Here is a 576,716-nt window from a genome sequence, read left to right on the forward strand (position 1 = left end):
TGATGAGGACACGTCTGAAGAGAGGCCTCGGTAGAACTTACTGTATGTTGAATGAAATGAACTCTTCAGAGCAAATTCTCAGAGAAGCTTACAAACTCTAAAACCAAGAAGAAAACAGAAACTGGTACAAAAACATCACGAAAATGCTGAATAGGACAGATATTCTGGCTATGCTTCCTCTCAGTGAGCTCTACATGAGACAGGTAAAGTCCTTGGATGCCATAATAAAAATTAAATCTTGCGAGCCCCTCAGGATCTGAGGTTTGAGTTTTAATTTAAGAAGCTAAATTTTACTTAATTTGGTTGCAGGCCACAGAGACATTTACAGACTTGGCACAGATACCTGAGCCCAATTCAAAGTTCATTTCCTTAATTACTTTACACCAGATAAGCTTCCATGTAAAAGGCAATGCAACTAGTCATGCCTGAGTCTGTCTCAAGTCATGATGTTAACATGGCAAGTTAAGTCTTATCCATCTTTTGTGGAGAGACTGATGGACTCCATATTTGATGTGACCACAGATTAATCTGACTACAGATCAGCACTGAACCAACACTTCACTAAGTCCCGCCCTCCGACGCAGACTGGCCAGTCATAACGAAGCATTGGGCCGGCTCAGACCAGGGTCCGACAACAACACAGCTGTGCTCCATTGACTCTAATGCAGTTGTTTCAGATTTCCTTCATTTTCAGGCTGGTTTTGTGGATTTGGAGCTAAATGTTGTGCCTGGGGCACGTCGTGTATTAATGATACTCGTTACCTGGAGAGGTTGGAAAAAGATATATGTTTCTTCCCTGTTCCAAAACCAAAATCACACCCTGAAAAGTGTAGGGTTAGCTAGCTAGCTACTGAAGATATAGCCTACTGAATGTATACACATGCTGCTTTTGCTTTTTAATGATTATAACAGTGAAACAAAGACCGACCCTGCTGTACAGGAACCAGTGAAGGGAAGCAGGGAAACTCTGCTGATATTCAACCAGCTCTGTCTTGTCACAGTGTGTGCAGAAGATTGGTGTTTGTCTTTCCCTGGTGCTCCCTGATAGTCCAGTGACAGAGGTCCAGGTGCTGGCAGCGGCACGGGGGCGAAGCCAAACACTGTTCATCTGCACACACTGCGATGCCACACAGCTGGATCAATATCAGCAAAGTTTCCCTTTATATTCATTGTCTTGTGTTCTGATCAGCAGTGATGTGGTGGTTCTCTTTTACACTGTGATCTGTAGCCTATAGTTCAGCTTTAGCTTCTAACTATCTTTGTCTTTTTAACCTGTTGTTGCTGCTGAGTCAGTTTGACATCCTGGATATATCCTTCAAACACAGACTGGAGACCTCTCTGTCTGCTTCTCTCTGGAGTCACTGTTTCATTTCTCCAAAAATATGATAATATTTCTTCAGGGAGTGCAGTTAGTTACAGTGTGGGCTCCATGCTTACTGCGACAGCTTGTTGGACCATCACAAAGGGGCTTAGTGAAGGGTCAGTTCCTTGAGAATGCCCTCAAATCTGTTTGGTATTTTTCTACCTGGACCCTAGTGACTGATTGAGATAACAATTTTTTTTTTTAAAACTGGTCCAGTGAATTCACTGGTGCCAGTAGTGGTGCACTGACAATTTGCAATTTTTTCATTCATTCATTCATCTTCTAACCGCTTCATCCTCTTGAGGGTCGCGGGGGGGCTGGAGCCTATCCCAGCTGACATCGGGCGAGAGGCAGGGTACACCCTGGACAGGTCACCAGACTATCGCAGGGCTGACACATAGAGACAGACAACCATTCACACTCACATTCACACCTACGGACAATTTAGAGTCACCAATTAACCTAGTCCCATGTCTTTGGACTGTGGGAGGAAGCCGGAGTGCCCGGAGAGAACCCACGCTGACATGGGGAGAACATGCAAACTCCGCACAGAAGGGCTCCCACGCCCGGGATCGAACTGGCAACCCTCTTGCTGTGAGGTGAGAGTGCTAACCACCACACCACCGTGCCGCCCCATTTTTTTTTTTTTTTTAATTTTATTTTTTTATTTTTTGCTACTGACTGGAGATTGATGCAGATTGTTATTGTAAATGTCTGACAACATTATGGAAAGGATCCCAAGAGAGGTAGAACTTTTTTTCAAAGGGTAAGATCCTTTTTGTTTAACCAGAAACACTACCGAAATCACCAGAGTCAAACCCAGCAGACTCCATTTCAATAAAGAGTAATATTAGCGTGTAGAGAGCCAGCATATTTTCACATCTAAGAGGGTGAATGGAAGGCTTATTTCAACCAGAACAGAGCTGGGAATTGCTGGAGCATTAGAAAGATGAAAAGAGACAGTTTTTGTGAATTTCATTTTGCTTCTGTTAACTTTGAATGAAGTGTGTTTTACAATGATAAAATTATTTGGGTCTGGTGGGTTTGACAGTAGCGATTTTGGGGCCATTTCTGGTTTAACAAAAAGGTTGTCCTCTGTAGAGATCTCTTACACAAGTTGTCAGACACTTACAATAATAATCTGAACATGTCAGCAGCAAAAATAAGCACTTTTAGTGGCTTTACATTAACAGTGTGAACATGCACTGAATGACTACATTGCAGCCTGCCTTGTTACTTCCCTATCCAGTGGTCTTGTACAATGCCCCAATATTTTCAGACTGGATTATGGTATATTTTAAAACTTTGGCACATTTGTCTTTCGTGATATTAACTATACATTGATGCAGATTGAAGTCTCTGAACTGTTTCTGTTATCGAAATATCATATTTAGAAGACTACAGCCTCGCTGGAAGAAGTATATGTGGTTTGCTGTTTGTCTGTTTTCTCTTTCTCTACGTGCCTCTCTCAGACAGTCTACCTCACACATCGCCCCCTTTTCCTCGATGACCTGCTGTGAATTTATCCTTACCCTGCTCTCTCTGGGATTATATTGAAGGCCATCCACTCCATTCGGCCATCCGAAAACCGGGCAGAGGAACAGCTTTAATTGGCCCAGAAATAGCCAAGGAGACTAGGCTGGATCTAGAAGGGCAAGGAAAGGAGGAGGAGGGCTAGGAGGAGCATGAAAGAGGGTTTAAGGTTTTTCTGGGATTTTAATGTTATACACTGATGTTCCCATGTGTGTGGGAGAAGGTGGGCTCTGTCTGTCTCATTTGCCCCTCAGGTATCATGAATTATGTGTATTATTAAGGACGTAGATGCGCATTACTAATAAACCATATATTATTATCAAGGTCACCAATTACATTAGTGTTGCTAATACAGCTTGGAAACAGTAAAAACTGATCTTTAATGTATTTTAAAGCACACTCATAAATTGAATTTTAATCATACTTTAGCATGCAGGGAGAGTCCAGTCTGTGAACTGGCCTTGTTTTGCAAATTTATTCCTGCAGTATTAATTCTGTAAATAATAAACAGCAGTTAAAAACCAAGGTATGAGGTCATTTTTATTTCTTGGGTTCAATATACATATATTTTGTATTAATTTGGACTTATTAATATTCCAGGTGCCTGCTTGGTACTGTTATGCATGCAAAATGAAATTGAATATGCGGTTGGGCGTGGTCGCCACTCTGTTTCAATTAAAAACACAAAACAGCACAGGCTGCTTATGCTGACTTGAACTGATGGCTCAGTGCAGCAAGTAAACAAAATACTATGTGAACAAACTGCACTGTAAAGTATGCAGACTGATAAATATGTTTCATATTGCAGGTGAGTCAAAATAGAAAAGGTACTGTATTGTTTTTGCCAAAGGTGTCAAAAGATTAGATTAAATTTACCACTTCATCTACTACTGATATCTGCTGCCTCATACTGTAATCAGCCGGCACTCCATTTTAGCAGGTTTATCCATGTGTAACACGCGGCCAAATGGCACACTGTGAATAATACAGGTTCCAGAGTTCAAAACTGTATGTGTAGTGACTAATGGCTACTCTGTTAGAAATGGTAGAAGAGCACTTTGTGTGAAACTGTGAGGCTCAGAGGATTCATTGCATCACAGTGTTTTAGGGTGCTTTCAGACCTAGAGTCAGGGACTTATTTTGTTACAAAGTTCCATAATTACCTAGAGTTGGTTCATGTTCACACGGCAGCATTTACAAGTGGACCAGATCAAATGCCTTGCATGAGAAAGGTGCTCTTGATTGGTCAGAATTTCCATGCAGGAAAAATCCAGGAAGTAAAGCAAACGTTGAAGAAGAGTACACTTGCAAGATAAATGTGACACTTTCTAATGTCACAATGGAGGGACAACTACGCAGGTTGATTTTAGCGCTGCTCATCCTGGGCTATATTGCTGTCATTGTTCATTTTAGTCAAACCATGCAGTCTGAAAAAGTTTGTTTTGGTGTACACCTGAGTATGATTGCTGTGTTCACACCTGCCCAAATGAACTGCACTTAGGGGGCGAACAAACTTGAGCTTGATTGAACCGAATAAAGATGGTCAACAATGACATGATAACTGCTCATGTGGAACCCATGATTTTACGCTGTGCAATCGGGTATTACTAGCCCATTAAATGTCCGTTATCTGTGGTTATAAGCCTCATAGATATGGATCAGTAGGGGCTTGCTGCACCCACTGGTAGGTTCAAGATGCCGTTATCAGCCCATTCAATGGTGATACAGTCGTTAGGTTTCACTTTCCTTGGGTTTAGGCACCAAAATAACATGGTTAGGTTTACAAAAAATCATGGTTGGGCTAAAATATTGCTTTCACATGGGACTTGATCCTTGGTCTTCTGGGTGAAGCCTTCATGGGAAAGTTCTTTCTGGCAGAAAGGCCCTAACCGGTATCTATGGTGCTTCTCAGCATTTAATGGCCTGATAACAACCAAGTCAGCTGGACTGCACGTTTTGTTTTATGAGACATGTGCACCAGCTTTGGTCTTCCACTTCATGTCCAGTACATGCATGCATCCTGTGAGTTTCCTGTAAGTTGTTCATGAGTGTGAAATGTTCTAATTACAAAATATAAACACATAATGCCACAAATAGTATAGTACTAGATTTGGACATGTTGAAAATCTTAAGGTTCATAACTATAATTTTACTGCTTTTATCATAATGTATCATTACTCAGTACAGATGTCCACCATTAAAAAGTGCTTACTCCTCAGGCAACCATGTAATTACAGCATCCTGAGTTACGCCTCCATTCAACATACATCTAAACCCCTGATGCCAGTGTGTTTCAGTGAACCTCTGTGGGGGAACAGACGAAATGAAGAGTGACTGGTTGGTTGACTAATCAACTGGCTGTCTCCTTGATGAGCTAACCGGATCTCGGACTGAATGACTGGATAACAGACTGGCCGATTAACTAGCTGGCTGATAAAATAATCACATATTATCCTGCTGTCAATTTATCCAATCTCGTCTCACCAGCTCATTAATCAGCTAATTTGTTATCTGCTCCAAACAAGCTCTGAAACTACGCACATCTAATTAGAGGCACAAATGCTACCAGAAGTCTCTTAACAAAGACTGATGAACACCTCGTCTCTGAATGCACGCTTGCATGCATACAGCCAGACGCATGCATACAGCCTCTCCGTATGTCTGTCTGGATTTCTCTGTTGTTTAGATGAGGGGAAAATCAAGATCCTAAGGTCTGGGAGAATTTCCTGTGGTGATTGGGTGTTTCTTAATATAATTAAGTGTATCTGGATCAGGAAGAAACAGCAGAGGGATTGAAAAGATGATTTACAGGTCATATCTGATTGGTAAAATAGTCAATAAAATATGGATGTTGCTTTTGTTCCCAAATCATAACATACAATTTGATTCATAAAAACACTAGATTCAATACGGAGTCACTGAGCTGTTTATCTGTGACTCGTTGTGTTCTTTGAGATCCATCCAGTTCATATTCAAGGTTCAAAACACTTAGTTGTTCCCAATATTGTTCCTAATGTGAAAACTGGCTTGTGGCACAGCACACTTCGTAATTACAATAAAAAGACAAACAACAGCTTAAATAAAACATGGAAGGAGCTAAGAGCTGAGGTTATGTGTTTGTGTGTGTGTGTGTGTGTGTGTGTGTGTGTGTGTGTGTGTGTGTGTGTGTGTTCTGTTAAACCTAACCTTTTGTGTTCTGCTGTGCTGATTTCCTTCTTCACTCAGAAACACAAGTACCCTCTGTGTCCCTGAGGTACTTCACTGGGAAGAGGGGCACACACACACACAGACACACACACACCGACACACAGCAGAGAAAATGTCCCATCCCAGGAGCATGTTTCCTGTTGAGTGGGATTACACGAGGCGGTAACCATCCCTCCATATGAATCTCTCTGTCTCTCTCTCTCTCACACACACGCGCACACACATGCACACACAATATCATTCACTGATTATTCATAGCAAGCTGTTGCACTCCTGGTCTGGGTCCAAGTGTGTGTGTGAGTTTAACACAAATTAATAAATAAACAGGTAAGCCCTTATTCCTCTAATCTCACCCTTCTACCCTTTCATTTGTCTTTTGTTTTCTCTCTTTATGTGTCTCTGCCCAAATACACAGTCATGCATACATGTACATAAATGCTCGGACACACACACACACACACACACACACACACACACACACACACACACACACACACACTCACACACACAATCAGGACACAGAGTGAGTTCCCTCATGGGTGTTTTTATCATGTAAAACACAACAAAAAACCACAAACCATGAACTCTGTTCTGCTCTGTTTTTCTTTCTTTTTCTCTGTCTCACACACACGCACACACACAAACACACACACATAAATAGATACCATGAGGCTGATCCTGTGTGTATGCACCGACAGGAGACAGATGCAAACACACGCTGAGACGCAGAATAAACGGGATGGCAGAAAAAAGTACTGTGCGTCTGTTTGTCTTTATATATGATGTATATCTGTGTGTGTGTGTGTGTGTGTGTGTGTGTGTGTGTGTGTGTGTTTTCCATGTGTGCGGCATGAGACAGTCCAGTTGGCTTCAGGTGGCAGCTTGCCTGCCGCAGCTGTGGTGGTTTAACGGCTCTTACTGGAGGATTACAGGCTCAGTCTCAGCCAGGCTAGCGGCCTTGTCAGCGGCGACAGCGGTGACAGAACGGTCTGTCTTACTCCAGTAAACATTCACTAAAAAGCAAAAACAAATAATATAGACAGATAAGTTCCTCTGTGCATTGGTGGAAAAGTTTTACCATGACCAACTTCTTTGACTTGTTGTTAAAAAGCAAAAAAAAAATAAGAAAACAGAAATGGAGCTCTTATAAAACTTGTTGCTTTACTGATATTTCATGACACTCTTAAAGGAATATCCGGTGGTTCAGTGGTAGTTGATGAGGTGGGTGCACTTCTGGGTAGATGGGTAGGTTACTGATGTGGATATAGTGTCCTGTATTTTCCAGGTGCTTTAGCTGGGTATACTGTTTACAAAAGCTGCCCCCTGACTAAGAATTTTCCTAGTCGACCAATAGTCATCATTTAGGGCCGCTAGTGGACTAGCTCCCCCCATGTTTACGATATTAATCTAGTTATTAAATTACATATTTTGGTTTGAGTTGAAGGTGTGAGAAAGAATAGTATCAGTAACATTGTTAACACTGTGCTACATTACAGAGAAATACAAAACCGTACTAATGAAGCTTCATTAATATAGGCCTATATTTTATCTACAAGTGCACGTCACACACTGAGCGAGCCGCCTGTTAATGACGCTGTGGGCTAATGGGCATGTAGCTACTGACATGTTTCAGATGATACGTCATGTTTGTAGTCGACCAATGAAGATGAGTTTACATATCACCTTGGGTTTGTCCTTCACCTTCTCAAAATGATCCCACACTTTGGATTTCTTGCCCGACATGTTATTAACTAGCCTGTGGAATAACCGCAGGTACCAGCCCTGGAAGTTAAGGGCGGTTCAAATGCTACGTCTTTAACCGCCAGGAAAACGTGAGGCCGGGCACTGGGCACTACTTTCAAGAGAAGGTCCATCTCTGACACAGCTTGGCGTGACGCAGTGTGTCTTAACTGCTAATGAAAATTCAACTCAGCAAAGCATGGCTTGACTCAGCACAGTCAAAAGTGACGATGGAAAAGGCCCATTAGCGGCACCATTGCAACATTGCAGTCACTTTAGTGAATACAATGCAGTGATAACCAATAGAATGGCAACAATGAGATTTTAGCTGTAATAAAGCATAATTAATTGTAGAGACAGTTATTCTCTTTGCTAGGAGCAGCATTAGTAGGCCACAATACAACGTATCCATACCGTACAGTGTGATTCGTTTTGAAAAGGAGCCTAAATTTTAATGTCTTTACCTGGAAATGTTCCAGTTACAGTAGTATTCACCCAACAGCAACCCACCCAAAAACCTTTAATCAAATGTAGGATTCACTAATAGTGTTTTTGTTTTCCTATAGATGCCTGAACCATACGTGATGACCAATTGCTTTTGGTCTAGATGCTAAATAGAGATTTTCTAGGTGACAGAAGAAAAAGACAGCAAGACAGGAATATGTGACATGACCCTGTTATGTCACCTAGGACAGGATGGCAGATGGTAGCGAAAGCCAGAGCCTAGACATGACTACACACTCACACACACACACACACACACACACACACACACACACACACACACACACACAAACCAAACAATGTTATTTAAAACCAGGTGAAAAAAAAACACCCATTTTCCAGGCAGTCACAAATCACATTTCTATGCATGCTACCTTGAAAACAAAAGCTTTGTCACTTAACGTGTTCATGAAAAGCTATGAAAGAAATCAACATATAATTCTCACAAAACAGAATTAATGTGATAACATTCTGCACTCATGCTTTCCCTGCCTTTCTCGCTTCGATCTGTTGGTCCTGTTTGACTTTGACTTAGACTCAAGTCAGCAAACTCAGAGACGACTTAGAACTTGACTTTGACTGAAACACCAGTGAACTGGAATGAGTTGATATCCTCCCCTGTCCAAAGACGTTTAGTTTACATGAAAGTACAACAAACACATTTTTAAAAAAGCACATAAAGTTTTTCTTAAGACTTAAAAATCTTATAAAGTTAAATAAGTTTACGACTTAGGACTTGGACTTGGACTTGACGTGGCACTTTACTTGACCATTCAAAACCAAGATTTGAGAGTATTCATTCAAAACAATGAATTTGTATCCTCACAGTCCAAGAGCATTTAATAGTTAAATCTGGTTTGAATCCTTGATGCCTATAATTTTGAAGCCCAGACAAATAACATATTCATGTGCTTATCATGTAATAATGACTGTCAAGTCCAAATTAAAATGATTATTTAATCTTGTATGCAAACTTTCTCTCCAATTAAAACCAAACCAGTCACACAGAATCAGTGTGATGGAACTGTTTTGATTCTGCAGATTACAATACATTGAAATAAGATAAATCTGAAACAACTGTTAGAAGATTTACATTTTAATGAACTTTTTCAATTACCAAAGTATAAAAAAAAACCTTAATCTAAATTCCAAGTGAAAAAAAGTAAACAAAAGATAAAAACAAAAAAGCTAACAGAACATCTGGTGTCTGGCACCTTGTGTTCGATGGCTGCCTGACGACGTGTGACCAGACGCCACGGTAACGACAGACACCAACACCTCGTTAGGCCCTCGTTAAGCTCGTTAAGGCCCCGCTCGTTATGTTTCCTGCTAATGAGCCTGCTTGGAGGTGACTGAGCCGTGGAGGGACGTGGGAATGTGTTGTGTGGCTTCCAAATGCAACAAGCGTATACATGGCCTTGGAAGGGATAGGGAGGAGGAATAGGAGAGGAGGAGCTGGGGAGGGGAAGAGGAAATGAGATCAAGACAGAGGAAGAGGGAAGAGTGGGAAGAAAGATAAGTGGATGAAAAAGAAAAAAGTCTTTAATTTTAAAAGTCTTTACCAAACAGAAGAAAAATCATATCCCTCATTAACCTGTAACTACTTCCATTGAGTATAAGCAGTTGGAGCCCTCCTCTTCAAACCCTCAGCAAACTGTAGCTCCGCCCACTTCAACCTGAGCAGAGGATTAATCAGCCATGACTGAACACACCTGTGTGATTGAACCAAGGATGGACAGATTATTGACAGCTTTTTCAGTTTTCCAGTGAGAGGAGACAGTTCCCAGGTTAAAAATCAATTTTTCTCCTGACAGTAAGAGCTGTCAATCATTTTCACAGCCTCTTCAGACCGCTAGGATTCTTCATTTTCATCCTATGGCTCACATGTTGTGATGGAATATCCATTTTGTTTGACATAAGCTGCAAAGGGGTGTGTGAGATCTTGTCTTTTACTTTGCCCTTACTGGTAAGAATCGTGGTTGTGCATCGTCACGTTATGTACCTAATGTAAAGTTATGCAGGTCAGGTTTACAAAAGAATCATGGTTGGACTTTGTCACGTTATGTACATTATGCAAAGTTATGCAGGCTAGGTTTAGGAAAGTAAAGTTATGTAGACTAGTTGTAGGAAAATAAACACAGTTGGGCATTTCAGTTAAGTACGTAAAGTTACGTACTTCACATATGGTGAAGACATGATGACGTACCTTGCAATAACTCAAAGTAAACATTGGTCTCTGGGGGGAAGTCCTATGTATGATTGACCCATTCACCACCCCAACTTATCTCCTGATGTGGACTTTCAGTCTTTATACTATTTCTTTCTTTAGCCCCATCAGCGCATTGGTCACTTGAGTGCAGTCTCATGGTTAATATATGATGGTTAATATATGTTAATATATGAATTCTGGTGCAATTCTTTTCTCCGCACTGCTCGGACTTCCACCACCTTAACTTTCATTGTTGTTCCTCCTGACGCCGCTGACGACTGGCCACATATCGTGCCAACGTAAAAGAACAGCTTTTTTGTTGTCGCTGACCGGAAGTCACTGACCAAGCACTGGATTTTGACGACTTTGGAGTGAGACTGGGTTGACTGAGCGATTACACCATTATCTGTATCTAACTCAGTTATCCGTATTGGTGTTCGGATTGGTCGTAGTTTAGGACAAAGGTGGGTGGGGCTTAAACTGCAAATGGGTGGGGCCGAACCAGAAGCTGTTACTGTAAGCCCAAAATTGGAGTCGATCAGAACTTGCTACATTTGAAAACTGTTTACAGAACAATCTCAGGTTTGAGCTTCAGATCATTTTTTAACACAACGGTAAGAGATTTAACACAGCTAAATAAAGGAGCACTTTCCTTCATCACGGGTACAAATATTGACACATTTTACTCGGATGATACTCATCCTCAAAAATAGTACATTTTATGTACAGGATACCTCTTACATATGAGTATTTGGCTCAACTGTGGTACGAACAGTGCATGAGAACAACCTGAATAGTCAGTTGTTATGGATATTTACCTTACCCTGACCTTTGACCTCTTTCTTAACCTTAACCTGTCTAGAAATCAGAATTAAACCTGGCCCTAGACCTCTTTCCTAATCCTTAGTTAACTCTTTTCTCATTCCTTGGTTAGTTGTCATTTTTTTCAGTTCATTAGTTCTTATAATATTATTTTCGTGTGCTGCAGTTAATGCTGGACATGTTCTCCTAACAGAAAGAGCAACTATATTTAGACTAAGACGCAGTGTGTGCCAGTGCTATTTCATCACTCTCAGATCATTATTTTAGACCCATAACCTAACCCATGTCACAATACAATCCCTTTCAGTTTCCCATTATGCGCTATATATATCTAGGGAACATACGACCCTGGAAACTGAGGTTGTGCTTGGTGCATCCCCCTTACAGGCAGAGTTGGTCGAGTGTTCTTGGTTCTGTGGGTGTTTGTTTGTTTCTAAGGTTGTTTATCATTGCAGTGCAATAATGGGTTTGTGCTGTGTACCTGGAATACATATTAGTGTTTGAATTATCCATTTTTATGTAATTGGCCAAAGGGGAATATACCTGTAACACAATCAGTGCTGGGCTTTGGAACGGACTGCTTTTTGTGTGTATGTGTGTTATTTGTGGTTATTTTCAGTGTCTTTCCTGAACTGAACTTATCTGCCGGAACATTTTTATGGAGAGGAGCCATTTGTCACATCCTGCCTCTCTGTCTCTCCGTCCAGCCACTTTCCAGTTCTTCAGACCCATTCATTGCCATTCTCTTCCTGTCCCCTAGATGTCCTCTGACTTTTTCCTCTTGTCCAGCCACTCCCTCCTTCCCTGCAGTAACCTCTCACCCTCCAGTCCCAGTCATCTTACTGTCCCCGCCCACCTGCTCACCTGTTCCCATTTTCCTCCTCAGCCCTGCAGGCCCATTTTCATTAGTTTCCTGTCATATCATCAAAGTTGCTATGTGCTTCTTGCCTTTGCTTACTAGCTTCTGTAATATGTTATCTTTCACCTGAAAACTGGAATCTGTTTTTAATCTCTGCCTGATGTTTTGGAGTTTGGACTTCCTGCCTGCCCTTTTGGATTTGTACGCCTGCTTGGACTGCCTTCCTGGCTTGACCCTTGCCTGTGTCATGACTCCTTCACCTGCCTGCCTGTAAGCCATATACACCTTTACTTCAGCAACAATATCTCTGAATTTATCAGATTGCTGTTTGCATTCAGACCAGCTCAGCAGCCCTTTGAGTGAATGAAAGCTGATGCGTGTTTATGCATTCAGATGTCAACGAGCATTGCCATTTTTGAATATTGTATTTGAGTATTGTATTCTTGAACAATTTCTGCACAATCTACTGACTGTTAAGATTCAACAGGATGAACAGGGGTGTATAAGGCCATGCTGAATTAGACTGACTCAAGCACTGAATACTTTTGTTATTAACACGGGGAGATAGCATAAAACTGGTGACACTTGTGAGGAGATTTTATCTTTCAACAGCAGTCACCAGAATAAAATGTTGCTATTGTACTTTAAGCAAACCACAGATATATTACATTAGTACATTTCATATTTATCATATCAACATTTCTAAAGTGACATATCAGATTACGTATATGAGCTGAGATTCTCATCATGAAGAGAGGAGGACGGTGGATGGCATGATACGGCTGCCAAGCTGCAGACAGCAGCTCAACAAATGAAAAAAGCTCCTGTTTTTAACTACATTACATTATATTATATTTTTCCATAACTGCTTATCCTATTGGGGGTCGTGGGGGGCTGGAGCCTATCCCAGCTGACACTGGGTGAGAGAAGGTACAGGTTGGCAGACTATCACAGGGCTGACACATAGAGACAGACAACCATTAACACTCACTTTTTTTTCTTATACTGGGACATTTCAAGCTGTGATTGTGTATTTTAAGCCAAGACATGATGTTTTCCTAACCCTTAAGCAAATGTTGCTGTGCCTGAACCCAACCACGCATTAGCCATGGCTCTGTTTTTTAAATTTTTTCCTTTATATATTACTTTATTTGATAGGGACGCTGCAATTTAACATAGTTCCAATACCGAGTATGGAAACATACCACTATATGCATACCACAGTACATATACTAAAGCACACATACCACAATACATCAAAACACTAATACCCCTTAAAAGTTTGAGCGCAATTAGCCAAGAGTTGGTACAGCTCTGGTTTGCTTTTAGCCAGCACTTGACCTTTGATGGGAAGGATTTTAAATCTGGCATCAGTTTGATTTCAATTTCATGTTGTCACAATGTGAAACTGAAACAAAGTTTCAACATCTACGCTATATAAAGCAAGCAAATGTAACTTACAGTATCCATGGTTTGCATCAACATACAGTGTCAATGTTTATTCTGCTGGTGGGTTGCTTTCAAAGAGGTGACATTGCTTAATTAATGTGAACAACTGTGCACAAAACTAACCTAGTGTGCTGTCGGTGTGGTGCTGTGTCATTTTCGTGACACCCTTTTACATGCAAATGTGCTCCAAAAACATTGCTTTACTCAGATTGCATGTGTATGAGTTTTAAATCTTTTTTTTATGATGCTTAGTCTGGTGATAAATTTGTGAAGTGCAACTAACACTTATCTCCATTATTGGTTTATCTAAAGCAAATGCTTACTTTTAAGAGGGAATAGGTGTCATTTCGCTCAACAAATGCTCAACAATTAATAGATGATCAAGTTGTCATATTACTATATAATGATGAAAACTCTGTCTGTGTCTGTGGGTGTGTTCCACGTTTTTCTCCTCACTGACTTGGTCAATCCATGTGAAATTTGGCACAGTGGTAGAGGGTCATGGGAGGATGCGAATGAAGCAATATTACATCAATTGGCCAAAGGGGGGCGCTATAGCAACCGATTGAAATTGCAGACTTTGAATGGGCATATCTCATGCCCCGTATGTCGTAGAGACATGAAACTTTGCACAGAGATGCCTCTCCTCATGAGGAACAAATTTGCCTCAAGAACCCATAACTTCCAGTTATATAGATTTTCTGCCATTTTGAATTTTTTGAAAAACACTTATAATCGATCTCTTCGGAAGTTTGAGCGATCTGCATGAAACTGGGTGAACATAATCTAGGGACCAATATCTAAAGTTCCCTCTTGGCAAAAGTTGGAAAACTTACTAAAACTGAGCTTCTATAAGGCAATGAATATTGCAGAGGGCGTGGCTCATCACATAAAGGTGTATAACATCTCAAGGGTTTCACCGATCACCACGCAACTTTGTAGGCATATGACCACACATAATCTGAGGGGACCCCTCCATTACTGACCCCATCAAACAAAATGGGGGCGCTAGAGAGCTAATTTCTTATCTAGGCCTAACCGCCATATCGATTTTTACTAAACTCGGTAGATATGTAGAACAGGACGCCTCAAGGTGACTGGAGAAATTTAACTCTAATTGGCAACTGGGTGGCGCTATAATGTCAGTGTGTCATTCTGTCGGTCAGTCAGTCAGTCAGTCATTCTGTCTGTCCCACGTTTTTCTACTCACTGATGTGGTCAATCTATGTGAGGATTGGCATAGGTAGAAGGTGACAAAGCTAGCAGTGGGTATGGACTAGTTGTTACTAATTTGCTGCTGATGGTCGTGGTGTTTAAGGAAATCTCAAAGTGTGTGTTAGTTTAGCTGCTTGACATTGTAGTTGTGTGCTGTTATGACCATTCTGTGTTAGAGGTGCAGCACTCTTCAGAGAGTGGCAATTTCTGTCCCTCTCGCTGGATAATTCACAAAATTCAGATGTCTCATAGTGTGCCCCTGCTTTTACGCAGCCCTGTGCTGGAGTATACTGGTTAAATAAAAAGCTGATGCTTTCAGTTAGTCTGTTATTTTTAGTGAGTTGTTTTTTCCCAGCAAACAGATGAAATGAATATTAGACCCTGCATCAACAGATCTTAAGAGGAGGTAATTATGAAAAGAGTAAACAGGCATGATTTAATGCAATTTATTAATGATGCTTCTTTTTAAAAGGATGGAAATTGAGTTTTGCAGGAGAAATTACAGGAGAGCGTCCGTGTGATTTGGTTGTCCTCCAGCATTTGTGCCAAGCATGGCTATTCATTTGCTTTGTGCATTTTTGATAAGAGCGTGCACACATGGAGAGTTGCCTCTGTGCAGGACTCTGCTTGTGCCCTGTTGTGTGTATAAATGTGCGTTTCTGTGTCTGTTTGCTTGTGCCTCTTTGTGGCATTGGCAAACAGTTTTCGTCGGTGTTTGGTATGTGTGTTTGTGTGTGTATGAGTGTCTCTTCTTTGTGTGCGTGCCTATGTGTGGGTGAAGCTGAACAAATAAAGCTAGTTTCCTCTTTGATTGTGTTCACAGTGTCAAGCACTCAGTCTGTAATTAGCACACAGACAGCCATCTGTCCAAACAACCAGCTCAAAACAACTCCTGTCCTGCTCACTTTCACTGCTATCACAGCATCCATCCATCGCTAACGCTCTTATTTGCTCGCTCTTCTCTCCATCTGCCTGTCTGCCTCTGTCTCTATCTATATACCCTACATCTCACTCTGTCTCCTTGTCCCTCTACCTTTTTATTGTTTGCTTACTTTCTAACTCCATCTGTCTTCTTCTCTTGTCTTATTTTCCATCTTTCTCTGTTTGGATCCAGAAAGTCCAAAACAACTTTATCTTAAGCACTGAAACAAAACTTAATAGCTCAGCTCTCTCCTGTCTAGTGATGGCTCAGTGTGCTTCTCTAACTGCCCAAACGAGAGGACCAAATATAACACAGTGGTATTTCTAACACAGCACTAAACTGGAAAACAGATTCGTACATTAATCTGAAGCACCATTTCTCTTGCCAGCCCTCTACATCAAACAACACAGGCTTGTTTGAACATTTTGCACCACTTTTCAACAGTTTCACAGTATCAGTTGTGATCTGTTGGATTCTAAATAGATAGGAAATCAACACAGGCATTTTGGTTGGTTGTTTAAAGGTATTTGGGGAAATGTCGCCAGCTCAGTGTGACTTCTGCTCTTACTGTTGAAGGTAATCACCACAAACCCATCTTCCCACTGTGCTTCCGTCGCATCAAAACCACTATGTTAACTCTAAAACCAACATGACCTCGAAATAAATGTTTTTTGTCCATGGCAGAAACACAGAAATGTTTTCTGATCTAATGACCCAGTTGGTAGGACAGCATCATTTGTCAGTGTCGTTCCAAATCATTAGAAATTACTGTTGAAAATTTAATCAGTTTATGATGTGACAGTGCTGTGGTTGAGGTCTGTTTAGGTTCAGCTACCAAAATGGCTTGGTTAGATGTAAGAAAGCATTATGGCATATGATACAATACGATTCGATTTGATACGATGCGATGCGATACGATACAATATACTTTATTGTCCCCGTAGAGAACTTTGTCTTGGATTTTGAAGTTGCACAAGTAGTGCTGCCTTACAATAATAGTCCAGAAGAAATGAAGCATACACCATAAAAAGAGCACCATAAGCAAACCACCACCAACCAATAAAACCAGACTAAGACGAATACAAAGTGAAGAAGGTAGAAACAGCAGCAACAGAGTGTGGGTCGATACCTGAGCGGCACCACCGGAAGTGCTACAGCAAATTATTGACTTTGAAATGAACAGCAGTCTCTTGTGTTTTAGTCCCATGGTTTGGTGACCCATTCATCCACCTCAAATGCCTCCCTGTGCTGACTTTGCTGTTCTATAATAACATCATCTGACTTTCTCCTTTTCTCTTGTCATAATTACCACAAATGATTTGTCACTTGAACTAGAGCATTTATTTTTTGAGGGTAATGAGAGCAACAACTGACAAGTTCTTTATGCTGGACTTCCTGGGTCATATTTTATCTTCTCTTCCTTGCAATTTTGTAATTCATTGCTATTTTTGGTCTGTGCTCTGCTTCACCAAGAACTAGCTCAGTATTTTTCATTCTGGACAATCCTGCAGAGTCCAGTGCCAATGTTTAGAAAGCTGTGTACCTTTTTATGTAGCAAGGAAGTGTGTCGATGTTGAGGTAGTGGATGTGCATGTAGACTTTTTTTGAAGACATAACTGTAGCCACAATTTCCCCCTAACCTTAAAGGTCACACTGTTACTATGCAGTGTTGTTGGTTGCTGTTTTAAAACATGTTCGCCAGTGCAAGCAAACAGAAAAGCCAACCCCAGATTCAGACTTGCGTTTTTCTTTTTGCGCTGTTCCCTGAATGCTTCCTGCTTACAGTCTGGCACCTGGTTGCTACCTTTTCCTGAAGCTCCAACCTCACCTGAGCACTGTGGGGTACACACCCATAAACATCCCATAAACAGAAAGTGTGATGATTGAGAGGGATTACATCTGTATGAGTCTACACATTGTTTTTTGAGAAATCCTGCATAGTATATCTTTAACCAAGTGTTTTCTTTGTCATTTGCACAGTTATTACAGGAGCAATGACTTGTTGTTACGTATTGGTTAATTAACTTAACTCTGAAGCTATCGAAAACTGTTGCTTGGTCACTGACTTCTGGCGTCAGACGTAGACAAAAATGCTGTCCATCCACTTTGGCATGATACACAGATTTTGTTTAACAGCAGGGCCGGCCCTAGCTATTCTGGTGCCCTAGGTGAGATTGAGATTTGGTGCCCCCCCGAACCACATTACCCCACCGGTACTGGGGACACAAACATCAGGGACCACAATGGTTTCAAGACAAAAAGTGCTGCTGGGGTAGGTGTAACTCATAAAATGACACAGAACTCACTAATAGTCGTAAAACAGCATTTTTTATTTAGCCTAATTGCTAATAGGCTATTAGCCAATTTGCAACCCAGTAATCCAGTGTAGACCTAATTCATTGATATATTTCATTATCAATCGAGCTTACTACAGTGTGCTACGATGCCAAGTGGTGCTCACATCTCTGGTGCAAGCCAGTGCAGAAATCTGTTTTTGTGGATAAGTTCATGTTAGCCATTATCACTGGTATTTGTCAGCAAAATTTCAGCACAAGAAGGGGCAGTTATCCAGATAGCTAGCTATTGGCTTGCCATTCAGTCTCATATCCTTCATATCCTGTAACATTATCTGAGTCCAACAGCTATTGTAGCATTATTATGTAGCATTAGCTTTATTGCTACATAGCTAGCTAGCTGCAACAAATGAAACATCTAATGACATTACACACAGAACGGCATTTTAAAGATAACATAAGACAGACGAGATACCTCTATATCGGACTTTCTTTTCCTCCTCCTCCCGCACCTGAAGGCTTGGACCTTTTCATTATTATGAAATGCAGGTAAAATGTAAATATCTGCCTATCTTGACCAGATTTTGACACAGACCCCACTCTCAGTATGCACAGTACAGGTGCAGGGGCAGGGCAGATGAAAAATTTTGAGGAACAGGGGTGCAAAGTGTATTTCTTTCTTTCTTGCTTGCTTTCTCTCTTTTTTCTGTATTTGTTCATTTGTTACCTCTGGAAAAAAATAGGATGGGTGCCCACTGGCGAATTTTTATTATTATTTTTTTAATTTTATTTTCATTTTTTTCCCCAGCACCCATCAGACAATTTGGCGCCCTAGGCGACCGCCTATATTGCCTGTGGCTTAAGCCAGCCCTGTTTAACAGCATCCAGTGGTGTCACGGTCTGTACTTTTCCTGTGATATGCATTGAGCGCACATTCCATGTTCCGATCTCTGCCTGGGGCAGCCTGCGATAGAAGCGGAAATAAAGAAACGAAAATGGGGATGGATTGGGCACACATTGCGTAAACCGAAGAACTCCATCACACGCCAAGCCCTGCAGTGGAACCCACAGGGTAAACGTGGTAGAGGGAGACCAAGAAACACCTGGAGGAGGAGTGTCACAGCTGAGATGGAAAGAGCTGGATACAGATGGCAAGATCTGGAGAAGCTGGCACAGAACAGGACGAGGTGGAGAAATATTGTCAGTGGCCTATGCTTCTTCTTGGAGTAACAGGCCTAAGAAGATAAGAAGAGTGGTGTCACGGGCGGGGCAACAATGAAAGTGAAGGCAACGGAGTTCTGAGTAGAGTGGGCGAGAAGGTCGGTGGATGGGTCCAACAACCACCGACTTTCACCCAAGAGGCTGGTATTCCCTTCCTGTAAGATTGCTAAGCCAAACCCTGATCTGTTTTCCTAAATCTAAACCCAACCACGTGCAAGTGTTGGCCAAGCGTAATCATGTGCGTTCATTGTTGAAGAAAAAAGAAACATCAGTTTTCAGTGTTATAGCAACATAGTGTGTTAATTTTGAAAGAGACGTTCGCAGAAGTTCACACGGTGTCCCAGAACATCAACAACACACGCACCCAGGGTACAGTACCTCACATGTCATATGTGGCCATGGAAAGTCCACGACCAAGCATCGATATGTGATGGAGTCAGAGTGAGAATGTGTTGTGAGGGCACATAATGGCTGCCCGTGTATCGAGCATCCCTTTGGAGTATTGGTTGTGCACGTTCACAGACATAAACGCAATGTGTTTACAAAATGCAATACACACATGAATGATAGGGGCAGTGTTGGCAGGACGAGTGAAACATTCCATCTACCATTGTGCTGATGGGATCTCAGAATTAACAATACAGTAACCTCGAATGTGGCCATAATAATTATTTACATCATGCAAATCTAGAAGTTCTGTACAGCCTGAGTTCTCTGGTGTGCCCTCTGAATCCTCCAGTAACACACGTAGTACATATACAAGTATAGAAACAGCTCCGTTATATCTGGTCTAACACTAAGCCTTGCAGCTATACCAGCATCTAACAGGCCACAACATATACCAATGTTTGCTGACGAACAAAAAAAAGGACGCAGGTTCTACCTGAACCCCAAAGACCTTGACTCCTCTCCCTCTGCAGTGCTCCAACTTGAGCCCAGTAGTGGGGGCTGGTATCTTCTTGTCTGTTGCCAAACCATGCAGTGACGCCTCACAGCTCTCCTTTGGTTTCCGTTCATTTCAGTTAACATATAAACAGAAATAATAATGGTCTCTTGCCACTGTGCAGCACACAGACTTTTTGCCTTTTTTCCTCCCTTCCTTTTTTTCCTTTTTTTCTACCACTTGGCATCCAGCCTTTTATATTAGATAAGACCGGCTTTCTGCACGTTCAGCAGCCATCAACACGACAGATGACTGGATGTGATGTTTGTCCATAGACTTTACCTTACCCTAATGGTGAGGGCAGGGCCATGTATGGCTTATATTTTGCCTAATTTCTTTTCCATAAATATGATTTCTCCATAACTCTATAGCTACTTTGGAAACTTTGGCACTGGACTTGCATTTTGCAGAATACAATATCAGTGCTTCATCTGGCTAAAGGGTTCCAAGAACTTTATCCCCCATATGAGACTGTCATTTCTTGTTGCTTCACTGTCCCATTATCTCAACAAGAGGGGGTTTGTGCTTTCAGTTTTCCTCTAAGTTTTTTGGTCAATTCTTGCTTATTTGAGTGAAGTGTGTTTGCTCCCTTTCTTTATCTGAGCCTGTGATTCCCTGTAAGCCTGTTGTTGTGATTAAAGGCTATACCAAATTGTGACTCAAATTAAAATGTAAGAAATGAGGTGGAAGTAGATTAGCACAAATTGCAACACTTCATCTCAAAGTAACTCGGAGAATACTCCTCAAAGAGTATTTTGTTTTTGAAATGATCGTTTAAAGGGAACTTAAAGGGAATTGAGCTCAAACTAGTAATTAAAGATTTAAATAATTGGAGCTGCAACTTCATACAAGTACAAAGCTATTTCCCTGCAATTTTCCCCGCCATCATACTCTAATGACTTCAAATTAAACCTAAGTTTGCTCAACAAGTCTTTTTCATTTTTTTTATCCCTGGCTTCTCAATTATACGGTGCATTATCATTCTGTGATTGCTGCAGCAATTTAATATCTAATCTATTGTCAGTGTAGCGGCGAGTCAATGCACGTCATTGTGGAGGAAAATATAACTTTGATGTGCGAAATGTGACTTGAATCACAGCAAAACGAAGGCGAGAATATCTGTCAGACAAACACTGTGTTGCTGCAGCTAATTGCGAATTTTGGTTCTTGTCGCACACACACTCAAACACACAAGCTCACACACTCACTCACTCACCGGGGAAATGATCCAATATGACAATATCCTTAATTCAGAGTGTTAGGGCCAAATTGTCTTAGCCGTGTGTGTGTGTGTGTGTGTGTCTGTGTGTCTGTGTGTGTTTTTGTGCTCCTGTGGGGGACAATCACAGCGAAATGAGTGTAATTAAGTTGCCAGTCGCGGCGGGCTTCTGTTGAGAATTAATATTTATCACCAATTGGTGTGTGTGTGTGTGTGTGTGTGTGTGTGTGTAAAAATTGATATTAGCATCTTCCTGATGAGTCACCTCCCACCCCCTTTCAGGTGGCAAACAGCGAGGCCCCCTGGGTAATCTGCCCAGCAAATTGGATGTTTGTTTGAATTGCTTTCCAGCCCAGGACACTGTGTGTGTGTATATGTGTGTGTGTGTGTGTGTGTGTGAGAAAGCTATCCAGCTGAATGTGTACATCTGTGATACGTTGCAACGTGTGATATGTCTCTCAGAGACTCATTCTCTCAGTTTGTCCCTCAGTCCCTTTTGAAATGCGTCATTTGATTTGTTTATAGGTTTTTTTTAAACTGTGTGTTTATGAACAAAGTATTGGTTATTAACACTCAGAGGAAGCTATTATTATTCCAATTATTTAACTGGGAGAAACTCTACCTTTCTGTCATTATATTTCACTATACAGAGCTGATTTATCAGTGTAGTGATCACAGTATGAACTTTGAGAAATATTTGATAACAAATCAAAAGGTCCATGATGGTGCGGTTCGGGTTCGGCCCACTTGACATGCTGCTGTGTTGTGCTATGGCCTAATCAAGAGCTGGAATTTGTAACTTACGTGACAACACCTGAATGCAACACAGGCTCTGCTCCATTGAGTGTGTGTACAGTGCCCGGTTGCGGGTTCAGGCCGGGCTCGGTTATAATTGTCTCGGGCTTGGGTCGGGTTCGGTCAGGAAAATGCAGCCTGAGCTGCGCTCTAGTGTGCTCACCTGTGTCTGTGTTTGTGTGTGCGCATGTGTCTGTGTGTGTGTGTGTGTGTGTGTGTGCGCGCATCAAGCGGGGCGCCCCCCTAATATAATGGTAGGGGAAACACTGACGTGATGATACATTTTTCATTTTCTTAGGTTCCATGCCTGTCTCCCATTCACCTCCAGCCAGACAGCATCTCTCATGTGGGCTGTCAGTTTGTATTTTTCATGGCCAATATCATACAATATTACCTGGTTAAACACAACAACAATCAGTGTCTCCTCCATCTTGGGTCAGTCACACAAGCTTCTTTGCTCTTCTTCATGCTCCTTTATTGGTTGAGGCTGCGACTACATTGGTATGAGTTCACCAAGGTTTAACTCCACGTGATGCAAATATGCAAATTTGCTTTGCCATCAGAAGTGAATGTTTTAGTCGCCCCCCCACTCTTTCGCTGTCATTGAATGGAAGTGAACAGGGGGCAAATATTTGTTATATTAATTTTGCACGTGTGGCTGTGCCCTTACACTGCATGAGTTGTATGAGAATTTGTAAGCGGATGTTTTTTAATATAGTTTTGTTGTTGTTAAATGTGTGGGCGGCACGGTGGTGCAGTGGTTAGCATTGTCGCCTCCCAGCAGCAGGGTTCCATTGGAGCAAGAGGCTTCAAGGCTTCTGTGCAGGGTTTTCTCTGGGTACTCCAGCTTCCTCCCACAGTCCAAAGACATGCAGGTTAATTGGTGACTCTAAATTGTCCGTAGGTGTGAATGTGTGAATGGTTGTCTGTCTCTATGTGTCAGCCCTGTGATAGTCTGGTGACCTGTCCCTTGTGTATGCAATCCCGAACAGGATAAGCAGTTATGGACACGAATGAATGAATGTTGTTAAACTTCTTTCTTTCATTAGAGGCATGCGAGAAAAACAAAGTTGTCTTCACAAATTCAATGTAACACAGGGTGAGTAATTGATATACACATGGTCATTTTGGAATTGAAGTCTTCATTTAAGTTGTCATTATCCTCACACAGCCAGACTTAAAGCCCAGTTTTCATTATAAAATTCCAGTCTGGCACTTGAGAATCAGTTTGACATTTAGATACATAGTGATCAACCAGCAAACAGTCAGACAATCACATGACTCACTACCTCCAATCTCCCAAAGCTCATTAACAAGGATTAAAATCTGATGCTGTAGATATAAAATGAGGCACGATCCTGCAACCGATGGCCTACTTTTTTCCCAGTTGGAAAATCATCAGCAAACACCTATGACAATTTAGCAAGAGCATGACGTCTTCGTCCAGTCACGTGTAGGAAGAGTTCATGTTGATGCCTCGGTGAAGGAGAGAACTGTCAGTCATCTATTGTATAACCGATTTGGAATGACACACATGACGTGTCCAAAGATAATACATCTACATCCAATACATCTTGACAGATGCCAACTTGTGAAGCAAATATGACTCTATCTGTCCTGGATACTGTTGTGCTTTGGCTGCACCAAAGGTTATTTCAAACACTGAGAATATACACACAGAGATGCAGACCAGTGTGAGCTTTAAAACAAGTCCTGAGGTCAGAAAGGCAAATTCAACCCTTTTTATCCATTGAAAACTGAAGACTAAATATTGTAAATCGCAGAAAGATGGCCGTGATGTCTGTTTTGTGTTTACTGTAGTTTATATTTCTCTAATTAAAACCAAAATACTGAAGGTTTGGGAACTGCAACTCCTTGCTACTGCCCTGAGTTGTGTTTAGTTGAAGACAGACAGCAGGAGCAACAGGCAAAGTAGAAACAAATATTGAATATTTATTGAAGTAAGTCCGACTTGTTGAATCAGACAATTGCAGAATTTAATAGCGGACGCTGGTGATTTGGAAAAAAGTCTTTTGTCAAGTTTGACAAGTTCTGTCTATTTGCCGATGAGGATGGCAACGTTGAAATGCCTTACTCTCTATTGGAAAATGGTGTTAGGGGTTTCTGTTATTCCAACAATAAACAAGATTCAAGAAGGACACACATGGGGAATATCTCCTCATATCCCTCCCTCTGTCAGTGTCAGCATGTCTGTGTGGTCTGTGAGCAAATATAAGGAATGGAGAGGGAGAAGATGTGTGTGTGTGTGTGTTTGTATGTGTGTTCTAGCGTGGGAAGGGGTGGGATGGAGAATGCTTGAGTAATCATCAGGAACCTTATCGACGATCTGTGCTGAATTTCTCAACAATGGCACAACGGTAGCATAACGACAGACAGACACAGATTGGAATCAAACACCCACAAGGTTCATGGTGAACATCAACGTTTGCTGACAGCAGGGCCCATGAGCATTTTCTAAGACTTTAAGCGCAGAAATGTCTGTAAAATGCTATCATGAATCTGGAGGGATTGTTCATTGAAGTGGTGAAAAGCTTCTCATGGTGGTGCACTGCTGTGCCATCAGAATCTGGTGTCAAAATCTGACAACAGAAAATGCAGAGAGAAAGCACGGTGCATGTGAACTGCGCTGGCATTCAAGCCAGAGGGGCGGCCTGGTGGTTTGAGACCTCCACGTAAAAGGGCAAGGCTTTGGGGTCCAGTCAAGTGGTGAGGTGGATCGCTCCAGCACAAAACCTCATCAGACATTTAAAATGCTGTACACACTCATGCTGAACAAATGCAAGTTTTGTTTTTTTACCCATTACATTTTCTCACAGCACTGCGTGGGAACCTACAGACTGAGATTGATTGTGATCTGCCTCACTCTTGTGTTATGTTTTTACCACTTCACACACAAAGGTGGGCTTAGGCCAGGTTTTGCCAGATGAAACTTATTTTGTGTCGAGGGTCATATTCCATCTGGAATAGAATACGTTTCATCTTATTCTTTATTGACATGAATAGGGAACAAAATCTTCTCTCTGTCTCTGTGGCAGCCCTGAGATAGTCGAGGGACCTGTCCAGGATGTACCCCGCCTCTCGCCCAACGTCAGCTGGGATAGGCTCCAGCCTCAAACCCCAACCCTCCAAAACAACACAGGTTTATAGTCAAGAGTGAAAGCCCTCTTGTAGCTGCAGCTTGTACCGATGCTAATGATACTCATTACCCAGAGAGGTTGAAACTACTGTTTTATACTGTATCAAACTCTGCTGTAATGGCACTGTTTTATATCTTCTCTACTCATTCAGTTGGTTGCTTGTAAAGTTGGAGATCTTAGAAATGTACTTACCCCACTGCACTCATGTTTATTGCTCTTGAAAAAGGCATCTGCTAAATGTTCAGTCTTTTTGTCGTCTTAAAGAACTTGTGCATCATCATGGCCATTTCAGTTGGCTGCTCGCTCAGTCAATGGTCACTTAAACTGACAGAAAGCACCCAGTATGCACCTCTGAATTCACAGCCTCCCAGCTTGACTGGACACTTAAATTCTATGAAGTGGGAAATTAGCAGTTAGCGATTAGCATTAGTTCCAGCTATAGCCATGGCTGGAGGCATTGTGTTTTCAGGTCCATCTGTACGTACCATTATTGTGAACACAATATCTCAAGAATGCCTCAAGCAAATTTCTTTACATTTGGCCCAAACGTCCACTTGGACTCATGCATGAACTGATGCTGAGGTTTTAGTGGTCAGTGGTCAAAGGTCAAGATCAACGTGACCTCATCTGTCTCATTCTTGTGAATGTGATATCTATGAAAACAACTTGCGGGAATTTCTTAAAATTTAGCACAAACACCCACTTAGAGTCAAGAATCAGAATTTGGTGGTTGAGGGTCAAAGATCAAGCTCAACGTGACCTCATTTGTCTTTTTCTTGTGAATGCAATTTCTCAAAATTACCTTGAGGGAATTCCGTCAAATATGGCACAAACGTTCTCTTGGACCCAGTCATAAATCAGTTGCATTTTGGTGGTCAAAGGTCAGGGTCAGTGCGACCTTGCATCCATCTCATTCTTGTGAATGCAATCGCTCAAGAAGGGAATTTCTTCAAATTTGACACAGATGTCCACTTTGACTGAAGAATAAACTGACTGCACAGAGGCATACAAACATGGGGGGTAATTCTCGTTGTATTTTAAAATGACAAATCTAATAGCAGTATTTTGTACATTTGATGAACCAGTATTTATTTGTAACAAGATACTCACGCACTACTACCGCGCACTGCATTTGTGCCCATCTGATTGAAACAGTGAACAAAGACTGACCCTGATTTAGAGGAAGAGCGCTCCCTCCTTAATTTCATTGTCATCTGTCTCCATTGTCAGGTGATGTGGTGCTTCACTTTTACACTGGCGACTGCTGCTGAGTCACTTTGACATTCTGGATGTATCCTTCAAACGCATATTATAGGCCCCTCTGTCTGTTCCTCTCTGAAATTGCTTTTTCGTTTTTCCAAAAATTACATATTTCTTCAGGGAGCACAGTTATGGGCAGTGTTGGCTCCATGCTCATTCCGACAATTTGACGGACGTTCGGTGGCTAACAACAAAGGGGCGGGGCTCAGCGAAGGGTCAGATGTGACTTTGATTCTTGTCAGCAAAGAGTTTGAATGTAACACAGGATATTGTTTGTTTCTTGCAGTCACAGATGACACATTTTGTTGTTTCATTTGGAGGACACTTTGAATTCCCAGCACATGGCTATGGCTATCTGTAACCTGAGCAGAGGTCTAATCAGCATGAGTAAGTGGCCTTTAAAAGACCTTTAAAATAAAGTTTAATCTGTTCTGACATGGTTCTGATACTGAATCAATTTCATATCAAACACATGTCTGTGGTTGTACTGAACTGTGTACATCTCTATGTGTGCTGACACACTTGCAAACTCACATTGTTAACTTTGCCACGGATTATTAATAACCCTTTATGAGTCTGTTAATTGGCATATGTGAGAAATAAAGTCTATCATCTGCACATTGTAAGGCTAAACCATGCAAAAATCAGTTCAAAATAACTCTACACCCCAGCATGACCACTGCACTCCTCTCTCCTCTGGATGACTGGTTGCCCCATCACTCTGAGAAGCCAGAGGTCATCGCTTTCAAAGGTCCAACAGCAGCCGTGGCCCAACAGCGGTGGAATTAACTCCCCACTGAAGTCAGGACAGCAGAGTCAGTGTCCATCTTCTGCCAGAGACTGAAACCCCCACCTTTGTACTGTAGCACTCGGCAGGGGAAGGAAGGCACCTTTTTCATTGTATGTTTTGCTCCTACAGAGTTTGCAAATGCACTTATTGTAACTTACCTTGGACAAAAGTTTCTGTCTAATACTGCATGTAAAGCAAAAAAAAAAAAAAAAAAATACATATGACTGTTAACAAAGACCTTAAGGTAAATGCATCATTTTGACCATCAGCAAACATGGATTGCTCACAAGTTGTTGTCTAAGGCTTGTATTAACAGACCTGACAATCAACTTTGACAGAAATATTCAGTCTCTTGTTTATACTTCTGTTTTTTAGTGGGAAGTGCCACTTGTTTAAATTTTAATAATGGATTGCGCCTTTAAAAAAATAAAGACAGTGATAATAGGTTGACTGAAGCTTTAACAAATACTCATCTGCATACAAATGCTGAGCAACCTGTTAAAGAACAAATAATTTTCTAAAGCACATTATTTGAGCCTTGCCGTCTGTCTCACTCAGATTTGGCAACATCCCCAGCTCCGAGTGCACAGCTACTGTATGTACGTGTGTGTGTGTGTGTGTGTGTGTGTGTGAGAGTGTGGATGACTGTTTTGGCAATTTTGATGTGTTGCAGAATAGTTTGCAGACCTTGGTGCACAGACCTTGGTCAGGATGGAGATAACTTGGACTCAGTTTTGGCCACTTATGTACAGAAAATAAATCCATCTCTCGCTCTGGCCCTGCCTCCTTTCGTCCCTCCACCTCCTCTCTGTCCCACATCTCGATCTCTCTCCTCCTTTTCCGTCCTCCTCTCTCATTTTTTGATCCTTTACACCCTCACTCCATTTCCTCCCCATCCTCCTCCTCCCTCCCTCCCCACTCTCTCACAGTAATTGATAGCACCCAGTGCTGTTATTTCATCCAAAGGGCCCTGTAAACAAAATCGTCTCTGACAGAACCAATATGGAAATCTCAGGCAGTGGGGCTGCGAGTTATGGCTTGCAACATGGTGTGTATGTCTGTGTGTGTGTCTGTGTGTGTGTGCATGAGACTGAAAGCTTTTGCGCATGTATGCTCACGAGTGTGAGCGTGTGTGTGTATCTGCGTGTGTGCCATTGAGACTGAGCGGTGGTTCTCAGTTCTGCGTAATAAACTCCAGTGCAGCTAGTCATTAAGTGGAATGGGAGTGTGCGTGAGCTTGTGTGTGTGATGGGGAGGGGTCAAGGCCAAATTGACATCAAATGGTCTAAATTAGCCCCACTTGTCTCCATTGATTTACGGCGGGCGAGTAAATTGCATCTGTAGTGGGAGAAGAGAAGTGGGGAGGGGCTCGAGGTTTCTCTGTAATTGATCTCAGGCCGCTGCTGGTGTGTGTTCACAGTGACAGAAGCTGTACAGGAGAGGCTAGAGGGCCACGCTGTCATAATGGCTGCAACACTTAAGTATAACCTTCTACTCAAATGGCTATGGGGTACATGTGCTTGGGCAGAGGAGGGTCAGGTGACCTCTGGAGCCATTCAAGTTATTTATCTTTCAAATTTGAATTCAATCAGAGAAAAGTTAGACAAGATAAGTCGAGGTTTTTAAACCTTGAATGTGGATCTGTTCGTATAATTTGAGTTTTCAGTGCACAGTGAGCAAGACGCTCAGATGTACACTGCAGCTCTGTTGAACCATTTTTACAGTATTTCCTTTTACTTATAGATAAAAGACTAGAGCTGGCAGCAGCACTGCACACATGAAGAGGAAAGAAGTAAACCTAGAAGCAGCAGTTTTTTGGCCAAGCTGAATAAGAAATTGCCTTTCCCCTCTTAACAATAACTGCTGAGCTCCACTAATTTTTTCAATGCACTGTAATTGCTCAGTAGCCATCTAGACGGCTATTCTACCGGACATTCGTGTGAATATGTTTAAGTCTATAAAGGGAAAGCAGAGAACTCTTGACAAACACACACACTTTCTCACTTTATTAAAATGCAAAAAGGAGATTCAGCCTCCATCCAGACTTGTGGCAAAGCCCTCCATTCTACAGACACAACACAATTACAGCAAACAATTTACAAAGACAACTTACAAATATAAATTTGCATTTGTGAATATAATGTCCTGCAGTCAGCTTTGAGTACTTTGTCTACATAATGAGACCTGTGTTGAATCCGCTAAAACTCTTACATTTTCATGAGAAATTGATTGTTTTGAAGATGAACGTACTACAAAGGGAGAGTGTGCAGTTTTAAAGCCCACTGTGTTAAATTCCTTCCTATATCCAGACCTCCCCATAAAGCCCAGTAAAGAGGCAAGTTAGGAGACTATTACTGGCCAAGAGAAAGATGAGAGGATGGAGAGGAGAAGGGAGGTGAAGGGGAGACTGGATAAAAGGAAGAGAGTTTAAAAGGAGAGAGAAGAATAGATGAAAAAGGAAAAAGTGGAACAAAAACAGAGGGACAAAGTGAAGCAACATAGCTGGGTGTGTGTATGTATGTGGGCATATTTGTGCCACACACTATAATAAAGATGCATGACATTACAGCCCCCTCAAAGGGAAGCCAAAACATGTCTAGCCCCCTGGTTGCTGGCTGCAGTATAGGTCATAAACCCCGCCCCCTCTGTTAGCAGACAGGACATGGGTCAAACTAAAATAATCAAAGTATAAGTGAAATAAATTTTTCTCAAAGATGTTTTCTGTCATTTTAGGTAGTTCTTAGCACAGTGCTGTATGTTCAGGTGTTCATTTTCTTTTAAGTTTGGTTTAAATTAGTTATTTGATGCTATTGATTTGGGTTTTGAGGGCATGATTGACAGCTGTGTGTGCTTGCGATCAATGGTGCTGCTGCAGTTGGTTGGATGGCGGAAACCGATGACTGCATACAAAGATGGACAACACCCCTGTGCATTGTCTATGTTATGTTTATGTTTATATGGTTTTCTGTGGTATGTGTGGGAGAGGGTTATTTGTTATTTGTTATCTGGGGAATATGTGGGAAGAGGGTCTGTTATCTGTTATATGTTGTGTATGCTGCCCTGAAACCAACCTGACTGATGATGTGTGAAAACAGTTATCCCCATGGGGACATTAAAGAACCTAACCTAACCTAACCTAACCTAACCTAACCTAACACCTCTCCACTTCCTCCCACTGTAAAAAAAATGAAGCCAAAATATTTTGAATACAGCTGCTGCCATCTTGCATCAGTGACGTCATTTGAAGCCAGAGTCTGGGCAGCAGTGATCTTTGTGGTATTGAGTTCCTGTCATTAGAACAATTGTGAGCTGTGCCATTGATTGCGAGTGCTGGCACACACAACTGTCAATCATGACGTCAGACCCTCTTTTTCTCTCATCAAATAACCAATTAAAACCAAACTTAAAGGAACAATGAACACTTGAACATACAGCAGCGTGCTAGAACTAGCAAAGATGACAGAAACCATCTTCAGGAAAAGTTTCTTTGACACATACTATAAGTTTTTAATTTGGTCTATGTCCACCTGCTTACATGGAAGGGGTGGGCTTATGACCTATACCGCAGCCAGCCACCAGGGGGCAACTGAGATGTACTGGCTTCACATTTGGGGAACTGTCATGTCGTCCATTTTTATTAACCAGTCTATGGCGGGAACTCGATACAACAGAGATCGCAACTGCACAGACTCTGGCTCGGCGCAAGATGGCAGCTGAGTAGTCCAGGAAGTGGAGACACGTCTTTCAGTACAGTCATTGGTTGGTGCTTTTTGCAGTCTGAAGTGACAGTGAGGCTACACATGGTCTGTATGTGTGTGTGCAGTATGTGCATGTGTTTATGGAGAGTGCATGAATATTTGTGCTCATATGTAGCAAAGTGTGTGTGTTTCGTGAAGTGTTAGTTCTCCAGCTGTGTGTATCCATCTGTGATATCTTCAGTAGTGGTCCATTTCTTTCTCCCTGTGTTTCATGTGTCCGTGTGTGTGTGTGTGTGTGTGTGTGCGCGTAGCTGTGTCTTTCCCCAGTTTTAAATTGAACAAGGGCAAGACGTAATGCAACACAGAGTTATTGATTCCCTTACACACACACACACACACATTACTCGTCTGATTTACCGTGCCTGACAGTGGTCTTGTTGTGTGTTAATATGGCAGCAGAAACCAGTTGGAGTGAAACAGAGAGGCGTCCTACGTCACTGACTCAATTCACTATGACAACTCATGTAATAGCAACACTCTTGGACACACAAACACAAACACACACACACACACACACACACACATACATACATAAAGATGCACATGTGCGATATGGTCTACATAGAAGCACAAGCTGTCTCCCCCCAAAAAAACCCACACAGACACCCTACTCATACATTGGCTGGGTATAAGAATATCATATATAATCAGGACACATGGACACACATGAGATTATAAACACACACGGCTTCACACACACCCTGAGCAGCTCTCGTCACCAGCTTTAATTGGATTCTAATGTATTCAGTTTGCTCCACTGAGCAAAGAGATGGCTACGGTTTCCCAACTGGAGAGAAATAGAGAGAGCGTGAGGGAATTAGGCGTAAATAGGGAAGTTTGTCAGTGGCGGTCATCTTCCTCCAGCCTCTGAGTGGAGTGTAACGTCTGAACAAGCTGTCGACAGAATTTCTACAAGAGCCATTTGACCTGAGCGAGAGAGCGGGGCGCTATCTGTACAGCTCTCCTCGCTCTCGTTGTCTTTCTCTCTCAGCACTTAAACATAAGGATGAAAGCCGTCTCTACCGCAGCAAACAAACCTCTTTGTCTCATGCGCTCATACACAAACACCGTTTTGACCCAGGATCAGTATCTAAAGATCACAGTATGAGTGTCTTCTCTCAGTCGCACCACTTCACCTTGCCCCTCTGAGTACTTCAAAGTGAATGTACCATACGTGCACTCAGGTGGAGTGGTGCATAAATAGCTGAGTACTGCAAACCACGACCTCCAGTCAGAGATAATGTTAAAGCTCCACATTTGCTTCTCTGAGGGAAGTGGAGTTTGAATTTTTGCTACACATAAACTTCATAATGTTTAGTTGGTCGTAGTCTGCCATATAAAGATTTACGTAAGTGCTGAAAGGCAATCTTACCTGTCATGCACATATCGTCTCGTCACATGATCAGAGACTAGCAATCATCATTGCATGTCTGTATATCACAAAACATATCAAAGAAAATAAGAAATTATTAATTAAAGTTGACGATTAGTTGATTTATAGTTACAGAATAAGCATATAATTTTGTCATAGATGCTACTTTCTATTTTACAAAAAAGAAAAATTAAACATGACAGAGATGGGTTTGCCTTTTCCAAGGGCATATAAAGCAAATGGCACTGGTTTTAATTTAATAAGAGTTCTTCTTTTGAACAAGGTGGCTGTCACTCATAAGGGCCCGTTCTCCACTCAAAACATGGTTGGAGGGCCCACACTCTCTACACTCCCACGGGCCCCAGTGCCACAGCACTATATTTACGCCCCCCGATACACTTACAGTACACCGCTGTCAAGGTATAGGCTCAGCAGACAGAGTTGTTTAAGTCCCTCCACGCATGTTATAAAGTATGTTCTTATAGTATACTAATATTTTGTTTAACAAGGTTTTCCCCCTCCTAACTGCTGCTTGTGGTAGGCTTTGCTTTTTGCTTTGTCCTGCGCTGCTTGCCCTAGTGTTGACCGGTGAAAGACCAGTGTGAAACATTGGAGAGATTCAGTCATACATGTTTGAGCTTCAGTCAGACCCAGACTCAGATGAGGAGTCTATTGTGCTAGCAGGTGTATCAAAATAGTAAGTGCAGGTAGCATCTTTATGGTGTTTATTAGCTTGTAGGCTAACTGGCAGTAGTTGACAATGTGGCCATGGCTGTAAAACATAGGCTACCATAATACATGCTCTGATGGGGATTTTGTCAGACAGCAGTAGGATAAAGAAAACTGCACACTTGACCAGGTTTGCTGTCAAAATTTTTACTATGCTAATGCTAACTCAGATCTCTGTGACAAGTCTGCTCTGCACTGAAGGTTTCAGGTTTCATTGTCAGTGTTGTGTTATAGTCTGTCGTTGATCTGTCGTGTTTCGTGTTTTGATATGTGTATTGGGCAGTGATTGACTTTCAACTGTGTGATGTACCTGATCTATCTTAATCAGGCGTACTTCCAAATCTTAGATTTTTTGGCAAGTGCACAGACACACAGACACACAGTAGAGGAATGTGAAAACACCTCTATAGTGACAAACTTTGCCCAGGTACACGTCTGTCTTAAGGAACATAAACATTAAACAAACAAACAAAAACATTTCTGAGTGAAAGGGAATCTTAAATGGTGGATGCTTTTATCCAAAGTTACCCAACATCCATGTATATATAACTGTGGACATCAGTTTACAGCAGCAAGTGAAGGGTTAATGTCTAAACGCACAATGTGTCATCTCTTTACTCATTCCTCTGTTCATGCATTGTTGATTCACCATCTAATATGAAGATGACACAGCTGTTAATGTTAAAGGTTAAAAATAAACAAGACGGTGAGGTCTGTATGAAACGCCCACAAACCAAAAAGAACTTAACATACTACATTTTTCTGCATTAGAAATCAACACTCATTCTTTTTTTCACATAACAGAAATAACATTTTTTAGGATCCTTTGTATTTGTGAATTGTGATCAAAATATGAACTAAGCAGGACATGTAATAAGAAACTTATGTTTGGCATTTCTGTACAGTTTTACGTTACTTGTTGGCCAACATACACTCACCAGCCTCTTTATTAGGTACACCTTGCTAATACCGGGCTGGACCCCCTTTTGTATTCTTGGTGGCACAGATTCAACAAGGTGCTGGAAACATTCCTCAGAGATTTTGGTCCACATTGACATGATGACATCACACAGTTGCTGCAGATTTGTCAGCTGCACATCCATGATGAGAATCTCCCGTTCCACCACATCCCAAAGGTGCTCTATTGGACTGAGATCTGGTGACTGTGGAGGCCATTGGAGTACAGTGAACTCATTGTCATGTTCAAGAAACCAGTTTGAGATGATTTGATCAGCAGTTAATGAAATACTCAGACCAGCCCGTCTGGCACCAACAACGTTGCCACGTTCAGTCACTTAAATCACCTTTCTTCCCCATTCTGATGCTCAGTTTGAACTTCAGCAGGTCGTCTTGACTGTGTTTACATGACTAAATGCATTGAGTTGCTGCCACCTGATTGGCTGATTAGCTATTTGCATTAGCAAGCAACTGAACAGGTGTACCTAATAAAGTGGGTTTTATAGGTTTCTACCTTTCTGGCTTTATTTCAATAAAAAACGTGTATGTGTTTAACATGATGTAGGAGAAACTGCTGATTAAAAAAAAAAAATCCATCAGTACACATTTTCAGCACCGTGGAACTGTCCACTCTGCAGCTCATAGCAGGAGTCTGCAACATCAGGCATCTTAAAGATCCACTGCAGTGATTTTAAGGATGGCATTTCAGCTGAAAAAAAAGCTTCATATGTAGTTTATTTTTACCTCTTTTCAGTCTTCAGTGAGTTGAAGGGACATGGTCCTGTTCACACGCTGAGGAACCACCTTGTGTTAGTGTTGTTGCTTTTTTTTCACAGCAACATCCTCCTTAAAAAATACAAGAAGCTCTCTGCTGCACACAACAAAGGTTGAATGCTAAAATTAGGCCAATTAGGCTTCGACTGAACTCCTTTAGTTTCTATTTGCACCACATATACATCTCTGTTATTTACATTAATATGCTTTGGTGATTTCTGTCCAAGAACTGAAGGTCAGATGTTTTCAGTAATTACCAGACGAAGGATTAGAGACAGTTTGTACAAGAACTTGCTCAGTTGACCTCTCTTGAAATAGACTGTGCAGACGTCTTCTGCTTTCAACATGACTTCAAAATATATAGAAACCTTATCTCTTCCACTGCTTACCAGTGAAAACAAATACTTTATTGCTGGAACCTCAAACCCATCCACAAAGGCTGTGATTATTTAGGCAATGTTAATAAAAAGCCTGTAAATCAGCCAAAAATCCCATTAATGCTGACGACCAGTGAGGCCATTCAAATCTGTGACTGCTAAGATAACATTTTATATATGAAATTGTTGTAGCTGAACAATTAGAGGGAGGTTAGAGTTCCACCACACTGACAGCTGGGGAGCTTCATCTGGCCATGCCCTTTGTTAAATAATACTGTGAAATTGAAAATGTGATACGCATTGGGCCGGACCTTTCACACTATGCTGTGCAGACCTGCTTCTGGCAGGTCACTATGATGTGAGTAAGATTAAGCTCGACTGGGCTCGTGTCCCTCGCTAGAAGTTCTCCCCTATTTTAAAAACTTTTCTTGGAGAAGGTTTTGAGTTAGGTTTGGAAAGGTTTGCACCATTGAGCTAGAGAAATGAGTCTTGATATTTCTGGCTCAAGGCCCCACAGAGTAATCTGGATTTAACCCCTTTGGTTAACAAAGAGGAACATTTTGGCAACAATTTCCTTTGGGGACAGTTGAACAATTGTCAAAGTGACAGTTGAACATCAAATCCAAAATGCGTTTTCTCATACCTGTAGTGCTGTGTATGCATCTTTATTGTTTTGGTGTGAGTTGCTGAATGTAGGAGACATCAGCCAAAGAGATGTCTGCCTTCTCTTGAATGTAATGAAACTAAATGGTACTCAGCCTGTGGTGCTCAAAGTGCCAGAACGCATCACAGTACATTTAAAAAACTCAACAGTAATTTGTCTTTCCATAAAGCATCCAACATTGCAGGTCAGCTGATGAGGGCGCCATAAATGTTTCTTGTCCATGAGTAGATGCACGCTTCTGTCTGTGCGGTGATACAGTCTGGGGAGTGTAGTTTGGTAGAAAGAAAATAGTTCCTTCATGAAAGTGCTCACAACAAGGTCTGTGGATTATCTTGAGTAACCGGGTCATGATTTCTGGAAAGAGGCATCGCTGTTGAGTTTTTCAAATGTGTTTTGTTTTGCGCTTTGAGCACCACAAACTGAGTGCCATCTAGTTCCATTATATTCAAGAGAAGGCAGACACCTCTATGTCCAACACTTGACAGCTCACACCACAACAGTCTAGACTGGTAAATAATAAGGTTGGGCTGCTGTAAAAAAAATTAAAACCAGTTTGATATGAAGTACAACAAATTTTACCAAGTGTTGCTGCTCCCAAGTGGAACATAATGATACAGTGTCCCAACATCAAATGAGCATCTAACTATTGTGTCGCATCACGTAACATCGCATCCATTGAATATGCACTTCTGTTAGGCTTACTTCATGTAAACAAACCATGCAAATATCAGCTGTTTGCTCGAGATCAGACTGAAGATGTAACCACTTAAAGTATGAGTGAGTACTTCCTATCGTCCTACATTGTGATGTTACTTTTTTAAACAGAAAACACGTTTTATATTGGGATATTTAACAGACATGACACATCATAGCCAACGGCAACTAGCCTAGCTTATTAGTGATGGTCATTTAGCTCACCAGGAACTTTCAGCTCCCTGGTGATCTTTCCTCAGCCAGCTGCCACCTCGTGTAGGTTTTTTTGTCGCGAAATAAGAAGGTATGCAGTAGATAATTCCTCATCTTGACTTCATGATTCAGCTGTTCCAGCGACAGGGATGAATAGAAACACACCATTTGACAGAAATTCAGCTCACTAGGGCAGTGCTGCATCACTTGCGGTTATCTAGGACACTTCCTATGTTAGTTTAACATCCGATATGTTGTCATATTGGTGCAAGTTTTAGTTTTCTTGCCATAGTTCCTTTCATCACCCCAAAACCCATGAACTTTGTTCCATCTTCTGAAATGTGAAGCGTCCTGACACTTGCCTCAACTCACAGCCAGTCAGACACTTGCGGCAACATTGGTCTGTATGTAAACATAATATTATGCTGATCACACTGTCATATTATGTATTATTAATGCAATACATGTTGGACTTAGTACCATGTCGCCGTTGGCACAGGATGCAGATTTAGATTACTTTTTAATTTGCCAGAAGGTGTTATAATGACATGCCGGTTCAACCGGTTTGCATGAAATCAAACTGGTTTAAGCTTGTACACCAAAACCGGAAATCAAACTCTAAATGAAGAATACGTATTTTAGATTTTCGGTTGAACTGTCCCTTATAAACTTCAGATAATCCTGGCCTCTTGCTTTTTAATTGGTGAGACAAGGATTACCTGCAAGGAAAAGACACAGAATAAGATGATTTTGGAAGGAGTGTTTCTCTACTACAAGTGTTAAGGACAAATCTATACAGCTGCACACACTGACAGAGTGGTGTGTATTTCAGCCGGACAGGAGTGATATAAAGTATTTCCTTCTAAAAGATGAGTTCTCAGCCAGCGACAGAAGATGTGAAGTGACTCGCAGTGCAAAGGTCATCTCACCACTGAGAAGCCATAGGGAGAGAAGCTGAGACGAGTGCAGTGATGACCACCATCACCTCAGGGTGGGCAGAGCACAGCAGCAGACTGACAGTGACGGGAGGGAGAGGGCTTCTTACACTTGTTGAGATGCAGCTGAAGTGTGCGTTATAGAGCTCTGTATGTTTGAAGGTAAGGAGTAAAAAGCTTTCCTTTTCACCCCCGATCCACTTCCTTCCTTGCCGCCCATACGCAGGTCTTTTTGCAACTGTGCAGATTTTGAAGGACACCAAAATTATGAAATATTTTGCTTGAGTGTGATGATGATTGTGTGAATGAATAAGTGTGTGAAGTCAAAGTGAGGAGGGGAGGTGCAGGCACATACAACTCTGATAAATTATTGACATTTCATGAATCAGCACAGTCCGAGGAAGACAAGATGTGCCGTTGATTCATGAAACAAAAATGAAAAGATCGCATCAAAGTGAGCCTGCTGCTTTCCCCGCCTTACTTTGATGTTTACCTGCAAGCACCTCAATAGTTGTACACTCTCCTTCAATTCTTCAACACCTCTGAATACAACAAATATTACACGCTCGAACTAATGATGGTACCACGACTGTAGCGGCTCCTCGTCTAAAATACAAATTTGTCTATCTCTCCAATCCACACTTCTCTTTGTGTTGGTAAATTATAAAATCTGTGGCGTTTAAATCAACCTGCAGAAGCTTCTGTCTGCTTCAGGTGCAGCGTGGCAGTAGCCAGTTATCAAAATAAAAGACATCCTTCACTTTCATCTCCTATTTCTTGTTTATATTCTTCCTTTAAAACGCTGTCGAGCTGCTTTTAAACAGACCTGAAAATGAGAGCAACACTTTTTGAATAGCTCCTCATGGGAGTGGATACAAAGTGCAGGAAAAAGTCTGACAACCACGCAGTAAAAAAGTGGGACTTCTATAATTAAGGATTTCAGCTGCATGGGCCTCATCCTGACTGAAGTGCAAAAGTAGAACAGGTCAGTGTCTGTGGTCAGTCTGGCGGCGAAGAAGCACAGCGAGCAGCCACATGACTGAGAAGCCACTTTTAGAGAGCATATTCTTCTTCATTTATCACATAACATCAATGACAGGTTGCATCTGAAGAGTTACTGACAATGCAATCTTTGTGATGAATGCCTTCCTTTTTGTGATATAATGAATATTTGCTGCCTGCAGCCTTCCTCTAATAATGACAAGTGAAATAACCTTAAAGAGGAAAAGAAAAATAGGAGTTTGCCCATTTCATTTTTGTCACGAGAAAGACAGCTGTGTGTTGGCGCTTTTCCCTTTTTGGTGGCCATAAGCTGAGAATGCTTGGAACAAATATCTAGATGAGGCACTATATTTTCACCAGCAGATTTTTTTACTCTTACTTTGAAAGTGTTTGTTTTTCGTCCCTGGATATACAGGGAATTATCTGCAATTCTTTTTTATTCTGTGTCAAATTTTCTCCAAACAGCCAGTGGGGCCTCATTGGTATACAGACACTGTATTTGTACAAATATTACATTTTACCGCGTGCTTGCTGAACTAATGCCTTGCTTCGGTTGCAGGCCCCAAGAGGAATAGTTCGGTTAAAAAAAGATCCTTTAAGCTTAAGTCACAGGGAATGCTGTGGCTGGCTGAGAGGGAAGACACTGTGGGAAATTAGAGGGATATTTTAAAATTGGGGTTGTGCTCCATAACATGGAGGGATGGCGGTTGCCTGGGTGTTATAGAGGGGGTCGGCTTGTGTCTTGGAGGCTGGAAATATTTGGGGAAAGTGAGAACAAGGAGACAGGACAAGTGGAAAAAGAGAGCAAGGTGAAGATGAATGAATGCACCAAAGCATCTCCAATGACAATCACATATTTTGCTCATTAAGGACAGATGAAGGATGGATGTATAGAAGGTCTTCTGCTTGGTGTCTCTTCTTTGACTGTGCCACTAGGGGGGGCTGTCGCTCCTTCTTAGCCTCTTGCGCAGGCCCGTGGAGTCTGACAGACAGACGGACAGACAAGCAGGCAGACAGGCAGCGATGCTCACGTATCTCCGTCTCCGGAAATCCTCCCATCCCTCCGCCGACGGACTGATTTGCAATTCAATAAGTCACAATGTCATCTCTTTAGCTTTTACACATTTAGCTGACAAAGGGAACCAGGCACGCTGCCTTATGAAATATCGTCTCGGACTCAAAGAAGACCTTAATGTTCTCTCTCTCTCTCTTTTGGCTTGTTCGCACACACACACACACACACACACACACACACACACACGACCCCCCACCCCCCCACCCCCCCACCCCCGTCCTATCAATAGAAAGTGAATGAGTTTTATTACAAGGTGTCTGGTGTATCACATTTTGCACTTGTACAAGCTGTCACACGCCACTGGAAGCGGATGTGTTATGTGTGTGTGTGTGTGTGTGTGTGTGTGTACGTGTGTGTGCGCGTCTACATAAGAGCTCGTGCGAAGGTGGCGTCTATCGATTACAGAGAGAACAGGTGTAGCGTGTGTCTTTGTATGAATAATGCAGAGCGAGGCTTTGAAAGGATAAACAACACGTGAACGCGCGCACAAACACACACACACACACAGCTGACACCAACACACACATATAAAGCATAAAGAGAAACAGGCTTTCCACTCGTGGGATATCTTCTTATATTAAACTTGAGTTTTAGTCTGTTCAGCAGCACAAGCTGCAGCGTGCAGCAACATCTCTTTAATCTGTTTCCACGCAGGCTAAATTCTAGATATTTTGTTTTTAATTATTGGCTTTTAATTCCTATGTTTGCAGTTATTTTTGTGTGTTTTTCACTTTCTTTTATTTTGAAAAAAAAAAAAAATCCCAAATTGTTTTTGGTTGGTCTACATTGTTGGTTTTGCCCCTCTCTGATATGAAATAAATAAATAATAAAAATGAAGAATTAACCACATAAATAATCTTAAATAATAAAAGAAATGGATAAAAAGCCCAAATAAATTCCTCCACCCTCCATTGGCTGCCTCACTGTCACTCACATGGCTGAATCCCGCCCTCACCCCCCCATCCTCTTCAGCCCCACAGCCTCCGCTGGCCCTCCTCCTCTTCCTCCTCCTCCTCCTCCTCCTCCTCTGCCGGCTGGTGGAATCGTCAGACCTCCTCCTCTTCTGTCCTCTCCTCTCCTCTCCTCCCTCCATCCCGCGGACGAGTGTATACAGCCTCTCAAGTTGAACCCAGGCGCACACACATGCATCACACGCACAGCAAGAGGAGGATAGTCGGAGGATAGACAGAGGGAGGAAGGAAAAGAAGGAGAGCGGACGGAGCTGCTGCCGGGCGAGCGGAATTTGGATTTTATTTAATACACGAGCCTTAAGTGGCAGAGTTTCTCTCGGCTTTTGTTGTTTCCAAACCGCCGAGGAAGTGGACTTTTTAATTCGTCGGGGGAGTTCTTCGTCCACTCCGCCGGTCTGTTTAAACTTTGGAAGAAAGAAAAGTGAGATAAAGGGAGAGACACTGAGGCTTCCTCAGCTTTCAGCTGTCCCGTTTGGATAAATAAAGCAGAGGAGCGCACCGGTGGAGAAAGCTCACCACGGGGGAAAACGGGTTCATTCCACGGCTCTGTCTTGAAGGAGACACACCGCAGACTTTTTTTTTTTTTTAAAGGGGGGAGGATTAAAAAAAAAGAAGCCAGCCTGCACCGGAATTGCCCATCGGGGGTTTCATTTTTTTTTATTACTGACTCAAGAAGGATTTATAGTTTACTCCAAACCTCATCCGCGCGGTGTCTTAGGTCAAGCACAGCGGGAGCGCAGTTTGGTCAAATTGAGATTATTGATGGCACTGATGCGGTGGTGATCTGTCTGAGGGGAAAGAGATAAAAATAAATAAGAGATCCCCTTTTGTCCGTTTTGTGAACAGTCCCGGAGGTTTTTAATCGACAGGAGGGATGGAGACGGTGTGGAGAAGGGGAGGCGCGCTGGTGGGATGTCGCCTCTGGAAGACAGTGCTTCTTCTTTCCCTGTGGAAAGGTAAGAGATGCAGATGCGGGCGAAAACTTGTTGCCAGTGTTGTTTTTTTGGGGGGCTGGAAAATCGGGAATGTCACACCCACTCTCGGTATGTTTTTCTGCTTGTTTTCCTTTTTTTCTCCAACTTTTTGTGGTCCCCAAAGGCACCATGGATGAGTGCACAATCCTTGCATCATGTGTGTTAGAATTGTCGATATTTCTCCTTTTATGGTGCGTATTTGTGCGCGCTTTGGAGAGGACTGATGTTAGACAGGTATGTCGATGAAGGGAACCCCAACTCTCTACTCAGTTCAAATGCTCTTCATCCTCACAATAATCAGCATGACAGCAGTCATCACTTAAAGAGATGAACTGGAACAAGTTGCACGAAGTCAAGACGCTTTCGTCACATTCTAAGAGACTGCGTTTGCCATATGGTGATCACAGGCTGGAGGTTATGTCTGCCAACATGTCAGCACAGTTCTGGAAATTTAAATGAAGCAAGTTTCATTTTTTTTTTTTTTTTTTTTTTTTTTTGGAAAGCCAAATGACGATCGATTTGCCCATATTCACCTTGACACCTCCTGTATCCGTGCGTGTGTGCGGAATAATAAGTAATTGACTGAGCCGAAGCGTCAAGTGACAGATGCGTACTAACCGGTGCCATCTGAGACACCCGAACCCCGGCTTAGTCGGCGGCTGACCCGCCCCGGGTGCTCGTTTGAGTTCTCGGAGAAGACTAATGGCAGCGTTTGTCCTACAAAAATAAGATTAGAACTTCTTTTGGGGAGTGAAAGCCATTGTGACAGGTTGCGCATGACCTCTCCTGCGCTCCTGGAATCCGGTTTAAAGATGAGCGTCCCTGTATGAGGTGCTGTGAAGGGGGTTCTCGGGGTATTTTTAAATTGAGGGAAGTCGCCTCACTCCTCTTAAAATTTACTCATGAGCTTCAAGATTCTTTCCTCGTCTAGCCTACAAAATTGCACGTCATACAGAGAAATAGGAAGCAAGAAGAGAGGGGTCAAGATGCCATACACGTCTGCCTAAATATGAAAAGCAGTAACTTCATTAGATAACTCTTTAAATGTATTTTATGTGGATATGGCTTGTGGTGCGTGTCTTAGAAACAGAAGACAATTTACGCTCATTTGAAATCAGCAGCTTCTTTTATCCAGAGCGTGTGTGCGCAGATGGCGACTCACTGTCTTGCTCAAGAACACTAAAACAGGGCTGAGATATTCTGAATTCAGGTCGGGCAACACCACCACCCCCTTATCCCCGGGAGAAAAACCCAAGAAGAGGAAGAAGAAGCAGCAGCAGCATAAGATGAAGAGGGCTGACAGATATGGTGTGCGCACTTGTACGCCTCCGTTCTCCACGCACATGACAGTCCTTTGGAATTAGTATCACATTCCCCTGAGTGTATTCTGTGTCTGGGCGCGCGCCTGTACGCGTGTGTGTATGTTTTAATCAGCTCCGGTCACTCACGGCCCACTGAGCAGTTAACAGTCGCTGCGTTGTGCGCTCCGGAGCGCGGTGGTCGCCGTGGCCGCGGCGCACGGCACACCGACAGGAGACCAAACAGCTGTGCCCGACAAAACGGCTGAGTAACTAAAAGATTAAATCAGCCAAACACACTCTCGCTCTTGCTCTCCTCCTGACACCTTCTTTCCTCTCCTCTTCTTCACGTGGAATGAAATATAAAAGGCAGTTTTTTTTTAAATCCTGTTGCCCATGGACTGTCTGAATGTGCATATTGCTCTTGTTTAGTAGCTCCCTTGACACTAAGGATGGCTGGTAGTATCTTTCTGTTCTTGCTCTATTTCAGCTGCCTTCCTCTTACACACACACACACACACACACACACACACACACACACACACACACACACACACACAGACTTTCTGCATCTCCCTCACACACATGCATAAGGAGAAGTCCATTCCGACTTGGCTGTGGTTTAACAGTTTTTATTGGGCATTGGAGAGCTCAGGCTCTAATGCTGTAATGGCCACCTAAGGCAGTTTTAAAAAGCAAAACACCAGCCTTGCCTTCTTCCTCTCTGTCTCTCTCCCTGCATGTGTTGCCAGATTCAGTGTGTTGTCTCCACTGCTCACTTGCCTTCCTTGTGCCCCTGTGTGCATTTACAGTAGTCACATATAGGCTTTTAGTCACCTGTGGTTGTGTGTGTTGGTGTGTGTGCTGCTGTCTGCAACCACACTGAAGCTGTCACCTGTAATACTTAAGTATTTTCCACCCCCATGTCTGACTCCAGCCACAGACAAAACACCACCTTTTAAAAGCCTCTATTGCTCAGTTTCACTGTACTGTATTGTTTTTAGTTACAAGCACCACATGTCACTGACTGCGCTGCCTTTGTCTCGCCAGTAGTCCCCGTTTACGTTATTGTCTCATTATTCCCTGAATGGCATTTCTATTTTCATGTCACTCCATTTCACCGTAATTGCATCACTCTGCCATTGCATCATCCAGGTCGTCTTCAGGTTGTCATTGTTGGTTTTGTTCAAACGTCGAGCATCAGAAAGACGCCTCTTCGGAGGCAAACGGTTAAGTTTGGTCTTGAAGGTTCAGAGGCTGAGTGTAGTCACAGGGGGGGTCATGACTCGGCTCTGTACTCACAGCAGGGTGTCTGATGTGGGCGGGCGGCCTGGGAATTCCTTACATATGCTCATGCAAATCAAACAGAGAGTCAGCATTTATAAACTTTAGCTGCAGGCGGTCCTTGCTGTGACTGGTCCACTTTTAAAGATACTATTCCACTTTGTTGTGCTGCATCATCAGTCAGTAATGTTACTGTAAATATTGATGGGTTGTATTTTTATCCTTGTATATGTGTGTGTTTGTTGCATGCATGTGCATATACACAATGCATCTTTTTATATCTCTATAATCTCTTTGGCTATTACTGCTACCTTTATATAGCTGGATGTTTCAACTAATATGAGCTTAATGCAGATATATTGGTTTCGGCTCACAGGGTGGGAAAAAAGGAAAAGAATTTGCAGTGCAGAAATGCAAACAACATGGATTTTACTACTGAAGTGACAATTCTTTTTCAACGGTAAAATGTCCTGCTTAGAACATATCTTGACAACAGTTCTTTAAAAAAACCAAATATATAACACCTACTTTTTTGTTAATTGAGCCCTGGGCTGTCTACTCTTAAACATGTTTCTGATTGGCTGGCCGGTATTACTTAAAATTTGTACACCAGGATATCTCGACAGTCTACAGTTTTACTGATGTTCTAAATTAGAGGACGTGTACAAACATTTTCCTAATTTTAAACAGGTTACCTCTGTGTTCAGCAGCTCACTTTTAATGCCTCCACTTTTGTTGAGGTTGCCTTTTTTTAATGTGTGCAATAGCCATGTGGCAGATTGTACTTTATGTGTCAAATGCTGGAAAAAGCCCTGCACTGTTCAAAGAGTGTGTGTGTGTGTTAGTGAGAGAGAGAGAGAGAGAGAGAGAGAGAGAGAGAGAGAGAGAGAGAGTGTGTGTGTGGCTCCTGCTGTGTGCTTGAGCGCGTTTTGCACTACACTGCTAACCTGTAGCAGAATGTCAGCACTATGCACCATTACTCATGCAATACAGAGCATTAATAATTACTGATGTAAAATCACTGAGACACGTGCGCACACACACAAACACACACACGCGCACACACACACACACACACACACACACACACACACACACAATGGTAGTCTCTCACCCTGTCCTTTCTATACTCTGCGCTCCCTCTCCTTGCTCTCTGTGACTGCATCTTTCTTTGTGTCTCATTGTTGGTTTCATTCACTGGCTCGCTGACTCACTGAGGCACACACTCATATGGTCACACGTGCGTGCAAGACACACACACACACACACACACACACACACACACACACACACACAATCACACGAGCACATCCAAACACAGACACACACACAGGGAGCTTATTCTCTGAAAATAAGTAACAGAGAGGATTTTAAATCAGACAAGGGACATTTCAGACATGGAAAATGTGAACTTTTAGCAATTGCTCATGAATGCAAGAAGGAAGGGGGAGAGTGAGCATGTGCGTGTGTGTGGTTGCCAAACACCATGATGTCAGGAAATCACACCTGTTCAGCGTAAGCCTTTTTCCTTCTGCCACTGTGTCACAGACACACACACACACACACACACGTCCTTTTTGTCATGGCGACAGTAAGGTTAGAGCACAAAGAGAGCAGTAGAGAGGGTCACCGAGAAGCGTACTGGGTGGACTGGTAGAAGTGGACAGGAGGCAGTCTTCACTCCCTGCCTCCTTTTGTACACGGTCATGAAATTCTCAGCTTTTTCCCGTATTGATTTTTGTGTATCTTGTCTGTTCTGGGTATTACGGTGTGACTGCAAGGTCACCTGTTTGGGAAAGCAGAAGAGAAACACTCCGCTTTTTCAAAAAATATTGTCAAGGTACTCCTGAATCTGAAAAAAAAAATGCTTCTGCCACAACTGCCTCTGCTCTGTGGCCACAAGTACACTACTGTGGGTGAAATGGGCAGGTGTACAGATATGAATGTGTCTAACATCATGCACAATTTCTTCCCTATATATCACAGTGCGCAATTTTTTACAGTTGATAGGAATTTAATTTGAATATTTTGCATTAAAGCTGCAGTTTGCTGAAAAATCCACCATGGGTGAACTAAAATGACCAATCAGAGCTGTCAGAGAAGTCTTGAACCCAGCTGCAATCATGTCAGTCACAGCTTGTGAACTGCGGCTAAACTGTCGAAACAGGCAGTGCTGATCAAATATGAATCAAGACTCTGTTACTGCATTGACTATTTTTTGCCTTACATATTTTCAGAAACTTGTTTTAGTGTACTGTTTAGCTGTAAAAGGAGAAAGTTTGCGTCAAGCCAAAACCAAGCACCGCCCACCGGCCACAGCTAACGTCTTTTTTGTAAACGTTACCAATTACAGCTTTAACAGGAAAATATACACAGATTTGCAGTGGCGAACACATTCTCACTCTGACCTCGTCACATATCGATGTTTGGTCATGGACTTTCCATTTCGAGATATGATGTGCAAGGTACCCTGGATGTTGACGTTCTGAGATGCCGTGTCAGTTTCAGCTTGTTAGATGCATTGTCTGTTTTCAAAATACACTTCTGTTTTCCACAGGAAACGTACAGTCTCTTTCAAAATAAATGCACTACGTCAGTACAGCATTGCGTATCGACTTTTTTTCTTTCAACATGTTACGTTTTGCCAACACACACACGTGGTTGGGTTTAGGAAAAAAGAACAGGGTTTTGACCCATCCACCTTGCCTCCCATCTGCCCTACCCGGACTTTCGCTGCCTTAACCGTCGTTGTTGTCCCGCTGTGTTTCCCCCGCTACTGGGCCAACCATGTACCGTACCGATGTGAAAGGACAGCTTTTTGTGTCTGTATCTAGCGCCAGAACTCACTGACCAAGTGCTGTTTTTTGACAACTTTGGAGTGGTTGTAGCGGCAAAAAGCTGCTGCTGATTTCAATGTAAAGCTTTTCCCAGTGTACCTGGTAAACATGTTTTCCAAGGTTCTATTAATTTATTGTTTTGTTTCTGAGGCATCAGCAGAGTCATCTTACTACCATCCACAATTTCTTCACCTTTTATTAGCTGCGAGTGTCTCTTCCATTTCGGTGGGCCAATAATGTCCAACACCATGCTCAGAAAAGAGATTGGTTTTTGCCAGCTGGCATTTATAAGCATACTTCAACTTGTCATTTTTCCAGTGTGAAAAGATAACACAGATAGTCTTAGTATATACTGGTATACAGTTGAAACTCAGGTCTGGTAAACTGTGGTTTGTTTTCATGTCCTTTTGAGCTTACATCTATTACCTTCTCCTCTGCTGAACCTGATTTTCTCACTATTTTTATACATTCAGGTAATTTGCCCATTCAGGAAACCCAGGATTATTATGTGTATTTGGTGCATTCTTTTTTTTCTCGCCATTGTTTCTGTATCTCACATGAAAACCTCTCAAGTCTTCCTCCATAGAAAGAATTGGTTTCCCATGCCACTTGATGGGTAGAAAGACAGTATGCACAGTCAGACACACAAGACCACTCAAACACAGAGGCGCGCACAAACAGATTGAAGGAGCTGGATGATAGGGAAAAGAATTGGCTCTCATCGTCATAAGGAGACCAACTCTTCTTGTCATCACGCAGAGGAGGAGGAGGAGGAGGAGGAAGCGATGGAGATGGAGAGACTGAAGAGAGACAGAGTGGGAGAAAAAGAGACAGAGGTTTTCTCTTCCCTTGAGAGTGTATTCATCCTCTGTGTCCCTTCCTTCTATATCAGTAAATCTCATTGAGAAGGATACTGTTTGCTAGAGGGCCTGGACGTATTTACACTGACACACACTCGCTCACATTCACACACATATACACACGCTCTGACACACATTTCCCATCTCTGGCATACTCATGACAGACCCAACAGAGGAATGTATTATTAGGGAGCCACAATGCGCAATCATCTACTCACAATATTGTTGCCAAAGTAAAATGCCTAGAATCTAACTCAAATTATGAGTTTAAAAATAACCCCTTATTTTCAGGGGAATTTGGCAATTTTGTGGCATCTGGAAGGGAAGGTGACTCATGACTTCAATATGAACTCAAACGTTTTTTTTTCATAGATGCAATTATCTGTGTGTGCAACACTTGGGTCATACTTTGTCCGTCTGTTGTAAATAGAATAATAATGTACATAATGCACTGACATATTTCAGGGTTAAGGTGGATATTCTTGGTAGATGCACGCTATTTCATATAATGGACACTTTTTTCCATTTAAATGTGTAGATTATTAGTTTCTAGACACCCATTGTATTCCAATCCCTCCAGTTTAATCTCTTTGCTGCTATTTTCAGCCTTGCTCTTTACCTTGCCATCATTACAAGTCCCTTGAACCCTGAGTGTAACAAGGAGTCAGAAGCAGAAATTAATATTTTTGAGTTGTCAAACATGAGCGTTCAACAATAAATGTTGTTACTCAACGAGAGTGCTGAAGGCCAGGGTTCTGGCTTTCCAAAGACTTGCGCTAAACCTGACAGACAGTGAATCAGGAGCAGTGAATTCAAATGTTTTTATTGTGTTTGATATCTTTTGTGAGAATAATTTTAGACTGTCAGATAGGGGACGTTGCAGGTCAGTTTGGCACCTCGTCTTTAAAGGATTCATGTGGAGTTCGGATTTACAATTAAGGGCTCAGTCTATTCAACACGAATTGGGTCATGTTCTGTGTCGTCTGATCACGTCTGCTGTAGACAAAAGAGTTTGTACCTGCTGTTAAAGGTGAAGCAGAAAGCTTGTCATCACAGCCTCTTCCTGGATGTATCACTGCCTCCCTGATCCCTGTGCGAGAACTCTGTGCCTTCTGCATGTCTTTCAGTGCAGTGGATCATACAAATGGTAATAACAGCTCACACTTTTGGACAGTCTCCCCTCAAAGGCGGTAGTGATGTTGTACTTGGTTTCGCACATGAAAAGTGACCAAAGTGGTCGTGCTAAGAATGAAAAAAAGAGCTTTAAGTTTAAATCTTGTCTAATTTCTCACCGTCACGCACTGGAGCAATCCTTGCGTTGACTTGTCACTTGGTCCCTGAAGCTTTAAGGCTGTCTACAGAGTGACTTCAGCCCTTCATTGAAATGGCGTTAGTCTGTCAGGGCAGTGTGGGTGCCAACGCAGGGGTCTCTTGTAGAACAACACAGGGCCATTTGGCAAAAAAGTTGAATGTGGCACAACTTTTGCTGCAGTGTCACGTCATCCAGCAAGGTGCTGCATCAGCCAGTCAAATGCATGCAAGCGCACATTACCTGATGGACTGCTTTGCAACATGAATGGCGTATTTTTGTTGTTTATCGTGTGATCACGCTCCGACAGCACTTTATTCAAGAGATACTTAGGCATTTAAGGTTAAGGTAAGATTTCAGATTGGTGCAGGGGCTGAGGACAGACATGCAGTGACGATGGTTAAGCTTACATTGAGATATAGAAAGAATCAAATCAGTTAAGGTTCTTCTGAAGGAAAGTAAGGGTTTAAGATTTAAGTGTGTTTGTGTAATCCAATCTTGCCTCTGCACAGACAGTCACATCTCCAATTTCACTAAATTTATTTTCTACATTAATTCTTCTCTCACTTTTCACCAGCTTTAGGCATCTGTTCTTTTTGTTTATCTGAGGACTTTTTAATCCTCGTTTGTGTATTTTGGTCTGCTGTTTACATTTCTGCTATTTTTAGAATCTACAAGCAGTTACTGAAAGTCGACTGATTGGTCCGGAAATTTGTTAATAGTCCAACTTCCTCTGCTCAAGCCTGCGTGTGTGTGTGTGTGTGTGTGTGTGTGCGTCTGAGCCTGTATTTTTCTGTATACTCTCAGTGACCATGACACGGCTGGGTTTCAAAGGCCTGTCGAGAGGTTTAAGGGTCTTACTAATGAGCAAGTCATTTTCCCTCAGATTAGCATGAATAGCCGGACTAATTTAGTGTGTGCCTGTCTGTTTGTGTGCATGTGTGTGTGACCGCTACTGTAGGTCTAGAAGTCATGTCTTGGGGTTTAAGGTTGGGCTAATCAGAAACACATTTCCCCCAACATTAGCTTCACTTGGCTGATTAGCCACGCAATGTGTGTGTGTGTGTGTGTGTGTGTGTGTGTGTGTGTGTGTGTGTGTGTGTATGTGTGTGTAAGAGAGAAACTGAATTAGCTGATCATTATCATCATGACACAATGACTCAGAGGAGACTAACAATAGATTAACATTAGCTTTCATTTTTCTCATTGAATTGTGATTGAATGTAATTTATCGGGATGATGTGCAGTAATGTGTGTGTGTGTGTGTGTGTGTGTGTGTCACTATGTAGGAATATAGAAGGCTAAACTATAACAATTGCCTGTGAGTTGCTGGACACCTAATTGCCATCAGATTTTTTTTTTTTTTTTTACCATACTTTTAATTGTGTGGTGTCTCTCCCATTGATATTTCTGAGAGTATCAGGCCATTGTGTGGAATATTACGCGTCAAAAAACAGGACAGCTCTATTGTGATTTACATTTTATGTGAGTTTTTAATCAAATAATGTGAATTTGTGCTGGATTTGCTGAAACAGACATTTCTAATTTTATCTATGAACAGTTTCTCAGTTCATTTCTCCATAAAATTTACAATATGGTGATATAATTCAAGATCTAAAATGACTTTTATTCTGTGATAGAGAAGATTCTACCCATAATAATCTCTTTCATGTAATGCCAAATGTAAATCTGAAAATGCAGAAACCTGCACTTTTATTTTAGTTTGAGTTTTGACAGTTCAAAAAGCGTGTGTCGTGGTTTCTGTTGGCTTCATCACATCGTGACTTCTAACACACATTGCAGCCACATGTGAAGCGTCAGGTACCTCCAAGTCTCAGCAGTGATATGGGTGCTGTGCCGGACCATTGTTGTGAAGAGAGAGCTGAGCCAGAAGGCAAAGCTTTCGATTTACCAGTCCATCTACGTTCTGACCCTCACCTATGGTCATGAGTGGCGGAAAAAATGAGGTCATTGATACAAGTGGCCGAAATGAGTTTCCTATGTAGGGTGGCTAGGCTCAGCCAGGGTGGGTTTAGGATAGGGTGAAAGAGATAGGGTGAGGAGCTTAGAGTAGACGTTCTGCTCCTCTGTGTTGAAAGGGGCCAGTTGATGTGGTTTCGGCATCTGATCTGGATGTGTCCTGGATGCCTCCACTCAGACGGTAGGCCTTGGGGTAGAGCCAGAACCTACTGTAGGAATTATGTATTTCATCCAGCCTTGAAATGCCTTGTGATCCCCCAGGAGGAGCTGGAGAGCGTTGCTGGGGAGAGGGAGGTTTGGAGTACCTTGCTCAGACTGCTGCCCCGGATGAAAATGGATAGACGGATGCGTTAGGAATTCTTACGTCTGCAGAAGCGTCTGCTTTCATTATAAGGCTGGGTGTCATATGAAAATAATCAATTTTTTAAACATATGCTGTGCAGGATTTGCCAAAAAATGATGCAGTAATCCCTCTCAATCATCACTTATGACCCATTAGAAATGTGAGGCTGTATATTATCTGCAGAGACTCTGCCCTCTGCCTTTATTTTCTTCATATTTTGCTATGATGGGGCATTTTAGGGCACTGTGCGAAGGCGAGGTTGGGACTTATAAATAGGTAGCGACCAGCTGCCAAACGTGTCTAAGAGGAAACAATGAATATCGCGGACACAGCATCGAAAAAACAAAGCTCGTTCCAAAACAAGAGTGAATCTCGTCTTAGCTTTTACTTTAAGCTTTTTCTAAACTTTTCTCAATATTTCATTTAATAAAATGAAACTGTTAGATCTGAGTAGATATATTTGAGCAAGCATTTACTGTCTGGCGGGGCCTGATAGGTTTCAATTCTTGATGCTAAGGACACATTATGATCCAAGTTTATAAGCCAAGTTTATGAGGTCGGATTTGAACCTGTAACTCTGACGCAGTAGTTGCCTTCAGCTATCCAATAAATGAATCCATCATTCTTTCCTAGAATCTCTATTTTTTAAATTTCCTCTTCATCTCGGCATCCCTCTCGTGTATTAATCCACGACTGATTTTCAATTTGTTTTTCCTCATGGAAGTGGTGATATTAAGCTGGCGATCGGCTGCCTTGCTGAGTCTTTTGATGGCTAATTGTTTATTTATGTTCTTTCATCACAACACTATTTTTCTCTGACAAACATCTGAGGAGCAATAACAGGGGTTTAATGGGCCGATGCTTAGCAGGCACACAAGAGGAAGAGACAAATTTCTCTGTCTTCTTTTCTCTTCCCCCCTTTCTTCTTTGCATCCTGTTTCCGCTCAGCCTTTATTGTGACATTTTTGCTCATTTAATCATTCTCCTTGGTCATCAGTCATTCTTACATTTAATCTTTCTGTTTCTGTCCCTTCTCTCCACCCATCTTCCTTTTCTCTCTGCTGTGTCACATTTTTCTTTTTTACTTTCTCTCATAAAGAACATTTTCTGTCCCTATTACTTTCCTCTACTTCTCGCTGTCCTTACTCCATCACTTTATCCCCTGCCATCGTGTCTTAGACTTCATCTCACAATCTCTTCTCCAAAATGCGATACATCTCTCCTTGTCATCTCTTCGTCTGTTCTGGACCCTTCTCTCTTCTCCGTTCCTTTTCCCATTTTGTCTCCTTTCCCACCTGTCATCCTCCTTCTCTCCCTCCTCCCCCACCTCTCCATCTTTCCATCTCTCCATCTCCATCTCTCCCTCTCTGAGCAGCTCTTAACCAGTCCTTTGAGAGTGTGTGAGCTGCTTGGCCTAAATGATTTTCTATTACCGCCGCCTGTTAACAGCGCTCCATTTGATCAAGCTAATGAAATTGAAAACTTTCATCTCAGCCAAATTGATTTCAAACCTGAAACCGCACGCGGCCAGAAAAAAAAAAAAAAAAAGAGTGAGAGAGAGAGAATGCAAGAACGTGTGTTAGTGGAGCACGACATTCACTTTAGACACGCGCAGAAATCAATTAGCCTGTGTGTCGTTTTACTCTTGTCCTTGGGAGATGGAAGCAGCAAAAGGCCTTGTCTTTAAGTGTGTGTGTGTGTGTGTGTGTGTGTGTGTGAGACAGCGAGCGTTTGTGTGTGTATTGACAGAGATTGAGTATGTTTTGTATTTTTTTGCTTGTGTGTAAAGAGTCGAAGTGAAGTTTGCTCTGATTGAGATAATGAAATCTGAAATACTAGTTGAGTATCGGCTTCCTTTTGTTCACATAAACAACAGTTATGAAGCAGCAGTTCCAGACACACCTCACAGGGGCAGCTCACAGTCATGGAAAGAGGTTTGCTTGTTCACTTTTACTCTCCCCACCCAGACATTCAATACAGAAGCTTTTCAATCTAAAACTACAACAGCCAAGCATATCTTAAGTAGAGGGATTAGTTTAGTTTGCTAAAAGCATGGACATGAATTATGTGGAGCTAATTTGGTTGTCATGACTGACTGGACCAAGTTGGACTAAGTCCATAACAGTCTGGGCCCAGTTGGTTCTGTCTTTCCTGTTGGGAATTAAAGAAAAAAATCAAATGCTTTGTGGTGTTTAAGGATTCAAATACTGGTCACCCTCTGTAATGTTATCAGCCCATTAAATGGCTGTTGTCAGTTGTCACTGGGAGCATACTGAGGTAGTCTGGCCCCACTCTACCTCCTATATTTATGTTTGTTGTCAAGTAAATGGGAAATGGACCTGCATTTACGTATATAGTGCCTTTCTAGTCGTCTGACCACATTTAACCATTCATTTGGGGTTCAATATCTTGCTCAAGGTTACTTCAACATGCAGACTAGAGGAGCCAGGGATCGAACGGCTGATCTTCCGATTAGTGGACAACCTGCTCTACCTACCCACAACTGCCCTAGGTGGCTTTTGGTAGGTGACGACTTCTAGTGGCCATGATAAGTATGGGAAGGAAGTCGGGTTCTGCAGCGAAAAGGGCGACAAGGTCTGCATAGGGAATAGGTCGGGGTGGATGGATATTGAACAAACGCAGGAAACTCCTGTGTGAGTCCCATGTGAAACCAAAAGTCAGCACTGTTTTTTTTTTTTAAAAGATATTTTATGGTGCTTTTTAGCCTTTAATGTATAGGACAGACAAGTGTGAAGGGGGGGGGAGAGAGAGGGAGTGACATGCAGCAAAGGGCCACAGGCTGGAGTCAAACCCAGGCCGCTGCGGCAACAGCCTTGTACATGGGGCGCCTGCTCTGCCACTAATCCACCAGTGCCCCAGTGCTGTTTTGTTTTAACTTAGGTACTTGTCTTCCATATGCAACTTAAATTACACAACAAACACACTTACCTAAACCATGACGTTCTCCAAATCCTAACCAAAAAGTGACTTTTTCACGACATTCACTATGTTTAAAACAGCTGAGAATGTGTTAAATATTCACCTTCTGGCCAACTGGTAGGTGCTGTTGGCCCCATTTGAAGCATTATAATGGGCTGATAACATTTGAAATGGGTGTGTTGGCCAAGTTGCCTGCTGGTCTCTTCAAGATGTTTGATTTTTACAAATGATGCCACATAATAGAAGAGATAATATTTAAAAGGTAGAGTTGTTTGTTGCCCACATCAGATCCAAATTAAGCATTTTTGCTCAGTGCCTTTCTTTTTTCTGTGCAAATTCCAGCATGAATTAGAAATGGTTTTGTGATGGCTGTCTTTGTCTGCTGTGCAAGATCAGGCAAACATTTGCACTATCATATGATTTTGGGGTTTGCTTAGCGATTGTAATAATAGTTACTTGTCATCCAATCTGTTGTTTGAGCTATTTGTGCTCCTTTCAATGCTAAAAATCTGTCCAGTTTAAATATGTTTGTTAAGTAACTGATGGTCCACACTGAGAGTGTGTTAAAGGAGTTATTTGCACAACGCACAATCGAGAAGAACAAGCTGCTGTATGAATGGTGGCGTGAGTGAGCCAGTCAAAGCTTTTTTCACTCGAGCATTATGTTTTCTCGCCTTAAAATTTGGAAATACACCATTTTGATGTCTTTGTCTGTAAATAGTCTCAGTAAGCAACTAGAAAATAAATGTTTTATTTATTGAGTTTCCTGGTTACATCTAGTGAATGAATGACTTTATTTTCGTTGGGTTTGATTGTTTTGTAGCCTGGTTTGTTATCTGTATTGTCAGCTCTGGGCCTGTAAAGGGACATAAAAAGTTAGCTTTCGATTGTGCCAGGAGTCCAGTTTCTTGATTGAATCCACTGAAAGAAAAGTAAACAAAAGAAGCAGGGTCGCTGATCATTTAGAACAAATCTCCATTCAGGTTGATATGAGGCTCACTCATAAGTGAGGTAAATAACACTGTGAGAAAAACAACCCGAACAAAGAAAGCCTCTGCAGTGGCCCTCACATCTGCGACCTGACGATGATGCCAGAAAAACACAGGCCAGGGTTGGAGGGTACTAATCTTTTGATGACTAAAAGATCTGAATTTGGCTGTGACATCTTGTAGCCTTAGAAAAAGCGTTGTGCTTATATAATTATCTCACCTGGAGAAAAAAGAAAACATTTTACATGATGAATTGGACAATTCCTTACAGCTGTAGTTTCATACACAACTGAGAACGATGCCAAACTTTGTATATAGTTGTTAGACAAAGTTGCAGGATCTCAAACTGCAAATAAAACAGAATAAAACAGGCAAAAAAATGAAAAGGGGCATGTAAAGTGCACTGTGTCCCTAAGTGCAAGAGCAGAAATGTTGCCACTAGGTCACCATCAGGCACAAAGTGAACTGAATATAAAATTAAACAAAAAATGCCAACTTGAAGTGAGTAAGTTGTTGCTGGTGGATAGGTAGGTGGGTATGTTCCTCCACCTGGATACCTTTTGGCTCAGAGAAACTCACTGTTGCTATCAGAGGTACACCAAGCTGTTTTCTGGATGTTAGTATACTGCTCTGTCGGGGTGTGCCATATCATCTTCTTCACGATGATACCAGTGTATTTTTAATATCCTATAACAAAGTCATGTGATGTGATATTGGTGGTATTTGGACTTGTTGACATATTGGCGTCATACTGTTACCCACGGCAACAACAAACTCAAAGTGAAATTATTAGCAACTCCATGGTGGTTCCAAAAAGAGGAGCAGCTTCAGTAGTGTGGAATTAACTGTGGCATCCTGAATGTTTTGTGAACAGCCCCAGACTTCTCGGGAACTGCCCATTGGTTCGACATCCCATTGTTCCGACCATATTAAACCCGTTGTTCCGAAATCATCATGATGCCCTGTGGTTAAGGTCTGGTTAGGTTTAGGCACAAAAACCAGAAGATCAAGGTGTGGGTTAAAATGAAAACGAAAGTGACAATCACATAAGCCGTGAGCCTGCTTCGCCTCAAGCCTTTCTCAGCTGACCCAGAGCCGGTCGCAGCGCACCATCAAGGTAGAAATACGCCCACCGGGAGCTGTTCAGCACTGCGGACCGTTGGACTAATGGGCTGTCGGACCAATGACATGGACCCGACTTCTCAGACTCTTTTAGTGACTTACCGCTCAGAGGGAACTCATTCAGCGGCTCCTCCAGCAGCAGCACAGCGTCTCTACCTCTCCTCTCTCGCAGTGCCGTCAAGTGATGAAACCTTTGGTAATGTAAACCTACATGATGCTTGTAGCTCGACAAAACACATCTATTTGTGGCTATGCGATAGTTGTGGTTTCATAACAGCCTGTCACAGGTTACAGTGTGATGATTAGAGGAGAAATGGCAGAGCATAAAGGTCCAGGTGGGAAAAAATAACAACTCAATCATTTAGGATTTTACTAAAAGAAGGAAATCACCTGTTGATTTATATATGTAGATCCCAGGGTACATTTTTTGTATTTGGGAGCTGTTTAAATGTGTAATTTGTGGTAGATTTTATTTATTGAACTATTAATATTGTATACAGAATCTGAATCCCACTCTGAGTTACTGTTGTTGTTCACAAACTAAAGAAATGAGAGATGATTTTTGTTTAGTTTTTACTGAATATTTGAAGCAAACTGTAAAACTATATCACTTGTTTTGTTACAAGACTGTTCTCTTAAATCGATATTAAGATATATTTATTTTAATGTATTTGTCATATTGTCAAGAATATGGTTATGGCAAAAATACCCTGAAATACTGTCATGCTATTTTAGGGACATATCGCCCACCCTTACTGTAGTCGTCAGTTACGTTCAGGTATGTGCATGCACACATTTATGCTTTTTTAATCTCTGATATGTGCTTGTGTGCATCTAGTTCAGAGGCCGTGGGCTTTGAATGTCTGGCTCAGGACTGCTGCAGACACTTGATGGCATTAGCCACAGTCTAGCTGAGAGCGAGCAATCGAGAAAGAATGGAAACAGTTAAGAAGAGAGAGTTGCAGAGGGAGACATTAAAAGGCCAGACCAGGCCACGATCTGGGCGCTGTGAAGAAATGGGATGAAGAGATGGAGGGAGTGAGAGGGAGAGATGAAAAGAGGATGAAAAAGTAGCAGTGTGAAATGAGACTTTGGGCAGCGGAGGGAAGAGGGGAAGATTGGAAAGAGATGAGAGAGGGAGAGCGCGCGCAAAACAGAGGAGGAGAAAAAGAGGTAGTGAAGGAAGGAAGGAGGGAGGGAGGGAGGGAGGGAGGGAGAGGCGAGGAACAAATTACAGGCCAAGAGAAGGGGAAGAACAGAGAGAAAGGAACGAGATGAACAGATTCAGAAAACAAAAGAAAGGGAGGGGTGGGTATTTGGTGAAGGAAGAAGCTGAGGAGCGAGCGTTAGGGACAGCGAGAGATTTAACATTTCATACTGTGTTGCTTTTAGCCTGTAGGCCAGCATTACAGTGGAGATTTCCACTATTTACAAAGCTCCCAGTGGCTTCAGGACTCCATCTACATAATGTTTAACATGCTCAACTCGGCTGCGCTCTGCCCGTCAAAGGGAGACGGTGTAAGGATTTTGGGCATCAATCCCTGAGGCCAGGGAGGCGGAGACGCTGTAGTAGCAGCCAGACACAACACACAATAATTGAATTAAAACGCTGGTAATAACATGTCCACGTGAACTTTTGAAAAGTTGTGCTTTTTGAAACTGAAATCATTTGATCACATCCTGTCTCACTTAAACAGTAGAATGATTTGAGAGCAGCGGACCATAATGCGTGCGTTTTCCCAGGTGTGAATGATCTGTGAGCTTGTTACCTCTGATTATCATAGATTATTACACGCTTGATCTCCGCGCAAGAAAAGCTAAACTCTTGTCACTTCTCGTTACAATTTAAGGTTCATGAACCTGAAGATGTGAGAAAGGAAAAAAGAAACGTAGCTGCTTTTAGAGGCTGAGAGATAATCTAAGAAAAGCATCTGAAGTACATCAGATTTCCTGCACAAAAACAGTTTTTTTAAGAGCATCCATCTGCCTTTTAGAGCGGCTCTCACAATGTCTTAGTGAAGTAAAGGACTGTTACATTACCTCTGATTGATAGAGCAGACTACATGCTTTTGGAGATGCACAAATTGCCCGAGACGTGGCTGAAAGAAGATGCACGGAAATGACTGACGAGAACATTGACATCTCAGAGAGATTTGGCATCAGGCTGTGCTTAAGAAATGAACAACTAAAGCTGCATCTGTTGTAGATCACAGCGGCAGCCTGGTGATTATAGACAGTGACTCACTAAAAGAGACTGTACTCGGTGATTACCACACAGTGTGATAGACTGTCTTGTTCTGCCTGTGTGAAGGCAACTTGAAGCACAAATTTGACCTTTTCCTATTTGTTGTGACTAATGGTCTTATTATTTCTGTCTCTGCAATACCTTACGTGACTATCACTATCCTAACGATGTGAATGTGTGCATGATCCGCACTCTGTTCTCATAAATGTATTTAATAAATTGATCTCTCTTGCTGATGTTCATGTTAGAAAGACAGACCTCCCTGGTTAAACAAACAGGGGGTTTGAGGAACTCCTCTCAGGCTGCAGGACTGGATATTCAGCTAATCAAACGTATTGCATTTTCACTCATACTTTGTTTTTTAATCTTGAAAATTGATTCACTTTTAAGTTGCTTGCCTTTGTCCTCCTTTTCTCTCCTAGTGTTTCAGTTTTCTATCTTCTGCCATTGTTTCCCCTTTTGTTTGTTTGAACAGATGGAACAACAGACACCAATGATCTGATTTTAACTAAAATGGGGATTGATGTTTTTATAATCAAACAGATTGGCTAAAGGGGAAAGCCACATTGCCTGTTTGTACTGTATGACTAGCTGCCACATGTAATATTGCACAACGGGTTTGACAAACTTTGGAAAATGCTGCACCGGATGACAAAGAACAACACTGAATGGCTAAAAGGGAGAACTTCAATATCCATGTGTAACATTAACGCAGATCTTTGGGACGATCCCTGCAAACCATTGTACTCAAAACATGGAAAAAAACAACCTTCGACATGGGAAAGTGCAATGGAACCAACATTAAGGTCAGGAATCCAAGCTGGAAACTTGGGCAAGATCGCCAGTATACAAACAGACAAACCTGATGTCACAGCAACATGGCGCTGCACGCAGTGAACCATAAGCAGAATTACCTTGTCATCAATTCTGACTTTATTTAGTGTTTTATGTTGTATTTGTATTGCAAAATGTGCTGTAAGGTTGTAGCTGCCATTGCTATTTCCATTCAGTTGATTAGTGCTGGGTGAAAGTCTTCGTGAGTTTACGAGTCTTGTCTCCTTCCACACAAAACAACTTCATACACAACAGCTTTATGCTGTTGGCTGTGGTGGTTCACACTATTACGCTCAGCACCCGTTGACACAGTTTGGAGCTGTTGTATGTTATTTTAATGAGCACCAACAAGCAAGACAGTCGACTTAGTTTATATGCTGTTTCTGTTAGCCAGTGGTGCTGTGGTAACTGATGTAGGTCCTCTGTAGGCGCTTGTGATGCGAGCATCCATGTATTCCTGACTTGTACTTTCTACTTTTGGGTGGCATGGTGATGCAGTGGTTAGCATTGCCGCCTCACAGCAAGATGGTTCCTTTGCATGTTCTCCCCATGTCAGCGTGGGTTTTCTCCGGGTACTCCGGCTTCCTCCCACAGTCAAAAACATGCAGGTTAGGTTAACCGGGGACTCTCAGTTGTCTGTAGGTGTGAATGTGAGTGTGAATGGTTGTCTGTCTCTATGTGTCAGCCCTGTGATAGTCTGGCAACCTGTCCAGGGTGTACCCTGCCTCTTGCTCAGTGTCAGCTGGGATAGGCTCCAGCTCGACCCCAAAAGAATAGGCGGTTACGGAAAATGAATGAATGATGAATGATGAATGATGAATGATGAATTCCAACTTACAGTGAATTATAGCATATATCTCTGCGCATTGAGTGCTCTTTTTACACTTTGTACTGTAAACCTCTGCTCATTCCTTGGACAATTTTGCACATTTCTGCAAAAATGACCACTTCTAAAAGAACTGTGCACCTCATTCATTGTAAGTAAGATAAATTAAAAAAAGAAAAATTAGAAAAAAATTATTGTACTCATATTTACTTTCTATACTTACATACAGTTATTTTCATTGTCAACTAATCTGTCAGTTGTTTTCTTGGTAAATGGAATAGTCATTTGGTTTATAAAATGTCAGAAAATAGTGACAAATGTCTCTACCAGTTTCCCAAAGTCCAGGGTAATTTCTTTATGTCTTGTTTTTCTTGTCCAAAACCCAAAGATATTCGATACAGAATAGAGGAAAGCACAAAATCTCCATATCTGAGAGGCTGAAAACAGGTATTTTCTGCCATTTTTTGCGTGACAAATGTCTTTAATGATCGATTGTGAAAATGGTTGGCGATGATTTCTCCGTCAAACGATTAATTGATTTGTCGACTTATTGTTGCAACTCTATACAAGACCACTGGAATCTTCACTAATACTATAAAAACAGTTAAATCATGCATTAGTCACTAAGGACATACTGTACTGCAAAAATGGGTATTGTCAGAAAACAAGTGAAAGAAAAACATTTTTATCTTTTGTGATTTTTGAATTGTTTCATAAATTAAAAGTATAACTGAGACAAAACAGCAACTCTCAAACAGGCTGAATTTCCTTGCAATTCTCTTTAAAATTTCCACAGAGCATTTCTCTCCCTCTAAAAGCCCTCTTGAAACATTCCTCTGGACTGTCCTCTCCTCCTGGAAAAGTAACTTAAGGTGTCTGCAGGGTGTATGCAAAATAAATAGTTGCCAAGTTTCTAATTAAACTATGCATAACATAACAAATGGGTGGCCGACATGCAGTGATACTGCTGAGATTGTGCCTCTAGTCATGTGTGAACAGCATCGGTTCCATTAAAGGTCAGCTACAGTATTTATAACAGATTCAGTTTAGTTGTCTTGTTTTCTATTTTAGAGCTGTGTCAAATGATGGTGTACATACAGAAATAATGAACAATAATTGGAAATATCGCTTCATATTTAGTTAAGTTATTGACAGTATTTGATGCAGGTTACTGATTCTGTTTTTACATGTTGAAAATGTGTTTGTATGTTCAAAGATTAAGCACCTTGTTAGTCATTTTTAACTGAAAAATGACAGTAGTTTGCTCTAGTGAGTAATACGCCTGGGCTTTAACTCTGATTCCATTCAGAAGGCGAAGTCAATGTCTGTGCTGAATATCTTGATTCAGCTCTTTGGCAAGCTAATAAAGCCTTTGCATGTTTTGTGGTTAAGAATTTATTCAATACATTGACAGCCATTTACAGCTATCAAGACCTTGTTGACCTTCTGTGTGCATGTGCGTGTGTGTGTGTGTGTGTGTGTGTGTGTGTGTGTGTGTGTGTGTGTTGGTATTGTATTTGCTCTTTTAAAGGCATGGGCTACTATCATTGAGTTCCAAGTCCTTATTCACAGTGTGTGTTTTTTTTCCTTGAATAAACTTGTAGTGTGTAAAGGAAATGTCTTCAATACATTGACCAGCTCTTTTGTCCCTTGAGTACTGAACAAGTGTGTGTGTGTGTAATGTGTTGGGAAGGACGCTGTGTGTTTGTGCGAGTGTGTAATGTGTTTGCTCACCAGATCTGTGTGGCTTTTTGTGTGTGTGTGTGTGTGTGTGTGTGTGTCTTTAAACCAACATCGCTGTGTGCTTAGGGGAAGTCTTTTCAGGACTTTGAGGCTCCACTATTTGTTAAAGAGGGAGGAAGCGATTAGCTGCCCGTTAACAAACCCCCTAACGAACCCCACTAATGAACCCTGAGGGCAGCTCTGGGACGGCCTCGGCATGCCACCGTAATTAGACTGGCAAATAAGAGCTCGTTATGCAAACGAGTTAGAGTTAATCTGCATATCTTTACCTGAGACACTCGCGTTGCACTGACAAATGTTTACCCAAAGGCAATGAGGAGGAAAAGAGGAGGGAGAGGAGAGGGGAAGGGGAAGGAGAAAGGGTGAGAGGAGACAAAGGTAGCAGGGACTCAACAACAACAAAGAGCTGAACAAGTTTAACGTACAACGCAGGTTGTGTTGGTAACAGCCGTGTAGAAAAACAGTGGATGAGGGGATGAAAGGTAAAGAGAGGGATGGAAGCTGGAGACAGGACAGAAGTCAGGAGAAGAGAAAGACTGTTAATGCTTTGTACTTGCTTACATTTCAGCCAATTTACCGCTTATCTTGCGTGATGGATCAGTTGGTGCAAAGGTACACACAAGCATCCTCGTACAAAGAAATTGTTTCTGGTTGATAGCTTGCCCAGATTCCCAGAGGAACAGTTCAGCACATCTTTTAAATTGTGATTACATTTTTGTAATCCTGTGCCTTGTGGAAATGCTCTTTGATTGAGAAGGCGCCAGCACCCAACAAGAAACTGAAGAAACAGTGAAAGCAATGGTGTAAATATCGACAGGGCAACCAATGCAGCACACCAGGGCCCAGAAGCTGTCAGGGGCCAATGTAGGAGGGAGATCCCTTGATGCTTAGAGAAACTGTGTTAGTTGGAGTCCAGGGCAAGCTGTTAGATTAGCACTGATAAATATGGAGTTTTAGCTGCTGATCAAAGTCTGGTTTTCAGGATAGCGGGGGCCCCTCTCAGTTGAAGAATGAAGAATGAGATGAAGTGGCAGCTTGTGGACTGCCGCTGTAGCCACTCAAGCCTGTGCAAACCCAACGGGGGTCCAATCCCAGACTGCTCTGACTCCCTGTCAAATCAGGAAACATTCGGTTGTTGCCATTACGTAGGCTAACGCAATGTAACCCCTGGTTTTGTTTGTATGTGCATGTGTGTGTGCACAAGTGTCTGCTCATGTTTAGGGCAAGGTGAGGGCCCAGTACCCAAGAAAGAATGTTTGCTCCAGGGCCAGTCACAATTATGTTACACTGCTGAGTGAAAGCATGCAATTTCTTTCCCCAACTTTTGTTTTCTTTTCAAATTATTAAAATTATTTTCTGTATTAAAATTAAAGCTGCAAAGATTGATCAATTAGTTGTCTACTATTTAATCAAGATCGCCTTAAGATTCTTAAACGTGAATATTTTCTGGTTTCTTTACTCATCTATGACGGTAAACTCAATATCTTTGGGTTGTGGACAAAACAAGACCTTTGACGACATCATCTTGGGCTTTGGGAAACACAGATGGACATTTTTTTTTTTTTACCATTTCTGACATTTTATAGATCAAATAACTGATCGATTAATGAAGAACTAGTCAACAGTTAAAATAATCTTTACTTGTACAGTCTGTTTAAAACTGCCAGACATGATTTTCCCCAGTACTGGTAAGAATCTAATAATAGCAAAGTTGTATTTGTCCTCTGAGAATCAGAGGTGACTCAATGATAACTAACACCAGATGTCATGGTTGGGATCTGTTCAGCGACATGTAGCGGAGCGGCTTGACACCCAGTCTACTCTGCAGCACTGTCTTTATGAGGTTGGACTGAAAGTTTCACTTCTTCTGTAGAACTGAACATGAGTCCTGTTCTGTACGGGGATGAGCTATGGTGTGCCGTGAAGCATGAGAGACTTGTTGTGATTGGTTCTTGGCTGAAGTGTGTATCGTCCTGGCAACGGTCTCCAGGGTTGATGGGTTTGACCTCTGTGTGGCAGCGGGGTTCCTGATGGATCACTCGCTACAGCCAACACACGCCCAGTGGTCTGCTGCGGATATATAGATACTGTATATACCGTTCTATGAGTGGTGTCTTCTGCTCGTGTGCAGGAAAGTTTCAGATGTCTGAGTGAGCTGAGTGTGTGTGTGTGTGTGTATGTTTGAGTGTGTCATCTGATACTTATTGCCGTATTTTTGTGTAATCAGTCTTTCCATTCTAGTAGGTCAAAGAATAAACCACCTTTGCGGAAAATAGTGTGTGAGATAGCGTGGCGTGTGTGTTTGAGAGAGTGAGTTGCTGACTGTGTGTGTGTTCATGCGTGTGTGTGTGTGTGTGTGTGTATGCGTGTCTTTGGCTCATTAGTGCAGTGGTTCAGAGGCGATTATTTATCGTCATGTTGCCCAGCCTGCTGAGTTGTGGCACAGTCAGCAGCCATCTTTATTCCACACACACACACACACACACACACACACACACACACACACACACACACACACACACACGGAGAGCTACAGGAGTTGTAGAAGTTATTACATGTCCCCCTGTGCTTTGTACACGCACACACACAAAGAATCATGTGAACACACACGCCTTTATACCTTATCTTAAACCCCTTATGCCTTAACACAAACATACTCCCATGAACACACCTGCTATTGCACACACGCTCTCCTACCGGGACAGACGCACACATGCTTGCACAAACACACACACACACACACACACCCTGGCTCGCTGTCTCTCTCTCCTCTACCCCTGACTTTGTCCCTGTGACCTTGGGCGAGTGTTGCCAGTGGCTGCTGCTGAGATTTCTGCGTAGGGGGTTGGAGGGCGGATGGAGAAAGGCTTGGCCAGGGATCACACAACTTTCATCCCTCTATCCATCCGTTTGTCCGGCTGATGAATGAGAGAAAAGTTTCTCCCCCCTCTGTTGACAGATGGCTGTGGAGTTTTCGGGGACTCATGAGGAGTTCATTTATAATGAATCTCCTCTTTGGATTCCAGCTCGAAACAACATCATTTATTTTCAAATTGTGCGTAAATGCAGTTTTCAAAAAGTGACTATGACTGATCACACACAAAGCAATTGTCCGACTTCCAATTTTTTTCTGCATGCCTGCTGAACTACTGCTGTGTTTAAGCTCCGTCCGCGAGAAATAATTGAAAACCTCCCTCACGTTTTAGCCGTCTGATGTTACAAGGAAGAGTCTGGTAACTAGATAGTAATCATTATCATGCACAAGTCTGAGAGGTGGAGAGTACTGAGGAAGAAACTGAAACCAATAAACAGTTCTGCTCTACATTTACAGAAAAGTAATGACAAAGACAGCAGATGCATAATCACTCTACAGTTTTCTGCATCGTCAGTTTATTAAATGAGTCACAGGAAGTAAAAGAAGACCTCATGATTATGCCTTCACACCAGCAACTGCTTTCGTCAGACATATATTGTTTTTGGGTTGTCTGTTTAACTGTCCGTGTTGTTCATGAACGCGATATCTCAATAACACCTTAAGGGAATTCCTTCTAATTTGGCACAAATGTCCCACTTGGACTCAAGAAGTAACTGATTAGAATTTGGTCTAAAGTGAAGGTCACTATGATGTTGTATCCATGTCTTTTTTTGAGTGCAGCATCTTAAGAACAGCCTGAAGGAATATCCTCAAATTTGGCACAAACTTTGAGTCAAGGACAACCTAAATAGAATTTGTTGGTCAAGGTGAAAGTCACTGTGACCATGTGTCCATCTCATTCTTGTGACCATGATATCTCAAGGACATTTTTAAGGAATTTCTTCTAGTTTAGCACAAACCTCTACTTGGACTCATGAATAAACTGATTAGGATTTGGTGGTCAAAGGTGAAGGTCACTGTGACCGTGCATCCATCTCATTCTTGTGAACCTGATATCTCAAGAACATCTAGGGAATTTCTTGAATTTGGCACAAGCATCTACTTGGATTCAAGAATAAACTGATTAGATTTTGGTCTAGGGTGAAGGTCACATCAACGTTGCAGCCGCGTCATGATTTGAACATGATATATGAAGAACAGCCTGTGGGAATATCTTCAAATTTGGCACAAATGTCCACTTTAAGTCAAAGACAACCTGATTAGAATTTGGTGGTCAAAGGTTAAGGTCAATGTGACCGTGTGTCCATCACATTCCCTTGAACACGATCTCTAAAGGACATCTTTAAGGAATTTCTTCGAGTTTGGTGCAAACATCTACTTGGACTCAAGAAAGAATTGATGAGAATTTGGTAGTCGAAGGTCAAAGGTCAAGGTCACTATGACCTCGTTCAACATGTTTTTGGCTGTGATGTCTTTAGAGCATCCACATTTTCACAGACATGGCTGAAACTGTAACTGTGCTGGACTTGTATGCAGAGGTGTATCTGCAAGGCTATTGTCAAATCACAAGGGATTCATTTTTAGACTGACTGTAAATACACCATAACAAGATATGGATGGAAGACAAAAACGCTCAACAAAGGGATGAAGAAACCAGACAAATGCAGATGATTACACACAGGGCACACAGGGTCACTAAATGGTTTGAGAATTAAAATAGTGTAAATTATGTGCCATGACCCTTGAGTCACTGGATCTTTTACCAATTAAACTTCTTTGTGAAATTCTGGACCAATATGTAATTGGGTGTTCAGACTGTAAATGGGAAGAGAAAAAAAAAAAATCCAAGGGTCTGCTTTGGTCTCTTCAAGTGGCCACAGATAACAGTGAATTAGAATCCAAGGAGACCTGTTTGAGTTATTTAGAGTTTTAAGGTTTATTAGATGCTTAAGTGGTGGCATTGCTTTTTACTACTGAAACGTTATCTCAGCAACGATCATTTTATCCTTCCCTTGTGATGATCCATTGCCCAACTAAAAAATATGCTGTTCAAGTTACAGAATTGTCTATATGGAATGTGCCCTTGCATGTATTTAATTAGCCACTGTATTGCAAGAAAAGTTGAGCCAAGTCAAGTTTGACTTTAAGGCAGAGAGATACTGCTTTTTTTGCCACAACCCCAATGGCCTAATGGATACAGTATGAATGAGAAGCTGCATTTTTTTCATGCAGTGCTCTTGGCAGTGTGACCTTAGATGCTGTTCTCCACAAAGATCAGGCCGCAGATGATGAATATCTTTTGGGAGAATGTTGTTCCGTTCCCCCACAGAGTTCCAGAGACAGAGCAACATGATCCAACACATTCTCATTCTCAACTTGTCAAACAGTGATGCTTGTTTAGTGGCCTGTCACATCAAAAAATGATGTGCAACGTACCCCTCCTGCGTCACTTGTAGATGTTTAGGGGCGGCGTGTCAGTGTCCCATGATGTGGCCTTTCTCTCTCTTTATACCACAGTTGTCACCAGGGCATCTCATACCACCGCTATGGGGTGCCTCTGTGCATCTCCGTCTGATGCTGACGGGCCACTGACCAAGTGTATTTGACAATTTGGAAGTGAGACTTGGTTGTCTTATACCTGCTTGTCATATTTTGATGCTTGGGCAAAAGCCACTTTTTTTTCTTGCTATAATGATACTAAAGGCAGCCTTTTGCGTCGTATCTTGATGCAGAAGGGGTGGGTGTTAAATCACATGAGTCCACTCAAGTGACTAAGAAGGGTCCGATGGTCAGGTTTAGCCAACAAAACTACTTGGTGAAGGTTAGTACAAATTGTGGATGACAGTAATCATGTGAGTAGACTTCTATGACTAATGACTGATGTAACAAAATAACTCAACTTTGACTTTTAGCCTCAAACGGGACACAAACACCCGTCTAATGTGTAAAGTCCTGTGCTTATTGGACCCATCCACCTCCTCACTGGCCCCCTTAACTGGACTTTGTCGCTCTTCATACGAGGTCTGTTGCTCTGAATGCCTAATAATGATGTGATTGGAGTTGTTTGAAAGCCTGGTGCATCTCAGGCAGATGCTAAAGGGTGTCGCCGGTGTCATTATAGTGATGCTGGCGACAAGTGGCGTAAGTTGATGTGTTGGGAGTGAGACCAGGTTGAACAGAGAGTAAGTCAAGGACCCTACTGAGACAATTTATGCCATTTTCTTTTAATTGGATGATCATCTCCATAAAATATCACCACTACTACTGCGTTACTGCAAAGACTTTTTGGCTTTAATGATAAGGTTTTATATGCTGAAGTGATGAAGTGAAATCACGTTAAAGCTTTAACGGAGCTCATGCAGAATAATTAAAGGACACTGGCTTCATAATTTTTTTGTGCCATATTAAAGTCTTGATAAATTCCTGAGTCAAATATGTGAAGCTACACATACACCAGCTCTAACAGATCTGCTGTCGGTGTGTCTGGCAGTATCTGTCCACAGTCACAGCCTTATAGCCCACACAGCTGCTGGCTGCCATTTTGAGGAACAGCTGACATTTGCCTTCCCTCTCCATCAGATACGTTACTGGGCATGGGCCTCTGACATTTCTGACTATGTGTGTCTGCGTGTGTGTATGCAAGTGTATGTGTGTGATGAGTTACTTGGGCATGCCCCCCTGACATTTTATTGGATGCTAATGGTATTCATTGCCATGGCAGCTGGAGGGGAGGCGGGCACGGCTGTCAGTGTGTAAATGGCGCCTGTCGCTAACCTGTAAGCGTGTGTGCATGTGTGTGTATGTTGTCGAGGAGGGGGAAGGTTGCTTTGACACACAGAGTTGGATGGAGTCACCATTACGTGTGTGTGTGTGTGTGTGTGTGTATTTGTGGATCTTCTGTCTGTTGACAGAAGAATGTGTGTTTGCACTTTGCTAGGCTTCGTACCTTTGTGAGTGTGAGTGCATGTGTGTGTGAGTGTGGGCAGTCAGTGGTCTTCTGTCCTCGTGTGTGTGTGTGCGTGTGTGCGTGTGTGTGTGTGTGTGTCTGGAGGGCAGGGAGATAAAGGTGCCTGCTTTTTTCTGATAAGGACTCCCACCTCCACCTCTCTATCACTCTACTGTTCTACCTCTCTCCTCTCCATCCTTCCACCATTTCCTTTCTATTTGTAACTGTAGTGAGGCCTCTGTCTCTCTCTCAGTCTTTCTTTGTGTACTTCTTCCGACCATTCTTCCTGTCGTGTGTCCCTCTATTCTGCAGTTTGGATGCCCCTGTGTTGGATGAAATGGAGATACAGTCGCCCAGGGCCCATTGAATATTTAACCAGACAAAAATAATTATATAATTTATAGGCTAATGGAAAATAGATATATTAAGCTCTAAATAGGCCAGTTAAGTAAAAAAAAAAAGGTCCAATTTTGCCAAGTTATGTTACTAAGCCTTGTTTCCACCAAACACTTTCGGGATGGTACCTTTGGAACCAAAAGTAACCCTTCAGACATGGTACCTAGACCCTAGGTGTGCTTAGCATTTCAACCACAAACAGTACTCTTTCATGTGGGCGGAGTTGTTGTCACTCACTGCTCCGTCCAGCACTCACTGCATTTCCTCCTTTATCAGTCTGCACCTCATTTATCATCCACAGAACAGGGTTGCGTGCCGACATTTCCAGAATAAAAACAGTCTGTCCCGATGGGATATTTAAAAATCGCAGCTTTGTGCATTTAGTCCTTATCAGGCAAGCTCAGGTGTTTAGTGTTGTTGGAGCCCACAGGAACAATGCTGCAAGAGGCAGCAAAACATCTTTTCATTTAATAGTTACTGTTTACTAATATATGTAAAACTCTGCACAGTATGAACAGTGGTTACATGAGCCTCCAAACCAGCCACAGCTCAGCCCTGAGCAGAGTGACCGTCCTCCACTGACCAGTCAACAGACTGCAGTGTTCACAGCTCCACCTTTGAGTACCAGGTCTGTGTGCTAGGTACCCCAACAGAGGGGGGACCAAAAATGGGGACGGTACGTCTTTGGAACCACCCACAACTTACTGAAACTACTTTTCACAGTGGAAACAGAAAAAAAGTGTACCACACTGAACTGTACCGCACCGTACTGCTTATGGGGCTTTAGAGACGACATAATTTACCCTAAAACAAAAAATCATAGCAAAGAAAAATTCTTACGTGACATGGATAGAATTTGGGCGTTTTATTATAAATGAGATGAAACACTGTAATTGTTTTTGCAACAAAATAACCTTTTTACAACACTCACTCACTTGTACAAAACATGTATTTCTTTCCTGTTTCTTTGTTTTCCTATTCTACTTCTTTTCTAGCTCTTTTTTTAAAAATCTTTTGTTTGATACAGAACTTAAATTAAGAGAAAAACTTTCTGCAACAGCTGTTTATTGTTGGTGAAACAAATCAGCATCTGTTTAATATTTATTTGGACAGCTGGGCTGGAAACAATTAATTTCATCCAGTGTTCAAAATTAACTTCTTGGCGACCTGTTGAGGACTGGTCACCTGGTAAAAAAATCTGCCAAGAAAGTAATCAGTTCTCTTGCAATATACGTTTTAAATGTGCAGATGTCATTCTACCTGTCAGGGTCTCACACTCATCATGTTTGTTGTGGCCTGCCACCATACTAGCATTTGCCGCCATGTATTAATCTTCTCTTTTCTTTAGCTGGACCATTTGTTAGGAGCATAAATACCATTTGGCTATTAAGAGCACCACACTCTCAGAGAGCACTCTGGGCACAGATGGAGCAGCAGGATGCCTGTTGCAGTGAAAGTGAAACTTAACTGTTTGTTAATTCATATTGAAAAGGTATACTCTATTTCTTAGAACAACAGTGCTCTCATTGAAGTGTTGCCCAGTGTTTTTCCAACCTACTTTAGATGAAACCAACTGCATTCCCATGAAAAGAATGCACCCCAGGGTTTCATTCACCTCTACAGCAGCCACTCTTCTAATGTAATCCCTTGATCTGATCAGCTCTGGTTGATCCGACCACAAACTGATCAACCTGTGAAAAAACACTCATAAAGAGTTCCTCCTGCACTTCACAGAATGATCAACGTCATCAGCTACCACCACACAAAGATTCTAATTCGGTGAGGAACACTGCCTGTGACTGATTTTATATCTATTCCTTAACCCCAAATCTGCCACATGGGAACATTACATTTCCATTAATTGCCGACGGTAGAGTATGACAGTGATTTTTAAAAAGGCAGGTTTTCTAAAACTGAGCTATTTAAGTGTTAACTGTCTTAAAAAGTACCTGCCACGGTGAAGTGCTTCACCATCTGGCTTTCTCTGCTGTTAAAGGACAGAAAATGGCTCTAATTACAATATTGTCACACTTTGCTGATCTCCATAAGGAAAATGTTTCTCTCTTTTCCCTCAGAGGTCAGGATCAGCTGTAGTAACAGCTGATAAGGATTCAGTTAGAGATCTCAGCCAGGCAGGAGGGTTGGAGCCCTCCACTTTAAAGAAGGTCCCTCTGCTCGCCCCTCCATCCTGTTAATAACTGTAAATCTGACACACGTATAGATAGACCGGTGAGGGATTAGCCTGTAAGTGGTGCTCTGCAGGAAACCAGACAGAGCCTGTGGCTCTATGCTCTGATCTCACTCTTTGCACAATCTTCTCTCTTTCCTGCCCGTTCTGATTCCGAGGGTGTCAAATACGGCAGCTTGGTCAGTGGCCGTTGGCGACTGATTCCGATGCACAAGGCGCCCTTTTTGCATCCGAATGAGATACATGGAGCTGTTGGCTAACTCCAATGTAAATCCATATCTGGCAATGACGTAGTGTAAAAGGGAGACAGTCTGAGAAGAGCAAGAGGGAAGGGTCATGGATGGGTCAAAAAATTTCACCCAGGAAACATTAGTTGTGTCCAATGTGAAAACTAGAGCTACTCCCTAATAGTTGACCAAATCTTAGTCGATCAGAAAAGTCTTAGTTGGCAATGTTTCATTGGTCACTTAGTGGCAGAAAAATGAAAGTGAAACTCTATTAAGAGAATTTAATTTGAAAGGACACACACAGGAAGTGGCCACGCTCAGCAGTCAGACACGAATCAGGTTAATTTCCAGGGCTGGTACCTGCAGTTATTCCACAGGCTAGTTAATAACATGTCGGGCAGGAAATCCAAAGTGTGGGATCATTTTGAGAAGGTGAAGGACGAACCCAAGGTGATATGTAAACTCATCTTCATTGGTTGACTACAAACATGACGTATCATCTGAAACATGGAAGTAGCTACATGCCCATTAACCCACAGCGTCAATAACAGGCGGCTCGCTCAGTGTGTGACGTGCACTTGTAGATAAACTGTAAGTAGTACAATGTATGCATTTAACAAGGGGAAGCTGACATGTCCAAAACTGACACTAGAGGGAGACCTAGAGCATCATAGTTCAAAGCTTACGTCCACTTACCAAGCTATTTGACGAGTTGGGGTTAGCATGTGTTGTTCTTTCCTGGTGTTTACTTTAAGGACGTACAAGCAGTGGCTGAAGTCTGTGAAAATACAGGTTGTTGCCAGTGATTTAAACAATCTCTGAAATTTCACCTTTCACCTCTCTTTCCCCCTGTTCACCCGCTCTAACTACAGTTCACTGCCTCCCTCTTCCGCATCGTGGTACTTCTCCCCCCTCTTTCCTCTGTTGGACATCTGTTCATTCTCTGCTCATTGCTGGAGGAGAGGAGGATCCCTCCATATGCACCTCCCCTCTTCCCTCCTCTGTCTCCTGCCCTACATACAGTATTTCTTATTTTCTTCCCTTTCAGTTCGCTCACTGTTTTTACTTTTATTCCTCCGCATTTATGTACCATCCCTCACACCCACCTTTGGCTTTCTCTCGCTGTGACTTTCCTCCATCATCCTATCGATGGGGCTCACATCTCTTTTCCTCTCTGTCTTCAGAGCGTCACTCTTTCTTTATCTCTCTGTATTCCATTCCTTTCTTTCTTTCCCTGTCCCTTTCAACTGTTTATATCCATTCCTCTGTCTCCTTTTCTCTCTCCCAGCTGGCTGTTTAAGAACTGTTTGCCATCTGATGTTCCTATGAGAGGTAATTAAAGCCTGAATCACAGACTGTGTGTGTGTGTGTGTGTGTGTGTGTGTGTGTGTGTGTTAGTGGGTAGAAATGGATTAATTTCATAACAGTTTTCTCCCAGCTAGCTGGAAAACTTTTGAGAACCCCAAACCGCCACTACTGTCACACAACCGTTCTATCGAGGGCTTTTCAGGTGTCATATCACACCTGAACTACTCATTATCCTTTCAAATGAAGTTGTTTTTAGTCTGCTTGTCAGTGCACTTCTAAGTACATGTACGTATATTAATCAGTAGACAAACTGTTTATATAAGATGCTGTTATGAAAGCAGCTTCTTAACTGGTTAATCAGTCTTTAGGGCTTTCAAAGCTGTTTCATCTTTCACTGTGAAGATAATTAGATATGGAGTTCAAGGTCCAGTGTGTGGGATTTAGGTGCATATACTGGCAGAATATAATATAACAACTTCTTTAATGTATAATCACCTGAAAATAAGAATCGTCATGTTTTCATTAACTCAGAATAAGCCATTTACATCTACATAGGGAGCGGGTTCTCATCCATGGAGTCCACCATGTTGCTGCACCATGTTTCTACGGTAGCCCAGAACAGACAAAACAAACATTGGCTGGCATTTGCGTCTTCATGTTGGCTACTTTAGTCCACAGCCCTCCATGACAAGATGATGTGAAACTGCTTTATTCAGTGTTTTTACCGGTTTAAATCACCAGGTCCGAGAGACCTCTCCAATTTCCTGAACTTGTGGATCTTTAGTTATGAAAGATAAAAGGTGAAAGCATATTAGCAGGTGCTGGGCTAGCGGCCCATCTCTGACATGCCAAGCAGTGTTGGAGAGACACTGATTTGTAACGTACACTACTTTATTCAGTATTTTTACCGGTTTAAATCGCTGAGTCCGTTTGTTTTGTTTTCTGCGGATAATTCAGCTCACGGTAAGCACGTCCTGAATGTATGGATCAGTCATAAGGTGAGCACACGTTAGCAGGTGCTGGGTGAGCAGCCCTTCTGTGATATGCTGAACAGTGTCAGGAAAGCACCGTTTTGTAATGTGAAACTGCTTTATTCAGAGTTTGTACCGGTTTTAATCATCTGGGGCCGTATTCACAAACATCCTCAGAGAGCTCTTAACTTAGCCTAAAAACTTAGTAAGGAGTCCTAGCTTAGGAGTGATTGAGGAACGTTCTCAGTGTGACTCTGAGCAAGGAAGGGACAGAAACTTTTACTTGTGTGAGGAGGTGTGGTTGACCCAATCGCTAATATAATGCTTGCTTTTAACAGGTGTGATTGGTTGTCACAGGCACACCCTTTTGTGAGCCTGCAGGGTGTGAACACTCAGTGCTGACTGTCAAAGTGTTCTCATTGTTAGTGTGATCACACTGCTGATGGAAGGTTGAGACAGATTCGAGTCATCACTGCTGCACTGTGGCATTTTTCCAGTTTTCCAAATATCTTAATGTAGTGATCACTTTATTTCTGGCGTTACAGCGTAAGGTGGGAAATGTGTGCGTATCCCTAATGAGATCAACCACACATATTATCCCTGCACGGTCTAATCTGTAGCATTTCATTTACTCACTGTCATCCAGCGTTTGAAGGGTATTTCTCTAACCTCTTTGTGTTTCCACCATTTTCTTCTCTCCTTAAGAAACTCTTGAGTCTCTTAAAAGTCCTCCTCCCTGCTGCTAAGAGTTTTTCACCTCAGGAGCTCTTTTAAGGTCTAAGATGCTTTGTGAATAACTTCTATTTAACAAGGACCTAGTCTTTAAGGGAAAGTTCTTAGTAATTTTTTTAGAATATCATCACTAGGAGCAACTCTTTGTTCTAGGAAGCTTTGTGAATACAGCCCCTGGTCCATTTGTTTTGGAGAGGATGAGACCTTTGCGTATAATTCAGCTCCTAGTGAAAACCTCTTGAACCATGAACACTGAAGGATTTCTAACCGAGATAAGTTTCAGCTGGTTGCAATCTGCAGTCTTCACTGCTAGATGCAGCTAAATCCCCTTAATTCTTACACACTGTTTCTTTAAGATGTTACCTGAATGAATGATTTTATTTTATGGATCAATGCCATGTTGCCCCCTCGGGCCGAGACACTTGTGCCAGAACTGCCTCTTGTAGTAATACATTAATTTCACTGGATTACAAGCAACAGCTGCATTATTTCTAAACTATAAACACCCCCAAAACTCCACCAGTGTGTAGCAGCTATACAGCAGAAAGGCTCCAATAATGCAGCTGTAGTTACGAATATTGGCTTCAGGCTGCACTTAAGGAACAAACATCAGAGGCTGCATCCAATTCTTATGTATGGCTGTCATCTTTTCTTCTCTGTCTGCCTGTTTCTATTCATCTCTGCCTCTCCTTGTCTTTATTTCTCTGTATCTCCCAATCTCTGCTGCTCTCTCTTGTCTCCCACTTGTTTTCTTGTTTTCTCACTCGCTTGTCTTTCTGTCATTAGTTCCATTTCAGCCACACCCACACAGCTCCTCTCCTCATCCATCACTCCCCAGCGCTGGTTTTCTTCCTGTGTGTGTGTGTGTGTGAGACGTTGAGTCAGAGGAAGATAGAGTGAGACAGTGTGTGTCTGTGTTTTGTTGTTGTCTTTTGTGTTTCATCTGTTTTATGGGCGTTTTGTGTTTACTTTGAAATGAGACTGAGGGAGGAAGAAAAACCGAGACAATCGTGTGAAGTGTGGGTTTCCCCCGGAAGGCTGCCCGATGGACTCCAAATGCAAAATTTATTCAACTTCTTCATTATTTACTACGAGTTGACACAAGTTAAACACAAGTTAACAAGCTAATAAATGAGCGTTTTGCACCCTTCTCTAACTCTCATTCTTTATTTATCCTGCGATGCTTAAATGAGCGCTTTTGGTAACGCCGCACTTCACATTCATTCAATTACACATGTTCACACCTGGGAGCTGCCTTGTGCTACTGCAGCCTTTGACTGTTCACCACGGAGCAGCTCCAGTGGAGCCACTGGGGGTTAATTGCTCAGCTGAATGATTCATTTAATTGTTCAGGCAGGTAGAGAGTGTTTCCCACTCCGCTTTCTACATTCAAGCTTTAGAAATACAACTGCAATTTGATATGTGTTTTTTTTTCCAAATACAATTTTCTATTATCAAATCAAGTTATATGGCTTGACCCATTCATTTAAGCTGACCTTCAACTTAAACTGATTTGTTTTTCTGTAGTTGGTACCAGATGTAGAGCACTGTATCAGTTTACCATTTTGATGTTGGCCTTTTAGTGAAAATTTTGTTGTAGCAGATTAGATGTTCCCCCCTCTGCCTCCTCTTACTCTGTGATGCAGTACCCCCAAGCTAATTTAATATGCTGAAGTATTGATTCCAAGAGGATAGTATATAATTTTATTTTTGTGGAAGTCAATAGCCTGTGTAGAGGACTAGTGGCACCCTTGTGCAATATCGTTTGAATATGGCGATAATGGCACACATTTTCAGACATTTTCAGTCCGTCCTGGAGCAGCACTTATATGGCATTTTAGGAGCAAATGCTTCTGAGGACTACCTGAAAGGAACTACTCTCAGGGGAGCTCCCCGCTGGGAACTATATACCTTCAAAGGGCTGTTCTTGGCTTCTGCACCCCAGTAGGAACGCTGAGGTGATGTAAACCAGCTATTGAAGATTCTTATGTATTTTGCTTTCACATTCATGTAGTATTTCCCCAGTCACATACGCTCAGTAAAGCCTGGACTTCACTGTCGGTCCATTTGGCCATGTTCTCTCTAATTTTATGTTGCTGATGTTTGTGTTTTGCATTGTCTGTTGTTGACATGGCTAATGGGTTTTTAAAAATGGCAGTTGCTGCTGCTGCACTGGCTCATGAGTTTGACCAGTCGCCATACACTTACGTCACTCAAGGTTGAGCAGGGAGAGTACCTGCTACAAGTCCCTTGAAACAAGGCTCTTACAACGCTGATCGTTAGCTCTTGTGCTGTGGACACAGTAAAAAGGGGGCTTCTTCTTCTTCTCAGTTGTTCACATTAAAAATGAGAGTGATAGTTGAGCCACGAGTGAACATATACCCCTTTCCCACCAAAATTAGCATGTGCCTGGTGTTTTTTAAATGCGAGAATCCATTAAAATAGGCAATAGACTCTTTGCTATTGCCAGTTGATAAGAGTGTACACAGCTCTGCAGACAGTATGCCTTTTTTTCCTGGTGTGTCACATTCAATGTTATAGACAGGCTGGAAATCAGGTTAGTAAACAGTTGAAGCAGCATGGAGGCTAGTGGAAGTGTCACGGTGGTCACTTCTTTCTTATATCTCGTAATTATTCAGTCTCTCTTAAGTTTGGTACTGACTATATTTGGAATGATGCTCGAGCGCTGCTTGGACGGAGATAGATGGTATTTGGATACATAAAATTAGCGCATGGCTTCCAAATTTCCATTACTGCCAACTGAAGCTGATCGTAGCCGGAGCTGATAAAACGAGTCATTTGTCCCGGGCGTGAAAGCCGATTGTAACCTTTCCCATTAAATACAAAAGCCAGATGTTTGTGGGTGGTGTACAGTAGGAAAGGGTGATGAAGAATGTCAAACCCTGGCTCTATTCTCACCTCTGTGCAGCTGGCCAATCCAGTGTGAAGTGGGTGTGAATGTCCGATTGTTGGTTTCAGGAAGTTGCAGAAATGGTCGGACTATATGTGTTGGGGAGGGGGTTTCCAAAGCTATTAAACCATCCAACAAACAGTTCTGTTGAAATACATACTGCTACCTTAACCTGAACCACACCTTGAACATATTTGCTCTAATCATTCCTTAACCTTAACCACAGTTGCGGTGTGGTTGCAAAAAGCAAGAATTTATTGAGCTAAATGTATGAATCCACATGTTCATTGTGGGTTTGAGTGGTGTATACTTGCTTGATTTGTTGTGACATTCACATTTTACTTTGCATTTTGGTTAGCATGTGATATATTGACTAAGTATTAAAGTATTGATGCTCTCTGACATCATGAGCCTAAATGAGCAATCAGCTGGCATACCTAGCTATTCATTAGCTGTTGTTTCTCCACACCTCAAGCTGCTGCTAGATGATCTTAAAGTAAAACTGAAAGCTTGAAGCAGCAAACCCTTGCTCCATTTTTGGAGTGTAGCTGGTCATATGTTCTGAAAATTAGTGGCTGCTCTGATACTAAGTATCTGTCCAATTAAAATGTGTTTTCTTAATCTTTATTTTTGCTCTAAGACAAGAGTGCTGTTGTTTAATTACATAAAGTTTTGTTTCAAAGAAAGATGGTATTATCACTGGTTGTTGTGCACTATCTGAAAAAGCAAGCAACCTCCAATTAAGTGCCCACTGTGGTGCTGAGCAGAGTCCAAGATTTTCTTTGCCAAGACACAAATGTGCTACTAGGTCTCAACCACAATGTGCCCAGTATCTTCTTCTCCACATAAGAAACTACACAAACAAAATCAGAATGCAGAGACTGTATGACAGAGACCCAAGGTGTGTAGGAAAGGTACCTGTGAAAGAGGGGCACACAGGGAGAGTGGGTTACACTTGTATTGCAACATTTTGATTGGGCTTTGAGTATGCATGATGATGACAATGATGCTGCTGGAGGCTTTCTCTCGCTGCAGAGAGTAGAATTCGGGGTTGAATCGCTGTGTTCTTGTGGGATTTTGGTATATAAATATTAAAGTTTTAAAGATGCACAAAATTGTGGCAACTGTCAGCCGCAATTTGTTGAGCCCCAGTTGGAAACAGTTTAAAATCGATAACAATTGGCATGCATGGAGGGAGGAAAAGAAGAGAAGCTGCAGGGAAGGAGGCGGGCAGGAAGGGAAAAAAAGAAGAGAAGGGAAAAAAGTGGACAGAATATTTGGATTTTAAGTGAAAATACAAAACAATGCAGGCTTGAATAAATAAAAAAGTCAGGGACAGAGGAAAGCAGGAGATGAGAGGAGAGGAGAGGCGAACAGCAAAGATCGCAGTTTATCGATTGGAGGTTCCTGTATTTGTTGGCAATGTTTGAGGATTAAAACGCCTTTGTATCTACAAGGAGAGAGGGAGATAAAGCTGCCAACTGTACAGACATCATGATATGAGAGTGGGAGAGAGAAGACAGTGAGAAACAGAAAAAGGAGATAGGAATGGACGTGGTAAAAAAAAAGTGTACAGAGGAGAAAAAGGGGGAGGAGGGGGAGGGGGAGGGGGAGGGAGAGGAGAGGAGAAGATACAGAGGATGAGAAAGAGGTGGAACAGTGGAAATTCAAAGACAAGAATATGAAAAAAGAGGAGGGAAGGAGAGAGGAGGGAAATGGAAGTTTTATTTGCCTGCTAACTTAAAGTTTTAACAGACACACAAGCTCACACTCCCTGTCATTTTCTCTGTTGTTACTCTGTGTAAGTGTCTGAATGCATAATATACACTCATGGCCACTTTATTAGGTACACCTCACTAGACTGGGTTGGACCACTTTTGCCTTCAGAGCTGCCTTAATTCTTGGTGTCATAAATTCAACAAGGTGCTGGAAACATTCCTCAGAGATTTTGGTCTATATTGACATGATAGCATCACACATCTCTCTCACTCTGACATCTCTCCACTTTGTGTATGTATAGGTCCTGTTTGTGCATGTGTGTGTCTTTCGGACCTGTGTGTAATTGACAAGCAAGAGTGAAAACATTGAATTTCCCCTCAGCAGGATTAATAAAGTAAATAAACTTAAACTTGCTGCAGAGTTGTCGGCATCCATGATGTGAATCTCCCGTTCCACCACATCCCAAAGGTGCTCTATTGGACTGAGATCTGGTGACTGTGGAGGCCATTGGAGTACAGTGAACTCATTGTCATGTTCAAGAAACCAGTTTGAGATGATTTGAGCTTTGTGACATGGTGCGTTATCCTGCTGGAAATAGCCATCAGAAGATGGGTACACTGTGGTCATAAAGGGATGGACACGGTCAGCAACAATACTCAGGTAGGCTGTGGTGTTTAAACCATGCTCAGTTGGTATTAAGGGGCCCAAAGTGTGCCCACACCATTACACCACCACCAGCAGCCTGAACCATTGATACAAGGCAGGATGGATCCATGCTTTAATGTTGTTTAAATTCTGACCCTACCATCTGAATGTTGCAGCAGAAATCCAGACTCATCAGACCAGGCAACGTTTTTCCAATCTTCTATTGTCCAGTTTTGGTGAGCCTGTGTGAACTGTAGCCTCAGTTTCCTGTTGTTAGCTGACAGGAGTGGCACCTGGTGTGGTCTTCTGCTGCTGTAGCCCATCTGCTTCAAGGTTGGACGTGTTGTTGGTTCAGAGATGGTCTTCTGCAGACCTTGGTTGTAACCAGTGGTTATTTGAGTTCCTGTTGCCTTTCTATCATCTTGAAACAGTCTGGCCATTCTCCTCTGACCTCTGGCCTCAACAAGGCATTTTCACCCAGAGAACTGCTGCTCACTGGATATTTTCTCTTTTTGGGACCATCCTCTTTAAACCCTAGAGATGGTTGTGTGTGGAAATCCCAGTAGATCAGCAGTTTCTGACAGACCAGTCTGTCTGGCGCCAACAACCATGCCACATTCAAAGTCAGTTAAATCACTTTTCTTCTGCATTCTGCTGCTCGGTGTGAACTTCAGCAGGTTGTCTTGACCATGTCTACATGCCTAAATGGATTGAGCTGCTGCCACATGATTGACTGTTAAGCTGTTTGCATTAATGAGCAGTTTAACAGGTGTACCTAATAAAGTGGACAGTGAGTGCAGTTCAAAATTTGGTGCAAACAGTGTTTAAAAAGCACTACCGTATTCTGTTGTAGCCAGCCAGTTAATAAATTATTTCTAAGTAAAACATGACTGTCAATATGCACTAAAACAAAGGAAGAAGAAAAATCCCAGTTAAGTTCATGATGCAGGAGAAAACCCAGCTCGGTAAAGTCTCTTGACTTAAACACATTGCAGAATACAGCAGATTTATTAAAAAAACTTTTGACAGTAGGGCAAAGGTAAACTAACTTAAACTGGCCAGACTACAATCACAGACTCTGACGGTGAAGTAAACAGACAGACAGGCAGACTTGACGTGATGTTAATTAACAAGGTGGTGTCGAGACTCAGCCACAGGAACAGATGGGAACAATGACAGGAAAATTAACTGGAGTCCTCTGTTGGCCATCAGACTGCACAAGCAGGGATCCTGCCCCAGCAGTGTGAACCAGGGTGAGCACCACGGACAGCTCCCGCATCCCTGGCGGTCCCAGGATCAGCACCCTGGACAGCAGTCGTGACACACTTTAGTGCAGAAAGTTATAAATGATTCACCTGAGCTGTACAGGAGTGCAGGGGAGGTATTTATAGAGACCATAGGCTCATTAGATGACATCAAATAAAATGTGTTATTTCTTAGCATTGTATTTTTAGATAAGTAATTTTGATTTATGATGCTTAGACGCCTCTGGAAAGATAAAACCATATCAAATTTAGGAAAGAAATGGTTGCATATCAACTTTAAACCAATGCAGAGTAGAAAATTGTATTGATAATAGTTTCTTTCATTTTCTATGCAGTCTCTTTAATGCATTTTATTTCACTGTGCTTCAGAAACAATTCATTCTAATTTTTCTTTTAGTTGTGGGAGCAGATATAATGCAATGTGTACGGTTCAGAATACACAAGAGTAGTTTTGATTGAAGACCAAGCGGCAGCCTCTGGAGCTGGGTACAATAAACTAGTTTGGTTTCTGTAGCTTATTTCAACATTCATGACTGAACAGGGCAGAATTTTTTAATAGAACTCACCCATTTACAGTTGCTACAGTTTATAGCCTTTTGTACACAGAGATTGCGCTGTAGAGCCGATACGAAGTCCTTTTTCATGCTGCCTTTGCATTTTTACACAGAGCCAAACAATGGTGGCATCATGCCGATGTGTGATTTTACACAGCAGGCCCACATCGTGGAAACAAAGAGGCGTGACGGGCGTAACAAGTAATGCAACAGAGTCATAACATGGCAATAACAACCATTTACCTTCCTTGTATTATGGTGGCTGATCTCATCAAGGACCTCATTGTTTTTCCAATTTACAGACATTTTCGCTTGCCCTTCTTCTTTGAATTAACTGCTAACAGCTATTTTGTGAATCTCCGGTGTCCCGTTTATACAGACATTGTTTTGGCGCTGTTACTTCCTCTGTTCCCGGCTCAGAGGCGAGACAGCTCTGTCCCCCCATTCCATGATCGTACCTATTTATACAAAATGGCAAAGTGGCATAATTACCGCTGTGAACAGGCAGAGTAAAAGGGGCTAATGACTCATTTTCACCCCTTGCTCCCCATAGCTTCACCATCTTGTCCAAATATGGTCACCTCTAGCTCCTAAAAAAACAAGATGACGATGGCTGAAATGAATATAAGTAAATATAAAGTGGATTAGGGTTGAGGTTGGCATGGATTTGTTTGCTTATTACACAGAATTTCCCAAATGTCCATTATAAGTCAGTATATATGTGTATTCTACTACTTAATCACATTTTTAAACACATCATCTGCAGCTTAACAGTGTGGAGTCCCCCAAGGTTTAATCCTGGGCCCACTTCTGTTATATATATATATATATATATATATATATATATATGTACACTTATTAACCGTTACAACTGTTTGACAGCTTTACTTTTATTTCAAACTCAATCGATAGCAGAGCTGCACTTCACGGCATGCATCAAGGATGTTTGGTCTATTCACAAGAGAGAGAAACGACTTACGCTCCAAAACTATAGCACAGCCTGCTTTTTTCATTAGCTTATCTATTACCTTTGGACAGCAGCTGATGAATCTACAGGCTTTTAACATCAAGCATTCTACCTGAGTTTCTGTTTTAACCATTAAGAAGCACTTTGTGACTTTCTTGAGAGGTACTCCTGCCTTGCTTTCTTGCTGAAGTGAGATCAAATGCTCACATTGTCTTCTGCTAGAATTGCTATTTAAGTCTTCTTTCGACGATATTATTTAGTTTGTCTTTAGATATTGAAGTGGGCTGTAACAGATGAGCAAAATTATATCCCTAAGTGACATTATCATAGCATTGTATCAATCTGACAATGTGTGGCATAAATCTGCGACACTATAACTGCATGGCAGATTTGGTGCCTTTTGTAGCAACGCAATGATTTGTATACTATTTGCCTAAAGTCTCTGAAACTACAGGAGGAAGCGACTCAGGCAGGGGGAGATGAAGAAGAGGATAAAGTGAGGAGAGAGCAAAGGGAAGAAGGAATGCGAGGAACGGAAGGAAGGGAGAATGAGATTAAGTGAGAGGGGAAAAAATATTCTAGAGATGCGCTCAAGAATCGTGCGAGTGATATTAGCCAGGGTGAAAGTGAGGACAAGTACTTTTTCTTTCTACCCTTCTGTCGTTTAGTTGGCAGAGCAGCTCCTCTGATTGTTCCAGTTTGGCAGTATCACTTTGTACTCAACCTCTCTTTTTCACTTTCTCTCCAAGTTAATGTGGAAAAATAAAAGAGCACTTAGTGGTTGAAATTTATGACCTGACGAGAAAACACTTTTTTTTTTTTTTAAGGTTGCATTCTGTTTCTGTGCATAGAAAGAGATTGGTGCCAGTAGGAATAGTATTACATAATATTTTTTTCAAAATATGAAATTGTGTGTGTGAGTTTGTAGAACTTAGCTAAAGATTTTTTTTCCTATTGAAATTAGGTCAATGATAGGTGGGACACTGTTGGACGCTGTCATATCAGTTCAGATTAACACATGGAATAGAATGTGTGTGTTAGCAGTAATAGTGCTCAGATTTAATTTTGAAATCTACCCTGACATCGTTTGGGTTGAGCTTGGCAGATTCAGCATGATGTCACTCAAATGATGCCTCTGTTGATTAACTGTCCGTCTGTTTATGAACATAATTATTCCCTTTTCATGAAGAGCAATCAGAAAAGACATGACCCAAAACCGCTCATCACAATGGCTGTGACTCTTGCCCTGGCTGCTTTCTGCTCGACCATGTGGTGCCATCAATTCACTTGCATGTCACACCATTTGCACTGCATTGCATTTGCAAGTCAAATAATCAAAGTCATAGGTAACACAAAGTGAAATGCTGCCGGAGTATTTCACACTGTAGTTGCAGATAAAGATGGCTGCAGGATGGGAGGTTATCGTCTTAATGGCCATCACCTCAGACTTCCTGCCTGTTTTATTTTTTGCTGAACTTCAGACATTTTTTGTAGATGTATACAGTATGTACTGTGTGTGTGCATGAGTGTGTGTGTGTCTGTGTGTGTGTGTGTGTGTGTACTTTTGACCTCTCCAGTGATTAACATGTTGTGCCTGTACTCTCAGAGGGGTGTTGAGATCCTGTGTGTGTATGTGAGTACGTAGTGGAGTACCATCGCAGGGCACGCTGCTGAGGGAACAGCTGTCAAGGGAGGGGCACGGGTAATGATGCCCATGCATCACTGCATGTGTGTGTGTGTGTGCGCGCGCATGCATGCGTGTGTGTGTGATGATTTGGAAACGGTGTCTGCTCATACGTCATTCTTCCACGTCTGTCTGTAAGCTGCTGGGTGCCTCCAGACGTGTGTGTACTCTGTGTGTGTGTGTGTGTGTGTGTGTGTTTGCTAGCCTTGAGTCTGACAGTCTGTCAGAAAAGCTTTCTAATTGTGGTTAAAAGATGGCAGGCCAGAGTCAGCCTAATTTATCATTCACCTAGTACACACAGAGACACTGACACACACACACACACTCACATGCGCGCGCACTCACACAAAAGTAGGTTATGTGATTTGGCAGGTTTCTTTGCAGTTATCAGACATCACACTGGTGTCTGAGGTGACTGAGTTATATTGAAACACACTATGTGTATGCAAATTAGTATTTAGCTATACAATTTCATGAGGTTTCTATTTTTTCTTGACAGCGAAAAAGATAAGACGGGATGGAGGCAGGGGAGGAAGGAGAGAGGTAACAAGGAAAGGATGTAGAGGGGAGTAGGGAAAGGGTGGAAAAAGCAACAAAATGGACAGGAGTAGTGAAAAAGGGTGAGAGAAAGCAGAATATGGAAAGAATTCCAAGAATATTAAGAAAAGAGGAAGGCAGGAAAGAGTGAGGAAGAGAAGTTAAATAAGAGGTGGAAGAGAGGAGGTAGTGAAAAAAGGAAAAAAAAGAGGAAAAATGAGGAGAAAGGTGCAAAATAGGAACAGACAGATAAGAGCGCGATGAGAAGCATGAACTGAAGTAGAGAAAAAGAATGGAATGAAGGAAGAGGGAAGAAAGGAAAGGCAGCAGAAGGAGAGAAAGTGTGTTCATCTGTGTTGGCAGCCTGGCAGCCTGCAGTATAAAAAGACCTTCTAACCCGTTCTTTCACTCTTTCGTCCTCCCACCCTCCTTCCGTTTCACTGGTTTGTCCCCTTATTTCTCCTTCGCTCTGTTTCGGCCCTGTTGCTTTATTTGTGTCATTATGCAGTCATGTCTGCCCGTGTCTGCGTAGTCGCGGCCTGTTCATATGTATTAGTTCATGCATTTTTTCCATGTTGGTATTTTCATGATGTTTTATGCATATGTGTCTTTTGCATGTGCCTGAACTGAATATTGATACACTGGTGGAAAAAAATTTTAAAGTGAGTTTTAGAGAAGCGACACAAATGCGTTTCATAATCTCAGTCTCGCACTTCCCCTGCTGCATCCAGATCAAACTCAGTTTCCTGCCTAAAATGGGTATCACACACACACACACACACACACACACACACACACCAGAACACATGCATAAGCTCGCAGATACACAAATAGCCAGTTTGTGTCTGTGGGTCATCGCTCCACCATGGGTCAAGATTAAAGGATTTTCTCACAGGAGTGTTGCTCATCCCCTGGCAGGGAGGAGGAGAGAGACAGAGAGGTTTATGGAAGAGTTACTTTAAAGTCCAGACAGTAGAGAGATCCACAGGCCTGTCTGGGTACCTGCAGGGGACAGCTAACTAATGACACTACCTGTCTGTCTTAATCACCGCTAGTAATAAAGTTACAGTGGAGACATGGAAATATGTCCTGAGGTGACATCACTGCACAGTGTAGCCTGATGGCTATTAGTCTGGGTCGCATCATTATAGGACAGGGGCGCCTCCAAAGGGGGGCCAGGGGGGCCATACAACTGCTGCCCCCCCTACGAAAAATAAGAGGAGGCTGACATTTTTGGCTTAAAGAGACTGTGACATGCTCATTTTTTAAGCTAAAGTGAAGGTAGCAGTATCGACCTGAGGTCTCAAGATACCAGAATGAATATTTGGGTTCTATACATGGGCAGAAATTGAGACAATGGGCCCCTGGGCACAGATATGCAAAGGGCCCCACCACCTCGCCTACACAGGAGCAACACAAACAGACTTTGTACTGGTTTTGCATCATCATCTTTTTTTACTTATTTTTTTGTAGTTGTTTGTGTATCTTTGAGCTCATTTTTGTGTCCTTTTTTGGTTGTCTTTGTGTCTCATCGTGGTTGCTTTGTGTCTTCTTTTAGCCTTTCTTTGTCCCTTTGTGGGTGTTTTGCCTGTTTCTGTAGGTACTTTTGTGTCTCTCTGCAGTTCTTTTGTGTCTCTTTGTGGTCATTTTGAGTCTCCTCCTGGTCGGTATGTGTTTAAATGACATTTTGCAATTGGAGGCCAGGGCGCCCATTTACACTTTGGGCTCCTGTACCTGTGCCCATAGGCCAGTTCAGTAATCCATCCTTGATACCCACGGGTCTCCGCTAGACTTTAGAAGGCTTGTTCTTAGTAAATGTTTTTTCTCCTTTCAATCAATGTGCACTTTCAAATTAAAGCTGTATATTTGTCTCTTTAAGGAAGAGGACAACCAGTGTATTTGAAGAAGAATTATTCACCTAAGACAGGCATGTGCAAAATCTGGCCCGGGGGCCAATTGTGGCCCGTAGCCCAATTTTAATTGGCCCTGAGCTTGACTTTCAAAATATACCATATGTGGCCCTTTACAAAATAATGGTTAATCGAGCAAGATCACTTCCCCTTTTACTCTTCACCTCACATATAGGACTATCATACAGTTTGTAGACAGGCATCATGTAGTAATTGTTCATTAATGGACAAAAATGGTTGCATTTGTCTCACTTTTTTTTTTTTAAACCCATTTGATGCGAGAATCAGTTGGCCTTGGCCCCCAGGTACTTTCACGTTGTTTTATCTGGCCCCCATTCAAAAATGTTTGGACACCCCTGACCTAAGATGTACAGTATAGATTAGATACATAGCATATTAAAACAGGATTGTCTATGCACATCAAATAGGGTAATAATTAGGAACAATAGTTTCAAGTAACATATGTATCTATGCATCCAGTCACCCCCATTAAAATTTTCTGGGGGTGCTACTGTTACAGGATAGTAAAAAATACAACAAAGTTATTAAAGGGTCAGTTTGTCCACATTACAAAAAACATGGTACTATTGCTAGTTGAAACCTTATAGTAGTAGCTTATATTGTCTAGCAGATAGTTAAAGTTTTATGTGCCCTGATTTTGAGATATTAAATCTTTGAAATTTCTGCCCCTCAAAAATGACACTTTCTAGATACAGTGTGCTTGTTGAAGTCATTTCACACCAAGCATGGATTTTTCTTAGAAACATCTGCACAGAAATGTATTACAACCTATTTTGGGGGTGCTTATGAATGCTTGCACACCTCTGCAGAGCTCGATTCAGCAGCTTTAGATCGATATTGAAGCCCAAATAGTTTATGCGTAGTGTAGTTATTGTCAGCCCCTTAGACACTGTACGCCTGGATTGGGTGTTGTTGTGCACTCTTTAGGAGGAGTGTGGATTGTCCGTAATCCCAAACTGTACACTGCAACATCTTTTATCCTGATTAATTGTCAAAGTTTTTCATCACAACTGTAAACATCGAAGTGTTTCGATTACGCAGTAAGATCAAAGATGTTGTTCATGAAAAGACACTTTGCTGTTGATTATTTTTAGTGCTTGTTACTGTAACATCTACCAAAGAAAGTCCCTTTAAAGCTGCTGTAAAACACATCTTAATGAGGCTGCAACAGAGAAGAGTGTTCCCTATTTGCCTGCATCAAATTCTGGATGACATATGGACAGAAAAACAGTGCAGCAGTTCCTCTGTGCTTCCATTTTGGGCAGCCAACATGTAAACCCCTCCGGAGCATCTTTAAGATGATGTAACCAACACTTTGATAGGATAACAGAGACACAAGACAGAAATTTGGAGAATATTCTCATCGCGCACCTTCTTCTAATTCTTACAGCTGTTGAGGGATTTACCTGGCAACCTCTTTATCTCTCTATTACCATGTTGTGGATTAAGAGTAAGTGATTAAATATGTGGACAAAAAAGGAAATGCGCATTGAGAAGAAGTGGGAGCCTGCCCAGGGAAACGGTGCAAGAGAATATGACAAGTGAGAGTGAACAAGAAGGAGAGAAGGAGGAGAAGAGGAAGTGAAGAGAGACAGAAGGGAAAGGATGAGGAAAATGTGGCGGTCAGTCATAGAGGGAATGCCCTGAGGTTGAGAAGACAGTAGGTAGACAGGGAGGGAGATATGAGCGTGTATGTGTGTGTGTGTGTCGAGCACACGGGCTGAAAATATCTGTCAAAAATGCTTTTTTCTTCTCCAAGTGTGTGGTTGTGTGTGTTAGAGGTTAGTATCTGGGCATGCCAATACATTCTGGTGCTGTGTGTGTCTCCAAATCTGTGTATTTGTGAATGTGTGTGTGGGCAGTTTTCTAGAGTCCAGTAGAGCTGCTGGACATGCCAGCGGACTGTTGTACTTTGCCACTGGAGGAGGTTAACTAATCCCCCGAGTGTGTGTGTGTGAGACAGGCAGCACTGCAGGGCATCACCTTGGCAGAGGTATTAAATCTTTTTCATCCTCTTCACAGGCTGTGGGGAGGACCGGGAGACAGATTTACTCACACAGACGCACACACATAAACACGCACATGCACATAACCGCTTTGCAGAATACACACACTCACGCTGAAACAGGCATTTTGCATAGTATGAGACATACACACTTATTCACATGCCCAGTCGCATTACTACAGTCACACACAGAGAGACAATGTCTAACAGTCTGCTGGTTTCTAAGTTAACATGCTCCCTAAGCTGTCACTGTGTCAATGAATCACAGCCTCTGACTCAAACAGCCAGGATCCAACACGGCATGTGCTACATGTGCAATATGAGCTGGGACATCGGTATCTGGTGGAAAAATGACTCCCTCAAATTTTTATGTGGTTCTCCTTCAGATTTTTATCAAACTGCCCCCTGGTTATTTGTGCTCGTAAGCGTTGTAATAAACTGATCAACAGATGTAGCCTTTGTAGAAGCCCCACATTTTACTGAATGCTGGCTGAGTTTACTACGACAATAATTGTGTTGTTGTTTTCGGTTTTATTCCTTATCAAGCTGTGGAACATTACAAGGGCTGGGCTGGTGCTCTGATTAGAAACAGGGGCTTCGAAATATGTTTTTTTTTTGTTAATGAATGCTATACATTGCTCACAGGCAGAGGTGGGATCAAGTCAATGTTATTCAAGCTATAAATAAGTTGAATAAACCAAGTTTTTTGCACTCAAGACCCAAGTCAAGTTCCAAGTTTCAAACTTTGAGTTTCGAGTCCCGAACCAAGACATTCTCGCTTTGAACTTGTCACATATGGACGTCTGGTCATGGACTTTCCACGTGCAGATACAATATGAAAGGTACCCTGGGTGTGTTGGTTGTTGATGTTCTGGGACACTGTGTCAAGTTCTGCCTGTTACATACACTGTCTTCTTATACAATACACTTTTGAGATTTTTGGTTTACATACAGTTGGTTTAAAAAAAAAAAAAACAGACTATGTTCATACAACACCGCAAATTGATGTTTTTTTCCTTCAATAACAAAAGCACATGGTTATGTTTAGGAAAAAAGAACTGAGTTTTCCTTGACAAGCTTACGGGATGTAAACCCTGCTCTCCCAGGTGCGAGTTGGTGGTTGTTGGATGCGTCCACAACCCCTCCAACCCACCCTACTTGGACTTTCACCACCTTAACTTTTGTTGTTGTCCCGCTGCATTTCCCCCTGACGCTGGCAGCCATACTATACACTATAACAGTGACCGACAGCGTATCACACCAATGTTAAAGGACGGCTTGAGACATCAGTGTCCGACACTGGAAGTCACTGCCCAAGTGCTGGATTTTGACGACAGGTCATAAACAGGTCATAAATTGCATGCTTCACAAAAAGAAATGCCATTTTAGTAACAGAGTAGTATTTAAATTGACAAAAATCATGAATGATTTTAAAATTTGTAATTCGTTTTTACGAAAACAAGTTTATTGTAAGTTGTTGCATCCCCCTCTGTAATTTTAGATCCACCTGTTTGGCATACTGCCATTCATTATTTGTCGACCACTGTGTTGTTTTGTACACAAACTAAATTATCTTTGGTATTATTTTTTCCAACTGGCACTCAGTTACATAACATCATGGTTCCCCTCTGCAAGTTGATTGGATGCTGTCGGATTGGTTCAAACAAAGTGGATGTGGGGAATCGGGAGGACATGTTAGGATTGATGATGTTAGTTGATTCAGGAAATGAAAGGAAATTAATTAATTTGTGGCACACTTTCTAAATAATAACCTTTTAAATCTTTGGGCTTGGGGGTAGGTATCAAGTAGTTTAAAGTCAAAAGGTTCATGTCCAAGTAAAGTCTAACTTGGGCTGCAAGTTTTTGGATTTTGTCAAGTCAGATCTAAAGTCATTGGGGGGCCTTCCTAGTGTAGTGTTTAGAGCACTCGTCTTCCATGTGGAAGGTCCAGTGTTCAAATCCTGCTGGGGTTGACGGCAGCAAAGGCATGCGGTCGCAAGATGCTCCCACTGCCGAATCAAATGGGATAAGAGAGTAACTCCGGAATCTGAGCCAAGTTCTCAGTGAGGCCACGTCTCAAGCCTGTTGTAGACGGGAGGTTCCAGACGAAAAAGCGGATTCATTCAGTTCTAAAGTCATCGGGCCTGACTCAAGTCCAAGTCATGACACTTGGTTCCACACCTGTGCTCACAGGTATAACCATGGTGCATTCTGACTCTCAAACAGTCAACCCTGCCACAAAATTGGAACAAGGACACATTTCATGATGCTCAAGTTTACAGTATGAGTTGTGAGGTTTCCGTTAACACCTGCTTGATAATTGGCAAATAGTGTAGTAGGTAAATACATCCATCTTTAAATATCCTTATGTAACAGAGGTGCCAAAAGAGGTCCCACATTTGTTGGCCGCATTTGAGGCAGTTTGGATTTTGATCTTTTTGGCCCTTCATGATGAAGCCTGTCTGGAGATTTGCAGCACTCAGCTCCTGACTCTTGACACGACCCATGTGTTAGCTCGATTATAGGTCGGTTGCTCATGCCAGCTGTTTCCTGCCTTTTCATCCTATGCTTGTTGGGAAATGCTCCATCTTTCTATTCAGTGAAATAAGTCGCTGCAGCGTGAATGAATGGGTGTCTCTCTCATAGTGGGAGATTGACATTTTGGTTTAGAACATATTGCACATATTGCAAACTCATCCATTTTTTCCCCATTTACTGCATCACTTCATGCTTTGGCATACACTGTATGACAGCAGGTACAGCAACGAGTACATTATCATGGGGAAGAAAATCAGGATTGGTTGCAGCTCTGTAAGCAGATGCTGAGTTATTTTAAATGCATGAGGACAAGTGTGGCAGGTTGTGTAGGTGAAATATACCTAAAATATGTTCCACATTCTCAAAAAGAATGTCTTGGGATTCGTCTTAGATGGGCTGTGTTTTATATCTCTATGAAATATGAATGATGAGGGAGTGTGTACAGTGGCAGGGAGGCTGCTGTGGAAGAGGAGTTGGACCAAACTGGACCATAAACATGAGCCCGGTGCTTAAAGCCACTGGAGCTGCTCGGTGGTCAACAAGGACAGGCATGAAGGACGTGAATGTGGGTAAGCAGATGGTTGTAACCTGCATTGCTGACAGGAGTAGCCAACATGCTCACCAAAGCCCCGATGTTGTATCACGTCGTGGATTACTGCCGAAGGTCTGCGTGTGAGTGACTGTAAGATGACATGACACCGCAAAGAAGCTTAGGGGGAGATTATGTCTCATATTCACACATATCAAGATTATTCAAAGATATTCAAAGTCATGTTATCTTTCTGTACTGGCAGATTATGTTCAAGTTTTGCGTGCAGAAAAGAAACAGAACTTTGAAATAAGTTCATGTATCCTTCTGTTGTCACTGTGTTTGTTTCCTGGCCTCTGTTTGTCATCAAGGGAAGCACTGGATCTCTGCTTGCCTATTATCAGCTGTGATAGAAGAGGCCATTGAGACAGTGCCTTGTGACCTGTAATATATCCTGTGAAACAAACAAACAAAACAAGCCAGCACTATTTTTAAGCCTGATCAGGACAGTTGTTCTGTTTACTGAAATGTACTGAAGGCGATCAAGGTTTACACTGCTCTGGTTTTTGTTATATAGATGAATAATAATGTGATGTGATCAGCGTAGATGACTAAAACTTTCAATTTGTTTTCCTGTTTTTCTCCAAGTTTTACCATGCATATTGAATTGTCTTTGAAGAGGCAGACGTTGAAACTGCCAAGTGTACACAGCTGTGCTAATAAATGCCGGATTAAGGCTTCGGATTTAGATGTTTACCGAGGATTCTCCGCGTCTTTAGCAAAATTTCTGTAAAATCGAGATAAAAGTGCTGATTGTTGAACAAAAGTATACGTATTTAATTCTATGTATGTTTGATATTGTAATTTTTAAATTACTTGGATCCTCATCAGCTATCAGCAGAGCAACAGTATAATAATAACAACACATTTTACTGAAAAACACTGCCAAGAGTGAGCGCACACACACACATACACACCCGACACGCACTGTGAATCCCTAGATACAAGTTGTGCGTGTTGAGCTCACTAAACTGAAACGGAACAACACACACACACACACACACTGATGGATTTTAAGGATTTGCCATCAACTGAGCTTCCTCAGCTTCCTCCTACACCTAGACGCTGCAGTGTTTGTGTGAAGCTTGACAGTGTGTTGGTAATATTTGGAGCAGCACTGGAACTGAGTCTCTGTGTTGGAGGGGTCCCACAGGACTACATGTCCTTACAAGCAGACGCACACAAACACACACAAAACCCTCATCCAACTGCCCCTGCTAACTGTCAGCACGGTTTCAAATCAAACTGAAACGTCCATCTTAAAGGAATGTCTTTGCATTTCCGGAAATGCATTTATTCGCATTCTTGCAGAGAATAAGATGAGAAGATTGATGCCAGCAGAGCTAAAGCCAGGAGATGGTTAGTTTAGCTTTGTATAAAGACTAGAAACTGGGGGAATCAGCTAGCCTGGCTGCGACAGAAGGTAAAGAAAATCCCCCCATCAGCCGCTCTAAAGCTGACTGTTTAATGTGTTTTTTCTTGTTTGATTTATTGTACGAAAACCTAACCGTAAAAACAAGAGTTGTAGGATTTATTTATGTGCAGGACTCTTTCTTGACCGTGCAAAATGACATCTTCTGGTTGCCTGGCAACCTCACGGTGATGACAAGGGGTAGGCCTACGTTTGTAATCCAATCAGATAATCTACACTTAAATGAGAGCACTGTTGTTTGAAAAAGCAGAGCGTTCTTTTTCTAGGTGAATCAACAAACCATTAAATTTTTCGAACATTAACTAATGATTATTTTCATTGTCGACTAATCTGTCGATTATTTCTTCAATTAGTCGGCGAATCATTTTATTGAAAAATGTGTTAAACTGTTGAAAAATGTCGGTCTGACTCTCCCAAACCCCAAAATTATGTGATCTAATGTCTTGTTTCGTCCCCATGCCAAAAAGTTTTAGTTCACCGTCATGAGAGAGTGTGTAAAGCTGCCAATATTTGAACGTAAGAAGCTGCAATAAGAGTATTTTGGGTACTTTTATAGTACTTTCCTATGAAAAATGACTCAAACCGATTAGTCGGCTACTAAAATAGTCACTGATTATTTTAATAGTCGATTAGTCATCGATTAGTTGACTAATCATTGCAGCCCTAACTAACTTTGCTCAAAAGTTTGGTGTTCTGAGCAAAGTTAGTCAGCAACCGGTACAATGAACGGCTCCGACTTTACGCACGATCCAGTTTATGTCAGAGTGCAGTTTTTCTGAATGCACCCAAGAAAATTGCTCCCCCCAACCAAAACATTCTCCTGCACATAAACCCCCATAAAACCACAACTTGTCATTGTACAGTTAGACTTTTGTACAGTAGGTAGGTGTTACCTTTGATCAGAGCCAGGCTAACTGCTTCCCCTTCCCCTTCCCCTCTTGATGCTAAGATAAGCTAGCTGTCTGCTGTTTGTAGCCTCATGCTTTAGCTTGTTTCCAGTCTTTATGCTAAGCTAAGCTAACCGGCTGCTGTAGCTTCATATTCAACTTGTTTCTAGTCTTTCAACACATTCTCACTCTGACCTTGTCACATATCGACATTTGGTCATGGACCTCCCACGTCCAGATAGGATGTGCAAGGTGCACCAGGTGTGTTGGTTTTTGACATTCTGGAAAACCGTGTCAAGTTCTGCCTGTTAAATGCATTGTCGTCTTTCAAAATACACTTCTGTTTTCACAGGAAATGTGCCTTTTAGATACAATTACTTTCAAATCAAGGCACTATGTCGGTATCTGTTGATGCCTTCAACAACTAATGCACGTGGATGGGTTTAGGAAGAAAGGACAGGGTTTGGCTTTAGAATCTTACAGGACGCGAACACTCCTGTCCTGGGTGAAAGTCGATGTTTGTTGGACCCATCCAACTCGGACTTTTGCCACCTTAACTTTTGTTGTTGTCATGCCGCGTTTCCCCCTGATGCTGCTGGGCGCCGTTAAACTTTAACGGTGACCATCTGTGTATCTTGCCGACTTAAAAGACCAATTTTTTTTTTTTTTTTTTTACGTTTTTCCTAACCAGCTGCTGTGCGTAGCTTCATTTAGCCTATAGACATGAGAGTGATATTGATCTTCTCATCTAACTCTCAGCAAGAAAGCAGGTTAGCATATTTCCCCAAATGTCAAACTATTCCTCTAAAACCATCTGTGTATTTCCATGACAATAGGCAAATGTCAAGTTTCTAACTATGACACAAAATTTCCGGCACTTAGAAATTTTACTTTTTCAGATTGTGACTGTGTCAGACTGAGGAACATGCAGCAAGACAAAATGTCTTTTCTCTCTCACATCGAAGTCTGAAGCTACAGGACCATCAACATCCGCATTCATGGCGATGTTCAGGAGACAATCACACATTTACAGTAGAAATGACATGATCACCTACCAGGCTGTGAGGTAATTGCTTATCTAGTTGGCAGCTGCTTGTGGAAAACACAGAGGCATCTTTTTGTTCTCTCCTTCATTCTTCTGTCTCCTCCGGTGTCTGCTTTGTATCTTTGTCTCATTTCCTTCCCCAATTTTGCTAAAATCTCCCTTTTCTGTCTCTCCTGTCTCTCTTTTTATCTTCATGCCCTTTTCTGTCTGTCCAAGTTTCAGCATGCTAACAAGTGGGGGGGGGGGGGTTGAGAAAGATTAAGAGGTGATTAAGACAACATTGGAGGTAGTTTCTACCTGCTGGGCCTCCTGCTGCGTTATCAAAGCTGGCCTTCTTGTCTCGTCCTTTCTTCTCTGTTGCTTTTTTCTCCTCTCTCTGTTGCCTTCTGTCTTCCCCTCCTCTTTTCTCATTTCCTTTCATCTCTCCTTCCCTTCAGTGCCTCTTTTCATTTAGTCTCATTTCCTCTTTTCTCGTCGCCTCCTGTCCTCTGCTTTTCCTTTCATCCCTCTTCTTTTCTCGTCTTCTATCCTTTCCTTTCTTCCATAATTTCCTCTTGAACAAGGATAGTGGTTACAAAATAAAGTGAGGAGGTGCAGCGTGTGTGTGCCCCAGCATGTTGGGTGGCCGTTCATGCTCCTAGTTCTTCTATAAATCTTGTGAATGCTTGAAATAATGTGAAGGTTGACATAAGGTGATGGGTACTCAGCGAGGATCATTTAGCCAGTAGAACCCATTGTGCAGAAGGAAAAAAAAAAACAGATGGGACTGTTTGATTTCAGGCCACTAATCACTGTTGTCTTGGGCAACGCTGAGCCCTTGACACTGCCATGGCACATGTCCAAAACAGTGTTGAAGGGGAAATGTTGTTGACTTAGCACACATGCTTGAGAAGTGCCTTGTCGCAGCTATCAGCTGAATGAATTGTACACACTTTGAATGGGGCTCAGTCAAACATTGTTTAGCAGTTCTCAATCTTAAATGTGGCGGTGCTCTGCTGCAGTGAGCTTTGCGGCGATCATAGGAGGATTTTTAGAGAGGTAACAAAGCACAGTGTGGAAGGGGAGGGAGCCAGCCAAAAACAGACAGAGCCAATGGGAGGATAATCCCAGGAAAAGACCAACCTGAATGCAGAGAGTATCTGATATCAAATTGAAATCATCCTCACCTTTACTGTAAGCCCCAGTCTGGCATACAAATCCTAAGAAATGCCAGTAATGTTGCCAGTAGGATTTGGTCATCCACACTGATGTTTACACTACAATATTAGACTTCCATATTCTCCTGTTTGTGAATGCATGTTGTTAAATATTACGATTTAATCTGAGCACACCTGTGCTGACATTACAAATGAAATCAACAGAAAATGAATGGCAATGATTTTTTTTTTTTTTACTTTTCAGACCTTTTTCAAGCAAATTCGGCTTCTTAGTATCTCTGTGTTGTCAGCCATTGTAAGTTGATGACCTTTGGGTTTTGGACTACTGGCTGTACAAAACGCGCAATCTGAAGATGCAGCCCAATTGTCAGATGAAATTTTGCCATTGTACGTTTCTACAAACCACAGATTTGATACATTTGCATGTTACTATATAGTGGACAGTGTTGGGCAGTAACGCGTTACAGTAACGCTGTTAGTTTTGGCAGTAACTAATACTCTAACGCGTTAGTTTATAAATTCAGTAACTCAGTTACTGTTACCAAACGGTGAGTTACTCCGTTTTCACTTTCACTAAAACATTTTAGCCCTAAACAATAAAAGAGAGTCAAGTCAGATAGAGGTATATGAACAATACTTACCAGAGCATCTTAATGAAACATGTCTCTCACCATCTCTGAAGTCACTGTAGGCCTGCTGGCCTCACCACAGTGCTGTTACATTAAGCGGTAGCACTTCTGTAGATTTTTAGTCCCAGTTACGTAATATCCAGTGACGTGATATCCATTGTTATCCCGAGGAAGCTTTTAGCTCATTTTCCATATTTGTAACCAAGTACCGTAGTTGTAAAATGTTTAGCTGCCTGACAGTGAGTGACTCCACTGTGGAAGACAGTTGCATGTTTCCTGTACCGTTCAATTGTTTTGTCAAGTCTAACAGTCCCTTGGTTAAACTCCATCCGCTGTAGCTTAGGTGATGTAGCTACGGGCCAATACAGTTAGGGAAAGTTTTGGGCTGCAGGGCTGAGTTTCCCAAAACATGATCCGTCTTCGCAACGTTGTCTTCTTTGTGGCTTAGAAAAACTACACTGCAAAAAATAAAAGCACCTAGCGCCCTCTAGCGTCCCCACTCAGTCATCTACAGCCAGGACGTACTCAGAGTATAGATGATACTATTGTGCATGCATCAAGGTCATGGCGTGATGGTGAGCCAAACTAACTAAAAAGTTACTTTTCTTAGTGACGCATTACTTTTTGGTTTAAGTAACTGAGTTACTAACTGGGTTACTTTTTAATGAAGTAACTAGTAACAGTAACTAGTTACTATTTTTCAGTAACTAGCACAACACTGATAGCAGATACATTAAAACTTTTTTAACTATGTTACAGCAATGCCGTGGTTAATGCCTAGTTATTTTAAGGCGCAAAAAACACTTGATTATGGTCAGGAAAAGATCACGTTTTGGTTTAAAATACTTGCTTTTTGTGGCACTATCTCGGCAGGAAACACAACAATGTCTTGGTAAAAACAACTGCGTCTTTGTGGCACCATCCTGGCAGGGAACGCAGCAATGTCTCTGTAAATACGACCATCTTTTGTGGCACTATCCCCTGTGGGAAAATGGTGACAGGTCACCAAATATCACCCATATTTGGTGCCTAACAGGCTGCTGGAAAAACAGCGACATGCCACCACAACACAACTGGTTTTGTTGTTTGTTGGTCTCAAACAGTGGTCTGCAACTTGGCATTTGTGTATCCTACATATCACGCCAACCATCATCCCCTCCACCTCCATTTGATAGTCAACGCATATGCTCTGTCACTGTAGAAACGTAAATTACACCTGAAGGAAATATACAAATGTAATGCATTTGTGGTTTGCAGGAATGTACAATGTCAACATGTTCTTCTGGTGACTTTGCTGAAAGATGTCACCGTGGGTTCTGGAAAGTTGTGAAGGGAATTCTTCACTAATTTCTGACATTTTATATTGATTCAGTAATTCAGTGAATTTAAAAAGTAATGTAGATGTTAACTGGTAGTGAAAATAGTAACTGTTTTGGAACAGAGTGAAATGGAGATAATTTAGATGAACAGTGAGTAAAGAAAGCTGCAGAGAAAACTAACACTGACTGACAAACTCAGCGAGATGTTGGGGAGAGATTGTGGGTGAAAAGGGAATGAGGTCCAGAGAGAGACAGATATGTGAATGCAAACACTGAACAACTTATCTCCAAGCAAAACAGAGATAGAGACAGAGAGACAGACAGTGGGAGAGAGACGGAATCAGATAGGTGGAAAGAAAAAAAAAAGGCGAGACAGACCCAGATGAGAGCAGCCGGAGCGATATAAAACAGTTTAAAAAAGATCGAAATATATGAGGGCATGAGATAAATGAAGACAGAGAGCTAATCAGTGAGGCATGTTGTTAATGTGTCCTGTGTTTACAGTGGTGTGTGTGCGCATGTGTGTGTTAGTGCATGTGTGCACATGTATATTTTTAGCAGTGGTGATGAAGCTCAGTGCATCTGGTACCCCTAGCCCTAGGGAGGCCAGAGCATCCACATACTAACACACACGCACACACACACACACACACACACACACACACACACACACACACAGTCTTACTTTATTTCTCCCACTTTCAATATCGCACTTTCATCTGTCACAAACACACATGTACTCACCCACCAATGTGTAGCCTGCACGTACAGTACATAATCAGACTGATATAATAGTCACACATGCGCAAGCAATATGATCACTTGCGCAAGGCATGCATGACCACACATGCACACTAGTATTCACACAGTGCACACACACACGCACACACACACACTGTATCCTGGCTTCACAGAGACAAAGCTCTCTAAAGGTGAAGAAGCATCTCTTTCTTTTTACCCTTTCAAGTTTGTTTTTGTTGGTGGCCTTTTTAACTTTTCTTCTTTCTTTCTTTCTGTCCTCCACTGTTGCTCTCTCTCTTTCTGAGAAAAGATTTAAAGAATGCACTCAAAACTTTTAGAGGTTGGCTTCACGGTCATCCTCACAGTTAAGTGAATCACACGTCCTTCCTGGGTACGTCACATGCTCAGATTCTTTAAACTTACTGTACACCATGTTGGTGACTAACATTGTATTTTAGTTCAACCTTAGAAATGTTATATTGCCTACGTATGACTGCTAAGATAATTTAACAGACAATAAAAAGATAATAACAATACTAGTAACATCTGTGACATCTCTGGGGGGTTATTTTGTTCCACAGGTCATGGCATTTCATGTTCAGTCATGGCATTTATGCTTTGATTTGGAGTAATGGTGTGGAGCTCAGTCAGGGCAAACTAGTGGCATCACCAGAGCTGAAATTAATAGGCTGCAACAGCTGTCAATCAAACAAGCAAGCCTCCAAATAGAGTGTGCCAGTAACCCGGAACTCCGTTAGCGCTTTTAGCACTTCAGGTTCTCTCGTCTAAAAGTCAATACATTTTCTGAATGGGATTTTGGTAAAATGCCTCAAATAAGGTCTGTGGTTAACAAAAGCTTAAGCGAGTTTCAGGTTTTGTTCTACGACATAAAACACGTCAGTAAATACCCTACTTGTGAATTTTGAAGCTTTTACATGTCGTAAAAAAGGCGGTCGCTAACAAGTTGCTCAATATGACTACAAACCCTGTCAGGGACATTAAACGTCATCACCCCTGAACAGACGAGAGTGCTGGCAGTCCGCCATTACAGCTTCTTATTTAGCTTAAACAGTCCGATTTCCCCATTATACAATGTTTTTAAAATAAAGCGGCCGAAAGCACTTGAAAGCTTAGTGGCGGTGACGTCAAGAGTCATGCGACTGTGGAGTAGTCATGTAGTCCGTTAAAGCCTAATGTTAGCTTTTTACTTCCGGCAATCGCATTTAAGCTTCAAATGCGGTATGAAAGGTGTTCATTTGTGAAGATTATCTCGCTGAACAAAACCTGTAAGTATCATAAACTTGTGTTAGCCACAGAGCTTATTTTCTGACATAATCCAAAACACGATGCAAAAAACACATTCACTTTCTCTTCCGGGAACCAGCACGATGCTAAACTTCCAGGTTTTGGCGTCAGCCCTGGCACACTCTATCACAGTTTAAAATGCAATTTCTTCTTAAAGCTACAGCAACTTTTATGAAGATTACTTCGTTTCACATTTGCTGAAACTGCAGGCACGGTGGTGCAGTGGTTAGTATTGTGTGTGTGCATGTGTGTTAGTATCAGTCACTGCTCATGAGGTCTTGTCAGTGCTGATCAAATATAAATCAAGATTCTGTGACTGCATTGCCTGTTTCTCACCTCAAATGTTTCAGAAACATTATTTAGTGGCCCTGGTTTTATTGACTTGGCCGCCATGTTGGAAACAGTAGATCAACTTCCTAATTTTTCAGCTAAACAGTACATTAAAGTATGTTTCTGAAAATATTCGAGGCAAGAAACAGGCATTGCAGTCAGAGAATTTTGATTCGTATTTCATCAGAGCTGCGCAGTTTGAGAGTTTGACCAACGTTCACTAGCAGACATAATTGAGTGCTACAGTTCTCTACTCCTCCACTCTGATTGGTTGTTTTTGTTCACATGCTATAAGTTCTATAGAAGCGTTACAAGGCAATAAAATATTGTTGTATATAAAAGTTGTTGCATAGATTATCCATTTCATTTAATGCTGTGACTGTTTCAGCAAATATGACATTCGCTATTATTTTTTATAAAAGTTACCAACTACAGTTTTAATGGAAAAAAAAAAAGTCAGAATCACCACAGGCTTTAGATAGTAGCCACTGAAACCCAAATTTAAGCTGAAGAAATTGTATTGAGTCTGTGTTTTAAAGATAAGTTGAGCGTTTTCCCATTGATTTCAGTACAGTCAGCTTCTTTTTGGCACCGGCATCAACTGCTCATACTTTAAAGAAATGGCAACTTGAAGCGCTTCCACATTGGCTTCAGCATTCAGCCATGGCGGCTGCAGCTTTGGATAATGCTACGCTCAAGATAGTTTATGGGGAAGTGTTGACACAAAGCACCAGAGAAAAGTATATAAAAAAAAAATCTACCAGGGATACACAGACGTCTTTGGTATCAATCTTTATGTCATGGAACGGGAAAGCCAAGCATTGGGCAAAAGTTTCCTCCAAAAACAGTCAGTGTATTGATTTTCAATGCGCTCGCCATGCAGGAAAAAAGTTTGTGGCACAACAATATGTGACACCAGACTCTCTGTTTCTATGCCTTCTTCCAAGAGAGTTTTTCTTTCTTTCTCTGGCTTTCTTTCATGTAAAGAATCTGTAAACAGTGCTGGCTTCGCTCCTACAGTGCGTTGCCAAAAAACAAACCCCACACATATCATACTATGTATATCCATCATGCTTGTGCACTGTATCATGCCAATATGTGAACGGATCATGCACAGCTCATTGTTCAGTAGAATACTTCATATTGTGCAATATGTGGCAACGATACGGAGCATTTGATCAGCTTCCACAGCAGACAAGAAATATTGTACACCACCTCTCAGCGTCTTCTAGAATTTATCTTCCTCTTCCTCTGCCCTCCTGTCCCTGTTGTCCCTCCTCCTTCCCAGCGTCTCTCAGTTTTTGCTGTTAGTATCATCCCAAAGGGGGCACTGAGAGAGAGCTGGGAAGAGGTGGCGGAGGTGGTGGTGGTGGTGGTGATGGCAGTGGTGGAGGTGGAGAGGGGGTGTTCGTGTAAAAAGCAAACTGTTCCTGAGTGGCCCACACAGACACACACTCCCACACACACATATACACATTTGCTGATTACACTCTTTTCCCATTGTGCCGTGGGGTCACTTGGTGTTTGAATGGAGCGCTGTGGTGACCTTCACACCACAGCTCTCTATCTAAAAGTTACAATGGCACCTCAAGGTGGTGAACTTTTTTGTAAGGAACCCAAAATAGAATAAAGTAGAAATGTGTTTTTGAGAGAAAAAAGCCAGAAAGATGTTTGTGACTGTGAGGAATAACCAGTGAAATCTCTAAATACCTAAATAGTATCTCTAAATAGTAAATACCTCAGGTTCTATACATATATTGATTATCTGAAACATATTGGAGAACACATTCCCTTAACTGTGGTCTCTTGTGTTCATCTATGCATCCATCCATGCTAGAGGTGTTGGCTTACTCAAAACACAATCAGAAACCCTTCAGAACAACAGTCTATGGGGCTTCAGTAATCCACTTTTATTTTCAGTCAAGTACAATTTGCTGCTAAAGCCAACAAACCACCTACAGACTGTGGTTTGGCAATGCGAGCTCATTAAACTGCCACAGTTTTGTGGCACAAAATTAACTCTCTGGGACTGATAGATCTGCTTCTCACAACCAACACAGAATGCCTGTAAACATCCATCAGTCTGCTTGTGCTTTATTTCCAGCTCTCTTTTCTACTTTTCAACCCATCCTTTTTCAGTTTAGCCATCTGTGTATCCATCCATTTCTGCGTTCAATGTATTTTTTTCTTATCCTTACATAGATAATTTGGCAACGTATCCTCATGCAACAGTTCTTATGATATCTCATGGATTAGCATCCCTACCGGTTACAGGTTAGGTTTAGGAAAAGAATCAGGGTCGGGCATTGTTATGTTACGTTACACTTGAGTATCAAGATACTATGTTTTGTGATACTGTATAAATTTCTAATGACACTGCACCAAAGCAACATATTGCTTGTGGAAACATAAAGAATACAAGCCTTTGGAACAGACAGAGTCAGAAAGGGCACAACGCCAGCGCAATTTTCCTAAAATTAGATTTAAAAAAATGCAAAATACTGCCTTGTTTACAGTATCACAGTATATTGTATTGTAGCCACTGTATCGTGATGCGCATTGTATTACCAAATTTTGGCCAATACCCAGCTCTTGTGACGATGTGATGTGGCATGGTGTGACCTGACATGACATTTGTACGTACCTTAAAATAACGCAACGCTGAGTTTTAGTTTTACGATATGCGGGGTCTAAAGCCTTGTTTCCACCAAATACTTTGGGTATAGTACCCTCAGAACCAAAAGTAACCCTTCAGACATGGTGCCTAGACCCTAGCATTTCCACTGCAAACAGTCCTCTTAAATGTGGACGGGGTTGTTGTCACTCACTGCTCTGTCCAGCACTCACTGCATTTCCTCCTTTATCAGTCTGCACCTCGTTTATCGTCCACAGAATGAGGTTGCATGCTGACATGGTTAGAACAAAATAAAACAGGCTGCAGTGAGACTCTCTCTCCATGGGATATTTGAAAATAGCAGGTTTATGCATTTAGTCCTTCTCAGGCAAGCTCAGGGGTTTAGTGTTGCCGAATCCCACAGGAACTGTTGTGCGCGCCATTTTTTTTTCCCAACTGAGGATTCGAAAAAAATGCAGTTTACAAGAGAGACAATAAAAACTAAATTAATGGTCAGAGTTATCATTGAGATTTAAGGTGTGCTGATGGATTCACATCGTCAACTCATACATTGTGTAACATTACAAGTAAGCGTTCCACCTTGAATTATTTTTCTCAGACCACAGCTTCTGTTAAGTTCCAGCAGCTAATGGGGATCTAATAAATAAATAAATAAATAAATCCTCTCATTTTATAGTTACAGTTTACTAATAAAACTCTCCACAGTATGAACAGTGGTTACATGAGCCTCAAAACCAGACACAACTCAGCCCTGAGCAGAGTGACCATCTGCTATTGACCAGTCAACAGACTGCAGTGTTCACAGCTCCACCTTTTGGTACCAGATCTGTGTGCTAGGTACCCCAACAGAGGGGGGACCAAAAATGGGGAATGTACGGAATGGTTCAACTGGTACCATCCACAACTTTTCACAGTGGAAACGGCAAAAAGCGTACCGCACTGTAGCATATTATACTGATTGGTGGAAATGGGACTTAAGTCCTGTGTTTGTTTGGCCCAACCACAACCATACCACATCACCTGACTCCCTCCTTTCCTCCCGTCTTTACAAGGGAGGACAGCCTGCAGCGCATATGTCACACAATCACAGCCTCCCTGCTCACAATTATGTAAGTTACACATGAATTATAGCACATTACGTTTTGTACAAACAGTGAATAAGAAGAGCCTGTCCTAAGAACACTTAGGAACACAGCTGTGCAGTTTAGACCAATTTGTTCACCAATATGTAACACTTTTGCATTGCTTACTGCTTAAATGACTGAACGTGTTCTTTGGAGTGAGCGTTGTTAAGAGAAGAGGTGTCTGCATGAAAGGAACCCTGGGCAGCGTAGTAGAAGAGAAGCCTCACAGGCATGAGTCATCACTGTATTTGCTTCACATACATTTGTAAAGTAAACATATAGTTTTCCAAATACCCCGCCCAGCCATTTTCACACCTTGTTCTAAGCTCTGAAAAAGTGTTACCACATTTGTTTAAGCATATCTTAATTACCATAATGCCACTGGCAGGAATCCCGTATGGGCATAAATAAAGCAGATTAGGATTAAACTAAAGGAAAGACAACTGGAAAGCATGATGAAAGGTTGTAAACAGAGTTGACGGCTACATGTTTCACAGTTGTGCTCAGAGACCGACATGTTTTCTTAAGTGCTGATCCAAGAATCAATCTCTCTTTCTCTCTGTCTTTCTGCACCTGAAAGTCACCTCTTCCTTTTCTCTCACTCTAAATACTGTTCAATACATGACCTCAAGCATCTGTAATGACATCCAACCTGTGATGCAATATATACTTTTTGTGCATGTACAAGCTTAAGCATTCAAATACTCTTCGTATAAGATATAATGTCATGAATCCATACAGTATATATTCAGTGCAGTGAGTCGTGTGTGTCTGTATTTATCCAAAATATGACTTCAAGTTTGTCTTTGCCTGTATCTGTATTGCTCCATGTCTGCGTGTGCCTGTGTGTTCATGTTTGTCAGTCTGTCTGTTTGGATGGATGTCTCAGCTGGCATATAGCACAGCAACATCACAGATGAGTCAGACAGGGCTGAGCTCGTTTTGACAGCGGGAGAGGGACGAGGGCGGAGGGGGAGAGAGACATTTCTGAACAGGATGCGGTCCTAAAAAGGCGATCATCAGTGATTTTTTTTCGTCAATTCGTGTGTTTTTGACAGGCGATAATGAGCTCTGAGGTGTCATATTAACAAAAAATATAGTCCTGAATGATACTTAAGTTATACTGTCTGCTACAATTCTTCAGGCGGGCCAGACTTTATAGTCATTTTCATCACACGCACATTCCTAGCAGCCATAGAAATCCCACTTTTTGCTGCATGCTTACTCAACTCCTGCTGCACTTTGGCTTCATCCCTCAGAGATTTTGCTTGGGAAAGTAATTTTGCTTCTTCTCAGTTGTCAGAAGTTATAAAAAAATATCCGGGCAACTAGTTCACTGAAAGATACAAGGATTTCTTTTTAAAAAACGCCAACTTGCCTCTGCAGCCTAATGTTTAAAAAACTGTCTTGTCTGCTGCTCTAATGGAGGACAGACACGGGATAAATGCAAGGGACCTGTGTGGTGACTAGCACTTGAACTCAAGGACTTTCTTTTCTACACGAAGGTTAAAAGAGTACATTTAAGTAACTGATTATGTGAATAAACCTCGTCAAGAGTATTCGCTCGCTAAGGTCAAAGCATTGCCTCGCTCTTATATATAGCCATCTTCGGTTTAAGTGCTGATTATTATGCAACCAAAAATGACAAAACAAAATGTAACAGAAAAAGCACTTAAATGAAAAATGCTCAAGAGTGAAGGGCAAAAAAGCTTTGTCTTGTTCATTGAGCTCACAGGGGAATCCAGACACAAACCCACACACACTGGGTCCAATTTTCCCGAATACACATGTGATTTCTCTCCCTCCTTTTCCCAGTGTGCCTCCTCCCCAACTGTACATTACACCAGCTGTGGGAGGAGTGTTTCTTGACAGGAATTCGATGCAGGTTGAAATAATGTGTAAGAAACACTGGAACCGTGTATGTTTTTTATAGTAATAAACTGGATTGGAACCGTGTGTGTTTATGTGTGCAGAGCTGGAGACGTGCTATAATTGGATGGAGTGTTTGATTCGTGGTGGCTGGATGTTTCACAGGAAGTCCCTTTCATCTTTTTATCAGTCATCTAGCACATCTTTCTCCTCTTTTATTTCCTCTGTCATTCTTTTGTTTCCCCTCACTTTGCTTCTTCCCTCACCCCCTCGTCATCGCCTCCTCTCCCGCTCTCCCCCATCTGCTTCCTCTCTTTCTCTGTCCTTTGTGCCTTCTATCTCTTTTTTTTCTTCTTCTTCTTCCTCTCATTCTTTCCTCTCCTCATTCCCCCACCTCCGTCTCTCTCTGTTTGCAGCTTGCCTATCTGCATGTCTGTGTTTTGGCTGTGTGGGCGCGATCCTGTCAAAACCTGCTGTGTGTGTGTGTGTCTATACAAATGTGTCAGCGTGCTTATGCATCTGTGTATTTGTGTGTTTGTTGGTTGCGTGTGTGTCTGAGTTATGGTGAACTCTGTGTGTGTGTGTGTGTGTGTGTGTGTGTGTGAGTTTTGGTGATCTTTGTGTTTGTTTTCCGTAAGTATGTCAGCATACATTTGTGTGTGTGAGTTCTGTGTGTTTTCATTTCTATCTGTTTGTGTGTTCTTGCGTTTGTGCTTTTTCCTGTGTGTGTATGTTTTGCACGCGTGTCTGTGTGTTTTAGCATTTTGTGTGTGTGTATACTTCCTCCCTTTTCAGTTTCCCCGGTCTGTCAGGCTTGAAGAAAAAAACAAAAGCGCTTCACTTTTCTAAAATAAACTGCTTTTTCTTTCCTTTGGATGAGAGAAAGAAAAAAAGGAGGAGAAAAAAGTCGGTTTGTTTGATGGATCGCTAACCCAAAGCTCAGCTTTGATTTTACCACGCCTAATCAATGCATCCTTACACGCGCGCACGCTCACATGCACGCACACAAACGCAGAGGAAACAGCTTTGAGATTTTCTTAGCTGCAGGTTCAGCTTTTCAAACACAGACGAGTCAAGAGTGTGGCGCCAAGTGCCTCTCACCCTGCTCCCTACTGTTTCCTCCTCCTCCTCTCCGTGGTAGAAAACTTTCTAAGAAGCGCTTTTCACTCGACGTAAGAGTGCTTTGCCCTTGTATGAAGGCTTTGTAAAGAGGTTATTTTATTATTTATATAAATGTATGATTTTTCAGCAGGGTACCTTTTGTATTTTAAATTGCGCTCACTCAACATTTATTTAGAGTGACTACTTATGCTGCCCTGTTGCTCGGCTTAATGTGTGGGATGGGTGCAGCAGGGCTACATCACACAGTTTATGTTTTTTATATGTCACTTTATCAGCCTTAAAAAACGAACACGATCATTCATCTTAAAAGGGTTAGATACTACAGTAACTTGTAGTTGGGTCTATTTACAGTTTTGCCAGTCCGGTGCAGCGGACAAGTTCTGGACAGCAACCTGTGCAGAAAGAGTCACAACCCTAAATTCAACTTACATTGCATTAGTACAAAGCAAAATGGCAATGTTATTAATATAATATTATGTTTGTTGATAAATAGATCAATGGAGCCTCCAGTGTCTGACACGCTGTGCACAATTTACTGCCGAGCAACATGAAGGGAATCAAATTTAAGCAGAGGTGGGAGTGAGGACAGGTGGCGAACGTTGTGTTTATTTACAAGAAACTTCATGTGTTTTTTGGGTTGACGAGAGTAGACAAGACAGCTAGAGAGTTAGTCTAAATAAAAACTAAAAATGCGCCAATATGACAACATTTTGGATTTAAAACTGATGAAAGAGATGTGCTGTTTTGAGCTGGACTTTTGACAGACGTCCTGTATCTATTTATTCTTGTTGCCTGCTTCGAAAGCGCCACAGTGGACGAGGAACAGCTGATGCGTGACGTTAAAATGATAAATTATCTACAGCATACCGCCATATTTCACTGCAAAAACCTAAATAAGGTTGCAGCTTACTGGAGAGAGAACGCCAGAGGGCTGAACGTTTCTGTTAAGCCAAATGGCATTGCTAATGAGAAGCTGGGCTAATTGCTAGTAGCTATATTGTGTGTCATTTCCAGTTAATATCGCAACATAAAACGTGTTTTCGATTTTAAAGTTATTTCAAAAACAGTCGGTCACTTACTGTTTTTTAAGTGGTTACGTCTCCAGTCTGATCTGGAACTCACAGCTGAAAGCTATGAGGTTTGTTTACATGACGTAACAGAGGTGCATATTCAAGGGATTCAGCATGGATAGAGATACAGTGTTACATGATGTGACGCGATAGTCTGGCGCTCATTCGCTGTTGGGACCCTGTGTCATTATGTTCCCCTCAGGAGCGGCTGCTGAGCAGGTGTGATATCTTCCTGATCCAGTGTTTGGCTTCTCAATCAAACAGGTTTGAAAATGTTTACACCAGCCCACCCCTACAACAAGAAGTGGTTATGCTGATAATGCGTCACTCCATTGACACCATTGTAAAAGTCAATCCATAGAGCGAAATTAAATTACACAAAATGCATGCTTGTATTTAATGTGTGCATGATGCAGTTTTCATATAATGTATAACTGACATGGCCGACATCAACCCTGGTAAAACTACTATATCCTATGTGCGTGGGTGTGTTTTCACATATTGAATAATTGGGTCAGAGGCATTTCCATCCTGCTGATTTGTGCACATTTGTGTGTGTGTGACATTGGTCCTGAGTGTAAATCCTGTATCCTCGTGCTGTGAGTCGGCACAATGTAGTCGACACACTTGACCCTGACAGCCCTCACTAAGTATATTCTAACCAAACCCAACCATTTCTGTCTGCTCTCCAGAAATCTATGACAGTCATGTTTTGCTCTCAGCTGCCATCTTTAACAAGGGCTGCAGTCGTTCGCTCGTATCTGCCTGTCAGTAGCACTCAGGCTAAGTTAATATGCAGTATGTGTATAACAGATCGCACGTAGCTAACTATTCAGAGATAAGATGATTTTACTCTGCTCCTTATGTCTCTATATGTCAAGATTTAAGATCGGTACTTGATAAATATTACCATGGCAACTGAGTTTACGCATAGCCGCAAAGTATACAAGTTACAACACAGTATGATATTATAGGTAGAGATTCAGCTGTTACAGGGGCCCTTTTGTTTATTTTTTGTCTGTGCTTGCTGAACCACAGCTGCACTTTAGCCTCACCTCAAAGACCATCTGGAGGAATTGAATCTTGCTCTTTTTTAAGCTGCCGGAACATTCGAGGAATCATGTGGTACAGTAGCTCATCTCCTGAGACATGCTCAGATTTGGTGTTTCAACATGCTAATGCGGTTTGACACTCAGTGAGGAATGAAGCGCTAATATGGCCCTGAGCTATGTAAATCTCTCAGACTCAGAAGAGAGCATGACCTCTGGCTGGATTTTGAGCTGGACTGAGAGCTCGGCCACTTGGATTTTTAGTGATTTAGACTAAGAGTTTTTGCTTCATGGGTAAAGTTGTATCTGCTTTTTTGAGAAAAACAAAGCGCACCACCACATTTAGTCCTCTTTTCGCATTTCTTTCCTACATCTCCTACAAGTTAGTGGCAACTGCTGTAAAAGTCTGACAACACTGAGTGAAGGTTTCTGCTTCTGTTCAAGTGCCAAAGCCTCAAAATCTACATTGAGAGCAGATGATAATGAAAAAATGAAAACTATTGCAGTATATACTGTGAACTGTATAGAGTCCAAGTAGAGATTCTTCATCTTCTCCTATACTTAAAGGTGCATGAAAGAGGGATAAAGTTGTTCTCCATACTTCAAGTGTTTTGCATGAGTTTTGACCTTGCCGCACTTAAAATAAAACCCAACAATCTTGTGATGAATACTCTACGAAAGTCGTGATATTAGATTCTTGTTGATGCTGTGTCAAGGAGGTGTTGATGCAGCATGTTGAATTGATTCTTTGCTAAATTCCACCCACCTACCCTGCTTAAAGGAATAGTATTGCTTCTACTTTTCTTCTTTCTGGATCGCCAGTTGATGTCATTGTTCACTTTTACAAATGATCTGGAGGCTTCAGCTTCTATCTTACTATATAATAATTAAAACTCTGTCTGTGTGTGTCTGTTCCACGTTTTTCTCCTCACTGACTTGGTCAATCCATGTGAAATTTGGCACAGTGGTAGAGGGTCATGGGAGGATGTGAATGAAGCAATATTACATCAATTGGCCAAAGGGGGGCGCCATAGCAACCGACTGAAATTGCAAACTTTGAATGGGCATATCTCATGCCCCGTATGTCATAGAGACATGAAACTTTGCACAGAGATGCCTCTCCTCATGAACAAATTTTCCTCAAGAACCCATAACTTCCGGTTAAATAGATTTTCCACCATTTTGGATTTTTTTGAAAAACACTTAAAATCGATCTCTTCCTAGGAAGTTTGACTGATCTGCATGAAACTGGGTGAACATAATCTAGGGACCAATATCTAAAGTTCCCTCTTGGCAAAAGTTGGAAAACTTACTAAAACTGAGCTTCTATAAGTGTGGGCAGCGTGGGCACCGTGCTAGCTTCGACAGCTTGAGGGACCATCAGTGGCTAACAGCAAAGGAGAAAGGCACAGCAAAGGGTCAATTTATTCCAGAGCTGTTTTGTTGAACTGCTTTACATTGTATCAGTGTTTCTATTTTTCTAATCATCATCCATATTATCTTACTCATTTCATACAACATGATGGTTACATTTGTGAAATTCAAACAAAGTGTTAAACAGGCAAAACTTACCTTTTAAAGGAAAAAAAACATGAATCTTATTTGTTGCAGTCAACCATACAGTACAGTATATTTCTCAGTGTTAACAGCTTTACACAGTTGGGAAGAAAAGTTGAAGACAGAGCAGAGGCTGACACAGGAGAGAAGCTCTGGTGGGATGTGATTCTAGTCCAGTGGGGATACCGACACGTGGGACTTTAGTTACTATCTTTAGGCACAGAAGTCCCATTTTTTACAGTGTGCTGGTTGAACAGCTGCTACACCCACATCCTGAACAAAGGTGGTTCAGAAAACTCAGGTGGCACTCTCCTTTAAGCAGCTACGTATAAAAGAAAGACCATCATAACTAGTGAAGGACATGTTGTTTAGTGCTACCTTATTTCATTCTGCTCTTTAAAGCCCAAATTGTCTCGAGTGCAGGATAGATGCATTAGCACAACTTGTAGAGGTTAGTGCTGTGCGGTTAGTGGAGCCATGCATACGCATGTCCTGAAATTATAATTACTGAGCTCTCCTCCTCTCCACTCCTGGCTGAACAAGTGGCCGAGCTCTCACATCAAAGCAGGCAGTGAGAGGATGCATTTTGCAAACAACAAACCTCGTGACCTTCTCTCCACCTCTCACTGTGCCTTCCTCTGTCACTCTCCACCGTTCAAGCTCTCATCCCTCCTTTTCCTCTCCTGCTTTTATCTGGCTCTCATCTCCTATATATCTCACTCTCTACCTCTTTCTCTGTTCTCTCATAATGTTGCTTAACCTCGCCTCCTTTCTTCCTTCTCACTGTCCTTGTGTGAAGCTGTCATCTCTCTTTCACTCAACTTCTCTTGCCCTTGACTTTATCTTATACCATCCATCCATCCGAGACAGAGTTCTGAAATTAACATTCTTAAATAACCCCAAGAAAGCTCAAAAGAAGCCTTGAGGCGGGACATTGTCACTGAGAGGAAAACATTTTATGGAACTTACAATACCCAGAAATCATGTTTACACAACCCAGCCAGTCTGTTATCTCCTTCTGTGATAAAGATCTAACATGTTCAACAAAAAGTGAGAAGTTGCTGCCATGTCAGATTTCAGATACGAGCCAGAGAGAATGTAAAAAGAAAAACAGACAACAGGAGAGGAAGGATGAGGTAAAACGTGACAGGAGGAGATGGAGAAAATCTGATGAAACAGAAAGCCTTGTTCGCTCTTTCTCAGTAAATCCCTGAGATAATTGTTTCCAGACCTATTAGCATACTCGAGTCTGACTTTGCAACACAGGAGCCAAGGTTTAAAGACAGGGGAGGAGACGCTGGATGGCAACTGCGAGAGATAAGAGAAAAAATTGACAAAGATGGCAAACAGAGGGGCAGAAAATGATTGTAGGAAAAAATGGACCTGAAAAAGAATTAAAAGATTAAGAAAAAAGAAAATGTGGAGAGAAAAAGGACAAGAGAAATTTAGACTGAGGAAGAAGAGATGAAATATGTGACACAAAGAAATGAGATACAATTAAGTGTGGGTTTTTCAAATCAAGTCCCCAGTTCAGATGGACCAGGAAATGCTGAGCTAGTGGTTTTCACTCAGAGAGGGATGGTGAAGGAGAGAATGTGAGAGAGAATGAAAAGAGTGAAGGGGAGGGGAGGAATGACAGTCACTCACTGGGAGAAGAAACCGAGAGAGGGGGAGCATGGGTATGGAAAGAAAGTCAAAGAGAGGAGTAAGTGAAATTGGAGCTGGAAGAGATGGATAGGATGCTGAGAGGGGCAAAAGAGAGAAGAGGAACAAGAGGAGAAAAGCTAAGGAGGAAGGAAGAGAACCTCCCAACACACTCGCACAGACATACCTTTTGGATGTTGGAGGATTTTCAAGAAAATCCATAATCTGGCAAATGACTGGTCAGATGTGCAAAGGTGAGAAAATAGGCTGCTCTCTCTTTCCAGTCTTCACACCAGTTCTCAAAACCTCTTAAAGCTGGGGCAGGCAGAAGTCTGAAAAAATAAAATAAAAGCACTGGGTGTCACAGCAGGCTGGTGGCCTTCAGCAGTATCGTGTCTAACCTGTGAAATGGCAGCAACAGAAAGTTTGCTGATCCAGTGGGGAGTCTGAGCTGTCTTGTCCCCTGGAGCTGGGGATTGCGCTGGCTGGATTCAGGTGGCTGCAGCCGCTGACTGGGGAACTGTCTCCAGAGCTTCTGCCAGCTCTGCTCCTGATGAGGTAGTCTGTAGCGGTGGGGAGTGAGGTGGAGGATACACTGTGATGGCTCGAGTCTCTAGCTAACTTTAGCTAAGCCTACATTAATGTGAACATGAAACTCCAGTTAGCAGAAGGCTAAACTATTAGCAACATTTCCTCTTCCCTAACCAAACCCCCCTTTCCTTTCCCCCCGGGAGCCACGCCACTTGAACCCATTCGAATTACAACCTCAGATCAGATGAGACAACCCGCTGAATTTAAGCATATTACCAAGTGGAGGAAAAGAAACTAACCAGGATTCCCTCAGTAGCGGTGAGCGAAGAGGGAAGAGCCCAGCGTCGAATCCCCGTCCGATGGGTGGACCGGGGAAATGTGGCGTACGGAAGATCGCTTGCCCGGTGTCGCTCGGGGGCCTGAGTCCTTCTGATCGAGGCTCAGCCCGTGGACGGTGTGAGGCCGGTAACGGCCCCCGTCGCGCCGGGGTCCGGTCTTCTCGGAGTCGGGTTGTTTGGGAATGCAGCCCAAAGCGGGTTGTAAACTCCATCTAAGGCTAAATACCAGCACAAGACTGATAGTCGACAAGTACCTTAAGGGAAAGTTGAAAAGAACACATGGTTTGTTTCATTTATTATCAGACTCTCTTTTAGACTCTCTTATTCCGAAGTCCGTCTTCCTTTGTTGGGTTGCTAAGGAGTGAAGCCAGTTGTTGCCAGTGCTTTCTCTGCAGGATTCACCACCATTGAATCAGGCTTTTATTAAAGGAACATGCACGCACATGTACATTTGTAGAGGAGCAAATAGAAACGTCCTCTCTCTGGAATGACCTGTGATTGGCCAAAGTCTCCCATCAACATGCTAGATCTTCTAAGGCCTGAAAACAGAGGCAAAAGGAGGTGCAGAAGTCTAGTGTTACAGTACATTACAGTATGCTCAAAGTTTAGTATGTTTTTTTTTGCCCAGTGGTGCACAAACTAAACTGCCTACTCCAGCTTAAATACCCTTAAAAATAACCTCAGATGAAAACCCTGTAATGATATGAAGAGCAAATAAGTATATTTGTTGAATTAATTCATGAAACATGCAGAAATGACAGATGGGAAGCAGCAGTGAATACAATGATTTACAACGATGTGTTACTTCAATTTGATTATGTAATCCTGTTACACACTACCCTTATTTTTGTTAAAAAAAAAAAAGAAAAGAAAAAGAAAAAGTAGTTCATTGAAATACAGCACTGATTCACACTTTCTTTCGCCACCTGTTTAAAAAACTGGCTTAAATTTCTGCACACTATTGGATGGCAACATGACAAAACCCAGCCGAGAGGTGAGAGACAGAAAGAGAATGAGAGGCAGTAACAGAGAGCTGATGTGGGAGGTAATTCTGTCTAAATCTACTCTTGAAGAAAAAGAGTTTCATCAAGAAAAAAGAAAGGGAATAGAGAAACTGATTAAACCCATCTGAGAGGGAAAGAAAGACAGCATGACAAGGAGTCTGTCTGAGAAATACAAGAACCTGACACAAGAACGTGGCGAGAGAGGCCGCTTCCATTGATCTGGGAAGGGAAAAAAAGGGGGGAAAAAAGAGACAGACAAGTTGGGGAAAAAGACCATGTAATGTGTGGAAGGTATGGACAAGGTGATCATTCAAGCATTGCTCCAGACATTATTGGATAACTGGATTTCTTAACAAGTAATAAGGCAGCTGAACCAAGAGAGAAATGGAGCAGAGAGGCCAACAGAGAGATTTTCACGCTTTGCTTCAGGCAGGTCATTAAAAAAGTCCATGCAGAATGATGCAGGCAAGGCAGGGGGTATTTTCTTTTAAGCCTCGGCGAATAGGAAATATAGTTGGCAGAGACAAAACATTACGTTGGTAAAACTGCATATATATTACAGCAATTTACATCGTTTGGATTAGTCACGGAAGTCATGCACATTAGCATCGGTTGGACAGTTTCTTTCCTAAGTGTTATGAAAGTGAGCTTAACAGCATTTCAGTGGTCAGAAGTGGGGTGGCAGAAGCATGTTCTGATCTGATCTGTGCCTTTCAAAAACTGTTACACATCACTATTAGAATATAAATCTGTTTTACGATGTGAGAGGTTATGGTTAGGATTTGGTAAAGTTTAGCCACAAAAATGACTCGGTTAGGTTTAAGAAACACAGTGGTTCAGGTCAAAATTAGGCTTCGGTGGTATTACAGTACATCACGTTACTCGTTCCATTAAACTGATATGGAGATGCTGTATTGAGGTGATGTAGTGCGCAGCATGTGTCAGCAGAGGTCAGTCTTGATGAAGCGAAAATTGGTGCCTGGGCCAGATGGCTCCCGACCTCATCCTCACCTTCTCTTCAAATCGTCCTCTGTGTCAGTTTAGTATCTTAGGTTCGGTTGGCTGGTACTCAGAGAAACACTGGAGACCAATAGAATCTGGTGCAATCGAGTTTAATGTGTTCACAAGCTTCAACATATACAACTCATGAGTCAGGCTCCGGAGCAAGACTAGAAGTGAAGATTCGAGAGAATCTCCACCCTCTTTCTTTTAGCCCTTCCTACCTGAGCCCAAACCTATTGGTGGCAGGCCTTTTTGCCTTTGTCCAGACGTGCCCGGACGTGTCTTAATGGTGTAATCTTTTTCCCCTGATCCTGGAAATCCCCAAACTCTCCCACCATTAGGTTTGAACTCAGTTTCACCATGTTTTTTAAAAAAACATATGGAACTTGGGGACTATTCCTATAAGGTCCCCTGTGCCTTCATGCAATATAAACTTTAGAGTGTGTGTGTGTGCATTATTAGACTTCCAGGCAGTACATGGTATGGTATGTGTGTGTTCTCAATATCTGAATACATAAACTTGTGTAAAAGTGTTTTGCCACACATGGATACATAACAAACATTATTATATGAACTTAAACCTTAATCAACTTATGCAATATGACACATTTACCTGATTAATGATTAAATCTTACACTACAGTCTCTACTGGTGGAACAGACAGCTGGGCTGAGAAAGATGGTGACTGTGAGAGGTGGGGATAATGTTACAGGACTAGTAAAAGGGGGCACAGCAACAGCAGGGAAGAACTTTTTTTTTTTTTTTTTTACTAACATAGGGTTGGTGTTTGTTGGAAAGACAAACAAAGATGGTTTTGGAGATTTTTTGAATATAGTTTTGTTATTTTATGATGAGATAACAAGACAAGCTCATCTTAGTGTCATGAAAGAGAAAAACTTAGAGGTGTACAGTAGGGCCCAACCGATATGGATTTTTTTGGGGCCGATGCCGATTCCAATATTATGGAATAAAAAAATCCGATAACCAATATATCGGCCGATTAAATTTTTATGTTTTTCAATTTAAAACCCCCCGAAACACCTGCTTTTGATGGCTTAATTATAGTTCAAGCACTCGTTACAAAGATATAAACTGAAGGAAGAACATTTTGCTATTTTCAAATATTTTTATTATCAGAAATTGTGTGGAACAAGCAGCATATAAACAATTTGAACACGAAATAAATCAAAAATATGATATGGAAAAGGGGTTCGAACCCTGGGTTGGGGGAGGTCCAGCTTCCTCCCACAGTCCAAAGACATGCAGGTTCATTGGTGACTATAAATTGTTCGTAGGTGTGAATGTGAGTGTGAATGGTTGTCTGTCTCTAAGTGTCAGCCCTGTGATAGTCTGGTGACCTGTCCAGGGCGTACCCTGCCTCTTGCCCAGTGTCAGCTGGGATAGGCTCCAGCTCCCCTGCGACCCTCAAGAGGATAAGCAGTTATAGAAAATGATTGAATGAATGAGTTTATTAGACTAAAGGTATTTGATGAAGTTATTTTACAAAATTACCTTCATACATTGTCTGCTGCCAAACCTTGTCAAAATGACTAATTTGTTAATGGTTATGGTTTTAATAATGAAGACATGGTTAAATTTGCCTATTTTGTGCCAAATGTGCCTTTTGTTTTGTTTTGAACACCCCTTGGTTAACATCTGCATGTCTTTATTTTCTGTGAGGTTTAAAGGTGCTGCATGTAATTCTAGTGGAAGATAGTTCAGTTCTGAGTCTGAATCCCAGGTCACCAAATATCGACACTTTGGGTTGTTAGTCTGCAGAACCACCAACCCAAAGCATCAGTATTTGATGACCGGGAATGGGACTCAGCAATCCATTATCTTTCTCCAGAGTTACAGCACAAGAGAATACTAATGATAGTAAGTCCTTTGTTGTAATTTGTGCGAAAATAGATACGAAAAAGGCATTTTCACTGTTCCCTCTAAGTCACGCATTACATGCAAACATTGGACATTGTTAATGTGAGAGAGAGTTGTCTGTTATAACAGTTTTTAACAGCATAGTACAGTAGATCCTTGACATCATGTCACATTGCCATGCCATGGCATTTACTGAAACAATGCCCATACTGGTGGAGCTGACTGCAGGCTGATGCTGCATTACATTGCTTGCAGCAAGTGTTACATCTAATTGGTGTAGAAGGCTACAAGTTCTTGATTCAGTTTCACTCTCGAGTATTGCATCCGAGGGGCAAGATACAGTGGAATGAGGCGAGTGAAAGCAGTGATGATGAGGCTGTACTTCAGGAGCAAACAGGCTGCATGTATATCAGTTAAGCTTCTTTGACCAGAATGTGTGATTCAACCAAATGAGTCAGTGTTGATTCGGTCAAATATCTGAACCCCCCCCCCCTTCTTCTTTCTTCTTCCTCTTCTTACAGTTTGATAGTTGTTGTTCTTACAGTATACGGAACAGTGTTCATTGTGTCCCTGGTTGCGGTACGTTAATCAGCTTATTTGCTACTATCCAATAGGGAGACAGCCGGCCTTTTGTCCAGGAACACAGTGCTGGGTAATCACAACAGTAGACGCCAGATCTCACTTTCTCTCGCTCCTTACTTCTCTCTCTCTCAAGTTCAAGTTCTCTCATCTCTCTTACCATATTTTGCGTTTCCTCTCTTCGCTTCATCATCTTTCTGTTCCTCCTCTAAACAAGGAGAGAAGCGCAGCAGCTGGCGAAATGATGAACAGAGCAGACAGATGAAGGGCGGCGATGAGGAAGAGAGAGGGAAGGGGAGGATAAAAGCACATGTAGAGCAGGAGGGAACCGCTATTTGAAAGTAGATTAAAGAAAGTGTGGAGAAATAGTGTGGATGGACAATAGGAGGGAAGAAAGGATAATAGGGAAAGGGGAGAAAATAGAGAGGTAGAGTGGTTAAAAAAAGCAGGATGGAAGGGTAAAGAGAGGGTAAGCCTCCCGTGTTTGTGTGTGCGTGTATAGACAGCTATAAATAGATCCAGCTGAGAAATGTAATGAAGTTTAACATAGCTACAAGACGGAGCGGAGAGGAAGTGTGTGTGTGTGTGTGTGTTTGTGTGTGTGTGAAGATGGTGGGTGACAGTATTCATGTGAGTCAGTGGGCTTCTTCGTCTGTGTGTGTGTGTGTGTGTGTGTGTGTGTGTGTGTGTGTGTGTGTGTGTGTGTGTGTGTGTGTAAATGGTGCAGGCAGAGAGATGAGATGAGAAGCCTTTAAAAGCCATATTAGTGAGTGCCTTGAAAGCCAAGTGGCAGCTTCTATACTCCTTTACAACCACACACACACACACACACACACAAAATCCAGACATACTCACACACATTAAGCACGTTAGTCAGCTTTAATCACACAGCGCAATAGTGTGTGTGTGTGCTTCCGCAAGGCCGCTTAATGTTAATAATGACGTACTCTTCCACAGTAATAGATCTGTCATTCAGCACAATTAAAGGAACCCGCACACACTTGCAATACACACACTTTCAAGAACCTTCTTTGTCTGTCTCTCCTCATATTACACACATACACGGGCACACACACACACACACACACACACACACACACACACACACACACACACACACACACACACAGTGGAGAGCCACATCAATGTGCCATTATCAAGTCATCACATTTCCAAATTGAGGAGTGTGTTTGCCGCCCCGTCACATTCCCTTTAATTGGCATGGGTAAATTACACACCCTGACACACACACACACACACACACACACTCTTGCATGCACATTTCCTTTTGAATAGTGAAAATGTAATGCTTGTATTAAGGATTAGGTCACAAGCTGTCACATTTCCTCCCCAGTTATAATTAAGGGTTATGTAATACAATACTGCCAAACACACTGCTGAGCTCACACACTCACAGACACATATAGGTACACACACACACACTTTCAAACACATCTGTGCACGTAAGCATGCATCCTCCTCATACAAACAGAGGCATGTACACTTGAAATTAGACGTGCATGTAGAAACGCACACTTACACGTGTTGAATAGAGGGAGCGGATGTAACGCACGCTGCCTCTGGGCAAGAGAGGCTTGTGAATTATTGAGATGATGCCCTGAAACAAGTGGTCACACACAGCCCTGCAAACAAAACACGCATGTATTGTGATAGTACTGCATGTGCATCCTGGCCTTTTAACCTGAGTAAAATAAGCCGTCGGGTAGCAGGAAAAAGCAGACAGCCGGTGATGCTGGAGTTTCACCTGCGCTCATCAACTGTATGAGCAACGCCACCTTTATGACACCACATCTAGACGTGGGAAATGAGCAAGGATAATCCATTAGCAAGGGCAGCTTTCTGTAATGACAGCACAGAGTGGAGAAATCCTGTTTTCACAAAGATACAGCTCATCATTTTATACATATAATACACACACACACACACACACACACACACACAAGCCTGCTTGGGATGAACACACACCATACCCTCATTACTTTGGAACCAAACAAAGACTGTAAGATCAAATAAGGATTTTTGTATCTTTGATCACTGTGGAGTCACCTGTTGACAAAATCCATACCTGCCTTAAGCACTTGTACCTCTCTGTCAGTGTTGCCAGTTCTTGGAGAGTTTATTTCTAAAAAGCAACGAGCAACAAATTTAGCAACTTATTCAGACCATCAGAGATACACAGAAAGACATAACTCATTCCCATGCATCAGAGTATAGTGCAAATCTCTTCTGCTATTAGCGCTGTATCTCTCCCCTTCGCTCCTCTTGCGCCATGCAGTAGGTGTGAGACAGACAAGAGGAGAGGAGATGCCATTCGCTGTAGGGGTTCAGTTGTAGTGAGGTTTTGTTGCTATGTTGATGCTTTTGCTCTCTTGATTGAAAGCGCCAAAATATTTCTGTTGAAAATTTTTATACTTAATGTATTTCGGTGCAGATGATTTCACCAACATGCACTGTTGTGTATGATGTCATCCGGTGACTCTTCCTTTTGAAGCTAGCGCAAGCTCCTTTCATTGGAAAAAAGGCTTGCAACTCTTGAACTGAAACCTCACCACAGCATGTCATGTGATGCCCCTTAAGTGCCGTCCCTAGAACACACTAGATGAGTCATGCTGCAACTCATCAACAGAGGACCACACAAAGTCATTACAACTTTTACTGAAAGATCTGTACTTCCTCCACCTCTGCATTAGCTTAAATCATGTATGGACAGCCCCTAATTAAAGCTGATTTCTCACCTGAAGAGCTGATCTCTAGAGCTATGACAGAGTTCTCTTTATGCATCCATGATGAGGAGAGGAGTCGAGCTGCTATGGGAGCTGAGGAAAGAGTGGCTGTGGGAGCTGGTATGTACAGGCAGAGAGCGAGTAGGGGCAAAATGCATTTCATTCCAAGGGCAGTGAGGCTGGAAAAAGGACAGTGGCGTGAGGTGCCGCAGGGCAAGGCGTCCAGGAGCTCTGATGCGTGTCTAGCCACTGCCGGTGTGGGGTTGTACATTGATAATGATAGGAGCATATTTTTTGATGCGTGGCATTTGTCGCTGGTGTGTTTTGGCCTTTATCGCAATTTGTAATTTTCAGACAGGAGACACCAAGCAACATCAAGCAAAAACATTTACCTCCATCATGTATAGCGTCCAATAATAAAACAATACCTGGAAGTGCTGCATCAATATTTAAAAGAAGTTTGCAAATAATTAGATAATAATGATAGATTTATGCTGAGAGTTCAAACCACTGATATTGATGGTGCAAATTCCCTGTGTTGGTTTTATAGATGGATAAAAAAGAAGTTGCGGTTCAACCCTGACACCTGTAATTGCACATTAAAAAGCTTGTGTTGCTGCTTTATAGTTAAAGGCGCTGTATGTAACAATGTGGCCAAAACGGTTACTGCACTCAAATTCAAAATACTGCCGCGAGTCGTGTCCGCCACTCCTCCCCTACAGATTCGAGGCACGCTGGAGACTGATTTGTTTGCCCACGGATGGCTGCCGTGGCAGGGCCGCGTTGCCGCGTCCTTGATGTTCAGTTTTCCAGCGGACCGTTCGAGCAAGTCCGGCTGCTCTGCTGCTAACACTGCTGCCAGGATACAGCTGAGGAAGACCGGCTGCTAATGCTATGTACTGGGACACTGCTAATGCTGCTTGCCGTGCTGCTGTAGCTCAGTCGTAACTGTAACTGATGCTGAGACTCTATTGACTGTGTGACTGGTAGACGGCGGTGGGTGGCGCAACAGGCCAAAACACAAATTGAAAACATAAACATGATTTGCAGACTGTAAAAATGTTTTTTAAATGCGAATAGTCTGGCTGTACTATTGTTGTCCGTGAGATCAGTATGTTATATGAACATTATTCCTTAGTCTCTGTGACATATTAGGAGGATTTTACGACTATTTGCTTTAGATTTCTTACATATAGCTCCTTTAAGGTAATATATAGAATGGAAAGAGGGTAGTGTGGGTAAAGTGGATACATGTCACCAAACTTTAGCTATAGATGTAAAAAAAATCCTTCAGCTTTTACTAAAATCTGACTTGTGGTGTCTAAAAATCACCTCACATATAACATTTGGCGGTGATAGATAGGCACCCCCTCACCCCCACGCTTTTCATTGCATCGTGAACTACATGAAGGAGGAGTAAGGGATGGATAGAAAGATGGATGAAATAATGTGGTAAAAAAAAAAAGAAAGAAAGAAATAGATGGTTGAATAAATGGGATTTCGGTCGAGTTCCAAGCCATGGGAATATGAAGGAAAAAAAGATGGACTGAGACAGACATGGAAATAGAATGAGACATGGATAGACAGATGATAATGGGGTTTTTTGCCTGGTTCAAACCCATGGCAAGTGAGAGAGATGGATATGGATAGATAGATGATAATGGGATTTCTGTCTAGTTGTAAGCCATGGGACTTAGCTTCATGTTTGTTGTGTACTGACTGACTGAAAGCTGCTTATAGTGCATACACTGTGCTAAGCCGAATGTCACATTAGTTATTTACAGTAAGCCTGCACATTACTGTGCCACTGCACATTAATGCGTCCTCTGTTATCGAAGGAACGTGAGTGACTCGCTTATATCTGATGCATGAGTAATGAACTTTAACGGCCTCCGTCTCATCAATTCTCCTGCTGTTGCTGATATAAAATACATCTCTCTGAAACGTATCTATAAATCTACGTAGCCCACAGCCATACATTTACCCATCTGGATATGTCAACAATCCCATTAATACCCTACCTTCGTATTCATTGTTCGCTGTATTTCAGGCTGTCTTGTTTAATTTGTAGGCACTATGTGAAACAAGCAAGAAGGCGTCAAGGTGGAGCGTGTATCAGCATTGTTAATAATGCAGGTGATTTTGTGGTAGAGCCTCTGTATTCTTTTCCTTTGCAGCTTGAGGACCGGTTTGTGTGACAAGAGGCAACTGAAACAATGACAAGTATGTTGGTCTATTGCTATAGCAACTATCCATTTTCCCCCTCACACTGCTGTCACCCTCCCACTGCCATCAGAACACCAGTTATGAATTGTAGCTCCGATTCTATGATCACGCAGTGAGTTACAGCAGGTCCTGTGGACTGCTAGACATTTGGTGCCCCAACACTTTGGACACAAACTTGTGAGACTGTTTTCTTCACTAGAAAACAAGCATTTCTTTCACTTCTTGCACAAAATATCCAACATATCTGGGAAATAAATACTCATAACTCTCATTTCTATTAAGCAGTAAGGTGAATTTGGGTTATTAAAGACTCTTTCTACACGCTACGCCCAGGTTTTGGAGGTTAAAACATAACTCTCCAGCTGACCTTTTCTCCTAAGGTGTAGAATGAAACCTTTTCTTGATTGTCAGTGACCTTCCAGCGGCTCTATATCCAAACTCTTTCTCTCACCACATGTTCAGAAAGAGACAGGAGAGTATGTAATATACTGCAGGAGCTCACAGAATGTCTGTGTGCCCTCTGTTCCTGAGGGTCCATAGATCTCTGAAGTGTGTGTGTGTTCTGCCAGCCCGAGTCTGTGAGGTCACTGGTAAGGCAGAAAGGTCTTTAACACACACATGCACACACACAAACACATAGTAAGACAAAGTGCATTTCAGATTTTATGGCTTTTGCTTTTGTGTGGACACTTGTGTGTGTGTCTGCATGTGGTGTGTCGAGGTTAGAAGTTAGAGGACGGCCAATATCAACTCTCCAGGAGGCCAGAACGACCACTGATCCAGAGATGGAGACAAAGGGAGTCGAGACATTTTTTACAAACCTTTGTTGTATGACAGAGCACATTTTGCAGCTTTCATGGGGCTTCCAAGACTGGAATGAAACAGCGATAAAAATTATTCTTCTTAATAATACCATCACAAGAACACGGATATCTTCACAGCTGCAGCCTCTGAAGACCTTCCCTTAGACATTTATTCAACTTTTATTAGTCATTTCAGCATAAGGTCTACTTTAATAAGGAATATGAGTTCATCAGTCACTCCCACACACACATACTTATAGACCACATAGTTCATCTTAGATCAGCGAGTTTTCAGTTCACATGAAGGACATTAAAAGGGACTGAGACAACTGTCCCTGTCTCTGTCTCCCTCGCTCTCTACAAAAGAGAAATAAATTGCTTTTGAATCATTTAGCAGAAACAATGGCTAACCTTCCATTTCTCTCTCTCCTCTCTCACATCCTTACTGTTAATAATTAAACACTGTGTGTGTGTTGGGCGGAGTGTATATCCATCTGTGCGTGTATCTGTCTTGTGAAGAGCTCTCTTACTGTCACTGACCTACTGTAAGTGCAAAACAGATTTGAAGTAGATAAAAATGTGTTGTTGTGCAGTGTGCCTCTTCAGTTTAAAGTTAGTGAAAGTACAATAACTGAAAATGATGATTATAGATATTCAGAGATTATAAACAGCAATGCTGTCACCTTCCTCCAAGTATTTGTTTGGCTAAAATTAAAAATAAGCGATAAAAACTTCTCTGTAAGCCAAAAGATAAGCTTGTTTCTTAGTGTATATACTTTAACAAGTTCACACCTCCTGGCTGCAGCTCCATAATTACAACAAAAATATGAAAGTGGAATTGGTCTTCTTACCTAACTCTTAGCGAGAAAGCAAAGAGAATACTTCATAAAATTCAATATTGCATGTAATTATGTTTAAATAATTAGTATTACCAAATTGTACAATTTTGATCTAATATTAGGTCTTACAGTTCCTCTTCACACGTTTTAAAATATGTAAAAATATGCCGTGAAGTTAAAAGTTTGTTTGGTTTACTTGCCGATCCATGAGATGGATCGGCAGTTTGGTGCAATGTCTGCAGTGATGCAGTCGCTGTCCTGGACCGTCGTGGTGACGCGAGAGCTGGGCCAGAAGGCAAAGCTTCGATTTACTGGTCCATCTTTGTCCCAGCCCTCACCTGTGGTGATAAGCTATGAGTAATGACCGAAAGAATGAGGTCGCGGATACAAGCAGCCAAAATGAGTTTCCTCCGTGGGGTGGCTGGGCTCAGCCTTAGAGATAGGGTAAGGAGTTTAGACATCTGGAGGGAGCTCGGAGTAGAGCCGCTGCTCCTTTGCGTTGAAAGGAGTCAGTTGAGGTGGTTCGGGCATCTGATCAGGATGCCTCCTGGGTGCCTCCCGTTGAATATGTTCTGGGCACATCCCACTGGTAGGAGGCCCGGGGGCAGACCCAGAGCATGCTGGAGGGATTACATATCTCATCTGGCCTGGGATTGCCACGGGGTCCCCCAGGGGGAGCTGGAAAGCGCTGCAGGGAAGAGGGACCTCTGGGGTGCTTTACTTGACCCGATGCCCCCGTGATCCAGCCTCGGATAAGAAGTTGAAAATGGATGGATGGTTTACCTGCATAAAAAGTACAAAATATAATCTGAAAAGGAGGCTGGAAGCACATATCCCCCTCTCCTTTATTAAGAAATTCTGGACCTGACCCCCTTGCTAGTGTTTCACTTTTCATTTTCTCCTGTGCTGGAACAGGGCTCAAACAAAGTGTGGAGATACGTCTGGCTATGCAGGGCCGGTGACTGAGCAGTGTGCATCAACATGGCTAGCTTTAGCATTAGAGATAATAGCCTTCATGTTATGCCTCAGTCAGGCCCAGACTCAGATGAGGAGTCTGGTGTGCACCAAAATCAGGGACTAGAAGATGTATCAAAATTGTAGGTGTCGTGAGCATCTTTTATCTATATTGTTTGTTAGCTTGTGACTGTCAGTGGCTGACACAGTGTTATTGGTTGTAAAAAAACATACAGTAATATCTGGTATGATGTTACCAAGCACACATTGGCCACATTAAAAAGCTGCACACTAACCATGTTTGCTGTCAAAACTTTCACTATGCTAATACTAACTCTGCTCTCCATACTGAAAAATCCACTCTGTGCTGAAGGTGCTGAAGATTTCAGATTTCTTTGCCGGTCTTGTGTCGAAATCTGTTCCCCCATAGATATTTGTTTCCTGTATTAGGCAGGGATTAGCATTCAAACTATGCACCTAATCTAGCTTGCTTGGCGTGTGTTTGAATCTCAGATTTTAGGGAAGTGAACAGACACCCCCCCTTTTAGTGGAAAAACACATTTTTGAGTGGATGGCGACTGTCTATCCTATGGTGTAAGTTGGGTTTGTACGCATAGTTTTAACCCTGGCTGAACATCACATGCGTTTGCCTTGGCTAAAGTTGGTGAAAAGTCCGGCAATGTCCAAGTGAAGTCTGTCTTAAGTGTACATGTGTACAAGCTAAATGCTTTGAACACAAAGAAACCTGAATAGTTGTATGACCTAATAGTTTCTAACAGTGGGAAATGTATCCGAGCTGTGTTGAGCCAGAGTTGTATCACTTCATACGCTTACGCTCTCACACACACACACACACGCACGCACGCACGCGCAGGCTTTTATTTGGTTGTGGCAATCTCCAATTACCTTAATTAATGGTAGCTGGTTTCCTGTATCTGAGTCCACAGGGCTCTTAGCCAATCAGAAATCATGTTGCTTCTGAGTAATATTTAATGACATGACAACACATTCACTGTGTATGTGCCTGTGTGCTTGGATCTTTGCGTTGGTGAATGCACACTGTATATACCTGTATGTGTGACTCTGTGCGTAGGTGTGATTTTGAGTGTTGTTGTAACACCATCTGATCATGCATTCATCTTTGCACCTGCATGCACGAATGTTGTTCCATGCATGTGTTTGTATCCTGTGTGTGTGTGTATGTGTGTCCTTTTGTATACGTGTGAGTGTGCGTGAAAGGAGAGGTAGGATTACCAGCTTGCTGTTGTGAGATAGGGTAGGATTACCAGGAGAGAGAAACAGGGGGAAGAAGGAGAGCGAAGGCAGGAGGTGTGACAGGAGCTGAGATAGAGAAACAAAGAGGTAGATGGTGTGACAGTGAGTGGGAGGAAGTAAAGTTGAAAAAAGAAGAGGTGGGGAGTCAGTTTGAAATTAGAGACAAGAGGAGATGGTGAGGGAAAGGGACAAAAGGGACAAAGGTCGACAAGGGGCAGGTACGTGCAGTATGTGGCCATTGCAGTGATCATGATGCTTTTGTTGTGCTAATGCAGGATAGAAACATAAAAAGGAGCTTCTGCGGTGACCACTTCAGAAAATACTGACCGAAAGTCAGATAAAGGCAGCGCAAGAACTCCTCTTCTTTCCTTCAGGCTGATATGATCTAGAGGTAGTATGTAGTTTCCAGCGTAGCCCTTATTTAATGAACTCCATGTAACAAACACTGAGCTGTGGCTTTGGATTAGATCATCTGTGATTACAGAGGGTCCATATCTCACGTCCAAAGTCACTTTTGGGCCCACTTTAATTAGTTAGAGGGAAAACAAAATGGTCGAGTGAAACGTCACCCTCTCTTCCTGCCTCATGAAACAAAACAGAGGGGAGAGGAAGTGGTGCTTGTACACCAACCCTGGGCACCCACAAAACAGCAGGCACACATTAAACAAGTGAACCATGGTTTGCAAACAAAAAAAACAAAGCAGGAGTCACACAGTGTTCCTTCAAGTGAACTCTAATGCGGTATGTTGCTTTTAGGATCACAGTTTGTAAAAGTGTCCCCTGTGCCTCCTCCAATACCTCTGCTTATGCAAGTAATAATTCATCAACCCATGTACACTGACATAAGTCCAGAGTAATGGCTATATAGAGACCCGACCCTCTTGACTATAATATCCTCTGTTGCCTTGTAGAAATATCTCTGAAGGTAAAGGAAGCGACAGGAGGGAGGGATCCATAGCCAGTTTGTGTTGACAGTTGTCTGTCTGGCCACTGCAAAAGGTTAATCTTGTTGTATAGATATATTAAATGGGTAGAAGCTCTGCTCTAAGGAGAAATATGGATAACAAAATTACATATGACATATAGACCACTCTGCTTGTCTCCCTTCTATTTTTTGCAGTGCCATAGATTGCCCATGGCTACACCCAGTGTCCTTCTCTTCTCTTGTTAAATAATTGGAAATTGTGACACAGTTTCATAATATGGGCACATGTGGAGTTAAATGAGGATACTCTGCTTTTACTCTCAAAGTTATTAACATGGTTAGTATTGAGATCATTGAGAGCTGGCCCATACAGTAGTAGCAGCAGCAGTTGTTATTGTGTAGTTAGACTTGTGTCTGTGCTTTGCTCCTCTGGCACGGATCTAGCCTGAATGTCAGACTGAAGCTCCCAGAACCTTCAGTCTGACATGGCTTCCATTGAAGGCGATTTACAAGGAGGAGGGAATTTGATTTTTCCCTAACCAATCAGTAGAGATCAACGACTCACCCAGAATCTCTCGGGGGTGCCGAAAACAAGCCAGCATTGCCTGTTTAATATGTCTCCGTCGTCGTGCACGCCCAGCTGCATCGCCGTTAAATCCAGTTTAGCAGCTTCCTTAATTTGGTCCTCCATTAACGCGAGTAGTGGCGAAATACCTCGATAGCATCGTTAATGTGGTCTGTAGGATCTGTAGCGGTTGCCATTGTTGCTATCCTCACCAGTTACCCACTGGCGCACAGCTTGACATCAGCGTGGCGCTGACTGGCTAATCGCTAGACCTGCCCCCACCCCCGGCATTCATTGGTCCGTCCATTGTTTGGACGAGATAAATCGCAAATTCATTGCAGTATGCCAGACCAGAGATGCAAGCCTCTTTAGTTGAGTGGGCGGGGTCTATGGTCTGGAACCAGGCTAGCACGGATCAGCATGTTGGAGAAATGATGTCAGCTGTCCTGCAATGGTGTGCAGTGCTTTAAAGCGACTATGTAAGATCACCGACTTTAAAGAGACAGTTCACACCCACAATCAAACGTACATGTCTTCTTCTTTTCCTCAGTCTAGATTGTATGGCGTGAGGTGCCGAGGGATGGAGATATCTGCTGTAGAGATGTCTGCCTTCTCCTGAAGATAATGGAACTAGATGGCACTCAACTTGTGGTACTCAAAGTGCTAAAATGTTTGGAAGCATGGGTCAGAGTCTCTCACATCGAATTTGTTTTTGTAAATTATAACTTTTGCATGGGAAGTGGCAGTTGGCAGGTGTAGTTCAGTAGAAAGAAAAAGGTTTCTACATGAAACTGCTCACAACAAGGTCTGTGGATTATCTTGAGTAACCAGGTCATGGTTTCTGGAAAGAGACATTGCTGTTGAGTTCTTCAATTTTACTGTTTTTGGGGCCTTGAATACCACAAACTGAGTGCCATCTAGTCGGTGAACATTCTCAGTCATCCAGGTCAAGGTAATCGTAAGTGCTAATAGCGTAGGTAACTGGACTTGCTTGCGTTTCTTGAAGACGTTTCGCCTCTCATCCAAGAAGCTTCTTCAGTTCTAAATGACTGGTACGAAGTTGCAGGCTATAAACCCTGTGTGGGTGGGAACCTTTGCAGAGTCGTAGGGGTCACGTGAGCTCTTAGTTTCAGAGTCGTTGAGGTCCCATTCACCCCTGGTCCCACCTGACCCTAATGGCTCACATGGTGGCCAGGTGGGTCAGCGACTCACATTGTGACCTTAACAACTCTGAAACTAAGAGCTCACGTGACCCGTGCAAGGGTTCCCACCCACACAGGGTTTATAGCCTGCAACTTCGTACCAGTCATTTAGAACTGAAGATGCTTCTTGGATGAGAGGCGAAACGTTTCCAAGAAATGCAAGCAAGTCCAGTTGCCTACGATATTAGCACTTACGATGAGTGCCATCTAGTTCCATTGTATTGGAGAGAAGGCAGACATCTTTACAGCTGATATCTCTAACACTTGGCAACCCACATCAAAGCAATCTAGACTGATAAATAGGTCTCTAAGGTAAGAGGAAAATAAGCATGGAGTCTGAAGTGCACAATCCAAGCCAAAACTAGAGGTTTGGTTCCTCTCATTTGTTTTTGCACAAGTGCAAGGCACCAAAAAGCTGAATTCAGCATCACCCTACTTCACATCAATTTTATATAACACAGCGTTTGCAGGGTTTGAACTGTTGAGTTCTATTATTAGCAGAAAGTTACAGCTGTTGGAGGTTATTTGCATCGCTCAAGGCCACCTTGATGGTTAAAATTTGTCAGAGTGAATTTTAGCTTTTTCGGATTTTCCAATTACACATGTCGCCCTTCACCCATCCTAACTCCCAAGTCATGAAATTTGGAAGTTTGCAGTCATACTTCCAACTCACTCTGCTCAAGTATACATTTTTATTGGAAAGAATAACAGAGTATGGCATTATTGAAATAAGGTGGAAAAAAGCCTTTGGGTTATTAATGTTTGTTTATATTTTGCTGCGAACTGGCATCTGTCGGAGTGAAATGAATGCAGAGTGAAGCAATAAAGGTGGAGACGGCTGGTTTCCTGAGCATTATGCTAATCAGCCATCACTTATACATTCATCCCACTGCCACTGTCTGCTGAATGTCACCCCTCAACACACACACACACACACACGCACACACACACACACACAAATATAACATACATAACATAATATAACCACACGTTAACTCTCTATCAAACTGCACATCAATTTATGTCTCTATCACTGTTTGTCCTTCATTCATTTATCCATTTATAGCAATAAAAATGTTTTTGAATTGCAATGCATTTATCCAGTAAGTGCAACAGTTACTAACAATAGCTATTACTGTACCACAAAACCTTGTTGTCACTTACCAGTAAGCCTCCTGTGATATGAAAATTTAAAGAGAAAGCACATTTTCTCCCCAAATGCTTTGTACATGTGCTGGAACATTAGTGCAGCGTTGGCTTAACAATAAAACAAGTCTTCCATACATGTTGTTATCTTTGTGTACAAATAATGTGTGATCTCAAGTTAGTGTCACTTCTGCGAAGTCTACTTATTCATCACAGCAGAGGGACATCTGGCAGTCGGAGCTGCCAAGACACACACACCTACACACACATCTATACATGCGCGCACACACACACACTTAAGTTACACTTAATATCCAAACAGCTGTTACTTGTATGTGACATCATCACACCTGCAGGTGAGACACAGAGGTGACAAGTGAGAGTGATCTCTGTCGGCGTCAAACATTGGAAAAGGTGTGATCCTAGAAAGAGCAATGTGTGACTGAAATGTGCACTTGATGTGCGCATGTGTGATTGAAAATGTGTGTGTGTGTTTGCACATTTATCTGTGATTGTGTGTCTGTCTGAGTGACAAGTTAACCTTTTTAGGATAAAGAAAAAGTAAGACTGAGGCACAGTATTCTTCAGATACGTGTGATGTTGACATATTTGGATGTATGTGTAATTTTGCTCTACATCTATATGTGACTGTGTGACTTCAGAGTGTTTAAACAGTCAAACACAGTCAGAACCTTCAGGATTGAATGTTTTTAGGTAGTGCGTCCTTATTACACTGTCTCAAAGCACTGTATCTCCAGTTTCTTTTTTAATTATTATTTATATAAAAAAACCTGAAGAGATGCACCCTTTGTATAATCCCACATTCCCACATTTTCACTAACGCGTCACCTGAAAATGAGCATTAACATATAAATACAACTACATATTTATTCCACACCTACTCTGAAACAGTTGTCATCATAAATGTTTTCTTGTAAACAAACACAGCATAACGGTGTGTGCATGCATAGTGCCAGCTGCTCATTGTGATTTTAATGCATTTTCTTGTTCTGTAAAGCACTTTGAATTGCTTTGTGTACGAACTGTGCTCTACAGATAAACTTGCCTTGCCTTGCCTCATCAAACTTTAAAAAATACATAATGAACTTCTGTAGGTTACGCCCGCAGAACGTGCAAACATTAGGGATACCCATTACTTATTCAGAGTATTCCTAAAATGACAAAATGTCATCAGTTAAAAAGTTCAAAGCAACATCTAAATACCAAATAATTTGTGAAGATGTTACAAGTCACTTACATGTCAGTGCCTTATATAAATGGCAATATTACAGTGTAAGTTGTAGATTCAGCCCAGGTCCTAGACAAAAATTTTGACACTGTACATTTCTGCAAATCACAGACACATTACATTTGTATGTTTCATATGTATCATACTGGCGTTTCTAAAGTGACGTAGTGTATGAGCTGGCTTTGTCATCGGGAGGTGGAGGGGATGGTGGATGGTGGGTCACCTAGGCAAGCAGTGACAGGTCTGTCAAGCTGCAGACCACCGTTTGAGGCCATTGAAGTCATTGCTGTGTTTCCAGCAATGTTTTCTCGTGACCTGTCGACGTGTCTTCAGCATATATTAGGCACCAAACATGGGTGTTTTGCAGCAACTTGTTGCTGTTTCTCCAGCAGGGATAATGGCATCAAAAGCAGTTGTTTTTCACTGAGACATCCTCCAGCAGGGATTTTACCCCCCATCCATCCATTTTCATCCACTTATCAGGGGCCAGGTCACCAAGCAAAGCACCCCAGACGTCCCTCTCCCCAGCAATGCTTTCCTTCTCCTCCTGGGGCAACCCAAGGCGTTCCCAGGCCAGATGAGATATGTAATCACTCCAGTGTGTTCTGGGTCTGCCCAAGGGCCTCCTACCAGTGGGACATGCCTGTAACACGTCTAACGGGAGGCGCCCAGGAGGCATCCTGATGTGATGCCCGAACCACCTCAACTGACCCCTTTTGACACAAAGGAGCAGCGGCTCTACTCCGAGCTCCCTCCAGATGTCTGAGTTCCTTACCCTATTTCTAAGGCTGAGCCCAGCCACCCCACTGAGGAAACTCATTTTGGCCACTTGTATCCGTGATCTCAACTTTTCAGTCACTATCCAGAGCTCACGACCATAGGTGAGGATTGGGATGTAGATGGACCAGTAAATGAAAAGCTTTGCCTTCCGGCTCAGCTCCCTCCTCACCACAGCAATCCGCTGCAGCACCTGCATCACTGCAGGAGCCACAGCAAACCGGGTATTTTAAGCCAAAACATGATTCTTTCCTAACCTATAACCAAGTGGTTTTTGTGCCTGAACCTAACCACATGTTAGCTACGCTTTGTTGAAATGTAAAGTTTCAATCTATCCGCTAGATGGTAACATACAAATATAATGCATCCATGGTTTGCAGAAACAAACATTATTTCTGGCAGTTGGGTCGGTACATTTGATAAATGTCAATATTCAACTTTTAACAGTAGTGTGGCACCTTAGTTTAATCCATGTTCATGTTTCTTCTTATCTGTGTCTTTGAGCCTCAACCATTTGGGCGTTTTCACTTCAGATCCATTACCCATCACACTGAACCATGTGTTTGGCTTCATAACTTCTGTGAGAGTCACAAAGCCCTTGCACAATCTTCAGAGCACTACATTAAAAAATTCATGTTAATGTTTCCACTTACAGAGTAATGGTGCTTCATTGTCGCATTCTCATTAATCACATTGTTTGGACAAAACTCCTTAATGATTTGAACAGTGTTGAGGTCAAAGATGTAGATGTAGCTTGGTAAACACACATTATAACCGAACAATGAAGCAACTCTGTGTGTGTGTGTGTGTGTGTGTGTGTGTGTGTGTGTGTGTTGTTTTGTTGTTTTGTTGGTGTATGGCACTGTATGCGCATTAATGTGAATGTGTGTGTGCTGACTACAGTAAAGTGCAAGTGGCACACCATCCTTCACACTGACCCCCATCCACCCCCCCCAGCACTATCACACGCACACACCTCTGTGTAAGCGCCAACTGTCCCTATAATGAAGTTTAATGACTGTAATGCTGGGCCAACACGGAAAGGAGGAGGTGGGAAAGGGACTTTGGAAAAAGGTACAACAACATTACCTGGCTGAGACTCAGGACTGGTTGTATACACAGGAAATAATAAGGTTTACAAACTACAGCATCTGATGTTACCATCTCTCGCTGCCTACACTTACACGCTGGTGGATGTCAGCATAAGGAAGTCTCAAATTGAGGTAGAAGTTGATGAGATCAGCTGAAGGAACAGCTACATATACTCTATACTATCATGTTGTGTACGTCTCAGTTACCCAAAAGTTAATTTCATTATAATTCCATCTCATCCGATAATTTCTAACTTTGCTATCAATCTACGCAATGGGCTAAACAGTCCCCCCTGGCTTGACACTGCACAGTCAGCAGTCCAGACACCAAAGTGCACCAACAACAATATGTTAGTAAGCTAAATTACTGAAAGGTGAGCTACACAATGGGGAGCCTGCTATTTATATGTATCTGCACCGTGGACACTGGAGAGAAGGAGGGAAGAGAGGATAAAGACTCCTTTGCAGTCGCATGCAGCCACGACTCACAATGATGCTAATTAGACGAGTCTCAATTAGCAGGTTAATCGCCTAGGTTGTAATTTAAAACATCTGAGTCTGTCTCTGTAACATATAGGGTTGGTCATACTCACAGGTTTATGTTCAGTTGTCTGAGGAATAATAAAAGCCTTTATGTAAGGGAGCAAATCCGAGTTATAGCTTGCTTTGCAAAAATGAAAATGTAGGTGAGAGAAAAACCAAAGCAATAAATAACGAGGGGAAATGAATGAACCGCAATAGTGCAGATTCATGCGATGATTAGAACAAGCCTCGAACACAGAGACGAACCGACTTCGTTAATACATTGCTTTAGATGAGTCCAAATGCCATCAGTGGGTCAGCAACAGGCTGCAGGTGAGTGGGTAAAAAAAAGACAGAGAAAGTAGTGAAACTGGCTCCAGGCTCTTCTTCAGGAAGGGACAGCAAAGGCGGCATCTATTTCTTCTGTATCAGCCGGTGACAGGCAACAGAGGTCATGATTTGTATTCCGCTCCATGATGCCCTGAATTTATGCATAGGTATGACTTCTTTATGAGTGTGTGTGTGTGTGTGTCAGTGTGTGTGTGTGTGTGTGTGTACGTGAACAAGTCAATCCCTCAAAATGATTGAGGTGCGGCGACAGGTAGCGGTGATGATGATGGATGAATTAGTCGATTGAGAGGCTGTTAACTAATTTCTGTCTAACTGGACGACCTCAAATAGGGGAGATGATAAGAGACCGAGAGCATTTTTCATTTAAAACTATTATGATATATGCAGAATATACTTTAGCAAAAGACCCGTGTGAGAGGATTTCTCCTTGTTGATGAGAGGTTGAAGTGAAAAAAAGAAAACCTGGCTTTTGGAGATTGGCACCGCTCGCTGATTTGATCAGTATGTGTCAGCGTGCCACAGCCTGGGGGACACTGACAATGACAGAGTGTCCTGAGTTGGTATGAAACACTGTTGTTCTAATCATTTATGATTATGATAATTATTTAACCCGTTTTGTGCCACATTCAATCTCTACGCTGTTTTGAGTTTGTAAACGTAAAGTGACATGTACACCGATTTTCTTCTTAATCGATACGTTGAAGTGACAGATGGAGATGAGGAGAACAGGGGTCTGTGCTGTGACGCAAGTTCAACATACTCAGGATACCATTTGGTTATCTGGCTTCACTTAGCCTTAGAACATTGGCCATCGGGATAACTAGTGTCACAACGCTGGTTATAAACCAGCTCAGCCAACTCTGGGTTGTTCTATCTAGCCACGAGCGCATTCATGTGAAAGAGGCGGGGTTATTAATTACGGACATCATTTGGGGTCTCATTTACAAACGTTGTGTACATGCAAAACAAATCCTGAAAGAGGCATATACCACTTCCCATGCAAAAGTTGCGCTCTCTAAAAACAGACTTGATGGGAGAAACTTTGACCCATGCTTATGGACATTTTGGAAACAGGAAATTGGTGACTCAAATGATGAGGTGGAAGCCTGATTGTAGAAGCTGTCGAATATTTTCTTGCCACACGCTTTTTGGGTTTGTTTTTATGTGCATTTTTAGTATGGATCCTATGCACTGTTTTATCAATGAGACCCCAGAACCATGAATTCAGTACTACATATGATAGAGATGAAAAAGTGTGCAAGTTAAGCCCAGTTTGGTCCAAAGACTACTTCCAATATGCTCTTCCGCAATGTTCTAAAAACTTGCTAGTTCACACCAATGCAACTACATGAGATGGTGTATCATCTCTACGCAACAAATCTCTTTACTTCCATTCTGATTTTCAGCTTTTCAAGCTTATTTTGTGGCCGAATAAAATTTGTGGCTTCTTAGAATATGAATGAAGATAGTGATAGTGAGATACTGATATTCCATGAGGACAGAAACAGAGGGCTCAGCGGGGATGGAGCAAGCGAACAGGTCGTCTGCTGTCATTTTGACTTGACCAGCAGACTTCACTACTAGCCAGTTGGCTGGTGGAACAGGTGACGTGCTTTATGGTCTAAACCAGCCACCTATGATTTGACCAGCTGAGCTGTAGGTGACACCATTAGCTGGCTTGAGTTGAGCTCAGACAGCCAGTTCACACCACTGCAACATTTTTTTGCAACGTTCTAAAACAGTTTATTCTCATTGCAAATCCTCGGTCTGAACCAGGCTTTAAATGGAAATGACAGCCTATAATCTTACAACAACATAAAAAGACGTAGAAATATTTTTTTAGTATTAAAAGAAGGGCCAGGGCTTAAAATGCACATAGGTATCATTATATATGACTCAAGTGTAAAGTGTATTTAATGCAAATTAGTTGGATGATTAAGAAACTATTCTGAATATGTCACATAAAACACTTAAAATGAATGCCAGACTGTTACCAGTGTTAGGATTATTCTTCTAATAAAAGTGAATCTTTTGTTTTTATTTCCAGTGATCATCACACAGGTGTCTCGTGTCATTAGTTGTTGTGATGGAATCAGCCACACTGTCACTTATCACTGTGGGGATTAAATATAATTTGAACAATAAAAATTCAGCTAAATAATCATTATGTGTTTCGTGTCATAAACAATCTGTCTATTTGTTAGAGGCTCTGATATAAAACCAGAGTAGGAATAGAAAGCCTGGAACAATAAAATGATTCTACTGACCCTGAAAAAAAAAATACTTTTGTCCATGTCTGGATCCTTTTTTTCCAGTGATCTGATTGGTCAGTGTTCAGGGTGTTGACAGGCTGTGCTCCACAGCAGCTTTTCTGCTAAGTCACCGCAGTAATTTATCCCGGAAAGAAGTGAACCCACTTGGTGGTACTAAAAAGCCCAGGCTTAACCCTGAAATTACCTGGCTACCCCCAAATCCTTCTTTGCAGGACAGGCCTCAGGTGTTAAGAGGTGATGGACAAAAAGCAACAAGAGCGGGGGAAAAGAGGCAGATAAAAGGAGTCTGCTTTTTGCTCCCTGCGCCCCTCCCTCCCTCCTGTCGTGGTTGGAGGCTGCTTGTGTTTAACCTTTAGAAAGAGGCCAGGTTGTGCTGTGAGTCCCACTGGAAGCAGTGTGGGTGTGTGCTGCTAAAAGCAGTCTATTCTCTATGCACTCCTCTCCTCTCATCAGTCTTAGCACAACTTTTGTTTTTTCCGTTGCTTTATTATTTTTTTCATGCAGCCAGTGATGCTGTCTCGCAAGGAATCAAGGAGGAAACTGAAAAAGCATTACAGACATCATTAAACACTAAACGCCACTGTCTTGTCATTTCCCTATTTTTGCCTTCCCTCTTTCTGTATCTGCATAATGTCGCTTCTCATACAGGGAATATTGCCCACATGCAACTGTGGCTGGCTGAGCCCGGTCACGAACACTGTTTCATCTCCACACACACACACACACACACACACACACACACACACACTACCTGCAAATGATGTTTGGCTGCTTGCCAATGTCGCTAGTTGAGTAGGCAGACTTATTTACAACCACATCTCACCAGCATCTGGTGGGTGTTAGCTCCCAACCTCGATGGCTGATTAACATCACAAACGTGCTGCACCGGGCTCCAAAACTTGTATAATAAGTGAAATTGCGCTGTATTTGTTTGCTTCACCTAATATTTTATCCAATTACACGCTCACAGGGCTTTTTTTTTGCTTTGTATTCATTGAATGAAAACCTCTCATGCTGAGAGAGAAATTAGTTTTTCAGGCTGGATTTAGTACGATTACACAATACAGCACAATAAATGAAAAACAAAGCCATATTATAATCACTTAACAATCACGGGAACATGCATCAGTTCTTAAGACCAGAAACAGAGTCAAGTGCTTGTTACAGAGCAAAGTAATTGCTCATTAGTGAAACTTTACAACAGCTGGAGTGGCATAACAAACTGCATTATTTTATGGACAAATTAAGAAATCTAATTGCAGTGTGCACAAATGAACACTTACTTCAAATCTATTCTGTAGTGACGCATTACATCAGCTAAACCCTCAAAACCTCATCCACATTCAAACTACGATACTGTTATTTTGCATGTGTTGGCCCTCTATGTTGGATTACCATACCATTACCATACCATAAAGTTTTTGATTGATGGATGCATTTTCCTATCCTGCAGACAGCTAGTTTCAGTTCATATTAGCTGAAAAACCAACACATTCTCATCCCTATTCCTCAAATACTGACACTTGGTCAGTGACCCTACACGTCACAGTATGATGTTCTAGATTCTCCTCCAATGTCAGTTTTGGATGCTCAGGGACAGCATGTCAGTTTACACTCATTACATTCATTGTGTCATTACAAAACACACGGTTTAGGCATTAAAAGCACGTGGTTCAGTTTAGATAAAAACATCAAGGTTTGGCTCATCACATCTTTCTCAAGCCCAGCTCACGCCAAAGATTTGTGACGAGATGAAACCGTGTTAGAAAGTTGCAGAGAAAGCACATCACCAGCCAATCATCCCTGCCATCCCCTCTGTTTCCGTCCTCACAGTGTGCCGGTGTCAGAAGGTGGGTCACTGCTACCGCTCGGTTAATGTGCTTATAGCCCCCCAAACACACATGTTTTCATTGACTGAAAAATTGCCGCTGGTTATTCATATTATTGTGGTGTATTTATTATGAATACAGTCCATCTGATGCTCATTTTGTTTCTGTTTTTCCTTGTTTCATCACTACTACAAATGCAGCTGTAACCAGTATGTCACTATCACTATCCTCATTCATATTTTAAGAAGTTAAAAATTATATTCAGCCACAAAATAAACCTCAAAAGCTGAAAATCAGAACAGAACTTTAGAGAGTTGTTGCATAGGGATGATACACCATCTCATCCAGTTGCATTGGTGTGAACCAGCAGGTTTTTAGAACATTGCAGAGCAGCGCATTGGAAGTAATTGCCTGTTTCAGCTCGTCTTGTCTTGAATCTTTGGTCTGAACTGGGCTTCACTCTTCATACTACAGCAGTTGCTTAGAGTGTCAAAAAATGCTACCTTCTGGCACATCTCTTACGCTCACTAAAGGGTGCCTTGGTGTGTTAGTATCTGACGCTGAGGGCCGCTGACTAAGCAGTATTTGATGAGTTGAGAGTAAGACCAACAACTTGCAGAGACTTTAAAGTTGTTTGAGATCAATAATCAATCACATATCAACCATAAAAATGCAGCATTGTTGTGACAAAACTGCTCAGAGCTCCTCGGTGTAAAAACTTAGACTTGGGAGACTGCTGCTTAACAGTACCATCAGATAAGATACCAAATACATATATGATATCCATTAATGCTTACCATTTATCTTTAAGGCTTTTAATAGCTTTTCCATCCAGAACAATTATCAATTTTCAGATTTCAGAATCGCCTTGATGGTATAAAAACCACCAAGAGGTTAAAACATGCCAATAAATAGTCATGGCCCTTTACATCTCTCGCTCCGTCTTTCATAGCCGACCCTGTGATAACTTGTGACCTTAGTCTGAAGTGACTGCCCCACTCTAATTGCTCTCCCTCCGCAAATGTTCCATCTCATATTCAAATGTTAGACCTTAGAATTTAAATCTGAGGTCCATTTTATGGTGTTTCTGCTTTATGGGATTATTATGAGAAATACTGAGATCAGAGGGATGGAGAGGCGGAAGACGAGGCGGGGGCGGAGAGAAATGGAGTTGAGATGGTGGCGGGAGAGAGTGAGTGGTTGATGACAGAGAAGGTTTAGAGATGAATTGAAAGTCAAATGGTGGCGTTGAGGACACAGTATGCCCCAATTTGACTGTACTCATAAAAATAATTTGTCTGTAATTCTCAAATGGATGACGGTACTTCTTCCTTTTTAATGGTTTTCATCTGAGATTGCTATTAGGAACTAGGAGAGTGACTTGTGATAGGAGACGGAGAGAAAAAAAACAGAGACAAAAGGAAAGAAAGACATTTATCTCGACTTATGTCACTTCGCTGTATCTCCTGTAGGGTTGAATAAAAGCACATGTGTTATCACCACCAGACATAAGATTGAAAGAGATCATGCATTTGGTTGTGTGTGTATCTATCCATTAGCAGCTAATCTTTAATATTACTGGACCAATCAGCCTAATATACTGTGTGCACATTTGTCACAGTATGCAGTGATTCATAATTGAAAAACCTACTTTATTGACTGTTTTATACAATCATTGACTGCTGACTTCTTACTCGTCTTAACCCGCCGGTAGGGGCCATGAGTCTTAAACAAAATGATAGAGCAAAAGCATAGAGTGAAGGGCATTTCTGGAAATCGGCTATGCTAATGCTACATTTCATTTACCACAGAGGTTGGAAGTCTGAACTGGGAATGACATCACAACCGAGTTTACCACGTTCCACTACATAAAACCAAGAATACCAGTTAGGGTTGTGCAATATGAAGATATTATATCGTTATCGAGATATAAGACTATATATTGTCTTAGATTTTGGATATTGTAGTATTGTGATATGGCATAAATGGTGTTTTTCCCTCGTTTTAAAGGCTGCATTACATTAAAGGGATGCAGATGTATCAACTTACCAGATCTTTTTTAATTAATGCTTGCCATAACCCACTTAGTCGTTACATCCACATTATTAATGATTATTTATCGTAAATCTCATCGTGTTAATATTTTCTGGGAAAAAAAGTCATTCCTACAACTTTTTTTTTTGCATCAGAGAGGATTTTTGATCAAAAATATTGTTATGTTCATATATGTCTACCAGTCCTAGCATTAATAAAGTGCTTTGGAAGAGATTTAAAAATATCAAGATAAATAATGTGTATTGAGATATAGCCTAAAAATATTGTTATTTAATTTTCAGGACATGTCACCCAGCCTTAACACCAGTTCTAGCCAGGTTAGCCATTGTTAGCCATTGTTAGCGATACCAGTTGATAGCATCACATTGATAGCGTCATACAAACATCATTGCAACATGTCCACGTATAGAAGTTGGTGAGCACTGAGGTCAGGATTGGTGACATTCCTCTGACTTTCTGAGTAGCAAATCTGACTTGTGGAGGTGTTCCAGGTAAAATAATTGATCTGGGAACTTGGAAATTCTGACTTAGCAGTGCAAATGGAACACACTGTAAAAACAAGAAGCCTCACCACCTGTACAAGGCCACATTTTGGTCTTCCATAAAAAAAAAGTTTGGTCTCACTTTGAACCGAACATCTGCAGATTAATTCAGTACCTGATATTTTACGATACACTTAAGTTAGGCAGGGTATGAAATGGAAAGAAAAGCCTTGTTTTGTTAGCTTCAACACTGTCTTGACTGTAAGAGACTCAGGAAGGACAGTTCAACTGGGCACAGCGGCGCCATTTGCATTGTATAGAGTGGTGGCAATCAGTTCGGGCAACTGCCTGGCTGAGCTCTGCAGTCTACTAAGGACACCTTTCAAGTTGTCACAATTTTACAACTAAACTATAAACTACTATATCAATATAATGTGAATGCAACAGTCAATAAAATAGATCAATCTGACATTGAAAAAGAGGAATGTGGCTCAAAAATAAAAGATCAAATATCACATTACTTAGACTGAAGTTAATCGTAAAAAATTTATATTAAAATGTCCTTACTTAAAAAGCGCTATAATGTTTTATATTGTGCTATCAATAATATTAGTTGGAGAGATGCCCTTTTTTTCCCAATCTGATGTCACATCTTTGAGTTCAATTTTTCATTTTCCCTTCATAAAACCTAACTGTCTTTTGGATTCATAATTATAAAAGTGACCTTTCTCTTGAGTGCCCATTAATACAAATATGAGCCTCCCAAAGCTGACACTCATAACTTGTTACTCTCACACTTACACACATGCATATAAACACACTTTCATGCTGCCAATCACTCGGCTAATTATAATTTTAAGCTGCCATTTTCACTGTCATTACACACACACACACACACACACACACAAAACCACAAGGACAAATTCCTGATGCCCGAGACCAACAATTCGAAGAAAGAGAGAATAGAAGAAATAAATTATCTGTAACAAAATGTAACATTCAAACTTAATTATAAACTAAAAAAAAAACAAAACATTTAGGCATGAACTTAAAACTGTGACAGACTAGACAGAAAGAGAAAGACATATGATCAACAGGAGCCAGACTAATTTGAAATGTTAGTTCACACCTCTGCATAAAGAACTGGCGCATTGACACAGCTGTGTGTCTGATAGATGACCTTAGGGGAGGTGATGATGAAGTGTGCACATGCAAGATATGTGTGTGTTTGCATGATCTCACAAGAACATAGAGGTGAAAACAGTGAGGATATTTATGAGTCATCACCTCTATAAACATTTATTTTCAGTGAAATGTGAATGCTGGTTAAAGGTTGAATGTAATAACATTTGAGGACAGCTACAGACATAGGTGTGTGTTTAGTGAGTGTTCCACGCAGGCTTGATATGACCTGACATACCACTCACACCCTCCCCTTCCACACGCATGTACAAAATGTCAAAGTTAAACAAGGGCACAATTAGCACAAATGATCTTCACCCAGAAGTCCAGGGTCTGTCAATAAGAAACAATTTGAGGTTTAAAACGTGCTTGCATGGGCGTGTTTGTTGTTGGCGTGCCTGCATTTGCGGGTGCATCTCAGATGCAGTGATAAAAATACCTGCGCTTGTCAGACTTAATTAAGTTTATCCTCATGTGGCTTCTGTAGCGATCGATGGCAATAAGACAGAGAATGACTGATAAACAGGGAGTGAGAGACTGATGACAGCAGGGGGAAGTGAGACGGGGGGGGACGAGTGCAGATACAGAGCGGAAGACAGATAACGACTCGCAGATAAACAGAGCTGGAAGACTGCTGCGAAACTGAGAATAAATGAGGTAAAGTAAAGTGTTGTAGACACAGACAGAATGTGGAGAGACAGACAGAGGGAGAGAGGTGTCTGTCAACTGTGTGATAATCCTCCTCTCATTAGTACATCAATCAGATTACTCGCACCATATTCCGGTAATTAACTGCTGAACATTAATCAGATTGGCCTAACCAGATTAGAGTTGTAAACAGATTAGAGAAGGATTACAAGGGCATGCTGTACAATGGTAAGAAGATGGTTATTCTGTTGAGCTACAGTGTCTGTTCTTGTCATTAGGATTGTCTAATCTGTCATTGTAAAAACCTTGGAGTCATTTTTAAAAGGCCCTCATCGGGCACTGTACGTATACAGTTTATGGGTTTTAGATGTTTATGCTATGGCCGCTAGAGACTCAAATTTTGACCATGGTTAAAAAACCTAGTTTGGTGAAAGTCACAATCATGAACACATTACATTGCATATAGTGACATCTTAAGTTAGATAATGTAAGCGTAACGCTAGCTATCAATGTTATCTGGCTAACATATAGCTGCATCAAGAGGAATTAGCCTATAATGTATAAAGATCCACAGCATCAGCCGGGTTTGCTTCCTCCTTAATTCCGTGGAAGAGATTTGGAAAAGGAAAGATAGGTTGGTTGCTGACATACTTTTAAAATGCCATGAATTCTCGATAGTAAGAACTAACGTTAGACTAACACTCCTTTGTTTATATGGTCTCTGTATTGCTACATGCCACACCAAATGTAACATTCTACAGCAAAAAGAGACTAAAGTTAGGTCAGCTCTATGGTCTGTTTTTCGTAATAAATACAAGAAGGTCTTCACTGATCCCCAAAAGAGAGAAATTATTGCTTCTTTAAGCTATATCGCCTGACACCTAGAAAATACCTAATATAGAGTGCAGAACCTGGCTTAATGGAACCAACATCGACATGTTCCTTTTTGTCAAGCTTGTAAAATTGTGATTAACTTGATAACAACACACTACTACATTAAAAACTTTAAAACTAGGAAAATGTCAAGGCACTTCAATGTAAATCATTTTGCCTCGAGTCTGTTTTTTATCTGCATTTTATTTCTTACAACAGCAAATAAAGATAAAGAAATAGAGGTATGCAAATTGTTGTATATATAATACACAATGACGAATAACACAATTTACATAAAATCAATTGAAGAGCCCTAGTTCTTAGTCATAGTCTGTGTCCGTTCTCGCTTGCATCAAGCCAACAGTTTTGACAAAATGTTTGGGACACAGTAAGTGCAGATTGTTGCAGGAATATCAGAAGTAAAGAACATCTCTGCTCCTGTTATTGTAAAGCAGCTTTAGCCGTGTCAACACACAATAATTAAGCGTTCCTCAACCTTTGAAAAAAAGCCTTATAATAACAGCTTTAAGGAGTGGTGGCATTTTGTCTGAGTGGAAATCAATGGGCTGCAATTAGATGGTCGATGCTGAATGCTCTGCACTGTAACAGGATGTAACATTATTGATGTATTCACTTTAAAGGTAACCTGTGTAGTTTTCTTTGCAATCAAAGTTTTGCACTAAATTCCATTTTGTGCGTCGTCAAAGCCAGATGAAAACATGAAATAAATGTGCACTGAACATTTGTAGTGTCAAGAATTTATGAAACTGTTGTTACTTACTTTGGCTTGCAGTCCTTTTCTCCTACTCTTTGACTGACACGTGCTACTTTTAACATCCACCAGCTGTATTTATGGATAAGTACTTTGTACAGATACCCATCAAAACATTGCTCTCACCTGATAGAGCATGTGCCACATGTACTAAAGCTGTGTCTCTGGCAGCAGCCCTGGTTCCTTTGCTGCCTCCCCTCTCTCCCCTTTCCTATCTCTCTTCAGCATTACTATCATCGTATCTTCTTCTAAACTCATCTTTTCTAAAGTGACAATATATGAGCTGACTTTGTCATTGATGGGTGAAGGGGATGGTGAATGACATGACACCGAAGTGAGATGCCTGCCAAGTGGCCTACAAACCACTGTTGGAGACCAACTAACAACAAAATTGGTTGTGTGTTGGTCAGTCATCACATTTTTCTTGGTGGCCTTTTAGCCACCAAATGTGGATGTTTTTGAAAGACCCCTCTTAGTGTTGATTGTTGCTTTTTAGCCCCCAAATATGGATACTGGCTCATAGCTGTGTTTTCTGTAGCTTTTTAGCCTCCAAGCATGGGTGTTTTGTTAGTGACCTGTGGCTGCTTTTCTAGCAACCTTTCACCCCCCCAGACGTGGGTGTTTTTAAGGACCAGTCACTGTGTTTCTTGTTGCTTTTCAGTTCCCAGATGTCATGGTTTTTTAGTGACTCATGGCTGTGTTTCCTGTAGCATTATAGACCTCAAATGGGTTTTTTTTTTGTGACCTGTGGCTGCTTTTAGCAACTTTTCAGCCACCAAATATGGGTGTTTTCAAGGGCTCATAGCTGTGTTTCCTGCAGCTTTTTAGCCCTCAACCAAGGGTGTTTTTTAGTGACCTGTGGCTGCTTTTCTTGCAACTTTCCAGCCCCCAAATGAGGGTGTGTTTTAGGGCTGTGTTTCCTGCAGCTTTTTAGACCCCAAACGTGGGTGTTTTTAAAGGACCAGTCACTGTGTTTCTTGTTGCTTTTCAGCCCCCAAATATGCGTGTTTTTAAGGGCTTGTAGCTGTGTTTCCTGCAGCTTTTTAGCCTCCAACTTAGAGTATTTTTTAGTGACCTGTGGCTGCTTTTCTAGCAACTTTTCAGCCCCTAAATGTGGATGTTTTTTAAGGACCTGTCTCTTTGTTCCTTGTTGCTTTTCAGTCCCTAAATGTCAGTGTTTTTGAGCGACTCGTGACTGTTGTCTGCAGCGTTTTAGTCCCCAAATGATGTTGTTTTTTAATGATCCACTGCTGTTTTTCCAGTGGGGTTACTGTAATGAAAAGCAGTTTGTTAGAGACATCATTGTGTTTCCTGTTGGGATAGTGACACGAAATATTATTTTTTCTTTTTGCAATTTGCCAGAGGTTACTGTGACCCCAAAATCGGGTATTTTAAGCCAAAACATGGTGTTTTCCCAACTATAATAAAGTAGTTTTGTGCCAAAACCTAACAAGGCATTAACCACACTGTTGTAAATGTAATCATATAGTGCCTTTCTAGTCTTCTGACCACTCGATGCACTTGAACAGTACACCTCACATTCACCCATTCACACACACAGTCACACACTGGTTGCCAAGGCTACCATACATGGTGCCACCTGTGACACAGTACCCATTCACATGCATCCACACACCGATGGAACAGCTACCGGGACCAATTTTGTGTTTAGTATCTTGCCCAAAGATACTTGATGATCTGCTGTACCACTGAGCCACAGCCACCCCATAAAGTTTCAGTGTATCTGCCATGTAATATTGAGCAACTTTAATGTATCTGTGGTTTGCAGAAACATACACTGCCAACATTTTTTCTGGCAATTGGGTTGCCCGCAGTGCCAATAGAGGTCAAAAACTCCACTCGATACCTTTGAAGGCTGGTCCTCAATGTGTGTGTCAAGTGCACAAAGTCATTCACAGACACTTATAGTAGAGACATACAAGTGTGATTTTATGTTTGTGTGTCTGTGTGTGTTTGTGTGTGTGTGTGTTTCTGCCCAATGTGCCTGGAGTGTCTTTACTACTCATTACTGTCCTTATGGAATTACTGCTGTCACCCAGACTGCAGTATCCCATAATGAATATTCATCACAGTGTTTGAGAAGTAAAAGTCCTTGGATATTTTTTACACTGAAGACTTACAAATACAAATAACTGTTACCCCGAAACTCAGAGCTGCCATACTTGTTTCTCTCCGTTTTCTATTCTCCCTCTTCTTCATCAGTCTGTTAGTTTGTGCTGTAGATTTATGGAGACTGGTGTTTTGACTGATGGGAATCAAACACACATGCAAACACATTTGAGTCCAGTTAACAAACTTAGCTGCTCTTTTATTTTTCTTTCTTTCTTTCTTTCTTTCTTTCTTTCTTTCTTTCTTTCTACCTGACAACTCTTTCTTGTTTGAGTCATTCATTTCTCCATTCTTCTCCTTTCTCTTCCTCTCTGTGAGATGGTCCATCAATGACGCATGTTCACAAACTGTGTCACAGCAAGAGGACGTGTGTGTGTGTGTGTGTGTGTGTGTGTGTGTGTGTGTGTGTGTGTGTGTGTGTGTGTCTGTGGCGAGCGGATATATAATGGCTTATATTAGTCTTGACAACACATGCCTCCCCACTCCTTTTAACCACAAAGGTCAGACATGCAGTGCCAGATGTAATGCTCGTTAATGCACCTGCAAGAAGACATGCGTACACACACACATATCATCATCACTTCCAAATTATGAAAGGATGCGTATAGGTTATGTTTTTCTCTGTCCTCTCCTTCAGTTTTGTTTTCTGGTTCTGTACTCTCTACTTGCACTCCTCCCCTCCTCTCCTCACTTCTTTCCTCAGCTCTTCTCTACATTTATCTCCATTAACTCTTGTCTGCTCCTCCTTTATTTGCTCTCCCCACTCATCTTCCCTCACTCTCCTCCTCCTCTACTTCCCCGTCCTCACTCCCCCTGCTCATCTCTTGTCTGTCCTCTTCCTGTCATGCTCGTCCTTCCCTTTTCCCATCCTTCACTCTCCTGCGTGATCTCTCCCAGACTTTCCTTTTCTGCTTTTCTTTCTGATGACCTATAGTCCTCCAAAGAAACTCATTTTCCTCCTCTCCTCTCCTCTCCTCTCCTCTCCTCTCCTCTCCTCTCCTCTCCCTCGCTACGTAGTTCCTATTGGTCCATTAAGTCAGTCGAGGCTGCGAGTCCTTTAGCCCCTTTATAAGCAGCTTTTACAAGTTGGCTGCCTGGCTGTGGACTACTGAAGGATAGAATTGAATGGCACTGAGGCCCAGTGGATTTATCCCTCCCTAGTATTCATAGCCAGAAGATCCTGGCCCGACACACACAGAGGCTTTTCTTCACAACTCTGTTTTAATTGAAAGAACTTCTGCTTTGTTTGTTTATTACTCTTATTGGCTGCCATGTTCAGGGGGGAGGCGCCGCAGGTGATAATGTTGGCTCAACCTGAGCGTATTACACAGAGCACAGAGTTGATTTATATTGTCTTACCTGCATCTTGTATCAAATGCCTGTAGGGCAAATTAAAAGAACATCCAATATTATCAACATGTCATCTCATTTTTCTCACTGTTACTATTGTTTTTTGTTCTTTCGGTATTTTTCCATTTTGTAATCCCAGAATTTGTCTTTTCTGCCAGATAACAAACTGATTACAAACTCAGATTCACTTCTAAGAGACCCAATACAGTAGCTCTCAAAGCGTTGTAGAATAGAGATGCTCAAAACACAACATGCCCTTCAATGGTGTGAATATCCCACCATGGTACTACTACTGTTACCAGCACTCAGCTGCTTGTCACTGTGTAGTGGCAAACTACTTTAAAATAAAAGTACTTTTTGTTTCACAGTTGTCACACACACTCACACACACACACACACACACACACACACACACACACACACAATTCACTCAAATGTACCAGCAGCCACTTTTGGACCATAACTCTCCTGTTGGGAACCAAAGCTTCAGTATGTATGCTGTTGTGATTTTTGGTATTTTCACCCGAAACAAGAGCTGAAATAAGCTACTTGTAGAAGTACTACATAGTAATACAGAAATACAATTGCAAATGTGAGGCAAGACCACAGAAACTGTGTGTGTGTGTGTGTGTGTGTGTGTGTGTGAGAGAGAGAGAGAGTGAGTCATAGACTGTATAAAATAATGGACATAGCTACCATGATGTAACCCATAGGTTTGTGGGCTGCTGTTTTGAAGCCTCAAGTCCAGCATTTCGGCTGTTGCCATTTTTATTTATTTATTTGGAGCCAGAAGTGAACATATTTGGGCGAGAGGGTTAAGCTATGGAGGAGTGAGGGGTGCGTAGCTTTAAGCCTTTATAAAAACTGGTGAGTTACAAAAATTCACCATCTGTACAGTTTCCATAACGGGGAAATTATAGAGACCAAAACTGTTTTCGTAGCAGGCTGTAAACCTTTTTATGTCTGCTCTAAATTTGGGCATTTTAACATCAGCAGCTCTATGAGGATTGACTCGCTTTTGGAGTCAGCCTCAAGTGGCCATTAGAGGAACTGCAGTTTTTGGCACTTCCATGTTGGCTTCATTTTTCAGCCATATGTGTGTGTGTGTGTGTGTGTGTGTGTGTGTGTGTGTGAGCCAGTATGTGTTTAGCATTTCCTGCACGCTGCTCCTCCATTTCCGTCTGTGCTGCTCGACTTCCTTCCTGAGAGGCCTTTTCTTGCTTTCCCTCTGTCTCTGTCTCTCAGTGGTATGATGACCATTTAAAATTGCTCTTCACACTTCCCTGCATCTGCTGCCACAAACACACACACACACACACACACACACACACACACACACATGCTCCAAGAGGCCGAGTGCAATGACCCCCCTACACCCACACCCACACGCACACACTTTGACATGACTAACAGTCACGAAATTCACATCCACAATTCCCAAAGTCCTCCATCCCATCATCTTATCCTGTCAGTAAGTCCACCTCACCCCGTCCTCCTCCTTCTCAAGGAGAGACTGGAAAATGCAGTGGATGGACAGAGTGAGGTAAAGTGATAAGGAAATTCAAGAGAGGTGGGTTTGGATGATAGAAAAAGGGAAAATATTGGTGAAGGAGAGAAAGATGGAACGGCAAATGGTACATTTAATTTCAACTTTTGGAGGGGACGTCTATTGAAGGTGCTGCAGAGGCCACTATAGTCATATTCTTTCCCAAGGAGAACAGCCAATATACTGTGAATAATATAAGTAATCATTGGAAACGTAAAATCCAGACCTGAACAATGTGTTGAGCGAGGATCATTTTAGCTGTTCGTCTGACTTGCAATACAGTAAAGGTGGTCATATGTTGGAAAAACGAGCCATTATGTCTTTGATGATTAATTAAAATGTGTATGTAAAGGAATAAATAAATAGTCAAAATTAATCTGGGTGTAAATCGCCACTAAAGGTCTTGTTCTTGGTTGGCCACTAATGCCAAAAAAAAAGATTAAAAAGAATAAAATAAAATAAAAAAAAATACATAAAAAATACCAAATGTTTTACAGCTGCAGACCACCTTAAAACTTCGACATTAAAATGTGCAAATAACAGTTTTGTCCTCTTCAAATACTCAAAAAAGCCTCTGCCATTCATATTGTTGAGAGATGTCTCTGTTGAAGATTAAACCTGTGCTATTATACTAAAATTTATTTATTTTTTACTTATAATAGGTTTAAGTAATGCAATAATGAAATAATATTTTCTGTTTTTAACATATTTTAGATACATTTGTAATGTTAAATTTAAGATATAGGAATTTAAAACATAAAACTTTAAAAAGACCTGCTCACATTGGCTGTACCCACTGTTTGTAAAAAGTGGGCGCAAATGCCAAAGACTACAGAATCTTCCCCCATTGCCTCCGTCTCTCATGTGTTCGAAAAGTGTGAGAGCTTCACAGACACAGGAAAAGCTGATGGAGGCAGGTGATTTATATGAAATTATTAGCTATGACATGTCTCCCTGTCCTCCCATTAAATTACACCAATAGAAAGGTGTAATGGGAACCAGAACAGGGCTAGAGACAAACAGAGGGGAGTGATGGTCATATGAGGCGGTATACAGGATGAAATTGAGAAAAAGAGACAGACTGATAGAGAGAGAGAGAGAGAGAGAGAGAGAGAGAGAGAGAGAGAGAGAGAGAGAGAGAGGGATATTGGGTTCAAGGAAGTGGGGTGGGGGCTTAGTGGCAGAGGAGAGAGGTGGTAGTCAGACCATATCTGGGGAAATGTGACTCCACTGACCCAATGACAGGGACATCAATCAACAAGTGGTGTGTGGATGTGTGTGGGAGTATCAGGGATTGGGGGTACATAGAATTCTGTAAACATTCCGTGGACAAGGACAAAGTCAAAGTTAACTTTATGACAATTGAAAAAAACCTGTTTTTAAAGGTTTCTTATGGTGATGAATTCCAATAAGCAGCATTAGTCAGCGATTAAAGAGGTCTGGCAGTCAGCGATTTGATATGTGAGGTTTAAAAGTGACATGAAATTACTAAGACATCTGGAAAGAGGACAAAGTCATTGTTCCTAAACTGCTGGGGAACAGGTCCAAAAAAAACTTTGTAAATATGTCAACTGCGGCTGCCTTTAAAGGTACTATGCAGGAGTTTAAACAGTATCACCAGTGAAAGTTGGAGTGATAGCCAACCCTGATTGGCTATATTTGCTTTGTTTTGGCACTCTGATCGTGATTTTTGTAGCATTCTCTCTGATGCATGCTGCTTATGGATTCGTACCTGGTCGCTACTTTTTGTAAAGTCCCAACCTTGCCTGTCTGCTGTACCCAGCACAGCTATTTCTTAGGATAGGATTTTTTTAGGGCATGACCTACCCTACTCTCCCTCTAACTGGCCAGTACTCATAGTCTTCGTTGGTTAGGTGTAGGCAAGAGGAGCAGAATTGGTTAGGGTTGGGTAAGAATGTCAGTGTAAGCCAATCAGAAGGAGAGTAAGGCAGAGCAGGGCTGATTAGGCCCTCGCTGTCATAGGAGATGCAAGGAAATGCCAAATTCAATGTATCATCATTCGAGAGATTGTATGGTACCTTCCAAAAATGATTCTGAACAAATAAGTGCCCCACGAATGGCGTTGTGACGTTACATACTCAACATAAAGTTACATAATTAACGTAGGCAAGAAAGTAGAATTACGTAGGTTAGGTTTAGAAAATTAAGGTTATGTAGTTCAGGTTTAGGAAAGTAGAGTTACACAGGTTAGGTTAAGAAAGTCTAGTTATGTTTATTAGATTTAGGGAAGTCCAGTTTCGTAGATTAGGTTAGAAAAGTAGACTTATGTAGGTCAGGTTTAGGAAAGTAAAGTTATTCGGTTTAGGAAAGTAGAGTTACGTAGGATGGGAGATAAAAAAGTAAAGTTATGCACGTTAGATTTAGGAGAGTCCAGTTACATAGGTTAGATAAGAAAACTAAAAAAAGTTTTCTATGTTAGAAATTAAAATGATGTAGGTCAGGTTTAGGAAAGTAAAGTTACAAAGGTTAAGTTCAAGAAAAGGATCAAAGTGACCATGTACCTTAAAGTTCACTTGGTTTCACACGAGACATGATACCAGTTTTCTGGGGGAAGGTCCTGTGTTTGTTTGACCCATGCACCACTCCAACCTGACTCCTTATGCGGACTTTCACTTTTTATACTACTCCCTTCTTTACTCCCATCAGCTCATTGGTTTCATGATTGTAGCCTTTCTAATTACATGGGTTATAGACAAACTACTAGCTCATGTTAATGTGGGTTGCATATGAGCTCTGGTGCAATTCTTTTTGTAAGTATGCCTAGGAATGACTTTTGTACGAGTCTAGTATACCTTTTAAAAACATAACAATATACACCAAACACAGACAAACTGCATCAACAAGGAAGAAAAGCGGTCACATAACAGATATATAGTATGCACGATTTAGGTGGTCAAAATATGAACAACTTACATTTTAATTCATCAATTTCACAGTCTCAAACATTAGCTGAAGCATCAACACCTCTCTGACACAGTCTCAACAACCTTATCCATTACAAGTTTTCTTGTTTCCAGTTTCTTGCAGGGCTATTGCACTGGGTTTCATAATGTTACTAGATGTTTTGCTTACTTTCTTCAGCCCCTGTACCACTAATTGGCATACATCTATCCTTAAATTGTTGTTGTGTTACACCAGAAATACAGCTTTTAGGAGACTGGCTTAATTGTCAGATTACCCAAAATGTCTTGAAACATACCACAGCTAATGGCTGGGTTCAAAACATTACAGTGTGTGGGCTCATTTGGAGCCACTGTAATGAAATCAGGGGATGTACTTGGATATTACTCACCACCAAAGTCACCCACATGTTCTCAGTAAATCATTAGCAATAGGTGCTGCATGATAGTACTTTATCATATCCTGACTGACAGCAGGTGACTTGAATGACCCAAAAACTAAAGAACTTTTTATCTGCTACATATTTTAAAGTGGTACTCCTGCAATTCTGTGTTTGCTACATAAAATCATAATCTTTTCATAAAAAGGTTTCAGACTTGAGCCAAAAATATCCTTCTGAAACCTGAACTTTTGTTTGGTATGTAATTTTAATTTCTCCCAGTTATTTGGGATCAGTAGGAGCGATAATTATAAAAACTAAACATTGTCAATGATAATTAAGTCCCAATGTTCTCAAAAGAGATTAAAATAAAGTTCCAATGTCCTCTAACGAGTTGAATAGTCCCAATGTCTTCAAAATGTCTTCAAAGGAGTACTTCCCAATTAACAGCGTCCAACCAAAGCACCCAAGATGTCCCTCTCCCCAGCAACGCTCTCCAGCTCCTCCTGGGGACCCCAAGGTGTTTCCAGGCCGAATGAGATATGTAATCCCTCCAGATACTCTGGGTCTACCCTGGGCCCTCCTACCAGTGGGACGTGCCCGGAACACCTCCAACAGGAGGCGCCCAGGAGGCATCCTGATCAGATGCCCGAAACCACCTCAACTGACCCCTTTCTACGTGAAGGAGCAGCGGCTCTACACCGAGCTCCCTCAGGATGTCTGAGCTCCTCATCCTATCTCTATGGCTGAGCCCAGCCACCCACGGAGGAAACTCATTTCGGCCGCTTGTATCCGCAGTCTCATTCTTTCAGTCACTACCCAGAGCTCATGACCATAGGTGAGGGTTGGGACATAGATAGACCAGTAAATCGAAAGTGTTGCCTTCCCAGCTCAGCTCCCTCTTCACTAGGATGGTCCCACACAGTGCCCGCATTACCGCAGAAGTCACACCAAACCACCCATCCACCCCATCCACCCCATGCTCCATTCTACCCTGACTCGTGAGCAACACCCCAAGATACTTGAACTCCCTCGCTGACTTGTTTTTACACGGATTAGTGTATTGTGGTTTTACCACCACTAGATGGCACAAAAAAAGTGTCCACAAACAAGGACAGCAGGTCTATGTTAAGTAGAATGAAGTATAAGGTCCAGTAAACCCAAAATGTGATGTAATCATGTGAGGACACAGGGTCTCGGGAGGATATAAGGATATACTCACTTTGGGGGCTGAAGATTGAACAAAACTGGAAGCTACTTTTCCCATAATGCAACCTAATAAGAGTCTTTCATTAGAGCCTTTGGAAAGAGCCGTGTCTTTCAAAAGCTACAACTGTAGTTATACATCTGTAGTCTCTCAGCTCAAACCTTCATCATCATTGGAGTTCCCCTCTAACATTTAAAAATGAGCACCAGTTAGGAGAGACTGTGCAGGATAGGAGATGGAGAGACAGGCAGAGAGGACGAGAGACGGAGAGACCACCAAAATAAATGCATGCTTGTGATGAATGTTCTGCTCAGAAATAGAAACCTCATCCCTCTCTCATCCTCTTCATCCTCCCTCACCCTATTACCTCTCCTCCTCAACACTCTTTCCTTCCTTTCTTCCACATCTCACACCATCTCCGTCTATATATCTCCCCGTACCCATCTGTATCTCTCCCATCTCTTTCTCAGATAGTGTGCCATCTGTGTGATCAATGGAGTTAATTCTTTTCAGGAAATTCTCCCATGATGGATTTTTCTTTGCTGTGCTGTGTCTGTGCTGTATTTTTCTTTTTTTCCATGTGGGGGGTGGGGGACAATTTGCTCCTGTGGATAGAAGCTTTGAATGAAGCAAAAGCAAACTGATGTTTTCAAGCTTTTCATCAAACACTCGTCAATTTTGGACATTTTGTTGTATTCTAACGGTTCACAGATGTAGAAAAGCAGTTGTAGAAACATTTTACTTTTAACCGTGCGCTTGGAATAGTTTTGCTAAATGGTCAGTTCTGACAATTTACAAGGAATAGCTATTTGTTCAAGTGTGCAAGACAAACCTTAAGCAAGAAAAATAGGAGGACTGGCATAGAGGACCAAACAGATGGAGGGGAGCAGAGAGTGGAGGGAGAAGTGGTTTGTACACTGTTGTCATACATTAAAGGAAAATTGGGAGTAACAGGAAATCAAGAATAACATTCTGGAACATTTTGACACCTTCTGGCTTGGCAGTGCATGGCAACCATGAACCATGCCAATGCAACACCAGCTGAAAATGAAACTGAGAGTATGCACAAAAAAGTTAAAGGTCCAGCGTGTAGGATTTAAGGGGTTATACTGGTAAAAATGGAATACAATATAATAAGCACATTTTATTTAGTGTATAATCACCTGAAAATAAGAATTGTTGTGTTTTTGTTTCCTTACAATGAGCTGTTTATATATGTGTCGGAAGTGGGTCCTTGTACATGTTTCTATAGTAGCCCAGAATGGACAAACTCAACACTGGCTCTAGATAGGACCATTTGTGTATTCGCATTTTCACATTGGCCACTGTAGTTAGCAGCCCTTTGTGGCAAGAAGTGTTGAAAAAGCACTGTTTTTTTTAAAATGGGAAACTGCTTTATTCAGTGTTTTTACTGGTTTAAATCCTCAGGTTCATTTGTGACAGAGAGGAGTAGACCTCTGCAGATAATTCAGCTCCTGGTAAAAACTCCCTGAATGTCTCGGGCTGTATTCACAAACATTCTTAGAATGCTCTCAGAGAGCTCCTAACTTAGCCTAGAAATTTTTAGTAAGGAGTCTTAGCCTAGGAGTGATTTAGGAAAGTTCTCAGAGCAACTCTAAGCAAGGAAGGGACTTTATCTTGGTGAGGAGGTGTGGTTGACCCCATTGCTAGGAGTGACACATTCTTTTAACAGATGTGATTGGTTGTCAGAGACACGCCCTTTTGTGAGCCTGCGAGGTGTGGACACCCAGTGGAAATGAAATGAACTGCTGACTGTGAAAGTGTTGTCATTGTTAGTTAGATGGAAGGTTCAGACTGACTCAAGTCATCACTGCTGCGCTGTTGCATTTTTCCAGTTTTCCAAATATCTTAGTGTTGTCATCATTTTATTTCTGGCGTTATACCGTTAGGTGGGAAATGTGTGTGTGTATCCCTAATTACATCAACCACACATATTATCCCTGCATGATCTAACCTGTAGCATTTAATTTACTCAATGCCATTCAGTGTTTGGAGAACATTTCTCCGACCTCTTTGTGTTTCTGCCTTTTTCTCCTCTGTTTAAGAAACTCTTTAGCCTCTTGAAAGTCCTCCTCCCTGCTCCCAGCAGTTTTTCACCTTAGGAGCTCTGTTAAGGGCTAAGATGCTTTGTGAATAACTTATATTTACAAGGACCTCATCTTAATTTTAAGGGGAAATTCTAAGAAAACGCCATAATTCTGAGAATTTTCTTAGAATATCGTCACCAGGAGCAACTCTTTGTACTAGGAAGCTTTGTGAATACGGCCCCTGGTCTGTTAGTTTTGGACAGGATGAGACCTCTGCCGATAATTCGGCTCCCGAAAAAAGTTTCCTGAACAATGAACACTTAAGGAATTCTGACCAGGAGAAGTTTCAGCTGTTTGCAATCTGCAGTCTTCACCCCTAGATTTCACTTTATCTTCCTAAATGTTATACACACTGGGCCTTTAAATGGAGCTATGGATAGTTTATATTCAAGTTCATGTTCTGTGTGCAACAATTTGGCATTGCAGACGATGTTGCAGCACTGAGTTTGTCCTACTTGTCTAAGCACACACAGACACACTTGCAGACAGGCTGATTGAAAGATAGCCCTGATCATGTGTGTATGTGTTTTGTGCCTCTCTAATTAAATATAAAAATCTGAGTCAATATTTAACCAACACAATATCATGTAGCCCTGATACCATTATCACATCTCGGTATCTCTCCCTCTCACTCTCGACTTGCTTCTCGCTGTCTTTCCTTCTTTCTTTTTCTTCCTGTCCTACACGCTTCACTGTGTTTTGATTATTGGCTGTGTGTGTGTTTGTGTGTGTGTGTGTGTGTGTGTATGTGTACTTGGAAATAAAGCAGGATGGGCATTTTTTGGGGGGGAAGAGGGATCACAGATGGGCCTTGTCAAATCTCTGTACATCTGGCTTTATTCCTGTCCAATTTTCCACACACACATAAGGACAAACACACACACATTTTTATATACAGTAGACTTTGTCTCACACATGACTCACTTATGAAAAAGTCTGCATATATGCACATTTACACTTTTGCACATGTACAAACACATACTTATTTAACCATGCCTGCACATACAGGGACCCAGTGGAGCACTCGTAAAGCCACACACAAAGGCACTTAGAAACATTTGTGTACACACACACACACTTACACACACACACACACACACACACACACAGACGCACTGTGCAGCAGGACACAGCGGGTATGGACTCCTGTTGTGGTTGTTGGTTGCCAAAGTAATGATGCCAGGGAATCTGGACCATGCCAAGTTTAATGGTAGCCAATGGCACACCAGTGTTTGGATGCCAGATTTCAAAAGGAACTACCCTGACTTGTAGCATAGCGCCACCTATTGAGCTGATCTTGGCCTGCCTCTTGTGTCTGTAATTCACATTTACATAATCATTTTTTGAGCTTCATGATGATGCAGTCCAGAAAATTGTGAAGCTTACATTTAAACATCAATTTGATACAATACAAAACAAATTTTTCTACTGATCTGTTTAAAATCTATGATCATGAATAAATAAAGAACAGACATATGACCTGAGATGAAGGGAATACATTTCTTTCTAATTTTTCATACAAGTTTCATGATTCCATCCAAGGGTCAACCTTTGCCTGCATGAGAAAGCTCTGCGTGTGTGTGTATGTGTTTGCCTGTCTGTGTGTATGTGTGTGTCAGCTGTTCGAGGTCCCTGTCCGGGATTGGGACATATGCTTCATGAGACTCCTGTGGACACACACAGACACACGTGCAGGCCTTTGCACCTCAAGGACGCCCATAATAATTAGACAAGAATTAAAATAAATTAAAAAAACCCTAAAGCTTACTGAAGCTAATGTGCTGATGTGTTTTGACCATGCGACCTATCTGTCAGTCAAAAGCAGATGATTACAAAGTACACTGAAAATTCAGCCTGGCTACATTTCAACCAGGTTTTTTTGCATGTGACTCTCAACCTCTCAGTATGAATGATAAGGTCCAGAACATGAAGTGTTTGCCTTCTGTGACCCTGCAGGCATAAATGTGCATAATGTCCACCTCTAATCCTACATGAAGTTTTACACTAAATAATGATTTAATATCCCTTTTATTTGATGTTTATTTTATTAGAAGTCCAGTGTGCAGACTTTATGGGAATATATTTGGCAGAAAATAATAAAGTAAGTATGTTTTTTTTGGTTTATAATCACCTGAATATAAGAATCGTTGTGCTTCTATTATCATAAAATGAGACAGTTACATTTACATAGGGAGCCAGTTCTCATCTATGGAGTCCACCGTGTTGCACCATCATGTTTCTATGGTAGCCCAGAACGGACAAACCAAACACTGGCTCCAGATAGAGCTGTTTCTGTTTTTTGAGATGGCCAGAGTAGTTAACAGTCCCTCTGCAATGAGCCGGACAGCATTGGAAAAACACTGATTTTTAACACCAAACTGCTTTATTCAGTGTTTTAACCGGTTGAAATCACTGGGTGGGTTTGTTTTGGAGAGAGGGAGACCTAGGCTAATAATTTGGCACCTGGCTAAAACCTCCTGAACGTCTGGATCTTAAGTTATCTGAGAAAAAGGTGAGCACAGATCAGGTCCTTGGCGAGCGGCCCATTGGAGAAACACTGATTTGTAACGCGAAACTCCTTTATTCAGTGTTTTTTCTAGTTTTAGTCATCTGGTCTGTTAGTTTTGGAGATAAAGAGACCTCTGCGAATAATTCGGCTCCCAGTAAAAACCTCCTGAACATTGAGCATTGAAGGGATTCTTACCAGGAGTGGCACATGGGAAAACTTTCGGCTAAAATCTTCCACATGGCCCCTTTAAAGCCTCCTTCAGACTGGGAGATTTTAGAAATCTTGTAAATTTAGTGCAAGCTACGATGAGGGACATTCGTCCTTCTTTACGTGATCATGGTAGGAGCTGGAGGACACATCATACAGACAAGACTTCTACTGCCACAACTCAACAAGGTTTTCCTCTTTTCTGGAGTTCCAGACATTTCTTTGAGTGCATTTTGTCTCTACGGTGAGCTGCTATCCATCTGTTTGTTTGGGTTTTGCGCCAGTGCGCCATTTCATGCTGCTTTTCTATTGGTTGGTTAGTAGACGTTAGTTGTGTTTGATTGCAAGACTGTGATAATGAAGAGATGGACATCCGACCTTTTCTGTTATTCCTCTGACCGACACTGTGATTATGCTCCTCTGATTGCATGCATTTGTTTTGCTACTTACTGCTTTCTGTGGTGTTTGTTTTTTATCTTTTGCACATCACCGTACTTTGAGGTACCTCAGTAGTGTTGTTCTGTCCTTATTGACTTATTGGCCTGATGCGGTGTCAGATACTCTACCTCATGTTGTTCATCTAACACTGTATGTGTTATATATATATATATATATATATATATATATATATATATATACACATACATCTTTAGACCATCACTGATGGTCTTTATGCATTTTTGTACATGTCTCTATTTATTTATAGGATATGTTTATGGACACTGTCATGGTGTCTGTGTGTGTGTGTGTGTGTGTGTGTGTGTGTGTGTGTGTGTGTGTGTGTGTGTGTGCACACCTACGAACCTTTGTCCTTTCCTTCTTTGCCATATTAAGTATATGTACATTGTGGTGCCCTATGATATTATGAAACAAGGTACATTTTCTTAAGTAGTTATGTTACCTGTTTTCTTTCTCCTTTCCTTGAACGCATCATTGCATCACGTGACCACATCATGTGCATATTTAAGATGGCAGCACCCTCCGTCTTATAAGTCTGATGAAGAGCATAACACTCGAAACGTTACTTCATTAAACATTTCAGCATTGGAGCCCTGCGGTGTGCGAGCTGTTTGTTCTTCGTTTCAAGACTGTGACAATGGCCATCCTTGAACCTCACTGTGTGACATAGGGTCACTGTTTTAGAACCACAACCAAAGATGTAGCTACGTTCCTTTCACAACAGTTGTCTATTGTCTGGGGCTGCCCAGAATGGCACAGTGTGTACCAGGCTTTAAGTGTGAATAAAGCCAAAGAAGCTGTTTATTTTACCCTATTGTTATTATTATTATGAAAAAAATAACCTCTCTTGAACCTAAAAAGTTTGCCTCAGCATTAACTGTCTTCTTTTTCACCAAGCAAATAACACGCAGTAAAATCATGAATTTGAACTCTGAATTTCTTATTTTTCTTTCCTGTGTCTGAGTCTTTTGTCCCTTGTCACTATCCATCTCATCTTCCCCTCCAAAGCTTTAATGACACCGTACCATACACAGTGTTGGTGCAGGAGGGCATATCCATGTATTCCAAAAGTTGTCTTGGATTCTTCAGCAGCAGAAATTCAACCATTCAATTTAGTGTCATTTTTAGTAAAGTTTATGCAGTCATCCTGTGTAACATAAAAATGCCAGCATCTCCAATCTGTCACACTGTACTTTGTGTTCACATTTCCCCCCCCCCCATCGTCTCCCATTCTTTTCCCTCTTTTCGTCTCAGTCCTTTTAGTTTCCCCTTCTCCTCTGTCTCACTCCTCTTTCCTTTATGTTTTTGTCTCTTTGTGTTTCTCTTTCCACGCCACCACCCCCTGTCTCTCTCTCTTCCCTCTCTCTCCTTTTTCCTGTCTTTCTCCCTCCAAACTTATCCTTACGTGCCTACACACCATATCCAAACCAGCCTGCGTATTCATGTTGCACTGAGGTATCACTTTATGTCTCTGCTATTATTTTTTTGTGAAGTCGCCTCAGTATGACTTGCCCCAGACAGCGCTATGCTGTCCCACCCTCATTATATTTTCACACTCGGCTACCCTAGGACACAAGGAAACACACACACACACACACACACATTTCCACTCAAACCCTCCACTGTATGTGTGTGTTTTGTTTGTGCCAGCGCCGGTTCCTTGGTATGTTAAAATGGGAATCCATCCGTCTATTTTGGGAAAGTAAAACACACAATTTTATACATGTTCTCTGTAGTATTTGTACAGCAGTAACCATTTAATATCCTCATGTTGGTGTAAATTCTTTTTTTACAGTATGCTTATTTCTATGCTTCATGGTTGCCATTCCCCACACACATTTCCACACATCGCACTGCATGTGTCTAATCCCCATAAATGTGTGGTTTGTAAAAAAAAAAATGTGGGGCTACCCTTCTAACTGCTCTTGGTGACTCACAGACTGTAGAAACACAGGCTCCATTAGCTGTACAGCTGACGAGCCATAGCTCAGCTTCTCAGCGGTTTTCCTGAAACAGACTGTATTTTTGTGTTGGGTCGTTGCCGAACGTTTCGTTGAAAAGAATAAATCTTTTGGGTGAAACCGAACAGAATCACTTCCCTAAATGTTTCCGATTATTTCTCAGTTCAGTTGAGCTCTCAATCAGCTGCTATTGAACATTTCAGGGACTTTCTGAGTGAGTGATTGCATGTTCTGTGAATCAGTCACTGAACGTACCACACAGTGAATGTGAGCCCTGAATAATAGAGGGTCGCTGAGTCACTAAAGCTCAATTCGGTCTTGTGAAAATGTACATACTGTACATAACAGGGTAGAACATCAGCTTTCAGTTTGCAAATGGTATCTTTATATGGCTAAACTCTCCATTCTCAGTTCACTGGTTGGAAAGCTGAACTGATTGTTACGCCATGTTTAGGTTCAGTGACTACGGACGGTCGGAGCTCTGGTCAAGCACTGAACAATTCTGTGATCCTTCTAATGAGCAGATTCTCGTGATTTAGCACACTGGAATACGCTGCCAATCACATCAAACTTAACTTAATCTGCTCAGCAATGAAAATTAAAAACTGTTTCAAATATCTGCATTATGGTAGCGTTAAAGAAGGCACAGCTCGATGTAGGGTAATACTTTGTACTTTGTGGTTTTTCTTTGTACCATTAGATATTCATGACTCAATAAGCAACAATCACAGCGAGAAAAAGAAAACCCCACCATCATCTGATTCATCTGAAATCTCAAATGTGAAATAACAAAAACTGTTCCATTTTTGGCAGAAAAATAGTGTGCTCATAGTAAGAAGTTGATTCAAAAAAGATTTTCAGGCCCTGAGGTGCAGTCAGTTTAACTGTTAGTAGCTTTTATAGTGACTAAACCCAAAACTCTAGCCAAAAAAAGCTCTGAACTTAACTAAACCACAATATAATTAACTGTGGCTCATGTTAGCATTCAGCTAACACTCATATTCAAAGACTTCACAATAAGTGATCAGTGTGGCAGTTCAGTGCCGCGCACAATGTAATGCTGACCAGCCAAACAGAGGCTGAATAACAAATACTGAGTGATGGAGGATAAAGAGTAGGGATAAAAAGCTCCCTCCCATTACAGCACAGCCATTGCAACCCCTTGTCCTCTTTGGAAATGAGATACTGCACCAAAACCCCGGTAATCCCAGGCTCTAAACTCCCAAGCTTTACGAGATGTCTGGTAAATACACCAGGAAATGAATCAAAACTGAATGTAAATATATGGAAATAAACTGCCAAAGAGCAATATGTCATCTTTGATATATGCTGGTGTAATGCCTTCTGAATGGAGATTTAAAATAAAAAGTGATGCATTAATGTAGAGCTGTGATGCTGAGTCTATCACTCTTGTACACACTACTAGATGATGTATTTACGCTTGTTTCTCTGTGTAAAGAAACTGTTAAGAAACGCTGTGCACTGTGGTATATGTTGTGGCAGCAGGTTGTAATGCATGTGTGAATTTATGTGAAAAAGCTGATAGATGGGTGCATGTATTTATATCAGCGTGCGTATCCAGTAAAAATGCATTTCACAGGTCAATGAGTCACAGATTTACTCACTGTTTGTTGACTTTAATAGATGATTTGGATGCTTTGGATTTCAGTCACAAATGACACTGTAAGCTTGACATGTTTCAGCCAGGCTTTGCATTAGTTATCTGTTCCATGAAAGGCATGTTTTTATAATTAATGAAGCTAATCTTTTTCCTTCTGTTTCCTCTTCCCCTGTCTCTCCACAGTGTTTGACAGCCAAGCAGGAGCAGCAGGAGCTGGAACAGGAGGAGGGCTGGACTCGTCCCAGCCCCGTTTCTCCTCCTCCCTCCCCACCTACCTCCCCGCCCAGTGCCAACTAAGTGGTGCTGACTCCGCCTTCTTTCTGCGGGAAGCCAATCAGGAGGTTATGCGAAATGGCAGCCTGTCATCTCGGACTGAGCCCTTCTTCCTCCAACAGCTGGAACCAGCCATCGCCGCCCCGCAGTCCCTGCCGAGCGTCAATTGCAGCTACGGAAACCTGAGCATTGAGCAGCCGATACCAGTGGAGCTGCTTCAGGGTCCACCACCGCATCTGCTAGTGACAACCAACCAGGTGACGCTGAACTGGAAGGTCAAAGGTCAAGTGGTGGTGCCCAAAGTGGGGTCAACACGGCCCTGGATACAGGTACTGGCAGTTTAATGTGTCATTATCAATCTTCATAGAGATTTTAAGGGGCTGGTCCAAAAAACTATTTTTTTCCAAGCTGAAAATGCCAAGCGCTCCTATGGAGATGCCCAGCTGGGCATAATTGAGAGTGCTTTGGCGGTGCTGCATTTTTTTAGCTGGGATGCTTTGGTTGCATCTGGTTGCTATGATATGGAATGTCCATTGAAGTATAAATGTCAGCGCATGGTAGAGTACTTGCTCTGGATAAAGCGAAGGCTGAAGGACATAGGAAGAGGACAGACCCACCAATCTGTGTGGGCTCAAAAGTACAAACATATTTTAGTATGTATGCAGTATATCAACAAATTTCTCCTCCACTGTTATTGCTGTTCAGTACTTGTATATGTAGGATGTGGGGTATTTGTAGTATTTGTCCCTCCTCCACTGTAACTAAATGGCTGGGTAAAAAGCGACAGTGACGAGTGCAGTGTTACACTCAAACTGGAACATTTATCATCTCTCACCACTCAGAAACAAACAAACATGCCAAACATCCATCTCTTAGTGCAGAATAGACACTCAGCGCCTCGTGACTCTGCTGGTGTTTGTATGGTAGCCTATGAGTGCTCTCAGACCTACAATTGTCTTGCTTAGTCTGAATCAGGGACTTATTTTGTTACAAAGTTGTATAATTGCCTAGAGTTGGTTCGTGTTCTCACGGCAGCATTTACAAGCGGACCAGATCAAATGCCTTGCACTAGAAATCTGTTCTTTGATAGGTCAGAAATTCCATGCGGAAAAAATCCAGGAAGTAAACAAAACATTGAAGAAGAGTACAGTTGTAAGATAAATGTGACACTTTCTAATGTCACAATGGAGGGACAACTACGCAGGTTGATTTTAGCGCTGCTCATCGTGGACTATATTGCTGTCATTGTTCATTTTAGTCAAACCATACAGTTTGAAAACGAGGCGTGGCTCCAACTAGAAAACAATGTTTTGATGCATTGGATGTGCTGAATGTGCATATTAAGGCAGTACAGGAGGAGGTGCACATTAATAATCCTCCAGGACTGTAACATGCTCATGTTTAACCCAAACAATGTGTCATGTGACTGCAGCTGGTTCAGATCCAGGTCAAAACACATTCTCACCACAAACAAACCACACCAGAGTTCGTTTGTAACCGGACAGAGACCACCTCTTCAAGAAGGTCTCGGTCACGTTGTTTTGGTGCGCATCCAAGTGTGATAAGTGTTCACAACTGCCCGAACAAACCGCACTTAGGGGGCAAACAAACTTGAGTTTGACTGAACTGAACCAAACAGGGCAGGTTTCAAAGCACCCTAAATATACAGCGCTTGGATTGCACAGAGTTAAAATAAATACGTTAGCCTCAGGAAAAAACGCAAGACATGATCCCAAGTTTTTTTTGTAAATGTAATTAAATGATAGTCTGAGGATGCACACATAAATAATACTCCAATCCCATACAAGAAACATGATCAAATCCAAAATTAATTTGCGGATTACATCTATCAATTTATTGTATGTTTATCTGTATGCTCATGCATTCAATCATTACATAATCATTACTGACTACTTGCAGCTTATTCCTGTGCTAGGAATTGAGTGAGAGCTGTGAGGGTGAACCAAAACAATGAAGTTGCAGGCCAGAATATTGACTATAAACACTCTATGGAGCAGAGGGGCTGCAGGGTTGGGGGATAAATCTCTCTGGGTTTGACGCTATGAACAACACCTTTCACATCACACTGTAATTTGATCAATTGTTAATGTACATATAGTTCAGCTTTAAATAATATACTCTGTGCATATGCAAAAATCTGTCAGCATAAGAATAATATTAGAGCTGATGATTATTTCCCACCCCATTTTGTGTGTTTCTGTGTTTTAACATGATTATTAACTGTCTTTTTTGGTTTTGATATCTTGTTGGCTAGCTGTTCATCAGCTGATTTACCCATCATTATTATTGTTTGCATTTGTTTTGTCCCCAGGTGCTCTTTTATCTGGTAGGGAGGCGTTGGGATGAGCCTGACCCGCCTCCTCCAGCCCTCCTCCCATGTGTCAGAGCCATGGCCATCCGTGACACCAGTGAAGCAGCACCCTCGGCGGGCTGCCGACTCGTGGGACCATCTGGCATCTGTGTTGTCCGTCTGGAGATTCCCCCAGCTTGGTTTACACCGCCGCAAGTGAGAAAAAGACCTCCTGAAGTGACTCTGCCATCAGTGGATGTGTATTACTCAATCATACCAGTGGAAGGGGCTGGTCAAGAGTGTCCCCCCATTGTTAACGAGCCATGGAGAGGTCAGAGCGCCAACATCGGGCCTCTTGGAGGCCTGGGCTTGGGCCTCGGGCAGTGGAGCTCCCTAGTAGATGGGGGTCTTCAGGACTTGCTGAAAGTTGGCTCTGTGGTAATGACCATGGGCCCAGTTTCTGCCAAAGGAGAAAAATTGAGACTGGATGAAAATGTGGAGGTTCTGGTGCCACCCAGCCCTGTTCGGCTTGGCAAGACGGTAGCGTTTGGCATCTACATGAAGACTGGCTCGAACACGGAACAGTTTACATTGAGGTAGGAACACAAATGCTTTCATATAACTTGTTTGGCTTTGGTTTCATTTAGTATTCTGTTCCCTTTTTGTCTCATTTTACTTTTTCTTGGGTTTCTCTCTAATTCTTTTTTCTATCACCTCCACGTATTTCTTTCCTTCTCATCTACTCTGTCTCGTCTTGCTACGCTGCCGCCTCCTGAGGTTGATAGCTGTCACCTTTGTGTACTCAGCCTCTTTCAGGAGCCAGCAATGCAAATAACAACCTCATGAATATTCATGACTGATCCGAGGAGAGACGAAAACAGAGAATGAGAAGCGGGATGGGGAAAGGGTGACTGAGGGGGACTGAAGGTTGGGGAGACAGGGAAATAAAAGAAAGGGCATAAAATTAGAGTAGATCCAGGTTTCTCAAACTGAAGGGTAGTACCAAAATGCCTCTCAGGTGTGCTTCAAGAGGTCACCTACATGGTTTCCCACATAATCGGCAATATGTTTTCATGCACTCCCATCCTGGAAACAAATTTCTTTTTGGTTTGCTGGCTGGAAATGAGTTTACAACCCCTGATCTAGACTAAGCATGCATCTGCATCCCATCGCTGCCTCATCATTTCACTGACTTTACGGATTTCAGACTGATAAATGACAGATTTATCATTTTTCACAATTTATTATTCTAGCTGGAGAACATCCCAGCACACAGCACCGAGGCTGAATATAGCATCACTAAAACAATATACTCCTATGAGGTTAGAGCTATTGAGAACATTTTAGAGAGCTACTCTGAGCAACTTTAAATACATTTTTCCCTATTTCAGTCTCACATCCACTCAAAGAAAACTTGGAATACACTGAACACGGTAATTGGCACATGTCAACTGACTTCTCTTTTTACATGAGGCTTGAACATTTTTTCAGATCATTTGCGCAGAATGTCAAAGAAATCAATTTCACATAATGAATGCTGCACATTGTCTTTGAAATCGCTTCAGTTGCTGCACGCAGTTGAATGACAATAATACCCTTCCAATGTGAACCATGAAGAGGATGCCTGATATGTGAGAATGTCTGATAAATAAAGTGTCTTAACATCTAATCATCTTTGACGTGTTTTGACTTACTTTGGGGGACTGGACCTCCACTTGTTTAAAGGTCGGGAGAGCTGGATCTTCACATACTAAAGAGTAAAGTCTTGTTTCCACTAAGCAGTCCAGTTCAGTTCAGTCCGCTACAAATTAGAATGATTATTTCTGTGTTCTCATTGTCAAAAGTTGTGGATGGTACCATTTTGTTTTTTTTTTTGAGGTACCGAGCACACTGATCTCATACTGAAAGGTGGAGCTAAAGACACTGCAATCTGTTCATTGGTCAAGAGGGGATTGTCACTGTTGCTTGACTCAGTGCACAAACCTGCTATTCTTAAATGAACTTGCAATTGTATAGCACCTCTCCAGTCTTCTGACCACTTAAAGGGATAGTGCACCCAAAAATGAAAATTCAGCCATTACCTACTCACTCATATGCCGAGGGAGGCTCAGGTGAAGTTTTAGCGTCCTCACACAAGGCAACAATACAAGGTGCCACCTCCTACTCACTTTAGACATTCTCACACACACACACACACACACACACACACACACAGTTGGTACATTTGGGATTTAGTATGTTGCCCATACTTGGACACGTAGTCTGGCATAGCGGGGATTGAATCGCACATCTTCCGATCAGTGGACGACTTACTCCTGAGCCACAGCCACCCAGTATCCTATTAACTGCGACAGAGACTCTAAAGGCACCAGCATGTTCTTTTTTGTTCTGTAAATATTGGCATGCAACCCAGTTCCATGGACGATCATCAAGGTTCTGACATTGCTCTGCACTGCTACTGAAGATGAAATACAGCGTGAGCTGCATGGAGCAGTGATGCGGCATCTGATAACAACCCTGCCTACATTTGAGAGATCTGTGGTGAAAACGCAAAACAGACTTAGGGTTTAGGTAAATGTCTATAAAGGTTACAGTGTTTGGTGAAAACATGGCTTAATTTGCCTAGTTCACATGGTGTGGTCTGACTGGAAGTCGCCAGGCAAATTTTACTGCAGTTGTGGCAAAAAGTAGGTGCTGGCAGGGTTGTACTTTCTCCCATCTGAATAAGAGGTTAATCCCAACCTGCCAAAATGGCTGGACATTAGAAAGCCTTTTTGTAATTGTCATATAGTTACGTGCCGCTTTGGATTTGCAGGGCCTTTAAAGTTCATTGCAGACCATCTGAAAAGTAATTACACAGCAATAGCATAGGTTCTTTAATATGAAATGAGTGGATCTCTGTGTGGCAGCAATAGACTTGCAATTTTGTAATTGAAGTGATTTAATTCTATGTTGCCCTGCAGACAGGTTATTTCAAATGTCAGTAGGACCAGGAAGCAAAGGCAGTACACATCGAACACTTGTGAGGAAGATGATCCTTGGCAATGGGGGTTTGAATACATAAAATAAAAGTGAAAACTGACTTGAGGCATGATTTACTTTTACTTATAACACCTTGATAAGTCTGATTTGACCTCTTAACAGGTTGTTGTAAACAAATTTGCTCTTTGTTTCTAACATATTTAATTAAAAGATGCAGAAAAAAACATCTATCATCAGTGGGATCACTGCTGTGTGTATCTTTGTGCTCAATCATCTCTGAGGTCACCTGAGGACACCGGAGGAAAAGAACAAGTGGCTAGACTGCACTGCACCTTGTACCGCTACCTGCTGATAGAATACACACGCACTGCTACACACACTGCTACACACAGCTACACACACATGGTCACACAGACGGAGGGAAATAAATACTCCACCGACACCTTGTCTGCACACTTTCAGCCATGTATACACACAGTTCTTCACAGTCCACACACACATAAACACACATACACACACAGGTGCTGCACACACTTGTTTACTGTGTGTGTATCCAGCACACACACATAAACACACATAGAAGTGATGAGGTGGCCTCTTTGGTTCCCCCTACAGACACTTTGTCTCTGTCTTTGTTGTACAACACCACTGCTGTGGGTGTGTGCTTGAGCGTGTGTGTGCACATACGCGTGTGTGTAGTACCTCTACACAAAGATAGTGGAGGAAAAAAATCAGCCTCTCCTTTTTTATGGCATCATATCTATATCTCAGCAGGTCTTGCTGTATCCTATTCTGTTCTGATATTTTTTTCAGCCATATGCATCTCATGTTGATTTTGAGGAACATCCAATTTAAAAATCTCTAGGCATGTATTCCACTTATCTCTCTGTTTGCATCTGAGTTGTGTGTGTGTGTCTCTGTGTGTGCGCCCATCCTACCTGCAGCTCTTGCCCTCTGCCCTGGCATACAGTCCCATGGATAATCTCCCATGTTAGAGGCACAGTCAGACATGTAATAAGGCTTAAGTGGATCTCATTCCTGTGTGAGTGTGTTCATGTGTGTGTGTGTGTGTGTGTGTGTGTGTGTGTGACACATAATAAGCCTTAAGTGTGCTCCATCACACTGAGGTGATGTGATTATGATAAACTGCTGAGGAGATGGGGGGACACAGAGAGAGGACGCGAGAGAGCAAGACAGACAGACAGAGATAGGAAGGAAAGGAGAGAGAATAAAAAAAGGAAAATGGGAGAGACCGCACCGGGTAAGAGCAGAAAGAAGGGGAGAGAAAAGCTTCATTCATTTGCATCTCCTTACTCTAAAGCTCTTTCAAAATGTAGAGATGCGAGGACGGAGGACTCGGGGCCGCACACATTTGCTAAATTGGATTGGGCATCCTTGCTGTATCACCTGTCACCGGGCTTGTAGTCTCACATAACCGTACATGATTCTGTCACTTTGTGATGAGAGTACTCGTCTGAAAGCACCAGCGGAAACTGTGGTTGCGGATGTCTGAGACAACCGGTACTGATTGAGTAACACCACCAAGTCTTCTTCCCCAGTTCAGTCAAATTTTTTATTTGAATCATCGACTCACCATTTTTAGATTTTAAATTTTATCATTCAGTTCTTTCACAACCACAGCTGTTCCCAGATGCGCCTCTGCTAACTCTGGCCTTCATTTTGCACAATTATAACTTTAAATTGAATACCGCATTTCTCTGTAAAGTTATCACCACACTCTTGTTATTCATTCATTTCCTTTCATTCTTTGCAAGACATGAAAAAAGATAATTCATTGAATTTTCATTCAACAGGAGGTAAAAGCCTCATTGGGATTAAAATCTTTTCTTTTTTCTTTTTCTTTTTTTTTTTACCAGTGTCTTGGTCAAGACAGGCAGCAGCACAAATAACAAACACACATAACAATTAAAAATGAAAATGAAGAACAACTAACAGATATTAAAAGACATCAAAAAAACATATTACAATCCCTCAAAACATCTACTGGCAAATGTGCTTGCCTCCAAGTTATTTAGACACACTTTAAATATGTACAATGAAACCAGCTCTTGAAGATTTAGGTAGGTTTGCAACTGATTTAAACTTTGCAACTGACTGTTTGGCGCAGCATCTGCAGTGATGCGGGCGCTGTGCGGGATCGTTGTGGTGATGAGAGAGCTGAGCCAGAAGGCAAACCTTCTGTTTTACTGGTCCATCTACTTCCCAACCCTTACCTATGGTCATGAGCTCTGGGTAATGACATAAAGAATGAGAGTCCTTCGCGGATAAAAGCGGCCAAAATGAGTTTTCTCAAAAGGGTGGCTGAGCTCTGCCATAGAGATAGGGTAAGGAGCTCGGACATCTGGAGGGAGCTCGGAGTATAGCTGCTGCTCCTTCGTGTCGAAATGGACCCAATAGACCCAGAACACGCTGGAGGGATTACGTATCTCATCTGGCCTGGGAATGCCTCGGGGTCCCCCAAGAGGAGCTGGAAAGCATTGCTGAAGAGAGGGACGTCTGCAATGCTTTGCTCCGCCTGCTGACCCTCTGATACAAATTTGGGTAAGTGATTGAAAATGGATGGATGGATGCAACTGATTCCACCCAAGGGAGCAGCATACCTAAACACCCTTTTTCCTAGTTCAGTATGGACTTTAAGATGAGTTAGTAAAAATAAGTCCTAGGAGCAAAGACACTAACTTTCCACGCTTTTTTATAGGACGTAGATTCATAGGTGTGAGGGTGGAAGACCAAAAAAAGCCTTATGAATAAGAGTGTGTCATTGGTTAAGTCTATGGGTGGACAGGGCAAACCTTCTAACTCAAGCATACAAAGAGCAATGATGAATAAGAGCTTTGAGATGTGTTATAAATCTCAATGCTCCATGTTAGACAGTATTCAGCTTGTGTAGGCATTGTGAAGATTCACGAAGCATCACCATGGTCCAGCACAGATATAAAAGTGGCAGCAACAAGCCTCTTTTTGCCCTCAGAGGAAAAACAAGACCTGGTTTTAAAACAAAACGCCATCTTAACTGCTGTTTATCAGCTGTCTCTAAATGTGAGGCTTAAAAGAAATACAATCAACGATTACAATTCCAAAATACTTATGAGATACAAACTCAGTCTCAGAGTGATGAAAAGTGGTGACAGAGGTGAGGGGAGTTTTGTTTTGTTAGCTTTTGAAACAAGTTTTACATCACAGAAGGTAAGTTGTACAATTTTAAAAGCCAGTTGTAGCTGACAACAGCCTGGTATGGTCTAGACGCAGAGCAGTATATCACAGTATCATCGGCATAGAAGTGGAAATATGTGTTGGAAACATTTTGATCAAGACTTCTGTTATATATAATGAAATTGAGTGGTACCAGGACCAGTCCCTGGGGCATGAAGCGAATGCTATTGACATTTCTCCACTGCAAAAAGTCATTCATTTCCCAAGTAAAAGGGTCAATCGTATATGAAAGTTTGCTGTTAAAATAAAGCCAGTTTTGCACATAAACAAATTGTCTTTACTATATATTTACCAAGTGGCAAATGCTTCTGTAGTATTAATTCAGAGGATGGTAATGATGTGCCAAAATGTGTCAGAAAAGTTTAGTAAAGGGTAAAAGCAAAGGCAAAACAGGGAAAATCGAATTTGTTAATTTCAAAACTGAAGTCTCTTCGACTACCACATGCACAGTCACTGCAGTCTGCTGCTCCAAGACCTGTGAAAGATATAGTGCCAGTATCACAGACTGTGACTGAATAAAAATGATAACAGTAGACAATTAAACATGTTTATGACTGAAAGAACACAAAAGATGTATGAGACATGTGCTAGATGAGTCTGAAATTGGTTTTTGACACTGTTACTCAAGCTTAGATATTAATAAGAATGCCAAGATAATGGGCCAAACTTAAATGAACTGACCAAGATTCATTTTAAAAGGACAAGAGGAGATTATAAAATGGAGAGACCTTTTAGTTAATTAAGAAGTACTACCAAAAAGAGTATGTGTGTTTTTGTGCTCATTGTGTTATTCAACTTTTTCACCTGATATTTGAAAAAGAAAAGGGCTTTTAATCAAAAAGGGGTTATTTGTCCTGCTTGTTATATCAGCCTTTTATGGTTATATCAGATTATCTGCAGCCTTCTGATTATTATACTGATTTCTAATGCACAGCGTCCTGCTCTGTTTCCACTTTGCCGCATGTGGAGAATGCATATAATTATGTCCCATTTTCCAGTAAAAGCCCTATAGGACACACACTCCTTACTGCAACCTCCTCATTCTCCTCTGTTCCAAGATCCATTTTATTAAGTGGAACAGCCTTAAAGATGAAAGAACAATGTTGGCATCAGTGTCAAATAAAAAAAAACAAAGAGGCGTGTAGACAGCAGGGAGGCAAGATGGTTGCTTGAATTTGGCCAAGCAGACCTGTGCCATGGTGTTTTTGTTGAGCTACCTAAAGACACTGTCAAACAATAAGTCGATTGTCTCCATATAATTTTGTTTCCATTTCTTTTGCTACAGTACTTTTGTTCTGTGTGTGCAGGTAAATTGGCCGTTGCTTCTTGTCCTACTACTCAGTATGTCCAATACTTATTCAGCCTCCTCCATATATATATCACAAATATATTTTCCTGTGTGCCAGAGAAGGACAGATATAAATACATACGCCCCCTAAAAATAAAATAGGATAAAATTGCTGTCATGAACATGCTTTGGGCTGATTCACAACTGGATTTTAAGGATATAGCATAGTGAGGTTTTTTTTTTTTTTTTTTTTTGCAACCTTTAGAAATGATACCAAGCTTCAAATGAGCTGTACATGACATTCAGAGCATATTTATGATTCAGAATGTTAGCAAAAATCATGGCAGTGGCTGAGTGCTAACAATGGCAACAGTGCTAACAGAGCTAACAGTGTTAAAGAGGGGAGAGTGGAATGGGGTCAGAGGTAAGTGTCTACCATAACAAAGAACAGAGAAGCTCAGATTACAACCACTGACTGTTTGAAATATTGGACATAGCCACCATGATGTCACCCATTGGTTTGTTGACCTTTGATATGAAGCATTAATTTTGTCATTTTTGACTGTCGCCAACTTGTTATTTTTGGAGTCAGAAGTATTTGGAGTAGAGGGTGGAGATAACCCTGCGGCTAGCTGCTAACTTAGTTAACACAGTGCTCTTATGCCAACTCTGAAAATGCTGATGCTGAGACATTTTTAGGCATGCAAAATGTTACAGTTAACTTTCTGAAACACACCGAAATGGCGACACTTAAGCCTGTACTCTCCTAATGTGGGCTACGCCATGGTTATATTACCGAACCACTAGCTGCTAGCTTAGTTAGCACAGTGCATTTACAGCTATGGTCAACTCTGAAAATACTCATGCGAATGCTAATTTACACCACTAAGAAACAGGCTTCAAACCATTAAAACAAAATGTACTTACAGTATGAACTAAATATCTGAATCCTTTGTGTCTTTGAGTACAACTAAATGCTTATCAAGACTTTTTTGGGCACACAAATTGTTACAGTTAACTTTTGTAAACTGAAATCACACTACAATGGCGACAGCTACGCCTATACTCTCCTAATCTGAGCACAGTATGATTATATTATCAAACCAGCATCGTCACCGTGGTGGCAACTTGTCGACAGATGGCACCCATCTCTCACTCAAAGCGGCCACACCGGCATAACTTCAATCATTGAAAAAATCTATACAGTTGAGTTAGGCCTTTATGAAAATTCACTTACTGTACAGTTGTCATTAGGGAAATCAGCTCGAGAGACCAAAACTGTTTTTTATACCAGGCTGTAAACATGTTCAGCTGTAAAGCTGGAGGTTGCTGCTTGATAACAACATGCAGAGAGGGAACATCACTTAACTTTCTGCTCAAGATGCCATCAATCCAGTTTATCTTTAGCAAATAGTTGTTTGCTGTTATATTGATTTTCTAAATATCAACCCTAAAACCCTAAAATCCCTACTTTTATGGCCAAACATTGATGATGAGTCTGTTGAAGGAGCCCCTGATTAAATCAAAGCATGAAACTTTTTACCGTGGTGTCATTGTACACAAAACAACACAGGATGACGTTTCCCGCTGGAATGTCAACAATATGGCGTTTACTCCAAAAGCTAATCTAGAACTTCCTTTTTACGGGATAATCCTAAAACAGTGCGTCAGAAAACAAAAGACACAAATTAATTAGCATCTCTCAGCTCGCTTATCTGCATGCCATCGCTTGTAACTTCAAACGGTGGAGAAGAGGGCAAAACTTGATGATGCATTTAGTGTTCAGTGAGCATTCAGCCAGAAAGATTTAGTACACTGTTTCAGTCAGTGGAAACCCTTGCCATACAAGTTTAGATGCTTTGAATCTATGTTTAGTTGAGCATTTCAGCAATTTTAGCAGTGGGAATGTTGACAGACTGAGGGTCAAAGTGATTAGCATCTCCCTCATTAAAAAGCTGTCGTCTTGAACTGTGTGCTATCGTTGTTTGGTTAGTTAATTAGCAAGATGATTACTGATGAGGGGATAAATGCTATGTGTGTGTATGTGTGCAAGATATACTGCAGATAGAGACAGATTGAGACAGCGATTATCAAAAGGCAAATACGTTTTTTTTTTTTCTCTCTGCTTGTGTTCTCTCTCGTTTTTCTGTTTTTATGTGACTGGTATTATGATAGCCATTTGTTTTTGTATGCGGCCTGTATTTATTGTCCCATTATTTCTTCCTCTGTGTGTCCGCCCAGTGTGTGTGTGTGTGTGTGTGTGCATGCTTGCGTGTTTGTGTATGAAGGGATTAGTGGATTTTTCCAAGGATCAGAGGGGAGATGTACTTCTAAGGACCAGCTAGTCCTCTCTGGTGGTTACACCTCGTACACACTCTTTCTCCTCCGTGTCACCACACACACACACACACACACACACACACACACACACACACACACACAATTTGCCCAGGATGCCTTTATTCCACAAAGCTCCACCATTGATTTCACCTCGAACGCCCTTTCACCAGCAAGGAGAGGGAATCAATTGTTTTTGCGACTGTGTGTGTTTGTGTGTGTGTGTGACTGTTCACTATGTGCAACCTTAAGTAAGTATACTATATTTTATCGCCATGTGTCATATGTGCTCATCTGTTCTGTTTTACAATATGTGTGTGTACGTGTTTTATGCGTGCCTAAATAGTATGTGTTCTACGGAAGTATATCCTGTTGAGCCATAGTGTGTGATGCTGTGATTCTCATTGTCTTTGTCTCTCTAGTTCAGTGTTCTCTCTTTGTGTATGTGTGTTTGTGTGTCAGTATCTTTGTTTCTCTGCTGCTCTTTGTGTTGAACTCCTTCAAATGACAAATGCATTTGATACAGCCCTTAAAAAGGCACAAAAGACAAAATGAGAATTAGATGTATTTCTTTCAGCTGGGCATAAATAAGCTTCCAGGGTGTTAAAGAAAAGCCCACACACTACCAACGAACTGGAAACTATTCTAGTGACTGATAGTGTTGGGTGAGGTTTCTTTTTGTTGTTGCTCTTTTGTTTTGCTACTCTTTGTCTTCCAGTGTTTGCTTCTTTCATCTGTAAATGAAAAACAATTTTATAGTACTGTATACATATTTTCTCAAAGTCTTCAATAAGCTTTACATTTTTAGTGTTGCCAAAGCGTATATATTTAAATTGTTTGTCCATGTTAGTCATATTTTTCCCTCTTTCTCCCAAGAGTACACTGAGGAGTTGGCAGACAATGCAGCTACCAGTAGTGCTGAAGCCAGTTCTTAAGGATATTTGAAGGGCTTTTATGAACAAATCAGCAAGTTAAACATTCTAACGAAAAAATATTTGGGTTTTGCAATTTGTGCCCACAAGGTCTGAAAAAACAAGTCTGATCATTAGCCACACTGGCAACTAATTTGAAACTATTCTGCTGTTCTATTCTGTCTGTTCTTTCTGTTAACATTGTCCTTTTGGTTTGGTAATCTGAGCCTCAAAAACAAAAACAAGTTGGAAAAAGTGGTCAAGTTGTGCTGGAAGATCACTGGTGTTGCTTTTAATAAGCTACAGCATCTGTATGAAGAGAGGGTCGCCTCTAAAGCTTGGTCTATCATCTCAGACTCTCAACATCCCCTCCATGTTGGGTTTCAGATGCTTCCATCAGGGCAGAGGTTTGGCCTCCCTAAGCGTTACAGATCGTCCTTTGTCATTTCTGCTGTCACTTATCTTAACCAGCAGTGACCACTAATTGTCCATGATTTACCCATGACAGTGTGTGATACTGGATTCTGTGTGTTATGTATGGTATTGTCTGTTTTGTTGTACTCATGACTACTGTCTGTATCTCAATTTGCCCCTCCAGGACATTAAAGTTTACCTTACCTTACCTTACCTTACCTTACCTTACCTTACCTTACCTTGCAACACATTGAGTTGAAACATCCGACCAGGGAAAGACAATCACAAAGTTTTATTTTATTCAAGAAAACAGAAGATATGAATGTAAACTAGTCAACTAACTACTAGCTAATTCATTTTAATCTGTGTGGACTGAACTTTGAGCTAGCTGCATATTGAAAACCTCCCAGATCAACCGTGTGTCAGTGGTCGACACTTTGCACAAGTGCCTCAAAGTACAATTTGACATATACAGTTTGTTGGGTGATAATCTACTTCTTAATTGAGATCTGAACTCTAAAGCTAACTGATGAGCAATATCAAATTCTACATAGCTAAATGTGACAATTATGTATTGTCAAAATGAAAAGAAATAGGATATTGAACAATTTTGACCTTTGGGCACCTACATATTCCCCTTACAAAAGAAGTGAGACTGCCTGGAGTACTGCACTGTGGATGAATATGAGATGGTTGACATGTTTAAGACAAAACAAACCTTGCAAGACACTAAAATGGTGTTTTAAAAATATATGAAACAAAAATTTACAAGCCTCTCTGCTATGATCCATGTAAGCATGAAGTGCTAGAGAAACAATCTAGGGACACATGGGTGATTTGAGGTATCATATTCTTCACCCACAAAATGACTATTTGTATATCAAATATTCATGTCATGTTACATTTTTCCCATACCTCCAAGGAATACAACAAACGTATTGATTTACTGATTGATTGTGGACCATGTTTAACAACAGCAAAACTATACTGAAACATCCGTTTTCAAACTTTCTTAGAACTTGTGTGGTATAATCCAAGTCTCATTTATCCAGTGTGTCCCAAACACACGCATTTTTGCTAGAACCTTATCATTTAAAACCGAACTGAAAGTGAATCTATGCTCCCTTCAAAGCCACACTCCAATATGATGTTTTTATTTTTAGCAAAAATGCATGTGTTTGAGAAGAACTGAGCATACGACTGGATAAATGAGACTTCAATTATACTGCACAAGTTGTTTGAGAGTTTCTAAACAGATGTTTTGATATAGTTTTGCTGTTGTTAATGTGGCCCCCAATTATTCAGTAAATAAATGTGTGTCTCATTTTCCATGGAGACATGGAGGGACATTTTTTTCTTTCTCAAACTCAAGGTAACACAGCATGACTAACTGATAGATAAATGGGCATTTTGAGGATGAAGTATCCCTCTAATGTATAAGTAAACTAAAAGGTCCCATTCTGCAAAATAAGTGAAATCCATTTGATGTTTTTGTGCATCCAAGTCAGTGTCTCCATGCCTTTGTCTTTTTCTGTGCAGTATCTCTTTGTGCCATTGTCTTTCTTTATGTCTGGGACCTTCTTTCTCTGCTTTTCATATTCTCTAAAGGAAATATGTCACATCTCCTGGATCAGGTCATAATTTCTTTGTCCATCCTCTATTTCAGTCTCTGCCTCCACAGAAGCACTCTAGATAGTCACCTCAGCCATTAAATTGGACTCGACACAGCATGTACTCGTGCTCAAATATATACATCTCTCTAGGCCGGCGCACTCTCGCAGCTCTCATGAAATTACCACTTACCTGTTGCTTTAACAGTCATCTCAACTGTGAAGAAGAATATGAGTGTTGTATTGCAACCAAATCACAAAGAATACAGCACAGTAAGGGTAGGCTTGGGAACTGACTTGGTCATTTTTCTTCTTGAACTTATTCTACATGAACAGAATGGCTAATAAGAGATTAAACAGGTACATGTATGATAAGCTAAGAATGAAGGGACTGTAATATCATAACAAAGGGTCTAACCAAAGAAGTAAGAAGGACTGAATGGGGATAAGTAATAATAGCATCAACATGTAATGAGAGTGAGCAGACACCTAATAAGAAAAACAAAATTTTCTCAGTCATAAATGTTGTAGTTTCTAGCTCCCGCAGGATACAAGGTGATGGACTGGAAGAGGCCTGCACTACTGCTGATCTCACTGAGAATCAGTGTCATACTGTGGAGGTTTTTTGCAGCTTTCAGCCACTTGAGCTCACTTTATTGTTTTGCTGCATCTTTAAAAGCAAAACAACAAAAGAAAACAACAAAGCAAACAAAGATTTAATATCTCTCAAGTTTTCCTCATAATTAAATATCTATTTTTTGAACATGTGAAAAAAAATGTTTGTCAAGAGAAAGACCTGTAACAATTACTACCTTTGTTGGACGATATATAGTCCCAGGAATAATTGCGGTAAACAATGTTATTGTCATTTTGAGATCATTTTATACCACTGATATAGTGATAATATAACAGCATAACAATACACACTTTCAAATAGCAATGGATTTTAATTCTAAAGAATATTCAGACACTGTAATTGGAATGTGATTTTTTTTAAACACTTTTGTTATATGCAAGAAAATATTTAGGGCGGCACGGTGGTGTGGTGGTTAGCACTCTCACCTCACAGCAAGAGGGTTGCCGGTTCGATCCCGGGCGTGGCAGCCCTTCTGTGTGGAGTTTGCATGTTCTCCCCGTGTCAGCGTGGGTTCTCTCCGGGCACTCCGGCTTCCTCCCACAGTCCAAAGACATGCAGATTGGGGACTAGGTTAATTGATAACTCTAAATTGTCCATAGGTGTGAATGTGAGCGTGAATGGTTGTTTGTCTCTATGTGTCAGCCGTGCGATAGTCTGGCGACCTGTCCAGGGTGTACCCTGCCTCTCGCCCGATGTCAGCTGGGATAGGCTCCAGCCCCCCCGCGACCCTCAAGAGGATGAAGTGGTTAGAAGATGATGATATGATTATGGCACCTTTATTGGAGCAGACCAAATTTGCTCAGTTTGAGAGTTAAAACAAAATTTTGCCAACAAAACAGAACCATGTGATGCCTTGTGCAGCTAATAGATAAGCTGAGTTAATAATTCGATGGATGGCACTGGGGCCAGGCGGTTTGCTGGTGGATTTATAGAGTGGAAGATGAAGATGTCAGAAGGTCAAACTACAAACAACTGATGTTTTGGCTCATTGCGAGGGGTGGCAAGATAACAACTATCAGGCCTGTGCTTATTCGCTCCAAAAGTGCGGCTGTAGAGTACAAGTAAATGGGAACTGCCCATTGGTCCGACATCCCATTGTTCCGACCATATTAAACCCATTGTTCCGAAGTCCGTTCCGAAATCATCATGATGCCCTGTGGTTAAGGTCTGGTTCAGTTTAGGCACAAAAACCACTTGGTTAGGGTCAGGAAAAGATCATGGTGTGGGTTAAAATGAAAAAGAAAGTGACAAACACATAAGCCATGAGCCTGCTTCACCTCAAGCCTTTCCCAGCTGACCCAGAGCCGGTCGCAGCGCACCATCAAGGCAGAAATACACCCACTGGGAGCCGTTCAGCACTGCGGACCGTCGGACTAATGGGATGTCGGACCAATGACATGTACCCCCAGTAAACTACGCTGTGTCATCTTTGAATTGTTGTTTTATTTTTCTATGCGTAAGTAGGCTGGGATAGAGAGAGAAAAACGGGAATGCTTGGGAAACCCTGCTGTATCATGCTGGCTAAAATATTTGTGTAAACAAACACGCATGTAAACATGATGGGTATTATCAACAAAATGATCAAGGTCATGTCCATTTATCGTTTGATAAGTTTGAAAGGTAATCATCATGACAGGCCTACCAAAACATTAGTCTTAGCTTGATTAAGGTTAAGGTTCACTTGACTTTGTTCTACCCTCCGATAGTCAAAATGTTCTTACATCAGCTTTTAAAGTGCCATCAAGGAGTTGTTTGATAAATGACATTGTGTCATGAGGTGGTAAAGTAAGGAACACAATGCTTCCCTTGTGGAAAATAAACCCAGCTATCTTCATTTTTGTCTTCATTACCTGGAATGGAAAAACAAGTTGGGGCAGAATACAGGGCTGTGAAGATCTGGATGGTAATGTTGTTTTAGTGGAGCTTCAGTGGGGGACTTTGCTAAAAGAGGTCATTACGATAATGATACCTGGCTTAGAGGCCTCAGCAGTTGAGATTCTCCTATGGAAGTGTGCTCAACACCAGTGCAGGTGACACATTGCCAGTATGGATCATATGCACTGCATGAGATGCTGGGCTATCAAAATTCACTTGACTTTATGTGACAATTTAATGTATCATATGTCTACCTGCGTTGTAAAGAAGCCACAGTATGAATTGTCTGATGTATTTTCATTCATGTTAATAATATGTTGCTGACTTTACTGAACTTATGCATCCTAAAATTCTCTAGTCTTATATTGAAGAGAGGCTGATTTGAAGGCCGTTCTGGAGTTAATTTGCAGCACTTACTGCTATAAGTGAGAAAAATAAAGATATAAAATAAAATAGCATGATAAACATGTTGTCGGAAATTAATTTAGACTTTTTTATACCTTGGGAGAGTTAACACATACACATGCACACTTACATACATTTTATAGCAACCATTCACATTAGCATGTAGATTTATAGAACCATTAATGTGTGTTACATATGTCGACAATATTAGCTGACACACACACTTTATGTGGTGGACGTGTAAAATAGCTTTATTTGATGGCCTAATACCTAATGCCAGGAGCCAGTCTGTAAAATTCCTGCTGAGTCTGTGAGGTCGGAGTGGAGCCTACGGTCAGTGGCACGGTGGTTTAGCCAATATTACTTCCTGCAGAATGTGCTGAGGAACATTTATGACCATAACTGCCAGTGGCGGCCTCCACACCATGATAAGGTATCAGGCAATGATGGTGAAACAAGAGACAGTGTCTAGTTTCTGTGTCATTTGTTGTAACTATTGTGGTTTTGTACTGTTCAGCAATTCTGTTCAAAAAAATAAAGTGGCTAATTTCATGCTTGACAAATAATTAAGACATGCTTTGCTTTTTTCAGTCACTCATGCTGCCTCACATCTACAGATTCATGTGTGTTAGGCCTGCATTTCATTCTATACCTGTATGTCTTTTATGGTTTACAAAGCACATACTTCACCAACTGGAAAAGGACAGTGGATTCAACAAGCATGAATGCAGCTACTCTGAGAGAGAGAGGAACTAGTAGAACTGTAGCCCAGGTGCTCGGACCAAATTAATGTGATGGTGTAAACAATCTGAATGAAAAACTAGAGAACACCTGGTGATGGGATCACTCCAGTCACAATACAGCAATCTGTGACTGAAAGCAAATGTCTGCCAGAGGTGAGGTGGATGTAGTTGCCTCCTCTCTACTTTCCGCCCTGTACTTCCAGCACCTTTGCCTTGGACCACACCCATCTTTGAACTTGTGCACCAGGGGCATAAAGCGGGGGAGCCAATTGTCCCTTATTAACTTTCTATCCCGCTACTTCGGGTGCCCTTGCTGAGACCACACCCATCTTCAACTTGGCATTCAGTTTGATTTCAAATACACACCTGAAAAGTTTTGTGACTGCACCTTGCACAGTTGCAAAATTATCACACTGACAACATTTGTCGACAAACAGACAGACAGACAGACAGACAGACACATAGACAGACACATATGAACACCTGGCAAAATATTCAAAACCGCTTCTGCTACGATTGGCATGATTTCACCATGATGACACACACACACACACACACAGACTCATGAGGTAAAAATGATCAGCCCATTCTCATTCCAAAGTTGTTAAATACGGCTGCTTTGTCAGTGATTTCTGCATCACACGCCTGATGCCCAAAGTCACCTTTCGCAGTGTTATGATATATCGTTGGGTGCCATCAGTTTGTAACGCGGCCAGACGTAACCTTTTGTGGTGTCATGATAAGTAAGTTGGCCAGACGACACGTCATGACAGCATGATACACGGACAGGCAGCGCCAGTTCATAATGCAGTCGCACAACACCTGACGCAGCAGTATGATATGCCACTGAATGCCATCGGGTTGAAATGCTGCCGTTCCAAATTATGTGATGTAAGGAGCTGGAAAGTCCCTGTAGGGTAGCAAGGAAGGGTGGTGGATGGGTCCAACAAATCCCCAATATTCACCTGGGAGCCCGGTGTAAATGTAGAGCCAAACCATGATGTTTTTTCTAAACCCAACCACGTGCTTTTAATGCCCAAACCTAACCATGTGCTTTTGTTGACTCCCGGAATTGGTTGGAGTGTCTGCAAACATCAACAGCAGACGCAGGAGGATACCTAGCGTGTAATATGTAGATGTGAAACCCACATTAACCTACTAACTCGTCCATACCCATTGAGTGCACAGTTTCCCACGTACAGTTTCACATGGTGTACAGGTCTTAGGAAATTGCAGATTAAATAGTCAACTGAACCCTTTAAGAAGAGCAAAGTATTCAGACAGAGTTTATGTTAATTTGATAGTACGATTGCTTTATTGAAAGTATAGTAGTACCATTGCCAATAGTGGGATAGTTAGTGGGCTAAAACTGTACATTAGTAGTTGAGGTAGCACGTTGAAAGGCAGATAGTTAAAGTGTTTATATGTTGTATTGACTTAAAAGTTGGGCACACTGGTAGAATGACTGACTGACTGACAGAATGACACACTGACAGTTTCAGTGATTATGTACAGCATACCATACCATGACTTAGTCATACCAAAAATTAGGAAAAAAAACCCAACAACACTGGGCCACAGGGGGAGCCACAGCGATCGGTCGCATTTTAGCCATTTTTAAGCATATTTTCTGTTGTTATAGCGCCACCCAGTTGCTAATTTAAATTTATCCAGTTACCTTGAGGTGTCCTGCTCTACATATCTACCAAGTTTAGTAAAAATCAATATAGCAGTTAGGCCTAGATAAGGCCTAAAAAAGTGTGGTCATATGCCTACAAAGTTGCGTGGTGATCAGTGAAACCCTTGAGATGTTATACACCTTTATGTGATGAGCCACGCCCTCTGCAATATTCATTGCCTTATAAAAGCTCAGTTTTTAAGTAAGTTTTCCAACTTTTGCCAAGAGGGAACTTTAGATATTGGTCCCTAGATTATGCTCACCGAGTTTCATGCAGGTCGGTCAAACTTCCTAGGAAAAGGTCGATTTTAAGTATTTTTCAAAAAAATTCAAAATGGCGGAAAATCTATATAACCGGAAGTTATGGGTTCTTGAGGCAAATTTGTTCCTCATGAGGAGAGGCATCTCTGTGCAAAGTTTCATGTCTCTACGACATACGGGGCACGAGATATGCCCATTCAAAGTTTGCAATTTCAATCGGTTGTTATAGCGCCCCCCTTTGGCCAATTGATGTAATATTGCTTCATTCACATCCTCCCATGACCCTCTACCACTGTGCCAAATTTCACACGGATTGACCAAGTCAGTGAGGAGAAAAACGTGGAACAGACACACAGACATACACACACACAGACACAGAGTTTTCGTCATTATATAGTAAGATGTATTGTTTTTTTGTTTAGTTATGGTTACTTGCTAATGCAATCCACTTGTGCCAAGGTAAATTAACTGGAGCTCTGAAATGGTGCTGGACCTGTGGGGTAGTTCTTCAAATTGTTTTTAGTTTGTCAAAGTCTTCAGTGGAGCTCAACTCAAATATTTAAATTTCAAAGACCTAAGGTATGACTGTCATTAATCTAACTTATAAATATGACACATCTCCCCTCAACTAAAAACTCTGCTCTAACTGACATCATCTTTTCACTCTGATATTCCCTTGAGAAGTCAATGAAGCTACACTGTCCATCACCAGCTCAGTATGATGTACTGGTTAAAACTCTGTGTCCGACACGTGCACACACTCACCTGCTTTGTTCCTCTGTTTAACCCGCACAGTCACTCCATCTCTGTTTATTCCCCTAATCCAGTCTGCGCTATCATTCTGTCTACAGCATTCTTCCTCTTCTTTCTCCCCTCCCCACCCTTCAGCATCCTCGTCACTGTCTCCCTTTCTTCCCTCTCCCTTCTCCTCTTCTCTATCTCGCTCTCTCTTTCCATCTCAAATCTGTCATGAATATTCATAAGGGTGTTATTTGCATTGCTGGCTCCTGAAAGAGGCTGAGTACACAAAGGTGACAGCCATCAACCTCGGGACAGTGCCAGTGTTTGTGTGTTTTTGGGGGCTCTGCATGTGTGTGAGGGCGAGGGAAATATACAGAGGTGGAAGAGGAGATGAAAATGAGGGAAGGGGGGGAGAGGAGTTGAGTCAGAGAGAATAATGGGGGATTGTGTGTATTTTGGCTGTATCGCTTGCAAAATGATTGACATTATCGCTGAAATTCTAATTAATGTCTGTGAGTATGGGTGTGTTTGAGCAAAATTTGAAACGTTTTTGCTTTTTGAACTCAGTTATTGAAATGACAGTGATCCGCAGCACAGCTGTGTATGTGCACACATGCTCGCTCAGCCGCCTCTTCACACAAATTTCCCTGTCTCTCCCTTTTTTTTTTCGACTCCCGACACCCTTCTGTGTCTTTTCTTCTTTTCTTTGTGCGGCTCTATCGCTCTTTGAGTCTGGGTCTGCCAACGCTAGTTTGGGGATGCTTCATATGCAAATGCCTGGCCGGTTATTGTGTTGTGTTTATTGTTGGTGCCACTCCTTGTTGCAGGATAGAGGAGCCCCATTTAGAAACGGGGGCTCCTCTATCCTGCTCCTGCATTCCTCTGCGCTGGAGATGCACCAGTTGCTCTGAGTTTTAAACCAAGCGGTGTGTGTGTGCGTGTGTGTGTCTCTGTGTGTTTGAGCATTTACCTCTAAGTTACCCCAGGAGTTATAAAACGGAGTTTGAGGATAAGTTTGTTTTTATTTTAACAAGCTGGGGGAAAACAGCTGATATTTTTACTAACAGAGAGAAATCCCATCCCGCAGCTTTCCACCCTGGAACTCGAATAACGTTTTTATTTTCTTGGCCTGGGACCCAGGCTCATGAAAACATATTGTCTCTTTTATTATTCTGGGACCCACTTGAAATAAGCTACAGATGTTCCTATTGTAGAAGTCCCAATTTTTTACTGCACAATGGCTGAACTGCAGCTGCACTTTGGCTCCGTCTCCAAAAGGGGATTTTTTGGAAGTGACATTGTGTGGTGTGTGGCTGGACTGATTTTTTTCTTTCATACAATCCATTTATTAATTTATTAATAATAGATGTTAAAATCTGAATGAAAGGACACTGACTTTTTCTCTCTGATAGCATAGCAGTAGTGTATCTGATCTATAAACCACATCCTGTCTTCTCCTTTGATGAAATATCAGAAAAGGGAGAACTTCATATTTTATATTTTTCAGTCTCATGATGTCTTTGCATTAAATATCTACAAAGACAGAGACCTTGTTTTCATACAGCCGCTCAGCCACTTTATTTTAAATCACATTTGGTTAAAACAGTGATGTGTCGCTCTTCTTGTACCCCTGTATCCCTGCTATACAGCACAAGATAAACAAACTTTGGACAATAATCCCGTCATCTTTCCTGCTAAAGTCTCCTTCTTATTTAACATACAAACACGGACATGTCCTGTCCTGTGCTTTAGCTTGTTGACAGAAAGAATGAATAAACAAACATTCAGCGAACCGCTACAGGCCAGATAGCTAATTAGCTGATCAGCTGCAGCATGTTAAACAGCAACTTACCTGCAAATTTCACAGCAGTCCATTTAGATGCTGATGTGGACGCTCCTTTTTAATACCACTGCAAACAACACACAGTCCCTCCCTGACTTGTAGGTTACAGTGCAAGTTTGTTTTCTTAATCTGTTTTTTTGACAAATATAAGAAAGCATTGACCTTTCAAAACAATTGAAACAGTTTAAACTTAACTCCTGTTTCAACACATTCTCACTCCGACCTTGTCACATATTGACGTTTGGTCATAGACCTTCAATGTCCAGATACAACATGAAAGGTACCCTGGGTGCGTTGGTCGTGGACGTTCTAGAATGCCGTGTCAAGCTCTGCCTGTTGCATGCATTGTCTTCTTTCAAAATACACTTCCGTTTTCACTGGAAATTTACCATTCACATACAGTCTCTTTCAAAATAAAGACACCACATCAGTACATCCTCCAACAACTAATGCACGTGGTTGGGTTAAGGAAAAAAGAACAGGGTTTGGCTTTATAATCTCACAGGATGCGAACACCGCTCTCCCTGGTGAAAATCGGTGTTTGTTGGACCCATCCACCACCCTACTCGACTTTTTCATCAGTGTCTAACGCCACAAGTCACTCCCCAAGCGCCGGATTTTGACGATGTCAGAGGGAGACTGGTTTGCCTGTTTCGTTACACCGTAGATGAAAATAAGCTGTTTAAAGATTCCTGCAACAGCAATTACACACTGGCGTCGGTTACAAACTATTCATTTTTTTTGTCTTTAGTCCAAAAAAAGACAACACTTCTGCTGAGCTGTTAACATAATATCATCACTGACACGCAGCTGTGTGTCAGTGATGTTAACGTGTCCTAACAGGTTGTTTATCACATACATCAGATTTTGGAAAAACTGAACAGCTGGAGCCACCACCAGTGCAAAAGCAGCCTCTTTTTTCCATTCCTTCAGTCACCTTCATGAAAAGGTTGGCGTTGCGTTATTTGTGAATATCCAAAAACCTGTTGATTTCCAAGTCTTGTTGAAAGGTTCAACAACTCTCCTTCCGACCAGAATTGTAGGCTTTTCTTTCAAACATGCATCTCTACCTTACATCCTTGCGAACTGTTGGCTACTTGGTTTATGTGCAGCATATCCATGACAACACATAGAGCTGGCCAAAAACAGGCAAGAGGCCATGTGTCGCAGACTAGGGTTAAAATCTTAATGGAGACGTATATTCCAAATGTGCTGTGCACAAAGTCATGACTCATTTCAAAGTCAGAATATTGTCATTTTCAGTATAATAGTGGATGATGAGTGTGCGTGTAAACATAGTCACTGACACTCCTGTACAGTGATATAACAACATACTACAGGGCCCTGTGCAAACTATGTTAGAAAATCAACAAAGGAACCCAGTGTTGCAGGTTATATTTTCTGAAGGCACAGCCATTCTGCTGTCAAACACATTTAATTTGTTTTACTAAATGTCTTTATTGGGCTTGTTATGCTGTTTACTCTGCTTTATAGGGTTTAATAGGCTTACTGTAGCCTAAGTATGCACTGTGCAACTGTATTATGTAGGAACTCTTTTAGTGGACTTGTCCCCAACGGGCTCATTGGGTAATCCATCCATGACCACCCGATCCTCTTTTACCTTTAGCTCTCTATATGAAGAATACCCCTGCCTCTCCACTTTGATCACAAAGTGGGATTCTTTAGGGCTGCGTCTCATCTACGTGGTCCTCCATTGTTGCAGAATGACGCCATTCTTTAGAGACTCTCTGCTATAAGTAGCTTGTTTATCTGCTCGACACATTGTACATGTTTTTCTTTCTATCCCGTTCGCTCACAGTGATGCACTCTCTGCTTTAGTTTATCCAAACTTGCATTCACAATATTGCTGCCTCTTTTAGTTCATCTTCCTATTCACTCTGCACTGCGGGGAGCCTCACACAACAGCTCCCAGGCTGGGAACAATACTGTTTCTGTCTTTGTGTGTGTGAAAATATATATATGTGTGGGTGTGTCTTTGCTGGTTTTGATAATGAGAGAACAGTGTGATACAGTTAATGTGTATAAAAGCCTGGGCCCAATTTCCTGGTTTATGGTGACTCATTTATTAGACGACAAAGGGAGACATACTGTGACTGTGATTGCATTTATATTTAAGTCTCATTATCTCATACATTATGACTTTCTGACACACGTGTGGACACACATTTCCGAAAAATATATTTGGAAAATCACTAAGGGGCTGTGTCCACCAAAGGTTTTTTTTTTTCCTGAGGCCAGCGTATTATTTTAATGCTTTGCAACTGGAGTGCTGCGTATTGACAAATGGTGGCATAGCTGGTTGGGTGTGTTTTTGCTTCTTTGGATAAAAAAGCTGCGCTTGTCACTGTACAGTCACAGTGGAGGAGGGACAAATACCGCAAAGACAAACTGTCACATCTTACATATGGAAGTGCTGAACAACAACAGCAGCAATGGAGGAAAAATCTGCTAATATACCATAAATATATATTATTTCCTCTCCTGAACCCACAGACTGGCGAGTCCATCCTCTCTCTCTGCATGCTTCCCTCTTCACCTCACCCAAAGCAAGCACTCTACCGACATCTTTACTCGCATGGATATTCCATATCATAGCAACCAGATGCAACCTCAGCATCTACACTGCGCCTCCAAAGCGCTCCAACTGAGCATTTCCTGAGGAGCACCTGGTGCTTTTAGCTGGGAAGAGCAGGTTTGGTGGGCACAGGGCCTAAGCCTGTTCTACAGGTGTAATCTGAGTAGTTGTAATCATTGATATTAGTTGTCACGTTGATGAGCTTCAAATGAGTTCCTTCTCTTTCATATATTTTAAACCAGAAAGGCCAAGAGCATACTTCAGTGGCTATAACCATGTCATCTTTCTATAACAAGTTTCTGTAAATGTTCTGTCTTACAAAGGTCCAGTGTGTTTAGGGGAATATATGAGCAAAAATGGAATATATTATCCTGAGTATGTTTTCTTTAGTGTATAATCACCTGAAAATAAGAACCGGTGGGTTTTGTCATGGAGGTCGCCATGTTGCACCGCTTTGCTTCTACCGTAGCCCAGATTAGACAAACCAAACTGGCTCTACATAGGGCGATTTGTGACGGCCAATTTTTTACGTAACACTGCTTTGTTTAGTGTTTTTACTGGTTAAAATCAGTGGTTCCCAACTGGTGTGTCGTGGTCCAAAAGCGGGTTGCAGGTCTGTTCTGAATGGCCCACAAGTGACTTGCAAATGTGTGAAGTTCGTAAAAAATCACACTTTATTTTTAAGTTCTTCTTTTCGGCACAAATCTTTAACTTTGAAGTGCTGTTTCCTGATGTAAAGTGAGAGACAAATGGACAGCTACTTGATACAGACAGCAAACTAGCTCTATGACATGGCCAAATGCGAGTATGATGCTGAATGTATTAAACTGTGTGGACCTTAAACTAATGACTAAGGATAAATCTGGACCCCGTGGCTGGACCAGTTGGGAACCACTGGTTTAAATCACAGGTACATTTGTTTAGGAGAGGAAGAGACCTCTGCAGAAAATTCAGTTCACAGTAAAAACCTCCTGAACATCCAGACAAAAAAAAGGGCATGTATTAGCAGGTGCTGGGCTAGCCACCAGTCTCCAACATGCCAAACAGCATTGGAGAAACACTGATTATTAATATAAAGTATGCTTTATTCAATGTTTTTACTGGTTTAAACAACAGGGTCCTTTTGTTTTGGAAATGAGGAGACCTCTGTGGATAATTCTTTAAACCTCCTGACCGTCTGGATCAGAAAAAAAGGTGAGCACACATTAAGTTATCAGAGAAAAAACGTGAGCAGATATCAGCAGGTGCTGGGTGAGTGGCCTGTCTGTGAAAAACCCAACACCATAGGAGAAATACTGATTTGTAACTTGCTTCTTTAAATGTTTTTACTGTTTTTAATCACCTGGTCTGTTTGTTTTGGAGAGGAAGAGACCTCTGCAGATAATTCGGCTCTCGGTAAAAACCTCTTAAACAGTGAACACTGAAGGATATCCAACTGGGAGAAGTTTTAGCTGGTTGCAATCTGCAATTCTCACTACGAGACACCACTAAATCCCCCCTAAACCTTCCACACTGCTACTTCTAAAAGATTGTTTCTCAGAACTCCAAAGCATGTACTTGGAAAATTTAAAAAGCAAGTTTCGACATTTTTCTCCCCACAGAATAACCCTATTTGTGCTTGATCAAGTGTGACTGTCTCCCTCTCCCCTTTCAGCCACAATCCAGCTATTGAATGGTGGTCGCATTCACCCGCTGAGTCAGTGAACACCATCAAAACTGTATAGAATATATTTCACACATATGATTGCTCACCCACCATAACAGTTATGCGTTGTTACGGAAAGCGCAGGTCTGACACTGAGACAAGAATCAGCCTGTAGAAATGTCCTTTATGTGTCCTGGTTGTATTGGCACATGTTCCGAAAATCTCTCTCCAGAGAGAAGCTGCAATATCTGAAATAAAGTGATGGGTGAGTGCTTAAAGTTCAACTAATCTGCACTTGAGATTTCCTATCAAACCTTGTCCAATGATGTGTATGAGTTTGGCTCTGAGCTGTGCCGTCTCAGAAGGTGCCCACCTGAAAATAAGGCTGTTATTGTTCATTCCTGACACGTTGCGTCCCATAGATTAGATACAGTTTGGTGGACCTTTAAAAACAATTCATAAATCTTTCATGGAGTTCTTCAAGGATTCAACTGGGATCGCACAGCAGCAGTCATTGGTTCCCTTCTTTTGACTTCTCCCTGCTACATGACCTTTTTTAAGGCCGCAGGGATATTCTGTCACAGGGCACTGTTGCTCTGAACCTTGTAATCTACTGATCGCTTGTAATGTTGTGATCTTGGAAATTCAAGCTTACTCTACTGTTGCACTCATTCTCAAGTCACTCTGGATAAGAGCATCACCTGAATGTGTTAAACTTTAATGATCGAGTTACTTATTAATGAAGGAATTGAAGAACCCCCAAAGTCCTTTTAGATTCCAGCGTGTGTAAGTGGTTGTTGATGCTTTAGTCGAGGAAACACCAGCTCTGTCTTAGTGGATATCTATCTGCGAAGTATCCAATAAAGTTTAAGTTTATTCTATCAAAGATGCTACACATATTGGAGGGATTTGATGCCTTTTTCTGGCTCAGTTGAGTCAAGGGTGTAGGTTTTTTTTTCAACATTGGGAGGGCAGATATGAAACAAGGGTTTTTGGGGTCCTCCACCAGGAAATTTTGAGCATCAAACACTTAATTTCCTGGTGGAATGCAACACATTCTCATTCCAACCTTGTCATCTATTGACGTTTGGTCATGGACTTTCCATGTCCAGATAGTGAAAGGTACCCTGGGTGAGTTGGTTGTTGACATTCTGGGACGCTGTGTCAAGTTATGTCTGTTACATGCATTGCCTTCTTTCAAAATACAATTCTGTTCTCACAGGAAATTTACTTTACATACAGTCTTCGTGAAGATAAACGCACTACGTCTGTACAACACCGTATATTGACTTTTTTTTCCCTTCAACAAATGGAAATAGCGTTAGCTCAGGCAGGACACGATGTCAAGCTCAGCTCACATCCGAGCTACATCAGCTGATCTCAAACAACTGTAATCAACTGATGGAGCAGCTGATAGATCACATGATTCCTTTTTATGTAACCAATTGGTGAATCTCATTCATGGCGCCCTGTTTAAACTGCTCTGACCTGCCCACCATTGCTGCTTCCTCTGCAAGCTGCTTTGCAACCCGCCTCCCCCCAGCTCCTCCTTTTCATGTTGTGTCTGACTTATTAATGTCATTTCAGTTTGTCATTGATGCTGCTCAGTTCTGTTCCTGGAGGGGTCTTAGATGCTGCTCTCCCTGCCTTGGGCTTTCCATGTAGGCACATGGAAGGGCAGGGAGGTTTGCTCTCTCTGCCTCAGGTTTTCTTCGTTTGCACGTGGAAGGGCAGAGAGGTGTGCTCTCCAAGCTTAGGCTTTCCACATAGGCACACAGAAGGGTGGAGAGCGTGCTGTTTCTGTTTTCCACATAGGTGCGTGGAAGAGGTTTTCTGCATAGGCTTAGGAAAGGCAGAAAGGCCCCAGAACAGAGCCATACCGTCTAATATAGTACCGCAAATGGAATAAAGTTTTTCTTGACTAAATTGTTCCTGACTGAACTAATGCACGCGACTGGGTCTAGGAAAAAATAGCAGGGTTTGGCTTTATAATCTTATGGGACATGAACACCGCTCTTCTGGGTGAAAGTCAGTGTTTTTTTTTTATCCATCCACCACCCCTCCCTGATACCCTACTTGAACTTTTGTCGCCTTAACTTTAATTCTTGTCCCGCCATGTTTCCCTCTGATGCCGCTGAGGGGAGCGTACCTATGTTCCCACAGCCTTATGTTCCCACAGCCCAATATTTCCACAGCCCTACGTTCCCACAGCTCTATGTTCCCACATTTCCTTTTTCATAAATTTGTATCAGATTTTATCCCCCTTTCTCCCAATTTGGTAGCCAATAACACCCAACCTTTTATCCGCCCTAACCCCTAACCCCTAACCCTAGCCCTTGTGGGAGGATAGGGCTTAAATTGAAGGGAAATGTAGGAACACAAGACCTAATTTTGAAAATGTCCTAGAAATGTGGGAACATAGGGTTTAATTTTGAGAAAAATCTTAGAAATGTGGGAACATAGGGCTGTGGGAACATAGGGCTGACCCCCCGCCGAGTACTGTTAAACTAAAACAGTAACTGGCCGCTTATCATGCTCACGTTAAAGGCTGGCTTTTTTCATCAGTGTCTGATGCCACAGGTCACTGCCCAAGCACTGGATAAGCACAATTTTGTAGTGAGATCAGGTTGTGAATTTTTATGCACCCATTTAAGGCTCTTCTGCATCTTTTTTGGGTGTCTGTGTCTTTAATTTTGTCAAATTAAAGTCCTTTGCTACTGTCATGTTTTTATAACATGGAACATACATCTATGGATTGAGTTTCTAGTGAATGATATTCCCATGACTTGTGTTATTTATATACTATTATAACCACATCATTTGCAATCAGATTAAAGAGACATTTTAGCCACCTGTTGGCTTTCCAAAGCTCAGTCAGCTGCTGGCTAATTCAAATACACAAAAAAAATAGCTTTCATTTATCTCCCATGCTGTTAACCTGATCAACTGCAAAGCCCTTTCACTCTACTTTATTCCATTAGCGTACAGCTTTCTGTCAGTGCATTTAATGTGATCATTTTAATGTCTGTTCCTGTTTGTATCTCTATTTATTACCACGTTTATTGGGAGGCAGTTTGGCCATGAGGAGCAGTTAATTGTTGAACTTGAACTAAAATCTCATTTAGAACAGATGCTTTCCATTGCCGGGGTATGGTATGAATACATGGCTGGCTCCATGATTGACCACCGCGGTTCGTGTTTGCTCGTTTATCAGTGCTAATTTGCCCGGCTAATCTCCCCATTAGGCTCAGTGAGAACATTAGCCTAGCAAATTAGCACTGATGAATGGGCTATTATTCATAGCAAAATCTCCACTTCTATTCGCCTGTTTCATTTTTTTTTTTAAGTTTCCTTTCTCCCTCTTCCTCCCTCCCTCTTTATTTTCATCTTTATGGTTTCATCTCTCCTACCTTCTTGTTCTATGGTTTCTGGCTTCCTGGCTCAGTTTTTTTTTTGACTGTGAGACATTAAGGAATGTTTAATACACAGTACAGCAATGACAAATGTGTTCCAAAAGTGGTTAAGGATGAGCACATAAAGAGGGAGCTCAACCACTGCCACCAGTTCGGGCCATGGGGACTCAGACATAAAATTATATCTGGATGTTTAACACCTTTGTTGGATGAGCAGCTTGTTGGTAAAACAAAGGGATCGCTGATGCCTCTAGTCTCTAGTCTATTTTCTACCGTCTATTCTTCTCCTCGTAAACCCCCCTCTATTCTAATCTTAGCAGGACTTAACAAAAAATGTTCCAGCTTACACGCGTTCAAACACACACACCCTCTCCCTCTCACACACACACTGTGAGTCTTTTAAAGTAGCGTGTGGTACGTCGTTTGATCCCCTTCTTGTTCTTTGCCTCTGAAGGTAGTCTCAATTCTGTTTTATATTCCAATCCCTATAGAGGAAAGCCATGTGCACACACACACACGTACTTGATGTGTCTCAGCGTGTGTAAATGTCTCTCAAGAACATGCAAATGGCACACAGCCATGTGCATATACAAACAAAAGAATCTAAACATGCACATATAAATGGCAGCATTGCTATGAGAACATGCACAAAGCCCCTGGGCCTGCAAAGCTTTTTGTCTGCTAGAATTCAAATCGCCCAGAGAAGGAGAAATTTGCGAGGTGAAATAAAAGGAGGAATAAGAGGAAAAAGAGTGGGGGTGGATGAAAATTAAGGGGTTGAAACAGGTACGAGAAGAACAGAAAAGGGAAGTTAGGAAGTGAAAGCAGTATCCATCTCTTTTATTTCTCCGTCTATACGACATTTGTTACTGACTGATGGCCTGCCCTTCTCTCTTTGTCTTATTATCACTGTTTTCCCCCTCATTTCTCATAATTCTCTATGTCTATTGTCTCTCTCACTCTGTCTCTTGCCGCCTCCTTTTCTCCTAATTAGTGTTTATTATGTGTGCTGTACAGTCAGCTAATTAATTAAAGTAGTCATCTTGTGATTAGTTGCTGAACATCCTCGTGGAAGGACTCATCTTTATCTAACCATGGAACACGATCCACAAAGATACCTTTACACACACGCACACACAGGCGCACACTCGTATAGTGTATCTATACAATGGCAACAGACACGAACCGCGTGTCTAGACCGCAAATGTGACCACAGTGTTGCACTTTCCAATACCCAATCTCCTCAATAGCTAAGAAGTTTACAGGTCTTTCTTCCTAGCTGCTGAGTAAAAGTGAAGAGAGTCTGAGGGAAACCAGAGAAGAGTTTGCTGGTCAAGGGTTCTATCAGGAGACACAACTACTCTGCCTAAGTACCAGTTCAGACCAAAGATTTGCAGCGACAAGAAATAAAACAGGCAACTACTTGCAATGTGCCATTCTTTAACGTTCTAAAAATCTGCCGGTTCACACCAATGCAACTAGATGAGATGGTGTATCATCTCTATGCAACAACTCTTTGTACTTCCGTTCTGATTTCCAGCTTTTCAGGCTGATTTTGTGGCTGAATATAATTTGTAAGCACGTACAGCGAGCGCAGCAGCAACCGAAAGTCCAGCACCAGCACACTGTGAGAACAGAAACAGAGGGCGAGGTGCATACGCCACCAACTGGACCGGAGTGTGAAACCAGAGATTATATTTTGTAACTGGAGCATGAGCAGTCAGCGCACTTGCTATGTGTACAATCCATGAGGTCATAATTTATGGGCTGTACTCGGATGTCCACATAGGGGTTCATGCGGACCCTCGTGGACATGGGCAGATGATGACATTTACGTCAAGCGAACCGAGGCAGACCCAAAAGGTATGAAGTTTGCTTTAGTCCTAACTGGCATCATTGATTTGCTTCCTTCTTAGACTGATGGGATGAACTTTTAATTGTTTTGGCTATTTGGCTAATATTTTGGCTGCTACTAAACTGACCTTGATTTGAAATGTATGTGTCATCTGCTGTGTCCAAAAAGACTTTTTAACCTGAAGTCTTCACCATCTGTTATATTGAGTGCTAATGACTTTGCAATGTACCACTGAGAAAGAACAAACAGCAGTTTACAGATTAAAAGGCATGGACAAGTAAAATGTCTGAAAAAGATCTTTGACAAATTGGTGCCACTGTGTTGGAAGCAGCAGACACACTGAGTCTAGTTTACCCTCATGTACATTTCAGAGCAAACAATATTATGGGGAGCCACAACATTTCCAAATTAGGAAGGAAAACAGTAGGTAGTAAAAAAAAAAAAAAAAAGTCAGCTTGAGGCCAATGAATTTGCTGCTTGGCTGATGCAAAGTCACTATGCTTGATCTGTGCCAGCATGAAGTAGAGGCCTGAAATAATGCAAGTTAATTGCTTTAGGTCAGAGAGAGCACGGAAAACAGAGCGCTGAAGTAGTGTCTGTGAAGTCACTACGTAGGGGAAGAAGCAGGACTCCTACCATCTGCGGCCTGAGTGCAGTCCCACTAATGCTGTTTCAGAACTTGAGCTGCCTCATTAGGTCAACCCTCAAGCAAAGAGACAGCATTATCATCTTAGGTGGTAGCAGGGACTGTATAAAAATAATGGATGTAGTCACCATGACATTACCCATTGGTTTGTGGACTCCCATTTGAAGCCTTCAGTTTGGCATTTTGGCCATTGCCATCATGGAACCAGAGGTGATGAGAAGTGTCATTATTTCGACAAGAGGGTGGAGCTTACCTTAACGATAGCTACTAGCTTGATTAGCGCAATGCATTTGCACTATGGTTAATTGTGATATTGCAAATGCTGATTTTCACAAGTGAAAAACAGGCTTGAAACCATTAAAACAAAATACACATAGCTACTGCAAAAACTGACTATCAGTCTTTAGGGCATCTTTTAGTACAACTAAATGCTGAAAATGGCTTTTTTAGTTATCACAATGTTACAGTTAACTTTCATGAACTGAAAACACACTGAAATAGTGACACGTAACAGCTATGCCTACTCTGTGAATTCAACCCAGTCTCACTCTGAAGTCTTGAAATCTGGCGCTTGGGCAGTGAATTGCGGCATGAGACACTGACAAAAAAAGCTGTCCATTAACGTCAACATGGTTCACGGCCAGTCACTGTTATAGCTTCACGGCTCCCGGCAGTGTCAGGGGGAAACATGGCGGGGCAAGAACAAAAAGGTGGCGAAAGTCCGAGTGGGGCAGGCGGGAGGGGTGGTGGATGGGTCCAACAAGAACGGACTTTCAACTGGGAGAGCGGTGTTCATGGCCGGTAAGATCATAAAGCCAAACCCTGTTCTTTTTTTCCTGAAACCCAACCACCTGATTTTGTTGTCTAAATCACATGCATTAGTTGTTGAAGGAAAAGAAACATCAATTTGTGGTGTTGTACTGACGTATTGTATTTATGTTGAAAGAGACTGTATGTAAATGGTGAATTCTCTGTAAGTGTATCTTGAAAGAAGACAATGCATGTAACAGGCAGAACTTGACACGGCGTCTCAGAACATCAACAACCAATGCACCCAGGGTACCTTTCATGTCGTATCTGGACATGGTAAGTCCTTGACTAAGTGACAAGGTTGGAGTAAGAATATGCTGGTGAATCTGGGGTTACGCCATGGTTACTGTACGTTACCAAACCGACGTTGTCACCACAGTAGAAACTTGTCAATGGATTGCAACCACCTGTCACTCAAAGCAGCCACGCCCTTAATTATGCACAACATTACCCCTAAATTCCATTTAAATGGGTGAGTCACATAGAAATTGACCCCACCATACAGTTGTCATGAATGGGGAAATTAGCTATAGAGACCAATACCATTTTGTTTTTTGGTACCAGGATGTACACGTTTATGTCTGCTGTAATGTTGGGTATTTTAGTGAGAGTGTCTATGGGGATTGACTCGCTCTTGGAGCTGGCCTCGAGTGGCCTTTGGAAGAACTGAGTTTTTGGTAATGCACTTCTGCATTGGCTCCATTTTTCTGCCCTGGAAGTTACTGCTTGGGTGATACTAAAGCATCTCTCCCTCCTTGAAAAAGCCCATTTCCATCCTTGCTGGGTGCAGATGTTTGCTACTGACAGTCCCAGTGCAGATGACATCGACTATTGTCTGAAGCACTTCCCCCTCCAGGGCTCTTGGACAGCAAAATGACCACACTAGAGTTTCATTTTCTCTATATTAAATATGAAATGGTTTAAGATAATGATGAGATCTAATAAAGAGCAACTCTGTGTAACTTCTGCTGAGCAGTGTCCGGTGCAGCCATCAGTTGCATTTACAGGGTAATGAACATCTGAACATTTAGAATAAGATCAAATCATAGTGCTTTATGTAGTGTCCTGTTGCCATTTTTGTAAAACCAAGTACAGAGATGACTGTGCAGTGAGTGAACGTGTGTGTGAGTATGTGTGTGTGTTATCAGACAGAGATTAAGATATAAAAGAAGAGGGAACGAGAGAAACAGAGAAGTGAGGGACAGAGAGACAGTAATGAGTACTCCAGTGGAGAGTGATAAGAGAGACAGAGGGAGAGTTGGTCTGCATAATGAGTCCTCCAGCATGGAGGTGGCATGTGGGAGGGATGGAGACAAAGAGGGAGGGAGGGATGAACAAGACTATTCCAGTTGAGAATAAGAGGTGGAAACACAGACGGATTGGATCACAGAGAATGGTCTGTATAATGAGTTTTCCAGGGGACATCTAGTAAGGTAGAAGACATGGGGGGGTACAAAATGATACACGCGTTAATCCTTTTAAGGGCATTGTATCAAAAAAAAAATTGAATCCAAATTCTCAGAGACAAAAAAAAGAACAATGTAGGATTAGAGAAACGTCTGAGCAGCATGTTGTAAAGTAATTATTATGCGAGCCACTTATGTGTTTTAAGCCTTTTTTGGTCCTTCTGTTTTGTTTGTGTGTTAGGATAAAATTAAAGAGAGTATTGTAACTGAACGTGACTCCCCAGTTCTTCTGTTTATATTAAAACAATCTACTGTAAACAGAAAGTGCTTCACATGGGCACCACAGGAACTTCTTTATAAAGATCCTGGTACTGGGTGTTCAGGGCGGCAGACATTAAAGGCTAAACAGAATTAATCATTATGGTGGTCATTAGAGAAACAGAATACCAGAGGTGGCATTACTATATTAAATACAGCTGATTACTTAATAAATTTGTTTTACTAGCCAAATTTATCATAGTAACCAATGCAGCAACTATTTGTACTTGAAGGTTTCTGACTTATGATTGTTAAGGCCGAAACACATGCAATGCCATTTTTTTGGTACACTGGCGGCGGCTAGACATGTATAGGTGCTCCTGGACGCACCACCCTACTGCACTTTATATCACTGTCCCATTTCCAGTCTCGTCACCCGCAGAATTAAGTGCACTTTTCCCCCGCTCCCCTTCTGCTTGTACATACCAGCTCCCGTAGCAGCTTTTCTTCTCTGCTCCTGTGGCAGCTCAACTCCTCTCCTAAACATGGATGCATGAAGGGAAGTCTGTTGCTGTCTCATGTGTGACAAAGACTGGATTACAAGAGACTCGTTCTTGAGGTCGAGACATATCCTGAGCTAAATGAACCACAATCCGTCATTATAAAGACATAGCCAAAAAGATATCGCCTGGCGAGTCATAGCTCTGGAGATTGGCTCTACAGTAGGGCTGCAACTAACGATTATTTTCATTGTCAACTAATCTGTCGATTATTTCTTCGATTAGTAGACTAATAATTTTATAGAAAAATGTGTTAAAATGTTGAAAAATGTCAGTCTGTCTCTCCCAAACCCCAAAATTATGTCATCTAATGTCTTGTTTCGTACTCATGCCAAAGGGTTATAGTTCACCGTCATGGGAGAGTGTGTAAAGCTGCCAAAATTTGAACGTAGGAAGCTGCAATACGAGTATTTTGGGGTACTTTTATAGTACTTTTCTATGAACAATGACTCAAACCAATTAGTCGACTACTAAAATAGTCACTGATTAGTCGACTAATCGTTGCAGCCCTACTCTACAGGTGAGAAATCAAGTTAAGTTTGGGGCTCTCTACGCATGATTTTAAGTTAATACAGAGGTGGAAGAGGTGCAGATCTTTGGTAGTAAAAGCAGTAATAACTTTGTGTGGTTGTCTGTCAACGAGCTGCATTGTGACACGTCCGATGTATGCTAGGGGCGGCACTCGACGCGCCACGGTGCTTTAGTGGTAATGTGAGAAATTATTCTAAAGACTCATTTATTCCCTTTAGGTAAGAAAATACACGTCCATTTCAGACACTGTAAACGTCACTGCCCTTATACTTCCAAGTGTCCTTTATGATGGCAGCCAAAAAATGGCACTAAAGGGCAGAGTTGAAAGTTTCACACAACAACAAACGAGAAGACAGTGGAGGAGGTTGTAATATTGTACCTTTAAATGGAGGCAGCATTGTAGACAGTGGTGGTCTGTGTCATCATATATACAGTACAGGCCAAAAGTTTGGACACACCTTCTCATTCAATGTGTTTTCTTTATTTTCATGACTATTTACATTGTAGATTCTCACTGAAGGCATCAAAACTATGAATGAACACGTGGAGTTATGTACTTAACAAAAAAAGGTGAAATAACTGAAAACATGTTTTATATTCTAGTTTCTTCAAAATAGCCACCCTTTGCTCTGATTACTGCTTTGCACACTCTTGGCATTCTCTCCATGAGCTTCAAGAGGTAGTCACCTGAAATGGATTTCCAACAGTCTTGAAGGAGTTCCCAGATTTGTTTAGCACTTGTTGGCCCCTTTGCCTTCACTCTGCGGTCCAGCTCACCCCAAACCATCTCGATTGGGTTCAGGTCCGGTGACTGTGGAGGCCAGGTCATCTGCCGCAGCACTCCATCACTCTCCTTCTTGGTCAAATAGCCCTTACACAGCCTGGAGGTGTGTTTGGGGTCATTGTCCTGTTGAAAAATAAATGATCGTCCAACTAAATGCAAACCGGATGGGATGGCATGTCGCTGCAGGATGCTGTGGTAGCCATGCTGTGTGCAGTGTGCCTTCAATTTTGAATAAATCCCCAACAGTGTCACCAGCAAAACACCCCCACACCATCACACCTCCTCCTCCATGCTTCACAGTGGGAACCAGGCATGTGGAATCCATCCGTTCACCTTTTCGTCTCACAAAGACACGGCGGTTGGAACCAAAGATCTCAAATTTGGACTCATCAGACCAAAGCACAGATTTCCACTGGTCTAATGTCCATTCCTTGTGTTTCTTGGCCCAAACAAATCTCTTCTGCTTGTTGCTTCTCCTTAGCAGTGGTTTCCTAGCAGCTATTTGACCATGAAGGCCTGATTCGCGCAGTCTCCTCTTAACAGTTGTTCTAGAGATGGGTCTGCTGCTAGAACTCTGTGTGGCATTCATCTGGTCTCTGATCTGAGCTGCTGTTAACTTGCCATTTCTGAGGCTGGTGACTCGGATGAACTTATCCTCAGAAGCAGAGGTGACTCTTGGTCTTCCTTTCCTGGGTCGGTCCTCATGTGTGCCAGTTTTGTAGCGCTTGATGGTTTTTGCGACTCCACTTGGGGACACATTTAAAGTTTTTGCAATTTTCCGGACTGACTGACCTTCATTTCTTAAAGTAATGATGGCCACTCGTTTTTCTTTAGTTAGCTGATTGGTTCATGCCATAATATGAATTTTAACAGTTGTCCAATAGGGCTGTCGGCTGTGTATTAACCTGACTTCTGCACAACACAACTGATGGTCCCAACCCCATTGATAAAGCAAGAAATTCCACTAATTAACCCTGATAAGGCACACCTGTGAAGTGGAAACCATTTCAGGTGACTACCTCTTGAAGCTCATGGAGAGAATGCCAAGAGTGTGCAAAGCAGTAATCAGAGCAAAGGGTGGCTATTTTGAAGAAACTAGAATATAAAACATGTTTTCAGTTATTTCACCTTTTTTTGTTAAGTACATAACTCCACATGTGTTCATTCATAGTTTTGATGCCTTCAGTGAGAATCCAAACTTTTGGCCTGTACTGTACATATCAACATGTGGACAGAGATATTCACTTTATTATCGATTCATTCCAGTCTGCCATAATTTAAATTTCTTCGTTGTCTCCTACAGTCATATCTCACTTGAAATATGCTACACTGCCTCCCAAAATCTCTGGTGGTACTGCTCCATATAATCCATATCCATAAGCTTTCAGAAAAGTACGGACAGCAGGCTTTGGTCATCTCCATCTCTGTCTCTGTGTATGTCTCCGTATCTAATGTTGAGCATAAATGAGCCCTTGGTGGTAGTATTGAAAAAGACACAGTATACACTTATCAGTGTTCCCCAACTTTTTTGTCTGGCTTTCTCAGATGTCACAGTGGTCCCTGAATTTTTTCTGTTTTGGATTGGGACTCTCTTTATTTTCTGTAGATTTGGTTGCATTCGTTCCACTTGGGAGTGGCAGAAGCTGGGCTTTTCAACAATTTATCAGCACTTTTAGCCGTTGTGACTTTCCTGCTCTCTCGCTAAATCATTTTTACAAACTCTCAAATAGCAGCAGGTGGCGTGAAGGTGTTAGAGCTGACTCAGGTGTGTCCTGTGCACTCAGCCCACCGCAGCTGGCAGTTTACCGGTTAATGTGAGAATAAATGTATTAAATTGGCTGAGCTACTCCACAATCTTTCCACGTACCCCCTGGTGACTGCAGAAGTACCCACTGGGTTGAGAAACATTGCATTGATCTTTGCTCCCTGTGAATCACACCAAAGAAACCGACAATGAATGTGCTCAAAGCAATCAGTGGAAGGCACAAAATATCACCAGGATTGTTTACTTTTCTTTTTTTTAAACCAAAAACCTGATGCAGAGTAATTTGAAAGATGTTGCATAAACACTTAATAATTCTAAATTTAGAGGCTTTATCTAACCGTCTCCTTCAGCAGTTGCAGTGTTTGAAAAGGAACTCTAATGAAAGTTTTTCTTGCAGCACAGTGTTATTGTGTTCTGTAAATGCCTGCTATGTTAATACTTTACAGGAAAATAATCAGAAAACTGTCTGACTTTTATATTGGTTTCTACTCTGTACTCACATCGCGACTGAAGCAACCTCTGGGGTTATTTTTGAGTGTAAACAGGACCGACTTCCAGGACGCCTGTCAGTACTGTGTATGCATGACTGATGTGTGATTGACAGGAAACATACTTACACAAAAACTCACTTCCGCACACAGCCACACACTCTCCTTTTCACACGCAATGTCAGTGTTAAGACATGGATGAGGCTAAGCTGCCAGGATCCCAGTGGCACTTTAAGACACTTTAAGAATTAAACAACAGGGTACAACGCCATAACCTGTGTGTGTGTGTGTGTGTGTGTGCGCGCGCGCGCGTGCGTGCGTGTGTGTGTGTGTGTGTGTGTGTGTATGTGCGTTCCCAGAAGCTGTCAAAGTATGATCAGTAGTGGGTGGCATGAGTGGAGACCCGTCGCCAAAATATCTACACATACTGATGGGCTCCATTGGAGAGGATAGGAGGAAAGAAAACAAAACAATAAAAGCTGCATAATACACTGTATGCATATGCATGCACGCACGCACACACACACATTTTGAATCGGTAAACATGCCAAATTACCCAGCCCCCTCCTCTCTCCTCCTCCACTCATAGATGGAAGCAGGGAGAAAGTTTAGTTTAGGAGAAGAGTACGATATGGAGGAACCAGCATACAGATGGACAGAAAACCAGCTGATAAAAGGGGATACACACACACATATGCACACGTGTGCTTAGCCAGCCATCCGACAGATGCACACATGCAGCGAGCCAGACAGATAGACAGCTATCCAGTCATCAGCTTCCCAGCCAACCTGTCAGTCAGTTTGTCAGCCATCCAGTCATCCAAACAAACAATCTATCCATCCATCTCTGCAGTTATCTAACAAACCATCCATTCAACCAGTTAGACACGTAGCCAGAGATACGGGCAGCCATATTGGCAGATATTCCTACAGCCATAATCAGACAGCCATGAGACACAGAAGGCATAGAGCATTACAGGAGATGGGAAGGGATGAGAGTGAGAGACACCTATAGCGTTCAGTGTGGAGTTACATAAGAGCCTCAGACAGTTAGTCTAATGGGAGAGAGGAAGAGATGGAGGTAGGTGCTACAGAGAAAGCACAAAGAGAGGGGGGGTTTGATAGAGACATGGGGGAAGGAAGCGTGAGGAGGATGAGAGGATGGAGTAGGCGTTGTTTATAGGAATTAAATGTTAGAAGTTGAGTCAGGAAAGATGGAAGTCAAGCAAACACAAGAATTTCATACTTAAAAAGACTGACTTTGTAAGATACCCTCTTGATTTGGCTAACTCAGACTCCTGAAGTCTCATGTTAACTTTGACTGAACTTTGGTTTGCTTCTTTTTTCACCAAACAGGGACTATGACTTTGTCCTCCTTCTATTAAACTTGGGCTAGTAAAGGATCTCTTTACAGACATATGGACAGGAGGATGGATTACTGTCCCAAATGATCTATAATATTTCAAAATAATATAAACATGATAGACTTGGATCACTAACCCAGTCACCAAAAAACTGTCAGTATTGTACATTTCTGCAAACCACTATGTAAGATTTGTTATGTCATTAAGTCGTGGATATTCTGGAGCTTAATGTTTCTTTACAATTCAACTATGCTGTGGTGAACGTGTGGTTCAGGCACAAAAAAGACTCTGTTATGGTAAGATCATATTTTGACTTTAGTTTTGGTGGCATGATCACTGCTGACTGCTCACTACAGTCACAGCTGGAAATGTCACCGATGTGTTGCCAAAAAAACAACCACTTTGGTGCTACAATCACAACCAGTTTTTGGTGTTACAATCATGGCTGGAAATCTTGTTGATGTCTTGGTGGCTTATTCATAGCTTGAAATGTCACCAGTGTCTTGCCAAAAAATGACCACTTTTGTTGCTACAATTATGGTTGGAAATGCAGCTGATGCCTTGTTACATGACACCCAGTTTTTGTGCCACACTCCTAGCTGGAAATGTCACCAAAAGTCCTGCTAAAAAACAACCAGTTGTGGTGCTACAATCACAGTTGGAAATACGCCTAAGGTCTTGCTAAAAAGGATCAGTTTTTGTGCCACTATCACAGCTGGAAATGTTGCTGATGTCTAGCTAACAAAGGTCCAGTTTTGGTGCTACAATAATGGCTTGAAATGCCATTATTGTAGCTGTTGGAACTGTAGCTGATGTCTCCCTAAAAAAGTTGCCAGTTTTGGTGCCACACTGTCACGAAAACAAAGACCCAGTTGGTGTTGGTGCCACAACACCAACTGGGGTCTTGCTAAGAAACAACCAGTTTTGTTGCAACAGTTGTGGTTGGAAATGCGCTCGATGTCTTGCTTGAAAAGAACCAGATTTGGTGCTAAAATCACAGCTGTAAATGCCATTGATGCCTTGCCAAAAAACAACCACTTTCGTTGCAACAATATAGTTGGAAATGCAATCGATGTCTTGGTTAAAAAAGAACCATTTTTTATGCCACAATCACAGCTGGAAATGTTGCTGAGGTCTACCTAACAAAGGACCAGTTTTGGTGCTACAATAAGAGCTGCAAATTTGGAGCATGTCTCAATCACAGATGTTGCTGATGTCTCGCTAAAAAAAGCTTGTTGATTTTGTTTGTCTCCAACTGGTCTGCAGGGGTCTGCAGCTTGGCAAACATCTTATCTAGGTATCAGGCCATCCGCCGTCCCCTTCACCTACCAGTGACAAAGTCAGCTCATATAATCAGAGCTACGTCACTTTAGAAATGTTAATATGTTACATGAAACATGCAAATGCAATGTATCTATGATTTTCTGAAACATACAATGCCAACATTTCCTTGTGGAAGCTGGGCTGGGGTCACAATCTGAATATTGTTAAGTTTAAACTTGGAGGCAAGTGCTTATAACCATCCACAGTCCCTGACTTTGACACAATCATCATATTTCACAAAACTTTTTACCTGTGCTGCTTTATAGTCATTGTTTATTTTCAAGTCTCAGCAGCATCCTGTGATGACGGTAACCATTGTCTGCAAAGACTGTTCAACAATTTCCTTAATTTTCTTAAAACACTGTGCTGTACATTTATTAGAATAAACAAAACACTAGCAGAATAATAGGGATGTCTTGGGTTTCTTTGGCAACCAGTAAACAATGGTAAATAAAAACAAGATTATTTAACCACAGCTTCAACCCACACAAAGTGGAAAATGAGAGGGAGGGAGCCACACTGAGGACCCAGCTCTAAGGGACAGCTCTATAATGACCCTGAGCGCTGACCTAACTGAAACTGGGGGAAAAGTTCCACGGCAGCTTTATTCAACTGCTTCTCTCCTCTCTCCGCTCCTCTTTTCGCTCTGCTCTACTTCCACTGCCGCTCCTCCTCGCTTTTCTAACTTCTCTTCCCGCCTCTCCTCACCAGAAATCTCGACTGTTGACAGGGGACAGGGGAAGAGAAGAGGAGGAAAAGACCAGGCTCTATCCATCATGGCAAAACGGAGGGGTGGGGAGGGGGAGTTAGTGAGTTTGAGCTGCTGATTGAAGACCACTGACTGAAGCAGGGAACAGAGCAGACAGGAGATAGGTTGTGGCAGTTTGACATGCAGTTTGTGAACAATCAGTTAAGGCTCTCTGGTGACTTTCAAAGGTTCAGCCGTGGCTTTTATGAAGTGATTTGTATATTCCTGGTGAGTCATGCAGGCGCCTGCACTTATCCTACAATTTCGACTGAGAACTTTAATTTCCTAAACTTTAGTTTTAACAGTTTAAAAGAATACTTCAGCCACAAAATGGCTATTTGTATATAAACTACTTACCCAGTGTTACCTTGAATTCATGAAGAAAACTGTTTTTCTCGAATGCCTCAATGGAGAACAAAAACAATGAATATTACGTATAAAGTGAAGTAAAGGGTGACTGGGTTTAACAACAGCAAAACTATATCAAAACATCCATTTACAAACTCTCACACAACTTGTGCAGTATAATCCAAGTCTCATTTATCCTGTTATGTGCTCAGTACTCTCAAAATCATGTGTTTTCAATAAAGTCATATTATTTAAAACACATCTGCATGGACAGTCTCACGTACAGAGGATTAGTGTGTAGGGAATGCAGCAGCAAAATTCAAATGCAAGTACCTGTCCAAACACACTGCTTGTATGCTAAAGACTTTTAAGTAGAATGGTTTTAACGAAATTGTAAATGTATGGGAAGTCAACCCAGTCTCATTCCAAATGGTGGATGGGTCCAACAGACTCACCTGGTCAATGTGCTCTTCTCGTATGAATGTAAAGCCAAACCCTGTTATTTATTTCTAAACCTAACCACGTGTATGTTGGCTAAACATAACCATATGCGTTTGTTGTTGAAGGAAAAAAAGGTAAATTTGCAGTGCTGTACCAATGTTGGGCGTTCATTTTGAAAGAGACTCTGTAGAAAGAAATTGTACATTTACTATGAAAATGGAAGTGTACTTTGAAAAGACACAATGCGTGTAACAGGCTGAAGTTGTTGGTGAAGATTCATGGTAATCGTAAGTGCTAATATCGTAGGCAACTGGACTTGCTTGCGTTTCTTGAAAACATTTTGCCTCTCATCCAAGAAGCTTCTTCAGTTCTAAATGACTAGTACGAAGTTGCAGGCTATAAACCCTGTGTGGGTGGGAACCGTTGCACAGTCGTAGGGGTCACATGAGCTCTTAGTTTCAGAGTCATTAAGATCACAATGTGAGTCGTTGACCCACCTGGCCACCACGTGAGTCGTTAGGGTCAGGTGGGACCAGGGGTGAATGGGTGTGAAGTCGTCTGGGGAGGGATCTCAAGACAGCATCGTAGGTGGGGAATAAGTACTGTCGTAAGCCACCCCCTCTGGGGCTGAACAGGCTAACAGGCTGAAGTTGACACAGCGTCCCAGAACGTCAATAACTGTCGCACCCAGGCTACCTTGCACATCATACGTAGATGCTGAAAGTCCACGACTATATGTGACAAGGTCGGAGTGAGAATGTGTTGGGGAAGTATTGAGCATACAACTGGATAAATATGGATTGTATTATACTGCATGAGTTGTGTGAGGTTTTGTAGTTTTGCTGTTGTTAAACACGGCCCCCCTTTACTTCAGTTCTTCCAGAATCATGGGTTTTTACACTCTTTGTTTACCGTAGAGGCGAGAAAAATGAAGTTTTCTTCAGGAATTCAAGGTCACACAGGGTGAGTAACTGATACACAAATGGTCATGAGTGGCTGTAGTGGAGGTAGTGCCGGTCGTCCACTAATCACAGAGTCCACATGTCCAAGTGTCCTTGAGCAAGACAGTGAACCAGAACCTTGCATGTCAGCTCCCACACCATCAATGTGAGTGTGTGTGAATAGAAAGCATATTGTAAAGTGCTTTGAATAAAAACAGTCTGTTTCCATATAATCATAATCCTAAAGGCCAGTTTACAATATCACTTTTTACAATCATAATCATTTTCTCCATTCAGTGCAGTTTTATATCATTGTAGATGTTTTGCAGGGCTTTCATCTCATTACATGTATGACATTTTAAACCTACGTGAATTACTTTTGAAAGCTAATACTTTCCCAAATAAAGATGCTACACGAGATAAAGATGTGGGTCTCAATTTCAAGAAAATATCAAGCATTAATATTTGTTTTGCTTGACATGATTTAGCTGGTGAAGGATTCTGGTGTTGGCTTTTCTGTGGTTTTGAGTGACAGGCTGGCAGAAGAACACAGAAAGCTGAGTATTATAGTTATTTAGTCACAGAAACAGGGTTTTTCTGAGTATGATTTTGCTGAGATTTAACATAGCTCTGCAGCAAGTGGGCCCAAAAGATGCAGTCATACTTCTATCTCTGACCCTTTGCTGGAATAGACCTTTATCCTGGTGGTAAAGCTACTGTACAGTAGGTTGTCTTTCGTCCAGTCAATCAAACTTTAACTCACAAGTATAAAAGTGTCAGTTATAATTAGCAATTGGGGCATGTCTTTTGATTAATAGGACATGTAATGTGGCTTTGGTCTAAAAGTTTGTCGAGCTCTTGCCACTTTTAGACCCTGGATCAAACGCTGACAGTGTTTCTTTGCCTCAAATAGAAATGTTTCTTCAACTTTATTCACTCCGAAAAATTGCTGAGCACATACTTCAGCAGCACTCTTTTTTCACACTTATTTACTTCCAAACATTCCCACCTGGGAGCTGCTCAGTACAACATTAGTCCTCTGCTACTTTGCAGCTGGCAGACCTGGTGCCTCAGCATCACTGTTAAGGAGACGAGACTTGTTTCACTCACTTTCCTCTGCCCAGATTTTCCTCCGCAGAGTCATCAAGAGCATGTGACCCTCCGGCCGGCAGCTCAGTTCGCTCACCATTAGGCTCCCACCACCTCTATTTGTCATTTTGATGTTAACTCCATATTGCGGTGTAGATGAGTCAGCCGTGGCAAATAAATTCAGAGAGCCCATTGAATGAGCTCCTTAAAGTCTACACTGGATGTTTTTGTTGAATGAGTTCCAAAGAGCTGACTCTCGAAGCGGAAACAAGCTTTCCGTCGGTGGCGCGTTGAATTAGTAGACTTAGTCAGGCCAGGAGGGAGGAGAGGAGAGAGGCGGAGCTGTTATCACACTGCAGCACCTGGACCAAAGACAGACAGGACGGGACAGAGACGTCTGTCAAACACACAAACACACTGAGACAGGGACACACGCACACACACACACACACACACACACTGAGCGAAACTCAAGCGGTCGTATACACACTGACACTGCGTGAACTGTATTTGTTTATCCATTTCTTCTCAGCTCTTAAAGGTCATTGTGGCTGTCCTGTCATTTCCTTTTCTCTCTTAATATATCTCTCTGTCACTCCTCCTCCTCCTCCTCCTGTCGTCTTCTGTCTTCCCATCTCTATAATGTCTTCTGTTTTGTCATACAGCATGTTGCTCCTCTTAATTAGGTGCTTTGTCTACTTTCTCTCTTGACATCTTTCTCTTCTATCTGTGGTTATATACTTCATTTTTCCTGTGTTTTGGCAATGAATGATAGAGTTAATGTGGAGGTCCATGTCTGTGTTTATGAGTTGATGAAACAGCATTTGTAGAATAGAAAGTAAATAATCAAAATGAAAATGAATGGGGAAAGGTTTGGAGTTTTGAGGATTTTTTTAAGGCACTACACGGTTTCTCAGTTGAGAATTAGCAAAATAATGGTTCTCGCTAGTGTTTCTCTAAATTCAGGCCACATTTCTCACCAGCCTTTTTTCCTGCTGCAAAAACAAATCTAGTATTATGCAGGATTACGTGATTAGTGTTTTGGAGGTGTAACTGCAGAGTGACAGACACGCCACCACTGAAGTATAAGGGCTCACAACGGCGTAGGCCACGTGCATAGGCTACGGCGTAGGCTCTGCATAGCGCTGACACACAAATATAAATCCTGATTTAGACTCTGTCGAAAACATGGACGCACAATGTTTTAAATCTTGGAGTAAAGTTGTTGTCACCAGAACTGAAATGGACACCAAAATTGAAGAAGCTCTATATTCAGAGCCTTAATATAGCAGCAAACCACTTTTGTTATATAAAGATAGAGTAGAGTAACTGCTTTCTGAGCAGAGAAGGAAGTCATGCTACTCTGTTGTAATCTCTTCTTTGTTGTGGTAGACGGTAGATGCATGTGCATGGTAGTGTATGTGAGTCCAATGTGCAGACTACTGGAGACTATTGTTTGAGACAAACATACTACAGAACCAGTTGTGTTTTAGCGTTACTCAGTCATAGCTGTGTTTCCATTGGAGTTTAGGCTCCAAACATGGTTGTTTTGTAGCAATCTGTCAGCTGGGATAGTGCCACAGAAAGCTGTTGTTTTTTTATGAAGACATCCTTGCCTTTCCTGCAGGGATTGTGCCTCCAAAACTGGGTATTTTAAGCTAAAACACGATCTTTTTCTCACCAAAACTAAGTGGACTTGTGCCTAAACCCTCTCCATAAGGTAACCACAATGTTGTTGAAATATAAAGCTTCAACATGTCCGCTTCATAAAAATTTGCAAATGTGATACATCCATGGTCTCCAGACACATTCAAAGCTAACATTTTATCAGACGATTGGGTTGAGATTCATTAGCTCTGTCAGCATTGCTGCTGTAGTTAGCACTGTTAGCACCATTAGCTGCAAGTACTGTTATCTGATAGCTGCAGGCTCAGCCACCTCCATGTTGAGTTTTCTTGACAGTGTTTTTGTTTGCACATGGTAACTAACTGCTGACATTTAAGTAAAGTATTAACACAATAATTCTGTTTTAATCGTAGATTTCTACATGCAGCACCAAGTGTAATTTGTAGCTTACCAGCGACACCTGATATATTCAGAGAACATTGTCTAGCAACACAGGGTAAAATTACAAAATAATTGGAATAAAATGTGAACTGAACATTAAAAAACTTCCTTTTTGTCTATGCTGTAAATAACGTATGCTCCTCAGATATCAGTTCACACACATACAGTGACTTGAAGGTCTTTTTGCTTTTAGTTTTGATCCCTCATTTCTCTGTGTTGTTTTGCATCTCATTGTCATTCCTCATGGCGATCCCCTACTAGCTTTACCTCATGATTCATGCTATTCTTCTCTCAGCCTCCACAGTGTTAGGTCTATATCTTTCTCTCAAATGCCTGAATTACACACAGGCAAATACACACATGCACGTACAATGAATTTGCCGTATGAAAGAAGCCATTATGAAAAGCACAATTGCTGCCACATGCCAGGCAGCGCTGTGTGTGTGTGTGAGTGAGTGTGACTCTACGTGTTACAAGTGTTATTGAAGCACAGAAGAAAGGAGGAGGATTGAAGTGTTCTAAAGTGCGCCTCTGCTGAGGTTTTTTAATTGCGATGACAGTAATGGAACCCCGAGGTGCTGCATCTCTCCCCCAGCAGGTGACTGTTTTAACCTTTTAGCTCTTCTTAAGATTAGCAGCACAACATTAGCATACTCAAATCTGCATACTTAGCCTCCGCTCACGTTTTGTGCGCTCACTGTTTTTTTTGTGAAGGTTTAAAGTTTTCAGTGACTGATCTCTGATAGAGCTGAAACAGTCTCACTTACCCTGCAATCTGCCCAGGGGCAAACTGGAATTTTGATGAGACACTTTAACCTGTAAGATTGTCCGTTTCACTATCAGTCCTTTATTTTGCTTGGCCAGCATGGCTTAATCATGGAGCAGTGGCAGTAACGGACGAGGTGTCTACTGCACTCATCTACCAGAGCAAATGTACATAGTCTTTTTGCTTTGTTTTGTTTTTGATGTAATGATCAAAACATTGTATTACAGAGATCATCAACTGTTCCATTACACTTTCATGTGAGCAGTATGGGATACAGTGTTTTTGTCAGCTAAGGTGCTTCGGTTGCGTCTGGTTGCTATGATACAGAATATCCGTGGAAGTAAAAATGTCGGCACAAAGTAGAGTACTTACTCTGGATGACAGAAAAACTGTATATGTAGCACAATGTAACTACATGAAGCTCCCCTGAAAAAAAAACAAAACCCAAAAAACCATGAATATAGTGATTGTGGTGGTTGCTTGCCACTCCTTGTGGTTAGCTTGTCATTAGCAGTCTGACATTCAGATCTGAGATTAAAATACATAATGACTCAAACTAGGGATGCACCAGTTCATCGGTTAAACATCGGTATTAGCCGATATTCGCCTTCTTGACTGCCATCGGCCTATCGGTAAATAAGATGACATTCACCGATAGTGACCGATATTGTTCAGTTGTGTCACATCAATTTTGCACAGGCTAAAAAGCAGGTACAAGAACAATACAATGACTGTTTGTCAAATGGACTCTGTAATCCCATTGTTGTGTGACGAGATGGTGAGTAGCAGCTGGCGTCCCGTCATCCCCTGGGACAATAGAAAATGTGCGCGGGATGAACAGAGGTCACAGTAAACTCGCCATCATTGCGTCAGAGGGCACACCCTGTTGTTTCCCTGGTAGTGCCACAATATAAACAACAATACTGTGTTGACATCAGCAAGAGGAGATATAGTTGACGTTAGCTGTTAGCAGCTAGTGGCTGCATCTAACAGCTCACAGAGGTCGCATTGAGTTAGATTATGATGCATTCAAGCTCTATTCAGTAAAAATGAGTAATGGGCGATTGTAAATTATAAAGTTCTCATGATGTGTTCAAAGTGATCTTGTAAAATGTAGTTTTTGAAGACAAACTTGAATAAATGCAGTTTTTTGAAGGAGAAATTTGTTGAAGTTTTCACAGTGATATAAAATAGATACTAGAGTGGCAGTTATGAGAAATTTCATATCGTAAAAAAATGGATGTTTTTCATGTGAAAGAAGGTTTTATTTAAGCTTAGTTAATGAATAATACGTACTGGAGTGATTGTTTACTTTCAAACAGTTCAGTTATTTTTTCATAGTGTAGATTTTTTTGTTTCCTTGGTGCAAAACAGGGGATAAATGAAAAGAAAAGCAAAATAAACAACATAAAACATTGGTATCGGATATCGGCCAAATTGTTATTTTAAATTTCAATTGGTGCAAAACATATTAACTTTTTCACAGCATCCATTTTGCTTATCGTCGTCCTTCTGGCTTTGATTTTCTGGCGATAAGGTTTCTGAATGCAGTGCTTGTTGCTGGAGAACGTATTGAAAGTTGAAGTGCTCTTAAAGGCATAAACAATAGAAGCGCTCAAGTTGATTTCTAAACTGCTGGTAATCAATCTTATATACTGTATGTTCTGTGTCTGCAGTATGTACAGTATCTCTCCCTCTCTGCAGTCACGTCCTGCCATCTTCAGTTTTTAGGTTTTCTGACATTCAGCTCCCCAACCAGCCTCACCACCAACTGTGTTTGTGTGTGTAAAAGTGTCTTGACAGCTCACAGACCACCTGAGACCAATACAACTTCACATATACCCTGAGCTCCTACATCCACTTCACCTGTTAATGTCGATGTGTGTGTGAATGAGTGAGTGTGTGAGCAGTCTGCCTGACAGCACTCTTCTCTACGGACAACAAACTGATATGACATGTATTGTTGTTCCATTCCCTCCCAGAAACGCACCTCAGACTCCGGTGGTTGTCCTCTTATCATCGAGTCTCTGCTCCCAGCTGTGCTCGTTGATCAAACTTGTTGTTTGCTGGTTTTGTTGACATGTTTATCTATTTGTTCTGCCAACTGGTACCTCGGTTACCATTGTTGGAGCCCACTGACACCTGTGTTTTTCTTTCTGGGCTGAGCAAATGTGCGTGTCTTTCTGTGTGTGTGTGCCTGTGGATGTCAGTGTACTGTATGTGTCCATTTAAGAGTATGTTTGTGTAACTCCAGTGAGATGCTTTAGTAGATAAATACTAATCGAATTACACACACACACGCACGCACACACGCATGCACGCAAACTCATGATGATTAGCCTCTCATTGCCATCTCCTCACTTAGGAGGGATGAGGTACTTTTGGATCTCTTCCACTCATAATAAATGAGAGGCTGAAGGCTTGGACTCTTAAATTTTTATCTTTTCGTCTAAATGAGCTGCATGGAGCTTTATTGCACTTTTGAGTAAGCAGTTCTCAGCCACATGTGGCCTGTATTGTCCTAAAATTCTCCCTGGTATTAGCTCACAAAAATCAGTCTCGTCTTTATTGTCAGTGCTCGTGACTCCCTAAAGTTTGTCTTGATAATAGCAGCACAACCCTGACTGGCAGTTTTTGATTTCACTGACAGATGTTGTGTCAACTCTGCAATTTCTGCAGTAACGAATTTTCGTATCATCGGAGTACTTCAAGCCTGACATATCACCTCAACGCAAAGCATTTAGCAGTGAACCTAAAGGTCTGAGCTAGCACAGCCTCTGATGCTGGCGCAAGCAGCCAGCCTCGTCAAGCCACTTGACCAGGCGTTCAGACACAAACTGAGTACGTATTCCTGTGACCGACTAACTCTCTTGCAAAATGGATTGCAGTGGACTGAAGACCAATTTTGGTGGTCGAGGACGGGGGACAATTGTGACCAAAATCCAGCTGCTTTACTATGACACATTGCCAAAATTCATTTAAATTAACATTTTTGAAAACACTTTCACAGCAAAAATTGATGTATGCAATTAATTTAGATTAATTAATCATAGAGCATCTAATTAATTAGATTTTTTAAAAACAACTTGACACCTTTAGTACATATTTAGCATAGGTTTGCGTGCAGTAATGAGATTTATGACATTTTGTTACAGTTCTTCTCAGCAATAGGGGACTCGAGTCACATGAATAGATTTGAGTCAGACTCAAGTTGCGAATTTAAAGACCTGACAATTGCTTGACTTACACTGCTGAAAGACTCACCTTGACTTTAACTTGGGACTTGACTTAAGGCCTTTGGACATCAAGTCTGTGTTTATAATCGAAAATTGTTGCAGGGTAAAATATAATGTTAACTCACTTTGTGTCACTCAAATTGACTCAAAAACTGCATCATTTAAGTTGTCTGAACAGATTCAATTTTTGTTTTTCGTATCCGTCTAAAGCCTTTAGGGAGTTGTTTGGCCAAGAAGCTGCAAAGAAAGAAGATGTGGCGTAACCTACAGGACACATCTGCAACATGAGAGAGGAACAGGCTGCACAGTATCATTTCATAACTCAGTCAACTTACTTCAGGAACAGATAGTTTTATTCAGTTGGATAATGATGATGATATTTAATAGAGGATGAGGACTGCACACACACAGACAGGCAGAGAAAGCAACAATGTTGAGACAGAGAGGGAGGACAGCTCAGCCCCTTCAGGTAGCTGTGGTGCCAAATGCAACACGTGGGCAGAGAGTGACGACAGTCAGAGAGGTAACTCCAGCGTGGAGAGGCAAGGGAACAAATGTGTCTTTCCATTTTGTCTTGTATTGCCAAGTTTTGCAATGAAAAGGCCGCTAAACGCCCAGGACTCTGTGTACAAGGTTTCTGTACCTAACAATTTTTATTGGATGATGGATTAAAATAGCAAAAATACAAAAAATATGGACTTGATGTGCACAGGCCTTTTAATCTGAGATAGATGACTCAAAAGGACTTGACTTTTTGGTGAAATATTTACATTTTTCTAGATATTAAGAAGTTGCATTTTGGGTGATTTAAAGTGCAATACGTGCAAACCTGGCAACCAAAAGGACGTAGCAGACCAGCAGAGGCCAAAGCACAAGGCAGATATCATGCAGGGGGCTCGTCCAACAATACCAAAAATTGGATTTAAGGATCATATCATTGATGACTTTATGGAGGAGAGAACATTGGCATGTGAGGTCTGCAGCTTGAAAAACAGTGACACGACAACCTTAAGATCCAACTTCATCATCAATGATAATGAGAATGTGTCATTTTAGCTAGCTTATTGGCTGCTCAAATGTCAGTGTTCCTCAGATCATCAAGATCTCATGACTTGACTTACTTGTGACTTACTCCCACCTTGGCTATTACTTATATTTGAATCCCTTGTTACCAACATTAATTTAACCTGACCACAGCTGCTGCTCTGTATGTAGGGCTGTTGTGATTATGCTTCATTCTGCATTAACACCAGCAAAGGTGTAGAGATCTCACCGCTCATAGGTCTGTGCTCACGTGCTTTCTGTTTTGTAACAGATAAGGTGGTTTGGGTTTGTTTGTGGCCAGCAGCATCAGGAGAAGTAAAAATTGCCTGTGCATCATTGGATGTGAAGGAAAATGACCTGAGTATGGACTGACTGGACTCATTTCCTCCTGATATCATTTTTGAGTATTTTGAAGTTTCATTTATTCTAAAGAGAAGACCTGTACTTATAAACCTCAAACGCTGATTTGGTGACGCAGTTTTCCTGCTGAAGGCAGCAGCAGAGTGGTCTTTGGGTATCATTGCCAACATGGTTAGGCCACACCCTGACTCTTTAGCTATGTCCAGCCAAATGCACCCACACTGCTTGTCACCATCATCTCATATTCATAGGCTGAGTCTGGGTACAGGTTGTAGCATTTTCAAAAGGCAATGGAAAAATACATTCATCTGTCAGGCTAACAGTTGCATGATAATTAGCTTACTAGAAAGTGTTTCGAAATAAACTAAATTTAAAAAGTGCAAGACATTCCTACAAGTTAACTATAAAGAGAAACACTACAAAGGTATTTGTTTTACCCTCAGCAGTACAGTAGCTGTCTCGCTCCTCCTCTTGTTACAAAACAGAAATCTAAAGTGCCCTGTAATTCTGGGAAACAAGACAAACAAACCAAAACATATTAATTATGTATCAATCAAGTACCATGTGAGTAACAAGGAATTTCCTTTGGTTCTGGTCAGTTTTGATCCGATGGTAAAAGTCCTCCTTTAGCATTCCAGTCTGCTTGCTCAAAGTGATCTCTGGTGGAGTAACTGGTTGCTACACTGCTAATCTGGGACCTCAGCCCAGAGGACTAGCTCGAAGCTACCGCAGCGGCCAACAACCCACCACTATTGTCTGTGTCTTTGTTTACAGAGAAATATGTCGTTCTAATCCCATGTGTGGTGGGAAGTAGAGTGGGCGGTTTGATTCCGTGTGTGAGGGTTTTTATTTGAAAGGGATCCAGTAAGCAAACATCAAGCTGTGCAGATTACATTATTGGTGTCCTGCTTAAAAAATGTGTACAGAGGTAGCAGTTGTAAAAGTCCCACGCTTTGCTGCACTTTGGCTTCATCCACCGAGGAAAGATTGAACCTAAAAAGAGAGGGTCAGTATCAAGTTGGTGTTAGTTTGGTATTATGGTAAACACTCAAGGAAAAAAAAATGAATGTACCTGCAATTCTAATGCAGGACTGATATAGCTTGATGACTCAGACTTTAATTAGGTACATCAAGCATAATCATTTATGAAATACAAACAACAATGCTTATGCAACCCATTCACAGATTTATGCCAATGATTTGCTGATGAGCTCCTGCTGATTTTACCTTTCATGGCAGCTCCCGCAGGCCACTTGTAATCTTAGAGTCAATCAGCAAAGTTAGTAACGTGCATTCAATACTCTCCATATAACGAGGCTGTAACAAACCTCACCTTCATGCTCTTTACTACTGCAGCTCTTCAACCCAATCACCAGAATAAATGTTTGCATTGTACGTTTATGCAATCGACAGATATGTTATGTTTGAAAAGTTCATATGCAGCAGATATATTGAAACGTTACATTTCAGTTTTTAATTTTGTGTTGTGACAACACTAGCTATGTTTCCATCCAAAAGTGATTCGAATCATTGAGAAATGTGCATTAAAAGAAATACGAATCCTGTGTGTTTCCATTAAATGTACGGACTTTGGTGAAAACTACGAACGTGAGTTTTCTGCAGAACCGGAAACAAAACAAGTCTAACATTCTTCTTCGTGTACGTTTTCTGGCGGTTGGCAACCAGCTTGTAAATGCATTACTGCTTTCCCGACCTGGAGTGTGGATGTCACCATGGAGAGAGGTGCGCTATGTCAGATTTAATTCAAACATAACTGTTTCCATCCCCCGTTTTGCGAATCAACATTTTTTCGAATCAAACAAAACCCAGCTAAAGCGAACGTATTTTAGTTTGTGTGAATCAGGGGATTTTAATTCGAATTTTGCCGTTTCCATCATAATTTTCCAATGCGATACTTCTAAATGCACATCTAAACAGGCTGATGGAAACATGGTTACTGTTGGTAACCTGAGGGTGGGTTGAGGTACAAAAACCTCTCGCTTAGGGTTGGGAAAACATCATGCTTTGACGATAAGTGCTATATTGTAAGCAACTGGACTTGCTCGAGTTTTTTGAAGACGTTTCGTCTCTCATACAAGAAGCCTCTTCAGTTCTGCTAAAAAATATACAGAACTGAAGAGGCCTCTTGGATGAGAGGTGAAACATCTTCAAGAAACTCGAGCAAGTCAAGTTGCCTACAATATAGCGCTTATGATTACCATGACCTGGATGACTGACAATCTTCATCATCATATTTTGACTTAAAATATCCAATTTGGTAGCTACAAATGCAACTCTATATGTCCCAAACTTTCATTAAGAAACACCTTGCTTTTGTTGCTACAAATACCGAAAATGTCCCGAAGTCTAGACAAAAGTCTTTTGTTGTCTTTTGTTGCTACAAACATGCCTTTACATGTCCTGAACTTGACATAAATAATTGCTGCAAACATTGCTGGACATGTCCCAACCTTTCATTAATAAAACACTCTTTTTTGCTGCAAAAAACATGGTGGGCCATGTTCTGAACTCACTCAACAAACAAACTTAGTTGCTACACACATGACTGGACATGTCTTGAACTTTCATTAAAGAACACCACTTTTGTTGCTCCAAACATGGCTTTACATGTCCTGAACTCTACATAAATACAACAACAGTTCAACAACAGCTTAAACAGCAATGCTGAGTAAGCAAATGTTAACAAAAGGTGATGAAATAAATTATTTAAGTATGTTATGTAGCTCCGCGAAAAAACAAAACAAAAAAAAAAACAGTTCCCCCAGTCACGCAGCACACACACCAGAAACTCACAAGCTACTTTGTATTTACATTGATCTGCAACTGTGTAACTTCGTCCAGTTCGGCTGATGAAACGTTGGCAAACCTCGATGTTGGCACGGCCAGATTCAGCTTCCACTCTCCCTCATCCTCATCAGTACCTCATCAGATGATCATTGATAATTCCTGACCGTGTTCGCTTCATTTTTGCTCCTCTCCAGTTTGTCGAGGTCAGCTGATGTTACACAAACACACCTGGAGGTCTGCACAAAAGAGTCCTGGCTTTCCTTTTCCTCGTCCTCTCCTGACGACCCCTCATAATTTAATTCAAATGTAATTTTAGGGAAAATATCCATCTTCTTGGTGTAACACTAGTGTCAGTTTGCGTTAATGTAGCAAGTGTGACAGTTGGTTAATTAACGGCTGTATTTATGTTTATAACACCTGTGAGCGGAGTGATTTTACTGTTACAAGTTCCAGTGGTATTATACTCTATATCAGCACTAACTGTTGTATAAATAAATATATATTTAGCTCTAACTGGGAGCTAATTTAGAAAAGAAAATTTTGGTTTGGTTATACTGTACTAGGTACTTATACTATATTGACTGGGTATAATAGAACTGCATTACTAAAAAGAGACTAAAATACAATTTTCATTGACTAAAACTAGACTAAAATGTCATCAGTTTTCGTCAACTAAAACGAGACGAAAATAGTCATGGATTATTCTGACTAAAATAGGACTAAAATGCTCAGACTTTTAGTTGACTGAAACTTGACTAGACAAAAAATAGTATGAACGTGACTAAAACTAATAAAAACTAAAATGACAGTTTGACACAAAGACTAGACTAAAACTAAAATTAAAACAGGACGCCAAAAACAACACTAGTCTTGTCTGGATCTCACTCCCCATCCACGCCCTCCTCCTCCTGATGAGAAACCCAGCTTACCTATAAGTTGTATGTAGATATGGAATGTACACATTTTTGTGGTTTGCAGAAATGTACAATGCCAACATTTTATTGTGGCACCTGGGCTGAGAGCTTCGCCTCCGTCCACCTATCCATCCATTCATGCAGTCATTCATTCATTCTCTACACCCCCTTATTCTGCAGAAAGTCATGGGAGGCTGGGACCAATGCCACCGCACACCGGCTGAATAGAAATCCGGGCTATCACAGAGCTAAAACACCTAGACAATGATTCTGAGTCATCTAACCTGCATGTCTTTGGATTGCGGAAAGAAACCAGAGCACTCGGAAAAAAATCCATGAATATTGTAGGAAAACATGCCAACTCCACAGAGAAAAGGCCGCAGGCAACCCAGTAATCTCAACACGATTCACTGTTCATCGACAACCTTTCAACAGCCAACAACAGTTGTTGTAGTGCTTCTTTGACTATATTTGACATGTGACTTTCACTTTACTTTGTCAGCCCTCAACCCCATCTGGCACTTCATTAATATGACCTGGTCATGTTGTCACAGAATGCATAGAGAAGACATATTTCAACAGCTTCACTGTGTTTCTAATTAAGTTATAACTGGAGGCATGGTCAGTGGTTTTATCTTACAACTCCACAGCTGTGCTTGACAGCTGCCGTAGGACAATTGTCTGGAGTTACTGTACTAAAGCTGCATTGGCTTCCACACCTTTCACAGTACAGCACATCATCCTCTTACAATTCATACCCCGTACCATCATCATATCCATGCTGACTCTCTTGGCATAATACTGTGTTCTCGAGCAGGCAGCTCACATAGTGCAGAGAATATAGAGCTGATATAATACGTTGTCTTTATTGGTGACCAAGTAATTCCAGCATTTCTATTATCAGGTCTCCTGCAGAAACAAAAGCATAAAGTATGTGTCAGAAAAATTGTTCTAGAAAGTCTGGAGCCCCAGCAGCTGGCTAGATGATTGTCATTTTTACTGATGATCACACTGCAGATTATGGTGTTTAAAGATCCTCTTTACTACCATGCAGGACAGATGTAGGATGGATGCATGAGCAGGGACTTCTATAATGGCTACCCCTGCAGGGCTGGTGGTGCTGAGGCCTGTTCAGCAGTGCAAAACAAAGACCAGGTCTGAAGCAGAAGGCAACTGATGGCATTTTCCTCACTCGTGCATGACTAACACACAAGCGGGGCCAGCATATGCGCGCATAGGCATGTTTAAGCGTCCATACATTGAGCAAAGAGGCATGCGGTGTAAGGGCATTCACTGCCTGTACTGTACGCTGAATCAAACACACACACACAAACAAAAGCAGACTCTTGCACACACACATACACACATCCCTGTTTTCCAGCAACTTTCATCATTATTACACAATAGTCATTTTGCAGTAAACTTATATAACCGGGGAGCCAGCTGCTCAGGGAGAGAGAGTGCCTGTGGAGGGAGACATCCAACGAGACAGCAGTGTGTGTGTGTGTGTGTGTGTGTGTGGTCATGTGGGTGGGTGGTTGGGGGCTGCTGGCTCACTCCTGATTTAAAAAAAAAAAAAAAAAGCTAATTTTGTTTGTTATTCTGGACAAGATCAAATCCGATACTAAAATTTGCAAATAAAATTCTAAACCTTCATGTAGGTGTCACATACTGTACAGTAGACTGGAGCTACTCAATCTGAATCGACTGTGAGGGGACGGACAATGGGACCCTTATGTCTTTGTTGCAGACTGCAGTCCAGCAGCCACAACAACCAACTGAAATATTGGCATTTTATTCATGCATATCATGATTTATTCACTAAGTCTGTTTCTATTCAACTTTTGCTTTAATCAATACACCCACTCTTCCACCTCAGCCTGGTATGAAAACATTTTTGCGATATTTGAACTTATGCTGTATGCAGATGCACATTGACAATGTCAAAAAACAGGTGGTTGGAAATGCATTTATTATCTTGCAAAAGGACACACAGTAAGCAGTCTGACAGTTGTTGGATCTGATGGCCCTATTTGCCTTTGTCAGTGCCTCTCAAAAAACTGGGGCTGTGCCCGACTCATGATTATGTCAACTATTTGTTCCTTTTTCCCAGATAGAGTTTGACAGTTTGAACAAGGTTCTGCATTCAGGGTGTCAGTAACATTAAAATAATATGGTAATGCCAATTATGCTAACGATGAATCGGAAATGTGCCGCAACTTTTTTCTTTTTAATCAACACTAGATATCAAACAAAAGCCTGAGACTGTGCTGTATTAAAGTAGCTGTGAGCTGTAAATCCAACATGTTTAAGCAGAAGCCATAAGATAATGTTATCTTGGAGCCTGACTAGACAAAGCCTCTCTTCCTTTGGGCAGCTGCCTCTGTCTCCCTCAGACTCACCCTGGGTCTAGGTCCACAGCTACCTGCACTGGAGAGCAGCGTTAATATGTGAAGTGCTCACTCTACAGCTACATCTGAGGACTAGGATGTCCCCAGAAGTTCACTGCACATTGACCAACAAGGATAACAATAACAGCAGGGAATAAAAAGACTACTCAACTTGAAGAATCTCAGTCGACTTAGATGTCTCCAACTGATGATTGAAATCTTCAATGTTCAGGGTGCGGCCCTACAAAAAAATTAACACAACAGCACAATGATTCTTCTATGATCCAAGGTTAGGGACAGATTTTTGTCATGCTTTAAAGCAGTGGTTCCCAACTGGTCCAGACCCAGGGTCCAGATTTCTCTTTATCAGTTCAAGGTCCACACAGTTTAATACATTCAGCATCATGCTTGGGTTTGGCCATGTCCTCAAGCTAGTTTGCTGTCTCTGTTAAGTGGCTGTCCGTTATTTACTCACTCTACAGCAGGAAACAGCACTTCAAAATAAAAACTTTGTGCAGGAAATTCACTGTACTGTTTTTTACCAATGACACATTTGCAAGTCATTTGTGGTCCATTCAGAATAGACCCAGGACCCACTTTTGAACCACGACCCACTAGTTGGAAGCCACTGCTTCAAAGGCTAGGCAAGGCAATTTTATTCATAGATCAAACAATAAATGAAAGGAAACAATTTTGACTTAGGAAACGTGGACCAGACAGTGGTGTTCTGTGTCACACAAAGAAACACTCTTTTAGGGGCATAAATAAAGACACGCACTGTGGCCATCGCAAAGGCAAACTTATATATATAAAAATTCCTTGTCCAGGTGTGTCTTCCTCAAGCTTGGATCCTCTACCAGAGGCCTGGGAGGTTGAGGGTTCTGCGCAGTATCTTAGCTGTTCCTAGGACTGCACTCTTCTGGACAGAGACCTCAGATGTTGTATCTGAAATCTGCTGGAGCCACTCTCCCAGTTTGTGGGTCACAGCCCCCAGTGCTCCGATTACCACTGGCACCCACATCTTTTCTAGCTCCTCTTTCAGCCCTTGGTATTTTTCGAGCTTCTCATGTTTCTTGTTCCTGATGTTGCTGTCACTCGAGATTGCTACATCTATCACCACTGCCTACCTATGTTGTTTGTCGATCAGCACAATGTCTGGTTGGTCAGCCATCACCAGTTTGTCAGTCTGTTTCTGGAAGTCCCACAGGATCTTAACTCTGTCATTGTCAGCCACCTATTTAACCTATTCAATACATACTTTTTTATTGATTATTATACAAAGATGATTGATGGGTAATATATATGTTCATGCTGTCCAATGTAAAGTCTCTATTTGATGATGGTGTGAGGAGATGACACAATATAGCAATGTAGCTAATTCAGATGCAAAATCTGGCACTGGGGCCCATCATAATAATAGCGTGCACTGGGGCCCATTATAACTACCTTACGCCACTGCACACTTTTATGCTCCATGACCTTCTCCTTCGTTAGGCATTTGAACACAGAACAAAAGCTGTTTTTTTTTTTTTGTGAGGATATTCTCAACCAAGGTAATGGAACAAAAAAAAGAAAAGAAAAGCAGTGTATTTTCAAGGCCATTCATCAGTTATGGTTAGTGCTAATGCCACTGACAGAGGCTCCTCAGGAAAGGTTTTTTGTGCGATATTATGTTTGTGTTACAGGAGGAAATGGAAGTGACAGAGAACAGTGTACAGGGAGGAAGAAAGATGAGCGTGCAAGACGGCTTTAAAGAAGATAAAGACCAAAAAAAAGTCAAAGTAAGAGAAGGCAGGACAAAAAGTAAAAGACAAGATGAAAAGACAACAATGAAAGAAAGAACAAGTGAATTAAAAGCCTTTATTAGTAAAGAGGGAGAGAAATCCAAAGTAAAAAAGATTCTGGGTAGCATGATACAGCAGATGTTCTCGCAGTGAGACACATTTGACCTGTGACCAACATTTCGCGTCTCTTTTATATTCGTCTTTTAAATGTTTAACAACAGTTTGTGATGACTTTCCAAACTTACAGCTCCCCATCTGTCTCACCATGTCTTAAAAAACAAGCACACCTGTTCATTCTAAAATTTCAAAACCCTTGCCTTCCAATCTGTCCATCACTCCGACTTCAAAAAATACATACATTCAAGGTCTTAGTGAAGCACTAAAGCGTGAATCTGAAATCACCACCATTGCAAGATAAATGGAATGCAAAAAATCTGCATGCTTTTCTCCTAAAAAGTCTTACATAACTTTGTATAGGCAAACTTTCTTTGTATAAATGTATAATATATGCCTGTTTTGAAGAGTGCATAACGCCAACCTTTTAACACTGTATAACGTGAGAATAAATCAAACCTCATCTACCTTTGATCAGTTATCTGATGAGCCAAGAATTATGCATCACACACGGAACAACTTCTTGTTATAGCACCAACTTTGCAACTTGTTAAGACCTTGTTACAGAACAATCCCTTTTTCGACTTTTCAGTTTGTTGACAGCTTGTCACTTGCAGAAGAAGTAACCTCGTTTCTTCTCGGTGTTAGGATCACAACAACAGATTGTTTTGCCTCAGCCTCTCAAAAAGCAGGAAAAGCAGGTAACAAGATTTTAATGATTTGACAGTTGACTCATTTGAATGCCACTCATATCCAATGACGGCAGCTTCTCCGGAATGTGTTGAGGAATATGCAGGAGGTGTGCTGAATTATGTCTGCGCCTCCAAAGAATGGCTGCCATTTTCCTTATCATTCCTCATTCTGGTTTCTTTAAGTCTTGAATTAAATGAGGGTATTTAGAGATGTTTCCTCCTCTAAGCTACTCTAAGCTAAACGAGAGGCTTTAAAAATCCTTCAAACACACAGATATTGACTCCATACTTTGGCACCTACACCAGCACTAATCATCTAGAAAGGTTTCCTCTCTGTTGTCTCCTCTGTGTCTTGTACCTTCTGTTGACGTTTCAGAGTTAAAATGCGCTGTCAGAATTTGACCTAACACTGCTTTATCTACACTTAAGAATTATTGGACATCTGGTTCAATTTAGATTCAGGATGAGCTGAACTCCTACAGTGCCTCTTACAGTATTCTTCAACCCGTCTCCCCCCAAACATCTGTTCCAACTACAACTTCGGACAAACAATATGTCTTCTTTTACTTTTGTCTCTGACACACATCTGCTGTTGTACATGCAGCAGCGTTTTCTGACACACAGCATATGGCGAGTCTGCTCTTTTGTTTTGTGAAGAATGCCTTTTGGGTTTACATTTACATTTTAGGCATTTGGCTGACACTTTTATCCAGAGCGGCGTGGCAGTGAGTACAACTGTAGAATAAGCTTCAGTTCCAACATTACAAGAAACTAACAGTATGAAGTGCAAAGCTCAGAGCCATGGATCACTGTAAACCTCAAAGAACAGTATTGGGAAAAAAATTGGCTCACAAAAGAGGAAAAGGAATTTTTTTAGAAGAACTACAGTTTTATGTTTGTATTTGCATTGACATTAGGTGTTTTTCGACTGGAGGAACTTTTTTATTGTTCTCAGAACCTAGTTTTAAGAAAGCCCCTTTCTGTTGTGTCTGTAACGCAAGAGCTAGCAAAAGATCATAGTTCTTTTTTGCGCCATTTTAAAGGACTTTTTAGCTCCTACTTCAGAGTACGTACTCTCCCAGCACAAAAGGAACCACGAGTGATGTAAGTATATGGTAATTAGTCATACACAACCAATGCAGCGTCGTCAACCGGCATTTTTAAAACCCTGTTAGAGACTCAAAACACAAACAACAACTTGTAAGAAAATGGGAGAAAACTTGGACAAATGTATGGACAGTGAAGTCCAGACTTAACTGAGCATATATGTGATAGTGGAAATACAACACACTATTGACTTGTGACATCACTGTACCGACTGTTTGCTGGAAAAAAAGCCCTTGAAGGTATGTAGATCACTGGGGAGCTTCCCAGTGGGCAGATCCTCTCAGGAAGTCCCTACAACTGTTTGGTCCGAAAACGCCTTTTCATACCAGAGATTCCTACTTTGTACTGTATTTTGAAGCTGATAGCTGGAGAGAAGTGAGGTTAAAAAATACCTCTCAAAGATGAATTCAGATAATGGGAAAGTGCTTGAAGAGACAAAGACCCTAAGATGTTAGGCATTTGATGCCTATGCCTTTGACCTCCTCTGCTTCAGAAATAGACCAGGATGTTTTTTAGGTTTTCACATACAGTCCTTTCTAAACAAGCCAAACTCAGTCCCCTTAAAGTGCACCAAAAAGTGGACCAACAGAAAAGGGACTCAGTCCTTTTTGTGCTCACATCGTCAGCTCATTGAAAAAGGACTCAGTTCTCTTTCTGGTCCACTTTAGCTCTGATGGGCCCTTGATCCTCTCTCTGTTCACACTATTGCCTACCTATAATATATTTTGACATAGTTTTGTTTTTCCTTTGACGTGGCAATGCAGTGCAGTTATGAAGCCCCTCGCTTTCCGATTAACTTAAAATTGGAGGAAAACCTTAGTGTTTCTGTGCTGGAGACTGTAGCCGTTTGATGTATTCTACATTCATCTAGAGACGTGCAGTATCTTCCGTAGACCAAACTACTCCTCATCCTGTGTCATTATAAGCATTACTGTACAGACGTGGTTTCGTCTGTTTCTTCAAGCATCCCAGAGCAACAGCATGTGATCTAGAGGGCTGAATACAATGGCAAAGAACAAAGCAAACCTGGAGCGCTTTGTGTTCATAAGGCACAGGTTAAGCGAACCGTGCCACAGACAGAAGGGATCTCGGTTAACTTGGAGTGTTCACATTTGCGTGAAAAATGCTGAGTCACCACTCTGAGTCCATTTAGAGGGCTGAAAAAGACCAAGTGTGAAAACACCCTTAAACACAGCAGCTTTTTAGGAACTCGAATACTTTACCTGCATTGTGACTGCAAGGACTTAGTTCTTGTTTTGGGCCACAGAAACACAGAAATGTCTCTGTAAAACAGTTAACGTGCACCTTAAGACTATTGCTTAGGAATGAGCAAGACTGGCAGTTTCTTCCAACAACAGATGGTGATGCAGGTGAACAGTGAGGTAAAAGAGAAAACAAACATCCAGACTGACTCCAGGGAAAGTGAGGGTAAAGTACAGACAACATCATCTCTAAGGCTTATGGGAAGTTTGTTCTTAATTTTAAGAAATATGAGCACAAGCATGCTACCTGAAGGAAAAAGAGCCTACAAAATGAGATGCCCTTGGGATAACCCCAGTGACATGCTTGATCTTACACAACCCACCTTTCGTCTCACATCCAAGACTTGCAACTACCTGGAGGATCTTTGCATGTTACCTTTGTAGTTCTGCATTAGCAGCCATCATAGATTAAAGCACACACACAAAGCTGCTGACAATTGGGAATTGGCTTAAGCTTTGCTGTATTTTTTTTTACCTGCGTCTTTGATGAACTTCAAAATATTACCTCCAATCTGCTGCAGAATCACTGATGAAAAGAACATGAAAATAATACATACAAGAGGAGCACATAAACCTTGATGGCTTAAGATCTACTTTCCTATCCTAAAACATTGTTTACCTACTTGATGCTTGTTGGAATTTCACATCCAAATCACTTTTAAGCCTTGGTAGATATACAAAGCCCTTTGTGTTCTTGGTCTATACAGATTTATCAAGCAATAAGGGCTGATGCTGTAATGAAAAGGTTCTGGAGTCATTACATTGACATAGAGACAAAGACTTTCATAGAATAGTGGGTTTATATTTAATGAAGCTCAGAGGACTCTGGGTGGAAGCCATTGTAGGCGCCCAGAACGTGCATTTATAATTCATCTATCCTTCAACAGTTTTTGCAGGCAGGTCTTTCTTGTACAATGCACAGGAGAACCTAACTAGAACTTTAGACCACAAAACTCAAACTAACTAATTTGTTGACAAACCATTCCCTGTCATTTCTGATGCATCTGAAGCATCTTCAATCCCTTGAAGTGTTTTTGTCTTTTTGTCCTCTCTGTCTCTCTCATCTCTATTTCCTTTTTTCTCCTCATTGGAAAGCACTTAGTTTTTTAAAGTCACTTTTAAACCTAAATAAACCTTAAATAAATAAGCAGTATAGGTAGATAAAAATAAGGCCAGGACATTGGCTAAATTTGTTTTGTGCATGCAATGCAGGTCACAATGAAACCACACTGTTTTATAAGCTTTAGGTGTTTCGACAGTTGTGCTTAGTGAAGTCTTTGTGAGCTCTCTTTCAAATAACTCAAACCTACTTTCTATATGTTGTGACCACGTGAACTGTATTTATAGTGATCAATTGAGGGCCAAGTTTTGCTGGTTACTTGCTAATTGTTTTGTCCATTTAAAGAGATAGTTCAGATCTTTTTAAGTGGGGTTGTATGAGGCACCTATCCATTGTCAGTGTACTACATACAGTAGATGTTGGTTGGCATGCCCCCCTTTTGGAGAAGCAGACAGAAGTACTGCCACAGACGCTAAACAATGTACTGGCGTGGACAGGGGCAGCAGCATAACATTTTTTATCCAACTAAAAAAAAAATCAATATCAGTTTAAGCCAGGGGCGTAAATATAGACTATGCAGGCAGGGCAGTTGAACAGGGGCCCATGGGGTAAGGGGGCCCATAGATAGAGTGGTCCATCCAGCTATATGTTGGGCAGAAAACAAGCCATTGTGAGTAATTGAGATTGCTACCTTAGTTTTAGTTTAACACTAAGTTTGTATAGTTTGTATGTTGGTATTATCCAGTGTCAAGTTTCTATTTGATCATGTGACAATAAGATTTTATGGCAGCTAGTTTATGCGCATAAGTAGTAACTAGCGTGCCCTAGGGCCCATTGTAAGGATCTTATGCCACTGATTTAAAGGAATACTCCAACGATTTGGGAGTTATGCCCTTTCTCTATCATTTTCATATTGAGCCAACATGATCGATATCTTTTTTGTGTCTGTACGTCCAGTGGCTGGGTCTCAGCAGTTAGCATTGCATTGCGGCTTAGCTTAGCGAATACAATTGAAGTCCATAGGGGGTCAGTAGCCTACTCATAAAAGTGAACAAATAAATATTACAGAAACCTTGAAGCTGGTATTTCTATACATGCATTTAAAATAAACATGTTTAAACATTAATTTGAAAAACGAGAGTCCTTTTTAGTCGTTTTAGAAGACGTTTGATACATGGAACTATAGTGTGTTTACGCCCTGCGCAGGGGGATACACCAGTGAGCAACAGCTGCAGCTGGCTCTGGGACAGGTACGCTAGGTCACTTGGTAAAAGCAAACAGAGAAATGACACGGACGATATTACTCACTCGACTGAAAGCTGTCCATCAGCTCCTGCAGGCCTGGGGCATTTTTTCCAGTTTATCTTAGGAACATGAAAAAATGTTTCAATCACGCCAGGATTAGTGATTGCTGCAAAGTTTTCACTCCTTGTGATGCACTCTCTGCAGCGGTTTTCCTCCTGATGATATATCTCTAGCCTCCCCAACGATGGTGGCACCGAATCCCATTCTGTGCAGCAAAATGATTCCACCTCCGTAGGCATAGGTTGGCAAGCCCCGCAGCTACACCACCAATCTTCCCCTGACCTCCGTCTCCCCCCTGCCCCTTGCTGTTCCGCTGCCTCTGAGGATTCAGCCTCTCCTCTCGCCCACTCAGCATCCAACACCTGGAGTTCCTCATCTGTATACTCCGGCTTAAACGGGTATGGCTCTGGATCTGTGTCCACTACAAGAAACTCTTCGAAATCACGTTCAACGTCGTCCATTGCAGCTACTATAGTCCGGAGATATCGTTAGGCTAAATAAACAACTGAGTTTTATTTACAGGCTACGTCTGTGCATGTGCCTGCTCACTGGTGTATCCCTCCGCGGATCATAGCGCAGGGCGTAAACACATTATAGTTCCATGTATCAAACTTTCTTCTAAAACGACTAAAAATGACTCTCGTTTTTTGATTTAATGTTTATGAAAATGACAAAGGGCATAACTCCCAAATCATCGGAGTATTCTTTTAAGCATATGCTGCATTGAGAATATTTTCACCGGTTTACCTTGCCCCAGTTAGCTCTTTCCAACAGGGAAGCCATGAAGGGCTTCACTTCCCATGTATACTTTTTTTTTTTAAGATTATTTTTTTGGGCTTTTTCGCCTTTAATGGCCAGAACAGAGTGAGGAGTGTGAAGTGGGAAGAGAGAGAGAGTGGGCGGACGACATGCAGCAAAGGGTCGCAAGCCGGGGTTGAACTTGCGATCGCTGCAGCGAGGCATCGCCTCTATACATGGGGCGCCGGCACTATCCACTACGCTACCGACGCCCCTGGTTCCCATCTATACTCTCTTCAAAGCCAGAATCCATTAAGAACAACTGTAATTTTAGCTTACTGAACACGAGAGCTGCTTGTCTACTACTGGCTTGATCACTTTATTGTGTGACTTGGGCTTAATCCAAACTAACCATTCAAACTCCAAAGTCACAGAACAACACAAACAAACTAATAGACTGTGGCAGCATTAGACCAGCAGCTCCTGTTCAGGGATATTAAATTTATGTTTTTCTCAATGGAGTCTGGCTTTGAAAAGAGAGGCCTGATGGGAAGGTAATGCAGTGAAAATATTCTAGATGTAGTGTATGCTTAAACTGATAAAGATTTCTGTAGGTGGGCTTTTTTGTGGATGGTTAAAATAAGGCTTCTGCTGCTGCCCCCGTCTGCAGCAGTATATTGCTAAGCTTGTGTGGACTGGCTCTCCAAACCGAGGGAGGGGGTGACTGACATCTACTGTATGTAATACACTGACTATGGATAAGTACCTTGGCCTGCTGTTGTTGCAGGACCTCAGGAGTTGTGCTACTGAAAGGTCACTTGGTTCTGAAGACAGTGCATTGCCATTAAGGTCTAAGTAGGTGTGGACTGAACAGTTAGCTTCTGGGTTGTGGTTCCTCTCCATTTCTTTCTTTCTCACCCTGCCTTCCCTGTTTGACTGTCAGTTATGTTCTTACCTGTCTCTCTCTCTCTCTCTCCTCTTAGCCATCTCTCTCTGTTGAGTGTAAATCTGTCCGTCTATCATCAGTTGCTCCCCAAGAAAACCAGAGTTATCAGTAACACTGCAGTGATTCACTGACACACAGTCATACATGTGACTCACAGGTCTGTCTGACCTTGTGTCAGTGCTGATTGTGCTCCTGTGGAAGAGAGAGATAGTGTGTGTATTTGTGATCATGGTTAGGTGTACTGTGTGTGTGTGTGTGTGTGTGTGTGTGTGTGTGTGTGTAAACCAGAGGCAGATAAAATTTTACACTTCATCTCCCTACAAGAGTACAATCACCTATAATAAATTACAAGTGTTTTCATGTCTTCTTTGCATTTAGAGAATTGAAGGTTTTAAACCAGGTGAGGGTGTGAAAAGAGTATTTAAAGGATAGGGTTATGTGTAAAGGGAATTAATTGAACTTAAGTGATTCTCCTGTTCAGCAGAACAATTTATCTTTTTCTCACACGTATTGCTTTCTTTCCTGGGTCAGTAGTCCGGTGTGGAAAGGCTAAGCTATAAATATGCATGGCTTAATTCACATTCCTCTCGTTTCTCTTCTCCATTAAACTGTTTTCTTAGTTTTGTCAGCTTAGATTTTCTTTTCTTTTGGTGGTAAATAATATAAATAAAATGTGGTTAAACTGTATTTCCTAAACATTTATAATTCGAATGAAAAGAGCTACATGTACTCAACAGAGGCACTGACGTGTGCTTATTTTTCCTTGACCTGATGAGACCTACATCACAGTTGGAATTTTTGGCCTATTTATAACATTAACGTCTCTCATGGTAGTCATCCAGCAGCTAAATACAGTGCAAAACCTGTATTTTCCAAATATGTCTTGGAGAACCAAAATGCAGCAATTAAAAAGATGGCTATATATGTTTGTCAGCAACATTTTTTTCCAGGACTAAGACAAGACGATTAAGTACAGAATCAAGGTCATTGAACATGAAGACCGCATCAACAATCTTACTATATAATGACGAAAACTCTGTCTGTGTGTGTGTGTGTGTGTGTGTGTGTGTGTGTGTCTGTTCCACGTTTTTCTCCTCACTGACTTGGTCAATCCATGTGAAATTTGGCACAGTGGTAGAGGGTCATGGGAGGATGCGAATGAAGCAGCATTACATCAATTGGCCAAAGGGGGGTGCTATCCACCTTATTTTCAAACACGGAAGTAAATAGTGATCAACTTCCGTTTTTTTTGTGCGTGACTTCCGGTCAGCTGCTTTCCCTCAGGCTTTCCCTTACCGGAGCTAACGGTGCAAGCTAATTTTTTTCAATTTTCAGTTGTTTATGTTAGTCAATCAGTTAGTTAGTTAGTTAGTCTGTGTACTTTATATAGATAACTGTGCCCACGTTTCCGTTATAACGGAAATTTATTCCCTCTAAACGCAAATAAATCGCACGTCAATCATAAACTATGAACCAAAAAAACACAGTCTATCTCGAGTGAGACAAACTGCTTGATCCCCGTCTCCAGTGTACCAGCAGAGAACCTGCAGAACTGAATGAACGAAAAAACACACCAGGCTTTTCTTTCTTTCTTTCTTTCTTTCTTTCTTTCTTTCTTTCTGTCAGCAACATAGACTCCTAACACAGGACGGGTTATTTTAATTGACTGAGTTGATTATTAATAATCTAGGAACCAGTATTTAAAGTTCCGGAGTTGCGGAGGGCGTGGCTCATCACATAAAGGTGTATGACATCTCAAGGGTTTCACCCATCACCACACAACTTTGTAGGCATATGACCACACATAATCTGAGGGGACCCCTCCATTATTGACCCCATCAAACAAAATGGGGGCGCTAGAGAGCTAATTTCTTATCTAGGCCTAACCGCCATATCGATTTTTACTAAACTTGGTAGATATGTAGAACAGGATGCCTCAAGGTGACTGGAGAAATTTAACTCTAATTGGCAACTGGGTGGCGCTATAACAACAGAAAAATACTTAAAAATGGCTAAAATGCAGGTGATCGCTGTGGCTCCCCCTGTGGCCCAATGTTGTTGTTGTTTTTTCTAATATTTGGTATGACTAAGTCATGGTATGGTATGCTGTACTCAATGGCTATGGACTAGTCATTATAATTTATGGAAAAACCTTACTAAAATATGTCTTTATTTTCATTCTAGGACACAAAATATTGCAGAAAGTTTTTAAATGTTTGTTTTGTTTTGCAATGCAGTGCAATCAGGACTACACTATCATAAGTGAACACAGTCAAGAGAACTTTACTTAAAGGTTTAGTGTGTAGGGTTTAGGGGGATGTATTGGGAGAAATGGTACATTATAATATTAACTGTTATTTTTTAGCTTCTAACCATCCAAAGTTAAGAATCGCTGTGTTTTTGTTACCTTAACATGAGCTGTTTATATCTACATGCGGAGCGGGTCCTCTCCCACGGAGTCGCCTTGTTGTTTTTACAGTAGCCCAGAATGGACAAATCAAACACTGGCTGCCCATTCGTGTTTTCAGGTCGACCACCTTAGCTTGTCTACAAGAATCACACATGGGGGAAGTTTTCAGTTCTGCAATCTAACCACTAGATGCCAATAAGTGCTACACAGTGGACCTTTAATGGGATACTTTGCTGATTTTCTACCAGGTCTGTGTTACCGCTGAGTGAGGAGTGTGTGCAAATAAACGGCCAGCAACTCAACGCCCATGCCATGAGCAAAATCCACCTGATGATGGGAAATGTATTTTTGTGTCATCAATGATGCCTTTCATTCATCTGGCAAATTTTGGCCGGCAGACAAGTTGGGAGCTGTGGGAGCTGAGTTCAAGAGGGGCGCCTTAAAACCCTTTATCTGCATACTGACACAGACCTTGGTGAAAATCTGGAAAGTATCTCTTTAGGTTAAAGTTTACAGTGACAACAACAGGACTTGGGAGAAACAAACAGTGGCAAAATTATTGGTTTCAGTTCGACTAGATTGACTGAAACATTCAACATAATCTGATGACTAAAAGAGACTAAATTGTCATCAGTTTACATTGACTAAAAACAAAAAAAATATAGCTAAGTTACACACCAAAACCAAAAGCCATAACTGAATTTTAGTAATTTGATTATGCTGTTGGAGTTTATAGTTTGGTTGGAAACTGTGTCAATGAAGAGTTAAAGAATCGTATACTGACATACTTTTGTTTCCCTTTTTATGATTAATATTACTTATTACCTGAAGTGCTGTCACAGCTATAGTCTGAACCCGATAGCAGCACCAGAGACAGATGGACAGCTTGTACTAGTCCTTCATGAAATTACTTGTCAAACTCAGAATGAGCAGGCAGGTGAAAATACAGCAAGGGACTGTCGGCTTGGAACCCTCAAAAACACGGGTTGAGTCAGTGGCATCAGCTTGGAGTCTGTGAAGCAGGAGTCTTTATACTGGCAGGAGGTAATGATCCACAGGTGATGAGATGGGTGTGGTGGACTGGCAGGAGTGGGAGGTGTGTGGACAGGCGCGATGAGAGAGTGGCATGTATGGCAGGTTGACAGTGCCCACTGTGACATGTGTATAGACTAATACCGGTAGATTTAACATTTTGAGTTTCACAACAATCCTGTTTTAATGTGTTATTCTTTGTTCTTCAAATAGACTGCTTGTCCCTTTTTCTTTAAAAGACAAATATACAGCTTTATTTTGAAGGAGTACATTCATTGTAAGGACCGAAACATGTACTGGTAACAAGTCTTCTTCGTAGGTACCCATAGAACCCATTGTCATTCAGATATCTTGAGATGGGAGCTCAAGCACCAAAATTTAGCCTCACTTCTGTGTGTTATTAAGATCCCTTTTCATCAAGCTGTGGACATGGTTGGTAACAACAGATGCCTTTGATTCTCTAGTTTCATAAGATACCTACTTACATGTACTGTCATGCCAGCTTAAAAAATGAGCATGTCACAGCCTCATAAGAAAGTACCACTGGCCTCCAATTATTTTCACCAGGTGGGACCAGTAATTGTTTCAGGGGAGCATGGCCCCTCCTTGAGGGCCCCACTGCCTCTGGGGCATATGAAAATGACTCTTAAAGAGACATAATCACAATGACAGAAGCACATTCAGCATTTAAACTTACATCTGTGATTTAAAAGAGCAAAGGGAGACTATATTCACAGTGTAGCTGTTTGGCATAATGCCTCATTGCCTCTTCCTTCACTTACTCTTTATTTTTTCAGCTGGAAAACTAGTGTTGAAGTGCCTATAAACAAGGCACTGCTCCAGAAAAAAAGGAAAAGAAAATCAATTGTAATGCTCTGTGAGCTACTCAGTGGCCAACAGGAGCCGGCTGTAGCTGTGAATGTGTGTAATGTATGAGTGTCACCCAGGGAACGAGGGAGGAATGGATGGCCACTTAATGTTTCAGCAGTAAATAAAGTTTTAAGCATATTACACTGAAATTGTTGTTGAAATTCTTGCTTTGACAACATCATGGATTTATTATGTAAATGAGGCACTTTTTTAATATCAGAAGAAAATTTGATAGTGACAGATGATACCTGTAAATACATCTGTTGAGGCTTACCGGATGGACTATGTTACAGGTCAGTCACCCAGTTTCAAGACGGAGCAGCATCACTGACATGAGAAATCAAACAAAGGTTGATGAATACAGAGGGAGGGGAATGAGGCAAAGTGGAGGAGAGAGATAGTAGAGGGAGAAGTTTTGCTTGTCTTCCTGCGTTACCTAAAAAAAAACAGACAGACAGAGAAAGAAAGACACACAGACACTTGTCAGGCTCTGTTGCTGTACACGGATCTGACAGAAGCAGCTTAGGGACGAAGCCTTGTCCATCATCCTGCTTTTTGACAGACATGCACACACACACACACAAAAGTCCTGACAGATGCACCATGGGACAGCAGTGTCGCTGTGTATTCTTATGATGTGACTGTGTGTGTTTTGTGGTTATGTGTGTTTATCATCCAGGCAATCTGCATTTCCCACAAAAATCCCTGAATTTTATGGGTAAACTGACAACCACTAAAAGCCGTAGACTCAGTTGTGATTGAAAGCCCTATTCTGTTTAAAATTCACTTCTTTTCCCTTTGACCGAACCAACACTACGCTTGTTTTTGTCTTAAGGATTTTAGACCTGCAGTAACCTGTGATGAATATACAGGGATAAAAGATTATTTACAGTCTTTTATCTTGGTGATAAATCTCTGTTTCTGTGAAATAATGGCTATTTCAGACTTGAGACAAGAGCGAACATGATCCTTCAACTTGGTCTCATTCCAAAGACGGTGAAATCCAGTGACTTGTGGCGTCAGACACTGAGAAAAAAGCCGTCCTTCAGTGTTGGCATAATACGTGGTGTTAGGGGCAAATGGGGTGGGACAAGAACAAAAGTTGAGAGGACTAAAGTCTGTGTAGGGCAGGTGGGCGCAGTGGTGGATGGGTCCAACAAACACTGACTTTCACCTGGGAGAGTGGTGTTTGTGTCCTGTTAGATTCTAAAACCAACCCTGTCCTTTTTCCCTAAACCTAACCATGTGCTTTTGTTGGCTAAATCTAACCACATGCATTAATTGTTGGAGGAAATAAAACGTCAAATTCCTTTGTTGTACTGACGAAGTGTGTTTATTTTAAAAGAGACGATATGTAAACGGTTAATTTCCTGTTACAGTGGATGTGTGTTTTGAAAGAAGACGCACCTCGGGTACCTTGCACGTCGTGTCTGGTCATGGAAGGTCCATGACCAAATGTTGATATGTGACGAGGTCAGAGTGAGAATGTGTTGGGCCATTAGCATTTCCAGTTAATAAGTTATAAAACCAAAAGAATGTTTGAATGCTATACATATTGTTCTCAAACAGCCCAGTTGGCAGAGGAAAGTGTTGGCATTATACGTTTATGCAAACCACAAACATGTTACATTTGTGTGTTTCATACATACATTTCTGGAGTGAGGTTTAGCATGTCAATGCTGTGTTTCCGTCTGCTTTTTAGGCTCCAAACATGGGCGTATTGTAATGACCCATTTGCAGGGAGAGTGCTACGAAAAGCAATTGAGACATCGTTGCTTTTCCTGCCTGGATTTGGCCCCCCAAACAGGATATTTAAGCCAAAACATGATCTTTTCCAAACCATAATCAAGTGTTTTTTGTGTCTAAACCTAACAACATGTCAACTATAGCATTGTTGAAATGGTATTTGCTACAAAATAACATATAAATGTAATGTGCTGGTGACTGGGTTGTCTCAAAGGTCCTCATAAATTAACAACTAAATAGATCATTTTTCAATTGTGTTCTTCCAAAGACTCTTGACAACTGAATCTACTTGGAAAAACTAGAGCAGAAAGATCATGATCATTAGTTATAGCAGCATTAACCAGTTTTGGGGCCACCTGGGGGAAGAATCCACAGTTTGACATACATGTTTGACATATGCCCTGTAAAAAGCAGCATCCACTTGAAATTCTGCAGATTCAATATTCACTCTCCGTCGAGGACTCCTGAGAAAAACATCTGGCTCTTTAGCTTCTAACTGTTCCATAATCACTACACACTCGCTAACTTTGTCTGTCTGCTGTTTGGTGCTGGGAAGGACACATGCAGTTGGTTTATCCAAGCTGTTTGCTGAAAACAGCTGCCTGCTCTGGGAAGAAACCAGTTTGATGAGAGCAGTGAGAGTTAACTAAAAACACTAAAGTTGCAGGCTGTAACAAACAAAACAGTTAGCTGAAAAACACTAAAATGGTCCATGGAGCTGAGGGAGCTGCAGAGTTGAGCGGTAATTCTCTTGAGATTCATTGTAACAACCAGCATCTTTCACAGTAAGCACAGGTAATTGCTTGGCTGCAAAATGCATGGTGTATTAAGAGCTTGATGAAGCTACAAATTATGTTCTCTGGTGCCAGTCTCATAGTGCTGCGCGCTATTGTTTCCTCAACCCCAATCTTTTTGGATGTTTTTTAGGGGGGGGCAGGGGACCTTTATGGGGAGATAGCAGGTCAAAGGTATATACCACAAAGGAGTGCTGTGCATCAGCTGGAGGCTTGGAACCTGAGAATTAATTTGAGATGCAGCTCAGCATCATTGTGTTTTGGTTAGGCGCATAATAAAACCTAAAGTAGAAAAAAAGTCCCACTGCAATGAAATGGTTGCTACCATAAAACTTCAATTGAAAGCCTAGAACCAATTAAATGCTCGGTCTCCTTTACTAGCCTGGTGTGGCTACACATTTTGACAAATGAAGGTCTGAGATGCCTGGCCTGGTTGCCGAGCATTTCATTTTTTTTTATAGAAGTTCTTCAGATGTATGAGAGTGGGTTGCCGAAGTATTTAAATATGATGGGCTAAAATAACACATTTATACTGCATGCAGAAAGCTGCAAGGTTTTTTTTGCCCAAAACTGCATGGGTCTAGCATAGAGTGGGCATGTATGTAAAGGGGAGACTCATGGGTACCATAGAACCCATTTTCATTCAGATATCTTGAGGTGAGAGGTCAAGGTACCCTGTGAAAATGGCCACACCTGTTTTCCCCTCACTAAAGCCCCTTTTACACTGCCAGATTTTTGACGAATGTTGGGCCATTTTGCCGGCAAGCTGCGAGCGTTTAGACACACAGAGCCGGGCTGGCAAGTTGATCCAAGGTGCCCAATTTTCCGCCTTGTAGGGTAGACATATTTGCGGAACCTTTTTGGTTTAAAAAGAACGAGGCGCCCTTCCGCCACAGGACGGGCTGTTGATGACTTGTGGGAGGAGCTGTTGATGACGCTGCACGTGCGACCCACGAGTGGTGGATAAACAGGAAACAGCTGATAACGGGAATGAGCAGCTAGCACTAGTAGCAAGAGGGAAACACAAACCTGACAGACACTGTAAAGGTGAGCAAATGGGGAGACAAGGAATTACGCGCCCTCCTTGTCCTCGCAAACAAAGAGGCCATTAACCGTCAGATGACAGGAACGGTGAAGGAAGGGCCGACTTATGAGAGAATCGCCAAAGGACTGATGAGCTGCGGTACATCACTGTTTACGTCACACGCTGAGCTACACGTTTTGTTACTTGCTCACGCCCCCCATTGCCCCGAAAAAGGCGCATTCTGTATAAACAAGAGTAGGCAGGCGGCATTTTGCTGCACTCCTCGATTTTGTCTTTATACTGCCAGTGCTGAAAAAAGACTGATTGGGCTTTCCTACAAATTTGCACAATTCCTATTTAAAAAGGGCTTAATGTTCAGCTTAGGAGCATTATTTAGACACCTTTATAAGAAGGTGTGGTTGGTACCTCTGGATTCCTTGGATCTTCCATTTTCATATGATACTAGTTTCATCACTGTAGCTTTAAAACTCAGCCAGCTACACCCTCTTTCAGACAGGAATGTCAGCTGGGATCACCAGTGCTCCTGCGGGTCTCAAGACTCTACATTGTGCATGAAACAGATATTGTCTGCCTGTTTTCACATAAATAATTGTTGCACAGTTTGGTTGCAACCCATCAGATAATATATCCATTGTAATCATTGGCAGTCAGTCTTGTGTCTGCTGACAGGCCTCAACTTTTTGTTATAGCAGTGGCTTTTGGTTGAATAGGGGTTACACCTGTGTCACAGTTTGGGGTCTGGTTTGGTTGTAGTGTAGGAATGTATTTTCCATGATGGTCCAAAGTGCTTTAGGAAGTGCTTTATTTGATGTCATCATTAACATGAATGAGACTTTTGCTGTCTCAGGAGAGATGTTTGGACAGATGAGTGCTGAGTTTTATTATTTATTTATTTATTTATTTACAGTATGTTTTATTTATGATTCATCTTTGCCACAACCTTGTCATCTTTAAAAAATAAATAAATAAAGTTCTTGGGTGAATTTTTCTCAGCCAATGTTCAGGCATACATTTCTGTTCTCCATCCTGTCAGTCTGTCATTCACATTATATCTCCTGTTGTTTTATTTTTCTTCTCCTAACTCACTTTGCTTTACATACTTTTGTTGCCAAAGTCTGGGTGAAGTGAATTTCCTTTGAAGTGGATTATCTTAAATTCTGGGTTGGTTGAGGAGGAGGACAGAGCGACTGGAAAGAGAGAGAGAAGAGGGTGAGGTGGGGAGATAGACGAGACAGAAAGAAAGAGGGATGGGGAGAAAGAAACAGAACAATGGCAGTTTTTTTTTTATAATTTTATGTAACATTCAGCTGTTAAATTATAAAAGAGGGGGCCCGCCCGTTATTTTGCGCTGTGTTGCTGCACACATAAACGCACATTATTTTACTTGGGAACACACTAGACTCTATGTGTGCTCTGCCTTACTTGCAAAAAGGGTACTTTTGTGCAACTCCGCACTTCTTTTTCAGTCATTTTTCCTAAGCATAGCATATAAACAACACACAACAATGGTCAACAAGGGAGCATTTTCTCCTCCTTTAAAATAAACCAAGAAAAAATAGTTGAGAGTGAAACAGAAAAAAGTGGGTTTCAAGTTTTCACAGGAGGGTAGTTCCCTTTGCGCCAAACACCAAAAGGCATCTTGTTTAGATTGCTATACAGCACACACACAGGTGCATATATACGGTACACTCATAAACATATGCACGGAAAGCAGCTCGGGGATGGGCATGGCATATTTGCTGGCAGATTCTGGCAAGACATGAAGCGAGACAAACACAAGAAAGTAATAATGAGAAAAGAGACAAAGAGGATTGGCAGTTTTTTCCCCCCTTCTGTGTAGAGGAAAAAGTTTATTAGAGAGTGCGTCTGTGTTGCTATTTGGCATTTGCCAGAGACTACTGTATGTGTGTTAATAAGAAAAGCAGTAAACAAGCTTGTGTGTATGTGCGCATGAAGTGTGCTAATAAACTGAGGGAGGGTCTCGTCAAGGTGATAAATAGAACAAAACACACCGGGACGGATTAGAGAGAGGGAGAGAGGGGAAGAGGGAGAAAAAGAAAATAAAGAGATTAACCATAGAATGCCTTGAGATCGAAGGGTGGAGGAGGGGCAGGGGGAGGGATGGAGTAAGGTATATAGGGAAGGAAGAGAGGGAGGAAGGAACAGGAAGGGAATCACAGAGGGATGGATGAAAGGCAGAAGGGAGGCTTTCGAAGGAGGTGAGGAAAAGAGATGAAAGAGGAGGAAATAAAGGAGAGAAGGCAACGAGGGAATGGCGAGGAAGGAGAAATAAAAACAAGGTGGACATCTGGAGGGGAAGGATAGGGAAGGTGGGAAGGAAAAGAAGGGGTATGAAATCTAATAGAAAACCGAAACAAACATGGAAGTTGAGAGTTGCAGCCAAGAGAAATGGAGGAGGAAATCATCCAGATTAAAGGAAAACCAAGATGAAAAAAGAAGAGGCAGAGATGAATGGCCTTAATCTAACTGGAGGGAAAGGAAAGGGAAACTGGAGAGGAGTGAGGATGAGGGGTGGGAAAATGTGCAAAATATTGTGGAAGGAAAGATTGAGTTAAGGTGAGGAAAATAAATAGTTGAAGAGGAAAAACTCAGCAGAACAAACAAATGATATCACAAAAAAATGGCCGTTGACATCTGCCTCTCATCAGCAAACACATTTTGTGTGTTTGATAGTCTCCAGCACCGCTCACATCCGCTCCATCCTCCATGTAGCACTTACTCTGGTAAAAATGTTAACTTTCCTAAGAGAATCTCCTGTCACTCCTTTGTCTTCACCCACCAAAACATACTGTGGGAGGCAGCACCACGCTGCGTGAACCAATTTTAAAAGACATTTTATACAAAGAGTACGGCACGTATCAGGGATTAAAGAAAATCAGCGAGAAAATCGGGGCAGGGAATTTCCAAGCGCACCAAATTCAATTTTAAGCAAATTCCCCCCCTAACTGTCAGTGTGACAGCTCAGCTTTCTCTTCTCTTTTGTTTATGATGTGCTTGTGTGAACTCTGGATTAACCTCACTCCTTCTCTTCTCTCTCTCTGTCGCTTCTTCTTTCTTCATCCTTCGCTGCAGGGTGTGGTTCCAGTCAGGCATTAACTTCCTAGCTGTGAAACCCAGCAACCTCGTCGCGTGGGAGATCAAACAGGAAATGGCACCTGGAAGCAGTTCGTTGGCGGTGATGTGTCAGAGAAGGGCCTCCTCCACAGCAGAGAGGTAAGACTGAATCTCACTACTCCTTTTTTTTTTTCTCCAAGAGCTTCCTCTGTCAGCAGCTGATTAGCTTATTCCTTTTGTATTTGCGGGTGCATAAAATGTATGAGGAGGTCTGTGGTTGTTCTGTGTCACGGCCATAAAACTGTTAATGCCCTATATTTTGGCAAGGAGGAATCTTCGTTGTTTTCACAGTGACAGTTTCTGCCACAAAGAACAAATTAAATATTTATGATTTGTGTATCATCTGCAGATTTGAGTTAAGAAGGCGTAAGCTTGGATGGCTCTTCTAGCTCGCTTCAGGTTTTAATTTTAATGTGAGCTTTCTGTGATGTTACTGCATCGACAGATAATCATAAAAACCTTTTCTTGTTGTCTCTTGACTGATTGGCTTTTGATTTGACCTTTGAACTACAACCTCTATCCCTGAAACGTGTGTGTTTAGCAGCCCTGTCGCCTAGAAAATATATTGATGTGCTAAAATTTACAGGGAAACGTAATGCCGAGCAAATTTTCTGTCAACATGGTGAGGAAATGTTGCTAATTAGCCTGCCTGGCAAATCACAAAAATGTTGATACTAAACAAATCAGCAAAAATATTCACTGACAACTGGGTTTGTTAGCTAAAAAAATGTCATAAATTACTCATTACTTCATACTCTTTTCACAAGTTACTTTACTTAGTACTCCCTGCCAAGCATAATATGTTAAACTACTCATTATGTTTCTTTCATTGCTTCCTACAAAATAAATAATTGCATCCTTTCTCCTCAAAATTCAGACTTCTCATGTTTGCCTCTGTGTTAATGTCAGGGTAATCCCAAGCGAGCACAGCTACGGCTAGATAGCTTGCAAATGCTTTTTTACCTGGGGTTCAGCATGGAGATAGGTGCCATTCATTCACCACAGAAAGAAAACTTTGTTTCCATTTGCAATATTAATATTTGATGGTATGGCTCTGTTCTGGGGCCTCTCTGCCTTTCCTAGGCCTACGCAGAAAGCCTCTTCTACGTGCCTACATGGAAAGCCTAAGGCAGAGAGAGCCAACCTCTCTGCCCTTTCACGCACCTGTGAGGAAAACCTTAAGACAGAGAGAGCACACCCCTCTGCCCTTCCACATGCAGACAAAGATAGCCTGAGGCAGAGAGCAAACCTCCCTGCCCTTCCATGCACCTACATGAAAAGCCTAAGGCAGGGAGAGCAGCAGCAAAGACCCCCCAGGAACAGAACAGAGCAGCATCAGTGACAAACAGACATGACATTGATAAGTCAGACACAACATGAAAAAGAGAAGCTGGGGTGGAGGTGGGTTGCTAAGCGGCTTGCAGAGGAAGCAGCAACAGTAGGCAGGCCAGAGCAGTTTAAACAGGGCGTCATGAATGAGATTCACCAATTGGTTACATAGAAAGGAATCATGTGATCTATCAGCTGACTCCCTTCCATCAGTCAGCTGCTCCATCGGTTGATTGGGCTGTTTGCGATCAGCTGATGTAGTTGGGATGCGAGCTGAGCTTGACATTGTGTCCTGCCTGAACTAATGCTATGCTCAATATTTGATTGTCTATCCAGTGTAGGGCTACAGCTGTCCCCTGCAGCTGCGGAGGGTTGCACTTTGGTGGGGTGTATTTCTTGGGGCTCACTTTGTTGTGCTGTCTGTTGTAGTGGGTGTTTCAGGAGGTTTGAGGTTGTGTTTTACGCAGTGAAAAGAGTCTTAGTACCACTACCTGAAACAATGATATTCTTGTCATCTTTCCTCTGAACAAAATCAAAGTAATAGGAATTATTCCAAATCAGCAGGGGGTGACAACAATATTAAGGTTGTAATGTGTTATTTGTTTTGGGGGTAATTGTAATACTATAACTGAAATTGTATGAGTAATTAATTAAAGTTGTTATAGTGAGAAGTAGTAACATTACTGTAACACATTACTAGTAACCCCTTACTGCCCAACACTGCTGACAACATATTTCAGTTATCACCAAAATGATCACCCATAGGTAATCTAGCAATACGCCACCCACTTGTAGTAAGTACAGCATTATTTATTTATCTTATGTAGTTTCTATGAGACAGGTTGGTGTTTAGCTACATGTCGAGGAGTGTTAAATTCATAAACTGAAGATGTGGGGCTACAAGTATTTCATCCTGTATAAACACCACGAGTATGTAGTACACATACACAAAGTGGGCTGACAAGCAGCAGTGGAAAGCACTGACCCGTGTGTCATGCTAAATTTGCCATTTACTGGGTAATTGCTCTGCCCTTGTGTGGATGGTTAGTGTGTGTGTCTGAATTTGTGTGAGTTTTAGTTTTTTGTGTCAGGAGGGTAAAACCAACAACAGCATAGTAAATACACCAAGTTTTTTTTTTTTATCTGTTGTTAATGTCAAGGGTGATCAGTACTTGACCCGAGTGCAAAGGATTAACATGTCGCTTAGCACGGATACAAAAATAACAAAGACAGATTAAATCAGTGTGGGCGAGATGTAAAAAGCCCTGGGTGGTGAGAAAAATGTCTCACTTAAATAAGGTAAAATCAAGATGGCAAACAGAGGCCAAGGTTAACTGGGTAGCAGAGGAAAAAGTGATTCAGCGACTGAGTGCACAAGGTAATGGTACAAAACTCAATGCATGAGTAACAGGTAGGGAAAATAGATTAAATGAATTATCATAGCCTTGATACAGGAAATACTCACAGTTTGTCTCACATAATGTTACAGCTCAAAGCAAGCTCCAGGGACTACAGTCAAAGAATTTTATTCCAAATTGAGATATCCATGATATGAAAATGCTTATTCTGTGATTGACAGCTTGAAAAAGAGGCACAGTGGGACTGAAGAGTCATTGTTAAATCTCTGTCATACCTTTAAGGGAGAAGCATATCTTTCAGTTTTTTGTCTTGTGCTTACTGGAAATATTGATTTTAAATGTTGTTTTTAAAATGGTTATAGTTACAATGGCATTGTGGAACAATACTTTAACTCTAACAAAGCTATGCTACATGCAAGTGACTAATTGCTGTCCTGCAGTAGTGCTCATGGATTTCAATCTTAAGTACGTGAAGAATAATTTTTTTTATAAATGTTTTAAGTTACACAGTTAAGCAGATTCACGTGCTGAAAGCTGCCCAGTATGATCCATGCATGATCTACTGGTAAAACCTGGAAACCACCTTAAAACAAGGACACTATGAGTTCTCTGAAGAGGTGACACTGATGTACAACACAACTCGGTCTCACTCCAAAGTCACTGAATCCAGCACTTGGGCAGTGACTTGCGGCTTCAGACACAGACGGAAAAAGCCATCCTTTAACGTTGGAATGATACACGGCCGGTCACCACTGTAGTTTAACAGTGCTCGGCGGCGTCAAGTTAAGACGGCGAAAGTAGTGAGTAGTGTGGGCGGGAAGTGTGGTAGATGGGTCGAACAACCACCGACGTTCAGCTGGGAGAGCAATGTTCGCATCCCCTAAGATTATAATGTCAAACCCTGTTCTTTTTTCCTAAACTAGTTAGTTGTTGCAGGAAAAAAAAACGTCAACTGCTGTGTAGTATCGACGTAGTGCATCTATTTTGAAAGAGACTGCATGTAAACAGTAAATTTCCAGTGTAAACATTTTAAATAAACACAAGAAATTGGTGCTCTAGAGAAAGGATCAGCACTCAGTGAATATCCTCCTAAGCCCTATGATAAGCTATTATGGCAAGGCTTAACTATACAGACCAATGAACACACATACTGTATATGCATTGCTCACTGTGAATATGTGAAATGCAAGATCCAATGTGTTGCCAAATATAGAATACAATATATCTGTTTGTGTTTGTTGATGTCAGACAACTGGAAGCTGTGAACCATGGCTAAATGAAACGCTATTTTACCAGTAAACATGGATGAGATCTGATCTCTGTCACCTCATCTCTCCATCCATCTCTTCCTCTAACCTTCTGTTTGAGTGACTAAGGTTCCTGCTTCACTGTCCCTCATCAACCCCTTTTCCCCCTCTGCTCCCTCTCCCTATTTGTTGTTTGAGAACAGTGCTGATGAATGACTTCCCATTGCATGAAACTATTATTGCAGGACCCCAGCTCAATGAGCACCACTTAGCTAGCCGTTAGCCACGTCTGGCCTTGACTGATGGACAGCGTCAGCAGCAACAGATGACCTAAATGTGGCACTGAGGGGAAACTAAACTGATGACACAACAGCTTTAACTTTTCTAATTAAGAGCACGGGACAGTAAAAAGTTTTCATCAGATGTTTTCAAGACTTTGAACCTATAGTGTCTTAATGCAGTAGGACTACACATGGTACAGGATGTACCATTGTGTTTTTTTATGCCTCCATGCCAGCAATAGCTGTGGCTGGAAGCACTATATTTTTGGGTTGTCTGTCCCTCCGTACTTACAAACATCTGTTTGTCCGTCCATCATTAGATTTTGGTGGTCAAAGGTCAAGGTTGTTGTGACATCATCAGTGTAATACTCATGAACACAATATCTCAAGAATGCCTTGAGGTTCATTTTTATTTATTTATTTATTTTTTGGCACAAACATCCATTCACATTCAAGGATGATATGACTAGATTTTAGTGGTCAAAGGTCAAGGTCACTGTGATCTTGCAACTGTCTCATTCTTGTGAATGCGATACCTTAAGATCACCTTGAGGCAAAGTCCTCAAATTTGGCACAAACATCCAATTTGAGTCAAGGATGAGCTGCTTAGAATTTGGTGGTCAAAGGTCAAAGTCACCTTGACCTCACAAAATGTGTTTTTGGCCATAAATCAAGAATTCATGTGCCAGTTATTACAATATTTCGGACAAATGCCTAACAGGATAAAAATAATAAAGTGATGTCATTTGATATTGAAAGAGTCAAAGGTCAGCTTCACTGTGACATCATAATGTTCTGCAAAAACACTTTTTATGGCCATTATTCAACAAATCTCAGGAACAGAAAGAGAGACATTTGGTCAGATACTGAAATAATGAAACTAATCTTGGGTGTTCACCTTTCTATAATGTATATTTTATAACTGATACCATTTGGTAAGCCCAACCTCTTTGGGTTACCGTGCAACACCTATCATGCTTAGGGATGGGTACCGAGTTCGCTACTTTTATTGGTACCGACCGAATTTGGCCAGTAATCCCGAGTATCGATTCACGTAAAATCAAACGGTACCGCATTTTGGTACCTGAACGCATCCTAGGGACTTCGAGAGTGGAGGAGTGATGTTTTCACTGCCTATCATGAATGCAGCATTGTACGCACGAAAGCGTGATCACATCAGTGGTAGCTATCAACAAAGCAGCATGGCTGAGAGAAAGAGGTCGAAGGTGTGGCTCCATATCTCAAAGTTTGATGCAGACTATGCTCGCTGCAATATTTGCGATGCAAGGCCAGCTACGGAAATATCTCATACCTGAGGAAGCACCTGGTCAAGCACAAGGTGTTTTTTAAAGGCTGACGACTGCACAGTATTTGATAGCCTGAAAGTTAAGGCTACTTCTCCCGGCGTTAGCACACCTGCAGCTAGCGGCTCATTGTCATCTGCAGCCAGCATCGGGGCAGAAGAAGTGGGATTAACATTCGATGATGACAACGGTGATTAAGCGGGGCATCAGCTACATCGGTTCCAGGTAATTAATAAGCTTAGTGTTTAAGATGATTGGGCTTTGTTCTGGTCATTCTAACGTTAGCATCGCATTTTAACTTGCCTTAGTTAGCATTATCAGCTCGGTTCCTCGTATTCTCTAACTTTAATGTTACATTCCCCCACACACATTTTTCCCAGAGGGGAGAGAGGAGGAATAGGAGGTAGTAGGAGTGGGTTTATTTTGTGCAATAAAAAGAACTGCTTCATAGTCAATTACATAGGCTACCTTTTGATATTATGTTACAGTGTTAGATGTTGTTTTATCCTTTTTGATATTAAGAAATAAATGTTAGTTTTGACAAAAAAAAAAAAATCTAAATGAAATATCCTTTATTACCACACATACATGCAAAAAAAAGTACCAAAAACAGGTACCGTTGCGTACTGGTATCGATTCCCAGGTACCAGGTGTCGGTACCGTATCAGTTCAAATGTGAAAGGTACCCATCCCTAATCATGCTTTCAAGTCCTCCATGGCACATGTTTTACAGTTTATTTAATGATGGTGGAAGATTTGCTATTAAAATGTATAGTAGTGTGACAGAGGTAGAAAAAGCAGGCTTCTCATTTTTTGCCTGCGCCTGCCAATTTTTTCGGCTGTCACAGGCATTAGCTTTAGCTAGATAGCTAAATAGGCTGATAATAGTTCCACCACTTGGTTGAAAACTTTTCTTGATATATATCTTGTTGTGTACCTTGTCCCAGTATAAGTCATGGGTTTTTGGTTTGGGAAAGTCTAAAGCCCTGTTCTGACCACACTGAGAAACCTTCCAGATTACACCAATGTGACAAGACGTCTTCATGCGATCTGCGGGGATGAAGGGCTGTTGTCAGAACACCACATCAAGCAAACACGATGTCTGCTGACAGTTTGTAACTGACTTCATCGGCTAACTGTGCTACAAGCTGATTGGCTGTTTAAACAGGTGACATGCCTTATTTTCCGTTGACTCGACAAGCTGAGCTGCAGGTGACATCATCAGCCAGCTTGAGTCGAACTGAGACAGGCCAGCTCACACCTCTGCAAAATTCCCTGTGATGTTCTGAAATGGTTTTGTCTTGTTGTGAAACATTAGTTGAACTTGGCTTCATACTCTGCAACTCTTTAAATACAGAGTATTGTTCTTGCCAAAGCTTCATGCACGATGCTCAGGCAGGCTGAAAAATCAACAACTTGACATCCTTGTCTTTCCCAGTTATGTTTGCTGAGTTATAACTGGACAATTACCATTTGGAGAAGGGGTAAAGCTAAGGTCCACTGGTGGATACTGGTGAATAGAAGCACATGCATAGTATTGATGCTGTGGTTATATATTTTTAGATATTTCTTCAATGGATTGCTGATGGATTCATACTGCTGCCGTGCACCTCAAGGCTGGTGAAATACTGAAGGCGTTTGATGAATTTTGGGATGTGCCAGCCATCGTAGCCTCGAGGCAAGGAAGTTATTTTCCTGGCCCGTTGTCATCCATCAGGATGGTGTTGTTTGAGGTGCAGAGATGGAGGTGATTCTAAACGGCCGCTCATTTCCCTGAGCTTTGGCACATATCCACGTGTGGTAGAGTTGTCTCGTGGTTTTTTTTCTTGCCCTGAAGGAAAAACTCATCAAAGTGACGTCAGGGTAAACACAGAAAGTGATGCTTTAGAAACCAGATTATGATATGGCTCTCACCAAGACACATACACAGAGAATCTCAGATGCAAACACACACTCTTCCACATTCACAGCCACTTACACACATGCACACTACTGCTGTCTTCAAAGTGATACTGTAAACAAAGAGGTGCCTAAAAGCTCCGATTATGATGCGGCAGGCACGAATATATACAAGTGTTTTGATGTACACATGCATTATACAGCCACAGGCCTGTATAAACATGGGCAGAACACACACACGCACACGCACACGAGAAGCAGGGCTGATTCAGTGCAGTACCTCCGTGTTTCCTCCCTAATGAAACAGCAATGAAGACTGTAGGTGGGAGTGAAGCTGACATTTTTTACTACAGGGAAGACACACACACACACACACACACACACACACACACACACACACACTATACACAGACTGTTGCCAGCATACAACAGGCAAGATCACAGGCTTTTATCAGCGATTGCGTGGGTGGGATGGCTAATTAAAAGAGCTGATCTGTATTAATCTCTAATGAGATATTACTGGTTGAGACATGAAACAGCGAGAGTGCTTTTTTCTTTATGAATGAGAGGGCGGGAGTGATTACTACCTCTGACAATTAATCTTGTGAATTGATTCCTGTTACCTATTGTTGTTCTGTGATATAATGCGATCTGACATGATACGGTTTTCACTGTATGCGCATAATTGGGAATGTATAGCGAGTGGATGCAGTAATTAGAGGCAGTGTGTGGGCTTTGCTGTGTGTGTAGGTGTGTTTTATTCGTGTGCAGTCGTGCATGTGTTTATTGTTTATGTCTATGAGGTGGGTGTATGTATGCAGTACTGTATACATAGTACCTTTGTGTATGTGTATGTAGGTTGACAGTTATCTGGGACCAAAAAAGAAACCATCATGACTGCCGTTCAATCATCACGTGTCCCAGGAGACCTCAATTATTTTCCATTACAGCACCCTACTTGCGCAGAAGTTTGAACCCAGGCCCTCCTACAGCTCTCATTTGTTTCTTTATTGATTTTGATTACACAGTAATTATTCATTGTTTGTGTATTTTTCACTATTTGACCATTCTGATATCATTTAGCTGTGATTACACCGCACCGTCATACTGTGTTATTGACACTCTGCTTAGTTCTGCCTCCCTGCCCTTCTGCCACTGTGTATCAGTGTGCTGCAAAATAAAATATAATGAGATGTTTGGATGTGCATGTGTGTCTCCTTTCCCTTTAGAAAATGCCATTAAGGCACCCTCGAGCAAGATATTTTCTTTTGTTTGAATTCATGTTGATTATCATTTTAACGTATTATTCATTTATCTGTCCCTGTATTATCACTCGCACTATTTTAGTGTCATTTTAATATCATGCTATTATACAGTAAAATCCTGCTATGTGTATAATTTCTAGCAAATTTATTGGATTATTTGCTTCATTTCCCATTTCTAAGTTGTGTTGCTTATGTAGTGGGCTTGACCTTGTTGAGTTTTCAGTGTTGTTACTGATATTGTTAGTCATTTTTGCAGGCTTTTGGGAGTTTGTCTCATTTCTCAAATGAGTTCCTCTCTCACTCCCACCCTGTTTACAGTCTTTTTTATTACTTTGCATGTTGAATAAATTAAACCGAACAAGAAGTGGAACAGGCTCAGCATGACCTTAGTTGTGTCGGGTGGGTTATATGAGGAAAATGTGCCATAGTTTATGAGCGTGGCTGATGGTGCCAGAATGGGAGCAGTGCTGTATTTCATGATCATGATTAGATCTATAGATTAACACTGCTAATGGGCCTCGTTCAATACCAGAACTGGGGTAATGTACTGTTCACACGCCATACAAGGACATGCTATTCATCTGCTGGTGTGTGTGCCTGTGTGAGCTTGTGCTAAACCACATTTTTTTCAAGTTTTATTAACTGCATGTACTGTAAAATTAAATTCATCACATTACAGAAAGTACTTCAGCAAGTGATTGCCGGAATATTCAACTTTTAACATTAAAAGAGAATGATACTGGATATTTTTAGACCTTTTCTAGGGGTTGGAACAAAATAATAGCAGCAATTTTCCAGGAAAGCAATGAAATTGTTACATTTCAGAGGAGATAATCATTGTTTTGTTAGAGGGCCGTGTAGTATTTTGTGGCATCTAGCGGTGAGGATTGCAGAGTGCAACCAGCTAAAACCTCTCCCATGTGCCAGGTGTGACCTCCTGGTTAGAATTCCTAGTGTCCATTGTTTTGGAGGTTTTTACTGGGAGCCAAATTATCTGCAGAGGTGTCTTCCTCTTCAAAACAATTAGATCATGTGATTAAAAGCAATAAAAACACTGAAAAAAGCAATTTCACTTTACAAATCACTGTTTCTCCTAGGCTGTTCAGCTTGTTACAGAAGGGCCACTAGCCCAGCACCTGTTAACATGTGCTCACCTTCTTTTCTGATAACTTCAGATCCAGACGTTCAGGAGGTTTTCACTGCAAAGGACTCTTCCTCTCCAGCACATTCAAACCCAGTGATTTAAACCGGTAAAAACACAGAATAAAGCTGTTTCACTATAAAAAAAAAAGTTGTTTTTCCAACACTGTTCTGCTCCTCTCAGAGGGTGCACTAACTACGGTGGCCGACACAAAAATGCAAAAGCATGAGTCACGGTATCTCGAGGCAGTGTTTTGGTTTTCCATTCTCGGCTACTGTAGAAATATGGCGCTGCAACATGGTGGCCTCACTGAATGTGGACCAGCTCTAAATGTAAAAATAAATGGCTTATTCTTAGGTAACAAAAACACAGTGATTCTTATTTTAGGTCATTATACATTAAAGAAAATATACTTATTTCTTTGTCATTTCTGCCCAAATATCTCCTTAAATCCTACAAACTGCTCCTTTAATAGTTGAACAATGAACACCATGTATTAAGGCAATAAATACCGGATTTTAATCTCTAAGCAATGTTTGATTATTTGCTCTGGACACTTTTGTGTTTGTTTAGCATTGCCACAGCTAAGAGTAACATTTTGTAAGGTTAGACATGTTTTATTATTTTGTCTTCCAGCATATATTAAATTAGTCCTTCAGTGACCGGATCATTTAATAATAAACACACCTCTTATTTGTTTGATACTGTTGAGATTCATAGAACATGACATCTTTAGATGTCAGGAATGTGGGAATAAATTCACATATGTTTGTTTTTATAATCTTTCATACGGTTAAAAGCAATAAAGGACAGCTTTAATAAAACGTCTCTCTTCACCTCTTTAGTGATTAAAGAATAGATCCCACAAAGCTGACTTAAAGACTCAGAGAACATGACTTCTTCCTTAAAATAGTTTGAACTTAGTGGAACATTTTGATCTTCAAAACATACATTTCATGTACCTACTCAAGTTTAAAAACAAACACAGCAACACTGAACTAAAGTTCCTGGTTGTGCACTTTATTCACATATTAATATGAACACTATTTTTAAATACAAAGCGACAGTTAAGACCTGTGTTGGTCACCAAAAGTCTTGCGTGAGTTTCTATCTTGAGCGCTGTGCTGTTAAACCAAATCCTTGAACAGCAAAGTACAGAGTACAGTCTGTACAGTCCGTGCTGTCGCGGCAGAGTGTGCGGCATCTTGCAGTCTTTCAATCAAATAGTTATTAGATTGTGGTTTGTTACTGAGCTAAAATGAGAGCAAAACTAACAGCTCCACATGGGCTGCTTTATTTTTACAAATGGGAAAGTCAGTGAACAAGCAAGTCTAAACTTACATAACTGTCCTGTTGATCAAAAACTTTTCATACATTCTGGGTGCTGATGAAATTCAGATTTGATGATACAATACAGTAGGACTTCTAAATGATGACGAATGCCAATGTGCACATGTGGCAATCCTACAATCTAACATCCGTAGTAATCACATAAGCCCCCCCACCCCAGAGTTCCCAGTGTTTATGTATGATAATTAGTGTAGACGCTTTAGACAGGTAAGTAGTGTATCACCAACAAGATTTCCTACTCAGATCATTTCACTCTCCATGCATACAGACACATGCAAACACACATGCACAACATTTACATACTCAGGAAAAGGGGAAGTGACAACTACTTAAGCAAATACATGATCCACCCCCCCACCCCTCCCAACCATGCTTAGAGCACATGGACACTGGTATACATGCACAAACACACTGACACAGAACATTATATGGACATCTTGCTGTAGCATGCATCACTGCATCCAGTAACACATAGGTAAGCTAACGCACAACATGAGTTATTCATCAACCCAAGTCATATATTTCATAAATGTTATATAAACGTCTTATTAGTTATTCAACCACTAGTGTGTGTGTGTGTGTGTGTGTGTGTCAGAACTTAAATATCTACATTTGCCTGTCAACTATAATGTACTCCATTAAGGTTGATATGGGTGCCTGTACATCATTTGTGCAAATAAAGACTGTATAACATTTGATTATGTGAATATGTCTGTGCCACATGCGCTTGTTTGAATCAATATAAAGTAAAAATGCAAAGACCAAGGTATATTCTATACACACACACACACACACACACACACACACACACACACACACACACACATTTTCTTGTATTTCTATCTTTGTTAGGACCATCATTGACATGATATTGTACTGCATTCCAATGCCTTACAACACATTCCCTGGCCCCTTATCCTAACCCTAACCTAAACCTGAGTCTAACCTGAACCCTAAAACTAAGTCTTAACCCTCAAAAAGGCCTTTGAAAAATTGAGGACCAGCTAAAATATCCTCACTTTGCAAAAATGTCCTCACTCTGTTGCTAAAGTACATAGTTTGGTCCTCACTATGTAGCATGTACAAGTATATATACACGCCAATGACGACTATATATAAAGTGAAGTTAGCTAACAGTTGTTAACTAGCCATTGGTTAACTGTTGTTATCGTTACTATTAGCTAAAAGCACACAGCTTAAACAATCTTAGTTTAGTAAGTTACCTGAAAACGGTTCATCAGCCTGAAACGTATCAAACAACGGTCTCTTTGGTGGTGAATCATTTCCTCAAGTATTACATTTAAAATAACAATGTCTGGGTCCATGATTTAGGGCTAACTAACTTACTAGCTTACTTCTTCTTTTGTCAATTGTAACTTGTTGCTAGGTAACAGGAACACCAATGGGTCAGGGCGAGAACAACTGGTGATGCAACCAGAAAATCCTCCACATACCAGCCGCATTTTCGAGAGTGTTCAGTTTGGCTGATGTGGTCCTCAAAGGACTTGGCCAATGTAGACTGCGAAGGCTGCGTCCTTCAAAGGCTGCAGCCCTTGAATTGAGACACAGCCACACACACACACACACACACACACACAAACAGGTGTGAGGATTAAGTTTTTAATGTTTTAACTGATTTTAATCCGCACGCGAAGAGGGGAAAGATGCAGGGCGCAGGGTTAAGTGTTTTGGTTTTAGTGCAGTTTTAGTCGTTTGTACAGACTAACTTAACAGGGAGCTTTTGTTTTGAGTGCTGGCAGTCTCTCTGGGATACACACACTCATACACACACACACACACACACACACACATAAACACACACATAGCATAGACATGGGGCCAAAATGTCTGCAGTCCCTGTTGGCACACATGAGGATTAAAAACACAGCAACAGGGAGGAAGGCTAGAAAGAGAATGGGTTGTCTGCCAACAAGAGAGAGAAGGAATGGGGAGGGAGAGGAAGAAATAGAGAGTTAAAGGGAGGGAGTTGGGACGGAGACATAAAACGAGAAAAAAATGAAAGAGAACGAGGCCCTGGGAGCACGACAGTGTTGCTGTTACTGTTCGTCCCCGGAGAGAAAAACATGGCGAATTCCCTTCAGATAGTTACACTCATATCCCATTTTCATTCATCGCAGTGTGTGTGTTAAATATTCATATGTTTATGTTATAGGCATGCAGAGTCAAACTGTGTGTGTTCTTCTGTGTGACCCATGTTTCTCTGCCTCATCACTCTAACCAGGGCCAGAGGACTTGCCCTACTTTATCCTACAGAAGAAGTAAATAAGAGTACACTCATTTACATGGGCGGAGTACATGAGAGATAATGGTCTCCTGTAGAATCTGTTAACAGACTGCACAACAAAAAAGAAAACGTTAATGTTGTAGGTATTGATTATCCCAAATGTAAGCATGTATGTAGATGTGTGTGGCCTAATGTATGATCCAATGTGTTGCTGAGTATGTACATGCGTAAATGTTTTTACAAACTCCCAGGATGACTGCAATGACAACTCCTGGGTGGATAACTTTGGTGAGGAGTGTAGATAATAGGCTTTTACCCCTAAAATGTTGTGATCAGTATGATCAGGTGGGGTATCATAGTCAAAGAAGGGGTGGTGATATATTGGTTTTACTTGATGTATTGCAGCTTTTCCTTAAAATGTCAGAAACATCAAGTATAAATGGTCACGTCACTGTTTTTAACGTCACCACCACAGGCATTAGACTCGCCTCCTTGTCTCCCATGACTCTCCCTACAAACATGATATGTCACACAAACTCCCCCGACCGTCCAGACCACTCTCTTCTGGGCAATATGCGAGCAGACTAGGCGTGTCTTTGTATCAGCAGGGATCCAGACTATGACTGCTTTGTCGTATTTTGCAACCTTGGCGCTCCAGTGCGATTTGCAAAGTTAATTAATATGTGAACTGGAGAGCTGTTAGTTTGTTTGCCACTCACAGTGAATAAATCCTCATGTTTAACAATGCCACGTTTGCAGTTTAACTTTGTGCTAACTGCTAACATCTAACAGACAAACAGAAGTTCACAACAAAAACCATGAATATGAGCCATGTGCCTCAAAATGAAAGCACCAGCGGTTCTGCATTGATTTTTTCCATTATATAAATACAACAGCACTTCATTTAACTTTATTATGACAGCACTTTTTAAAACTTTGTTATAGCAGGACTTCATTTGACTATATTAAAACAATTGTTTATTTAACTTTATTATAAAAGCACATTATTTAATTTTAATTAGAACAGTACTTTATTTAACTTTATTGTAACTGTAGTTTATTCAGCATTTTATTATTCTAATTTTTTTAGTAGACTACAGTAGCTTCAAGGAAATTTCAAAGTGTCCAGGAATGTATTGGGTATAGTGATATGGCCCAAAAATATTGCTGTGTTATTTAAAGCATTGGTTCGTAACTGGTTCATCCACAGGGTCCAGATTTCTCCTTAGTTATTAGTTCAAAGTCCACACAGTTTAATGCATTCAGCGTCACACTTGTGATTGGCCATGTTGTCGAGCTTGTTTGCTGGCACTGTTAAGTAGCTGTCTGTTGGTCACTAACGTTACAGCAGAAAACAGCACTTCAAAATAAAAGCTCTGTGCCAGAAATTCCCTGTACTTGAAATAAAGTGTGTTTGCGAAAAGTCAATAGAGACAACATTTACATTCTCTTTTTGCTGTGCAGTAGGTAAACAGTTTCTACAGGAGACCGTTCTTTCATCATCTGGATTCTGATCATTTGCCAAAATGTCGGAAAGTCTTATTTTGAGATTTTCATAGCACTTGCAGGCAGCCTTATACCAACTGACTAAGGTTTTGATACCTGAGAAAGCATCTAATGTCACTCCACTGGACGAAAAAGAACAATAACAAAAAAGCAGTGGTAAACCATGTCCTCATTCTTTAGATGTGATGGGGTAGAGTTTATCCTTGTTAGAGGTGCCCTTCCATGCCCTTTGAATAACAGTGTTGTCCATGCACTGTCAGGTTCAGGATTCAGGATCATAGACCTTGATGTCTTTTTCTACACAATAGGTCTCTCTAGACACTGATCCATCCTATTATACTGTGTATACACCTTCTTTTTGTAAGGCAACATTTCATTGCCTTCTCTTGTATAAAGGTAGACTGCTCATTGGTCAAACAAGTAGCCTGATTTCCTAAAGCCTTCCACATCACATTCACACTGTGTGGTCCAGGCTTTTTGATCCAGAAAATCAGTCAGATTATCAGGGGAGACTTTTTCTTTCTAGGAGCCACAATCAAACCATCATCAGCAAGATCTTTTTGGAGTCAAGACCCCTGAATGATTACCTGTATCTCCATGGCTGTGGTAATGGTTCAAGTGACAGGGGGAAAAGGAGCATTCTAAATCAGTCACTCAGTCGGGATGTAGCCGGCATTTCCTGGCCTCCTTCCCTGGACATGCAAGCGTGGGCACCACTTGCACAAATATATATGCACAGGCACAAACGTCACGCACATGCACATCGCACAGTGCATTTTTATACTACTTACAGAGTGCCACCTGATACCACAGAAGGACAGACATGAAGTCTAATATACACACATCATTGTCTCCTTTTCACCGCCTGCATTATTTCCTCACCTTTTCCTGAACCATATTACATAACACTTCATGCCAGGTGTTAACCCACAATATGAACTTAGGCCACATTGTTACTTAAGCCGTGCAGATAGATTTGGGTTTATTTGCCCAGTTTTGAGATATCCGTCTCTGAGATTCCTGCCTCTACTCTAATGCAGTGGCGGTGAATGGAATTTTGTTTGTGGAGTGCAGAGCATTTATAGGCATTTAGCATCCAAAAACAATGTCTTGGTTACTCTGGATAATCCACAGTCTTCACTTTGAATAGTCTTTATAGGAATTATTTCTTTGGTATAGAGAAGTAGAGGTGAAAATCACGAATCACTTGATGATTCGAGATTCATAATTCCTTTTTGTCCAGTTGCCATCATCACCATTGAAAGGCAATTCAATACACATCAGTAAGTGAGCACTGCAATACAACAATAAGTGCATGCAGCATCATTTATATGGCCATGGCACTCAAGGCTGATTCTAATTGTCTTCAGCTCAATAGTATGTTCAGTCCCTTGCTAGTCCAATCTACAATGGGAAAATAACTTAATGTGTATTATGGCTGAGCTGACAATGACACTCTCAAGCACCAGTAAGTACATCTCCACTGCTAACAGCTTCATTCAGTGACAATGGTGATTCAGTGTTGTTGGTTCAGTTCAAAGATTTGTTGTTAAATTTTTGTTTGTACGTGGACTGAACACCCTACAAAGAAGTTCCAAGTTTATCAATATATGTGCTATGACTACAAGCACCAAACGCTAAATTCAATTCAACCAGATTTCACTGGGGTTGCAACAAATATCTTGGACTTAATCTTGAAAACCTGTGCAAATAAAACCAGAAGTATCTGAATAGCTTGGGAATGTTGTCAAGATACATTTCTGGTTGTCTTGTTAAATAATTGGTTGAGTCTTACCACTATCAGGACCTTGATATGTTGACCTTTTTCTTTTTGACAGTCTTTCCAAATTTTGACATTTCATATGTTTTAATTACAGTGCGACATTTCAGGTGTTAAATCATAATCACGCTCCTCAAAAAGGTTCAAATGTCAGCTTCAGAGAGATATCAGTACGTCTTTACTTTTGTGGTATGTTGACCCTTCAAGTAACTGTAATTGTAACTGCCAAACCTTTTAATCCTAAATCAGTCTTAAACTTCACCAATTTGCAGATAAATCAGAATCCTAAACCCAAGTCTTTAACAAAGTTCTACCTCAACTGTAGTAGTAGTAAAGATTTCCTCTAAAATTACCAAGAAAGGATGGCAGAAGAAATTCCTTGATTATCTATTGTACCAACACACCCAAGGTAAATCTATTTGTTGCCCTAAGTAGGCATAGTTTCACAGCAGCCCTAAGACCGTAAAATTACCAAACATTTTAGCTTCGCAATTTCCAGTTCAATTCAATTCAATTTTTATGAAGCCCAATATCACACATCACAACAACATCCCTTTGTCCTTGGATCCTACGGATAACAAACTAGGCGTAGCTGCGATTCAAGGAATCCTGCGAGACAGTGAAGCACAAAGGCTCCGCAGAAGAAGCCGAGTTCCTGACATGTAATAATAGGACATAAATTTTTCGCAAATGAAGAAGAACCAACTTTTCAGAATCTGAGAGTGAGAGAAGAAGGAGGAGGTCCCCTGGCAGACTAGGCCTTTATCAGCCTAACTAAACGGCTGGTCCAAGGCAAGCCTGAGCCAGCCCTAATTATGACCTTCATCAAAAAGGAAAGTCTTAAGTCTACTCTTAAATGTGGAGCTGATGTCTGCCTCCTGGACCATCCCTGCTTTTCCATAACCCAGACTCCTAGTGCATTATTGAAGGGTTTCATGTACTGTATTTCACCTCAACCTCCGAGTATAGATTTGTTCCTGAAAAATGAAATATAAAAAAATCACAAGGATAATAGTGCACAAGCACACACACACACACACAGACACACACACACACACACAAACACACACATTCACACAAATATAAAAGTCAGTGGGGTTCCTTAACAGAAGAGCAGAGGAAATAGCCACCCTAGTGGTAATAGTCTGTGTTTATCGCTCTTTCCTGCCTTCCTTCCCTCCCTCTTCTCTCTTCCCTTTTATTGCTGAACACAGAATTGAGGCCAAAATAGTCTCCAAAGGTTCATACATGTCCACATGTACTTAAACAATATGTGGTTTGGTTGCTTTATAGTGTACTGAAGCATCACCGATGGCTTTCTTCGCCCACTTCTTTTATCTTTACCACACTCTCTGTTTTTTCTTATCTTCCCATTTTCTCCTCTTCGCCCTCTCTCCCTAGATTGCTTGCAGATTGACTATTCTGTTTTTTATGGTCTTATTTTCTATTTCAATTCCGCTCAAGCATGTTTGGCTTGCAAAAGGTCAATGATGCCATTCCATCTTTGTGTATTTTGTCCTCTCACATCTTGACCCTGAAGAATAGTTTGGTCCCAAACAAACATTTTGTTCTCCCTCAAGAGTGCTCTTTTTGCAGTGTTTTTGTCGTCAGAGTGGAGTTTGTGGGTGAGAGCTGTAAAGATGTCCGGGTTTTAAAGCTGATAAACATCAACAGGGCTTTGACAAGAGAGACGAAGGAAGGAGGAATTGAGAGGGGACAATGTGGGTGAGCAGGTGAAAGACGGAGGAGGAGGACGCAAGAGAAGTATGGCAGGAGAGGAGAGATTAGGGAGGAATGATGAAAGAGGAAAAAAACTTAGAGAAGAAAAAGCAGATACGTAGAGAGAAAAGGTTTATAGTAGTAGGAGAACGAAAAGCATAATACTAGAGAAAGCTCGTTTCTAAGAATTTTCAGTGTCAGGTTGAAACAAATCAACATTTGCATCCTTGAGATTTTTTTTCATCCAAACCACAGTGTAAAAACTTGGTGGCAGCTTTGTTCACACTGACACTGCAGGCGAACCGGCTACCTGTAAGTGAATAAACCTTTAAATAAACCTGTCATCCTGCAAGAAAAGACTTTTGGGAGCAGGGGTCATCAGAATGAATTTGATTTAAGTCCTTGTAACTTCAGCTCGGATCCATCAGCTTGTCTCTGAGGTGCGCCATAATTTACCTCCTCTTGAGTTCATACTGTCATCCACTTAAGTAAGGTGACCCGTGTGACAGTCCCCCCAAAAACGCTATTTGCTGCATTTCTTAGGCTGAAGATTGGATTCAGAAAGCCTGCAGTGAAAAGTGACGCCTCTACAAAGGATACTCTGTAATTCTACAGGTTCTGAGACATTTTATATCAGCAGGGAAAAAACACTAGCTGTCAATTATAGGGGAAAGGACATGAAGACAAAAAGGATAAAGTCAGTTTCGGTGGGATAAAGGCAGCATTTGTGTTCATTACATGCAGTTTGGTGAGCGTTCATGTGCTCCAGCACTCCATCATAGCCCTGAGCGATGACCTGTGCTGGCTAATTAGGCCTCGCAGATATGGATGGGGTGTATGTGTACAGCCTCGCCTAGCATCATTCTGTCACTCACTGAAATGACCCTGGCCACCTGAGCACACTCAATCACCAGGCCGGACTCATATGCATACGCATATACAAGCATGAATGCATGCCGACGCACACACACATGATGAGTTTGTGGAATATGGTACATGAGATCATGGGTTTCATTCTGATTGTAAAGTAAACACACGCTGTATTGGTCACATTTCATGCAAACACACAAATATTCATGGGAAAACACACACTGTACTTTTCTGAATGTTTTAGTAGGCCATGCTTTAAATAACCTTCCAGTCCCATTGGCTCATTCCCTTTGCTCTAACACCCATCCCTCCCTCACTACGGCTCCCGCTCCTCACCCTCCCTTCTGTCTCCCCCATCCTTCGTCTCCTCACCCTCCATGCCCCTGTTAAAACCCCCTGGGAGCCTGCGTAGCGGGATGTGTGGCTAATTAAGGCGACCTACGTGGACCCCGCATGTTCGAGTCCCTCTCCTTAGAGATGTACAGTGTCATAGAGCGAGCGGCGGTGCCGATGCTAACACTAACTCCCTGTCCCTCGTGTGGGTGAGTGTGTGTTTGTGTGTGTGTCGGCGAGGAGGTGTCAAGCTTTGGAGATATCCCAGTCCTGCTTCACATTTCTTTTTTTCTCTTTTTTCCTCTCTGTTTGCTCTCTTATTCCCATTCCTTCCCTCCCTGCATCCTGCATGTCCTCCCTCTCTTTCAGAGCACACAACTTGTCCTCCTTTTGCTCTTTCTCCCAACCCCTCTTCTCTTTCCTCCTGTCCCTCCTTTCCCTCCCTTTTCCAGCCCAGCTCCATTCTTTCATTCTGTCCTCCCACTGTCGCCCTCCTACCCTCCTTAGGCAACAGGAACCCTAGGGTCCCATCGTTGCTGTTTAATTAATTCTTTTCATCGAGTAAATCAAAAAACTGAGCTTGTGTCCTTGACTTGAGAGCTCTTGAGCATGCACGAGTGAACGAACGAAGCAAACAAACTGAGGGGACCGAGCGCCTCCATGTCCCAGGAGGAGGCTAAAAGGATCTGCAGAAAGAAGAAAAGGAAAAGAAAAGGAGTTAAAAAGTTGCCTTACTTTGTTAAAATGTGGGACGGAAGATTGTCTTTTAACAGGCAGGGAGGGGCCAGAGGAGAGGGGAGGGTGGAAGAAGTGTACTCTTGGTAATAAGGTGGCTGTTGAATCCTGGTGATGTGAATGACCAACTCTGGTAGGATCGGAAGGAGTCGATTTTAGGGAACAAGTCAAGGTTTTGGTTGTATACACTGCTTATATAAGAATACAACTCAATTGCTGCACAAGAAAGTCAAATGCCATCGGTTTTTGAATTCTCACTTTCTGAGAAAACAGCATCAGTCAATATACTGAATGGCAGAGACTGAAATACAGTTATAATCTCAGTGGAAGGAACAACAACAGGGTGGCAGGGACCCTACGGACCTTATTGGCACCCCATTCATGATCGTGTTAAGTACATAAAGACAGAATACAGGAAAGGAGTAAAAACTATGTTGAAAGAAGTACTGATGTGCAGAAAACTGAGGCCAAGAGGAGCTCTTTGACACACTGTTTAAACCACAACTTAGTAAAAGCATGCTGAGAGAGGAAGAGAGCAGTGGAAGGAGGGAAGGATCGACATCTTTGCTTTGACTGAGTGTTTTTCACTTTAATGGCCAGCTTATAGAGAAGGGAAGAGGAGGAGGAGGAGGAGGAGGAGGATAGTGGGAAGGAGGGGGAGGGAGAAGCCGAATGTGGAGAAACTGATTTTACGTTCTTTTCTTTCATGGCTCCGGTGAATGCCTGTATTTTTAGCAGTGAGCAGGAGGAGGGGAGGATGGCGACACAGGGAGGGAAGGATAGAGAGAAAATGACATGGGCAGCTGTTTGCTTTGCCTGGTTGTCTTTCTATGCTTAGACAGCAAGGAAAAAGAAGGATGATGGGGATCAGAGGAGTGAGGGGAGTTGGGAGATTAGACGCTGTTCTTTGCTTTGAGGCTCCTGTGAACACGTGTCTTCTAAACATCCAGCTGACAGTCAGGGAATGATGGAGACAGAAAAGGAGACGCGGGAACTAAATGACAAAGGTTAAGAGTCAGTGCATTGTGGTTTGCCTTAAGGTGGGTGAATTTGTTTGAGAGCTGGAAAAAGATATGGGATGATACAAGATCAGCTTCAAGGTCGCATCTTAAAATTCATTCAGATTTTTTTTTTTCCATTTCAAAAATGTTTCCAGAAAACAACTTGCCAATCAAACCCCATCACAGCTTGACGGCATCATGTCCCCTGGGTTTTCTGTTGATAAAGATTCCATGTTTCTGGTGGCGGACTTGTTCATTCAAGGCACTAATGACCCAGTTCTTCTTTGATTTATTCCAAAAGAACTTCTCTTGCTACTGCCAAAAAACACAACACTTCCTGTGTGCCAGTTTATTTCTCCCTAAAAGAAGTTATCCAAGGAGCCACTTCCACCATGGCTTTGTTACTTCCAGCGTGGCGACCAATATTTACACCTATTGCACCATCTAAAAATACCAGTACGGACAGCCGAGTTCAGTCTTGGAAACGCACCTTCATTTTAATACGTTTTGCTGCAGTCATGGCTCCCCGGCAGTGTGCAAGCAGCCAACTTTGTCTGAGTTTTACAAAGTTTTGATTTCAGCAGTTCTCACAGGTGAGATAAATGACATTGATATTGAAATGGACACAGAATTTAAAACTCGTTCAGTCAAGCGTTCACGCATCCAGTGCTCGTGTCACTTAGTCTTGTGACATGTTCTTCTGACATTCATAATGTCTTCAATTGTATTTTGAACAAGTGCTATTTCCATATAATCTAAATGCTATTTAGTGGCTGTATGGATGGAGCCAGCACGTTGTTCCGTCAGAGGCGTGCTCAGACTGAAGCAAGAGCCTGTCAGTGAATTCAGACAGCTGAAATTAAATATTTTACCTCTACCCTCTTTCAGTGGTCCTCCAGCTATTTAATTTGTTTCTCGACAATATCTGTTCTTGCAACACAGTTTCCGCTCACAGCGACTAAAGCATGATATTAATTTTTTATGGTTATCTTTAAGCCCTCAAAGCAATTGGTTTAAGTCAAGGAAAGAAGTAAGGGAAGTTTTCTTTTTTCTTTTTAGCTGCAATCATAGACTGTAGACTGTAACATCACCCACTGGTTTGTGGACTCTCGATTTGAAACATTGTGTTCGGCATTTCAGCCATCACCATCTTGGTTGTTTTTGGAGCCAGGAGTGACCATACTTAAATAAGAGGCTGTAGAGGAGCGAGGGGTGGATCTGACTGAGAACCTGAGGACACTATCCCAGACAGCCTGTTAATCAAAGTGGCCAGCCCATAATTATGCATAACTTTAAGCCTTAACAAAATTTAAATGGGTGAGTTATATAAAAATTCACCAGAGTCCAAAACTGTTTTTTGTACCAGGCTGTAAATGTGTTTTTTTTTTTCCCCAAATCTTTTTATTGGGATTTTTCAATAGCATGACATACTATGTAATCAAATAGTATGGAAGGAGATATGGCTGTACAGCTGCATGTCAACTGCTCCTCTAAACCTAGTCCCACCCACCCACACACACACACACACACACACATACAAGCAAACCTGACCAACAGTGCACTATCGAGTTACATTTGCCAACAGTGGACTTCAGTTTCTGGGCATTTTAAAAATACAAAAATAGAATTGAACATTAACTTTTAAGCTCTTTTACCATAATATTACTGCAAATGTGCTTTTTAATTTTTTTTAAAGAAATTGCCAAGAGGGGACTTTTATCCTTGAGCGATGTCTACCTCTCAAAGAGGGGACCTCCATATGCTTCACTGTAACTGTCTGTGCTCAGTCTTTCACAGTGTTTGTTTACTGCAAAGACTTTCTTTGTTTCTTTCAAAAACAGATTTCACTTTAATGTTATCAATATTTACACATTTCTCTGTGATACACATATTAAAACAATCATGAAGACATTTTTTAATTTCAATTTCTAAATGTTTCTTGGGGGAATTCATATTCTTCTGTGTTGTGGTCATTTTTATGACCTGTATGTGATGGATTATAGAGAGAGCTCCCTTCCTCCTATGGTTTATATCTTATTTGTATATCCTTTAAATAATGTAAGTAGAGAAAAAACATTTGTCAATCTAAGACAGGTTTTGAAGCATGCATCTACTACACTTTGCTGTGGCTGTTCAGGCATCTTCAGGGCATTCATTTCAGACTCATTCATGAGGTCAGATGAAATTCTAAAAATTCTAATTTTTTTTTTTAAAGGATAATGTGCTGATTTGCTCTTGTGTTCTTACTCATGAATAATTACGTGTAAATGTTGGCTTCTGTCAGTTTTGACAGTACAAGAGGGGACCCTCTAGTACAATCTGTAGTGAGTATACAATGAATTTTCTTGAAAATACACATTATGTAGAAATCTTGCATTGCATGAATCTATCTTGAAGAGAAAACTAATCTATTTGGGTATGAATCACAGATCCCATACTGTAGTCAAAAATGTGATATTTACACTAACTGCTAATGCCTCTCTCAGATCCATCATAAAAAGACCTCATAGGGTGCTGAAATATTCAGTGTCTTGATGGAGTTAACCTTAATCCTCTCTCGGAATCAAAACAACAGGATGCAGACCTTTAAAGAAGACTTCATTTATGGAATCTTGTTTTGAAGTTTGACTCTATAACAAAAAAGATAGATTTTATATATTGACTCAAGTCCCCTTTTTGCTTGTACAAAATGACACAAGTCCCCGCTTGAATATGATGCAGCGACATACACACTTCTTCATGGATGTGAATAAAGTGTCTGGCTCCTGTGCACAATATTGAAGTTAAAATGAATGACTTAAGATGTAAGATTTGCAGGAAATGTCACCCAAGCCTGCATGACCATGCAAGTTCAAGTAGACCACAGACATTACATCAAATATCAACCTGGAAAACTTAGGTCTCTCATGTTGATAAAAGTCAACTCTTATGCTCGAAATGACACTGACTTACAAAAATTACTGCTTAAAAGTTTTTATCTTACAATGTATCTAATACAAAGGATGGAAAAATATTATTGCAGCATGTCAGTAGAAGAAAAACAAAGTTCATTTTCTTAATTGAAGAACCGTGTCAATTAAATTGTGTTGTGCTTGAAATAATGAAATGGGCACTGAAATATTCAGTGTCTTGATGGAGTTAACCTTAATCCTCTCTCAGAAACAAAACAACAGGATGCAGACCTTTAAAGAAGACTTCATTTATGGAATCTTGTTTTGAAGTTTGACTCTATAACCAAAAAAAGGTAGATTTTATATACTGACTCAAGTCCCCTTTTTGCTTGTACAAAATGACACAGGTCCCCGCTTGAATATGATGCAGCGACATACACACTTCTTCATGGATGTGAATAAAGTGTCTGGCTCCTGTGAACATTATTGAAGTTAAAATGAATGATTTTAAGATGTAAGATTTGCAGGAAATGTCACCCAAGCCTGCATGACCAAACAAAAAAGATAGATTTTATGTTTTTAGGTGTTTTGAGGAAATGAAGAGGAGACACACCAAAGGGAGGGATGTATCGATACACTAATACTGCATAGATTATTTTTTTTTCCGATTCACGTTCATTTTTTTACAGATAAAGGCTGTCTGAAGTGATGCACTCACATCTTACATTAAAGTCTGATGCATGAGTGAATCTTTACACTCTATTGACATTGACTGACAACAGTTACTTCTGATATCTTAGCGTATCTACTACCAAGGACAAGGAAATATTGTTGCAGTCTGTCATTATAAGAAACACAAACTTAATTTTCTAAATTCAGGCACTGTGTCATTTAACTTGTCTTGTGTTTGTGTTATGGTAATGATGAGCATTGAAAGGTTCAGTGTCTGTCATGATGGAGTTAACCATTGTATAGATGGACTGAAGTCCCCTCTTTGTTTGAACAAAACGACACAGGTCCACTGTTGATTACTATCAAGCGATATTCACACTCCCTCATGGATCTAGATCTGAAATATAACAGAGATGATTTTTTTTTTAAATATATTTTTGGGGCATTTATGCCTTTAATGCACAGGACAGGTAAGTATGAAAAGGGGAGAGAGAGAGGGGATGACATGCAGCAAAGGGGCACAAGCTGGATTTGAACCCGGGCCGCTGCGGCAACAGCCTTGTACATGGGCGCCTGCTCTACCACTAAGCCACCGACACCCCAACAGAGATGAATTTTATGAACATACTCCAAATTATCAGATATTTAAGTATATGTGTTTAATACCTAGCTGTCTACAGGTTTGATAGGCTACATTATGCTGTCAGAGAAAATGATATGTTTTGCCATGGGAATATGGAAAATGTTTGGTCTTGTTTGCTATGAGCAAAATTTGCTAAAGTTTTTTTGTAATTAATTAATCAATTAATTGATCATTAATGTTACCAGTGTTCAATTGAGGAAAGTGCTTAAAATTGTCAACCCTAGTCAATAGCCTGCTACAGTGCATCTATGCATGTAGACTCTTTATTATATATTTACATTTATGATTACACCTTGCATACAGTAAACGTCAGACACTGCTTTGTAGGAAGTTACACATGTTTTAATTTCAGTTGATGATGTGAACATAAAACTGCCTCTGATCAGTGAATGGACTGGGGGTGTAATTCTGTGACACTGAATCTCTGACAATCAGTATCAGACCTGGATTGTCTGCGGTGCGGGATGGTCTCCTGTTGTGAACGATGGTCGTTGGAGTCTTTTCACCCTGGGCTTCAGGTTGGAAATTTAAGTCTCCAAACTTTGAAGACTTGGTTGACTTTAAAATGGTACAAATCATGTATGGAGCAGAAAAGAAAAAAATAAAACAATCAAACAAACAAAAACCAATCACAGTTATTACATGGAAGCTTCAGGCCAAATCTAAAGTGTCTGTCCAAAAAAATTTTATACACAGAAATTTTCTAGTGCATATCCATATTAAATTCATCATTATATATTTGATCCTCACCACTGAGATGAGAAAATATATATATTTAAAATTTAAAACACCATTGTTGTGAGGAACTGAAAACATGTAGAACATTCTGTTTGTTTAAACAAAGGTTTAAAAATAACATGCTGCATAAATATGACAATAGATGATGAGAGAGTAACATTGGCATAGTGAGGAAAGGGTACAGGAACTGCCAGGATGTATAGTGTCTTTTGTTTGTCATAGTTTTCAGTCATGTAACATGCATGGTGACCTGGAGGGCAAAACAATGGGCCAACATGGCGGCTCAAACTGGAGTCTCCATAGGCACGCAGCTCAAGCCAGTACAATTTCCTTATGTTTCAAGCCACAAATATTTGAAGAAGGGCTGTGGCATATCATACCATCCATGATAACCATGGTATAAATTTTACTTCATAAAAGTGTCATCTTCCAATATCACTGATATAGCAATGTGTTCCTCAGTGCACACAGCAACAACACAAGTCCAAACATGTTTTAAGGCCAAAGCGCTTTGAAGTATACCCATTGTTGAGCATCAAATGAGCAACTGAGAATAAATAATATTTTAGCTAACAAACTTGAAGGCCAAGGTGAAAAGACTCTAACGACCATCGTTCACAACAGGAGACCATCCCCACACCGCAGACAATCCAGGTCTGATACTGATTGTCAGAGATTCAGTGTCACAGAATAGCACCCACCAGTCCATTCACTCATCAGAGGCAGTTTATGGTCACATCATCAACTGAAATTACAACATGTGTAACTTGAATGATCTGCAAAGGGAAAACAGCGTAATAATATATATTGACGTAGCATCTAAATCACTAAATGTATTTATTGGAGCATGTAAGCTTCAAAACTAGCTTGAGTACTGATTTTGCAAACTTCTACCTTTATGGATATTTTACAACTACAAGGAGTTTTCAATTGCTTATGAAACAGTCTCAATCTGTTTCTACAGAATCCTGCCTAACAAAGAAAACTCAGGAAAGACTGGATTGTGGATTTGTGCCATTAAACATACCATGTTGTCTCTGGAGGGCAAACAGTGGCAGCTGTCTCTAAAATTAACTATAATTCTTGGATTACTGTTAGATAGCTAACATTAATTAATTCGTACTCCCTTTGCTTTAACACTGAAGAATTTCTTGTCCTTTGACTCCCAAACAGCAGCACAATTGATCCATCCAGGAAAATACATATGACTGTCCATACTTTTGTATGCTTTCATCCTGGCAGCAGTGTAAGTTGAGGGATTTTTGTCCATGCCTTTTTTAAAATTCCATTTAGCTTTTCTATGAAATAAAAATTTATACCATGGTTATCGTGGATGGTATGATATGCCACAGCCCTTCTTCAAATATTTGTGGCTTGAAACATAAGGAAATTGTACTGGCTTGAGCTGCGTGCCTATGGAGACTCCAGTTTGAGCCGCCATGTTGGCCCATTGTTTTGCCCTCCAGGTCACCACGCATGTCACGTGACTGAAAACTATAACAAACAAAAGACACTATACATCCTGGCAGTTTCTGTACCCTTTCCCTCACTATGCCAATGTTACTCTCTCATCATCTATTGTCATATTTATGCAGCATGTTATTTTTTTTTTAAGATATTTTTTGGGCTTTTTAGCCTTTAATGTATAGGACAGACAAGTGTGAAGGGGGGAGAGAGAAATGGAGTGACACGCAGCAAAGGGCCACAGGCTGGAGTCGAACCCAGACCGCTGTGGCAACAGCCCTGCACATGGGGCGCCTGCTCCACCACCAAGCCACCGGTGACCCATGCAGCATGTTATTTTAAACCTTTGTTTAAACAAACGGAATGTTCTACATGTTTTCAGTTCCTAACGACAATGGTGTTTTAAATTTTAAGTATATATATTTACTCATCTCAGTGGTGAGGATCAAATATATAATGATGAATTTAATATGGATATGCACTCGAGACTTTCTGTGTATACATTTTTTTGGACAGACACTTTAGATTTGGCCTGAAGCTTCCATGTAATAACTGATTGGTTTTTGTTTGTTTGATTGTTTTATTTTTTTCTTTTCTGCTCCATACATGATTTGTACCATTTTAAAGTCAACCAAGTCTTCAAAGTTTGGAGACTTAAATTTCCACAGCACCTAGACAATATCTTAAACTAAGACACCTTATGCACCTGATCGCCTATGTCTTAGTCACTCTGAATCAGAAACAACATCTTGTCTATGAGAGGCTAGTGTTTTAAGGCCAAAGCGCTTTGAAGTATACCCATTGTTGAGCATCAAATGAGCAACTGAGAATAAATAATATTTTAGCTAACAAACCTGAAGCCCAAGGTGAAAAGACTCTAACGACCATCGTTCACAACAGGAGACCATCCCCCACACCGCAGACAATCCAGGTCTGATACTGATTGTCAGAGATTCAGTGTCACAGAATTACACCCCCCCAGTCCATTCACTGATCAGAGGCAGTTTTATGTTCACATCATCAACTGAAATTAAAACATGTGTAACTTCCTAAAAAGCAGTGTGTGAATGTTACTGGATGAAATGTGTAATCATAAATGTAAATATATAATAAAGAGTCTACATGCATAGATGCACTGTAGCAGGCTATTGACTAGGGTTGACAATTTTAAGCACTTTCCTCAATTGAACACTGGTAACATTAATGATCAATTAATTGATTAATTAATTACAAAAACTTTAGCAAATTTTGCTCATAGCAAACAAGACCAAACATTTTCCATATTCCCATGGCAAAACATCATTTTCTCTGACAGCATAATGTAGCCTATCAAACCTGTAGACAGCTAGGTATTAAACACATATACTTAAATATCTGATAATTTGGAGTATGTTCATAAAATTCATCTCTGTTGGGGTGTCGGTGGCTTAGTGGTAGAGCAGGCGCCCCATGTACAAGGCTGTTGCCGCAGCGGCCCGGGTTCAAATCCAGCTTGTGCCCCTTTGCTGCATGTCATCCCCTCTCTCTCTCCCCTTTTCATACTTACCTGTCCTGTGCATTAAAGGCATAAATGCCCCAAAAATATATTTAAAAAAAAATCATCTCTGTTATATTTCAGATCTAGATCCATGAGGGAGTGTGAATATCGCTTGATAGTAATCAACAGTGGACCTGTGTCGTTTTGTTCAAACAAAGAGGGGACTTCAGTCCATCTATACAATGGTTAACTCCATCATGACAGACACTGAACCTTTCAATGCTCATCATTACCATAACACAAACACAAGACAAGTTAAATGACACAGTGCCTGAATTTAGAAAATTAAGTTTGTGTTTCTTATAATGACAGACTGCAACAATATTTCCTTGTCCTTGGTAGTAGATACGCTAAGATATCAGAAGTAACTGTTGTCAGTCAATGTCAATAGAGTGTAAAGATTCACTCATGCATCAGACTTTAATGTAAGATGTGAGTGCATCACTTCAGACAGCCTTTATCTGTAAAAAAAAAAATGAACGTGAATCGGAAAAAAAAAAAAATCTATGCAGTATTAGTGTATCGATACATCCCTCCCTTTGGTGTGTCTCCTCTTCATTTCCTCAAAACAAATAAAAAACATAGACACTTTATTCACATCCATGAAGGAGTGTGTATGTCGCTGCATCATATTCAAGCGGGGACTTGTGTCATTTTGTACAAGCAAAAAGGGGACTTGAGTCAATATATAAAATCTACCTTTTTTTTGTTATAGAGTCAAACTTCAAAACAAGATTCCATAAATGAAGTCTTCTTTAAAGGTCTGCATCCTGTTGTTTTGTTTCTGAGAGAGGATTAAGGTTAACTCCATCAAGACACTGAATATTTCAGTGCCCATTTCATTATTTCAAGCACAACACAATTTAATTGACACGGTCCTTCAATTAAGAAAATAAACTTTGTTTTTCTTCATGCTGCAATAATATTTTTCCATCCTTTGTATTAGATACGTTGTAAGATGAAAACTTTTAAGTAGTAATTGTCAGGTCAAACTGGAATAAAATAAAGAACTGAACAGTAACTAAAAGACAAGCAAAACCGAGGAATCCACTTCCACAATAAACAGGAAGGAGGAACCCTTCACACTATCGCCCAGTTACTGCCCGGGCCTTAAAAGGCGGCGCACATCATCACAGGTAAAGAGCGAACAAAGGTACACAGGCGGCAGGCGTATATCTGTTCCCTCATCTTTCGCAATGCCAATGCAGAGTGAGAGCATCTAAACACCAGAGAGGCAGCCGGTAAGACGCTGAAATGTTTAATGAGGAGACTTTTGCACGGAGGTAGTACATTGTGATTAACTGGTTGTGCTAACGCTAGCTTAGCCACGAGGTCGGACGCCCAGTAACGTGTGGCTTGGTAACTGATTGTCTGTGTGCGCTGATTGCTTGTTAATCTCCCTCCTGACTTTTGAAATGTGATGTGTAAATTGTAAATTTAAATTGGTATGTGTTGAGCACATCTTAAAAGTATTTCACTTTCACTCACAGACATTTAGTGAATTATGAATGTATGTTGATTGTATTGGGTGTATCACTGGATTAATTAGTAGTAGGTTGGGAGAGCAACTTGAATATAACATGATTTGAATAATTTCATATCAACAGTTTCAATTCAAGCATTTATACTCTTACATACTCTTAATTGTAAACATTTTTGTAATTGTGATAGTGTAATTTTGGAATTTCATTTTAATAAAATTTTACCATAAAATTAATGTTAAAATCCTTTCAAAATTAAGGTTAAAAAGCCTGTAAAAATTTGTAATGAAAGGTTAAGAAGTAATTCATGTTAAAATACATTTAATGGTAAAATACAGAAATTGAGACAATTCAAGTTAAAACACATTAAAATATACATTTAAAACAACAATAAATATTTAAAAGTAGTGAAATTCATACTTACCTGAAACTATGCTAAACCATTTACAGCAGTGGGTAACTTTATTTGCACTTGATTTGTAATTTAATGTAAAATAATTGGGTTTCACAATATTTAAATGTTTATTTTCTGGTATTTTGTATACTTATTTTCTGTTGGTGATTCTGATCAAACTTTTTTCTCTGGTTTTGTGGTTCTTTGATTGAAAGGTTTTCCACCTACACATGACAAATGGCATAAAATGCTTGCACCTGAAAATAAAAGAAGGAAAAGGAAAAGCGGCCTGGTCATTGAGTGAAATCCAGTTAAGACCTCTGGTAGATGCCTCTCTCCCTTTCAAGTGGGGATATTGCATGGAAAACACACTTAAGAACTTGACAGTATTTTTTGTAAGTCAGTGTCATTTCGAGCATAAGAGTTGACTTTTATCAAAATGAGAGACCTAAGTTTTACAGGTTGATATTTGATGTAATGTCTGTGGTCTACTTGAACTTGCATGGTCATGCAGGCTTGGGTGACATTTCCTGCAAATCTTACATCTTAAATCATTCATTTTAACTTCAATATTGTTCACAGGAGCCAGACACTTTATTCACATCCATGAAGAAGTGTGTATGTCGCTGCATCATATTAAGCGGGACTTGTGTCATTTTGTACAAGCAAAAAGGGGACTTGAGTCAATATATAAAATCTATCTTTTTTGTTATAGAGTCAAACTTCAAAACAAGATTCCATAAATGAAGTCTTCTTTAAAGGTCTGCATCCTGTTGTTTTGATTCCCAGAGAGGATTAAGGTTAACTCCATCAAGACACTGAATATTTCAGCACCCTATGAGGTCTTTTTATGATGGATCTGAGAGAGGCATTAGCAGTTAGTGTAAATATCACATTTTTGACTACAATATGGGATCTGTGATTCATACCCAAATAGATTAGTTTTTCTCTTCAAGATAGATTCATGCAATGCAAGATTTCTACATAATGTGTATTTTCAAGAAAATTCATTGTATACACAATTCATACAAATACAAACATACAAATACAAATCAAAGTGTATTCTTATAAATACAGCTTTTTTTTAAGTCTCCCTTTCTTCAGATTTTTAAGTACTTATTCTATTATCCTATAGATTTGGGTTAAGCACAAAGTCACTTTCAAAAAATGACCTAATTGACATCCAGTGCTTGTGAAAAGTAGGAAGAGGAAGGTTTTCCTTTTGAATTAAAAGTTTTATATGACCACTCTGATGCCCACTTAAAGTCTGATAAAAGTTATACTAGTTGTTTTCTTTATTCTGATTATTATTCTGCTGCTCTCTGGATGGCCCTTCAGTTTAATATAGTCTAAAGCTTGAAATTAGCTAGTAAAGGATATTCACCAAAGTTGGGCCTTCATGATTTGCTACAAAAATAAAACATATCATGGTTCAAGAGGGTATTATAAGTATTGTTAATTTGACTTGACTTTTTAATTCATCCATGCTGGAGTATGATTATCGCTCTATGCTATCCAAGAGGAACTTGTGTCATTCTGTGCCAGCAAATAGTGGACTTGTTGTGGACCTGTTGTTTCATAAAGTAATAATATACAAAACAAAGTGTATTCTTATAAATACTGGTTTTAAAACAACTTTCCGTTGGTTTGATTTTGTAGTATTTATTCTGTTATCCTATGGTTGTAGGTCAGCACAAAGTCACTTTCAAAAATTGAGCTGATTGACATCCAGTGCTTGGGAAAACTAGGAAGAGGAGGGCTTTCCTTTTTGACTGACAAGTTTTAAATGTCCACTCTGATGTCCACTAAAAGTCTGATAAAAAGTCTGAAGCCTGGCTATTTTATTTCTATGACTATTGTGGTTGTTTTTTCCTTTGTGTTTGTGTGTTTCTTTGTGTTCCTTGAAATTAGTTAGTAAACAAATTCACCAAAGTTGGGCCTTCATGATTTGTTACAAAATTAAAACATATCATGGTTCAAGAGGCTATTATGTAGAGATTTTTATATCTTTCTCATAAGTATTACTAATTTGACTAATTTCATTAATTCATCCATGCTGGAGTGTGATTATCGCTCTATGCTATCCAAGAGGGAACTTGTGTCATTCTTTGCCAGCAAATAGTGGACTTGTGTTGTTTCATAAAGTATAATCATATGTGTGTAGAGTGAGCACAAAATTACATCACATTCTTTTTTAGTTTTTAATTTTCTACCACTGAATAGTTAGTGATTATTGAAAATAATGTAAAGTGGTGTACAATTGTATTGAAAAATTATTGACATTGAGTGCCTGTGAAAACGAGGTCAGGTGAATATTTTTGGACTAAACTTCACAGGTCTAGTCAAAGTGTGATGTCAAATTAGTTTTTAGTTATTAATTAAAAGTGAAATGAAAGGATTACTACTGGCCATTTCATACATAATTGTTTTTTGTTGTTTTTGTTTTGTTTTGTTTTGTTTTTTCTATTTTTCATCCTTTTAGATTCATAAATATTGTGCTGCCTTTTGGGTAGCCCTTTATTTTAATAGTGTTGAGCATAAAACTTCCACCAAAGCTTAGCCTTTATATTTTGTTACAAAAACATAATGTAAAAAATCATGTTTCAGGGGACTAGTTGCTACACCAAGTTGCCAGTTTAATAGTCCATTTACATACTAATAGACTTTCTGTGGCTGCAAGCCATTCACACTATGGGGAGTGTTAAAAAGCGACGTGTGTGACTGAGGCGTTAAAATCCCGGCTCCAGCCAGCAGAGGCACTGCTGAGTATGCGCTTAAACACTCACACACCTTCAGGTCCCCTCTTGGCAAAAGTTAAAAAAAAATTACCAGAGGGGTTTAGACATGATTTTATCATGATTTAAAGCATGACCAAAAGGGGACTTAAAAATTGTCCCCTGTTGGCCGTCAAGTCCACTGTTTGTGAGTGTGTAACGACGTGGAAGGCCACTGTTAGATATGTTGGTAAGAGCACACACACACAGGCACACACAGACAGACAGACACACAGACACATATACATACATGGGGGGGGGGGGGGAATAAATAAATAAATGAATGACAGCTTATTCTTCCTCTGCATCTAGAATAAGGTCAGGGGAATTAACAAATTCCAGGAAGGGGTGCCATGTGTCTTGGAATCTTTTGACAGAGCCACTGAGTGAAAACCTAAGTTTTTCAAGTCTCAGGTTGTAAAGAACTTCTTTGACCCAATGGTTATGTGATGGAGGACGGGGGAGCTTCCAATCAAGCAGAATCAACCGGCGAGCCAGCAATGTCGAGAAAATCAGAGCCCGCTTCGCCGCAGCAGAGAGGTCAATGTCAGGTGGGGAGCCAAAAATGGCTGATACTGGGTTAAGGGGAATAGTTTGACCATAAGCTCCACCTATGGTATTAAAAACACTTTGCCAAAAGGTCATCAATTTAGGACAGGACCAAAACATATGGAAATGATTGGCAGGGGACTGGTTACATCTATTACAGGTATCACTAACGGTGGGGTAGATCCTGGCTAGTTTCGCATTCGTGTAGTGGATTCTGTGGAGAACTTTACATTGAATTAGGCCGTGACGGGCACAAATGGAGGAGGTGTGAACCAAGTTTAAAGCAGCAGTCCATTGTTGATCTCTCAGCTCCATGGGCAACTCATTCTCCCACGCAGTCTTGATCAAATTGAGAGGGTCCGAGGTGGTCGAACACAGGGAGTTATACAACACTGAAATGCATTTTTTTCGTTTGGGGTCCACAGTTAGCAGGGTGTCTATCAGAGTTTCAGGGGGACAATTAGGAAAATGGGGGAAATTCTTTTTAACAAAATCTCGGCTGTAAACATGTTTATTTCTGCTGTAAGGTTGCACATTTTCACACAAGGGTCTATAAAGGTTTGACTCTCTTTTGGAGCCAGCCTCAAGTGACTATTCAAAGAACTGCAGTTTTTGGCACATCTGCATTGGCTTCATTCCTCAACACTGCATGTTGCTGCTTGGCAGTGACCAGCAACTTTACAGCTTGCTCTGTCAGTTGGTTGGGCAGCAAAAATCCTCCCACCCTTTGCAGGCCACAGTTTTTACCCAGTGGGGCTCAAATTTGGCATGGGGGTCAACAGTGTGTTTGTGTTTGTATGTGTGTTCATGCCAGTTGTCTAAAAAGGGGTGTTGCAATGGAGAGAAGCATGCATGCATGTACCTGGTCACAGCTACTGCAAATAGAGTGTGCCAGGGCTGACGCCAAAACCCGGAAGTTTAGCATCGCGCTGGTTCCCGGAAGAGAAAGTGAATGTGATTTTTGCATTGCGTTTTGGATTATGTCAGAAAATAAGCTCTGTGGCTAACACAAGTTTATGATACAGCTTTATTTTAAAAACATTGTATAATGGGGAAATTGGACTGTTTAAGCTAAATAAGAAGCTGTAATGGCGGACTGCCAGCACTCTCGCCTGTTCGGGGGTGATGACGTTTAATGTCCCCGACAGGGTTTGTAGTCGTATTGAGCAACTTGTTAGCAAGCGCCTTTTTTATGACACGTAAAAGCTTCAGAATTCACAAGTAGGGTATTTACTGATGTGTTTTATGTCGTAGAACAAAAGCTGAAACTCGCTTAAGCTTTTGTTAACCACAGACCTTATTTGAGGCATTTTACCAAAATCCCATTCAAAAAACGTATTGACTTTTAGACGAGAGAACCGGAAGTGCTGGCACACTCTATTTGCTCTTGTTTGATTTTAATTGAACAAATAACTAAAACCTGGATTTCAATATTTAAACCTAACCACATGAGGTAGTCTGGGGATGTGAACCCTTGCTTCTTGTATCAAAACTTGCCACGTGCTTTGAGCCCCTTCCAACAACTTTCTTGCAGTACAAAAATCTACCACCTCCTACTGTGAACATAATCCAGACAGCCGCCACTCATTCCTTCAAAAAATATTTGCCAAATAAATGTAAAATCTGGACAGTGTTGGCTGGTCTTTTATTAGCAAGTAGCAACCTGCTCCAAAACTGAGTCAATCCCCATAGACACCCATGTTACAATGCGCAACTTTACAGCAGAATTATACATGTTTACAGCCTGGCACAAAAATGTTTTTGGTCTCTATAGCTAATTTCAACATTCATGACAACTGTGTGAGGGGCAAATTTTAAATAGCTCACCCATTTAAATATTATTAAGGCTTAAAGGTATGATCAATTAGGGGCGTGGACACTTGAGTGACAGGCTGTCTGCAAGATGTAGCTACAGTGTATAAGTGACCTCCTTTTGGCACCAAAAATACCACACAATACGATAGCATCCGATACAATACAATACAATATGATACGATACGATACGATACGGTATGATACGATACGATACGATACGATACAATATGATACGATACGATACGATACAATATGATACGGTATGATACGATATGATATGGTACGATACTATACAATATGATACAATACGATGCAATGTGATATACTTTATTGTCCCCATAGGGAAATTTGTCTTGGATTCAGCAGCTGCACAAGTACTGCTGCCTTACAATCCAAAATGGATTTTGCAAAAATGCTAAACTTGAGGCTTCACGTTTTTTCAACAAACCAATGGGTGCCTCACAGCAGCAGCTCCTCTGTAACCATTAGCAGTGTGGAGCAAGTGTATGGGTACGGTAGGAAACTTGTCTTTGATTAGGACACATCCTAAAATAGTTAAATGATCCAGAACATCTAAACAAGAGCTGTAATAAAAATTGACTGAATTTTCTAAATACTAAGGAAAGGTGCTTCACTGTTCCCTTTTCTGTCTTCTCTAGTCTAATTGCTTGGCAATAGAAAGGTGATATTACTGCGTCTCCAGGTTACACACACATCCATAGATTTTTCACTGGAGCTTGGCCACAGTTGTGGACACGAGTTGGTCTTCTTCCAAGTCAATGTGTGTTTTCTAAACTATTTACTTTTTCTTAGAATATTTTCTTGACCTCATGAAGTTGTGCGTCAAGGTCAAGTAAAAGTAAAAAGGAAATCAATGGGACATTTTTTTAAACTCGGATCTGGTTTATTTCTCCTTCACATTCGTCTGTGTAGATTTGAACCATTTTGGGATTCAAGCCAGTGCCCTCTGTGCCCTGAGACCTGCAGCTTCAACCTCCAGTCTCCTGCTGCTCTGTCTTTATCCGCACACAAGTTGACACATTATCCCACCCAGAGAGAGAGACATCAGGCGTTTGACGATGAAAAAACAATAATACTTTTCCACGCAGGTTTGTTTGTGCTTCCTGGTGTGACAGTGAAAAACTTCCACCCCTTCTTGCTGTCAGTAATTGGTTCCTCCTGTCAATAAAAGGTTAAAATGTGTTTCATAGCTGACAACAGCACCTGTCCTCACATCTGATGCTTCCCCGTCTCTCTTTTCTCTCTTACTACCCCCTTCATCTTTCCATCACTCTCACGCTCTCAGCTCCTGTACCCGTGTCTGTTTTTTCCTGCTCTGTTCCTGTGTTTCAACCTTTTTTTATATATTTATTTCTTTTCTGTTTATATGTGGCTCATTCTACCTCTCCTTCTCTCTCATTAGCTATTTCCATCTCCGTTTCAGTTTCTTAACAAGCTGCTTCCTGTCTGTCTGGCACAGCTGTTGATTACCTAATTACCTTGCCTTTCTCTCACAAACACATACACGCACACACACACACACACACACACACACACAAACATAGACACACAAACACCCATATACACAAACACAAATACACACTCTTCCCCTCTCTTTCACACAAACACACACACACACACAAAGAGGAAGATTGCCAGGGCTAAAGCTATTGTTTACAATCAATCATAAAGGCTGTGTGCCTGACACATAGTTTTTATTTTGTGAAAAAGAAGCTTGATTGGTGTGTGTGTGTGTGTGTGTGTGTGTGTGTGTCCCAATACTGTATCCATTTTCAGCTCATTCCAGCTCAGTAATACCACATATTGCCTGTAAAGGTACAACAACAGATCGGGCTCCTAAAGAAACGTCATTATGAAAAACCCAATCACCAGAATAAATGTTGGTATTGTACATTTCTGCAAACCATGAATATGTGACATTTGTACATTATTATGTTGGAAATATGTTGAAACTTAAAGTTTCAACCCAGTGGTGGTTAACATGTGGTTATGTTTAGGCATAAAAACACACCTGTTTATGGAACATATCATGTTTTGGCTTAATATACCTGCACAATTGCAGAAAAAGACCAACATTTGGGGGCACAAACGCCGCTAAAAATGCCACAATATCTCGCTAATGAATAATCGATTTTGTTATTTGTTGGTCTCAAAAAGTGGTCTGCAGCTTGGCAGTAGATGGTCATGTACCATCCCTTACTCGTATATCACTGTCAGCTCATAAACATGTAATCAGAGCTACATCACTTCAGAAAAACGTGATATGACTTGTAGAAATGTAACAAATCTGTAGTTTGCAGAAATGTACGATGTCTGGCAACTTGTCTGTAATGAATTGTAACTTTCTGGAGCACCACTGATTTGTGTGTGACATTACCAAAGACTTTCTTGTGACCAAATTACCATTTCTTGCCATAGACCCTTTTCACAGCAGACATTTTGACTTGTCATAGTAGGAAAAGCACAAGTGTATTTAAAAACATCAATGATGGCTGCAGTCTTCTTATGGGAGGCTTTGACATTATGCATGCTTGATCACTGGAATAGCTTACTGGGACACTAATTGGAACTGAGCCATTGTTAATGTTATCTGTTTGACTCGTGCTTTTCCTTCTAGGACGAGTCAAAATGTCTGCTGTTAAAAAGGTCTATTGTTCTGCTAATTCACAGAGGGGACATTGACAAATGTAATAGACAAAGGCAGAGCATGCAGATTGTAAATATAAATTGTGATTTGGTTTGGGCAGAAAAAACGAATATGTATGTTTCCCATCTGGGCTGACACCTGAAAGTGGAAGATCCGAATCAGCGACTGACATCCTTCAAGTCGAGTAGTTTTTTGGGTTGTTTTTTTTTTACCTTTTCTTTCCTTTTTTTTGGTCGTCAGTGTACTTCTGGGGACATTTAGGTCAGAATTTCCATGTGGGAAAAATCCAGGAAGTAAACAAAACATTGAAGAAGAGTACACTTGCAAGATAAATGTGACACTTTCTAATGTCACAATGGAGGGACAACTACGCAGGTTGATTTTAGCGCTGCTCATCGTGGACTATATTGCTGTCATTGTTCATTTTAGTCAAACCATACAGTTTGAAAACGAGGCGCGGCTCCAACTAGAAAACAATGTTTTGATGCATTGGATGTGCTGAATGTGCATATTAAGGCAGTACAGGAGGAGGCGCACATTAATAATCCTCCAGGACTGTAACATGCTCATGTTTAACCCAGACAATGTGTCATGTGACTGCAGTTGGTTCAGATCAAGGTCAGAACACAGATGAACTGCACCAGAGTTCATTTGTAACCAGACCGAGACCACCTCTTCAAGAAGGTCTCGGTCTGGCAGGTGCGGACCTGAGTGTGATTGCTGTGTTCACACCTGCCCAAAACAAACCACACTTAGGGGGCAAATGAACTTGAGTCTGATTGAACCGAACCAAATGGGGCAGATGTGCAAGCACCCTGAGTAAGATGAAGGCAGCTGCTGGAGGAAGAGAGGCTTTGCTGGAGCAGGCTCCAACATAACGTTATATTCCGCCCCCCATTTAGAACTGATGAGTTTACAGCTCACAGCTACTTAACTTTTGTTTGATATCTACCATCAGCTAGCTGTTGTTGCACATTTCTGATTTGTCTTTACCGTAATAAGGGCTAACTTGGCTTGTTTATTATACCACATGAATGTCACTGTCAGCCAGAACATCCCACCACACCTTGTTCAAACTCTCAATCTCTATATGAAAAAACAGGAAAGAATAATTGAATATTCGTATTGAACAGCCAAATCTGATTCCACTGACAAAATTCTGAGTCTGGCACAGACCTATTTTCCAGTTCCCTAACTCTGTGTTTATCTCCAATTGCTCATAACTGCATGATGAAGGAAAGGAAAGTTTTTCAACCTCTCACACAGTGTTTTCTGACACATTTCTTGTCAACTAAGAAAGAAGTGATAATCTTCTGTTGTGTCTTCAAGACCAAGAGCAGCCTCTGGGTCCATCTCCTGATTTGTTTTGCTCAGAGACTATTGTTTTATGGTTTAATTTATTTGCATGAGCAAATGGCAAAGCCTGGAAAAAAAAGAGAATGTGCAATCTGTGCAGGTGAGACATAAAAACCCTAATTGGTGCTGCAAAAAATATCTCACCCCTAGAGGAAAAATAGAAGACAGCAGCCGAGTACATAACATCAAACTGAACACGAGGGAGAATGGACAAACAACAGAATCCATAAATAGCACGCAGGGACAATAAAGTATAGCCCTAAAGCTGAGGAAGTCATAGTGTTGTAAGGACAGGGAAGGTGTGTGTTTTTGTACAAATGTACATTAAAAGAGACAGAAAGGAAGACAGTGTGTGTCGCACTGCTTTCCTGGTGTGTGTGGCTATGCCAAAAAAAATCCGTTTTATGTGCTGTGGCATTTTAACTGGCATATTTTCCCATGTTTACAAATGTTGGTTTGAACTGGAACAATAAGTAAGACTTAAGAGAATTGTTTTTCTGATTAGATATTGACTTAAGCCCGGCCAAAGTTAGTCAACTAAAAGTAAAATCCATTTCCATTTCTCTGTCTCTGTCTTCCCCTCACTTTTTTCCTGCTTCCTTTTCGATCTCCTTCCTCCCGTATAATTAAATTCAAAGGTGCTTTTTTAGCGTGAGATAAAGTACAGAGGTGCTTATTGCCAACGGAAAAAAACAACAAATAACAGATGAAATAGGTCACCTATTACGTGAAATGACAGCTCTGTCCCATTTCGCCCTTTCACACCCTCCCTTACAACCACTATTGACTTTTCAACCTCTTTCTCTCGCTCCGCGCCGCCTCATTTTAGCGACGGTGGAAACCTCTTTTCCTCTTTCTCAGCCTCTCTTTCTCTCTCTCTGTGATTAACGGTTCTGATTATGTGTGCCAGGATACCCATTAGCTTGGACACATGCAAAGGCCTCTGCCCTCCTTTCCATTACACACAAACACACCCACGCACACACACACACACACACAGTTCGAGTTCAACCATAACCCACAAACATACTCACAGACCCACATTTACACATGCTTCCACATGCTTCCTCTCTTTCACACAGAGGCACTAATGCTCTTGAGACTAATTATCAGTCAGGTGTGTCATCTTATATTTATTTGGGCCAGTGAGGTGCTAACAAGCATTTCTCTTTTGCTTTTTCTCTATTTTGCCATCTGTCTACCTTTTTCATTCTCTGCTCACTTCTGTCACACCATTTTCCTCTCCCTCTCTCGGTCTTCCTCCTCCTCTACCCGACACTGCTGAGGCAGGGGTTTTACAGGTTGTGTTCGGTGTCAGATCCAATGAAAAACTGCCAAAGACAAGGGGGTGAGAAAGAAGCGCTATGCTGCATTAAAAATCAGACCCAAGCGAAGGTGTGGTTTGTGTCAGATGGCTGCTGCAAGTTTTATTCGAGGAAAATGCTCTCAGCAGTCTTGTAGTAGTCTTAGTGATGTAGTGGCAAACAAAGCGGTGCACGGACTATGACCTCCCGCTGGTGACAAATAACCACCAAAAGTCCAATATAAACAAAACTCAAAGTGAATTCCTTAAAAGCAAAGCACATCGCAAGGCTCTGATCTCTGATAACACCGATGGGCAGTTTAAACAGCGTGCGGCGTATTGCTGTTGCTAGGCAGCCGCACGCTTGTCTTTCGATCTCTTGTGTCCCAGTGTTAGTGATAACTGTCTGATACCCATCAACAGCAGCCACTTACTTATCTTACTTAAATCTCACAAGGATCTTTCTGGCCACCAAACTGGTGACTGTAGGGCCTGGCTGGAAATTTGGAGCTGTCATCCAACCGAAAGAAACCTCACAGGAAATGCCTAGAAAATATTGTGAGAGATTACAGGTGGCTTTATAGTAAATAGAAGTTGACCCGAGGAGGAAGACTTCCTTATGTTCTTCAATAATGTGCTCATTTATTAAAGTTAATTGAAGGAATAACATCCTTAAAATGGTAATCTTTTCTTTGCTGACCGCCATGTTTCACAGGCCCAGACATGCAGCCTAAAAGTTGTGTCCTGATAATAACTTTGAAATGTTTAAGATTTTTATCAACTTGATTTCTGAAAGGAGCTGTACGTGCAGCTCAGTAACCAGAAGAAAATGTTGGCATTCTATTTAACTACAAATTATGGATTTGATACATTTCTATGTTTCATATAGCATATTGTTTCTAAAGTGTTGTAGTTCTGATTGTATGTATATCAGCTGGCTTTGACATAGGGAGGTGGAGGGGATGGTGGATGGTGTGAGACCTAGGTGGCACAGCTGTAAAGATGCAGACCATTGTTTGAGACCAACAAGCAGCAACAATTCAGCCACCAAAACTGTACATGTTAAGCCAAATCATGACGTTTCCCTAGCTATAACCAAATGGTTTTTGTGCCTGGACATAATTACACCTTAACCACTGTTTCATTGAAAAGTAAAGAATCATAAAGCTTCAAAATAACCACTACATAATGATGTATACATGTTACATTCCCATGGTTTTCAGAAAGATACAGTACCAACATTTATTTGGCATTTTGGTTGGTATATGACACTCTGAGCATATCTATGATTAAGAGTCTGTGATGAGATTGTCTGCATGGCTCTCAGCATGGTGGTTGCTGAGCTGGTGGTAGCAGCTAACGGTGTTAACAGCGTTAACAGTGTTTACATCGGAGGAACCAAAGGTTGGGCATTTTCATGAAGACGCCATTGCCATGATCAGTGATAATGGTCATATGAGTGCAGTGCAGAGTGGCAGTGATAAGCTAGCCATTGGGATACACACACAGAGACTCACATGTACTAACATGCATGCATGGCTGTACCCGCCACCACAACAAAAAACAGATTAGCTTAGTTAGCAATACACACACAGAGGCAGTGTGACATCAGTGTTAAACAGCGGTAATTAGCTAGCCAGTGGGATACTGAGACAGGGACTCACAGAGACTCACATGTACTAACACATGCACTGAACCAACTACCACAACAAAAAACAGAGAGGCTTGTATAGCAACACAAACAGAGGGAGCGTGATGTCATTTGCTGCTCAGGATGCCATCATGCCACTATATCTATACAAAACAAATTGTTGTTTGCTGCTGAGTTAATGTTTTGAATCTCTTACATAAATTGCCCATAAGTTACGCATGTAAACAATGAAAAAGTGCTTTACTGTGCTATCTTTTCAGTTGTAGAGGCGTGTTTATCTTATAGAATCACATAGGTATGTTGAAACAAAAAAAAACTAAACTAAAACAAGTCTTGGAACGTTTTTGTTTTTTTTTTGCTTTGTGTATACATTTATGAGTATCTGTGCACTTACTTTCTCCTTTCATTTCCACCATGTATTAACTCTGCCTTCATGTTGCTGTGCAAATGAACTGCACAGTATGTGTGTGAAGCCAGCCAGATGTGAAGCCTTCTGAGTGGTGAAGTCATTTGAAGCTAATGCCAAGCAATCTTTACGCTTGTCTTCTGTCTCGTAACACACGTGGATACATACAGTCCACGACACATGCAGTTCAACTGCACTCACATGCAGTCAGCTGCTAAGACATAGACTAAACAGATGTGTAAGCAGACATTACAATGGCTCCTCACATGCGTGCATGATGAATAAGCATGCCTCATGAGCAGAGACAATTCTGCAGCACCAGAGCAACTGTCTGTCACTGCTTATCTCTCTCGTTCTTTATTTCTATATATGCTTTAAAGCAAATGCAAAGGCCTAATGCGGACTATCATATGTAATGTTTTCTCATTGTTACACTGAAAATACGGTACAGCTTCTGTAATCTTCCTGGTTCTGTAGCTGCATCTGCTGGAAATCACTGTCATATTGTACATGATGATGTTGTGAGGGAATTTGTACGTCTGTGTGTGTGTGTAGTTGTGCATCTGTGTGACCTGAGCTGGCTGGCAGACAGCCAGAGTGTAGCCAAAACTTCACCCCCTAAGGCTAAACATTTCTTCCGCTCTGATTAGCACATTAGCATGTCCCAACAAATGGCCAGGGACATTAGCATGGGCGCTAACAAAAAGGGCATCGACCAGGGCGCTTGGTGACATTTTATGCTGGTTCGTTGTTAATCGATGCCATGCTAAACAGAGGTAAGTGGCTGAATGTGCTTTTAGAGAGAGCAGGGTGGGAGGCTGGGAGGAAATGAAAGTGAAACAGGGTTTCAATTAGAATATGACTTCAGGGGAGGGAAGAGTGTCCGAGAAGAGGAGGGGGAGGATTCGTCATTTAGCTAATTTACTTACCATATACATCGTTAAATACAACTCAGCCATATTGTATGCACGCACACACACAAGCGCACACCCCTTATGTAGCCTTTTTTTTTCAATTCATTTTCATTTCAGCTCATTTTCTCATAATCAGTGTGCTTTGATTCTAATCTCCTAATTTGCTATGCCTTTTCCTGAATGTTTCCACGTCTTTTCCAGTAACACAGATAAAGTTTTTCTTCTTGGAGTTTTTTACGAGTAAAAAAAATCTTGTACAAGTTGAGAGAGCATGGAGAGAAAGAAACAATGGTGTCGCTGCTCTTTTTCTGACACAGTTTAAGGCCCTGGTGATGGAAAGGGGATTTACGTTGATACTTTTAATCCGTCATGCTGATGTGTTGGGTTGCTGTGCCCTCGAGCAAGGCACATGCTCTGGATTAATCACATGTGATCCTCACTGACAGTCACTGATTTTCTCTCTCTTTCCTTTTTTTCTGTGCATACAGTAAGTGTGTGCGCTGAGAGAAATGCATGTAGCGGTAGATACGTACACACACACACACACACACTGTCAGACTTTATGCACAAGCACGCTCTTGTTCCACCTTTGTACTTTGATTTAAAGGTTCATGGAAGATTTATCCTCCTACATTTTCTCTGTCTCTGTCTCACACACACATTCTCACACTTGTTCAACCTTTGTAACCTGTACTTAGAAGTTCATGGGAGATTAATTCTCCTGCTTTTTTCTGTCACACACACCGGTGTTTCTTTTCAACTTCCTTCTCTCTGTCTCTGCTGCCTCTCTACATCCCTTAACACATGAGTAGATCATTAGACATCCAGTGAACGGGCGCACAAGGTTTCACACATACTTAGCTAGGACATAAAATGTTGTTGTTGTTGTTGTTGTTGTTTTTTCAATTGATGGCAAATCAATGCAATCACTCTCTTCTGTCTCAGTGATCCAAAAAGTTGTTATTTTGGTTGTGGCTAGGAAAAAATAGCAGGTGTGCCTTTGGTTTTTCTGTAGTTTTAATCCTGTCAGCACTGTTTGGGGTCATAGTGTATGTTTAAGTCACCAGAATGAGACAAAAAACCTCTGATATACTATTAAATTCTCTCTAGATGTCCCCTGTAACTGAACTTTAGCCCAGAAATCCTTTAATTGGCTCTAGGGCTCTGAAAGCTTTAAAGGACTCACAGTGTTTGCCGTTGTGGGTTTTTAAAAACAAAGGTTGTCAAAGAATGTGGAAAAGGCCGGTGTGGACCAATCAGTGGCATTCAATGCTGTGTCAAAGAGGACTTTGGGAGTTTTGGGGGTGCAGGAACTACACTGCAAGAATAACTTTAAGCCCCTTGTTGCTACTGTTGAAATCTTGGAGGGATTATTGAAGGGGCCTCCTGGGCACAGGCCTTTTGGCCTTTAATGCAAAATGTCACTCAAATTAACATGTACTTACCAGGAAGTGAATCAAAATGACCATGAAGAGATGCAACTGCACAGAGAAAAAAAAATGCATCGTTACTTCAAAGAGATGCTAAACATTGGGTGCGGTTACATGATGGCTTGTCATTCAGAATAAAATAAATCTGAATTAAATCATTCGGAATTAAAATGTTTCCAGGTAGTTTACATGGGAAATATTCATTCCGAATGAGGGTTTACACGGGAGATCAGTTCAATTGCCTTTATTTGGGTCTGCGCAAGGTTTGGGGCAGGGAAGGTTTCTGATTGGATAGGGGGCGGGGTGGATGTTACGTGTTTACGTTTACCGGAAGAAAACACAGTAGTCCTCGTTCCAGATAACAAGATGCTTGAGGACGCCATTGAAAGCAAGACAACTCTAGGTCTGAAAGCATGTTTTTGCCCTAATAATCCACTCCTGGTTGAAATGTAGTAAAAGTTCTTGCTGGATCCTGAAAAGGTCCCTACAATGGAAAAGAGCCATACATGACACACCCACAATGATATTAGACAAATGAATTAAAAGCTAGACACACACATAAAGATTACGTACACAGGATGCCAGTTTGTGTCTGACACTAACTCCTGTTCTGTCTACGTCTCTTCCTCTCTGTCGGTCCTGCTCACATTTTGTCTCCGACACCCTTCTGTCTGACTCCCCCCCTCTCCTTCTCCTCCTCTTTTATTATTGCTTCTCACTCTCTCACTACAACCAAGTCCCTGTTTCTCTCCTTCACCATCTCTTCTTGGCTCCCTCTCGTGTCTCTCTCCTCCCGTTTCTTACACACACACATACAGATTTGCAAAGAGCTCTCTGTTCCTTCTCCTAATTTTTTCTTCTTCCCCCTCGCTCCCGCTGCCCCCGCACTGCGCGCTCTCCTCACTCACGCTTCTCTCTCGCTGTCTTCCTGCCTGCCCTCATTTTTCATCAGTAACTAATGGTGCTGGACTCACCACTTAGGCTCAGCAGAAGTGTGTGCGTGTGTGTCACATTTGTTTCTTGATTCTTTTTTTTTTTTCCTAACGAATAATGCTTTTCCGGTCGCTAAGCTTCATACTGGCGAGTCAGTTAAAATGCCACTTTTAAGTACTCTACACACGCTCAAAATAAAGGGGTTGGGAGTGGGTGTGTGGTGGTTTTCAGACTGCAACCATAGGGAAACCCAAGAAGGCTCAGTGTGGAATCTCTTAGGTGTGAGGTGTCTTAAAGGGGCACTGCACAGATTTTACACATCAAGGTCATTTACACCATCGTCAGCTCAGGTGTGATACAGCTCGGACAACTGAACTGAAGACAGTCAGAATCAGCTGTATGAACATACCTTTACGATACCTTTGTTGTGCTTTGCAAAGTGCATTTGAATATTGTTTTGACCTCAGTAATCTGAACCATTTTGAATTTTACTTGAATGTAAATCTCTTTTAATTCCCGGTGTATATTTTATTGTAGATAAAATCAGCCGAAAATTATCTGTACAAATTGGCCAATCCTGCATCCAGTGTTTCTACATCCTCCTCCTCCTCCTTTTCATCATCTGTCTGACCTGTTGAAAGTAGCTATCTGAGTTATACAATTATTTGGTACCCCCTGTTCCTCTGTCTTGTTGCAGCTGTGTCCCACCGCCACATTTTCTTCGCTGATTCTTGGTCGAACGTCTCTGAAGGCTCTGACGGATGCGAAAAATGCAGAAAATCAAACCTGTTCGGAAAATGTTAATGATGGACAAAAGTTTCAGACTCAGTGCGCAATCATGATTGACACAGTGTGAGGTTGTATTTATTTTTCGACATGCGACAATTCTGGACGAAAAAATGTACTCATTGTGCAAAGGCCTTTAGTCGTAGCCTTTAGACAAAATGCTTATTAGTTTTTGTCACATTTTGGTTAATTTTTAGTTAAAGTCGACAACTCAAAATGATGTAGTTGATAAAAAGTCATTACATTTAAGTGAACTTTTAGCCACTGTTGTTGTTTTTTTTCTTTACACTGATCCAGTTGGGTCAATACAGGTATCAGAAATTGGCTGGTTTAAGATTTAATTTAGACATATATATTTTTTTAAAACTATAAATAATTTACAAACTACAAACACTACACTTGCACTACAAACTTGCATTTCCCAGGTTTAAAGGATGATTTATGAGCACACACTTATTGATCATCATTTAAAAAGCTCAAAATCTCTATTTATGTCTCAAAAACTGTGATACTACTGATAACAAATTTGTACCTAGGTTTGCTGTAAACTCCAACTTACCAACTTCACTGTTAAGAAGCAGAAAAATAACTTTATGTCAGCCTAAATTCTTTCTAAATCTGCAACGTGCTCTGACTTTAGGCTGTTGACATACAACACAGCTACACTCATAGATAATTGTGCGTCCTACCTGTCTATCAAACAGCATCAATCATAAACCTTCTCCAGATAGTCCGGATGTGAGTGGAGTCATGCGGGGATCAAAAGATGTGAAGTCCAGCAGCTACTGGTTGCTTACTCTGCAGCGGTTTAGCAGCTAACAAGTGGAGCTAGCTGCTAACAGCACTGCCACAAACCCATTCAGCAGCTCCACTACCCACAGACAAACACAACTGTTAATTTACTGCCGAATTACAGCTCACAACTCACATGTAATGGCTGATGCTGCTCAGGTGTGAGTGTTTTGCAGGCTAGAAAAACATCCTGGTGCTGACTATTTACCGGAGTTAGCACTGATCACATACTTTTCATACAGCATTAGAAAATGCAAGCACAGCCGTTGTCAGCTTCATATTTTAAATCTTTTTTTCCGATCATTTTCATGAAATAAATCATCATTTAGTTCTCCTCTTGTCTAATTTTGAACCATCACTAACATTTTCATCTTGTCTTGTCCCGTCAACCTAAATGAAACGTTCATTTTGTCATAGTTTTTGTTATCAGAGATCTATTTTTAGCTCGTCGACTCGTCAAATTAACACTGCCTTCATCAACAGATCAGGTAAATGTGCAGGTGCAGGTAAAATGCTGTCACCCCCCCTTTAAAAACTGTTACCAAGCCAGACACCTAGCTGCTCCAGACTGCGGTTGTTCTGAGAACACGTGCTACATACATGTGCATGAGAAGGTTGGCGTAAAAGTTGATGCTTGCTCAGTCAACAATCCCTGAATAAACAAAGTTGAAAAAGAAAAGACTGTGCTGCTGCTTTTCACTCCTACTAATTCCTCAGAAGTCAGGAGGAAGTGAGGTATTGATGGACAACAAATCTGCTTCCAACATGCACTTTCTCTCAGTGCGTGTGTGTGTGTGTGTGTGTGTGTGTGTGTGTGTGTGGCATTGATCTAAGAAAGCAGCTCCTATAAATTCAATCAGTCCTATCCATTCTCCGGCTGTTGACTTTTAGCTGCCTGGCTCCCACCTTGAGAAGCACGGCTACTTTTATGGAGATAGGCCATTCATTTTCCTCTCTCTTTCGCTCTCTCTGTATTCCTCTCCATCCCTCTTTTTCACTCGCACATTGACTTTTCATTTTCTGTCTGCCTCTATGTGTCTGTGATTTGTTATTTCTCTTTTTGTTTTTCTCTGTCTGGAGGCGCTCTTATTGGAGCACGCACCGCCATGTGGTGGCTTGAAATTCCAAGACTACAGCAGTGTCTCTCCCTCTCCTTTTAAAGCCAGTGACAACAAGAGATACCAATGGCAATTTCTATACTGCATTTAACACATATCTGTATAAATCAGTAAGAGGTTAAAAAGACAGAAACGTGGCTAATACTGTATGCTGTGGGAGAAAATCGCACATTTCGCAATAATGACAAAAGCATGCAAAAAGTTTGACAACAAAGCACAATGAAAATCTATAGCCAGGTGTGCACACAGGTACACCAGCTATGCTTTTAAACCTTTGGCCTTCATGCCGTGTCAGACACAGTACCCACACTCATGCACATGTGACCCCTATCACCTATGTTGTAGTGATGATCAAAAATGAACTAACAAATCTTTTTGAACACTTTCTTAAAGGCCTATAAATTACACCAGAATATAGCAGCTTAGTTCTTTTCTGTTCATTTGGCTTAGGCGTTGTGATGAAACACTTCTAATATTAAAGGAGCTATATGTAAGAAATCTAAAGCAAATAGTCGTAAAATCCTCCTAATATGTCACAGAGACTAAGAAATAATGTTTATATAACATACTGATCTCACCGACAACAATAGTACAGCTAGAATATTCGCATTTAAAAAAAAAAAAATTACGGTCTGCAAATCATGTTTATGCTTTGAATTTGTGTTTTGGCCTGTTGTGCCAACAACAGGCCAAAACACCATGCCACTACCATCTACCAGTCACGCAGTCAGTAGAGTCTCAGCATCAGTTACAGTTACGACTGAGCTACAGCAGCACGGCAAGCAGCATTAGCAGTGTCCCCGTACATAGCATTAGCAGCCGGTCTTCCTCAGCTGTATCCCAGCAGTAGCGTTAGCAGCAGAGAAGCTGGAAAACCGAAGATCAAGGACGCGTGGGCAAACAAATCAGTCTCCAGCATGCCGCTGTCCAGCAACCTCGAATCTGTAGGGGAGGGGGGGCGGACACGACTCATGGCAGTATTTTTAATTTGAGTGCAGTAACCGTTTTGGCCACATTGTTACATACAGCGCCTTTAAGAAAATGCCTGATTTTTTGCATCCGCTTCTTGGCAAAGTCCAGAATTGATTGATATCAGTTTTACTGTCCATGTTTTTGCCTTGCTGAAATCATAGGGTCCTACTTTTTGGTGTTAATATGAACCAGGTCAGTCTATAGAACATCGGCGTGCTTATGAATTTCACCTTTTCCTTCTCATCCACTCACTATTAGTGTATGGTACCGCTCACCCTGCCTGCTACAGTGAGTGTACGGAATTAAATCCTGATTAAATCAGTTGACCCCTGCCTACCAAAGCTAACGGTGCATTCACATGCTCCTCAGATGGTCGTTCTCCCGACTTCAGTGTGTTCATGAGCTTTAAGTCTCAAGTTGGAAACATGATGCTGGAAAGATGTGTTGTGTTTTATAACTTGGAGCATTTAAAACAATTGATAACAAAACTTGGACAGGAAACAGGGAAGGAAACGGATCAGGTGAGCCATGTTCAGGAGCTCTTTGTTCTGATTATTCTAACAAGACTGAGGATGTACTGGAACATCTGCTTCTTGTCCCTCTGTTATGTCCCTAGCCTAGGGGAGCATAGACATAACATGCTTTGACTCTCGACACAGTATTTCAAACAACAATGTAAGCAATTTATTTGTCTTCAGAGTTGAGCGGTGCCCAAAACAACAAACAGTATATTCATGGACCCTAAACTTACCTAGCAAAAACAAGTATGAAACAAAAGACAATTTTCTAACCTAAACTCCTGTAAAAGGATAGCCTGGTTCCAGACCATAGACCCCGCCCACTCAACTGAGTAGGCTTGCATCTCTGGTCTGGCATACTGCAATGAATTTGCGATTTATCTCGTCCAAACGATGGACGGACCAATGAACGCTGGGGGTGGGGGCGGTTCTAGCGATTAGCCAATCAGAGCCACGCTGATGTCAAGCTGTGCGCCGGTGGGTAACTGGTGAGGATAGCAACAATGGCGACCGCTACAGATCCTACAGACCACATTAACGATGCTATCAAGGTATTTCATCACTACTCACGTTAATGGAGGACCAAATTAAGGAAGCTGCTAAACTGGATTTAACGGCGATGCAGCTAAATCGTCGTGCACGACGATGGAGACATTTTAAATGGGCAATGCTCGCTTGTTTTTGGCACCCCCGAGGCATGGATACTAATGACGTCAGATTCTGGGTGAGTTGTTGATCTCTACTGATTGGTTAGAGAAAAATCAAATTCCCTCCCCCTTGTAAATCGCCTTCAATGTCAGACTGAAGGTTTTGGGAGCTTCAGTCTGACACTAGCAAAAGGACTCCCACACACTGTCTAACTTGCAATATATAATTTATTTGCCACGTTTCAGTACTAGACCTTCATCAGGCAGGTCTACCACCGAAATGTTGCAAATAAATTATATATTGCAAGTTAGACAGTGTGCAGGAGTCCTTTTGCAAGTTTTTGGTCTTCTCTCTCACGCACCTGTCTTTTTTAATAGATGTGTGACGTGTTTGCTTTGCTCTAACCTAAACTCCTACATAGGAAACAAGAGAAAAGAACATGGCAATGCCAAACAAAAAGGGCTTCTCACTTGTACCAAAAGTGCTTAAAAGTGCTCTATTTACAGCGCTCAAAAAAAAGTATACACGAAAACCAACTAATAACTCTAAAGAAGTAAACTGCAAAACAAAACCCAATTCATCTACTTAAAAACTGATCAAAATACTTTACTAAATAACAAGATCATCAAGAACACACTATAGTAAACAACGTCAAAAGTTTTTGCCTGCAGGTACTCACAAACAAATCAACATTCACAGTCTAAGTACTGGCTTTGTTGGAAGTTGCAGAAACAAAAAGAGGGAAGAACTTCTATCAGCTGGTGGTTTGAAAATCTTCTGTCATACACTGGACCAATCTGGTGACAGCAATCTCTTCGAACAGTCAACACCACCTGCCTTGCAATATCCAATCACGCTCAACCACATGCACCCACTCTGAGGGAAAGAGAAAGGACATCTGACAGATCACTGCAGAAAACACATAAATATAAAAACCTCCTAAAGAACAACAGTTCGTTCGTCAGTGACATTTTTGTAACATCTTATTGAGTTACAAGTAGGATGCTGAGTCAGTGCATTGAAAAAGTAATGTATCTTAACCAATGTAAACGTATACATGATGCCTGGTGATGCATTGAAAAGAAGTTAAGCAGGATGATCACAGGATCTGTCAAACAAACATGTGTAAGGTTCGATAGATTTACATGCATCAACTCACAGGGACCCATTATGTGATACGAATCACTGCTGTAATGACACAGTGACATGGAAAAACTATTTGCAATCTTCTTTTCTATCTGAAAACATTTTGTTTGGATGAATTGAAGTACTGAGTAGTTAGGATGAGAAATCAATGCTGTTTGAAGATATGCTGATTGAAGAAACTTTCCAACAGCATTGGCGGGTCAAGTGCATGGTAGTGTCGATGTCATTTTTTTGACTGATGATATTGTTTGGGAAGTTCATCTGTATTCATCTACTGCCCTGGGTTCAACCTTTAGCCATTGCCCAGGGAAACATGGCTGAGCACATATTTACACACTTAGACAGATACACACATGTGAGCTGCTTGAGCAACCAGTTAACAACTGTTGGATATTCAGTCTTGTTTGGGCCAGTTTGGGCTTTGTGGAAGGGCCCTGCAATAGTACTGATGGGTTATAGTGGATTACAGGAGATAAAATATATCATTTATACAGTGTCATGAACTGGCTCAGAGTGTGTTACAAGAAGGAAGTCCGAGCCTTCTGAGTTTAATCAGGACAGGGCACTGGAAGCTGGTTTTCTCTGCTCTCAGGCCGTCTACCTAAACAGCATCCAAAGGAGCATATGAGGTCCTTGCAGGGCCAAAGGGAGAGCTGTGCCTCCCTTGTGGCAGACCTTATGGCAATGCTTGAGCCTAGGTATCTGAAGGCTGGAGGATGAATATGTCAAACTCATGAATGTTTTGGGACTGAGGGGCATACAGTGGGAGAAGCTGATCTGGCTGTTTGTATTTAAATGCCATTTGTGCCAGTCTGCCTGGAAGCATTAAGGAGTTTTGGTATTCACAGCTGCCACTTTCGCCATCTGTTAAGTGTGTGCGAGCTGCTAAAATTGCAAGTCTGACTTCGACTTCTTCTGTGAGATGTCTCAACAAAGGAAATCAAAAGTCCAAACCTCCTCTCTGTCAGTCCCTCCTCTCTCTGTGTCTCTCACTGTCTCCTCCATAAAGTGACCTGTCTGCCCGCCACTCTAATCGACAGTAAGTGTTCTAATGCCAGAGGTGTCAACACACACAAAGTGTCCTAGCATTTACTTGTCAGTTGACTCCACAGACACTGTGTGGGAGTGTGCGTGCCTGTGCATCTGTGTGTGTACAGAGACCTTTCTGAAAGCCGAACTCTGCCCCATACAGGACGAACGATGTTGGCAGGAGCTGTCATTTGAGATGCATTAATGCAAACACACGGACATGCACAAGCGATGGAGCATTCAGACTTTTTACGTCACATTCTTTGTGTATTTTTGTTACCACCTTCCTTCTTTCCCCTTTCACCCTCTTCTCCTTTTTCTGTTTTATTCCTCTCTGTTTCCACTTGTTCCTCCCTCCCCTCATTCTCTTTCTCCCTGACCCTGTGAGTGTGATTGACAGGGTCACTGGTGTGAGCAGGGGAATTTAACCCGCAGGCTCGTTTCACACTGCGGCCAGACCACTTACCATCTGACATAGAGGGCTTCTGGCATGATGTGAGCTCTCAAAGACACACACAAACATGCACATGAACTGAAACATGCTTGCACATGTGCACACACATGCATGTGCAGTATAACCCCACAACTGCACACACATACACACCTATAGCTCCTGAAAGTCCATAGCTGCATTTGTGGGGTAGTGACAAACTGAAAATGAACCCAGTGCCCTTGATGTGAAGCAGAGGTACAACAGCGCTCCATCTTTTTCCCTCCTTCTTTCCATCCATCTTCATGGCTCCTACTGCTCTCCCAACTCCTATTCAACCTTTCTCTCCCTCTATCACTCTTCTTTTTTCCATGTCCCCCCCACCCCACCCCGAACCCTTCCTTCCCACACACACGTGCATGCACACACATCACCACCCCACCTCCCTCCGAGCTGTCAGGGAGAGGAGGCGAAGAGGCAAAGAGCTCGGCCTTCTGGGAGTTGGTGTTTTTTTTTTTTTTCTTTTTTTGAAAGGCCTGAGTGGGCCCTTGGTCTGCACGGCTGACAGGCTGGATTTGATCCTTGGCCTGATTCAGTCACTCTCTCAGCTCCGCCCAGCCCAGCCCAGCCCAGCCCAGCCCAGCCCAGCCCAGCACATCATGGCACGGCACAGATGCCCCTGTGTATATTATTAGTGGCTAAATATACGCGAGGCACAATCCCAAATGTGGTGGTTCATTGGAGGGAGGAGGGGATGTGTGTAGGTTTGAAGGGGAAGGCATCAGACTTTGTCAGCTGGTGAGATAGATTTCCACTAAAGGCCTCTGTGAGGTTTATCACTATGTCATAAAGAACAGGACTGCAACAATCCTTATGGGGTTCCTCTGTCACTGCCGTCTGGAAACCACTTAAAGAGAGACTAAACACACATGACCTCAGCCATTTCTAATGAGCGTCTGAAAACTGGCACAACAGTATGTACATCACACCACTGAAAAGTAACTACAGTGGTTGCAGTACTAATAGAAACAAATAGTATGTGATCTGAGATAGATGGATGAGCCAGCATGCACAATGTCAGGACCCTACAGCAGCCACCATTGGTTTTATTATTAACACCTGTTCTTTACCTAGAAAGTGAGAAAATGTCTTCTGTGAAAAAGGGCTGTGATAAAAGGTTAACCCTTACCTGCATCTAACATGTTGAGCCAGTCAAACCTTAGAGGCCTCCACACACTGACATGCGTTTTTTCAATTACCCTGGCTGATTAGACCTCTTCTCAGTTGAGGTTCTGCTTAAAATTACAAGAGTTATCTGAGCTCCACTGACACAAGGTGCTGTTAGACTGGTTATTATTTCAAAGCCCAGGTCTGCGGTGTCTTGACCTGAGCTAGAGATGATTATCCATGCTTTTGTGTCCTCCCGACTGGACAACTGTAACTCTCTGATTACTTGCCTGAGCAAATCTTCTCTGAACCGTCTTCAAATGATCCAGAACACTGCTGCGAGGCTGTTAACCAGGTCCAGCAGGTCGACCCACATCACTCCCGTTTTAGTTTCTTTACACTGGCTTCCCATCAGGTTCAGAATTCATTTCAAGATACTCTCAGTATCAGATCAGTGATCTCCTCCATCCATATTAGGTCTTGTGACCAGGACCACAGTTACATTAGAAGCTATGTAACACACAACTTGTGTAATACTGCCTTGTTTTTGCTATAGCACGTGAGAAAATTTTGCCAGGCTATTTCTAACGCTGGCCTTAACTCAAATGACTTCTAAAGCAATTTTACTGTTGCAGACAAATTCCCAGTTCATTCATTCATTTTCCATAACCACTTATCCTGTTAGGGGTCACAAGGGGGGCTGGAGCCTATCCCAGCTGACATTGGTTGAGAGGCAGGGTACACCCTGGACAGGTCACCAGACTATCACAGGGCTGACACATAGAGACAGACAACCATTCACATTCACACCTACGGACAATTTAGAGTCACCAATTAACCTGCATGTCTTTGGACTGTGGGAGGAAGCTGGAGTACCCTGAGGAAAGCCACGCTGACACAGGGAGAACATGCAAACTCTGCCCTGGGGTTTGAACCAGAAACCCTTTTGCTGTGAGGTGACAATGCTGAGCTTAACCTCGGTTGGCGGCGCCCTCCCGTGATCTTGATCATTTGGAGTAATGTGGTCGTAAAATTAAATCCAGGCTGTCTTTTCTTGTCTTGACGTTCCGACAAAATCAAACATGTTTAACATTACTGTAAGATTTTTATTTATTTATTTATTTTGGTCATGCAAATACTTAAGTTCAACAACATGAACATTGTCATTGACTTATAGCTGCGCTCTCTTCAGCACCAAACAGGAAGCAGCAAACCCGGTAGACAGGAAACATGAAGTGGACTCTGGGGAGGCACAAGAACAAGTCTTGGTTGTCTTGTACTGTGGAAAAGAAGGAGAAACTACTGGAGGGGTGTGATAAACAACAGTCAGTAATTAATTTAGTGTGTATCGGATTCATCAACCAGCACTTATTATAGTTAGAAATCTTCATTTTTGAAATGGTTTGCCTCTCATTCCCACAGTCTCCTCCCACTAAAATACGAATTGGAAGCAAATAGCAAATTGAGGCTAAAAAATCCAAAATGTAATGTTTGTACACTAGTACAGTTAAACTTTATGAATTATATTGATGCCACATTGACAAGAATACTGTTGACATATGCTGCCTTTTCTCTTGTGTTTCATAAGTTTAGAGTTATGCGGTTTTTGGACATGTCAGGAATTGTTAATGTTTCTTTTTTCTTAAAGCAAATTTGACATAATATTTTCCACCAGGAGCAAAATGAGATTATCTCGAAAGAAATCTAATTGTTGCCTTGCAAATAGTGACTCTGCAAGATCTCTAGACTTTGCAAAATATTTATGGTGTGTGACTAAAACCCTCTAGTGTATGGTAGGTACCACTCTAACATGTACCACAAAATCAAATTGAAGTTCAGGGAGATGTCAGGTGATATGTGTGTGCATGACCACACAGTCCTCAAAAGAGGTGTAATTAGCTGAAAGTTAAAAGTGTCCACATTTTGCTTGGGTGCTTCATGAACCAATTCGTGATGACACCAAACCTTGACCCTCAGTGAAGAGTTAATAATCACATGCTGGTGAAGGAGCACACACAGCTCTTATGTGTGTTGAGGTTCCACAAGATAAGTCACATTTAGTTTTTACTTTTATTTTTTTCCCATTTTTAATCCTTGTTTTTTGAGGTACCATGTGTTGCCCTGTAAACCCAGCTTCAGGGGACATTTAGAAGCTTGTACGAGGCTCCAGTTTCCCCCTGAGTGTCTCTTAATTCTCTACTTCAGTCTCTCCTTTTACCCTTCTTCTCGACTCCCTATCCCTGCGTCTCCTTAGCATATTTTAATAGTAGAGTCTGATAGCAGAGGGTTGGCCTTTTATCTCAGCTCTTCTCTTGCCCTCTCTTCGTCTCTCTTGGTCCCCTCTCCTCACTTTTCTCCTCTAACCAGTGTTTTTCACTCTATTTGTTGTGATAAATGACTGTTAGATGTGATTTCCCCGGGATCATATCTCTCTCAGGGCCACACACCATAATTAGACGGAATGATTAATAATTCATTCTTTCTCTTTTTTCTCTTTGGGAGCCTCTGTCAGAGTGTGTAAGTGTGGATATGAGTGTGTGTGTGTGTGTAAGTGTGGATGAGAGTGTGTGTGTGTGTGTGTGTGTGTGTGTGTGTGTGGGGTGGTTGGGGGGGTTGCAGAAATCCATCCTGCAGTCTAAAGCCAGCAATTGAGTCATTTTCCATTCTGAAGCCAAAACAATAAAAAACATAATAAAAAGAATGAAATGAGTTCATGTTCATAGTAGAGACAAGGAGTTTACACAAGACACATTTAAAGCAATGAATACACAAAGGAGTTACCCCAGAGACACACACGCACAAGTGTGTGTGTGAGTGTGTCTGTTAATCACTTACAGCTAATTGATTTAACCTTCCACAACAAAGAGATGTTAAAACCACAACATGATGCACAAATTTACACATTCATTTATATCATTTCTCCAGACACACACACTTCAGAGAAGAACACAGTTTGTGTGCATGTGTGATTTTACATCCTCAAAACTGTCAGTGCCTCTTGGCAGCATCTATAACCAGGATCAACATTTCATTCATAGAAAGGAGGAGAAAGTCTTCCTGCTGCGTCTCCTGCAGGTCGAGGACTCTGGTGTTTAATGGAGGCTGACTGTGTGTGATTGGAGGGTTTTATTTCTTATATTCCGTTTCGATAAAAGCCGAGGGAATATTCTATATTTTCTCCCTTTCCTTTTTTATTTGTGTTGAGCTTGTAGATACGTGTGCGGGTTGGGAAGTGTCAAAGGTTTTATTTGGTGGCTTTTAGGTCAGTTTTTCCTCCGTTTTCCAGCAAGGTGTTTCATTAACCAACATCAGAAAGCTATCAAAAAATAAAATAACACAGGCTGAGGGGGGGAAAGGTCCTCCCAGAGAACCTGGTGTTGTTTTGCGAAAGAAAATGTGATATATAATGATTAAAGAAAAAAAGAATGAAATGGGACAAAAGGATGTGCCTTCAGCCAAAGTTGCATTCCCGAGCTAAAAATGCAGCTTTGTATATCGACGTTTTTAAGATAAGTTAGTTGCTTGGGACAGTGAATCAGCAACATGTTGAAACAATCATGTTTAATGTTTTCATTTACAATTTTTTTTGCAGTTTTCTTGAATCTCTGCATGTAAAACAAGAGCAGAAGTTACAACTAAATGGACTTAAAGGTATTTCCTTCAAATTAATTGCTCTATATCAGAAAAAATATTGTTGTAATTTACTTTTTATTGGCATTTAACATTAAACCCAAACTGTACGTGTGCATCAGATGTTCATGTTTGTTATAGATCCCATAGTGGGCTTTTCAAAGGCATGTACACGGAGCAATGGGGAAAAAAATACAATAAAAATGCAAGGAGTGATCTTTTCCTTGCAATATACTCAGTGATTTGTGAAAATAAATACTGTTGTAAAAGAATTTCCACAACAGATTGTAACATACTGTGTTCTAATTAATTCTAAAATTATTACATTTTATTATTTAATTAATTTTACTTAAATTGTTTTAGAACTTGTTCTACACAACATTATAAATTCTGTAATTTCATCTTGTGATTTTTTTTTAATCCTTTCCAATCATAAGCCAGGAAGGCTCATGCATTTAGTTATGTGAGTGTGTATACCCTCTGTCAACAATTAATCTTGCAAACTACTGGACCAATCAGCCTAATACTTCGTGTGCACATTTAGGACTGTATGCCTAAGGACCTGTCGTGGTTGTCATGATTCATAATTGTTGGAAACCAGTTTTATTGACTGTTATGAAGCATCATACACTACTCACCCCTCACTCCTCTTAAAGGGAAAAATGTCGACATGTAAACGACATGTAAACGTGTTGTCTTACCTTGCCGGTGTGGTGCCAAGTTTGTTTACCATTTAGCTCTGCTTTCCAAAGCACGGCCGAAATATCGCGAGAACAAGGAGCGATCTCATACCGTGCCTGAAATTTCCCTTTAATATATATGCTCCTACCGTAAGTACGCGAGAAGGCTCAGGCTTAGTTTCTTTTTTGTTTATAGTAATTGTTTTCATTGTTGTTATTACCTACCTCAAAGTCTAGTCACAATATAAATCGAGGATTGGTTGCTATATTTTAGTTATTAAGAATACATTCATTCATTGTATCCGACATACAGTGCCTGTTAGCAGGGAATCTCAATCAGTTCATTGCATCACGCTGTGACTGTCAAAAATAGTATAATATGTGAGTATTTTTATTACTGTAGCTTCTTGGACGCGTCTTAAATGTGCTGTGTTGCGTCTGCTGGAATGTGACGGCAGTCAGCATGGATGGCAGCTTGGCCGTCTGGCAGAGATTTGTATTTGACTGAGTGCCCTTTTCTAGTTGTATATATAATATCTCATTAAGCTCACACATCATGTCTCAGGCCTGTAGCACTTGGCTTACACTTTTCTGTTATGTGTTGTTTGTTCTAGTATTCCAGCACAGTGCTGCGGGCCAGTCAGTGGTGCACTACAACAAGCAAAGTACATCCTACTTTAGCTTTTCACTCATCTGTTCTGTTGTGATATGTTTCATTAAAGAACATCAAAAGTCTTTACTACTCTTTTCATTTCTCCAAATTCCACACAGTATGCGTCTATTTGGTAATCGCAGCAATGCCAAAATATGTCTTTCTTCATCCGCTCTTTTGTTTTTGGCTTTATTGTGTTGTTTGTGTTGACTGGTTTTAGAAGTTTCTTCCCTTTCCCATTCTACTTTCTTTCATCTTACTTCCCTCTCTCGGCCTTTCCCCATTTATTTCCTCTCTTCTTTGTGTACTTTTTCAACACTGTAACATCAGCTAAACTAATTCATCTCTTTACATCCCCCCCCACGTTTAAAATAAATTGGATTCTTTATTTCCCCACGCAGACTGGTATAGTTTCCTTTTCCAGAGTGCAGGGAATATAAGTAAACATAACTGGTCATTAAACAGCAGGAAGGCCACCGGAGGGAAGTTTGTACTGTAGTCATGACCATGTTTCATTTGGTATCATTACAAACAAAATTAAAATAACAGACTTTATGCAGGCTATTTTGCATATGCCACGGTTAATGTTCACTGTGGGAGTTGAGCCCTATTCAAGCAAAAAGCCACAAGACACAGATTACTTAAAACCCTCTTGGCTCTTCTACCTCATTGTAAATCACAGTGTGGAGTGGATTATGGCTCTTTATGAAACACAACACTATGCTAAAATGTCTACATTTCCATTTTCTTTCCACAGTGAGAAGCAGGTACATGGTGTGCAACTTCACCGGATGTGCTAGCAGGAATCCCCCCGTAACAGTTTCAGTTTAAAGCGACAGTAATTAAGTGTTAACATAATGACGGTAATAGTCATGTTTCCCCAGCACACACACACACACACACACACACACACACACATCGAGCAAAGTGGCAACATCCAGACACTGCTCTGAGGATCTGTTTCTCAGCTGAGCATGACCTCTGACCTTTCCACATGGATTGAATGGAAAAAAAAGGTATCAAATCATAACACGATACACTCGATAATAGTCTGGAGGTGCAATGGTCTGGATCCTTGCTCACCTTGCTACAAATGGCCCTGGCATTATTTTTTTTCCCCCCGCCAAGAGAAATGGTCATTGCTCAAATAAATTAAAGAAAGAAATCTCATTTTGGTCACGGCAGGGCCAAGTAGCCCATATCTCAAAAGGTGTGTCTTCGCCTCCCCGGACAAATATCATAAAAGCAGCGAAATATTAGAGCAGATGGAGAAAAGCAGAGATGGATGTGATACCAAGTGCCACATTAAATCAATATCTGATTACAGACACTGAGGAAAGGTTAGAGTGTGTGACTGTCTGTGTGAGAAGGCAAGACAGAGCAAGACAGGTTATCAAGTCGGGATGGAGGTTGGGGTGACGGCGTCAAGTGTTACATGTGTGATTGCGCTCATATGGGTTTTTGATTTCAGAATGTGTGTGGTGTTGTTATTGTTGGGAGCTGTCACTCTGCTTTTGCACCAGATTTTTCACATCGCCCCGGCGGATCGATACTGTGTGAGTGTGTGTTCGTGGGGGAGATTGGCGAAAGGGGATCTGAGCGCAATAGGAACCAATAAAGTGTAAATCAGAGCAGACATGGTGTACAGCCAGGTGATTTCTGTCTGCTCAGGTTTTGGTGTGTGTCTTTTGAGGCAGCTTTGTATTTACGCCCAGAAATAGAAAACATTAACACCAAAACTTTCTGTGAGAAGTTTGTTTTTGTAATCATAACAGAAAGAGTTGTGTGCGCTGGGCTACAAAATTACCTCTTCAGAGAGACCAGGTCTTATTTTCTTTGTTTTTTTAACAGCAATCCAACCCTGGTATGTTTATGTATTTCTTGTCTTTTAAAAAGTTGTACTGCTTTCTGAGCAGTTACAGTTGTAGCTCCAACATGGCAGGCTGATGATTACATGTAATGATGGAAGAGCACTGGAATTATTAACTCAAAAAGAAAAGATAATCATAGTAGATGGAGTGAAAAGTTTAAGTACAGTACATTTTACGTTTTAGTAGGGTACATTACGGTGCGTGGAGGGAAAAGCAAAGCGTTTTGCGGTTCAGTAATTCTCCAATGGTTCATTCTCTATCACGTCTCTCTTTCCCGTTTTAATCTCTGTTTGCCTGCAGAGTCATTTCAGGTTACGTTGTCTTATTTTTCCCCCAGTTTTAGTCTCTACTGTGCAAGTAAACTTTATGTATAACTTACCAGTGCCTTATCGTATTACAGTAAGTTCAATGTGGGCCGATGTTTTGGGAAACTTTGTTGTAAAATGCCATATGAAAATCCTTTTAAAGATCCGGAGCGACAATCTGTCAGACGATCAGAGTTAAAGTCACTTGCTTTTAGGAAAGAGGGTTATGTGAGGTAACTGAGTGGGAGGAGATTTGTCAGACTTAATGAGATCTTGAGAGATATGTGGAAATGAACGCCGGGAATTCACTTGTTAACGGCGCATCATCTGTATCTCATCAAGATGATAATTCATATCTTGTTATTTTGCAGCAATTAGACAAACCAGAGCAGCCCTAATGGAGTCTAATGCTCAGAACCTTGCTGAGATGTAAATACTCTCTCTGCCTATCGTCCTTTCGTTCGCTCATACGTTTCTCAGCTCTCTCCTGTATGTTTCTGTCAGTATTTCTCTATCTCACGTACTCTGTCTTTTCCCTTCCTCTCTCCATCTTATCTCTTCCCCTCGCTCTTATCGTCTTCTCGTTTGTCTCCTGATATCTCTCTTTCATTCTGCTCTCTGCCCGTCTCCTCTCTCCGATTCGCCAACTCTCTGTGGTTTTTTTGCCGTCTCTCAGAGGCTTTCAAGTGTTTGAAAGTTTAAAATGAGACAAAGAGCAAAGTAGGGGTTCAAATTGTAAATTATTCATTATTGCCATCTTAGAATCACAGAAACAGACACAATGTGTTTTATACTGAGACGTGGGCTTCAGTTAGATATTTACAGTAGTGGCAAATTAACTTAAACTTTGAATTAAATTAAGTTTTGTTTTTCTTGCATGCCTCCAGTGAACAAAGACTCCAAAAATAGAGACAATTCTGAATTAATTTAAGTCATAGGGGTCCATGTTTAGCAATGGCGAAAGTATATCAAAACATCTGTTTACAAACTCACGATTCGTGCAGCGTAAGCAACCACAAAAAAAAAAAAAAATGTTGATCTGTTCTGTACGACATCTATTGCACGTCTGTCTGTCCTGGAAGATGGATCCCTCCTCAGTTGCTCTTCCTGAGGTTTCCACCATTTTTTTCCCCTGTTAAAGGGTTTTTCCTTATTCGCTGCGAAGGTCCTAAGGACAGAGGGATGTCGTATGTTGTAAAGCCCTGTGAGGCTAATTGTGATTGGTGATATTGTGTTTTATAGAATTGAACTGAATCAAAAAACAAGCAGGACATGATAAAAACTAAAAGAAATAAGAAGGTATTGTTATTATTATAATTATTCTTAAAAAAGGGGCAATAACAATAACAATACTTATTCCTGAAACAAATAACAATACACTTCAAAATCAAACTAAAAGCGTGCAATAAAAGATACGCTTTTAAAAGAGAACACTGTTGTGGCAGACCGTAGTTCATGTGGAGGAGAATTCCAGAGAGTCAGACCATAATGACTGAAAGCACCATGAGCTGATTGAGAGTTGATTTTAGATACAATGAGCTGACTTTTATTTGGTGGTCTAAGGGATCTCCCTGGTGTGTACTCTGTGAGCATGTCTGCTACATAGGACGTCATATATGAGCTGATTTTGTCATCAGGAGGTGGAGGGGATGTAGACCACTGTTTGAGATCAACAACAAGTACAACAAATATGAAACAAAACAAAGAATAGATGGTGATTTAGTGAATCCTTGCTGTGCTCCATTTTTGGGCACCAAACGTGGGTGTTTTATTGTGACCCATCGCTGTTTTCCAGCTGCTTTTTAGGCATGAAAAGCAGTTGTTGTTTTACAGAGGCTTTGCTGCTTTTCATCCCGGGATTGTGGCCTGAAAAATTGTTGTTTTACTGAGACATTGCTGCTTTCCAAATGCAAATGACCCCAAGAGGGGAAACATGGCCTTCATCTAACTATAACTAAGTTGTTTTGTACTTAAACCTAACCATAGGTTAACCACAGTGCTGAAACATTAAGTTTCAATGTAAAGTTTCAATGTATCCACTTCACAGTTTATAGCAAATGTAACGTCTCAATGGTCTGGAGAAACATTCAATACCAACATTTTATCCTGGTGATTAGGTTGGTGTAATCCAAGTCTCATTTTTCCAGTCAGAAGCTCAGTACTTCCCAAACAGACAGCCCTTTCCAAGGGGGTAAGTGAAATCAAAATTAAACCTATTTATGCTCTCTCCAAAGCCAACGCGGTCTCACGCCAAAGTTGTCGAAATCCGGCACTTAGGCAGTGACTTCTGGCGTCAGACACTGACAAAACAGCCGTCCTTTAATGTCAGCATGATACGTAGCCAGTTGCCTTTATAGTTTAACATCACCTGGCAGCTTTGGGGGAGACGCAACGAGACAAGAATGAAGGTCAAGGCAGCGGAAGTCCAAGTGGGGCGGGTGGGATGAGTGGTGGATTGGTCAAACAAACACTGACTTTCACCCAGGAGAGCGGTGTTCGAGTCCCGTAAGATTACAAAGCCAAACCGTGTTATTTTTTCCTAAACTCTTTCCTAAACCACATGCTTTTGTTGTCGAAGGAAAAAATGTAAATTCACAGTGTTGTACTGACATAAATTTAAGCTGTAAAAAAAAGTGTATTTTGAAAGAAAACAATGCATGTAACAGGCCAAAGTTGGCATGGCATCCCAGAACGTTGTCAAGCAAAGCACCCAGGTTACCTTGCACGTTGTATCTGGAAGTGGGAAGTGAGGTTGTAGTGAGAATGTGTTGTCAAAGCCAGACTCCATTAACAAAAACAGTCATTTTACCTCACTGAACACAGGAGCTGCTGGTCTACTGCTGTCTTGATCAGTTTGTTTATTATTTTGTTACTGTGTTGTTTTAAAGGGTTAGTTCAGATTTTAATTTGTCAATTAAAAAGCACCACAGTGATGAGTATGATTAAAACCTAACTATGTTTTCAGAGAAGCAGTAACTAGCCCAAACCGAATGATGTATTTTAATAAATATAATTAATTAAAATGGTGGGTAAATCAAGTCAAAGCCAGTCTATGTGTGTTTTTTAAAACGTAATTAACATTTTCATTTAATTATTATTATTATCATTGATTGTTGTTGTTGTTGTTGTCTGCCAACAACTGATATGACCATAATAATTTAGTGTAGACAGATTGTCAGATGCACAGACCAAATGTGGACAAATGGTCACAACCCATTTACATCTACAGTGACGACTCTGTGTAGCTTGTGTCATGCCTTCAGTGTTGAATGGTTGAAGGGTAAATTAGGTTCAACAGCTTTCTGTTTTACTCATCAGGAGGCCCAAACTCTGAAGCCTCCCTCCCATGATAAGTAGGTTTGTTGTCACCTTCTTATCTAAGGTTTTGGGTGAGTCACATTCAAGATCAAGATGCAGGTGATTACAAATGAATGCCAGCGCTGTGAGGGAGCTGCTCAGGCTTGGCTAAATGTTCCCCTCTGCTGTCTTCCCTAACTCTTTCTGCTGTGTGCCCCCAAAAAACAAAGCATGAAATCTAAAACAAAAAAATACTCTGAAAAACTCAGAAAGACAAAACACGACGCCTGGGAGAGCATCTAAGTATGCATACACACACAGACAGGTGCAGACACACACTCATGTCCCTTTGCTGAGCCCCTCTTAAAAGCATTTGCATGTTGCATATTGGTGTAGATACGGGTGGGGGGTCTGTGTTTGTCCCCTCATGTGTATGTGATGGAAAGAGAAAATGTGTGTCCCTGTTGTTAAAATGAGGAAAGAAGCAGTGTGTGTGTGTGGTTAGAAAAAGGTAAATGATAAAAGGATTTAATGTGTGTGCAGCATGTGTGTGCGTGTCTGTCTGTGTGTGTTAGACACAGAGAGAGGAGACTATTTGGCTGTCGAGGCAGGGGGTAGGTATGAACAAGAAAGAGTGAACAAGAATAAGAGATGGCGTAGGTCTGTGTGCGTGTGTGTTTATAGGCGCTCCATAGGGGGTCTGTGCATGTTGGAAAATGGCCTGTGTGCAATCAGACAACCACTATGCCAGGAAATAGTCCATTACTTACCACCCCATCATCTGTTACTGTGTGAGAGAAAGAGATGGAGAGAGTGGAAGATTGTGTGCATGTGTAACCCCTGTTGCCTGCTTTGTGATCACAGGGTGGTGAAATGAATCCTGAACCAGTGTCTAGGCTTGAAGGGATGGGTTGAGGATGAGGAAAGGACAAAAATGAATGATTGGAGCCAGAGGTTCAAGGTCAATAACCAAAAGAATACCTTATTAAGTGCACTGCCATAGTTTTTCAGTAGGCTTAACCATAAACCGTCAATGGGCCTCATTCGCTGATACATGCATAGAATTGCTCTTACTTTGTGCACCAGTTAAGTGGGCATGTAAAATTACCATTGAATTCATGACACCTACGCACTGGCAAATTGTGTTCATACCTCTGTTCGTAAGTTAGTGAATTAGAATCTTGATAAATTGACAGGCACGTGCCCATTACTTGCCATTTTCATACTGACATGTGTCTCTAAGATGTGCTCTCTCCTGAAGGCACACGCTGCAGTATCTCAAAATCTTCCAGCAAAGCTAGATATGCCATCATAACAGCTGCTGGGAGATAAATCAGAATCTTTCATATACCCTTTGTATATATACACTCGCCGCTTCTGGCATGGATTCAACAAGGTGCTGGAAACATTCCTCAGAGATTTTGGTCCATATTGACATGATATCGTCACACAGTTGCTGCAGAGTTGTCGGCTGCACATCCATGATGTGAATCTCCCGTTCCACCACATCCCAAAGGTGCTCTATTGGATTGTGATCTGGTGACTGTGGAGGCCATTGGAGTACAGTGAACTCATTGTCATGTTCAAGAAACCAGTTTGAGATGATTTGAGCTTTGTGACATGATGCGTTATCCTGCTGGAAGTAGCCATCAGAAGATGGGTACACTGTGGTCATAAAGGGATGGACACGGTCAGCAGCAATACTCAGGTAGGCTGTGGTGTTTAAACCATGCTCAGTTGGTACTAAGGGTCCCAAAGTGTGCCAAGAAAATATCCCCCACACCATTACACCACCACCACCAGCCTGAACCGTTGATACAAGGCAGGATGGATCCATGCTTTCATGTTGTTTAAATTCTGACCCTACCATCTGAATGTGGCAGCAGAAATCCAGACTCATCAGACCAGGCAACGTTTTTCCAATCTTCTATTGTCCAGTTTTGGTGAGCCTGTGTGAACTGTAGCCTCAGTTTCCTGTTGTTAGCTGACAGGAGTGGCACCTGGTGTGGTCTTCTGCTGCTGTAGCCCATCTGCTTCAAGGTTGGACGTGTTGTTGGTTCAGAGATGGTCTTCTGCAGACCTTGGTTGGAACCAGTGGTTATTTGAGTTACTGTTGCCTTTCTATCATCTTGAACCAGTCTGGCCATTCTCCTCTGACCTCTGGCCTCAACAAGGCATTTTCACCGAGAGAACTGCTGCTTATTACCCTGGAAATCCAGAGTTCTCACGAGAGCACAATTTGAATTTGTTCAGTGAGTCACTCTGGCAGTCAGTAATGATGCTCATCACCTATGCCCATGAAACCAAGCTGCTCCAAACACATCGGTGTATCTGCTATAGGCAGGCCAGAGGCGAGCTAAACAGATGACAACACTGCTGTGACGAAGTCCGGAATCAGTCATTAAACATTGCAAGATGGCTACGGTTGAACACCAGTTGTTTGAAACGGCTTTGACCGCTACAATGAACGAGTTAGACTTGGCTTTTTCTCTAAAAGAGGAACAGAAGACGGCGCTCGAATCTTTCCTTTGCAAGAAGGACATGTTCGCTGTTTTGCCGACTGGATACAGCAAGAGTCTAAACTACCAGTTAGCTCCGCTGGTAGCTAAGCGTATACGTCACCCCGTGTATTGTTCTGATTGGTCGTAGTGTTATCCAATTGCGTGCAGTGATATTTACAAATGCATGCTTGGTGCCGCCCCTCGAGTTGGGCCATTTCTCCATTCCATTGCTCATGGCCAGACCCTAAATCTCTCTAGATTTGGGTCTGGATTTCCAAGCTAGCTACTCACTGGATATTTTCCGTTTTTGGGACCATCCTCTGTAAACCCTAGAGATGGTTGTGTGTGAAAATCCCAGTAGATCAGCAGTTTCTAACAGACCAACCCGTCTGGTACCAACAACCATGCCACGTTCAGAGTCGCTTAAATCACCTTTCTCCCCCATGATGCTCAGTTTGAACTTTAGCAGGTTGTCTTAACCATGTCTACATGCCTCAATGCACTGAGTTGCTGCCACATGCCAGGAACCGCACTTAGTGGGCAAATGAACTTGAGTTCGATTGAACCGAACCAAACAGGGCAGGTGTGAAAGCACCCTAAGACAGCCAGACCCCCATCATTTGTGCGTACACATATTATGATGCAGTCCTAAATTCCTGCTAGAGTATGAACAAATGCAGGTAAGAAAATATTGATAAACCCCCAGATTTGTGCATACAATGTTTGTGTGCACCATTTAAACACAGATTTGTGTGTACACACTGTTTGATAATGAGGCCCTATACTTAGAACATATTATATTCACCATATTAAATATACAAAGCTATAAAGTTATAAATAAACAATTTTCAATGTCCTTAATTCTTTTGAAAGGACATTTTCCTAAGGTGTGAGAAGGTTCAGTTCCTCCTTTGATCTGTTCAGGTTTCCCTTCATCTTTCCTTGGTGTAAGATTTAGATCAAGTTTCAGGTCATCAACGCGAGGGAGTGAAGGAAGAGATGTTTTCCTCCTCGGGGATGAGGGATGATGAGGTTCAAGGGTGGTTCGCCATCTCTAGAATCCAAGGTCCAGCGCACTTCAGGGGATGTCAGAAACCCAGCCTGTGTAACAACATGGCAGGGATGACGGGAGAGTGAAGGGATGATGGGGGTGGGGGGCAGTGTAACTATCAAGACCACTGTGTCAGTGTCAGTGTGTCTCTCTTTAGCTGCTCAGCACTATTGATCTGTCCTCTTACATCCTCTTAACTGTCACCTTGAGAGCATATGTTGGTGTGTCACGTGCACGTGTTTTAAAGAATAGTGCAGGACAGGAGCGGTGTGTATGCAAATGTGTTTGTGTTTACACACTTTAAATTAGAGCTTGATGTAAAGCAGTTTGTGTGTCTTAGCCTGTATGTGCATACAGAACATTATGGGCATTATGGGGTAAGTGTGTGAGAGTCTGTGCATGTCTCCTTTGTTTCTGCAAACTCATTCCCCCAGAGTCCCCTCTGTCCTCTCAGTGACAACCTGACTGTATTCTCGACAGCTCGAACACACACCCTCACACACACACACACACACACACACACACACACTCAGATAGATTCTCTTGTCTTCTGTGTGCTTTACGGTAAATGTCAGCAAAAAAACTTAAAAAAATAAAAAAAAATTTGACATTTTCTGTTATAAAAACATTTTGTTTAGTAGTTTACATTCATATCAGTTTGGCTCCAGCAGTTCCAATAACGCTGAAGGGAAGCCTGCAACAATATTATCTTTTTAAAATTAAATTAAATTAAGTTTCCATCAGTTGTTCTGTTGCGCTGAGCCCCTGTGCGTATGGTGTGTGTGGGTTTATGTGTATATGTAAATGTGTAAATTAAAGCTGTAGCCAATATAGTCTCAACGCAAGCTGTAACTGTCTGTGTGTTATGACATTGTGTGTGTTTGTCTCAGTGTGGCATGAGTGTGTATGTCTCTCTGTGTAAGAATGAATCCGACAGCTTGCGTTATGTGTTATGAGATAAATAAAGGAAACTGAGTCCATTCTTTGTGTGTGTGTGTGTGTGTGTGTGTGTGTGTGTGTGTGTGTTTGGGCTATTATCTCAGAGCTTGTAAAAGGAATACTTCACCTTACAAATGATCATTTGTTTGTCAAATACTCAGTTTGTTTTATGATGAATACGGCAAGAAAACAGTGGGGTTTTTGCATGCTTTCACAGTGAACGAAGAATCCAAAAAAGGTCAACATCTTTATATTCAAAATGCTTATATGGAAATGCATCTGTTTTAATTAGAGTGCTTAAGGTTGTGTGTAAAAGCATCTGCATGTTTGTGTTTGTGGATTCAGTTTAGTCAGAGGATGGACAAAATCAGCAGTAACTCCAAGTTCACTCATCTTTTAATTATAATTGCTGGATAAAATGAAAGTTAAATGACAAATGTTTAAATAGAATTTCATTAAATCTTTCATAAACACAGTTATGTAATCAACTATAATCAGTTCATAACATTTTTATCACAAGAATCATGCTGTCCCACACATTCTTAGGAAACTCTTTGCAGTCTCAAAACTTGATTGATAAGAGCTTACACGCTTGCTTTTTTAAATAATTTAAACCAAATGCTGTTTCATCTGTTCCTTCATCAAATTATTTGATTGTGCAAAGTTTGTATGGTATATAGTGGCAAATTTGAAGGAGTCTCATGTGTATGTGTATTTACTTACACCTCCAGTATTTATCAAAAGAAAAACAAATGTTAGTTTAATGTAAGTTAATTTTGCTTTCAATAACGTGACACCCAGTAACTGCTAACAAACAGTTAGTTACTAACTTATTAATTTTGGAGAAAATAAGAAATGTGAAATGATGTAAAATAAAAGAGGTGCTCTCCTTTCAGTCTGGCGCTCCATTGACACAGTGAGCTGTAGCGCTGCTTTCCATTTAGAGGTGGTGAAATTCTAATGTTCAGTGATGTAACCTTTTATTACCTTTTATTTAATTTTCTGCTGGCTTTGCAGAAACATGCAGAAACACAGTGCCACTGAACATTCTCCAGTCCCCACAAGTTAGCTAGCATTAAGCTTGGCCGCTCTGCTGTGTCCTGCCCGAGTCAGGTGGGAGCTAGCTAGCGGTGCCACTCTTTCAACTCGAGCAATAGCAACAGTAGTAACAGTAACAGTATTGTTGTACAGTAGTAGTAACCAGCGTTCCTGTGACCTTTAGCCCCAGTCCATTTTGAGCGACAAAACCCCTTTAGCATTGCTAACTATGTTCATGCTACTGGCTGTGCTGTCACTGCTAACTCATTCATTCATTCATTTTCTGGAACGGCTGTTGGGGGTCGCGGGGGATGAACCCTATCCCAGCTGACATTGGCCGAGAGGCTGGGTACACCCTGGGCAGTTCATATAGAGACGGACAACCATTCACACTCACACCTACAGGCAATTTAGACTCACCACCAACCTCGCACAGAAGGCTTCCCCACCTCAGGTTCAAACCAGGAACCCTCTTACTGTAAGGCAAAAATGTCAACCATTGCACCATTGTGCACTGCTAACAGTACAAAGCTAACAGTGATAACATAAGCCCCTTTTCCACCAACATTTCCAGGAACTTTTATTACCAGAAATGTATTTACCTGGGTAAAAGAATTCCTGGTAATCTGTGTGGTTTGCGTTTCCACCGCACCTCAAAGTACTGGCTTCTTACTCGCTAAGGGTTAGTGTCACTTATAGTAACGAGTGTAGCTACCGTCAACTCAAGTCATTTTCAAGTTATCTTCACTTTGTTTCCACCGTGGCCACTCGGCTGTTCAATGGTTACCGTGTCGCGTTGGTGTATGTGTGTGTGTGGAGGAGTTCAGTGCTGGCACAGGGAGCAGAGGAGAACCGATACAGTCAGCGCTTATCAATACTACGGTCTTTGATAATCTAGCCCCGGGGTGAATTTAGTACCAGGTTACAGTACCCATCCTTGATCAAAACACAAACAAAGGGAAGCTTGTAGAAATGAAATAAAGTTTGCAGCGGCTGCCCGTGCCAGGAAGTGTGGAACGCTGCAAGTGTGAGTCCACCAATCAGCGTTCTTCGGCACAAAGCCCCACCTCTCAAGAATTCCGGGTATTCTGAAAAGTCCTACCCCCCTACTACGTACTTTTTTCAGGGAAAGATTGGGGTTGAGGGAAAGTTTTTTCCCCGGGTAATTTCGGTGGAAACACGCCAAAGCTTTTCAAAATCCTGGGTAAATGAAAAAAGTTCCTGCGGTGGAAAAGGAGCTATAGTTGACAATGCTAAAAGGGGGTCGAGGCTCAAAATTGAGCCGCTTACAGGAATGTGGGCACAATGTTTGCAGTGATGCTGTTGGGTCATGATGGCATCGCAAACAGTAGTCAGTAACGAGTGGCGCCACTAGCTCCCATTCGACCCAGTTGGTGTGCAGTGCAGTTAACTGAAGAGTAGCAAAATTAACTTGTACACAGACATGAGTGACCAATCAAATATATTCAGTCAGCAGTTCAGCAGTATTGGAATCCCTAAAAAATCTATCAAAACATTTTGCAGAGATAGAAAACAAACTATTTCTTAAACTAGATGAACAGAACAAAGTGAAATATCGTGACTGAAAACACGACAGTCTTCTAATCCTCACTGCTTTACCTGACGTTTCCTGGCATTAAGAACACACAACAAATCTGTCACATGCTGCATCAACAGGATCAGTCATTAAATATTTAGCACTTAACTGTCTTATAATGTGGCTTGTCCTTCCAGAGAGTCTAAAATAGCACCCGATATCCGTCTCACCCTCTCTATCACAGTGTTTCCATTTCCCTCGACATTATAGGGTTTGGTAACTGATGGCAACCCCGATCTGACAGCTGGTCAGTGGAGGCTAAACCAGGTTAAAAAGACACAGTGGGTGTGTGTGTTGGATGGATGGACGGTTGCTTGTGTGCAACCAAGTGCGCATTGAGGTGTTGAAATTAAGTGTGAATGGCTGATGGACTGCCAGGTCGGGGCGAAATACACACACGAAAATGCACACAATGATACGTGCTCTTACACACACGCTCACACGCACAGTTTGGGATTGTCTTAAGCCAAACTGACAGGGGTTGTCTGCGACGGTGCGTTGCATCTCTGCGTCCAGCTGTCACACACACACGCTCTCTCTCTCTTTCTCACACACACACACACACACACACACATGGTGAAGGTGAAGGTGGGTGATGGCTGTGACAGTGTTGTCGGCCTGTGGTTCCGCCTGGCGTCGTCTTACCTTTACTTCTGTCTTTCTCTGTCTCCCGGTTGCAGCTAACGCATCTCTGACAGCTGTGTGTATGTAGATATGTGTGTGTTTGGGGGGGGAAAGTGGAAGTGTGTGTTATTACCTTTGTTTCCATGTGGTGCTTTTTATTTCTCTGTCTCTCTTTCTATCTGTCTTTTACTTCTATTTTGTGGTTGTCTCATATCAGATATTTCTCTGTAGAGCCCCCTGTGTCCCTCTCTGTGCAGTGAACACACACACACACACACACACACACACACCTACTGTCAGCCACTGGCTGTGCGGGTGCTGAGGGGAAATGCTGTAAGTGACAACTTCCTCTGAGCAAAAAGAGAAAAAAATCCCATTGCCTTTTTCTTGTCCTCCTCCCTTTTCCATCCTTTCTTTCCTCCCTTGTATTCTCCCAGGGGATGTTTCCTCTCGTCTTGCCAGCGGTGCATGTCTGTTGGTGTGTGTGTGTGTGTGTGTGTGTGTGTGTTTGTTCTCTATTGTCCTTTGAATTTCCCCCGGGACCACCACTTTCCTACAGTACACTTTGATAAGACAACCTGTCCTCCCTGCGCTTGCTACATGGTGTGTGTGCGTATGTGTGTGCGTGCATGTGTATGTGTGCGTACGTGTGTGTGTGTGTATTTATGGATCGTACGTGTGTTTTTTGCAACTTTGAGGGTGACTTAAAGGGAGAGATTTTCCTTTAGCTACCACCTGCTTCCCCTCAGGAGGAAAAACCAGCGAGGGGTCAACAACGGGGTGTGAATTACAGAGGAGCCACACTGAGCCGAACTCCTCTGAAACAATAAAAGTTTTGTGGGAAAAGTAGAATTTTGAATAAATATCACGAATAACCACGATGCTCATATTTATTTCAGATGTAATTTATACTCACTGATGAATATTTCAACACTTAAAATCAAACTCTAAAGAGAAAACACATGAACCAAATCTCTCTCTTGAGAAAGTAAACCTAATCAGTTTCAGATCAGATGCTCTGGTAATAATCTGGTGTGTGTGGCATATAGTGGGTGCGGGAATGAGCCTAGTTAACTGTGAGACTTCATCACTCAAGCAAAGATGTGAGCATGTGTGTGTAAGAAACAGTTCAAATACTACGTGTGTCTCTTATTAAAGCTGCGACAGAGAGATGAACAGGTCCTTGACTAAGTATCCACTTCTACGGCAAGGCCATTGGAGGTGTCTCAGGGAGTGTGTGTGGCAGTCATTTGTTACATGGGCAGAGAGAGAAGCATACTTGGCGCATTGACCCAGGGGGCAGCACAAGGACACACACACACACACACACACACTGTGAGACACTCCTACAGGGACAGCAAGACTGAAAGATAGCAAACCTATTGAATTCACAAGTTTCTGTCCCCAAGCACAGCAAAGCTTTGAGCTAAATGCTAACGTCAATATTAAAGGAGCTTTATACCAGTGGCTCCCAACTGGTCCAGCCACAGGGTCCAGATTTCTCTGTAGCCATTAGTTCAAGGTCCACACAGTTTAATATTTTCAGCGTCATACTTGCGTTTGGCCATGTTGTCGAGCTAGTCTGCTGTCAAGTAGTCACTCACTCTACAGCAGGAAATGGCACTTCAGAATAAAAGCTTTGTGCTGGTAATTCACTGTACTTAAAAATAAAGTGTGTTTTTACAAACTCTACACATTCGCAAATCACCTTCAGTCCATTCAGAATGGACCCATGATCCACTTTTGGACCATGTCCCACCAGTTGGGTACCACTGCTCTATACAACATTCAAAGCACGAATATAGCAGCAAAGCACTATTTTGCTTTGTAAATATATAGAAGAGTAATGGCATCCTGAGCAGAGTGTGAAGTCACACTATAGGTGTTTCTCAATACCAAGCACGCCAAGTCTGGACTTGCGCACTTGGGAGCTTGGCTTGGCAAGTTGGACTCGGAAGTACAAACTCCCATGGATGGCTGCCATTGCCGCTGGTTTGTGAGAAATGCATTCAGGGATACCTGGCTGTCAAAAGTCCACACAAGTCACCTCCTGATGCATCCCCAATGGAATGGGCAGAGCAAGTTCATATCCAGGCATTTGGACTGTACTTGGCTGGATGTGGACTGTACTTGGCTGGATGTGGACTTTGAATTGGAACAGTACTTGGGCTGCGACTGATGACGTTTCACAAGTCTGCAAGAACAGAAGTACAGGCAAGAACACATTGGGAAACGCCTTATGTCTGTGTGTGTGGGTTGGAATCCGAGCATTTAATTTGTTGTGGTAAAAGGGTCCGGCCTCATGTGCAAGTTAGTGCATGTGTGTATCCCACTGGCTGCTCTCCATTGCACTCATGCTGGTTACCACTGATATCCGGATAAGAACATGTTTATATGCACAAAAAATTCCAAGTGTTGCCCTTACTCTGAAAAATATAGTTATAATGTTTAGCTGTTTTGATGGCTAATGACAGTTAATATTCCATGAACATTACCGTTTACCTGAGGCTGTGCATGGTCAGATGAACATGCCTCAACATGTCATTTATCATGTCAAAAAGTGGAAGTAGATTTCCACTGCTTGCAGACTTGTGTGACCATGCACGCATAGCCTTCTTCCTTCTCTTTAACCACCTCCTATTAAGGTCATTGTTTTGACTTTTTTGCATATCCAGAACCCTTTTGATATCCAAGTCTTATGTAACATTTGAAAGTTGGTGTATTTCTTCTTCTGACAAGAAACATTGGCTTTTCTTTTGGGCATGCATCTCTAGCCCACCGCTTTGCAAACTGTTGCTGAGTTCGTCTGTACAATGTATCCATTACAAATTACAGAGCTGACTGTAAACAGGCAAGATACTGTGTGTTGCAAACTGCAGTAAAAACAACCAGGTCTCACTCAGAAGTCATCAAAATCTGGCGCTTGAGCAGTGACTTGCAGCACTAACGATAAAAGCCATCCTTTAACGTTGGCGTGATACATGGCCAGTCGCCATTATAGTTTAAGGACGCCTGGCAGCATCAGAGGGAAACGCAGCAGAACAAGAATGAAAGTTAAGGTGGCAAAAGTCAAAGTAGGTCAGGCGAGAGGAGTGGTAAATGGGTCCAACAAATGCAGACTTTCCTAAACTCAACCACTTGTTTTGGTTGCCTAAACCCAACCATGTGCATTTGTTGGTGAAGGGAAAAAAAAAAGTCAATTTGTGGTTTTGTATCAATGCAGTGCATATATTTTGAAAGAGACTGTATGTAAACTTTACATGGCATGTGGAAACGGAAGTGTATTTTGAAAGACGACAATGCATGTAACAGGCAAACCTTGACACAGTGTCCCAGACCGTCAACAACCGACACACCCAGCGTCGTACCTGGACGTGGAAAGTCCATGACCAAATGTCGATACTTGATGAGTAGTGTAGTGAGAATGTGTTGGCAAAAAGCCTAGAGACGCCTATTGTGAATGTGCCACATACATGTCCAAAGAATGCTCCTAAAACATGAGTGATACCAGCATATCCCACATGTCTGAATTGGAAAATATCAAAATGGAATATGCTGTTGACATGACCCCTATCAAATTCAAAATATTGTCATGTTTGGAGTTATCATCCTTTGCTGCTAGCCACAAGCTCTGCCACCTCCATGTTGAGAACTGTGTGCAGACAACTCACGTGATGTGAATAATGCATAGAGCTCCTGTGGGCCCTAGGCGTTTTTGGGGTATTTTTACTGCCTTTACTTTTAAGCTCATATCACATTCATTATAAAGGCTACATACACATGCTGTATCTTTTTTTTTTCAGGACAATGTGGGCTAACCAGATTTGCCATCATTTCATGTCCTTCTATGTGCCTGTATTTTATATTAATTTTTATATCAATGAAAAAAAACAAATCCGTGTTACTAAATTCTTACATTTTTACATATATCTCACCATAGCAAGTTAGAAGAAGACATATTCTGCCATATATAAAGAGGGGAGACTCTCTGGAATCTGGCAATATAAGAACCATGATGCTGGGACATTCTGTCACTTCACAGTTGTCCAAAACATGTGGTTTGTGCCAGGCGGACATGATTGCCAGTATTTTTTCATTATTGCAAGAAATTCCATTGACTCATTCACAAGTCAAAAATGTGTTTTATCTGAAAGAAACATGCAATATTTTAATTTAATTTTTAATTTTAATTTCATATACTTTATTAATCCCCGAGGGGAAATTCAATTTTTCACTCTGTTGTCAATTACACACGTGCACAAACTGGACCTATACATGCACTAAGTGGAGAGATGTCAGAGTGGGCTGCCCATGACAGGCGCTCTGAGTGGTTGGGGGGTTCGGTGCCTTGCTCAGGGGCACCTCGGCAGTGCCCAGGAGGTGAACTGGCACCTCTCCAGCTACCAGTCCACGCTCCATATTTTTGGTCCGGACGAGGACTTGAACAGGCGACCCTCCGGTTCCCAACCCAAGTCCCTATGGACTGAGCTACTGCCGCCCCCATATTTACATCTAAGATAATAGAAGAATAGTCAACCAAGTGCAATGATGTCCTAGTCTGAGTGTCAGACTGAAGCTCCCAGAACCTTCAGTCTGACATCGCCTCCATTGAAGGCGATTTACAAGGGAGGGAATTTGATTTTTCCCTAACCAATCAGTAGAGATCAACGACTCACCCAGAATCTGATGTTATTAGTATCCATGCCTCAGGGGTGCCAAAAACGAGCGAGCATTGCCCGTTTAAAATGTCTCCGTCGTCGTGCACGCCCAGCTGCATCGCCGTTAAATCCAGTTTAGCAGCTTCCTTAATTTGGTCCTCCATTAACGCGAGTAGTGGCGAAATACCTTGATAGCATCGTTAATGTGGTCTGTAGGATCTGTAGCGGTCGCCATTGTTGCTATCCTCACCAGTTACCCACCGGCGCACAGCTTGATATCAGCGTGCACTGATTGGCTAATCGCTAGACCCGCCCCCACCCCTGGCGTTGACTGGTCTTTCCATCGTTTGGACGAGATAAATCGCAAATTCACTGCAGTATGCCAGACCAGAGATGCAAGCCTACTCAGTTGAGTGGGCAGGGTCTATGGTCTGGAACCAGGCTATCCTTTTGCAGGAGTTTAGGTTAAAAAATTGTCTTATGTTTCATACTTGTTTTTGCTTGGTAAGTTTAGGGTCCATGAATATACTGTTTGTTGTTTCGGACACTGCTCAACTCTGAAGACAAATAAATTGCGTGAGCGGGGTCTATGGTCTGGAACCAGGCTAATGGTCCTCCAAGATAATATTTGCCACTTTGTTTGCAGTAAACAAAGTTTGTAGTTGTTTTTCAGTTTCAGTTATATATTGGGGGGGACATTTTGGGCATTGGGGGGGACATGTCCCCCTCAATGTGTATGGTGACTACGTCCCTGTCATGCATGCATAGTGGCTGGTCTTGTCATACAAAGTTTGATGGAGTGTCAACTGGACAATATGGAGATATTTGCATCTTGAAAGCCGGACTACAAATGTGGATAGACAGGGAGAAACACACGCAAGCCTAAGACGTGGTAAGATACGATATTCCTCACTATATGAAGTGACTGATAACAAGATCTGTATAATGGATTGTAAAGAAATTTGTCAGATTTTTCTTTTGTAGACAATTGATCTGTTTTTATAGTATGATGGAATGACAGCACAATGGTGTGTGTGGTATCACTGGAAAGCTCTAGTCCTGCGCTTTCATGTGATATGTGTGGCATTTCTGTGCGAGCCTGCATTTGCTAGTAATCCATCCAAGAGTAACGTGTGTGCAAAGCTGTATGAAAGCTCTGTTGTACATAATTTTAGTCTAACTTTATCTTTTTTTTTCGCTGTGAAAACATTGGACTACTGACAAGTGCTTGACCTTGTCGGAAAGCTACAATTCCGCTGTTTCAGTGGCTTCTCGCTATGACGCACGGTTGCGGAGAAAAACCATAGAGAAGAACAGGTGTGAATTTGGACACACTATGCGTCATTCGAGCCCATAGGGTTAACAGGCTCACAATGACATTGCTGACATGCTGATGTTTAGCAGGAGACGTTCAACATGTTCACTGTCTTAGTTTAATGTGTTAGCATGCTAACAGGTTAATAGCACTAAACAGAGTAGGCCTAACAAATTTAAATTTTGACTGAGTGATAGTGTTAGATATTAAAATAACTATCACAATAATTATCTATACAACTTTAATCCCTATCCATCCACTCAAAATGCCCAAATATCATCCAGAGGGTGGTGTTAGAGAAAAAGAGGGGAAGTTAGTGGGGTTCATCCTCTGTGAACAATGGATGTCTGTATAAACTTTCATGGCAGTCCATCCAATAATTCTTTGAGATATGTCAGTCTATATTAACAAGTGGCCATAAAATCCAGATACACTGCCAGATAAATGTAAAGTCAGACAGGCAGGTGAGGAGAGTTAAAGAGAAAGGTGACAAAGAATGAAGGAAGAACAGCATCAGTGAGGTTGCAAACAAGATTTTATCTGTGTTGACCCAGCCTGGAAACTAAATCGTTTAATTGATGGCTAAATAGATAAACAGAGGAAAAATTGTCAATCATCTCTCCTAATCAGCTCTGAGACTCCACAAGGGCCAAGCCAGTTACACACAAGCGTAAGAAGTGAGTCCAGCCTGCGCGTCTCGCAAGACTCTCTCTGCTGCCAGAAGAGTATCTTTTTATCTGGGTTTATAGGCTAAGCCAGGGCAGTCTCCATAGGCAGGGAAACATTCACTATCAAAAGATGCCTATCTGGCTGTCTGTCTCAATGTTTATCAAACTATCTATATCAATTATCTAGTAGTAACACAGGGAGTCAGGAATAAATGTTCACCTTCAGATGTTCTTACTCTTAGAAGGGTTCAAAGAGTTGTTTTGTGATGGATTGTAGTGGCTTAATTTCTGTTCCCTTCATCGTGGACTTTTGCCTTGGACAGGTTTTCTAAACAATCCCAGAATGCCTCTCTACAACCCCTCAAAATATGTACAGCTTGCTATTTAACTAGATTAAGAACTTAGAAGAAAACATTTGGTCTTTGGTCTCCCATTCTCTCCAAAAATAGACATCTTAGCTTTTTTAAGGAGATTAAGAAAATATTAACTGGAGGAGTGATTTTGCCCACCTTCTCAACCTTAATAAAAACTATTAGGACTGGTTATTGTCCAAATACAATGAACGGATGATTGAATTAATGACTTGTGCAACTTGAAAATTGAGGGGTTTTTTTTTTTAAATTGAAGGCAAAGACCTATCCAGTCAACCATCTAATTAAGTGTAGGAATGTTTCTGGTAGATATCAGAGGGAAGGAGAGAACTGTCAATCAGGTCTTTCTCATGCAAATTAACCCATGGCCTTGCCGGACCACAATGACAGAAGCGAAATTACATAATGACTTACTTTTTCCAGGGTATTACTCCAAGGCATTGACGCTAAAGTCTTATTTTAGACTTAGACATGTAGGTCAGCCAGACTGTAGACATTGGACAATCTCATATTAAATAATGTGATGTTGGGAGAAGATAGTGGTTATGGCAAATTAACTGTGATAAAGTATGGTTTGAGGTTTATGCAACTAAAACACTTGGTTATGAATAGGGAAAGTTTATGATAACATGTCAGAAAAACCTTAAGTGCTATATCGTAGGTAACTGGACTTGCTTGAGTTTCTTGAAGACGTTTCACCTCAACCAAGAAGCTTCTTCAGTTCCAACGAACTGGTGCGGAGTCACAGGCTTTAAACTCTGTGTGGGTATGAACCTTATCAGAGTCGTTAGGGTCACATGTGACTCGTAGACCCACCTGGCCATCGTGTGTGTCGTTTGGGTTAGATGGGTCCAGGGGTCCAACCCTAACAGCACACATGATGGCACCAGCACCAGTCTGTTAGAAGAAGCCTCTTGGACGAAAGGTGAAACGTCTTTAAGAACTTTAAGCAAGTCCAGTTGCCTACAACATAGCACTTAAGATTACCGAGAAGTGGATGACTGAGAATCTTCACCAGCATGTGATTCAAAACATTAATTTAAGGTCTGCAGTGTGACACAATGTACTACTGCTTCACACCCATTAGACGGTGGGCGGAACGCATTTTTTGTGTTGTTGATCGATCTCCATCGATAGAGTACACAGTTTTTTGTGTATGATATTAAACAATTCTATAGAGTCCAGGAAAATTTGTTGGCAGCTCTGGTTTGATCATATATTTTCACAAACTTGTATTTTAATTGGCACTCTGCTCAGGCAACTTGCGGGATAACTCTAGCTGATGAACCAATCAGATTGTAGTTTAGAGAATATCAACCAATGGCAGACTGCCTTAGGACCCGAAAATGTAAACAGGGAAAACTGACAGCTCCATCTTTTTTTGACTTATTATTGTGTCAAAATGAACAATTTAATGTAAATGTATGGTATATAATCACCATCATTATTATGTATGTAACGTGATTGTATAATCTTAGAGTTTACACAAATCCCTTTGCAGGTGCTAAAAATGGCCAGAGTTCTGATTTATTTTTCTATGTATGCCCCCATTAAGTTTCTTTTATATTGCTGATAACAGCGACAGCCTACAGTCTCTGCGTTGTGTTGTGATAATGATGGTGGACTAATGGCTAACAGTAACGTCAGTTGACTCCAACGAAGACACACAGACGCTCCGATGTCGATTCCATGATGACTGTTTATTGCTTACAAGCACCTCAGGATCTGGGGGATACAAGCCCAGTCTCAGTAAAACTATTTAATATAAATAAAATCATAACCAAAGGAAACTTACAATACTAATAAATGATGTCAACGTGACGAAGCTTAATAACAAACCGTTAAATAATAAATTACATGGTCAACGGTCTAACCTTGACCAGGATCAAAGACTTACTATATTACAAATTACATAAAAGACACTATTGATACAGATGAACCAGTACACATAGATAATCACTCTGAATGTCAATATAGTTATAATTAGTAATAAAGTCTCTCTCAGATTGGCTATACATTAATATTTACAGGTTTCCATTTAACAGTCACACACTCACCTGGGGGATGCAAGCCCAGTCTGACTTGTTCCCCCAGTGATGGGCTTTATAGCTGCATCGTTACCTTGGATACTGTGTAGCCAAGTATTAAATTTGAAATATAAGATAACAGCATAAAAACATGAATATAACACAAATATGTACACCTTACAACTATTAAATAAAGGTAAAATTACTGGCAAAATTATATTCTATATTACAAGATTTTGTTATTAGACATAGTGACCATTTAAAGCTCAACTGATGTATTTAATGTAACATATGAATATATGTTACATCTGCTTCTCATATTGTTCTAATGCTAAACAAAAGAGTAATTTTAATATATATGTATATATTTCTTAATAATAGACCCTAAACTGACTAGTTTATAAGCTTCTAGAGTCTAATGAATGACCTAATAATCTACAATATACAAGTGATGAGTCTGAGTCGTTTTCTCGTTTTCTTAGCTAGCACATCTGCAGCTAATGATGCATCCTGGAAAATATGGAGTGCTGTATTCACGTAGCAGGCAGCACAACTCCTAATATCATACAGTTTTCAGCTGAAAGTTGGCCAGCATTTGTAAGAAGTTCTCTGGAGTGGGTCAGTTTTGATACTAAAGCAAGCCAAGTTGCAGCAATAGCTGCAGAAAAATCTGATTTAAAGGAAAATGTCTCTCCAAGTGTGCCAGCTAATGTTGGCTACCACCGAGAATGTTATATGCAATATGCCAACAGAAGAAACATTGAGAGAGCTCGCAAGAGTAAAGAGAGGGCAATACAGCAGATTGGTTTGTACAACATTGTGGTTTTGACTTTGGACAGTACATTCAATTTCAATTTTCATATCATAAATATTCATATATCATACAGTGGTGAAGTATTCAGATCCTTTTGTTATTCATATATCATACAGTGGTGAAGTATTCACATCCTTTTGTTCAGTAAAAGTACTAATACCATAGTCATCACATAGTTTGATAGTTAGATAGTTTGCGTCTGATTTCCTGTCAACTCCATGGTCTCTTGAACCAGCAGGCAAGGATCAAAATGTTACACATGTGTCCGGACGATCTGTAACAGCCTTTCAGTCATTCAGTCAGTGGCGAAGATGAAGACGGCCCGTCGATGTCGTCCATGACAGCAGGGCCCGAGCAGTGCAGTCAGGATACTCTGAGCGTTCGCTGGGTTACTCACAGCACAGTCTATTCATTCCTCAGGTTCTCCTCATCGGAAACTATGAACTGCAGCCTCATTAGTAAGCTGAGTTAGCTGTACTGCGGCTTAAAGTCCATTCACTTTGCTAGTGATGAATGCTAACAACACATCGGTGGCTAATGAGTTAATACACAACGTGAATAACTGTTCAAAACACTTCAACTAATGTTAGAAACATGTTCAGCTTCTCACAGAAGATATGCAGAAAATGTCCAGGTGAATGCTGTCAGTTAGATAGCATAAAGACCATGAATAAAGACACAGACGACATACTTTTTACGGTGAACTACGGTCAACTCCGGTCAACTCCTCTGAGCCATGGTTTACTTCCTATTTGGGCGAATATCATCGGCACACTTCAAGTCAGGTGATGCTGGAACTTGTTGTTGATTGGTTTGCGGTATAGTACGCCATAGCGTTTGCCTGATTAGTTTATCAAACGTAAGTTTAGTTTTCATAAAAATATGATCAAATTGAGACTGCCAACAAATGGAAAGGTGTTCAGAAAAAATATATTAAGTTAAAAAAGCAGCTACTCTATCGCTGAGGATCGATCATTTCAAAAACAAAAGCAGATAGCGACCTTCGGCCCACCGCCTACATCTATAATCCCAAACTCTCCACTCTTACTTTCGAAATTTCTACATAGGTACATTGGAGCTGTAGGTCCAAAAAATTAGGCCCGATCCCGACATGAAGCTGTATAGTTTCTGTCTAAGCCGAACCCGAGCCCAAACCACAGCAGCAATTTTGGGCCCAAGCCTGATGTTAAACCTGAATTGCCACTGTAACTTTTTTTTTCTTTTCATTAAAACATTTATTACAAGCTGAAGTCAACTTAAATCTTCTCAGTGTGGTAACAAACACATTATTATGTTATATGATAAGAACTGCCTTAATCTTAAAAAAGGGAAATTGGGGCAAACCTGACCCAATTCAAGCCCGTAAAAATTTTGAGAAATTACAGCCCGGTCTGGCCTAAACCTGGCAGGTGGTCAGGTTGGGCTCAGTCTGGTCCGGGCAGAGAATCAAAGCTTTAATGTACATGGTACAGTGCTTCTTGCACCGGCACTGTGCTTTGGCATTGGTTTTGATGTGTGGAATGACAAATTCAGATGTAATTCCTAGGTTACCATGCTTGGACGTATAAACAGGTGGAGGGGCTTCCATTTTTTTCTTCCTCCTGATTGTTGGATCAGCCAATCAGCTTCCTTAACGCTTAGGTTAGGAGAATTATAATTCACTGTTCACAAATACTCAAGTCTGCATCAATAGTTCTGTACACACAATTGCTAAACTGTCCAATTACACGTTGTTTAATCACAAACAGTAGGTACAAAATAGAGTTGTTTGAGTTTCCCTTATTTTTGTCTCTTTTGCATTTTTACTCTCTCTCACTCACCCACTCATTTACATGATCTCTTTCTTGCTCTCTCCTCCTGTAATTCCTCTGATTCTTGAGCACCTGAATTGCCAATGTAACACAAAAGATTAAACTGAATTCATAGAAAATGCCCGTTCACCAAGGCCCTTCACTGTCCACACTGCATGTCATCCTGGTTGGGAGAAGGGTTGTGAGCCACTTCAGATGACACATGTTAACCCACTCATGCCAACACTGTAAACCTGCATCACCGTGTCTGTAACAGGGACAATAGGTGAAGGTCAGCATTGCCTGAAGGAAGTGACTCAGAGACGGTGACAAAAGTGTCAACTTCTGCAGTGGTTTTGTTTGGTTGGTTTTGAGTGTTGCCGAACAATGTGCTAGCGTGTGCATGTGTGTGAGTGAGTGTGTGTGTGTGTGTACGTGTATGCACTAGAGGACAGTGTAATATTGTTTTGGAGCCTTGTGGTTGGGACGGAGCTAACACCTGAATGAACCTGTCACTGCAGACACATTGCTTTTTCAGCTCCAGCGATTACACTGCACCCAAACACACTCAACATTTTCAGGGGTGGTTCTTTGTACGAATGTGTGTGCGTGTGTGTGTGTGTGTGTGTGTGATTGTGTGTGTGTGGGAGACAGAGAGAGCGGTGTGTTGCTTGTGCATTGCCGGTGTGCATGTGTCTGTGAGTGTGAGAGAGACAGGAACAGAGAGCGAGAGTGACAGAGCATTGTGTCTCGCTATGTATGTGTCTAAACCTCTGCTGTATTTTAGGTTTCTCCCTGAAAAATATGAAATAGGGCTACTGCTACTGTGTCCTTTGAGGTTAAACAACAAGTTGTATTGATGGATATACACACATACAGGGCACGGAGGACCTCACCAAAAAATGACAAATTTTTATTCATTCAAGTGAAGAAAATGTGGAAAAAAGTTTTCCCTTTCTTCTCTTTGTAGCATCACATAAAAACTACTGTATTCTATAGTGTGTCCTTCAGCACAGCACTTATCCCACTTTGTCTTACAGAGGACTGTAATTGCACAGGATAGCTCCAGAGGTGAGAGGGTGGTCAGACTGAAAGACAGGGCAGCTTGCTGTAGAAATAGAGCCTATATACAGTAGACATCAACTATCATCAGCTCATGATGCATTTGTGTCATATTACAACTACAGTAATTACCAGTATTCAACTCTTAAATTAGTTCACATCTATTTGGAAGCTTTGACATATCCAACTTGGATGGGCCAGCTGATTTGGCCCAATTCTGCAGCGTCATTCATGCTGAGTCTCAGCCAAGTCAGGTAATCAGATGTGGCCTGACTTATTTCTTCTGGCATGCCAAGTTTGGGCCTAAGTTGGGCCAGGTCATTTTTGATAACGGCTCAGTGATGGCAGCATTGGCAGCCAGAATCAGGCCAGCATATCTGTCCCGATTCCGGGATGTCATTTATGCCGAGTGTCAGCCAAGTCGAGCAACCAGATGTGGCCTGGCTAATTTTATCCAGCATGCCGAGTTCGGGCTGTTGCTGGCCCCAGTCATTTTTGATACCGCTAATTTTATCCTGCATGCCGAGTTTGGGACAAAGCTGGGCCAGGTCAGTGGCTTAGTGATGACAGTGTCGGCAGCTAGAATCGCTTCAAATGATTAGGCTCGACTCCGGGGTGTCATTTATGCTTAGTCTCAGATGAGTTGTGCATGGACCGGGTAATTTCTTTCAGCGTACTGAGTTTAGGCCGACACTGGGCCAGGTCATTTTGGCTACCTGGGTTCCAACCCAACAGTGCTGCTGTAGAAACATTGTGCCTACCCTCCGGTGTCCCCCAGGGTCATCCTGGTAAATAAGCTGCTTGATTTTTAGCCTGACACCCTCTTAAGCAGTGTCAGCACAGGTAGAAGTGCGAACATATTTAGTAATGTGAACAGGGTTTACAGCTCAAACTAAAGCCACTTACTCACCTAAGCTACCTGGGGAGAAACCGGAGGGTCGCTACCATGTTTCCATAACAACACCGTCCTGCCACCGGTCCCATTGCCAGGACAAGTTACCAGCAATAACATGCTCTCCAAATTAATTGCACTGCCAGCTAAGTCTCACCTAACGCGGATGGTGCACAGTGCAGAGCAGTCAAGGCTAACATAAGCTAATCACTGGAGACAGGAGGGTTGGCAATAATAAGTAAAGTATATAAAGTAAAACCCAATATATTAACATTACAAAACATCACAGTTTCACTATCAATAAATGGATAGCGCTTTAAAATGTGGCACTGAAGCTCAGTTAATGGGCATTTGGGCTATCAAAAGCAAAATGAATTGAAGCTGACATCCCTCTTTGCAGCTATGAAATTGTCTGCAGTTGTTACATGATGTGAATGTTCACATATCTTAAACATGGTTATGTTTCCCATCCATCCCATATGATGTAAATGCAGCATACATAATTACCAGACTTCAAGCTGAGCACCTACATTATGATTTTAAGTCCTGTTTCACGAAAGCCAAACTTTGTTGTACCCGCCAGGCTTGAATCAAGTTCAAGCCATTTTGGTGTGTGTACCTTGAGGCTTTAGATGAGTTTGGATTGCTTATTTTTGATGCAACTAATTTAGGAATCTCCCTGTCTGTCACTCACAAGTCTGTCACTTGTGCACAAAAAGAAAAGAGCAGCTTGCCACTTGTCATTAACAGCCAGTAATGGATGAAATACAACAAAGACTTGCTAAAGGGTAGGCCTGTGCATTTAAGGAACATTATGACCTTGTATGATTGTGCCTGTGTATAGCTCTGCTCTAAATTGACCATTATGTACACCTGGGTAATGATTGTGAGTGGACCAGCCATTTTCCTATGGCAATTATTGGAAAAAGCTTGACATGGACTCACAGAAAGGGTAGGCTTTACTGTTCCATGCTTTAGTGCAGTGGTTCCCAACTGGTGCAGCCAAGGCGTCCAGACTTGTCCTTAGTCATTATTTCAAGGTCCACACAGTTTTAAATATTCAGCATCATACTTGCATTGGGCCATGTTGTCGAGCTATTTTGCTGTCTTTGTTAAGTAGCTGTCTGTTATTCACTCACTTTACAGCAGGAAACTAAACTTAAAAAAAAAAAGCTCTGTGCTGGATATTCACTGTACTTCAAATGAGGTGTGTTTTTTTACAGACTTGACACAATCATGAGTCACTTGTGGTTCATTCAGAATGGACCCTTCACCCACTTTTGCACTGTGACCCACCAGTTGGGAACCACTGCTTTAGTTTCTGGCAGATTTTATGGGCACCACACATGACTCATATTGCATGTTAGAGGAATGACTTCAGGTAATCGTTTGCTAAGGTAAAAGAGCCCAATCTCACTCCAAAGTCTGGAAATCTGGTGCTTGGCCAATGACTTGTGGCGTTAAAAACCAATCAAAAAAGGCGTCCTTTAACATCTGCATGATACGCGGCCAGTTGCTGTTATAGTTTAAAGGTGCCCAGCGGTGTCAGCAGCAGGACAAGGATGAAATTTGGGATGGTGAAAGTCTGAGTGGGGTGGGTGGGTGTGGTGGTAAATGGGTCCAACAAATACTGACTTTCAGAGAGAGCGGTGTTTGCATCCTGTGAGATTATAAAGCCAAACCCTGTTCTTTATTCCTAAACCTAACCATGTTTTTGTTGCTGAAACCCAACCATGTGTTTTTGTTGTTGAGGGCAAAAATGTCAATTTGTGGTGTTGTACCAACGTAGTGCATTTATATTGAATAATACTGTATGTAAACGTACAATTTCCTGTGAAAACAGAAGTGTATCTTGAGAGAAGACAATGCATGCAACAGGCAGAATTTGACACAGTGTCCTAGAACGTCATTAACAAAGGCACCCAGGGTACCTTGCACTTCTTAAGCAGATGTGGAAAGTCCATGACCAAGCACATCAATATGTAATGATGTCAGAGTGAGAATGTGTTGCTCTATAACATGATGTCTAGGGCAGGGTATTGGTACTCAATACCTTTGACGTACCAGCCAAAATAACCCAAGTAGTATAACAACTTCTCCCGTCAATCAATACCTGTACTTGATCATTTTTGTACCCAGATAGAAATAAAAATGACTGTTTGTACGGTTTAGCTTGCAGCCAATCACTGCAAACTTCCTTTGATTTAATGCAAGGTTTGATTGGCCCATTATCGCAGCAGCTACAACCCATACGGCCTTTGACTAAATTGGCATCTTAGCTTAGATGCCACCAAAACTTTCACATGATGGGTGTCAAATGAAGTCGAAAAAATATTGTTATCTATATCTCTTAAAGTGTACTGGTGTAATATTTTAAATGGTACCAGCCCTAATGATGTCAGATTGGATTTAGTGGAGACAGAGAGAGGCAGACAGATGAAAGAAAGCAAGCATGATGGAGGGATCTGGGAGAGGTCAAGGGGAGCTGACACCCATCAGTTTTCTCTCCTTAATCTATCTGTGTAACACATTGCTCACCCCATCTCCCTAGACACACACACTCACACACACACACGCAGGCACATTCCAGATATCACGGACCCTCAGCAATTGGCTTTGTCATGACCTGTAACCCCTATATATCTGTGTGTGTGTGTGTGTGTGTGTGTGTGTGTGTGTCAGTAAGACATAGCTATAAAACGTTGGCTCAGAAATCAATTTATAGCTGCTTCTTTCTTTCTAGTTCATGTTACACAAGCCGCTGGATGCTCATGTGTATGTGTGTGTGTGTGTGTGTGTGTGTGTGTGTGTGAGTGTCACTGACAGGGGAATAAAAAAATAGAGTTAGACACACAGAGAGAATTCCTGTTGCTAAACAGTATCTAAATTATTTTCAAAGCCCCCTCTTTGACGCTGTGAAACAGTCGACTGCAGTGTGTGTTGAATGTTTATCTCCAAAATCCCACCCAGGAGACCTTTTGTGTTGCACTTACTGGGAACTGTAAGTGGGTATATTTCACCGCTATCTTGACCGTGGAAAATGTACTGTCACATTTCAGATAGTGTTTTTATTTAAGACCTGCTGTGTTTCTTGTGCTCCATGTGCAACAGCTTAGAGCACCTCAGGCGCAACATTTTATTGCAGCGCGTGGGCATTTTATTTTATTTTGATCCTTTAGTCATTCATTCGTTCATTCATTCTGAATCTGACCACAAACCCTGACTTCCAAATATAGCTGCGACCCTGACTGACATCTCTGGCTCAGGTCTAGAGGAAGGAGATGCAAAGAGTTTCTGTGGGGATAAATGATACGACTGGATGTGATTCACACAAGCAGCAGACAGAATCAGGATGTCTGACAGGCAGAGAGGCAAAGCGGGTAATGACAGTCTACAAAGTTGTGAGGGCATGATGTGCAGCACGAATCCGAGTTGTCAAAATGACAGACAAATTTCTGTGTGTAGGAATCAGAATAGAGAGGTAGAAGTGAAGAAAAGATTTTTTTTTTTTTTTTAAAGTTGCAGGAGTTTTCCAAGTAGAAAGTTTGAACTGAATCTGAAAGTGATTATCTGGAGATTATATCACCAGATTCTTTTTTCAATTTTAAGATCGATAATGTCTTGTAGAATCACTTTCACACAGTGGCTTTAAAGGGGGTCCATGTCATTGGTTCAACAGCCCATTGGTTCGACATCCCATTAGTCCGACTATCCGCGGTGCTGAACGGCTCGCGGCGGGCGTATGGTGCGCCGCGACTGGCTTGAGGCAGAGCAGGCTCACGGCTTATGTGTTTGTCACTTTCTTTTTCATTTTAACCCACACCATGATCTTTTCCTGACCCTAACCAAAGGCCACAGTGGCTTTTGTGCCTAAACCTAACCAGACCTTAACCACAGGGCATCATGATGATTTCGGAACGGACTTCAGAACAATGGGTTTAATATGGTCGAACCAATGGGCAGCTCCCTTTAAAGGTGCTGGTAGACCTTTTTTCTTTAGCTGTTTCCCCATATTTTCAGTCTTAATGCTAAGCTAACTAAAGTAGATATGCATCCAGGCCTGACATGATGACATATATGCCAAGAGTTGTGGTCTGCTGTTAAACGCTAAAGGAAGAAGAAGAATGTTACCAACACATGGGAGAAGGCAACAAGTGAAGCTGCAGCAATCGCCCCCCCCCCCCTCCTCAATTCTCTCCAATGGGAGCAGCACTATGCTAACTATGCTACAAACACCAGCAGTGTGACCAAGGCCTGAGCATTTATTCTGCACCGTACGCTGCATATTTGCAGTTTTAACTGGCTTGTCACTGTCACTTTTTATCCAGTGGTCCAATCACAGTGGAGAGGCAGAACAAACAGCCTGCCACAAAGACCAGCCGTCACATTTTATATGTACAAGTGCTGAACAACAACAACAGTGGAGTAAAATCATGTTAATGTATTGTAGGCTATATATTGATATATGTGTCCTTGCTCACGAAATCTTATGAACCCACATAGAGTAATTGGGACATATAGGTATTAAGAATCATGGAATCTAACTGGCATTGGTATCGACTATTATATCATGGTATTGTGACACGCCTGCTCACCAACATGAAGAGAGAGGCACATCAACACACTTGCACAGGCTTTTTGGAGAAGGCATGAAGCAGAATGGCTTCTATCCATTAGCTGTAAAATGAATTGTCATTTTTGGGATGGCATTATTTGACTCCCCATTTCTCTTCCACACACATCCATCCACACACACATGCACATATACACACACTGATAGCTTGGACCTCAAGGCAGAAATACTCAATATCACTTCCATCACCAAGATATCCTCGCCATTGTCCCCATTCATTATCCTGGTTGTTATCATCATTATAATCACATTTTCACAAGTGCTTAATGTAGCAACACATTCTCACTCCAACCTTGTCACATATCAACGCGTGGTCATGGACTTCCCACGTCTAGATACGACATGCAAGGTGCCTTGGGAATGTTCGTTGTTGGCATTCTGGGATGCCGTGTCAAGTTCTACCTGTTACATGCATTGTCTTCTTTAAAAATACACTTCCATTTTCAAAGGAAATTTACTGTTTACATACAGTCCCTTTCAAAATAAAGGCACTACATCGGTACAACACTATTTTTCTTTCTTTCAACAACAAAAGCACGTGGTTGGGAATAGGAAAAAAGAGCAGGATTAAGTTTTTTCATAATCTTACGGGACACGAACGCAGCTCAGGGAAAGTCAGTGTTTGTTGGACCATCCACCACCACTCACACCTGTCTCACTCGGACTTTCGCTGCTTCAACTTTCGTTCTTGTCCCATGGCGTTTCCCCCTGACACCGCCAGGCGCCATTAAACTATAACCATGACCAGCCATGTATCATGCTGCCATTAAAGCACAGCTTTTTTGTCTCAGTCTTTTGCTGCAAGTCACTGCTCAAGTGCCAGATTTTGATGACTTTAGATTGAGACTGTGTTGCATGTGGATGTAAACTACTTTTCTTTATTTAATCAGATCCATAAATTATGATTGGGTTAAGCACACAGATACAGTTACAGTCTGTAACAGAATGTTTTGAAAGTGGTTTACATTAATATTGCAGGCCACATGCCAAGAACCTTTATCTCTCTATCATCTTTCTCTCTACCTGCATTAATGTGTCATGCTTTTTTTAATACATTTTAATGTAGAAATTATTCTGGTGTTTTACTGATTACTCCAAAAAATGACCTGACCACTGGGTTTCTTTGTCTTGCGTTGTATCGTCTAACATTATCTGAGAGAAAGCATTGTTCTGTCATGAGTTGGTGGACATAAGTTGTGTTAATTTAACTGTGATCCAAAAGTGGAATTCTTTGTCATTATTGCAAATTATGCCAATTTTTTTTCACACTGCACTTCCCAAACATTATTTATCAATCTTAAAATGCAGCCAGTATTACTGTCTTCCTCAGATTTTTTGGTGGAATTTAAATATATGGCATGCTTTTAAAGCTGAAAAAATGTCCTTACCCAGAAATACATCTTCTTTCTCTGTAGGTTGGAAAGTCCGTCATATGAGGTGATGCAACTGGAGTTTGAGGTGGATAACGTGATCAACCTGGTGCCAACCCAGACTCTGCACTGGAACGTCGAGTACTCAGGTGGCATGCAGACAACTTCCAGGCAAACAGAGAAAGTCTCGCACCTCTACATCAGCAATGCCGACATACAGGGAATCGTACCGCTGGCTGAGGTAAGGGATGACCTGATAGAGCACAGATACAGATACCTGTGAGTGTACATATCGACATACCCAGCAGCACAACATTTCTTATGCTATAATAGATTTTTCCCTCCTCTTCCTAACCTTCTTGCTGACACCCCCAGCTCATCCCCTTCCTCCAGGTTGATCAAAGCTGTAAAGGTCAGCTTGTTTACCCCCTCCTGTCGCTACAAGCCTCCTGGCTACACACACACACGCAGCAGGTTTCACCCTCACAGGTTTTGAAATGACAAGCAGCCTCACAAATATGGGCACACAACCAGGCAGGTATAGCCCTACACACCTACCTTCATGCACAAATGCTTCCCTCCGTGTGTGCGTCGTGCTGGCATGTGTCATTCCTGGTGAGACTCAAGCACCGTTTGCCTCTTTAGGCCCCATAAAGCTGCTTTCCATATAGACCTGAAACTCCCACTGTTCTGTTTCTGAGTCTACTCTTCAATGTCACTTTGAGAGAATTGGCGCATTACCAAAAACTGTTTAGTGCACAACAAAATGAACAAAAATGAAAATTTTACTATTCTCGTACTTACAATGTTTTTAAAAATAAAGACAGTGAAATACTTCTATACTGGAAAGACAGGAGGAAGCCATGTGGTGTAATCAAGTTACTCACTAGAAACACAATTACATCCCATGTACAATATTTACCTACGTAGCCTACTTATTTATTTTGGGTAAAAGCACAAATCTCAAGGGAAAATGATCAAATGAACAGAATTGGGGAGGCAGAATGCTTCGCCCCTAAAAGGTCCCTGCTCTGGTATGGTTGTGTGCTGCAGACAGAGCATAACCAGGTTGCAGCCAAAACGCAGCACAGCTTTGTTCAGTGGAATTGTCCCTCCTGACTCCCTTACAGTCAAGATGGCAGCAAATATAACAACAAAATGGGGACTAATTTATCTAGTGACAGGCCTAACTTTAGTGGATCATAACATATGATATAGGACATAGGATATGGAATTAATCTGCAGATGCTTTGGTTCAAAATGAAAACTAAAAGTTTTCACTGTATAGATGTCAGTTTTTTAACCTTGACGAAGGCTAGCAACAGATGGTAAGGCTTGTTGTTTTTTGCTGAGCCAATATCCGGAATACTTGCGGCCCCAACTGGCAGGTTGAGAGGAGTGAGGATTCAGCAGTCAATGACGATGTAAGGGGCTGTACACATGCCACGTTTCTTCCGCCCTCTAATTAATTATTTGTAATGTAGACGAATGGCAGGCGCGCATAAACACCAGAGCGATGCCAGAGTGGCACATGCCTTCCTCAGCATCTATTTTTCAGGGCTCTTGAAAGCTGGCACAGAAAAGGCACAAGAGTAGCAACCAGCACCCAACCTCATGCCTTCCAGGCAGTTAAAGATGAGGCTTGTGTACAGCCCCTAAAGCAGCCAATAACACAGGATTTTTAATGATTGTAAATCACTGCAACTCGAGAGGTCCTTGAGCATACAGCAGGGCTCTCAAGTGGCAGGCGTTGGATATGATAGTTTATAAAGGACTTAAATTTCAAAGAAGTCATCAACCGTCAATATGTGTTTAAAATAGCTACTGAAATTGGGGGGAGGGGTGCATTTTAGCCTTTAATTGACAGGACAGTTAAGCATGAAAAGGGGAGAGACACAGAGGGAGTGACATGCAGCAAGGTGCCACAGGATGGAGTCGCACCCGGACCGCTGCAGGAAAAGCTTTATATATGAGAGGCTTGCTCTAACCACTAAGCCACCAATAACGTCTTAACATCGATTTTTTTCAGCTAAAGTTGACACACGGTCTTGTCAAACTGTTAGGTAAAAGTTGATATTCCCTGAGATAAGCTCTCATTGTTTTCCTTTTGTGCAACAAGTAATTTCTTTCAGTAGGCTACAAAATCAAATGATGAGATGACTTACTGTACACATGTGATAAGGCACTCCCGTCTTGTTTGTGCCCCCTCTTCTTGCTGCGGTCAGATCACCTGTATCTTACCCGGATACAGCAATGCTATTTTCTGATTGGCTGATAGGTAGCTGTATGTTATTTTTTGATTGGCAGGTGGGAAGCTGTGTCTTATTTTTATTGGCTGGAGTGTGGCAAGCTCTTGTTGAGCTCTCCGGTAGCCACAGCGTCTTGCAACACTTTGCACTGCAATTATAACGATGTAACTTGGTGGGCGTTATCATAATATTTTTTTTATGCGTGAGAAATACCAGGTGTGGCGAGTGAGAGTGTGAAAAGGTTAAAATGCATGTGTCACACTCTCAAAGTGTGAAACTTGCAAGCCCTGATACAGTCATAAATGCGCACACCAAATATTAGGCTGATTGGTCCAGTAGTTTGCAAGATAAGCTGCAGACAGACAGAAATGCATACATGTAACCGAATGCATGATCCTCTCCAGGTTTACACCTGGCGGAGATAATTATAACTCAGTAATGCAACTCATCTGAGAAAGTGAATGACTAGCAAGTGCTTTGCAAAGCATACTCTGGTCATATTATACCCACAACATGAAACCATTATACTGATTATGTCCGACAAACAAATCCTAAATCAAAACATCTAATATTGTAATATGATGCAGTACACTTTTTGGTCCTTTCTCCATCCCTGCCTTTCCAATTCTTTCATTTTCCATTCTTTTTCATCAGGTCTTTAGCAGTTTTAATTGTAAAGATTTAAATCCAAAATAATCTCTTAAAGGTAAAAATAAAACAGCTATTTAACGCCTGAAATGTTTTTGCATTTTGCACCGTATATTTTGCTGTGCGGATTGTTGCCATCAAAAAGTCTGAACTAAAGTAAAATTCAAAGCTTTCTGTCTGGAAAAGAGAGCAAACTTTTACATAAGTGATGACTTTAGGACTTGTACTTACTTTTTATCAGACAGGGTCAGGTGAAGGAAAAGGTTGCTTTAAAAGTCTGCTTTCATCTGTAACATTTCTAATCATCACCACCATTACTTCATAGATTCACAGATCAAAACAGACACATCCCATAACAGACATTGCTGCTCTGGCTACAGCAACCAAGAACCTCAGGCTAAAATGTGAGGAGGAGGATGCTTTTCAAAATACTCCCAGTTCCATTACCACTGAGGTAGAGCTAATCTGGCCTGATAGCCCTCCTTCAAACAGCAAAGCCCTAGTGAGGGAACCCAATTTTGTTCAGGGCTTTTGCAACCCCTGTCTCTTTCACACACTGGAAAAAGCAAGCTTGAAACCATCATTTCAAATAGCAGGGCTGTTGGGATTCTGCTCGCCGTGTGAATGGAGCTCTGGGCTGAGTGATGTTACATCTCATTCCCCTGTATTCTTTAAAACAGAGCCATTTCAGTGGATATTTGTTGATAATATAAAGTTTGTATTTACATGCGACCTTTGAGCTTCAGATTTATTAATTCAAAACATGTCTGTTTGTGTCATAAATTACCACAAACTTGATAGAAATGCTCTTGAAATACCCTCGAATGATTGTGTCTGTTATATGATGATATTTTGTAAAACAAGTTTGTTTTTGTTCCATCTACAAAGAGAATCAATTTGATATTCTTCTGTGGATTTGTAACACAGAGGGGTGCAAAGTGAAGGAAAAAAACAACATGAAGTGGCTTATTAAATGTTGGCTAACCACAGGCCTCCATATTAGTGTTTGGAACGCGACTGGAGGGATGAACGGCAGTCTTTCCACAGATAATGGTGTTCTTTGATGATGGTGGCGGAGAGCGCTGTCTGACATGTGAAAAATCTCACATAGATGTTAAGCTGGGTTGAGATCCTATGATTCTGAAGGTCTTAGCATGATTCACTGTTTTCCGAGCCATCAAACCATTCAGTGAACACTACTGCTCTGTATGCAAGCAACTGCATGTCTGGTGTTGTCACCACTTAATTGCTTTAATAAGACTTTTCATTTACTTTGTCAGATTCGGATTTTATCTGCATGTTTTGCCCCAAATATTCATTGTGCTGGTGTGGCAGCAGTTCTTTACTCTAGTCAAAACCAGACCTATTATTATAAACCTATTATTATTATGAGTTGTCATCTGCATGTTTGTACGTTTTCCTATGCAAGGTAATGCACCAAAATCCATACATATCCCACATAATGATGAGCCAGTAATTTGTGCATAAACCATGTAGTTTGTAAGGCTTCGATCATGTCACCAATGCGTTGACGCAGTAAAGAAGGAAGTAGGGACAAAACACAGTACTTTCCCCCGGAGTCTCATGTATAAATCAATGCATAGGATCAATACCAAAAATGTATGTATGAACAAAAGCCAAAAATGGTGTGCGCAGTTTCTGCAATCAGGTTTCCACCTCACCATCTGCATCACCAAATTCTCTAAAATGTTCATAAGCATCAGTCAAATTTTCTCCCATGAAGTCTGTTTTTTAGATCACAACTTTTGCGTCGGAAGTGGACAGTATGCCTCTTTCACGCCGTGTAAACGCAATGTTTATAAATGAAACACCAGGAGACTAGTGTTGGGAACCTTGTTCATTTTGAATCATTTTAAGGTATTCACCGTTCCTAAACCTAACCATAGTCATTTTACTTGCCTAAACCTAACCAAGTCATTCATTTATTAATTTTCCGTAACCGCTTATCCCTGTTAAAATTTCCCAGCTGACATTGGGCAAGAGATGGGGTACAGGACGCCAGACTATCACAGGGCTAACACACAGAGACAAACAATCATTCATGCTTGCATTCACATTCACGGCCAATTTAACCTGCATGTCTTTGAACTATGGGAGGAAGCCGGAGTACCCAGAGAAACCCCGCGCTGACAGGGGGAGAACATGAAAACTCTGCACAGAAGGGCTCCTCCACCCTGGGTTCAGACCAGGAACTCTCTTGCAGTGAGACGACAGTGCTAGATACTGCACCGTCGGGCTGCCCTAACCTCTGTAAATTGACGTTAATTACGTAATTTTACATTAGCAGGTAACGTCATTCGTGGGGGCGCTTATTTCTATAATATACAAATTGCTGGGTGTGCATTTTCATAGGGTATCATATGAGCCATTGTACAATGAAACATTAGGATCAGTGGTTCCTTTATCTAGTCCATAGACACTCTGGCTTCTTTGGAGTCCACCAGCAAACTCAGAAGTTTCAGTTCACTATCTTTATCCAGCCCAATTTCTTAATAATTTTGTGTGTATACTACAAAATGGTTTATACAGTAATATACTGTATTTTGAGGGGAAATGTAATTTTTGGGGATTCATTTATTGGTAACACTTTTTCCAATCCAGAAAATGCTTCTTAGTGCTGCATAGACGTCTCTGGAGCGTGGTTGGGGTGGATGATGGACACTTTGGCTGAAAATTGAAAAAGCAAAAACATTATGTCTTGTGTTATCACTATGTTGCCTTACTTTTGACAAGACAAAAAGAGTTCCTCCGTCCACTCCACACAAAAAAACCTATCCGGAAACAAACACCCATTGCTCCAAAATCCCATTCCTTCGAAAAATACACACCTCCTGCAGTTACAAAGATTCATGGCCTGCAACTACACCAACATCTTTTTATTTATTGCTTCTACTTGTTGTGTGTAGGACAACAGATGGAAATTAGCGTCTCGCTAAATCTGATGCAACCACGTTTTCATTTCTTTTTAAAGATTTTTTTTGGGCATTTTTTGCCTTTAATGGACAGGACAGTTAAGTGTGAAAGGGGGGAGAGAGAGGGGGGATGACATGCAGCAAAGGGCCACAGGCTGGACTCGAACCTGGGCCGCTGTGGCAACAGCCTTGTACATGGGGCGCCTGCTCTACCACTAAGCCACGACGCCCCAATGTGTTTTCATTTCTTGTAAATGATTAATTTCATTGCACGCTGTCCTGTTACAAATCAACTAAACTAAACTAAACTAAATTGCTCAAAACAACAGACCTCTAATCTGATCACCTGAAGGATTGTTTGATTAACGTCCAACAGACTAGCACCCTGTGGTCCCTTAATGTTCCTCTTTGCTTAAGTCCGTGACAATCAGCTAAATTAGCGTTTTCATCGTATCCTAGCTAATGCTCAAACCAAACTGGTAAGACATTCTCCATTTTGGCGGCAAACTAGCTATGGCCTGGAGGTATGACATCAGTTGGAAGAAAGGATGTCATTGGTCAAACACATATTTCCACAGGAAGAAATCCAGTGAAGTCTTTTCCTCACATGCAGGGGTGTGCAAGCGTTCATAAGAAACCCACAAAGTCAGTTTTTAAAAATTTCCATGTGAACTTTTCAGATTTAAATCTGTGCTTGATATGAAATGGCCTTTAAGGAAGACAACAGTATTTCCCTCAACTTAACCAAGTGCTTTTAGTTGCCTAGTTATATTGTTGATCATGCTTAAGCAGCACAAGTGGATATTGTAGGGAAAGTAATTGAAATTGATTGAACTGGACATATTGCAGATACGTTCCTTAAGAATCTGTATGTGACAGACTTTTTTGCTGTTGTACATAAATGTGATTTCTTGGAGACACCTGTTTTATCTTAGTTACTTTATGGCAGCATGTGACTCCCATAGCCTGTGCACACATACGCGCAAAGATACACCCAGTTTCACTTTCACCCTCCATCTCTACATTGCCTCTCTCCTTTGGGTAAAAACATCAAAATGGCTGCTATTACAAGCCATTTGGGCCTCCTGATTTGTTTACCAAAACTGCTGACCAGGTGTTGATTGTTGGTTGGTTGCTTGAGGTGTCTGTCACTGAGATGCGATGGGTCACTGAGATGAAAGCTCCAACATTTCTGGGTCTTTGGAGGAGGGAAGGAGAAGGAATCAAATTACAAGCTAGAATCTTCAAAGGCAGCGGGATGTAAAAGCTTTCACAAAGTCTCGCATCCTCCCTCCCAAACAATTCCACATCTGAGGATCGGAACAAAAGTACAATACAGCTAGTATAACCATGTGACAAAATGTGGGATCTTTACAGCTGTTACATATTTAAACGGCCTGCAAAACTAGGCCTCACACATAATTGCATCAGGAGCACTCAGCGCTGGCTTTTAAACATTATTTCTCTGTCTGATCTGTTTGGGTGATTCAACTCCACCTCAGCCATCATCTACCATCTCCCAAATCAAAAGTTAGCTTGTCAACAGTGCTGATGTGGTAATGCAGTAAGTTCTCTCTTTACAAGGCAACAATGAGAACCAGAACAGTGCCTGTCATTACAAAGCCCTCTCCGACATTTTCCTCCTAATTCCGCATATCCATTAAGGTGCTGGTCTCTTGGCTGAGCGGGAAAGAAAGAGACCCTCTTCAGGAAACGAGGGATTATTAGGAGTAATTTGTCTCCTGCGGGGGCTGAAAAATTGGTTTCATCTTTTAGAGAGGAGCGAGGAGGTGAGGAGAGGGGAAAGAGTTGGGGAGAGAGGGTGAGGGAGGAGGAGCAAAGAGACAGAGAGAGATACAAACAGAGATGGACTGACAGAAAGAGACAGGATTGAGATTTTGGAGAGGGGACATTTTATTAAAACAATTAATTTATTGACTGCTGCATGTGGATTATTTTCGCTGCCATTTAATACAAATATTAAGCAATTAGCATTAGTCCACTCAGTGACACCTTTTGCTAATAATGCTCCTGGTGCATTATTTCAAATAGTGAAAAAAACAGTTACCACATTGCGCCAGATTTCCTTTTCTATCATCCCTGTCAATCCCTCCTCAGATGAACCACAAATCACATAATTCACAGAGTCTTTTCTGGACTGCAGCAAAGAGGGGGTTGTTAATTTACTGCCCAAGGAGAACAGTAATGTGGAGCAGGAGAAGTGCAAACTGATTGGAGGAGTGAAAATGGGACTTTCCCACCCTGAAAAGACGACTTGCATTGGCAGCCAACTTCGGCAGACCATCACTGGAGAGAAAGAATGCTTTTCAGCCATAGCGGCTCGGTGGGAAATGTTCCCTTTATTTAACCCAGTCCTCTAAAATTTGATTCTGGATATTTTTCAGGATGGAGGGAGGCCATAAACTCAGCTTGAATAATTTTTAAGAAGCAGCTAGCAGTGGCTGAAGTACCTGAATGCACCTCCATTTATCTCACATAGTGTACAGTTCAGGCACTTCCACTGTAAATGTTGTTTTGTCCCGCCCTAACTGCATTCCTATTGGGCAGTCTGTCAGTTGTAATTGCAGATTGCATTCTCATTGGCTAGGAGTATTGCACTATCTGTCTGAGAGGGATGCAGATTATGTCATCATGTCACTAGATGGGATAGACTATAAACACATTTTTGTTGGCACAGTTGCTGTTTGGCTCAGTGGACATGTGTAAAGAGGTAGAAACAGAATTAGATACGTCTAAAATAAATTGTAATTTTTTGGTTACAGACGACTTGCCAGGATGAAATGTCTGCATTGTGGGTTTCTAGAAACCACCAATGTGTTACACTTGTATGTTTTGTACATACCATACAAACATTTACAAAGTGACGTAGTTCAGATGCATGGATATGAGCTGGGTTTTGAAAGCTACCTGTCTTATTTTTTTATTTTTTCATTGTCTAATGTTGTGGTAAGATTGATAACACACGCTATAGAAGCTATTGTGCACAGATATAAATACAAGTGTTGTCAAAAGTTTGAAAACCACTGTTCAAGACCATCAGGCAACACATAGGACATTTCCAGCCATTTTTGTGGCAACAAAACTGTGTTTTAAGCCAAAATCTGATGTTTTTCTAACTCTAACCAAGTGTTTTGTTGTTTTTGTTGTTTGTTTTGTTTGCTTAAATTGAATACATGTTAACGCTTAACACTGTCACAGCAAAAAATTTAAATCAAAACATAGCCTTTACATATGAAATGTGAAAAATTAACATATTGTGCTTTGCAGAAAGGTACAATAATATATTTTGTAAGTAATATTTATATACTTTATTTTTAATTGTGTATCTACAGGCAGTGTAGCACCTGCAGATGCCCTGTAGGGATTTTGGGAATAAGGCTTGTCATGGACCAAGCAGTCAAAGCACAAATAACACAGGTTTAAAGTTAAAAAAAAAAAAAAAAGGTGGTTTATTTACCCCAAAAAATAAATTGTTCAAAGCAAATGACTGAAGATAACATAATTAGAGTTATAGGGCCTTTAAAAGAGGTCAGCCAAACATAACTCTACTGAAAAAGAAGGCTAAAAAAACTAGATGTTAACTCAGAAAACAGACATAACAGAATGAGACACTGAGGCAACATACAGTACTGACTGATCAGACCAAATGAAACACAAATGGGAGAACTTACATAGACAAAAACTAAAACTAACACAAATAAACTCCTAATCCCCCCCATGATGTCACAACTCTTTGTTCCGTGGGATGGCCTTCTGCATAAAACCAGGCTCTGCCCTCACCCCCATCTTTTGCCCAAACCAGGAAGTGACTTCAGGTAACTCAAAGAGAAAGGCTGAATCAAAATGTCTGCACTTCACTGCACTTGCAGTCTTGCAGAATTTGCGGGCCTGTTCCTTGGAAGTCCGGGAGTGCTGAGGGCTGTCTAAATCCACAATTCAACCAGTCCACAAGGGGCCTCAAGCGGACGTTCTGCAGACTTCCAGAGAGTCCGCTTGGCATGCAGACTTCAGCAGACTTCACTGATTTCACAACCCACAACTCATTGTAATACTAATTTGACGTTGTGGGTTTTTCAACTGCTGAATTTTTTTTTGATGAATTTCTAAAATACTTATTGATAGTTAGGTCTATTAAAAAGCTACTTGAATTGTGTAGGCCAGAAATAATATTTAACCACATCGTGATACAGAGATATGTAGAAGTCTAGGCTGTAGAGGGACTGACAATGCATTTTAGTATTGCAGCCTATCAGGCTATGCAGTGTAATTGGCTAAAAAAATGGCCAAAAAACAACAAAACAAGGTTTCTTATGTCAGTAATATCTTATTTATTGAGTCATCGTCCTGTCCTCACTCACAAACATGTTTCTGAACACTGTAGCTTGTTAATACATTTTTGTTCAGTCACACAAAGGCTATAAATGGGGTTTGTATCTTGTTATCTTGTTAGGACCAGATGAGTAGGCACTATTCATCAACATATAAGACATATATATGAATATGACAGCAGCGATAGTTGAACGTTTCCACAGCAACCAGTAAAACAGTCTTGAGGGCTGTGTATCAGCCGCTTACAGTCTCTGCCCTCCCACACTTTACGTGATGACAGTAAATGCATCACACTACGTACGACTAAAGTCCGTCAGGGCTCAGTCTGCAAACCCAGAGGGTGGACATTTGGATTCAGCCAGAGAGCAATGAATTAGTAACTTACACAAGCAATGGCAAAATGACAAAACAATGTAATGTGTGAGCTTCATCTGGAAAACAGTGTGTTGTCAAAGTGCTGATAAATTTTAAACTAAACAAACTGGTGTATGTATTTTAAGTGACTGTAAATTAAAGGTGAGTGAACATGTGGTAATGGTGTGGGTGAGCCATTCATCCGCTGTTATTATTATCATTAGAAGTAGTACTAGTAGTAGTAATTATAATAATTATAATGGTAGTTATAGAGATCAAGTATTCACTGAATAAATTCCCAGCAAGAGTGTTGTGTAATTTAATAATGTGGACAGCATGTACTGTACATAGAAAGCACAGGGGTTGCTAACAATAGTCAGTCATAGTCAAAGAGTCCGTGCTGCATCCTTGCATAACACAAAATGCACTAAATGAGTGTTGAGACGCTGAAGTTTCAGCACCAAGGACAGCGCCTCAGCGTGTGGCGTCAGGATCTTAATGGAACACAGTCGTGTGTCTGTGCTAATGTGATTATTATTAGTGCAGTGAAAAGTCCTGCCCTATTTGATCCCTCCATCTATAAATCTTTGAGTTTACCTGGTTTACATAAGGCCCCTCTCTGTGATGTAACTAATGAGAAAGCATGAGGGAAAATAATGGAGACAAATGGACAGAAAAAGAGGGACAGAACAAGCCGTTATGTTCGCCAGGGTGAAAACAGAATGAAAGGGGAGGTCAGAAATGGACCTGCTGTACTTCCCCGGCTCTTAGAGATATTTTAGCAGCTTATAAATTGGATCTGTAATAATGTTGTTTTATTTTCCCTACAAGCGCCATTACACCTCAGCCTGGAATGAGGCTGTTTCGCAACCTCTCAGTGAAGGAGGGAGAGACAGAGGCTGGGAAATAGTTCTCTTTTCTATAAAGCAAACATTAAATTAAAGTGTGTGTTTCATGTGTTAGCAGCAATGGTTCCTACTACACTATTATCTTAAGTTTTGATTGGCAAAGGAGGGATAAAACTGTCAGTTTTATTTGTGTGTGTGTGTGCGTGTGTGTGTGTGTGTGTGTGTGTGCGCATAGGAGAGGGAAGGAATGAGTGACTTTCTTCTCCCAATCTTCCTCCTGTTGGTCTTAGACTTTAATAGTTTTCAGAACTCTCCTCTAATTTTCTCCCTTTGTCTTTTTCCTTTCTGATCAACTCTTTCACTAGTTTCACCGACCTCTTTTCCCTCCCCTCTCCAAACTGTTGCAACCAGTCAACTTGGGAGCCACTTTAGATCCCAAAAATAGTAGGACAAAAAGAAAAAACCTCAAAAACCTCCGTCATTCATCAGTAAAGGCCTTTGCACAGCCACCATTTTTTTCGTCTGAAATTGTCGCAAGTCTAAACCTAAGTGCGACCTTACGTTGTGTCAATTATGTTGGCACACTGAGTCCAAAACTTTCGTCTGCCATTTAAATTGTCAGAACTGGCTCAATTTTCTGTGCTTTTCGCATCCGTCAGAGCCATTAGAGATGTTTGACGAGGAATCAGTGAAGTAAATGTGGCAGCAAGACACAGCTGTGACAAGACAGAGGAACGCAGCGCACAGAATCATTTCATAACTCAGATAGCTCACGTTCAGCAGGTCAGACAGTAAAATTCAAGTTGATGATGATGATGAAGAGGAGGAGGATGCTCAGCCCCTTCAGGTTGCCAAATGAAAGACAGGAAGGTAGTGGTGACAGCCTGATAGGTAGCTTCAGCAGAGAGAGACAAAGGAGAAAATGTGTCTAGAACGATAAAACGCATCGGAATCAGTGTGCACGGTCTCTGTGCTTAATGATTTTTTGCGGATGAAACGCATTGGAAAAAAACAGACTCAATGTGCAAAGACCTGGCGAGAGGAGTCAACTACAAATAGAATAGGTAAAGCTTTACTCATCCCTGAATGGAAAGAATCAACTGTCTAGCAGCTCATAAAAGACAAAACAACCACACTTTCCCTCATCAACAACAACACAGCGTTATTAACATAGACATCAAATAAAACAAGTTAAAATAAGTGCATGGATAGAGATTAAAAATCAAATTAAATTTTAGTTGAAATAAAATTAATGTCAAACATTAATGTAAGGCGTTCGAGTTTGACGCAATCACAATGTGCTGTGACAACGTAGTGTTTTTAGCCACAACCCAGTGGCTAAAAACACTAGTTACTAAAAACCCTAGTTACAAATAGTAGCTAAAGTTTGCTTACGTTGGCTAGTAATGTTAGCCTGACAGACACTTGTGTGCTTCCATTGGCTTGTTGCGTAGTGCTAGTAACGTTAGAAGGTCTTGATGACATGATCGATCATGTCCACACTTGGCAAATCAGCCAAGTTCATTCATTTCATTCATTCATTTTCCCGTAACCACCTAAGTTAGGGGTCGTGGGTGTGCTGGAGCCTGACGAGAGGCAGGGTACACCCTGGACAGGTCGCCAGACTATCACAGGGCTGACACATCGAGACAGACAACCATTTACACTCACATTCACACCTACGGACAATTTAGAGTCACCAATTAACCTGCATGTCTTTGGACTGTGGGAGGAAGCTGGAGTACCTGGAGAAAACCCACGCTGACACAGGGAGAACATGCAAACTCCACACAGAAGGGCTCGACCCTCCCTGGGGTTCGAACCCCCCCACTAACCACTGCACCACTGCATCGCCCTCCGTGTCGTTTGACAGTATCAGCTGCCTGCAGGTTCATCCAATTCTTTTATGTAGTCGCGTTACTCTATTTCCAATTCACACAGTATACTGATTTATCACTTCCTGCTCTCATCTGAATTCTGCAGGTCATAATATCATGTGATTGCAAACAAGCTGTTCTGCTCCACCTCCTTCCTCCCTTTTCCTCTTCCTCTGTCTGTCTCCCTGTGTCTCCTCTTCATCCCCACAGATTCACCTCTCTCTGATGTGTTTCTATGCAATTAATTATTAAATCGAACACTTGTTTATCTTTGCTGCTCGAAGATGCCTGTGAGTTCTACTTCTCAGCGGGCCGTACGTGCATGTGCATGTGCAGACCTCTTAGCGGAGCAGTTAAGCTAAGTGGCTCCTTAATTTCCCTCTTCTGATTGGCTCTTTCTAAAAGGAAGTCAGTAAGTAGGAAGAGGAAACTGAGTAGTCAATAATCTGTTGATGAAAGCAGACACACACGCACGCACACAGAGTTTTCAAACTCAATTATAGATTTACCATTTTCACAGTCTGTGTGTTTATTAGACACAGCCCTTTTCTCACTTTCTCCCCCACCAGTGTTTTTTTTTTTATTTTTTTATCTTTATGTCTCGAGCTATTGTTTTCTCAATTCCCTTATTTTCTGTGTGTGTGTCTCAGCAGAGGTCTAAATACATGTGCTTTCTAATTTACATCGACACTAAGCGAGACACTGTGGAATCGATATTACAAACACGCTCCCCGGGTTCTCGCTGTTTGTTTTAGCTCACACACTCGTCTGCATTTTTTCTTTTTTCTCTTTAAACCAACAAATTATAATTAGAAGATGCGAGCAGGAAAGCGTGATGGTCCTCTGACAAGCACTCACATGCATCCTTTAGCTTGAGACGTTATTTCTTCTCAAGGCTGTGATCAAATCATGATAAATTCTCCTATGAAGTTACATTCCTTCAAAGCACGCGCTCTGAGAGAAAAAAGTTAACCCCCATACTTCTTTTTTTTCTTGACATTCCTGACATTTTTTGGGATGCTTCTGTCACATATTTCCACTAATTCAACCCTGTTATTCTGGCTATTAACCTCCTGTTTCATTTGCAACTGTATGTCTCTCCTCTTTCCACTTTCTAAAGAAACTAGCAAGTCTTAATCCTTGTTTTTTTCACCCATGCCCCCCTGCTTCTCTTCACTTCCAGTATTTGCTTGTTACCAGCCTTCAACCACCCAATTAATCACCACATATGACATATCCTAACGTATGGGTGTGTGAGCGTGTATGCATTTGGGTCACTGAGAACTTGCGTGTCCTGGGCTCCAGGTTCATTTCCATACCAAGCGGCTCGAGCTCGCTCCAATCAGTCAACAAGAATAGGAGAAGAAGAGAGGGTGGAGGGGGCTGTGGGAGGAAAAGAGAAGGGGAGAGATGTTTAAAGCCAGAAATACAAGTTTGAGGGTGAAGTTGGAAAATGACAAAGCCTATAAGTCTAGAGGAAGGAACTGCTCCTACTTTCTAAGTAAATGTAAAGAAGGGGCAGTGGATGCACGCAATGAAACAAGCAAGATAAAGCCACACTTGCTCTGGGCGGTGTGTATTAAGAGGATGGAATGTTTGCACCCTCTTTAAATTTTCAAGTTGCACAAGACATTTGCCTGATAATGCCAGTCAGCCTCGAGCAAACCTCTGTCACTTATTGTATAGTCAGCATTGCTTGGTAGCCGTGGCAATAATGTCTGTTTATGAAAACTACGTTTCCGACTTCCCAAAGAACTTTGTGAAGAAGACACTGGTGATAGTGGTATGGACAGAAACACAATTTCAGTTCAGTCAGGAACACTTTAGTCAAAGCAAACTTTATTTCCATTTGCAGTATTATATTTGGCAGCAAGGCTCTGTTCTGGGGCCTCTGCCTTTCCTAGGCCTACACAGAAAGCCTCTTCCACACACCTACGTGGAAGGCCTAAGGCAGAAAGAGCACTCCTCTCTGCCCTTCCACGTGCAAACAAGGAAAGCCTGAGGCAGAGGGAGAGCAGCAGCAAAGACCCCTCGGGAACAGAACAGAGCAAGCATAAGCGACAAAAAGGAATTACATTGATGTCAGACACAGCATGAAAAGGAGGAGCCGGGGTGGAGGTGGGCTGCAAAGAGACTTGCAGAGGAAGCAGCAACAGTAGGCAGGCCAGAGCAGTTTAAACAGGGCACCCTGAATGAGCTCTATCAGCTGACTCCCTTCCATTAATCAGCTGCTCCGATGTGAGCTGAGCTTGACATCGTGTCCTGTCTGAACCAACGCTGTGCTCAATTATTATTGCTGTTGTGATGCCTGCATCAAACAGACTTTTACATTGTAAGTGAACTACTACTGCTTATTTTCCAACCCAATCACCATAAGAAAAGTTGGCATTGTACATCTCTGCAACCTTGAATACAATGTATTTGTACTTTGTTATGTAGTGGATATGTGGGAACTTCACGTCTCTTAACGTCTCAACAATGCTGCTGTTAACGTGAGGGTAGGTTTAGATCAGAAATAGACAACCTACGCAAGCCACGCAGCTCTTTAGAGCCTCTCCATTGGCTCCCTGTGGCTTTGACATAAAATTATATGGAAATGAATAACGGTTATTTTTAACATTCAGATTTTCATTTGTCGTTGTTGTAGGCCTAAAGTGATTATTGCGTTCTACAACCATAAAAATGTGTAGAATATGCATGGAATAAAAAATGTTTTCATCAACTAAATATGCGTTATACGTCTATAACAGGGTGCCTTTTCCTCTCAGTTTTCCTGAACTTCAGTAGTGGTGGCAGCTAGGCTGGAGTCTCTCTAGCAAGGCTAGCTATGGATTTACAATCCTAAAAAGGGAAAAAGTCTTGGAGGAAGATAGGCATGTTATTAGTGTATGGACAGATTCATGCTGCAAAGTTAAATGACTAAATAATCATAAATAGCCCACTGCAGAGTAGCCATCTTGTGGTAAATCATATTAATGAATGCTCAGTAAGACCTTTTCATAATGTTGATGGGCTAATTTAGACTTAATAGGCTGTTACCTGCATTCAAATATGTTTTGTGCCTCCAGACACATTATTTTATTTTATTTTATTATCATTTTTTACATTTTTATTTTATTATTTATTTTATTTTTGATTTCATGTTATTATCACTTTTTACATTTTTATTTTATTATCATTTTTATGTTATTTTATTTTATGTTATTTTATTTTTGTCAATTATGACTCCTTTAATAGTATTTTTTGGTTTGGTTTTGAGTTTTTGGTTAAAATACCTGGTTTTGGGGGCGCAATCATGGACATGCAGTGATGCCTCCATCAAAAACAATAGCTTTTTGTGGCGCTACCCCTGGTGTCCAAACTGATAGGTGACAGGCCTGACAAAGTCAGCTAATATACTTAGCTACATTGATATGATGCATATGAAATGTGCAAATATAACATTCATGGTTTGCCAACATTTTTTTTAAATTTTATATACTTTATTAATCCCCGAGGGGAAATTCAATTTTTCTTTCTGTTTGTCAATTACACACAGGTCCGAACACACACATGCACAAACAGGACCTATACATGCACTAAGTGGAGAGATGTCAGAGTGGGCTGCCCATGACAGGCGCTCTGAGCGGTTGGGGGGTTCAGTGCCTTGCTCAAGGGCACCTTGGCAGTGCCCAGGAGGTGAACTGGCACCTCTCCAGCCACCAGTCCACGCTCCATATTTTGGTCCAGATGGGGACTTGAACAGGCGACCCTCCGGTTCCCAACCCAAGTCCCTATGGACTGAGCTACTGCTGCCTCATTTTCTTCTTGTGACTGGACTCATGACTTCACTATAATTTCATCAATGATAAGTACTCTCTTTTAAAGAAAGCGCTATTGTAATAATTTATCCTCATATTATGCCACTGAGTGCAGCGTAGGTGAGGGATGAGTAAGCATGCACCAGAGAGCAATGTATGCTGCTTTTTAATCAAACCTAACAATACAGCTGATTCCATTCTACAAGAGAGGGGAGAAACTAAAGAGTGGAAAAGTGGAGTTTGTGGTTGGATTGAAAACTCACCTGAAACCAGCTGAAATTTAGGAGGTGTGCATCATGATCTCCTGCTGGAGTGAGAAGAAATAAACTGAGACAAAATGAGTAATGGAGGAGGACAAAAGGCTCTTATTTCCTGACAAGATTCGCTGATTTGACTTTTCATGAACCAAATCAGAAACTGAGGACAGCCTCCTTCATGCTCAGTTATATTTAATTCCAGCCGGGAGCTGCTTAGTCAAAGCACAATGCCCTGATGGGCCACTAAAGCAGCTGTACTGGGGTGGTTGGGACTGAGCGCTGTGCTCGCGTTTACATCAGCAACTATCTGAAAGGGAGAGGAGTGTCTTACCTCCAGGGTGACAGCTTGGAGTTAAAACTGGCAACGTTCTTATCACAAACATTTCAAGATTTAGGTCAACCACTGCGGCACAAATGACTCAAGGTGTGTTCGAGAGACAAATATCTGTCAGGAGGAGAGAGACGGGGAGATGGATGCGGATTGTGAGATAGAGGATATCAAGGATAGAAAATATTGTATAAAGTTAGCACTCTGAAAGTCTCTTTCACATGAAGTTAGATTAGTTTGATAAGTACAAGTAAGAGAAGTGGGCAGAAACCAACAGACAGACTGATGAGATGACACAGAAATGGATGAGGAGAAAGACAAATATGACTAGTTGGAAATAGGCAGGATGAGGGGGTGGGAGAAGAGAGTGAGGAGAGAGGGAGTCAGAGGGGGAGAGGTTGAATTGATAGGTGTTGGCAGGAAAGAGAACAGACAGAAAATAGGGAGGGGTCTGACTAATTGATAGAAGTGAAAAAAGGGAGACAAAGGGAGAGAAGGATGGAGAAATAAAGAGAGTTTAAAGAAAGAGATGGCACAAGAGGGAGAAATTGGACAAGTGGTAGAACTGGACACAGAGGGAAGAGGGAGTGAGTGTGCTGTAGAGAAAGAGGGAGATGGAGAGAAAGAGAAGGGCCCAGCGGAGGTGCAGAGCACCATGTAATAGTCCCTTGGAAGTCCTGGGCAGCACAGAGGAAGAGAGAAAAGAGTGAGCGACACAGAGAAAGAGCAATCGAGAGAGAGGAGACGAGAGCAGGGCAGTTCTAATGCAATTAGGGGTCTGGAAATTGAAAGTACAATTCTCCCTGGGATCTTTGCAAGAGTGGTGTGTGTGTGTGTGTGTGTGTGTGTGTGTGTGTGTGTGTGTGTGTGTGGTGGGGAGGGGCTTGGATGGGCTGTTAGCTTTCATATCTACCAAATGTCTTCATCCCTCCTCCCCCTGCTCTATCTCTCCGTCTCTCCCTCTCTCAATCTGACTTCTCAAAATTAGTCTCTCCTTTTTTCAGTCCCCTCCCTCTATTTATTCCCCCACCCCCACTCACTCGCCTGCTCTCCTCCCCTCCCTGGCTCCATCCATCCATTTCTGTCCCTCTCTCCCATCCCCTCCATCTCCCTCTGCGTTTTTGCGTTTCATAAATTCGTGAAGAGGAGAGCAAAATGTCAGCTGCTTTTTACATTTCCATTTTGTATTTCAGACATTTAGCCGATGCTCTTATCCATTTCGACTTGGCCTAAGTGCCACAGTGGTACAAATTGGATTTTTTAGATGACCAAAAACCGAGGAACCCAAGTAATACATGCAGGGATTAGAGTCAAAGAGCCCCAGTAACAGAAAATAATAAGAGACAATACTCTTTAATTCATTCATTTTGTAGTCTCTGTGGAACAACTCATTAGCAGCAGTGCTTTTAGGAATATGGATCCAATTCCATCTATGATGTAATCCAACACTTCCTCACTCCCAACATTAAATTGTGGCAGCTTGGTCAATGGCCCTTTACTTCAAACTGCGATGTGTTAGGTACCTCTCTAGTGTCAGTTTTAGATATGTCACTTGCCATATCACTTTCAATTCACTACATGCTACAGTGTCTTTCAATATGAACCTCTGTCTTCACAGGACACAGAGGTTTCACTACCAAAACTAGCACAAGATTACGCAACAAAACTACTTGGTCACATAACAACTGTCAGGTGACATTTGATCGTGTATGTTACATGGAAGAAAAACTCAAGTTGACTGTTGGTTTCTTAAAAGACACAAACACCGGTCTCTTGGGTGAAAGTCCTGTGTGTATTTGACCCCCCCCCCCCCCCCCCCCATTTAAAATGATCCTATTAATTGAAATCTCATAGTATTTCTTCTTCGGTCACCTTTTAGTACCTCAGATGTTGCTAACAATCAGAGTCTATAATTCCCAACTGGCCCAGACTCACCAACAGACATTGATTAACTAAATGTCCTCTATAGAGTTAACCTCACCGCAGGTATTGTCTGTGCTGGGTACAGCCGACAGCTGCCCCAGAATCTACTACCTTCCAGTTTTGGTACTGTGGATCAAATGTTAATTTATGGTTTCTTTAGTGTATAGTCACCTGACAATAAGAATCACTGTCTTTTCATTAACTTAGAATGAGTTGTCTGTATCTACATAGGGAACAGGTCCTTGTTTATGGAGATCCAGAACAGGCATACCAAACACTCTAGATAGGGCCATTCGTGGTTTCACATTGGCCACCATAGTTGGAAGACCATCTACGACGAGCAGCATCGGGAAAAACACAAATTTAGGGGAAACTGCTTTATTCAGTGTTTTTACCAGTTTAAATCACGTGGTCTCTGCGGATAATTTGGCTCCCGGTAAAATCCTCCTGAACAATGGACACTGAAGACACTGAGACACCATAAATTTGTTTTTTATTACTTGACTTTGACATAGATTAGATGTAAATCTGTTTACAAGGTGACAGTTACAGTAAGTAATTGCATTTATGTTCTAGAAAACATAATTATTCATTTGAAATTATTACTATGTGCTATGTTTAGGGCATTATTTGAAGGTAATTAAATGTCAAATCACCACAAATACACATTATTTTACCCACTAATAAAGCAAACAGTCTCTCACATACACACAGAAGTACGAGTATAGATTCTGTATACATTAAAGTCCTGTACTGTAGACACACTGTGGGCATTCACAAACTTAATGTTTTTCCACTTATATTGTCCGTGTTAATTGTTGTTCCAGGAAAAGCTTAAACCAGCATCAGTCTGTCTGGTTAATTACCTGATCTAATTATCTCTGTGCATAATTACCACTGGCAAATCTAAACGCTGTCCCCAAGAAGACTTATCCTGTTGGCCCTATTAGCACCTGTGTGTGTGTGTGTGTGTGTGTGTGTGTGTGTGTGTGTGTGTGTGTGTGTGTTTGTTTGTGATACGAACAAAAGCGATGCATGTCAATGTGAGGGAGTGTCAGTCCATAAATTTAACCCCAGCATTCCATGCTGGCAGCGGAACAGGAAGGAAGTAGGTTAGGCGTGTGATAATTGTCCCAGCAACAGGGTGATTGACTCCCAGATACCCCCATAGACTCATTAGCATCTCGTTAGCAGCTGCAATTAGTGTCATGACAGAAAGGCAGGTGGGACAGTGAGGGACAGCAAGACACTGGCTGCAGAGGTGAAGAGGTTTAGGATGAGGAGAGTGTGAGAGAGTGATAATCTTGCCACCTGACTACCAACATACATGATTTTATCCACAGTGTACTTAACATAGTAGATTTTCGGTTGATGTTCGTACCCAGGTTGGTCTAAAATTAGCATAGGAGTTGGCCTTGTTAACTGCTTTGACATAATGAGATTATCACATAAAGAAAGATGTTTTCAAAAACAAACAAAAAAGTAGGAGCTCCATGGTGAATGAAGAATCCAAAAATAGAGAAAGCAAAAGTTGCCCCTGTTTAACAAAAGCAAAATTATATCATAACACCAATTAACAAACCCTCACACAGCTTTTGTAGTATAAAGTCTCATTTATTAAGCCAGACTGCATTGATAACCTCACTGAACACAAGAGTTTTGGGTGTGCCTGGGCCTCAATAGTTACTTTCTTTGTGTTGTTGTGTCACTTTGTTGAATTCAATTCAATTTCAATTTTATTTATAAAGCCCAATACCACAAATCACAATTTGCCTCACAGGGCTTTACAGCATACGACATCCCTCTGTCCTTATGACCCTCGCAGCGGATAAGGAAAAACTCCTTAAAAAAAAAAAAACAGTAGAAACCTCAGGAAGAGCAACTGAGGAGGGATCCCTCTTCCAGGATGGATAGACGTGCAATAGATGTCATACAGAACAGATCAGCATAATAAATTAACAGTAATCCACATGACACAATGAGACAGAGAGAGAGAGAGAGAGAGAGAGATGCAGGTAATGACAGTAGCTTACAACAACATTATTGAAAGTAATAATATTATAGTTATAGTTCTGGCTACTGTGGTACAATATGTTGAAAGTATGTATTAATATCTGGCAGTATACATGTGTGACAATAATCATATGTGTATAATAACAGTAGAAGTATGACTAATGACTAATGATGGCAGCAGCAGCAGGAGGCATCTGGCAGGACCACGGCAGCAGCACAACCACACACGTCACGCTGTCCAGGCACCGCTGTGATATGAGTTAATCTGAGAGACAGTGGAGCACAAAGGCTCCGGAGAAGAAGCCGAGTTAGTGACATCCAGAATGGCCGAGTTAGCAAGATGCAGTAATAGAATACGAGAGAGAGAGAGAGAGAGAGAGAGAGAGAGAGAGAGAGAGAGAGAAGGTGCCCGATGTATTATAGGGGGGTCCTCCGGCAGACTAGGCCTAAGTCAGCCTAACTAGGGGCTGGTACAGGGCAAGCCTGAGCCAGCCCTAACTATAAGCTTTATCAGAGCTGTGTCTGCATACTTAGCACAAGAGGAAAGTCTTAAGTCTAGTCTTAAATGTGGAGATGGTGTCTGCCTCCCGGACCATAACAGGAAGATGATTCCACAGGAGAGGAGCCTGATAGCTAAAGGCTCTGGCTCCTGACCTACTTTTGGAGACTTTAGGGACCACAAGTAACCCTGCGTTCTCAGAGCGCAGTGTTCTGGTGGGATAATATGGCTCTATGAGCTCTCTAAGATATGACGGAGCTTGACCATTTAGAGCTTTATAAGTTAACAGTAGGATTTTAAATTCAATTCTGGATTTTACAGGGAGTCAGTGCAGAGAAGCTAAAACAGGAGAAATATGATCTTGTTTCTTAGTTCCTGTTAGTACACGTGCTGCTGCATTCTGAATTAGCTGGAGAGTTTTTAAGGACTTACTAGAGCTACCTGATAATAGAGAGTTACAGTAATCCAGCCTAGAGGTAACAAAAGCGTGGACCAATTTTTCTGCATCTTTTCGGGTCAGGATAGGCCTAATTTTCGCAATATTACGCAGATGAAAAAATGCAGTCCATGAGGTTTGTTTTAAATGAGAATTAAAAGACAAATCTTGATCAAATATTACTCCGAGGTTTCTTACGGTAGTGCTAGAGGCCAGAGCAATGCCATCTAGAGAAACTATGTCATCAGATAAAGAGTCTCTGAGTTGTTTGAGGCCAAGAACAATAACTTCAGTTCTGTCTGAATTTAACATCAGGAAATTGGTGCTCATCCAAGTTTTTATGTCTTTAAGGCAGTTATGGAGTTTAGTTAATTGATTACTTTCTTCTGGCTTCATCGATAAATACAGCTGAGTATCTTCCGCATAACAATGGAAATTTATAGAGTGATTTCTAATGATGTTACCTAGAGGAAGCATATATAGAGTAAATAGGATTGGTCCAAGCACAGAACCTTGCAGAACTCCAAAACAAACTTTGGTACGTAAGGATGATTCATTATGAACGTCAACAAACTGAAAACGATCAGATAAATAAGATTTAAACCAGCTTAGTGCAGAACCTTTTAGGCCCATTAAGTGATCCAGTCTCTGCAGTAGAATTTGATGGTCAATTGTGTCAAACGCCGCACTAAGATCTAATAAAACAAGTACAGAGACAAGTCCTTTGCCTGAAGCAATCAGAAGGTCATTTGTAATTTTAACTAGTGCTGTCTCAGTGCTATGATGCACTCTAAATCCTGACTGAAATTCCTCAAATAAATTATTATCCTGGAGAAAATGACACAGCTGGTCTGCGACTACTTTCTCAAGGATCTTTGACATAAAGGGAAAGATTAGATATTGGTCTATAGTTGGCTGACACCTCTGGATCCAGGGTGGGCTTTTTTAGTAGAGGTTTAATTACAGCTACCTTAAAAGACTGTGGTACATAGCCTGTTAATAAGGATATACTGATCATATCTAATATATGAGTGTTAACTAAAGGAAAGACCTCCTTAAGTAGCCTAGTTGGGATGGGGTCTAAGAGACACGTTGATGATTTAGATGAAGAAATCACTGCGGTCAATTCTTGAAGAGAAATTGGGGAGAAGCAATCTAAATATATATTAGGTTTTACAGCTGTGTTTGGGGTTACATAGGTACTATCTGAGGACAGGAGATCATGAATTTTGTCTCTAATAGTTAGAATTTTGTCATTAAAAAAGCTCATAAAATCATTACTGCTAAGGGCTAAAGGAATACAAGGCTCAACAGAGCTTTGACTCTGAGTCAGCCTGGCTACAGTGCTGAAAAGAATCCAGACTAACCCTTTAAAGCACCAAAGTCACACAATAACACAAACAAACTGATGGATGCATTTGCAGACAGGCAGCTCCAGTGTTCAGCAAGGTAAAATTACTGTTTTTGTCAAAGGAGTCTGGCTTTGAAGAGAGCATAGAAAAGTTTCACCTCTAGATCAGTTCCATGTCAGAGAGGGATGTCTGTTTAGGAAGTACTGAGCACATGACTGGATAAAACCATCCATCTATCCATTTTCAACCACTTATCTGAAGCTGGGTTGCAGGGGCAGGAGGCTGAGCAAAGTCCTCTCCCCAGCAATGCTTTCCAGCTCCTCCTAGGGGACCCTGAGGCATTCCCAGACCAAATGAGATATGTAATCCCTCGAGTGTGTTCTGGGTCTGCCCTGAGGCCTCCTACCAGTTGGATGTACCTGGAGGCGCCCAGGAGGCATCCTTATCAGATACCCGAACCACCTCAACTGACCCCTTTCGACATGAAGGAGCAGCGGCTCTACTCCGAGCTCCCTCCAGATGTCTGAGCTCCTTACCCTATCTCTGAGGCTGAGCCCAGCCACCCCATGGGGGAAACTCTTAAGCCACCTCTATCCACGAGAAAATTCTTTCAGTCACTGACCATAGGTGATGGTTGGGACATAGATAAACCAGTAAATCAAAAGTTTTGCCTTCTGGCTCAGCTCCCTCTTCACCATGACAGTCCTGCACAGTGCCCACGTCATTTCAGATGCCACGCCAAAATGCCAGTCCGTATCACGCTCCATTCTACCCTCAGTGTGATAAAGTCAACAGAACCGCATCATCTGCAAAAAGCAGAGATGCAGTTCTGAGGCCACCAAACCTGACCCCTTCCTCCTGCCGGCTGCGCCTCCAGATCCTGTCCATGAATATCATGAACAGAATCAGAAAGAAGGGACAACCCTGGCAGAAGTCAGCACCCACTGAGAACACATTTGACTTTGTGCTAAGTATGCAGACACAGCTCTCACTTTGGTTATACAAGGACCGAATGACTGGATATGTGAGACCTGGATTATAAACTGCACAACTTGTTTGTTTGTAAACAGATGCTTTGAAATAGTTTGGCTGGTGTTAAACGCAGTCACCTATGACCTCAATTCATCAAGAATTTTGTTGACAGTCTGGTGCTTGTATCGTATGGGTTAGACACAGCTGAATAAAAAATACATGTTGAAAGTTTTAATTATGTAACCATAAGTTCCTTGAATCATTATTTGTTAACATATTCTAAATATATGTCAAAAAAATTTTCAATCAAAATACCTCTCTTCTCTAACCCTGTGAGGAGAAAACAGAGACAATAGCTGTCGGCTATTGTATCAACACTTTCCCCATCATTTCTACAGTAGCAATGATGAAGTTTGAAGCATCAGCACTCGTTTTGAGCAATATCCTGCCTCAAATTCACACAACTGTACACATACACATTTCACACACCTGATACAATCAAAGTCTCACACTGTTGTCCACCCACCAGCTGGGAGCTTATTGCCTTGACGTTATCAATTGGACATGTTTCATCTCACAGTGTGTGGTTGAATTAGTCACACAAGGATCAACAGTACCTTCAAAAACGCTCTCCCATCCATGCCTGATCTCAGCTCTCATCAGTCCTATACGCCTACACATATTATGCTGTGCCTAGTTCATGCAATTATGCCTAATAAACACTGAGAAGTGATGGCAGTTGCAGTGAAATGTTGTTTTGGAGTGGAATATGTGTTCACACATGGCATAATGATGATAATACTTTGAAGAATAAAGCTGTTGCTACATCAAATTTGCAGTGGCAGGTAGTAATACGTTACACGTACTCTGTTTTGAAGAATACTTTTAATTCGTACTTTTACAAAAACAAATATACTTTTTCTTCATTAGAACTGATGACATTGACAAGATTTCATGACACTGTACTTAGTGGCAGCAAGTAACTGAACTACAGATTGTTGTTTTTACATTTCTGTTTTTGCACGGATTAAAACAAACAACATATACATTTGTTGACAGAGCCAGAGGCTGCATCCCCCTATTTCCACTCTGTATAGTCAGCAAAGCAAATCAACTTCATATTAAGCCCTAGATATACAATTAGATAAGTATGATGGAGGATTAGGGCCAAAAATAGAAGATTTTGAGAATAAAGTCATAATATTGTGAGATTTAAGTCGTAATTTCAAGAAAAAAAAACATATTATTATAAGGATGAAGTTGTAATTTAATGAGAATAAAGTCAAACTCAAATTTCATTTTTTCCGTAACACACCGACTTTATCAGATAATTTTCAAGGTCCCAGCTTTTAATATGTATGTAGATATTTACAAAATTACTTTCTTTCTTCAGGGACTTTTTGTGTAACCTCAAGGTTGATCATCATTCATCCAGAAATTATATTAACACATTCTCAAAATGCTTCCACAAGCAGTGAAATTAACTTTTTGACTCACCGGCCAAGGAAACTGGAAGATGAAAAAACCCACCTACAAATCATATTTTTAGCTGGCAAAAAAAATAATTATATATAGTTTGTATAGTTTGAGAATATTTTATTAAGATAATAAGGTATTATGTTAAATGAAAGCTCCCAGAGTAGGGGAATTTAAGCAAAAATATTTTAGTATATTGATCAGTGGTTGATCAGTTCAAGCCTGAATACAGCTCAAGAATTCTTGATCTTAAAATTCTACTGTAGTATATGATATTAAATGTTTTGAAGGATCAAACATGAAAATTAATTTAAAGGTTTTGTAAACCTAACATTATGCTTAATCACCCCGGTCTCACTCCGAACTCTTTGAATATCGGCTCTTGGGCAGAGACGGTGTCAGACACCGACAAAATAAGCCATCCTTTTTCTTTGGCATGATACCCAGCCAGTCCCCATCATTGTGTAATGGTGCCGGACAGTGTCAGGGGGAAACGTGGCAGGACAACAATGTAAGTTAAGGAGGCAAAAAGTCTGAGTGGGACGAGCAGGAGGGATGGTGGCTGCATCCAACAACCACTGACTTTGACCAGGGAGACTGGTGTTCTCTTCCTGTATCATTGTAAAGCCTAATCCTGTTCTTTTGTCCTAAACCCAACCACATGCATTTGTTGTTTGAAAGAAACTGTATGCAAACTGTAGCCTGGAAATCCAGACGCCCCGTCCCTAGCGAATTCGAATTTGCTCTGCACGGGGATCTGGCCCCGACAAGCAGAGCCTGGTGAATCGCCATCGGACAAATCAGATCAGTCTATCTGACAGAGGCGGGCTCTGGGCAGGCGTAACATGATGACAACAGCACTGCGCCATAGGAGTCTAAAAGTAAACAGCCAAGATGGCAGCTGCTGAAGGACCACATCCTTTCAATTAAGCTTTGGAAGAAACGCTAAGCCAACTACACTTCTCTTTTTCCTTGAGAGAGGAACAGAAGACTGCTCTAGAAGCCTTTGCTTCCAGGGAGGACGTTTTTGCCGTGTTACCGACAGGATATGGCAAAAGCATAATATATCAGTTAGCCCCACTGGTCGGCAAACAAATGGGGCTAACTGCAATGAATACGTCACCTTGTTTTTTGCTCTGATTGGCCATCATGCTATCCAATTGTGTGTAGCAGCATTTAATATGCCTCAGTTAGTTCCGCCCCTTGGGTAGGAAGGGTGTATCGGTGAGGGCCAGACTCAAAATCTGTCTAGATTTGAGTCTGGATTTCCAGGCTATGCAAACTGTACATTTTCTGTGAAAACTGAAGTGCATTTTGAAAACAGACAATGCGTGTAACAGGCATAAATTGGCACAATGTTCCGTAAAATAAACAACCAACGCACCCAGGGTATGTTGCATGTCGTATGTCAACGTGGTAAAGTCCATGACCAAACGTCAATATGTGACGTGGTCGGAGTGAGAATGTGTTGACTTAAACATCCTAATCAGACTCCTTACTTTCGACCGCTATCACCGTGTTCTTTCGGTTTTGCGGTGTTTAAATGTGTGTAAAAACACCTCTGCTTGTGTGTGTCTGTGATGACCCCACTGCTCCGCCAGACAGCCAGACAGCAGAAGAGCAGCAGAGCAGTGCGCCCCTAAATGACACCAAAACACAAAAGAATCTCTCAGCATAGTTCATTTTTCCTACATAACTATTTTCGTACATTTCGAACGTTTTTAGGGATTTACTCAAATAACAAGAAATCCACCCACATTTGGCACTTAATGGGTGTTAGATTCAGACCCGAGCTACAAGTGCTTTTTTATTGATTAAATATGTACAGTATATATTAGAATTTGTTTTTAAAACATTTCCAAACATGCACACTATAAAAAAAGTTCAACGTTGTTTTGGCCATTTTTTGATCATACACATGCATACATACACACATACACATTATTTATGCCTCTTTACACTGCATACTAAGCAGCTCTAAGGCGCGAACGTATGAAGCACAAAAGCTCAATCAATATTTTTTCCAAGGAAAATGTGAGGAAAAAAATCATGCCCACCATTGCACCAATAACCGTTCGATTCCATGGGGAGAAAACATGGGTTATGAAAGTCTTAAAATAACTCCAAATGAAAGAGTGGAAATTTGGCTCGTGCTCAGTTAGTAATGATTAGTCTGAAGTCTTATAGATCACAAGAAACATTTCAGCGTTTGGCCAAAGCCTGAAGTAATTACTCTGTCTAACAAATAGATTTGATGCTATCTCACACACACACAGACACACACAAACAGTTACTTACACACGCTGATACACACACACGTATACAGAGACAGCATAGGCACACACTCAAACATACACACACACAACTGTGTTGCAGCCAAATAAATGAGCCGGCACTCCTCAGGCCTAATAGTCTGGCTGTAATTAACATTGTCATAGTGATAATAGCCATTTATCCCTGACATATCACACACACTCATACACACACACACACACACACACACACACACACACATGCACACAGTCCAAAACCTCTATCTTGTCTAGGCAGCTCGCCCAGTTGTCACCTCTCTCATCTGTCTCTCTCTCTCCCCCACCTTCCCTCCCTCTTTTTCTCCTCCTCCTCCTCCTCTCCAGTATTTAGACCTCATGATCCTTCTTCTCCTCCTTTCACATTTGCCCCTCCTTGTCCCATCTCCTCTTCAATATTTGTAGTGTTCTTTTTTCTCCCTTCACTCCATCATCGCTCTTCCTTTGTCTCACTTCCTTTTCAAATATTCGAACCAAATTCTTCTTCCTTTCACCATATATTTTGTCTTTCTTCAGCCTGTCCCTCAGTCCATTTGTTTCTGTCTCACATCTCGACTGTCTTTCTTTTTTTAACATGCTGTGCTCGCACTGCAGTATAATATAGTCCAAAGGCCATATTCTGTAGCTAAAGGAATCAATTTGCAACCGGCAATGCAAGTTTGAGTTAAGTAAACAAACAGACAGCACAGGGGTGTACCATAAAGCGAGAGTCAGGGATTTGCGAGGCATGTTGAGCCTAAAGCTAGAGTTTTCATGTTAAAAGTGAGAGTTGACACCCAATCAATGAGCCATACAGATTCTCAACTAAGGGAATACATTATAAATGTGAACTTGTTGAGGCGTAACATTACATTAGTAATACCACTGAACGAGGCCATGGAATTACAGTAGCTCAACCACTATATGCATTGTGTCGATTCATTCATTCATTGTTTCTTTGCCACGGTATCTTATATCAGCTATACAGAAAATCAAGATAGGTTTCTGTAGCCATTTGCCAATGCTGCCTCTAAAATAAGCCTTTTGTAAAGTCACAGATTGCATACATAGTTCAATAGTTCAGTGTATTATTAACCTGTGTGACATTACCTGCATATAAAATGCAGTATAATACCTTCTAACCACCATAACTAACCACTTTGGATTATGTTTTAATGCCTGGTTTTGATTTGCTCAAGGTCATTTTACATCGCAGCTAACGGAACACCGATTTAAAAAGAGAGTCTATTGGTTTTTATTACAGACAAAATTCTCACATATACTTCATTATGGGGCAGTGTCAGACCCAAAGAGGTGTAGAATGTGCAGCTGTCAGGTTTGAAATTTCATTTATACATTTATTTTCCGTGACCGCTTATCCTGTTAGGGGTCGCTAGAGTGCAGGAGCCTGTCCCAGCTGACACTGGGCAAAAGGCGGGGTACACCATCATAGAGATAGACACCCATTCACGCTCACATCAGAGATATTGGATAAAGCGAGATAGCCCACTCAGCTCACTTCCTGATTCAGTGACGTCAGCGCCACGCCCCCGTAGGAGACTTGCGGCAGCTCTGAATGTATTGTCGTCAATGAGGAAAATGAACGTGATCACAATTTATGGTCAATTCTTTCGCCCTATAGTCACTAAAGTAAATATTGGGCTCATTTTCCACAAGCCACACACCTTACCAGCATTCTGACATTAAGCTGCATTTTTCATCCGCACAGATCAAGAGAAAGTTAACTTTGTTTGAGCCCTGTCCGTCTCAGAAAACAAGTTCTCGCGAGATCTCGTGATCTTGATAAACAGGCGGTAAAATCAGGCGCACAATCACAGTTAGCTTACAAACAGTTATTTACCGCTAGTAATAAATTAAAAATGCCCAAGCTTTGTGCAGCAATAGGCTGCAGTAATAGGAAGAATGTATTTTCATTCCACCTGCTTCTCGATCCGCATACACAGACATCCACAGATCCTCTGTTCAACATGGTGGTGAGGGGGGGGGCTTAAGGGAGAACAGGCTCTGATTGGAGGGAGAGCTAACCACGCCCACTTAGGAGACAGGAAGAGTAACCGTTTTCTTAACATTGGATAAGCCTACGGTGGAGTATCTCCTTTATCCAATATCTCTGCTCACATTCACACCTACGGGTGATTTAGAGTCACCAGTTAACCTGCATGTCTTTGGATTGTGGGAGGAAGCCAGAGTATCTGGAGAAGACTTACATGGACACAGGGAGAACATGCAAACTCCACAGAGAATGGCTCCCCCACCCAAGGAACCCTCTTGCTGTGCGGCGACAATGCTAACCACTGCTCACCGTGCCACCCTGAGAGTGAATTGAGTGTTTAAACAAATATAATAACTTGTGAATTTATGCAAAGAGTAATGAGTTGCTTTATTTGCAACAACAGAATTCCTTTTTGCTCTAATAATTTCATAATTTTCATAGGCAGCCATCACTGTGGTAATCGTTATCTCTGACTGGGGCTTTAGGCTTTGTTGAGCCAGCTAAGGCAGAGAAAGCCTGACTGTCGAACTTGCTTCGTGGTGCACCCCTCAGGGCATCATAAAAACAGGTAGGCAGGTAAAAGGCGAACAGATACTGTAATGGGTACAGGCACACAATTCAAGGCACGCATTCAGGGAAATATAGCTCTACTGAGGTCAGTTGATTAGAAGAGGGTAGAAGGTATACTTTATTAATCCCTCTTGGGGAATTAATATTTTTTCAATCTGTTGTTTAACACACACACACACACACACACACACACACACACACACAGGCCTGAAATACAGAGATGCACACACATGTCCAACAGACTTGGATTACTCTTCTACTGCTGTGTCCAGGCGTGCTGAGCAGGTGGGGGTTTGGTGCCTTGCTAAATAGCAACAGGACCTTTCCAGATTCCAGTCTACACTCCAATTCTGGTACGACCACCATCTGGGCCCACACGCCAAGTCCCTATACACTGAGCTACTGCCCCAAAATTATTAACACTTAACAGAAGGTTGACCCTCACTTAGAGTGGTTAGCAGATGATCGATGGCAGAATCTAGAACAGCTACAGAAAAGTCAGTGAGAGTCAACACAGAAAGCCCTGAGCGGTATATGTGTGTGTTTTTGTCTGGGATTGAAAAGCAAGGAGAGGGAGACACCATGATGAAAAACAAACCAGATGTGTAAAAGTCTTTCAGTTTTCTCCTTAAATATCACTATAGCAGTAAGGAAGACCTACTGAGTGTTATTATGGCATAGGTAGATTGGATTTAAGGTTAAGGGGATTTAATTACCACTGAGCCTTATGGCTCTATCAGCCACTGATGGGTCACAACATACCTGAATGCCCTCTGCTGCCAATCAATACGCCCTCCTCTCATGTCAACCACTACCCTGCATTTGTTTCAGTTCATTAAGATTAACAAATAAACACAGGCAGAAACACAGCCTCACTGTTCGAACCCCAGGGTAGGGGAACCCTAAGGTGCAGAGTTTGCATGTATTCCCTGTGGTTTTCTCTGGGTACTCCAGCTTCCTCCCACAGTCCAAAGACATGCAGGTTAATTGGTGACTCTAAATTGTCCGTAGGTGTGAATGTGAGCATGAATGGTTGTCTGTCTCTATGTGTCAGCCCTGTGATAGTCCAGTGACCTGTCCAGGGTGTACCGCGCCTCGTCTTGTCACAACCAGGAAACAGGACAAGAGCTTACAGAAAATGAATGAATGCACATATCTGTACTCTCCTCCCTTGGTGTTTGCTTATATTATGTAAGACCTGCCCTGTTGAGGTTGCCAACCTATGAAGACATAAAAAGGACAACCTGTGACCCCCAACGGTTTTCAGTTTGCGGTCTAAAGGATAAAAAAGATCCCATATGCCTCAGTTAGCCTCAGTTCAGCTATTCCAAGTCCCTGCCTGACTTCCCATTGGGAATCCTTTTGATGATAACAGTGCTTCTGTTTGGCTACCTTCATTAAACAATGAAAATGTGTTCGTCAAACAGTTGAATGTCTGTCTGAAATCAAACGAGAAAATGAGACTTCATTTTAATTGTGTCATTGCAGTACCAAAAAACAATGAATCTCTTGTTTATCACAGTGGCAACAATTTGTGTTTGGTGTTGTGGTTGACTGAAATCCAAAGACACCAACTGCTGTCACAGTGTGATGACATGGACATGAATAACCCATTTATGAGTCTTATCCTGTTTATAATCATATTCTGGACTCTTACATGCTTCTACATGCACTCATTGTTTTCCATCTTTGTGCGGACATTCAAGGACGAACACATACTGATACACACATGTGCAGACTGTCTGTGTTCATAGACGCGAGGCACTGATGTGATATTGATGATACAACAGTTTGCACATTAGAAAGACAGTCTCTAGTAAACAGTATTGACTTATGTGGCACCGGGCAGCTGCTCTGCTGAATCACAATATCAGCTTAAGTCGAGGTTCATTTACTTCAACAAGACCAAGTGCTAAACCAAGCTTTTCCCAGAACTTCTCTGTGAAAATGTTTCTGAGAAGGTAAAAGGATGCATATTAGGAAAGAAACAGAGCCAACATGGGTAAAGTTAAACAATCTGTTGTTGGTAATACGGCATACAACAGTCAGCAATGTGAAATACATTTTTTATTTTAGGAATAACTGGAAAAATCTGATTCAGTGATGTTAAGGCCAGAGGTTGGATGGTTAGATGTAACTATTTGGATATAAAAAAATAACACTTATATAATCAGTCGTGGCCAAATAGCAACTTCTCTCTCTTTAGACTCTAACTCCTCTGAATGCTTTCTACTCTCTAAACCACTCCCCTCTGGCTGGTGGTCAAGCTTAATTTCCTGCTGTCTTTTTGTATCAAGAACACTTGAGTCAGGGATGATGATGATAATGAAGATCACAAAGTAGTGTTCAGTATCAGGTTTTAACTGTTTTGCTGTAAAGCAGTTACCTATCTGTAGCTGTGTAGGGGAACACAGTTGTATAGTGGGTAATGAAGTGCCACTTGCTCCTCACGGTTCAACCTAACTCGCACTATGCATGGGGAAAGTTACCTAGAGTACTGTCTATTGTTCACGTCTAATAAAATTATGTCGTTGAACTTCATTGTTCATTTTCACTCAATCAAATAATTACTGTCCTTTCCAAAATAAATTGTGGCACCGCTCAGCAACTTTGACAGCGAAGACCAAACATCACTTCCTGTCTTTTCCAACAACCAAAATTGTTTCATGATCACAAAGATGATCTTTCCCAAACCTTAAAGGGATTGTTCAGATCTCTAGACGTGGGATTTTATGAGGTACTTATCCACTGTCAGTGTATAACATACAGTAGAACTCACCTGCTTGGAGAAGCAGGCTGTAGGAGCCCCACAAAAAGTAAGCAATGCACTGCTGTGGATGGGGGCAGGAATAAAACATATTTGACCATCTATAAAAGGATAACGTTAAAAAAAAAAAATAGTTAAAACGTACGTACACCATATTGAGAATATTCACTGCTTTACGTTGCCATCAGACAACTCTTACCGATGAGGAACTGAAGCCTTTTAAACACTCTCTTCAAAGCCAGACTCCTTTGAGAAACACAGGAATTTAAAATGGCTGAACACAGGAGCTGCTGGACCACTCACTGCCTTAATCAGTGAGTTTGTTTGTTTTATTGTGTGACTTTGGCATGTAATGTAGTTGGTTCAGATTCACCAAAGTAACACAACAGCACAAACAACTAACTGATCGAGGCAGCAGTACAGGAGCAGCTCCTGTGTTCAGCAAATAACATTTGTAGTCTCATTTACGTTTCATTTTTGTGTTTTGAGACTGCCCATTATAATAACAACACTAATTTAATTTTAACAACTAAATCAAAATATCATTAGTCAAGGCAACAAAAAAAAACTAAAACAAAACGAAACTCTATCTGGACGACTCTAGCCGTAATAACTTGTGGAAATTAATTAATCTTTGAATGATTCAATATTCTTCTGTGGAATCAGAGTAGACTGTAGCTGACGTCACTGCACCTGTTTTCCAGCTTTTATTTTGGTCACTTTTCAAGTAAAATGTGTTTATTTAAAACATCTAATGAAAACTATCACTATCCAAGTATATGTGTGAATACTTTGACTCCTTACAGTCAGCATGAGCAGTATATTAAGGCAGTTAAATATAAAATACTGTCTAGGGCCACACCACACATGCAGGCACACACACACACACACACACACACACACACACACAGGAAGAAAGTGCGATACACTTGATGTGTTTAATGGGTCTGTAGTAAATTGCAGCTAAGTGCCTTCAACCAATTTTCCTTTCACAGCTGAGCCCTCACACACACAGATGCACGTGTTTGCGCTAACACACACACACACACACACACACACACACACACACACACACACACACTCACACTGAAAAAACACTTTGTACAGGTTGGGCAGATGTGACAACTGAGTGAGACAGAGGGGAAAAAAAGCTTTAAAGAAAAAATAAAATATAACGCGTTTTAGATTAACTCAAGGTCCTGACAGTTACCTGTGTTAATATGTGTTGAACTCTTACGTCTTTTTTCTATACTAAATTACCTTCTTATGTGCTTTTATGTGCTGAGCATGCTCTTGCTTGACAGGTATTATCATCTATATATAGATTTAAATCTATACTTGACCTTTACCTTTATATTTAGCTGCGGTTGTTGGAACTTTATTAATACTTAAGTCTTCTAAGATTCTAATTTCAGCACCAGCAATGATCTGAATTTTCTTTTCTTTTTTTTATCATCGCATATCTTTAAATATATACACAATATGCATGTTGCTTGATTGAAATAACACGTTTATAAAGTACATAAACCAAGTTTATGTCAATGCAGCGAGATAACTGGACTCGTAACAACCTCAATTAATGTGTTAACCCAGCCGTGAAAATGGAATTGGAGCAGTAACATGATGAACATCTGATTTGCACACATGCACACCTTCAGTGACTTTATTGCTTTATTAATGCCACATATAATGCAATAAACAGCACACGTGCACGTGGACCCGTAAGTTATGTCTCTGGCCTTCTGCTGTGGCCTCTCAGTGCATAGTTCACACTCGCTCTCGCGCACACAAGCTTTCTTTGTGTTTAATTCTGTTGTGTTTCCTCTCTCTTACAATCAGATATATAACAAACAAGAATTTCAGGTTGAAGGTAAGAAAGGGGTGAGGAGGAGCAGGGACAAAAAGTGCAGAAAAGATAACATTGTGAGAGCAGTGTAGTGAGATAAAGATCCAACAGAAAACATTCAAAGAAAACCAATCTAATGAGAAGAACAGCATTTTAGCCACAGAGACCACAGCTAATTCTTAATTTCACTCTGCTCTGCTCTTTCAGATACTGTAAATACATTCAGATGAATACACTTTTTAGTATTTCACTGCTCTGCCCCTGTTCAAACACTCAATAAACCATCAGATTACGCTGCTCTCACTTAGCCTGTAGCCCATTCATATAGCCATTCTTGTGTCAAGACATAAATGAAGGTTCTCAGGAATCATAAAACTTCTCTCTTCCTGTCCTCTCCCTCATCCTTGAATTCTACTATGCTTTTATTTCCTCTCACAAAGCCTGTCTTGAAGTCTTCATCTCGTCTTTTCTTGTCTGTCTTTTCCGTATTTAATATTTTCTTCCCCATCACATGTTTTGTATGGCAACAATGGTTGTAGCTGGTTAAAAGATTTACAGTGTCACACATCTAACACAGGAAATGGAAAGCAGCAACCCTCACGATTGACTTCAGTGCAATTGAATCCTGAACTAATGCAATGCGTCCTGCCCTACATGTGTGTATGCACTATACATGTGCCCACAGGTAAATGCCAACAGTGATTACACAACGACACAAAGTCAAGGTTTGGATGAAATTTCCTGTCTGTAACTGGAGGGCATCTGTCACTTCCTGCTGTAAAAGCCAGTTACTTCATTAAGAATTTTCTCAATTAGCTAATTGGTTTAATTTGTCAATAAATTAAGCGACTTTAATGTACTTTTATGTCAATATGTGGCTTTGTTTCAGCAGAATGTTAGCATGTTTGTGTTGGTGTATGTGTGTGTGTGTGTGTGTGTGTGTGTGTGTGTGTGTGTGTGTGTGTGTGTGTGTGTGTCAGCATGCCAGTGACAGGCGTGGAATATAGCCAAAGGGACAGAGACTGATTTATTGATTTCTTTTAATTCAACACAGTGTGCCCTGTGGGTATACAACGCACACACATACAGCACGTAACTGTGTAGAAAAAATAGTATGTCTTAAACTGTGAAATGCCCATTTTCAGCCTCCCATATATGGGTAAAGAGGGGCTTGCCACACCTACTGCTAGGTCCAAATCCATTATCAGCTCATTAAATTGTGGCATATCCAACGTTGTTAAACAGCCACAGACTCATTAGGTTTAGTTGCAGAAACTAAGTGATTAGGTTTAGACAATCCCTGTTTTCACAGTTATAAGATTTGTTTGGTAACTGCACGAAAATGCCAGCGCCGATGGAAGAGTTTAAGGTCGCGCAAGCCATGGAGGTGTTGACGGACGCAGCCTCTGACAGTTCCTGTTTTGATCAACATTCTGAATCTGATTTGGATGAAGAAGCAAACGAGTTTGGTGGGACGAAATGTGATCGACAGTACTGACACTGAGTGTGACAGCGTCTTCTGCCAAACCTCAAACAGACTTTTTTTTTTTTTTTTTTTTTAATTTATGTATTTTTATTTATACAATTCAAATTGACATAAGGAAATGAGAAAAAATGAAAATGTTGAATTGATTTTATACTTGAAAATTACTGCAATTTCTCAGTTTTTTGTCCAAAATATTGTTTTTTTAAATGATAATAAAAATAAATAAATAATAAAATAACATACTAAAAATAATTTTCAAAAAAATTAAAATAATAATAATTTTAATGAAAAGCACAAATTCAAATGTTGATAAAAAGGGATGGAATAAGATAGAATAAAATGTTTTTTGTGTGTGTTTTAAAACAGAGGGTCTGTTCTTCAGTTTCATTATATACTGTTTACATATTCATAGAACAAATGATTCTGTGGGTCTTGAAAGATTATTAAATATGAGCAAAAATGCTGGCGGTGGCTGGCAACAATAATAATAATAATACTCTGGCGGGTAAAGTGTTTAATGACCTTATGACAGTCAAACCAGCTGCCCTTTGACTCCCTTTAATTTAAACTATTTAATAACTTTATAATGTACCTTATAATATAATTTATAATAACTAAATATAAATAGAAATCATTCGGGTGTACAGTGCATTTACCTCTTTGTAAGAAGGGCTATAGGGTCTCTGTTGTCTTTTCCTCTCAAATCACACAATTTAGAGGTTTTACTTCATTAGAGCAGCAGAAGATGACGCCCACGGCCACAGTGTTTGTGTCATCAGACTGTGGTGAAAAGGTCACAATGAGAGCAAAGGGAGACTGAGCGTCGTATATGTTCCGAGCAATTTCCCCCAAATGAGAAACTTGACAATTTAAGGAATGAACAGGAAAGCAGATTGGGCAGATATGTTTTTCTGTGTGTATGTCTGTGTGCATTTACTGGAAGCACAGTCATAGATTCGATGGCACTTTGATTCCTCTGTGTGTGTGTAGGTGTGTGTGAGAGCACAAGAAAGAGAGAGGGAGAGGCAGACAGAGGAAGAGAGAAAAAGAGAGTGATAGACTGATGGAGAAGGAGGGAGAGACAGAAAGAGAACTGCTTACATACTCTTATTGTAAGTCACAGTTGGAACTGAATTTGTACAGAAGAGCAAAAAGCTCCAGTTTTTTCACTGTGTCAACTGTTTTACAACACTGTGTGTGCACGTGTGCGTGACATTGTGTGTCTGTGTGTGTGTGTGTGTGTGTGCGCCTGTGATGGGTGGTCTCGCTCTAGTTGCTTCACTTTAAATTGCACACACTTTACGGCGCGCACACAGACACACACGTGCATACATGCATGGATAAGCTTCACTGAGAACAGAGGCTGTTTCCTAGACTTCACTTCTCTCTGCAGCATGCACACACAAACGTATTTGTCGGTGCATACCGGATGCATATGTGCACGTGCACACACATCTATTCTCTTTATTTCTCCCTCTTTCATCCCACGTCTCTGACTCACTCGTGCACATGCTGGCACACATGCACACACGTATACAAATGCACAGGTGCAGGAACCTACATGAACTCAGATTCATTCATACATAGAAATACTCAACACACAAGACCTCACCGCCCCTACACACACACACACACACACACACCTCCTCTGAGCTTATCTCAGTGCAGTGTGGAGCAGCTTTTGAAGGCAGTAGGGAGCCAGTTGTTGACGAGCCACTTAATAATTCCCTTGGACAGGCATGAAATTCTTTCCTTTTCTCTCTCTGTCTCTCTTTCGGTCTCCTTTGCTCTCGCTCTAATATTCTTCCTCCCGCTGTGTTTTTATCTGTTTTTTTCCCCACTTTTTCTATTTTTCTAATTTTCTGCTTTTTTCACTCCACTTCTCTCTCTGTCTCATCTCTGTTCCTCTCTTTTTGTCTCCTGCTCTCTGTGATTCATCTTTGCATGTGCTAGTAAATTCAAATTGTTATTAACATTAAGGTTAATAAGGGACTTGCAGTGACAGTCTGCTTGTTGAGTACAAGCTCAGTAGGACCCAGGCAGAACTTCTGAACTTGTGTTTAGAACCTGTTCGTATTAGATGATCGTGACAGGTTACAGTTAGGAGAGAATTCAGTCGAACATAGTTCCATGATTTGGTTTAAGTCCTCTCCTCTGTGTGTGCTCACACTGACACTGTGACGCCCTCTGCATCACCTACCTTCTCTCTCCTCAGGGAGTCACTTCAATTATGGTTAAACATGAATATAATTCAATTACATTTCCACCCCTATTAGAGATACCAAGAGATGCAAAACCAGTTAGTGTTCAACTCAGATTAGCTGACGCCTGCTGACCCATGCAAATACACTACCAGTGTCCCTCTGGACGGGGTAGTAAAGCCCAGTCACACGAAAGTTACACAGCAAAATACATCCATGATGTAGGGACTATACTCGCAGGGCTGGTTGGTAAACTACCATAGCTCATGAGCTAACTGCTAACATGCTAGCCATAAGGGAACATGCTAGCACCATGGATGTGTAAAGAGAACAGGATATAGCATTGTGGCGGAGCTAGGGATGAGCGAGTACACCATTTGCTGGGTCCATATCTGTTTAACCATCAAAATTATGTATCCGTATCTGAATTCAGAAAGCAGATATTGATATTGGGTGGCACAGTGGTTCAGTGGTTAGCATTGTTGCCTCATGACAAGAGGGTTTTTGGTTTCCATGTGGAGTTTGCATGTTCTCCCTGTGTCAGTGTGGGTTTTCTCAGGGTACTCCGGCTTCCTCCCACAGTCTAAAGACATGCAGGTTAATTGGTGACTCTAAATTGTCCGTAGGTGTGAATGTGAGCATTAATGGTTGTCTGTCTCCATGTGTCAGCCCTGTGATAGTCTGGTGACCTGTCCAGGGTGTACTCTGCCCTTCGCCCAATGTCTGCCGGGATAGGCTCCAGTCCCCCCATGACCCTCAAGAGGATAAGCGGTTATGGAAAATTAATGAATATTGATATGGTTTGAAGTTGCTATATTTATTATCTGTTAACATGTATTTGCAGAACAATCTCAGGATTGAGCTTCAGATCATTTTTGATCACAGCAATAAGACATTGAACACAAATTAAGATTTCCTCCTACCAGGAGTAAGGATATTGACACATTCTACTCAGCGGATATATTTGTACAGAAGGACACTATCTGTACCAAATACTCGTTTCATCCGAGTACTTGGCTCAACCCTCAGCGGAGCCCCGAGAAAAGTTGCTCATTGGTGCATGAAGCCAAAAAACTTTGACTTCCTGAGTATAAATTGCCTGAATCTTCTGCATCATGGGGCCTGTAGAGGAATCGCACTGGAGACTTTCCCCAGAGGAGTGGCTAACTTTCGGTTTAGCCTTCTGCTAACTTCAACAGGGACAACATGAATTGATGGTGCAGCTCCAGACTTTCTAAATGTTATTGGACTGAATGGATCATACCTCCACAGTGAAATGAGTCATTTTGTAGGGGTTGTAACAGTCAGTTTAGATCTGTAAATCTATGATTTACAGATGTTTCTTTCGCAATTTAAGTCTATGGGAAAATGACATCATGTGATTGACTCTGAAGATGCAATCCCAGAGTTTGGCGTGCTAGTGTTATGAATTACCAGCATGCTCACCAGTTGTCTCCTTTAAACTTCCACTGTGTTCAGTTCACTTTCATTGTGTTAGCTTTTTGAGAGGATGTTTTCTTCAGTTGCTTGTGCTTTCTCCAAATGTTTTTACTTTTATTAGATTCTGTGCTTTTGTGCCATTTCAGCCGCCTTAACAGATACCTTACAACACACACCACCTCTGCCTGTAGAGCCTCGAATCAGATAAAGAAAAGCTCCACACAACAACACACAACATAAAAAATCTAATGGCCACTTCCCTGCAAATTTAAATTCTCTTAAACCTTAAGGGTTTTTGCAGGAGACTGCTATTAAATATAAGAACATCCAATAACTCTCTTTATTTATTTCTTCAAAAATATATGTTTTCTTGTTGTCATTGACCTATGGTGTAGATAACACAGATCTAAAGATGATGTTATCTGTGGCACTACTATAGGCTGCTGCCCCGGGGATACACACACACACACACACACATAAACATACATTTTAACATGCACATATAGGCTACATACTAACACAAACACATCCACTCTTCCTCTTTGATTTTTATCCCTCCATCTGCTCTCCTCTCCTCGAGGCACAAGAAGAAGAAGCTTCCCGTTAATTCGTCATTTTGTTTTCTCTGCACGTCTACTTTCTTTGTGCCCTTCATCTTCCTCTCCTGCGCTCCCTCTTTCATCTTTTCCATGCTTTTAATCCTGTTTGTCCCCACTTCTCCTCCTCCTCCTCTTCCTCCTTCCCCTCACCTGTTTCTCACCTTCAACCTGCAGAACTCTGTCCTGCCATGGTTTATATCTACAGTATCTATTTCTGATTTCAGGCAAGGCTGAGCAGAGTGTAAGAAGGAGAGAGGTAAAAATAAGACAATTACAGATTAAGAAAGTGTCTTTGTGTGTGTGTGTGTGTGTGTGTGTGTGTGTGTGTGTGTGTGTGTGTGAGAGAGAGAGAGAGCTCTCATTAAGTAAAGGTCAGTGAATGGTGTGTGGCAGAGAGGGATAGGGCATTCGGCAACTTGTCACTGATCACATGCGCTTAAACCTTTGAGTGTGTGTGTTAAGTGTGAGGTCCTATCCTTTTAGGTTAATTTGTGTTATTTGTGTTCATATGCATCTTTGTGTAGACTTTTACATACAGCATGTGTAACTGTGTCTGTGACATGACATTATGTCATATCATGGTTTTGAGTTTTCACGTCTGCCCCACATTTTCTTGTGAGGATCCTTGCTGACATCCTGCATCATCCTGTGTCCTCCCCGTTACTGTAGCAACGTGAAAATGTAATTTCACATCACAGATACACACTGCATTTATTTGACAGATAAACTTAGTAGTTGTTTTTTTTAGATTAAGATATTATATTTAAAAAAGAACATAAGGGAAACTTGTAAACTACAAAGCACTGTTGAAGATGAACCCAGTGGCTTCAAATCTTTTTTGGCTAATAGAAAGAGTGTTTTCTTGGGGCATCTTGCCTGGTTCCACATGTTTATTAATCGAAGTAGGTTAATGAAAGAAGAAGCTTTTAAAAAAACGACAGTATTCTCTGATTTCAGATCATCAACAGCTGTCTGCACTGAGCACATCTGCAGTCTCACTGTCTTGCTTGACCACATGCTCACTGTGCACACATTTTGCTGCTCTTATAACACGAGTCCATACCCATTGGTAGCTTTGTCACCTTCTACCTATGACAGTCCTCAATGCCTATGTGCAGTTTCACATAGATTGACCACGTCAGTGAATAGAAAAACGTGGGACAGACAGAATGACACACTGACAGAATGACACACTGACAGTTTCCGTGATTACGTACAGCATACCATACCATGACTTAGTCATACCAAAAATTAGAAAAAAACAACAACATTGGTCCACAGGGGGAGCCACAGCGATCGGTCGCATTTTAGCCATTTTTAAGCATTTTTCTGTTGTTATAGCGCCACCCAGTTGCCAATTAGAGTTAAATTTCTCCAGTCACCTTGAGGCGTCCTGTTCTACATATCTACCAAGTTTAGTAAAAATCCATATGGCGGTTAGGCCTAGATAAGAAATTAGCTCTCTAGCGCCCCCATTTTGTTTGATGGGGTCAGTAATGGAGGGGTCCCTCAGATTATGTGTGGTCATATGCCTACAAAGTTGCGTGGTGATGGGTGAAACCCTTGAGATGTTATACACCTTTATGTGATGAGCCACGCCCTCCACAATATTCATTGCCTTATAGAAGCTCAGTTTTAGTAAGTTTTCCAACTTTTGCCAAGAGGGAACTTTAGATATTGGTCCCTAGATTATGTTCACCCAGTTTCATGCAGATCGCTCAAACTTCCTAGGAAGAGATCGACTTTAAGTGTTTTTCAAAAAATTCAAAATGGCGGAAAATCTATATAACCGGAAGTTATGGGTTCTTGATGCAGATTTGTTCCTCATGAGGAGAGGCATCTCTGTGCAAAGTTTCATGTCTCTACAACATACGGGGCATGAGATATGCCCATTCAAAGTTTGCAATTTCAATCTCCTTTGGCCAATTGATGTAATATTGCTTCATTCGCATCCTCCCATGACCCTCTACCACTGTGCCAAATTTCACATGGATTGACCAAGTCAGTGAGGAGAAAAACGTGGAACAGACACACAGACAGACAGTTTTCATCATTATATAGTAAGATATGCATCAAACTGTATTGACACCCTCCAAATAAAGCACTGGAAGGCTGCATGTCTGAAACACAGGAACACATTTATACAGAAAATACTGTGGCACCAAAGGTTGGGATGTTTTAGAGCTTAGACATAAGCTATATTTTACACATCTATTTCTAAACAGGTGCGTAGGAGAAGAAACCCTGTAGAAAAAACTCCCGCACACTGCCTAATTTGCAAAAATAATGATTTTAATGCTGCAAATTTCTGTGACTAGCCGTACCTGATGAAAGTCTAGTCACTGAAACATTGCAGCATTGAAATCATTATGTTTTCCAGCATCCCTTAAATTTCTCCAGATGAGGCTTTCAGGGTCGAACTTTGCAGGAAAAGTAAAAATAACTTGATTAGGTTCATTTTGTCTACTCAGTTAAGTAGTGAAGAGGTTTTTTCTTTTTTCGGACAACGAGATTAGGAGATGTTGCTTTACCTTGACATGTTTGGACTGTCAACTTCAGTCTTCTTCAAAAGTGCCATCTGACGTGCGTCGTGACGTGTCTTTATCAGCTGATCAGAAAGCAACAAATTTAAACGTTGGATCAAGAAGGCCATAGAGATCAGGAAGCAGGCGAGGGACACCATCAACCGGGATGAGGGGGCTTTCATGCTGTCTCACACCTGGGACTCTCTCCTCCAGAGACCATCAGGCAGTGGGGGCCTTGGCAATCTGACAGATCTGCCAGGCCGGTCAGGCCTTCAAGGAAACACCAGCTGATAAAGACACATCACGACGCATGTCAGATGACACTTCTGAAGAAGACTGAAGTTGACAGTTGAAAAGGAAAGGATTGGGAATGCACAACTTTTACTTGTAATTAAGTATCTTGGACTTTTGCTTAAGTAAAGGATCCAAATACTGCCGGTTAAAAAGTGCAGCCTATTCACAAGATCTACAAATTTTCCCCACAAAGACAGACATACAGGAACACACACATTCCCGTACACTCAAGGTGCAGAACATTTTGGATTGAAACCATTTCAATGCAATCTGTGTCTGGAGACACACAGTGAACGATGGACAATGCAGTGCATTTATTTTGCATTTCTTCTTCATCTTCTCTGCTGGCATCCTGTATGCTCAGCTGAATCCCACCAGAGTCAAAAAGCAGAGACACGCAAACACACTTCCCATCCAGAAACAGTGGGCCCAGCGAAACACCCCGTAATCAGGCTTGTGTGTGTGTGTTGGTGGTGATAAATGCCCCCTTGGAAACTCAATGCCAAATAATCAAGATTGACGCTGGCACACTGCGCTCTGAGGTGTGTGAGCGTGTGTATGTGCCGGTTTGTTTGTGCTATTTTTGTTCGAAGGATCTAATCAAATGTAATCATGCTGATTACATTAATCGTGAGGTTTATAATCACACAACCCCCCCCCCCCCTCCCCCCTTTAAAACTCTCCCCTGGTCTCTGTTACTTGTTTATTCCTGTCTCTCCTCCTGCGTCTTTCACCGTCTTCAGTCACGTCTTCCCTCTCATGCACATCGGGTGGAGATATGCTGGAGCTCACAAACCAGCACGAGGGCTAAATTTCATGTTTATGACATGTTAACTGCATGTTGTCTAAAAAGGAACAACAAAAAGTGAACTTTGTCTCGAACATAAAGTGGGAATAGGCAAAAAGAGTTAGAAACAGAGTGAGGAAACACAAAATAATTTCACCAGAATACAAGAGATTAAGGGCGGCACGGTGGTGTGGTGGTTAGCACTCTCGCCTCACAGCAAGAGGGTTGCTGGTTCGATCCCAGGCGTGGGAGCCCTTCTGTGCGGAGTTTGCATGTTCTCCCTGTGTCAGTGTGGGTTCTCTCCGGGCACTCCGGCTTCCTCCCACTGTGGGACTTCCTCCCACAGTCCAAAGACATGCAGATTGGGGACTAGGTTAATTGATAACTCTAAATTGTCCGTAGGTGTGAATGTGAGCGTGAATGGTTGTTTGTCTCCATGTGTCAGCCCTGCGATAGTCTGGCGACCTGTCCAGGGTGTACCCTGCCTCTCGCCCGATGTCAGCTGGGATAGGCTCCAGCCCCCCCGCGACCCTCAAGAGGATGAAGCGGTTAGAAGATGAATGAATGAATGAATAAGAGATTAAATGAAAACTGCCTTTTTAACCCTTTTACATCACGTATTTGGTCATATTGTTCACCTATCTAACAACATATGCCAAAAAATAAAAAAGTAAATTTCTTCGTACCCATATATCAAAATCCAGTCAAGTTAGAACCAACCAGTTTCAACCAATATGACATCCACCCATCAATCAATCTGCAACTTTTAGCCATCCAGAGCTCAGATTAAGTTAACTAGCTGGCAGCAGCATGCTACTACAGGGTGTCTTCTTTTCCCTTAAATACTGTGGTTACTGCCTGCTGGCTAGGATGCATTCACTTTCAGGAAAGTGGTATCTGTGACAGCTCTGGAGTATGTGCATTATGCACATCTTAAGGTATTTTTGGCAGATATATAGATGAGGAAAGGTTGTGTTAGGGGAGTGCATGTTTATTTTGTAACACTGGGTGGTACTCGGACTGTAAATAAACTGGGTTTATTCCTTATTTATTTAATAGCGTGGTAAATAGACTGCAGATAGCTGTATAGTCGTAAATAAATTTAAAATAATTTTAAATAATATATGCATAAAAGAAGAAATGTAAGAAGGGGGTAGGGACAAATAAGTTTTACTTTTACCTACTCCTGTTATCTTTGTCTTGTTTATTTTTCATTATGTTTTTTTTTTATATTCTTATTTTGGTTCGGAATAAAGTCATCGATTCAAGGCACATTCCAGTAGACTGCTTCAGCAAATAACAATGGGCTTCATTTGTCTTTCTCTGACGGCTGCTACTATCCCATCTTGACCTCACTTTTATGACACGCCCACTTTTCAATGACAAAATCATATTCCTGCCAAGGTTATGTCTCACCTGCCTATCTTGTTTCACTCAGAAATACCTCAAGATACTGACGCTAGATACTCTTTAAATGCTGTTTCATCTGGACTTGAAATAATTCTGGATATTTTTTAAATTAAATTGTTAAAACTAAAATAATGGAAATGGTGTATCTCAATTCCCTTTGCCTCTTTTATCCCTGTATACAGCAACCACCATCTGGTGGTTTAAAAGTGTTAATAGTTACTTTCCATTTCTGGCTGTAGTATACCATAAAACTTCAATTAGTAGCCCATGCTATTATTTGCTTAAATCACTTAAATCAACAGGCCTACATTTGGGACAGGCCATTCATTTCACATAAATCTGTTGCTCGGCAAAGATGGGAGTTACAATCAAATTTTTTATTTCAACCAGTATGGATATTACATGTGTAAAAAATAGGCTTCAGATAACATATTAATTATGAATAATTTATTTAATCTAGCTCGAACAGACAGAGAAAGAGAGAGTTACCCAGCATACCGACACAACGCCACTTTATCCTGTTAAAACAATGCTCACAACTTGGATTCATTCTTTATGAAGAACCCTTTTGATTCTTTAAGTCTGTGGACCCTTACAGACTAAAGGGATATGAATAACTGAGGTCGCCAGTGACGCAGTTTTATACATCAGAACTTCTGTTAAAAAGAAAAAATGAACTGCCTGGCTATTAGACCAGGCGTCTAATTGAGACTGGCATTTATTTGTCAATGTGTGGCTTGTAAAAGTGACTGGGCGATTAACTGGGATGAGGCTTTTAATTGAAGTTTTACGGTAATAGCACAGTGTAGTGTAATAACTGCATTCTATGTAATATAGTGCCTACAGGAAGAAACTCAGGGTTCAAGAATGTCTTTGTCTTTTTTTTTTTTTTTTTTAAGATTTTTTTGGGGCTTTTTGCCTTTAATGTACAGGATTGAGTGAAATGGGGTGAGAGAGAGAGCGGGGGTGACATGCAGCAAATGGTTGCAAGCCGGAGTCGAACCTGTGACCGCTGCAGCGCGCATTGCCTCTGTACATGGGGCTCCGGCACTATCCACTACACTAGCGATGCCCCAAAAATGTCTTTGTCTTTTAACTCTTTCTTTCTCTTTCCTTCTCTCTGTAGGACACAGAGGTGGTGAACACAGCCATTCTCACAGGGCGTCGCGTCGCAGTGCCCATCAAGCTGGTCACCGTGGAAACAGACGGGCAGGTGAGGGAGGTGGACGACTCGGTCACCTGCAGCTCGACGGACGTGGACGTGGTCAAGGTAGGTGTCCAAAACGCACACAGAGAGATATGTATGTTTGGGTTATGAATAAATTTGGCTCATATTCTTACCAATACACACACACACACACTCACACACAGCTGCTGTTAATGATGTCACACGACTAACTTGTATGATATAAAACTGGACACGCCACACATGCACAATGTAAGACGATCCAAGATCTGATGCCCACTATTAATAACTTCACAGGTGTTTTTTAACTTGATAAATTATGTACTTCAATCTGAAATGATTTCTGTTGGTCTGTGTTGCTGCCTGCAGTGCATTCTGGGGGAAGTCAGTAAAGTAAACCAGCTGATATTTTGCTTTGAACATGTGCCAAAGTGAAAAATGGGCTCAGGCAATCCACAAAATGTCTTAAGTCATGGTCTGCCAGGTAAGTGAAATATGGATTAAGAAATCATTTTCTCAAGAGTTTGAAAAATACAAATACCGTTTAAAGAACAGGCAGGAAATCACAATAATCTGAGGAGGTAAACTTGGGGGTATTTTACACAGCAAGGGACCCATCTTGAATCATCACAGTAATCTAAAATCTTGGAGGATTTGCGTTGTTCTCTAATTCACTTTGTGCAACAGAGCATAATGAGACACTTATCACAGTGTGTAGGCATTTTTTAATCTCACTTTCTGTTTACTGAATGTCACATGAAAGTCTCTTACAGTATGTGGAGAACTCTGCATTTATTTGCCATAAAAACAACACATTTGTTTGTTTTATGGAGGTTATTTACATTTGGTTCAGTTTTTTTCGTAAATTAAAGCAGATGCAAATGCCATGAAAACGTGCAAAAATGTCAAACAGATGGGGCCGACAGAGAAATGCCATAGTTTACTGTGTGATAAGTGAGCTACACCAAAGTTTGGTAGAAATTGTCTTTTCATCTTTCAGACATTATGAAAAATGGTCTGGTAGCAGGTTGTAAACAAAAATATGTATGAAGACCTTGTTGTTCAGCTGATTACAATTGCCCTGTGGAGTTTTCTCGTAAACAAAGTTTCTGTTTACATTCAGTGTTATTCACCCAAACACATTCTGTATACCCCCGAGGTCTAAGAAATACATTGAATATGTTTCCTTCGTTTTATTTATTTTTTTAAACCTGCACAGTTTACATCCATATTTATTAGTCAACGGTCTTCTTCTTTCCGGACTTTACATTGATGTGTAGAACAGTGGAATATTGCAGAGCTATTGGCAGGAATATATAACCTAATATTCATGCTTTTGTGCATGCGTCTGCGCACTCACCTGTATTCATGAGAACAAATGCTCTCATACAGCCCGTTCTCAGCTGGGTCAGTGGCTGTCAGCATCTGATAGCGACACACAAAGCATGCTGTTACCGTATACATACCAGGCTTTTAAATAACTCGCAATGTGCTGCAGTGATGTAGTATAAAGAGTGAGAAAGTGTGAGTAAGGCAGGAAGGAGGGGTGCCAGATAGGTCCAACACATGACAGGGCCGCTGTTTGTGCCCTGCGTGAAACGCTAAGTATGTTTTTAACAATGTTGTTTAGAGTGCTTTCAGACCTAGAGTTGTCTTGCTTTGGTCCAAATCAGGGACTTTCTTACAAAGTTTCGTTATTGCCTGGATTTGGTTCGTGTTCTCACGGCAGCATTTACAAGCGGACCAGATCAAATGCCTTGCACAAGGTCAGAATTTTCACGTGGCAAAAATCCAGGAAGTAAACAAAACATTGAAGAAGAGTACACTTGCAAGATAAATGTGACACTTTCTAATGTCACAATGGAGGGACAACTACGCAGGTTGATTTTAGCGCTGCTCATCGTGGACTATATTGCTGTCATTGTTCATTTTAGTCAAAGCATACAGTTTGAAAACGAGGCGCGGCTCCAACTAGAAAACAATGTTTTGACTGTTTAACCCAAACAATGCATAATGCGACTGTAGTTGGTTCGGATCACGTTCTCATCACAAATGAACTGCACCAGAGTTTGTTTGTGACCAGACCGAGACCACCTCTTCAAGGAGGTCTCATTCCAGCTGTTTTGGTGCGCACCTTAGTGTGATTGCTGTCTTCACACCTGCCCAAACGAACTGCACTTAGGGGACAACAAAGTTGAGTTTGATTGAACCAAACCAAACAAGACAGGTGTGAAAGCACCCTTAGTTACAGTCCTGTGAAATGTCACATACGTCACGTCATAACATAACATAAAAAAACGTAACTCAAACCGCAGTCTTTTCTCCAAATCTTGCCCAGTTCTCTTGTTACATAAACCTAGAGTAGATTTCGTGATGAAACCCATGTTTCCCATGAATATAGAAGTTTATTTTAAAGAGACACCACACATGCAATGTGCACAAATGTCCACTCCATCTCTGCGCATCCTATCCAGATGGTTGCAATAGCTGTATTTAGTTAACGTGGTAAAAATTGTCTAAAAATTGTTTACTGAAACACTGGATAATGGATATGGTTTTTATCCAAGCAAGGTTGAAGATGCTGTGTGCATAAAAGCCCAATTCCTAAAATTCAATGCATGTCATTACCCTTGTGCTTTTCTTTTTGACTCTGTAATCATTCCTTACTGTTAGCTTAATCCCTCCTACAAGGAGGTCAGAGGTCAGGGTCAGCTAGAGCAGCTACAATTGAACTGGCATGGATCCATTGTCTCTGAAGGACAGAACAGCTTTGAGTTTAAACCTGAAAGAAGGACAATCTCAAACGCTCCGCCACCAAAACTAACACAACTGTACTAATTAATAAAACAGAAATACCTTTTAAAAAATACTTTTACAGAAACAAGCCGATGCCAGGGACTGAAGATTGATTCCTCTTGTGCTACATCTCCCCTGTGCCCTCAGGACCGGAGTGAAACGCACCCTTGCTGTGACAGTTTCAATATGAAGCCAATTTCCTGGTACAAGCCGACAGGAGTGGTGCTGTTTAAGTACGATCAATAACAACACTGAAAATGGAAGGAACTCATTCAGATAGATGTAATGTTAGTGCTCTGTGTGTGTGTGTGTGTGTGTGTGTGTGTGTGTGTAAGAAGGGGTTGCTTGCTTGTGTGTGCATTTTTGTGTTTAGCTGGGTGTTATTATATCCTTGTGAGTATATATGTTTATAAAGTGTTCAAAGGGGACAGTTCACCTCAGAATTAGAATTACATGTTTTTCCACTTTCCTGTGGTGGTATTTATCAGTGTAGATTTTTGGTGTGAGGTGCAGAATGTAGGAGAAATCGGCAGTAGAGATGTCTGCCTTCCCTTAAATACGATGGAACTAGATGACACTCAGCTTGTGGTGCTCATTTAAAAACTCATTTAAAAACTACATTTAAAAACTTTGCAGCAATGTGGCTTTCCAGAAATCATGACCACGTTATTCAAGATAATCCACAGACCTTGTTGTGAACGTTTAAAAGTAGGAGCTATTGTCTTTCTACGCAATTAATACACCAACCATATCACCGCACACAGGGAAGCGTGCATCTACTGCTAGCTCACCTAGCACCACTGAGCTAGCTAATGTAACAGCTCAGCCGAGGAGGACACCATTAATATTTACATCTAGCACTCTCACGAACATTAGCTTCTCGTCCATGAGTAGATGCATGCTTCCTTCTGCATGGGGATGCGGTTGGCAGGTGTAGTTCTGTAGAAAAGAAAACAGTTCCTACATGAAACTGCTCACAGCAAGGTCTGTGGATTATCTTGAGGATAGAAACATTGCTGATGAGATGTTTTGCACTACAAACCGAGTTCCATTCTATTGGAGAGAAGGCTACATCTAGAGCGCGTGCGTCAAGGTCATGGCGTGGTGGCAAGCCAAGACGAGAGTCCTGAGTCGAGTGGTTTTTTTTCAAGGGGGAAGTAACTAAAAAAATTACTTTTCTCAGTAACGCAATATGGTATATTTTGGTTCAAGTAACTGAGTTACTTTTTAATGAAGTAACTAGTAACGGTAACTAGTTACTGTTTTTCAGTAACTAGCACTGCCAACAGGACAGCACAGTGTCTATGTTACAGCTCAGAGTCAGACTGATTCCAGTACTTAATAGGATAACCAGTCATTTCTATGACTGTACTTCAGACTCTCTCCTTCACAAAGTGAAGTCATACATCTCTGGGATAAGTGCTTCAATTTCAGTCAAGCTGAAACATGTTTAGGTCATGCATCTTTGCCCCATTTCTTACCTCCTTGATCAAACTCTTGCCTTTCCAAGCAATGCAGCCACAGTGCCTTTATATATATATATATATTATACAAGTACTTCTTTACAGGGAATTCAGGTACAGTTAGACATAAATTGCTGTCCCACCTTACTTAAGTCTCAGCATCCACCTTGCAGTATATTCCTGAGGTTTGGACCCAGGTTTCAGGTTGAAGACCCCCCTGAATTACTTGCATGGTGTATCATTGATATGCACCCACTGGCCACTTTATTAGGTACACCTGTTCAACTGCTTATCAGTGCAAATGGCTATTCAGCCAATCATGTGGAAGCAACTCAGTGCATTTAGGCATGTAGACACGGTCAAGATGACCTGCTGAAGTTCAAACCGAGCATCAGTACACAATATGAAAGCATGGATCCATCCTGCCTTGTATCAACGGTTCAAGCTGCTGGTGGAGGTGGTGTAATGGTGTGGAGGAGATTCTCTTGGCACACTTTGGGCCCCTGAGTACCAACTGAGCATGGTTTGAACACCACAGCCTACCTGAGTATTGTTGCTGACCGTGTCCATCCCTTTATGACCACAGTGTACCCATCTTCTGATGGCTACTTCCAGCAGGATAACGCACCATGTCACAAAGCTCAAATCATCTCAAACGGTGACATTTTAATTATGATGTACAGAAAGCAAAATCAAGCGGTTTAGATAAGTTTCAGGACAGCATGCTGATACTGTGACGAGCACTGCAGCACAGACGAGACACTAAAAACTCACCAGTGGATAAACTGTTGAGCAACAGTAAGTCTTCCTTTGTGCTGATTGTGTTTGTTTTTGTGGCAAAGAGAGAGAGTGTGTGTGTGATTGCAGAGTGTTAGCTAACCGTTGTTTGTTGACAACTGATCTGACACTTGTATTTCCTCATGCGCACACACACACACACACACACTCGGAGGAAGCTTTAACACAGACAGCTGTTTGACAATGGCACCCATGGGGTACAGCTCCAGGTAGCTGTAGCTGTCAGTGAGTCACTATGACAGCTGTAAAGTGCAATCCAGAGAGCCTATGCAGTGCACACGGAGGACTATCTTGCCCTGAGCTGAGGGTCCATGGCAGCACTATCTCACAGGCGTCATACAGAATTTGTCTCTGTTGCCAGGATTGGCAGACTGACTCTGCAACAGGTCTCTAACTTGTACAGCCAAATACTAAGCTGTCCATTCCAATATACAGTGCGTGATATAAAACATACTCAGAACTAAAGGTGGAGGGAATGCCTGGCTCCCATTATTTACATTGTATAGTGGCTTTTTCATTGGTCCATGACTTTTTCATGCAAAGGCAAAGTGAAAAAGAAAACTATAAAAGAAGAACAAGTCATGACAGCGTTTAAATTTTGGGTGACACTGTCTATGAAGACCATGTCTATTATGTGTTATGAGGGTATTTATAGTGAATTATAATGCATTTATAATGCTGTATGACTGCACTCATAAACAAACACAGTGCTTCCTGATGCACTTTATCAGCAGTCATAAAACATTATAGAGGTGACTTACGATAAATTATCAGTGTCCTATGGGTGTTCTTGACTAGTTAATAACTAAAGGTTGACTGACGGGTTTATGATGAATAATGAATACCCATACTCACCTATACACACACCCCAATAATCAACTGTAGTAAGGACTGGTGTGCATTACAAGTGGTGTCCATAGAAAGAAATTTTGCATTGGAGCCAGTCTTTGGTGCTACTTCTATTAAAGTTAAAGGTGCTGTATGTAAGAATGTGGCCAAAACGGTTACTGCACTCAAATTCAAAATACTGCCGCGAGTCGTGTCCGCCCCCCCTCCCCTACAGATTCAAGTTTGCTGGACAGTGGCACGCTGGAGACTGATTTGTTTGCCCACGGGCGGCGGCCGTGGCAGGGCCACGTCGCCACGTCCTTGATCTTTGGTTTTCCAGCAGATCGTTCGAGCAAGTCCGGCTTCTCTGCCGCTAACGTTGCTGCCGGGATACAGCGGAGGAGGAGCCGCCTGCTAATGCTATGTACCAGGACACTGCTAATGCTGCTGCCAGGATACAGCGGAGGAGGAGCCGCCTGCTAATGCTATGTACCAGGACACTGCTAATGCTGCTGCCAGGATACAGCTGAGGAGGAGCCGGCTGCTAATGCTATGTAGTGGGACACTGCTAATGCTGCTTGCCGTGCTGCTAACGTTTGTTTCTCAAAAAAATCAGTCAGGTCGATGACCCACCTGCACATGGGTTACAATGTATGATTGAAAATGAATAACAGTTGAAAGTATTCGAAATGTCCATCCCCGTCTAGCTATGATGCTAGTTAGCCAACTTTGGCTAAAGCTTACCTGTCGAGGAGAAGAGTAGCCACTTCGACATCCGATTTCAAATTCTTCTCTGCTTTCAACCGTCTCCACCGTTCAAAAGCATCTCCTATATAGACCCTCGCTTTGCCTCGAGTTTTGTCTTGGAATCATAACAAGGTCGTTTGGTTTTAGTCGCACCGTCAGCCATTGTAGCTCACTCGTAACTGTAACTGATGCTGAGACTCTACTGATTGCGTGACTGGTAGACGGCGGTGGGTGGCGCCACAGGCCAAAACAAAAATTCAAAACATAAACATATTTGCAGACCGTAAATTTTTTTTGTAATTGCAAATAATCTGGCTGTACTGTTGTTGTCGGTGAGATCAGTATGTTATATGAACATTATTCCTTAGTCTCTGTGGCATATTAGAATGATTTTACGACTATTTGCTTTAGATTTCTTACATTTTGCTCCTTTAATGGGTCAGGCACACTAAGTCAAACTATAACCCATCATATCTTTGCTGTTTCACCAGTGATGGAAATATGCTTCCACTAAATATATAAAACACTCATTGCATGACACCGACTGATGTTTTTTTTAATCTAAATTTGTGTATTGGTTTTTCTTGTAATTGGTCTCCAAACAGATAATGGCTGTGTCTTAAGCCGCTGTTTGCTTCAAGCTATATTACAATACATGCCCAAACAGAGCAGTTCCAACTTGTTATTGCTGACCAATCGTAACCAGATCAGTGTATTAATGGCTCAGATTTTTTTCTGGATGGACTTAAGAGTTTGGTAAATATCCACCAGACTAGGACTTGACCATATGGCACAAAGCTTTGCAATTTGCCTTAGCGACTTACATTTGTACTGACGTTAGTCGTCTAATGTTAGCATTTATTATTAGCACAAGTCATAACAATGATTAAGCTAAACAGACTGAAACACTTGCTATCAATCACCAACCATGGGGATTATTTCTTACTAATGTTAATGGTTTTATCTCCCCATGAAGGTAGGACGTCCCCTGGCTAACATTGGATGAACTAAGTGCAAACGCTAACTTAGTTTAGTGATGAACAAAGCAGCATATTTAGAAAAAAAAATGTCAGTCAACATCATGTTATGTATGTTTTTTAATCTGGTGGAATAATTTGTCAGTCAAAGGTGAAACAACAAAAATATGGTTTATGGTGTGATTTGCTATGTCTGCCCCATAACTTCAATAGAAGTGGCAACAATGTCTGGCTTCAATGCAAATTCGAATGCTGTTACTGACGTCATGACCTTCCTTCTTTTATAGTTTCCTTTACAGAGACTCTGAAATGTGTTATTTGTACATGCCCTCCAAAAAGACAAAGAAGAGTTGTCTGAACTGATGGGTTTACTGGCCAGCTCAGACACCAGAGGAAAATGCTATGTATATGAACTAACTTTGGTCTACAGCTTGGCAGGTGTCATGCCATTATCTCTTCTACCTCCTGATGACAGTGTTTGAGACCAACAAACAGCAATACAGGTTGGGATATAGTGAGTCATTTTCTGTGCTTTTTAGGCACCAAACATGGGTGTTTTGTAGCAACACATCACTGTGTTTGTAGATGTTTTTAAGGGATGAAAAGCAGTTGTTTTCACTAAGACATCACTGTATTATCTGCCAAGACAATGCTCCTAAAAGAGACATTGCTGCTTTTTCAGCTGGCATTGTGCTCCCCAAATTAGGTATTGATCTTTATCTAAGCACAGTATTGTTAAAATCTAGAAATTTCATAATGTCTGCTTCATAATAACATGCAAATGTAATGTACCCATGATTTTCAGAAATGTACATTGCCAACATTAGTTCTGGTGATTGAGCTGTATTGGCAGCCCACTGTCTGGTTCCAATATTAGTCAGACAACTTTATTTATATCACACTTTATGCACAACACAGTTAATAAAAAGTGCTTTACGCATTTGTCCATGCCCTCCAGAATGACACATGGAAGCATTTTGCTGAAGGGCATTTTCACCTGAACATAAACATATCTATTTTCGTTGCACTTGCTGAAACTGACGATGTTGTTCTTCTTCAACAGTCTCATTTTTGGCAGCTGAAGACAAGATATTTTTAAATTTGTGGAAATGAAGGCTGCATTTCTCAGCTGCTTTTAGTGAAACTTATCAAGCATTTGTGATGTACTTAATCTTGGGCTGCAGCCACTGAACATGGCAGCTGCTGAAATGTGACTTGTCTTTGAAGTTGTGTCTCCACAGAGCAACATAATACTGAATTTATACCATACTCACCTCTGCAGCAGCTTTTACAATTCTTTTATAGATTCCAGGGCCCTGCAATAATGAAAAGCATTAAGCCAGCAGAGAAAATGAATGGATGAGAAAAGGAATGGCAGCAGTTTCCTTCACGTGTGTTTTAACTTTCACATTCCACGTTTTTATTGCGAGTTTGTTGAGCTCCACTTTGGCTTCATTCTTCAACTCGCGGAAGTGAAGAATAAATTCTTGAGGGATAAAATGTTTCTCTGTTGCAAGTTACAAGCAGTAGTCTGAGGAAGATTAGAGTCCTCATTTGGTTTCACATCACATTCCATTAAGCAACCTTTTGTTTAATTACTCATGGTGGATAAATGTTTGCAGGGGGAATTGCACACTGCTTTTTCCTTCCCCGCTAATGAACGTATGGCTGAAATGACTGGCTAAGCCTGTCAGTGGCTGTAGTGCAGTGCTGTAGATTTCACTGATGCAGCTTTGTGTTGTTCAGTTTAGCCCATTTATCCCTGACAACAACATAAGCAGCAGCGATGTACTACCTCCATGGATAATAACTTTCCCCATTTCCTCGGCCCTCCCCGCCTCAGTCTCTGTCAGTGTAAACTATCTTGTTAAGGTCCTCCGGTGCTGTCGTTTGTGATGTGTGTAAGTGTATGTGCTGCTATTGTTGACACAGCAGTATGTGTAGGTCAGCGGTGTCAAAGCTAGTAGGGGACGAATAGGGGACAAGCACACACATACACACAAATTAGTACCATTATCCTGACCTCACGCAAGCCTTTCTCTGACAAAGCAAGGAGGTGAGATGGGAGGAGGAGCGGTGAGAAGACGACGGACGGATCGATGACGAGCGGAGAGGACATAAAATGAGAGTACTGGGAAGTAGAGGAAGTCAAAAGGATACAAGACTTTAGATGAATTGGAGCAAAGTAAAGGATAAGTGAGGAGGAAAAGGAAGTAAAGGGAAGGTGGAAAGAGAGAGAAGAGGAAAAGATAGAGATCCTTGGGGAGATTTTGAGAGGGGAGTTGCTGATGAATGAAAAAGCAAACGCACGTGTCGCAAGACAGTATCCCACCAGCTTTACACCTAGATCCCTGACCAGAAACAATTGACCGCTTGCTAAGACAGGGTTAGCGGGTAGCTAAACCAGTTAAGGGTAATATCAGAGGAGCTACAGGGAGCTTGAGTGAAAGAGACAAGAGCTCCCCAGAAAGCCTCATTCTCAAAATTATGCATTTTTTATATGTGAATTTATATAATTTCCGTATGTTAAGGTTCCTGAAATAAATTCAAGGCCAATAGTAAAGCGCTTGTCAGCATGTGTGTTCCAGGCTACATGTTCTAAGTATGAATTGGTAGTATATTTTTGCGCATAGGCAGGAGCATATATGTGCGTATGTACTGGGAGCAGCAATTTTTGAAACTGATCCAGTATTGAGAGACAACGCTGCAGCCGGCAGCAGCAAATTAGGCTGCAATGTAACCACTTAGGACATTTAGCACGATCAAATTACATCCACTAAAGGTGCTTGTTTGTCATGCTGTTATTGTTAGTGTTGGACATGATTATGGAAAGGATTGTTAAGAGAAATAAAACATTTTTCTTTCTTTCACTTCATCTGGTCTATTTGTTACTGTGTGTAACCCAGTCTTGCTCAAGGAGAAGCCTTGTGGATCTGAAATCCCACAGACTTTTTCACATTGTTGCAAACAACTTCAATATTCAGCCATGACACTGAAAATCTTTTAGATAACACTAAGCTACACGCTCTGTACTCCAACACAAGAAAAACTCTTTCCAGCATCTTTTATTTTATTTATTTAACTTTTAAAAACCTCTTGACATTGAAAATATCTTTGTCAAGAGTGTCGTGGCCAAGACAGACAACATCGGACAAAAATACAGAATACAAATGCAAAGCTCAAAAAACAAGCCATATTAAACACAAAATAAGATTATGACAAAGAAAAGCCAAAGCATATGTTAATGTATACTAGAAGTGAACCATAAAAAGGCAAAAAAGGGCATGGTTACAAAGACCAACTAAGACACACCATGATACTGATATATAGAAGATTGTTTACAAAAATCCTGGAAAAGTGCTTTGAAACGGCAGAGAGGAACCAAAGAGTGCAACTTGAAGCCCCTCTGCAGAAGACTCCACACATAAGGAGCTGCATCCATAAATGCTTGCATGCCAAACTCTGTACGTACCCTCGGTAAAGACAGTAAAAACGTGTTTTGTGAATGGAGAGCATAGCCATATTCAATTTTTTTGGCCAAGAATAGCTTTGAGAATGCCAGTGAAAAGGTCTATGCAATTGTAAAGAGAGCCAGCCAACCCGAGCACACAGGATCTTCTCTCTTTTCTTCCTGCAACAAATTGCCTCTACCAAGATCTCAAGGAGATGTCTTATTCTAAAATCTCATGAGAGGCAATGTGTTGCAGGAAGAAAACGGTGGTAATGTAAGAGTTGGAGAGTGTCAGGAGGAGTTTTTCTGTGTTGGAGTACAGAAAGTGTATCTTAGTGTTATCTAAGAGATTTTCATTGCCATGGTTGAATATTTAGCTTATTTTGAAAATGTGAAAAAGTCTGTCACATTAACAAACAGACCGGATCAAGTAAAAGGTGAAGAAAAATGTTTTATGTCTCTGTAGGATTCATTTCCATAATTTTGTCAGACACTTACTGTACGTTCAAACCAAAAGCTTCCAAAGAGGCAAAGTCTCTAGCGGACGCCCAAGAAGCACGACTGTCAAAAATATTAGTGGCAGCTTTGGTCGCTCTAGTCGAGCTTGCTGTTGTCCAGTCAAAAAGCTCATAGTTGGCCTACACAAAGTTATGTTTGGTCAGTGAAAACAGAAAACATATGTCATCCCATTCAAACTGAGCAAGGAAGACTTGCATGCTGCATCGCAACATTAGCCTGCAATTCTCTCCTCTATTACTCACATTATACACTTTAAAACTCACCAGACCAACCAACTACCTCCACGACGAGGTCCCAAGCCTCCTTCTTTTTATTTTTTATTTAAACAGCGACACATTATAAAGGACTGGGTGGGCGCCAACGTAAGTAATCAACTTCTCGATATCCATTGTCGGAACAAGTGTGCTGTAGGAACCTTTGTTCTCTGGGACCCGCTTCATCGAAGCACGTCAGCATTCCAACTGGTTGCCGCCTCCGGAGCCACTCCGGTCACTTTGGTCGCCCAAGACGTGCAGCTGATGACCAGGTCGACCAAGTTGCCCAAGTCGCCGGGCTCTCACTGAAAATGAATGACTTCCACCGCTTTGGAAGCTCTGGTCGCTTTTGGTGTGGACATACAGTTACAGTACCAATCTGAGCCTGTCAGTGCCAAAAGCAAGGACTTTTAGGGGACACACATTTGCAGTGCACAAATGCCCTGACTGGTTACATTGCGGTCTGTTTCACAGCTGCTGGCTGCAGTGCTCTCTCCTAATACTGGACCAGTTTCTATAAATAGTTGTCTCCATTATTCACTTACACACAAAATATGGGACAAAAGGGTCCAGTTTGAAAAACACCAAAGTTTCCCTTTAAAAGACTTAGCGAGCTAGCTACAGCTGATTCAAATCTGAAATCGTTTTTACTACAGCATTCATGCTATGAGAGACAAGAAAGCTTGAGAGGCATAGCAACAGTAGCTAAGAGGGGCCGGCAAGGCTTAAGGAATGGTCAATTCACACACACTTGAACACACATCGGACAAACACACACCAACACACATTTGTGGATTAATGGCCTGTGCTGTACTGCAACTATATAAGCCAAATTGAATACATACTCTTGTCCTGTTTCTCCTCCATACTAGACATACACACACTTTCTGTCATACTTGTTTCATATCATTGTTCTCTCTCACACATACACACACACACACACACACACACACAGATCATCTCACAGACACACCCAGGGGACTTGGGCGGTAATTGTGGAGATTCCTTTAGTGATGTCGTCAGTAATTGAATTTGACAAAGAGGAAGACAAAAACGCTCTGAAGTGATGGAGGAGGGTGTGCGCGCGTGTGTGTGCGTGTGTGTATCTGAACGCATGTTTGAGGGAGATTTCGGGTGTGTGTTTCTGCATGTGTTAGGACAGATACAAAGCAGATTAAGAATTGATCTGTGTGCCGTTTAATGAACCAGTCGCAGAGTTTGACACGCGCCTACGTGACCCCACATGCATGCACACATACATGCACACACACACACACACACACACACACACACACATCTCTGTCCTTGAAAAGGCGTGCTGTGTTTGTACTTGCACTGTATCTTAGTCAGGACATTTAATAGTAAATTCAGAGAAGTGGTTGCCATTTCACATTCACATTCTCTGTCCTGGTTAACACTCCTGCTAAGATTAAATTACAGTGTAATTAGCAGGTCGTCCTCCTCAGGGATGCTTCAGTGCTTCAATGTAAAATTGATTAACACACACTAACTGTTCAAACTAAAGATTTACCTGCAACCTCTCTCCTCCTTCTGTCACACTGTGGGTTAGGGTTTGTTATTTTGTGACTGCAGTTGGTTTAAAGTTTTGGACTGAATGAAGTGTTACAGTTTTTGTGAATACATGGGACTGTGGTTAAGGGAAGTGCTTCATCATAGTTTGAGGTAAGCGGACATCAATCAATTGGATGCAGGTTTCTGAAGGTCATGGAGCTATTCTTGTCGGTGGAGGTGGTAGAGCACATCACATTTAAAAGACAGAGGACAATTTTTAAAGGAGAGCCTACTTGCTGTCACTGCACTTGAATATAAAAGAGGAGGAAAACAGGAGGTGTGGAGGAGGTGAGGGAGGGAGGCAGGTGAGAGCAGACAGAGAAGCCTGAGTCCTGATGGCCACCAGGGGGCAGAGAGGCTGAATTGATCGATTGATCAGTGAGCTTGTGACTGAATGTTCTTCTTCATCTGTGTGTGTGTACTTGTATTTATTACACTATGAGGACAGGTTGCATTGTGTGGACTCTTCATCTTAAAGAGTTGACCTTTATTTTTTTTAAAAACAGTAATACATCAATGCATATTGCATATCACAAAAGTAAAAGGTGTAAAAGTATTTTTCCCCACTCTGAATTTCTATTTAAACATTTTCTATTCCACACTCAATATTACTTATTATCCACAAACACTGGCATCTCCTGAATAATTCAACAATTCTATATGGTTATGTTATGTCCACCAGAATGAGAAATCATGTTTTTCTCCCCTCAGTTTGGCATGACAGACTGCTCTAAATATCACAATACCCATGAGGCTTGGCAGCCATAGTTGGAGAGAGGAATCCAGTCAGAGGTGTGAATCAAAGAGGTAGCCAATTCAAAGTGCTTTGCTGTTGCAGTTGTGAACAAAGGGAAGTGCCACAAGTGCCAGATACATCCAAAATAATCTAAAGATAAAGTTTAATCTTTCACTCAGGCCACACTGCCTGTGTGAGCAGTGCTTGTATGTTGTGGAACCCCTTGTTTTCCTTTTTGTTTTGTTTTTATTGTTAGCTTTGTTTGTTAGTTTGTTTGTTTATTTTTGTCATGTTAGCCATTTAGAGCAGCCACACTGCCTACATAAGCAGTGCAGCCTAATTTCTGAATGACGTGTGAAAAAAAAAAAAGTGAAAATAGTCTTTTGATAGCCTTATTGACATCATACCAGCAACATTAAAGCTTCCAGCACAGTTTCAATTTCTAAATCTGTAGAATATCAGACACAACAAGAAAAACAAATATTTATTCTACACTTTTTTCAAATTTGAAGCCTCCTTATGTTTCTGCACACAGAATCCCTTCATTTGTTAACACAAGATTTTCATTGATAGCCATTATCAAAGGCAAATCAAATGTAGAAAGACAAGCAGCAACACTGTCTATGTGAACACCACACAATTGTGAGCCACAGACATTAAAAAAGGTAGCCACCACACTTTGCTCATGCAGGCAATTTGGGCCAGAAGTTTAATAACTTTCACTGACAGAATCTTAAGCTCTGTGAGTGTTTGTGTTGTATGTCTATACAATGCCCCCATAAATGACAAAATATGTGTTTGTGCAGGTGTACAGTGTAAAAGACTGATAACACTGCCACACAGTGTTGTGACATAAGGAAAGAAAAATGACATTACAAGCTGAGATAGTAAGTACATGTTCCTTTAATTTGACATGCCGCATAAAACAAAGTGCAAAGCAATTGCAAACCATTTCAGAAAATGTATCAGGTTGTCATCAGTGCTGATGAGGCTCCTATTGTCTTTTCTTTTTTGCTATCTTTTTTAATTAGATGCACTTAAACGAATCATTAGTGTCTTAGTCAGCACAGGTGAACTTTCTCTTAAGTTCATTTCCTGGTACTGCCAAGTGTTGCTTGCACTATGACACACTATTCATAACATCAAGATGAGTCTTAAGGCCACTTAAAGCCTCAGGAGTAAGTGCAACTGATGGTTAATGGACCTGCACTTGTACAGTATAGTGCCTTTCTAGTCTTCCGGTCACTCAAAGCACTTTTACGCTACGAGTCACATTAACCCATTCACACACTGGGGGCCAAGGCTACCATACGAGGGGTCACCTGCTACTCCATATTCACATGCAGTCACGCATTGATGGAACAGCCATCGGGAGCAATTTGGGGTTCGATATCTTACCCATGGGTACTTCGACATGCGGACAGGAGGAGCCGGGGATCGAATCACAAATCTTCCGATAAGTAGACAACCCGCTGTACCTCCTGAGCTACATCGCCCCTGATCAAATTCAGTCTCTGTCATGTTGCTCAAATACATTGCTCATGTTTTTCAATCTCTTTCTCTAACGTCAGCATTTTGTGTGTCACAGTGACAGACCTGACTATAAAAGTTATATATGTGCCTGTTGGATGGTATGGATAATGTTCTGTCCTCTCGCAGTGAATCTGAATTCTGGCTATTATGTATCCCATTGTGTACTAACTCTTGGTCGCTGTGGGAGCTGTAACTATGTACATACATCAAAGTCACAAGGACAATTTCCTGTACATTTACTGCACTTGGCAAATAAACTGGTTCTTAGTGCTTTGCGTTAAAGGTTTGGCTGCTGCCCGGTTGTTGATTAAAGCAGATAACATAAATTTGAAAATTAATCATATCTTAAGTGTTTAGTTTGCTTAGTGTACATACATTTAGTTTGGAAGTACACACTTGCCCAATCAGTAAGCATCCTCTTTTGGCAAAAACAAAATATTTATTTTTTAAGAAGCCATCTATTTACCATCTATTAATCTTATAAATGGGTATAAATAAATGATAATTGCAGTTCCCCGGGGTTATTTATTTTCTTGAACTATTACTGATTTTCTCAACAAATAGGAAAAGAAAACAGCATGTTTGACTTGCATACCAACACAAATATCTACACAAGGTGAGGAAAAAATAAAATAAAAAATGTAATAAAATAAAACTAAAAAAGTAAGTCATAATAGAGTGATTATGTGTAGCTTAATGAGGTGAGGGTTTAGAGGATAAACTGAACAAAACAGGTCAAGCCATCTCCAAAACATTAATAAAAAAGGAAACATGGACCATTCATGTTGTTGTCCTAAACTGGACACCATTCTCTAGCATGGTGTCCAGTTTAGGACATCCTCAGGTGTCAGAGTTTGGTGTCAGACCTTAGATGAAAAAGCAGTAGGTCTCAGTAAATCCTCTGTCAGAATTCAGATGAAATGAAAAAAAGGTCTCAGACAGAACGGCCTCAGAAAAAACAGCCTCAGAAGAAACAGCCTCAGAAAAAAAGGTCCAGAAGAAATGGCCTCAGATAAAAAGGTCTTTGACAAGATGGCCTCAGAAAAAAAAGGTCTCAGAGGAAATGGCCTCAGAAAAAAAGGTCCCAGAAGAAATGGCCTCAGAAAAAAGGTCTCAAATGAAACGGCCTCAGAAAAAGAAGGTCTCCAATGAAACGGCCTCAGAAAAAAAGGTCCCAGAAGAAATGGCCTCAGAAAAAAAGGCCTCAGATGAAACGGCCTCAAAAAAAAAAAAAAAACGTCTCAGCTGAAACGGCCTTAGAAAAAGACAAAGACCTTAGGAAAAAAAACGTCTCAGACGAACAGCCTCAGAAAAACGGTCTCATAAAAACCGGCTTATTTATTTATTGATCTATTAGCAGGGAATAGTTGCGACCTCAACAATTCTGGCAGGCGTCTGGCAGCAATGAAACACGATAGTGAATTTTAGGCATCCTTTATCTTTTCTCTTTGTTACTTCTGCCACAGTCAAGATATATTAATTCATGATTAGATTTGTAAATGCAGATTGTGATAAATTTTAGGAAGAGAGCTAGCTTTATTTTATGTTTTTAAAAAGTCCGTAGCTGACATTTCCAGCATCATAATGTTACCAATATTTTCTCATCCTTAATTGATTACCATTAAGTTCAAACTATGAATCCGTCAAAGCATCAAGCAAAGACTTTTGCCACCTTAACTTTAGTTCACGTTCCGCTGTGTTTCCCCCTGACGCTGCACTATAACGACGACTGGCCGCGTATCATGCCAACGTTAAAGGACAGCATTTTTCATCTGTGTCTGACACCACAAGTCACTGCTCAAGAGCCAGATTTCAACAACTTCGGAGTGAGACCAGGCTGTTGATGCAGCTCCCTTGATGGAGATCTTCTCCAAGAATGTTTCAAGCCACAGTCCTTCCAATTTGTTGCTATCAGTCCTTAAGGTGTCATGCATCCGGTTGTTAAAATGTGTTTGTTGTGTTTGGACCAGTTTCCTTCAACGGTGTAGTTTAAAAGGCACAATGCTGGATCACCTTTTTTTGCTCAAATTCAGTAGTCCTGTGTAATTCTGCCGGTAGTGCAAAGCACCAGGGTGAGCAAAACAAAACAATATGCAATCACGGCATTGTGAGTTAATTTGGATAAAAGTGTCAACTAAGTGGTGCGTTTAATTGCTTTTTATAAATCAACTAATCAAGTGAATCAACTTTTCCTTTATTAACCTATAAACCTTCTCAGCAGTCTGTCGCACCCAAACAACCGCTGATTGCTGCAGCACTCACAGCACAATCATGGAATTTAAACAATACAATGTAAATATAATGAATCTTGTGGGGTTGTATTGATTCAAAATCTAAGTTGTCACCAGCTTTTTTTCAGTAAGGCACTAGAAATGGTCGAAATACTGATCTGGAACAAGACACAGAATCACTATCAGCTTTTTGGGTGCTGCCCTTCATTTGAATGTGGCCTCTGACCTCCCTCTGGATGAGGAACATAAAAAGAGAATTTCCTGACAGCATTTTTTTGCTCGAAGGGTTTCAGTCCTGAATGCTATACATCTATTTTCCCTGATGGGCAGTAAAATGCATGGTGGCGAGGAGATGAAACACAGTATGCCATCATTAGAAAACATCTTTAAAAGGTAGCATAATACAAGCCATAAATTAAGTTTAAGGTTTGAGTTTCACTTTAATGAATGGATTGATGAGGAGGAAATACTTTTTTGGGGATTTAGAAGAGAAAACAGACAAAAAGAGGACAGGTTGGAAGAGGGGAGAAAGTGGGAGAGGATTTTGTCCAGGTGCCTTGGGTCATTTGAGAGCCTAGAAAGGAAATGAAAGGTAAAGTGGATTAAAGGCAGAGGTCACACACACATACACACACATCTAAACTCACGCATTTTCCATTTACCAGTAACAGGCTTAGGAAATAGCCAGCGATTTAAAGTGCACGACATCAGACCAGACCATTAGCAACACCCAAAGACATATATATGTGGGAGCTGTGACCTTGAGGAGGTCTAAAACTGTTTTTTAGAAGGTCCAGCGATTCAGTTCTTATGGGAAAGAAAGAGATTTTGTTGTGAAATCAGCAGAGCCCTGAATGTTCCCCGGCGTATCCCCATAAAATGTTCAACAGATTGCTCATGACAAGGACTTCCAGGAAGTGAAATGGTAAAAAAAAAAAACTTCACTCAGAGCTTCATAAAAAAATGAAATGCTTCAGCGTCACTACAGTGTACAGTAATAGTGCGGATGTTTCTTGCATCCATCTTGCATCAGAACTGATTTTACATTAGAATTCCACCAAATTATTTAGAGCACAGTGATGTATCTGCAGACACTGTTAAAGGTACAGTGTGTAGGATTTAGGGGGATATATTTGCAAAAGTATGTTTTCTGTAGGGAATAATAACCTGAATGTGACTATTGTTGTGTTTTTGTTACCTTAGAATGAGCCATTTATATCTACATAGAGAGTTGGTCCTTGTCCACAGAGACTGACATGTTGCACTGCCATGTTTCTACAATAGCCCAGCATTGACAAACCAATCACCGGCTCTAGACGGGGTAATTCATGTTTTGATGTTGGTCACTCACCTTTGTTCATGAGCCCTGGGTAGTGACCGAAAGATTATGATTATGGACACAAGCAGCCGAGATGAGCTCAGAGTAGAGCTGCTGCTCCTTTGCGTCGAAAGGGGTCAATTGAGGTGGTTCGGGCATCTGATCAGGATGCCTCCTGGGTGCCTCCCATCCGAGGTGTTCCAGGCATATCACACTGGTAGGAGGCAAACCCAGAACACACTTGAGGGTTTACATACCTCATCTAGCCTGGGAAAACCTTGGGGGAGGAGTGGGAGGAGCTGGAAGGCGTTGCTGGGGAGAGGGACATCTGGAGTGCTTTGCTTGGCCTGCTGCCCCCGTGACCTGGCCCCGTATAAGCAGATGAAAATGGACGGGCGGATGGACGTTGGCTACTGTAGTTAGTGGCCCCTCTGTGATGAGCAGTATCCGAAACAAAAATAGATTTTTTTTAAAATTGAAGCTGCTTTACCAGTTAAAATCACAGAGTCCTCTTGTTTTAGAGAGGAAGAGACCTCTGTGTATAATTCAGCTCCCAGTTAAAATCTCCTAAGCATTTGGATCTCAAGTTATCAGAGGAAAAACATGAGCACATGTCAGCTGGTGCTAGGCTAGGCACCTGTCCCTGATAAGCAACACAGTGTTGGAGAAACACTGATCCGTGACATAAAAATGTTTTATTCAGTGTTTTTACTAGTTTAAATCATAGGATCTGTTTGTGAGTAGAGACCTCTTCAGATAATTCGGCGTCCGGTAAAAACCTCCTGAACGTCTGGATCAGAAATAAGGTGAGCACACATTAATGTTTTTACCAGGTCCATTTGTTCTGGAAAGAAAGAGACCTCTACCGATATTTCATCACCTGAAAAAAACCTCCTGAACAATGAACACTAAAGAAATTCTAACCAGGAGAAGTTTCAGATGGTTGCATCAACAATCCTCACCGATATATCCCCTTAAATCCCCTGAAATCTTTTACACTGTTCCTTTAAGTCAGACACTGTACATTTTGTCTGCATTTTGGTTTTACCTGCCACCAAAAAGGTTGTAGATCCAACTGGCAGGCCACTTTTGAGTTCAATTGTTTGACATTTCATTAAATGTTACCAACAACTCTGTAACCTTAAATAGTCCACTACATCTGAACCAGTGCTGCCAATGTATTTTCCTGCTAGTATGATCGAGTGCTTATATGCCCAAAACAAAGGTTATCATCCAATTGGCAGTATGCTCTTGTGCAATACAGGAAATTAGCAAATCAGCAGGGGAAAACTGTACAGAGCCACCATATAGATGTATAATATATTCACATCTAGCTCACTGAATTAAGGCTTAATTTGGACCAGACAGTGGAAAGACTAACTAAGACTGTCTCGGTCAGTTTTATTTTGTTTTTGCCGGTTTAAACGAAGCGTGTTTTAAGAGTTAACAAGGCAATTAAGTGCGTTTTACTTCGGTGAAAGAGAGAACCTTGAATTCAGAAGGTGTGCCGTTGTATATCTCTGTTTAATAGGGAAAAGAGGTGTCAGAATATTTCCCGTCTTGACCCTGTGTGAGTTCATTTTGTTTATTTATTAGCGTTAAAAGGATAAGAGAGCTTGCACCAGTTGGCTTGGAGGTGAAATGCTGCCCCTCATTAGTTTGGAGCATTGCACCATTAACTAACTGGAAAGAGTTAAAGAAGTTACTCCATGTGTGATAATGACCAAGACAGAGCCAAAGTGAAAGTGAGACGAGTGAACCAGAGACAGGAAGTGAGGGAGGAAAGGTGAAAAAAGGTGAGATTTTAACGGGGAAGGGAAGAAATAAGGGTGTGTGTGTGTGTGTGTGTGTGTGTGTGTGTGTGTGTGTGTGTGTGCGCGCAGCAGAGGGTGAATTATGGCTGAGGTGTTACGCTGTGCCCTGTGTCACACTCGCCCTCTCACCTCAATAAAATACACTGGCCTCAATCAATAACTAATTAGCTGCTAATTACCATGCTAAAATACACAGCTGCAAATTGCATAAACACACAAACATCCGCGTATTGATAACTTAAGTAGGGTTCTGCCATGTGTTACACCTTCAGACACAAGCACACACACTAGCAAAACTGTAATTCAGGGCTATCAACTGATGAAGGTCAAAAGGTCAAGAACACAGATTGGCCGCTGTTAAGCAAGGAAGGAAATTCCGAAAAGATCTTAAACTGATGCTATACTGATCTTCAGCTACTCCCCGAATTCTCACCTCATATCGTTCAACCATCTCCTCTGACCTCTGTAGTCTCACCTTGGTCATCCTATCTCTCATCACAAGTAGGCAACACGTGGGAGTGAAAGAATACTTCACCCCCGATATATCAGTTACTCATCCCATGTTATGTTGAATTCATGAAAAAAAAAAAAAAAATCCTTTAAAACTGTTTTGCATGCAACTCGTACACTATCATCCTATCATCCAAGTCTCATCTCTCCATTTTGTGATTTCGGTGTTTTAAAGGGTTAGTTTGGATTTCTCAAAGTCACACAATAACACAAACAAATTAAGGGTGTGCCATATCATCTCGTTCACGATAATACCAGTATAATTTTTGATATAATATAAAAAATTCATGTCATGATACACGTGATATTTCGACCTCTTGACATTTGACGTCATACTGTTACCCACTGCAACAACAAGCATGGCTGAAAGCGAAATTATTACTGACTCTGCAGTGGTTCCAAAAAGAGGAGCAGCTTCAGTAATGTGGAATAAACTGTGGCATCCTGAATGTTGTATGAACAGCCTCATACTTCTCTTTTAGCAAGTTACCGCTCAAAGGGAACTCATTCAATGGCTCCTCTGGCAGCAGCACAGTCTCTCCCTCTCCTCTCTCGCCGTGTGCCGTGTGTAAATGTGCAATGGTTCTGTATCATAACAGCCTGTCACAGGTTACAGCGTGATGATTAGAGGAGAAATGGCAGAACATAAAGGTCCAGGTGGAAAAAAAACAGGGTACATTTTATAATTTTAACTTATTTTGTTGCAAATCTATTTTCTTAAAATGATAATATAGATATATGTATATTCGTACTTTGAAAAGAGCATGGATAAACTTCACTTTTAGTTTGGGAAGTACTGAGCATATGACTGGATAAATGAGACAAGGATTTTACTGCATGAGTTGTGTGGGAGTTTTGATATAGTTTTGCTGTTGTTAAATGCATTTGCAGATTTATCAGGGGTTTTTTCAGTTTTTGGATTTTCCATTATTTGGTTGCATGCCAGAGAAGCAACATTTTCTTCATGAAATGCATATAAGACAGGGTGGGTAATTGTTAACAAATGGTCATTTGGGCGGTGAAGTATTTCTTCAGCATATTTGGGCTGATGACCACTTACTTTGGTGTTTTATTCCACATTAATTATGATGTAGAAATCCACCTGTCTGTCCTCAGAATCAGCATCTGTCAGTGCTATTATGTCTTTACCTCCACAGGTAAATAGTGAGTTAGTTGCTACTCTTTATGCACTGGTAAACACTGACAGTCCATTTCAACCAAAGGAAAAAAAATCACAAAATGGACTGTTTTCTGTTTTCTTCTTTCTTCTTTTTTTATTTACAGGATAAAAGCTGCCAGGCAGCATAAAAGCCATTGTAAATTCTGCACATATAGGCTCAGGGATGTACAGATAACATGCAGCCTCACTCTCATTGGACTCAGTGTCCCCTTTTTTCCACAGAGGCTGTTTTTTAGTTGGTTTTGGATTATTTAAAGTGAAGAAATATGCAAGTTCCCTCAAAACTTTTAGCTGAGGTCACCTCAGGATATTGGTGGAAAAACAGATCTGTGTTTATTCTTCAGATTTACCATATTCTTATACTTGAAGAGAATAATGCATCCACAAGCACCCAAACAATTGTTTATTTATTTATTTATTTATCTGTATTTAAAAAGGTGAAATTAAGTGTCCATTGTGTTCCACTCTGGCCAGTAGGGGGCCTGCAGCTCCCACAGCTTCCCGAGCTCCTGCTCCCCACTGGCCTCCCTCCATCTTTCCCTCTCTGTCTCACCCTGACATTTTGGCAGCTGTTGCCATGCCTCCATTTTGCATTCCCTCAGGGAGCCATGTTGCTTCCTGGCAGTGCATTAGCGCCCCGTCACTGGCGCACATGGACAGTTCAGACACCACAGACACGACTGCTGCTAGATGTCCTTCTTGTGTGTGTGTGAGTGTGTGTGAGTGTGTGTGTCTTCTGCCCTGTGCTTGACCTGTCTCTATAAGGATGCAGTTATTTGTAAAGGTTAGCTCTGTGTTGTCTCTCCAAGATCTTAGTGGCAACTTGGCGACCGTGAACAGTGTGTGTGTGTGTGTGTGTGTGTGTGTGTGTGTGTGTGTGTGTGTGTGTTTTGTTGATATTCACGCACTCAAATTAGTGTCAAAGAATCACTACTTTAATATGGCTGTACCTGACTCATCATTATGTCAGTTGAATCAGATTTGGCTGTTTAATCCATATATTAGAACTTTTTTTTTTTTTCATATAAGTTTTTAAGTTTGATCGGGGCTCAGCAGGACATTGAGTGTGACAGCGGCATTCTTGCAATGTAGAAAAAAGTTAACTGCGCTTACGACAAATATGAAGTGTGCAACAAAACGTTTGCTGACACTATATAAAAGAAAAAAGCCAGACACTGTGTCATAACAACTTGCTGTGACCTGTAAATTCACCACTTCTATGCAGAGGAGAGAAGAAAATGTTATCTCAGAGCCTAACGGTGCAAAGTCTCTCCTCCTCTGTGCTGCTGCATCACATCCGCAGCTGTCTGTGTCAAAGCGTAGCATCAAAGTCAAAAGTAGGGATAAACAATATTGGATCTTTTACCAATATCTGATATGCCGATACATAACAACTTATTGGACTGATAACCGATACTGATATTGACATATACACTTTTTTTCTCTGCCTAGTTTTAGTGATCATCAAGTCTCTCCTGTTGTGGAATTAACATCTTATTATGCATGCATACCCTTATCATAATGGCCAACCAGCAGATGGAGTAATGAGCAAGAAAAGAGCTGCGCACTTAACATCAGTCCAAAATCTTCTTAATTCTGGTGCGATTGTCAGAGATGAAAGTCAAAAAGCGGAAAAGGACTCGCACACAGAAAACAAATGTAGACTAAGAGTCTTAATGCAAAATCATTTTACTGGGGATCTTCACAAGCAGCAAACAAGCAGCAAATGTTTCAGTCCTCAAGGGACTATCATCAGTGCATATGAATAGGATAAGAATATGCACTGACGATAGTCCCTTGAGGACTGAAATGTTTGCTGCTTGTGAAGATCCCCAGTAAAATGATCTTGCATTAAGACTCTTAGTCTACATTTGTTTTCTGTGTGCGAGTCCTTTTCCGCTTTTTCACCAGCAGATGGAGACATAAAAAACAATGCTTTTCAATGTATGTAATATTCATTGGTCAAATTAAGAAAAAGCATGTCTGTTGATTCTAATACTTAATTTTAAAGCCAATATCGGCCCATACCATTGACGTGCCGATATTATTGTCATCCCGAGTTAAAAGCGCAAACTCCACAGCGAAATCTTGGGACCAAAACATCCCCAGAAGGACACTGCACAACATACTGACTAGCAAAAAAAAAAAAGATGACAGCTGACTTGAAGCAGTCTCAGTCAACTGAGGGGTCTGAGAGTAGTAATACCTGGATTATTCATAAATTCTATTGACTTTTGTATAGTTTGTATTAAGAAAAAGAAAATGGACAAAAATGAATCACCCAATCATTATGTTTTGATTTAAAGGTCCAGCGTGTAGGATTTAGGGGGAATTAGTGGCATCTAGTGGTGAGGACTGGTGAAACTTACAGGGAGACTGTAGCTGAGAGGTAGAGCGGGTCATCCACAAATCGGAAGATCAACAGTTCAATCCCCGGCTCTTGAGCAAGATACTGAACCCCAAATTGCTCTCGATGACTATTCCATTGGTGTGTGAGTGTTAAAAAAAAAAAAAAATTGTGGCAGCTGGCATCTTGTGCGGTAGCCTAGGCCACCAGTGTGTGAATGTGTGAATGTGACTCATAGTGTGAAAAGCGCTCCGAGTGGTCAAATGACTAGAAAGTCGCTAAACAAGTGCAGGTCCATTTATCATTGACCAAACTTCTCTCGATTAGAATTCCCTCAGCTTCCTACGGAGCCAGATTATCCACAGAGGTGTCTTACCCTTCAAAACAAACGGACCAGGTGATTAAAACCAGTAAAACATCCTACACACTGGGCACTTTGCTCTCAAGAAAGTTTAATGTCACTGAAAACAAGAATAAGATTTATGAATTCAAAATCTACAGGGGCCTCACATTTTGACCCTTACCTGTCCTGGCTGAAGTCACTCCAGCAGAAGACAGCCTGTAACAAACAAACAGCCCAGATCTGGCCCAAAGCCCAAAGCCAATATTTTAACATCAAGACACACACTCTCTATGTACACACTTAGCTACACAGACATGGTGATACACTGTGACCTGCCTATCTATCAAGATGAAGCGAGCCGACTGTTTGCTTTTATCAATCATTAGCAAGCCAGCAGTGAACAATAACAAGTACCCCTCTCCCCGTGTTAAAGCACAACCTGAAACACAACAAACCAGCGACCAGTTGCTTAAATGATCAAAACTGGTGCCCCACTACGTTTCGATGTGGAAAAAACAAACACAACAGAACAAAAAGTTTCCCAAAATTGTGAAAGAGCAGAAGCTCGACAGCCTGAGAAACTGACAACCATTCAAAGTTCAAACCCAACTGGAGCCCACAGACTGCCCATGAACAGGCACCCAAACACAGCCGGAGCCGGTGGAACACCATGCCTTATTCAGGGCCCATCAGAAAAATCCAAAGTTGTATATTTCTACATGTGTGTAATGTTATTTTAATTCACTTGGGGTAAAACTGGGTAAAAGCCTCAGGGTGCAGCTGCTTTTAGAGAGCTTTACTTTACATTTCCTGGAACATCACTTGATATATTTTTCAGCTGAATACACACGAAAAGAAAAAAAAACTTTTATAGAGGTACTCATATTTTATATCTTAAAGACACTGTGCATCTTCTGTTTCCCACCAACTCAGTGAAACCCCTGCACCTTTCTCCCATTGGCTCACACATGGGCAGATATTAGACAGTGGGCCCCTGGGCACAGATATGCAAGGGGCCCCACCACCTCTCTTTGTGCTGGCCTTTGCCTCTTTTTGTTGTTGTTGTTTTGCGTCTCTTTAGTTGTCAGCATCTGCTTGTGGTTTTTGTGGTAGTTTGGTGTGTCCTTGTGATTCTGTTGTGTTTCTCTGTGATTGTTTTGTGTCTCTTGAAGGTCATTTGGGACATTGTGTGTCTTTTTTGGTCATTTTGTTTCTCTTTGTAGTTGTTTTGTGTCTCTTCGTCTTTGGTTTGTGTCTCTCTGTGGTATGTTTGTGTCCTTTTGGTTGTTTTGTATCTTTGTAGTTCTTGACCATGTCTTTGTTGTTGTTTTATGTTTCATTATAGCCATTGTCTCTTTGAGGAACATTTGTGTCTTTTTTGGTCATTTTTTGTCTGTTTGAGGTACATTTGTGTCTTTTAGTTGTTTTGTGTCTCTTTGTAGTTATTTGTGTCTCTTCAAAGTCATTAAATGTCTCTTTTAGGTTGCTTTGTTTTGTTTTATGTTTCTTTATGGCCATTGTGTCTCTTTGAGGAACATTTGTATCTTTTTTTAGTCATTTTTTGTCTGTTTGAGGTATGTTTGTGTCTTTTTAGTTGTTTGGTGCCTCTGTAGTCGTTTTGTGTCTCTTTAAAGTCATTTTGTGTCTCTTTAGATATAACTGTGTCTTTTTTGTTATTCTGTGTCTCTGTCATTCTTTTGTGTCTCTTCAGAGTCATTAAACGTCTCTTTTGGGTCCCTTTGTGTCTTTTTTGGTCATTTTGTGTCTCTTCAAAGTCATTTTTTGTCTTTTTTTTTGGTATATTTGTGTCTTTTTTGGTCATTTTGTGTCTTTTTGTCATTATTTTGTGTCTCATCAAGGTCATTTTGTGTCTGTTTGTAGTTCTTGACCATGTCTTTGTTGTTGTTTTATGTTTCATTATAGCCATTGTCTCTTTGAGGAACATTTGTGTCTTTTTTGGTCATTTTTTGTCTGTTTGAGGTATGTTTGTGTCTTTTTAGTTGTTTTGTGCCTCTGTAGTCATTTAAGTCATTAAATGTCTCTTTTAGGTCGCTTTGTGTCTTTTTGGTCGTTTTGTGTCGCTTCAAAGTCATTTTTTGTCTTTTTTAGGTATATTTGTATTTTTTGGTCATGTCTCATCAAGGTCATTTTGTGTCTCTTTGTAGTTCTTGACCATGTCTTTGTTGTTGTTTTATGTTTCTTTATAGCCATTGAGGTGCATTTGTGTCTTTTCTTTTGGTAATTTTTTGTCAGTTTGAGGTATGTTTGTGTCTCTTTGTAGTTATTTGTGTCTCTTTATAGTTATTTGTGTCTCTTTAAAGTCATTTTGTGTCTCTTTTAGGTATAGCTGTGTCTTTTCTGGTCATTTTGTGTTGTTTTGTCATTGTTTGGTGTCTCCTCAAGGTCATTTTGTGTCTCTCTGTAGTTCTTGACCATGTCTTTGTTGTTATTTAGTGTTTCTTTAAAGCTATTCTGCGTGTCTTTGAGTTAAATTTGTGTCCTTTTTTGGTCATTTTTTGTCTGTTTGAGGTCATTTTGTGCATCTTAGGAGTATATTTGTGTCTGTTTTTCAGTCGTCTTGTGTCTCTTTTAGGTATATTTGTGTCCTTTTGTTCATTGCGTGTCTCTTTGTTACTGTTTTGTGTCTCATCAAGTCATTTTGTGTCTCTTTGTGGTTCCTTTGCATGTCTTTGTTGTTATTTTTTCTTTCTTTAAAGCCATTGTGTCTCTTTGATGTATATTTGTGGGGGTCTTTGTCAGTTGGCATCTTTTCTAGATCTTTGCTAGCTTTGTAGTTCCTTTGCATTTCTTTATAATCATTTAGAGTCTCTTCCTGGTTCATACAAGTTCATTTGAATGACATTGAAGGCCAGGGGGGCCCTGATACTTTAGGTTCATTGGCCCATGCCCAGTAGGCCTGCTCAGTAATCCATCCATGAGCCTACATGTTTGTTCTCATACATGCATTTATTCAAGTGCACCCACAAGTACAGTAAAGTGACAAAGGAGATGTACAAAGTAAACTTGACAGGTGAGAGAGAGGGAGATGATGAAAAACAGTGAAAGAGCCAAAAATAATGTGGCTTTGTGAAATAGATATAGAGCTGGAAAAAGGGAGAGACGTGCTGAGAGAAAAAGACAGATTGTTTATATGCTGACGGAAAATGAGACCTGAGGCCACACATCATGAAACCCAAATTTGATATTTATTTCAAGATGCTACGCGTATGGTTCTTCATCAATAAAACATCAACTGCTCTTTCCAGAGAAGACGTATGCTTGTGTTTCTTCCTCCTCTCAGTTCAGTAAAGTCCACTGATACGTTGCTGGCCACTTACCCAGTTCAGTTTGAGGTTACAGGGAAAGCAGAGCAGCCCAGATGTCCTTTTCCCCAGCCATGTCCTCCAGCTCCTCCTGGGGGATCCTGAGGCCGCCTCATGCTGGTTGGGATGTATAATCTCTCCAGTGTGTTGTGGGTCTGCCCCGGGGTCTCCTCCCAGTCGGACGTGCCCAGAATAGCTCCACGGGGAGGCATCCAGGAGGCATCCTGATCAGACGCCTGAACAGTTTGATGCTCTTTCTAGTTCCTAAATTGCCTCCGTCTCCAGTCATTTCTTTTGCTGCCCTTCTTTGTCATGTTTACCACGTCTCCTCACACTCAGCCTATTTAAAAGTTGAGAAGTGAAAACACAAAGGAGAAAAGAAGGAGCGAGGGAGAGAGACTGTCTAAATCAACTGCAGTATTGCTGCATTTCCCACTGCACTGTTCTCTTGTTAGCAGCCAGCGGTCGGCCTCCACTGCAGGGCTATTAACATTAGAAAGGCCAAGCTGTTGAACTGCTTTTACAGAGGTCGAGCGTCTGGCCTGCCCCGCATTACACCACTGATGTTTACATCCATTTAAACCGTACTCACTAAATGTTATGAAACAATGTAGTGTAAAATTAAGAGGGCAAAAATCGGGCACAGAACAAGCAGGTAATCACCAGTATGATTAGCGCTGTAACAAGCTGAACAGACTCAGTCCACTACGTCTGTCCTGGATGTACTAAATGTCTGGAGTACAGCACACAACTGTGTGACCTTTCTGTCTCACATAATCAGGTTACCTTTCAAGCAACTGTGCATTCATGTTTTTTAATAGACATTTTGTAAGTAAAAATATAGTGAAGTGATTCAAGGAAAGTTTTATTATCTCCGCCAGGCATAAGCAGGGAGGGGATCATGCGTTTGCTCCTGTGTGTGCGTGCATGCTTGAATGTATCAGTCTCACATTTATGACCACATGTTTAAAGACCTCTTGTGGTTGCATTGATTCAGAATTGTTGCAAAGCCTGTCTTATTCTCTGTATTATACCGTCATTGGCTGCTGACTCATCACTCTTCGTAGCTGGAAGGAGCTAAAAGTTCCCTCTGCTACAGGTCACATTCTGGTTTTCGTCTTGGCTCAAACACTCACTCCATAAAAAAGTTTGGTCTCATTTTGAACCAGAACATCTGCATATAAAATCCATACCTGATATGTTATGATCCGATAAAGTTTGGTGATATGGATAATACCACCAGGTGCAGGTCTGCTGCTCCAACACATTCTCACTCTGACCTCATCACATATGGACATTTGGTCATGGACTTACCATGTCCAGATATGACGTGCAAGGTACCCTGGGTGCGTTGGTTGTTGATGTTCTGCCGTGTCAAGTTCTGCCTGTTACAAGCATTCTTTGTTGGGTTTAGGCAACAAATACACATGGTTAGGTTTAAAAAAAAAAAAAAAAAAAAAAGAACAGGGAAGACACGAAGGGAGCGTATCTATGTTTCCAGGGTTCTATGTTTCCCGGGTTCTATGTTCCCCACTTAACCCTGCAAAAAGGGTTCTATGTTTCCCGCTCAACCAAGCGGGAAACATAGAACATAGAACCCTGGAAACATAGGGATGACCCCGACACAAACACCGCTCTCCCGGGTGAAAGTCAGTGTTTGTTGGACCCATCCACCACCACTCCCATCTGTCCTACTCAGACTTTTTCTGCGTTTCCCTCTGATGCCGCCAGGTGCCGTTAGACTAGAGCGGCGACTGGCAATGTATCTTGCCAACTTTAAAGGACAGCTTTTTTTGTGTCTGATGCTGCAAGTCATCAAGTGCCCAAGCACTGCATTTTGACTACTCCTGACTGAGACTGGGTTGACTGTGTTCCACTTGCTAGGGCTGCGACCTGGATTTGTTCCGTCTGCCGCGTGGCGTCATAGCACACAGGGAGCATTCCGGAAGTGGAGCATAATGCCTGCCCAATTTGTAGACTTCCAGATTTTGTTGATTTGGTTATTTTTCCTCTACTATGTTAAATAACTTCTTTTTGTCTGTTAAAATTGTGTTTTTTGTTGTTATTTAATATTTTGTTGTGTTGTAGCATACAGACAAAGTTAATACTGTATGAATGACATTCTTCAAAGATTTGTTGCTGTTTTTTAGTCACAAAAATGCAGTCATCCTCATTATTATACTGTCTCTATATTTCACATACGGTGCCTGCTAGCAGGAGGACTTGATCTCTTCTGTGAAACGCACCACGGCGCCATCACAATTTAATGAGGCGCAGATTTTTATTAGCTTCTATCTACTCTACTGACTGCACGTTTCTAGTCTTTAAATAAAATGACAGAGGTTTTGGACAGAACTCATGTCAACTATCTCTGTTCCTTGAACATCTTTGGCTTCTTCCCTACAATAATAACTGCTCACTCTCAACATTTCCACTGCTCCCAGTCAGACTTTGTAAAGAAAATCAAGTTGTATTTTATAAACTTACCTAATTCAATTCTTCTGCATAACTTTTAAGATAGAAGATTTGTCGGCACTAATGCGGACAGAAGAATAAAGAACACAAACTGTAGTGCAGCGACTGTTCTATCTTTCATTTAAATATGGTTTTAATAGCAGGTCAGAAATAAGCAAAAAGAAGACCAACTCTAACAGCAAATACGAACTCTTTAGAGAGCACCCTGTTCACACACACACACACACACACACAGACACACACCTAGGCCACAATAGGGCCATACAAACAGACATATTGGGGCCAGTGTTGACTTATATCCCTATGCTAATAAGCATACTAATTCGCACCCCCGTCCAAGACACACATACAAAGACACATAGCACACAAGTACAAACCCACACCGAGAAACCCCTCCTGCCTTTTCCTAAAACCCTGTAGACCTCCCCGACAAAGACAGGAGAGTCAAAGAGAGAAAGTCTTTGAAGTCGAGATTTTATAAACTACTTTCTCAGTGTCTTACTGAAGAGAGACAGTGAAGGAAGACAGAAAGAAGAGAGTTGACTGTGACAAAGAATAAGTCCAGGTATTTGGTCTGAATGTGCATCACCTGAGCTCACAGTCATATTTGGCCTTGTGCAGACTGTCAGTTAGTTTATTTATAGTAATTGTACAACAATGCAAAACAAACACCACTGATACATTTCTTCTGATTGCTGTTGTGTCACGTTGCTATTGATTGGCAGATACGGTTACAGGAACATGGAAATTCCCTAAATGCCAGCACAGCACCAGCCCCGGCAGAATATCACCATGGTGTAATAAACACTGGCTGCAGAACAGACCATAGATATATTTAGAGCACACATTTCTTGTGTTTATTTGAACTGTAGGTATGTTAACATTCAATAATCCAATGAATGTCAACAAACTTTTTAATTGGCAGATAAATGTGTTGCTGTTATGCCTTCATGAAATATAATGATATGATAATGAGCCAGTCATAGTTGTGTAGTCTCAGTTAATGGTTAAACAATTACACTGAGCAGTTACTATACAGCACCCTAACAACCATGATTGGCTCCATAGAAGCAACAGCAACCTTGGCAGCACTGAGAAATTGTGTTTAACAGAAAGCCTACTTCAGGGAATATTTCTCCCACAGAATGATCATTTGTACATCAATGACTCACCCTGTGTACCTAGACTCACAAGTCAGTCTTTAGACACTTTGCTTAACTAAAGACTGATGTCTTTCTCCCTGATTTTGTGTTTAGATGGGCGGATACAATTTCAGAGTTTAAAAAAACTCCCTACGTTGCAGAGCCAATAGTAAATCCACAGGGCGGTCCTTCGGTGGCTCTTGTGCTCGTAAACATGGTCCGACTGTGTTAAAAGTTTTAAACAAAGTCGCTGTAAGTCCTTCATTTCCACAATCTTGTGGACTGAGCACACGTTTGATAAAACGGAGTTAAATCTCTCAGCATCCATTTTCAAGCTCTCTGCAAGTTTGTCTCCTTGCGGATGAGAAAAGGGGGAGCGCACATTTCCGGAAGGGTGTGTCCTTTTAAAAAAAATGCAAGAGGCGTTGCTTTGTTGCCAGCTGTTTTCTCTGGTGTGTTAAACACACTTTAGAAAGGACTGTCCCCAGACTGTCAGAAGGCGGAGATCTCTGATTATCTGGTGGCGAGACTATGTGTTACCTTGAATTCTTTCTTTTTCTTGCATGCCTGCGCAGTGAATAGAGAATCCAAAAAAGGCAAATGTTCGTCATGAGCTGAAGTAAACGAGGGCTGCATTTAACAACAGTGAAACTATATCAAAACATCTTTTTACAAACTTTCACACAACTGGTGCAGTGTAGTTTCATTTATTAAGTAATATGCTGAGTGCTTTACAAACCAACTCAGTCTCACTCAGAAGTTGACGAAATCCAGCACTTTGGCAGTGACTTGCAGCGTCAGACACTGTCAAAAAAAGACGTCGTTTAACATCGGCATAATACGCAGCCGGTCGCTGTTATAGTTTAATGGCACTCAGCGGCGTCGGGGGGAACCATGGCCGGACACAAACAAAAGTTAAGGCAAAAGTCAGACTGGGGTAGGTGAGAGGGATGATGGATGGATCCAGTAAACACTGACTTTCACCCGGGAGGCCAGTGTGTCCTGTAAGATTCTAAAGCCAATCCCTGTTCTTTTTTCCTAAACCTAACCAAGTGTTTTGTTGTTGGAGACAAAAAAAAGTCCATTCCTGGTGTTTTACCAACATAGTGCATTCATTTTGAAAGACACCATATGTAAACTGTACATTTCCTGTAAAAAAAGGAAGTGTATTTTTAAAGATGACAATGCATGTAACAGGCAGAACTTGACATGGCCCAGATTGTTAACACCCAACGCACTCAGGGTACCTTTCACATCATATCTGGACGTGGAAAGTCCATGACTAAACGTTGATATGTGATGAGGTCAGAGTGAGAATGTATAAACACATGCGTTTGGGAATTTCCCAGCATATAGTTGGATAAATGAGACTTGGATTATCTGCATGAGTTGTGAGAGTTTGTAAATAGATGTTTTGGTAGTGTTAAACGCGTTAAGAATGTTCATCCTTTTTGGATTCTTCGTTGACCATGGAGGCATGCGAGTTATGCGAGAAATAAAAAGTTTTCTTCATGAATTCAAGGTTACACAGGGTGAGCAACTGATTGTTGGATTTTTTTTATTAATGATGTATATGTATAAATGCACATGTAAAAGATAAAATGCTCTTTGTTTAAGAAATGTGTTTGCCTTGCTGTCATGCTGAACTTCAATTAGAAAAGATTGTGGCATTTAAGACTTTGACAAATTTTGCCAGTTCATCCACCTTTTCTGGTGCAAAAAATAAAAACCCAATAAAGTAGAGAGCCATCATTTATCTTACATCAGCTCATATTTTGTTTATAGTTTTTTTCCACTGTGCTTGTTTTTTTTTTCTTTTTGTATATCTCTTTATCCTCCTCTCTCTTCCTGTATCTTTTATGTTTTTGCTGTGTCACCTCCTGGCTGTTTTCTCTTGTTAACCTTTTATAACTCTCTCCATTTTTTCCTATTGCATTACTGGATTTTTTTCTTTATTTCTCTATTCATTCCTCTTTCTTTATCTCCCTCTCCCTCTCTGTGTGTGTCTCTCTCTCTCTCTTGATTAGACAGTTTTATTGTGGAGAAAAGCAGAGTGCAAATGGCCATTAGAGAACATTTTACTCCCCCCTTTTCCAAATCCAAAATGACAGGCCCAGTGATATGCTGCTAACGTGTGTGTGTGTGTGTGTGTGTGTGTGATCTTCCAACTGCTCTCTCCATCAGCTGTCTATTATCTGAGCCAAATCACAATAATATATGGGGCTACAGGCTGCCAATGGGTGCACTCATGTGTGTGTGTCTGTGTGTGTGTGTGCGCGCACTCACACAGAAAACAAAACCTGGAAGCTAAACGACAGCCATATGAAACTATGTGCAGAGGCGATTGGCCTAGTGTGGGTTTTCTTAAATGACGGACAGGTGGGAGGTCTAATCCCATCAGAGAGTTGATTAGTCTGTCCCTCAGGGCCCGCCCCTGTCTACTGAGTGGGCCCTGATTGGATGATATGATTCTTAAAGTCAGATGGATTGGATTGCCCGAGGCAGAGAACAAGTGAAATGGGCAGGGAGGGAAGGAGAGGGAGTGTGAAACACATAGAGCAAAAAGATCACAAGATGAAACCTGAGAGAGTGAGGGAGATGGATGGATTGCGTTGCGGGGAGAAAATATACATCTGAGAGAGACTAATAGGGAAATTCTGGGACTATAAGAGATAGACGGGAGACAGGGAGAGAAGTAACTGTAAATTCAGACAAATCACTTAGCTTGAAGGGAGATGAATATGGATTTAAATAAATGACTCAGCTTGGGGAGATCACCGGTAAATGGGGGTGAGTGGGTGGGTGACTTTTGGGACTCCTGAGTAGGTTTTTGAGGAAGGGAAGCGGAGTTGAGTGCAAGAGGAGTGTAATAAGATAAAAGCTCATTCCATAGTCAGAGTATGAGTTTATGCAGCACCACAAACCAGGAAAAAGCGAGCAGAGTTTGTTTTTTCTTTGCTGTTTTGTTTTCTCTGGGCAGGTTTTAGATTCTGTGAGAGTTCGACACAATCTGGAGACATTAGGTCTGGAGCTTATTGTTTTAGTCTTTAATAAGATGTGGCAAAGGTGCACCATGCTGCAGCCTAATGATGGGGCAAAACACAGGAATGCTCACCCAACTTTTGACAACTTTTCTACTGATAACATATGAAAAGGAAACACACTAACATGCAGAGAGAAGCAGAATGTGGCTGGTGTTTTCCCAGTACAGATGCAGTCAAATCAAAATTCAGTAGCTGAGTTGTGGGAGCTGTTTGAAGCCAGAAGTGACAACTCTAAAGCTGCAAACACACTGCAGCCACCATGAATCATATGGTGCTCATCAAGTGCCGCCCCCAGCACCAATAGGAATTGTTGCACTGTAGTGTACGAAGAGAAGACCACACACAGTTATTACTTACTAACTTAAAATCATGTGTGAAACTGAACTTGATTTCTTACCTGAAGAGCTGATCTCCACAGCCATTACACTTTTATTCTCATGGTCTTTATAATGACAAGATTGTGGGTTGTTTAGCTTGGGATATTTCTCGACCTCAACATCTAGTCTCTCCTCATTTACTCTTAAACAGACAGAGAGATAGCGACAGCAAGAGGTAAGGAGAGGAGTCGAGCTGCTGCGTTTTTTCAGGAGGAGTGAGGCTGGAAATAGGACAGTGGCATCGAGTGTTGCACGCATCCAGCCGCCACCGGTGTGGGGTTTGTGCTTACAAAATAATAGAGGTGGCTGTTTTGACTGCGCCGTTTGACAGTAGTGTGTTTTGGCCCTAAAGGCCCAGACACACCAAACTGACATCAAAGAGCTAATGGCAATGAAGGCTGACTATTGTGTCGCCTCACGTAGCTTGTGTCTTGGCAAAAAGTTGCACTTGAACACACCACATAGACTACAGCCAGCGACCAACACCTGCAGCGCTTGCATGAGAGGAAATAACTCTCCATAGGAGCAGGCGGCGATAGTCTGTACTCATTATTAAAAAGGGGACACCTGAAGACTAACAGGACAGATTCAAGACACAGCATGATGTTGAAAGAACAATTAATATTACAAACAATTACACAAGCTAAGCCCCGCCCCTTTGTGATGGTCCAACAAGCTGTCACAGTAAGCATGGAGCCCACACTGTAACTAACTGCACTCCCTGAAGGAGTATTATCATATTTTTGGAGAAATGAAAGAGTGACTCCAGAGAGAAGCAGACAGAGGGGTCTACAGTGTGTGTTTGAAGGATATATCCAGGATGTCAAACTGACTCAGCAGCAACAACAGGTTAAAAAGACAAAGATAGTTAGAAGCTAAAGCCGAACTATAGGCTACAGATCACAGTGTCAAAGTGAACTACCACATCACTGCTGATCGCCACACAAGACAATGAATATAAAGGGAAACTTTGCTGATATCAAACCAGCTGTGTGTCATCACAGTGTGTGCAGATGAACAGTGTGCCACTGCCAGCACCCAACCCTCCATCGCCAAACAACATTAATCTGCACACACTAGGTGCGGTTACATGATGGCTTCTAATTCAGAATGAAATAAATCTGAATGAAATCATTCGGAATTAAAGTTTTTCCAGGTAGTTTACGTGGGAAATATTCATTCCGACTGAGGGTTTACAGAGGAGATCAGTTCAATTGCCTTTATTTGGGACTGCGCAAGGTTTGGGGCAGGGAAGGTTTCTGATTGGATAGGGGGCGGGGTGGATGTTACTTATACCAGAAGAAAACACTGTAGTCCTCGCTCTGGATAACAAGATGCTTGACAACACCATTCTTAGTGCCTTTTTCGGGCTTGTTTTGCTTATATTCTTGAAGCAGCAGTACGACAACAACCTTGTTCTGCTAATATTTCGTTTGTTGAGGAGGAGAAGGGAGGTAGAAGGTCGAAGAAGGGAAATAGAGGACCGTGCTGTGGCGAATGGAAACCGGTGATTGCAACAAGTTCAGCCCGTTGATATGCACGCTGTATACGTCATCACACCAAGAGGGCAAGGAAACGAGCATGCACAGAAAGAACGGAATGGCTGGAATCGGGTAGGAGGTGTATACAAGACAGAAAAATTCTTCCATTCGGGTTCTGAAAAGGAATATTCCACCCCTGTGCACCCGATTAGATTTTCTTTCGGGTGGCTGTTTTCATTCAGTTTGAGGTGTTTACAAGGAGCATTTTTATTCGGGTAAGGCTTCCAACCCGAATGCAAAAGGAATACATGGATACATGTACTACACACATGTATTGTGATGACACACAGCTGGTTCAATATGAGCAAAGTGTACCTGCTTCCCTTCACTGGTTCCTGTACAGCAGGGTCGGTCTAAGTATTACAATCATTAAAAAGCAAAAGCAGCATGTGTATACATTCAGTAGGCTATATCTTCAGTAGCTAGCTAGCTAACCCTACACTTTTCAGGGTGTGATTTTGGTTTTGGAACAGAGAAGAAACATATATCTTTTTCCAACCTCTCCAGGTAACGAGTATCATTAATACACAACGTGCCCCAGGCACAACATTTAGCTCCAAATCCACAAAACCAGCCTGAAAATGAAGGAAATCTGAAAAGACTGCATTAGAGTCATTGGAGCACAGCTGTGTTGTTGTCGGACCCTGGTCTGAGCCGGCCCAATGCTACGCTATGATTGGTCAATTTGTGTCCAGGGGCGGGACTTAGCGAAGGGTCAATTCCACCTTCACTATTGGACCTTGAACACTCATTAGCACTAAAAATACAATACAATATTTGAATATTGTTATGATCAAGTAAAGCAGATGCTGTGCAGCAGAAATGTGCGTACACTGGTAGCACTGGTAGCGCTGGTCTGTAACATTGTGCCTCACAGTCCAGAAATGAGCAGGATCTGATTAATTATTTCAAAATGAAATGGTTTATAAAGTGATAACAAATGCCTGGTGGTAACAGCGGTAGAAACAAATTAGTACAATGCAACACGAGCCGCAGGTGCCTCTCAACCAACAGGACCGTAGCTTTTAGGGTCTGACATTCAAAGAACCAGCAGAGGTTCCTTTGGGGGATGGCGCCAAAACAGCAGCAGGTGGTTTGGCAAGCTCACAGCAAGCAGCGGGCTTGTTACAAGGGCTGCATGTTCTCACACATCATATTGAGACATGACCATCAATTAACCTCTGCACAAAAAAAGTCAAGAATAAAACATGTTCTCCGAAACAAGCCTGAGGTCTGTGGGTCAGAGGTTCCTGCATGCATAATGTCCCATTTTAACTGTAGGGGGATCATTATGAGTCAAAGTGTGTACTTATAGTTTAAAAGAAAAGCCAAAAAGTGTTTGAGAATTAAAATGTGGGCTGTCAAACTGCTGCACTAATAAAGGAGTTTGAGCATGTGTTGCAACAGCAGCACATTTTATAGCTTATCAGGTGTTTGTGTACAGTGATAAGAAAAGGTAATAGCTTCTGGCACTTTATAAATAAAAATAAAACACACTCACCATCTTATTTTGCATTAAAAGTACCATGTTTTTCCTTGCATTGCTTCTCTGCACTTGTTTGTGTGTGATTGTGTGTCCATCTTTCCTTTTAAAGTCAAAAAAGTGAATAGGACTCAGCCGCTACCTTCTACCGAAGAACACTTTAAACAGCTCAGCCTTCTGTCTGCTTTTGCTTGAATTGCTGCTGAGAAGTTAGGAAAGTTTTCAGCAATTGTCTTTGGAGGTTTGTACAATTGTTGTGGCGTTGTTTGTGGTATTTTGATAAAGGTGAAGACAGTTTTTCCGGCCTCTGTGTTTTCAACAAGTCCTAACTGCTGAGATCCACACTTTTACTTTCCCCCTGCTACTTCTTCCTCGCCGCCTTTCCTTTGCTCTTCTTTTACCTCCCCTCCTCGCTCTCTCTGTCTCTTCAATTTTTTTTTCGCTTTGCTTTCCCTCTCGTTCCCGCTCGTGTTTGTCCTGCTCTCTCTCTTCCTCTGTGTCTTTCTCAGAAACAGAGAGATTAAATCCATTCTTCAGTGTCCTCAAACCTCCAACTCAGCTGTTTACTTGCAAAAACACCAATACACTTGTTCTCCGTGTGTGTGTGTGTGTGTGTGTGTGTGTGTGTTTCTTCCTGAGTGTCTGTGTGTGCATGTCTGATAGCAGCCATCTAAAACCATTCATTAATTATAATAATAACAGATAATTTGAAATAATATTAATGAATCCTTCACAGTTTATGCATTTTGTTTTTCCGATGCATGTAACTTTTCTTGTGTTGAATTTTTAAAGGTAAAATCATGTTTATTATTTTTGTGAAATGCATGAGTCTTGCTTTAACCACAATGATATAACACTTTTTGAAGTTAAAACCTTTGTGTCCCGCTCTCTCCAAACTGGATGTGACTGGTTGCTCATGTTTAGAAGTTGTTTCAGACTCCATGGGGACAAACTAATGTCTCATGTTAAAGTTTCTATTTTATTCTGCCCTGTTTTTCTTTGGAAGCCATTAAAATTTCATCTAATACTGTCTGTGACGGAAACAGGGCAAACACTTGATGTATGAAGCCATTTCTGCTGTAAAGTTATTTCACCAAAATCAAGGTATTAGTGGTCTTCTTTGTATATTGGAGCCAGACTAACCATCAGAAAGGCATAAATTAACACTTATTAAAACAGAAGACTTTAAAGGAATAGTTTAACATTTTGGAAAATACATTTGTTAGAGTTAGATTGATACCAGCCACCAGTCTCTGGATTGATTGTGATACTAGGCCCAGTAGTTGATAAAGGTAAATAATGCAGGAATGGTCAGTTATTGTTTGTACAAAGTATCACCAGCAAAAGTGGAAGCCAACCTCTATATTTTTGTTTTTTCAGCACTGTCTGCAATTTTCATCGTGTCTTCTTTGATGCGTGCTGCCTGGTCACTACTTTTTCACAAGGTCCTGATCTCACCTGAACACTGTGCCCAGGAACATCCCAAGCCTACTTATTCTCATTCCAAAGTCGTCAAATGCCTCCACTTGGTCAGTGATTTCTGCATCAGACACCGACGAGAAAAACCATTCTTTGCTGAAGTATAATGCACCAACACATTCTCACTCCGACCTCGTCACACATCGACATTTGGTCATGGACTTTAAATGTCCAGATACAATGGGAAAGGTACCCTGGGTGCGTTTGTTGTTGACGTTCTGGGACATAGTGTCAAGTTCTGTCTATTACATGCATTGTCTTCTTTCAAAATACACTTCCGTTTTCACAGGAAATTTAACATTTACATACAGTGTCTTTCAAAGTAAATGCACTACGTCAGTACAACACCTAAAATTGATGTTTTTTTCCTTCAACAACTAACGCATGTGGTTAGGTTTAGGAAAAAAGAACGGGGTTTGGCTTTATAATCTCACAGGACATGAACACCGCTCTCCTGGGGGGAAGTTGGTGTTTGTTGGACCCATCCACCACTGCCCCACCTGCCCCACTGAGACTTTCACCGCAGCCTATATTTGTGTTCTTCTCCCGCCACATTTCCCCCTGACGCTGCCGGACGCCCTTAAATTATAGCGGCAACCAGCCACGTAGCATGCCAACATGAAAGGACAGCTTTTTTCGTCAACGTCTGACGCAACAAGTCACTGCTCAAGTGCCAGATTTCGATGACTTTGAAGTGAGACCGGGTTGGACACGCCATCAAGTGGTGTCAGTATATAACACCGCTGGAAAAAAATGTATCTTAAGGAGCTGGAAACTCCCTATAGCGTGGTGGATGGGTCCAACAAACACAGGACTTTCACCCAGGAGCCTGGTGTTCACTTTCCACATGAATGTTGAGCAAAATCATGGTGATTTTTCTCTAAACCTAACCACGTGTTTGTTGCACAAGGAAATAAAAAAGCAGACACTGTGTATTTTCCTGTGAAAACAAGAAGTGCATGTAACAGACATAAAATGACAAGTTTGGAGTGAGAATATGTTGCCCGAGCACAGCAAAATAAGAACAAAATAAGAAAATATAAGCAGAGGGCAGAGTATCTACAGATAGACTCACTGCCACACACTTAATGGGTCATAAGTGATGAATAAGAGGGATTACTCTTGTATGAGTCTACATTGTTTTTATGAAAATCCTGCATAGTATACCTTTAGGCATAGCTTAGTAAGACAGCAAATTGTTGTTATATAAGCAATATGCAACATGTTAATTTGTAAGCTGTAGAGGTGCTGGCAGATGTGTTTTTGCACCTCTGAAGCCAGGCCTCTGTTTCCAGTCTGCCTACTGACTCTGGCTTCATATGTAGAGATTAAAGTGGTAATGATCATCAAATCTTACTCCCTGTATGAAGCGTATTTCCCAAAATGTTGAACTGTTCCTTTAACTATGTATGATTTAATCAGGCATGGTATGGGCAGAAATCACACCCACTCACATTTCAGCTGATATCATAGGAAAACAAATGTGTTTCTTTCCAGGAAAAGGGAAAAATCAATCTTTGTTATATCATTGCACTGTTTTTAATCTGATTTAGTGATTTGCTGATTACTGTGAATCTGGACTGAGTCATAAATAAAATGACAAACACAGAAACATAAAAGCAGGTTGTTCAGTCAGAAAAACAGTTGACGTGTATTAATAAAAAGATCGGACAGCATCACTTAACAAGCTCACTCTCCTCTCCTTTGGCAGTTACACTGCCAGGTCCCCAGCTGTGTGTATGTTTGTGTTGTGTGTCAGTGTGTGTGTGTGTGTGTGTGTGTGTGTGTGTGTGTGTGTGTGTGTCTGTCTGTCTGTCTGTCTGCTTGTCTTCATGCGTTAATTCTTTCTCTGTGTGTCGCCATCTCCACATCATGTCTCTGGCAGTTCTTGCGAGTCTGTTTTGGCACTTTGCTCCACAGCTCTATGCCATGTGGACACACACACACACACACATAGAATACAGCTTAAACAATCTACAAAAAGTTTAAAGTGATTTTATTGGAACATAAAAAAGGACGAGGAAAGAAATTGAGAATTTCAAATAAAGTCAAAGCTTTAAAATAAAGAAAAAGCTGCAAGGAACAAAACTTGCAGATATTTCTCAACACAAGACTTTCAGACACAGCACAAATTATAATGCTGGAAGGTAAAAGCATGAATGTATTACTAAATGGGCCTAAAGTGGGCCCAAAGTGTCAGGGGGCCACGCTGGCCTTCACCTGCAAAATGTTACTCCAATTAACAGGTACTGACCAGGGAGAGACAAAAAAGACCAAAAAGAGATGAAAAGGAGCTGCAAAGAGACACAAATCTAAAAGAAAGGGTCAAAACAAGCATAAAGAGATTCAAATTGACTATAGACAGACACAAAACAACCAGAAAAAGACAAACAATTAACCTCAAAGAGACGAAAAACAACAAAAAGATGCATAACAGCAACAAAAACAACAACAAAAGTGGCAAAACCACCACAAGGTCTCCATGTCTCACGTAGGAGAGGTGGTGGGGCCTTTTGCATATCTGTGCCAGGGGTCCATTGTCTTATAATCTGCCCATGGGTAAAAGCAACACATAACCTTAATCTGTTTTCATTTTAGCAAGACAAATACATTTAACTGCTCAGCTGTGAAGAGGTGAAGCAGCTCTCAAAGTCACTCTGCATTGCCCCAGTTTTACATATGAATAACACATTTAATCCCAGTTGGCACTGGACGGCAGTATGACATCAGAAATTTGCTGGTCTCTTGTTGGACAGATGTTAAATTTTGTTTGGAATGAAAATAGTGCACCCAAAAATGAAAATTCAGCCATTATCTACTCACCCATATGCAGGCCGATGGCGCCCCAGATTAAAAAGTCCAAAAACAGATAATTGAAACCACAAAATATCTCCATACTGCTCGTCCGTAGTGATCCAAGTGTCCTGAAGCCCCGACATAAAAAGTTGTTTGGAAAAACATCATTTGAACTCTGTTTTTAGCCTCATTGTAGCCTGTAGCTCTAACTGCCTCTCTGTGCTCCGCGCTCACATGTGTGCGCTTGTGCACGAGACCAGCAAAAGCATGTGAACACACATGAAGGAAGTGCCCATGTCTCACAGTCTCGCTCAAGCGCACACACGTGAGTGCAGTGCACAGAGAGGCAGTTAGAGCTACAGGCTACAATGAGGCTAAAAACAGAGTTCAAATGATGTTCTTCCAAACAACTTTTTATGTCGGGGCTTAAGGACACTTGGATCACTATGGACGAGCAGTATGGAGATATTTTGTGGTTTCAATTATGTGTTTTTAGACGTTTGAATCTGGGGCACAGTAAGCCTCCATTAGGTGGAGTTGTGCTGCTACCCCCTCTCCCCTGGGATCTCCGCAAGGGATGTGAGGACTCTAAAACTTCACCAGAGCCTCTCTCGGCATATGGGTGAGTAGATAATGGCTGAATTTTCATTTTTGGGTGCACTATCCCTTTAACAATGTTAGAATTTCACACTGTGTGGACATCAACATTATGACACTGTGGGCACAATGGGTCTCATTCATGAAAAGTGAGTAAATCTCTGTGTAGATTTGCACATAAAAGCCTACGCTACTAAAAACCTACTCCGGATTCAGGAATGCCGCGGGAAATTCAGATTTGATCCTAAACACGTGTGTATGATCATGAATGCCAATCCATTGTAAAGTGACAGCGCTCTCCCGGTAATCAGCAATTAGCATAAATCCCCGCCCATGAATAGCCAATGACCACCATATAAGAAGGTGTTGGTGCCTCCAGTCGACCTGTCAGTCATGGCGCAAAGAAAGAAAGAGAGGGAAAGAAAAAGAATTTTTCCGAAGCGGAGACTGAAATAATTTTGGGTGAAGCGGACTTAAGAAAAAACATTTTATTTTCTTCAGTTAGTAGTGGTGTGACAGGGACAGGCAAAGCGAAGGCCTGGAGGGAGGTAACAGATGCTGTTAATGTTGTCTCCGTGGTACATTCATTTGTGGGGTTTTGAATGAAGTGGGAGGGAAACCAGAGATGTTTTGTGCGTAATGGATAAACTCAGTGATGGCTGTCGGAATGTAGAGCTATTTAACATTTATTTTAACAAATGATACGGATAACATATAGACTACAGCAGTTTTGTATGCATCGTCTTCAAATTATTTGAATCTTAATAGCCTAAAGCTCTGTTTAATACAACATATAATTCAAATGATCAAAAAGCCACAAAAAAAAAGTGTTGTCTCAAATAATTGGCGTGTAGCTACTAAAATATTGATGAATGCGGACATGCACGTAAATTTCCGTCTGCAAACAGTTTACACACAAATTCCTTCTGCTCACGTTTCATGAATGAGACCGATTGAGTTTAGTTTTCCATTCCTCACAACTAAATGTTATTCTACATCAAGATGACGTTAGCTTGAAATGTGTGGGAGACGGTGGACTTTGGTTGCTTAACAACACAACTTAAAACCCAGAATATATCATTGTCACCTGTCATCAATATTCTTACGTCAACTTGCTGTTGGAATTTGGACATTGTCATGCCGTTGCATTTTGGTTATCCAACTTCACAAGCTAAATTTAACCAAATACCAACTGGGATGTTACACATAGTCATAAGAATTAATCAAAATATTGATTTAGGCTGCTCTAAATAGAATCTTTTGCATAATTTGTCACAAAAATATTATATAACCATACATACCATTAAAATGTAAGTAACTTTCATATATTTCAACATACTTTCACCCTTGTATTTAGAATTAAGATCGTTCATTGTATTTCACGTAATCACCCTGCATGCATTTTATATTCATCGTTCGTCCCTCTGCGGTGGAATGAAATTAGTATTTCGTAAAATGCAAAACTTCTGTGTTCCTGACCTGAAAAGTTCCAAGCCCGTTTCTTCAAACTTTTCAAATGCTGACAAAACGAACTAAAACTTGATTTCTCTAAAACGATCCTTTGGGGCATTCAGCCATAGAGCAGAAGTAATTGAGCAAACCTGTGGTAGAAATGACGAGCCTGGACAATGACTACAGTGGTAGTTCAAGCAGAACCATTGTGCACTCCCTTGACTTCTGCTGTCTTATACCTTCATTGGAGACTGAACCCTGCCACAGTAACCAAGTGCAGTTTTCACACTGATTTACACCTGGAATATAAAAATGATTTGGAGAAATAGTTTGAGGGCACCAACAGTCTAACATCCCTTTGATGTTAACAAGCGGTAAATCAGGTTTCAGAGAGAGAGGAAGATGAAGAGGGAGACGGTGCGATGGGGGAGGGGGGGCAAGGTGGAGACAAAAGAAAAGGAGAGGGTCAAGAGAGGGAAATAGTGGATGTTGGGGGAGATATAAAGAAAGTTAAAGGGAGACAAGAAAGAGAAAAATTGAAAGCAGAGAGGAGAAGGGTTGGGCACCTTTCCTTTTATGTTGGGAGCGGAAGCACAGAGAAGAAAGTAAAATTGAAAGAAATTAAAAGGTGAGAGGAGATAGAGAGGAAACGCTTTAGCTCTTATGTACAAAATGTTAACCTCTTTTGAGATCAAAGAGTTTCACGAGGAAGCCGGGAAAAAAAATGTCACGCCACACAAAGTGTGTGTCGGTGCTGTGTGTGTGCTTGTTTGTGTTTATCAGGGAAATAGGGAATTCTGAGGCTGATCCGGCCTGGGCCTGACAATAATCAGCACAAACCTGAAGTCAATATTTTAATGGCAAAAACTTTTTTAGTCTTTACATCCTTCTTGATTGGTGGTAGCTGCAAGTTGACATCGCTCCTTTTAAAAGCAAGCATAGACCCTTCATTTGTATTGTTTTGTGTTTACCTGTATTCAGTTTGTGGTTCTTTCTCTTTGAGGTTGTTTTTGTCTCTTTATAGTTATTATACTGTATCTCTCTCTGTAGTTCCTTTGCATCTCTGTGGTCTTTTTGAGTCTCCACCTGGTTGGTATGTATTCATTTGAGCAACATTTTGCAGGTGAAGGCCAGGATGGCTCTGACACTTAGGGTCCCTGACCCTGTACCCAATAGGCCCGTTCAGTAATCCATCTAAAACTGAGCTGGGAAAGAAAGCTTTTGCTCTCCTCATGTGAAATAACCTTGAAGAAAATACTTGAAACTAAAAGAAGTGGTCTCTTTGCCTGGTTTTAAAGCTCACAAAAGTACAATGCAACCCGGTCTCACTCCAAAGTCGTTGAAATCCAGCTCTTGGGCAGTGACTTGCGGCATCAAACACCGACAATAAAAGCTGTCCTTTCATGTCAGCATGATACGTGGCCCATCGCCGTCACTGGGACAGGGGGAAATGCAGTGGGACAACAACGCAAGTTAAGGCAGCGAAAGTCTGTGTAGGGTGGGTGGGAGTTGTGGTGAATGGGACTTTCACCTGTGAGATCGATGTTTGCCTCACATAAGATTGTAAAGCCAAACCCTGCTCTAGTTTCCTAATCCTAACCACATGCTTTTGTTGCCTAAACCCAACCACATGCAAGTGTTGGCTAAATGTAACCATGTGCGTTTGCTGTTGAAGGAAAAAAGATAAAAAATTGCAGTGTTGCACCAGCGTAGTGCATTTATTTTGAAAGAGGGTACCTTGCACATTGTATCTGGACATGGACAGTCCATGGCCAAATGTCGATATGTGACGAAGTCGGAGTGAGAATGTGTTGTTCAATGATGAATCGGTTGGTCGGTTATTCACTGTGTGTAGGTATTTCAATATTTGGACACATATATGTAAATCTTCTATGTTTTTCATGTGGTGTTTGTGTGCTGTTGCCTTGGCCAGGTCTCTGCAGAAACAGAGCAACATGAGCCTCCCATTGGACTCATAGTTTGACCTGATGAATGTGAGCGCCATATTTACCCTCCTGTAGTTTTTCCATTAGGTCCCGAGAAAAATATCTTGATGTAGAAATGGTTCTACAGGGGATGTGAGAGCAGTAAGACAGTATTTAAAGAAACTGGAAAACAGTCACATAGAAGAAGCTGAGTAGAAGTGCCAGGGTACATTTTGCACATTTTAAAAATGGTGTAAAAAATCTACAAATACTGAAACCTGCCCAAAAATTACTTAACATATTTTAGTTTTCCACAGTGTACCACACTCCTAAAAGGCTCCTAAAAACTGTAGAGAAATACACTCTGATAAATAAACGGGATATGACATCTTAAGAGTTCCAAAATTTAGCGGAAAAAGGCAGCAAAATACTGTCAATAATTGTTAATAAATGAGGTTGAGACAAAAAGTTGGCAGATTAAATCCTTCTTGGGAAAGTTGAGGCTTTGAGAAGTCAACAAGAAATGCACAAATTTCATGGTTTTCCAGAAAATTCAGCGCGTGAAGCGCCTTGTCTGGTCAGCAGCCTGGCATGAATGTGTATGACTGGATGAATATGAAAGAGGGTGTTGCTGAAAGAGAGCGTGCACACCAGGGACTTCTACCCCAGGTAAATTAATGTTGAAAATACATATATACATTTAAAAACAGAGAAATAGAATGAATGCGTAGCTGGACCAAGGTGAAGGAAAGGCTAAACCTGTGAGTGTATGGAAATTAGCAGTTTTGCAAATTACGGTGGAAAAACATAGAGTCAGACAGACTTTATAAGACAGTCAGACAGAAGGTGTAAAAAGTAATGCTGAGAGTGGAATAGGAAGGGGTGGGGAGAAAGAATGAGGTGCGAGGGATAAGAGTAGCGTGGAGAGATGAAAGAGATTAAAAGGGGAATGAAAGTGTGGGTATAGAAAGAGGGGGAGGTTATAAACCAGGAATAGGAATGATTAAAAAAATATCAGAAATAATGAGGAGGAGGGACAGACAGGAAAACAAAAAGACAGTTAATAGATTCAACACAGTTTTGCAGCAAAAAAAAAAAAAATGGACATTTGGATTACTTCAGTAAGGATTCTTCATATCAGTATACATGGTACAATCATAGTTTTAAAGCCCATGCATGCAGAAGGATCCAGACAGTAAAAGTATAATTTTCTTGACAAAATATAAACTTTTCCTCTAAAACATTTGGAAATACATAAAAATGAAGCTCTACGTTAGTTCATGCAGGACATGGAAGTCATGTGCTGACAGCTAGCTGGTTGGATCATTGCTTCAAAACAGCCATGCACCAATCACAGCCCATTCTCACGACAAGGTGGTCCATTTAAATATGGCCACCTACTCACTGACACTGGCGACACTAATGCTACCACACACCACTGCTACTGCTGGCAAAACCTTTGTAATTCAGAGTCCTAACATGGCTTAAAGGTTAAAGGGGTATTTTGTGCCTTGCTTTGGGCCCACTTTTGTACTCTTGTGTTTTCTGCATTGCACTCCCTGTATTGGTTTCGCATGCTGCTTGTGTGATCCAGGGAGCATCTTAAGAGCAGCACCATCGGCGCCAAGTATAACTGTATTTCCGTTTCAATCAGGAGAGACAGGAGAGTGAAGTAAAGATAATATGTAATACAGAATATGAGTGTACAAATTAACAGATGTGCTGATTAAGATTTAACATTAGTCTTTGTTACTTGGACACCAGAGGGAGATAATTTGCGATTGAGACACATCTGAGCGGCAGCAAGATAAATCCCCCCATGGAGTCCACACACTGGTGATGGTGATGGCTGCTGACTCTGAGGCTGCTGGCTGCTGAGGCAGATGAGGCTGATGAATCCGAAAAGACTGGGTGGTGATGGAGAGGTGGAGGGCGCGCACGACGGCAGCATGAAAGAACTACGACATACTTAAAATGAGGAGCAGTAAGATTATAGACTGACAGAGAAGGTGTGTTGCTGTGCTATTGTTTTATAATGAGTCAGCTGATGACTCAGTTGACCTACCCAGACGATGACACCTACAGATAATGAGTGAGCATACGTGCAAGAAGTGAATGGCATTAAACATGTTTGTACAGAAATTGTAAATAACCTTGTATTTGTTGTATGCTTGCTGATCTTTGGTTCTCGAAAAGGAACTTGGAAAAACAATCTTGTTTGCTGTAAAGAGAGAATTTAGTTTTAATTGACACTTTCATTACTATTTCTTACTATATGGTTTCACTGTAGGATGCAGCTATTAGCAGTCCTAGACAGGCCCTAACTATTATATACATTTTGCCTTAAAATAATATGCACAATGCAGAATCAGATAAAGTACAACGACCACAACAACTTCCCAAAAATCACATTATGCCTACATTTGAATATAATCAGCTTCCCTCCTGCGTGAATCCATTGTTGGTAAAACACATGGGATGATTTGTCCAAACACTGTCATCTCAATCAGTCACACATTCAGACAAGCCAGGAGGGTGAAAATGAAACTGACTAAAATCCTGGCTTTTCCATTGTTCTGCCTGTCACAGTGTCTTTAAGGGTGCTGTCCACTTTCTGAAATACAACCATAATAATCCAGTGTCTACATAAATGCTTTGCACCTCAGTATCAATTGGATTTGAATAAAACTGTTCTAATGTGCATTTCCATAATTATGGAGAAACACGTAATGGTGCTTTTAAGAACAGTGCGTTACTTCAGTAAGGTTGATAAACAAGACGTTTTCCCCAGACTTGACTGCCTGTGATTATTACAAATACAGTCTACAGTGTTTTGATGATAATAAGTCTTTAATTTATTGTTGCAACAGGATTGGCCAATTATGATGAAACGTTTGAGACAATGAACAATTATTTAGTCACAATTATTATTGTATTGTGTCTTTGTTGTGTCTGAAAAACTGTATGTGAGCAGACACCATGAACAAATCCATATTGTCTAGTCTGGATGAATCATTACTTGTGCACTGTTTACCATCACTGTCAGCATTTCGTTTTTTAAAGTCCAAAAAAAAAAAAAAAAAAAAAACAGGTTTTTTTTTGCCAGAATCTTAATGAGCAGCACTGGTTATGACCGGAGTGACGGTTTCAGACATGTGATATATGAGGCCATAAGTAACTGTTAATCAGAGGAGCACTACTGTTTCAGACAAACAGTGGGAGAAGTACTGAGATGCTTGACTTTACTGAGCGTACCTGTATAACAATGTAAAAACACTAATACAAATCTTGTCTTAGAAGCCTCGCATTCAAAATCCAAAAGAAAAAGTACAGAAGGATCATCAACAAAATGTAATCAAAAATTCAAAAGTAAAATTCCTGCAAATGTCCCATGATTGATGTGGTATACATTATATGACTATGCGATTGATTAACCCCTTTAAAACTAATTTCTGTTCATCACAATGGCTGGGGAAGAGTTACTGCCCCAAGTGAGGGAGTCCAGGTGTCTCGGGGTCTTGTTCAAGAATGAGGGTAGAATGGAGCAAGAGATGGATCAGCGGGTTTGCGCAGCATCTGCAGTGATATAGGCGCTGTGCCGGACCATTGTGGTGAATAGAAAGCTGAGCCAGAAGACAAAGCTTCTGATTTACTGTGAGGAGCTCAGACATCCAGAGGGAGCTCAGAGTAGAGCCGCTGCTCCTTTTTGTTGAAAGGTGTCAGTTGGGGTGGTTCGGGCTCCTGATCAGGATGCCTCCTGGGCACCTCCAGTTAGAGGTGTTCCAGGCACAACCTTTAGCTTAATACGTCATCAAACAGCTGCTAATGTGTTTCTAATATCTGATAATCCTTGTTCCCGGCTCAATTGAAGTGAAAGTGTAACTTAACTTGCCACTTGCCTCTCCTTGTGTTGCTGTAGTGTTATTGAGAGCCCCACCCAACAAATTGACAGGATTGGTTCCTTTGGTTTGTGATGTAACAAACCCTGGAAGTATGAATCCCCATTGTTGAGACTGTCATTGGTACACTGCAGTTCCAAGGAGGAAATGCTCAGCCATGGCATTGACTGTGTATTTCGCTCATGATTGTAGCATATAAAAACACCATGTGGACATGTTAACAAGATTAAAAACTTTCTTTTTTTTTCACTAGATGGAGGAGGTCTTTAATACTGATGAAAAAGTGTGTAATTAGTATTTTACTGTTTAAGCTGCTCAAGAGCTAGTTTGAACTACTTCATATACAGTTACAGTAGGTGTAGTCCAGTGGTTTCCACCCTTGGGATTGCACTCCTCCTCTGGGTCACCAGATAAATCAGAGAGGTCCTGATTAATGGGGTAGCAAAGAGGTTACAATTGATTTGTACTACACAAAATTGCTTTCAATACAGCTACCATAGTTCTTGAGTAAACGTTCTTTGTTACTTTTTATCACTGCAGTTAGCTGGGCTGTGACTGATTCATGTTAAACATGTCATACAGTGTGTTGTTAAACATCTGCTATAACTGTAAAAAACAAAACGATGTTTGTCTCTGTATTAATTACTGCAAAACAGTGAGGTGGTTTCGAGAAATGATAGTCTCTAACTGCTGTCAGTGTTGTCAAATGTAAGACTATAATTTTGTAGAAAGTGAATGTTTCTTTTTGCCCCCTGGCCCTCATCATGTTTAAGAGCAGATCTCCTCCTGAGCCACTGGCGCACAGTTTAAAATGCAGTGCAAAGGTTGGGAGTACTCTCATGGGTGGGCTTATGTGTTCAAAGCAATTATACTAATGTCTTAAAATGAATGTAATTCACTGTTTTTAGAAAGTTACATCTCGCACATTTAATACATTGCTTCAGACTGGTGGAGCTGACTTGAGCTCCCAGGGTATTCACTAACCTGAAATGTCACCGATGTGGCAGGAAGAAGCTACAGAGGCATATTATTAACCTTTCTTTCTAGGGCACTTTGCAAAACAATGTTCCAAAGCGCGTTACAGGATGAATAAAGATGTAAGTAATCAGAGACAAAATATCTTATTGGCTGCGAGAGCACGAATGTTGTGATCAAAACTTGCTCCAAGCTGTGCTTAAGGTATGCACAACAGGGGCTGCATCTGTTTCCACGGAAATCACCGAGTTATGTCTGTTTGAGGTCAGTCAGAAATGTCAGACTCTGCATGCACGTTGTCCAAAACTCAATCCCAACTTTCCTCTTTTGCTCTTTTCAGGTCTCCCCAAACTGTGACCAGGTTTTGGTGAATGGTAAAGAAATGCGTGGCCGGCAGTCTTTGGCGGTCAACTTCACCTACCTGCACCTCTCTGCCCAGCTGCAGCTCACCGTCTGGGTGCCCAAGCTCCCTCTGCAGATAGACGTGTCAGATACTGAGCTGAGCCAGGTTAAAGGCTGGAGGGTACCGATCGTCACTAACAAGAGGTAAATCACCTGTATGACTTTATAGCTGGGGTATGCAGTTTTCTGGAAAAGACAAAAAGAAAAACAGCAGAATTGGAAAATATACCTTCCTCCTGCAGCTCTCCTCTCTCTCTCCAAAGCCCCAGATGAGCACACGCATATGCACATACTTCAGTAACTACTGTAACACAATGTTACGTTACATTACATTTTTTAATCTTACTTTATTGTAGAACTGCACACAGTGCATTTGCTCAGCCTCTTTTTACCTCACTCTGTCTCTCTTCCTGTATCAATTCCTTCGCCTCACCCCCTTTTGTTGTGGACCGCTTCAGCGGGGGGGCATGTGGGTAGCAGCTCAATAGACGGACCTTCAGTCAGCGGCTGTTGTAGCTCACATTCGGCCAGCGCCAACCCCAGCGTTGGCAGTTACAGTGGGCTGGTGGCCAGAGGCAGCGCCAGGTCTGACCTGTGTAACAGCAGCAACAGAAAGTTTGCAGATCTGGCACAAGCAGTCCAGTCCTCCTCGCACGGGTTGAATGTGGGTTGCTGTAGCCTCTGAGTGGGGGTCCATCTCCAGAGCTGCTGCCAGTGGAGTGAGGCGGAGGACACATTGTGATTCGAGGCTCTAGCTAATGTAAGCTATATGAACATAAATTTGGATTAGCAGCAGGCAGTTGTTGCTAACGTTGGAACAGCAACTTTTTCTGCAGAATTCATTGGATCCAGCTTTCAGATCAGCCAACAGGAATAGTCTTTCTCTGAAATGACCTGTGACTGGCCAAAATCTCCTGTCATGGCCTAGACTTTCTTAACTCTGAGAACAGAGCCAAGAGGAGGTGTAGAAGTCTATTTTTCTCTCAGAACACTTGAATTACAATATGTTCAAAGGTTATTGTGGGATTTTTAACACCAAATAAAACTGCCTCAGCTTTAAGAGAAGAAATGAAGGAAACAGAGAGAGTATAAGCATGTGGGTGTCAGTTTGCATTTTCATATTCTAGTATTATCTCTCACTATTTAGTCCACCTGAATTCATGCCTTTTATATTTTTGAGGCAAATGTCTCTATTTAGTGCCGCAAAAAACATGTTTTAGTTGATTAAGAATCCCTTAAACTTCTTTCTGAGATTTTTACTGATGAGGGCATTTTAGAGTTGAGAAATAAACATGTCAGTGCTCTCCAGTGGGCAAACTAGAGCAGGGACAATGTTTCAAAATAATCTCAAACATATATTTGGCATTTCTGTTGCTAATTAAGGGCCAGCATATACAATGGTACTAACAGGTCTGCAATAAGATGTTATCTGTCAATATATTATCCCAGCTGATTTATTGGTTTTGCTCTAGTCAATAATCCAGCAAGGCCAAGATAGGAGACCTGAAAACACACTAAATAAATGAATGAATGAATAAAAACAGGTAACACAAGGTAGAATAATTTGTCGTCAGCATAAAATGTATATTCAAGTCTCAAAGTTGATCAAATTCAGTTTAGTCTTGGTTTTGTCTTTGTCTTGAAATTTTAAACAGTTATGCATTTTTTTTTGTCTTTTTCTTTATTATTTATGTATGAATATTCTTATTTAGCAGCATGATGGTGCAGTGGTTAGCATTGTTGCCTGATTCAAACCCAGGGTGGGAAAGCCCTTCTGTGCAGAAATTGCATGTTCTCCTTGTGTCAGCGTGGGTTTCTCCAGGTGCCCTGGCTTCCCCCCACAGTCCAAAGAAATGTCAGGTGTGAATGTGAGCATGAATGGTTGTCTCTCTATGTGTCAGCCCTGTGATGGTCTGGTGACTTGTCCAGGGTGTACTCTGCTTCTCGCCCAATGTCAGCTGGAATAGACTTCAGCCCCCTCGTGACCCCTAACAGGATAAGTAGTTACGGAAAATGAATGAATGAATATTGTTATTTAATAGGAGAGGTTTCTTTGGTCTCTAACCTCGCCTGCACAATGTTCAAACTTTTTAAATTCTTACTGTCTTTTTTGAACACGTTTGTGCAAATAAACTAAACCAAATCATTGATGTTGAAATGTTACATATAGCTATTTTGTGTGCTCCAAACCCACACATAAGCATACACTAACAACAACATAACTGAATATGCTACATGTCTAGTTTTAAGTAACATCTTGCAAGTATTATTGGTACAATCAGGACCTCCTGTCACAGCAACCCTGTTGTATTTTGCAAACTGTGGTACTCTGCTGTATGTGTGAGAGCAGACAATACAGCACAGGAAGATAAACTCTGAACTTAGCTTTTGGTTCTTGCACTTGTTCTACTTGAAAGCAGTCAATACAGATTGTTTCTTCAACAAAAAAAAGTACTGAGTTTCAGCATGTGAGAGAAGACAGAGGCTTTATGAGTCATTGTTGCATTTAATTTTCTTTTATGATGAATCTGAGGATTTGTGTGTGTTTCTTTGAGACTGAGAGAGAAAAGAAAGAATAAGCCGAGGCAATGTGCGAATGTGAATGGGTGTGTCTTTGTCTTTTGTGTGTGTGTGTGTGTGTGTGTGTGTGTGTGTGTGCGCGCGCATGCGTGCATGCGTGTGTGATATAGTGCTTATTGAATGGAGCAGTTGAGAGCACATATCGTTCCAGCCAGTCTATAATTTTCTATGAGGTCAAGGCCTGCCTGGCTATACTGATGACAACTATTATGGCTTTAGCATCATTGCCACTGAATGAGGCATTCAGTCACTTAAACACACAGACATGCACACCCTCTATCAAAAGGGAGACAGTGCAAGTGGGTGGATCAGTTACCGGATGTTGGGGCGTGAGTGTCAGTTTGTGTCCATACTTTTGTGTGTGTGTACATGCACATGCTTGTTTATGTTTCTACGCAGTGTTTTGTGTTTGTGTACAGTAAACTGGCGCTTAAGCGTAGAAACTGTAGAAGTGTCTTCAGGGCATTTATCTTTCATTTGCCCTGCAGTATGACAGAAAAATCTCAGATGAATATTACACAGTAGAAACTAATTAGAAATATACTTATTCTAAACCAACTCCTTACTAAACCATCTATTATTTCTTTCCCCACAATTCTATAAATGTCTTCCTCTGTCTAATTTGTCAGTAGCTGCAGTTACATGGATAATATTTTCTCCAGTCCAATTAAAATCATTCTGATTAGATTCCAACTGAACTGTTTACATGAACGAGATATAAAACATTCTGATAAGATGTGTGTTTACAGGCCCGGAAGCATTTAATCAGAATATAACTTCTTCGATTTACGGAAAGTGATTCTGCCTGCCGTGAAGCGCCTAATCTGCTGGGAATATAGCAGAAGAGGGAGATATGTTTTCTTTCCAACCTTTCTGAGAAAATTTAATTCATTCAATACACAAAGTACAGAGGGAGAAGTGGTGCTGCCTGTCAATACAATTTAGTCGGGGGTAACGTATATGTAACCCAGGTTGTTCTCTGTAGCTACAAATTACTGCAAAACTTAAATTAAAAGCCTGGTCACAATTAAATGCCCAGTCTCTTTTACTAGCCTGATGTGGCTACACATTTTAACAAATAAACTCAATTAGACGCCTGATCTCGTTGCCAAGAAGTTAATTTTTTTTTTTTTTTCTAGAAGTTCTTTGGATATATAAAAGCAGGTTGTTGGCTACCTCAAATGATGTGTCCATTCCTCCATTACCCTGTAAGTTATTTATATTCCTTTAGTCCGTAAGTTTCCTCAGATCAAAAGAATCAAAAGCGTTGTCCAAAAAAGTTTTGTGTGAAAGGAAATTAAGGCCTGTCCCGAACATAAGCCTTTTTGAGCCCGGGCTATTAATTGACGTTTTACGGTACATATGTCCCCCAGATACCATACATGCAGACTATCTGTAGAAGTTATGATTTACTCATGTTCCTTAAATGTTTCATACGCAAACTACTGCTACCTATAACCACTGATGATTGTTATGTCCAGTGACGCCACATTGCAGCCTGTTACAATATTACATTAGGCTGCTGTTTCAAAATCAAAGAGCACTCACATAAGAACATAGCACTAGGAGATTGCTAAATATTTTTATTTTTGAATTTATGAATGATTCTCTGTCAAAGTCAGAAAAGGGAGATGTGTAGAAACAGCTGTTGCGGCATGTTGGCACACACACCCTGTATGTCACCTAATATCACCCCCACTTGGCTCAAACATAAGCAGAGAGAATGCATTTATTTTTACCAATGAGAAATTATCAGATTGCGCATTTATATGGTTATGAGGCACTAATGTTTTCTTACTGAACAGAGCGTCAAAGGTTTACACCACCCCTCTCAGCCTGATTGAAAACACCTTTTGATCAGGCCGGATTGGGACAGTCTTTCCAATTGAGGTGGTAACATAAGGCATTAGAGTCCCTGTGGTGGAAATTCAGCCCATGAATCAAGGAAAAAATCAGTAGTTGTAAAGATTCAGATGCTGCATATCCAGGTAGATAATATATGGGTTGTTCAAACCTTATGAACTAAGATTATTTACTCACGAGACTCTGCACTTACTTGCATGTACAAAAAAATGAACATGTAACCTGTGACTTTCACTGTGTATTTAGATTGGTATTATTAAAATACAAATTATTATGGAGCCGTGGCAGAAGTATATTCTCTGCTTTCTATTTTTCTTTCTTCTATTGTGTTTTTTTTTCTTTACCTTTGTGTACTCTATGACTCCTATTCCCCCTCTTTCTCACAGTCTACAATATAAAAATCAAATCTTTTGACTGACTGAAAACCAAAATGTTTTGAATTTCAACTGAGGATGGAACTATGACACCAAGCATGCGACAAAACTACACTGGCTACATTTGAGTTCAGCTCTGCATGTGTACCAAAATGCTTTATATCATCTAAGAAACTCTGGCTCTAGTATAGAGAAGGGATGTGTAAGTAAGAAGTTGCCACATTTAGATACACAGTCTCCAACTTAGTTTGTTGAACTCAAATTCAGAGTCACAACGGGGAAACTTAAGGCTCAGATTTTAATATCAGCATACACTCACTAACTTGTAGCAGACACACTCAGTTAAATATCAGCTAAAATATGCATGTGCACTTTCATTTTCGGGTTATAAAAACCCCATTCCTGTTGGTCTGTGTGTTCTTTCTCTCTGCGTGCATGCCTGCCTGCTTCTGTGCCTCCATGTTTGACTGTGCATTTGTGTGTGTGCGTGGGGATGTGGGCATGTAAGAGTGTGTGTTTGTGGCTATTTGTGCGTATGTGTTGCTTCTGTTCCCCATCTTGCCGCCCTTCCATTTTGTTCTGCAGGACCTATTTTTCAATTTTGCCAATTTCTGCTCAGATAGCCTCTACCCCTATGTGCGCACACAGACACAAACAGACATACACACACACACGCCTCTATCTCCCCTAACTACTAGCCTATCTCACAGAGTGAAACACAAGCACTATTAAGCACACACTCTCACACAGACACATGTGCAACTGGGACACTGGGAAATGGAAAGAGAATTCCTGTAATATTACCGGGGTTTCACACTCCGGGACAGTTATAGGACACAAAGGTAGCTGTGTGTGTGTGTTCTTGTGTGATTGTAAGATCCGGTGTGGGCCTGCCTGCTTGTGGTATTGTGTAGATATTACACAGAGGGAGGCGAAGGGGAAAGAATGTGTATTTCTTTGTGTGCCTGTGTATGAGAGAGAAAGAGAGATCCTCCATTCGGGAGCAAGACAGTGAGGGTTTCTGTTTTAACACTGATAGTGTATTCAAAGTATTCTCAGGTTCATTTTATTTCTTTATTCCGCACTTATTATTCAGCCTCCACAGCTGGGGAATTACACCAAGTATATAATTTTCATATTATTGTGTCAATTATTTTTAAATTTTCACATATAATTAGAAAATAATGTAATTATATTATTGCTTGGTTTTTTACACAGTGTACTTTATCGGGAAAAGCACAATGGCAACAAATGGAAAAGATGACACAGCAGAGATGACGTGGACAGATGATGTCAGATTCAGATTTTTACAGCAAATTGTACAGTCACTATTGTGTTTTTCTTTTTGTACTTGAATAAGATAAAGCCATTTTAAAAAATCATAAAGAGGTATGATATGCATCTGGTTGAGAAGTACTGAAAGTGTCCATAGTTTAAAGAGCAAAAAGTCTGCCTAGGGTAGATGGGAGTGGGGGTTGATGGGTTAAACAAACTCAGGACTTTCACCTTGGAGCCACCGGTCATGTCCTGTCTGACACCAAAGGTCAATCAAGTTGGTTTAATAACAGTGTAGTGTGCTTGTTTATGTAGCACACTATACTACCCAGCCAACATTTGTATGTGGGGCCTGTGCGGGTAGTAAGTGGACTGAAAAACTGGCGCTATATTGGATTGACAATGTGTTCCATACTGGCCCCATTCCATGTGTGGGCTTGCCCAAGTTGACCCCACATGGGTCATGATGGGGCTACCTGGGTACAAAGTGGTTATGGGTCCAAAATGGGCATCTTATCTGGGGCCCAAGTGGGTAAACCCACCAATGTAGGCAAATGTCATGGGGCCAATATAGAACCCGTGGACAAGTCCCATATAGGGCCCATTTTTCAGCCCATTTACTACCCACATGGTCCCTTCATACAAATGTTGGCAAGGTATAGTGACGTATGTTATGTGACGTTACATCACATTAGTAACAAACATACTGATTGTAAGCCAAATCATGATGTTTTTTTCTAAACCTAACCACCTACTGTTGCCTAAAGGAGTAAACCTTAAAACAAAGTTTTTTACAGGCTTTTTATGTTTATTCTGAACAAGCAGAAACTGTAGATTTCCTGTGAATACTAAACTTTATTTTGAAAAGTCACAATACATGTCACTAACAAAAAACAACAAGCCAACCCTGAGCGTCCAAAACTGATACTGAAGGGGCACCTAGTCCATTATACCATTATACTTTGATGTGTAGGACCACTGATCAAGTGTCAGTATTTGATGAGCTGGGAGCAAGAATGTGTTGTTGTGGTAAACATGCAGTTCAGAGGTTGTATAATAAACTCATGACAGTCACTTCCATAACAGCCAGAGCATATGAAGCTAGCAGTGCATGTAGCAGCTCTCACAGTGGTGACTGTGGGTGCATAACTGGATGCAAAAAACACCTTCAATACTAAATTAGTTATTGATAATATAACTCACATGTATCATGCAGACAGAACTGAATAAAACCACACGGTGAAGCTCATGATGCCGCTGTTCATATTGTCATCCCTCATACGAGAGCTGCGGGCAGGAGCTGTGGTAGTGTGGGCTGAATATTAGCTGGCGGGTCCTCCCCCACTGCGATATTTGCTTCATCATATTTTCAAAACAAAATATGACTTTCAGTATCTAGAAAAATACATATATTAAATTAAAAAATTCAAGTCCTTTCAAAACATCTGTCTCAAGTCAAATTGAAGTCTTTCATAAGTGTTAGTCTGCAAATTTGCAACTCACGTCGGACTCGAGTCAAGTCATGTGACTCAAGTCCCCCACTTCTGTTTTTCAGGGAAGCGCACAGCTGATATCATCAGGATAAAGTAAAATATAAAATAGTGTGTCATCTGCATAGCGATGACAATTTGTTTGACGATGATAGAGCTAAACAAACACAAATACAGATTAAATGGGATGGAGCAATGATTTATCTCTGTGGGACCTTATGCAGTATGTCAAATTTACAGGAGCTAAAAGCACTAAAGGAAGTTTTTTGTCAATGGACAATAGTGACCAAACATATAACTCACTTCACAGCTCTGTCAACCACCCAGTACAAAAAGCTTTTCCAGTGTCACTTGTAATCCTTAGGACATTAAGAGCCTTTATATAAGCTGTTTCAATGCAGCAGTAGGACCAGAAACCACTTACTGTCGCAAAGAATTCTGCTTTTTAAACCCAACATCTTTAAAGTGCATGATTCATTTTATTGTTGAATTAATATTGTATATTTAATCTGAGGTTCCATTCACAAGTGAAATTTATTAATGCTTTCTCAGCTAAGAGAAGGAGCAATAGTTTAGATATACTGTTTACAAAAACTCACCTGCAGACAGTATTACCAAAGAATAAAGCACAAGGCCAGTAACATTTAAAAGAATTGTTCACCAAGGCATTCCAGTAAATGCACATTGTACAGCTAAAGTGTTTAAAAGTGTTACAGCTGGATTAAAAAACTCAAGTGTCTTTTCTTTGACTGAGAGTGTAACCTGGAGCGGAGATTATACAGTAGATTACCTGAAGCTGAGTGTAGCATATAAAAATGGCATTTAATTACCAGATAATCTCACCCTCTCCTCTCTTTCTCTCTCTCCATCTCACTTATCTCTCTTCTTCCCAGACCTACCAGAGACAGTGAAGATGATGAGGATGATGAGAGGAAGGGCAAAGGCTGCACCCTGCAGGTATTATTTGATTGGTTTTCATAACACACGTTTAAAGAGAGTTCTTTAATCCTTTTCTTCAATGTCAGTATCCCTGAAAAAACTAGTGAGAGCTGTCCCTCCTCATACTGAGAATGAAATGTGAGGTGATGTATGTGATGCTTTGCCTCAGTTGGTTTAAGTTAGCATTCAGTATTATTGTGTACTGTTTCTCTATTAGTTAAAACTCAAGATAACTAAGTGAAATGAAGAGCACCATTTTGGAGTTAAGCAATGTAGTCTAATTTGAACTCTTTTGACCTTTCAGTACCAGTATGCCCTGGTGCGGGTCCTCACCCATTTTGTCGCAGAACCCTCTGACCCAGGAGGAGAGATGGTCCACATGTTGGGCGCGGACTGGCAAGCTGATATCACTCATTTGGTCTTGGACCAGCTGAAGGTATACACAGATACTCACACATGCCAATTCTTTCTTGAAGGATAGTCAACATTTTGGAAAATGTCCTCACTCGCTTTGTAAGAGACGAGAAAATCAAGACCACTTTTGTGTATGTGTGTCAAAGGTCTAGTGTGTAGCATTTACTGTCATCCAGCCATGAGGTTCCAGAACTTAAACTTCTCCCATGTTCCAAGCATGCAGGAGAACTACAGTGGCCGACACAAAAACAAAAATGTCCCTATCTAGAGCCAGTTTTGGTTTGTCTTTTCTGGGCTACGGTAGAAACTCTGTGGAAGAGCACACGCTTTGTATGTAGATATAAACAGCTCAGTCCAAGGTAATGACAAACAGGATTCTTATTTTCAGGTGATCATACACTAATTAGTCTCGCCACCAGACAATCAGAGATCTCCGCCTTCTGATAGTCTGGGGACACTCCTCTCTAAAGTGTGTTTAACACACCGGTGAAAACAGCCGGCAACAAAGCAACGCCTCTTGCACTTTTGAAAAGGACACGCCTTCTCGGAAATGTGCGCTCCTCCTTTTCTCATCCGCAAGGAAACAAACACACAGAGAGCTTGAAAATGGATGCCGAGAGATTTAACTCCGTTTTATCAAACGTGTGCTCATCCGTGAAGAAAATATTTTTTCCAGCGGATGTCTTAGTTACAACATGACTGAGCTAACTGGAGTAGTTTCATGTCGTATCCGACAATGGGAGGCTTTTAACAGATGACATCCTGATGTTAGCTTTGCTGCCGCTGTTAGCTGTCCCTGTCAGCTGCAGCCACTGATGCTTTCTAGACATCGTGATTTCCTAAAACTGAATAAATACCACACATAGCAACACAAAACTGCTTTGCTAGCTCAATCATGTTGTAACTAGGATATCTGCTGGAAAAGATGTTTTTTTCACAGACCGTTTAATGAGTTATTACCTATTACAGACACTGCTAACAGCTAACAGGGCTAACAGCTAACGGTTAGCCCAGCTAAACGTGCACACAGAAATAGTAATGTTTGTTCAATCATTGTGTTTATAGACTTTACAAACATCGGATTAGTCCAAACGGTGATACAGTGATGTGAAAAATGTGATATATAGGCTATATCTATAGCTAAAAGCTCTGCTGGTTTTCTACCTGGAAGTATTTGTAAACAACAAGGTGATTCCCTCTATAGTCCGGCCGGACGGATGAGTCATGGCCTTGTAAAAGATTATGTTTGTTTCTTTTAGTTGGCGAGAATGTGTCGCCGCAAACGCGACAAATATCCACTGAACTTTGACGGCGTTTTCTGCGAGCACGGCTGAGCCATTTTGTACCGCTACACGTGTTTCTAGTGGGACTATGTTTACAAGCACAAGAGTTCAGCGAGCCACCGAAGGACCGCCCTGCAGATTTACTATTGGCTCTGCAACGTAGGGAGTTTTTTTAAACTCTGAAATTGTATCCGCCCATCTAAACACAAAATCAGGGAGAAAGTCATTAGTCTTTAGTTAAGCAAAGCATCTGAAGACTGACTTGTGAGTCTATACACTAATGAAAACATAGCTATGAATATTCTGCCATTTCTGCCAATATATGTAAATCCTACACACTAAACCTTTAAGTATTAAGGTAGACATAGTGTGACAAGCTTATCTTGGCATAAAGACTGGAAGCTCATTGTTTCCCTGTATTTCCAGTGTCTATGCTAAGCTAATCTCCCAACTGTAGTTCTAACTGTAGCGCACACATGAAAAAGATTTGTATCAATCCCTTTATCTCACTTTTGGGAAAAAAACTACATGTTTCACAAAATGTTGATCTTTTCCTTTCACTCTTTTCTTGTGAGAACTGATGTTTGACACTGAAATAAAAGCTGTAGCAGGCAAAGTTATGTCATACTAATCCGGGATGAATGCATAAAAGATTAAAGTTAGTCATGAACAAACCGATGAAACTTTTAGTAGAGTCTGACAGCTATTTCTGTACTTCACAGGTAGAAGATCCTCGCATTGCCAGACTGATAGACGGGAGAATCTTGATCGGACGGGACCTGGGGATCACTACAATACAGGTATGTACCCTCTGTTTTTTTGCCATCTCTAAACAAGTGATCCCCCTGCTTTCTTTCTCATTGTTTTTTTTTAACTATTTTTGTTGATAGAATTATCCAGAACCATAAAACAACCCATTGTCCTACCTGACGCAGTATATATTACCTTCTTATCCCAGTCTGATAATGACAAATGAATGAATGCCTTTATTGTCATTGCATGTTCACATACAAAAAATGTGCTGATTTAATTAATTTGCAGACCTCGTCTCTGTAGGCTGTCTCATTGCCATTTGAGATGAGCCCCACTGCTATTGTTTCGTCTGCAAATTTTCTGATTGTATTTGTCAGGTGTGAAGGTGTGCAGTCGTAGGTATAGAGGGAGTAGAGGGCCGGGCTAAGCACACAACCTTGTGGTGCTCCAGTGCTGAGGGTCAGACTTGTGGAGGTCCAAGGGCCAAGTCTCACAGTCTGTGGGCGGTTGCTGAGAAAGTCCTTGATCCATAGGCACAGTTAGTTAGTGAGACCAAGGTCCTGTAGTTTTCTGATCAGACTGCTTGGGAAAAATAGTTTTAAAAGTACAACTGTAATCCATAAACAGCATCCTAACATGTGTCCCTTTTGAGGGCTGTGTTCATGGCGTCCTCAGTGGATCTGTATGACCTGTATGCGTACTGGGGCTGGTCTAAGGCCAGGGAGAGGGTTGATTTGACATGCCCAAGCACTATACAATGTAAAAATGGAATCACCCATAACTTTTAAATCTTAGCATGTGGTTTCAAAGTTTGTCACTTTGATTCTGATTTTAGTGTAAAGTCTAGAACTAGACAAACTGTGGTGTACCATTTGTGCCACATTTTTACTGCATGGTACAGCATGGCTCTACTTAAATCTACTCTGCCTTTTTTGGTTTTCCATCTGCAAAGGTTGTGGATAATACAGGTATCTAGTACTTCTCTGGTCCCACCTCAGTTGAGGTTCCAAGTAAGCTGAGCAGAGAGGAGTCAGACAGAATCGTCACTGGCGCGACATGGGACAGACATCCTGCACAAACCCCCCAACTGGTTGGTCTCAGTCCAAAAGCAGATCGCAGGTCCACTGTGAGAGGACTGCAAGTGACCTGCGAACTCAAAAACATGTCAAATTCATAAAAAACACACTTTATTTTAAGTACGGTGAATTTCCGGCACAGAGCTTTTATTTTGAAGTGCAGTTTCCTACTGTATAATGAGTTAGAGAATGGACAACTACTTGGCAGAGACAGCAAACTAGCTCGACAACATGGTCAAACACAAGTATGACACTGAATATTTTAAACTGTGTGCACCTTGAACTCATGACTAAGGAAGAATCTGGACCCTGTGGCTACACCAGTTGGGAACCTCTGCTATACACTACACCATACAGTTGACAGCGCTCGGATGTTTCTGTCTGCTTGCCGATGAGGGATTTAGCAAGTGGTGTGTTTAAGATGATGTAACGGTAGTTTCAAGCAGTATTGCTATGGCCATCAGTTGAGAATCTTGCCTACACTGAGGGTGTGTTATCTGCAGTGGAAAAAAAAATACAGAAAAGGACCTAGTGCCAAAAGTGAGTTAAGTCTAGCTAAACCATGCAGGCATTATTGAGTTCAGAGCATCTTAGAATCAGTGTTTGAATTCCATTTTAAGGATTCAGAAAACACCCTCAACATTGACAATGTATTCATCACTCATTGGACAACAAGTCCAGAGAAAGACAGTTGAAAATGTGTGATTACATGAAGCGCGGTGTGATTTGGCAACTCACACTGCAGCTATAAGCACTCCAACGATGTAAACATTATCCTCTCTTTCTTCCTCTCCTCTTCCTCTCTTGCAGTTATAAGCCTCGCCTGCTAGCTCGTTAGACAATTAGCCACAATTAACTGTCAGATTTGGCCCCGAAATCTCAGCGTGAGATTCAGCAATTACACACAGACACACACTTACTCTGGCACACAGTGAACACAATCACGCACTTGCTGAATTCCAATAAGCCGGTCCATTGTGACTGAATGTGACAGTGGAGGACAGTCCTGTGGCTTACTGTCTTACTAGTATGCTGTTATATAGCAGCACTGAGGCAAAACCACCGAATATGTCACAATCACAGTCTGTGCAGTTTTTGTTATATTCTAGTCTTTTATTTTGCATCTCCATCTTTCGTGTAACAATAAATAAAGTTTGTATTTCTGTGATTCAATATTTCATTCCAAGTGCTTACATTTGCATGATTGCTCTGAAGAGTTTGTTGTGCACGTGTTGAAGTGGTTTGGCACTGAGTTGGGAGCAGCAGTGGGGATTTTGGGGAACAGCTGACTGTATGCTTGCATCCATTTGACTGGGGACTGCTGCATGCATGCACGCATACACAGGAAACACACACACAGATGCACGCATCCAGACAGCTGTGCTCTGTTTGGGAGCCAAGAGAGAGAATTTACCCAGCATTCCCATTGAGATGCCACAGTCGACAGCCATCATTTGATAGTTTGACATTTCAATTTTACCCCCCAGCTCCGTCTCCCCGAGTCTCGCCTCTTCCTCTCCTCCCTCTCTCTCACTCCTTCCTCCCCTCCGAAGTCTCTCTTTCTCGCCCTCTTATTCTCTGCCTGTCTTGAAGAGCAATCCCAGAGCTGTCAATCATTGCATTTTGTTAGCTCGCTGAGGGTGGGATTGAGTTTGACGCCCCGACACGTTCGCTGAGAGATTTTCTTTGTACACCAATCAGATCTGCCTGTCCTCCTGTCGCCGGGCGGAGTAGCACACTACAGCACGGGGCTCCTAATCTCTATCACTGTCTGTCTGCTGCTCCCTCTCTCCATCTGCACTCCAATCTCTTCTGCGCTCCTTCTTTCTGCCCTCCTCTCACTTTCTGTCCTCCTCTATTTGTCATTGTCTCTCCCTCTCTCTCTCTCTGACACCAACTCCATTTAATTCTCTCCACTTCGGTCGCTGTCTCTCACTTACGGCGACTCACTCTTCTCTTCTCATTCACTCTCTGTGTAGTTCTTTAGTTTTGGCCTTGTGCTTTGTTTATGCTAAGTTGTCTTAGTTAAATGCTGACACATTGGTGCACAGCTGGGAGGCAGACGGGGACACTGTGAGTGTGTGTGTCTGTGTGTACTAGTGTGTGTGTTTGTTCGACTACTCAGCGTGGGTTACAATGTGTCATAGATGTGAAATAATAGCCGCAGTGTTTCCGAACCAGCATTTTCTTTACACAGAGAATACAAGTATCGTCAGCTTTTACAGGTTTGTTTGTGTGTGTGTTTTGTGTGTGTGTGTTTGTTTCCTAATTTAACAGATACTGCCAGTCTATGTGGCCCACAGCACTGTGGTGTTAACCAGCTCTCGCTGCTCCTCCGTCAGTGTTAAACACTTCACTGTCACCTTAAGGCAATAATCACTGAGACAACAACAAAAGCTCTTTGGTGCAACTCTCCCCTGTACTGTGTTTCAGAGTTTTTGCTAATGTGTACTTCCTTATTTCCTGTACTTGATGCAGCATGGTTAACATTATTTTGCCTTTCCTGTTATTTATTAAGCTGTCATTGCATCACCTGTCAAACAATAAGGTGCTTTACAATAAGGAGTAAGCAGTTCTTTACATGAAAATAGACACAATGGACATAAAGCTAACAAGGCAATTCAATATAAAAGGACATTTATAACAGTTTAAACCATGGATGAACTAATTCATAAAATCATAGAGTTGTAAAACTATAAATAATAAAATCAAGTAAGATTTTGAAAGAGTTGCAGCAGCGTGAAGCGTAAGTTGAAAGTAAGAGCGTAAAAAGAAAGAGTTTCAGACCTGTATCAGGAAGTCAGAGCGAGTTAAAGGCTAAAGTGAACAGGTATGTTTTAAGCTTTCTTTTAAAAATATTTAGTGAGCTAGCTTCCCTGATATCTACAGGTGTGTTCCATAGCTTTGGGGCGTAACTTACAAAGGCTGCATCCATGATCTTCTTCCGGCTGTTGCTGGGAACCTCCAATAAATCAGCAGGTTGTCAGTAATGCGATGTAATTTTACTTGAACACTGGGGGTGCATCACAAGTCTCTTAAATCGCATCCACATGTCCCTTTCCTGCCCTTTCTCTTGCATCTTAGTCCCTCTCACCGGGGGATGCATGGAGAGACGCAAGGAAACCATGTGAGGAGAGAGGAAAATATAGCCGCAATAGGGTCCTGGGGTCCAAGCCAGCATAAGTTGAAAGCTGTGAAGAATCAAGACCTTTGACAGTCTACGTTAAAAAAAAAGCCAACAAGTTTTATAACGATCAGACTGACAATCATCCATTGACGTCCAAATCTCTGGACGTCTCTGGACGTCAATCCCCCCCCCCCCCCCCCCATGGGTCTGTTGCAAAAACATTTTGGGGACATGCTTCAATAGCTTCATTAAAAATATCCTCCAAGTTAAATGGTGTTTGGACAAACTGTCATTGGTTTATATCCTAATATTGCACAAGACCAGTGCACTTGCTTTGAATCAGATCTGTCAGGTCTGTTGCAGCATCCAATCAATGACTGATGTCCATTTTTCGGTCTGTAAAACACTTCTGTGAAGAGAGATCTCCACTCACTACTCAATCCTCAGAGCAGAAATAAGAGCTTTGAGACAGCCATGAAGATGTTGCACCAGACCAACTTCTGGTCCAAGTGAGGATAAAGGAGCAAAGAAAAATCAAATAAGGCACTTGGGATTCACCCTGCGTGTTGGAGCAGGAAAAGTAGACCTGCAAATTCATGATGAAAACTTTTAGGGACTCACATTTGAATGAAATTGCTCTTGCGCATACGTGGACTCCTCTGCAACTCTAATAATGCAGATTAGTTTGAGGTAGTGAAAATTTAGATTAAATAAAATTGTAAATGCATTATGTGATCTTTCGTTGCAGGTTCTGTCTCCGCTGTCTGACTCTATCCTGGCAGAGAAGACTGTGACTGTGTTGGATGACAAGGTAAAATAACATCTTGAATTATTCTATCTTTTTTAGGATGTAGGTGCTTGTTATTGGTATGCATTGTGATATTTTCTTGTTCGTCTAGGTCACTATCACTGACCTGGGAGTCCAGCTGGTTGCATCTCTGACCCTCAGTATGACAGCGAGTCCTGCAAATAACCAGGCTATTCAGCTAACGACTACAGCTACAGACCTGCTACACACACCTAAACAGGTAGGAGATACTATGCACACACACACACACACACACACACACACACACACACAACGTCACAATATCTCGCAATATCTCCATCTTTGCTAGATATCACATCCTTCTTGGGTTTTATTTATCAGATTTTCAGATTCTAACTTGCACATGCAGACAGATGATAAACATACATATACACCCTGCTGCCTTTAGGTTTGTATCACACACACACACACACACACACACACACACACACACACACACAAACTGATGAACTACATCTTAAGCTGTTCCGGTCTCCACAGTAATACCCCCAAGGTTGTAATCATAGAAGTTAAACAGTAATTCTGTGCTGCGAACATCAAATCGCTGCTATCTCACCCATAATCAGTTTCTAATTAGGAGTGTGTAACTTCCAGGCTGTAGCACTGCTCAGCTACAGTTACAACCACCTAAAGGTCCACAGTAAAACAAACACTCTATATTGTTAGCTAGAACCACAGAGAGGCAGTTTGTCTTTTGACAATGCTCAATTGAAATCACAATTGAAACTACATTAGTGATATATGCGTCCAAAAAATTTTAATTATGGATTAAAACTTTGATACTTTTGTTCATACTTATTCTCTTTTCTCCACTTTTGCTCCCTTATTGGTGCATAACTCCATAATATCATAATAACTTTATTCATAGAGCACTTTTTGAGCTGAAAGCACAAAGTACTTTCCAAGGTGAAGAAAATACCAAACACAAGTGATACTAATGAAACATTAGCATATACATACGCCTACACCAACATACACACTTAGACACATATATACCTGTCTGCATACATACATAAACACATGGCTGCAAAACATACACTCAGACGAGATTTAAAGACGTGGACAGAGTCAGCTGATGTGATGTTCAGTGGGAGGCTGTTCCAAAGCCAAGGAGCAAGAACTGAAAAGGCTCAATCACCCTTTGTCTTTAACCTGGACTCTGGAACAGTTAGAGGACCCAGACTAGGAGACTTGAGGGGCCTGTTTGGATGGTACAGTTTGAGAAGTTCAGTTATATCCTCCTGAGACCATGTATCCTCATATGAGGACATCACATTTTGGGTTTACTTGACCTTACACTTCATTCCACTTAACTTAAACCTGTTGTCCTCGTTTGTGGACACTTTTTTTGTACCATCAAGTGGTAGTAAGAGCACAATACACTAATCCATGTAAAAACAAGATGGCAGCCATATCTGCCAAGTCAGTCTGCAGCGGATCCTGACACAAAAGTGGACAAGGTCCAAAACCTGATCACATTTAAAGGTTGACACTTATTAGTTATGATTAGTAATGTTTGTAGATTGATATGGCAACAAATTTGACCAATTTTAACAATGATAACAAGCTAATTCCTTAGGTAGTACTCGTTTGAAGACAGTGGGACTTATTATTATCTCATTTGAGGTCATTGGGACTTAATTATATTTGATAATGTTGAGATTTTTATACTCATTGGGTCCTACTGATCCCAAATAGCTAGGAAAAATGAAAAATGCATACCAAACAAAACATTCAGGTGTCAGGAGGATAAAGTCTGGTGTCAGATCATTGAGAGCCTTCTATGTGATTAAAGTAACTTTAAAATGGATTCTAAAAGAGACTGGAAGCCAATACAGGAGAGCCAAAATAGGTGTGATATGTGAGGATCATTTATTTTGGTCAAAAGTCTAGCCGCTGGGTTTTGAAAGATTTGGAGCTGATGTATAGCTTGGTTGTTTAGGCAGGGGAACGAGACATTACAGTAATCAAGATGGGAGGATTTAAGAGCATGTATGACTTTCTCTGTGTTATTGAAGGACAGAAGTGACCTTCATTTGGAGATATTCCTCAGCTGGTAAAAACAAGACTGGACTATGTTCTTTACATGTTGCTCCAGGGTCAAATTACTGTCCAGGATAACACCCAGATTTTTTTAAACCTGACTTTATGCTCAGAGTGAGAGTGCTGACGAGTGGCTGAATTTGTTTTGGGACATTCAGCTTTTTATGTCATATCTATAGAAAAACAAACACACACACCTAAAACACACATGCTCATCTACACCCATGTGCATATTGTATTGCAGGGCTACCAGGTTTACAAGCTATTCTTGATGCTCTAATCACATTGCCAAGGGTTATTTTATCACACTATCAGAAGCTATTATCCCTCACACCCTCTTCCCTCTCACCACTTCTCTCCCTCCTTCTCTGGCTTTTTTCCCTATCAAATAATACTCCACATTATAATTTATATCCAGGGGCTAACTGGATGAGAAACAGCTCATTACAGAGAAAATACTCATCTGATATTGCATTTTATTCAAACATTCATTTTTGTATTCTGTCCTTTTTTATCATTTACCATGACCTGTAGTAAAATGATGTGACTATTGAGAAGGAGGAGAAAATAAAAAGAAGTAAAAAAACAGATGGCCAGAAGGAAAGTGGGGAGAAAATAAGGGACTCGAGGAGGCAAGGAAAAGTACAATTTAATGTGAAAATGGAGGGAGGGAAAGAGATAAGGTGTTGTTCTTCACGTTGGAGCTTAATTACTTTTGTAGGGAGGTTTTTGCTGTGTTATACCTACACAGTCTTTTCTGTGTTCTGAATAAAGAAAGCAAAGGGTTTTATCAAGGGAAATTAGTGAGGCAGGATCACTTAAAGACGAGCTGAGAAAAAATACATTCTCTGCTGAACTCTGTTTTTATTTACAGAATAGCTGCGGCTGGAAAAGACTGTTGACAAAAAAAAAAACACTTTTCTTCCAAGTATTTGTCCTCATTGTAATAGAAGAGATGGAGACTGGAGATAGATACAACACAGTCCAAAAAGACTGTGTCCTTGCACAAAAAGAAGTGGCTAAGTTTCTATTACCATTGTTTGCATGTTGAATTGTTTGTGTGGGTGAATTGTTGGGAGTGTAGATGTCTTTCTTTGTGTCTTGTTCCGAGAGTAACAACATGCTATTCATTGCCATTGTGTTGGAGACACAAAAAGTTGAATCATGAAAAAAAAAAAAAAAAAAACATATCATATTGTCAAGTAGGGATAGGCAATACCCAAAAACTTGGTTTCAATCCCGGGTAATGCAGGGCCAGAATCCCCAATAGTGATTCCCATACATTTCATTAAAAGCTACCTATGACTTGAATGTAGGGTAGAGCAGCATGTCATGATCAATGAGGTGAATAATCCATCCATCCATTTTCATCCACTTATCTGGGGCTGGGTCGCAGGGGTAGTAGGCCAACAAAGCACCCCAGACATCCCTCTCCCCAGTGACGCTTTCCAGCTCCTCCTGGGGGACCCCAGGGCGTTCCCAGACCAGACAAGATATGTAATCCCTCCAGCGTGTTCTGGGTTTACCCCGGGGCCTCCTACCAGTGGGACGTGAATAGTTTGAAAATGTAACCTTAACTAATGCTGAAGATCCTAACTATGATATACCTTGATGTTTTTTGCCTGAGCCTCTCTGAACAGACTCTACCAGTGAGCTATTTCTGTTTCTTGTCAGGGGTCTGCATGCTGAGGCATTCCTTCTACCTCCCTCCCTTTCTGTGACAGCTCCAAGTTCTCTTTGTCATATCTTTTTTATTCCTCTTTTGTTCAGTCATCATGCCGTTATGTGTCGGGTTAACCTATTCAAGGTGTGCGCTGCAGTGCATCAAGCATGCGCACTGCATTTGTTGTTTGAGTTGTGTTCATGACAATGGAATGCAGTTTACACAGGCAGTTTTACTCTTGAAATACAGATGGTTCAACATAAAGGAGAGAAACTGATTCCTATTTTAGTATCAATCCTTTTGACGTTAGAATCTATCTTAAAAACCAAATGTAGTATCTGTAGTATCGATATTTTGGAATCAATCTGCTCCGGTTGTCAAGCTACTGAATCCAACACCAATGAATATTTTTTCTAAGAGCCACTTAAGCACATTTTCATATTTGGTAAAAATGTTTATGTTGATATGACATGTTATATAAGTTCCGATGATAAATTTCTCTGCAGTTTGATTAGCGTATCAAAGGTGGACTATGCTAAGGTTCTGATGTCTGCCATTATTTCTATATAAAGTGCTAGAATACAGACAGGTTGTGATCAACAGCTTACCGTGGTGTAATGCAGTTTTTCGTGTACACGACCAAAAAAGATCTGGACAGCGTTATGAAGAAATTGCAGATAATTATGCGTAGGCTGGAATCGCAGCCCAGTCTGCAGAAGAAAATTGGCATTGTATGTTTCATTGTACGTTACATCATATCAACATTTCTAAAGTGATGTAGTTGTGGTTAGGTGTATATGAGTCTAGGGGAAGCTTTGTCTTTGTCTTTGGAAGGTGGGCGGGACGGAGGATGGCGTGACATCCAGAAACGACTGCTGCCAAGTTGCAGACTACTGTTTGAGACCAATAAACAACAGCACCTGTTGTTTTTTTTTAGCAAGACATTGATGCATTTCCAGCAGCAACTGTGGCACCAGGACTGGGTATTTTAAGCCAGAACATGATCCTTTCCTAAACATAACCAAGTGGGTTTTGGTGCCGAAACCTAACCACATGTTGACCAAAGTGTAGAAATGTAAAGAAGTTTAAGTTTATTTACTGTATTAATCCCCCTGAGGAGAAATTCAATGTTTTCACTCTTGCTTGTCAATTACACACAGGTCCGAAAGACACACACATGCACAAACAGGACCTATACATGCACAAAGTGGAGAGATGTCAGAGTGAGGGGGCTGCCCTTGGTGAGGCGCCCCGAGCGGTTGGGGGGTTCGGTGCCTTGCTCAAGGGCACCTCGGCAGTACCCAGGAGGTGAACTGGCACCTCTCCAGCCACCAGTCCATGCTCCATATTTTGGTCCGGATGGGACCCTCCGGTTCCCAACCCAAGTCCCTATGGACTGAGCTACTGCCGCCCCACTGAGCTACTGCCGCCCCACTGAGAAAAGAAACATAGAGTTTCAACATAGTTGCTACATAGTAATGTACAAATGTTACCTATCTGTAGTTTGCAGAAATGTACAGTGCCAGCAATTTCTCTGGCAGTTGGGTTGAGCACAGCCTGGTTTGATGTAGGTGTTTGACCTTGTGATACTGTGTGATCAGAGCAGACTATAATTTATTATCTTTACCAGACCAGGCATGATATGAATCGGATGAGAATCACCTGCCCTGATGTTTACACAAACCCTCATTCCATTTTCCCACTGCCCGTGAATACACTGGGTCCTCAAGAAAAAATTGAACTTCAGTCAGGATCACTTTAGTCAAAGAAAACTTAATTTCCATTGCAGTATTATATTTGGTGGTATGGCTCTGTTCTGGGGCCTCTCTGCCTGTCCTTGGGCCTACGCAAAAAGCCTCTTCCACGCCCCTACCTGGAAAGCCTAAGGCGAAGAGAGCACACTTTCCTGCCCTTCCATGCACCTACATGGAAAGCCTTAGGCAGGGAGAGCAGCAGCTAAGACCCCCCAGGAACAGACCAGAGCAGTATCATTGACAAACAGAAATGGCATTGATAAGTCAGACACGGCATGAAAAGGAGGAGCTGTAGTGGAGGCCATTTGCAAAGTGGCTTGCAGAGGAAGCAGCAACAGTAGGCAGGCCAGAGCAGTTTAAATAGGGCGCCTTGAATAAGATTTGCCGATTGGCTTTATACAAAAGGAATCATGTGATCTATCAGCTGATTCCCTTCCATAATCAGCTGTTCCATCAGTTGAATGGCTGTTTGAGATCAGCTGATGTAGATGGGATAAGAGCTGAGCCTGATTGTGTTCTGCCTGAACTAACAGTTTAATTCTGCTGAACATGAGTTAATACTGGGATTACTTACAGACTACATGGCCTAGGACTTGGAGCATGGTATAACAGCAACTACATCTTTACCTGATAAACTCTTAGTAAAGCAGGTTTCAGATAAGACTTAGAGGCCTTCTAGTGCAGCAAGCTGAAGCTCTTGAAAACTATCAAGGACGGATTTGTTCTTTCATCTAAATAATGTGATTATTTCTTTGGCTATCCAGGTCCTTCTCTATGTAGTGCCGCCAACGTAAATCTGAAATACCATTATTTTAGCCACTTAGGGCACTGGAACATGCTGTAAACACTGCCACCTTATATAGTTGTGAGGACAAAAGTGTTGGATGAAGAATGGAAGTTAAATTTTTACTCTCGTTTTAGCTCTGTTTTGGTTTCCACCAACTACTGAGAGAAATGTTTGGTTCTTTAGCTACTAAATGCTTCACCAGCTGATTGCTAACTTTGCATCTTTATGTTTTGATGCAGGTACCGCTTGTATCCCCATTAGCAAAATTGTCTATCTCTAAACTTTAGCAAATGTTCTACCCAAGTTAGAGCCACTCAAAGATATGAATATGACTTTTCATCATAGCTCCTCATAGCTTGACAAAGGAACACTGACAGTTCTGTGCTAAAGTCCAAAACACTGTTAACACACTTTGTATCTTATGAGAATTTCTTTTGTCATATTCTTTCAGGAAGCAGCAATCAGTGCCTGGATCCAGTACAGTGATGGTTCAGTGACACCACTTGATGTCTATGACCCCAAGGACTTCCTTCTCTCGGCTGTGTCATTGGATGAGAGTGTCATCTCCATAACCAATCAGGTATAAGCCACTAGGAGTTTTATTTGTCAAGCCAGTGGTTTAAACCAAAAAATGTGGAAGTTTTACTGAGAAATATTTTCAGGAAAAACTTTTCAGATTTTGCAAAAGTGACAGACAGCATGGTGTCCACAGTACAGTGTTTGCTTACCTTTACATTGTTGCTATGTTCTATTAGGAGCAACACTGGCCTATTGTAGTGGCAGAGGGTGATGGACAGGGACCACTGGTCCGTGTAGAGATGGTCATCTCTGAGACCTGCCAAAAATCCAAAAGGAAGAGCGTGCTGGCATCTGGAGTTGGCAATGTGATAGTGAAGTTTGGAGCAAAGAGTGATGAAAGAGGTGTGATGGGAAGAGGTGGACAGGACGACGGGATGGACAACAGCACCAGTGAGCACCAAACAAAGGATGGAGGAGATTGGAAGTCCAACAGTGCAGCAGTGGATCGAGAAGAAGGAGCCATGAGAAAGGTCGGAAGAACAATGATAGATACAGATTTCTTCCAATTTATTTTCAGTGCAATCTGTAAAATGAGTAAATTGCTGCTTTTTGTCATGTAAAATTTAAATTTCAGATTTAAAGGTTCTGAATGTAACTTTGAGACAGTCCTTGTTATTAATGACACTGGTGGCTGTTAAGTGAATTGCAGTCCGTAGCTTGTTGCTTGCGCTCACACTTCATAGGCACAAGTAAGCACCTGGGCATTGGCCAAAGCAGTGAAGTAACAAACACAAAACTACCATGCCGTCCCTCTGCCTTACTTCCTGTCACTAGAAAGGGAGGGGGAGCAGACATAAGCTCTGGAGACAGACCTTCATTCAAGGCTGTGGCAACTCAAATTCAACCAGTGCAAACCCCAGCACCTAGGGCCACAGCGAGCTGGTAGCCAACGGAAGCACTGGGTCTGACCTGTGTAATGGCAGCAACAGAAATTTTGCTGATTTGGCAGGGAGTCTGGGCAGTTTAGAATCAGATCTCCAGCGATGCATCTTGCACTGGCTGAATTTGAGTTGTTACAGGGTTAACTGAAGGTCTGTTTCTGGGCCACCACTGCAAAATTTATGTAAGGGAACACAGCATGAGTGGAGTCAGTGTTGTGGTGAGTGCTGGTTGATGGTTGACAGTAAAGGATTCAATTTCTAAGCTAATGCTAGCTAGTGCTACACACTGTTAGCACTGTAGCTGAAAAGAGGTGAGGCACTAAGGAGTGCGTATAATGTCCCGTTTTGAATTTTCCTGAAAAAAAAAAATAGTCCCAATTCTTTATAGGCAACCAAGAAAGTTGGGGAAAGTCTCCATTTTTATGTTATGTTACAACCTGCTCACCCACTGACATTAAACCTGATTCAAAGTTACAGTATATATAGGTCCTTTCACTAGTAACAGTACGGTTGGAAATATTCAGCTTTTTTTTTAATCTACTATCTTTTAATATGAAGGACAGTATTTTTGGTCAGGGCACATTATAACTACCCACTTTAAATTAAGAGTGGAGTTAATATCTTTTCAATTATTTATGCATTGTTTTCAGGTTAGCACAACGACCAAGAGCACAGTAACCCATCGTGCTTCAGGTGGCAAAGCTACCAGTGGAGGCAGCAGCAGCAGCCGGGGAGGAGGACCCAGCCAAGCAGGGGACTACAGTAGCTACCCAGCACAAGTGGAGGTTCCAGGCACTGGAGACAGTGAGCTGACTCAGACCACAAGAGGACTATCGGATCTGGAGATTGGAATGTATGCCCTTTTGGGTGTATTCTGTCTGGCAATACTGGTCTTCCTCATCAACTGTGTCAGCTTTGCTTTCAGGTAAAAATTGTGATAATTGAGTACTCAGTTGTTTTGATTATTGGAAGGAAACTCAACAATAAAGTTGTGGGTTGGTCAAAATCTCTGTGTCAACCACCATGTAAACCTGAAAGGCCTGAAGACCAAACACCTGTCATTGATGGGAAATAGGTTCATCTATGAAATTTAGGCTTATCGTCAATATAACAAAAATCAGCACAGCCCGAAATTGCACTGCTTCAAAATTGTACTTCTGTTGTAGACTAATTATCAACCTTCATCTGCAGATACCGTCACAAGCAAGTCCCTGTGCTGGAAGCAGGAGGCAACATGAACCACGCCCATGACTGGGTGTGGCTTGGCAATGAGGCAGACCTTTTAGCTGACCATACTGACCAATGCCAGGGCGGGCTGCCTGACGAGTGCACCACCATCATCGACCGAAATGAAGGGGGATACGAGGAGAACAAGTACCTGCTGAACGGGGCTGGTAACACCTTGGTGATGGGTGTGGGTACGGGCATGGGTACGATTAGTGGGAGTGGTGGCACAAGTGGACATCGGGGCATCACCCACGGACAAACCTTGCCCAGATCTGTTCCAGAACCGCATCAGTGCCTTTCAGCAATCACTACTGGTGGTAAAAACGCCACTGGCCAAGCGGAGCATCTGAATAATTCCCCCCGAGCCACGGCTGCAGCTGCAGTTGCAGCTGCCAAACGCAAGCGTGTTCAGTTCACGTCTTTCGCCACCGTCCTGCCCAATGATAATTCAGGCGGGGGTGGCCAATACGCCAACTCTTCAGTCGTGGTGACCAATGGGAGCGAGGATGACATCAAGTGGGTGTGCCAGGATATGGACCTGGGTCAGTCTGAAATCAGAACCTACATGGAGAGGCTACAAGACAATCTGTGACTGATAGGAAAGAGACTGAGAAATGGAGGGGCAGAGGACGAGCGCAGGAGGGGGAGGATGGACAATGAGTACAATTCACCTGTAATGCCTTTGCAATGGATGAAGGGAGGGAGAACAGGAGGAATATGAAAACAGTGAAGAGAACACAAAGTGTGGCCAAGAGCTGAGAAGATTATTGAACAGACAGTTTAGGGGATGTAAGATTCAGCTCCCCTTAGGCTATGAAAAGCATACTGTCATCACTAGCTCACACTGAAATCAATGGTAGCAAACAATAAATAACATTATGAGTTTCTTTTATATTATTTATTGTGAAAATATTAGTGTACAATTCAATAATAAAGTCACTATTGGTTATGAATGTTTATTTTCAGAATACCAGTGAACCATTGTGCTATACAGTAAATTCAGGGTATGTTATTGGACAAACATTATCAAGCCACTATACATTTAAACGAGGATGGCAAGAACATCAATTCTGAGGTATTTTTTACTCACACGGTGTTTTGCCAGCATTGGCTGTAGCTGTTGATTGATTATTGATAGATCTAGTTTTAATATTTACCTGCCAAGTCTGCTGAGTGGTTATTTAATGATTTTGATTACCGAAGAAAAGGTACGCATCAAAGATACAATCTGTTTGTTTTTGTTCTATCATGTGACGGATTTGCTTTCGGCATTGCTCATAAGTGAAATGTAACATGTAAAAAATATATATATTCCAAGTACTCAACTATAAATTCAGGCACCAGTGGGAGCTGCCATTCAGCACTGAATACAGGCGATCTTGCTCTTTCCTCAAACTACAGAATGTGTCAGGAGTTGGAAAAATGACAAACAAAAGACTGTTTCTCCCTTGGATCCAAGACAGAGGCATTTAAACTTGCACAATTCCAAACAGGAAAGGGACATTAGCCATATTTGAGGCTTACTTCCTGTTTTGTGAAACCTTCAAGCCAATGATGGCTTTCTCCCTGTAACCAATCCCATCATCCCCTGGCCCCTCTCCTTGTCTGTGATTGGACAGCAGTAGAGACTTTCTGAACTTAAAGTACACAGTGAAATACTGTGAAATACTGTCTGTACACTAAAAGGGGACTGACTAAGGTGTCTCGTATAAAAAGGAGGCTGCTTGGGCTTTGCAAAGCCCGACCGAACACTTAATAATGAGGATTATTTAAAACAGAAACCACGTAGGCAACAAGACAGAGCAGAGTACCTGCGGTGTTAAACATGGAGCTAACAGGATATACTGAATGACATTACAATACAAATGAAAATGAAGCGACACTCTTGAATATCTCACGAATATGGGTTCATGAAACATGTTTGTTTTGCTGAACATAATTATGTATATTTTTCTCCCCTTTTGTTTGTCTTTTTTGATAAATAGAATGTTTTTATTATGTTTTTTCCTTGTTACACTTTTCCCCTGATTTGGGAAGATATTAATTGTAGCTTTTTATTTCAAAGATTTATTAAGATTTTAAGGAATATATGATTCTTTTTTCTCCTAGAGATTTATTTATTTAAATTAACATTTGAGAGGGTGAGGATGGAAAGAAAGGCCAAGGGCAAAGACAGAAAAGAGAGGACCTGCTGGTGAATGATAGCACATATGAGAACAAGTGAAAGGAAGGAGACAGGACAGGCAGAGGTTGCCTCACCTTCGTTAAGCTCAGGTGACGAGTCATGAAGAACTGACAATAAAAAAAGGAGAACTGTAAGATTGTTAAGATTGCAATATTTATTTATAAATGTGTTACTGTTTCAGAGTACACTGTATGTTGTAGATAAATAAACATGCTTCAAAGTGCTTGTGAATAAGATTGCAGGTCACTAGCCAACAACATGGTGATATTTTGTACATTTTACAGTGCAAATATGGTACACAACTACTATCTACCACCACAATGTGAAAGTGATCTTATTGGTTCTTTTTCTAAAGATGTTCCTGTCTTTGTTTAAAGTATTGAATGAGTTCTTGTCTTTGTACAGGGTAGGAATCAGTTTACCTCCAGAATGAGATGTAAAAACTGGAGATAATCCATCATGAATCACTCAAAAAAATTCTTGAGGATGGTGAGTCCAAGAGATCCATGTCAGAGGGAGAACCAAACCAAATGTTAGGATGTTTGGCTAGTCCAAAAGAAAACATCTACTGGATTACTATGGATTTAAACAACTCAATTTTCAATCATTTGTTTGGCAAGATACATACTAAAAATGCACATGAAATCACAATGGCCGAATCATTAGGTCTGAAACAGAGTGGACACAGGACTGAAGGGAAGGTAGCTTATATGGACACAGATAAGAGACCTGGGCTGACTCCACATGGGGGAACTACATGGGCTGCACAGCCTCCACCAAAGCAATAGATATTTTGACTGATGATGGCGACTATACTGTATGCTCTGGACTCATACACATTGCTGTATCTCGCCTGCTCTAACGTAGCTACAAGAGTGATGTGATTGAACGGATCATTCGAAGAGGTACAAGTTCTTAAGGTAGAAGTGTAGCAATGCTCTCAGATGAAAAACCTTTTAACTTTTAACTAGAACTGTGAGTTTAATCAACAGCCTGTGACACCCAATCTACCTGTTGTATAATTTTAAAACTGTATGGATGTCAACTGAAAAAAATACAAGGCTCTTTTTGATTATTTTGAGGGCATTCCAGCTTTTTTGATAGCAGAGAAAGACAAATCTTCTGTATGTAGCCACTGTGGAAGGACAACCATTTACTGCATGCTTACTAAACTACTGCTACTTAAGCACAGTTCTCCAGAGGAATTGTTTTAACAGCGTAAAGGTTTGGATCTTTGTCATCTTTGCAGCTGTCAGAAGTTACACAGAAAGGCCACAATAGTTGGCCGCAAGTGGAGTACAATTTAGTGTTAACTCATGCTGATTTGGTTTTCCCAATAACATTCAACCGAGAATATTTGACACAGACAATTGTAAGTGCATAAACAAGAGCACTTTTTTCCACATTCCTCTGGTTCACATGCTGTTTTGCTGGTATACAGGGAAATGGATCCAGCTCCTACAGAATTATGTGCATATTTAACCAATTTGTAACGGCAGTTTTTAACCATTGCAGGTGGTAAAGTGATGTTTATGCAGACTGTTTCAGTATTCAACATAATGCTACACCAACCCATTCACCAGAAAAATACTGGCATTGTACATCTCTGCAAACCATGGATACATTACATTTTGTCGCTGTCCAATGAAAAACCCGTATCTCGAGATACGTGTTGAATAGATGATGTCTTTCCATTGGTCATTTGGATACCCAACACTAACGGTTGCTAGGGAATATTATGGACACTCCATGCACTGAAGAAAGTCAAAATCGTCAAAAGTGGAGATACGTGTTTTATTATGAAGTGAATATGTTGAAACTACATCTTTTTTTATGTTTCAACAATGCTGTGGTCCACATGTGGTTATGTTTTGGCCCAAAAGTCACTTGATTATGGTTCGTTTGCTTAAAATACCCAGTTTTGGTGCCACAATCATATTATGTTTTTGTTTTTTTGTTTTTTTCATTTCAGGCAAATAATAATACACAAAGCACAGATCACATCATGACATGACAATATGGTCTCACAAAGAGAAACAAAACAAAAATTAGGCTTACACAGTCCAAGGTGGATAAAAGAAAAGACATATAAAAGTTAGTAGGATCAAATCAGTAATTCAAATGATTAAATTAATAGTGCTATTAAAACAATAATTAATCAAGTTTATATGACAGGTAGAGTGTAATTATAATTCTTTTCACAAGAGCAAATTTTCTCCCATTTCATGTTATGTTGTGCTGCTTTGCAACAGTTTGTACCGATAATTTTTCCATAAGAAATTGACATTGCACTATATTTTTAAGTAAACTTAAATTCAGTTTTTTTCTTGATTGAGCTTTAATTAAAAATATTTTACCCAACAGAATAATTATATTATCTGGGGAGGGTTTTCATCCAGGACCCCCAACAAAATATGTAAAGGTAGAAAAACAAATGTAACTGGTCTCCCTCTTCCCCACTGCAGAATCTACATAGACTGTAGACAAACGATATTATTTGCTGGTCTTAAAAAGTCTGCAGTGGTTTGCAGCTTTGCAGCCATCTCGTCTAGATGTCACACCATCCACCATCCCCTCCACATGCCATTACAAAGTCAGCTCATATACATATAATCAGAACTATGTCACTTTAGAAACCTTGATATAATACGTATGAGATGTACACATGTAAAGTATCTGTGGTTTGCAGTACAATGACAGCATTTTCTTCTGCTACCTGGGCTACCTACACAGGAATATTACATTTCATCAAAAGCTTATGTTACTAATACAAAACAATTTCACAGGAACATAAGTCTAACAAGGTTGTTAAACAGATCTGGATGCCTTTGAACTGGAGGATTCAGTTGTTCTATATGTTGTCACTCAGAATTGTTATATGCACTTGTTAGGCTTTGTGTCTACAGCGGATCTGTGTATATGGTACTGCCTTACTTTTCTGAGAGGACAATTTTACATTATTAGCCACTGTAGACGTCCCGTCTTGAACCCTATCTTGCAATAACACTCAAGTGAAGTGAATATGCTACCTTAGAACCACATTAGTTCTGCATATAGTAACATGCATCCCTCAACCCACTTGTTTTCAGACCAATGCAAGTAACTTCTAAATGTGGAAATAAAGAACACATTGTCTTAACAGTTCCTCTTGAATGAAGTCTGTGCACAGCAGTAGTTCAGCAAGCAAGCAAGCAAGCAGTACTGGGACCTCTACAGTGGCTGTCTGTGCTGAAAAAATCAAACCACTAAAAAATACACATTCTCAAAAGAGCTGAGTTCAGTTGTTGCATAGTTACAGTGGGAGGTAGACATGGGCATCAGTTGAGGGTGCTACAGATAGATGAGGTGACAGTGGACATGAGCCCTAAAGGTCTTCTGTTTGATTTGTTTTCTTTTTGCTGTTGTCATTGTTTAAACATGGTTCATGGAGGCCAATAAAGACCCATAACCAAAAACTGACAACCTGCTCTTTTGTCTTACTCTTTTATTGTTTACTCCAGCTGGGTCACAATAACAATGACCTTAAGCTTCCTGTTGTAAGAATTTACTATTTTGTTCTGGTGTTTCAACCTTGTAATGGTGATGGCAGTAGAGAACATGATGAGGAAGTAGGTACAGTTGCCGGACCTTGAGGCATCGGCTGCATCTTAAAATGATATAGTCTCACAGGTTCACTTGTTCATTTTCCAAAATATGTGTGATTTTCAATTAGACTTTTGTGTTGAAATGTCAATTTCAAACAAATGAGGCTGGTTAGTTCACTTGTTTCTGTGAAACTGTGTACAATGTTAGCTATTTAAGTAATGCTGCATAAGTATAGCATAAATTAAGCATAGCATTACTTTACCAGCTACATCAGCTGATCTCAAACAGCCAATCAACTGATGGAGCAGCTGATTAATGGAAGGGAGTCAGCTGACAGATCACATGATTCCTTTCTATGCAACCAATTGGCAAATCTCATTCAGGGTGCCCAATTTAAACTATTCTGGCCTGCCTACTTTGATACTCTCTGCAAACCGCTTTGCAACCTGCCTCCACCCCAGCTCCTCCTTTTTATGTTTTGTCTGACTTATCAATTTCATTTCTGTCGGTCTTTGATGCTGCTCTGTTCTGTTCCCGGAGGGTCTTTGCTGCTGCTCTCCCTGCCTTAGGCTTTCCATGTAGGCACATGGAAGGGCAGGGAGGTTTGCTGTCTCTGCCTCTGGCTTTCCTTATTTGCACGTGGAAGGGCAGAGAGGTGTACTCTCTCCGCCTTAAGCTTTCCACATAGGTGCGTGGAAGAGGCTTTTTGTGTAGGCCTAAGAAAAGCATAGAGGCCCCAGAACAGAGCCTTCACCAAATATAAAACTGCAAATGGAAATAAAGTTTTCTTTGACGAAAGTGTTGACTGAAGTATGGGTATAAGCTTTAAAGTTAGAAAGTTCGAGACAGAATTGGCACAAGTTTTCTCCACAAGAATAACACTTAGAGCTTAATTTCTCCTTAACTTAGAGACTTACAAAATTGCACAGAATCCCTTAAAAAGGTTTCCCATGGAGATTGTACGTTTGCTTGGACTCACACCTGTGATGCCTGCTTTCATCTCACAAAGTTGGCTTATAGTTAGATAGTGAAAAAATGGCAGAAGAAAAGAAGACACAAAATCCAAATTGGTCAGAGCAGGAAAAGATTATATATCTGGAGGAATACAGTCATAGAAAGCACAAACAACAAAGTAAAATTGATCCCCAAATACAACAAAACAGAAAACAATTGTAGGAAGAAGTTGCAATGTAAATGAATTCAGTCAAATCTATGGTGTAAAATCAAAGTGTATCCATTGGGTTCTCTTGGTTGCAGAGCACTCTCCTCAGGGTGTGTTAGTTTTTTTCATTTATCACCATAAACTTTGTCATGTTGCAGTTAGGATAGAGTCAGAGATACCTTGAGTTGTTTGGAGACAGGACAGTTGTTGTTGTTGTTGTTGTTGTTTTTTTGTTTTGTTTTTTTTTTACCTTGCTTTGGTTGCTAGGGTCTTTTGTGCAACAATTTAGGGATCTCTTAAGTATAAGACCAAGACAAGGATAAAATCATAAATACTAAGGTGAATATTTTAAGGAAACCTTAAGGAGTGGACGTTTGGGCGTTTTGTGCAACCAGTTTTACTTTGAGGAAACCTTAACTAGGACTTTAAGGAAAAATTATATCTTAAGGTGTTTTGTGCAACCAGCCCCTGAACCTTAGCTGGGTTTCCACTTAAAGTTCCAGGGACTTTTCAAGGACCTTTAAGGTTCATTCAGTCCACTGTTGTCTGTGTTTTCCCAGCGGTCTCAAGGCCCATGAAGATTAACCAGTTTAGCCAGCTGATGTATAAAAAAGTAACGTTGGTTTTTACATACAACTATACAACAATAATAACAGCATTTAAAGGGAGAAACAGACATTATTATATGTGCGATAACACAATAACAGTATATATGGAGGAGATTCAAGTTGTGCCGCTTTGCTCAGCCGGTCATTGAGTCAGTGCAAGAAAAGAGAGGAACAGCAGGATTAAAGCGGATTCAAAACACCCAAAATGACCTCAAGCTCAGAAAGAGATTTTACAAACTATTGCTGAAAATGAAGGTGAGATGACTGAGACTTACCCGTCTTGATGTGCCAAAGCACAATATATAAAACCAAACTGGTTTGCAGCTGCAGATTTTTAAAAATGGTGGTTGTTGCTGTCCTGTTGTTGTGAGTACTAGACAACTCAGAAATGTTACAAGTCACACCCCTAAAGTTTCTGTACTGCCCCCTGATCAAGGACTTTTTGGAGGGTAAAATTATGTCCCCAGAGCTTAATTTAGACCCTGGTCCCTGCAGTAAAAACACAATGACTTCCTCTAAAGGCTCCTAGTTCCTGGGAAAAGTTCCTGTGGTTGGAAAAGGCTTTTTGTTTGAGATAAGCTTGGCCTGAGCAGAGCCAAGCAGCTCCAGGCACTGTCTGGCTAACAATGCCTGCAGGTTATGAATTGTGTCCAGCTTAAACAGATGTCAAGGCATCAACACAACCAGGCATTGCAATTACTCCTCACCTGCAACAGCTACATGCATGATGGGAAATGATATGCTCGTGGTTGAGTTTAGAGCTGTTTGACTTAACATTTCACCGAGAGCCACGATATTCTCTCAGTCTGTCTTTTTTTTTTGGCTCACAAGGCTAACATGATTGGATGGTCACATTTTTAGAAATGAACTGATTACCTCTGGGGACCACTGATCCTTTGAGATCCCTTGCTAATTTTGTCTTGGCTATAATCGCTGGGTTTCTGTGAGCAGGCGCTTCGAGGCCCAGTGGGAGTCTTGATGATGGAGAGGCATTTACACCAAAAGTTAATTAAGATAATGCTTTGTAGCCCACCGGATTACCACGAATAAGTATGAAATTAGATATCCTCGATAAAGTTTACATTTGATCTTAAGTGCCTCCATCACCCTGTGGCATATTGCCCACCATCTCACAAAGTGGGTAAAAAAAACCCCTCTGTGTGTGTGCATGTATAGGAGCAGTGGGGAGGATATGTTTTCCTTAGATAAGGGGACACATCATCCCAGTTGTTGAGTTGCGGCCAATAAATGTCCTCTTAAAACACTGTCATCTATAGAACTGCTGTCTACAAAGACATGATACCGTCATGACAGTCATGTCTAAATATTTAGACATGATATAGTCAAATCTAGCTTGACTGAAGGGATGTAGATTTTATCCACAGCACAGTCTGAAACCCAGAGGCAGCATAAGAAAGGCCTGTCCTGTTTGTGAGGAAATATGGAACAAGTGGGCTCTGACAGGGAAACAAAGTCCATCCAGATGTGCAAAACCAATATATCTGGTGATGCTGAATCTCTCAGTCTCCACCTTGTATAACTCTTGGTCACATAAAATAGTTCACATAGTCAAAAAACACCAAACTGCATGGAAGGTATAATTACAATATATAAATTTGACAGTGATTTAAGTGTTTTAATTTAGCCTTAATCTGGTTATGCAGTTTAAGTGTGGTATATGTAAATGTAGAAATAAAAATTTGACCATAATCAGTATATCACCCACTCGATTGCTATCAACTAAAACTTCAATTAAAGATTGAGTATGATAGATTTAGGGGGATTTAGTGGCATCTAGTGGTGAGAATTGGAGATTGCAACCAGCTGAAACTTCTCCCGGCTAAAATTTCTGCCCTATTTATTGTTCAGGAGGTTTTGGCAGGGAGCTACATTACCTGCAGAGGCCTCTTCCTGTCCAGAACAAACAGATTAAGGGATTTAAACCAGTAAAAACACTGAATAAAATAGTTTCACCTTACAAATCAGTGTCTCTCCTACTCTGTTTGGCGCTTTCAGACTGGCTGCTAGCCCAGCACCTGTTCATGTGTGCGAAACTTTTTTCTCTGATAACCTGAAAAACACATTGATAAAGGAAAAAAGAAATGAACCAAAAAATTTTGCAAGAATTTAGTAAAAACAGAAAATTAAAATCAAGAAAATTAGTTTAAAAAAAAGAAAGAAAAAGAAAAAAAAGTTCAAAACAAACAAACAAACACGGAAATGACCTGGAAAATGTACTTAAAATATTTCAAAAATCTGTCACATAATTCTAAAATAATAATTAGAAATTATAGAAGTATTTTTGAAAAAAAGAAATACATAGTTTTTTCCCTTGCTTTTTTCTTAAACCCCCCCCCCCCCCCAAAAACCTGAATTTATTATTATTATTATTATTATTATTTTCCAATTTTGGGACATTTCTTGCCAAGTTACTAATTGCCTTGTTTTTTGAAAGAAGCTGCACCAATTTTCTCTGAGTTCAAGGGTTTAGATACTTGTGAAAGGTGTCTGAAAGCAGGACAATCAAAGTGATGCCGCTCCAGATTTCAAAGGGTTAAAAGGACCACGTGAACACACCCTTTGTTTCCATCAAGTTCTCTCTAGTTAGTGAAACAGCGCCCCCCGATAACCCTCAGTTAGTGAATGTGGTCAAACATGGAATTACACTCTCACAGTCAAACTGAGAGAGGTGAGCCAGGTGAAGTTAATTAGCAGCCAAGATGGAGGTGTCAGACAACGTGTCGCTGAAAAAGAAGATGAACCAGAGAAGAACTGTGAAGAAAACTAAACTCTGGCCTCACAACAAGCGAGCTAAGATAGGAAACTAACCAAATGACAGTCACAACAAGTTCAGCAGGACTTTATATGACATGAATATGGACCACTTCATCTCCACTGACAGAGGGAAGGGTCTCTAGCGTCTAAACGTGAGTCAAATACTCAAACTGTCTCTCTTTGCTTGCTGTTTTTCCCCTCGTTGGTTATCGCTACATTAAATGTCTTTCCCAGGCTGTGTGGGTGACTGTATTGTTTACTGGGCCATGTTGCTGCAGAGAGACAGGCCCGCTGAGGCTTTGAATCATGTGAAGTTTACCTAGTTTTGCCTCTACTGGTTGTTGAGCCACCTGTCGGTTGTGTGTGATTTGGGACTGAGCATGTATAAGGTCTGCGTGTTGCTTGAAAGATTTAATCCTTGTTGTGTTTTTAAGTTGCATTATTTACTGGATCATGAGCTATAATATGGGATACTGTGGGTCTTGTTTGTGTTTTGCACCAGTCAGCATCAAAGCATATGCTTGTAGTAGGTGTATGTGTTTGTAGGTGCGTGAGAAAGTTGTGTAAGTCATATCTGTGATATTGTGCATTGTTGTTTTTGATGTGAACACACTCTCACAGGCCACTTTATTGGGAACACCTTGCCAGTACCAGGTTGGACCTCTTGTCTTAATTCTAGTGGCACAGATTCAGCAAGGTGCTGGAAACATTCCTCAGAGATTTTGGTCCATATTGACATGGTGACATCACACAGTTCCTGCAGATTTGTCGGCTGCACATCCATGATGAGAATCTCTCGTTCCACCACATCCCAAAGGTGCTCTATTGGACTGCGATCTGGTGACTGAACCTGAACCTGAACCGTTGATACAAGGCAGGATGGATCCATGCTTTCATGTTGTTTAAATTCTGACCCTACCATCTGAATGTGGCAGCAGAAATCCAGACTCATCAGACCAGGCAATGTTTTTCCAGTTTTGGTGAGCCTGTGTGAACTGTAGCCTCAGTTTCCTGTTGTTAGCTGACAGGAGTGGCACCTGGTGTGGTCTTCTGCTGCTGTAGCCCATCTGCTTCAAGGTTGGACGTGTTGTTGGTTCAGAGATGGTCTTCTGCAGACCTTGGTTGTAACCAGTGGTTATTTGAGTTACTGTTGCCTTGAGCATGTCTGGCCATTCTCCTCTGACCTCTGGCATCAACAAGGCATTTTCACCCAGAGAGAACTGCCGCTCACTGGATATTTTCTCTTTTTGGGACCATCCTCTGTAAACCCTAGAGATGGTTGTGTGTGGAAATCCCAGTAGATCAGCAGTTTCTGAAATACTCAGACCAGCCCGTCTGGCACCAACAACCATGCTCGTTTTGAACAGCAGAACGTCTTGACCATGTCTACATGACTAAATGCATTGAGCTGCTGCCACGTGATTGACTGATTAGCTGTTTGAGCTAGCAAGCAGTTTAACAGGTGTACCTAATAAAGTGGCAACTTGTCTAAATATCATGCTATACAGGTGGCAGATCCTTTGAGTCCTGTGTATTGCAAAGTTGGGTATCGGCACATCCCATGGATGCTCAATCTGATTGGGATCTGGGGAATTTAGACGTTAGGTCAATGCCTTGAGCTTGTTACCCATTCCTGAGGAGTTCATGCAGAGTGGCAAGGTGCATTGTCCTGCTGAATATTATTCATTTTGCCTTTTAGTGGTTTTAATGTTGATCGGTAGAGTTTATCACTTGAATCCAATGTGGTTTGTTGTTGTATCACACCAGCATGAAACAGTACTACAGGTCCAAATTTGTTGGTAAACCGCACGTTGTTCTAATTTATACCTTGGTTCTTTGGATAACCTGTCTAACTTGGCTTTTGAACTACACTGCTGCTTAAATGAGCCCTTTGCTTCAGAGTTGATTCATCTAACCCTGGGGGCGCAGGGTCAGGTTTTTTGGTCTTTTGTGTAATGCATTTTCAGGCCGCTAGAAAACTCTCTCAAAGGAAATAGCACTCTCTTGTGCACACTAAGACCATAATCACAAGCCAAAGAGGTTGGGAACTACTGATTTAACTGGCTCTGACAGCTGGCTACCAGTCTGGCCCCTGTGGTTTAAAAGGCCAGAACCACCAATGTGAAATTGACCTGTGCATGAAGAAAGTCGGATATGTATTTGGAAATGAAAACCTAAAAAGGAAGGATCACTGACTAGGTAAATGTTTGACTGAACTATTGAATTTATGTCTTTATATCAGTGGTAAATCAACAGCCTTCCCTTTTCTCGAGTGCTCTGTGGGGGCAGACAATAAATGCAACAATTTCCTGAAAATGGTTTCAAATAGGACTCAGCTAGACAGGACAGAATAAGTGACTCCAGATGATAGCAACTCCCACACAGGCAGGCAGCATTAATGCCCCTGCTCGCTTTATCTTGAGAAATGCACTCTATCTTTATGTATACACACACATTTTCTCTGGCTATAAACGTTCAGGTTTTCTGTCTTTTCAAATAGATATCCCCCTTTTATCTTTATGAATGAATTTTCTCTTCGTAAATACATTCTCCATTTACACACAGAAATGAAAAGCTTGTATCATTCCTGTCTAAACTGGGAACATCATGTGGTTTTATCTTGTTTGGATGCCGCAAAGCACAAATGCTGTTTAGCCTCTGTGCGTTAGGTTCACAGTTAAAACCTCCATGAGAAAGCCTCAGTGCTTTGGGTCAAGTCAAAAATATATTTAAGTGCATATTTTAATGGTTGTTTTCTCGAGAGAATGTTAAGTGTCTGTGTTTGTGTATGTAGCACACTGTCAGGGACTGCTGAGGATGAACTGGATCGCTGTAATTAGTCCAGTTGTTTTTGATGTGTTCCTCTGGCATTTTTGGCTACGTCTCAAACTCTGCTCTCGATGACATAAAGTAGATTTTAAAAGGATTCTGCAACTCCAATATGTTCCTGCTCTTGACACTTTGTCTCTTTAGAAGTGAGATAATCTTTACTGCTCGAGGGTTGAATTTTGTTTTGCTACTTAATTAAAATCAGACTCAGTCAAACTGTAGATTTCTGTGCATGACTTTATTTTGGATGATGGCTTGAAAAAAACGTATATAAACATTGCTTTTGCAAACTCAGAAAACCTACTTAGTTCAATTTTTAAGAAAAAGGCAAAAACAGTCAAATACATCTCAACATTTTACTGGTGGCGTTTTTTTGTTTATTCACATTTTGTTTAATTAAATTCATAGCATTGTTATTTCAATGTGTTTCTTTTTTGTCTTTTGGTTAAAATATATTTAATAGATCTCATGTGGCATCTAGTAACTTTTAACGGGAAGTTTTCCTTTTTTTCTTTTTTTTTTACCATTAAAGATTCAACAACCACTTTATTGAAATGTTAAGATTTGTTGTATTCTTCTTCCTTCTTCCAAATTCCCGAGCCTCAGTTTTTAAGCCTGTGAGCCAGCTTGTGTGACCCTTAAACACACAGAGCCGTGGGGATGCTGCACTGAAAATTTATTTTCCGCCCCAGTGAGAATGCGGCTATTGAGAGAAGCCAGACTCATGAGGGAAAACAAGAGCAGTAGTCCAAATCTAGACCCTTATTACTCTTTATGAGTAATAAGGGTCACATAGAGCCTCTCAGGCCATTTCTCCAAATATCCCCCATTTTCCTCTATCACATAACCACCCTGATGATGTTAAAATGCGAGTGCGTGTGTTGTGTTTGTTGGTGTATTTGTATGTGGACTTTTCTATCCTTATGGGGACAATATTTTTCTAACTGCAGCAAGTTCAAGGAAAACTTCCAAAGTGAGAACATTGTGTTGTGCAGAAACTTTTGAGTTACGTTAGTTAAACTCACACAGGATTACAGTCGGATTTACAGTTACTTGTTTGGTTAAAGGGATACTCTGGCAAATTTCAATCAGCTTTGTATAACAGAAATGTGGGTAGTATGAGTAAATGAGCTGGGGTAAAGTTGTCTTCATCTAACCAGTGCCCAGATCCCCTGTTCATCTCCCAGCTCAAACGGGTGGCTGACATGTTGTATTTGTGTATTTTTGTATGCCTGCCATAATGGACACAAAGAGTATAGAAGTAGATTGAGAGAAAGAGCTGCTATGCTCTCATTCTCTCAAACTCAGACCAAACTCTGATCAAACTGTAAAAGCAGGCAGTGCTAATCAAACACAAACCAAGATTCTGTCACTGTATTGACTTTCTCTCACCTGAAACGTCTTGTAAATGAGAATTTGTGAGAAGCAAGCCGGTGCCATTCTGTTCCCCTGTATTGTTTAACTGTAATTTGAGATTATTTGTTGTCAGCCTGCTGCCATGTTGTTTCCCAACCCAGTCTCACTCCAGAGTCATCAAAATCCAGCGCCTGGGCAGTGACTTGCAGCGTCAGCTAGCGATGATCCTATGTGGCCACTTGCCGTTGTAGTTTAGTGGAGCCCAGTGGCGTTGGGGAAATGCTGTGGGACAAGAACAGAAGTTTAGGCGGCGAAAGTCTGAGTAGGGGCGGGTGGGGGAGCTGGTGGAGGATCCAACAAACACAGACTTTTACCTGGGGTGAGCGGTGCTTGTGTCCCGTAAGATTGTAAAGCCAAACCTTGTTCGTTTTTGCTAAAGCCAAACGTGTGTTCTTGTGGATGAAGGAAAAAAACGACAATGCGCGGTGTTGTACCGACGTATAGCATTTATTTTGAAAGGGGCTGTATGCAATCAGTTAACTTCCTGTAAAAACAGAAGTGTATTTTGAAAGAAGATAATGCATGTAACAGGCAGAACTTGACACGGTGTCCAACAACTAACGCACCCAAGGTACCTTGCACGTCGAATCTGAACATGGAAAGTCCACAATCAGACGTCCATATGCGACGAAGTCAGAGTGAGAATGTGTTGTGTTACCTGGGACAAAAAACACGACAAGCCCGCATTACGTCACCCACTAGCTGGAGCATGTTTTGGTCCGATGTGGCACAGTGCATTCTGATAGTTGCACGTTTTCTACATCTTGAGCATGAGCAAAAACCACAGCCTCTTTGTCCTGTTTTCGTCTGTCATGTAGCACCAATGCCAAAAGTATTTGCGTCCTTCTAGTGCATAGAGAGCCTAGTGTTATGAAAATACCATCTTTCCAGCAATTTATATACTTCTGTAAAGGAAGGTACATGATGCAAAAATACATACAGTACAGTAATGCATTACATATTACTGACAGTGAAATTGCATGTTACTATCAGTTTTAGGTCTAATGCACAGGCATATATACTGTATATTTTTGGTCCTTTGTGCATCTGTCTATCAGTGTGTATGTGTGTGTGAGTGTGTGTGCATGTATGCTATGATAAGACTATCTGTTGTTGTTACAATAATATAGAGTTATTTTAGAGGCAGCCCAGTAATGACAGTATTACCTTCACCTTGGCAAAATAACCCATGGTGTTTTTGTCCATTAAGGTAAATACACTTTCTAGATTTTCTTTCATGCTTGCAGGGCACATAAACACAGACATACACGCACATGCACGCACACGCAATGACTAAAGCCACCAGGTCTATAATACACACCTTTTATTGCGCTGGCAAAACACACATCATCAGTACACTTCAGAGCCTGGTGTAACTCCATGAAATGACAATTACACTTTTTTCTTTCTCATACACAACTTATTATTAACACACTTGTACTGTGCATGCAAGTGTGTCTTAGTGTGTGTACAACTAAAACACATCTGCAAGTACATGTTTATTTTCACATTACAGTGAAGTAGAAAATTAGGGTTTTCTCTAGAGATCATGGGACTGTAGTCTTTGTTAAAAGAAGAATGTGGTCTCTGACACTGGAAGAAAATTAGCTGCTTGTGGCCAGTGCAGGTTGCAAGATTTTTGCCATGATCTGCCTGTCCCAGATAAATTTCATGCACTTGTAATTGTGGCGCCGTGAGGACTAGTCTGAGATGTGAGCAAAGCAGTTACCAGTCAGATTGCATGAGGGAATGGGGTTGCTGCAAAGGTGGGCAAAAAGAACAAGACAAACATCATGGTTACAAAGAGCACAAAGATGCATTTTTTTCAGCAGCTGACAATGAGCTTCAGGAGCAGTTACCACCACCCTCTGAAGTGGAGTTTGTTGGGACCTTTCCGGTTTTGAATCTAGTGAAAAAAACTAAGATGGATGCAATCGGATTTTCAGATCTGTCTAACAGAGATGCATATATGGCTAACTCCACGGAACGTGCTTTATGTCATATTTAACAGTATTATTAGGGCTTTACCTGAGAAAATTGGAATTTAACCATGGAATTTTTACCCCATTCAAATTTTAAGAGTTTGAATGGGATTCAGCTTGATGTTTAAGGTGACAGTGGCCTTCATGTACACGTGACAAAAAGCTAACAACCAATTCTAAGCAGAAGACAGAAGATTATCTTGAAACCTGACCAGGCAAAGCCTCTCCTCTTCTGGACGGCTGCCTCTGTGTCTGCAGCTGTCTGTATCAAAGAGCAGCGTGAAAGTGAGGAGTGCTCCCTCTGCAGCTGGTGCACTGCACACTGAATTACCAAATAGAAAAAAAAGACATCTTCTGCTCGACTTGAATGAATCTCATTGACTGAGTGATCTCTGACTGATGATTTGAATCTCTGACTTTCAGAGGGCACATTTAATGACAGGTGTAAATGAAGCCTAAACTGACACTGATTTAAGTTTGGTTTTCCTCTAGCCCAGCCTCAGCGGCTTGGCTTCTTATTCGCCATCTTTCCCATTCTTTCTCTCTGCAATTTCTTACACTTGCAGCTGTCACATACAGCGGTCCCTCTCCCTCACATCTGTTCTCCCCCTTTGCACTCACAAGTTTCTTCTGACCATCTGCACAGCTAAAGCTCACTTGTAACTACTGTGTCCGTCTTCTTTTTCACACACAGTCCTTCTCTCTCTTTGACCCTCCACGTCTTTGACCGTCTGTCTCACATAGTGTCTCTGTCTCACTTGCTCATGCACATACAGTATTCCACTCCAATTTAGAGCTGCTTTCCATTAACATGTGTTTTGTCCGTCCCTGCAGGCTCTGCTCTGCTACACTAGTTGATTTACAGCTCTTATCAAATACATATTGCCAAGCGAGTGAGACGTGCAACCTTTCATTTGCACGCCGCCGCCCTGCAAATTCGACACGCTACATTAACAAGAAAAATGACTACTGTTATGCATGCCAAGAGCCTGCGTGTGTGTGTCTGTGAGTGTGTTTGTGTGTGTGTGTGTGTGTGTGTGTGTGAGTGTGAGAGAAAGAGAGCGAGGGAGAAAGATGAATAAAAAGTGCCACAGAAGGAAATACTGTACAGTAAGTGTGTGAGTTTAAGCTTTACCGTCAGTGTGGGTGAGAGAGCAGGAGAGACTGTGTACATTTGAAGGTGTGCAATTTATGACTCCAAGTGTGTGTGGGTGTAGAAGGGATGAAGTGTGTGTTTGTGAATGAGAGAGAGAGGTCAAAATGGCAAAATCTACCATCAGTGTCCGAGGTGCCCTCCAAGGGACACAGCGTGCCAGTGGGGCCTTGAATGTGCAAAGAGAAAATTAGTCCTATTTTTAACTGATCTGGGTAAAGTCCAAAAACATACAGCACCCCCCTTGTGTATATTTTTGCTTGTACATTTATCAAAGTTTAAAAAAAGATAAGTTAAAATATCTTTAATTATATTGGCCACACAAAAAGGTGGCGTATAATCGGGCTGTTTCAGATTAAAGGTCGGATTTTTTTCTGTCATAAGTATTGTGCACACAGAGGACATTATACAGACTGTGAGGAGAAACAAGTGACAGTATGTCCAGTGTAAATTGTTACTGTAACAAACATACTTGTTGCAAGGAGTAGAGTTTTGGGATTCATTTTAAAATAACACTACCCAGGGGTCAATGGATATCTTGACCCACTGAAGCAGTGTGTCACCAGAAGTTATAGGCATAATCATGTCAGCCCCTCATGCCACCCTCATGGAGTCTGTTTCTGACAGTTTGGTCAGAAACAGGCACACCAGTAGCCTGCTGGAGGTCATTTTGTGGGACTCTGGCAGTGCTCCTCCTCACACAAATGAGCAGATACCGGTCCTGCTGCTGGGTTGATGCCCTTCTAGGCAAGGCAAGGCAAGGCAATTTTATTTATATAGCACCATTCATACACAAGGCAATTCAATGTGCTTTACAAGAGAAATATGTTAAGATAAAATATTAAAGGAACAATAGATCATTAAAAACAAAGCTAAAAGCAAGAAAAACAGTGCAGAAAATGCATTTAAAAAGCAAACATAAAGCAAAAGCAACAGCAGACAAAAATAAAAACAATAGCTACAGATTATCCTAACAATAAATTACATATCTAGTTCACTGGTAAGCTGCAGTAAATAGTAATGTTTTAAGCCCTGATTTAAATGAGTTGACAGTTTCAGCCGACCTCAGATATTCTGGAAGTTTGTTCCACAGGCGGGGAGCATAGAAACTAAAGGCTGCTTCACCTTGTTTGGTTTTGATCCTGGGAACACTGAGTAAACCTGTTCCAGATGATCTGAGGGGTCTGGATGCTTCATAACGTACAAGTATATCAGAGATGTATTTAGGCCCGAGACCATTTAGTGCTTTATAGACAAGTAGCAAGATTTTAAAGTCTATCCGTTGACACACAGGAAGCCAGTGCAGTGCAGCCCTGTCCAGCTCTCCTCGTGTAACAGCTGGTCTCCTGGTATCTCCTCCATGCTCTTGAGACTGTGCTGGGAAACACAGCAAACCTTCTTGCAACTGCATGCATGGATGTGCCATTCTGGAGGAGCTGGATTACCTGCAAAACCTGACTGGGCTGCAGGTACTGGCTCATGCTACCAGTAGTGACAAGGACACTAACAGAACACAGACCTAGAGAAGAATCCGTCAGGAAGGATAGGGAGAGAGCAACTGTCTGTGGACACCACATGTAAAACCATTCCCATTTTGGGGGTTGTCTCCATTGCACCTGTTGTCACTTTAATTTGCACCAAAGCAGCTGAAACTGATTCACAATCACTTCGCTTCCTAAATGGACAGATTGACATCCCTGAAGTTTAACTGACTGACTATTGACTATGACAGTTAAGTGTTCCCTTAATTTTTTGAGCAGTGTATTACCACTTTTTCTAGTAGACAGAAGCAGGTGAAAATGAAACCTGATTTTAAATTACAGACTGTTGATCAGGCCTGTTCAGTAGCTACAGGCCTGATCAACAGTCTGTAATTTAAATATAATCAGTTGCAATTTAGTTTGCATTTTAACTAGTCTACAGAGATACTGTTGTTCCATAGAGTAAATTAAATCCTTTGTTATTCTTTGATATTTTCCAATGGATTCTGAACAGTTTCTACAAGAAATGAAAGCATTGTCTCAATCCATTTTGCTTTACTGTCATCTATGACCACTGTTTCTACATAAGCACAAACAGAATGTGATTTGAAAGGGAGACACTATCCCCCTTGTCAGTAAAGTGACCAAAATGTGTCCTCCTCGTTAACCTGCTATCCCTCTCCATCCCCCAGACCAGGGGTTGGCAACTTGCGGCTGTGGAGCCACATGCGGCTCTTTAGCCCCTCACCAGTGGCTTGCTGTGGCTTTGACAAAAACATATACAGGAATGAGTAGCAGTGCTTGTATCAACATTTTAATGCTCATATACTATTATTGTAGGTCTAAAGTGATTCTAACAATCCTTAAATTGTACGAAAGTGTAGCATATACACCAAACTAAACAAATAGGAGCCTATCCCAGCTGACATTGGGCAAGAGGCAGGGTACACCCTGGACAGGTCACCAGCCTATCACAGGGCTGACACATAGAGAAGCTCACGCTCACACTTACATTCACAGCTACGGGCAATTTAGAGTCACCAATTAACCTGCATGTCTTTGGACTGTGGGAGGAAGCTGGAGTACCTGGAGAAAACCCACGCTGAAACTCTGCACGGAAGGGCTCCCCCAGCCTAAGTTCAAACCCTCCACCCTGGGTTTGAACCAGAAACCCTCTTGCTGTGAGGTGACAGTGCTAACCACTGCACCACCGTGCTGCTAGCCTGAGTGTCAGACTGAAGCTCCCAGAACCTTCAGTCTGACATGGCTTCCATTGAAGGCGATTTACAAGGGGGAGGGAATTTGATTTTTCCCTAACCAACCAGTAGAGATCAACGACTCACCCAGAATCTGACGTCATTAGTATCCATGCCTAAGGGGTGCCGAAAACAAGCGAGCATTGCCCGTTTAAAATGTCTCCGTCGTCGTGCACGCCCAGCTGCATCGCCGTTGAATCCAGTTTAGCGGCTTCCTTAATTTGGTCCTCCATTAACGCGAGTAGTGGCGAAATACCTTGATAGCATCGTTAATGTGGTTTGTAGGATCTGTAGCGGTCGCCATTGTTGCTATCCTCACCAGTTACCCACCGGCGCACAGCTTGACATCAACGTGGAGCTGATTGGCTCATCGCCTAGACCCGCCCCCACCCCCGGCGTTCATTGGTCCGTCCATCGTTTGGACGAGATAAATCGCAAATTCATTGCAGTATGCCAGACCAGAGATGCAAGCCTACTCAGTTGAGTGGGCGGGGTCTATGGTCTGGAACCAGGCTACCGTGTTGCCTCTCAGACTAATGTATGCATAAGTCGCTTCATGTGATACTGCTCTGCTAATCAAATCTGTGCATTCCCATAAGCATTGTTACTTGAGTAAGTGAGATGAACACACACATGAGAGGGACAAGATGAGAGACAACAGTCTGAGAAATAAGTGAGTTGGAAAAAACAAAGTAATTTTACATGGTGTGTTCTGAAGAGAGAAAAGAAGTCAGTGACGACAGCGCTCTTAAGAATGGACAGACTCTTTCGTTCTTGGCACGGGCAGCTAAAAACCAGTATGCCTCATCATATGTTCTGAGACTGTGACAAATTATTAACAGAGGCAGTGTGAAGCGTCACTACGAGACAAAACACAGATCATTCTTTGAGCAAACCACTCAAATCCACATTAAGGGCAGAGAATATAAATTACTTTACATGGCATTGAATCGCCGATTCGTAATGCAAGCAGGACATTAGACAGCCCCCCCCCCAAAAAAAATGAACAGATCACCCACTGAGTACAAACAATATGCAGTGACTAAAGCAGCATTTAGGTTAAACACATTGTACAGGAGCACACCCACAGTGATTTTAGTATTAGAGAAAAGTGTTGCTCATACATTTTTCCTCTGCTGGTTTGTTTAGGAGCCATTACTGGATCTGAAGTGAAACTTTCCCTTTGCAAGCTTTGCTGCTCTGCAAAAATGAAAGTACTGACTGTAAATGACACAAGACACTGTGAGGTACTTGTGAGTCCATTAGGGAGCTGTCTTATCCCGGTCTGCCTATCTGTTCTGTTTAAATTGATGAATGAGCAGTCAGAGAGTTTATTGCAATGTAGTAGCATTGTATACAAGCTTTCACGCACACAAACTACTGTATTACTACTGTTGTGAGGACCTTAAGTGTCCATATAAATTTCCCATAATCTAAACCACCACCCAAATCAATAATATTCAAGCTAAACTAATATCCACTTCCACATATACAACCTAAATCTAATTCTATTTTTTAGTATAATTTTATATTTTCTTGTTTTGTCTTTGGCTTTTTGCCTTTTTTTTTGGATAGTGACAGTGTAGATGTGACAGGAAATAAGGGGGACAGAGAGGAGAAATGACATGCAGCAGAGGTTTCCAGCTGGACCAGCACCAGGGATTTTCAACACCACCTTATGCTGAATCTTAGTCGACCAATAGTCCTCATTCAGGGCCATTAGTCGACTACATGTTTACGATATTAATTCAATTATTAAATGATATATTTTGGGCAGGGCAACACAATGGTTTGAGTTGAAGGTTTGAGAAAGAATAGTATCAGTAACATTGTTAACACTGTGCTACATTACAGAGAAATACAAAACCGTACTAATGAAGCTTCATTAATATAGGCCTATATTTTATCTACAAGTGCATGTCACACACTGAGCGAGCAGCCTATTAATGACGCTGTGGGCTAATGGGCATGTAGCTACTTCCATGTTTCAGATGATACGTCATGTTTGTAGTCGACCAATGAAGATGAGTTTACATATCACCTTGGGTTCGTCCTTCACCTTCTCAAAATGATCCCATACTTTGGATTTCCTGCCCGACATGTTATTAACTAGCCTGTGGAATAACCGCAGGTACCAGCCCTGGAAATTAGGGGCCGCACACATGCTGCGTCTTTAACTGCTTGGAAAACGTGAAATCTGGCACTGAGCGCTCTTGTGCCTTTTATGTGCCAGCTATCAAGAGCGCGTTGGCACGTTACTTCGGAGGTTGCTAAGCAACCTTAAGAAGCATTGTAAAGCCTATTTACCTGAAATCCTGAGTGCAGAGCTGATCTTCTTCCAGGTGCTGTTTATAAGTGTGTAGGCCTATCGTCCGTGGGACAGATGTAAAGCTCTGGGTAGCCCTGCACTAGCATGATCAACTTTTCCGTATTTATCAGACTGAATATTTACAGAAGAAGGGAAAGATATCTGTCGGCTATGATTGGTTTGTAATGTGACTCTTGTCTGACTGCTGAGTGTGGCCACTTCCTGTGTCTGTCCTTTCAAATTAAATTCCCACATGGTCCAGTCATATAGGTTTTGATTTATTTTGACAAGGTGCAGCTCCTAACAGAGTTTGGTGGATTTTTTTTAATTTTTTCCCTGGAACTAAGCAACCAACGAAATCTTGCCAACTAATGGGAGAAGGGAAAGAAATCTGAAATCTGTTAGCTGACCTTTCTGGTTGTTTGGTTGACTATCAGGGGGCAGCCTTACTCTAAATTAACCTCCTAAGGAAATATGTGCAATCAAAAAATCAAAAAATAATTGTCCTTATAACTTCAGCATCTTGTCATTTTGTCTTTTTCTTATCATTTATGTTTTCCTTTTCTCATTCAGGTGTAAGGGTTGGGTTAGGCATGTACAGTAGTGGTAAAAGTTAGGGTATTTAATTTCAGTGACTGAAACAATTGTGTAACTGTTTGGGCCTAAATATCTTCATGATTTAATAATTGACTTAGAAAATACACCCACAGGTCTGCAGCAATGCACTGTAAATGTAAGGTGGACATTGACTTGGTGTATAACAATGACTTACATCCAAACACACACACAAACACCCTGACCGCTGTAATTCATGGCTCATTAATCGCTGTGTGACCTTCCTGAGGTGTTTCTTCCTGAGGCTTGCAGGCTTATAGATATCCTACACACACACACACACACACACACACACACACACACTAAAAGCCTCCTCCCATGTTCACAGATCATGATGTTAATAGATGGTTGCGTTATCCACTGTTTTTAACAAATATACATAAAGTACATAGAGTTACATGCACATTCCTGACACTCAGAAAACTAAATTGGATTCTGTGTCAATGGTGTAGCAACTAATGGCCTCATTACTTCTGCCATGCACACGTCTTAAAGGACACACATTGTAAGGAATATATGGCACCAGACTCACAAATATAAAATAAAATGGACCATATACCGACACACAAAATGCCAAATTCCAAGTAAACACACACGGTTCAGTCTCCCTGCAATTAAATGCACTGGCTCACCCTGAGGATACACAAATACATGTACACACACAAAATCAGGAGAGAGGTCAGAGCACAAGGTGAGTGGCACAACCTTATTATTTCAATGCTATACACACACTCACACACGCACAACACAATACAACCAATGTGTCTCACTGTTTATCATTGACTTTTCTCAAACCAGCAGACTGGCAGAGGTGAGCCACAAGCTTAGTCCTGCAACTATTAGACTGATTCTCTCTAACACGCACTAACATCAGCCTCAGGTACATGTTCTGCCTGTTCCGCCCACCTCACTGCACTGTCTGTCCCAGCCCTGCTATTAAGAGTCCAGCCAAGTCTGCCTTGATTTATGGTTGTATATGTGTGTGTTTACATGAGGCTATACTAATAAGCTATGTGTGTGTGCATGTGTGCAAAAGCAAGTGGATATGACTGTGTTTATTTGTGCCTGAGGGGGTGATGTCAGACTCAGAGCCCTTAATCGCTCCCCCGTCCATTTAGCTCTTTATTTAATGAAGACTGGAGATTCAAAAAGACAAAAAAGAAAAACAAAGACATCAAATGAGGCACAGAAAGACAAAAGAAAGAACAAGTAATAATGAAATACATAGAAGAAATTAAATTTAACTAATTACAAGGAGACTAATGATGACATCAGACTTAAAGTCTCACCAGAACCTTTATTTAAACTAAAAAGACCTCAATGCTACATGTCAACATGTAATGACACTTCTGTGTTAGAGACATATTTGAGATCATGTTGATCAGAATATAACTATTAATGACTTAAATGGTGTTATTTTTTCATTTTGTTTTTAATATTCAGATCTGCCATCATGTAAAACAGTGATTTTAAAACCAAAATCTAAAGGCACACCTGTATTTATATCTGTGCACAATTTACAGCCAACAAGTACACATGAAATATTGACAAAATGATTCAAGAATTAATTAAAAACCTTTTTAAAATTACATCAAAGCACCAATTACATCCATTTTAATGGAAAATAATGTAAGATAATGTGTTGTGTCACACATTTATATATCCCTAAAGTGAAAGGTGACAAATAGGTTCACCGTGAAGGTTTTTTTTTTTTTTATTTTTTTTTTTTTAAATTAAACTAGATTAAATTACTTTTTTTAGGTAGAGTTTGCCCCCTTTTTTTTTAGGAGAAAATCCCACATCACACCTGGATTTGCATCATGGCACATCAGTGTGCCGCGGCACACCATTTGAGAACTGATGTAAAATATCATTAAACATTTTCAAGCAGGTGTTGTAAAGGGCAGTGTCAGGATCTGACATTAAAACAATCGCCAAGCGTCAAATGCGGGTAGATTTTTTGTTTGGTGAGTTAAACTCAGAAGTAAGGCTATGCAATTAATCGTCTGGTGATCGTGATTATGATTTTGAGGTCAAACGATTTCAAAATTAATGAAATCGAGGGTAAACGATTTTTGGTCACGGATGCCTGGAGATGTTATTTTGTCTTCTGCGAAGCCGCGCATACGCAATACTGTTCCTCCCCTCCTCACTCCACGAGCCAGTCAAGTAGGTGAACTATGAATAATGCAAGGGACAGGTGATCGCGGATGATTTCAAAAACAGCATGCGGAAAATGGCAGAGAGAGAGTGAGAGAGGTTGGTCTGTGTGTGTGTGTGTGTGTGTGTGTGTGTGTGTGTGCACACGTGTCTGTGTGTGTGTGCATCGGGGCCGAACTCCGCCGTGCGCGATACAGAGAGCAGAGGAGAATTTTAAACGTGTGACCATGTAGACAGAAATGACATGCCGTCATTTAAACAATATAAGTCATCACGTGCGCCGCATAATCGTGTGCATAATTGTGATTTCAATTTTGACCAAAATAATCGTGATTATGATTTTTTCCATAATCAGCTCAGAAGGTTGTTCACTGTTTACCTTACAGGACATGAGCTGGTGTGCTTAAGTATCACTTGCTGCTGCTCTGCTGCTAGCTAGCGTTGTGAACTGGTGAACTCCTTTCTTCCCACATTGTGCGTAGTAGTGCCTTAGCTTCAGTCTTTCCTTCTTACCTTTCACAATAAAAGCCCTTGACATATACATTGCATCTCTGCTTGCCAGAGGGAACTTATTCACATGCTGAGGCTGTGATGATGAGTTGTTCAGTATATTGACATTGTTTTGCTTCAGATTTTGCTCTGGCCTCTTTCAGTTTGTGTTCAACACAATGCCTTATTATCTCAATGAAATGTAGTGAAACAAATGATGTGACACAAAAGGGCAATTCAATATTTTGCTGGGAAAAATAAAAAATGCTTGGCTGGTAAATTTGTAATTGACAGTTATGTCACAGTTTTATTGTGTATATTATATAAAAAAAACTTTTTCTTTTGAGCATACCTTGTTGATGTCATGGTCATTTGTTTTGTATACCTAGTAGCCACACAACTATTAATAAAAATCACCAAGGATAAAACACATGAGAATTTGTTGTGAGAAAGTTTTGCCTAAAAGTGTACCATTAGTACCTTCAGTAAACTGAAGCTAATAAAGAACAAACTGTGCTCTACATGTGCCAGGACAAATTGGGTTTGGAGTTTGGCAATGCCGTCTATGCTGCCTGTTTCTCGAGGAACTAGATTTTTAAGACTGGGCAATGGCTTTGCACCAGCATGATGCTATGTGGTTGGAATACATACCACACATTTGAAGATGATCATTTCCATAAAGTTTTCTTTCTTGGCAAAAAACTGCTTGTAAGATTTCATCCAGCTGTCGGGAGATTGAGCATGGTGGGCTTATTTCTGCTTTTTTGCCGGCATGCTGGACGTTTTGATCTGGTAATAGGGTATGGAAAGTTTGTAGAGGAAAATTAATTACAATTTTAATGCAAGGTTTGTAAGAGGATGTTTGTGTGTGAGTGCATTGTGTCCCCAAACAGTGATGTGTCCAGTTGAGACAGTGAATGCAATGGGATGCGGAGGAAAGATTTAAGTGTGTGAAACATATTTGTGGTGATATGTATTCAGGTGCAGTCTCATGGTGTTGGCTTCCAAATTGGTGTGCCACCATCACCTTTTCTTGGTAAAAAAAACATGCACCCTTTTTTCTTATTTACAATAATAAAAACAAGAGTGAAACATCAAAATGTTGAGGTTGCATAACTCTGGGCAGATTTGTCTAAAAAAAAATCCGATTGTATTCCAGTGAGTTTTTGCTGCCGATTGAGAAGGGGTTGGGATGAGAGTCAGTACCTCCAAGTCTGAGGCCATGGTACTCTGCCAAAAAACGGTGGATTGCCCCCTCTGGCATTGGGGAGAATTACTGCCCCAAGTGAAGGACTTCAAGTATCTTGGGGTCTTGTTCATGAGTGAGGATAAAATGGACTGTGAGATGGACAGGCGGTTTAACAAGGTGTCAGCAGTGATGGGGGCTTTCAGCTAGACCATCATAATGAGGAGGGAAGGAAGAGTTCTCAATTTACCAGTCCATCTATGTTCTGACCCTCAGCTGTGGTCATGAGCTTTAGGTTAGTGACTGAAAGAATGAGATTGAGGATACGAGTGGCCTCTGTAGGGTTGCTGGGCTCAGCCATAGAGATAGGGTGAGGAGCTCAGACATCTGGAGGGAGATCGGGGTAGAGGCGCTGCTTGTTTGTGTCTAAAGGGGCCAGTTGAGATGGTTTAGGCACCTGATCAGGATGCCTGCTGGGCTCCTCCCTGTAGAGGATTCCTGGGCATGTCCAACTGGCAGGAGGCCCCGAGGCAAACCGAGGACATTATGGAGGGATTACATATCTCATCTGGCCTGGGAATGCCTCAGGATCTCTCAGGAGGAGCTGGAAAGCCTTACTGGGGAGACGGACGTCTGGAGTACTTTGCTCAGCTTGTTGCCCCCATGACTTTGCCCTGGGTAAGCAGATAGAAATGTGTGTATGGATGGACTTTGGTTTTAGAGAATGAAAAGCTAGCTCAGACGACGTTCCAGAACCGGACAATGATCAAGATAGCGGCCTCAAGAAAATGCAGGACTGATGAGGAAATTTGCATATGTTACTTCAACTGCCTTGATCTGACTTCTTTAGGTCAAAGGTCAAGGTCTATGTGACCTCATCTGTGTTATTTTTTTCTGAATGTGATATCCCAAGAATACCTTGAAAGATTTTTTCAAAGTTGGCACAAATGTTCACTTGGACTCAACAATGAACTGATTAGATTTTGATGGTCAAAGGTCAAGGTCAGTATGATCTTGTCTATCTCATTCTCGTGAATGCGATATCTCAAGAACACCTTGAGGGAATTTCTTTAAGGTTGACACAAGCGTCCACTTGGACTGACAAATAAACTGATCAGAATTTTGTGTTTGACGGTTAAAGGTCAAGGTCATTAATGCCCTGTATGCTAAATGCAAAATAAGAATAAGATGACGTGTTGACGAAGTATGTAGCTGACCTATGTTACAATATTTAGTTAGGCCACCCTGCAGCCCAGCACTCCTGCCTTTGCTCTTTTTTCCCCTTCTCACCATTCATCTCCTCCACCCTCCTTGTCTCTTCCCACCTCCTGCCTCACTCTTTCCTCCCCTTCTCCCACCCAGCCCTGGTGATGTATGGCTACTTTGATACACACTCTACTTAGGTGGTGTTTCTCTTCTCTGAAGTCACAGGGCCTCGTTGCTCAGCATGTGCATACACATGTGTCACACCTACATGTCTATGTCTCCGTCTGTTTGATTCCCCTGTGTGTCAGTGTGTGCATGTATATGTTTCCCTGTTTGAATTTTGAAGCACGCAGATTTCCCCACAGGAGTTTCTGACATCTTAAGGAGTGTGTGTATGTGTGTTGCAGGTGTATAGGTTCGTGGATATGTGCTGCAGGTGCATTATACTTATGTGTGTGCTAACTGCAGTGTGTGTGTGTGTGTGTCTGTTTGCATCCACATTTGTGTGTGTGTGTGTGTGTGTGTGTGTGTGTGTGTTTACGCTTGTTTGTACCTGTATATCTCTGGTGGTCCGACAAATAGCTGATACAAATTACATCCCAGCATCAGCCATCTATCTGTGTGTGTGTGTTTATGTGTGTGCCATCACTACATGACCATTTTCAGTGAAAATTACTTTTCTTCGCCACGCTTGACGTTTCTCTACACTTGCTTTTTTTCTCTCATCCTCCCTTCAGGTTTGCTGTGTGCCTCGATACTGTAAGCCTTATTTACATTCACAGCCAGGCTGAATCCCCCGGGAGACCCGCAGTCGTCCAGCGTGTTGCCTTGACAGAGACAAGCGATGCTTTGTGTGCCGGGCCTATCCTGGCTCCCTCAAGTTTTGGCTCAGTTTGTCTTCCCTTTCTGGGTCTCTCTCTCATTCTCTCTTTCACACTCCGTCTCTTTCCCTCTCTTTGTTTGCTGAGTAACTCAGACATCAGCCATACGCTTGCTAATGTCTCAGTTGGTTTAAAAGAAACTAAAAAATCCTCTGTTGCTTTATATTACTGTTATCAACAAATTCCCTAGAGACAAAAAGTTAACAAAGACTTTGTCCTGCTTACAAGTATTTTGTATGTAGCCACAGCCTGATAAAGCTTAGGCCTCCTTGTATTATAAATCCACTGTTAAAAAAAGGCCCCACTGTTGCATTTGGTTGATGTTTTTCTTCACTACTAAAAAACAAAACAAAACAAAGTAAGCATATGTGCAAGCCAGGGGTAGGCGATATGGCCCTACAATAATATCACAACATTTCAGGGTATTTTTGCGATATCGATCGTCTTGACGATATAACAAATTAGTGATAAAATATGTATTTTATCATTAACTTAAGAACATAGAATTGCAACCAAATAATTGATCTAGTTTCACAGTTTGCCTCATTTCTTTAGTTTGTGAACAACAATAAGTCAGAGTGACATTCAGATTCTGTATACAATATTAGCAGTATTAGCAAAATAAAATCAACCACAAATTACTCATAAAAACAGCTCCCAAACACAAAAAAATGTACCCTGGGATCTATATATATAAATCAACAGGTGGTTTCCTTCTTTTAGCAAAATCTTAAACTAGAATACTAAAGGTTTGACAAAATCACTTGATGACACTGAGTACGTTTACATGCACACCATATTCCTGTATTATTCGGAATATCCTCAATATTCCGGTTACGCACAAGTCATGTAAACACGTGCATAACCTGATTAAGGTCATATTCCGGTTGGAGAATATTCTGAATAAGACCCTGGCATATGCCTGTTTTAACCAGAATATTGTGACATGTATACACCTTAATCGGAAAATGCCCTGTACCAGAATATTCAGTAACATCTGCACATTCTCAATTCGCAAGAAATCCTGGGTTGTCGGTGTTGTAATGGTTATGGCAAGCAGGAAGAACAGCAGAACTGGCTTCGTACCTTCATCAACAGACTGTGGGGGGCTCTAGCTGGCGTGAACAGCATAAGCTGGAAGGAAAGGTCCATACACTCATTCGCCTTTTCTTCTCGCTCTCATCTTTCATTGTTGAGGACAAAATGGATCAGCAGGAGTGTTGTAGTTAAGTTGTGGTGCAAAAGCGCAAGTAGGACAACACAGGGGTATGTCAGAAACAAACACTTCTTCTCTTCTTCTTCTTCTCTTCTTCTGTATTTCCAGCAGGCCAGACGCCTATAGGCGTATCGCTACCCCCTGCAGGTTGAGTGTTGCATTAAATCAGAGCGTTTCTGGTAAGCCAGTAGCCTGGGGTCTTTTCTGGAATACGCCGAAACACAGGAATATGTCAGTTAACATGTAAACGGAATAGTCCAGTTGCTGCAGCCCATACAGTATAATCATCTTATTCAGAATATTAACTTAACTAATTAATTAATATTAAATTAACCAGAATATTGACCTTAATCAGAATATGGTGTTCATGTAAACATAGTTACTGACACCCGTGTGTGTATATGACGAGAGAGGAGGGGGAGACACTGTGCTGCTGCCAGAGGAGCCGCTGGATGAGTTCCCTCTGAGTGGTAACTCGCTAAAAGTCTCCAAGAAGTCCAGGGCTGTTCATGAAACATTCAGGACACCACAGTTTATTCCACACTACTGAAGCTGCTCCTCTTTTTGGAACCACCGCAGAGTCCGTAATAATTTGCTTCCAGCCATGCTTGCTGTTGTAGTGGGTAACAGTATCATGTCATTGTCAACAACTCTAAATATCCCAAGTATCACAATATGAATTTTTCATATACTATTAAAAGTTATACTGGTGCTATCGTGAATAACATGATATGGCACACCCCTAGTGTAAGCACCGTCTCCCCTATGTGGAGCAACTCTCCACTCTCAAAAACACAGTTGTGGTTTTGTTTCAGAACACCTACCATGGCAATACTCCACAGGGACATTCATTTATTATAGGTCTTTTTGTTTGTTTGTTTATTTGTTTGTTTCTTCAGGGAAATTTTTGATTAACAAGAGGTTGTAAAAATTGCACCTTTATTCATTAGAGGGAAAAATAAGGCTGGCATGTGTCTTGCCCAGTCTGAATTGTTGTGATGTCTGTGTGTTCCAAGATTTCAGCAATTACTTATCCTAACCCCTAAAAGTGATAGCCAACACTATGAAAATATGACTGAAATAAGAAATTCACAGCTCTTTATTCAGTGATTAAAAATTAGTCCCGTGCGCATGGTATCTCGCACCTCTTTCCTGCCTCTTTGCTAGTTTAGAAATATGAAGGCTGCATTGGCAATTACGAATGAAAGTTGCATTTTGGTTGCATGGCCTTGGACCATTCTGTGCTAATGTAGTAAGTGTATTGCATTCCCTTCGGTTAGATCTGTGCTGCTTGCCAGCAATTCAGAAATGTTAAAGGATGTTAAGCTCCTGTGTGATGCACTCCTGTCTTTACTTTAATTTTTGCCTCATTCTTTCTACACGTTTTGCTCTTCCTCAGTTACATTTAGTGGAGTCATTCATTTCTATTTGTGTGTTTGTTGTCATGTATTTGAATCTCTCTGGGTGTACTCGAGCAGGCGCAGGCTTTTTGAAGGTTATTTGTTTTGTTTTTGGTGATATTTCATTAAATGAGCATTCTGCGTCTGTCTCTCTTTCAGGCCAATTGACTTTATGCAGACATTAGCACTATGAAGACTTAAAAAACAATAATACCAGCAAGCTTTCAATGCTGAACGAAACAGGAGTTAACAGCTTTTGGAATGGAATTTTCATTTCCCACATCTTAACAGCATGGGTTTAATAAAATTGGATTATTTTGTCCCCCTTTCAACTACTTCCAGGGTTTTGTTTACAATCAGGAATTGGATCTAGTTTGAGCACTCATATTTTTCTCAGTGTCTCACTTGCATTAAAAAAATACAACAGGTTTAAAGAGTTTGTCTTCAGGTTGGTTTAATTTGAAAGTCTGAAATTGCACTTTCTTTGCCGTATTTCTCATCAACAGGTCTAATGAGTGGGCACAAGTATCAATATACATGTAAGGATGTCTCTACAACCATTAATGGCTGACTGTAGGAGTGGAAATGGGGCTTGTGCTTGTGCACCCAGTTCCACGATGATTTAAATTTATAAAACAGGATCAGGCCTGCATCTGACCTTAAGAATGCGTATGGGATTTCTGTCTTTGTGCATTAACAGTTTTAATCGTGCATCTCCATCAGATTTTATGCACGTGGCTGTCTATTTCTTTTTAATATTATTTTTTGGCATTTTGCCTTTGATTGATAGGACAGTTAAGCGTGAGGGGTGGAGAGGGAGGCGGGGGGAGCGACACGCAGCAAAGGGCCGCAAGCTGGAATTGAACCTGGGCAACTGTGGCAAGGACAAAGCCACCGACGCCCCCATCTGGCTGAGTCTTTGGGGTGGGAGATATAACGATTATGTACGATATATAGAAATGTTTTCAAGCAAGATATAGATTTAGACAACACCATTTATATTGATACAGGGTCAAGTTGCATTGAATGACGCATTGCATCTCTCTTCTCTCACACCCTCCGCACAGCTCCGCCCCACTCATTCACTCACAAGTTCTGCAGCAACACTTTTTAGAGCTGTTACCTGACGTGCACCTCCCCAGAAATGTACCTACACTGTAAGCTGAAACCATTTCCCTCAGTGGAAACAAGCTTTTATTTACTATAATTTCACAGATAAGAAACAATAAATTGTGAAGACAATAAAGCCTCCACAAAAACAGCATTTTAAGTCTTGTGTGTGATTTTATTTCTGGCTTCATATGAGTAGAGGAAATCTCCACTAGGCTAATTTATACAGTTAAAAATGCCATAGGCTTTTGCTAATAACATAAGCATGTTTATATTTGTTTGGAAAACGTGTTTAGTATAAGACAGTTGTTTTGTCAGTGAACCTTGTTAATTGTTATGTAACCGACGGTAAGTGCTATATCGTAGGCAACTGGGCTTGCTTGCATTTCTCATCCAAGAAGCTTCTTCAGTTCTAAATGACTGGTATGAAGTTGCAGGCTTTAAACCCTGTGTGGGTGGGAACACTTGCAGAGTCGTTAACGTCACAATGTGAGTCGTTGACCTACCTGGCCACCATGTGAGTCGTTAGGGTCAGGTGGGACCAGGGGTGAATGGGTGTGAAGTCGTCTGGGCAGGGATCCCAGGACTGCATTGTAGGTGGGTGATAAGTGGTGTTGTATGCAACCCCCTCTCCGAATGTAACCAAATTTTATAAAGTTACCTATGTTAAATGTTGCTGTTGTCCCTGGCTTCATATGAGTAGAGGAGAAGTTGCTAGCCGCTAGGCTAATTTATACATTGTAAAATGCCATAGGCTTGTGCTAAAACATTAGCATGTTGTATTTGTGGGGAAAATGTCCAGCAAAAGACAAATGCTTTGTCTGTGAATGCTGCGAGTTATAGTGAAGCTGATTTGTGTACTTGTGTTTGAAATTGTCTCTATTTTGGGTGTGTTTTGAATCAACTAAGCTTTACAGCACTTCACAGAAACCCTGCCGCCGATTTGGAGGTGTAACTGTTGTGCAGCTGCATATTTTCAAACGGGAATAAAATCCCTGTCTTTGCATTTTATTTTTTATCACAGTCTGTTTTTATAAAAGTGCTTGTGACATCTCAAATGTGGCTTTGACTTGCAACTAAAAACATGTAGCCCATTTTGTAGAAAATACTGAGATATATCGTGTATCGTCAGTCAGCCTGTAAATACAGAGATGTGAATTTTTGTCCATATCGCCCAGCCCTACTCCCACCAAATGTGGCAAATATATATGGTAACGAAACATACAGGATGCCTTCATTCTTCTACATGCCTACACAGTCAGCATACAATTTAAGGATATTTTAAATCACTGTAACCTGTATCCTTGTATTTTATTACTATCCATTTGTGTCCATCCAGATTATTTCTGTGTCTGTCCATCTGCCTTTACTCTCCTCGTCCAAAACTGCAAGACCCAGAAACACCAATGACAGTAAAATTATGGCCCAGTAATTGCGGTGGTGCTGGGTTTGGTCCTGGGATACCATCCGTCTCCAGGCAGCCAAACTACTTTTCAGGAAGCAACCACTGGAACTGATTTACCTCTGAATTTATTCGAGGCACCGCTCTCTGCTTCCTTCTTCTCTTCAGTTTGTGCGCTTGGTCTTTCTTTCATTTCATCACCTGTTTTCTCATCTGTTCCAGTGTGGATTTAGTATTACCCTCTGTTTCTGCTTATCCTCCATCACTCTTTCCCACTGTTTTAAATGTGATTTTCAGACTGGAGTTTTCCTATTGAATAAGTGGTGAAGTTGTTTTACAGCTCTATTATAGCTGCTGAGACTGACCTGCTCTTTACTTTACTTTTACTATACTTTACTAATTAAGTTGTAGATAGGCCACATCAATTCTAGGAATAAATTAATTCCGACATAAAAAGTGTTGGTGTGTTTAAAGTGGGGTTAAACAATGTCTTGTGTGTATGTGGCAATAAAAGTGAAACTTCAGTCATTTAGAATAACATTTTATAAAGGATGAAAATTTGTAGGCATGCGTCTTGGTGTGGGATACGTGAGCATTGGATAAAATTGGTGGATGTATTCAGCCCCTAATATACAACAGATGGATGGTGTTTGAGATTTTATGTGTGTGTTGGTGTTAAAGTTTGAGGCTCCTCCTTTGGAGAGGCTGATGGGATGTTAGGTTCCATTTTAGAAGGCAGCCATGCTTATAAATCGCTTGATGTTGTTTTGCTGCAGCACAGGGGAAACATGCACAAGAGATGAAAAGCGTTTGAAAATGAAGAGAAAAAAAAAAAGAATGACAAAAGGTGAAAGTGGGCTGATTTGGGAGGAAAAAAAGGAGTGTCTCTTTTGTTGCCTTCTCCCCCTCTCTCACTCTCCTTTTCCACCTGAGTGACTGTGGCTTGCTGGTGTTTTCGATTGTGCAGAGAAGCACATCTCTTTCTTTCCTTGTCGGGTTCCCTCTCAGAATGCTTTCTTGAACTGCCAGATCAAAGCAGGTACATCTAAAAGTTTTGTGGCACAGATGAGTGAACAATGAAATAATTTCTGGACCAAATCATTTCCCCCCAAGTGAAAAGTTTGTCTCTGTTTTGAGTTCTCTATCAAAGAAAGGGAAATTCTTTTATTTCACAGGCTTAGAGTACTGACACTATCAAATGGTTTAGAGGGGGAAAAACATCGTTCCCTCTTTGGAAGCATCACTTTGCTGGCACTGAATTAACATGTTAAGTGTTTCCTTTTTTGTAGAGTAGTTCAGTTTTTCCTTTCTGACTGTAGCTTGTCTGGTATCAGAATGTGATTCTTATCTACTGCCAAGACCAAGAAATTCCCTTGTCCGCCAATAGTCGTCATTTAGGGCCATTAGTCAACTAGTCGTCCGCATGTTTACCATATTAATTTAGTTATTAAATTATATACATTTTGCGCGGGGCAACTCAATGGTTTGAGTTGAAGGTGTGAGAAAGAATAGTATCAGTAACATTGTTAACACTGTGCTACATTACAGAGAAATACAAAACCGTACTAATGAAGCTTCATTAATATAGGCCTATATTTTATCTCCAAGTGCACGTCACACACTGAGCGAGCCGCCTGTTAATGACGCTGTGGGCTAATGGGCATGTAGCTACTTCCATGTTTCAGATGATACGTCATGTTTGTAGTCGACCAATGAAGATGAGTTTACATATCACCTTGGGTTCGTCCTTCACCTTCTCAAAATGATCCCACACTTTGGATTTCCTGCCCGACATGTTATTAACTAGCCTGTGGAATAACTGCAGGTACCGGCCCTGGAAATTAGGGGCCGTACACATGCCGTGTCTTTAACCACCTGGAAAACAAGAGGTCTGGCACTGGGCGCTACTCTTGTGCCTTTTTTGTGCCAGCTTTCAAGAGCGTGGTGGCAGGTTGCGTCTGAGGTTGCTAAGCAACCTTAATAAGCATCGTATAACCTATTTACCTGAAATCCTGAGTGCAGAGCTGATCTTCTTCCAGGAGCTGTTTGTAAGTGTGTAGGCCTATCGTCTGTGGGACAGATGTAAAGCTCTGGGTAGCCCTGCACTAGCATGATCAACTTTTCTGTATTTATCAGACTGAATATTTACAGAAGAAGGGAAAGATATCTGTCAGCTATGATTGGTTTGTAACAGGCACAGTTCCTGACAGAGTTTCACGTTTGTTTGTGGTTGTTTTTTTCTGCGACTTAGCGATAGGGCTGTCAAAATTGCTCAAAAGTGAATTTCGAATATTCCTTCTAAAAATAACTCACAGGTTCGAACCATTCGAATTTTTAATTTTTTTTTTTTCGCATTATGTCCACAAGAGGGCAAACTAATACAAGGAAACATACTTGTATATGTATTAATACAAGGAAACATAACTACTTGTAGGTATTTTTATTTTAACATAAATGTCTTTGAAAACATTGACAAACCTACACATTAAAACACATAAAACAATTATCTATAACATTATGTTATAAACGGCCGCGGACCTCTCGCTCGCCCTCCCCCTCTGACCCGTCATGCAGTGCGTTCAGTGCAGTGGCCCAGGCCAACGCCCACTCGCAACGAGGACAGTTGCGGTGGTGTTTTTTTTTTTTTTTTTGACCTTTCTGGTTGACTTACGTTTGGTCGACTATTAGGGGGCAGCCCTTCTGCCAAGTAAAGAATAAATCAGTCTATACCTTGTGTGTACAGCTGGTATTTATATCTTACCTGCATCTGGTTTATACTTGTGTTGACTTCTATTGTTGCCAGTCCAGTTCGAATTTAATTATCTCTAGTCCAGATCCTGTTTCCCACATAGTGTAACAGAGCTTCAGCCTAGACAACCTGAATAGGTCTAAACATGACACAATACCTGAATGGCAAGTTCCAGTAGTTGTAGTAGCTGTAGAACGTCGTCCAAAGGTTAAAGCAACATGTGCTATATGCCATTTGTCTGCACTGAACTTTGTACATAATTACCATGGCCCAGAGTTCCCAAAATAAGACCATTGTCGTTACATTGGAATGTCTATTGAACATTTGAAGCATACAATGGACAGCTGGCCTACTCCATGATTTAACTTACATGACAAGGGCATCTGGTGAAAAGAAGGCGCCATCAATGCAAGCAACAGGCTAATGGCACATCAGTTACATGGTACTGTGGTGCCAGTCAGCCATTTCCCTTTTTATTCTCCCTCCTGTACAACCAACCACTATCACACAGCCAATATAACATGGACATGTAGGTTTTCAGCAAGTTCAACAAGTTTGTTCGTTAACACTTTCCACCCACAGGGATGCCATGTCTGCATGAAGTAAAGATGTTTACATCCCATGACAAGATCATTTTTAACTTGACACATTGTGTGATTTACATTCACACCTTGGTGTTTCTGGTTGAGAGCTGATCATACTTTGTGCGTAGGCTACTGGGTGTTTCTTCTTATTTCTTATTGAGACAGACTTTCACGAATGGACACCATTTTATAATCAGATGTAAATGAGTTCTGAAAGACTATTGACAAGTGTGATTTGCCTGGGAAAAGTTCCCTGTGTAATTGTTCATCAAACCTGTACTAACAAGGTGCCTGGGTTACAGTGGATGTTTTGTCGCATCTGTGGGCTGTAGGCTCTATAATTGTGCATTCTGCACCACATTTGTTCAAGTCTATGGAATAATTATGTGACCTCTGCTCACCTGTCTAGGTGTAAGACAGTGTCTACTGCAAGAATATTATTTGACAGATATGTCCAGGTCTGGCAATAACATATGCAGTCTTCCTGTATTGAGATGGCTAATTGACAGTGACACACAAGTGAGAATGCTCAGAGGTACGCTCAAACTGATTTTCGAGTCAATGCTTATTCAGGGGGATAAATTAAATTGAAATTCTTTAACGATTAAATTTCCTTCTATCTTTACTAAGATTAACTGATTTATGGTGTATCCTACAGTGTCAGGATTTACAATGTCTGGGAAACTGGGAAGCTCCGAAAGTGTGGTCTTTTTCTTACTCTTTTGTTTTGATGAATGGCTGCTTGGATTGCACCAGTTTCTAGCAAATCAAATCTGTTTGGACATTGAATTTCAAAAGAAGAATGATCTGTCAGGTATATATCAACCAGATTTGCCTTTTAGTGGACCGCTCTTTGCAGAGAAAAGCTACTCCATGCCTGCCTTCTTCTTTTCTGAATAATTTCGCCGTTAGACCTCACAGAGGAAGGTGTGACAGATTTTTCATTTACAAACCTATCAAAAACAAAACTACCACCACCGTCAGTATGAAACGACGTCAGAAACTTTTGTTTCGAACTGGCATTTCAAGGCTTCACCGAAAATGTTTCCCCTCATACACCCTCTGTCAGTGATGTCTTGTCCGTTAGAAATACCCTTGGGTAAACAAAAAATAGTTTGATTATAGTTTGACAAAGTTGATGTGATGATAAAAGTAAGAAAAGTTCAGCAGTACAGCTTTGCCAGTCATTGCTGAGGAAGTGAGTGTGTGTGAGCGAATACTTTACACACTGTACTGTTCTTTTTATTGTGATATTTGCTGTGACAAAATGTGCATGTACAAGGCTTTAAGGCTTCTGTGTGTGTGTGTGTATGTGTGTCTTCATATGTGGGAGAGGGAAAAAGAGAGAGCACTGGGTTTGCTGTTGACAAGGATGCAAATATGATAAACCTCCTATTCATATTGACAAATACAGTGTAATTTTCCTGACATTTGGCTGCTCGCTACATTTAACATCACGGCACAGAAAAGTGGGAGTTGTGACAAGCGTGATTCGCTCTCCTCCATACATGCAGCCTTTAACAGTAAACCTGATCATATTTCTGGAGCCCACCAGAGATTTAGAAAATGAAATGACATGAATTTTACCAGGTTGTGACATCACATATCATTCATTCTTTTAATACGTTTATAATACGTTTTTAAATTGCAGCCATTTCACTGTTAATTTTTAACTCTTGGCCAGCCAGACTAAAGCTAGATGGGTAAATTAGGTGACCCTGTTTCCTCCAAAGACCTGTTCATACACAATTAATTTGCGTTAACAAATACATAATGTCGGAAACATAATGCCGCCAGGATTAGAACTGAATGTAAAAGGTAAAAAGTGACAGTGGAGAGACAGACGGACAGCAGCAGATGATGGAGAGCTGAACAATGAACGCACTTCACTGCATTAATAGTGTGACAAAAACATTCTTATCAATACTAATAAGACAGAGGAAATTAATTTTGGCCTTCCCCCTGAGTGTCAGCTGTCTCTACTGACAACTCACAATATAGAAATTAAACAAGTCTCTTCACACACGTACCTCTGTGGCACAATTGATGCCAACCTGTCATGGACTCCTTATATAGACTTTATTTGCCAGAAAACACATTTACTCTCTGCATGGACTCAGGCCTTTTGGAGCCAGTAGCCAGATTATTTTTCAGTTTTTTAAATCAGTCATTCAGAGTGTGATGCTATACTACAGTACAGCCCGGCTCAGCAGCCTATCTGTGAAACTTAAAACTAAACTACATGATCAAAACCAATTTGTGCAAAGATTGGCCAAACTGTAGCCACACTCCTTGAAAGCAACTCACAACAAGAGCATGCTCAGACTTGCTAACAGATCTCCTCTGACTCCTTGCATGTTTTAAATGAATATCAGCTTCTGCCTTCCAGTGGTTGATTTAGAGTCCCTCCATTTAAAAGCAGCAGGATGAGGAATTCTTTAACACATCAGCGTCTTATGGATGGACATGGATAGAGGATATTCTATGTATTACTGTCAAGATTGTTTGATGTGTTTTGTATGTCTATAAAAAGTCATATGTTTAACTGTATCTGCAAAATGTGTGTACATTTTTTGAACAGAACTGCAAAAGGATGTAAAATGACTTACATTGTAAACTGACAAGAACATTGTATTATATCATTAAACTAATTTTATCTTTAAATAATCTAATGATGATGATATAAACACATTTAACTGTTTCTTTAACTCTAATCTATTAACTGCTAATGATAGCAGTTATGAAGTATTATGTTACGACTACTATATTATTGTTTTTAACTACACACGTCATTATCAGGAACTAAATAATTGTTTTCTAGGTACACATTTCAACACACTAGGGATAGAGTTGCCATCCGTCCCGTTTTTCCCAGAATTGTTCTCTTTTTTCATCAGCTGTCCCGGGAAAAAAAAAAATCTCTCCCAGGACACAATTTGTCCCGTTTTTTGGGGAAAATGCAGCAGCAGCAGGTCAAGGAGTCCATCCAGAATCAGTACAACAGGCTCAAGAACACCTGTGTCAGTGTCAGAGAGACAGCAAAAAGGTAAGAGGAGCTGTGGGAAGTCCTAACAGTTCACTTAATATATTTGCACATCCAATCATGTTTTAATTTGTATTTTTTCCATTTATATTTAACCCTATGAGCCCGAATGACGCATAGTGCGTCCAAATTCACACCTATTCTTCTCTATGGTTTTTCTCCGCGACCGTGCGTCATAGGAGAAGCCACGCATATCACGTGAAACAGCAGAATCGTAGATTTCCGAATGTTTTCACAGCGAAAAAAAAAGATAAAGTTACACTAAAATAATGTATAACAGAGCTTTCATACAGCTTTGCACACACATTAACCTTGGATGGATTACTCGTGAACGCAGGCTCGCACAGACATGCCACGCATATCACATGAAAGCGCAGGAGCAGAGCTTTCCAGGGATACCACACACACCATTGTGCTGTCATCCCATCATGCTATAAATACAGATTGATTGTCTACAAAATAAAAACCTGACAAATTTCTTTACAATCCATTATACAGATCTTGTTATCAGTCACTTCATACAGTGAGGAATATTGTATCTTACCACGTCTTAGGCTTGCGTGTGTTTCTCCTCGTCTTTCCACATTTGTAGTCCGGCTTTCAAGATGCAAATATCTCCATATTGTCCAGTTGACACTCCATCAAGCTTTGTATGACAAGACCAGCCACTTCACCTTTGTGCACCCAGACAACTGCAGCCTAAGTATGCATGCTGACAGGGCCGTAGTCACCATATACATTGAGGGGGGCACGTGCTGTATGCTGTAAGCTGTATGAAAGCTCTGTTATACATTATTTTAGTGTAACTTTATCTTTTTTTTTCGCTGTGAAAACATTCGGAAATATACGGGCCCCCCCCCCCCCCCCCCCAATGCCCAATTTTTTTTTTTACTGCAATCAAAGTGGCACATATTATCTTGGAGGACATCATTGCACTTGGTTGACTATTCTTCTATGATCTTAGATGTAAATATTGCATGTTTTTTTCAGATAAAACACATTTTTGACTTGTGAATGAGTCAATGGAATTTCTTGCAATAATGAAAAAATACTGGCAATCATGTCTGCCTAGCACAAACCACATGTTTTGGACAACTGTGAAGTGACAGAATGTCCCACCATCATGGTTCTTATATTGCCAGATTCCAGAGAGTCTCCCCTCTTTATATATGGCAGAATATGTCTTCTTCCAACTTGCTATGGTGAGATATATGTAAAAATGTAAGAATTTAGGCACACAGATTTGTTTTTTTCATTAATATAAAAAATAATATAAAATACAGGCACATAGAAGGACATGTAATGATGGCAAATCTGGTCTCCTATGTCCGAATTTCATGTTCATTGGTCAGTCTGAACTGGTAATAATGGCCCAGCCCTGCGCCTCAAACATTTGGTCGAGTGTCCCTTTTTTTTCACAAATCCAAGGTGGCAACCCTAACTAGGGATGCACTGATTTTCATATTCTGGGCCAATACTGATGTTTAAAAGAACAATGTGGCTGATAGCCAATACAGATACAGATGTTTTTATGTAGTTTATTTTGTTTTTGTCGTTATTGCCCCCCTTTTGTGCCAGGAAAACAAAGACATCCACACTGTAAAAATAACCAAAATGTTTCAAAGTAATTAAGCCCTTCACGACACTTCCTTTGAATGAGCATAAATTCAGTTATACAAATATATGAGACAACTTTTAATATAATCTTTTCCATGAAAAAAACTAATACTTGTTAACCTGGAAATCCAGATGCCCTGCCCCTAGCAAATTCGAATTTGCTCTGCACGGGAATCTGGATCTGACAAGCAGAGCCCACTGAACCGCCAATCGGACCAATCAGATCAGTCTATCTGACAGAGGAGGGCTCTGGCAGGCGGGCTTGTAACATGACGACGACAGCGCTGCACCATAGGAGTCTAAAAGTAAACAGCCAAGATGGCAGCTGCTGAAGGACCACATCCATTCAGTTTAGCTTTGGAAGAAACGCTAAGCCAATGACACTTCTCTTTTTCCTTGAGAGAGGAACAGAAGACTGCCCTAGAAGCCTTTGCTTCCAGGAAGGACGTTTTTGCTGTTTTGCTGACGGGATACGGCAAAAGCATAATATATCAGTTAGCCTCACTGTTCGGCAAAGAAATGGGACTTAGTGCAATAATTACGTCACCTTGTTTTTTGCTCTGATTTGCCATCGTGCTATCCAATTGTGTGCGGCGGAAATGCCTCAGTTAGTGCCACCCCTTGGGTAGGAAGGGTGTATCGGTGAGGGTCAGACTCAGAATCTTTCTAGATTTGAGTCTGGATTTCCAGGCTAAATATTTGTTATATTGCTGTGAAAACATCAACACATTTCAGTTTCAAAAACTGTCTCGCCCAAGACTACATTTTACAAGATGACATTGAACACGTCATTGAGAATGGTACAATTTACAGTCAGTAACAGTCATTGTATTCTTCTCGTACCTGGTCATTTATTTACATTGGTGGTCGGTAGTCTGGAGCCCTGCTTCTTAGCCTGCATAAAATTGATGTGACACAACAGAAAAACATTGGTACCCAGTGACATTCAACAAGGTGAATATCTGCTGATATCAATGTCAGGTGGGATGGCGGGCATTGAACTTCCCAGTGGAAGTAGGTTGCTGAGGGTTCCCTGGACAGTCACTGTGGAGCGCCCTGTCCAGGCTGGGAATCAGAGGTTCCATCACAAGAAGGCTTGTGGCAAACATCAACAGACAAGCAGAGGCAGCATCCAAATGGCTGTGGCTGAAGTGCAACGAGTGCTGGATTAACCCACTCAGAGAGAGACATCATAGAGCATCGTGGTTGTGGAGCCTGAGGGGCCGAGGGGGCTACCCCAGGACGGTGGGGCATGCCGTCAAGCCCACCGTAGGTGTTGTGAGCTTAAATTGGTGAAACACAGGTGAAGGGGGCTGATCACCTGAAGACCCACAGAAAGCACCAGAGGCCCACACCGTGGCTATTTCTGTTGGACTTGTGAAGGTGCGATTGCTAGCCATCATTCTCATGTAAGAGGCAGGGAGTCTCCCTGTCCTTGAGTTGATAGCGATGAACTCATCCTATTTACAGACTCCAGCCTATGAATCGGCGCATCCCTAATTGAGACGTGTATTTTGAATGTTAACAAGATTCAGATTGAATTAAAAAAAACAAATTATTGAAAAAACTTCTGGTGTATCCCCTGGACCCCCTTACAGAAATCTGGGTTAATACCATGATGTCTTAGAAGTTCTAGAAACACATGATACTGTAGTGCAACAGCACATCACAGCTGCACCGATTGGGGAAACAGAATATTGCTGACACTAGTTGGCAGGGCAAGGCATACTTTTGCCCTGGGTGAAATTGCTCAATAATGTAGTGTTTTAGTGGCCTAAACCTACCACACCTTAACCATAATTTATTCGCCATACTCATGATCTTTTCCCAAACGAAACTATAAGGCAGTCTATGAGCAGATAACATGGACAGTAAGACTTGATGCAATACAATAGTTTATCTAAAATAACAGGGTTTTGCAGAATTGTCCGATGTCACCGCTCTTGTCTGGTGACGAGGTAGAAAGGACACTGGCCTTGGTTGAATATTGCAACAATCAACTTGGCACAGGACTTAAACTTAGATGTGATGGAAACTTTATCGAACCACATAGTGTCACCAATGCTTTACATGTCATGACTCCTCCTCGTGCCTGTCAATGTTATTTGACCAAGAAAATTACTAGAATGGTTAATGTTAGGATGTAGCAAACATCAGAGCGAGTAAACAGAAAGCAAAGTGAGTTTTCTTTCCTGGGGTTGGTGATGTTGCTGTGGCAGATGGCCGTCTCCTTCCCTCCAACACTCTTCTCTGGTTCTCTTCGCCCTCTGTGCTGCCTTTGTCTTCTCTTTCCATCTTTCTCTCATCCTCTGTCTTCTCTTTCTCTTCTACCCCCAAACTCCCTTTTCTCTCTATTCTCTGCCCAGGTGAGTAATGTCATGTCAGAACAATGGCCTATTGTGTTTTATTGAGCTGCCCATGTCCTGCTCTCCATCTCTCTCCTCTTCCCTCCCCTTATTCAGTATGCCTTCGTCTCCTCCTCTCACTCTTTGCCTTTTATTTGCTCCCCCTTTTGGAGCTTTTGGCTGTGTCTCTCTGGGGGATTGTAAGGAAGGATGGGTAGATGAATGAAGTCAGAGATGGTTGGGTGGATCGAGTAAATAAATTGAGAAAATAATAGAGGGGAAAAGGGGGGTTTAGGAGGAGTGTGCAGGTAGAAAGAGAAAGAATAAAAGCAGGATCAGTTGGATGGACGGACAGATGGTAAAAGAATAATGAATGTAATAAAAGGAAAGAAGAGGAGCAAGGAATCAAGGAAGGAAGATGGGGGAAGGATGCATGCCTTTATATTAAACGGTCAATGAAAAGAAACATTCAAGAAATGGTGAGTTTCTGTCAAATGAAGGAAGGGAGGAAGAGAGTTTGGATAGTAAGACAGACCAAAGTAATGATGGGAAATGCAGGACGACGATCTGGGTATTCACTGAGATGAAAAGGGGAGGAGGAAAAGGGTGGATGGAAAGATTACAGGAAGGAGGAATAGACAGAAAGGGATGAATAGAAGACAGGATGGTGTTAAGAATAATGGCTGGTCAGTGTTAAGGCCTTAATCAATGCTTGATTAATATTAATTCGTGTAGCCCTGGCAGAGGGGCGGGGCTAACCCAACACTTCCTCCTTAGATTGATTGGGGAGAGGGCACCAAGGGCGTGCTAACATTGCAGCTCACACACATTCACTCTTTTTCCTCCCTCTCTCTCTCTCTCTCTCCCTCACACACACACACACACACACACACACTTGCAGAATCGCTCATGCATCCTTTGTGCTGACATTGTGTATGAACTTTCAAGACCTCAGCTTGTGAAGCATCCTGAATTTTAACCTGACACACACACACACACACACACACACACACAGAATGAAATTTGACAGCGTTCAAGTCTTCAACCAGCAATTAACCATTGATTGCTTAGAATTTAGTTGCATACACGTGAGACTATTTAGAATATTTGATTTAGTTTTTATTTTTTACTACCCTACTATTGAAAAATAACAGAGTTTCTAGAGAAGCTCAATAAAGTCAAACCCAGTCATGAATAATGTTTTATCTGGTGTCCCTTTATCTAAACATATACGCTCACTGGACACTTTATTAGGTACACCGTGTTAGTACTGGGTTGGACCCCTTATGCCTTCAGAGCTGCCTTAATTCTTGGTGTTATAGATTCAACAAGGTGCTGGAAACATTCCTCAGAGATTTTGGTCCACATTGACATGATGACATCACACAGTTGCTGCAGAGTTGTCGGCTGCACATCCATGATGAGAATCTCCCGTTCCACCACATCCCAAAGGTGCTCTATTGGACTGAGATCTGGTGACTGTGGAGGCCATTGGAGTACAGTGAACTCATTGTCATGTTCAAGAAACCAGTTTGAGATGATTTGAGCTTTGTGACATGGTGCGTTATCCTGCTGGAAGTAGCCATCAGAAGATGGGTACACTGTGGTCATAAAGGGATGGACACAGTCAGCAGCAATACTCAGGTAGGCTGTGGTGTTTAAACCATGCTCAGTTGGTACTAAGGGTCCCAAAGTGTGCCAAGAAAATATCCCCCACACCATTACACCACCAGCAGCAGCAGCCTGAACCGTTGATACAAGGCAGGATGGATCCATGCTTTCATGTTGTTTAAATTCTGACCCTACCATCTGAATGTTGCAGCAGAAATCCAGACTCATCAGACCAGGCAACGTTTTTCCAATCTTCTATTGTCCAGTTTTGGTGAGCCTGTGTGAACTGTAGCCTCAGTTTCCTGTTGTTAGCTGACAGGAGTGGCACCTGGTGTGGTCTTCTGCTGCTGTAGCCCATCTGCTTCAAGGTTGGACGTGTTGTTGGTTCAGAGATGGTCTTTTGCAGACCTTGGTTGTAACCAGTGGTTATTTGAGTTCCTGTTGCCTTTCTATCATCTTGAACCAGTCTGGCCATTCTCCTCTGACCTCTGGCATCAACAAGGCATTTTCACCCAGAAAACCCTAGAGATCGTTGTGTGTGAAAATCCCAGTAGATCAGCCCGTCTGGCACCAACAACCATGCCACATTCAAAGTTGCTTAAATCACCTTTCTTCCTCATTCTGATGCTTGGTTTGAACTTCAGCAGAACATCTTCACCATGTCTACATGACTAAATGTATTGAGCTGCTTTCGCGTGATTAGCTGATTAGTTATTTGCTTTAACGAGCAGTTGAACAAGTGTACCTTGTAAAAAGGCTGGAGAGTGCACTAACAATCTAAACAGACAGTAAAAAATATGAAAGGGCAAGAGATTATAGGTGTATTGAGATTATGAAAAATAAATTGGAAAAAATAATCATTATCACACATATATGAAGTCCTTAAACCCCCCAAATCTTGTGGGAACAAGTTATTTACCTTACGTACACAAAATAATAACATTCTGCACACAAGACAAAAAGACTTTAGTGGCTCCATACCTACATTTTAAACTTGCAAATGATCATTTTTTTTTACTGAAAAATGATCTCATCTGAAGAGACGCAGGTATGGTTATGTGAGAGTTTTGTTGCTGTAGCTTTAAAAGTGTTGTTGTGCTCATTTACTCCACAGTCAATGAAATTTCTATCCCTCACAAATGATACTATACTGACAACATTCTCACTGTCATTGAAGTAGGGTCCACTTTGGTTTCTGCAAATGACTATGCTTTTAAAGGTAGAACAGAGATGTTCCAAAGTTGATACAGTGGCTTGGATCTCAAACCACTGAGTATTTGGAAGAGTTGATAGTGTGCTTTTTCTTTATACCTGAAGCTGTTTTGCTCCCTTGTCTTCTCTTACTTTACTCTTTGCTACCTCTGTCTCTTCCAGTCTGCCTGATTAAGGGCCAGTTGTGACCTTGAAGAAATGTGACAGACAAGCTTACACATGCATGTGCACACGCACTCCGGTGACCTTGGTTGGCAGTGACAAACATCATTTCAAGATTTAGGGATGGTCTTGGCTTTTTACTCCCTGGAGGCTGTATTTAATAGAGCCCCTTTATTGGGCGGACTGCACCTTTTTATAGCTTATAGGCCTAATACTGACACAGAGAGAGGGTGAGAGAGATTGGCTGACAGAACAAACATACTGTAATAAGGTTGGCAGTGAGGCAAAGACTGGCGAGACAAGCTGACAAACATACCAATATACAGTAATTTGTGAGATTACAGGGGAATGTACAGAGGGCTCAAGTCATAGACAGACAGGCAGATGGAAGGTCAAACTATTTAAGAGCCGTTAGGCCTTATATGAAGTCCTGTGGAGCTGAATGGGAGCAAGATTTTATTAACGCTGCCAGGTTTAGGGGTAAAATTCCCTTTGTAAGAAAGCCTTTGAGTGAATTTTGGGCAGTGGAAAGAGGTCTTGGGGCTAGAGGAAATAAATCATCAATGGAAATCACCAGACTGCTGAACAACAAAAACTGCTTAGTCGAAGAAATGGTATTTTTAGCTGCACTAGGCAAGATTCTCATTTAAAAATATATCACCTCTTCAGCCCTAAATCACAAAGTGGAGAAGTGACAGAGACCATCCATTTCCCTTAACTGACATATTACAGGGTTTGCCTAAATTGTGTAATATATTTCTAGTGTTAGGGAAGGTCGAAATCTTCTCTGTGCATAGGAGGAAGAATTACTAATTATTTATATGATAAATACTTTATCAATCACTTTGTTGTCCTATACACAGTAACAGGGCCTATGCATGCATTAAATGGAGAGGTGCTGCCGTGGACAGGCGTCCAAAACAGTGTGGGATTCAGTGCCTAGTAGGGGTGAGTTTGTGTACAAAAATCTCTAAACGTTTAGAGTGGGTCATTTTTTTCGTGTACACATGTATACTGGTTTCACCGCTGGGTGGTGCTATTGCATTCTTCCAGTAAAGCCCCAGTTATCCGAATACCAACCGAACGGGCCATTTAACCAACAGTTACAGGCCGCCACACCGAAATATCGCCATTCCGACAGTCCGACATCCCAAATTCTGGTCCCTGAGTCCTGACAGTAAGCTATGGCGAGCCTGTAGAAGCTGTATTCCCCATGCATGTCAGCGATTTTCACCGGGGACGCATTTGAGTAATTCAGGCTGACATTACCTGTTTTTCAGCGAACTCCTCTGGTAATTTTATTAAAAGGCATGGCATATAGGTCCACAGTAACTTATTATTATCATTATAATTATTATTATTGGGTCTTATAAGAGTGGGCTACAATGAGTACTGGGCCATCAAATCACAGCATCCACGGTGAGAAGACATGGAATTGTGTGCGCTTTTACGCACGCGGGTCTACGCGATCACAGATATTTGATGTGGGAAAGATGTAGCCAGATGTATTACCCGTTTTTAAGCAGCACCGAGATACGTGGCTCGTCCGTCCGTCCGTTCGTCTATTTGTCCGTCCGTAGCACGAGCCATGTGCGCCACTTCAGCACTGACCCGTGCATAGAAGCGCAAACAATTCCGTGTCCTCTCACCGCGGATGCTGTGATTTGATGGCCTGGTGCTCATTGTAGCCCACTGGCGAACAACCCCCTTAACGATCTCGCTGTTTTAATAGCATGTAGGCTACTGACGTGTTGCCAACCCAGTCTCACACCATTTCTTGTCATGTTCACAGTCTGTCACAGTTAGTTAACAATTAACCCCCCCCCAAAAAAAACGTTTTTCGTGTACTAATTTTTCATAACCGTTTATGATCTCAAACACGTGTAAACGTGTACACGGACTCACCCTAGTGCCTAGCTCAAGGGCAACTCAGCCGTGTCCAGGAGACAAACTGGCCCCTCTTTAGATACCAGTCTATGATCCATACTTGGTCCATACGGGAACTTGTTTGGAGACCCTTCGGTTCCAAGCCAAGTCCCTATGAACTGAGCTACTGTTGCCCCCAAAGGAAGTGACGCATTTGAATTTAAAACATAACTGCTGATATCTTTGATGATAAATAAATCTGTGGCAGAGCAGACAGTCAGACTAAGAAGAGTTCAGAGTTACAAACCCACTCCAGAGTGCTAATTCTGAAGAGCCCCTGCTTGCCATCATTGGTGCTGGTGGGCTGGATTCCACTCTATCTCTTGACTAATCTGCCTCATCATTTGCCTCACCTTTTCTTTAGTTCTAATATAGTATGAGGGCAGGGCTTCTGCAAAAGCCCAGTTCCAACCAAAGATTTGCGACAAGACAAATTGAAACAGGCAACTTGCAATGTGCCGTTCTGCAGTGTTTTAAAAACATGCTAGTTCACACCAGTGCAACTGGATGAGATGGTGTATCATGTCTATGCAACAACTCTTTGTACTTGTGTTCTGAATTCCAGATTTTTAGGCTGATTTTGTGGCTGGATATAATTTGTCACTTCTTAAAATATGAATGAGGATAGTGATAGTGAGATACTGGCTACAGTTGTATTTGTAGTAGTGATGAAACGGCAAACAACAGAAATGAAACGAGCATCACATGGACTGTGTTCATAATAAATATGCCACAATAATATAAATAACCACTGTGGGGACGAAGCACCTGCTGAAGTAAAGAAACACGCCGTCTGCGGTCATACTGACTTGATCAGTGGACTTCACTACAAGCCGACTGGTTGTAGAAACAGGTGATGTGCTTTACGTTATAAAAGCAGCCCCCAGCAATCTGACCAGCTGAGTTGCAGGTGACACCATCAGCCTACTTTGGTCGAGCTCAGACACGCCATATCACACCGCTGCAACTTTTCTCTGCAACACTCTAAAACTGTTTCGTGTTGTCATAAATCTTTGGTCTGAACTTGGCTAAAGGGTTGCTCTATTGCATCATCAAGCAGGGTTTCGCCCCGCCCATAAAATCCAGGACACTGCAATGGTGAAAAACACTTTAACAATCCAACTCCATACCAATCTATCATACCAATCAATCGAACTCAACCATGCTAAAGGGGTTTTGTGGCTCAAAATTGAAAGGCTTACTTACTGGGGCAAACTGGGTGGAGACTGGAGGGAGGGCACAATGTTTCCACAGCAACACTGTTGGGGCAGGACAGCGTTACAAGCGGTAGCTAACGTTAGCTCCCACCAGATCCAGATAGTGCACAGTGCAGTAAACTGAAGAGTAGCAGAACTAACCTGTAGACTGACATGCATAACCGGTCAGATATATTCTCAGCAGTTAACCTATTACTGGTTAACCGTTGACATCCCTAATGAAAAACCATTGCTTGGAGCTGTAAACTGATCTGCACTTTGTTCATGAGGTGAGACTGTTTGGGCCTCTGACACCAAGTCTTTGTGTCTACGTCTGTTTCTATTTGTTGGAGGTGTAGGTCTCTGATTCTGTCACTGTCTGTTTTATAGCACATGTCAGCTTAAAATGGATTGGTTTAGCACCTTTTTGTATTCTGATATGTGTGTGTATCTTTCTGCCTGTCTATTTTTTATTGTCACTCTCAGTCATTCTCTCTGTTCCCCTCTGTGTTTGTTACCTGGCTTTTTCTCCCTTTTGCCCTCTTTCAATCATTTGGCATCTCCTTTCAGTGTTATCTCATTCCATTTTATCCTCTCTATTCACTCTCTCTTCCTTTTTACTCTCGCTCCATCTCTCCCTTTTAGTATCTCTTTATACTGTACAGCTCATCTTTTCTTTCCCTTATTACTTCCTCCTCTCTCATATTTGATTTATTTTTCATTTTCGCAGCTCAATTTCTTTCCTTCTCTCTCTTTACATCTCAATCATCTCCATCCCTCTCTCTCATTCTTCATTACCTATATATTTCAGTCCCTCCTTTTTTTCCCTCTTCGCATTATTCAGCTTGTTACCTCCGTTAAAGAGGTTATGTTTTCGGTTCAGTTTGTTTTTTGGTTCATTTATCTGATATTCAGCAGGATTACAGAAAAAACTACTGGCATGAATTTTATGAAGCTTGGTAGGAGGGTGTAACATGGGCTGAGGAAAGAACCTATTAAATTTTGGAGCAGATCTGAATCATGGGATGGATACATAAATAATTGTTCACTTTTGTTTACATTGCAAGATACAGTGTTTGGCCTTGACGGAGGTCTGCACTCTCCAGATGCCCTTCTAGTTATGGATTTCATGGAGTACATCTTAGCCATTATGGAAGAATCTTTATTTAGTGGGCAAGGATAACATTTTAACCAATCACAGTAAAGCTAAGGAAAACAAAACAAAACATTTCTTTTATTTCAACTGGCAAGCAGCCAATTATTGATATATTTGCGAACCTTTTTTCCATCCATTAAATGGATTAACGGACTAATTGTTGCAGCTCTACATGGTTGGACACTTGTGTATCAGCTCTATACAGAGCCTGCGACGCACACTACGCATGTGGTCTACGCTGTTGTGAGCATTTATACTTGTGCAGTAGTGTGTCTGTGTCACTTTGCAGTTACACCTCCATTTAACAAAGGTAACGTTACGAAATGGCTGTCTTATACTTAACACGTTTTCCAAACAAATTTAAAATGCTTAAGTTATTAGCACAAGCCTATGGCATTTTACATTGTAATAATTAGCCTAGCGAATAGCAGAGATTTCCTCCCAAGCAGAAAAAGCTGCAGTAAAAAATTGTGGGTGTGCCTGAATTATTATTGAGAGGAAGGACAAGGGTCGAAGAGAAAAAAACTTAGTTTGGGGAGTGTCTGGGTGTGCATACTGTATGTAAGTTTAGTTTTCTAGGCTGCAGGAAGTGAGAAGGTGGGTGAACATGTCTGGTCCAATAAAGGCTGGTATTTCTCAGCGCACAGCCATTTTTTAAGCTAACTAATAGCAGCCTGTTCGCCCTATAAATCACCAGAACAGAGATAAAAATGAAACCATCACCAAGATAGAGAGGAGAGCACGCTGCCAGGACATCATTTTAATACAGTTGTATGTGTGTGTTTGTGCATGTGGATCTGTGCGGTTGAGAAAGAAGCTATGGAGGGAAAGACAAATGTGGCAGAATTTCTCTTTCTTGTATTCAGGCATACATGCTTTTCAGATTCATGTCTTTTGAATGTGTGTGAATATGGGTTATACTCGTGTGTGTGTGTGTGTGTGTGTGTGTGTGTGTGTGTGTGTGGCTGCTGGTGTGTGTCTGTGGGTGTGTTGTCTAAAGATGCATGGCTAAACCCCGCTGTGAGAGACTGTCTCTTTTTTTGGCTTATCTGTCTTGCTGCCAGAAACACATGATCAGACTTGATGCTTCTTTTATTTGAACAACACTTGTTAGCTGTTGAGTTCTACTCTCCCAGAGTAATATTCTCACGAGAGTTCCCAAAATCTATTTTTCTCAGTGGGGCACATTTGCTTCAAAAACAGCAAGAAGGGAATGTGACAAAATGCTACCAATTGAACTCCACGAAGGGTTATGAATTTCACCAGATTTGTATTCTGCCCAAACCTCGAGTATTGTGACACCGGATGAGCCTTTTTTTATTCCACAGCCCTAAAAGGAATTCTCAAACTACCAGCTACTTTAGTTCTTCAAAATACGACTGAAAATCTGTCAAGTTCAACTAAACATTTTCATAGGTTGCACTAATGTGCCCGACATGTGTTATATTGATGCACCCCGAAACTTTCAGCCATTGACATATGAGATTATGACAGCTACGCCATGTGTGTGGGTTTTCTCATGGCCTGAATGGAGGATGGCTGATTGCTCATGCAACACTTGGCGTCCAGAGCCAGTCCAGTGACTTTCACTTCTCTATAGGATGTTTAGGTGGTATCTTTTCAACTCTCTGAAGACTTGTGCTGTCTTGGTGGTCTTGTACATGGTTCGGACAGTCCATGTTCCAAGGCGGATCTTGGATTTTGGCCCTTGTAGACCTTCTTTTCCAGCCCTGATTTCCTTTTAGCTTTCATCAGGAGTGGTCATCCTGCCATCATTTTGGTGGCTGGGGTCTACTAAGTGCCTGGTGTCAGTAGTTTTGCTCATTGTAGTTTATGTAACAGTGTGTTTTTTATTGGGTGGCATTGTTAGCGCCATGCCCAACCCCCAAACTTGGAGGGCCAGTGTGCTGACTTTCGTCTGGCTCCTCTCCTCTCCCGAGACCAATCTGGTAAGGTTGAACCTACCAGTGGCCGCAGAACCCCCCAGTATAGCTCTCCGGGTCTTAGAAGCCTCTCCACCACAACAAGGTAACAGCACAGGGAAAAGAGCCATGTGCCTATGCTGTTAGCAACATGTGCCGAGGCAAAGATGTCAGCACAACAAGTCAGTCACACTATGGTGATGGCAATGAAATGCTGGAGTCGAAAGACCCACGTATCAATTCCCGGTCAGCTACATGCTAATGCCCAATTTCATGGCATTACCCAGATGTGCTGATCAACAAGATCAAAATAATCTCTGTAAACAGAATGAACAGATTTTGTTTCTTATTGTTCTGTTTATTAAGTATTTTCAGTTTCATAGCATAAGAGATGCGCTACGGTTTTTAATCTGTTGTGACCTGTTGTTACAATGCAATACTGATGTGGCTGAAAGGTTCCTTTTTTTTTTTTTTTTTTACAATGAAAATGTTGTATTAAGGTTGGCAGTGGGCAAAATGCTTTCATTCCCTAGTGAGAGGATTCTGTCTGCCTTTGACACGTACACTACTGTCAAAGTAAATGAAAACCAAAAAATTACTATGCATTCAGTTTATTTTTTTTGCTGGTGTAGTGAACCTGCCCAAAACCGTGACTCCAGAACCAGGGTATGAACTGAAAGGTGACTTCTGTAGACCCTTGATGTTGAGAAAATACCAAAACGAATGGGGACTGACAAAAAAGGAAAATACCTAAAATATATAGTTTTGGCGCCAGAGCCCACAGTTGGTGCAATTAAAATGAAAAAGTTAGGCATTATTAATGGAACAAATTAGTCTGGAGCCCTGCTGCTGCAAATTTTGGCTGTAAATTTGGTCCATATGTACAATTTTAGAGTTTGAAAGTAATGTCAAGCTGGAGGTGAAATAAATGCACAGTAACTAAATGAAGCTGAGCATTAAATCGGCTGTTAAGTTCTTGAAATAACTAGTGATAAAATCTACATCTACACAGTGCAGGTCAGTGAACAGTCTGCAGACAGCAGCTGGAGACAACAAGCCAACAACACACAAAGATTGAATTTCTAAGTCTTGATGCTGAGAGTGTAATTACAGTCAAATAATATGGTCAGGTTAAAATCAGATACATTTCTCCCAGCTTTGTTCCAACTATTTATTGTGAACTGTGGTTTGGGGGCTGGCTTTTAAATGTGTGACTTAAATACCCAAACAAAATCTATTGCTGATTTCAAGAGAATAACAGTAGACCATTAACAGTCTCACTGTTTTTCTTTCTTTTGTGACAAAGGTCAGACTCACAGGTCACACAGATGTACTGAAGAGTAAAACAAGTTAATTCATGACACCATTTTAAGTTTTCCAGTGAAAGCCTTTTGTGTGTTCATGAGCATATGGAAATCATTGTACACAAATCCAAATAGGCAGTAGTTTACTAATCACAATTGTGGTTGTGACCCGATGACCCATTCAGAGTTTCCCCGAAACATTGTCTTTAAGATGGTATTTTTATCCACTAGGTTGCTTTTATTTATTTATTTAGGTCTCTTATCTTCCAGGTTTTACTATCAGTCAAGTCAACATAGTGCTGTTATGAATAGTATTGCAAATGTTTTGAGACCAGCACGGCTGCTCTCCCAAATACAGGTTGCTTTCCCAGAGTGCAAGATTTAATTCAGGTGAAGTTTTGCAGACAGTTTAATGCTGTGAGGCAGATAAGAAACTTTGATATGTGAGATGAGATGGTTTGTCCCTCAAGCCTTCCATCCTCAACATAAATAATCTTCCATCTTTGAGATTAAATTCAAATCCCCAGGTATTCAGTGAGGAAGTTTGCACTGATACTTTGGTTCAGTTCAAGTGTGTAGGCATCCACATTTTGTTGAATTACTGAGAGAAATTCTTTCATTCAGCTGGTTAGATAAACATTTAATGAGTTGCTCCTTTTTGTCATTACGCAGGACGGTTTCACAGTGGAATTTATAATTAGAGTTGAACCATAGCAAACTGTAGACATACACCGATCAGCCAAAACATTAAAAAAAACTGACAGGTGAAGTGAAAAATATTGATCATCTTGTTACAATGCAATGTGCCCTTAGGAAACCTTTGGTGCTGGTATTCATCTAGAGTCCACTTGACATGCACCACCCACCCAAAAACTGTTGCAGACCAAGTAACCCCCCTCATGGTAACAGCACTCACTGATGGCAGTGGCCCTCCCAGCAGGACAGTGTGTCATGCCACACCCAAAAACAACTGCTCAGGAATGGCCTTAGGAATGCGACAAAGAGCACAAGGTGTCAACTTGACCTCCATATTTCCCTCAACCCAAACTGAGTGAGCATCTGTGGGATGTGCTGGTACCCCACCTCACAACCCACATGTTGCCAGTACCCTGGTGCCAGACACTACAGGACACACCTGCAGGTCCTGTGTCCATGCTTCAACAGGTCAGAGCAAGTCCTATCCAAAGAGGCCCCACTGTGGATCAGGGTGCCTCTGGGGTACCAGCATGTCCCACAGATGCTTGCTCAGAATTGGGAACTGGGGCCATGTCAACATCTTGAGCTCTTAAGCCCTTTTTCTTGAGCTCTGCTGGACTGGGGTGTGGCAGGACTGAAGAAGCCTCTTGAATGAGAGGTTAAATGTCTTCAAGAAAGTAAAGCAAGTCCAGTTGCCTAAGATATAGCACTTAAGATTACCATGACCTGGATGACTGAGAATCTTCACTGACATGACATCTTGAGCTCTTTTTTTGCGGTGTGGCATGGCGCATCATCTTGCCGGGGGAACCACAGTCATGGAGGTGCTGTTAAAGGAACAAACAGAACAGAAATATAAATCTATATAACATTAAATAATTGTGAACAGCAATGCAAAAATATGTGTTCATCAACCACCTGAACAGGACCTGACCCGACGCAGTAAACTAAAAGAAAACAAACAAACAAACAAAAAAAAGGCAGGATAACAGATTAAAAATTTTGCTCAGGTTTGGCACACTTGACATACTGCTGTGTTGTGCTATGGCCTATTCAAGTGCTGGAATTTGTTATTTACGTGACAACCCCTGAACGCAACAAAGGCCCAACCGAGTGTGTGCACAGTGCCATGCAGCGGGTTCAGGCCGGCTAGGTTATAAATGTCTCGGACTCGGGTCAGGTTCGGTCAGGAAAATGGGGCCCAAGCCGTGCTCTAGTATGCCCACCTGTGTCTGTGTGTGTGCATGCATCGGGGCAGAACTCTGTAGAGACAGAAATGACGTGCTAGACCTGTTCTATAGGAAATGTAACCTTAAATGACTTCTGTGGTGATCTGGTGCTATAAAGAAAATACAATTAACTTTATTGGTGTTTCTCTTGAATTAGGACAGCTGTTCATGAGACTTGACTTAACCAAATCTTGGGGTCGGAAAGCCTAAATCCAACTGGTCTCTCTGCAACAGGACTGTATACTGTTGCAAGTTAAGCAAGTGAAATATAAAAGAAAAAGACAAGAAGAAAATGCATTTCAGCAGCACAGTTGTTACTATTTTTTTGTGCAGTCTTTCTCTCATGAAAGAAAGGATGGTTTTATCTCTTGAGACATGCAAAAATGTTCAAATAAGGAGAGGGAAATCTCACATAGCTGGAACTACTCACAGCTAACAGTCAAATACAACCTCCTATAAGAGGTTGTAAGTCAACATTGCTGAGGTTTAAGAGGCTGGGAAGCACTGCTGTAATGAATTTTGGTTTTAAACTTCCATCCCTTCAGAAATGATTGATGAGCACTGAATGCTTGAAATGGGTGAGTTACTTGAATAGCACTGCAGTGTGACGCTCCTCAATCACATTATCACATTTGTACAGTAGGTGTAATTCTCTACAGGCATGCAGTGGGGTTGTTGGGGGAAAAACAAAAGGGTAAAAAGATTAGAATAAGATCAGTGATGTGATTTAAGTGTGGCGTTATTGAAACCATGGGGATTGGCAGTGTGGTTAAAGGTGCTTTCATGGCCAACTAGGGACAGTCGAGGCACTAGCAATAAATATGTTTATGAACTGGATACCTCTAAAGGTTATTGCTATAATATAGCACCGCCCAAGGAGTCATCAACACACACACACACACACACACACACACACACACACACACACACACACACACACACACACACACACACTTGTGACAGTAATGTAAAAGCACTATAAGCTCAAGATCATCACAGAAATTCATACACTGACCAGACTTCTCACCACAAAGGACACCTAACACCTTAGTCTTACCATAACCAGAAAACAACTCTCTTGAGGAAGAAAGGCTGGAAAAACCTTCTTACTTCAGAGGCTTGTCTTCATCTCTCTGTCCCTGTGGATCTCTCCAAAAGCTGTTACACATGGCAGGTGGTCTCAGATTTCATATCTGTAGTGCCTGTTGTTATTTCATGGAGGCTGTCAAAGGAAATGACTTTATGACTGCCAACCTTACCAGACTCCCACAACAGCAACATGTAGTGACAATTATCACAATCTCAAATTAACAAAGGATTGTGTCATATTGCACGTATTTATGAACCACAAAGTTATTGGACTGTTATGCCAATACAGACAGAGAGAAAGAGGCACAGCATAGCAACTTGTAATTATCAGTAAATATACAGAGTCTGTGTGTCTGTATGAGTTTGTATACCACTACAAACTATACGCATATGTGATGCATGTCTGTTTGTGTCTGTGTTTTGGTAGTTTGGTCGATATTCAAGTTTTGTTTTATGTCATAGAGTTTAATAATGAATCTCTCTCCTTCCTGACTCCTACTTCCTGCCTCCATGTCAAAAAAAAAAAATATTATCTGACATACACACATACACACACAAAAGTTTTCTAATATTTCTTCAAGTGTAACAGTCAGTTATCTGAAGTTCTCCAGACAGATTATCAGACATCTCTCCATCTGAAGGCTATTTTACGAGTGAAGCCCCTTTCAAAGGGCCAGCCACTGACATTTCCCGGCAATAACTTTGTCAAATGGCACACACACACACACACACACACACACACACACACACACACAGAAAATCCAGCAAAGATTCAAACAGTAGATACCAACAAAATAATAGAGATTAATTACAAAAGTGTTCAGTTATTCATAACATAATAGTGCAGTAATCTGGCGTAGGTCCTCACAGTGGCTTAGACATTAAATGTGAAATCATTTTCAATTGGAGGACATGGTGGTGCAGTGGTTAGCACTGTTGTTATTTTATAAACTGTTTGTATTTGGGGAGTTCATGGGTGAGGTTACCTTTGTTAAAGTCGCCAAGGACAATAACTAAGGAGTCCGCTCCACACACAGTAGCCTATCTGGTCGGCAAGCGTGCGCTGTTGCCTACTTCCTGCACTTTGGCCTGCGGTGGGATGTAAACACCGACCAGAATGAATGAAGCAAACTCACGGGGGGAGTGAAAAGGTTTGCAGTTGATGGAAAAACAGATTCCAGATCAGGAGAGCAGTGCTGCTGGATCACTGTTACGTCATTACACCAGCTGTTGTTAGTGTAAAAACAGATACCTCCACCTTTAGTTTTGCCGGAGAGTTCCGTGTTACGATCCGCTCAACAGTTGGAAGCCTGCCAGCTGCAGCACAGAGTCCGGTATCGATCCACACAGCCATGTCTCCGTGAAGCACAAAACTGCAGACGCAGAAAAGTATCCGTTTTTCACCATCAGTAGCTGAAGTTCATCCACTTTACTGGCCAGCGAATGCACGTTGGAGAGAAATATACTTGCATGGCAGCGGTGTGCAGTGTCCGCGTTGGCGGAGACGCACAAGCACACTGGCACGTTTCCCCCTCCTCTGGTGTTTACTGCACAAGCAAAGGTGAGGGCACCTTTGGCCAAAAGCCCAATAAATCCACTGAAGGCTCGAGAAAAGTGGGATAAAAATCCGCTGGAGTTGTTCCCCTGACAAAAAAAGCCTTGCAGCGTCACTGGCCCAAGAGGGCCTGTGACCTGTCAGTCAACTTGCCTGACATACTTTTTGATTGGCCCCGGGCCATTGGGCCATTGCTTATGTCGAACCCTGCTCCCCATGTCGGCGCTTTCCGGGTTCTCCCACAGCCCAAAGACGTGCAGGTTAATTGGTGACTCTAAATTGCCTGTAGTGGGAATGTGAGCATGAATGACTGTCTGTCTCTGTTGTCCCATTTTCACTACACTGTATTTAATAGAAAATGCTACAGTTGGCTTCACTCCTGGGTCAGATGACTCTGCCATAGTCATGGGTCTTTATTGGCTCCAATGAGCTTCAATCAGCGGTGATGGAATTACACAGTCTGGGTCGCTAATGTTTGCCCCTTTGCTGGTGCAATGCAATGACATACCACCACAAAATATCTGTCCAGATCTCCATCTCTGTCCAAACAGAGCACGAACATCTTTGTAAAGTTATTCAGCACCAAATTTGAGAGTCTAAAAAGGTAACCGATGATAAAACGGAAGTAAAGAGCATAATATTATCACTGTTTTTCTGGCTTGGCGCACATGGCTCTAGTCTCCTGGCAATGTGAGAGCAGTCTACCATCTATTTATAACGGGCATACATGTGCTAATTTTGGTAGGAAAAGGGTATATGTGTCAGCCCTGTGATTGTGTGGTGCTGTCCAGGGTGTACCTCGCCTCCTGCCCAACGTCAGCTGATGTAGGCTTCAGCCCGTTCTAAACTTGAAAAGGATAAGTAGGTGCGGACAGTGAATGATTGATTGATTCACATCATCAACTTGTGCACTGAGCAACATGCAGGAAATCAGTCTTTAGCTAGCTGCCTGTTAACTAGAGGAGATTAAAAGGCAGCAAATAATTTTTTATTTCGTTTTGTAGGTATAGTTATATAACATGGTGGGGGAGCCCTTTTGTGCAGAGTTTGCATGTTCTCCCTTTGTCAGTGTGGGTTTTCTGTGGGTAGTCCAGCTTCCTCCCACAGAACAGCTAACCAAGATTTTTGCCATGCCCTAAATCCATCTCATCATCCAACAGCTGGATTATAGATCACTGAGGAAGTTGTCAGGCATGGTGACAGCCTCAGACTGTATGTCAAACAGCAGCCAATGTGGCCCAGTTGTGCATTTGTCAAGGGAGACCAATTTGGGGTTAAAACCGGGCTAAGCCAATACAGTACCTTAATACTGTACAAAGAACACTGCGTTATGGCTCCTTTCCAAAAGGACGACGCTTCTTCGGACTGGTGATGCAAATTTTAACGGCCTGAGTTGAGCTCATTTGAATCCTGAGCTGTGAATCTGCCGGAGCCACCTGGAAAAATTCACCAGAACAAGAAAGGCATTCTTGAATTTGTTAGTCATGCAGGCTTCAACTGAAGAGTCGAGGGAGCAAGGGAAGTGTATTGAGTAGTACTGAGAATGTAGAATGTGGATTAAACTGTTTGGACAAATGTTTTTAGAGAAATAACACTGGCAGAGTAAAGTGTCCATCCTGGCTTGACTTTCACAATACCTTCCAAAATATCAACAATGTTTTGTTGTTGTCCTGGTCTGTGTTTAATCATTGGTAGATACAGAGAATATGACACAACATTATCAGAGATTAGCTGTAAGAGGTTGTATTGGCATCACTGAGAATTAGACTCAGATTGTGAAGTTGAACTCATCATTTCTCCGATGCCGGCACACGCATCATGCAAATTATAGCTGTAATTCTGCAAAATATAGAGTTTGATTTCACCTTTTACAGAAATGCTGCCTACTGTGACAGAATTACTGCTCCAGTAAAAGTAAAGTGCATTAAAAGTTTGAGTCATCTAGGCTTTAACATGCTGGATGATTGCGGAAGACAAAATTATGTGTTTCTGATGTCGAAAGTTTTTCCCCAGGAAGCTGAAAGTTTTTCAAAATACGAGTTAGGGTTTTTATCAAGAAACTAATATGTTAACTTTACTGCACTTATGATAATCTTTGGGAGGAAATCAGCAGTGTAACTTTTGCCTTCTCGTCTCTTCACTGTTGACTTTAATACAACCCTGTTTTTTTTTTCATTTCCTCTCCTTGTTGCTTTAGTTTCATTTTATCTCTTCTGGTTTTTCATAAACAAGGTGGAAATAAGAAGAGGAAATTATTTGCAGACGACAGTATGCAAATAATGTACAGTCTTCCAGTCCAAGTTGCAGCTGAAATTGAGCATAGTGTTATTACAGGCAGCTCACATCCCAGGTACATCAGCTGATCATAAACAGCCCAATCAACTGATGGAGCAGCTGACTGATGAAAGGAGTCAGCTGATAGATCACATGATTCCTTTCTACGCAACCAAATGGCGCATCTCATTCAGGGTGCCCTATATAAACTGCTCTGGCCTCACTACTGTTGCTGCTTCCTCTGCAGGCTGCTTTGCAATCTGCCTCCACCCCAGCTCCTCCTCTTCGTGCTGTGTCTGACTTATTAATGTCGTTTCTGTTTGTCATTGATGCTGCTCTGATCTGTTCCCGGGTCTTTGCTACTAGGCTTGTGCTGGTTTGAAAATTTTCCAACCGGTTTGATTTAAAGCCAAATATCTAACTGAACTGATATATCGAATTATATACCTAATTTTACCACTGGGGGTCGTATTTGAGCTATTTTTCCCAATAAAAGCCTATTATAGATGTAATGCGCTTCCAATCCACTAGGTGGCGATAATGCTGTATTAACCGCCAATACACACAAGGTTACACAAGAAGAAGAAGCAGAAGGACACTTCTCTCGCAGCAGCAGCAGGCAGCTGAGCAGAGCTGCGGAGTCCGCAGTCCGCAGAGCCTCTGAGACAAACTAAACTAAACACTTGTAGGCTCCTCCACTTCATTTAAAAACATATATAAACCTTATTAAGTTGTCATAATGCATGTTTCAATGCAAGATAAGTTAAATATAGTCCCTTTACATGCCGCTGGTGTAAAAACTGTGTCCATTGCCTCATCACGTGTCTTGCTTGAAGTTGAAAAATTTGAACTTTTCAAGCGACATCGCGTGACGCTGTGCTACGACATCCAATCAGCGTTGATATCCAACCATTCATAAAGAAATTATAAGCAACTAACCGGAGACAGATGGACAGGTGATCCGCAGCTGGGATGGAGTGCCTGTAGTTGGTGTCCAGGCGGGAGATCCTCGCACCGATACGGGCCAACAGGTCCTCAAACTGGGCCAGCGTCAGCCTGAAGTACCGCTGGAAACGACCGTCATCCAGACGCATCTCTTGCAGGAGGTGATGATATTCACCCAGCTGTGTGCGTTTCTGGAGGATATTGTGAACCCAGACACGGCGGCGTTTGGGTCTCCAATCCAAATCAGATGTCCACAACAGATAAAGAGCAGCTATGGTAGTTAACTCAGCCATGGTTGATGAGAAAATAGCGGGAGGTGAAGAAAATTGCGGGAGGAGGGTTGCGTCATTGCGATGGAAGCGATGAAGCGATGATCAAAAAGGTGACATTTGTGATCAAGCGATGCGATACTCGTTACGGGTGATGACATCGCGTCCATCGTGTTTGGTGTGAACGCACGGTTACTATACGTTCAAACCAGAAGCTTCCAAAGAGGCAAAGTCTCTCGCGGATGCTCAAAAAGCACGACTGTCAAAAATATTTGTGGCAGCTTTGGTCGCTCTAGTCGCTCATCACGTGAATCACTGAACGTTCGATCGTGCTTTTCAATTTAAAGGAGCTGCAAAGCTGATTTGAAAGCAGCGTAGTTGCTGCTTGCTGTTGTCCAGTCAAAAAGCTCATAGTTGGCCTACACAAAGTTATGTTTGGTCAGTGAAAACAGAAAACGTATGTCATCCCATTCAAACCAAGCAAGGAAGATTTGCATGCTACATCGCAACATTCGCCTGTAATTCTCTCCTCTATTACTCACATTACACACTTTAAAACTCACCAGACCAACCAACTACCTCCGCAACGAGGTCCCAAGCCTCATTCTCTTTATTTTGGTCTCTGTAACTGAACAGCAACACATTATAAAGGACTGGGTGGGCGCCAACGCAAGTAATAAACTTCTCCATATCCATTGTTGGAGTGTGCTGTAGGAACCAAAGTTACATGGCTTGTTCTCTGGGACCCGCTTCATCGAAGCATGTCAGCATTCTGATTGGTTGCCGCTGAACCACGTCAGAGCTCATTACCATAAAGTTAAACGAGTTTAAACTTCCCTCCAGACTGCTCTGGACGCTGTGGTCGCCCGAGATGCGTGGGTGATGACCAGGTCGACCAAGTTGCTGGGCTCTCATCGAAAATGAATGACTTCCACCGTTTTGGAAGCTCTGGTTGCTTTTGGTGTGAACGTACAGTTAGGCTTTCCATGTAGCCACGCAGAAGGTTGGAGAGGTGTGCTTGCTCCGCCTTATGCTTCACACATAGTGTGTGGAAGAGGCTTTCTGTGTAGGCCCAAGGAAGGGCAGAGGGGCCCCAGAACAGAGCCATACCATCAAATATAATACTGCGAATGGAACTAAAACTTTCTTTGACTAAAGTGTTCCTGACTGAAATAACTTTCTAGCTATCACCTGTCAAAAGTTAGAGAACTTTAGGTTGGCAAGTCTTTGTAAGGATATTTGTTTGATTTGTCTTTTCACACGCTCTGAGAGGAATTTCAGTTTTTGTGATTTCTAACAAAAAAAAAGGAGGGTGGGACCAACACAAGGCTATGATTTCTCTTGGGGACCTGTTCCAATAGCGAACATTCAGGTTGGCCATCATCTCCATGGCAACAATCCTCTTCATCGCCACAGCAATGGATAAACCTTTCATCTTTGATACGTGGTTCAAAAGAGGAGAGATGGCATGCCGTAAGAAGAAATTGAAATGAAAATAATGACAGACTAGAGCTGTCCTGATAGAGGAAATTGGGGTTAATGAGAGTGCAAATTATTTCCCTCTACTCAGAACGGCACTGGTAAATGGTCTATTTACTCCAGAGAGCTCGGACATACACACTCTCAGACACACACACACACACACACACACACACACACACACACAGGCAAACTGCAGGGCCAGTAGATAATGAGGCCTTGTGCCAAAAATTCCTCTGAAAATTCATACCACAGCTTTGACATGAAATGAGTGGGTAAAAAAATGTGCCTGACAATTAGAAGAACCCTCTTGTACATCACCCTTTTGACATTTGTGTTGTGTCACCACATGTGAAATGTATCAACTGTCTCCTGTGAAATACTGTAGGAAATTCTTGGGACAGCAGGACTGAAGATGTCTTTATGGTGTGTTCAGAAAATGACTGAACACAACGTGGAGCAGTAGATGTTGGCAGCACCCAACTAGCTGTAGACGCTGGCTCCAAGACAACTTTAACATTTTTGAAGTGACTTAGAAAAACAAAGTCCCAAATCTGGCAAGTAAAACAAATGAAAATATTTCAATCAGGAGGTACATGTTCTGAGAGAAAAGAATATTTATTTGCCTGTGCACATAGGTATGATAATGTGAAAAGTCTTTGGCGATTAGACCCCATCGTGATGTCATCTATTCCAGGAGGGTGGTAAAGATGTAGTGAATTAGGGATCCCTTCCTGTGGAGTCTAGACGCTGGCGGTGGCAATAGTGGTGGTGAGATGAGATGAGAGGGAGCTGAGGATCTGGATGTGAAGAGGAGTGGGCTTTTGATGGGCTTGTCCTGGGCTCTGGATCAGGTGACTGGAGGTAAATGGGGTGGAGGAGGGCGCAACGAGTCCTCCTAAAATGGCAGCTGACAGGAGCAGAGAGGAGAACAGATTTAAAGTTTGCCACCATCTCCTTCAGCCATTCATCTTGCTGCTGCCAAAGTTTGATTGGCTAACCAGGATAGGGAACGGCCATAGAAAGGTGATTGGCGGAAGTGGTGGGAGTGGGAGAGAGAGAGAATTGTGAATGGATATAGCATAAAGAAAGTCTTCCTGACTGAACTTGTGCTGAGCTTCATTAACATACTGAAACTGATGTTAGTTTAGATCAGGCCTATTCAAATGGTAGCTCACGGGCCACATCCAGCCCAGAAGCTACCTCCCAGGGGCCCAGCTAGGAATGGATACTGGACAATGTGAAGATAACTTAAAGATTACTGGTGCAGATGACAACTATATTTGTTACTGTATATGCAGTGAAACCTTTAAAGTGAAAAGCCCCCACCCATACCCATGAAGCTCAGTACCAGAACCGACCCGTTACCCATCATTAGGGCTGACCCCAAAAATTCGAAGCTTCGTTCGATGGCACGGGATTCAGTTGTGAAAAAAAAAATAAAATTGAATATTCAGCCTTTTTTTTCTCCAGGTTTTTTGGGGGACCTTGAACGCAACACCATCTCCGACAAGGAAATAGAAACCCCGACTTGCAATGAATGGAGACCTATTATCTTGCGTGAACACAGATGACTAAATTCTTTCAACAATGTGACTCAAAATAATGATAAAATAGATTTTATTGATGTAAAATAATATGCTGATGGTGACATTTTCCACCGGTCTGCTGCGCTCTGAGTCGCGCATCTCTCTGCTTGCGCTGCAGTGCGCGCTGAGGGTTTTAATTGCGTTAAATCAAAAGTTAAACACTACTTACCAGCAACCAGAAGTGTTTTTTTGTTTGTGAATATTTTTATCTTAATTCTAGGGTTGCAAGAAACTACCTTTTCATAATTTGTAAGTTATTAACTTTTTTTTTTTTTTTTTTTATTGTGCTCAGATATGTAACCCTGGCACTTTGTGTGCCAGGGTTACATATGTGTGAAAAATATTTTTATATTTCAAAATTAAACCAACCAAGTATTGCTATTTGAACCTTTAAAAAACATTAGCATCACACAAAAATGTTTTAACCCTGGTAATCTGGATGGCAGCGTGTAATTAGCATTTGTGTCTCTGCCTGAACCTTCTCTTATTTGCCACATCTCTACCCGTCTTAAACTTATTTTGAGGTGTTATGGGGTGTTAAAAATATTACATGAAATGAGGCCAGAGACCGTCAGGGGTGCGCTCTCTGACTGGCAGGTGCCACTGAACAGTCTGCTATTAACATTCGTCTGTTATGCAGACACTGTGACAGGGTGCCATCGCAGCCGACTCCAGGAAGCACACGCACTCACACACATGCACACGTGTGACTGTCACCTGGAATGAGCATGCATAATGAAAGGCTTCACTTCAGAGACCAGAGAACCCTTAGATCATTATAATGAAACACACACACACAATCCGATAGCAGCTTGACTAAATGTATGAAAGTCATCATGCACGTATAGATGCAAACACTATAAGTACCTACACACACACACACACACACACACACACACACACACACCCAGAGAAGCTATGTGATTACACGCTAATACAGGATGTTAGATTAGACACACACCTTATGAGAAATTGTTCGGGCATATTATACATGCGTATTGATGTTAACGTAAGTCACGATTTAAATTAGATTCCAAGCAGGCCTTTGAAATGGCAACCCAAAAGGAAGCTATTGATTTGCCAATCTATATGCATGGCCTCTCTATAAGCGATGACTCTCTGATGCAGACACACGCTACAAAATTATACGATTGTCTAAGAAAATGCCACTGTGGGCCACACACTTCATCACAGACAGGATTTAATCTCACCGCCATTTGTTCATTTACAGCTCATTATTTTGATTTTGTGTTGTTTTCACTGAGCGCTTTTATAGAGCTGTGCTGCTTCTGTTGCATCTTTAAAGGCTTGTTAACTATTTTTAACTTCACATTTCTTTTTATGAAATGAAAAAGCTCACTGAAAGAGCACCAAACAGACAGTTGGCAAATATTCTTTTTAAAGCTCTTTTTGTGCTTTAAAATAAAAAAAAGAAAGAATAAAGCAGGACTGTGACAACATGTAGAAAGGGGATCAAATAAAAGCAAAAACTGAATCAAGCAATAACTTTATCATTTTGAAAATAATTAACTTGCTCCTCTTCATGATCACGACATCCAAAATTATGTTTTCCATCTGACCCCTGGCTTTCAGCTCACAGAATGAGATTCAAACCATTTGTTAATTTGCATTTTAAAATGTCATCAGTAATGTCAGTGTGTCCCCATGATGTGGCATATATTCTGAGGGTTCAACTCCACAATGTTGGCTCTACCTTATTAAAGAGTACATCATGAGCCAATAGATCTGATGCAGTTTTTACTCGAGTGCCATATTCATAAATACATCATTTAAAATGGTAGACTGCTGTTGGAAACTGAGCTATCAAAAAAATAATCTGGTTGCCATAACAGTGGTTTTTGTTTCTCCTCTGCATCTTACAAGAAGGTGTGGCAAACGTGATTTGGGTATTTATGGGTCAGCCTCGACGGGCGCTGTTTGATGTTGTTGGAATTTGTGGGCAAGATTGAAGTTTGATATAAAACAGGAATATAACTCCTCAGGTGTTAAAATATTATGGCAGGGTACATCTAGTGTGGCGGTCGGTGGTGAATTTGATTCTGCGAGATTCTGCAGAGACGACATAAAGAGAGAAATAAAGCAGAGGGAAAGGTGGAGACTGAGAGAAGAAGAAGAGAGACTGCCAGTAAATGTCGGCCTATATACACACTATATGTTTATGTTTCTGTACTTCACCCTTTTTCTTGAATGGCTGGATGAATATAATACACACTCAGTGCAGTATAATGGGCAAAGATCCTCTTGTGTTGTCAGGTCAGCTTTTGTAATTGCTAAACCATGCAGAGAAAAATAAATAGTCAGCTGCTGAATCTGAACCTGTGCTGTCACCTATGTTCAGCTATAGGGTTTCTTTAGAAGAAAAGTAAACAGGCATTCAGTTCAGCGCTACAAGTGAGCGTCACTGGGTTGTGTGTTAGTATTGAGACAGAAGCAGTACTTCAGCAAGTGTATTATTGTTGAGAACTTCTAAGTATATTAATGGGCAGTGGAAGGTAGATAATGCTGCAGGAGCAGTTTGACAACTTTCTGTAGATGTTATAAAACTTTCTCCAACAATAAATCTGGTCACTGTTAGAGCTGGGTACAAAAGGAAAAGCTCAACATTTGGGAAATACAGTTATTTGCGGTCTTCCTTGGAGTCAGATGAGAAGATCAATAACATTCACTTCCGTTTGTGAAGCATGAAGCTTCAGCCAGCAGGTGGTTAGCTTAGCTCAGCACATAAACAGGAAGCAGACGGAAACGGCTAGCCTGACAAGTGTGGTCATGAACCATTGTCAAGTATAGAAAGTTTGTATAAATTCTTAGCTTCTCTCACATATTCTTTGCTCATTTAGCTCTTTTTTTTTCCAGAGTGGAAACACTCATCTGAAAATGCCCAGCTGGGAGCACTTGAGAGTGCTTTGGGTGTGCATTGTTTTTTCAGCTGAGGCGCTGCTGTCTTGTTGCCATGAGATGGAATATCAATGAAAGTAAAAATGTCGGCACTGGGTTTAAATGAAGACTAAAGCATGTAGGAAAAAGATGGACCCACCGATCATGTGTGTCCATAAGAGAAAACATGATAATATATGTGCAGTACATTGACATCTTTCTTCTCTGTTGTTGTTGCTCAGCATTTGTACATGCAAGATGTGATGGTTGGTCTTTGTGGTATTTGTCCCGCCTTCATTGTGACTGAACGATTGGTTAAGAAGTGACAGTGATTTTTGCAGCGTTTTACCTTGAGTTGAACATTTTTCAACCTGCGTTGCTCAGAAAAAAAAGGCCAAACATGCAACATTTGGCACCAAATAGACGCTAAGTGCCTCGTTATACTGCTGCTGTTTGTAGCGTATCATAAATATAATACAGCACTCCCATTTAGTTTGTGTGCAGCTGTTTAGTATCAATACAAAATTAAACACTGATGATGATTTGTGATGTTTGTTGTATTTATGTATTATGTATTTTAGTGTTGCTTTTTGGTATCTGTGATTATTGACAATATAATTTTGAAACATTCCAAAATATATTCAGGCTTACACACTGTTGATATCCAATGTAACTGCCCTTAACCTTTGAAACCTCAAGCAACATAGCTTTTCTTGTTCTGCTTTCAGACCCCCTTCGCAAGTTTAAACCCTGAGCAAATTGGTACGATGTCTTTCATAAACATGAGAATAAAGGCAATGAATAACTTGGTAACAAGTGTCCCACAAATTGCAAAAAAAAAAAAAATAGATTTAGAAAATTGTAAAAACAAAGAAAAAAATAGGGAACAAAAAAAAAAGCTGGGGAAAAAATATATTTATAATGATGAAACGCGCTAAACCACTGACTGAACCATGGCTGAATGACACCACCCGCACTCTCAGGCGTGCATGTAGACGCGCTGAGAGAAAGTGGAAGAGAGATCGTCTTCAAATCTCTCTAGATATTTTAAGAAATAGTCTATCTGAATATCAGAGAGCTGTTAAAGCTGCAAAAACTAATTTCTTCTCAAACCTTGTGTCAAATAACAGCCATAAACCTCAGTTTCTTTTTAATACTCTTAATTTGCTTTTAAATAGGCCTACCTGTAATTCTACCTCCATTGTATCTTCTCCTGCACTATGTGAAAAATTTCTTAAATTTTTCAATGACAAGATTTCTGCCATCAGGTCCATTCCCTCTCCTCTGGCCTCTGACCCTGTTGCTTCCTCCGTAGCCCCAGTTACTTTTGAGGCTTTTGTGCAAGTGTCTCTTCCTTCTTTAACTAAAATAGTTCAGCAGCTACGGCCATCCTACTGCCCCCTAGACAGCATTCCACCTCATTTCTTCAAGGATGTTTTTATCACGCTGGGGCCTTGTATTGTCGACCTTATAAATTCTTCCTTGATGTCTGGCTGTGTCCCCGCTGCTTTCAAACATGCTGTGGTGCAGCCCCTCATCAAGAAGAATAATCTTGACCCTTCAGTTTTGTCGAACTACAGACCTATTTCTAAGCTCCCTTTTTTGTCCAAAGTCTTAGAAAAGGTAGTGTATGAACAACTGCAGTCGTATCTGGACTTAAATGGCATTTCTGAAAAGTTCCAGTCGGGCTTTAAAGCACGCCATAGCACCGAAACAGCGCTTTTAAGAGTCTTTAATGATCTGCTTTTAATTGTTGATTCTGGTAACACTGCTGTTCTGGTGCTCTTAGACTTGACTGCAGCTTTCGACACAGTAGATCATAAGATTCTTTTGTCACGTCTTGACCTGTGTGTAGGTATTAAAGGTACAGCGCTCAAATGGTTTGAATCCTATTTATCAGAAAGGAGTTTCTCTGTTCACATGGGCCAGTATAGATCTGCTGCATCCTCACTCAATTGTGGGGTGCCTCAAGGTTCCATCTTGGGCCCCATTCTCTTCTCCATTTATATGCTTCCCCTGGGTGCTATATTTAGAAAGTACAATATAACATTTCATTGCTTTGCAGATGACTTACAGATCTACCTTCCTCTTCAAACAAACAGCTCTGCCTCCATTCAAGCTCTGAACTGTCTCAATGATGTTCACACATGGATGGCTTCAAATTTCTTGAACCTAAACAAATCCAAAACTGAAATTATTTTATTTGGCCAGTCTGACCTTTTAGATGGATATGACAGTGCCATTGGTCCATAGGCTTCCTACTGTCTCCTGCTGCAAGGAACCTAGGAGTAATTTTTGACTGTGCCTTTAAATTTAAAAACAGATTAGTTCAGTAGTCAAATCAAGCTTCTTTCAATTAAGGCTACTTAGTAAGGCAAAGCCCTACCTCCCCCCACTTGATTTTGAGAGGGCAGTTCACGCTTTCATTACCTGTCGTCTGGACTATTGTAATTCTCTTTGTGCTGGATTGGACCAGGAGTCACTGAAACGCCTGCAGGCTGTCCAGAATGCAGCAGCCAGACTGCTGACAGGAAAGAAAAGACGTGATCATATCACCCCAATACTGGCCTCCTTGCACTGGCTCCCTGTCCAGTTTAGAGTTCAATTTAAAATTTTATTATTTGTTTTTAAAAGCCTAAATGGCTTAGCTCCATCCTATCTATCTGAGCTTGTTCAGCTTCACACGACAGCCAGAGCACTGAGATCAAGCAACCAGCTGCTGCAGGCCTGTCCCAGAACTAAACTTAAAAACAAGGGTGACAGAGCCTTTTCCGTTGTGGCGCCAAATTTATGGAATACTTTACCATTCCATATAAGGGCAGCCTGAACTTTGGAACACTTTAAATCTCTTTTAAAAACCTACCTCTTTTGATGAACTGTACAGCACTTTGGTCAACCGAGGTTGTTTTTAAATGTGCTATATAAATAAATTTTGACTTGACTTGACCTGACTTGACTTGACTAATTATTATTTTTACATATTTGAAATTATGATACAGAATTATTATAATTTTTGTGCACCTTTTCCACGCCATTTCTTTGCTTGTTTTTAATTATTATTATTTTATTTTATTTATTTATTTTTTGTTAACCAATTTTCTTGTTTTTAAATTCTTCTTTTCACTAATTTCTTGCAACTTTTGGGTCATTTTTTCTTTCATTGCTTCTTGCCTTCTTCCCATATTTTCAAAGAAATCAATCCCATTTGCTCAGGTTCACAAAGGGCTAATCTAAGCAGATAACACCCTCTTTTCTCTATTAAAGGTCCAGTGTGTAGGACTTAGGGGCATCTGTTGGCAGAAGTGGTATAATTATTCCTAACTGTGTTTTCATTAGTTTTAAATGACCTGAAAATAGAAATCATTGTGTTTTCTTACCTTTGAATGAGCCTTTTATATCTGTACATGGAGCAGGATCTCTTCCACAGAGTCCGCCATGTTGTTCTACAGTAACCCAGAACAGAGAAATCAAACACTGGCTCTAGAGGGGGAGATAAGCATTTCTTGTTTTTGCTTTTCCCCCCTTGCTATCATAGTTCTCCCACATGCTTGGCACATGGGAGAAATTTCAGTTCTGCAACCTCCACTGCCACTAAATCCTGCACACCGGACCTTTTACTGACGTTTTTATGATGAACTTTAATGCTTACGCAGTAAGCATAAAGCTGGATAGTTAGATAAAAGATTTATTTTATAAAGGTATATAAAAGGCATATTTCTGGACAGGGCATGGACATCAATAGCATATCTCAATTCACCACGTGAGTCATTATCTATAATACACTGTATGTAAACGTGCTTAGCGGCTAAGTCAGTTCGGAAGAGAAATGAAGAGTGACAGGATGCATTTCTTATGTACTCCAGGAAAAGGTCACAGACAATGATGCAGTCATACACTGGCGAGGTTTTGAGATACAACTAAATTCATATTCACACAGTGTCCAAGTAATAATGGTAATGACAACAATAATAACATCAGCGACAATAACAATCCAGCATTGTTTGTGTGTTGCTCTATGTTGGTGTGAGAGCAGGTGGTTTAATTAAAAAGTTTTGGATGTCACGCTGTTTTTCAGAGTTGTTTGATTGCAGGTGAAAGCTTGCTTGATTAACGGTCCACCTGAGCCATCAATTGTAAGTTATTACTGAGGCTAACAATAAGACTGAGCTTTGATTTCACACGATGTACTATGATTCAGCCCCTCCACTCTCCTGACTTCCTGTCATGTGGTTTCCCCATTCATATATTCCTGTTTTTGTTAATCTTGGTGTCCCTGCTACTGTGCTCACATTCTGCTCCACGCAGGCGTCACGTGATCAGCTGTTTTATAACTCATTCACGGTGTGGCTAGGTCTGTTTTTTAACTCTAACTTTAAAAATGTAAATTCTCAACTTAGTGATTCATATTTCCTGTAATGCAGGCCTATTCAACTGGCGGCCCACGGGCCGAATACGGCCCTTTTGATTTTTTTTTATGGCCCGCCAGGCCGCCAGTAAATAATAGTGTGGAAAATTATTCAACAACGGTTCTGATCTAACTCGTAAATATCTACATTCTGTGGTAAATCTCGTGATATACGGGTGAATGGTATGTAGCCAATCACGCAGCCAGTCGCAGCCAATCGCACCAATCACATCGCTGCTCTGCAGTTGCCTGGCGAGAGCGGTCAGCGGAGGTCAGCACTAACATGGCGCTCTCAAAACCGAAGAAGCGGAAAATTGACTCAGAAAACCGCCAGTTCCAGAGCGAATGGACAGAGAAATATTTCTTTTTTTTGCCAGCCACGACGAGTACGAAGCCGGTATGCTTACTGTGCAATGAATCCATATCTGTTATGAAGGAATACAACCTGAAGCGGCACTACAACACAATACACGGCTCCTTTTCAGCGCGATTTCCAGAGGGCTCGGATGAAAAGTACAACGTCTGCTAGCTTCATTTCAACAATGTCAGGTTGCCCTTGGACGCTTTTGCACGGGAGCAAGAGAGGGCTATGATCGCATCCCTTCGAGTAGCCTGGACACTAACACGGCAGAAGAAGCCTTTTACAGAGGCGGAGACGGTTAAAGATTGTATGCTCGCTGTCATCAATGAAGTCGTTATTGATGAAAAAGTGAAGGAAAGCGTCGTCTCATCGATTAAAAAAGTGCCTCTCTCGGACACATCAACTCTTCGCAGAGTGGAACTTCTCGCAAAGGATGTGTCAAGGAAGCTTTTGGATGACCTGAAAAAAACGGATTTTATGAGCCTCGCTGTGGATGAATCAACTGACTGTACTGACATGGCTCAGCTGTGCGTTTATGTCAGATTTCACGACGGAGTCTGCTTTAGAGAGGAACTTTTGGGGCTTATTCCAATGGAGGGACACACCACAGGTGAGGTGATGTTTCAAAAGATTGTCGGATTTTTTAACGAGCATGAACTGGATTTACAGAAAGTTTGCCTTTTGGTCACGGATGGCGCTCCAGCTATGATTGGTAGATTACAAGGGCTGACAGCGAGGCTGTCAACCGTAGCTCCACACATGCAGTTTTTACACTGCATCATTCATCAGTCTGTGTTGTGTTCAAAGCTAAGCGGTGATCTGAAAAACACCATGGACACTGTCATGAACATTGTGAATTTCATCCGCTCAACCTCCAGCCTACAACACCGTCTTTTCCGTATGATGCTCGCCGACATGTTTGCGGAACACACGGACTTGCTTGTTCATAACGATGTCAGGTGGCTTAGCAAGGGAAATGTCCTGGACCGTTTCTGTGACCTCCACCAGGAGATTGTGTCTTTCCTTCGCGTGTGTAAACACAAACGGGCAGCAAGCCTCCTGGAGCGAATGCTGGATGAACAGTTCATGGCGGAGGTGAACTTTCTGTGTGACATTTTTAAACACTTGAACACCCTGAATCTTGAGCTGCAGGGACGAGAAAAGTGTATTGCTGATTTGGTTGAGAGGCTTTGTGCTTTCAAAACAAAGTTAACCATCTTCTCAACAGACCTAACATCAAGAGAAATGCTGCACTTTCCACGACTGCGTGGATTCATGAACACAGCACCCGGGGCACAAATAACGCCCATCATGACAGATTTCATGACAAAACTGACTGAGAACTTTACTGAGAGATTCCAAGGGTTCAGTATTCCCATTGAGGTGTTGCACTTTGCTCGTGACCCCTTTTCTGTCAAACCCGAGGCAGGCTTTTGTGCAAAAGTAAAAGTGGTGATGCCTTCTATTGTTGAGAGCATTTTTCAGATGGAAATGGTTGATGTGCAGGCCTCTTTTGCTTTAAAACAGCACTTGCAGTCTGAGGGTGCAGAGACCTTTGGTGTAACCATGTTAACAAATTCCAGTACCCCACAGTGAAGAAAGTGGCCGTGCTAATAGTGACAATGTTTGGGTCCACTTATACATGTGAGTCCAGCTTTTCACATATGAATGCCATAAAAACAAGAGCACGTTGCTCCATGACCAGTGAGAAGTTGCATGAGTGTCTGAGGATTGCCCTCACTACATATGAGCCAAACTATGTTGAAATAGCAAAGGCAAGACAGTGTAATTTTTCCCATTAACCTGAATGTGTTTAAAATGACAGCAGTGTGATGTATGCCATTTTTTACATCACAGGAGGCATGTGATGCTGTCTCTGACAAATATATCTCTGAAATATGACAAAACTGACTGAGAATTTTACATACTATTGATGACAGCATCCCTCAGATTTAAACCGTTTATGTGCAATTCTCCTTTGCTTAAAACAGCACTTGCAGTCTGAGGGAGAACTTTTATCACTCTCTGCGACAACAGTTATGTTTATGTTAATTATTTTTGTCTGTTCTACTGTGCAGCTAGAATTCATTATCTCATGTTAGGCTGTTATGAACAGTTTCATTTATATAAATATGGACCTATTTATGTTTTTTTATTTTCCCTGTTTTACTGTCCAGCCCTAATACATTTGACTGTGGGTATGGTTTGGAATTGTTTATCTGATGTTAGCCTATTGTGAAAACGGTCCCATTTGTGGTCTGATGGCTTTGTTGTATTCACCTTGAACATGACATTTATATAAATATGGACCTTTGTTTAAAAAAAAGTCGCCTTCTTTATTATTAAGAGTTATTATTTTAGCCATTAGTTGACAAATATTCAGTGCGGCCCACAAACTCCCAGTGATTTTCATATTTGGCCCTATTGTTAGTGAAGTTGAATAGCCCTGCTGTAATGTCTCTCACTGTGACTCACTTTTGGCACCAATCAAAATTACAAATTCAAAATAACCCAAGGAAATAACAGTGATCACCCCATGTTTAGACCCGGGGTCTCATTTTTAAACATTGCGTATGCACAAAATGAGGCCTAAAAGAGGCGTATGCCACTTCCTACGCAAAAGCTGTGGTCTATAAAAACACACTTGATGGGAGACAGGAAACTGGCAACACAGATGGTGAGGTGGAAGCCTGATTGTAGGAATTGTTGACTATTTTTTGGCTTTTGTCTGTACTTGCATTTTTAGTATGGATCGTATGCATTGTTTTAGATAATGACACACCAGAACTGGTGATGATGGCAAACTGTTCACTTGAAAACAGATTTTAAAAACTATGACAAAGCACCACTTTCCCACAGTGACAGTAAACATAGACTGTAATAATTTTTAAATTGAATTTTTATTTTTTTTAATTCTAAAATTATAGAAATTGATTTCTAACAATTATACATTTTTTGAATTGTAATGTATTTTTTTGAATTATTTATATATTAGTTAATCAACTGGAAAAATGTTGATAATTATAGCTAAAAGTAGAGTGTATTTTAACTGTGTAAAATGGTTAACTTTAAGAGAAGCACAGAAAAGGTCAGTAAAAAAAATGACATTTCAACATATTTTAATTCTAGTCCAAAAAAAGAACTATCTGAGTTCTGCCTCGGCTCATTACCTGACCTTTTTCACTTTTCTGCCCAGCTGCTCTTCCTTTAGTTTTAAGCCACAGTAGTTTTTATAGATGTGACAGCTTTCAGTCATTCTGCAGCAGATCTCCAGTGTTTCAAAGCTCCCAGTGTGCTCCAGCTGTTCTTGACTGATACCTGTCTGCCTGTTGCTAAACCTGATGGGAGTTTTACGCCACTAGATATATTGATAGAGGGCTGTGTCCACAAAGCGTTTCCTTTTTTTTTTGTTGGAGCGCCCGCTTCTTTTCGCAGGTGTTCCCAATGAGCGCCCTTTTTCAGAGCGCTCCGCCTTTTTTGTGTGACCGCTCAGAGTGCTTCTTGTTGAAAATCTCTGAAGTTTTCAGAAAGGCACAGGTATGACCACTAGCACTCATTTAACTACTGTTTATCCTGAGCTGTATGATATGTCAGTCAGACACTATCACACAGATAGAGAAACATGGGAGCTGAGCAGCAGGATACTGAATGTTGCTGGTGAGTAACGCCATGCACGTTGAAAGTTGGTTGTTAACTTTTTTATCAACTCTCTGTGACTGTAGTGTTATGTCAGTAACCTAGCTAATGTTAATCTCAACCTATCTAACCTTATAATCCAAACACATTGCCATTTTGCTGTCACTTCATTCAGCCTGACATATTCATTCAAGCTGTTTTGTGTTTTGGGATGTGGCGTGCCTCTCTACATTACTTCAGCTGACATAAAAGCTACAGTAGCCATTGCTAATAGCGGCTAATGTTTGTCATGTCAATCCATCCAAAAAATAAATGAATAAATAAACAGATTTAAGAGTTCTATCTGTATGTTGACCTGAACAAAAATGTGTAACCTGCCGCCACATTTTGTTTTTCTATTTTTGGAGGTGGACGGGTCATTAGACATGCAGTTTCGTTCGGTTATTCAGTGCACCACATTTACGGAGCACAAAGCGTACTCTGGGCACAGACAGAGCAGCAGAACGTCTAAAAGTCTAAAGTTTTGCTTTCACGCACAACCAGCTGCTTCTCTCATCTCTCCATTGGATCTGATCAGCTTGATCAGACAGACAGACTGATACAGATGGACACACAGAAAAAAAGGAAAGTTTGACACTCCAGTCAATAAATGTGTAGAAAGAAGAAAGAAGCCACAGACACACGTCTAATCTGTCCTGTCACACACAGACGACACCTTGACCCGTTCGTCTGACAGCGTATCAGACACAATGTTCGTAGACTCGTGTATCTGTGTGGAAAATGGCCTCAATAAAACTGTGCTGATTGGTTGCTGATGCATTATTTGTCAGAGTCTTTAGGCGGCTGACCTTTTAAAAATCAGTGTTATTGATATTAGCAGTCGATAGCACAACAGCTACATCTGTTTCCATTCACACACATGCTAGTTAACATTCTAGGGAATCAATATTGTTGGGCAAATATATGACAGGAAATATCAGTGCAATTATGATAAAATTGTTGTGTACCTGTTTTTATATTTGAACTCATGCCGGTGGTTTACTGTAAATATGTAAAATATGTACATCTCCGTTTGTTGTCTTTAATTATCTATCTCCTTCATACTGAATGGGACCTACCTGACTGTGAGACATAAATCATGAATTAAGCCTAAAGAACAGCACTTCTCTGGTTTCCTGTTATTCAGCCTGGCTTTTATGCTTCGAAAAGAAAGAAAGAGAAAATAACATTGCATTCATAAGTACTGTAACACTACAGGCTGACATAATTGCAGTTACAGAAGATCTTGAGTGAACTTGTGCCTGCAGAAGTGGATGATTTACCTCGCTGGTTAGATTTTAGCGCCTAGGTGATAATTTGTTTTTCTTCTGCTTGCTACTCGTTGAAGCAGCTTGTTGTTTTGAAACGACTGACCTTTCTTTTAATAAGCTCAACGTGTGTGTATGTGTGTTTGTACGAGAGTGAGGAACAGTGCATGACCCATGTGTGCCTGCTAAAAGTTATGTGCACATTCTAAACTTTTCTCGCTGATTTTGTTGGACAACTAAAATGTCAAGTAAAACATTTTTATTTGACGGACTAAATGAATTGCTTCCTAACTGTGAGTGAACAAGCTTAGTTTGTCTACAAACTGTGACTAAATGTGTGAACTAGATTTTCCTGTGAATTTATTTGCAGCAGTTTGATTTCACTGTCTCTCCACCATAACAGAAACAGAAACAGTGCGCTCTTACCTGGAACACTACAACATAGGAGATCTTTGCAAGTGGCTTATTACAACCCATATTCAGTTAAGCGTTAGGCGGAGGCTTCTCGTAGTCATACTGATGAAGTATGAAGGGAGCAAAGAAGGAAGTCAGGTAACGCAGAATGAAGAGCGATGTCTGCATTAGGATTTCATTGATAGACCTTTCACAATAATTACCTTATCAATAAGTTAATGGACATGAATGAACATGACCTCGATCACTTGGCTGACCTTGATATTGCCCCTTGTGTTTACATGTGTGACAAAGTGGCCACTTTTTACCTGCCGTGCATCCCATCTTCTCAGCTCGCTCAGTAGTTTTCCACTCTCCCCACTTGGCCACAACACCTAGCTGCCAGCCAATCACCTGTCCACACATTTCCCACTCCTGGCGGTCCACTACACCCACCTCATCAAGCTAACATTAAGACTCCTGCTTCACAGACTCTTCTTGCCAGCTTCTTCTTCGCCGTACTATGCAAGGCTTTGCAGCGTTTATTCCCAGACTTTTTTTATGTTGCTGCCCTCGCCTGCCTCTAACTCTCCTGTTTCGTCTGCTCCCCGGTAAACCACTCAGCCTTTTGTCCTCAACAAAGGGCCCTGCTTCCTCATTCCTGGTTTGTGTTCACCTGTTCCCCATGGCTTTTTGGAGAGACAGTCACCCAGCTCTCCATAGTGAGTTTACCAGTTCACCCGCCTGTGGACTGCTTCACCGTGTGGCTGCATATTACACCTTTGTGTGTGCGCCACAGAGTGTACACATCATCGCTGCCAACAAGACCCTCTCTGGCTTCTCACCTGTTTTTGGCCTTGGTGTTTCATGCCATGTGCTCTGAACCTGGACATTGACCAGTTTTCACTCTCTGTTCATACCACAGCGGTGCAATAAATCTCATTATGAACTGTTTTGTCTGCCTCTGGTGCTGCTTCTGGGTCCAGCACTAACCTGTTACAGGTGTGTTTGTTTACATACGATTTTTTTTAACCAACATTTCAACCAATATGATGCCAGGTTAAACAGCAGGATTTTTCTGACCATTATAAGACTTGGGAGATTCTCACTTTATTTTCCCTCTCCACCCCCACCCACTTGTGTGAATGAAAAGAAAAAGAAAACGCCTCAAAAACAGAATGGCGTAGCTGACCAGTAGCCTGCAGCAACACTTTTGGAGTGTATTAGCACAGCCCTGATTGTGGTTAGCTTGCCAGCCCCTGGCAACAAGCCAAAAAGTCTAAAGTTTGTAGTTTTACCTGCAACTACTACATCCTCTTCTCTATAAATCCACCAGCAAACTGTCCAGCTCCCATTCAAACAAAATATTTTTGGACTTCTCGTATAAAGGTTCTATAATGTTATATATGCTTTTTTGTATATATTAGCAGGGGTTAGGTACTTAATTTTTTTTATTTTCATATTAATTCCATAATTCTGAATCCATTGCAATGGTTTAGCATATTTACCTATATAAAAACAAGTCAGAAACAGAAATTCGCCTCCTCCGCCCAAATCAAACCGGAATTCCAAAAAATCGGGGGTCTGCCCCCAGAGGCTGTATCTCTGTCTGCCGGAAGTCAGACGCCGAATACAGCCGATAGGTTCCGAGAATGTCATATCAGTAACATAAAATGGTCTCGAAATGGTAGTAATATTGTTGATTGTGTTATTTCTGTGACAGTATAACAGAAATAGTTATTGTTACAAATCTAGTCATCAGGGTGGGTGGATGGGTCAAACAAACACAGGACTTTCACCCAAGAGATCAGTGTTTTTATCTTTTGTCACACCAAATGTCAACATTGACTTCTTTTAAGTATGTATTTACTTAACTCATGCAGGTAACATACTTAATGCAAGGTAACTTGTGTACATCACTAGGGGTGGGAGAAAAAAAAAGATTTTTAGATGCATCGAGATTCTGTCTTGAATGATGCGAGCATCAATGTGGAAAACTCATAATTCATTTTAATTTTATTTTTATATTTATTTTTCAAATTCTTCAAAACTCCTTGACCATTCACGCTATCGACGTAATTCCAACGGATTCTGAAAGCTAAGAAGCGGAGCTTTCCATATATGGATATATGGTGCATTACGGTAGTGATGTCATTACCTGTGAAGGAGGGGAGGGAAGTGAGCACAGCAGGAGGAGAGTGACAGCTGAAGAGGAGAGTGCAAGTTGGCGTGATTTAGCAGTGTTTTAGCAGAGTTTTGGTGAGTTTTAGTAGAGTTTGGGTGGCGTTTTCTTTGTAAATGATATTTGGTGTTGTAAATAATAGTATTTGTGGTTTTTTGAGGGCTTTTGAGTTTTTTTTTAAAGCCGTGTTTTTGAGTGTTTTTTGCCGTGTTTTTGTCGTGTTTTCACCATAGCTTTAATTATGCCAAGTTCGTCTTTTTTGCAATAGTTTGTATTTTTATAGTTCATTGATAGTTAAAGTCAGTTATAGTTTTGTAAATACTGGAGGAGAAATGTCGAGGAGGTTGACGAGGGACAGGAGAGTCCCGTTGAGATTTGTTGATGAGGAGGATGGACAGGAGGAGACTGGTGGAGTGCAGTCATCTCAACCACAGTAAGTAATACAGTTTGTATGCACTGGATATGTATTCCCAGTTTTATTACAACAATGTTCTTCAATATCTAGTGTAAATTTTCTTATTGGCTCGTTTTAGAATGGAGAATCATTTTATAATCGAAATCGTTGCCCTCAGAACTGGAATTGAATCGAATTGTGAGGTGCCTAGAGATTCCCACCCCTATACATCACTTATATTACATTACAAACATAGTTATTTAAACCAAAACTATAATTTTTTTTCTAAGCCTAACCAAAACATTTTGGAGCGTAACTGCAACCATTGTTTAAAGTAGTTGTGCAGCTGTCTGGCACTCTCCACAGTCATATATGCTGCTTCGGGAGTCATTAGCAAACTACCTACTCTGTTGCTTAGGTATGAGGATGTGTTGGAGTGGAAGGTGTAAGAGGGAAAGTCATTCTCCAGTGTTTAGACTAAAGGATGAGCAAGCAGCAGAAGTGCTGAGAACAAATGAGAAAAGCAGCAAGTAGGGAAAATCAGCAATAAGGAAATAGCTTGCGCAGAAAGAGGTTAAGAACGTCTTGTCAATGAGAAACAGCACAATCGAATACAAACAGCAGACGAGAGCACAGCAGTGTTGAAAGTGTATCAGCGAACAGCGCAGAAGCAGAAGGAGCAGACTTGTGCAGTATTTTTTTCCATGGTCTGAAAAAGTCATAAAGCAGCGTTTTTCAATTTGGCAGGATCAAGTGACAGTGAGAGAACATTTTGGTGCTTTGATGGAATTGTTTGGCCAGAAATAGCGTGATGTGACAACAGAGATTTATACTTTGAGGCACTAAAGCATCTTGTACAGTTCAGTCAAAAGTGCAATGACCCTCCTGAACCTTTAAATAATTCCTTTGAATGTCCCCCATTACTGACGTTATGTTGTGCCTTTCAGTTTGAGTTATTTGTGAGTGTGTGTACATGTATTTATGTGAGTTTCATTTTTGGGCCTGCATAATGTCTTGAATAATATATGAATATGGGGAGCATGAATATGCAATGTATGCATTTTGTTTTTGTGAGTTTTAGGTGAGTGTCACTGTGAGAATTTATTAGTGTCTGAACATGTGCAATCCAACAGTGTTGAAGCTTTTGTGGCTGTTTTAGTTATATTTTTGTCAGTGTGTGTTTTTCTTCTATGTGTGTTCATGTGTGGCTTAATGGGGATAACGGCTCTCCACAGTGATGGAATATTGATGGGACATAAACATGACGTCCTCAGACTACAGTGCCCTGGAGTGCCATAAAACATGAGAAGGCTCTCACATTACAACTCACCAACAACAGCAGCAGTCATTTACCACATGCCTGCAGCAGCTGACACACAGCATTAGAAACACATACATGTGTGGATGTTTTTTGTTTTGTTTTTTTTGCTGTTGTTTTTTTTTAGACTGTATGTTTAACCTGCTTCTATCTTCTATCACAGAATGGGGGGTTCTCCAGCTTCCCCTCACAGTCCAAAGACATGCAGGTTAATTGGTTACTCTAAAATGGCCGTAAACATGAATGTGAGCTGTCTGTCTCTATGTGTCAGTTCTCTGATAGTCTGGCAACCTGTCCAGGGTGTACCCCGCCTCTCGCGGCATGTCAGCTGGGATAGGCTCCAGTCCCCCAACCCCTTGAGCACTGATAACTATGTTAGCACTGGATATTTACACTGATAGGCACTAACAGCGCAAGCAGTAGTTAAAAATGCTTAAAAGGGGATTTGTGGCTGAAAATTGAGCTGCTTACTGACCAGGGCAACCTGGGCGGAGACCGAAGGGTGTGCACAATGTTCCCAGAGTAATTCTGTTGGGTCAGGAGAACATTACAAGTGGTAATTGACAAATGAGTGCCTCAGCTTGTTAACTTTAGTTCTCACCAGACTAGGGCTGCCCCCCACTAAGAATGTTTCTAGTCGACCAATAGTCATCATTTAGGGCCATTAGTCGACTAATGGGCGGGGCAACACAATGGTTTGAGTTGAAGGTGTGAGAAAGAATAGTATCAGTAACATTGTTAACACTGTGCTACATTACAGAGAAATACAAAACCGTACTAATGAACCTTCATTAATATAGGCCTATATTTTATCTACAAGTGCACGTCACACACTGAGCGAGCCGCCTGTTAATGACGCTGTGGGCTAATGGGCATGTAGCTACTTCCATGTTTCAGATGATACGTCATGTTTGTAGTCGACCAATGAAGATGAGTTTACATATCACCTTGGGTTCGTCCTTCACCTTCTCAAAATGATCCCACACTTTGGATTTCCTGCCCGACATGTTATTAACTAGCCTGTGGAATAACCGCAGGTACCAGCCCTGGAAATTAGGGGCCGTACACATGCCACTTCTTTAACGACTGCTGAGCATGGTCTCTTTGTGTGTCTGTCCTTTTAAATTAAATTCCCACATGGTCCAGTCATATAGGTTTTGATCATAGAGGTTGTTGTTTTTAGTCTTGCCAACTAATGACCCTTCTGTTCAACTAACATTTGGTCAACTGTTAGGGGGCAGACCAACATTAGACCCGAGTGAACTAAAATAAAATGAAGGGTAGCAAAATTAACCTATAGACTGACGGGTCAAAAATATTTGTGGCACTTAAGCGATCAGTGGTCAGCCTTTGACAACCCTACTCATATATTTTCTCTATATTGAAAATTCTTTGTTTCTTACTTCTCCTTTTGAGGACTGTTGCTGAGTCTCAGTATACTATACATGCATCTACATACAAAAATATAATGCATGCATCCCACACTCTCTGGTCTTTGATGACAAACACTAATTACCATGATAAGAGGGTCAAGTACATGTATGTAGGTAGCTAATATATATGTCTAAATCTGGAGTGGTGTAGCAGGGAGAGAGTGCTGCTCTGTGTGTTTGCATCAGAAAGTCACAAGCATACTGTATAAATGGTCAAAAGCAGGCTCCCTATAGAAACAAAAATAGAACCATTCACGGTTATGAGCATATATGTTTTGCTTTTTTAATAATTTACCTCCATTCACACTGTCCAATCTGACCATTTTCCTGTTTTGAGTACATAAATATACTGAATACATATTGTATGTTTCAATGTCAAGTGGTATATAATTACAGTATCTATACGGATATGAACAACCTGTAATTTTAGGCAATTTCTCATAATTGGTAGGTAGTGTATGCAAAAACATACATACAGTAAAGCAGAACTCTTGAACCTGCTCAGTTTTATCTTTGTTTCTGATACATGATGTTTCATGTTTTTTGGAGACAGCTGCACATCAAAGTTTAACCTGGAATGTTTTATACTGCAACAAATCATAACAAGAATAACCACAATAAATCTTGATATCTGTCAGCTCCCTTTATGATTATTCCACTCCTTTACAGCGTCACAGCTCCACGTCTTCATAAGCTTTTTTTCCCAGGCTGTAAATATAGTGATTGTGGAATGAATACATGAGAGCAAGCAGTGTGTGATGTTCTTCTTTTTCATGACACCTTTGTGTATTGGCAAATTCTCACAGCCTAAGGGCCCATGAGACCCCAGGGACCCATTTGAAATCCGCCGTTACGTTTCAACAATACAAGGCAGTCAATTATTTCCATTTCGAATTTTGCTGACACTCTTAATCAAGAGTGATTTGTAACAGCAACGACATCCTATATTCCCAGTGAAGAGAACTGAGCCCTAATCTACTTGTATACAACTCTTAAGGTGTGACTGTTCTCAGATTTGGAAAGCTTTTATATTATGCTTGGCACAAAGTGACCACTTTTTATCCACCCTGTGTCTGCTTCTTGTTTTTTTTTTTTTTTTTTTTTTTTAAAAAGTGGCTTAATGTGAACCTGCCCAAAGACAGGCTAATGTGCCCTTTTGTGCAGGCATTTCTCATTTTATATTGCATTCTTAATGTACTGGATTGCATGCATTGATTCCAACATTGCTGCCATTTTCCAAAGCATACTATAGGTTTTATATCAAACTTTCAGCTCCTGTGCAGCATGTGGAAGAAAGTGCAAGTCGGTTCAGCCACTGAAAGTCCAACAAGTTAACTGACCCTCCACTAAGTCCTGGCCAATCATAACATAGCATCGGGCTGACTCAGACCAGGGTCTGACAACAACACAGCTGTGCTCCATTGACTCTAATGCAGTTGTTTCAGATTTCCTTCATTTTCAGGCTGGTTTTGTGGATTTGGAGCTAAATGTTGTGTCTGGGGCACGTCGTGTATTAATGATACTCGTTACCTGGAGAGGCTGGAAAAAGATATACGTTTCTTCCCTGTTCCAAAACCAAAACCAAACCCTGAAAAGTGTAGGGTTAGCTAGCTAGCTACTGAAGATATAGCCTACTGAATGTATACACATGCTGCTTTTGCTTTTTAATGATTATAACAAAGACCGACCCTGCTGTACAGGAACCAGTGAAGGGAAGCAGGGACACTGATATTCAACCAGCTCTGTGTCATCACATAGTGTGCAGATGAACATTATTTGACTTCCCTAGGAGATCCTTGCCTGTCCCGCAGCAGAGGTCCAGGTGCTGGCAGCATCACGAGGGTGAAGCCAAACACTGTTCATTTGCACACACTGTGCTGATATTGATCCAGCTGTGTGGCATCAAAGTTTCCCTTTATATTCATTGTCTTGTGTGGCGATCAGCAGTGATGTGGTGGTTCTCTTTTACACTGTGATCTGTAGGCTATAGTTCAGCTTTAGCTTCTAACTGTCTTTGTCTTTTTAACCTGTTGTTGCTGCTGAGTCAGTTTGACATCCTGGATATATCCTTCAAACACAGACTGTAGACCCCTCTGTCTGCTTCTCTCTGGAATCACTGTTTCATTTCTCCAAAAATATGATAATATTTCTTCAGGGAGTGCAGTTAGTTACAGTGTGGGCTCCATGCTTACTGCGACAGCTTGTCGGACCATCACAAAGGGGCAGGGCTTAGCGAAAGGTCAGTAGCAAAATGTGTTATACACACACCATCACAGTTTGTTAATCTACTAAACATGTGTGCGAGATGACAGATGCTGCCAGATGTGGTATTAAAAAACAAAAAAAAGCTTGTTAAACAACACAGATGTTCTCTCATCTGAAAGCGTTTCCTGGGAAAAACTTTGAGGACTTTTGTGCCCTGAATTAGGCCTGTCAGACATCAAACTGTGCACCACCCCAATCAAACACTTTATGTTATAGAGTTAAGAGTAAGGGCCTGCGAACACGCTATCAGAGTGAATTCCTCGCCCCCTTTCTTCTTGCTTGTCACGTTAGTTCCCTTGGCATTTGGAAACAATATTAATTTACCACTTGAAGTCCTTCAGGAGGCTGTTCTGTGTCCCTGCTAATTTGTTGCTCTCTGCGTCCCCCCACCACCTTGTCTCTCTCCATCCTCCATCTCTGTTCCTTTGTGTCTCTCTATCAGCCTGTAAATTGTCTTTGTTGTTTTATGTTTTTTTTCTCATCCTATGCTTCTCCCTCTCGATCTTCCTCCATGCTCTCACGAGGTTCTGTCTCTGCCGACTTCTCACCTCCATCCTTCCTCTCCCTTCCTTTCGGCTCAAGTCGATGCCTTCCTTCTCTTTACACTTTCTCTGATTGAAAAGTCTTCTACCATTGTACTTTTTTTTCTTCAACACTTGTTTTCAAACTGTGCATCCGTCCACATACTCATGGGGAGAAGGACACAATCACAACTTTTTGTGTCTGTCTTGTGGTCTCTGTAATAAAAACCACACTTGGTCACCAGCAAGGTTTAACCTACTGATGCAGTGAATATTCTGATGTTCTCTTTTCCCCACAATTTCTGGCATTTGCACATAAAAACTGATTTTATTTTTGCTTTTCCACCTCTATTCTCCCCGCTGCTTTCTTGTTGCTCTCTCTGTTGATGTGAACTTTTGATATTACACAAACAAAGAATACAACAGCCACATTAGAAGCTTGATTAAACCACCACTCTGTTGCCGGATGCTGTGGTTTTTCCCTCATTAGAGAACTTACTGTTGTTAGCATGCTAATTTAAATTAAGCACATGTGTGTGGATTTATCCTGTGGGTGCCAGTCTATTAGTGTGTGCATGTGTTTGTGTGTGCATGTGTAAGCTCCAGTTAATAGTGGTTCGGGGTTATTAATTCTGTGTGTCGTTATCAAAGTGGAAACATGTTCTGCTTAATCAGCTGATACACATGGTTAGCGCGGCCTCCTAGGTGCATGACTGTTGGTTTATGAAATGATTAATATCCTGCTGCTCTTAAAAGGTCTTTGAAAGTACAACATACAACACTAGAAAACTATTGATTATAAAGCCTGGTGCTGTAGGTGTCAGGATTTTTATTATTAATTTCTTTTTTAAATGTGTTTTAAATCAAGTAATGGCAAGTAAAAACACAATTTCTGAAATGAGTGAATGAACTTTGGAAAGAGCAGGCCAATAAAAGAACTACACAGAATACTACAAAGTTTACGACTACTACTATTACTACTAATAACAATAATAATGATAAAAGGTGGCACGGTGGTGCGTTGCTTAGCACTGAGGACTGAGTTAATGTAGTGCCAAACAAAATGCAAAGCACCTTTAGTACTTAATGTCACGTTTTTCTTTTCCCTTAAATATTAACCAGTTAGTTAGTGGTCATTGAGTGTCATTGACAAAAGCAAATTCTCGAAGACTCTCGAAAGCAAAAGTAACTGAAACAGACATCTGAAAAACAAAGTGCTTGTTCACGTGTTCCCTAAAATAAATAACAGATGTCAACGCATTTACTGTTCGTAAACAGTATGGCCTTTTTTGGTGGGTTTCTCCACAGACATTAGTTTGCGCTAGCTAGCAAGTTCTGTTGGCTTGTTTTAGACAATCGAGGAAGATGATGTAATTGGTACATTCAGAAATACTCATTCCGAGTGCCAGAGAGCACTCTGGCACAAACTGGCCCGTTTGGAAATTTGGTGTGCTGTCAGAAAGCATTGTTCAGTTATCCAGAGCACCGCACTTTGGCCACTCTGTCTGGGGAGACCTCTCTGTTTCTTTGACCAACAGGGCTCTCATTTTAGAGTAGAGTGTCAGACTGAATTTACGAATGTGCCATGTCAGGTCACTCACTCTCCGGGATCGTGAGTGTTGCTTGAATTAGTAAACACTGACCGACGGGACCAGACTGGCCGATCCATGTGCTCTCACTCAGTGAATGGGTGATGAAGATGGGATGGCAGGCTTTGTAGTCGATTACTGTGCCAATCTTACAAAGGAGGACGATGCTTGAGCGGTTTCCTCCAGTTTGTTTTGCTATCGAAGCTAACATTAGCTATGGCGCTAAAAAAGGATAAATCCAATATTCCTTTTAAAACCTCCCCAATTTTCTGATTAGGTGGACATGATGACCCTTAATACACATAACATTATTCATCCTTACAACAGGAAATACTTCTTCCTTAACCTGATATGACATGCGAGCATTTCTGATGATCGCCTCCATCCAGTCTTTTGGCCTTATCGCATTTAATCATGGTTGTCTTTGTTTTTGTTGACAGGCAGTGGCAGCCAATATGCGATAAAATTTAAGTTTTTAATCATCACTTCTTCTATTTTGGCTTCCAATAACACAATAAAACAACATTTTAAGACCTCTATGTCAGGGTTGCCGACTTTGGTCAGAGGGCTGGAGTGAGATTTTAGCTTGTGACGTAATCTGCTTGTGCATGCGTGGTCACGAACATATGTGGACACGACGGCACACTTATTATTATTATTTTTTTTAAAAAGTTAATATGCACATGTGGCAAACAGAAGAAATGAGTGCACGTTTACATATTCATATCTATAGGCCTAAGCCCCACATAAATCCATAGACGTATATTTGTTTTATGGTGCAGATCAAGGTCAATTTCATCAGTCTATGGTAGTATAGACACCTGCTTAAAAATTCCAGTAATATGTCCTGTTGTGACAAACAGAATGATTTCAAGGGGAGTTGGGGGGGTTCTCCCCCGAGAAAATTTTGAAATTCACACGGCGAAATCCTATTTTCATGCAATTTCATACAAAAATAGATAAATTCAAGGACTTTCAATGACCTGTGTGCAGGGCTGGACTGGGACAAAAAAATGCCGACATTTATGTGTCTTATTTGTACTTGCACAAATTTTATTAAAAATTGAAATGATAAATCTCGTAGAGTTTCTTTGGCAAGTGCTTTCACCAAAGGCATTGTCTACCATCTACTACCACCAGGATGTATATGAAAAGTCATGTCCTCCCCGGCGCGTGAAACGGCCCATAGTCGGCTGACTGTGACACTCGAGCTGCCCAATCAAAGTACAAATATAGATTGCGCACCAATCAGAGAGTAGTTTTCCACAGAAACATTTGGCTGCACTCCATTTCACTCAACCGGTACACCGGTCAGGCGGAGTCTGCCCCTCTCCTCTCCTCTCACCTCTCTGAAGTCTGGTTGCAGACTTCAACTCCGCCCACCCGGCGTGCCAGCTGGTTGAAATTAATTTAAAATACTCAGCTGCCAGCCTTTTTTCCAGTGTTCGCTGCTGGCGTGACAATTGGTTGGGCAGAGTGAGACCGTGAGATGGAAGGTGAATGCGTGTGTAACACGCCTGATGCATGAGAGTTGGCAACCCTGTTCTATGTAGCCTACAGCCCTTTGGTGGAGAGTCACGTTTTTTCCTCCAGCTAACAAACTGACATCATTGTGACATCTGCTCTAAAAGGGTCTACAAAGAATTAAAAGGACAGAAAAGTATGACTTTCAGGCTCAAAGAAGTGGTGGTGTGTAAGGAATAAATCTGAATGCTTGACTAAACTGAGCATCATATTTGCAGAAGATGTGTCTTTTGTGACAATCTGTCTGTTTCATGAGTTAACACGTTATCCCCTGTAGTCCTTTCGTACTCAACGCCTCTCTAAAAGGTTTTCCTTCTCTCTTTCTCTCTCACACACACACACACACACACACACTTTATCACTCTCAGGATTAATCCACAAGATTAATGTTTTTGTTTTATTGACGTTTTTGGTGCTAAGCTCTCGTTGCTGTGTTTGTGCTGTGATATCGCTTCGAGAGCAAACGCATTCAGACATACACACACGCACACCAAAAAATCCCTCTCCTTCCATCCCTCCTCAGTATCAGTGTGTGCATTAGGTAAATGTCCTGAGGGTGTTGAGAGTCTGTGATCTTCTCTGCCTGCCATAATAATTCACTCACTCTATGATAGACTCCTCTCCCTCTTTTCATATCTTTTGAACTCTTATCGGCCCTTTTCTCTCTGGATCACGTTCTAAGTTCTCTCTACATTTACCAACAACTTAATACTGAATTTTAACTGTACTTCTGTAATTATATACACAAAGTTTGAATCACCTGTAGTAGCTTTTGCAATAATGGCCCTTGCTTGGGCCCGTGTTTGACAGACCTCTGAAGATGGCTCTGTCTGCCAGAAAGCACTGCAGTTGCCACACAGATTCTTGAAAGAGAGTTGAAGACGACATGCAAGAGTTGCATGACAGCTGATCCAAAAGTTCACAAATCTGGAATAAAGATGAGGAGGGAAAGAAATTAGAAAGTGGAAAGGTGATACTGGATAAGCAGGGTCCTACACTAATACCAGTAAAGGAAAGGAGAAGCACTGCTTATACCAGAGCAGCAGTGGAAGAGGTATAGAACAGCAGCATTGAGTACCTTTGTGTTCGGACATGCCAAAGGTGACTCGGACCACATAAAGTTCCTCACTCAGGCAGTGTATGATGTGTTTCCCAGCGTCTTAAACATTCATACATATGTTCTAACCCTGGAGCACATCCTGGGTAGCTGCCTCTGGGCAGTAGGAGAGATTTGCTGCAGATGGTGGCATGATCGACTCCTTGTCTCAATTTTGTCTGAGGGGGACCCATGTTGTCGGACTTTGAAGCCCCCTGGTTTGTATATGAGCAGCCTAGACCAACTGCAAAATACATCTGCCAGAAGCCTGGCCTCTACGAGGGGCTGTAGCTGCTGGTAGACTTGAATATGCCACATCAAGACTATCATTGTCTTATCTAAATCCACCAAGCAAGAGTTCTCGGGTGAGCTGAAAGTGCCTTGGGGAGGTTGTTATCAACATTGAAAGGCGTTTTGCCGGATATGTGGTACTTCTCAATAATATAAATGTCTAGAAACAACTTGGAGAGCTAAGTTGCCTGTAGAAGTTGCGGGGCGTAGAGATTACAGTTTGGTCTCTGCTCACAGCCCTCAGCTTTTTGGGCATTGTGGGAAAAAGGAAGGGAACAGCCATCCGCAGAATCACTGAAACAGCAGAGTGAATCTGGAGATGGCCGAGGCTCAAGAGAGGACCACCATGGGGGACTGAGCAGTGGGCCATCTGGACACAAGCTGGGGTCTGATCAGCCTCAGCTGGGTTGCCTGGAGGAGGGTGTATGACGTTAAAAAGACTCCAAACACCAAATAATTCCAGGAAGATCTGATGACATGCCCCCATGCCCATGCCCATGCCCAGTAGACTCAGGAAATTTAGGTATGCCTTGTAACTTACAGTAGAAGATTGTGCTAATACGTAGGGCGAGTCTGTTTGCTGTACAGTCTTATTTGATTAGCATCTTGTCTATTTCAAACGTATATCTTCACATTTCTCTAAGAACATGACAAAAACCACCCCTCCAAATCACTTGCAGTGAGCACCAGGTTGCAGTGAGAGTAGCAACTGTTATATTAATTTTAATGTATTCAAGTTCAGAATACAATTGAAATCATAAAAAAAGCTATATAAAGTTGTTAAGTGGCCTTTTTTTGGTTGTGCTTTCCTTATATCACCCCGCCTCTCCCATCCTTCCCCTGCATCCCTTTTGGGTACCTCTTATTGAAAGAGATAATAAAAGACAAAGAAAAATGAGAATATTTCTTCCTCTTCCTCCAGGATTATCTGATTTCAAGGTGACTGCATGGTGATATCAAGACCGATGTTTGGATTGCTGAACTTTCTCTCCTCCCCGTGTGCTGGACTAAAAATAGGTGCCACTACAGTATAATCCAATAGACAAGACAGGCATGCAGGCGCAACCACTCACACCTCTGACTCTGTGACTTAAAATTTATATGGAAAAACATAAAGCCTCACTATAAGGGATGAGGCAGAAGGAGGGAATCACAAAGCTTTACTGTGAGTTGTCAAGGGGAGGAGGAAAGGGATAAAGTGGAATATGTAGAGAAGGGATGTCACGTTTCCAAAAAGTCAGGTTGGAGTGAATTTGAATACATGTTACTCATTCATATAAATTTTAACACATTTGAGGTCAGAGAGAGTGTCTTACCCTTCAGTATGTATATATATATACATTGTTTTTTTGTTTTTTTTTTACCAGCGTGATGTCATGCAACTGCTGTATATGTCTTGATTTTGTGGTGTGACCCAGCAGGCGAGGTTTCACAGTTGACATTGCTCCACTCATTTTGGGTGCCTCAGCTGTCTCCCTTGGATGGCTACCTAGCATAGGGATGTACCACAAAGCGAGATTAAACAACCCGGTGTCACTCTAAAGCCGTCGAAATCCAGTGCTTGGGTAGTGACTTCTGGCGTCAGACACTGACGAAAAAAGCCATCATTTAATGTTGCCGTGATACTTGGCCAGTCACTGTTATAGTTTTACGGTGGCCGGCAGTGTCAGGGGAAACGTGGGGGGACAAGAACGAAATAAAAGTGGTGAAAGTCCGAGTAGTTTGAGCAGGAGGGTTGGCGGATGGGTGCAAGAAACACCGACTGTCGGGAGAGCAGTGTTCCCATCTATATTACAAAAGACAAACCCGGGTCTTTTTCCCTAAACCTAACTACATGCTTTTGTTGCCTAAACTCATCCATGTGCATTAGTTGTTGAAGGAAAAAAAAAGCCAATTTGCAGTGTTGTACCAGAGTAGTGCGTTTATTTTGAAAGAGACTGTAATCGTTAATTTTCCTGTACAAATGGAAGTGTATTTTGAAAGAAGACAATATATGTAACAGGCAGAACTTGACAAAGTGTCTCAGAACGTCAACAACCAACGCACCCACGGTACCTTTAACGTCTTGTCTGGACATGACCAGTCCATGAAAAAATGTTGATATGTGACGAAGTAGGAGTGGGAATGTTTGTGATCAGAGGGTTAGGGAGGTATGTTGAGCTTTCAGTGTTTCAGAGTTTTCAGTGTCACGAAGGTGGCTCTCTTTTAACCTGGCTAGATTACCACGGTGACTGAAAGCCTGGCTCTGTCAAACTTGCTTTGAGGTGCAGCCCTCAGGTGACTTTTCAGATTGGTTGTTGTTGGTGTAGTAATGCAGCTGCTCCTGCCACAATCAGCAAACAGGCTTATCTTTGTTGGTATCACCATTCATGGTGTAAACCAAAAATACTTCCACACACTGCCTCTCAGATAACTCACAGATGGTATTATGATTTTCTGATTACCATGGTTTTGCTCACTCACATCATCTTCCTTTCATTCATTTGCATTCTGTAACCGCTTACCCTGTCAGGGGTCGCAGGGGAGTAGGAGCCTATCCCAGCTGCCATTGGGCGAGAGGCGATCATCCTGGACAGGTCACCAGACTAACAAAGACGATAAACATCACTGGAGAGACAGTTTGAATTGACTTGAAATTGACGGATGGAAGCAAAACAATGAAAGACAGAGAGAAAGTGATACAGAGGGTGGTACCGAGTAGAAAGGAGAAGGAGGCTACTACACAGCAGAACAGTGACTGTAATGTCTCCATTAGTTGCAGAGTAGTTCTTTATGGTTTTATGGCTTGATAAATGAGCTGTAATTGACAAAGAGATCATTTCTCTGGCTACCGTTACCCTCTGCAGGATATGAGCTGTTCACCTGACTCCCACAGACACACATATACCTACACAGTGTGCAATAAAATGTGACCAGGTTTTTGACCAGAGTTTGACTTCATCAGGCCACCGCTGGGTAAAAATATCACTGAAAATAGGTACTTTTATGTGCTTTGGTTTAGTGTGATGGGTTTCCCTTTAATCATAACGTACTGTAGATAGATCCAACACTCCTCAGGTTGTTTTCCAAAATGTATTAATCAACCACTTTGCTCGGCAGTGGCTGTCAATACTCTGTGCTTTCAAGGTATTGATGTTGTCTGAATTTGAGTGCTTTATAAGTTGTTAATGATTTTGTTTATTTGTTGTTACCTCTATGACTGACTACTGTGTAGTTTGCAACAAAGTATATTTACCACATTTTATCTACCCATATATACACACACAGGAGACACACACATTCACTTAAAGTCCCTGCCATTTTCATTAACAATATTCGATAGGTCACTGTAGTCGTTACAAGACGTGACATAGCATGGACAACCCCGAGGGATTAGGAAATCAACTCACCAGTCTGCATATCTATAGGGGGACAGAGTTATCTCGCCTTCAAGTCAGCAGTGGAGGTAGTAACAGCGCAGAATCAACGTCTCTGTAAAAGAAACAGTGAGCAGGACAGGACGGGTGTTACATTTTGATAACAAGTTATGTGTGCGATCCACCGCCAGGAGATTTAAAACGCAGTTAGCAGCAGTTACAAGCTAACTCAAAGAAGAACAACGGCAACTGAAAATGTCCAACAGTAAGGTCCAGGGGCTCCTTACCCTTTGAGCAGAGGACATGATCAACAGTCATATAACAGATAGATAGATGATAGATTGTTACCGTTAAGAAACTGCTGTCTGACATGTTCATTGCCTCGTTTCTCTAGTATGTGACTGGTGTCCGGACCTGATAGAAACTACCTGTAGCCAATGGGGGGAGGCAAATTTTGTCCGTTTTTCGCCATTCGGTAGTTTGGAATATGCCCATGCGAAACATACTGGGACAGAAACAGAACCTGCCAAGTACATGTCGTGTTTTGTCAAGTATTTAAAAGACGTATGAATGGCTGAACTTGGCACAATGACAATCCGACTGTACTTAATGTATATACTAAATGTATTTTAACAGAAAAACATAACTCAGATTCACAATGTTTTGAAACAAGATAAACAAGTTCTTCTTAATCACACAAACTCGCTTGACAATCAGCAGGCAACTGAATTGAAGAAAATAGTGTGCTAGCCAGTTAGCAGCCTGTTAGCTAAGCTAGCACACTGTCATATCCTCTTGAGACCTGAACTTTTGATGGGTATGCATTTTTAATCTGTCCTAGCGATTTGGGATCAGTAGGACCCAATAAGTAGAAATAAAAAACTCAACTCAGTGATAATTAAGTAATAATAAGTCCCAGTGTCTTCAAACGAGTACTTCCAAATTAAGTCTTTAGCTTTGTTACTGTTGCTAAAATTGATCATATAGGTTACCATATCAACCTACAAACATTATTAATCTTAAATAAACAAGGTTGAACCATAAAATGTGATCAGGTTTTGGACCTTGTCCTTTTTGTGTCGGGATCGGCTGCAGACTGACTTAGCAGAGATGGCTGCCATCTTGTTTTTACATGGATTAGTGTATTGTGGTCTAGGTAGTCTGAGTGGGCGGAAGTTTGCTGCAGAGATCAGCCTCTCATTGGGCGGAACGAACCACCCCCTGAAATCCCGCCCTACCACCTCTGGTTGTGCAGCAGTTTTCAACCGTTTTCAACATGTCCTTTACTAACTTTTGCGGTGTTTGATCTTGCGGGGATGTAGCCATTTTTCTGCCATGGTTTGTGTCCTGTAGGCAATATTTTTGTGGGCGTGTTACACCAAAACCTGTTTCCCCCTGGCAATATTTTTGCAAGCGCACCATTGCTGTGGCACTGTCCAGAACGATTTTGATTGGTTGAAAGAAATACAAGCAGGCAGGGCGTTTTTTTTCTCCAATCTTAAAGTGAGAGTCGGCCCAGCCAGACCTTTCTTTTCTTGAGAAAGGTCTGGTGAGCGAGACTATGGTCTAGGTACCACGAGATGGCACAAAAAAAGTGTCCACAAATGGGGAAAACAGGCCTAAGTTAAGGAGAATGAAGCGTAAGGGTCAAATAAACCCAAAATGTGATGTCCTTACATGAGGACACAGGATCTCCGGAGGAAATGGTCTCTCCGAAATCCACTGTAAAAGGTCAATTTTTTAAATGTACTCAAGGCAAATTCTGGACTGAAATATCACAGAGAAGTGGTGTTTCGCAGACACTTCAATTCCATATAAATGAATGGACTTCTGGTTGACTCATCTCTGTACACATATGTAAGTGGAAAGCACACTAGAGGCTGGCGCTATTGTGTTACATGTCATGGCGTCACGCTGCTTTTGCTTCCGTAAAGCTGGCATGCTATTTAAAATCGTACATTGGGGTGGCATTATGCCTGCGTAGTTGGTTCTCTGTAAAAACAGGTGGCATAAGGAAGAGTGTTCATGCGGCTCTATCGTGGGATCTCTTTGTAAAAGGGCTTGTTTGTGTGTGAAGGTGTTATGGTCCCCTCTTTCAATCACTCTTTCTCTCATGTTTTCTGTCAATTGCCCGAACCAAATTCATTGTCACATGTTTCTTCCTCACCTGATTTATACCTTGCTCTCTTTCCTGTCACCTGTTTGTTGTCCCCCAATCTTCCCATCCACCCTCCCCACCCTGCTCCCCTCCTCCTGTCCAACCATTTAGAGGAGGAAAGCATTTTCCAGGCTTTATCCCTGTCTATTGTTACTCACCACTGAGTGTGCTCTTTGCGTGTGTGTGTGTGCATGCGTGCGTGTGTCTGTTTCATACTGGTGTCTACACATCATTCCAATGTGTGTGCCACTTGTCCCTGTGTGTTTGTGTGTATTATGCCTGCAGTGATGCATGACTAATTTAGAAGCTGGTAGTACATCTCCCCTTTAACAGTGAGGCCAGAAAGCGGGGCAGAAAACATAAACATGCAAACACAGACATGCACGCACACACACAAGGGGGCATGTTAGACATATACTGGGATCACAAAAAGGTCGAAAGACACTCACACACAATCTCACATATGGGCAACAGACACAAAAGCACACACACACACACACACACACACACACACACACACACACTTACACTCAGTGTGTCAGCACTGTAATGAAATGCTGCTGAGGCAGATTAGTTGGATTTACTGGCAGAAATGCACATTGATGGGTATCCAGTGTGTGTGTATATGTGTGTTTGTGTGTGTTTAAGGAGAGGAGGGGAGGCATAGCAGAGATGGGGGAGAGAGGGAAGGAGAACAAGTTAATGGTAGCAGTTGCTGTCATCACTGGGACATTCATGGTAATATAGGGAGCAGTTTGTCAAATTATTTCGCACACAAACAAGAAGTCATTTGGACGCGCTCTCACACACACATGCCCGTGCAAGCAGTGTCAAACAATTGGTAAACACTTTTAATGCTGCATTTGTCAGGGTAATAATGAGTTGCTGGCTGGGACAGGAAGAGAAAAGTCCTGTAACTGTGTCACAATGTTTACCATAGCACTGACTGTGCATTTTAGTGGGCGAGTGTGTTCAGCTGTGTCACTGGCATAACACAGCCTGGGATGCAAATTGAAATCACCACTGAGATGTATGAAAATAATGCAGCTTCCATATTTGTCTGCTAAAATTTGAAGATACCCTCCAAGTTTTTAAAACTACCGTGCTGTTTCAGTTTTATAGCTGCAGTCCTCAAGTCAGTTATCTGGTATCACAGTTGGTATGGCTCATGTGCAACTTCTTCTTTCCATTTGCTTGAAGAAAAAAAGTGTCTTTGCTACAATCGCAACAGTGTCATCATTGATATTCTAATAGAGCTTAGCAATAATTTAATCAGGAATATATTACCCCACTCTACGAAGCCACACCTCTTGGCTCCCATCTATTCATATGTTTCCCTGCTAACCTCTATTATCTTTCTATCTGTTTAAAATCTAAGGGGCAGCTCCTTTATTGTTCACTTGATCCAATCATGTAAGTCTAAACGGCCCACTCCTCTCACTTAGCCTTTATCACCTCAATTAAGAGCCGCTTCCACCTCCTGATGACGATGGCCTTATCCAGACACCAGCTTCCTTACAAAAACACCAACACTCCATGTGTAATCAGTGTTGACAGTTGAAGGGTTATGTTGGTGACCAATTAAAGGGTTCACACCATAATTGGAAAATAGGGGTTTGCCCCAAAGCCTAATTAACATTTTATGAACAATGTTTTATGCCTGTGAAACTACTGTGTAACTTGTTGTTAATTCTCATTTGTAGATGTACAAAATTCACTGCTGTCATGAGCATTAGTGGATTTTTTTTAAATTGCTTAACTAATATATTAAGACCTTACACTTTATAAACATATTGAGGTAACTACTATGAAGTTATCCATTGGTTTGTGGACTCCCATTTTAAAGCCACGAGTTTGGCATTTTTGTCATCGCCATCTTGTTTTTTTGGGGGGGCCAGAGTGACCATAATTTGGTAAGAAGTCGAGTTGAAGGAGCGAGGAATGAGTCTGACCCATAGACTGGGCTGACACCTCACAGACAGCCTGTCACTCAAAGTGGTCCTGCCTTTAATTATCCATTTTTAGCCGCTTATCCGAAGCCAGGTCCCGGGGGCAGCAGGCTGAGCAAAGTATTCCGGACATCCATCTCCCCAGCAACGCTTTCCAGCTCCTCCTGAGGCATTCCCAGGCCAGATGAAATATTTGATCCTTCCAGCGTGTTCTGGGTCTGCCCTGGGGCCTCCCACCAGTTGGACCAGCCCAGAACAACCATAATGGGAGGCATCCTGATCAGATGCTTGAACCACCTCAACTGACCCTTTCTAACACGAAGGAGCAGCAGCTTAAACCAGACCCCTTCCTCCCCCCAGCTATGCCTTGAGGTCCTGTCCATGAATTTCACAAACAAAAAGGCAGACAAGTGACAGCCCTAGTGGAGGCCAACACCCACTGGAAATGTGTTTGACTTTGTGCCAAATATGCGGACACACCTCTCACTTTCATTATACAAGGACCAGGTGACTCGTAGCAGCAACCCTGGTACTCCATGATCCAGCAGAACCCCCCCGGATACTCCCCATTTGACTGTGATTGCAAACCCTCTCAAAGTCCACAAAGCACTCCCATGACCCCTCCAGCAGCCCTGCAGGGGTAAAGAGCTGGTCCACTGTTTCACGAACAGGACGGACCCGCATTGCACCTCCTGAATCCAAGGTTCAGCAGTCAGTTGGAGCCTGCTTTCCAGCACCCTGGAGTAAACTTTTCCAGGAAGGCTGAGCAGTGTGATACCCCTATAAATGGAGCATTTCCTCCGGTTCCCTTTTTTAAAAATGGGAACCACCAACTAGTCTTGTCAGTCAAGACAGCCCAAAAGTGTCCAGGGCCTTCAACATCTACAGGCGAATCTCATCCACACCTGGCACCTTGACACTGGGGAGCTTTTTGACCACCTCAGCGACCTCTGCCAGGGATATGTACAAGAGTTCCCCCAAGTCTTCAGACTCTGCCTCCTCCACAGAGGACATTATGGCCGGATTCAGGAGTTCCTCAAAGTGCTCCTTCCGCTGCTTCACAACATCCCCAATTCAGGTCAGCAATTCTCCCCTGCTGAACACAGCCTGAGACAAGCGCTGCTTTCCCTTCCTTGGGCATCTAACAGTGTGCCAGAACTTCTTTGAGGTCAACCAAAAGTTCTTCTCCTTAGCCTCCCCGATCTCCTCCCATCTTGAGCATTTTTTAAAAAATCTGACTTTCTTAAAAATCTGATTTTAAAGTCTAACCTGACAGGGATTAACTCTGTTAAGTTGGCGTGGCAAAATGCAAAGGTGGTTTTTGCAGTCTATGTGTAACCTTCAGCCTTAATAAAATACAGAAAACTGGGTTATATGAAAATTTGCCGCCTGTACAGTTGTCATGGAGGGGCAAATTAGCTGTAGAGAACAAAACAGATGTTTGTACCAGGCTATAAACATTTCTGCTGTAAAGATGGGTATTTTAACATGAGGGGTCAGTGGGGATCGACTTGCTTTTGGAGCTAACCCCAAGGAAATCCAGTTTTTGGCACTTTTGCATTGGCTTTATTTTTTAGCTCCAGAGATTGCAGCATCACAAAGACAATGTTTAATAGTTTCTGTGTTATTTATAGAGCTACAGGATTTATAAATCGAATACAGCAATAATGACACCAATTACCAGTGCTGCAATTGAAAAATTTGTGAAACATGCAAAGCTCAAGAATTGTAGCACCAGTGATCAATCCCATTACACCTCCCAACAATTCAGCAGCTACTGTTAAAGTTTCCTTGTCTGTGGCGTGTGGCCATCAGTAGGAGACAGCAATTGTAGTGTCTATCTTACAGGAAAGAAACTGTGGCACTTACTGTGATGAGTGCTTTGCAGAGCACTTTTTTGAGAATGACTTTCTTAAAAATCTGAGTTAAAGTCTAACCTGACAGGGATTAACTCTGTTGAGTTGGCAAGGCAGAATGCAAAGGTGGTTTTTAACAATAATCTACTGAAGCTATTTTAATCACGTCTGCATGTATTGTTAGAGACAGAACACCTTGTAATAAATGATACTCAGAAAATAAATGCTGCTGCTGTTGTTTGTTCCTGAGGCACAGGCTGAAGTTAATATTCGCCACACCTTGTTGATTATTTCAAATACACATTCTTCACCAAGCTTTGGGAGAAAAAAATCCCCTGAGTTCTAAATTGTGTTATATTTCCTGACCATTATGTTTGGGTTTTTTAGTGCTGGAGATGTGACTACTGTAAAGCCATTGCAACATGTGATGTCCGTTTGGCAGCTGGAGTGGTCAGTAGGAGACCTTTATCTGTGCAGATGTGTGTGAACGTTGAACAGGACAAGCTCACTCTACTCAAACTGACAGATGATGTAAAAGAAAAAAATTCAAAGACTGCTATTTAGCATAATTATGATGAAATATGCAAACAGAGGTTGTCAACCTCATACTGTCAAAGTGTTCTGTGCTGAGCTCAAAAACCTCCGGCCGTCAATCACGAAGAGAGCACCAATCAACTGCTCACATCACTTTTCCTCGGACAGGTTACACCAAAGCCTCATAGCTTTAGATACTTTGAATTGGAGGAGCTGTACAAATGACTTACTGGGAAGAAAGCTGCAGGCAAATAAAATGTATCCATGTGCTGAAAAACAAAACAATTGTGTTTTTGTTACCAGATGGGCTGGCAACTGCAGGATCTACAATGTGCAGTAGAGGAGGACACCTGTTACATTTCAATTTGTGGATGAATAGTGTATTAAAGTAAATCTCCTTGAAGGTAGGATAAATAAGAACTCTGAAGAACCTGCAGTCTGGATGACAAGTTTCACTGTTGTCAAGTGGTAGCCAATAAAGCTTAATAAATCTATATGTAATTTTAAATGTTTAACAATGGATTAAATCACAATGTGTGATTATGAAAAGAGGTCCTCTCTTGGTTACAAACCCAGGGGACATTGGACATCTGTCAAGTGGCCAAAAACCAGATTCTAAATTAACTGCAATTTTGCTACCTTTCTGCAGGATGTGTAAATTAGTGGCTGTTTCCTAACATGCTGGTCATAACAACTGCTGTGTTTTCAGCTTGTTTCACTGCTCCCAACTGACCAAAAAAAGTCAAATAATTTGGCTACAATGGATTTAACAAGCATCTGTTCACCCATGTGCTTATGCAATGTTGTTTTGTCTCTTGAAGCTAAAAAAAAAAATAACAATGTAATTTTAACACATTCAAACTAGAGCAACTACAACTGAGAATAGTTGTTTCACCCTGTTGGGGGTATGCTGTGTAATTAAACAGCTTTCAAACACACAAATACAAGATTGGATAAAATTGGAAGGCACTGGCATTGTTAACTGGCAGGTGCAACCCAACCAACACAGTCTCTCAACACCAGATTATGGACAGAGACTCAAAGCCAGGTTTGAGTGCCCACTAAAATCAGCTAGCAGCAGATTGCATGAGCAGTAGTCTCTATATACAGACTCTACATTCAGTGAATGTAGAGTCTGTAGGCAAACCCCGGAGATCTTGCCTCCGGAAGAAGAGCGGAAGAGCCCTGGTTTACGGTTGTAGACTGCTTGTAGTCCGCGTGATATTGACCAATCACGTTTGAGCCGGCTGCAGTTGTTGCCAGGTTAAACGCTCCGTGCCGTGGACTAACGAAGCAGAACATAATTGGCGTCTCTGCAAACTCTGAATCCATCGCAATGATTCAGTGTATTTACTTATATATAAACGGAAGTCGGAAATGGAAATTCACCTCCTCCGCCCAAATCAAACTGGAATGCCAAAATATTAAGGGTCTGCCCCCAGAGGCTGTATCGCCGTCTGCCGGAAGTCAGATGCCGAATACAGCTGATGGGTTCCAAGAATGCATGAGCAGCATCAATGGAAACAGACACTTTTGTGAGTTCCTGTGGATCCTTCAAAAGATTTAAAGGGCATTAAATTCATTAATATAAAAATAAGGACTAAATTAGTAGTTCATCCATGCATCCATTTTTATCTGCTTATGTGCAGCCGGGTCGCGGGGGCAGTAGGCCCAACAACGTACTCCAGACGTCCCTCTCCCCAGCAATGCTTTCCAGCTCCTCATGGCAGACCCCAAGGTGTTCCCAGGCCAAACGAGATATGTAATCCCTCCAGCGTGTTCTGGGTCTGCCCCGGGGCCTCCTACCAGTTGGACGTGCCGGGAACACCTCCACCAGGAGGTGCCTGTTTAGAAGCATCCAGTTCAGATGTCCACACCACCTCAACTGACCCCTTTCGAGGCGAAGGAGCAGCAGCTCCACTCTGAGCTCCCTCCGATGTCTTATTCCTTACCCTATCTGTAAGGCTGAGCCCAGCTACCCCACGGAGGAAACTCCTTTTGGCTGCTTCTATCCACGATCTCATTCTTTCAGTCACTATCCAGAGCTCACATAGGTGAGGGTTGGGATGTAGATGGACCAGTAAATCCAAAGCTTTGCCTTCTGGCTCAGCTCTCTTCACCATGATTGTCCGGCACAGCGCCCACATCACTGCGGACTCTTCGCCAAATTGCCAATCCATCTCACACTCCATTCTACCTTAACTCGAACAAGACCCCGACTAAATAAAGACTGATTTATTAAGACATTTTACCACTAAATTAGTAGTAAAACCCATACAAATTCTATTCAGCATTTTATTTTCTGTGTTTATTTTCTTGACTAAACTGAGCCAGCTTAGTAACATAACCACATATAATAACACGTTGCAGTCAATTTGTGGAAGCCTGAGCTTTATTCATGTTATTGTTATGGTAGTCAAACACACACACGAACACACATACCTACAGCACTCCCCTGACACCTATACATAAAATTACCAAAACATCAAAATATCAGGTGGTGTAAGTAGCAACTGGAGCCTAATTACTGTGTGCAATTAAAGCCATAAAAATGTTAATTCTCCTTAAAATTATACCAGTAAGATGTTCATTCAAGAGACCTGTCTTATTTTCTCTTTTATTTATTTGCTACTGTTGTTAAATAAAGGGAAATTATTTCTTGACTTTTTAATCGATGGATTAATCGGTAGAATATTCACTTCACTAAAATAATCGATGGCTGCTCATGGTAAAATCTGAAAATAATTTGTAACATCACGTTTTTAATATATTTGCAGAATACCTTTTCTGTTAATGCCACACAGATCAGGAAAGCGGGACCAACGACACTTATTTGTGTTTCTGGGCGGGCCTTCAGCTGTAGTAACCCTGTTTTAGGAAAGCTGTGTCAGTATAAAGCCCACACCACCATATGCATAAAAAAAACATGTGTTTTTAACCAGAACACTGGGATCTGTATTTTTATTTTGCACAGTCCCTTTAACATCCAAAATCATAGCACTACTTTTTGTTAAATCTGAGCAAAGGAAGCTACATTTGCCTCTCTCAGCATAAAATAAAATAAATGTGCTTGCAGGATTCTTTTGGTAAACAAAGAGTTTTAGAGTTTTTTTTTAGAGTTGGTACAGTATCACAAAACAAATCACCAAACCCAAGTGCATTGATACTCACTTATAACCCTAATATTTAAGATTCCTTTTTATTGTCATTTTTATGATGAAACATAAAAACAAAATATGTCTAAAAGCGGCAAAATTAAAAGTTCTCAGTGCAGTAAAAGTATTCAATTAATAAACAGATAAATACATACATCTAGAATAGAAGGTACTAAAAAGGCAAAGTATGTACAACTATGTAGTTCATGCTCAGAGACATAAGCTAATCATCAGTTGGTTTGGGTGGTGCTGTTGACTGTATGTTCTTTGGGGATCTCTTCTACCAGCTTCATTTCACCCTCGGTCGTTGTTAGCGCACATGCTAAGTATACAGTGTTTGTGATTATTATGAATAGATAACTGTGACAGATATTGGCTGAGTAACTGTTGGTAAATGAGCATATTTGTGTGAAAGGGTCACAGATTGTTACGTACTTAATTGATTTGTGGTGAGATTGCTTGCAGTGAATGTTATATGATACAGTGACATGAAGTCCCAGTGTTTACAACTTCAACCCATTATATTCTCTATTCCCTCAACTCTCATTTCTCACTACTAATCTGGCAAAGCATCACTTTGATGATGAGCAGTGTCTGTGTATGTGTGTGTGCGTGTGCACTTGACACTGTTTGTGCTTTTGCAGTGGTGGCTGTATACGAGTGCTTCTTCGTGTGTGTGTGCGAGGAAGTCGGTAGAATAGCCCCTGTGGAATAGCAATCAGCAGAACAAAACGAGCGTTGAAAAAAGAAAAGAAAAGATGAATAGCTGTTGAAATAACACAGAGAGAGGGAGAGGGGGGTGGAGGGGAGAGGGGCGGGGGGCGATGTTGACAGCTCTAATTAAAATCCCGCCCATTAGCTTAGTGTAAATTGGATGATTTATTCTCCCAGGGGACTGACTGACAATCAAATGATGCTGCTGGTGTTAAAATGAATGTGAAAACGGGTATTATCGTGCTTGTGATGTGAGGACGGCTAAATGAAAATTGTTGTACTTTTGATATTGCTAATTCCCACAACTCATCAGCCAATCAGAATCACTTGATCACCGAACGCAAGAGCTTGTGCGAATAAAAAATGCATTTGGTGGCACTAGTACACAGATTTGACATAAAAATGTACAAACAGGAATATGTGGCTTGTCTTAAATCAATGGATATGTATTCATAAATCAGTAAATATCAGAATACATGAGACAATGATTAAATAGCTTCTCATATGCAGTACTGTAAGGGGGAACATTTAGAAGAGCTACACGGATGACAACATACATACCAGGGAAAGAGGAGGAAGTTGAACATGTGTGTCCTCCTTCCAACAGAGCAGAAAATTTCATAACATTTCTGGCATACAGGGGGTGATTCTGGTCAGCAGGTCGATCTGATAGGGCTCGGTCAGTATTCCTGGCACGCAGAGCGATTCTGACTGGTCGACAAGCCATTTAGCCAGAAACAGGACCACGTTTCTGGAAGGCTATTCTTACTTTTTGGCAGGGTGTTTTGAAGTGGCAGGGTGATATTTGCAATTTTGTTTTGTTTTAGATTTGTTTGGCAGCTCATTGTTACTCAGACAGGGCACTATTGCAGCCTCATATTGCAGCATTAGTATGGATAAGGCTCAGTTGCAAGAAATACTGCTGGCAAATGTTGACATGAGCAGATGCTTTCATTGAGGAGAAGTTTGGGTCATTGTCTAGTGATGGCATGATTCGAAAATCATTAATTGCACAAACATGACTACAACATTAGTTTAACTGTCATTCATGAGAAAGTGCCTGAGCTGAGATATTTGGTCACATAATTCTTCTAAATGTCTCACTGCATCCTCAAACCCCACTGTTTGCATACAGTGTTTCACAAAAAGTACACCTTTATATCTACATAGGTAATCACATTCTTGAAGACATAAAGAATAAGCTCTTATTCATTAATTGTATTTTATTTCTTTCTTTTTATTTTTTTAATGCTTGGTCAGTGGCCCTCAGCGTCAGACGCTGACGTACAGAGGCACCCTTTAGCAATAGTATAACTGTACGTGCACACCAACAGCAACCATACCTTCCAAATGGCGGGCTTGAGCGATTTGAGCAACCTGATCGTCAGCCGTGTGTCTTGGGTGACAAAAGCGACTGGAGCGGTCCGGAGGGGAGTTAAAACTTGTTTAACTTTATGGTAATGAGTGGTTTGGCGACAACCAATTGGAATGCTGATGTGCTTCGATGAAGCAGGTCCCAGAGAACAAGCCATGTAACTTTGGTTCCTACAGCACACTTGTTCCGACAATGGATATCGAGAAGTTTATTACTTGCGTTTGCGCCCACTCAGTCCTTTATAATGTGTTGCTGTTCAATTACAGAGACCAAAATAAAGAGAATGAGGCTTGGGACCGTGTCACGGAGGTAGTTGGTTGGTCTGGTGAGTTTTAAAGTGTGTAATGTGAGTAATAGAGGAGAGAATTGCAGGCTAATGTTGCGACGTAGCATGCAAATCTTCCTTGCTTGGTTTGAATGGGATGACATACGTTTTCTGTTTTCACTGACCAAACATAACTTTGTGTAGGCCAACTATGAGCTTTTTGACTGGACAACAGCAAGCAGCAACTACGCTGCTTTCAAGCCAGTAGTTCGCTTTGCGGCTCCTTTAAATTGACAAGCATGATGGAACGTTCAATGATTCACGTGATGAGCGACTAGAGCGACCAAAGCTGCCACAAATATTTTTGACAGTCGTGCTTCTTGAGCGTCCTCTTTGGAAGCTTCTGGTTTGAACGTACAGTAATATGCCCTACACAAGGGGTGCACAATTAATCCAGTATTAATCCCGATCACAATTTTATCTTCCCACAATTAAATGAGCGTGATCAACAGCAATATTGAAGTTATAGAAAACTCTGTTGCATATCAAATCAAGCACAACTAACAGCAGCATCCACTTTTGAAGAGCTGTCATGGCCAGTGTTGGGCAAGTTACTCTCCAACTGTTTTATTACAAGTTACAAGGATGGGGATTTACGGTAATGGTACAGTAATGTTAGCAACATTAATAGTCTTGGCCTTCATTCGTTCGTCACACTGCAGACTGTGGTGTGTTTGCAGGTGATTTAACAAGTTGGTTGTGTTGCTTTGCAGCACAATCAATAAATACTAGAATACATGAGAGAATGACTAAATAGCTTCTCATGTGCAGTATTATAAGGGGGAACGTTCAGAAGAGCTAGACAGACTACAACGTACAGACCAGGCAAAGAGGAGGAAGTTGAACATGTGTGCCTTCCAACAGGGCAGAACATTTGATCATTTGCTGATTCTGGTCAGCAGGTCGATTTTATAAAATGTTTTGGTGCAATTTTGTGTCCAGGGGATGCACTGTGCATAAGGACTTTAAACTGAGAGCCCATTGTTTGTTTCCTGTGTCGAACCAAAAGTCAGACAAGTTATTTTAATCACAACATGGTGTGCTAGTTTGTACCATTCTAAGGATCGATGTCACGTAACATTACATAATGTTAGTAAAAAACATACTTTTTTTAAGCTAACAAATGAGGGTTTTTTTCTCAACCTAAGAGGAGTAAAGTAAAGTTTATTTTGAAAAGAGACTGTGTGTATTTTACCAGTGGGAACTGTACACTTCCGGTGAATATGGAAGTTTATTTTGAAAGGACACAATGCATGTAAGAAGGGTAAATTAACAAATCAAAGAACAGGAGAACAGTTAAAACAAGGAAAACCAAAATGACAAGCATCACCTTGGCTCAGCTGGTGTGGTCTAGAGTCGCTTTGTAGGGGGAAAAATAATGACATAACGGCCAATTCTGAAACAATTAAAACATTTAATTAAGACGACTGAGAATAAAGCCCAACTTTGATTAAATGGAGGTCATTAACTCACCAATTTGCATTATTACCAGCATTAAATTTGCATCAGTGTTAGTCGGGTGCAGCGTTCTCCTGCCTTGGCAACACATGGCCTTACAGAGACGACCTTTTTTGTGGCTCCCTGGTGTTTGTATGTGTGTGTACGCACATGTTTGTGTATATGCACACGTGTGTGGGTGTGTGTATGCATGCTTGTGCTCCTTTGAAAAGGACACGTGTGCTTTTGCATGCACTTACAAATTTAGAGACTAGTGTGCTTATCGTATGTGTGTGTGTGTGTGTGTGTGTGTGTGTGTGTGTGTGTGTGTGTGTGGACCTCTAAGATTGGCTGAGTTATTTAGATATCCCCTAGTCCTTCAATAGAGGACTTCAAATTGATTTAGCTGAATTGCCTTTCAAAGCTACTTCAATTTCACCCCTATGCAAATTTACACTCCTCTCCCTGTGTCTCTCTTTCCATCACTCATTCTCTCTTCCCCCTCTCTCACCGTGTCCCTCATCTATCTGTCTCACTCACCCCACCGCCTAACTTTCCTCTTTGCCTTTCCCACCCTCTTCACTCCTCCAGTCTCCCCTTGTCCTGTGTCCTCTCCCCTTCTATCCTTAACACTCATCCACCTCCCTCTAGTTTACTTTCTTTGTCTCATGCATGTCCCCCTACGCCTGCTCTCTCCTTGCCTACATACTCCCTCCCAATAATAGTGTGCAGCAGCTAAGAGGCCATGTGTTAGCGTACCAGTCTCACAGCCAGTTAAGTCAGCTTGTCAGCAGTGTGTGTGTGTGTGTGTGTGTGTGTGTGTGTGTGTGTTTGTTTGAGTGTGTTAGGGTGTGACAGCAAAGCAGTGAATCATTTAGTTAGCTCCTCTTGTCTGCGCCGCAGTCCAACTCTGGGTGTGTGTGTGTGTGTGTCAAGCGGACTAAGAGACCTTGACAACATCAACACAATTGCAAGTCCATAAAATGGCAGCAACATTTTAGCTTATGTACCTGGAAATGACTTCTGGCATAAACGGCTTGTCAGCTTACTCACACTCACGCCACACACACACACACACACACTTACACTGTCCTGGATACACACACACAGACAGATACATAGACCTGTCATGTTGCGGCTAACAAACGGATTCACTCACACACTCAAACTTCCCCTCATGCAAACATATATTGTCTGTAAAACACACACTTGCGCATGCACACAAAACACACACAGCGTCTCCGTATAAATCTGCACACACACACACACACACACACACGCAGGTTCTCTGGTGCTGCCTTGCTGCATCTTTTACTGAGGAATCGTTAAATTTTTTTGATGGATTCAGCAGTAGGGGGTCGGACTGAGATAGTGTCTATTGATTTTATATTTGGCACACTGCGCTCTGGCCACTTAGTCCTGCAATATACCTTACTCTCCCTGTCTCTCTCTCTCTCCCTCCTTCTCTCACACCATCACTCTGTGTTTCTCTCCTCCTGTATGCTCGTCTTACTCTTTTTTTACTCGCCGTCCTTCTCTCATACGCTGACCCTTTCTCTTTTTCCCCTGCCTTCCTCTCACTCAATGCGTTTCCCTCTTTTTATATCCGAAAGGCTTCTTCATACTCGTCGTCCAGCTCATCTCTCATCCTCTCATCTGCTTTCTTTCTCTCACCCCTCCTCTCCTGTCCATCCTCATTTGCCTCATTTGCCATCTTCATTGAATTTTCACAAATATTTTATTGTCTTTTATTTTTTTCCTTATCCCTTCCTCCGTTTATTACATTCCCTCCTCCAGCCGCTTTCACTCCATTTCCCTTTAATCCGTTCTCTCCTCTTTTCTGCTTCTTCACCTGTTTTACACCCCATCCATCCAGCTCCCCCCTCCCTCGCCGCCTGCCATTTTCTGCTGCCTCATCTTTTTATTACTTTTCCCTCTATCCTTCCTCCCCTCTTCCTTCTCCATTCCTTCACGCTATTTCTCTCCCCACACTTCCTTTTGTCCCTTCCCTGCCACAAGATTTTGCAACGTGATTTTTGTGCTCTCACCTCCCTTTGAGCCCATTCATCGATTACTCGTCAGTGCCTCCTTCATTTCTCTTCCTCCATTCCTTTAAATCATATCCTTTCTCTTTTCCTCTTTTCCTTCATGCTTTCTTGTCCTTGTTTTTGTCACTGTCTTCCTTTGTCACCCTTTATTAATACTTTACAAATATGACAACTTTGCTGTCCGTGACATTTGAATCGCCTCTGTCAAAGTCGTCCTCAGTCCTCCTACAACATTTATGTTCCTTTGCTTTTTCTTTCTTTGTGGTTTCAATAATTTTTCGAAAAGCTCCTAGCATTTTTGGACATTATATATCATTGTCAGATTATTCATGAGAGTTTGGTGTAATTACCATAAACTAACGAGACCATGGTCAGGAGGATTTGTTGCCTCTATCGCATGCCAGTGGTAATGTTGAAAAATTGGATGCCCCGTGCCTCCGCTTTCCTTCCTCTGCTTTGTAAAAGCAAATGTAGTCAGTGTAATGGAATCATTTTGGTGTCGTAAAGGTATGCTACAGATTTTGAGTGACATCTGACCCAAAGGCACCACAGACAAAGCCTAGAGACAGTTGTTATTCAGTGCCAAATATCACATTTTGGCACAAGGTTGGAGCCTTTTGGGAACCAAGCAGGTGTCAGGTACCACAGCTGAGTGTCATCATGGCAAAAAAGAAAAAAATCTCAAAATATAGTTTTCCCCTAGCTTTATTGTCTGCTTCATAGAACAGTAATTGTTCATCAAGACACATTAGAAAAAGTGTATGAAAGATTGTGAGGAGGTGGATGTTGTACATGTATGAAATTAGATCAGGAGAGATCATAGATTTAGACAACAGAACTGCAACTTAAAGCACTTTCACCACGTGATCAATTTTGCCGTTCATTCGTTTGTTAATTTTTCGGCTGCTTATCAGGGTCATGGTGGAAACAGGCAGAGAAGGTAGCTCATACATCGTTTCTCTTACTCACATCCTTCAGGTGTTTCTGCCATGACATTCCCAGGCCAGATGGAGTATATTATCCCTCCATCTTGTTTTGGGTTGGCCCTGTGGTCTCCTCCCAGGCGGACCAGTCAGGAATACCTCTGCAGTGCAATCTCTAAAAGTGATTTCAGACTTAGAGCGACTCCAAAACCCTCATGAAATGGAAAGTTTCATAGAAAGCTACCTGACCCCAGATTAAGGAGGCCAAGGCCCTTAACTGACGCCAGGACTGGAGGGAGAGCCCACCACTTGCAAGGCTCCGTAATGGTCGGGTGCATTTCCAGTTAAGGAGCATGCAAAGGCGAGGCCCTTGACATTTTGATCCCGTGCCATTTAACCTAATTAGCATTTGTGTGGCACTGGGAAATGCAGGCAGAGGCTGCAAGTCTGGTCAGTGACGATAGTTCCCTAACTAGTTCTGTCTCACCAAATTATGTTTCACTTTTAAAGACTTTTCTATAATCATATTTTTTTCTTGAAATTATTAAAATTAAAATTGATAACTCTTTGAATAAACTGCTCACAACTCCAAGATGTGCACTGTGTTCAGACGTCTTTTGCAAGTATTTAAGCTGTTCAACCTTGAGCAAATTAGTGTGATTTTTTTCTCAGAAACATGGGGGAAAAGGCAATGAGCAACTTGGTAAGAAATGTCCCACAAATTGAAAAAATAATTGATAGGTTAGGTTAGAATTATTTTTAAAAAATGAACAAAAAATAGCTTCTAAAAAAACTGTATTCATAATTATTATTATTATTATTATTACATTTTAAAATTATGTTACAGAATTATTATAATTTTTAAGCACTTATTCCGGGTCATTTCCTTGTTTATTTGTTTTTTAACAATTTCTTTTTTTTTTTTTTTTTTACTAATTTTCTTTTTTTTTTAAATTTTCTCTTTTTTACTAATTTCTTGCAAACCTTCTGGTCATTTCTTCTTTCCTGCCTTCTTCCCGTGTTTTTTAAAAGAAATCAATTTGCTCAGGTTTCAAAGGGTTAAAAGAAGTTGTAAAGTGTCAAACCAATTGTAATTGGGATTACTGATGTTAAAATTAATATGCATTGCTCCAGGTCAAGAAAATGTTGGTCTCTACAGCCTCTATATTTTGCTTACCCTTCTTTTCCTCATCACATTTGAGTGTGTGTGTGTGTGTGTGTGTGTGTGTGTGTGTGTGTGTGCGCGCACTCATGGTGGGAATCTCCAAGCACCTCATGATCCGATTTCGATTCACAGGGCTACGGTGCGATTATACAGCAACTATCAATGTGCCGTGATGCATAACATTTTTTGAATCCTATACATGATTTACTTTTTCTTTAATGGCTTACTGTGCAGGATTGTTGTTTACTGTTTGTAAACACACTCGCCAGCAAAAATGAAAGTAAAAGACAACTCTTGTTTGGCGTTTCGCCTTGCTATGATTGCGTATTTTGTTCAGCGCTTTGTCTCTTGGATGCCTGCTGCTTACAGTCTGACAGAGTCGCTGCCTTTTCATAAAGTCCCGACCTCACCTTGATTTTTTTTTTCTTCCCCTACCCCCAGTGTGCACATGCATAAGTGAATAAATCAGTGTATGAACAGAGAGCAGATTATATTCTCAATGGGATGGTGTCAGTGCTTTAGTTTGCATATGTGTGACGGGGACGTGTGTGTGTGTGTGTGGGGTCAGTGTTAATATTTGTCTTGTGTCTGTCTTTACTGTAGTCAGTGTACCATGACACCTGTTTGAACTAATTAACTGAGTTGACTGAGGTGATTAAATCTGTATTCTAATACCAGCTAATCCCGAGGAGTAATGGAGTGTCACTCTGAACCTCTAACCGTTTCAATATGTTCTCTTTCTTTTGCTCCTTCCTCGCACTGTCCTGTCATATTTCATCTTTTTTTTTCTCCTCTCAGCTTGTTTAGTTTAATGAAGCAATAATTCTGGTATTCTAATAAATAGATTACTAGTTTCACTAAAGCTAACAGGGAAATTGGGGGGCTGTTTTCAGAACAATATTACAGGAAAGACGAACCTTATCTGAAGTTCTTTTTTTTAATTAGCCTACCTGTTGAACTCATTGGCTTTGGCTGCACACACACAAAAAGGCACCATTATTTGCATGTGTTCTCACTTTTTGAGAGGTTTCATGTGGTGGATACAAGCTGAAAATAAATCACACTTTGATGCTTCTCAGAGTGACTTTTTTTTTTTTTTTTTAGTTTTATAGAATATCAGCTGCGTGAACAGGCAGGCTGTGGAGGGTGATGAGAGGGATAGATAGTGTTCACATGGCAAAACTGC

General features: G+C 41.3%; 1 protein-coding gene across 1 annotated transcript; it reads left to right on the forward strand.

Moving 5' to 3' along the window:
* Positions 1-41,113: 41,113 nt before the first annotated feature.
* si:dkey-215k6.1 (transmembrane protein 132D) lies at positions 41,114-468,190 on the forward strand. Its single transcript, XM_049578414.1, has 16 exons — positions 41,114-41,979; positions 164,208-164,626; positions 166,630-167,204; positions 244,162-244,302; positions 337,622-337,817; positions 385,245-385,388; positions 437,570-437,775; positions 446,107-446,170; positions 446,457-446,588; positions 448,572-448,649; positions 453,554-453,616; positions 453,705-453,833; positions 460,333-460,461; positions 460,637-460,930; positions 461,992-462,266; positions 462,533-468,190. The coding sequence occupies exons 1-16, from the start codon at positions 41,898-41,900 to the stop codon at positions 463,158-463,160; spliced, it is 3,555 nt and encodes a 1,184-aa protein (XP_049434371.1). The 5' UTR covers positions 41,114-41,897; the 3' UTR covers positions 463,161-468,190.
* The last annotated feature ends 108,526 nt before the right edge of the window (positions 468,191-576,716 follow it).

This window comes from Epinephelus fuscoguttatus, linkage group LG6 (genome assembly GCF_011397635.1).
Source record: "Epinephelus fuscoguttatus linkage group LG6, E.fuscoguttatus.final_Chr_v1".
Taxonomy (NCBI): Eukaryota; Metazoa; Chordata; class Actinopteri; order Perciformes; family Serranidae; genus Epinephelus; species Epinephelus fuscoguttatus.

What these genes read in the sequence shown, in the direction of transcription:
- si:dkey-215k6.1 (XM_049578414.1), top strand. Translation starts at nt 41,898, where the DNA reads ATGGAGACGGTGTGGAGAAGGGGAGGCGCGCTGGTGGGATGTCGCCTC. An exon ending in CCGATCGTCACTAACAAGAG is followed by an intron (nt 437,776 to 446,106) that starts GTAAATCACCTG and finishes TCTTCTTCCCAG; the next exon opens with ACCTACCAGAGACAGTGAAG. An exon ending in TGCTACACACACCTAAACAG is followed by an intron (nt 453,834 to 460,332) that starts GTAGGAGATACT and finishes ATATTCTTTCAG; the next exon opens with GAAGCAGCAATCAGTGCCTG.